The 489315-nt window shown below is 40.6% G+C and overlaps 4 protein-coding genes and 1 long non-coding RNA gene across 11 annotated transcripts; 2 read left to right on the top strand and 3 right to left on the bottom strand.

Moving 5' to 3' along the window:
* Positions 1-43010: 43010 nt before the first annotated feature.
* On the bottom strand, positions 43011-45421 carry GPR6 (G protein-coupled receptor 6). Its single transcript, XM_043890175.1, has 2 exons — positions 45269-45421; positions 43011-44641 (listed from the first exon to the last, which is right to left on the bottom strand). The coding sequence occupies exon 2, from the start codon at positions 44620-44622 to the stop codon at positions 43525-43527; it is 1098 nt and encodes a 365-aa protein (XP_043746110.1). The 5' UTR covers positions 44623-44641; positions 45269-45421; the 3' UTR covers positions 43011-43524.
* Positions 45422-91456: 46035 nt separating this feature from the next.
* Positions 91457-93619, bottom strand: LOC122685406. Its single transcript, XR_006338371.1, has 3 exons — positions 93610-93619; positions 92043-92050; positions 91457-91613 (listed from the first exon to the last, which is right to left on the bottom strand). It is a non-coding gene; the product is annotated as an uncharacterized LOC122685406 (long non-coding RNA).
* Positions 93620-183193: 89574 nt separating this feature from the next.
* On the bottom strand, positions 183194-357816 carry FIG4 (FIG4 phosphoinositide 5-phosphatase). The gene is made up of 23 exons (XM_043890083.1): positions 357532-357816; positions 312417-312515; positions 310671-310794; positions 303836-303992; positions 302094-302144; positions 294609-294757; positions 291248-291376; positions 288724-288824; positions 281132-281294; positions 280608-280705; positions 270645-270778; positions 269255-269371; positions 267218-267263; positions 266080-266228; positions 264910-265076; positions 254278-254416; positions 242706-242764; positions 241299-241446; positions 239753-239836; positions 237580-237775; positions 236480-236562; positions 234324-234410; positions 183194-183554 (listed from the first exon to the last, which is right to left on the bottom strand). The coding sequence occupies exons 1-23, from the start codon at positions 357595-357597 to the stop codon at positions 183377-183379; spliced, it is 2724 nt and encodes a 907-aa protein (XP_043746018.1). The 5' UTR covers positions 357598-357816; the 3' UTR covers positions 183194-183376.
* Positions 357817-358570: 754 nt separating this feature from the next.
* Positions 358571-471220, top strand: AK9 (adenylate kinase 9). Its single transcript, XM_043890150.1, has 38 exons — positions 358571-358648; positions 366104-366231; positions 367530-367593; positions 369149-369201; positions 369297-369393; positions 375418-375530; positions 379165-379353; positions 382469-382597; positions 386889-386967; positions 398911-399005; positions 401496-401635; positions 401716-401896; positions 404480-404621; positions 413184-413332; positions 415819-415975; positions 416911-417025; positions 419605-419681; positions 422019-422174; positions 424916-425005; positions 425463-425663; positions 426014-426135; positions 429547-429759; positions 432883-433143; positions 434773-434897; positions 439122-439341; positions 445266-445331; positions 447575-447781; positions 448113-448331; positions 452316-452529; positions 455619-455820; positions 458922-459068; positions 459175-459395; positions 464906-465102; positions 466197-466366; positions 466788-466886; positions 468719-468821; positions 469953-470067; positions 470517-471220. Exons 2-38 carry the CDS (start codon positions 366115-366117, stop codon positions 470717-470719), a joined length of 5448 nt encoding a protein of 1815 aa, XP_043746085.1. The 5' UTR covers positions 358571-358648; positions 366104-366114; the 3' UTR covers positions 470720-471220.
* Positions 471221-477167: 5947 nt separating this feature from the next.
* ZBTB24 (zinc finger and BTB domain containing 24) lies at positions 477168-487350 on the top strand. 7 transcript variants are annotated; one of them, XM_043890288.1, is made up of 8 exons: positions 477169-477333; positions 477646-477859; positions 477985-478971; positions 481305-481472; positions 481969-482052; positions 482724-482807; positions 483413-483494; positions 484727-487350. In XM_043890288.1, exons 3-8 carry the CDS (start codon positions 478014-478016, stop codon positions 485445-485447), a joined length of 2097 nt encoding a protein of 698 aa, XP_043746223.1. In that variant the 5' UTR covers positions 477169-477333; positions 477646-477859; positions 477985-478013; the 3' UTR covers positions 485448-487350. The 7 variants fall into 7 exon arrangements, 5 of the variants coding, with proteins under 5 accessions (XP_043746226.1, XP_043746223.1, XP_043746222.1 ...); XM_043890287.1 differs by having other exon boundaries at positions 477772-477859; XM_043890290.1 differs by having other exon boundaries at positions 477772-477832.
* Positions 487351-489315: the final 1965 nt, after the last annotated feature.

Consider the following 489315-nt stretch of genomic DNA (forward strand, 5'->3'; position numbering starts at 1 on the left):
AAGACATAGAAGAAAATATTCTCACCAAAATAAGGATTGTCAGCAATAGAAAAAAAGAAAAAACAAACCTATAGCTAACATTATATTAGATGGAGAAAGACTGAGTGCACTTGCCCTAAGATTGAGAAGAAAGTAAGGATATCTACTCCTATCACTTCTATGCAACATTGTACTGATCCTCGCCAGTCTAATAATAATAAGATTAGAAAAGAAATAAAAGACATACATATCAGAAAGGAAAAAATAAAACTATATGTACAGATTACATTATTATCTATGTAAGTAAATCCTAAGAAAACTACAAAAAATCTGTTAGAATTAATAAATGAATTTAGCAAGTTTGTAGGATAAAAGGCCAATCATCAAATTTTTATATCTGATCAATGAATAATTTAGAAACTGATATTTAATAATACTGTTTTTAATGGCATCAAAATTATGAAATATTTAGGAATTTAGCAAAATACGTGGAAGACCTGTACAATGAGAGAAAATTAAAGAGGCCTCATGTGTTTGAGTAAACTCTGGGAGTTGGTAATGGACAGGGAGGCCTGGCGTGCTGCGATTCATGGGGTCACAAAAAGTCGGACACGACTGAGGAACTGAACTGAACTGAGCTGAAGTAAATAGAGATGCATGCCATGCTTACGGTGGAAAGACTAAATGTTATTATCATGTCAGTTCTCCCCAAATTGATCTATAGATTCAAAGCATTTCCAATCAAAATCCCAGAAGGAGTTTTGTAGAAATTGGCAAGTTAATTTTGGAATCTATAGAGAAATGCAAATGACCTAGAATAACAATAATAATTTTGAATTAAAAATTGATTTTGATTAATAAGAATGTATTTGGAGTTCTTTATTTATACTGCATGATTTTATAATTTAATATAAAAGTTTTAATCATGACAGTGAAAATATAGAAAAATTTGTAGTTCTGACAACTAGTGCACCAAGCATTGAGGAGAAAGTCAAATTGTGTGGGCTGAGGCAGAGAAGTCTTCATGGACCAGCAAGGGCAGGGAACTGGAGGATACACACCCTGTATGTACACACCCTGGAGAAGAGTCTTCTCCAGCACCACAGTTCAAAAGCGTCAATTTGGGCTCCCCTGGTGGCTCAGTGGCAAATAATCCACCTGCCAATGCAGGAGACACAGGTTCCATCCCTGGTCCAGAGAGATCCCATGTGCCGCGGAGCAGCTAAGCCCATGTGCCACAACTCCTGAGCCTGTGCTCTAGAGCCCAGGAACCTCAACAACTGAAGCTCATGTGCCCTGGAGCCTGTGCTCCTCAACAGGAATCCCCTGCAGTGAGAAGCCCGCCTACCTAGAGGGTAGCCCCCAATTGCCACAGTTAGAGAAAAGCCCTCACAGCAATGAAGACCCAGCATAGCCAAAAATAAATACATAAAAGTATTTTTTTAAAAAGCATCGATTCTTCAGTGCTCAGCCTTCTTTATGGTCCAACTCTCACATCCCTATGTGACACCTGGGAAAACCATTGCTTTGACTCTATGGACCTTTGTTTGCAAAGTAATGTGTCTGCTTTTTAATACATGTCTAGATTTGTCATAGCTTTTCTTTCAAGGAGCAAGCATCTTTTAATTTCTTGGCTGCAGCCACCATCTGCAATGATTTTGGGAGAACTGATTATACAGTTCCATTCTGAGTCTGACAACCGAAGGACCAGGAGAACTGGTCGTGTAAATTCTAGTCTAAGACTAAAGGCAGGAGAACACTGGTGTCCCAGCTCAAAGATAGTCCAGCAGAGAGAGTGAATTCTCTCTTTACTCAGCTTTTCGTGTCCTATTCAAGCCAATGAATTGAGCAAACACCACCCCCATGAGGGAGGGCAATCTACTTTACTCAGTCTACTGACCCAAATCTAGTCTGAAGAGATCTCTAGTCCAAAGAAAATTAGAGACAGCCAAGGGAACATTTCATGCAAAGATGGGCACAATAAAGGACAGAAACAGTATGGACCTAACAGAAGCAGAAGATATTAAGAAGAGGTGGCAAGAATACACAGAAGAACTATACAAAAAAAGATAATGACCTGGGTGACTGTGACAGTGTGATCACTCACTCAGCCAGATACCCTGTAATGTGCAGTAAAGTTGGCCTTAGGAAGCATCACTACACAGTTAGTGGAGATAATGGAATTCCAGCTGGGTTATTTCAAATCCTAAAAGTTGATGTTGTTAAAGTACTGCACTCAATATGCCAGCAAATTTGGAAAACTCAGCAGTGGCCACAGAACTGGAAAAGGTCAGTTTTCATTCCAATCCCAAAGAAAGGCAATGCCAAAGAATGCTCAAACTACCGCACAGTTGCACTCATCTCACATGCTATCAGGGTCATGCTTAAAATCCTTCAAGCTAAGCTTTAACAGTACATGAACCGAGAACTTCCGGATGTACAAGCTGGATTTAGAAAAGGCAGAGGAACCAGATATCAAATTGCCAACATTCATTGGACCATAGGAAAAGTGAGAGAATTCCAGAAAAACCTCTACCTCCCTTTCATTGACTACACCAAAGCCTTTGACTGTGTGGATCAAAACAAACTGGAAAATTCTTCAAGAGGTGTGAATACCAGACCACCTTACCTGTCTCCTGAGAAACCTGTATGCAGATCAAGAAGCAACAGTTAGACCCGAACATGGAACCACAGACTGGTTCAAAATTGGGAAAGGAGTATGTCAGGGCTATCTGTTGTCACTCTACTTATTTAACTTACATGCAGAGTACACATGCAAAATGCTGGACTAGATGAAGCATGAGCTGGAATCAAGATTGCTGGGAGAAATATCAATAACCTCAGATATGCAGATGACACCATCCTTATGGCAGAAAGCAAAGAGGAACTGAAAAGCCTCTTGATGAAGATGAAAGAGGAGAGTGGAAAAGCTGGCTTAAAACTCAACATTCAAAAAACAAAGATCATGGTATCCAGTCCCATCACATCATGGCAAATAGATGGGGAAACAATGGAAACAATGACAGATTTTATTTTCTTGGGCTCCAAAATCACTGGGGACCGTGACTGCAGCCATGAAATTAAAAGACGTTTGCTCCTTGGAAGAAAGTGAAGTGAAGTTGCTCAGTTGTGTCCAACTCTTTGCTACCCCATGGACTGTAGCCTACCAGGCTCCTCTGTACATGGGATTTTCTAGGCAAGAATACTGGAGTGGGTTGCCATTTCCTTCTCCAGGGGATCTTCCCAACCCAGGGATCAAACCGGGTCTCCCACATTGCAGGTAGATGCTTTGCCGTCAGGCTATGACAAACCTAGACAGTGTACCAGAAAAGAGAGACATTACTTTGCCCACAAAAGTCTGTATAGTCAGAGCCTTGGTTTTTCCAGGATTCATGTATGGATGTGAGAGTTGGACTATTAAGAAGGCTGAACGCTGAAGAATTGATGCTTTCGAACTGTGGTGTTGGAGAAGACTCTTGAGAGTCCCTTGGACAGGAATGAGATGAAACCAGTCAATCCTAGAGGAAATCAACCTTGAGTATTCATTGGAAGGGTTGATGATGAAGTTGAAGCTCCAATACTTCGGCCACTTGATGTGAAGAGTGGACACATTGAAAAAGACCCTGATGCTGGGAAAGATGGAAGGCAGGAGCAGAAGGGGACGACACAGGACAAAATGCTTGGATGGCATCACTGACTCAATGGACATGAGTTTGAGCAAACTCCGGGAGATGGTGAATGATAGGGAAACCAGCTGTGCTGCAGTTCATGGGGTCACAAAGAGTCGGACACAACTGAGCAACTGAACAGCAACTGATTCAAATGCTAATTTCATCCAGAAACACCCTCACAGACACACTCAGAAAAATTTTAACCAGATCTGGGCACCCTGGGGTCATTCTTGCAAAAAATGAACCACCACAGAAGGCCTTGGCTCTACCTTGGAAAATTCTGATTCTGTGGGTCTTGAATGAAACCAAGGAACTATATTTTTTAATAAATTCCCCCAGTGATTCTGAAATGCAGGTGTCTTTAACTTTGGTTCTCAACCAGGATATGTAAGCAATGTGAAAAGTCAGCACTTGGGAAGGGTTCCTGCACAGATAAAAGGATAGTACTCACATCTGGAGGCTAGTGAGCTGGATTAGACTGATCTTTTGTTGGAGAGGAGGAAGGAAGAAATGAGAATTGCTGGAAGAGGGATCAGATGATTTTTAAATTTTTTTGTATTTTATAATGCTTTGACATCTTAGGGCTTTGCTATTCCCAGAAAGTCTGTGCTTTCCAGGGCTAGCTAATTCCTAAAGAGAGTAAACAATTTGCTTGTGAGCATACCTTTCATATGCACACCAACCAATCCAAAGTCCATACCTCCAGTTACCTTCTTCATTAACTCACACCGGAAGCCAATATTCCCTCTACCCTAAGTCACCCGGGGACAGTTAGCAGACAATTAGGGACGAGGCTATATAGCCCAGATTTTTCAAACTAGCCAATCCTAAACTGCTTACCTTGCTTATCCATTCCTTTCTATGAAAACCACAATAAAGTCTTTTGCCTATGTTTTCCCTCACTCCTGCTGCCTCCTGACCAACCCTTGGTGCTTCCCTGTGTGGAAAGCTATACCTCCTGCTTGTAGGGAATTGTGAGGAAAAGCTTCTTCCTTCATAACTGTCATTTCTGTGTCTGTCTGTCTTACCATACCTGTTTGGAATAAATCTTAGGTACATTTTAAAACACTGTGTGTATAGACTAACAGGGAAGAGATCGAGTGTTTCTTTGCTAACACTCTGTTTTTATTTTTGTCTTCACAAGCTTTACGTATGAGAGGGAACCTTACCAACAAAGAAAGCCAGACTAAGGGTGGGCCAAGAGCAGTTATCACTATGGGCCAAGGACGTAAGTGTGGACTTCTACTGGAGCATGCTGCGTGTGTACCCAGTCAGACCTCTTATTATCTTTGTTGATGTTATAATGCGAGTGCTAAATCTGAGAAAGTGTTGGGGGAAGCTGTGCATAATTCTATCAGCAGTTAAGGGGCTTCTGACTCTTCTGAAAGGCAAAAGACAGACTCTTCCTTCACAAGAGCTAAAGACAGCAGGAAGACACACTTTTATTTGATTTTTATTTGAAGCCAATTTTATTAGGTGACTAATTTAGGAGAAATAAAATGTAATCTCAGGCTTTTGTGACAATAAGTACATTAGATTTGCTGCTGCTGCCCCAGAAGTAATCATTTGCCAAAGCCTCAAAGAGGTAGGTTAGGGGCAGTTTGTTCAATGCAGGAAAAAGAAATCTATGCTAGATAGTTCAATGTTAAGATCATTAAGATTTATGAATTTTCCTCTCTCCTTCACTCTCTCTTTCAAATCATTTTGAGCTGATACTGAATGAATGCAGTTAAAAAACTTTTTTTTTATTAGAGTATAGTTGACTTGCAATGTTGTGTTAGTTTCTCCTGTACAGTGTGTGTCCACTCTTACCTATATTCTTTTCCCACATAGGTCATCACAAAGTATTGAGTTCCCTGTGCCATAAAGTAGGTCCTTATTAATCATCTATTTTACGTATAGTGTGTATATAACAATCCCAGTCTCCTAATTTACCCCTCCGCTCTCTTTCCCTTTTGGTAACTATAAGTTTATTTTCTATACCTGTGACTCTATTTCTGTTTTATAAATAAATTAATTTGTACCATTTTTTTAGATTTCACATATAATCAGTATCATGATATTTGTTTTTCTCGTCTGACTTCATTTAGTATTGAATACAATTTTGATCTATGTTTTTGTTTCCATGGTCTAATTATTTTTAATAACTAATTGCATCAGTTCTCTCTAATATGTTTGGCTTGCTCCAATGGAACTTCGCTATTACAAGAAGAAATTTTTCCTTAGAGATAAAAGGCTCTAAAACCCACAGTGCTTGGAAGTGAGTAATGTGTGGATTGGGGATAGTTTGCAGAGTTTAGATGGCAGCTGTAGATGGTGAGCTGAAAGTCATCTTAAGGTTAAAAATGAGTTGTCTTTGTATGAAGTTCTCAAACATATCCAAAGTTTTCACTGCAATTATTCTGTAGAAGTTACCTAATGTGTTTTCCTTTCTCTGCGTCCCCAAGGTATACAGAAAAACATTCTGTAAAATGTTACTCTTTGAGAAGTTTGACCAGTTCTCAATTATTTCCTCTGTAGCTTTGATACAGATTTGAAATTGGTAATTTGTATTTGCCTCTCTCCTTTCTGCTGTGAAATTTCTCAGTATTTGCAATGTCAACTTGAACCGTTTCCAAGTTGTGCTAATTTGATGAGTAATGAGAATAAAATGAGGAATTTTTCAGTTTGAGGATGCCAAGTGAATGCTCTGATTCTCTGCAGAATTTGGTCCTCATAATTCAAACCTTTCCAACCTTTAAGAAGCCCTGCTATAATGTCCCAGGCTTCACAGATGGTGCTAGTGGTAAAGAACCTGCCTGCCAGTGCAGGAGACATAAGAGATGTGAGTTTGATCCCTGGGTTGGGAAGATCTTTGGAGGAGGGTACGGCAGCCCACCCCAGTATTGTTGCCTGGAGAATCCCATGGACCGAGGAAGCTGGCAGGCTGTAGTCCATAGGGTTGCCAAGAGTTGGACGCTCAGTTCAGTTCAGTTCAGTCGCTCAGTTGTGTCTGACTCTGTAACCCCATGAACCGCAGCACGCCAGGCCTCCCTGTCCATTACCAACTCCCAGATTCCACCCAAACTCATGTCCATTGAGTCAGTGATGCTATCCAACCATCTCATCCTCTGTCGTCCCCTTCTCCTCCTGTCCTCAATCTTTCCCAGCATCAGGGTCTTTTCAAATGAGTCAACTCTTTGTACCAGGTGGCCAAAGTATTGGAGTTTCAGCTTCAACATCAGTCCTTTCAATGAACACCCAGGACTGATCTCCTTTAGGATGGACTCTGAGGGAGTCTTCTCCAACACCACAGTTCAAAAGTATCAATTCTTCTGCAGTCAGCTTTCTTTATAGTCCAACTCTCACATCCATATATGACTACTGGAAAAACCATAGCCTTGACTAGAGGGACCCTTGTTGACAAAGTAATGTCTCTGCTTTTAAATATGCAGTCTGGGCTGGTCATAACTTTCCTTCCAAGGGTTAAGCGTCTTTTAATTTCATGGCTGCAATCACCATCTGCAGTGATTTTGGAGCCCAAAAAAATAAAGTCAGCCACTGTTTCCACTGTTTCCCCATCTATTTGCCATGAAGTGATGGGACCGGATGCCATGATCTTAGTTTTCTTGTCCCTGGAGCTGGCTGTGTTTCTCTGATTGTAAACCTCTAGCAAGTAGGAAACTATCTGACCTAGCCTTCCCAAAAGAAGCCCTGAGGGAAGAGGTAGGGCTGGAGTCTTGCCCCAAGAAAGGTTTGACCATTCACCAAGCTCAGAACATCACAGTTTTCTCTGTCCTTAAATCAAGGAAACAATACCAGAAACACCCTTCAGACAGGAAACCAGGAACTCAGTGGGGAGCCTGAGTGGGCTATGGACTCAAAACAGGAAGCTGTCCTTCTTCGCAGTTGGGAGAGGCTATGGACAGGGAGGCCTGGCGTGCTGCGATTCATGGGGTCGCAAAGAGTCGAACACGACTGAGTGACTGAACTGAACTGAACTGAATGAGAAGCAGCCAGATTCAGAGATAGGGTGGTACTACACCTAGGAAGCTGGGCTAGAGGGGAACCCAAGGATCAGACTGTGGGCCTCTGAAGGCTAGAGGAGGTGAGCATGTGTCAGACAAATCCAGCAGAGGTAAGTATGGGATGGGGGAAAAGGTAGGGTCTTGTCACTCTAACTGCATTCTATGGAACACTCATGTCCTGGGAGAGGTAGATATGTCTGCCATGAAAAATAGTTCTTTAATCAAATACATTTGGAGGGAAGTGGGCAAATGAAGTTCAATAGGTTTCTTGATTGCAGAAATTTTCACGGCCTTTAACAAGCTAATGTGCGTGGTAAATGTGCACAGTGTTTCCCAAAGGTACCTTGGTCCTATAACAACTTCTCCCTCTCCTTCCTTCCCTGTCTCTCTCTCAGTAATAAGAGGCTGCGGAGTGCTACAGTTGTGTGATACAATTCCTCCAATAATTAGTTATTAAGTGAAACACTACCTCCTCCATTACTATCAAATAAAAGCATGGACTTTCTGTTCCCTAGGACTAGAACTGTGGGATGTGTGGGGATAGGTGAAGAAGATAAAATAAATTCTCCACGCAGGCCGGTCAGATGGCCCGAGGCTGGGAGCAAGATCTATGAAAGCCAGGCCTGAAACAAGGCTGTGCACACAGACTCAACCAAACACCCCCATCCTGGGTGATGAGCAGAAGTGCCTCATGGCCCAGGCTGATTGTAGACCCTGGAAAGGATTAGGGACCCTTCAGAGAAAGTGTGAAGCAACATTGCTCATCTGTTTTCACGTTGTAGGCTACCACGTCTCTACAGTCTCTTGAGTCAGTTGTATAACCTTTGAGTTACTCTTTTCTAGGAAGGCATGTGGTTCAGGGGAGAGAGATCATTCTGCCTGAGAAATATGGGGGTAGAACCCTGGCACCCCTCCCTTCTATTTCCTCATCTCTTGGAGGGAGGGCCCTCCCCCGTAAGGTTCTTGTGGGGAATAAATCAAGCACACCCATACATGAGTGGACTTCCTAGCGGAAAAGCACTATTTGAGTTTGAGACTGTTCCCAGGAATCATCGCCCTGTGGAAGGTTTGCAGAGGGCAGAGCAAGGTGGAGAGAGGTAAGGTGGGGAGATTTGTTTGCCTGAGACCTCGTCTCACACTTAGAGCAACACTTACAAGAGTGAGTCACTGAAGGGCTGCTGGTGAGTAGGGCTCAGGTGAAGCTCGGAGGATTTCTGTCCTTGGTATGTGTCCCTTGTAGATTTCGCTTCCTGAGACATAGTCCCTGCTGACCCTCCCAACTCAACATCCCAGAGAGGTTATAGGATAAGATTTCCAGGTGCTCAGTGTTAGGGTCACTGCAATAGGGAGTGACTTAGTTAATGGTTCTGTGACTTGAGGGTGTCCCTTTTAAAATAGATTGCTGGGCCCCATCCTCAAATTTCTGATTCAGCAGAAATTTGTATTTCCAAACATTTCCTAGACTTTATTGATTCTGTTGGTTCTGGTCTATGGCTTGAGAACCACTGCCTTGGGCTGACCAGATTGGAGTCTAGGGGGCTCTCACCTGAGAGTTTAAAGATTCAAGCTGTCTGCTGGCCTTGGTGCCCCTCCTGTAGCCCCTTCTCTGGAAGGGGCTCACTAGTGCTAATGAGTCAGTGAGGTCTGGCTGTCCACTGTGCATTATGTGAGGATGGGCAAAGAGCTTGCTTGTTGGGCTACATAACCACCCAGCCCACTAACCCACTCGGATTATGGAGTAGATATAGAACTGCATTGTATATGTTTTCTCAAAGAAGAAAACAGATGCAGGCATTCATTTTCCAATTTGGAACGTTAACTGAGGTCTAACTCAGGGTGCTGCTTTGGGGTCTGTTCAGCTTATGGGGTGCCAGTTCTGTGACCCGAAAATGCCCTTCAACCAGTAGGTGGGCTCATGCGCCACCACGGTGGTTACAGCTGGGTGATTTAGTCACTGCTTGCTAGCCCCCATCCCCAGTCTGTCCTTGGCCCCTCCCCTTGCGTGTTGCCGAGTTACCTACCAGCGTTCACTTTCTCACCCTTCTGTCCTTGCCACTCTGGCCTGACTGCTCCACCTGCCCTGGAGTCACTGATGAGGCACTGTCTGCACTCAGGCATTATTTTCACGTCACTGTCCCTCCAGATGCAGAGTTGACTCCCGGTGTTGACTCTCGTATAACTTTTCCTCACCTTGTTTCTCTCCTTTTCCATTTATTTGGTTTGTGTCAATCCCTTTTTATCCTTTTGATGCCCAAAGGCCTGGAGTTCAGTTTTCCTCCAGATTTTATCTTAAGGGAGTGGTATTAAGCCCTGTGAAACTTGCTTTATATGAAATAATAATTCTTATTCATGTCACTAAGGTGTTTTTGGTCTAACTGCATGATTTTGTTTCCTATAAAAAAATGTAGCAACTTATGAAAATGTATTTTTATTAAACTTTTAAAAGATAATCTTATTGAGATATTATTCACATACCATGCAATCCACCTAATTATAGCATACAATTCAATGATGTTTAGTATATTCACAGATCTGTATGACCATCACCACACTCAACTTTAAAACTTTCATCACCTCAAAAAGAAAACCTTCTAGAGGACTTGCCTGCTGGCCCAGTGGTTAAGAATCTGCCTTCCAATTCAGAGGATGCAGGTTCTATCCCTGGTGGGGGAACTGAGATCCCATGTGCTGTGGGGCACCTAAACCCATGCCCCACAGCTAGAGAAAAGCCCGTGCCTCACAATGAAAGATCCTGCATGCCTCAGCAACTAACAACTGATGCAGCCTTGAATAAGTAAATATTGGAAAAAAGGAAAAAAAAGGGCCGTCTATATCCTTAGTGGGGCTTCCCTTATGGCTCAGATGTTAAAGAATCCACCTGCAATGTGGGAGATGTGGGTTCAATCCCTGGGTTGGGAAGATCCCCTGGAGGAGGGCATGGCAACCCACTCCAATATTTTTGCCTGGAGAATCCCCATGGACAAAGGAGCCTGGCGGGCTACAGTCCATGAGGTTTCAAAGAGTTGGACATGATTGCGCGACTAAGCATAACACACACATACCCTTAGTTATCATCTCATCTCTCCATCTACCCAACTCCCAGTCCTAAACAACCACAAATCTATTTCTCTATAGACTGCCATTCCCTGGGAATGGAATCATGTAATATGTGGTCTTTCATGATGGGCTTTTCTCACTTAGCATAATGTTTTTAAGGTTCATCCATGTTATGACATGAATCAGTACTTCATTCCTTTTATGGCTGAACAATATTTCATCATGTGAACAGACCATATTTTGTTCATTCATCAGCTGATGGGCACTTGGATTGTTTCCACCTATTGGCTATTAAATTTTTTAGACACTTAGGGAGTCTAAGCTGGAACTGAAACGAGTCTTTGAAATTGGGAATCCCAACCCTTTACTTTACAAACAAGATGCCAAAGGCTCTAGGGGTTCCAAGTTCAAACCAGACTTTTGTCCAAGTTCACTCTGTGACTCCCTGGCAGCCCCCCACCCCCCATCTGACTTCCAGGTTGCTGTATATCCTCTTTCTGTGGAAATAAATCTGTTAGAAAAAATGGAAAAATTACTTAGTGTTTCCCAAAACAGTTCTTGGCTTTGCCACAGAGTTTCTGCAGGGAAGGAACAATTAATTAAAGATGAGAAACAAGCTGCTTCCTGACTTTCCTTTTTCTTCTGCCGGCTATGGGAAAACCAGATCAGTGAGCCATGGAAATGACACAGTTCACAACGGGCAGGACAATGACACCCAAGAAAGCAAGACTGGGTTATTCTATACTAATGTGAAATCATACAGTTTAGAATGAAGAGGATGGGGCCCATTCACACAAGTACCCCAAATGATAACTTGAAATAAATCCAAAGGTGCTAGTAGTTATTTTTACATGAGATGAGAGAGTAAAAATAGGATCAGACTATTTAAACCCTGGGGATGTTAAAAAATACATAGGTGGAAATACTGAGGTTGGGTGGGGAATATGCATTTCTCAAACTTCCCAGGCGAGGCTGAGTTTGCCAGTCAGGGGCCACACTTTGAGAACTACTGGTCTGGAGAATTTTCCAGCCCCTGGTTTTCCCTTTGTTGTTCCTGATCTTTCCCCCTTTCTTTCCCAATAACAATATGCTAGGGAAAGCAAAGAACATGCCCTCTTCTTTGAGTTGGCTTTATAAAATTATCCACAAATATTTCCCCCAATTCTTATATTTCAAAAGGGCCGCGTTGCATGCAAAAACAAATCCAAAATTGTTTGTATTATCAAAGTGTTTGTAGCAAAGTCAGCACCGGTGGAACAATGTAGCCTCTACTAAAATTTGCACCTTTGGATATAAAGGTTCTTTGGATAATGCTAGTAAAAAATTAGTAAAATAAAATCCCAGGGCCCGTTGTCTTATAGTTCCTTCTTGTATTTAGTGAGCACCTTCCCTATTCATATGGGTGTCTCCAGAGAGTAGGGGCTGCATAGGCTGACTAATCTCTGCTCTCACTTCTTCTGGCATCTTCCTTTGAACTCAAAAGCAGTGGGAACTGAATGAGGAGTTGGGTGTATGGTTAAGAGGAGTAAGAGAGGGGACTATTTCTTTTTACTTTCCAGTTCACTGGATGTTTCCTTTTCCCAACCTAAAAACTCATTGGGAAAGAATGAGTTTGTAGCCGATACTGAAAGAATTTTTATTTCTCTTAGGACTCAAAACCTTCGCTCTCAGTCATTTGTTTACTCATTCACAGGGGATAGAGAGACAGGGAAACCTGAGAAAAGATTTGTCCCCTTTGGCCTTAGTAATGGGGTGAGGTCACAGCTGAGTTCTCAGTTCAGGATACTCTTGAAGGGCATGCCTGTTTGCTCCCCAGCCTCTGGAGGAGAATACACTGCATCTGACCTTGACCAAAAAAGTAATAGTTTTAAATTATTAAAAAAAAATTTAAAACGTCATGAAAAACTTCTTAAACCTAAACAGGAATGCATTTTGGTCTGAAAAGATGGAAATGTGATGAATTCCCCTCTTCACCCACTGATGCCTTGGAACAGTCCTTAGGTGAGCCTGGGTGGTCACACTGTCTCAAATTTGGGACTTTACTGGGTTCACATTTCTTAAAGGGCCTGTCATGCCTCCTAAGCAGGAAGCATTCACCTCTGAACAGAAGTGAGGGCGGGGGAGGCTTTGTTGGTGATGTAGCTGTCATATCCTATTAGTGCATGGGTGGGTCTCACCGGGTACAGGAGGTATGTCATTTATAGACAGAAATTGCATAATTAGGTTTGATAGAATTTTGACGCTTTCTTGGCAGTGCAATTTGTTCATCAAGTAAAAAGCCTCTGGGAAGTTGGTCACATGGAATTTAGAACTCCTGAGTTCAAGACTTGGTGGAATTGGGAACTCAGGCACTGATTTGATTTAGAGCAATCATAAAGGCTTCCAGAAAGACCCACTTTTGCCTTTGGCTTCTGACCTCATACGCTCAGGTTTCAGTGGGAAAAAGGACATGGAAGAAGCCAGATTTCTTTCCAAAATTGTTTGAGAATGTGGACCATATGCTTTGACTTTAGCTCCTTCCTATTAATATTTTTACTGAAGTAAGGTTGATTTACAATATTGTGTTAGTTTCAAGTGTACGGCACAGCAATTCAGTTATTTATATGTAAATTCATGTATGTATTCTTTTTCAGATCCTTTTCCCTTATAGGTTGTTACAAAATATTGAGTATAGTTCCCTGCACTATACAATAGGTCCATGTTGGTTATCTACTTTATATATAGTTCGCTAATTTTTTTAAAAAAATCATTTTTATTGTGAAGTAAAACTCACATACGGAAAAGTATATCAAGCCCAAATGTATAGCCCAGGTAATGACTGCAAAGTGATGGCAGTGTTTCTACCATTGGTAGAGACTTTTGAGCTTCATCATACAAGCAGACACAAACAACATGCAGTCTTTTTTGTCCAGCTGCTTTCATGAAGCGCTGTGTCTACGAGATTCATCCATGTTGTTGCCTGTTGAAATAATTTTTCATTTTAATTTTTGAAATAGAATTCTATTCTGTGACTAGGCCTCAATTTTTTCCCATTCTACCATTGATAGACTCTATAGTTGTTTCTGCTTTTTGGCTATTAAAAGTAGTGCTGCTGTGGACATTTTTGCATCTGTCTGCATATCTGAAGCATCTGATAGCATTGCAGAGCCTAAGCTCTGCTTCAGAAAATTCCGGTTCTGTGGCAGTGAAAGTGACTGAGGTGTGGAGTAGGCATTGTCCCAACTTTAGTAGATGATGCAAAAATACTTTGTAAAGAAAGTATAACAATCGCTCACCCAGTGAAGTAGCTGTATTCAAGATCTAACATCTTTTCTTACTAGTCAGGTCATTTTAGGATCACCACCACCAGGTGACCACTGATAACATACCTCAGGATGTATGTGAAATCTCTTGCTTAGTGAAAAGACCTAGTTCTGCCTGCTTCTAATTATAGACTTTTAGAAATGTCTCTAGAAGAACTTGTTGGAATGGCTTTGTTACAATAAGCAAGCAGGGGGAAAGGGTAAAATCTGATATTTCACCTAGGATTGAAAATACCTTTCAGTGGTTTTCTAGAATTTGGCCATATGCAAATTTTTATTTTTCTATAGACTGATAAGGAGGAAAAAAGTCCTGTTTTGAATTGCAGCAGACTTAGAGGAGAAAAAACACACATTTCTGGCAACATGTTATTAATGTTGTGACATTATACTTGCCCTTTTTAAACCTTTTTATGTATTTTATCCAAACAAAGAGTTTTGAGATAAGAAAGCAATAGAGCTCTGGGCATACCTGGTTCCTGTGATAGCTGTCACTCATATGGGGAAAAGACCATAGAGGCCTCCATACTCTGTCCTAGCAGATCCAGATGTTGATATTGGCATAGATGAGTTTACACAGCAGTTCTATGCAGAAAGCGAAAACGACTCATTCTGCTCTACACACAGTCTCAACAGTATGCACAGTTCCAACAACTGTATGCCAACATCAAACAAAAAAGCCAACAGCACTTTTGAATTCTCAGGGAAGTTATGCTTTTTTGCCTCTGCATCTTTTCGGATGAGAAAGAGCGAGGATTTGTGCTTTGGCATCCTTGCATGCTACCAGCGATTCCTTAGCAATAGAAGCATTCACCACTTCCACGTGAGCTTTGGGCACGTGACTGTGTATACCCGTCTTCCAGCTGGCATTTTAATTTAAGATTATATGCCAGCCAAGGTGGAAGAAATCCAAAAGGCAGCTTGTGAAGAAGGAGGAGGAGGATTCTTCAAATGGTAGCAACACACCTCTGAAGACTTTGAACAAAGCAGCACATTGACCCTGTAGCCCCCAAGCTGGGTAAGACCATGATGGGATCTTTTCTAGTGCCAGGAAGTTGCTGAATAACCAGGTTGTTAAAAACATCCTAGTGTTTGTAAAAACCACACCACTGTCATGGATAAATTAATTGAGCTTCCATATTCTCAAAAGAGAAAGTTAATAGAGTTTCCTAAAATAGACTGCTGAACTAAAGAACTGCTTTTAAATATTTAGCGAACTCCATTTGAGTTAGAGTACAATCAACTCAACTCTCAATTTGGTTGAGAGTACAGTCAACCAACAGTGTGTATGAACAGCTCTGGAGGTGGGATGGTTCAGTGTTTCAGAGAACAGGCTCTGGAGTCAGATGCCTGGGATAGGGCCCCAGTGTTACCACTTCCTAGCTTGGGTGACTTTGGTAAATCCCTTAACTACTTTTTGCCTCAGTTTCCTAAAATATATCTTCTTTATAGGGGTTGCTGTTATTAAATGGTGAAGCTAGTGCCTAACACATAAGTAGGTGTTCAATAAATGTGAGAGTATTATTAATTTTAAATAATTATTAATACTCTCACATTTATTGAGGGTATGTATATTTTTATTATACATAATATTTATTAATAAAATATTAATGTTTAATGCAAGAGTAAGGATGCTGTAGGCACTAAGGAGGTCATGGTCATGATCCAAGGAATGGCTTTTCAGGGTTACTTATAGCCTGGATCCCTCAGAGTCAAGTTCATGTTGATTACGTAGGAACCAGGTGACCTTGGGCTTTCTGGGTGGCGCTAGAGGTAAAGAACCTGCCTATCAGTGCAGGAGACACAAAAGAAGCAGGTTTGATCCCTGGGTCAGGGAGATCACCTGGAAGAGGGCACAGCAACCCACTCCAGTGTTCTTGCCTGGACAATTCCATGGACATGGGAGCCTGGCATGCTTCAGTCCACAGGGTCACATAGAGTTGGACACGACTAAAGCAACTTACCACAGCACAGGTGACTGTAAATAATGTACTGTTTTCTGGCATCTTATTGAGACACCCCCAAACACCCAGTGACTTCTTGGATGATTACCCCTGGGGCTGTCTGCCAAGGGGCCGTTCTCACAAGTCTAGTGAGACTGTTGGCCTGTCGTCACTCAGAAAAGGGACCCCAACCATCTTCCCTCTGTGCCAGGGGGCTCTCTCTTCCTCCTCTGATCTCTCATCCCTTTAATTTCAGTAATTTCAAATCTCCCTTCTTTCTTTGCTCTGACTTGATAATCATTCATTTCGGTATGTATTGGGCACTAACAATGTTAAAGACAGTGAGAGGTACTGAGGATACTATAGTGGGCTTTGCATTCTTGTGAGGGAGACAAATAAAACCCCAGTTAACAGATAAATAAATAAAATAACAATAAAAGATGGGAGGTGCCATACTATGAAGGAAGCCAGAACGTGATTGAGAGAAATTTAACAGGAGAGCAGAGGTACGTGAAAGTGTTAGTCCTTCAGTCATGTCTGACTCTTTGAGAGCCCGTGGACTGTAGCCTGCCAGGCTCCTCTGTCCATGGAATTCTCCAGGCAAGGATACTGGAATGGGTTGCCATTCCCTTCTCCAGGGGATCTTCCCGACCCAGGGATTGAACATGGGTCTCCTCCACTGCAGGCAGATTCTATACCCTCTGAGCCTCCTTGGTGGGAGGTGTCATACTATGAAGAAAGCCAGAAAAGGATTGAGAGAGATTTAACAGGAGAGCAGAGGAAAGGGAATGCTGATTAAGATGGTCAGGAAAGAGCCTTTCAGAAGAGGTGACAGTGATGGGCTTCTCCAATCAAGAGAGGTGATGTTTTCAGAAAGTGAGTGGGGTTGGGGATGCATTCCAGATGGAGGGGACTCCTGAAGTGGGGACAAGAAAGAGAAAGGAGCCAGTGAGGTGGGGGCAGTATGAGTGTGCAGGGCACTTGTAGCCACAGAAAAGGGATGCATTGTTCTTAGTGTGGTTTGGCTGCCTGACCCTTCTGGCAGGGCATCTGCACTGTTTGTTTTTGTGTATCCCAGACCTCTACTCCCACCCAAAACTGGCCTCATCACCTAGCACAATGCCACGGACTTAGCAGGTGCAATAATACTTGCTGAATGTGATGGTAACTCCTGGTAGTTTGGTTCTGCATTAGTCCAGAAACAAGGAAAATGAGAGCTGGTAGAGCTCCTAGCTGATGATTTATCTTTGCACTTAGTTTTACATTTGGAAATTTCTCTTTCATAACTACATGGCCTTGTCTAATGCAGGAGATAATTTCCTGAGTAAATTTTGTGTAGATTTAAATTCTATTTTACATACAGTAGAGGCACTAGCAGATAGAAAAAATTCAACTTTGGATCGTTTCTATAATTCAGATCTACTATGAAACGTGAATAATGAATTTTCCATCATTCAGATACAAGTTTGCATTCTTGTACATGTCCAATGCATGACCTGGGCCCAAAGTGCTTGGGCTGCCCTCACTGCTCAATTGATTATTAATATCTTTCACCTGAGCACAGCTCTTCTTGACCAAGGATGGGAGGGAGTTACTGCCTTTCATAGCAAAAAGGTAGCAGAGATGAGAATTTTTACTTATCACCATTTAGGGAAAGCACTGGGGATCTACAGACATCGTATTAAATGCATTATATACATTCTTTTTTAAAATTTCTTTATTTTTTAAATTTATCTTGTTTTTTTTCCATTTATTTTTATTAGTCAGAGGCTAATTAGTTTACAGTATAATCCATGGCTGATTCATGTCAATGTATGGCAAAAACCACTACAATATATACATTCTTTATTTCATTTTCTGTTTAACAGATGAAGAAACTGGTGCTCTGGGAAATGAAGCGTTGCTTCATACTTAATATTTTGGCACAAGCATGGACACACAACTCATAGTACACTATAGACTTGGCTGGAATGTTTAAGTAAGTCTATGCTATGAGTTGAGGGAAAATAGAAGGGAAATAAACACAGATAGGAAGATACTATTATTAGTTTTTTAGACTTACAAAATATAGATCACTCATCTTTAGTTCTTAGTCCCCTAACTAAGTGACTTCCACCTAGGAGAACTTTATAAAAAGACAGATTTCCATCCCACCCTTAGAGGTTGGTCTCTAAGACTGGGGTGCAGCCTGCAAATTTGCATATTTAAAAAGCTCTACAAGGAATAAGATATGTGATGTGAAAGAAAAATATTGCCTGCTCTATCAGTAAGCAGTGATGTTAAAGCCATCAAGCCATCATATTACAGCTGCTGGCCCCATCAGTGAGCCCCGAGGGAGCTCAGGATGAAGACAGATGGGCTGCCCACTGCCACGCCCTCATCAGTGCAGCCACCCCCAACTGTGTACCCGGAGGGGATTCAGGATGGAGAAAAGCAGGTGATACTGGCCCCAGATAGCTGAGGTGCATATCACAGGAATGATTTTAGTGAGCCCAGACTTCCAGTTTTCCATACACAGAAAAGTGCTAAGTTCCTTAACTGAGATATCTGGTTTTCTGTAATTAACAGTAATCTTCTAATATTCTTTCTTGGGCTTCCTTGGTGGTTCAGATGGTAAAGTGTCTGCCTGCAATTCGGGAGACCCAGGTTCCCTGGACTGGGAAGATCCCTTGGAGAAAGGAATGCCAACCCACTGCGGTACTCTTGCCTGGAAAATCCCACGAATGGAGAAGCCTGGTAGGCTACAGTCCGTGGGGTCATAAAGAGTCGGACATGGCTGAGTGGCTTCACTTTACTCACTCTGATGTTCTGGATCATCTTTGTTGCAAAAACTCCTATATATCCTGGCTCCAACCCTTGCCTCTTTGGAGCTGTCTCTCAGAGTTATCTGAGATGCTGTGCCCCAGGTTTGAAGTCCTTAGAATATCCACCAAATACAGCATAATTCTCAATGTTTAGGTTGTGCATTTTTCTTTCAGTTGGGAGTAGGCAGGTTTAAGAATAGGAAGTACCTTGCTTGCTGCTTGGTCCCAACCTGCCTCATTAAAGTATATGCAAGTTTTCTCTACAATCCAGACCATTCTCAAAGAACTTTGGACTCCTAGGGCACCTAATTAAACAGAAAAAAGAATTTCTCCTCCCACTGGCATCCTACTTGTTGCTAAGATCAACTTCTTCCTCAAGGAAAATAGCATCCATCTATCAGGCCCTAACCAAATTTAAGTACAACACAATCAAACCAACATTCAAGCAAGAGGCATATGCCAGGGCTTGGAACTAAGCATTGTAGTGTCATCACAGACCAAAGTCTGGAACATCCCAACCTCCTCCCCTTAACCAGAAATTTCCTTCCTGGGCTCCATTCACTAGGAATGCTGCTTTTTTGCTTCTGAGGCTAGCAAACTAGCCGCTGAATTCTGTTACATCATGGTCAGTGATTCGAATAGCTGTTTTCCTTAGATGGGGTTTCCCTGGTGCCTCAGTGGTAAAGAATCTGCCTTCAATGCAGGCGACATGGGTTCAATCCTTGGGTCAGGAGGACCCACACAAATAATTTGGAGAATTATCTCTTGTCTGCATGATTAAACTCACTTTCTAGGCTATTTGGGGGCTTCCCTTGTAGCTCAGCTGGTAAAGAATCTGCCTGTAATGCGAGAGACCTGCATTCGATCCCTGGGCTGGGAAGATCCCATTCCAGTATGCTTGCCTGGAGAATCCCCTAGGACAGAGGAGCCTAGTGGGCTACAGTCCATGGGGTTGCAAAGAGTTGGACACGACTGAGTCCCTAAGCACAGCACAGCACAGGCTATTTTAAATGGCTCTTGAGGGAACTTTGTTTATCAGTGACCACGTTTACTAACTTCTCATTGCTCCCATTGGTTAATCTACTAAATGTTCCTAAGCTTCTGTAATGAGAATTACTCTAGTGATAGGACAAATTGCAAGTCTCAGGAGCACAGTGAGGGTGGGAACCAAGACTTAGGCATCCTTGACTTTTCAACAGTGAGTGCCTAGCACTGATAGCTCTTCGTTAATGTTGGATGAAAAATATAATGAGGTTATAATTCCTCACTCCAGATTAATTTGGTTTGCAGTGACTTCCCATGGTTTCCCTGGTCCCTGAAGCCCTCTGGCTGGAGTTACTGTGCTTGGAGCATGTCCTACCCTGATGTTACCCAGGCAGATCAGGCTCTAAATGCCTGCAGACTGGTCATCCACTTGTAAAAGAATGAAACTAGAACACTTTCTAATACCATACACAAAAATAAACTCAAAATGGATTAAAGATCTAAATGTAAGACCAGAAACTATAAAACTCCTAGAGGAAAACATAGGCACAACACTCTCTGACATAAACCACAGCAGGATCCTCTATGACCCACCTCCCAGAATATTGGAAATAAAAGCAAAAATAAATGGGACCTAATTAAAATTAAAAGCTTTTGCACAACAAAGGAAACTATAAGTAAGGTGAAAAGACAGCCCTCAGATTGGGAGAAAATAATAGCAAATGAAGCAACGGACAAAGAATTAATCTCAAAAATATACAAGCAACTCCTGCAACTCAATTCCAGAAAAATAAATGACCCAGTCAAAAAGTGGGCCAAAGAACTAAACAGACATTTCTCCAAAGAAGACATACAGATGGCTAACAAACACATGAAAAGATGTTCAACATCACTCATTATCAGAGAAATACAAATCAAAACCACAATGAGGTACCATTACACGCCAGTCAGGATGGCTGCCATCCAAAAGTCTACAAGCAATAAATGCTGGAGAGGGTGTGGAGAAAAGGGAACCCTCTTACACTGTTGGTGGGAATGCAAACTAGTACAGCCACTATGGAGAACAGTGTGGAGATTCCTTAAAAAACTGGAAATAGAACTGCCATAAGACCCAGCAATCTCACTCCTGGGCATACACACCGAGGAGACCAGAATTGAAAGAGGAACATGTACCCCAATGTTCATCGCGGCACTGTTTATAATAGCCAGGACATGGAAGCAACCTAGATGCCCACCAGCAGACGAATGAATAAGAAAACTGTGGTACATATACACTATGGAATATTACTCAGCCATTAAAAAGAATACATTTGAATCAGTTCTAATGAGGTGGATGAAACTGGAGCCTACTATACAGAGTGAAGTAAGCCAGAAAGAAAAACACCAATACAGTATACTAATGCATATATATGGAATTTAGAAAGATGGTAATGATAACCCTGTATGCGAGACAGCAAAAGAGACACAGATGTATAGAACAGTCTTTTGGACTCTGTAGGAGAGGGCGAGGGCGGGATGATATGGGAGAATGGCATTGAAACACGTAAATTATCATATGTGAAATGAATCGCCAGTCCAGGTTCGATGTATGAGACAGGGTGCTCAGGGCTGATGCACTGGGATGACCCTGAGGGATGGGATGGGGAGGGAGGTGGGAGAGGGGGTTCAGGATGGGGAACACATGTACACCCGTGGCTGATTCATGTATGGCAAAACCAATACAATATTGTAAATAAATAAAACTGAAAAAATAAATAAATAAATGCCTGCAGACTAACAGAAGAATTTCAGCCAAGTAGGATTCAATTTATGCAGTTATTATAAGAGGGTGTGATAGGGTAATAACCCAGCTTGTAGTGCTCAAACAAAACATTTTTTTCTCCAGCTTTTAAACTTTGGGTGGTCAAAGTCATCTTTGGAGATTTTGCTCCTTTTGCTTTAGCAAGGAAATTGCTTCCTTCTACTTTCTGATTCTGAGGCTTTTATTGATGATGGGTGATGAGATGACCAAGAGAGGGGGTAGACTCACCTGCAGCAGAGAGTGTATATGAACTGGACTTGTATGTGTAAATTTACAAGCTATGGAACCCTGTTTTCATGACTGAAAACAATCTGAGGAGTCCTGAATTGAGAATTTGAAGTGGATGTCACTGAGGAAAAGCAAAATACTTAACAAGACAACTTTTCTGATCTTAACCACATTTCAGTCAAAAGCAAATCTAACATTCTGTGTATAAATAGGACAGTTTCTCATCATGAACTTGAACAAAAGGGTCTCATGACAAGGTGCTTGCCTTTTTTATGCAAATATAAAATAAATATTCATGAAGCTTTATTTTAGGGAAAGAAATTTTAAATGGCAAAACTAATTTAAGTTTTATTTCACATGTGCACAAATATCTTAAATCCTTCTGGGAACAAGGTAGGGGTATAATTATACATTTTTAAATGTGCAGGTGTAGGTGTGCTTGTACATATATGCCCACTTTCAGCAAGAATCAGATATTGAATCACGTTTATTCAGTGAGGGGCCTGAGAACTTGGAAAAATCACAGAATAATTGTTATATGGAAATCTCATAGTATTCAACTATTAATTCCTTGGCCCTACTAATATCTGAGTGACAGGTGGGCTGAGGGATCACCCAGGAGCTCTGGAAAGGGGACCTCAAACTCCCAGCATTCTGAGGACTGACTCACCCTTGCTTGTGTGGTGAGTACAGCGGGTCTGAAGACTCAGTTCTAGACCAAGCTATAGAAAACATCTGTAGATATTTGCAGTGTGGACAGTAAAGATGTTAAAAACGAAACAAGGCTAACTAGCTGCAATTCAGTTTGACTTTTCCTTTCCTGATGCTAACTTAGTAATCAGTTTTGTTTTCTTTCTACTGTGTTTGATATAAAGTTCATCCTTTTTATTATGGAAAATGTCAAACACACCAAAAGTGGACAGAAGAGTATAACAAATCTTTATGTACTCAGCACCCAGCTTCAGCAGCTATCAACTCATGGCACATCTTTTTCATCCATCATAATCCACCTCCGTTCTCAGATTAATTCAAAGCAAATCTCAGATTTATGTAGTAGTATTTAGTCAAAGTTTTTGGTTTTAAAATCAGTATGTCAATAACCAATCATTTAGAAATAAAAAATACTAGCCAGTTATTATCTAGTTATAATCTATTGGACTGACCAAATCCAGTTGCTAGAGAAAACAAGAAATAATTGTTTGACTGAATTTAGTTTCATTTTCCTAAATAGTGTGTGTAGTCAGACACCACCTCTGTTTATAAACTTTTCTGAACATAAAGTCACAAGATGCTAAATAAGCTTTAAATTAGAAAATGTTAAATACTAACCCTAATCTTCCAGATACATCTCCTAGGAGACGTGTTCTACATGTTTTATCTATGTGAGCCACTCTGGGACTTCATTTACCTTATGAGACATTTGCAAACTTCCATGTCTGTAATTTCCATCTTTCATCTGTTGTTTGTGATTTACAGTGTATGAAAATTGTTTTCCCAGTGTTTATAAAATAGACTATAGGAGAAAAATTAGGATAATTGCAAACATTTGTGAAGCTTTTGTTAAGTTTTTCTGGGTGTTGAATATATTAGAGCCTGTTTCTCAATTTAAAATGGTGTTTGATCTTACCAATTTAGCGAAGAAAGGTTTTAAATATAATTTGTCAAAAGTGGTAATTGTGCCTTTTTAAAACACCTTTTTCATTTTACTCAAATAGCTTGAAAACTATTTAATTATTACTGATTTGATTATAATACAATCCACAAGGGAAAAGAAAAAATTTTTTATTAATTTGGACACACTCAGGTGATCAGTCTAAATTTTAAATATGTTTAAAGAAATATAATTTTTAAAACTATTTTTATGTACATAAACCAAAGCTGAGATTGAGATGTTTCCACATTATAAACAGAAGAAAATAAATATTTGAGTAGCTTCTAATTGCATAGAGCATTTCAAAGGACTTTGTATTTTTTGATAAGCAAACTAAATATCTCTGTGTTTAATTTGCTTGGCAAACATTTCTTCGTAGATTAGACAAAGGCAAAATTTTAGTCAATCCAGCTGGGATTCAAAAATTCTAAATGAGTAGAATGCAAATTAATGAAAATTTAATTTACAAAAAAATCATAAATATCTGAATACTAGAAAGTCAGTTAGAGGAGCCAAGTTTGCTTGGCTCGCGGGTCGTTGAGGTTTCATCCCTTCAAGCAAGTTAGAGGGAAGTGGGAAACTTGTCTTAATCATCATGAAACCTGCTAAAAAAATTAACCCATACACTTCCCTGTTTTCTTAAAGAGAATTAATCAAACATCATTTGTCCTTTTCTATGTAATTCAAAGCTAATTTTTTTTTAACTTTTTATTTTATATTGGAGTGTAGCCGATTAACAATGTTGTCATAGTTCAGGTGGAAAACATAGGGACTCAAAGCTAATGTTTTGAATAACAGTTATTTCAGAGTTGTTCAGAGGACTCCTAAGAGCCTGGGGTATTCTTTATCCATTCAAATCAAGTCTCAGAAAGCATCTGCATATGAGTGTGCCTGCTCACTGAGACTCCTTCATACCTCTTCTGCTCCAGGCCCTCACTATTGCTGCAGTCGTGGTATCCACCTGCAGAAAATTATTCCACACCACATGCCCCAACTTCTAACTCAATACTTCTGTCACCGTCTCCTATCTCCTTGGGAAATCAGATGATCACGTTTATTAGAAGGGTATCTAAAGTAAAACACTGTGGCTCTGTGTGAGGGCCTATGGGTTCTCCTGTGAATGGAGTGCAGGATACTAAATGGAAGTCTTTATAATCTCCTGTTTTGGATACTCAGAGGTAGGTCCTAAGGTCCTATGCACTTCCTTGTTCTTAACTGGGTCCCAGAAAGGTATGGGCTGAGGCAGCAATATTCTAAGCTGGAGTGTTTTTTTGTTTTTGTTTTTTTAACTGAAGTATAATTGGTTTACAATGTTGTGTTAATGTCTTCTGCACAGCAAAGTGACTCAATTGTACATATACAGTCTTTTTCATATTCTTTTCCTTTATGGTTTGTCATAGAATATTAATTATAGTTCCTTGTGCTATGCAGTATGACCTTGTTGTTTATCCATCCTATATGTAATAGTTTGCCTCTGCTAAACTCAAATTCCCATTCCATCCCTCTCCTACCCTCAAACCCCCTTGGCAACCACAGTTCTATTCTCTATAACTGTGAGTCTGTTTTTGTTTCATAGATATGTTAATTTGTATCATATTTTAGATTTCACATGAAAGTGATATCATATGATATTTGTCTTTCTCTGATTTATTTCGCTTAGTGTAATAATCTCTAGGTCCATCCATGTTGCTGCAAATGGCATGATTTCATTCTTTTTGATGACCGAGTAATATTCCATCATATATTTATACCACATCTTCTTTGTCTATTCATCTGTTGATGGGCATTTAGGTTGTTCCCATGTCTTGGCTATGAACATAGGAGTGCATTTATCTTTTCAAACTAGAGTTTTCTCTGGATGTATACCCAGGAATGGGATTGCTGGATCATATGGCATCTCTATTTTTAGTTTTTTGAGGGACCTCTGTGCTGTTCTCTTTAGTGGCTACACCAATTTATGTTTCCACCAACAATCTAAGAGGGTTGCCTTTTCTTCACATCCTCTCCAGTATTTGTTGTTAGTACACTTTTTAATGATGGCCAGTCTGACTGTTATGAGGTGGTACCTCACTGTAGTTTTGATTTGCATTTCAGAATAGTATTCTTGTATTTACCACCTTGATGTTCCTCTTTAAACTAACAGAAAGGATGTTGACTAGAATCTTTCATTTATCACACACGTTGGAGAATGTAGTAATGGTAAGAAATTCTGAGTCCTAATCAAGTCAAGAAGATCCAATTTAATAATCACTTTAATTTAGAAACATATATTTTAACACTTAAAAAATTCTTGGCCTTCATAGCTATGAGAGAAATGGTGATTTTATTTAAAATTTTTATCTCTCTCAGAAAAATTAATGAAGCTATTAATAGCTCTTAAATAGCTATTAAAATAGATGAAACTCATTTGAGCACTTTGGGGGGCACGTTATAGTATAACTATCACACATCACAGATATTAAAATTCTTTTATTGACTTAAAAAGTTTGCTGTCTATATTTTCAAAAGTTTTGAGTTGATAGCTGCTAAAGCTGGGTGATGAGTACATAGAGATGTGTTGTATTCTTCTGTCCACTTTTGGTGTGTTTGATATTTTCCATAATAAAAAGGACAAACTTTATATAGAAGACAGTTGAAAGAGAATTTTGGTATAGTGTCATCAGTTAAATAATTCCTTCTCCTTCTCAAACTTGTTTATGTCCTTGTCCCTGGGGCCTATGTTTGTTACCCTGCATGGCAAAAGGGACTTTGCAGATAACGATTAAGTTGAAGATCCTGAGATGGGAAGATGGTTGTGGATTATCTGTGTGGACCCAGCGTAATCCTTCCCAGGGTCCTTCCAAGTGGGAGGCAGAAGGGTCGGAGTCAGATGGAGAGGGTCATGTTGTGAAGGAAGCAGAGGAAAAGGAGGTGATGAGATACAGAGCAGTGAGCCAAGGATGAGGAAATCTTCTAGAAGCTGGACAAAGCAAGAAATGGATTTTCCCCTGGAGCCTCTGGGAGAAAACAGCTCAGTGATTGTGGACTTCTGGGCTCTAGAACTGTTCAGAGAATACATTTATGTTGCTTTAAGCCACTAAGTTTGTGATGATTTGTTATAGCTCCAATAGGAAACAAATACACATAGGAAGTAAACATACTAAGGCCCTCCTGCTTAAAAATAAGCAGATATTAACTGAATGTGCAAATAATGTAATTAGTTCAGATTTTACGTCCTCATTCTGTTTATTCTTAAACATAATGGTAAACATGAGCTTTCTTATCTTTTTCAATTTCCAGATTCTTAATTTAGAATTAACATAACAGAAGGAAACATTCTCCTTAAGCCTTTTGAACCTGCATGGATAAAAGCTGGCCTTGCCCTTCAGCAGGCTCCTAGGTACCGCGACTTCCACTATTTATTGGTATGACTGTATAAAACTCCACCAGCAAGCGTATTTTTGAGTGAGTCATTCCTAGTCCTAAAATGTGTTGCGGGGTGGCTGTTCTTACAGAGAGATGATTGCTGCAGGCCCACGCCATCCCAGCTCTCGCTATGATGATTAAGAGTTGATTAAGAGTTGACCTTGCTGCTGCGTATTAAGAATCCTGGCAGGAAATTGAACTAGAAATTTGGAACAAGAGGCCAAGTGCTACATTTTTAACTTTTGTAAGAAGGTCAAAATACTGTGTTGTCTTTAATAACTAGACAATATAGCCTTCATTTTATGTTTTCTTTACTATAAACCAATTTTTCTATTATTAAATTTATGTGCTTCATCAAAAATAGTTTAAAATGCCGAGAAAATAAAATCAAATATGCCCCTAGCTTGACAGAACCACTCAGCGTTTGGTGTCTTTTTCTTTAGCTGCCTTTGAAAATCTAAAGAGCTTGGTTGCAGTAATGAAAGTGAAAGTGCTAGTTGCTCAGTCATGTCCAACTCTTTGCAGCCTATGGACTGTAGCCCTCTGGGCTCTTCTGTCCAAGGAATTCTCCAGGCAAGAATATTTGAGTGGGTTGCCATTACCTTCTCTAGGGCATCTTCCAGACCTAGGGATAGAACCCAGGTCTCCCGCATTGCAGGCAGGTTCTTTATCGGCGGAGGCACCAGGGAAGCCCTGGTTGCAGTGTGTCTTTATGTAAATACTGTTTAATGGACACCTTGTTTCTGTGAACATCTGCTATTCATAAAGATTACAGTTAAAGAACCTTCAGAAACAGGTGTGTTTCTCAGGCTTCCCAGCTGGCCTCTTGGCTTCCCTTTGCCTCGGGGACTCCAGAATTTCCCCAGGAGTGTGTGATTCAGCCATGCTGTTTGCAGCTGCTTGAGGGCACTCTAGGATGCTGGCAAGGGAGGGGGAAACCTGCTATCCTAGGGCCTTAAACAGTTGGAAATTAACTTGATTAACGTGTCACGGGATCAAAGTGGAAAGGATTTAATGCCCCTTTCGTTTACAAGTTGGAAAGAGTCTCTTTCCCCTTTTTAACTAGTTATTTGATCCACTGAGCCATTACCCTCTGCTGTGATGTGCTGACAGCGTCTAATAACATCACTGTCCCCGCCACCAGGATGGTTTGGAGCCCCATCCGCAGCCCTCCCATTGCCACCAGACATCTCTCCATCATTTAGCTCTCAGCTAATTAAGCCAGTTAACTAGATAATTTTCAAGGCTTCTGGGCCAGTCTCCATAGCAGTGCCCAAGAAAGAAGGTATTTCTAATCATGAAGAGGAAGCAAATGCATTCCTTATCCCTCCTTTAACATGTATGTTTTAAATACCTTTTAAACACAGGGCTTGTCTCAGACCTTGAGATATAGTGGTGACAAGATGGACAGGGTCCCTTGGAGCCAAGAGTCTAGACAGGAGAGGCAATTTAGAGAAATAACTGCCAGAAAGGGTGAAGAATACCAGGGTGGGGGATGCTCAGGGCACTTGGAGAACATCCTATGAGACCTAACCCTGTTTGAAGGGAAGGAATGTGTAAGCTAGGACCTGAGGGTGTTACTCACGAGTTGGGAAGAAGGTGGGGAGGGCAGGGGTTGAAGGGAACAGAACATACAAAGCCTTGGAGATGGATGAGAACAGCATATTCAAGTACTATAAGGCGTTTGGCTTGGCTGAGGAGAGGTCTGAGGGGAAAAGATGCCAGGGATTAGATGATGAAGGTTTTGGCTGGTCATGTGAAGGAGTCTGACTTTAGTGGCAGTGAGGGAGCTACTGAGGGTTTAAGCAGAGGAGCTGACAAGAATAGCTCACTTCTTTATACACCTTCTTCTAATGCCATTGGAACCCTGTGATCAACTTTTAGAACATGAAATTCCACTGGTTTTCAAAGCAATTTTGCCTTAGTCAAAACCAGAAAGCACAGAGCAGCCTCTGGATACAGTGAACCCTGCTCAAGTTATTTAAGCAAGGGATTCCCTGAGGAGTAAACTAGACAAGCTAGTTCTCAGCCAACACAGCATTTCTCTAAGCCCCATCACAGATGGGATCTTGGCTGACCAGCTGCTCAGAACAGAGTGGCAAGGCTAAAAGAGAACTCAGAACTTATCTCAGTCCAAACCCCTCATTTTGTAGATGAACAAGCTGAGACCCAGAGGGGTGAAGGGCTTCATCTGAGGTCTCATGGCCATGCAGAGAAAGATTCAAGGCTGAGGCCTAAGTGTGACTCCAAGAGTGCCAGCCCCTAGTGAATAGAAATTATACCCTCTTGTAGTACAAAGGCCTTCAAAATATATTAGAACTACCATTTGAAGACTTTAGATGGGTCCCCATGTCTAGGGCTTCTGTCCTCTCTTACATCCTTGACACCAAAGATGGCTAGAACGATGATTCTAAAGGATAGGATATAGTTTAAGGTGGGGTTGCTATGTGGCAAGGCCATCTGCAAAGAGGGCTATCTGAAACTCTGGCCCAGCCCAGCCCTGTGTGGAAGTGGGGAGAATGGGTCAGAGTTGTGGGGAGGTGATCAAGTGAAGTCTGGATGAAGATGCAGAGGAGAGATGGCCCATCTCCACTCTTGTTCTAATGACTAGTGTCTAATGTGTCTAGCAGAACTGTTGAAACCCTCTTTGTACTTTTCTATGGCTCTGTTGCCAGCACTTTCCACAATGTGGAGGTGTTGGACCTGAACATTAAACTATGATTAAAATAACCAATAAGAACCTCAAATGAGAAGACTGAAAGAGAGACAATGTGTCTAGATAGGTCCTCAGCAGAGCACAGGATGATGGACACTGACTCGAAAGGTCCATGTTCAAAGACGAAAGTACAAAGTGAGAAGCTGTGGGGAAAGGAGAGGAAAGAAGGAACAAAGAGGAGAGTCTGACAGACATCTTAAGAGCTGACAGACCCAGGAATAACTAACCATGGTGCCTCCATCCTACCCTAAGAACAGAAAGCAGTAACTATGCAGAGCAGAATGGTCCTTAAGCAGGGAGAGAGAGAAAACTAGTTGCTAGAGCATCATAGCTCTCTGGGGGCATTTTGTTGTTCAGTCGCCCAGTCATATCTGCCTCTTTGCGACCCCATAGTCTTCAGCATGCCAGGCCTCCCTGTCCCTCACCATCTCCTGCAGTTTACTCAAGTTCATGTCCATTGCTTCGGTGATGCCATGTTAGTGTGTGGCAAGCAGCCCTCTACACGCCTGAGAGCAGCACCAAATCAAGGCAGATTGCAAGAGATGATATTTGTAATGATGCCATTAGGTTAACGACAGACTAGGCTAGGGTCAGCAAACTTCTGTGAAGTGCCAGATGGTATTTTACACTGTGTGGGCTATACTCTAGCAACTCTTATCTTCGTAGTACAAAAGCAACCACAGACAAGGTATAAATGAATAAGTTGCCTGTGTTCCAAGAAAACTTCATTTACAAAAATTAATGTGTTCTATTTACTAAAGCAAGAAAATAAGCTATATATTTTTCTAGGAGCTATTTGGTTACTAGAAAGGTAGCCTATTTAAGTTAGGTAAAGTCAGTTTTTTTTTTTTTAAAAAGAATTCAGTAGGTCTCTAACCTTGCAGACATCCAAAATGGAGAACAAAATTCAGCCAGGCCAACAAGGACCAGATGCAAGGAGTCAGGAGATAAACTGCTTCTTCTGTTTCTAGTGCAGCTATATGTCAGCTCCAGTCACTGCTTCTCTCTCTCTCTCTCTCTCTCGACTGATGCTCCCTGCTTAGTATCATTGCCAATGTTTTGTTAAATGTGGTTGAAACACAGATGTTCTGACTTTAAACTTTCAGTTCAGGTGTCCACCACCTTCTGAGTGTTTCAGCGTCCCTGTCCCAAGTTTTGGTAGAAAGTATCTAGTTGGCTCAGCATGGTTAATGGTTCCATCCTTGTCTGATTAGCTGTGGCCTGTGGGGACAAGTTCATGTGGTAAAAGTAAGGAGGCCAGAACAGGAAGCAGGCATGTACTTTTAGGGCAGATGGAAGTGGGGTGAGGACACAATGATTATGCATCACTACTGCATCCATTTTGCTTTATGGAAAATTTCAAATGCTCACACTTCTGTGATACTGGGCAATTAATATAGAGATAAAACCGTTATGGAGAACAATAGATACTGCTTAGTCAAATGTAGAAATCCTGGGTCAAGTGCTCTAGTAATTCTACTCCTGAGTTTACATTGTTCAGATAAATTCTCAAACTGGTCAGTAAGGTGTGCCATTCCTGGGAGACTGGAATGTGATGGAAGAGTACTGTGAGATTCAGCAGTGAGTAGCACAATCTGTAGAGTCTCCACAAGGGTAGCTCAAAGGCATGGCACTCAGAGAATAAGGTAAGAAACACAAGGGGCTCTCACACCACACAACACCACTAATGTAAGTTTAAAATACATGTACAGGAAACAGAGAAAGCATACATTCTGCAGGAAAAACTTCCAAACAAAATGATGCTCATTAAACATACATTAGGAACTTCTGACTATGATGGACTAGCTTGTAAGAAACCAATTCTTCCACCAAGAACAACTGCAAATGTTGAATAAAATACATATTTGAATGTGACTTTATTTAGAAAAAGGATCTTTGAAGACATAATTAAGGATTTCAGTAGATGAGATCATCCCAGATTATCTGGGTGAGCCCTAAATCCAACAAAAAAGTCCTTGTAAGAGACAAAAATGGAGAAGACACAGAAGAGAAGAATTCGTACTGATGGAGGTTGAGACTGGAGTTATGCAGCTATGGGCTAAGGAATGCCTGGAGACGCCAGAGCTGCAAGAGTCAAGAAAGGCTTCTCCCCAGAGCCTTCAAAGGGAGTGATCCTGCCGAAACCTTGGTTTCAGACTTTTGGAGTCCAGAGCTGTGAGAAAATAAGTTTCTGTTGTTTTGAAAACCACCCAGTTTGTAGTAGTTTGTTATGGCAACCACAGGACACTAACACAGTACTCTTACCATTTCCCAAACAATGCAAAGACTGTTCATTTTCTCCATCATACAGTGTTTTCCTAATTCATAAATTTCTTCTCATACAATGAAATATTGTGTCTCACATTTTACTTCTACATATATTTCAAGGTCAACAAGACATTGTGGTTATTATTTTGTTGATGTCCGATATTTTCATTTAAAAAAGTACCTGACTTGCTAGATGTAACACGGCATCTTGCTATTTTATTCACATTTCTTGGGTAATATATTTAAACAGTTCACCTTCCTTTTTGAAATGTATTTCATATTTTTGTCGAATTTCCTATTAGCTTTGCTTGATTGTAAAAATTCTTCAAATGTAAGGGAGTAACCCTCCTTTGTTATATATATATATATATTTTTTTCTTTTTAAATAATTTCTCTACTGTGTTCTTTTTCTTTTAGTTTTGTTTGTGGCCAATATGGCACATACTTTTAATTTCTTACGTACCTTTGTGACTTAGTTCATTACTTTCAGTTCAAAAGTTCTCCCTACTCCAGAGATGTCCGAGATGAGTACTCGTATTTTCTTCTAATTTTTTAATAGAATAAAATTTAAAGTTTAACTCACTAATCTATATTAAGCTAAATTGGAGAAGGTAGAAAACGCTTTTGACTCTTTAGGCTAAAACTTCACCTAAAGTCTTTAGTGGGCTTCCCTGATAGCTCAGTTGGTAAAGAATCTGCCTTCAATGCAGGCGACCCTGGTTCGATTCCTGAGTTGGGAAGATCTCCTGGAGAAGGGCTAGGCCATCCACTCCAGTATTCTTGGGCTTCCTTTGTGGCTCAGCTGGTAAAGAATCCACCTGCAATGCAGGAGACCTAGGTTTGATCCCTGGGTTGCGGCATGATTTAGTGGCTGAAGGTGGTATTTCACACATAAACAAAACATAGAACAAATCCTGGACTGAATTATAGGGTCCAGAGAGTTTGGCTCTGGTGTTTACAGCTGACAGCTTGTCTACCAATCCACTGAATGCTTAGCCAAAGATTGTCCTCCACAACAGTGGAGCTGGGAGATGCCCCCAGACTGCTTCCTGGGTGGTATTATCCTGTCTTGTGAGCTCCAGTGAAAAGAAGAAAGGCAGTCCAACTCTGAGCTTTGGGAGAATAAACAGAGTTCAGAGTCAAAACTGCCTTCTTCCTCCACACTGTGGGGCCAGGGTCCTGGAGTGGTGGGACCATTCACTCTGAGACCGGGCTTTGCAATCCAGAAGAGAGAGTGTCAGGCTTTGCAAAGACCTCCACCAGTACCCTCCTTGCCGAAAATCCAGCCTGAATCCCCAATCCTAACCGCACTCAGAGCTCTAGTCTAACTAGAGTTGGCCTGGAGTCCTGGTCCAGCTGCTTCTAGGATGTAAGAAAGGGACATCTCTGAGAACAGAGGGAGGGGCAGAGAGAGGCTGACAGAGTGCTGGACACGTCCCATGACAAGGAAGGAAAACAGGAAACCTGGGTAAATTGAGTTCAGATGTCTTCCCCATTTACAAGCTGTGCAATCTTGGGTTAACGACCCCTTTTCTCTCAGCTGAATCCAAAGACAATATCACTATCTGAAACCTGAAGGACTTGGGCAACATGGTCTCTAAGGTCCCTACCAGGCCTGATTGGCACAGATGCTACAGCTAAAACCCCCAGCAGGCCCAGTTGGCTCCCTTGACAACTGGAGAGGAAGGAAATCAGAGATAGCCACAGGCTCCAGGAGTTAAGTGCAATCTGCAAAGCCCAGGCAGATTAGTTTTCATGTGCACACTGGGTGATATAGAAAGTTCTGTTGGTGTGGTACCAGCCTGTCCAATGACACCTGTCACACACCGATTACATTTCTCAGCAACAAATGATAATGTTATCGGCTGTCTGCTGTTTCAGTAATAAAGTGGATGTGCATTCATAATAGTGGAAATGTAACTTATCAGTAAGTTATGAAACATGACTATATAACTGTCTTTACCTTCTGCTATCATTTTTACAAGCACCTTTGTGTTTTTACAAAACACAAATTGGCAAAACACAAATTAACACACTCCCAGTGCAGGAAAGAATACTGTTTCATGTTTATTTGCTGTGTGCTCCCATTAATAATAATCATGAAAATATCTAGGAGCAATTATTCTTTTAATACAAGGTTCACTGGAATATTACAGTAATACCCCACTACCAGGCACTATAGTCATTCTTGAATTTGGTTTCACTAAGACTTAACCCAGCACACACAGGAAGGCTTCCAGGACATGGCTCTCACTTGCATACTCAAATGGCCATAAACCCTTTTCCCCCAACACAACATGCCCAGACTGATAAGTAACTGTACTCAGAGGATTCTCTTCGTGACTGTTGGTCCTTCTCCCCACTTCCTTCCACTTACATGCATGTATGTATTCAAATGTGTTCAGCCAGTCAATATTCTGAAAACGTTGGCTCCGCTTTACACCTCTGGAGTTGATCCAAACAATGCATTTCTTATAGCTGCATTTCTCTAGAAAATAAGCCAGTTCTGCAGAGCATCCTGGATCACAAACCACTTCTGGGTGTGTAGTATATCTTTCTAGTGAGTGAACCCTGCTAAATTACAGAAAATAGAGACTCCCAAGTACGTGTGTGTGTGTGTGTGCAGTTTGATTTTTTGTTTGGTTTTATGTACAAAAAGTCTTGGTTTCAGGAAAGCAGAGATGATATAACCAGCATCAATGTTGCTTTGTTCAGGTATTCCTAAATATAATAATTCTATTTGAAAATTAAAGATCAATATTTTTTGGCAAATACATAGATTTAAACGTTCATTGGAAAAAAAAAGGGCATAATGCTGATTTGAATTGCTGTTTTGGAGAAAAATCTCAACTATGTATCAAAATGTTATATAAATAACATATGTTGTATTCGAATTACTTTCAAAGCAGTAGCTAAAGATATTGAAATGGCACCTTTTGAGATTTGTAGATTACTGAAAACAGATAACATAGGAAAACTAGGCAACAGCAGGAGACTTGAAAAGCAGAGTGCACTTTAGGATGTACAGTCTGGACCAGGCGAATTCAGTATTCATGAAGTCTGCTTCATCAGCAGTGGTAACAATAGCAGTTAAGGCATATATGGTGCTGCCGCGTGCCAGGTACTACTGAACTTTTTGTATGAACCCATTTAACCCTTACAACAACCCTGAAAGGTAATTACTACTGTGATTCCCCACTGAATAAATGCGAATTTTCCCCAGGTCTGACAGCTAGTTAAAGAGCCAGACAACTGCATCATGGAAAATGCTGTTTTCCTCACTCTGTCTCTCCATCTTCTTTTCTCTCTACCCTTACTTTGCAGGAGCACTGATCCAATTGGTTCATCTGGTTAAGTGGCCAAGTGCAGACTCACTTCTTTCTGGCCGGAGTAGAAGGCACAGTACTGCTCCTTGTCTGGAGGACTGGCCAGTTCCTTCTGGATATCCTCTGAGGCAACCAGATTCAGGCTAATTGGCCACTGGATTGGTCTCCCCACCCCCCAGCCTTTTCTCTCTTTTTCTTGCTGATTCTCTTCTCAGATCTGAAAGTTTCGTGTTGGTTTCGTTTTGTTTTGTAACCAGTAATGACAAGGTCTGAGACCTGGGTTTGTGTATCAAGGGCTTAAATTGGGCAAAGAAATCAAGCTTTGAACTGAGGCAGTTTACACTTGGTTTAAGAGAAAAAGACAATCTGTGCGACCCAGCCCAGTTTGTAAGGATGCTCTGCATTTAGGTTATGTGCCAAAACCACAGCTCAGTCACAGCTAACTTCTTTCATCCATCCTTCTCTTGAACAGCTAATAATTTTGACTGGCTATTGTCCCTCACTATTTCTCTAGGGCTTCCCTGGTGGCTCAAATGGTAAAGAATCTACCTGCAATTCAGGAGACCCGGCTACACAGTAAGTTTGTGGTAGAATTCAGATATTTCTGGATTCTCTGATCACTGTCAATTAGCACTCTGTTCCTTAGTTTTTCCCACAAAAATATCAACAATACAACCAAAACATGAGTTTGGGGTTGTTAGCCTGTTTATGGAGAAGGGTTTGTGCTAAACCTTCACAGTTCTCTGCTCCTGTGTGACCAGGGGCAAAGTCTGACTGAGGTTAGAAAATCAGGCTCCAGTCTGGAACTGCATTTCCTTCATTCTCACTTCGAGTCTTGACTGTTTTACACTATGTTCTACCAAATGATCTCAACAACCCCATAATGTAAAGTTTTATTAAAGGAAAATAAACTTTTGTCTAGTCTTAAAAATTGAAAATTTGGGTCTGAATCTTGTAAATCTCTTCTGTCTGCAACTTGATGTTCAGTTTGGAATGGCGTGGGCAATGTAGTTCCTCTTGAAATCTTGAATTTTTTGAATTCATCCATTTCTGATTTACCTTTCTTTCTGAGTATTCAGCATTATTATCTTTCCCCATGCCCTTATAGTTAGATGGGCTAGATGATTAAGCTATGCACATTGGGCTATGAATGGAAGTGTCATTTATGGGCCAAAGCATTTCATTGCTGGTTTGAGTCCCTCCAGTCCTCTCTTGCTCTGGTGATTATAGAGATGACCTCATTTTGTGGAGACAGAGCCAGAAGATGGATGGCTACTTTGCTGCTTATACAACAGTTGTCTTGGGAAGTTGCCCAGGCAGTGCAGTTAACCTTATGTAAGTGAGAAATCTTTGCTGTGTTTAAGTCACTGTGATTTGGAGGGATTTTGTTACTGGAGCATAACTTATCCTGATTCATGAATCATGCCATGTTGGAACTTTACATTTTATTTTCATATGGTATTATTTTTAATTAGATTCTATTTTACTATGGTTCTTTCTCTGGCACATATTTATTACAGCTTTATTGAGGTATAATTGATGTATGGGGTTGCAAAGAGTCAGACACGACTGGGCGAGTAATTCTGATGTATAATAAAATGTACATATTTAAAGTATACAACTTCATGAGTTTTGACATATGTATATGTCAAACCCATGAAATCATCATCACAATTAAAATAATGAACCTATCTATCATCCCAAATGTTTCCTTGTGCCCCTTTGAGATCTCTGCCTCTCTTGTTTTCCCATCCCTGCTCCCCTAATCCCAACCACTGACCTTCTTTCTGTCAGTATACATTAATAAAAATGGAATCTTACAATATGTGTTCTTTTATTGCCTGGTGTCTTTCACCCAACGTAATTATTTGGTGATTTATCCATGTTGTTGTGCATATTAATGGTTCATTCTTTTTCATTTCTAAGTAGCATTCTATTGTATAAATGTACCACAATTTGTTTATTTTTATTCACTTACCTATAATGGACATTTGAGTTGTTCTCAGTTTTTGGCTATTGCAAGTAAAATTGCTATAAACGTTTATGTGCAAGTCTTTATATAGACTTATGCTTTAATTTCTCTTGGATTAATACTTAGGAGTGGAATGACTAGGTCATATAGGAGGAGTATGTTTACCTTTTTAAGAAACCACCAAACTTTTTCCCAAAGTGATTGTACTATTTTACACTCCCGCCATCAAAACAAGAACATTCCAATGGTTCTGCATCCTTGCAATACTTGATATGCTCTGACCTTTAATTTTGTTTTTTTTTTGTTTTTTTTGTTTTTTTTTTAATTTTTTTTAATTTTTTTATTAGTTGGAGGCTAATTACTTCACAACATTTCAGTGGGTTTTGTCATACATTGATATGAATCAGCCATAGATTTACACTTATTCCCCATCCCGATCCCCCCTCCCACCTCCCTCTTCACCCGACTCCTCCGGGTCCTCCCAGTGCACCAGGCCCAATTTTGATTAAATGATTACACTATTCCAAGTTCACAACTTTGTTCCCAATGCCATCAACTTAGGTTCTTAATACTTCTTGCAGTAGTCTCTTACCTGGCACTCCTCCTTTAGATAAATTGAGGGTGTCAGAGAGGAACTTTGTGAACTTCCTCCCACCATCTATAAACTTAGCTCTATCATTTCCACTCATTCCCACCTTGACTTCTGTCAGAGCAGAGGAGTCATGTCTCCACCTCCTCCTGTCTAAATCCCTCTCTCCCCCTCACACTACATTTTGGACCCCATTCTCCTGTGAAGGCTTCTTCTGGGAGCTTTCTCTCTCTGCTAGCTTCCACCTTTCCAGTTACAGGGTATCAGTCTTATATTCAGTTCTTGCCCATCTTTAAAAAACAAAACAAAGATTATCTTGTGACCTTATCTTCCCTCAAGCTACCACCCTATTTTTCATCTTCGATTTAAAGTTAAATATACTGAAAAAAATTAGAAAATTCCCATTGCCTCCACAACTTACTGCAGTCTAGCTTTTAACCCGCTTTCCATTTAAGTTGCTCTCACTTAGGTCACCAGTGACCACCATGTTCCTAAATCTAGCACATTCCAAACTTTCTCTTACGTGAACTCTGGGCAGTCTTTACATAGCTGATCACTTCCTTTTTCTTTTTTGGTCATGCCCCTCCTCTGGCTTGTGGGATCTTAGTTCCCCAGCCAGGGATTGAACCCCAGGCACTACATAGCGCAAGCACAGAGTCCTAACCTCTGGACTGCCAGGGAGTTCCCAATCATTTCCTTCTTAAAACATTTTTCCTCTTGGTTTTCCCAGGGTATCCCTTCAATTCTCCTACTTAGTCGTCTTTTCTCCTTTGCTTTCCTTCTCTGTACTCCCATATGTTATTGTGTCCAGACTGTAACTTTGGCCTTTTCTCATTCCCTCCCGTGGCTTTATTCTGATGTCTGACTAGCTCAGTTGATAAAGAATCCGCCTGCAATGCAGGAGACCCGATTTGATTCCTGGGTCAGCAAGATCTGCTGAAGAAGGGAATGGCTATCCACTCCAGTATTCTTGGGCTTCCCTGGTGGCTTAGTTGGTAAAGAATCTGCCTGCAATGCAGGAGACCTGGTTTGATCCCTCAGATGGCCCCTGAAGAAGGGAATGGCTACCCACTCCAGTATTCTGGCCTGGAGAAATCCATGGACTGTATAGTCCATGGGGTCGCGAAGAGTCGGACATGACTGAGTGGCTTTCACTTTCATTTTCCTGTGGCTTCACTTACACCTTAAGGTCAATGATTACTGAAATTCTGTTTCTATTCATGCCATTCTTGCTAGCTCCAAAGCCACAGGGCTACCTGCCTCCACTTGGATGTTTCCACAAATCCCAACATTTAATATGTAGAAAACTTGATTCACTACCCTCTTTCTCAAATCTGCCTTTCCTGCTATGTTCCCATCATAGTGTATCCACCCTTTGAGCATCCTTGACTCCAAATTGTTGCTTAATTCCTACAATCACTCACTTAGTCAGAGACACTCTCTTCTTTGAGACCTCTTGGATCCATCCCCTTCTATGTACCTCCTTTGCCTTCTTAGCTGATGTTGACATCACCTCTCACCTGGATTGCTATAACTGGTCTCCAAAATAGTCTCTTGGCCACCAGTCTTTTCCCACCTGCAGTCCATTCCCAACAGTGCTCTTTGTAATCTGGCTCCTGCCTGCCTCTCCAGACTTATCTCCTATTACTTCCTCTCTAGATTCTAGATCTTAAACACTCCAGCTGTGCTGAATGGTCTGCATTGCTCTGAATGGGCCATACTTCTGTGCTTCCTGTTGTCCTCTTGGTCTGGAACATTCCCCTTCAATGTCCTTTGCCTTGAAATGTGCTTTTTGTTCTTCTTGACTCTGCTCAGTATTGCCTTTCTAGTGGATTTCCATAGCATTTCCCTGACCTTCCTATGGGATCCTTACTCTGTACGTATGCCTTTATTATTGCGCTTTTCAGTAGTACTGTTCTCAGAGCTGTGGCTGTTACCTTACACAGCAAAAGAGACTTTGCAGATGTGATTAAATCAAGAATCTTGAGATGGGGAGGTTATTCTGAATTACCTGGGCAAGTCCTAAATACAATCACAAATGTCCTTATAAAAGGGAGGTAAAAGGAGATTTGACTACAAAAGGAGGCAGTGTAACCACTTAAGCAAGATAACACACTGATGGTTTTGAGGATGAAAGAAGGGTCCACAGGCCAAAAAAGCAACTCTAAAAGCTGAAAAAGTTAAGGAAACAGACTCTCCCCCTAGAAGCTCTAAAGAAAGTATAGTCCTACTTAAATCTTGGTTTCAGACCAATGAAATATAGTGCAGACTTCTGGTCTTCATAATTGTAAGAGAATAAATATGTATTGTTTTAAGCTACCAAGGTTGTGGTCATTTGCGACAACATCAATAAGAAACTAATATCTTGGGCCAAGTGAGGCCCAGCCCTGGGCCTCATGCTACAGAGACCTCTGCTCTATGCCCATTCCGGCTGTGGAGGTGAAGAGTCTATGTCCTCACTTCCAGACCAGGCACCATGTACCCCAAGACTCCCAAATTCCTTACTAAAGAAATTCTCCCTCAAGACCTATTTATTGAGCCTAAATGCCTCTTCCCAAAGTTGGTTCTTTTGAGACAGACTGTACTGCCAGAGAACTCATGCTCTGATCTGAAGGATTGTCAGAGGAGCAATTATTTGTGGGGTGAACCACTGTATAGACAATAGACTGAAGGGCACAAGAACTAAAGCTAGGAGACCAAAGAGAATGCTGCCACAGTAATTCAGGTAAGAGATGATGATAGAGATGGTAGAGATGGTGAGAAGTGGCTAGAGTCTAGATATATTTTAAACATAAAGGCAACAGGCATCCATGTTGGATGGGAGGTATGAAAAAAAGGGAAGGGTGTGATTCCAAGGTTTCTGCTCTGAACACCTAGAAGGATGATGTTGTCATTGATTGAGATGGTAAAGAAGGGAGATACAGTGCTTACTGAGGTAAAGATTACTGGCTTTATTTAAATGTATTAAATTTAGATGCCTATTACTTATCAAAGTGGGGAAGGTGTTGGATGTTGGATCTTTCTTTTTTCAAAGACTATATGCTTCCAGTAATTATCTTAGGGTCTTAAAATAGAGGTTATTAATAGATGGGTCAAATGAACATGTGACATTCCTTCATAGAAATGTTTCAAGACATACTCACAGTTTTGTATCCTTATATCATCAGATAGGTGAAGATCCAGGCCATTGACATTACACAGCCTGACAAGCTGTGTAAGCCAGGGATGTTAACAGCCTGGTTGTTTAGTATCTTCTTGTTCTTGGGTCTTTCAAACATTTAGGGCAGGTATTGAATATTGATACCAAGTGGATCGAAGCCAGATCCATGGTCTGTCTTACTATCTTAGTCTTGAACTTTCTTAATCTGCTGATTGCAAAAATTTTTCTCTGAAATTTTAACATGTATAATAATTTGACTTTGTTCCACCTGGAATTATGTTGTTTTCCCTACCACATGTTTGGAAAGTTTACAGCCAGAGCTTTTGTTATTTCAGTCTGCTTGAATGCACCATGGATACTAACAGGGCCTGAGAGAGTGTCTGATGTTGCTGAATAGTCTATAAAGGTTGTTCATTAGAAAATGTTAATTTGATGAATGAGCAATAATGCTGATCTTCTGGATCTCAATTTGTAGACGCTATAAAACAATAAACCTATAAATCTTAGTGTGTTTTGTAGTGTTAAAAAGGTCACAGCTCTGTTGCAAGATATTGGAGACTAGATTGTTCATACATTTTCTCTTGTGCATTCTGTAATCAATACCCACTCCTCCCCTCATTCTCCTGAAGTTTCTCTTGTCAAGTTCACCAATGATAGTCACATTACAAAATCAACAGTCATTGTTTTTAATCCTTATTTTACTTACTCTTTCAGCAGGATTTGACCCAGTTGACTACTCCCTCCTGAAACACCTTTTCTCCTTTATTTTGGATCACTGTGTTCTGCTGGTGTGGTGGTTAATTTTACGTGTCAATTTGATTGGACCACAAGGTGCCCAGACATTTGGTTAAACCTTACTTTGGGTGTGTCTGTGAGGGTGTTTCTGGATAGGATTAACACTTGACTCAGTAGGCTGAGTAAAGCAGATTGCCCTCCTAACTGTAGGGGGGCCTCACTGATTCAACTGAAGACCAGAAACAAACAAAAGAACCAAGTCCTGCTGCCTGATTGGCCTGAGATGGAACGTTGGTCTTTTTCTGCCTTTATGTTTCTAAATGAAACAACAGTTCTTCTTGAGTCTTGAACCTGAGGGCTTTCCTGGCTCTCAGGCCTCTATACTCAGATTGGAACTACACCATCAGCACTCCTGGGTTTCCAGCTTGTTCCTATTGACTGTAGACCTTGAGACTTCTCAGCCTCCATAGTAGCATGAGACAATTCTTTATAATAAATTTCTTCATATGTATTTGTTTATTTGCTTGTAAACTATCTCCCCCACTAGAGGATAATGCTATGAGTAGAGACCTTTTGTCTATTTAGTTTGATTCTGTATTCCCAGCATTGGAACTGTGTCTAGCAGATAGTAGGCATTAAATAAGTATTTGTGAACTATATAAAATTTTTTGTATGTGTATATTTTCCTAAGGCGTAAGGCCAGTGACTACTTGTGCTTGCGTGCATATATCTTCACAGGTGCTCAGAATTTGTCCACATATATTATTTATCCTCACATGACCTGTAGGAAGGGAAGGAGGGAACGATTTAACTATGATTCACACCCATTGCTGGAATGGGGAAGTTTAGCTCTTGAGGTTATTAATTTAATGCCCTGTGCTTTGCAGATAAGAGTGCCTCAAAGTGGGCTGCTGGGCTTACCTTCATTTACCTCATGAACACAGTATATCTTGAGGTCTTGTCTTTGAAGAATTTATTTATTTTATAAGGCTGTGCATTTTGCTACAAGACCTGGCCAGTAACAATATACTCAGTCAATATGAATTTTCAGCATTTAAAATTCTTTCCAGACTGGAAAAAATACACCTAAAATTTGTGGCTTGAGGGTTTACAAGCACACATGTGGTTTGGTTTCAGACATCCTTTGGAGCTTGTCTTCCAAACCCAGTAACCAATTTGCACTGATATACAAATAACCCTTTAGTGGCCTGTGAATGCTATTATGTGAGTATTCCCTTCCTGACTTCCCCAATAATCTGGATTAGGTGTTTCAATGATAATTTATGAGCAAGTGTGTATGATTTTTTACATTAATATTTTCACAGGATGGAGATGATACATAATAAACTTTTAAAGTAAATTCACTAATAATTCATCTCTTAAATAGTAATTCTATCACCAGTCACATGCCAAAATTACATTTTTATAATGTGTTTATTTGTGTACAAAATATGTTGTAATTTACTGATGTATATGCAGCAAAGTATTCTATCACATACAACAAAAATACACTTTTTGCCCCCTTCCCCTGCCCTTGAAAATGGCAACACTGTTTTGGCAGTTCAGCAGCTAAAAATAAAGTGCTATAATTAAGCAGTATTGGAATGTCTTCACTCAACAAATGTGATGTACAATTTGAGTATACAACCACATTTTTGTTAGTTTTTTTTCACAGAACAGGAAATTCCACATCCTGAATACCTCCAGAAGATACAAATATTTGTATATATATGTACACATGTATACACTGTATATGTAAAGTGCCAACAAGCCACTTTGTCTCTGTGAGTTTGCTGTGTTTATGTTTATTCTGGCTTTCCAAAATCAGTCACACTGTTGGGATCTCAGAGTTCATCAGCAGGCACTGAGGAGCTCACCAGAGGCTGGCTTGTTAGGGGTGTGGTGTTGGTTAGAGGGTGGAAGGAGTCATCAGACCTCACTGGGGGACCTGGAGCGGAAGGGCACTTTGGACTGGAAACAGCCACAAAACAGGAGCCACAGGGCGCGTTGGATCTCCTGGTTGCGGAAGGCATAGATGATAGGATTGATCATAGAGTTGTAGGTGGCGGGCAGCAGGGTGGCGTAGGTGTAGACATCTGGGTCCTCGTGGCTACCTACCACGCAGTAGATGGCAAAGGGCAGCCAGCTGGCACCGAAAGTGCCCAGCACCACTGCCAGCGTACCCACACCTTTTCTGGTGGCAGCAAAGTGGGGCGGCGCCAGGCAGTGCTGCTGCAGCGCGATCTGGTGTGCGTGCCGCCAGACCACCTGGCAGATGCGCACGTACAGGTGCAGCATGATGCCGAAGACCGCGAAGAAGGTGGCAGAGAGCAGCGCCACATGGCTGCGCGTCAGCGGGCGCACCACGCTGCAGGCGGCGCGCTCCGCCAGGCAATTCCAGCCAAGCACCGGCAGCAGCCCGAGGCCTAAGGACACCGTCCAGGTGGCAGCAAGAAGGAGGTGCACGCCCAACAGGGTCCGTCGCGAGTAATAGGTGAGTGCGTTATAGAGGGACAGGTAGCGGTCCACCGTGATGGCCAGCAGGCTGCTGACTGAGGCAGCGAACGAGGTCACAAGGAAGCCCACAGTGAGCAGGCTCACGGTCTCTGAGGGCACCACGTATTGGAATACGAAGTGCAGGATGAGACCGCAGCCCGCCAGCAGGTCGGCGGTGGCCAGGCTGCCCACCAGCACGAACATGGGCGTGCGCAGCGCAGGGGTAGACGCGATGAGCGCCACTACCAGGGCATTTTCGCCTGCGATCACCGTCCCAGACACGCAGAGCAGTACGTCCCATGGATTCACTGCGGACAGCAGCAGCCCCGGCGGCCCCGCTGGCAGCTGCGAAGACAACTCCAGCGACGCATTAGCTGCGCCGCCGCTCCCCAGCGCCGCCGCCGCTGCGGCTGCCGGGTGCCCCCATTCACCGGTGTCCCGCGCTCCTGCTGCGGTGGCCGCTGCCGCCGCACCCTCGGCCGCCACTGCCACCACCTGGGAGTCGTTGAGCGAAGAGACGCTCGCGTTCATCGCGGCGGGACGTTACACCCTGCGTGGAGAGGGAGAACAAGTGTCAGGTGTGCGGTTCACTCCGCCAGGGTACTTCCTCGGGCGCTGCTGCCCCTCTCGTACTGCCCATCCCGCCCCAGAGCAGAGCGAGGAAGCAGTGGTTGAGAGCCAAAAATAAATCAACACCTGTTGAGTGAGTGAGTGATCCAGTAAGAGTGAAACGCACAAGGGATGCCGCACTGGTATCTGAGTTTTTGCACAGATAAACACACGAAGGACATGCACTCACATTCACACACATCACGTAAGCGTGCCCGTATTTGCAACTGCATCTTGTGCACCAGACTATTATTGGCGGCCCCGGCGAGTCCTGCCCCAGCTCTGACCCGCTTGATCAGGCGCTCTCCTCAACTAAGCGGCTGGGTCGCTGTCCGCGGTGCTGAAAGAGAAGTTTCCGCTCTCGGGGAGCACAGCGCACCCCGTTGGCCTCAGAGATCCCTAGGAAAGGGGTTTGGGGGGAGAGAAGCTGAAATGTCTTTTTAGGTGGAGAGTGTGGAATCAGCTTGGCTCCATTTCTCCGGGGTGAGAAGGGTTCATCCCCTGGCCATCCTTCACCCCTTCCCCTCTGCACACCCTCAAAGTTCCTTTAGAGAGCCCGGTTGCTCACCTGGGGAGTCAGGGCTTCAGGAAATCGCTGATCATGAGAGCTGCGGTGTGGCGCCAGGCTGCGCTCCCCGCGCGAACCGAGCCGACTCCAGAGGAGGTGGCCGGCCCGGCACGCAGAGGAGTGCCGGGAGCTTGTCGCTGTGCCGGTGCTGCGGAGAGTGAGAGATACAGTCAGTAGAAGAAAAGGCGGCTAAGAGCAGCGCGCCCACTGGAGATTGACAGGCAGGGTGCGGTGACGTCAGGCTCCTGGCTCCAGGGTGCAAGCCAGGCACTCGCTCTCCTTGCCCGCCCATCAGCTACCTCCCTCACCATATACCCTCCCCAAACGATGTTTCAGAGGATTCATAGAAGGAGAGGTCGGAGGGCCGCCGCCAGCTCGGAACCTCCAGGAATAGATGGGAGAAAGAGGCAAAGGAGAAAAGAGTGAAGACTAAGGGAAGGCAAGGAGGGTGAAGAGGGAGGGGAGGGGTGGGGGATGAGCTGCACTGGCCAGGCAGCAAGACCCAGGGTCGGAGGTCACTGAGGGGGCCAGGTTGAAGAAAAAGCCCTGGAGAAGAGGGAGCTTGGTGCAGAGAGGTCCAATCAGAGAGGTGCTATCTTAAAAACAAACAAGCAAAAACTTAGGGGACAGGAATGAACTGGTGTGGAGGGGACAGTGAGGGTTTTTTAAAAGGATGTTTGTGGTACCCTTCTCAGCTGAGTAGAATTAGAGAAGAAAAGCTGAGTTGTGGGGAAGAGAGAAAAGATGGGACATTTAAGGGAAGCAATATCTTTTGAAGGTTACCTGTGCAATCAATTCTTCTCTCTCCCTCCATTTCTTCCTCTCTCTCACTATCTTTCTTGAACTCTGCACAGAGGGTTTCACCATAATCTTCCCAGCCAAATGTTCCCTGATTGCACTAGCTGATAGTGCTCTTGGAACCTGCTCTTTAATTAAAGACCAGGTCTGTGTCTTGTTAGAAAAGAAGAAAACAGCAAAATGTGATTTACTTTCCTGGCAACAGACTTTGCCCTGTTAATTAGTACCCTATAAAACAAATTACAGGATGAAAATAGTGATAACTCAGCTGCACCAGACTTCAGTAGGCAGGAGTTTTATTTTCAACTTGGATAACTCATCCTTTTGGTTTAAAGGTGTTTTGTTTTGTCAGTAAAATACAAGTATTAGACTTCTCCTTCTTTTTCTTTTTTTAATTAGCCAAAATCTCCAATAGCTGTATTTGGGGGGGGGGGGGGGGCTAGAATAGTTGACTCCACCTAAGGCTATGGAATAAATGACTTCTTATTGGCATGATGGCATTATATCAGAGCCACAGACATGATTTTCAGGGGCCATATGCTCTAGGCAAGGTGAAAATAGACATTTGTTGCTGGTGCTTCCTCTACTTTTCCATGTGTAACTTCTTCCCTCTCCTGGATTCACTTTGCCTCAAAAAGAAAAATATATATATTCAAACTTGTCTAAAGGCTGGAGTGGAAGGTAGATTTTTATCCTGGCCTTCTCCATTTAAATATGCCCCCCCCCAAGTCCAGACTCATCTTGCCCTCCTATCTCAGTTCAGCTGTACTTAACTAGAAAAAGAAGGAAAACTATAGGACCATTCAAATCTTTAGCTACAATAGCTAGTGTGGGTCCATAGAATGAATTTACACACAATTTCTCCATTGGGAGAGTTTATAAAATTCTCATGAACTTGCAATTTGGCTAAAGTTCAAAGTGCCATTTTGAGTTTCAGTAGAAGATTATCAAGAATGTTATTTCAGAGCTGTCAAGCAAACTGTCAGACCGCTGTAATCACATGTTAATCGCAAATTTTCCAAACAATCAGATGAAAACCCAAGGGGAGGAGGATCTTTCTTAGTATCTGAATGTGTTACATTTTTATATGTCACAATGCAGCGGAAAGCGTGAGGTTAAGATTAAGCAGAGATCCTCTGCTTCAGACATTTTCAGGCTGTCACCATCACCAAGAATGGATTGGCTTTTCAGTAGTTTCAGGAGGAAGATGATACATGTATATTCACATACACTAATGCTGCTTGTGAGGGTTTGTAGACTGTCTTTCAGTCATGCCAGTCTGTGGTTACCTCTCTCAGATACTAAACTGGGTCCTGACAGCAGACAGGGCATTCTTTCAAGCTCCGCCTTATTTCTCCCATATTCACCTGTCTCCTGGGAGGCAGGAGATGGGAAAGAAAAAAGGTGTGTAGTTCATTGTTTATCGTCAGGAATTAGATGTACTTCACTGCCTACTTTGCCCACAGTTCCCTTCAAGAGCCTGCCCTTCCAATAGTCTCCTAGAATGTTCACCTGTGAACTTTGTGACAATTTCCACTCCTGGCCCAGCCTATGGAAAGAGGTTGATGCCTGACCCAAGGTTAGACCAGATCAGCCATCATTCACTGGACCAGTGACTGGACATCATTCAGGACCATTCCTGAAAGTTTAACTAAGAAACATTGTGAGTCAGTCAGTGTTGGGCTCTGGACCTGAAAGAGCATGATAAGTTAGGGCTGGATCACTCATGTTGAACCTTGTGTGAAGTGAGAATCAGAGGAAGACAGCTGCAATAGAAGAATGAAGCAGATGTATGGAGAGGAAAAGAGATAAGGGAGATCAAATGACTGAGATGTGGAGGGAATGACCTCAGTCCCTGAGGGTCTGGATGCCAGCTCTGGGAGTCTAAATCCCTGGATCCCTTGAAATTGCTGTTTGTAGTCTCTACTACAAACCTTTCAAACCTTGAGGTTCCTTGGGTGGGTTTCTAGTCTGTGAATTGTTGATACTTGACTCAAGCACACAACTAAATGTATTATGCATCCACCAGGTTGTCTGATCCAGGTTATGTTTTGTGGTGTGCAGATTTTGGTTTTCAGCTTATAGGCACAGGTTAAACTCATCATTACCACCCCCGTGACAAACCCAACATATCCTCTGGTGCCTTTGTATTATAGCAGTATCCAAGCATGAACACAAGGAAATTTTCCTTCTCTGAGATTCTGCTCAGGAATTACAGTCTCTCAAGCACAACTCTTTGTCTCCCTTGGCTATTTCTTGCCTGTCTCAGTCTTGACCAGTGGTTCCCAATCCTGGCTGCATGTCCAAATTACCTGGAAAGCTTTTTAAAACTACTGACTCTTGGATCTTTCACCCAGAAATTCATTTGATCTGGAGTGAGAACTTAGGCATCAAATTTCCTGAAGACTCTGATAGGAAACCAGGGTTGAGAACACTCATTTAAGTAATCATACAATCTCCTTGTGAGTTTAGCACGCAGTTTAGATTGGACTTTGGAATAGTTCCAATAAAGGAATTGTAGCAACAACCCAACTTCAAATCATTTGGTGTAATTTCAGATTCAGGACACTAACCAATCCTCAGTAGACCTTTAACTTTCCACACACACAAGAGCCACCTTTACGGCCCAAGACAAAGGCTAACATGTGGTCCCCTTTTGGCCCTGACAAACTCAGTGGCTCCATCAAGGAGCTCTAAATTCTGGTTGCCCCAGAGCCTCTATTTTTCTGTAGCTTTCAGATATTTTTCCTGTTCCTTCTTGTGGGTTCACAGCCACTTCCCAGGTGTGCCTTCTCATGGCCCAGATCTTTGCAAATCAATTATGTTTTAGAAAACCGGAGTTGAAGTCAGCCAAGCTGTCTAGACCTTATAAAACTAGGTTGGAAAGACCCATACCAGCAATTATGGCCTCTCTCTCTGAGCATCTACACAAATACACACACATTCCTTCCCCTTGGCTCTTAGAGACAAAAAATACAGTTTTCTACTGGGAAGTATAAGTCTGTTTGCTGGTATACAGATACATGTGCTGACAGCTCGGGAAGAGAGCAGGTGCTTAGTGAGATATATGAAGCTGTTACTAAGAAAGGTTGTTGCTGAAAGAGGCAAGAATCACAAAGGGCCACTGAATACACTGTTTGGCCTAAACCAGGGTGTTGGGTAGAAATAATCTTTTGGAGACATATGCTGAGGCAAATGAATGATATTTAAAATATCTTCTTTTCTCTGCTTTCACCAGTCCACACGCTTTCCTCTCCCCATAAGGCATTAACGATGGATCATAATGTCCAAGGTACCTACTTTTTCAGCCTGTCCAAACACATCAGAGATGCTCCTGCTTCACGCCAGGTGAGCAGTCTTCACTTCAAAAGGCCATTACCCTGGGATCTCAGCATCACCTGATATTCCCACCAAATTTAGAAAAGGAGCAGACTACATTACTATCATTACCGGTACATATGATGCAGAACATTATGCAAGACAGTTGAAATTTTTTTTTAATTCAGTTGGTGAGAAGCACCTCTGTTTTTTGCATGAGAGAAAATCAGGAAAAATAATAACATTTAAAGACATATGTTTTGGTGGTCCAATGACCAAGACTCCATGCTCCCAATACAGAAACCCCTGGTTGGATCCCTGGTAGGGAAACTAGATCCCATGTGCTGCAACCAAGAGTTCACATGCGCACTGCAAGGAAGATCAAAAGTCCCTCATGCAGCAATTAAGACATGGCACAACCAAATAAATATTTTTTTAAATAAACAAAATGCATGTTTTTGATAATATATATATATATTTTCATATATGATGAAAATAACTATTAAGTTTTGTGGAGATAGGTGTAATCTTGCAACTTAGATTACCTGCTGGATATGAGAATGATAAAGTTGGGTCTATTGGTATATTTGAAAAGTAACAAGGAGACAGTCTTTTTTTTTTTCATTTATTTTTATTAGTTGGAGGCTAATTACTTTACAGTATTGTAGTGGTTTTTGTCATACATTGACATGAATCAGCCATGGATTTACATGTATTCCCCATCCCAATCCCCCCTCCCACCTCCCTCTCTACCCGATCCCTCTGGGTCTTCCCAGTGCGCCAGGCCCGAGCACTTGGGAGACAGTCTTTTAATCTGCTGTGCCCTGCATTTTCAGAGTGCTTTGAAGCTCACACAGCGGATTCAAACTCATTTTCTCATTTTATTCTTTGAAACAATTACATGGAGTTTGGGGTTATTTTCTTTGAAGATTGGACAACTGAAGTTCAGAGAGGTGAAATAAGTTATCCAAGGGCACACAGAACACCAAGTGTTTTGTACACATGACATCAACAACTTCACAGGAAAGCAAACAAACATGGACTCAAGGTGTGCAAAGGTATGTAGACTCCAAAACTCAAAGATACTTTACCTTGGATAGGTGTAGCCAAAATGAGGTAGCTTATAACTTCAAAATTACTATGAACAGCATTTATAGATGCCTTTTTCTGTTTTATAAGCTGCTTTTTAAAATGTATTGTTTAAGAAAACTAAAGGGAATTTTGAAAGAAAAATTTTCACCCATATTCCCATCAGCTAAAAAGGATTGCTTTCTCCACCCCAACAAGATTGTAAATTTCTTGAGGGGATAGACAAGTTCTAATTAATCTTCCCATCAGTATGATCTGTCACAGAGGAAGTGTTCAATACATGCCTCGTGAATGATTATTCCCAAAACTTTTCCACATGCATATATATTTGATGTGGATGCATATTATTTGATGTAGATATATTGCCTAGTATGCATGTACTATATGTACAGTGCACAATTTCAGCCTTTACTTTGTAATAAAGGGTGTGTTGTCAATTTTTCTGTATGTTGTATTATAATTATTTTTCATACTTTTGCCTAGCCATTCATTCATTCAGTATACCCTTATTGAGTACCTATTATTAGCTAAGCATTGTACTAGAAAATCAAGATGCCATAATAGTCTCCTGTTCTCAGGAACAAGTAAATGGATTCTGTGGAAAAAAGCGTGGTACATATTATAAAAAGAAGTGATCACAGGGGTAATGAGGGCACTTGGGAGAAGACTATCAGCCAGCCTAGAGAAATCAGGAAATGCCTCTCAGAGGTGATGATGGAGATGATGCCCAAGCTGAATCTTGAAGGATGACTCACAGACGTGGAAAGTAAGGAAGACATAGAGGTTTTCTAGGCAGAGGGAGCTGCCTGTGCAAAAGCATGAGGTCAGGTGAGGCTGGTGCAGGTCACAGGGACCATGGGCAGTTATTTGTGGCTGGCATGTCAGAAAAAGAGGGCAGGAGCAGAGACACATCAGACAGGTGGGCCAACTCATAAAGGCCTCCTGTATCATGGCACTAGTTGGATTTTGTCCTGAAGGTAATGGGGGGGCCAGTGACTGATTTTCTTAAGCTAGGCGGTTGATATAATCAGATTTGGTCCCTCTTACAACTTATGGAGGCCACACCAACAACTATACAGTGAATGGAGTAAAGAAGAGCAAAAATGGGTTTAGGTGAACCTGTTAAGAATCTATTGTGGCCATCTGTACAGGAGATTATGAAGACTTAACAGTGGGTAGTGATGGTGACGATTGGAGAAGTTGATGAGTCCTTCATATGTTTCATACATTATATTAAAGCATATCTAGCTGCTAAGATTGATAGTTCTACAAATCTTGGAGGCATAAGATACTAGAGGATTGTCCCTCACATAAAACTCAATACAGGTTTTCTGATCAGCAGACAGGCCTTTCACATTTTCAGTCAGAGATCCAGCTCCTTCTGTCTTCGTTCTGCCCTCCTCTAGGACTTCAGAGTTTTTAAGCCTTCACCATTCTGGGGACTGGGAAATGTGCTTGGAGTATTTTGTGGGACATACCCGGAAGTGGGGAGGTAGAGAGACACAGATAAAAGAGAAAAGGTATGAAGGATGACTTCCAGTTTTCAGGTGTTGACAGGATTGGACTAGAGAGGGGCAGAATGGCTAATGTGATTATGGACATATCGAGTTTAGGGCAGACCATCCAGTGCAGGTCCCCAGTATGACATCAAGCAGAGAGATTGTGCTGAAACTTAGCAGAGAGTCTAGATTGGAAAAGCTGATTAAGGTGCCATATACTACTAATAATGAGGCTGTTTATTGACACATCACCAAATGTGTACCATTTGCTAAGGTACCCTATGGAGTGGACCCTATTATTATCCTCATTCTACAGAGTAGAAACAGGATTAAAGAGCAAAATGAGTTTCCCACATGGTTGGAAAGTGAAGGAATCAGAATTTGAATGTCATTTCTCTTGACTCCAGTTGAAGGGAACTAGTAAACCTAAGTGAAGAGAAACAAGGGCGGTCCCTTGAAGAGAGCAGTCTGTACAGTATGCATGGAGGACAGGGTCACCACAAAGAAGTTGAGGTCAGAGAGGCAGGACATGTCATGGAAACCTAGCCTCAGTCAGAGAAAAGAGAGTGGGTATGGAGATCAAAGCGAGAGTGAGTTTCAGAAAGAAAGTCAAATTACACCCAGGGAGGTCAAATGAGGTAAGATCAGGGAAGGAAAATATTACCTGAATTTAGCCAGAAAGTTTTCAGTGACTTCAGTAAAAAGGGCAGGAATAGCAGGCAGCCAGGTGAAGTGAACAGGTTGTAAAGGAGAGGGGGAGAATGGGGAGTGCAGATGTCTCTAAGAAGTTTGGCTGGGAGGGGAGTGGTTGGCTAGTGATGTGAGTTCAAGCTTTTCCTTTAAAAATTAAAGAGATTTGAAGGGAAAAAAGATGGCTGAGAGTCCAAGGTTGATTTCACAGAGAGCTGCTCTTTGAGGGAGTGAGATGGTGGAGAAGACACAGAGAGTCTGAAGACAGTGGAGAGATCAACCTGAGAAAGGGACAGGACAGGAAGGACCAGGAATGCAGGTGGGGCCATACATGTGAATCTTAAGTGGGGAGCCAGGGAATCAACGGATTGCCTTCTAATTCCTTGTGAAATTTGGGGAGGAGGACATCAGCTAATAGTGAGTTGACAAATGGAAGGGATTCTACAGTTATCATTTTGATTGCTGCACAATATTATATACATTGAGGACATTGAACAACATTTAACAGATGAATTCTCCTGTTAAATGACATTCAGACTGTTTATATGTTTGCTACTGTACAAACATATAATGATTACTTTCACACATGATTATTTTTATTCATATGATTATATTGACATGAAAATTGTCAGCCAAAGGGCAGAAGCATTTTCATGGCTCTTGAAATGCACTGCCAAACTGCTTTTCAAAATGACTGTAACAAGGCCAGTAGTGTTTTGTCAGCATACCAATTTCTCTGCAGTTTTTGTAGCACTGGGTTTTATTATTTTAAAATGCTATTTGAACTCAGTGGGCATTTGTGGTACCTCATTAATGACTTAAATTATATTTGATGACCACTAAGGTGATGGGGGCTTCCTTCATAGCTCAGTTGGTAAAGAATCTGCCTGCAATTCAGGAGACCTGCATTCAGTTCCTGGGTTGGGAAGATCCCCTGGAGAAGGAAATGGCAACCCACTCCAGTATTCTTGCCTGGAGAATTCCATGAACAGAGGAGCCTGGCAGGCTACTGTCCATGAGGTCACAAGAGTTGGACATGACTTAGTGACTAAACCACCACCAAGGTGATGGAATTCCAGTTGAGCTATTTCAAATCCTAAAAGATGATGTTGTGAAAGTGCTGCACTCAATATGCCAGCAAATTTGGAAAACTCAGCAGTGAGCACAGGACTAAAAAAGGTCAGTTTTCATTCCAGTCCCAAAGAAAGGCAATGCCAACGAATGCTCAGACTACCACACAATTGTACTCATCTCACACGCTAGCAAAGTAATGCTCAAAATTCTCCAAGCCAGGCTTCAACAGTAAGTGAACCTTGAAATCCCAGTTCAAGGTTCAAGCTGGATTTAGAAAAGGTAGAGGAACCAGTGATCAAATTGCCAATATCCATTGAATCATCAAAAAAGCAAGAGAGTTCCAGAAAAACATCTGCTACTGCTTTATTGACTATGCCAAAGCCTTTGACTGTGTGGATCACAACAAACTGTGGAAAATTCTGAAAGAGATGAGAATCCCAGACCACCTGAGCAATCTGTATGCAGGTCAAGAAGCAACAGTTAGAACTGGACATGAAACAATAGGCTGGTTCCAAATTGGGAAAGGAGTATGTCAAGGCTGTACATTGTCACCCTGCTTATTTAACTTATCTGCAGAGAGCATCATGAGAAACGCTGGGTTAGATGAAGCACAAGCTGGAATCAAGATTGCCAGAAGAAATATCAATAACCTCAGATATGCAGATGACACCACCCTTATGGCAGAAAGCAAAGAAGAACTAAAGAGCCTCTTGATGAAAGTGAAAGAGGAGAGTGAAAAAGTTGACTTAAAGCTCAACATTCAGAAAACTAAGATCATGGCATCCAGTCCCATCACTTAATGGCAAATAGATGGGGAAACAATGGAAACAGTGACAGACTTTATTTTTTTGAGCTCTAAAATCACTGCAGATGGTGACTGCAGCCATGAAATTAACAGATGCTTCTTCGAAGAAAAGTTATGATCGACCTAGATAGCATATTAAAAAGCAGAGACATTACTTTGCCAACAAAGGTCCATCTAGTCAAAGCTACGGCTTTTCCAGTAGTCATGTCTAGATGTGAGAGTTGGACTATAAAGAAAGCTGAGTGCTGAAGAATTGATGCTTTTGAACTGTGGTGTTGGAGAAGACTCTTGAGAGTCCCTTGGACTGCAAGGAGATCCAGTCAGTCCATCCTAAAGGAAATCAGTCCTGAATATTCATTGGAAGGACTGATGCTGAAGCTGAAACTCCAGTACTTTGGCCACCTGATGTGAAGAACTGACTCATTGGAAAAGACCCTAGTGCTGGGAAAGATTGAAGGCAGGAGGAGAAGGAGAAGGGTTAGGATGAGATGGTTGGATGGCATCACCGACTCAATGGACATGAGTTTGAGTAACCTCCAGGAGTTGGTGATGGACAGAGAGGTCTGGCCTGCTGCAATCCATGGAGTTGCAAAGAGTCGGACACGACTGAGCAACAGAACTTAACTGAACTGAAGATTGACCATTTGTCTCTCTCTTTTTTAAACAATCTGTATTTTCTTTTGTTTGACTTATCTATTCTTAACCTCTATCTATTAGGGCTTAATGCTGTTTTTATATAGCTGACAAAGTCTCCTGTAGCTATTAATCATTTGCATATCCAAGTTGAGGGAAATTTTCTCCGTTTTTCCTTTTTAGATTTAGTTTTGATTGTTTAGAGGTATTGCATTTTTATAAAGTTTTTTTTTACAGTAATGTAAACTTTGGCTTGTAGCCTGTGAAAGACACATACATGACTTTGCAGTAGAGTTTTTCTGTCTTTTATTGGGAAAGAGAGATAACAGGGATTTTCTGGGGAGACAGAAGGTTCTGAGAGGGGAATGGGCCCTGAGGCAGGCTACAGTCTCCTCTGAGTGTCAGAAGCCCACCCTCAGGTAAAAGCCTGTATGATTTACTGCAGGAGGGTGTTGGCACATGAGGACAGCAGAGCCTTGGGCAGAGCTGGGAAACCATGGCTCTCAAATTTTGGCACAGATCTCTGCAGGTGTGGTCACAGGTTAGGGCTTCAGCTGCAAGGGAGGCCAGTAGGCTCTGGGCAATGGAATAGTCCAGCCCAGAGAGAGTGATACAGACCAGCCCCAGTAATGACCCAGTTGGAACACAGCCTGCTGCAAACTGTGAGAGAAAAGAAGCCCAAAACAGAGGTGATGGGGAAAGGAACATCACAATCACTTAGACCCTTGCCAGGGGTCAGGCCCATAAACTAGTTTTACCCACGGTGCAACTGTGGGACCATTTTTATTATTCCCATTTAACATACCAGGAAGCAGAGGATCAAAGGGGTTAACTAACATTCACTGTTACCCAGCTTATGAGAGTCCATCTGGTTCTCAAATCTCATGTTCCTAAACAAGGCCTCAGCTCTGAGAATGGGGCCTTAAGTGGCATTGGCATCAGTACAGTGTGTGGCTGGGGAGAAGAAATCAGTCCAGTCGGTGAGCATCTTCTGGAGGATGCAGTCAGTCAAGTGGAGGAGTTTGGTTTTGGTGAAAGAGGAAATGGAGACCCAGAGGAGGATTCTCAGCAGAGAGTTGGTTTAAGCTGATATTTTAGGAAGACAGTAGGGAGTGAAGAGCAGAAGCATGCTGTTTTTCTGTGCCACAGTTGAGGACACCAAGTAAATATAGCATCCTGTTCAATGACAGCAAGTAGGAACTTCTGAGTTGCTGCTAAGTCACCACTCTGGATGCTTATCTGAACTGTAATCCCTTCATCTTTCAAGAAGGATTCTGAAAACGAGGAGAGGTTGCTAGGGGAAATAAAGCTTAAGTATCATAAACAACAGAATCTATAAAATAGTTTTCCCAAATGAGCTCAATTCTCAAGCCAGGAGCAGTTGAGTGTTTGACAGGAGATAAGGAGGAAGCCAGCAGGGATCTGCCTTGCCCCTCTCCCTCAGACTTTCTTCCCAAGTATCACAGAAGTGAGTCCTCTCCAAGAGTCTTCTTCCAACCCGCATTCTCAGGATATCTACAACCCCAGTGTTTCTTCAGCCAGGGACCCAACCCTCTCATGTATTTGTAAACTCTCCTGGCTCTTTACTTGATGTAGATTTATATCCCTACCCTGAACCCCAAATGGAATGAGTCTTCAAGCAAGAATAATTTATTTAAATGACTTACATAATATGCTTATTTTATAAGTGGATTAGATTTTTGTTTTGAGCTTTTAAAAAAATAGATATCTACATTGGGACTTTCCTGGTGGCTCAGTGGTAAAGAATCCACCTGCCAGTGCAGGAGCTGCAGGTTCGATTCCTGGGTTGGGAAGATCCCATGGAGAAGGAAATGGTAACTGACTTCAGTATTTTTGCCTGGGACATCCCATGGACAGAGGAGCCTGGAGGGCTATAGTCCCTAGAATCAGAAAAGAGTGAGATGCACTTAGTGACTAAACAACAACAAAGAAAACTACATATAGCCATAAAAAGACATTCACAACACAAAAACACAAAAAGAGTGTATACAATGTGAACTCAGTTTTATAAAATAAATTATATATATTTACATATACATGGTATGTATCAAAGTGTTAATTAACAGTGATTACCTCAGAATGGAGACTATATTCTTTTTTTGTGTGTGTGTGGCAGAAACCACTATCTTCCAATATCCATTCTTCCTTTATTCTATAGTAATAGAACCTCCAATTTTAGTTGAGCATCTAGAATAAATAGCATGTATTTAGCTACTGTATGAATAGCCACCTAGAATAGATAGCATATTTTTTAAGCCTCCCTTACAGCTAGATGTGGTCATAGTAACTGTTCTGACCAGTGAGATATATTAAGTGGATGTGTTATATATCACCTTCTAGAAGGTGTCCTTGAAAGGAACAGACATGCCTTCTTCTCTTTCCTCCTCCTTGCTGACTGGAATGTGAGCATGATGGCTGGTGCTAGAACAGCCGTCTTGGACTCTGAAGTGGAAGCCATAATGCTGACGATGTTGCAGCAATTAAGAGAAAAGAAACTGGGTCCTTGATGACTGTGGGCCATTGCACCAGACCTGGATACCCTATATCTACCTGAGAATTATTTTTCCTCTTCATCGTATATAATTCACTACTATTTTGAATTTCCTATCACTTGACAGCTGAACCAACTCCTAGATATTTTTGAAAGCTGAGAAATACATCTGGGTATATTGAAAACTCTGGCCCAAAATCTTATACATGGAGTGATTTTCCTAGCTGTGAAATCTTTCACTGAAACCACTTGTCCGAAGTTTCACTCAGATCTACTCTCACACTCCATTCAAACATATTGCATCTTGTCAACACTTAATACTGTGTTTAGTTTTCTTTTTTCTTTTTTTGGTGAAAAGGACACATGGTCTCATCCCTAGTCCATAGACTGTCTTAATTTTAATTCAAAAGTTTTCACAACTCTCCTGAGAATAAGGTATTGATGTAGCTCCATTGCAACAACTTGGGAATATTTGTAGTAGCCTTTTGGGCTTCCCTGTTGGTTCAGTGGTAAAGAATCCCCTGCCAATGCAGGAGACGCAGGAGACACGAGTTTGACCCCCGGGTCACGAAGATCACCTGGAGCGGGAAATGGCAAGCCTCTCCAGTATTCTTGCCTGGAAGATTCCATGGACAGAAGAGCCTGGTGGGCTATAGTACATGGGGTTTCAAAGAGCTGGACACTACTGAGTGACTGAGCATGCATGCATGTAGTAGCCTTTTAGGTTATTAAGAGACCTGTGAATGGAGATAAAACCAAAGTTGAGATGGTTTAGGCAGCCCTTTCCAAGCCCAAGTGAGCGGCTTCTATCAACATATTGAGAGACTGTGGCCTGTGAAGACCAACAGGAAAGCCACAGTGTGTGTGTGTGTTGTCCATGCTTTACATGGGTAAGTGGTGCTCATATGTTGTGTGGTTTTAACATTTGGGTGATACACATGTGTTTGTGAGGTGTTTGTGTGTTCATGTGGTTTTGTGAGCTATGTATTTGCGGAGCCTATGTGTTACATAGGGGTGTGTATTCGTGAGGACATATATTGTGCTTCTGTGCCACATAAGGGTGAGTGTGTGTGTGTGTGTGTGTGTGTGCATGCATGCATGCACATATATCATGTTGACATGTGTTTGCAGTGTCTGGATGTGTGAGCTTGTGCTTGCACACACACATGTGTAGTCCTGTTACATAACAGTGACAGAAGTCATTAGTGGGTCCTAAAGAAGGTTGCAGTTGTTTTAGGAGACATGCCAGAACCAGTCATGTGGAAGAACCTCCACCTCCATCATTCCACCTCCTCATACAGTTCTAGATCCTAGGTGTCCCCATTCATTCCTATTAATAATAGAGTGTTTACATTACATTCGATTACCTAAACTGCAGGCAGGCACCAGCAATTTAATTTTAAGTTGGCTTCGATTCAGCTGCTGCTTTTGCTTTTGCTGCTCGAAATGACTAAAAGCCATTTTAAGTTAATTTTTTCCCAGGCATTTGCTTACACCGCGAAGGGAAAATTATTCTGAAACATAAGGAATACTTAAAATAACAAAATAAAAGGGAGATATCAGATGAAGAAAAACATGTTAACGAAATATAGTGTTGACATTTTAGCTATTCTCATACTCTTGGTGTGAACAATATTCTTCGGCATCTTACTCGTCACTACTGTATCTCCACAAAGATTCCACCATTTCCTGCTCTCTGATTCACTCACTATGATGACTGTCATTCCTGAGCAGGTCTGGATTCACAGGATCCCCCTAAAAGGGGAAAAACCATGCCCGTGGGAATATTTACAGATTACATCTCTATGTACCTAGAGATCTCTGATTCTGTGGGATCATCTGACCTCTTGAAGTTTTTCTCACACAGACCACAAAGATGCCCATGGCCTTGGAGGTTTCTGAGGAGAGGATGCCCAGTCTCTGCATTTCCACGTTGTGCCAGAAAGGGCCAAGTGCCCCCTTGGTGGCACTGTTGAGCACTGTCTGGGAGGGGCACTTGTCACACTTCGATGTGGGGAGGAAATGGGACCCACAGGCAGGCATTGGAGGGTTTCTGGAGCCTGGTGTTCCTCCTGGCTGCTTTTGGCCACATCTGAGAATGTGCCTGGACTGCAAACATGGGATCATTAGCATGTGGCCATTATGCATACAACCCTGTGAGGGATAGACTGTTACCCTTATTTTAAATAGAGGTTGAAATTCCCTTGTCTAAGGTTATTCATGTAGTAAGCTTCCATAATGGGATTTGAATCCAGACAGTCTAGTTTCAGAACGCTGCTCTTAATTCTAGCTCCCTCCTGAACACTTGTATCACGACCCATGCAGAAACCAGGTGGAGATGGAGGCACAGATTGGCCACCTATTCTGAGAGGTTTCGAACCAAGAACTTCCAGATGTCTGAGCTGGGTTTAGAAAAGGAAGAGGAACTAGAAATCAAATTGCCAACATGCGCTGGATTATAGAGAAAGCAAGGGAATTTCAGAAAAACACCTATCTCTGTTTCATTGATTGCGCTAAAGTTTTTGACTATGTGGATCATGATTAACTGTGGAAAGCTGTTAGAGAGATGAGAATACCAGACCACCTGACCTGTCTCCTGAGAAACCTATTTGTGGGTCAAGAGGCAACAGTTAGAACCCTTTATGGAACAACTGATTGGTTCAAAATCGAGAAAGGAGTACGACAGGGCTGTCTGCTGTCACTCTGCTTGTTTAACCCATATGCTGAGCACATCATGAGAATTGCCATCCTGGATGAGTTACAAGCCGGATTCAAGATGGGTGGGAGAAACATCAACAACCTCAGATGTGCAGATGACACCACTCATATGGCAGAAAGTGAAGAGAAACTAAAGAGCCTCTTGATGAGGGTGAAGGATGAGAGTAAAAAAGCTGGCTTAAGACTAAATATTAAAAAAACCAAGATCATGGCATCTGGCCCCATTACTGCATGGCAAATAGGAGGGGAAAAGGTGGAAGTAGTGACAGATTTTCTTTTCTTGGGCTCCAAAATCACCGGGGACAGTAACTGCAGCCATGAAATCAGAAGGTGATTGCTTTGGCAGGAAAGCGATGACTAACCTAGACAAGTGTACTGACAAGCAGAGAGATTGCTCTGCTGACAAAGGTCCGTATAGTCAAAGCTATGGTCTTCCCAGTGGTCATGTATGGTTGTGAGAGCTGGACTGTAAAGAAGGCAGGACGCCACAGAATTGATGCCTTTGAACTGTGGTGCTGGAGAAGACTCCTGAAAGTCCCTTGGACAGCAAGGAGATCAAACCAGTCAATCTTAAGGGAGATGAATATTCACTGGAAGGACTGTTGCTGAAGCTGAAACTCCAGTATTTTGATCATCTGATGAGAAAAGATGACTCATTGGAAAAGTCCCTGATGCCAGGAAAGATCGAGGGCAGAAAGAGAAGAGGATGTCAGAGGATGAGATGGCTGGACTGCATCACTGATGGCAATGAACTTGAACTCGGGCAAACTCTGGGAGATGGTGAGGGACAGGGAGCCCTGGCATGCTGTAGTTCATGGGGTCACAAAGAGTCAGACACAACTGGGTGACTGAACAACGACAAGTGAGAGGTTGAGCTTGTGAGTTGAGCTTGGTCAACAGCCTAGCAGCCTGGTATGATGTTGTTCATTTATTAGGAATAACCTTGTGAAATTAAGAAAACTCTCTTTCTGGAAAGTGTTTAAAATGTTGCCAGGTAGCATAGGGAGAAATGTAGTTCTCTAGAGAGGATTTCTGCCAGCTCTCACAGATAATGAGGGAAATCATCGGGACATCCTTTGGACTCTACTTGCAAAAGAAAACCGGAAACTGAACACTTCTCACCTCCTCTATGGCTCATCCTTGAACACCTCCATTCTATTCTCAACACTGAGGACAGAAAGAAGCTCTTTTAAGGTGAAAGTTTGATTCTGCCCCTCCTCCACTGTGACGATTCTATAATTGCAACTAGGACTCCCACCCTCTGATTTCCCCTTTTCTACTTTTTCCTGCTTTGTATTTCCCCCCCAGTCCTAATCGACTTTCAGCATACTGTATAATTTCATTATTGGGTTGGCCTATAAGTTTGTTTGGGATTTTCCATACGATATTATGAAAAACCCAAACAAACTTTCTTGCTAACCTAGTATTTATTATGTTATTGTTTCTTGTCCCCTCCCACTAGAATGTAAGATCTTTGAGGGCAAGGATCATTGTATTGCTTACTAATGTATTCCAAATGCCTAGACTAGGCTGAAAACAGTGGACCAGGGGACCCTCGATGTTTCTTTTGAAGAAAGGAAGTGCCAACAAACGTGGACATGGGTTATGAGAGATTTATAAATCTAGAATTCAGGGAAGGGCTCTGGGCTGGAGATATACATATGGGACTCACCAGCTTGTAGGTGGTGTCTGAGGCCACAGGTCTAGATGGGGTCACCAGGGCAGCAGGAGGTTATGGACAGAGAACAGAACTGGTACAGGCCTGAGCCATGGGACCTCCTCTGTTAAAAGGCAAAACGATGAGAAAGAAAGAACAAGGGAGGCTGAGAAGAAGGAGCCGGAGAGGTAGAAAGAAAAGTGGGAGAATGTGATGTGCTTGGAGTCAATTGATGGAAATGTTTCAAGGAGGAAATGATCAGCTACATCAAATGGGTTAAGTGAGGCAAGGACTGATTACTAGAGAGAAGAGTTCATTTGAGACGTTGATACCAGTCACTAAGTACTCCTGTTCTTTCTCCAAATTTTCTCTCAAATCAACCCCTGCTGCTCACCCTGTTTCAAGCCACCATCTTCTCTTGCCTTGAAATTGCTGAAGTCCCTTAGCCAGCTCTGCTTCAGCCTAGACTTGCACTTTCCATTACAGTAGCCATTAGTCACATGTAGCTACTGAGCATTTGAAAATGAGGCCAGCATGATTTGAGATGTGCTGTAAGTATGCCCTGAATTTTGAAGACTTTGGGGGGGAAAAAAAAAAAGAATGTAAAAGTATCTCACTAGTAATTCTTTACATTCATTCTTGTCTTGTTGAGATGATAATAATTTGGGATTTTTTTAGTAAAACAAAATGTATTCTTAAGATTATTCCTGGATTTTAAATTTTTTGCATTTTTAAATGTGGCTGCTAGAAAATTTAAAGTTACATCTGTGACTTGCATTTGTGGCTCTTATTATTTCTAATGGATAGTGCTGGACTAAATCATTTTCCACACTGTACCCGTGGTAATCTTTTAAAAGGACAAATGAATCATGTCACTGCCATGCTTCTCCCCTTCAGTAACTTCCCACGGCTTTTAAGATAAAACACCACGTCTTTAACATGTAAAGCTCTGAGAAGGGGTCCTGCTCTGTTGCCCCGTCTCCAGACACTCTCTCTCTTGTCTGGGCTCAGGGCACATTGGCCTTCCTTCCCACCTGGGGTCTGCTCAGATGCAGCTCTCTCTGACTGAAGTCCTCTCTGCACTGCTAACGCATCTCCCTAGACTCAGTTTAAATGTTTCCTCCTCAAGAATCTTTCCCTAGTCCTCAATCTAGGTTAGGTACTCCACTTCTCGTCTCATGCCTCCCTCCGGAGCTTGTCTCATACAGCACCGGTTTAACTTGCCTACCACTATTTGCATAATCAATTTTAATCTTTCTCCACCAGACTGAACATTCATTATTTTGTTTGCACTTAACACAATAAACAAAATTGAGTTCCGATGTTTTACATTATATTGATCCACCTTGAGATTACTTCTGCTCTTTCTTTTTTCTCTCATGAAAAAAACAAAACAAAACAGAACTTTGTTTTAGAGCAGTTTTAGGTTCACAGCAAAATTAAGAGGAAGGTACAGAGATTTCCCATATACCCATTGCCCTTATATGTGGGTAGCCTCCTTCATCATCAGTATCCCCCACCAGGATGGTACACTGTTGTAACTGGTGAGCCTACCTTGACACTCATTATCACCCAATGTCCACAGTTTATATTAGGATTCACTCTCGGTGTTGTACATTCTATGGGTTTAGACAAATGTTTAATGACGTATATCCACAACAGATTTCCTAACCTGGGGATCTGGCAAAGGGACTGAGAACCCCCAGGGAATTTGACTTTGGAGGACAGTGGGATTTGATTACAGAACTTACACAGGACTGGAGATAGAGACTCTTGGGGGGCACAAACAAAACCTTGTACCCACCAGAACCCAGGAGAAAGGAGCAATGACCCCACAAGAGACTGACCCAGACTTGCCTGTGAGTGTCCAGGAGACTCCAGCGGAGGCATGGATCAACAGTGGCCTGCTGCAGGGTCAGGGGCACTGAATATAAGACATTTTGAAGGAGGTCGCCATTATCTTCATTATCCCTACCATAGTTTGGTCTTAGGTCAAAAAACAGGGAGGGAACACAGCCCCACCCGTCAACAGAAAATTGGATTAAAGATTTACTGAGCATGGCCCCACCCATCAGAGCAAGACCCAGTTTCCCCCACAGTCAGTGTCTCCCATCAGGAAGCTTCCATAAGCATCTTATCCTTATCCATCAAAGGGCAGACAGAATGAAAACCACTATCACAGAAAACTAACCAAACTGATCACATGGACCACAGCCTTGTTTAACTCAACACAACTATGAGCCATGCCATGTAGGGCCACCCAAGACAGATGGGTCATGGTGAAGAGTTCTGACAAAATGTGGTCCGCTGGAGAAGGGAATGGCAAACCACTTCAGTATTCTTGCCTTGAGAACCCCATGAACAGTATGAAAAGGCAAAAAGATACGACACTGAAAGATGAACTCCCCAGGTTAGTAGGTACCCAATATGCTACTGGAGAAGAGTGAAGAAATAATTCCAGAAAGAATGAAGAGACAGAGCCAAAGTGAAATCAACACCCAGCTGTGGATGTGACTGGTGGTGGAAGTAAAGTCCGATGCTGTAAAGAACAGTAGTGCATAGGAACCTGGGATGTTAGGTCCATGAATCAAGGTAAATTGGAAGTGGTCAAACAGGAGATGGCAAGAGTGAACATCGACATTTTAGGAGTCAACTAAAATGGACTGGAATGGGTGAATTTAATTCAGATGACCATTATATCTACTATTGTGGGCAAGAATCCCTTAGAAGAAATGGAGTAGCCCTCATAGTCAACAAAAGAGTCTGAAATGCAGTACTTGGGTGCAATCTCAAAAACAGAATGATCTCTGTTCATTTACAAGGCAAATCATTCAACATCACAGTAATCCAAGTCTATGCTCCAACCACTAATGCTGAAGAAGCTGAAGTTGAATGGTTCTATGAAGACCTACAAGACCTTCTAGAACTAACACCAAAAAAAGATGTCCTTTTCATCATAGGGGACTGGAATGCAAAAGTAGGAAGTCAAGAGATACCTGGAGTAACAGGCAAGTTTGACCTTGGAGTACAAAATGAAGCAGGGCAAAGGCTTACTGAGTTTTGCCAAGGGAATGCACTGGTCATAGCAAACACCATCTTCCAACAAAAGAGACGACTCTACACATGGACATCACCATATGGTCAATACAAAAATCAGATTGATTATATTCCTTGTAGCTGAAGAAAGAGAAGCTCTATACAGTCAGCAAAAACAAGAAAACGGGCTGACTGTGGTTCAGATCATGAACTCCTTATTGCAAAGAAAGAAAGGTTAGTCACACAGTCATGTCTGACTCTGTGATTCCATGGACTGCAGCCTGTCCTGCTCCTCTGTCCATGGAGGATGTCCCGCTCCTTTCTGTCCGCTCCAGACAAGAGTACTGTAGTGGGTTGCCATTTCTTTTTTCATGGGATCTTCCCAACCCAGGGATCAAACCCAGGTCTCTGGCATTGTAGGCATATTATTTTACCAGCTGAGGCACAAGGGAAGCATAGACATAATCTTAGGAGTGGGTTCCACTGGGGATCAAAACCAGGACCTTCTGCATGTAAAGCATATATGCTAACCACTACACTATGGAACCATGAGCTATTCAGAGTTAAACTGAAGAAGTAGGGAAAACCACTAGACCATTCAGGTATGACCTAAATCAAATCCCTTATGATTATACAGTGGAAGTGACAAATAGATTCAAGGGATTAGATCTGATAGAGTGCCTGAAGAACTATGGATGGAGATTCGTGACATTGTCCAGGAGGCAATGATCAAGACCATCCCCAAGAAAAAGAAATGCAAAAAGGCAAGATGGTTGTCTGAGGAGGCCTTACAAATACCTGAGAAAATAAGAGAAGCTAAAAGCAAAGGAGAAAAGGAAAGATATACTCTGAATGCAGAGTCCAACGAATAGCAAGGAGAGATAAGAAAGCCTTCCTCAGTGATCAATGCAAATAAATAAAGGAAAACAATAGAATGGGAAAGACTAGAAATCTCTTCAAGAAAATTAGAGATACTAAGGGAACATTTCATGCTAAGATGGGCACAATAAAGGTCAGAAATGGTATGACCTAACAGAAGCAGAAGATACTAAAAACAGGTGGCAAGAATACACAGAAGAACTATACAAAAAAGATCTTCATGACCAAGATAACCACGATGGTATGATCCTTCACCTTTAGAGCCAGACATACTAGAGTGGGAAGTCAAGTAGGCCTTAGGAAGCCTCACTACGAACAAAGCTAGTGGAAGTGTTAGAATTCCAGTTGCACTATTTCAAATTGTAAAAGATGATGCTGTGAAAGTGCTGTACTCAATATGTCAGCAAATTTAGAAAACTCAACAGTGGCACAGGAATGGAAAAGGTCAGTTTTCTTTACAATCCCAAAGAAAGGCTTTGCAACAGAATGTTCAAACTGCCACACAATTGCACTTATCTCACACACTAGCAAAGTGATGCCAGACTGGATGAAGCATGAGCTGGAATCAAGATTGCCAGGAGAAATATCAATAACTTCAGATAGGCGGATGAGACCACCCTTATGACAGAAAGCAAAGAAGAACTAAAGAGCCTCTTGATAAAAGTGAAAGAGGAGAGTGAAAAATTTGGCTTAAGACTCAACATTCAAAAAACTAAGATCATGGCATCCGGTCTCCTCTCTTCATGTCAAATAGATGGGGAAACGATGCAAACAGTGAGACTTTATTTTCTTGGGCTCCAAAATCACTGCAGTTGGTGACTGCAGCCATGAAATTAAAAGATGCTTGCTCCTTGGAAGAAAAACTATGACCAACCTAGACAGCATATTAAAAAGCAGAGACATTACTTTGCCAACAGAAGTCAGTTTAGTCAAAGCTATGGTTTTTCCAGTAGCCATGTGTTGATGTGAGTTGGACTGTAAAGAAAGCTGAACCCCGAAGAATGGATACTTTTGAACTGTGGTGTTGGAGAAGACTCTTGAGAATCCCTGGGACAGCAAGGAGATCAAACCAGTCAATCCTAAACGAAATCAGTCCTGAACATTTATTGGAAGGACTGATGCTGAAGCCAAAAGCCCAGTACTTTGGCCACCTGATGTGAAGAAATGACTCATTGGAAAAGACCCTGATGCTGGGAAAGATCGAAGGCAGGAGGAGAAGGGGATGACAGAGGATGAGATAGTTGGACTGTATCACCAATTTGATGGACATGAGTTTGAGCAAGCTCTGGGAGTTGGTGATGGACAGGGAAGCCTGGCATGCTGCAGTCCATGGGGTCACAAGGAGTCAGACATGATTGAGTGACTGAACTGAACTTATCAACCCTTTTAGTATCATACAGAATAGTCTCAATATCCTAAAAATTCCCTATACTACATTCAGTGACCCCTACCTCTCCCTGGTGGCTCAGAGGTTAAAGTGTCTGCCTGCAATGCGGGAGACCCTGGTTCGATCCCTGGGTTGGGAAGATCCCCTGGAGAAGGAAATGGCAACCCACTCCAGTACTCTTGCCTGGAGAATCCCATGGACAGAGGAGCCTGGTGGGCTATAGTCCACGGGTCGCAAAGAGTCAGATACGACTGAGCAACTTCACTGTCACCTCTCTTTAAACCCCTGGCAACCATTGATTTTATTTTTTTAATTAATAACTTTTCCCACAGTTTTGCCTTTTGCAGAATGCCATATATTCAGAGTCATATAAAATGTAACCTTTTCAGATAGGCTTCTTTCTCTTAACAGTGTACCTTTAAGATCTCTCTGTGTCTTTTTGTAGATTGATAGCTCATTTCTTTTTCAGTTCAGTTCAGTCCAGTCACTCAGTTGTTTCCAACTCTTTGCGACCCCATGGACTGCAACATGCCAGGCCTCCCTGTCCATCTCCAACTCCCAGAGTTTACTCAGACTCATGCCCATTGAGTCGGTGATGCCATCCAGCCATCTCATCCTTTGTTGTCCCCTTGTCCTCTCGCCTTCAATCTTCCCCAGCATCAGGGTCTTTTCAAATGAGTCAGCTCTTAGCATCAGGTGGCCAAAGTATTGAAGTTTCAGCTTCAACATCAGTCCTTCCAATGAACATTCAGGACTGATTTCCTTTTAGGGTGGACTGGTTGGATCTCCTTGCAGTCCAAGGGACTCTCAAGAGTCTTCTCCAACACCACAGTTCAAAAGCATCAATTCTTCAGCACTCAGCTTTCTTTATAGTCCAACTCTCATATCCATACATGACTACTGGAAAAACCACAGCCTTGACTAGACGGACCTTTGTTGGCAAAGTAATGTCTCTGCCTTTTAATATGCTGTCTAGGTTGGTCATAACTTTTCTTCCAAGGAGTAAGCGTCTTTTTATTTCATGGCTGCAGTCACCATCTGCGGTGATTTTGGAGCCCCCCAAAAATAAAGTCTACCACTGTTTCTCCATCTATTTGCCATGAAGTGATGGGACCGGATGCCATGGTCTTAGTTTTCTGAATGTTGAGCTTTAAGCCAACTTTCTCACTCTCTCCTTTTTCACTTTTATCAAGAGGCTCTTTAGTTCTGCCATAAGAGTGGTGTCATCTGCGTATCTGAGGTTATTGATATTTCTCCCAGCAATCTTGATTTCGGCTTGTGCTTCATCCAGCTCAGTGTTTCTCGTGATGTACTCTGCATAAGTTAAATAAGCAGGGTGACAATATACAGCCTTGACGTACTCCTTTTCCTATTTGGAACCAGTCAGTTGTTCCATGTCCAGTTCTAACTATTGCTTCCTGACCTGCATACAGATTTCTCAAGGGGCAGGTCAGGTGGTCTGGTATTCCCATCTCTTTCAAAATTTTTCACAGTTTATTGTGATCTGCATAGTCAAAGGCTTTGGCATAGTCAATAAAGCAGAAATAGATGTTTTTCTGGAACTCTCTTGCTTTTTCGATGATCCAGTGGATGTTGGCAATATGATCTCTGGTTCCTCTGCCTTTTCTAAAACCAGCTAGAATATCTGGAAGTTCACGGTTCATGTAATGTTGAAGCCTGGCTTGGAGAATTTTGAGCATTACTTTGCTCACGTATGAGATGAATGCTATTGTGCAATAGTTTGAGCATTCTTTGGCATTGCCTTTCATAGGGATTGGAATGAAAACTGACCTTTTCCAGTCCTGGGGCCACTGCTGAGTTTTCCAAATTTGCTGACATATTGAGTGCAACACTTTCACAGCATCATCTTTTACAAATTGAAATAGCTCAACTGAAATTCCATCATCGCCACTAGCTTTATTCGTAGTGATGCTTCCTAAGGCCCACTTGACTTCCCGTTCCAGGATATCTGGCTATAGGTGAGTGATCATGCCATCGTGATTATCTGGGTTGTGAAGATCTTTTTTGTACAGTTCTTCTATGTATTCTTGCCACCTCTTATTAATATATTCTGCTTCTGTTAGGTCCATACCATTTCTGTCCTTTATTGAGCCCATCTTTGCATGAAATGTTCCCTTAGCATCTCTAATTTTCTTGACGAGATCTCTAGTCTTTCCCATTCTATTGTTTTCCTCTATTTGTTTGCATTGATCACTGAGGAAGGCTTTCTTATCTCTCCTTGCTATTCTTTGGAACTCATTTCTTTTAGTATTGAGTAGTATTCCATTGTCTAGATGTACCACAGATTATTTGTCCATTCACCTACTGAAGGACAGCTTGGTTGGTTCCAAGTGTTGCCAGTTATGAATAAGTTTCCTACATACAACCGTGTGCATGTTTTCCCACTCTCTTTTCCAGGGAATTTTCCTGACCCAGGAATCAAACCCAGGTTTCTTGCATTGCAGGCAGATTCTTTACCATCTGAGCCACCAGGGACGCCTTTTGGTGTGTACATGAGTTTTCAATTTCTTTGGGTGAATTTTTAAAATATTTTTAAGTTGGAAGACTTGCTTGCTGCATTGTATTGGTTTGGTTTGGAGATTTATTTTTCTTATTCATTTAAAACTAAAGTAATATTTGCACAGACAGAAATGCACATATATTAAGTGATTCATCAACTTTTGACAAATTTGTACATGCACATAATTAACATTCCACTCAAGACGTTAAAGATTTCTGTCACCCCCACAAGTTCCCTTGGGCTCTTTACAGGCAGTCCCTGCCCTCTGACACAACCACTCCCTGATTTCTACTGTCATAGATTAGTGTTACCTCTTCATAATTTTCCTATAAATAGATGCATACAGTAGTCCTTGGTTTATCTGTTTGTTTGTTTTTTCACTTGGTATCATGTTTTTGAGATTCATTCATGTCATAGCTTGAAATCAGTAGCTTGCACCTTTTTACTGCAGAGTAATTGACTGGAAATATTACAACTTATTTATTATTCACCCCTTGTTTGATATTTGGATTATTTCCTGTTTGGGGCAATAATGAATAAAGCTACTATAAATAATCATGTATAAAATTTCACAGACATTGTCATTTTCCTAGTAAATACTTGGTAATGGAATGACTGGATTATATGGTACTTATGTTTGACTTTATAAAAGGCTGTCAAAACAACATATGAAAGCTTCAGTTCTCTGTGTCCTCATCAATGCTTAGCATTTTCAGTCTTATTAATTTTAGTCATCCTGATGAATGTGGGAAATCTGATATCCTAGGATATACCCCCTGATCATGATGTATCTTTTTTATATATAGCTAAATTCTATTTTCTAATATTTTACTGTGTTCATTTTTGCATCTATGTTCGAGAGGATTATTGATTAGTAATTTTCTTACAATATCTTTATTGGATTTTTGTATCAGGATCATGAAGATCTCTTAAAATGAATTGGGAAGTGTTTTCTCTGTATTTTTTGATGGATTTTGTTTGATGCTAGTAATATACATAGAATTTACCAGTTAAACCATCTGGGTGTGGAATTTTCTTAAATGTTTGTAATTGTAAATTCAGTTTCCTTAATTTAGGAGATATTCCATTAAAAAATTATTTTTGCCTGTGTCAGTTTTAGAAAATGTTACACAAGGAATTTATCCATTTAATCTAAACTGTCAAATTTATATAGTGATACAAAATTGTTCATGCGTGTGCTTAATTGCTCAGTCGTGTCTGACTCTTTGTAACCCCATGGACTGTAGCCTACCAGGCTCCTCTTCCATGGGGATTCTCCAGGCAAGAATACTGGAGTGGGTAGGCTATCCCTTCTCCAGGGGATCTTCGCAACTCAGAAATCAAACCGGGGTCTGCTGCGTTGCAGGCTTTACCAGCTTACAGGGAATTCCCCTATTATTCTTTTACAATCTGTAATGTTGTCCCTCTTTTATTTCTGATACTAGTAAATACACCTTGCCCATTATCTTTATCTCTTCCTCATCAGTCTTTGATGTTTTAAATTTTATTTATTTTTGGCTGTGCTGGGTCTTTGCTGATGCGCACAGGCTTTCTGCAGTTGTGGTGGGTGAGCAGGGACTACTCTTTGGTTGTACTATGCGGACTTCTCATTGCAGTGACTTCTCTTGTTGTGGACCACAGGCTCTAGGCATACCAGCTTCAGTAGCTGTGATGCACGGGCTTAGTTGCCCTGTGGCATGTGGGATCTTTCCTGGCCAGGGATCGAACCTGTGTCCCCTACACGGGCTGGCAGATTCTTAACCACTAGACCACTAGGGAAGTCCTCCTCATCCGTCTTCTAGAGGTTTACTAACTTTATTGAACTTGTCAAAGAATGATCTTTTGGCTTTGATGGCTTTTGACTTTTTTTTTTTTTTTTAATCAGTTTTCCGGTTCATTTTTGCTGTTATTCCCACCTTCTATTGTTTCTGGTTTAACTTGCTTTTCCTGAGTTCAAGTGGAAGCTTAGGTTATTTTTAGATTACTTATTTTAAAACTTTCTTCTTTTCTACTGCAAGTATTTAAAGCCATAGATTTCTTTCTAAATTCTGTTTTAATTATATACCACAAATTTTGGCATGTTGTATTTTCATTAAGTTTGAAATATTTTCTAATTTATCTTGTGATTTCTTCTTTAGACTAGAGGAAAGAGGTAAATTATTTAGAAGTATGTTGCTTAATTTTCAAATATTTAGGGAGATTTTCTAGATAACTTATTCTCATTAATTTCCAATTTAATTTTGTTGTGGTTAAAAAAACATAGTCTGTTACTGTTTCATTCCTTTGAAATTTACTGAGACTTATTTCATTATCCAGCAATTGATTTATTTTGTTGAAGATTCCATGTACACTTTAGAGAATGAGCATTCTGCAGTGGTTGATTGTAATGTTTATAAATGTTAATTTTGTCAAGTTGGTTGCTAGTATTATTTAAATATTTTATATTTATACTTTTTTTTTTAGTATAGTTGTCCCACCAATTAGTGAGAGAGGAGTGTTAAAATCTCTAACTGTAATTGTGAATTTGTCTGTTTCTCTCTTCAGTTTTGTCATTTGCTTCATGTATTTCTAAACTCTGTTATTAGGTACACCTCCATTTAGGGTTGTTACATTTCCCTGATGAATTGTCCCTTTGTTCATGTGAAATATTTCTCTTTACCTCTTGTTGCACGCTTACCATGAAATCTATTGTATTATTTTACTAGGGCTGTCATAACAAGGTCCTACAGACGGGGTGGTTTAAACAACAAAAATCTATTTCCTTAAAGTTCTGGAGGTTTGAAGTCCAAGTCAAGGTGTTAGGAGAGTTGGTTCCTTCTGAGGTCTCTCGTCTTGGCTTGCAAATGGCTATTTTCTACCTGTGTCTTCACATGGCCTTCCCTCTGTGTCCTAATCTCTTTTTATGACATCGGTCAGATTGGATTAGACCCATCTTGTCAACTTCATTTAATTTAATTACCTGTTTAAAGACTCTCCAAATGCAGTCATATTCGGAGGTTCTGGGGACTAGGACTTCAGTATAAGAAGAGTTTTTTGGCAGGGAAGGGAGGTGACACAATTCAGCCTATAACATCCACTTGGTTTGATGTTATAGCCACGCCACTTTTTTATGTTTAACTGTTTGCATGGTGTACCTTTTTCCATCCTTTTACTTTCAACCTGAGTCTTTGAATTCAAATGTATCTCTTATGGATAGCATATACTGTATCTTGGTCTTTTATCCATTTCTGACAAGCTTTGACATAACTGGAGTATCTTGTTTTTTAACATTTCTTGTATCTGTTGGTATGATTGTGTCTGAGTCAGTCTTCTTGGTATTAGTTTTCTATTTGTGTTTGTGCCTTTGTCCTTTTCTGCCTTCTTTTGGGTTAGTTGGGTATTTTTACTGTTCTATTTTATTTCTCCTATTGGTGTTTTAGCTATACATTCTTGTTTTCTTAATAGTTGTTTGGTAGTTTTAAATTTGCATCCATAACTTACCGCAGACTACTTAGAATATCATTTCATTTCACTTATAATGTAAGAATTTTACAACAGGATATTTGATTTTTTCCTACTTCTGTCCTTTATGTTGTTGTTATCATATATTTTACTTATATTTTGAACTGTACAAAACATTGTAATTTTTCTTTAAATAGTCATTTGTCTTCTAAAGAAGTTGGGAAAATAAACAGGGTGGTCTTTTACATTTGCCCACATATTTGGCTTTCTAGTAACTATAGATCTGAAATTTTAGCTGATATCATTTTCTTTAAGGCTGAAGAACTTCCTTCAGCATTTCTTTTTTTTTTTAATGTATTTTTAATTGGAGTATAAATGCTTTACAATGTTCTGTTGGTTTCTGGTGTACAAGGTGAATCAGCTATAGTGAAAAGTGAAAGTCACTCTTCTTCAGCCCAACTCTTGAACTGATCAGCCGTAAGTATGCATATAATCTCTCCCTCCGGAGCCTCCCTTCGGCTCCCCTGTCCCACCCCTCCAGTCATCACAGAGCCCCAAGCTGAGCTCCCTGCGCTATGCAGCAGCTTCCCGCTAGTTACCTGTTTTACACGTGGTGGTGTGTATATGTCACTACCACTCTCTCAGTTCACCCCACCCTCTCCTCATCCCCCTGTGTCCACACGTCTGCCCTCTATGTCTGTGCCTCTATTCCTGCCCTGAAAATAAATGTGAACCATCAGTAGCATTTTCCTAGATTTCATATACATGTGTTAACGTATGACATTTGTTCCTGTCTTTTTGACTTACTTTACTCTGTATAGGTTCACCTTCAGCATTTCTTATAGCACAGTTCTGCTGGCACTTAATTCCCTAAGAATGTTTTTCTGAACTTTCTGAGCCTTTATTTCCATTGTCTTTCTGGACTTCATTGTTTCTGATGAGAAGTCAATTAATATTCTTATTATTCCTCTGTATATAATACATCTTTTACTTCTGGCTGCCTTTGGTATTTTGTCTTTATCTTTGGTTTCATTCATTTTATTATGATGTGCTTAAGTGTGTGTGTGAGGAGTTTGGTTTGTTTTATCATAATTAATTAAAATGGGGTTAAAGAATAAAGTAAATCACATTTATAGTGCATCTCCTTTTGACAGATGCCACATCATGTCCTGATATATAAATGATCTTCTTTAGTCCTGTCCTTGCATTATCCACAGCTCCTCTTTGAGGCATTGAGGCTAGAAATTCTGTATTTAACCACAACAGAGTGACTGACAATGGAGTTATCTTCTAGCCATGAACAACAATACAATTGGACAAGAGGAAGAAAGCAACTGATTCCCAGCAGACAGCACAGTGCGTTCTGGAGGGAAGAGAAATACCCAAAGTCAGCTCCATGTCCCCCCCTCTCCCCTTTCCTCTCCTTCCTTTCTGCTTGGGCGCCTTCAGACCTTGGCACAGAGAGGGGCAGGATGAGTGCAAAGCTAGATCGTCTAGGTGGGGGAGGCAGAGCTCAGAGTTCGGGCTGCTGAGTGGGGATAGAATATGGACACAAAGGGAGTCCCCTTGGGCCCTGGCTACCCAGTGCTGGAGGGTATAGGATGAGCTATCACCAGGCCTAGAGAATCTTGTGCTTGGGGGCTAAGGACTGAGTGTGGACACCAAGGCTCACAGTGCTAGGAGACACAGGAGTGTAAGCCCAGTTGGGACAGAGAAAATGTCCTGAGAATGACAAGTATTCAAGTGAGACCTAAGAAAGCTTACACCTTAACAGAAAGTACCATTTTCAGGGGTAAGGACTCTGCCCTAAAGACAAAGTACAAACCTGAAACAGACATGTCCATTCCCCAAACTCAGTTGTTCTCCAAATCTCCTCTTCTTCCTCTTTCTGTGCATCTAATCATACCAATAACAGCCAGAATTTGGGGGGTGGGGGTTACCATGAACTAGGCAGGCTCTTACAAGTGTTTTACTTTTGTTGATTCATTTTTCACCCCAAGAACACTGTGAAGCAAGTAATATTTTCCTCTCCATTTCATAGATGTGGAAACTGAAATACCAAGAGATGAAGCAATTTGCCTGGTGATTTGAAGTTAATAAGGAGCAAAACTGGGTCTTGAACCCAAGCTAGCTTGATACAGGCTGAAAAATCTCTAGTTCACCTTTTCTTCATTTCCTGCCACCACAATCTTAGTCAGACTCTACTCACCTCTTGCTTAGATTTTTATAATGATCTTTGTAGAATTCCCTGCTTCTATGTTTAATCACAGAGAACTTCTAAATTTGCAAAGTTGATCATACAATTTTTTTCTGCTCAGATTCCTTTAATTACATCACCTATAATCAACTATGATCTGCTGTCCACCTGTCTATTTAGAGTTTTTCCCAGCACTTTCTTCCTGCCTCTTTCTTTCTCTCCCTCATTCTTTATTTCCAGCTTTTATGATGTGTAATTGAAAAATAAAACTGTAATATGTTGTAAGTGTATAATGTGATGATTTGATATGGTGCTTTTCAGTCGTTAAGCCATGTCCGACTCTTTGTGACCCCATGGACTGCCACACCTCAGGTGTACTTGTCCTTCACTATCTCCCGGAGTTTGCTCAGATTCACGTCCATTGAGTTGGTGATGCTATCTAACCATCTCACCTTCTGCTGTCCTCTTCTCTTGCCTTCAGTCTTGCCCAGCATCAGGGTCTTTTCCTATGAGTCAGATCTCTGCATCAGGTGGCCAAAGTATTGGAGCTTCAGTTTCAGCATCAGTCCCTCCACGGAATATTTAGGGTTGATTTTTAGGCTTCACTGGTTTGATCGCCTTGCAATTCTTTGGCAGATTTGATATTCATGTACAGTATGAAAGGGCTTCCTTGGTGGTACTAGTGGTAAAGAATCCACTTGCCAGTGCAGGAGACTCAAGAGAAGCAGGTTTGATCTCTGAGTTGGGAAGATCCCCTGTAGGAGGACACAGCAACCCACACCTGTATTCTTGCCTAGAGAATCCCATGAACAGAGGATAAAGTCCATAATGTTGCAAAGAGTTGGACACAACTGAAGCAACTTAACACACACACACACTGTAAAAATATTCTCACAACTGAGTTGATTAGCACACTCATCACCTCACACATATTTACCTCTTCTTAGGGGGAGAGGTGGTAAGAACACTTAAACTCTACTCTCTTACAGAATTTCATTTACAGTTAAATTTCAGTTATTATCAACTCTAGTGACCACATTTTACATTGAATCCTCAGACTTTATTCATCTTATAACTGAATATTTGTATCCTTTCACCAACCTCTCCCTGTTCCTCACCCCAACCCCCGCTCCCCAGCCCCTGGCAACCACTGTTCTACTCTCAGCTTCTATATAAGCATGACGTTTCTCTCCTTCATTCTTTCCCACTTCAGCAAGACACACCTATATGGTTAAAAAATCATGTTATTTCATGCCTCTCACATTGTTCCCTCTGCCTCAAACACTTTCCCTACTCATCAGCCTGGGTGTCTCTCCAGCATGAATCTTTCTTCCACCACAAAGAATGAACATACATCTCCCGCCCCACCCCAGCGCAGAGCGTGGCAAGACTCTCAGTCATGTTTTACTTATTCCCCAGCGCCTGGCACATGATGGGCACCTAGTAGGCACACAGGAAATGCTGTTTAATGTGGTACGTGGCAAACTTCTACACAAGCTGCCCTCAGGTGGACGGGAGTGAAGGTGAAGGGTGTTTTGAGAAACCCAAATAAACCAGGAAAGGAGAGGAGGAAGATGGCAGAAAGTTTGTTTCACTTCACAGCCCTCCATGGCCCTGCTTTATTAGCAGAAGGCCAACAGCCCACTTGGCCAGCATTCTCAAAGGAACTAGAGATTTCTCCGCCTCGTTTTTAAACAAAGCTGAGTTCCAGTTGACGATTTCATTGTTCTTTGCCTGCCTCTTTTGCCTAATTGTTTCTCCTAGGAATTGTCTTTGTCTTGGGAGAAGGTTTTCACAAAATACAACTCATCACAAAGAGCTGTGGACTAGTTCCTGGGGCGAGGGAGGGGGCGCCGTGGCCCTGCATGTGTGGGTGGAGGAGCCTCGGTCCTGGAGCGATTCCTCTTGCCCACGGGGTGCACGTGACTAGGAAGGGAGCTTTGTTAACGGAGGTGTAGCTGAGCCAGCCGACTCTCCTTTCCACTCGATCTTGCCAGAAAATTGTGTCTGTAGAATAACTATTGTTTTTGATCTTTAAAAACAATTTTCATCTTTAAAGAATTTTTACTAAGTCTCTGAGAAAGCGACTGTTTGACCAACATTCAGCTTTGGGGAGATGTGAGTATTTAACTTATATGCAGAGTACATCATGAGAAATGCTGGGCTAGAAGAAACACAAACTGGAATCAAGATTGCCAGGAGAAATACCAATAACCTCAGATATGCAGATGACACCACCCTTATGGCAGAAAGTGAAGAGGCACTAAAGAGCCTCTTGATGAAAGTGAAAGAAGAGAGTGAAAAAGTTGGCTTAAAGCTCAACATTCAGAAAACTAAGATCATGGCATCTGGTCCCATCACTTCATGGGAAGTAGATGAGGAGACAGTGGAAACAGTGTCAGACTTTATTTTTTTGGACTCAAAAATCGCTGCAGATGGTGATTGCAGACATGAAATTAAAAGATGCTTACTCCTTGGAAGGAAAGTTATGACCAACCTAGATAGCATATTAAAAAGCAGAGACATTACTTTGCCAACAAAGGTCCATTTAGTCAGGGCTATGGTTTTTCCACTGGTCATGTATGGATGTGAGAGTTGGACTGTGGAGAAAACTGAGCGCCGAAAAATTGATGCTTTTGAACTGTGATGTTGGAGAAGACTCTTGAGAGTCCCTTGGACTGCAAGGAGATCAACCAGTCCACCCTAAAGGAGATTAGTCCTGGGTGTTCATTGGAAGGACTGACGCTAAAGCTGAAACTCCAATACTTTGGCCACCTCATGCGAAGAGTTGACTCATTGGAAAAGACCCTGATACTGGGAGGGATTGAGGGCAGGAGGAGAAGGGGACAGAGGATGAGATGGCTGGATGGCATCACCGACTCAATGGACATGAGTTTGAGTAAACTCCGGGAGTTGGTGATGGACAGGGAGGCCTGGCGTGCTGCGATTCATGGGGTCGCAAAGAGTCAGACACGACTGAGTGACTGAACTGAACTGAACTGAGGGGTAATCAGCAGACCAACCTTGATGACCGGTGGAGGGGCAGGAGCCCTAGCCAGGACTTGTCCAGACCAATTTCACTAAAGATGTGCTATCCTGGAGTGAACGTTTGTGGACTCAGGGTGCTTTCTGCCGAGGAAAGCCAGTCTGTCATCTGACCCCACTAGTAATCTCTAGGTTCTTCTGACTGCTCTGCAGAGAAGCTCTCTGCCCTCAGCCCAGGTCAGGTACACCACCCATGGCCTTTTGCATCTGTATTTTCCCTCCACAGCACTACCAGTTTGCAAAGTGCGTTTGAAGGCTTCTCTTATTGACTACCTCCTTCACTGACCTTGCACTCCATAAGGAAAGAGTATGTCTGTTTTATCTAGTTTCCAGTCCAGAGGCACATGGCATGTGTTGAATAAATGTTGTTATGCAACCTTGGCAGCTCTTGGGGTTTTACAAAATTCTTTTCTCATGATGCATTATTCCCATTCACTAGTATAACAAGTCAGACCTCACCGGTTGAGACAAAGCGACTTCTGAGCTGCATGTCCAGGAGTGGAGGTAGTTGGCATTGACAGTCACAAGCTCAGTCTAAGCCAGTTTTCCTTCCATATTTGCTGTGGATTGTGCCAGGCATTATGGCAGAATCTTGGTCAAGGCCAAACTGTGTCCCCTTAACATTCATACATTGAAGCTCAAACCCCCAAAGTGACTGTATTTGAGAATAGGGCCCTTACAGAGGTAAAGTTAAATGAGGTCATATGACCTAAATCAAATCAATAGGGTCCTAATCCAATAGGTCTGGAAAGGCCATGTGAGGACAGAGAAAAGGCAGCCATCCTAAAGGCCAGGAGAAAGGCTTTAGGGGAAACCGAACCTGCCAACACCCTGATCTTGAATGTCGGCATCCAGAGCTGTGAGAAAATAAATTTCTGTTTTTTAAGCCACTTAATCTGTGATACTGTTATAGCAGCCCTAGCAAGCCAGTACAGGGCTTTACTATAAAAATAAGTGAATGGTATGGAAATGTAAGGGAGAGAAGCATTGCTTCTATGGTATCTTGGAAGTCTTTGAGAAGGAGGTTATGTTTAATCTGGTCTTGAAGAAATGAAGGAACTTTAGCTGATGACTGTGGAGTGTCTTTGGGTGCTAAGCATGACCAGAGGCTTTACTTGTGTGACCTCCCTTGGGGGTGGGTGACAGCATCCCTGCGAGGTCTCTAATCTCCTCTTTCCAGGAGGAAATTGAAGCTAACTGAAGTTACGTAATTTGTCTAAGGTCAGCAACCCACTCCAGTATTCTTGCCTGGGAAATTCCATGGACAGAGGAGCCTGGAGGACTACAGTCCACGGGGTCACTAGAGTTGGACATGACTTAGTGACAAAACTGCCACCACCACACCATTAATAAGTAGTAGAATCAGAGTTTGACCCCGGAACTAGTTTATACCAAAGCTGCTACTCTTTCTATTACACTAGGCCCAGTGTGTATCAGATAGTAATAATAACACCTACAATAACTATAAGCCTGGCATGCACATACATTATATGCATCATCCAATTTAATCATTTCCCAAAAAATGAGGGAGACACTCTGATTATCTTAATTTTATAAATTACAGGGGAAAAACACAGAAAGGCTTAATAACTCATTCAAAAATCATACAATTAGTAAGGATCTAGGAATTGGACCCAAGCTGTTTAACCATTTCGTTTAATGTTTTCATATGTGTACATGTATGGAGAGTTGGGGGAAGGGAGGAGTGGGGCTGAATGTTGCCAGTTTTGTTGTTTGGGGGCCGAAGGTCTTTTAGGATAAGGATTGATTGGTCAAGTTCTGTATGAGCTGTAGTAATAGTAATAATCAGTAATGTTAAATAGAGCCAAATATTTGCTTTCTCTGGGGAAAGCAAGGACAGTGTGTCTCCCTAAATCACTTCCACTCCCTTGAGCTGGTGCATCATCTCTAGTGGGTCTAGGGTTGAAACATCTGGTCTCAGTTCCTAGAGGTGGGTGCTTTGGTGACTAAGAAACTTTTAGGACACTGCAGATCTCTGGGTGCCCTCAGCCTCACAGCTGTGTTTGCTACCAACTGTGTATCTAATAGTCATCCCTCAGCTTGGGAGTGAGAACCAGGCTGGAAGCCTAGGCTCCTGGGAACCTGAGGTTCAGGGCAAACCAAGCCTCAGTCTTATTCCTGCAGCAGCAGGCAACCTGTGAGGTTAAAGGAGTAGGACAACCACCTTTTGGCCATGGCAACTGGTAAACCTTCAGTGTTCTATCACTGCAGATTAATGGTCAATCTGTATAGGATGGGCAGAACTTTGCTTAGCTCCGTGTGCAGAGTTCCTTCAGAAACAGGCCCAGGGTCTCCCTGGTTTTCTATTTCTGCTCTCCTTACCTCTGCCACACCTATGGGCAGTACCTATAAGAGCCTGGAGCAGTTGCTAAGCAACAAGTCATCTTGACATCCTCCTTGTAGTTTGTAGACTTCTCCTCTTGGATCCCCTGTCTCTGTGTCTGTCTCTCCTGCAGCAGAATTGGCCAGACCTGGACCAGAGACTTGGCAGAACCCCATGCTCCCTCCAAGAAGATCCTCCCTGAGAACCAGTCACTGCCCTTTGGGAGCCTCCACATTCCAGCATGGCTAACGTGTCCACTTTATCACATTAAAATATGTGTATTCCAGTGGCAACTCTTTATGCGAGAGTTTACTAGTTCATCCATGGGTTATCTGGAAGTTTTCCTGTTCTCACTCATGCTGTTATAGTCTGGCCATTTCCAGCCAGGAGTCTGGGTAGAGAAGAGAGATCTACATGCCGCGATTTTGGAGTGGCAGGGACTAGAGCATGCATGACACCTCAAAATACCCCTCTTTGGCTTAAGGATTATTTTGAGCTGAAGGCCATTGGAGAACCACAAACATGGGGAAAGTTCTAAAAACAAAGCCTATTTCTCTTCTTTAAGGGAAATTTTACATTTGTAAATGCAATTTGAGTTCATGAAGGTGTCTCCCTCTCCTGAAGTAGGAAGAGAAGGACATTTAATAACCCATCAATGGATAAGGCAAGGACTAACATCTGCAGAACAAAGCTTTCCAAACAACCCTTGTTTACCTGCTTTTCCTGGTTACCTTTCCAAACCTTATCCCCACTGCCCAGAAGCCCCAAACTTCTTTCTTGGGCTAGCCTCTTCTCCACACTGTTACCCTTTAGGGTGGTATATAAGCCCCTACATTCTAAACTCCTCCCTGATAGCAGCCATTCTGACTGGCCCACAATATTGTGAAGTAATTAGCCTCCAACTAATACAAATAAATAAAAATAAATAAATAAATAAACTCCTCCTTGAGCCACATTTCCCTTTGTGAACTTCCATTATATATACACAATTAAATCTATTTTTTTCTCTTGTTAATTTAAAAAAAAATCTTATGGTCACACGGCATGGCATTCGGGATCTTAGTTCCCAAGCAGGGATTGAACCTGTGCCCCCTGCCTTGGCAACACTGAGTCTTAACCACTGGACCGCCAGGAAAATTTCTTTCTTATTAATCTTCTATCAGTTTGACTCGAGGGTCCCAGACATTGAACCAGGAGGGGTTAGGAAGAATATTCTCCTTCTACTACAAAGCGGTGGTTGAGATACCCAGCTCACTCTGGAGGCTACAGCTGGAATCTTGGGATGTCAGACCAAGTCAGCAAAAGTTGAAAACTCTCACTACATTAAGACTCCCAGATTTCTGCCTATAGGGTTCAATTGACAGAGGGCAGCTAAGAATCTCTTCATGTTTTCCTTCCCAAATTTAGATTATCAGGAGAAAAATGTTGGTAAGAATTATTTACATTGTGACTCATGTGAATTTTGTTTTGAGTTGGGCTTCCCCGGTGGCTCAGCAATGAAGAATCCGCCTACCAGTGCAGGAGCCACAGGAGACCAGGGTTCAATCCCTGGGTCGGGAAGATTCCCTGGAGGAGGGCATGGCAACCCGGTTTAGTATTCTTGCTTGAAGAATCCCATGGACAGAGGAGGCTGGCGGGCTATAGTCCATAGGGTCACAAATAGTCAGACATTACTGAAGTGACTTAGCATGCAGGCATGCACTCATTGGTTATTGATTCTTTCCTTCTTAGGGACATTTACAATTTGTCTTGCTCCACATCCTGACAGCTTGGTTTGGCATTCTGCCTACCAGTGGGCACAGGTTGGTAGGCCTGTGTCTGTAGATGGCAAACTGTTAGGTTGGAGGCCCTGAGTATTTGTAGATGGCTGTACAGAAATGTAGGGTGCACCCACAGTGTGACTGATGTCTTCCTGACAGTTGCCTGTTCCAGAGAGTTCATGTAAATCTTTCTTTTAGTTATCATTGGGAGAGACTCTGGGTCATGTGAGCTATATCTTTTGCACTATCTTTGGGAACACATCTGTGTCCCTGGTTAAGTTATGAAAAGGCTTATTGGTTGTCAGAACTAGAATAGGCATACTTTTGTTTTGTTTTAGAGCCCCAAATTCCTTTTCTTTAGCCTCTTTTCCACCCTCTTTTGCCCTTTGGAGTGGCATATAAACCCCCAAATCCTATCTCTGCACATAATTTTTAAAAACCATTTTCTCTTGTTAGTCTTTTGTCACTTTTAATTTCCAGGGCCCCAGATGGAGAACCCAGGAGGGCAGGAGGGAAAAGTTTTTCCCCTCCCTTACAGGAGGGAATGAGTATACTAAATTTTTTTTCTCAGTTTTGTGGTCAGAGGTGAACAGTTTGCAGAATTACAAAGTGAAATATTAAATAAACCACACTCACTCCACCCCAGTCGTCTTCCTCTTCATGAATAGGAGGCATGTGGCAACTCCATGCAAAGACTACCCAGTGCTGCTTTATTCCTGGTCAGTCTTTATTTAGTGTCCTCCTATCCCCCTGGATTTCACACCTTGCTTTCACAGATCTGGTGGAACTATAAGCAATACAGGATTAAAGAAAATGTCAATTAACTAAGAACATGCTATTCAGCAACCTTTAAAGAAGCCACCTGGAAGATTTCTACCAAAGATCCCAGAACATGTTCACGGGTCTTTTCTGGCTGGATGCCACCCAACACACACCTCACCTCAAAGAGCAACATCCTTGGTGTCCACTGTCCCTCTTCTCTCCCACCCTGCCCATAAGGAAGCTCTCTTCTCCCCAGATTCTTTGCCTCTGTCTAGGGAGTCTGTCCTCCTGAGGAAGGTGTGGCCTTAGGACTGGAGTATCAAGGGGAAGAGAACCAGAGTGTATGGAGGATTACCACCAGGCACTGAACTAGATGCTTTCTTTACTTTTTGTACCAAATCCATTCAATAATCCTGCAGTGTAAATACTGTTTTAGAAATGAGGACTCTAAAATTCAGACAGATTAAGGGATATCTGTTCACTGCCATACAGCTGGTAAAACCCTCAGCTAACTTCCCCTGTACTCCAGTCAGTTTTTCCACTCAGGGTAGAGTCCCCAGAACAACAGGACCTTGCTAATCCTCACAACTATTCATGACAATCTCATGGCTCAAGCATGCAAACCAAAGGAAATGGAGAGTGGCAGCTGGTGTTTCAAGCCCAGGTGCTAACACTTGCCATTAGCTGGCAAACAAAACAGAACTGATCAGAGAGTCCAGAATAACCAGTGTGTTAAGGAAAGCCATCAGGAATGAGCAGCTTTCAAACCTCTTTCATTCCTTGGATGTCCTTGAAAGAGTTTAGAAATACTGCTGTGAAGACCTGGCTGTGTTTTCTGAACGGGCACATCTGGAAGCTAAGTGGAGGTTAAGGTGTGCTTAAGAACATGATCATTTCCTTTTCAAGGAGAGCTGTGGTCTGAAGAAGAAGAACTCACCTGCTGCATTCTGTGATCCAGCAGGAGCAGCAGACTTGAACTGCCATCTGTCCGTTGCTATGGGAACAATTTCCTACACATTTACTGAAACACTCAGGTCTGGGTAAATGCTGCCATTGTCAATGCATGTCCTTCAGCTGTCTCATTTGGGGAAAGAGTGGCGAAGTGGTGGCGTACCAAAGACAGAGCCTGAAGACTTCTTTCACCCCTTGAAAACTAATTGATAGCCCCGTTTTTCTAATCCTAGGGGTCCCTGCAGGTTCTGCCCTGTGGTACATTCAAACTTTCCCCTTGGGCTTGTTTCCTTGGTAAGCACTGGTTGGTGAAGGAGGTACTGCTAGTTCAAGTCAAGGAATGCATACTGGTGACTCTCATCCTGGGAGCCATGGTTCAGTACAAGCACAAAGGAGCTATGGATGAGGAGTGGTGTGTGCCCATACTCATTCACACACCACACACACACACACACAGAGCCCAGTATAATTATTTTGTGCTCTACTATGTTCCCTTCCCAGAGGTCACATCACATTTGGTCAGCAGAAATCCACCAAACATTAGTTCTTAGGAAAAGATTGCCTCTTTCTGCATTGAGACCCAGAGTCTGCACACCATTTTTACTTTGCATTGCTGTGCGGGATATTTACTTTTTCTTTTTGGCTGTGCCACACAGCTTGTGGAATCCTAGTTCCCAGAACTGGGATTGAACCTGGGTCCCCAACAGTGGACATGTGAAGTCCTAACCACTGGATCACCAAGGAATTCCCTGGACATTTGAATTTTAAAAGAACATGAGGACATTTTGCCCAGGGTTGTTTTTCAGTTGCTGAGTTATGTCAGACTATTTGCAACCCCATGGCCTGCGGTACACCAGGCTTCCCTGTGCTTCATCATCTCCTGGAGCTTGCTCAAACTCAGGTCCATTAAGTTGGTGATGCCATCCAACCATCTCATCCTCTATCACTTCCTTCTCCTCCTGCCCTCAATCTTTCCCAGCATCAGGGTCTTTTCCAATGAGTCCGCTCTTTGCATCAGGTGGCCAAAGTATTGGAGCTTCAGCTTCAGCATCAGTCCTTCCAGTGAATATTCAGGACTGATTTCCTTTAGGATGGACTGGTTTGATCTCGTTGCAGTCCAAGGAACTCTCAAGAGTCTTCTCCAACACCACAGTTCGAAAGCATCAATTCTTTCCACTTAGACTTTATGATCCAACTTTCACATCTGTTCTTGACTACTTGAAAAACCATAGCTTTGACTATACAGACCTTTGTCAGCAAAGAGGTGTCTCTGCTTTTTAATATGCTGTCTAGGTTTGTCACAGTTTTTCTTCCAAGGAGCAAGCATCTTTTAATTTCATGGCTGCAGTCACCATCTGCAGTGATTTTACAGCCCAAGAAAATAAAGTCTGTCACTGTTTCCATTGTTTCCCCATCTATTTGCCATGAAGAGATGGAACTGGATGCTGTGACCTTAGATTTTTGAATGTTGAATTTTAAGCCAGCTTTTTCATTCTTCTCTTTCACCTTCATCAAGAGGCCCTTTAGTTCCTCTTCACTTTTGGCCTAATGGGTGGTGTCATCTACAAATCTGAGATTATTAATATTTCTCCCAGCAAGCTTGATTCCAGCTTGAGCTTCATCCAGCTCGACATTTCACAAGATATACTCTGCATATAATTAAATAAGCAGGGTGACAATATACAGCTTTGATGTATCTCTTTCCCAGTTTTGAACCAGTCCATTGTTTCATTTTCATTTCTGTTGCTTCTTTATATATATATATTTCTTTTAATTTATTTTTTAATTGAAGGATAATTGCTTTACAGAATTTTGTTGTTTTCTGTCAAACCCCAGCATGAATCAGCCACAAATGTACATATATCCCCTCCCTTTGGAACCTCTCTCCCACCTCCCACCCCATCCCACCCCTCTAGGCTGATACAGAGCCCATGTTTGAGTTTCCTGAGCCATACAGCAAATTCCCATTGGCTATCTACTTTACATATGGTAATATAAGTTTCCATGTTACTTTTTCCATGCATCTCACTCTCTCCTACCCTCTCCCCATGTCCATAAGTCTATTCTCTGTGTCTGTTTCTCCATTGCTGTCATGTAAATAAATTCTTCAGTAGCATTTTTCTAGATTCCATACATATGCATTAGAATACAATATTTATCTTTCTCTTTCTGACTCACTTCACTCTGTATAATAGGTTCTAGGTTCATCCACCTCATCAGAACTGACTCTAATGCATTCCTTTTATGGCTAAGTAATATTCCATTGTGTATATGTACCACAACTTCCTTATCCATTCATCTGTAGATGGACATCTATGTTGCTTCCATGTTCTAGCTATTGTAAATAGTGCTGCAATTAAAAATGGGATACCTGTGTCTTTTTCAATTTTGGTTTCCACAGCATATATGCCTAGAAGTGGGATTGCTGGATCATTCCTAGTTTTGTAAGGAATCTCCATACCATCTCCCGTAGTGGCTGTATCAGTTTACATTCCCACCAACAGTGCATATGTGTTCCCTTTTCTCCACATCCTCTCCAGCATTTATTACTTGTAGACTTTTTGATCATGGCCATTCTGACCAGTGTGAGGTGATATGGTAGTTTTGATTTGCATTTCTCTAATAATGAGCGATGTGGAGCATCTTTTCATGTGTTTGTTAGCCATCTGTATGTCTTCTTTGGAGAAATGTATGTTTAAGTCTTTTTCCCACTTTTTTTATTGAGTTGTTTTTTTTTTCTGGCATTGAGTTGTATGAGTTGCTTGTATATTTTGGAAATTAATCTGTTGTCAGTTGTTTCATTTGCTATTATTTTCTCCCATTCTGAGGGTTGTCTTTTTACCTTGCTTATAGTTTCCTTTGCTGTGCAAAAACTTTTAAGTTTAATCAGGTCCCACTTGTTTACTTTTGTTTTTATTTCCATTACTCTAGGATGTGGGTCATAGAGGATCTTACTTTGATTTATGTCATCGAGTGTTCTCCCTATGTTTTCCTCTAAGAGTTTTATAGTTTCTGGTCTTACAAGTAAGTGTTTAATCCATTTTGAGTTTATCTTTGTGCATGGTGTTAGGAAGTGTTCTAATTTCATTCTTTTACATGTAGCTGTCCAGTTTTCCTAGCACCATTTATTTAAGAGGCTGTCTTTGCCCCATTGTATATTCTTGCCTCCTTTGTCAAAATTAAGGTACCCATAGGTGCATGGGTTTATTTCTGGGCTTTCTATCTTGTCCCATTGGTCTATATTTCTGTTTTTGTGCTAGTACCATACTGTCTTGATGACTGTAGCTTTGTAGTATAATCTGAAGTCAGGAAGGTTGATTCCTTCAGCTCCGTTCTTCTTTCTCAAGACTGGTTTGGCTATTTGGGGTCTTCTGTGTTTCCATATGAATTGTGAAACCTTTTGTTCTAGTTCTGTGAAAAATGCCATTGGTGGTTTGATAGGGAGCTTACTGAATATGTACATTGCATTTGGTAGTATCGTCTTTTTCACAATATTGATTCTTCCTACCCAAGAACATGGAATATCTCTCCATCTGTTTATGTCATATTTGATTTCTTTCATTAGCATCTTACAATTTTCTATGTACAGTTCTTTTGCCTCCTTAGGTAAGTTTATTCCTAGATATTTAATTCTTTTTGTTGCAATGGTGAGTGGGATTGATTCCTTAATTTCTCTTTCTGATTTTTCATTGTTAGTGTATAGAAATGCAAGTGATTTCTATGTATTGATTTTGTGTCTGGCAACTTTGCTAAATTCACTGATTAGCTCTAGTAATTTTCTGATACTATCTTTAGGATTTTCTATGTACAGTATCATATCATCTGCAAACAGTGAGTGCTTTACTTCTTCTTTTCTGATCTGGATTCCCTTTATCTCTTTTTCTTCTCTGATTGCTGTAGGTAGGACTTCCAGAACTATGCTGAATAATAGTGGTGAAAGTGGACATCCTTTTCTTGTTCCTGACCTTAGGGGGAATGCTTTCAGTTGTTCACCATTGAGAATAATGTTTGCTCTAGGCTTATTGTATATGGCCTTTACTATGTTGAGGTAGTTTCCTTCTATACCCATTTTTTGAAGTGTTTTAATCATAAATGAGTGCTGAATTTTGTCAAAGGCTTTTTCTGCATTTACTGAGATGATCATATGGTTTTTGTCTTTCAATTTGTTAATATGGTGTATCACATTGATTGATTGCATATATATATTCCTTGCATTCCTGGAATAAACCAAACTTGATCATGTTTTGATGTGTTGAATTCTGTTTGCTAAAATTTTGTTGAGGATTTTTGCATCTATGTTCATCATGATATTCGCCTATGGTTTTCTTGTTTTGTGTTGTCTTTGTCTGGTTTTGGTATCAGGGTGATGGTGGCCTCGTGAATGAGTTTGGAAGTGTTCCTTCCTCTGAAATTTTTTGAACTAGTTTTAGGATAGACATTGGCTCTTCTGTAAATGTTTGATAGAATTCTGTGAAGCCATATGGTCCTGGGGTTTTGTTTTTTGGGAGATTTTTGATCACAGCTTCCAATTCAGTGCATTTAATTGGGTTATTCATAATTTCTATTTCTTCCTGGTTCAGTCTTAGAGGATTGAGCTTTTCTAAGAATTTGCTCATTTCTTCCAAGTTATCCATTTTATTGTCATATAGTTGTTCATGATAGTCTCTTATAATCCTTTGTATTTCTGCATTGTCTGTTGTAACCTCTCCTTTTTCATGTCTGATTTTGTTGATTTGATTCTTCTCCCCTTTCTTCTAAAGGCTTGTCAATTTTGTTTATCATCTCAAAGAAACAGCTTTTAGTTTTATTAATCTTTACTATTGTTTCTTTCATTTCTTTTGTATTTATTTCTGCTTGGATCTTTTTGATTTCTTTCCTTCTGCTAATTTTGCAGTGGTTTTTTTTTTTTCTTTTTCCAGTTGTTTTAGATGTAAAATTAGGTTGTCTATTCAATGTTTTTCTTGTTTCTTGAGGTAGGATTGTATTTCTATTAACTTCCCTCTTAGAACTGCTTTTGCAGCATCCCATAGGATTTAAGCTGTTGTGTTTTTGTTGTCATTTTTTTCTAGAAACTTTTTTATTTCCCTTTGATTTCTTTAGTAACCTACTGTTTACTTAGAAATGTGTTGTTTAATCTCCATGTCTTTGTGTCTCTTACAGTTTTTTTCTTGTAATTGACATCTAGTCTAATAGCATTGTGGTCAGAGAAGGTGCTTGATATGATTTCAATTTTCTTAAATTTACTGACGTTTGATTTGTGACCCAAGATGTGGTCTATCCTGGAGAATGTTCCATGTACACTTGAGAAGAAGGTGTATTCTGCGTTTGGATGGAATGTCCTGAAGATATCAATGAGATCCATCTCATCTAATGTATCATTTAAGATTTGTGTTTCCTTATTAATTTTCTGTTTTGATGGTCTGTCCATTGGTGTGAGTGGGGTGCTAAAGTATCCTATTATTGTGTTATTGTCAATTTCTTCTTTATGTCTGTTAGTGTTTTTCTTATGAGGTGAGGTGCTCCTATGTTGAGTGTATAGTTATTTACAAGTGTTATGTCTTCCTCTTGGATTGATCCCTTGATCATTATGTAGTGTCCTTCCTTATCTCTTGTAATCTTCTTTATTTTAAGGTCTATTTTGTCGGATATGAGGACAGCTACTCCAGCTTTATTTTGCTTCCCATTCGCATGGAATATATTTTTCCATCCTCTCACTTTCAGTCAATATGTGTCTTGAGGTCTGAAGTGGGTTTGTTGTAGACAGCATATATATGGGTCTTGCTTTTGTATCCATTCAGGCAGTCTGAGCCTTTTAGTTGGAGCATTTAATCTATTTACATTTAAATTAATTGTTGATATATATGTTTCTATTCCCATTTTCTTAATTGCCTGGGGTTGACTATGTAGATCTTTTCTTCTTTTGTATTTCTTGACTGTATAAGTCCCTTTAACATTTGTTATAAAGCTGGTTTTGTGGTACTAAATTCTCTTAACTTTTGCTTGTCTGAAAAGCTTTTGATTTCTTCATCAATTTTGAATGAGATCCCTGCCTGGTATAGTAATCTTGGTTGTAGATTTTTCCCTTTCAGTACTTTAAATATATCTGCCATTCTTTTCTGGTCTGTGGAGTTTCTGCTGAAAGATCAGCTTTTAAGCATATGGGGTTTCACTTGCATGTTACTTGTTGCTTCTCCCTTGCTGCTTTTAATATTCTTTCTTTGTGTTTAGTCTTTGTTAGTTTGATTAGTATGTGCCTTAGCATGTTTCTCCTTGGGTTTATCCTGTATAGGACTCTTTGTACCTCTTGGAATTGATTGACTATTTCCTTTACCATGGTGGGGAAATTTTCAACTATAATCTCTTCAAAATTTTTCTCACACCCTTTGTTTTTCTCTTCTTCTGGGACCCCTCTAATTCGAATGTTGGTGCATTTGATATGGTCCCAGAGGTCTCTGAGACTGTCCTCAGTTCTTTTCATTCTTTTTACTTTATTCTGCTCTTCAAAAGTTATTTCCACCATTTTATCTTCTAGCTCACTGATTTGTTCTTCTGCTTCAGATATTCTGCTATAGGTTCCTTCTAGAGTATTTTTAATTTCACGAATTGTGTTGTTTGTGTGTGTATGTTTATTCTTTGATTCTTCTAGGCCTTTGTTAATTGATTTTTGCATTTTCTCCACTTTGTTTTCAAGGTTTTTGACCATCTTTACTATCATTATTCTGAATTCTTTTTCAGGTAGTTTGCTTATTTCCTCTCATTTATTTGGACTTCTGTGTTTCTAGTTTGTTCCTTCATTTGTGTAGTACTTCTCTTCCTTTTCATTATTTTTTTAACTTGTTGTGTTTGAGGTCTCCTTTTCCCAGGCTTCATGGTTGAATTCTTTCCTCCTTTTGGTTTCTTCCCTCTTAAGTTTGGTCCAGTGGTTTGTGTAAGCTTCGTATAGGGTGAGATTGTGCTGAGTTTTTGTTTGTTTGTTTTTCCTCTGATGGGCAAGGCTGAGTGAAGTGGTCATCCTGTCTGCTGATGATTGGGTTTGCATTTTTGTTTTGTTTCTTGTTTAGATGAGGTGTCCTGCTCAGGGTGCTACTGGTGGTTGGATGATGCCAGGTCTTATATTCAAGTGGTTTCCTTTGTGTGAGTTCTCACTATTTGATACTTCCTAGGGTCAGTTCTCTGGTAGTCTTAGTTCTTGGAGTCAGTGCTCCCACTCCAAAGGCTCAGGGCTTGATCTCTTCTGAATCTGCCACACACAGGAGCCAGGAAGATAGTCCTAAAAGTCCAAACCCAGCCCTGGTGTTTCTTCAAAACAGCCAATAGTTCATTCTGGTTCCTCTTTCCAAACAGAGGTCTGCACACTCAATGTAGACAGGTCTCTTTCTCAGCTTCCTGAGCTTGGTGATAGCTGAGTCTAGCAGCACTTTCTCAGCTTGAAGAGGCCAGGAGCAGGGTAGCAGGGAGGCAAGAGTCTGTTGCTTCTTGACCTGCATACTGGTTTCCTAGGAGGCAGGTGAGGCGGTCTGGTTTTCCCATCTCTTGAAGAATTTTCCACAGTTTTTTGTGATCCACACATTCAAAGGCTTTAACATAGTCACTGAAGCAGATATTTTTCTGGAATTCCCTTGCTTTCTCTGTGATCCATCAAATGTTGGCAATCTGACCTCTGGTTCTTCTGCCTTTTCTAAACCCAGCTTGTACATCTGGAAATTCTCAGTTCACATACTGTTGAAGCTTAGCTTGAAGGATTTTGAGCATTACCTTGCTAGCATGTAAAATGAGCGCAATTATGTGGTAGTCTGAGCATTCTTTGGCATTGCCCTTCTTTAGGATTGGAATGAAAACTGACATTTTCCAATCCTGTGGCCACTGCTGAGTTGTTCAAATTTGCTGGCATATTGAGTGCAGCACTTTCACAGCATCATCTTTCAGAATTTGAAATAGCATAACTGGAATCCCATCACCTCCACTAGCTTTGTTTTTTTCAAGGTAAAGTTCCCCAAGTAGTGGCAGCGTCAACATACGCTGTAAAGAAGACTGGAGTAAGACTTGAAAGTTTTATCCAGCCACTGATCTAGCTGTGGGACCTTGAGCAAGTCAAATGGCCCACATGGATGATATTTTTCTCATCTGCAATAAAGAGTGATCAAGCCTCCTTCACAGCCAGATTGATACAGTTAAATTAAATTGGTTCATCCACTGAACAATTATCTAGAGCTGGAAATATCTCAAATGCACATGAGACAAAAATCTCTCCTCTCATTTTAAGGTACATACATAGATGAAAAATAATAAATAGGGTGTAACTAGTATGCAGTTGAGCTATTTCAAATCCTAAAAGATGCTGCTGCTAAAGTGCTGCACTCAATATGCCCACAAATTTGGAAAACTCAGCAGTGGCCACAGGACTGGAAAATAGTGGGGAAACAATGGAAACAGTGACAGACTTTATTTTTTGGGCTCCAAAATCACTGCAGATGCTGACTGCAGCCATGAAATTAAAAGACGCTTGCTCCTTGGAAGAAAAGTTATGACCAGCCTAGATAGCATATTAAAAATCAGAGACACTACTTTGCTGACAAAAGTCCATCTAGTCAAAGCTATGGCTTTTCCAGTAGTCATGTATGGATGTGAGAGTTTGACTATAAAGAAAGCTGAGCACCAAGGAATTGATGCTTTTGAACTGTGGTGTTGGAGAAGACTCTTGAGAGTCCCTTGGACTGCATGGAGATCCAGCCAGTCAGTCCTAAAGGAAATCAGTCCTGAACATTCGCTGAAAGTCCAATACTTTGACCAACTGATGTGAAGAACTGACTCACTGGAAAAGACCCTGATGCTGGGAAATATTGAAGGCAGGAGGAGAAGGCACGACAGAGGGTGAGATGGTTGGATGGCATCACCAACTTGATGGACATGAGTTTGAGTGAACTCCAGTAGTTGGTGATGGACAGGGGAGCCTGGCCTGCTGTAGTCCGTGGGGTCACAAAGAGTCAGACACAACTGAGTGACTGAACTGAATTGAACTGAAATAGTACGCAGTTGAATAAACAGGGGAGTGTAGAAGAAGGGACTGGACATTTGCTTTAGACTGGGGGTGGAGGTAGTCAGAGCACATATCTCTGAAGAAGTAATGTTTAAGCTGAGTTCTGAATGACAGGAAGGGACCATCCAAGCAAAGTTGATGGGAAGGTCAATCAGTAGAAGACACATATATTTCAAAGGTCCTTTTACAGTAATGAAGTATTCCAGAAACTATAAAAGGGCATGGCTGGAATGTGGTGAGTAAAGGGAAAGGGGAGTCAGGGGCCAGAGTCCTGCAGCCCTTTGTAAATCCAGGTAATAAATTGAGTTTTTTTTTCTAAAAGAGACAGTAAGCCATAGGAATGTTTTCATGAGAGCGGGGATATCATGGTTTTATTTTTGTTTTAAAAATATTTCTTAAATAAATAAATAATATATTAAAAAAAATATTTCTATGGTCACTCTGAGGAAAGTGAAAAACAAGCAGAAAGAAGAAAACAAGTCAGGAGGCTGTTGCATGAGTCCAGGTAGATGATGATGATGAATTGGTCCAAGGTGATGGGAGAGAGATGGAGAAGAATAGATACTACTCAGTTATGAGTCTTCTTGATGGATTGGATGTGAGGGGGAAAGAAGAATAAAGGTTAGGTCAGATTTTTGGTCAGATTTTCTCTTGAGCAGCTGGTTGAGTGAAATAGGGAAGCCTAGGAAAGGTACAGGTTTGGAGGGATCCATAATTCTTTTCTTTTTTTAAGACATTTTCACTTTGCAATGTCTTTTAAGTATCCAAGGAGAAATGTTAGCCAGGCAGCTGGATATAGGGATCCAAAATTCAGGAGGCATGTAGGAGATGGAGATAGAAATGAGGAATTCACAGCATAGAGGAGTTGTTTAAAGCCATGGAGCTGGATGAGTTACCTAAGAGAGGATACACAGGGACTGAGCCCCAGAGCTCTTCAACATTCAGATGATGGTGAGGAAGAGGATGCAGCAAAAGAGACAGAAGCAGTAGTCACTGGAGTCAGAGAAAAAGCAGAAGTGTGTGCTGTCCCCGAAGGCAAGAAAAGAATGGAGTGTCTGACCAGGAGTGAGTGGTCAGCTGAGAGGCCAAGAGATAAGAAAAGTGACCCTGAACCTGACATTGTGGAAGCAGTCTCATCAAGCAGTTGTCCGGGATGGAAAAGAGCTTTGAAAATCATGAAGTGCTGTCAGTGCTTCTTCAAAGGAAGAGGTACCCAAAGAGAGCTTTCTCAAAATACACATGCCTGGACTCGGCCCCTGATTGATTGAATCCAAACCATCGGGGTGCCTTTAAAACCTCTGAGGCCTCCCTAATAATAGCTTCCATGTAGCCAACTGTATTGTTACTATTACCTCTGTGTCTCCCTCCCAAGTATATTCTGTGTCACTTTTACCCTTTCTACAGATGTCTTGGGGGCATCTCTATGGGAGGACAGTTTACATTCTTATCACTAGTTATACTGGCAATATATAGCAATCATGTTCAGTGACCCTACTGAGATATTTCACATACAAGAATTCTTTGCATTGTCCAAATAACCTTGGAGCTCTGGAATTAATAACTGAAGAATTAATAGTAAATATTGCAGATAGGGGTTTCTAAATTGGTTAATGAAATCTCCCCTCTCAAACATGACTTCAAGTTGGTTTAGATGAGAAAATAATTGGTAATTAAAAACACCGTAACAGTCACTTTCAAGGCATGGCAAACAAGGTATGTTCCAACCCACGGCAGGGAGTCATTGGTGACCGGTGGCAGGAGGCTTGCTCGCCATTCCTATTCTCTTCATCCAGCTCTGTACTTTTGACTTTGTTTTCATTTTCTTCTGTTTTAGGGGCTCTGGATCAATGAGAAGATGTGGAGAGGGTGGAACAGTGAAGGGAATTTAAAAAAAAATCTTTTAAGTGCTTTATTGATTTTAAAAATATGGTTTTGAGAGTAATAATGGTATGACAACTGCTTCTGAAGAGGCTGCTGATCTTCTGAGGAAATGGTTATAAACACATTATTATGTCAATTATCAGACAAATAATCAAATGGCCCTCTTTTCACATTTATACACCTAGACGTGGCTTAGGCAGGCTGTCACGGGAGTCTGCTTTGCTGTGATAGCTTCATTAATAAGCAAGAAGCAGAGGTAAACATTGAGCTAGTTAAATCTACTGTGGATACTCATCTAGAAGGCACAGCTAGCCAGGGAGAAGCACAGATGTCGCACTAACTCACTCTGAGCTTTTAACTATGTGGAATGAGAACAGCAAAATGAGTTTTGATGATAGAGAAGGAAAATGAGAGGGAGAATATCCTAAATGCAGACTATCAGAAAGATAATAATAAGAAGGGAATAGCAATTATTATCATATTTCACCCAGGAACCCTGAATTAGCATGACCTTGCCCATAAACTGAATCTCCAAAGAAAACTGAAATATTAGTTGGAAAATTAGTTTTCAAGGACAGGAAAGAGGAAGCCAGGTGGTTTGAGACTAAGTTTACAGAATGGGGGTTATTGAGGTGTAATCACTTGAGCCCTACTGGAAGTAGAGTCCAGTGGAAGCACCCACCTTAGTGGGAGAAGCCCAGATGCACTTGAAGGAAAAGAGACTTGTTAAGACCTCTTTCCCTCAGAATCCAATGGGTAACTGGTCAATAGGAGTCTCATTGTGCAGAGGTTGACATAATGACTTCCCCAATGGCTTGGCAGGTAAAGAATCCACTTGCAATGCAGGAGACACAGGAGATGTGGATTCAGTCCCTGGGTTGGGAAGATCCCCTGGAGAAGAATGACAGCTCACTCCAGTGTTCTTGCCTGGAAAATCACATGGACAGAGGAGTCTTGTGGGCTACAGTCCATGCAGTCTCAAAGAGTCAGATATGATTGAGTGACTAATAACACTATGGTGATTGTACCCAAGAGGGAAAGGGAAGAAATGCCTTTACTCCCCTGGTGATCTAAGCCACTTTTCACCTTTTCTTCCATTTTCTCTTAGCATTATTCCCCTCTTCTATTGACTTTAGGCTTGGCCTCAAGAATGAGTGGGAAGAACATATTCACAGAAACCGGAAGAATTAACCTAACCTCTTACATGCTCCTAGTAGTGCTTGCTAGGTCCAAGGAGACAACAGGTCCCTTTGACACACAGGTGGGGGGTTTAGAGAAACTGAAAACAGAAGCTCTTACATGGACCACTGTGTCCAACCTCCCTGGATGTGGAAAGTTTAATGGATATGGGGCCCACAAGAAAGACCTGAGCCCTTCTCAGTAAGGACCACATTCACTCACTCATTGTCATTCTGTACACACTCAGTGGGCAAGTGCCATAGTCAGGGTCTGTGTGAAGATCTTGGTGAGCAAGAAGAACAAATCAACAAACCACCTCAACATGCAAAGTCAATAACTTGTCCTAAGAGTGTTACGGCACCGAAGAGGGTGTAAACCATTCATCTTTGGGCCTGAAGACCATCAGGGAAGGCTTCATGGAGGAAACAAATTCTAGGTTCCAAAAACCAAGTAGGAGAGTTTCCCAGGAGATGTGTTGGCAGAGAAAGAAAGGCTAGAAGAAATGAGAAAGGAAGGAGGAGAGAGGCATTCCCGAGAGTGAGAACAGCGTGTGCAGAGGTTCAGAGGCATTGCACGGCAGGGTTTGCTAAGGAGGCCACAGCACATGGTGGACATTACTGCTGTTTAACAGTTTCGGGCTCTCTTTTCTTTCCTGAGCACATGAAAGGTTACACTTCTCACCTCCTTTGTGGGTATGTGGTCCCACAAGGGACTTGGCGTGAATAAGAAGTGCATGTCTGGTCTGTTAAGCCACAGAAACTGGCAGGGATAGACCTTGGGGTGGGGGATTTGAGAGCAGTTTCTTTGTGTGCTAAGAAGTTTGGATACTCTAGTCCATGGGGAAATGTGAAAGGTGCTTGAAAAATGAGAGCAACATGATCACGTTTGAGGGCTGAATGGAAAGAAGAGATAGGAGATAACTGAAGCAACTGAGTAATACCAAAGACTTGAACTAAGGCTATGGAGGTGAGTTGAGAAAAAATTAATATGGTGAAGCTAAGAGGGCTTAGTGACTGCTTAGATGAATGGAGAAAAAGAAAAGGAAGAATGTAGAATGACTTTCTGGTCTTTGGCTTGGGTGGATATGTGACCACTTCATCATTAAACAGAGTTCAGAATGGTGGACAGGTTTGGATGATAGATTATTTATTGTTTTTTTCCCCTATAAATTTCCCAGAAGAGCTTAACTTACCCTCAGTAAAAAGTTACTTAGTTACCTAGTTAGTTACTTCACTTAGTTATACTCAGTAAAAGGTTAAGTCCACAGGTTCAAGCTTCCATGTTCTTCCTCTAAAATGTGTCCCAACCACATCCTGGGTCCAGTACCACAAGCAGAATTATTCCTAGGAATCTTTCATGACATTGATGGAGAAAACTGCCAAGATATCCTTCCAGAATGTTAGGCTGTGAAATCAGGGTCTACTCTGCCTTCACACTGCACACTGTGACGTCTGGTGAAATACTATTTGGAATAGCACGTAGTAATGATCCAAATGCTATTAGAGTCCAAAACCTTGGAAGGCAATGGCTGAGGAGGACAGTGCAAGCAGGGACAAAGGATGATCTCTGGGACTTCAATGAGAAAAATGAGCCCATGGCACAAGCTCTTATCCTGCCCAACACCCTTTCTAGCATCCCCTTCCCCAGAGTGAAAAATACATGAAAATTAGAGGGTACAATGATTACCAGACCCTTGGAGCTTTTCCCCCTCACAGGCTTTGGATCTCAGTACAGGAGTTAAAGGCACAGGTTGACTTCACTACTTACACAATATTTGCAAATGAGTCCATAACCTACCCTTTTCTGAATCTTGTGTTTGTCACCTAGAAAGTGCAAATAATCTGCCTCATAGAATTATTGTTATGAGGATTAAGTAAGATAAGTAGGGTAAGGGGAAGATTCCTACTCCCACCTATAGCTTCATGTATGAAAAAGTGATCTAAAAAATGGAAAATGGGAGCACCTACCTGAGACAGTTTTTAATGATAGAAGATGAACTTGGAAAGCAAATTCAGGAAGGAGCTGGGAGCCATGGAGTTGGACTGTAAGGACTGTATACCTCTAATCTCCTCCCAGCTACAAATCTCTAGTATAAGCTTCATCAGCGTCTGTACCCAGACATACTGATTCAGTTGGGGTTTTCTTTCATTCTTGGTTGCTGTGAATAAGTCCCACCTGTGTGATAGATTTTATGTTGGAACCATGTGTCTACCAGGCCTTTTGTTGTTGCTTAGTTGCTCAGTCCTGTCCAACCATTTGCAAATCCATGGATTGCAGCATGCCAGGCTTCCCTGACCTTCACTATCTCCTGGGGTTAGCTCACACTCATGTATATTGAGTCAGTGATGCCATCCGACCATTTCATCCTCTGCTGCTCCCTTCTCCTTCTGCCCTCAATCTTTCTGAGCACCAGGATCTTTTCCAATGAGTTGACTTTTTGCATCAGGTGGTCAAATGATTGGAGCTTCAGCATCAGTCCTTCCAATGAATATTCAGGGTTGATTTCCTTCAGGATTGACTGGTTTGATCTCCTTGCTGTCCAAGGGATTCTCAAGAGTCTTCTCCAGTACCACATTTTGAAAGCATCAATTCTTTGATGCTCAGCCTTCTTCATGGTCCAACTCTCACACCCATACATGACTACTGGGAAAACCATAGCTTTGACTATACAGACCTTTTTTTGGCAAAGTGACATCTCTGCTTTTGAATACATTATCTAGGTTTGTCATAGCCTTTCTTCCAAGGAGCAAGCATCTTTTAATTTCATAGCAGCAGTCACCATCTGCAGTGATTTCAGAGCCCAAGAAAATAAAGTCTGTCACTGCTTCCATTTTTTCCCCCATCTATTTGCCAGGAATTGATGGGACCAGATTCCATGATCTTAGTTTTTTAAATTTTTTTTTTTTTTTAGTTTTTTAAATGTTTTAAGCCAACCTTTTCACTCTCCTCTTTCACCTTCATAAAGAGACTCTTTTAGTTCCTCTTTGCTTTCTGCCTAATGGGTGGTGTCATCTGCGTATCTGAGGTTATTGATATTCCTCCTGGCAGTCTTGATTCCAGCTTCATCCAGCCTGGTTATTTAGCATGATGTACTCTGCATATAAGTTAAAGAAGCAGGGTGACAACATACAGCCTTGATGTACTCCTTTCCCAGTTTTGAACCAGTCCATTGTTTCATATCTGGTTCTAACCGTTGCTTCTTGACTTGCATACAGGTTTCTCAGGAGGCAGGAAAGGTCTAACATATAGATATTATCTCTAGATACAGATCAAAATCTCGCTGGGTTGGGAAGATACCCTGGAGAAGGAAATGTCACCCCACTCCAGTATTCTTGCCTGGAAAATCCCATGGACAAATGAGCCTGGCAGGCTACAGTCCATGAGGTGACAAAGAATCAGACATGACTTAGTGACTAAAGAACAAGAACAAGCACAACTGTAGATGCATTTGCCCTTTGACCTAGTCACCCCACTTCTAAAATTCTAACTCAAAGATGTTAGAAAAAACTACTAGATGATATGTGCATAAAACTATTCACTTAGCCCAATGTGTAGTAGCCAAGACTGAAAATAAACCAAGTGTCTATGAACAAAGAATTGGTTGAAAATCTGTGGACCACCCTTACAATAGAATACAATACAGCTGTCAAAGAGAATGATAAAGGTCTCCATAAACTGCTACAGAGTAATATCTAGGACATACACAGACACACACACAACTGACCCTTGAACAGCACAGGTTTGAACTTCAAGTGTTTACTTATTTGTGAATTTTTTCCATGATAATACAATAGTAATTCTGTGGTTCATTGAGTTAGAGGATGCATAACCTTGGATAGAGAGGATCCATGGATATGGAGGGCCATCCATAAATTATAGACAGACCAGGCCCAAGGTAGGTACCCCTAATCTCGTGTTTTTCAGGGATCAACTTAATTGTATATGATGATATGTGTGTGTATACACACATATAGGACTTCCAAGGAGGCACTAGTGGTAAAGAACCCACCCACCTGTCAATGCAGGAGACATGCAAGAAACATGGATTCAATCCCTGGGTAGGGAAGATCCCCTGGAGGAGGGCATGGCAACCCACTCCAGTATTCTTGCCTGGAGAATCCCATGGACAGAGGAGCCTGGCGGGCTACAGTATGTAGGGTCACTCAGAGTTGGACACAACTGAAGTGACTGAGCATATGTACATATAATATGTGTCACACATACATACATATATACACAAACACAAGCATTCATTTTAGAGAAAGTTTGAGGAGGAGAGAGAATCAGAGGCAAGGGAGTGGCTTGGGGCCTTGGGGACATTGAGACCTCTCTGAAGGCATCTTGTTTGTGGTTTGATTTTAGAACCAGTAAATGTTGTATATAATTTTTCATTAAATAAAAAGAATCCCCTAAAAATGGACAGAAAGCTGAAAGAAAAAGTATTTGTGTACTGGTGGGTGGCAGAGCCACTTACTGGAGGCTTATTTCAAATGACTTTAAGTCACAGTATCTTCACTACACACCTCTAGTGGGACCTATCACAAGGACCTAAAAGAACCACAAAGATGTCAAGAAACCTGACTCTGCATTCAGTGGTAATATTGATATTATTATTTTCGAAACCAGAAAATAAGATGAAACAAATATGTTTGCTCAAATCTTGTTAGGAAGGAGCCAAGATTTTCCATGTAAAAAGATGAAACATAGACATATAAATGAATGAAATCAGGAAGTTTAAATAAAATCTTGTAATTCTTCAAATTGAAAATATTAGTATTAACTCACAATTTACTCTCCTTTTTTCAAAACTTTGATATTTCCTAGTGACGTCCACTGAAAAGATTTAGAAACAATGGTAACTCAATAACAAATCACTGCTAGTCCTTAGATTGTAGTCTCTAGATTCCATTTCCCGCTAAAAGGAACAAGACCTTCTTGAGCTGGAACATCTTGTCATGCCTGAAAGCAAGGAAGCTGTCAAAGATTACTGTCACATCAAAATGACATGGTAGCTAACCTGAAGGGGCCCCCCACTTACTAAAGATAAAACAGTTTGAACTTCAAGAAAAAAAAAAGACCCACGTTGAACAGATTGAAATACATCCATATGTAAATGTCCCTGGGTTCATAATGATACCCCATACCCCCTATATACACTCCATACCCCCTATATATACTCCATACCCCCAACACGCACTCCATACCCCCTACACACACTCCACACCCCCTACACACACACACCCACCACTGCCACAATAGGGAAACCTCTTGAGTTACTTTGGAAGTTACCTGAACACCGAGTCATCATTCTGAAAATTGATAACGAAAGAAAAGGAATCAAGTAGTTATCCTCGAGCCTCATGGTTTGTACCTCACAGCAACCAAATATTTGCTGTAGGGAAGTTCTTTATGTAAGAAACACAACTAGTAATGCAATAGGAATGATAAAATTGGGATCTCACCAGTGTGAAAATCCTGACAAAATAACAGTTCAAGGTGACAGTCACCAATGGCAGCGGAAGCTGTTAGGTTAAAGGTTGATGGGGAATTCAGTGACCCTGTTGACACCAGCCCAAAGACCAAGGCTAGATGAACCAGGTGTTACGTGCATCCTGATGTGATACAAATGGAAGTAAACAACATCACCTATGAAGTTTTGTCCTCCATCTCCCCCAAAACAAAGAACCTGAATGTAATCAAACTCTAATTCCCAGTTCTCAGGAAATATGGGACAAAAAAGGAACACATTAAATGACACGATGAGTCACTGAATCAGAAACATTAAGTGTGTGAAATTTTACAGGTTAAATCATGTAGTTTAATTCAAAGATAAATTATCCTTTTTTAAAAAGAAGTGAAACAATTGTAGATAAAAAGATTTAAGACATATCAACTTGAAAGCTATACAAGTGTTCATTATAGTACTCTTTCCACTTCTCTGTTCAAATTTTTTTTAGAAATCAAAGGGAGAAAAAGACCTATTAGCCAAATGAGATGTGTGGCTCTTGTTTGGAGACAAATCTGAACAAATCTTAATTTAAAAAGATATATCTGAGACAACCAGGGAAAATGGAACATGCGCTTTATTGTAAATTATTGTTAATTTTGTTGAGTGTGAAAACTGTACTGTGATTATGGTTTTAAAAGTCGTTATTAACATATATAATGTAACAGTAATAAATGAAAACTTACTGATACAGAGCTAAGGCACTAGGGTACAGGAGCAAAAGCATGTTAGGTGTTGTTAGAGCTAGGATTTGGGCTCAAATTCTCGTCTCTCCGCCTTTTAACCAGGAGGACTTACTTGAGTTTCTTGAGTCTCTCTTAACTGTTGTTTTTGTTTAGTCACTGTTTCCACCAAATACCACCTTCCTTGTAGGACTGTAAGAATTAAATGAAATAATGTTCATGATAGTGCCTTACACATAATTAATATTTAACAGCACTTTTTAAAAATGCCGTTATCCCCTACAGATGGATTTGCACATAACCAATGTCAATATCTTTATCTAGTGTCTCATGATAGATTTTCAGGCATTCACTAGAAGCTAATGACTAAGTTACTCCTTACATCACATGATGCCTGTAGTTACTGGTCCTGAAAGTTATACTATAAAGGGGAGAAATCAAGGAGAGATTTGAAGGAATGGGCAGTCCCATACTGGCCATATCAATGAGGTGCTCATAATGCTTGGACAATGCCTGGCTCATAGTAATATAATAAAAGCAACAGTCAGTAATAATAATAATGACCTAGCAGAATACAAGCCAACTTCCAACTTCTTCAAATTCCTCCTTTTTCTGTTTCTCTGAACTCCCTCTCAGGTACTGAGGTGACAATCTATAAATTGATATATTTTTCCTAGGCTTAGAAAAGATGACTCAATCTCTTAATTCACAGATTTTGCTCTTGTCTTGGACTTGAGCCATTTTGAATTTCCATTTTGACTGCATTATCGCTAATGGGTCTTTGGCTCTCATAGTTAACAACTGCCTTGACCATAATGATGAGGGAATCGTGGCCCCATGGGGTCCTCCCCCAGCCTCGTCCTGCTCCTCCAACAGAAGCCTGGTGCTTATTGTAGCTGGTGGTAATCAGGGATAGAGACACTAGTCCTTTGCTAATATCCCTGAGAAATTCTCAGAGAAGAGCCTGGGCTAACTACCACCCTAGGAAGTCTGCCAATTTGTATCCTTTTTGCTAGAGAGGAGATTTCTATGCATTTCAAATTCTTCCCCTGACCATGGAGACAGTCTAAGTCTCCATGTAACATGTACTCAGTGAGTTGCTCTATGGATGTTCACTTTGGGCTTGGAGATGATCCAAACAATGAATGTGGACTTAGAAATGTGACCTGTATAAGAACTTTTGACATTGGTAAAACATCCAAAGAGAGTTTGCAGTGAACCTATGGTCCTGGATCACATCAACCTTGGAGTAAAACATTCCATTGTGTTTATGTCAACCTGAAATTGCAGGAACCTCAGCCCCCTAGAGCTTCCCTGGTGGTTCAGTGGTAAGGAATCTGCCTGCCAATGCAGGAGGGGCAAGACACATGGCTTCGATCCCTGGATTGGGAAAATCCCCTAAAGAAGGAAATGGCAACCCACTCCAGTATTCTTGCCTGGGAAGTCACTTGACCAGAAGAGCCATTGACTGAGCCTGTTACAGTCCATGGGGTCATGAAAGTCGGACACAACTTAGTGACTCAACAACAACAAACAGCTCCCCTAGAGCCCACTGCATTCCTAGGCTACATCCTACTCATTTTCACAGTCCTAGCCCTCCTGGCGGAGTGGTGACCATTCTAGCCTCTTCTCTCTCTGGGTTCTCACCACAGTTCTGCCCTGAGGCCTCTCTTGCTCACTGCGGAGTGGGTGTGGAGATATCACTACAAGGCCTCCTGAAGGCCACTCTCCTGCTTCCCCTGTGCTGTGCTTAGTTGCACTCTTAACCTCAAGGACTGTAGCTCATTAGGATCCTCTGTCCATGGGATTCTCCAGGCAAGAATACCGGAGTGGGTTGCCATGCCCTCCTCCAGGCAATCTTCCCAACCCAGGGATCGAACCCAGATCTCCCACATTGCAGGTGGATTCTTTACCATCTGAGTCACCAGGGAAGCCCAAGAATACTGGAGTGGGTAGCCTATCCCTTCTCCAGGGGAGCTTCCCAACCCAGGAATTGAACCAGGGTCTCCTGTATTGCAGGCAAATTCTTTACCAGCTGAGCTACTGGGGAAGCCTACCTCTGATGCTGGCTGACCCTCTGATATCACTTTGTTTTATTTATTTTTTAAAATATTTATTTTTTTGTTTGGTTGCACTGGGTCTTAGTTGTAGCACATGGGATCTTTGATCTTTGCTGTGGCATGTGGGATCTAGTTCCTTGACCCAGAAAACCTGGGCCCCCTGCGTTGGGAGCATGGAGTCTTAGCCACTGGACCATCAGGGGAGTTGCCTCATTTTGCTTTCAATTAACAAGGATACAGGTCAGGTGAGGGGTTGTGTAGCCAGGTAGTTACTCCTTGGAGGAAAGCTTGTAGGTAAGATGACTGGGTGCTTACCCATCAGCTCAGCAGTAAAGAATCTGCCTGCAATGCAGGAGCCACAGGAGACATGAGTTCAATCCCTGGGTTAGGAAGGTCCCCTGGAGAAGGAAATGGCAACCCACTCCAGTATTCTTGCCTGGAGTATCCCATGGACAGAGGAGCCTAGCAGGCTCAGAGAGTCAGGCACAACTGAAGCGACTTAGCATGCACGCATGCAAGATGACTAGTTGGTGAGGTTCAGAGGCAGCAGGCCACACTGCCAGTGTTGACTGATGAGGCCAGATCAGGGCTTGAGTTTCAGGGAGACAGGTCAATGGGAACTGAAAAAGGACTTTGAAACAGAGTGAGGACTTCTTAGTATGACCCAAACAGCAGCTAGCAATTCTCTACTGAGAGAAGTCTAGCAGAAGCCCTCTGCTTGGGCTAAAGTTACCTGACTTGGGTTTTCTGTCCAGGACCCATTTTCTAGAAATGGACAAATCTCTTACCATGTATCAAGCTGCATTTGTCAGCACCTCACATTACTTCTGTTTCATAGCTGTAGTCACACAAGTGTTGTTCACTCACTTGTGTCCGACTCTTTGCAGCCCCATGGATTGTAGCCGGACAGGCTTCTGTCCATGGAATTCTCTGGGTGAGAATACTGGAGAGGGTGGCCATGTCCTTCTCCAGGGTATCTTCCTGACTAAGGGGTCAAACCGAGGTCTCCCACGTTGCAGGCAGATTCTTCACAACCCAAATGCAAATCCCAGTTCTGCCACTTAACATACATGTCTTTAGACTTGTTATTTAACCTCACTAAGCCTCATTTTCCTCATGTTTGTTTTAGGATATTCCTTTCCTCAAGTGTTTTTTTTTTTTTGAACATTAAACGCTTGTAAAAACGCTTGGTGCAAAACCTGGCACATGGTAAATGTTCAACAAATGTTTTGTATCATCACCACCACCACTATGATCACAAACATCAGCATTTTTATGAGCCCTAGAATTCTGTACAGTTTTGTATCTGACATTAATAAAACCTCACATGACCCCTTCTCTGCATGGATTTACTTATTGTCCAGCAGCCAATGTTAAATATAAAGGTATTCAAATATTTATTCACATTTTCTGAAGATCATTAAAGCCTGTATCCCACCACAGTGCTTTCCAAACCCTGCTTCCTATCCCGCCTTGTTCCCTCACTGCCGCCAGCTTCTCTAGAGCCTCTTCCTAGCAACCAACTCACTGACCCTTTCCCCCATGAGGCCAGTTAGTCTTCCTGTCTCCTTCCCTCCCACCCCTGTCTCTTTCACAGTCTCTGCAGCCTCTCAATACAATGCATTTGAACTCTGTTCTCTCTCATAAGGGATGTAGACAAGAGATGCTTAGCAAGAGAGAATTCTCCTTGGGCAACAGCTTGGGGGATCCCTCAAAGAATAAAAATAGTAAAAATAATGTCACTGGACATGTACATAGTACTTTAACATGTATTATCTCTTTTTTTAATTAATATATATATTTTTAATTGAAATATAGTTGACTTACAATGTTTTAGGTGCACAGCAAGGTAATTCAGTTATACATATACACATATATTATTTTTGGGATTATTTTCCATTATAGGTTATTACAACATATTGACTATAGTTCCCTGTGCTATATAGTAAACCTTTGTTGCTTGTTGCATATCTATTTTTAAAATTACAAATCTAGCATTCTATTCATACTAAGTCAAACAAGTGGAATCAAAATGTCATACATTTTTTAGTTAGGCAAAAGTTCATGTTTTCTAAAATATATATACTATACATACTATTTAAATATATGTATGCAAAAGCTTTTCTACTATGCTTGATAAAGGCTTGAGAAATAACGTAAAAAAGAGATGGAGAAATGAAACTAAATGAAAACATAAATGAAATGGGGGCACTGAATATGAAATAGAAAAAACGAACCATACTAGATAAAAATAAAAGGTCATCATATAGTCCAGCTGTTTTTAAACATGACTGCTCATTAGAAACATATTTGAAACTCTGGAGGGAAAAAAGGCAATACCTGGGCATTTGTATTTTTCAAAAAATTTCAAGATAATTCTGATATGCATCTGGATTTTAAAAAGTGATTACATGTTTTTCTATTAAATTATAGTTTGGATGATATCAGTTCAGTTCAGTCACTCAGTCGTGTCTGACTCTTTGTAACCCCATGGACTGCAGCACACCAGGCTTCCCTGTCCATCAACAACTCCTGGAGTTTACTCAAACTCATATCCATTGAATCAGTGATGCCATCCAACCATCTCATCTTCTGTCTTCCCCTTGTCCTCCTGCCTTCAATCTTGCCCAGCATCAGGGTCTTTTCCAATGAGTCAGTTCTTTCCATCGGGTGACCAAAGTATTGGAGCTTTATCTTCAGCATCAGTCCTTCCAATGAATATTCAGGACTGATTTCCTTTAGGATTGACTGATTTGATCTCCTTGCAATCCAAGGGACTCTCAAGAGTCTTCTCCAATTCCACAGTTCAAAAGCATCAATTCTTCAGCACTCAGCTTTCTTTATAGTCCAACTCTCAGGTCCATACATGACCACTGAAAAGACCATAGCTTTGACTAGACAGACATTTGTTGGCAAAGTAATGTCTCTGCTTTTTAATATGTTGTCTAGGTTGGTCATAGCTTTTCTTCCAAGGAGCAAGCATCTTTTAATTTCAAGGCTGCAGTCACCATCTGCACTGATTTTGGAGCCCCCCCCCAAAATAAAGTCTGTCACTGTTTTTCCTTTGTTTCCCCATCTATTTGCCATGAAGTGATGGGACTGGATGCCATGATCTTAGTTTTCTGAATGTTGAGCTTTAAGCCAACTTTCACTCTCCTCTTTCACTTTCATTAAGAGGCTCTATAGTTCTTCTTCACTTTCTGTCATAAGGGTGGTGTCATCTGCATATCTGAGGTTTTGATATTTCTCCCAGCAATCTTGATTCCAGCTTGTGCTTCATCCAGTCCAGCATTTCTCATGAGGTACTCTGCATATAAGTTAAATAAGCAGGGTGACAATATACAGCCTTGATGTACTCCTTTCCTGATTTGGAACCAGTCTGTTGTTCCACATCCAGTTCTACCTGTTGCTTCTTGACCTGCATATAGATTGTTCAGGAGGCATGTAAGGTGGTCTGATATTCCCATCTCTTTAAGAATTTTCCACAGTTTGTTGTGATCCACACAGTCAAAGGCTTTGACGTAGTCAATAAAACAGAAGTAGATGTTTTTGTTGTGATCCACACAGTCAAAGGCTTTGACGTAGTCAATAAAACAGAAGTAGATGTTTATCTGGAATGCTCTTGCTTTTTGTATGTTCCAGTGGATGTTGGCAATTTGATCTCTGATACCTCTGCCTTTTCTAAATCCAGCTTGAACATCTGGAAGTTCATGGTTCACATGCTGTTAAAGCCTGGCTTGGAGGATTTTGAGCATTACTTTGCTAGCGTGTGAGATGAGTGCAATTGTGTGGTAGATTGAACATTCTTTGGCATTGCCTTTCTTTGTAATTGGAATGAAAACGGACCTTTCCCAGTCCTGCAGCCACTGCTGGGTTTTCCAAATTTGCTGGCATATTGAGTGCAGCACTTTAACAGCATCATCTTTTAGGATTTGAAATAGCTTAACTGGAATTCCACCACCTCCACTAGCTTTGTTCATAGTGATGCTTCCGATTTAGAGCTCTGTTATTTTTCTGTTGACCAATCATGACACAATGATATTAAGTGAGTAATACTTACATAATCACAATAGTAAAAGATGTTTATCAATTTTCACACTCAATTGCCAGACAAAAAATGAATGATAATTACAACTGCAAGCCATTATAGGAACATGATTAACCTAACAATATAAAATAATTACATGCAATTTGGGAGGTCAAGCAGAGTGATGTGGTGGGTGGAAGTGCATCTGTGCATGTATTTTCATCTGCCCAGCCAGTCTATATCTTTCGCTTAGTGCATTCAGTCCATTTACATTTAAGGTAATTATTGATATGTGTGATCCTGTTACCATTTTCTTATTGTTTTGGGGTTTATTTTCTGTAAGTCTTTTCCTTCTCTTGTGTTTCCTGCCTAGAGAAGTTCCTTCAGCATTTGTTGTAAAACTGGCTTTGGTCCGCTGAGTTCTCTCAACTTTTGCTTGTCTGGAAAGCTTTTGATTTCTCCATCAAGTCTGAAGAAAGCTTTGCTTGGTTATAGATTCTTCCCTTTCATCACTTTAAATATGTCATGCCACTCTCTTCTGGCTTGTAGAGTTTCTGTTGAGAAGTCAGCTAATCACTTGATGGGAGTTCCCGTGTATGTTATTTGTCATTTTTCCTTTGTTGCTTTTCATATTTTTATCTCTAACTTTTGCCAGTTAGATTACTGTGTGTCTCGGGGTGTTCCTACTTGGGTTTATCTTGTCTGGGTCTCTCTGTGCTTCCTTACTTGGTTCACTGTTTCCTTTTCCATGTTAGGGAAAAGTCATGTCCGATTTTGCGACCCCATGGACTGTAGCCTGCCAGGCTCATCTGTCTATGGGATTCTCCAGGCAAGAATAGCGGAGTGGGTTGCCATTTCCTTCTCCAGGGCGTCTTCCTTACCCAGGAATTGAACCCAGGTCTCTTGAGTGGCAGGCAGATTCTTTACCAACTGAGCTACAAGGTAAGCCCTCCGTTATAAGGGAAGTTTTCAGCTATTATCTCTTCAAATATTTTCCCAGGTCCTTTCTCTCTCTCTTCTCCTTCTGGGACCCCTATAATGCAAATGTTGGTGTGTTTAATGTTGTCCCAGAGGTCCCATAGGGCAGTCTTCACTTTTTTTTTCTATATTCTGTTCTGTGGCAGTGATTTCCACCATTCTATTCTCCAGGTCATTTATCCATTCTTCTGCCTCAGTTATTCTGCTATTGATTCCTTCTAGTGTATTATTCATTGCTGTTTGTTTTTTTGTTCCTCTAGGTCTTTAGTAAACCTTTCTTGCATCTTCTCCACTGTTTTCCTGAGATTCTGGATCATTTTCACTATCGTAATTTTGGAATTCTTTTTCTAAAAGATTGCCTATCTCTACTTCATTTACTTGTTCTTCTAGGGTGTTTTCTTTTCCCTTCATCTAGGACATAACTTTCTGTTTTTTCATCCTGAATTACTTTCTGTAATGTGGTTTTGGTTCTGGTCACTGTGGGATGATGGTTCTTCTGTCCGCGCTTTGATGGAGGAGGCTAGGAGGTTTGTGTAAGCTTCCTGATGAGAGGGACTGGCTGTACCAGTTTCTAGTTGGGTCTTGCTCTGGCGGGGAGGGCCTTGCTCAGTAAAGATTTAATCCAGTTATCTGGTGATGGGTGGGGTTGTGCTCCCTCCCTGGTAGTTGTTTGGCCTGAGGCAACCCAGCTCTGGGGTCTACAGGCTCTATGGTAGGGTTACTGGTGACCTCCAAGAGGACTTACACCACAGGGGAACTTCCAGGACTGCTGCTGCCAATGCCCCTGTCCCTGTGGTGAGCCCCTGCCAACCCATGCCTCCACAGGAAACCCTTCAACACTAGCACGTAGTTTTGGTTTAGTCTCCTGGACTGGTTCAGCAGTGGGATCACTGCTCCTCTCCTCTGGGTCTTGGTGCATGCAAGATTTTATTTGCGCCCTCCAAGACTGAAGTCTGTTTTCCCCAGACCTGTGGAAGTCCTGTAATCAACCTTCACAACAATGGGAGAACTTCTTTGGTATTATTGTTCTCCAGTTTGTGGGTCACCCACTGGGTCACCCACCCGGTGGGCATGGGATTTGATTTTATCGTGATTGTGCTCTTCCCACCATCTCATTGCAGCTTCTTGTTTGTCTTTGGATGTCGGGTATCGTTTTTTGGTGGATTCCAGCATTCTTCTCTCGATGGTTGTTCAACAACTTGTTGCAATCTCTTTTTGACTTCTAATTTAATTCTGAGTAAATTAGTGATTCTGATTAAAGCAACATTCTCTTTAATGGACAGGTAGAGAAGACAGGAAAAGTCAGAAATACCAACAGGTATTTGGCCCCAGGAATGTATGAGTCTTCCCTGAGGCCATCACTGATCAGTCTAGGGTGGGTATTTGACCCCAGATTTCCACCAAGGGCTTTCAAGGGACCCTTGAACTTAGGACCAAGAGAGATTTTGAAATCTGAAACTGTAGATGGTAAAACTGAGAAACTTTTATTGAAATCATGCTTTTTCATCAGTTTTATTGAAGTTGTATTTGTTTTGCCATGAAGATAAGCTAACACACAGCAAGACAAAGCATGAAGCACAAGAAAGGAAGTAGGCAGAAGTAAGCCAGTGGAAGAGTGCCCCTATCTTCTGGTCCTTCCAATCCATTGAGGGTCCTAAGACCCTCAGTGATGTTCCTGTCCCTTCTTTCCATAATTTCCTCCTGGTATAAACATGTTTGAGCTTTCCTTCTGTCCCTTATAACAGAAAAGTCTTCACCCACACCCCTGGACTGAGTCATAGCCTGAAACACACAGGGGTTGCAGTGGCCAGGCCTCAGCTATAGGCAGGGGATCCGTCAAGCCAAAGTGAAGGATGATAGTGTCGCAAGAGGCAGCAATGAGGCAAGAAAAGGCCTCAAGTTTTCTTGAATGTGATAATGGTGACCAGCAACTTTACCTGTGGAGCTGGAAGAAGGCCAGGTTCATCTGAAGCCTCAGCAGAGGCCAATATTGAGCCGTGCACAGGGCGGGGGCGGGCATGGGAGGTCAGTGAGAACCACAGCGTCCACTCAGAGCGGGGGTGCAGGCTGTTCCCCCTCTACCCCAGCCTCAAACCCTGCTCCAGGCTCCACAAATCCTTGTTCTTCCTGCCTGCCTCTGCTGCAACAACTGGCTCCAGCAAGCATTTCCCCTGCATGGGGTTTTTTCCCCTACCTCCTAGATCAAAACATGACTCCTGCTTTCCTTCTCTGCCCCTCCCAGGCGCTGAGTGGACCCTGGGCATTTTCAAGGGTGTGTCAGGCAGAGAGCCTCTTTTGAGCCCAAGCAGAGTCCCTGCACATGTACAAAGTACGCTTGCCTGTGGCCTCCTGACCTGGCCCTCCCTCAAACTCTGGGAGTCTCCTAAGGGAACCTGCATACCCACTCTTCCAGCCATCATTGTCCTGTTTGAATGTGAGATTTGAGATCTAAGCTAGGAAGCTCAATTTTCAAGTCGCTTCCAAATGTTGCTGTCTTTGGTTCAATCTGGGGCATGTTGTGAGTAATAGTCATTTATTCCTGTAGGTGTTACTATTAATTATAGAGTTTCCGGTATAGGAAAAATGAGTTTGACAATCTGACTGTGTTTAATGATTTAGTTAAGCAGTACCAGCTTGATTCTACAATTGAGGTCACCAATCAGGAGTAATAAAAAGGAATAAGTAATTCTAACCCGGCGTATTTTAGACTGTGTGATTTTGACTTAATCTTTTAGAGAAGTTTTAGGTTCACAGAAAAATTGAGAGGAAAGTACATAGTTCCCATATAACCCACCCGCCATGTTCTACCCCCTACAGTCAATAACCCCCACCAGAGTGGTACGTTGGTTATAACTGATGAACCTGCACTGACATATCCTAATCACCTAAAGTCCACAGATTACATTAGGGTTCACTCTTGGTATTGTGCATTCTGTGAGTTTGGACAAATGTATCATGACACGTATGACCATAATAGTTTCATATAGAACAATCTTGCTGCCCTAAAATTCCCCTGTTCTCCATCTACTTACTCTTTTCTCTTTGAACCCCTGGCAAGCACTGGATTTTCCACAGTCTCCGTAGTTTTGCCTTTTACAGAATGTCATGTATTTGAGATAATACAGAATGTAGTCTTTACAGACTGGCTTCTTTCACCTAGCAATATACGTGTAAGGTTCTTCCATGTCTTTCCATGACTTGACAGCCCAGTTCTCTTTAGTGCTGAATAATATTCTGTTGTCTGAATCTCCCAGTTAATTTATGCATTCACCTGCAGATGGGTATCTTGGTTGATTTCAAGTTTAGGCTGAAATTACGAATAAAGCTGCTATAAACATTCATGTACAGGTTTTTGTGTGGACATGTCTTGAACTCCTTTGGATAAATACCAAGGAGAACGGTTGCTGGATCATATGGTAAGAGTATATTTAGTTCAGTAAGTGTCTAATACACATTTCTGGTTTTATCCTCGGGGTAAAGCTCTAATGTCACTTGGGTGACCCTCATGTTTAATGGTTTAGCAAACTGAGACTCCAAGAGGTGAAGTGACTTCCCCAGATCACCAGATTTGGAACCACAAATCTGTCTGGGAGGAGAACTCCTTCACCACTGCTGAGTCTCAGCCCCGGCAGGCATTGGCCCCTGGCAGTCAGATCTCCCTGCTGGCTCCCTCTCTGATATGCCTCCTGGGCTGTGACTGGCCAGGATGCCCAGAAGGGGATGGTTCAGTGAACCCTGCTTCTCACCTTCGAGTGCTTGTAGCAACTCTTGTCCATTGCTCACTGCTCCCTCCCCAACCCCATACTCCACACTCCTGACTCTTGGGGAACAAGATATGATTTTGTTTCTCAAAGGTTTGGGAAGCTGCCAGCTCCACAAGTGTGGTTTGTCATCGGTTCAGACCCGTTTATCACGTAAATGGTAAAGGCCCTTATCTTGTATCTGAGTCCCTGTAGGCCGCGTCGTTCTGTGGATGCCCAGGGCGTTCTCCTGTGAGAACCTGTGTGATGCCAGGGAAGGAGGCCGAGTAGTAAGAAGATGGTCTGTGGCCATCATGAACACGCTGAATGGCGGTAGGAGGGAAGTTTGGACCTGTTTCGTCCTTGAAGGACAAGCAACCCGCAACAATAGGCAGTCAGTTGCCTTGTGGGTTTCTCTCCTTTTTGAAAAAAAATAAAAAACAAAAAACTTTTGAGCTCTATTTTTCAGCAATTATTTGTTTAAAATCATTTCTTCAGAATTGCCTCTTTGTACTCCCCTAAATGTAGCACGTTGTGTTTCCCGTACTGTGTGTCCTCTTCAGGGGACACAGGGAAGCCATACAAATAAGGACTATGCACATTTTGTTGTTCTCTTCACAGATTATTTCATGCCTGAGAGGACAAATCACTCAGAACCTGGGAATTTTCTATTCGGCAAGATAGATGGGAAATTGCTGGTGGCGTGATTAGGATTGTCTCTTCATAATTATGACTGAGATCAATTTATCCAGCCTGGGTAGCTATAGAAAAATAGGAGGGACAAGCTGCCAAAGGACACAGCCCTTCATTTCTTCTTCACATCTTAATTTCTTATTTCATGCAATAAGGAGGCAGATACAAAAGAAGGCAACAAAGTGGCTTTTAAACATTAGCTAAGCATCAGGTGTACCTGACTCCACAGGGCCAGAAGCTCTGGCACCCTCTCATGCCCTCAGACCTTGCCCTATTCCATTGGGTTCTTCCTGAGCTGTCCTTGGTAATGAAACTGTATATGTTTCATATATAATTAAGCATCAGGATGTTGACCGCTCAGATGAGGGTGGTGAATGTTTTTAATGTTCCCTTTGAGCAACCATTCCAGTGATTCAGAACTCCTAGAAAGCTGATGGGTAAAGCAGAAGGCAAGGACAGGGACAGTGAGTGACCAGCCTTGACAGTGCTCATCTGTCATCATGACAACATCCTGCAGTGTGCAGATGTGGCGCTGTGACTGTGACTCGGGAGCAGTGAGCTCCACGTTTTTGACAACATAGGTTCCTCAGGGCTGGTGACAGATGTGGGACTTCTGTGTGCCTATGCTCAGGGGAGCAGGAATGCTAACAATCAACTCCTTCATCCAGGGATCCAGACATCTGTGGACTCAGGGGGCAAAGAAAGGACTGAGTGAGAGACACTGGGAGAGTGGGTCTGAGAGGGCTTCCTGGTGGACGTGACCTTTCTCTAGGATTTTAGTGCAGAGAGTTGGGACAGAGAAGAGGAGAAGGCGTCTCGGCTTGTGCTCAGGCTGGGCATGCATCCTGGGATGCTCTGTGACGGGAGGAGTTTATGAAGCTCTCTGGGCTGGAAGGAGAGATCCAGGCTGATGATGATCTTGTGGGGAAAGGGTGTCTGGAATGGAGTGAGATGGTGACGAGGGAAAGTGAGAGCACCGCCATTCGTACCAGGTGAGCAAATGTCTCCGTTTCAGGCCTGGGACCTCCACCGCTTGAACATGCTTTGCAGATGGTAAAGTGAAATCAGACTCGTGCTCTTCCCCTTAGCCAAGGCTTCTTCTTCTTCTTTTTTTTTTTTCAGACAGCACAGGGGGATTTTTCTGCCCTTCTTCACTTTCTTTCTCCCACTGACTAAGAAAAATGTGATATATTCAACCGTGGCCAGAAACGGGTCTCTCTGAAGTGAGACTCCTTGCCCTCTGTCTCTAGGAAGTCTTACAATGTTTTTTAAACCTTCAGAAATGTAAGAATGATTCTATAAGAGAGCCTTTCAGGATGCTCATCTTAGTGGATATTTGTTTCAACAAATATTTATACAGACTTATTGCGCACGAGGTGCACTGCTGGGTGCTGGGAATACGGGCACCCAGGGACTGGAGTGGGAATCAGCGTGTGCACATACCTGCAGGTGGACGGGACCACCCACGCTGGAGAGTGTGGACACCAGAGTGTCCTGGACATAGGGGAGCCACTTCGGTGCCTTCTCCTCTCTGGTCCTTCCCTGCTTCTATTAACTGACTCCAGGCTCTCCCTGCAGGAAAGAAAAATCCTCTCGATTCCTCACTCGAGACAGCACTGACTCTTCACCCCTCAGCATCTGAAAAATGGAGATAATAATGCCCATCTCCCAGAGTTGTGAGAGTTGAATAATTGAATACACACAAAGTAGTCAGAACAGTGCCTGGCACCTAAGAAGCACCCAGTAACCACAACTATTGTTATTAATTCAGTCTTAGGAGGGAGTGGGAGGCTAATGCATCTACTCAGACCATGAATCCTGAATCAGAACCTAATCAGTAACGATTGCCATAGAGACAGCACATATTAAAGTCTTTAAAAAGCAGATTATTAAATAGTAATTTTGTTGTAGTTCCTAATTTGGGGAAAGTGTGTATTTTTACAGAAAGATTAGTAGATGTTATGGGCTGGATTGCATACCCCTAAAATTCACATGCTGAAGCCCTAACCCCTATACTTCAGAACCAGGTTTGGAGCGTATTTGGAGACAGGGTCTTTAAAGAAGTAGTTAACATGAGGTCTTTAGGATGTGTCCTAATCCAATATGACTGGCATCTTTAGATGACGAGGAAATTCAGACTCACACATGCACTCACACAGAGGAAAGATCATGTGGGACACAGAGTGAAGACAGTCACCTGCAAGAAAAGGAGAGGTCTCAGGTCTCAGGAAAAACAAACCTGCCTGCATCTTGACCTTGGGCTTCAAGTCTCCAAGACTGAGAAAATAAATGCCTGCAAGAAGATCAAACCAGTCACTCCTAAAGGAAATCAAGCCTGAATACTCATTGGAAGGACTGATGCTGAAGCTGAAGCTTCAATACTTTGACCAACCTGATGCAAAGAGCCGACTCACTGGAAAAGACCCTGATGCTGGAAAAGACTGAGGGCAGGAGGATAAGGGGATGTCAGAGGAGAGGTGGTTGGATGGCATCATCTACTCTATGGACATGAGTTTGACCTAACTCTGGGAGATAATGAAGGACAGGGAAGCTTGGTGTGCTGTCATCCGTGGGGTTGCAAAGAGTTGGACACAACTGAGCGACTGAACAACAATAACAATTTAAGCTCCAGTCTATGGTACTTTGTTATGGCACAATCCTAGCAAACTAAAACAGTGGAGAAAAGTTTGGAAGAATCTGCTGCTAGTGGTTATTCTCAGAGTGGAGGAATTTCAGCAGATTTCAGTTTAATTTATTTTAGAACAACCTTATACTTCTCATACAAGTTTTCACAAAGGATTATAAGACAAAGCAATGCCCTCAAGCTGAATTCCCCTGCATGGTTAGATTTCAAATCCCTCTTTGCTGCTACTGTGTCCCATGACTCTGTGCGGCATGTGTTCTGTGGACCAGTTGCACATTGACCTGCAGCCAGCCTGCCATGGTCTGATGCAAACACTGTCACAGAAATAATAAGGATCCGAATCCATAGGCTTTTACTGGAAATTGAGCAGGATTTCTGAAGATAATCCCTTCAAAAGAAAAGAGGGTCTCTTTTTACTTAATGAATATTTGAGTCTTGGTCACACGTAAAATGTTAACTTTTCTTATGAAAATTATTCAAAGTGCTACCAGAAATCCTCCAGATCCCTGCATAGCCTAGCAACCTGTCCCAAGAGTTGATCAAGCTCCTTTGCCCACACTGATGATGGGTTTTCTATGCCTGGTCCGTGACTGTCACTCCAAATGAAAGAATTTTAGACTCTGAAATCTCTCCACTCTCAAAGCTTCCAGCTGCTTTTGCCTTCTTCTTGCACAAAACAACTCTGGCTCCTAGCTACCTATGGCAACGGGACTTTAGACAAATGACAGGGGGAAGAGAGTGGGCAGCCAGACAGGAGGAGAGGTTTATCCCAGAAGCACAGCCAAAGAGATGAAAACAAGTCTGCGTGGAAGGGAGAAAACAAGAGCGTAGTTCTCATCAAGGGCTGGGCCCCAGTCTGCTGCGTTAACGCCTTCATGAGGCAGCACAGAGAAGGACTGTGCTGGTAACAGATACCCCCCTACCTGCTCATTTGCCCCTTTCTCGAGCTGGCAGCTCTCCCAGCTTGTCAGCAGTAGATGCACAAGGGGAATCTTCCCACCAGAAAGATCTTTCCCAGGGAGCCACCCACAAGGAGGGACCCTCAGTTTCTAGCCAGTAGGGGGCACTGGGAGGGTGTGACCGGCTCTGCTGACCTTGCTAGAATAGGGCCATGATGGGATCAGAGGGGTAACAAGAAAGGCTGTCCCAAGACAAGGCTGAGGCCCTGTGCCCCTCATCCTACTCAGTTCTGGCCCAGGGCCCCACAGGGTGCTGCTCAGGGAGAGTGGGAAGAAGCAACTACTGAGCATTGCCTTGTGTCAGACACCCAGCTGGGAGTTTCCCGCATCGTGTCCTGTGGCCCCTGTGCTGGTGCTACTGTCCTGAACTCACAGCCTGATCTTGTGACTTAGGCTGAGTCCTCAAGCCCTTGCAGCTTCTGTAAAATATGGAAGCTTCATTTTCTTCATCTGTAAAATACAGCTAAGAATGTATGTACCTCATGAGTCTGTCATGAAGATAAATATTCAGTGAATTAGCCATGATTAGAGAGAATAAGGCAGAGTTATACGTACCAATGTGAAAACAGCTCTAAACTATCTTGTTTAAAAACAAGAAAGCGAGGAGGAGACAGCAGCAGAAGACTGGTGTGGTGTGCTGCTTCTTACATGAAACAGAAGGCCATATCTGGTTATGTGTGTGCTTGTGTGGCTGAGGCATAATTGGAGATTTTAACTTGTTTTCTGTACCCGTATATTTTCCTCCTTTGCCGTGGGCTTGCCAGAAGGAAGAGCCAAATTGTACCTGGTGAAGGCTCCCCACCTGGAGACACCTTCAAGGCCCTGGAGCCTGGGGTGGGGTGGGGGAGTGATGACTCTGCCTGTAGCTGGTGGCTCAGTTGGTAAGGAATCTACCTGCAATGCGGAAGACCTGGGTTCGATCCCTGGGTTGGGAAGATCCCCTGGAGGAGCACATGGCAACCCACTCCAGTGTTCTTGCCTGGAGAATCCTCTCGGACAGAGGAGCCTGGCGGGCTACAGTCTATGAGGCCGAGAAGTGTCGGACAAGACTGAGTGACTAAGCACAGCACAGCAAACCCATCAGAACCACTACAGCTATTCCTTAGGCCAGCAGCCTAGGAACAGGACTCCACTGCATCACAGCCAGGTGCTCACCCGTCAGCCCTGACAACTCCTGGCTGGGCCCCACAACTCCTGGCTGGGCCCCTGGACTTGGCTCCATCTCTGACTAATTTAATATATACATGTATCCCTCATGCCCCTGCAGTGTCCCAGCAATCAATCAAGAAAAGTCGGTGGGACCTGAATACCTGGGGAGGGACGCTTGGATGCTCCCTCTTCCAGCTGTGGAAAGACATGAGGACCTCTTACCTGTGCTTCTCTGGAATGGGGCACCAGGAGCTGAGGGGGGGAGAAAACTGATTATTGAAACCCCCACTTCCTAGTCCTCCCCTTTTTGGCCTGCCTCCTGGGCGCCACCCTCCCCTGGCTCTGTTCCTCCTTCATCTCACAGCTGCTACGTCCTAGCAGACGCTGAGGGCCTGACGGTTCTTGGTTTGAATCTCAGCTCCATCACTGTTGTGACCGTGAGCAAGTCATTTAATCTGCTCTCATTAGTTTCCACATACATGAAGTGGTGAGAATTATAATACCCACTTCACAGGGTGGTAGTGAAGATTAAATAAGGTAACATAGGTAAACACACAGCACAGTGGCACGTGCATAGCAAGCTCTTAGTGAACATTAACTAGAATTACTGAGGAGGAATCGTTAAACTAATGGGAATAGTTTAGTTACAAGGGTAATAAAAGATAGTAGACCCCTTATAACATTTGTTCTCTGAAAAGCATGCCGATCATTGTCCATCAGAGACTGGCCAAAATAAGAGCTGAAGTTATTCCCCCATGATACTCCCAACTCTCTGCTACAATGAGAAGGAAGTCAGCCTGGCACAGAGCAAGTATTTAATAGCGTTTTATTGGATAGCATTGGGGCAATATAAAACAAGCAAAATGTCCTCTTAACCCGGAAAACCCCTCTACAAGAGTAGTAGAGACAAAACAAAGAAAACAAAAGTTTTATTGTCGAATAAGCATTACACCAGAATGTGATGCACATCTAAGAGGGTCAGAGTATGTCACCCCAAAACATGTCACTCTGGCATAAGGATTATCTTGAGCCGGAGGCAATTGAGAAAAAGGAGACACAAGAAAAACTGTGCCCTCTCCTTCCTGCTAGGACTCAGCTGGGGCATGTGGGACCTAGTTCCCAGACAGGGCTTGAACCCAAGTCCCCTGCATTGGGCTTCCCATGCAGCACTAGTGAGAAAGAACCTGTGAGCCAGTGCAGGAAATATAGATGTGGGTTCAATCCCTGGGTCGAGAAGATCCCCTAAAGCAGGACAGTCACCCACTCCAGTATTGTTGCCTGGCGAATCCCATGTACAGAGGAGACTGGGGGGCTACGAATGCATGCATGCCCCTGCATTGAGAGCTCAGAGTCTTAGCCACTGGACCACTACAGAAGTCCCTAAACCCAAGCCCTCCTGATGTGTAGATTTATAAATAGAGGGACAGATAGATGAATTGAACCTGGGAGGAAATGAAGAGTTTTTAAAACTGCAAATGAACTAGAAAATTGATGCAGGATGCTGTGGGAAGTCTGCAAGATATTATGCTTGTCCGAAGGGAGATATTGTCTCTAAGTTCAGCAAGGTAATTCCTTCTCCATGCCCTTTTCACTTCAGTGTCTGGGTTCAGTACACATCATCTCAAAAATTCCAACACTGATAACAGTTTTTTATTCATTTCGATGATAAAATTGCAAAATCAAATGATTGCCGATTTTAATTTTTGCTCACAAGTCATGGCTTCAATGATTTGTTTTCTGTGTCTTCCCCAGCCATCCCACTTTTGGAGGAAGAAGCTCGTATGTTTCCCAGCACACAGTCTGTTTCCAGGAGACAAGTGCTGAAATTATACTTTAATGCCCCTTTCCCTTTAACTTCCTTTTGCCATCGTTCAAAACCTTGTCAGAGGACTTTCTGGAGGGAAGAAATACCTTCCCTTTCTTTTTCTCAGAAAGATGGCTCTGCAATTTGGAAATGTTACTTTTAAAACATTTTTTATGATTTAAAAAATTTTTTTTTTCCCAAAGAACGTAAGATTTGCTCAATAGCATTCTGATATTGTGCAGTGTAGGTGGTAAAATTTTAGAATTGTGTCTGATCCTACCGCCAGGCTGGCGTTTCCATGCTCACTTAACCTGATTTACTACGAGAATTTTAGGGATACACACACACAGGTGTGTGTTTATAATACATGTAACACAACCAAAATGCATTTACTAGGGCCCCATGGACATGAAAGGTTGCCATGGACTTGATCCTGAAAATCAGAGTAGTCGTTGTCCTGTCTACTCTCTCAGAGGACAGTCATGCAGAAGACAGGCTGAGAGGGAGACGAGGAAGGGCTAGAGGAAAGGAGAATGAAAAAGTGAGCCACTTTGCCAGAGAAAACACAGCCCAGTCACATGGACATGGCTTTAGAAATCATCACAGGCAGAGTCTATTTATTGAGATGGTAGACTGTTATAGGTAGAATTGTGTCCTCCTACTGAAAAAAACAAAACAAAACACCCTAAACTCCTAATTCCCCAATACCTGTGAATCTGACCTTATTTGAAAATAGGATCTTTGCAGATTTAATCATGTTCCAAGGAGGTCATTAGAATAGACTTTAATCCGATATGACTGCATCCTTATAAGAAGAGGGAAATTGGACCTGAAATTCAGGGAGAACACCATGTGAAGACACAGGGACATACAGACCCAGAGGAAAGACTCCGCATGAAGATGGAGACAGACTGGAGCTCTGCTGCCACAAGCCAAGGAACCTCTGGGACTACCAGAAACTGGAAGAGGAAAGGAAGGATCTGCCCCTGGAGGCTTCAGAGCAAGCATGGTCCTGGCAGCACATTGATTTGGATTTGGATTATAGCAGCCTGAGGAAACTAACACGTGGATCCTGTAGGGTATAAGCAAAAACCAATTTTATTTTCTTTCCTCTATGGCTAGACCATTCATGCCCATCCCTGGATGAACTCTCTAGATCTCAATGCTTTTTCTGGTCATTTTGAGATATGAGTAGTCCAATTCTGTCTAAAATCAAAACTTCAGTCTTCATTCCCAATTGTAGACTTAACTCAAGGTCAGGAACCTGCAGTGGTAAAAGGCAGCATAGCTGGCTTCTTCACTGCTTCCCCACTGATGGGCCACCTCATTTTCTCTTCATTCATTTTATTGCCTCTGGGGTTGAAGTAAGGGGGCAAATAAATTGGGAACAAAAAAGGGCTTTATTTGATGTGTGCACTTATTATTAGATGGTGAACTCTCTAGATATAAGTCAAATGTTCAAAGTCTACAGAGTGCAGATTATAGTAATTCCAAATAATGAATCTACCCTGTAGACCCTTGTAAGGTAGAACCTTCTTGCTTTAGGGTGCCCTACTGTGGAGGATGTTCTCTGAAGATCATTTATATCCTATGTCAGTGATGCACCACCAACCCCTACCAAGTATGGTCACCTCTCCCCTTGCAGGAAGCCACAAAAGACAAAACACTATTCACCTGTCATAGGCAAAGATCTTACATGGGCAGTCCTATAAAGAAGTGTGGTGGTGGTGGTGTAGTCACCAAGTTGTGTTCGACTCTAAAGAAATATATCACTGGCCAAAAAAGAAAATAAAAGAAGCAGCTTCTTTATCCATTCATTTGTTGGTGGGCATTTAAGCTGGTTCCATGTCTTATGTATTGTGAATCGTTCTGCTGTGAACATAGCGGGTGCATGTATCTTTTTGAATTATAGTTTTATCTATATGTATGCCCAGGAGTAAGACTGCTGGATTACATGGCAATATAATTGAAGAACCTTATACTGTTTTCTAAAGTGGCTGCACCAACTTACATTCTTACCAACACTGTAGAAGAGTTCCCTAAGGAAAAGAAATATTTATTTCTTGATTAATTCTAGAAAAAAACTAGTTTTTGGGTGTTTTATAGTTACTAAAAAAACAAAGCAAAAACTATCTGTATGGATCAGTTCTGTTTTTAATGCCCTATTCTAAAACAATCATTTGCCACAGTTGCCAAAAATTCCTCTTTATAAGGAGGCAACATCTAAGTAATTCTGCCAGTTGGCTCATTCAGTTAAAATATCAGTTAAACAAAAAAGAGTCAATGAGTAAAATTTCTAAACATCTCACCAAAGATATACAGATGGTAAATAAGCATATGAAAAGATGCTTACCATCATATGTCATTAGGGAATTGCAAATTAAAATAATCATGAGATATCATTACCCACCTATCAGAATGGCTAAAATACAAAACATTGACAACACCAAATGCTGGCAAAAATGTGGAGCAACAGAACTCTCATTCATTGCTGGTAGAATGCAAAATGGCACAGCCCCTCTGGAAGACAGTTTGGCAGTTTCTTACAAAATTAAACATTCTCTTACCATACAGTCCTGCAATAGAGCTGCAATAGAGCACCTCAGTGTTTACCCAAAAGAGTTAAAGACTATGTCCACACAAAAATCTGCACACAGATGTTTATAGCAGCTCTATTCCTAACTATCAAAATTTGGAAGCAACCAAGATGTCCTTCAGTAGGTAAGTGTATAAACAAACTGATACATTCATGTAATGAAATATTAGTCAAAAATAAAAAGGGATGAGTGATCAGGGCACGAAAAGACCTGGAGGAAAATTAGATGAATGTTGCTAAGTGAAAAATGACTATGCAAAGTCTACAGACTATATGACTGACATTCTTTTTTTTTTATATTTGTTTCATTTTTTTTTTGTTTGTTTGTTTTTCTTTTTTTTTTTTATTATTATTTTTTTTTTCCAGTGGGTTTGTCATACATTGATATGAATCAGCCATGGATTTACATGTATTCCCAATCCCGATCCCCCCTCCCACCTCCCTCTCCACCCGATTCCTCTGGGTCTTCCCAGTGCACCAGGCCGGAGCACTTGTCTCATGCATCCCACCTGGGCTGGTGATCTGTTTCACCATAGATAGTATACATGCTGTTCTTTTGAAATATCCCACCCTCACCTTCTCCCACAGAGTTCAAAAGTCTGTTCTGTATTTCTGTGTCTCTTTTTCTGTTTTGCATATAGGGTTATCGTTATCACCTTTCTAAATTCCATATATATGTGTTAGTATGCTGTAATGTTCTTTATCTTTCTGGCTTACTTCACTCTGTATAATGGGCTCCAGCTTCATCCATCTCATTAGAACTGGTTCAAATGAATTCTTTTTAATGGCTGAGTAATATTCCATGGTGTATATGCACCACAGCTTCCTTATCCATTCATCTGCTGATGGGCATCTAGGTTGCTTCCATGTCCTGGCTATTATAAACAGTGCTGCGATGAACATTTGTTTCATTTTTTACTCATGCTGGGTCTTTGTTGCTGTATGCAGGCTTTCTCTAGTTGCAGAGAGTGGGAGTACTCTCTGGATGCCTTGCACAGGCTTCTCATTGCTTTGGCTTCTCTTGTGGAGCACAGGCTCTAGGGCACTTGGGCTTCAGTAGTTGCTGCATGTGGGCTCAGTAGTTGTGGCTCAAGGGCTTAGTTGGGATCTTCTCAGACCAGAGACTGAAACGGTGTCCACTGACTGCATTGCAAGGTGGATTCTTAACCACTGGACCACCAGGGAAGTTTTCTATGACTGAAAAAGCAGACTATGGAGACAGTGAAAAAAAAAAAAAAAAGATCAACAGTTGCCCAGGGCTGGGCACAGGGGATATTTAAGGCAATGAAACTATTCTGTAAGATATTGTAAGGGTGGATACATGACATCATACATTTGTCAAACCCATAGAATGTGCAATACAAAGAGAATCAATGTGAACTATGGACCTTAATTAGTGTAACAATGCTTGTGCTTAGTTGCTTCAGTCATGTCTGCCTCTTTGGGACCCCATGGACCACAGCCCACCAGGCTTCTCTGTCCACGGGATTCTCCAGGCAAGAATACTGGAGTGGCTTGCCATGCCCTTTCCCAGGGTATCTTTGTGAACCAGGGATTGAACTTGGGTCTCCTGTGTCTCCTGCATTGCAGTCGGGTTTTTTTTTTCTATCACTGAGCCATTTGGGAAACCCCAATATGATGATAAAAATTAATAATATGTAAGTCTGTAACTATAATAAACATAAATACATAATAATAAATAGTGAAGAAGAACTAAAGAGCCTCTTGATGAAAGTGAAAGAGAAGAGAGAAAAAGTTGGCTTAAACTCAGCATTCAGACAACTAAGATCATGGCATCTGGTCCCATAACTTCATGACAAATAGGTGGGGAAACAGTGGAAACAGTGACAGACTTAATTTTTTTGTACTCCAAAATCACTGCAGATGGTGACTGCAGCCATGAAATTAAAAGACACTTGCTGCTTGGAAGAATAGCTATGACCAACCTAGATAGCATATTAAAAAGCAGAGACATTACTTTGCCAACAAAGATCTGTCTAGTCAAAGCTATGGTTTTTCCAGTAGTCATGTACGGACATGAGAGTTGGACTATAAAGTTGAGCGCCAAAGAACTGATGCTTTTGAACTGTGGTGTTGGAGAAGACTCTTGAGGTCCCTTGGACTGCAAGGAGATCCAACCAGTAAATCTTAAAGGAAATCAGTCCTGAATCTTCATTGGAAGGACTGATGCTGAAGCTGAAGCTCCAATACTTCACATGATCTGAAGAGCTGACTCATTAGAAAAGACCCTGATACTGGGAAAGATTGAAGGCAGGAGGAGAAGGGGACGATAGAGAATGAGATGGTTGGATGGCATCACCGACTCGATGGACATGAGTTTGAGTAAGCTCCGGGAGTTGGTGCTGGACAGGGAAGGCTGGTGTGCTACAGTCCATAGGGTCACAAAGAGTCGGACACCACTGAGCGACTGAACTGAACTAAATATATTACAGTGACTCATCAATTGTAACAAATGGGACACGCTGTTAGTAATTTGGGGGAAGCTTTGTGTAGGGAAATGGGGAATGGAAGACTTTGTTTTCTGTTTAATTTTTCTGTAAACCTAAAACTGCTATAAAAGTAGTTTATTAGTTTAAAAAAAAAAAAAATCAAGCCAGCTGTTTCAGTAAGTTGACTCTCAGAAGACAATATCCAGTGTTTTGACATGGTCTTGGAGTAACTGTAATCTGTGGTACGTTACTGTTTTTCTAGGACCTTTGACTAACGTGATTCTGTATTGTTAATTCTGTTGTGAAAATATCCACAAGCTTGCAGTGGTAAACTGGGATGTTTTCAGGACCTGCAACAGTGATGATAAGTGATTTCTCTTTGAATGCTTGGTCCCCAGTGCCAAAAGTCTCAGTACCCCTGTGCCCCCTCCCCAGCATACCACCCCGTACTAACAAAGCCTACTCCTAGTGGTGGAATGGCATTGGTGTCTCTGCCCCCAAAACTTGGCTTCTTTGAGCTTTTTTCCTCTTTTTCCTGTGCAGGAGAAAGAGTATTAGAGTCCTGCTTAGTTCCTATAAAGACAGTCTGCTCCCACCCCCAGAGTGCATTCATGCTGAGCAGAGAGTTGTAATTGTGCATGCCTTGGCACTGGGCAGCCCGGGAGAGTACCCAAACTGAGGGTAAATCAGAGCTCAGAGTGAACTCTAATATTAATGGCTTCACAAGACGCTGTAAGACTGGACCTTGAAGGGTCAGGGAGGGATGTGACAGTACTATCTGTGCAGACACATTGATCCTGGGCTTCCAACCACATACACAGGCCACATCCCACTCATCTGATAAGACTAGGTCAGCCTGCCGGAGGGTCAAAATCCCAGACAGTCCTCACTGTGAGAGCAGATGGCAGAAGACATGTGGCACATCCCTGGAGTTTTCCCCTCAAGTGTACCAAGCCTTTCCCAACGTCTTGTGCTGCTCTACAAAGACTCCCTACCAACCTGGTTTTCCACCTACCCCTCCCACCTTTAGCTGTTCTATAGGTAGAACTGTTGTTTTTATTTCATTTATCTGTCTGTGTTGGTTGCAACACTCAGGATCTCTTATCACATCATGCAGGATCTTTCGTTGCAGAGCACTAACTCTCTAGTTACAGCACTCAGGCTTAGTTGCTCTGCAGCATGTGGGATTTTATTTCCCTGACCAGGAATCAAACCAACATCCCCTGCATTACAAGGTGGATGCTTAACTACTGGACCACAAGTGGAAGTCCCAGTAAACTGTTCTTTAGCTCCTCTGTCTTTTTCTCCCTCATGTAGCTCTTTTTTTTCTTTCTTTTTTTTTTTTTTTACAGTTTTCTAATTTAGAAACAAAAATTATAATTGGGAAGAAGACATTCAAGAAAGTTCACCTTATCTGAGTGAAGCTGACAAGTAAAGCAGAGCTCAAAAGTGGTCTCTTAGCAAGGATGCCTCCCCTCAATGTGAATCAATGGCTTCACATGCATCAGAATCCATACTTGATGCAAAAGACAAAATAGTGCATGATAAAATGCCCTCAAGAAGCTCATAGTCCATGGTAGAGACAGACACTAAAGAGGTGATTAGAATTCCAGCTCCAGTATCTATGCATTAAATCATTCCCATTTGAGGAAATTTAGATTCAGGAAGTAGAGAGGATAGGGCCTGAGGATGAGTGCAGACAAGGGAGATATTGTGAATGGTGAAGCTAAAATGGAGACATTTTTATTGCAACATTGGGAGAGAGAGCAGAGAAACTGGGAGTCTCTCTCAGGAGAGAGAGAAGTGAAGATGTTTACCAGATTGGTGATCAGAAAGGAAATGCATGAAGTTATCATGGACAGAGCAAAGGCTTCAGCCTTCTGCAAGAGTGAGGAAGTTGAGATACTTCTATGTAGTCAAGCTTCCCAGCCCTCCAAGCTATTTTGAATTAATGAGAGCTGGTAGTTAGGAGCCAATTTCAAGATATAAAATCAGAAAGCCTTTGAACATTTGGGTAGCAAAGCAAACACAGAAGAGAATCCTTTTTATTGGGCAAAATATCTATGAGAAAGTAAAATTTTCACTTTTAAGGGTTTCATTGAAACAGCCAAGGAAAAGAGAGCTTAAAGATTTCTCTCTTAAATGAAAAACAATTATTGTATATTAACACATAATGTGAAATCAGGGAAAAAAAATGGCCTATATGATTTTATTTACAAAGTAGAAGTAGAGGCACAGAGGCAGAGAACAAATGTATGGATGCCAAGTAGGAAGGGGTGGTGGTGGAATGAACTGGGAGATTGGGATTGACCTATATACACTATTGATACTAAGTATAAAATAGATAACTAGTGACAGCGTACTGTACAACAGAGGAAACTGTACTCAGTGCTCTGTGGTGACCTAAATGGGAAGGAAGTCCAAAATAAAGGGGATGTATGTGTACATAGAGCTGATTCACTTTGTTGTACAGGAGAAACTGTTGTTTAGTTACTCAGTCATGTCTGACTCTTGGCGACCCCATGGATTGCAGCATGCAAGGCTTCCCTGTCCTTCACTGTCTCCCAGGGCTCCCACGCATCCAACCAATGTTGGTGATGCCATCCAACCATCTCGTCCTCTGTCGACCCCTTCTCCTGCCTTCAATCTTTCCCAGCATCAGGGTCTTTTCTAATGAATTGGCTCTACGCATCAGGTGGCCAAAGGATTGGAGCTTCAGCTTCAGCATCAGTCCTGCCAGTGAATATTCAGGGTTGATTTCCTTTAGGATTGACTGGTTTGATCTGCTTGCTGTCCAAGGGACTCTCCAGAGTTTTCTCCAGCCCCAAGATTTGAAGGCATCGATTCTTTGTTGCTCAGCTTTCTTTATGGCCCAGCTCTCACATCTGTACAGGACTACTGGAAAAACCATAGCTTTGACTAGACAGACCTTTGTTGGCAAGTGACTTTTAATTTCATGGCTGCAGTCACCAACCACAGTGATTTTGGAGCCCCCCAAAATAAACTCTGCCACTCTTTCCACTTTTTCCCCATTTATTTGCCATGAAGTGATGGAACTGGATGCCATGATCTTTGTTTTTTGAATGTTGAGTTTTAAGTCAGCTCTTCCACTCCCCTCTTTCAACTTCATCAAGAGGCTCTTTAGTTCCTCTTCACTTTCTGCATTAGAGTGGTATCATCTGCATATCTGAGGTTGCTGATATTTCTCCCAGCAATCTTGATTCCAGCTTGTGATTCATCCAGCTCAGCATTTCACATGATGTACTCTTCCATATGGGCTTCCCTGGTGGCTCAGCTGGTAAAGAATCTGCCATCATGAGGGAGACCTGGGTTCAATCCCTTAGTTGGGAAGATCTCCTGGAGAAGGGAAAGGCAACCCACTCCAGTATTCTGGCCTGGAGAATCATTCTGCATATAAATTAAATAAGCAGGATGATAATATTGATGTATTCCTTTCCCAATTTGAACCAGTCCGTTTTTTCATGTCCAGTTCTAACTGTTGCTTCTTGCCTCCTGCATACAGATTTCTCAGGAGGCAGGTAAGGTGGTCTGGTATTCCCATCTCTTTAAGAATTTTCCACAGTTTGTTGTGATCCACACAGTCAAAGGTTTTAGCATAGTCAATGAAGTAGAAGTAGATGTTTTTCTGGAATTCTCTTGCTTTTTCTATGATTCAGTGGATGTTTGATCTCTTGTTCCTCTGCCTTTTCTGAATCCAGTTGTTCTTTTGGACATTCTCAGTTAATGTACACTTGAAGCCTGTCTTGAAGGATTTTGAACATCACCTCCTAGCATGTGAAATGAGCACAATTGTACGGTAGTTTGAACATTCTTTGGCATTGCCTTTCTTTGGGATTGAAATGAAAACTTATCTTTTCCAGTCCTGTGGCCATTGCTGAGTTTTCAAAATTTGCTGGCATATTGAGTACAGCACTTTAACAGCATCATCTTTTAGGATTTGAAATAGCTCATTTGGAATTCCATCATCTCCACTAGCTTTGTTTGTAGTAATGCTTCCTAAGGCCCACTTGACTTCACACTCCAAAATGTCTGGTTCTAGGAGAGTGACCACACCATAGTGCTTATCCAGGTCATTAAGACCTTTTTTTAAATAGTTCTTCAGTATATTCTTGCTACCTCTTCTTAATTTTTTCTGCTCTGTTAGGTACTTGCTGTTTCTGTCCTTTATTGTGCCCATCTTTGCATGAAATGTTCCCTTGGTATCTCTCGTTTTCTTAAAGAGATCTCTAATCTTTCCCATTCTATTGTTTTCCTCTATTCCTTTGCCTTGTTCACTAAGAAGGCTTTCTTTTCTCTGCTTGCTAGTTTCTGGAACTCTGCATTCAGTTGGGTATATCTTCCCCTCTCTCCTTTGCCTTTTGCTTCTCTTCTTTCTTTAGCTATTTGTAATATTAACAGGAGAAACTAACACAACTTTGTAAAGCAACCATACTCCAATAAAGTTTTATAAAGATTTTTCTCTTAAATATATATTAATCATAAAATGTATATTACTATTAATGCAGAATGTTATTAGTACTCTGTTTATCTAATATCCCATCTTTATTATTCTGTTTTAGTGAATGTAATAAATAGTGTCAGGGAATCACTTATAACCTCCACTACTCTATCTATATTTTCAAATAAGGTGGTAATTTCCTAGCTCTTGTATTCTTTAGGGGTTGTGGGTTTCTGGCACCTATGTTACAGAGCTGGAGAGAAATTTTGCAGTAGATACTATTGGAGAAGAAAGAAAGGCAAGTCCATGTTGATCTTGAGAAGTCAAGGGTATCTTCACACGAGGTGATTTTTTTAGGCTGGGTTTTGAAGGATGAGATAACATTGCCAGGAGACAAAGAAGCAGACATCATAGCCTTTTTCACATCCTGGTCTTTTTCTTGGTCTCCTCCATAAGACCATTCTGCTCATTTTGGGTTGTGTCTCCCATGTTAGAGAGCTGAGTAGGAGTGTCAGAGAGTAGTAGGATCAATATTAACAAATCACCTGTATCTATATAACCTCATGTGAGCTTCACAAAACCCTGTGCAATAAATGCAAAAAGCTCAATTTGTAAATGAGGAAAGTGACGCCCAAAGAAGCTGAAAAACTTGCCTAAAATCTTGCATATAATAAGGAATGGAGCCAGGGTTTCAACCAGGTCTTTCAGTGCTCAAACCTATATACTTTGAATACTGGTTTACTGTTACCCTACACATGTCAGGAGGAATACACCGTATCAGCATGGATGTGTTCTATTATGGCCAAAAAAACAGCTAGACGACATTTGGAACTATTTTGGAATGGAAAAATCCATTATTTGAAATCTTAAAAAAAAATATTTTGACGTAAAAATGACTCCAATAAATGACGGTAAGCAAGGCAAGTGGGGAGAGAGACAGGGCTAATGCCAGCATTACATATTTAGAATAATGCTAGTTGAACCAACTTTTACAAACACCAAGGAAAAGTAAAGAGAGCATCAGAAATCAATAACACAATTTTAGTGTCAGCTGCATTTAAGTGAGACAGCTCTGACTCATTCAACATGTGATGTCAGGCCAAGCAGGTTACAAGGGGCAAAAATATATTTGGGGGGGAAAGTTGGAAAGGGAATGATAAATTTGAATATACTACCTTGGCAACATCCCTGTGGACGGAGATAAAAGAAATCATGAGACTTTCTTGGAATGCTGAGGAATCCGTATCCTTTCTTAAATCTTCAGAGCAGGACAGAGTAGTACACATTGCTCTGTGTAGAAAGCCAAGGCCACATTTAAATCACTGATGACAAAAAGAAGATGACTTCTAGAAAGCCAGAAAGGGAGAAAGTCCTAGGGACCAAAACAGGAAGTGTTCTTAAAGCCCCAGTACCTTTAATTCCTACAGGGAAGGAGTGATCTACAGCAGCACAGAAGGAATATCTTAAATATCAGGAAGAAGAGGGTCTCTGATGGTTCTTAGTGGTCCAGTCCACAGTTGATAATTTTTCCCTCAGGAAGGATCTTCTGTTATATCAAGTTAATCCCTTGTTATATACAATGGAACCAACTTTTCTCTGCCCTTGGAGTCCCTGATTTTTCTTTTCTCATTCTGTGTCTTCTTGATCTAACATCTGTGGCAGGATCCCTTTGGTATTGCTGTTGGGAGACAGGGTTGACTTTATATCACAAAACTGATGTTGCTGTTCTACTCTGTTGTTGTTGTTCAGTCGCTCAGTAATGTCAGACTCTTGGCATCTCCATGAACTGCAGCACGCCAGGCTTCCCTGTCCTTCACTATCTCCCAGAGCTTGCTCAAACTCATGTCCATTGAGTCAGTGATGCCATCCAACCATCTCATCCCCCGCTGTCCTCTTCTCGTCCTGCCCTCAATCTTTCCCAGCAGCAGAGTCTTTTCCAGTGAGTCAGCTTTTCGCATCAGGTGGCCAAAGGATTGGAGCTTCAGCTTCAGCACCTGTCCTTCCAATGAATATTCAGAGTTGATTTCCTTTAGGATTGACTGGTTTGACCTCCTTGCATTCCAAGGGACTCTCAAGAGTCTTCTCCAGCACCACAGTTCGAAAGCATTAATTCTTCAGTGATCAGTCTTCTTTATGGTCCAACTCTCACATCCATACATGACTACTGAAAAAATCATGGCTTTCACTATATAAACCTTTGTTGGCAAAGTAATGTCTCTGCTTTTTAATACACTGTCTAGGTTTGTCATAGCTATTCTTCCAAGGAGTAAGTGTCTTTTAATTTTGTGGCTACAGCCACTGTCTATATTGATTTTTGAGTCCAAGAAAATGAAATGTGCCACTGTTCCCATCTATTTGCCATGAAGTGATGGGACTGGATACCATGATCTTAGTTTTTTGTTTTTTGTGGGTTTTTTTATTTTTATTTTTTATTTTTTCTCTTTTTTTTTAGTGGTTTTTGTCATACATTGACATGAATCAGCCATGGATTTACATGTATTCCCCATCCCGATCCCCCCTCCCACCTCCCTCTCCACCTGATTCCTCTAGTTGAGTTCTAAGCTAACTTTTTATTCTCTTCTTTCACCTTCATTGCCGGGAGCCGGCACACGAGATCCCACCCATGACAAGGTCATGAGGAGAAGACCTAACAAGCAAGGCAGATCAGGACCTCAGGGATTTCGAAAAGCTGCCCCGGCGCTCACCTTAAAGATTACATCTGTCTTTCTGATGCTTGCTATATTAGACTACTCCCTAATTTCTGTGACACAGGTAGAAAGCCTTTCCCAATCTCTTTCCAAACAGAATCAACTTAGAACTTTAATTAATATGTCCCCTGGCTGGTGGTATCCTATAAGATTATCCAGGATGAAAGGAGTGTTTCAATTTAGACCCCTTTGCTGGCATTCTAGCCTGCTTGGCAAATGTGTACTAATGCACATGACTGCTCACCACACCTTAATCATAAACAGCATAAAGAACCTGATCACATAAAGGCCCTAATAGGCACAGGGCCCTTCGGGAGGTGAGGAAGCCCTATTAGAGAACACAAAAATATTACTCTATAAGTGGTTATAGTTAAAGATTTAGAAAAATAAGAGTTTAGAATTGTTCATTTTAACCAGGAATGCTAAACAGGAGCTGCCTCACCGGAGCTGCAGAGTCTTTGTGTGGTAAACCTTTTAGATAAATTTAACTGATAACTTCTGCAAAAGGACTGACCTTTGTGTTCATTAAAGAATAGATTACGGAAAACAGCTTTGCATTCACCTAGGTCATAAAATGTCAATAGGCCCCATGGCCAGAAGATAATGTACAAGACTCTCACAAAGAAGTATGCAGAAAACACCCTGGTTTCATGAAGGATAAGCTGATGTAATATTAAACTATCTTCCCCTTAAAAATGTACTAACTTAGAATATAAAAGCTACGGTGAAAAATAAAGATTGGCCAGACTCTGCTGCACCCCCTGTCTGGTCTCTCTCTCTCTCTCTCTCTCTCTCTCTCCCTCTTTCTCTTGCCGACACCGTTCATCCTGAGGGTACCCCTGGATCCTGCCGAGGCTGGACCCCGGCACTTCATCAAGAAGTTCTTTAGTTCCTTTTCACTTTCTGCAATTATGTTCTACTCTAGAGGCACAATTTGACCCAAGACTCTCTAGAGCCATGTGACAGAAGGTATAGGTTTTATTGTTTGCATTTGTTGTCATCCTTGAATAAAATGATGCTTTATCTAACAACATTCATGAGTTTCTTCCCTAAGTTGTAAAAATTTCTGTTACAAAGATTACTTTTCTGACTATTATTTCTCCCTGCAGAATTTCATGAAGCTCATATACTAGAAAAGCTTGTTAAGATGGGCTATGAGATTCCAGCAGGCCAGAGAAGATGGGCTCCAAGGCAAAAGATAGGTGCGCATGGTTTGGTTTATAGCTAAATTTATAGCAAATTCTGAAGCTACGTCTTCAGGTACTGGGAGCCCCAGGCAGGGGACACTTAAGAATGGGCACTTTGCTTCCTCAGAGTGAGCCAAGCTTAAGTCGTTGCTGGCTCCCAGTGTGCCTTCCAGCTATAAAGTAGCTGCAAAAGGCCATAGCAACTTAACTACATCAGTAACTGCCGGGGTTATTGAGCCAGTGAACTCAGTGTCCTTGTGATGCCTCCGTGCTGACAGACCAGGCCAACTGGGTCTTCTTACTTTCCTACTTCTAACTTTCCTTACTTCTTACTTTCTTACAGGCCATCTTCTTACTTTTTAAGCCATTCAGGCTTCCTATCTCCAACGCCCTCTTATTAGATAACCAGGGCCTTGGGTGGTCGTGACATAACCAATTTTATTTTGGAATTCATTCTCTCTTATTATCTAGGAAGGGGCAAACCCATCTATATTTGTGGTTCAGGCTCTCAGGAGACTGGGAATGATTCATCTCCACTGTAAAATGAAGAGTTCTGCAGGATATAAAATACTGTTGTTCAACCAGAAAAACCCTAGATTGTTTATTCTCTTTCACTTTATTGAATTTTTTTAATACAAAAGTTACCCATGCTTGTTTTTACAAAGCAGACAGGGAGGAAGCTGCCATTTGACAGCTGGGTCCCCACCTCCACCTGACCCATCATCACCTTGTGGTGAAGTCTGTCCCAGCCTGGAGTGCATCCTTTCATGTCTTTCTCAAAGTGCTCCCACATACACACCAGCACTCAGACATCTGTGCAGCAGTGGACCATCAGTCTACCTCTTCCTGCGGGCATCTCCAAACTTCCCAGTTTGAAATCAGGTTTTTTACATTTCCTTCATCCTATGCATGTCCAGGGTGCTCAGCGTTTCAGTCAGTATCCAATCTGCTGTGGAAATAGGATGAAAAGTGGTAAAGGAGACCCCATCCAGGGATGGGCTCCTGGAGTCAGTGCTCTCTGCTCCCTAAGGGGCCAGTGGCCAAATAAATCATGTTGCTGAGTCCCTGTCTGGTCTGGGCTTGTTGAAGGTGTGAGGGCTGACACAATGAGATAGCTCTGTTGACCCTAGTGCAAAAAGCAGAATCTGGAGACTTCTGAGCCAGCAGGAGAAGCTGGGGAGAGGATGGTTGCTCTCCTTTGGTAGCTGGTTCTGGAATATTCTGCAACAGTGAGTGGATTATTCAGGACTCTTACTTCTCCACCTGAGTCTCCAGCTGAGGCAGTGCCAGGGCTCATTAGCACTTCCACTAGAGGCGAACCCTTGCTGCGAGAGGAGGTGAGAGCAGTCAATTTTGCCACTCATTAGCAACTCTGGACAGATGGGAAGTGGTGGGAAGGTTGAAGCTATTGGCAAAATGAGAGTCTGCTTCTCTGGGGGCACAGTTATCCGTTCTAGTCCTTTTGCCATCAGCTGGTCTCCCAGAGTTGACTGTCCGCTAGTCTCACAGGGCAATGAGCAAAGCAGTCCTTTTTTAAAGTATTAGTTACTTTATATAATAACTCAGTGAGTCACCAATATCTTAATCCTTTAGGTAATAGTGAGACTGCAGGAGGAAAAATATCTCTTGTAAATCAGACATCACAACCATCCTAGTTGTTGTCTTATTGTTCTGGACTAAAGGGCAGATTGTATTCTGAAATAGTTTGTGGTAAAGTATACCTAACATAAAACTTTCCATTTTAACCATTTTCAAGTGTACAATTCTGTGACATTGCATACATTCACAAGGTTCTGCAACCATCACTATCATCCATTACCAGAACTTTTTCATCAATCCAAACTGAAACTCTCAGCCCATTAAACAATAACCTCTTATTCCCCCTCTCCTCAGCCCCTTGATACCACCTGTTCTTTCTGCTCTATGAGTTCATCTCTTCTAGGTACCTTATCTAAGTGGAATCAGAAAATACATGTCCTTCTATGTCTGCCTCATTTAACTTGGCATAGGGTTGTCAACTATCAATGCCACCTTGGGGCAACCAATTCCCTGAATGTAGGGTTCGCAAATAAAATATAGGACACCCAGTCAATTTAAATTTCAGATAGGCAACTAATGCATTTTTAGTATAAGTAAATACAAATTTTTACTATGTTTATACAACATTCTATTAAACATACCTATACTAAGAATCTATTTGCTATTTATCTGAAATAAAAATGTTTCTGGGTATGCTGTATTTTTATCTGCTAATTCTGACAGCCTTGCTTGAATGCAACTGAGGGATACAGGTTGTAAGTGCCAGAGCTCCTCAGAGAAGGGAGAAATCATGCTCAAACTCATGTCCATCAAGTTGGTGATGCCATCCAACCATCTCATCCTCTGTCGTCCCCTTCTCCTCCTTTCCTCAATCTTTCCCAGCATCAGGGTCTTTTCTGATGAGTCAGTTTTTCACATCAGGTGGCCAAAATATTGGAGTTTCAGCTTCAGAATCAGTCCTTCCAATGAATATTCAGGACTGATTTCCTTTAGGATTGACTGGTTTGATCTTGCAGTCCAAGACTAGCGAGTGGGACACTCTCCGTCCCCCTTCTGATGTCTATGTCAGAAGCTTTTGCTGTCCTTTTTCACTGTAATAGAACTTCTGCCACACAAAAACTCTGAGTGATCAAGCCTGGTCCCTGGTCCCGGAGTTAAATCTTCTTTGGAGATCACGAATCTGACACCGCTCACCATAAGCTATCAGGACCAGATGCCATGACCTTTGTTTTTTGAATGTTGAGTTTTAAGCCAGCTTTTTCACTCTCCTCTTTCACCCTCATCAAGAGGCTCTTTAGTTCTTTGTTTTCTGCCTCAAGGGTGGTGTCATCTGCATATATGAGGTTGTTGATATTTCTCCCAGCAATCTTGATTCCAGCTTGTGCCTCTGGCATTACTCAATTCCCATCATTGCTCATCTACCAAACTGATATTTTAAACAAGAATGTATGGTTTATAACTGTATTGCACGTGTGCTTCATTCTCCTGTGCAGAATTCTGGTAGCAAAATATTACTAAGGACTGACATAAAATAACAAAAGATTTGGAAATGGGCAAAAAAGGTCACTGGCTGTCTTTTCAGTGATGTGCTGGGCCCTGTCTAGTGCACTTGTATCTCTCTAATGATCAAGCAATTTCACAACCGCAATAGAAGTAGAAGTTAAAGAAACCTGAGAGTAATGGTTCTTATCCACAGCAGTGCAAATGAATATTGTCCTGTAGGGCTAAGTTGATTCTGCATGTTTGTCTGTGTCTGTGTTCTTCAGATTCACCTTTGAGCCTGTTTTAACATCTTCCTGGTACCCTAGCTAATTAAAATACCTAATGTGTTCATTTCAAATTTGTATGAAAGCGTGATTTCATCTTTTTGGAAGTTATATCTCAGGAAGTTCAACTCGAATTCAGCTAGCAGTTAAACCTCCCAGGCTCCACAGTGAATTCTCCCTTCTCTGAGGAGCTCTGGCACTTACAACCTGTATCCCTCAGTTGCATTCAAGCAAGGCTGTCAGAATTAGCATAAAAATACAGCATACTCAGAAACATTTTTATTTCAGATAAACAGCAAATAGATTCTTAGTATAGGTATGTTTAATAGAATGTTGTATAAACATAGTAAAAATCTGTATTTACTTATACTAAAAATGCATTAGTTGTTTATCTGAAAATAAGATTAACTGGGTGTCCTGTATTTTATTTGTGAACCCTACATTCAGGGAATCGGCTGCCCCAAGGTGACATTGATAATAATTAAAGTGAGAAAAAGCTAACATACATAGGGTACCACATGCACTGCTAAGCATTTTTATCCTCTTAACAACCCTATAAAGTGGGTACCATTATATGTATTTTACAGTAAAGTAACCAGTGTTGATAGAAATTTAGTGATATGCCCAATACATAGTCAATGGTAGGTCTCTGGTTCCAGAGTGTCCCTCTTCACCACCATGTTAAGTGCCTCACTGACCCTCTCTGGAAGTACTTAAGCAGTAGAGGGATGACTGTCCAGCAAGGGGTGATTATCCATCAAGGGGTGACCAGGGACCGACAGAAAAGTTGCCTAAATCCTTCAGTTTAACTATTCTGTCACGTGAAGCCTTGCATTCTGTCTTTTCTTCTGTATATTTTCCTCTTGTCTTTGAGGATCACAACCATATCTTTGACCTCTTGTGTTCATAGAGTACCTCTTAGATATTGTCCAGTATCACTGTTGAATAAAAATACTCTGACTACTAAGGAGAAACAAGAATGTGTATGTGTGTGTGTGTGTGTGTGTGTGTGTGTGTGCAAATATGTGCAAGTACACATGTGTGTGTATTTTGCAAAAAGAAACACAAGAAAAATAAAAACTAGTGAAATTGGTTACTTACAATGAGGGATGGAAAGAAAGGAGCAGAAGAGGTATAGGAGGGAGTAATGATTCTCTGAGTATAGCATTTTACCTAGTTTTCATTTTGAAAGTGTGCTAATGTTTATTTTTAACTAAAACAACAGGGATGGGAGTTGGGGAAAATTGAATTCAAACAGAAACAAATAACTAGGTTTCAAGTGAGTAATGTAATCACACAGAAGAGAAATAAAGAACTAATTCAACTAATTTTTGAAGGCAATATTTTAACTATACATCCTCAGTCTAAAGACAGAGAGATGTACAAACAAATCTCAAGCTCTCAGTATGTATTTTGCTGGTAGAACTAAGGATGTAGCAATTCTGAAATTATTTTGTGTATATTGTAGAACTGAGCAAAAACATAAATATTTTGATTTGGATGAAGGATTCAGTATTATCACTATGTGATACCATATTTTCAGTGAATGTTCAGTGTTTACATTATTTTGATTACAAGACTGTCCTTCACTGCAACTCAAATTGTATAGTAAAATTCAATTTCCTTTCTTGTACAATTTTCTTGTCTTCCCAGTATTAATTATCTTTCTTTTTTAACTTGGTTTTTATATCATTATCACAACTTCTTCAAAAACTCCTCTAAATGCTATTTTCCATATAATTAAATCATTATGTACCTCATTGTTTGTTTCTGCTAGCATTTTTAATGCTGATGAGTTTTATATCATTCTCCCAATTTTCCTTTATTTTTTTTCTCCTTTTGGTCCTCTGCTGCTAGATTTAGTGCTTTATGTACATTATATAGATGAATCTTCTCTGCAGTGTAGTTGTTATCCCCACTTTGTGATGATGAGGAAATGCAGGTTCAGAGAGGTAAGAGATGAGTTTGCTTTTTCAAAAATATTATAGTTAACACACACACACACACACAAAGAACTCTACCCTCTTAACAGTTCTAGTGTACAGGACCAGTACTATTAACCGCATCTACGTTGTACGGCAAATCTACACAACGTTTTCACCTTGAATGACTGAAACACTATGTTCGCTGAAAGCAGCTCCTCTCATTTCCCCCGACCTCCAGTTTCTGGCATCCATCATTCTCCTTTCTGCTTTTATGGAGTATGACTACTTTAAATACCTCTTAAAAAATGGAATCATGCAGTGTTTGTCCTTCTGTGACTGGCTTATTTCAATTAGCGTAATGTCCTTAATTTTCATTTATGTTGTAGCATATGACAGGATTTCCTCCTCTTTTGAGACTGGAAAATAATCCTTTGTATGTAGTTTATGCCACTTTTTATTCATCCATTTATTTGTCTATGGACATTTAGTTTGCTTCTACTGCCTGGCTGTTGTGAATCACATTCCTTTTTAATAGCAAGTTCTTTTTGGCTTAGGGGTGCATTCTCTCCAAGGCTATTAAGATTTTTTATTTTTAGTTTTCCTATCTCTTTCTGTTGAATTTGGTTTTCACTATTTACTTATTTTGAATTCCATTTTTTATGTTAAAAACATTTCTCCAGTGTCTGAATGCACTGGTTTTTTGTTTATTTGTTGTTGGCCACAGGACTGGGGATCTTAGTTCCCCAACCAGGCATTGAACCCGAGTCCTCAGCAGTGAAAGTCCTAACCATTGTACCGCTAGAGAGTTCAATGAGTATGCATGCGTGCTCCATCCTTGCAGTCATGTCCGACTCTTTGTGACCCTTTGGACTGTAGCCCATCAGGTTGCTCCATCCATGGAATTTTCCAGGCAAGAATACTGGAGTGGGTTGCCATGTTCTCCTCTAGGGGATCTTCCTAACCCAGGGATCGAAACTGAGTCTCTTATGTCTCCTGCACTGCAGGCAAATTCTTTACCCACTGAATCCTCTGGGAAGCCCTCTCTGGGTATACTGTTCACTAAACCCTACAAGGTTGATGGAAGCTGTGTGTGTGTATGGGGGGAGGGGCTTGTCCATGTACGTGTAGACTTTAGTGGGGGATCTGTAGGACAGTAACGTGATTCAGGGAGGACTTGGATTTCTTCCTCCCTCCCCCTCCCTCCGTCACCCCAAACGCCATCTGTGCCATCCGCACACCTGGTGCCAGCCTCCTGGAAGTGGGGACAGAGGAAGAGTGTGGGGCGTCCTGCGCTCTGGATGTAGATGTTCGCCGTCAGAACAGCACTTTCCCCCGCTCTCTACTGTGCTGCGGCCTACTCTGTCCTGCTCTCCACCAGTACATCTCCTACCCTCTTGGGTGGAGATGGGTGGCTCTCCTCTTAGCTGCTCCAGTTGGCAAGTGACTTGAGATGTAATTTCTCCTCAAACAGAATTTCAGTCACACCTCTTGTTTTTCACCACCACTGCCTAACACAGAAGGCATGCAGTAATTCTTCATCCGGTTGAAAGAAGCTTAATTTACATAGTTGGTGCTGCCCAAAAAGCTAGGAAATAAATGGCCCCTTAAGGCCTCAGCCACCATCCTCCCATTTTGTGTTAAAGATAATCTTGATGAAAGAAGTTTTTCAAAATTGAAGCAGAAATCGCAAAGTCCTGTTCATATAGTACTTTGTTTACAATACGTACAGTCTTTTCTGACTCAAAGAAGTGCTTGTTTTACTTAGAAGTCATTGCTTTTCAAAGCTTGGCAATTCTCATTAGTTAACAGGTGAGTGACTGTTAATAAGAAACATCTCTTGACTGAACTAAGAAAAGCAATGGAACAAAATGTATAGTGTTGTTTTTTTTTTTTCCCCAGACCTTGCAAACCAAATAGCTCCTGTGCCATACATACTGAAAGAAAATTGACATGGATTATCTAAGATGTATTTTTTCCATGCATACAAATAGAAGTGGGCATGCAGAGGAGAGACCTTTGAGATCCAGAAAAGAGCTGTGCTGAGGAGAGCACTTCCCTCTTACAGAGATGTAATGGCGGCATCGCTTCTCTGCTTCCAGGGAAGACTGTGGAAGCAGCCTGGATGAGTTTCCTACCGCTGCTGTAACAAATTATCACTAACTTGGTACTTTAAAATATCAGGCTTATTTTCTCATAGTTCAGGGGGCCAGAAATCCAAAGCTGAGATGTCAGCAGGGTTGGCTTCTTCTGGAGGTTCTGAAACTCTATTCCCTGCCTCTGTCCTAGCGCTTGGTGATGGCTGACTGTCCTTGGCATTCATTGGCTTATAGATGTATAGTTCCCATTTCTGTCTCCACCCTCACATGGCCATCTTCCCATCATGTATGTCTGTATCTCTAGATCTCCCTCTTATTATAAGGACACCAGTCATTGACTTCATTGTTTAGTAAGTCGTGTCTGACTCTTTTGCAACCCCATGGACTGTAGCCCACCAGGCTCCTCTGTCCATGGGATCTCAGGCAAGCATACTGGAGTGGGTTGCCATTTCCTTCTCCAGGGAATCTTCCCAGACCAGGGATTGAACCCTCATCTCCTGCATTGCAGGCAGATTCTTTACCACTGAGTCACCAGGGAAGCTGCGATGCCAGTATGATTGCATCTTAATTTGATTATATCTTCAAAACCTCTCTTTCCAAATAGAGTTACATTCTGTGGTTCCAGGTTGACATAAATCTTTTGGAGACATTATTCCATTCAGCATAAAGCTTGCAATCTTTGTCTTCCTGCCACCTACTTTTAGTATAGTTTGGGGGACTATGTTTGTAATCAAATACTTTCAGACAATTTATATAGGAAAAGACACAGGAAACTCCTGTGGGGCTCCCACCCGTGGCCTGGGGTTCTTAACCTGGGCTGCACATTGGAATCACTCCAGGTTTTTACTCCTTTTGCCCGATATCTGTTGTTTTTAGAGCATCCCAGGTGTTTCCAATGCGCACCCAGATGCAACCTCTGCTCCAAGCGCTCTTCCTCAAACACTTGTTGATGAGGCTGCCTTATCTGAGCTCCACCATCCTTTGTTGAAGCAGGTCCAGCATGTGTGTGCTTTTGCTGACTGCTGGGAATTTAGTACCAGTGTATGTGGCTTTCATTTCTGCTCCATCATTAGCTTGGAAAGAGAACAGCTTCACTGGTAGTGAAAATTCAACAGTTAATAAGGAAAAAGAACATTTGTGGGGGATGTGAATACGAAGGAAATTAACATTTAATTTTATTTTTCAGAAATAATTTTTTACTTATCAAAATAAGTATTAATAGCATGTCCTGATAGAAATGTAAGAACTCCCAAAAACACAGTGAAGGAAATAACTTACAATTCTGTCCTTCTGGGAAGACAATGATGTTGTAAATGTTCCTCTAATGATTTTTTTCTGTGAATCTATAGATATCAAATATGTATTTTACAAACATGGGATTATGTGGTTTTGGACATTTAAGTTCTTCATTTAGCAAAAGCCATTAAATATATATCAATAAATGCATTCAATAAATATTTCCCATTAAGTAGTCTTCAGATTTCAAATAGTTACTAAGATGATTCTGTGCCCAATCCCCAGTTTCAATGTGTAGATGTAGCGAGGAGTGTGAGTTGCCTGTGGCCAAGTGGGTGCTGTGGAAGGAAGTCAAGCTGTACTGCTTTTCTGGATCCCTGCCCAGGGGATGACCAGCAGCAAGAACCTGGGGCTGGACTTGGAGTGGGGCAAGGTCCAGTGGAAGCACATCTCCATGTGGAGTAACTGTTGAGAGGAGGCAGCCCATAGACTCTTGAAGAACTCACCACATGCTCAACAAGACAGCGAGCATCTGGATGCCCAATACCCAGAGGACAAAGACCACACCAAATACTAAGACTTTTGCTCCTTTTCTCTCTTTTGCACAGCTCGCCACCTGCTGCCCTGGAGCACCTGGAAGCAGCAGAGTGTTGAGAGAGTTAATTTAATTCTTAGGTAGGTTGATAAGAAGTCCAGGGTCCCCAAGGAGGAGAAAGAGGTCTGGGGCTCTCCAGAGGGAGAAAAGGGCAAGCATTTTTTTTTCTACATAGCTTTGTCTTAGTCATAAACTCTGAGTTGTTATGACAACAGCCTTTAATACTAACTTTCTTTAAGCCCAGAGCTAATGATTACATGGATTTCCCTGGTGGATCAGATGGTAAAGCGTCTGTCTACAATGTGGGAGACCCGGGTTCGATCCCTGGGTCGGGAAGATCCCCTGGAGAAGGAAATGGCAGCCCACTCCAGTACTCTTGCCTGGAAAATCCTATGGATGGAGGAGCCTGGTGGGCCCCAGTCCGTGGGGTCGCAAAGAGTCGGACACGACTGAGCGACTCCACCACCAATGATTACACAACAAAAAAACTCATCTTGCTCAAGGATATTTTTTTCCTTAAGCTCTGTGAAAGAAAGTGAAAGTGAAATCGCTCAGTCGTGTCCCTTTGTGACCCCATGGACTGTAGCCTACCAGGTTCCTCCATCCATGGGATATTCCAGGCAAGAATACTGGAGTGGGCTGCCATTTCCTTCTCCAGGAGATCTTCCCAACCCAGGAATTGAAACCTGGGTCTCCTGCATTGTAGGCAGATACTTTACCATCTGAGCCACCAGGGAAGTCAAGCTCTGTACTAATGATTATATAACAACATTGTATCTTGCTCAAGGACATGTTTCTCCTTAACAGGAACCTTCTGACTAATCTTGATTATCTTATGTGGGAGTGGGTCTGGTAAGACCTTTCTGTTGTTAGTTCATCTTGTTAATTTAAGATGTATGTTGTGGGAGTGGGTCTGGTAAAAGTATATAAGGCCTTGATAAGACTATATAAGACTTGATAAGGGGGGCACTCTCCTTCCCCCTTCTGCTGTCTATGTCATAAGCTGTCTGTGTCCCTTTTTATACTTTAATGAAACTCTGCTACACAAAAGCTCTTGAGTGATCAAGCCTGGTCCCTGGTCCCAAAGGTAACTCTTCTTCAGAGATCATGAATCCAACATCGTTCACCGTAAGCTATCAGCGTGAGGGAGGAGGAAGCATGAAAGAGCAGCACAGGCCCTCTCCCCAAGTGGGTCCCCAAGCCTTGGAGGAGAGAGGACATTGAATTAGACAGTCAGTACAGTAGCTTGTTCGTGTGAATCAATAATAGCTTTTAAAATATGCATGGTCCCTGATCCAGCAGATCCCTCTCTAGAAATTTATCTAAGAGAGTAATCAAAGATGTATAGAAAGATTTATGTAGTAAGAGAAATGCCATATATAAAAAAATATTTCACCATATCCTTTAACGTGTTTTTAAAATTTATTTATTTTAATTGGAGGATAATTACAATATTGTGATGGTTTTTGCCATCCATCAGTATGAATCGGCCATAGGTATACATGTGTCACCCCCATCCTGAACACCCCTCCCACGTCCCTCCCCACCCCATCCCTCTAGGTTGCCCCAGAGCACTTGGTTTGGGTGCTCTGCTTGCTTCATGCTGGAACTCACACTGGTTGTCTATTTTACATATGGTAATATATTTGTTTCAATGCTGTTCTCTCAAATCATCCCACTCTCGCCTTCTCCCACAGAGTCCAAAAGTCTGTTCTTTACATCTGTGTCTCCTTTGCTGCCCCGCATTAACATTAGTTTTTACATTAAAAATCATCTGTTTTTTAATAACAGTTAACAGAATTCTGATGGTCTAATTTGTATGTACAGTTGCAATATACCATAGTGCTAATACTAAACAGAGTTGCTCAGAATCAAGAATAAATGTTTTAGAAAGCTGACCGTTAGAGTTAAGGACACCGTGCTCCAGCTGGGTGCTGGGACTCTGAGGGGGAGAAGGTACAGCACCTGGTCTTGAGCAGTTCTGAACCTTGTGGAGAGAAAGGGAATAAAACACATTTCTTCAAGGACTGGGAAATATGCATCCTACTGGGACTCAAAGGAAGAGTGACTAACTGAGCTAGGAAGCAGGTGCTTGTGGAATTGTTTTTCCACTAAAGAAGAAATTACTTACTTGTTAACATTTGCCCTACTGTTCAGAAGAGTGCCATAGGGGTTTTATCATCAGCCTACTGCTCATAAAGTAACTGCTTCTCACATGACTGTAGGAGGACAAGGCATTTGCAAGTCAAGAGTTGGAAAATCTGATTGGAATGAATAGAAACACTTGACAAACAGAAGTGATCTCTCTACACAGCTTCTTCAGAATAGGCAATAAAAATGCAGAAAGGCCCTTGGGCATGTGAAGACAGTTGGGTTGTGTGTTTTGCACATGGAGTACTGTGTATACATTATACTATGGACCTGCACGTAGGAGCGCAAAGGAGGGCCCATACCTCACAGGTCTAACTCTGCAGAAGTCATAAATCAAGCTCATTAACTGCCTTCTCATTTTGACAAATATTCTTCATGATGGCTTGGAAGGACCAACTTCACATTGAGGATCTCAGTGCGGTGTCTGAATGTGGTGGGACAGCAAGGCCTGCGTATGGCACACCCCATCCTGTTGTGCCACCTCTTTCTCCATCTCCACACAAGCGGCACTTCAGCCGGCAGCTACTCTGGGCCACCCACCAGGCCCCTAGGAGACCAGTGCCAGCAAAGCAGACGGCTGCGGGACAATGGCCTGGGGCGGAGGCCCACTCAGGGCCCAGCAGGGGCTCGGGGACTCTGGGGTAGTGTCTGTCTGCTCAGGCTGTGCTAACAGAACACCATGGACTGAATGGCTAGGTCAACAAACATTTATTTCTCATACTTCTGGAGGCTGTGAAGTCCAAGATCCAGGTGCCAGCTGATTCAATGTCTGGTGAGGACCCTCTTCCTGGTTTGCAGAAGGCCACATTCTTGCTGTGTCCTCACACGGTAAAGAGAGTTTTTTCCCTCAAGTCTCTTGTAAGGGCACTAATCCCATCATGAGATCTCTCTCTCTCTCTCTCTCATAACCAGTTAATTAACTCCCAAGGGCTTCACCTCCTAATACTATCACATTGGGGATTAGGGTTTTATCATATCAATTTGGGGGGACACAAATATTCAGTCTATAGCAAGGAGGGTATACTGAGTCCTGAATACCCAGGGCCCGGCCCAGAGCGGGAGGGCCTACGACTGTGAGCAGGTTCCCCGCCCACCCCCCAACCCCTGGGTTCCTGGCCCAGGGGGAGGAGCACAGTGGGACCCGGGCCGGAGCTGGGCCCTCTAAAGCTCAGCACCCAGGATGGGGGAAGGGTGTGGTACCATCTAGCCCACCATGTCTCCAGACACTCACTCACTGATTTAAGAGCAGATCGAGAGACCAGAGATGAAGCTGTTTGACAGAGACATAGAGCAGTTTCTGGGAAAGTCACATTTAAGAATGAGGTCAACTTCTGCTTATTGTACTTAAGTATCCCTTAACACTGCTAATGTTTTAAAACATAACTGGTGTTTTTGTTTTGATTGTTGTTGTTTTTAATCTCACATGGAGACAAGGTTGTTTCCAAAGCAATGGTTTAATTCTAACTTTTTTTTTTAAAGCATCTGGCTGACAGCCTGTTAGTAGCTGTAAAGATCAAACCTTTTTTTTTTCTTTTTTCTTTTTTCCCCACTGAATTTCCTGAGCTCAAACCAGCATCACTCACTGAGTCAGAGACTTTACAGGTTTTTGTTGTTGTTCAGTCGCTCAGTCATGTCTGACTCTTTGTGACCCTGTGAACTGCACCACGCCAGCCTTTTCTGTCCTTCACTATCTCACGGAGTTTGCTTACACTCATGTCCGTTGAGCTGATGATGCCATTCCAGCCATCTCATCCTCTATTGTCTCCTTCTCCTCCTGCCTTCAATCTTTCCCAACATCACGGTCTTTTCGAGTGAGTCAGCTCTTTGCATCAGGTGGCCAAAGGATTGGAGTTTGAGCTTCAGCACCAGTCCTTACAATGAATATTCAGGACTGATTAACTTTAGGATTGACTGGTTTGAACTCCTTACTGTCCAAGGGACTCTCAAGAGTCTTCTCCAGCACAATTCAAAAGCATTAATTCTTCAGTGCTCAGCATTCTTTATGGCCCAACTCTCACATCTGTACACGACTATTGGAAAAACCATTGCTTTGGCTATACGGACCTTTGTTGGCAAAGTTATGTCTCTGCTTTTGAATACACTGTCTAGGTTTGTCATAGCTTTTCTTCCAAGGAGCAAGCGCCTTTTAAATTCATGGCTGCAATCACTGTCCGCAGTTATTTTGGAGCCCAAGAAAATAAAATCTCTCACCGTTTCCATTTTTTCCCCCCATCTATTTGCCATGATGTGATGGGACCAGATGCCATGATCTTAGTTTTTTGAATGTTGAATTTTTTGGGAAAGATTGAGGGCAGGAGGAGAAGGGGACAACAGAGGAGGAGATGGTTGGGTGGCATCACCGACTCAATGGACATGAGTTTGGCTAAACTCTGGGAGTTGGTGATGGACAGGGAGGCCTGGCGTGCTGGAGTCCATGAGGTTGCAAAGAGTCGGACACAACTGAGCTATTGAACTGAACTGAACTGAGTTTTATGCCAGCTTTTTCATTCTCCTCTTTCACCTTCATCAAGAGGCTGTTTGCTTTCTGCCATTAGTGTGGTACCATCTGCATATCTGAGGTTGTTGATATTTCTCCCAGCAATCTTAATTCCAGTTTGTGATTCATCCAACCCAGCATTTTGCATTATGTACTCTGCATATAAGTTAAATATATGGGTGACAATATAGAGCCTTGACATACTCCTTTCCCAATTTAGAACCAGTCTGTTGTTCCATGTCTGGTTCTGTCTCTTGCTTCTTGACCTGCATACAGGTTTCTCAGGAGACATATAGTTTCTAAACTTTACAGATTAGAAAGTCAATTTATCCAAACTTCTGACCTACTCAGAAGTTTTTGAGAAATTTTGATGCTACAGGCAATAAGAAGCATGCCTCATTCAGTCCTGGCTTTACCCTAGCTCCCCAGCTCCCAGCTCAGGCTACCCTGAAGGATCCCCTGGGACACTCAGAAATGCTGGTGCCCAGGCCCAGTTAACAGAGTCCCGGGGCAGAGCCAGGGCCTCAGTATTTATCAGAGCTCCCAGGTGGTTCTCACTCGCCTTTTTCCACTCCCCCCACCCCGCCCCCCAGCTACCAGGGTCATGAGAGCAGATACTCTCTCATTTTGCCAAGGAGGACAGTGGATATCTCACAGGACCAACTCAGAAGCAGAAGCGCCCTGTTAGCAGAGGGGGCAGGGTGCTACCCGCTCTGCTTTCAGCAGGGGGATTTGCATGAACCTGGGATTGTGCAGGCAGGCTGGTGCCAGGGATTCTTCACCAGCTCCTCCTCCTCCCAGCACTGACTGCTCTTGGATAAATAAAATATTATAGAAACAAAAATTCACAAAACTATTCTTAATGGCAGCAAGCAAACTGGTAAACAGGGAGGGGAGGGAGGAAAAACACCTCTGAAGCAAATATAAATCTAGCTCACGTGAAAGAGCACAGCTAAGATCAGTTGCTGAGACAGAAAGGTGTTTTTTTTGTTTGCTTTGTTTTAAGGTTACAGAGATATGCATAAAGCAACAGGACAGAGCAGAAATTCAACTACTTAACTGCAAGCCATTTTTGGAAAAGAAGGTTTTGAAGAGAGTGCTGAAATTGAAGAATAAACTCTAACCCATAAATTAACAGCAAATCCAGCTAATCTCAGAGATTGAAGCTATCTTCTTTGATGAAAACTTTTCCTGAGACTGCAGAGTGAGTTGCTCAATCAGAATCTTCTGGGAAGTAAGATTTTTTTCAGGGGCTGGAAGACCAGCCAGTGAAAACCTGTGGATCAGCCATCAGCCACTGCTCTGTGCCCAACAGTCCACACACAGGCTGAGAACAGGTGAGAGTTCGGGGCCACAGCCCACAGTCACCTGCCTCTCCAACTGCACCTCTAGAACAACCACTGGTCACACACTCATTCACACACGTTCTTTGAAGGCCAATAACATAGCAGATATGGGTTATGTGCTGAGATAGATACAAAGAAATAAAACCAAGTCCCCCTAAAATGAACTTCCTCTGCTGAGCTTATGATTCTTACACCTGTTCCCCACAAGACTGAGGAGTATCAAAGAAAAGGGGGGATTGAAACCATGTGGCCCTTCCAGATACAAAAGCCTTTCCATGTGCCCCACTTCTTGTTTAGGTGACAGTCTTCAGCCTTCTAGGCCTTCCCTGAGTTTCAAAGGGCAGGACCGAATAGTTACTAATTATGGAAGGGAGGGAATGCAAGAACAGAGGAAGAGCAGTCACCAAACAATAGCACAGCTATGGGGCAGGGTCCCGGCTCCCCCTCAAGGAATACATAGAATAATACATCTTTGAGTTCTTCTATAGGAACTAAGACCCCCACCCACGTGAAAGAGAGAACTTCAGGCTGAGCATGAGGACACGGACCCCAGATTGTTTGAAGTCTGATGGCTGATGGTTGAGATCTCTGGAAACTGGTATGTCACCCCCAACCAATCAGAGGGATGTCACAAACCCTGCAGCTCTTCCCCCATCCCACTCTGGCCCCACAGTGACTGGTTCCCATCCTCGGTGCAGCGCTGTTCTCAAAGGTGGAATCAAGTCCTTTTCCTGGAAGAGAAAAAAGTTAGGAAGGGCCTGGATGGGGCACGAAGGTCTTGGGAAGAAGAGATGCCTTCAGTCATTTGGGACTTCACGTTCCTTGTATAGTCAGTTGTGTGTGTGTTTTGCTCTATTCCTGTGCTTTATGTGACAATACAGAAAAAGGTTTTTTATTCACCCTGCTTTTGTGTTACTGGACCAAACTTGGGTCTGCTCTCCCATGTGCAGTAAAGTCATCTACTGACACCAGACTGTGAAGGAAAGCAGGACACCACACAAGGAGTCCAAGACAGCTAGGGTTGAAACGCCTGAATCCCAGATGGATTTCAGCAAAGCATTTTTAAAGGCCAGGTGAGGGAACAGCATCTCAGTGCGTGATCAACTTGTGCACAGTTCTCTGATTGGTTGACGGTAAGAACAGGGCAGGGTCACAGGAGTTAACACCATCCATCCTCAGGCTCCAGTGTGTCTGGGGACTACGTGTTCACGATCCTGTGAACACATAGTCAAGTAGTTAACTTCATCCACTTGGTCAGAGTTTTAGCGTCTGTAAAACAATTCAGAAAATGTGTATCAGATCAGATACTGTTGCCTTTTAGAGAGGAGCTAAAGCAGGGGATATGGGGGAGGGGTCCTGCTTGGTTCCATTTGGACAACTGAAGTCTTCAGACCCAACTTGAATGTTTGGCAGAATTTCCCTGCACACACAGTTCCTGTTCTCACCCAGGAGTGTGCACACTGTCAGGTTCAGAGCTGAAGTGCTCTGGGTGACCATCAGTGGCTCCTGGGAATATCAGCTCCAGGCCATGCTCTTAAAGGCCTGCCCCTCTTGCTTTTCTCTCCCTCTTTTGCCTTTCTCTTCCACCACACCTGCCAGCTCTAATTTTATATATGTATTTCCCACATTTGCCAGCTATAATCTTATACTTCACCCCACCCCCCGCCCTCAACCCAATGCTGGGAGGTCAGAAGCTAGGTCACTCATCTTGGAAATACCTCCCTGAATCTAGAAAATGTGGTGTGCTCTGTGGAGGGGAGCTTCACCCTCAGTAGCCATGTGGACACAGTAACCGTGTGTTAATATCATCTTTCTCCATGTTTGTTGGTTCACACATTGTATTATTCATGAAAAAAAAAATTAAAACTCATCATCTCCCCCAGAATGAGGCTGCAGAATTACAAGAATCAGAGAAAGCAATGACATTTTAACTATAACATTTTTTCCTAAAGGAGTTTTACCTAATTTGATACAGTGCTTTAAAGCAACATTTGAATTTTTTCCCCAAGTGAAGCCAGAGCTGGAAAGTCACTGCATAAGGTTTTGAGCACCCAGGTAGCTGTCTGATGTCAGAATCAATTTTTTGTGTTACCCTCTACTCTGATTGTTTTGCTTTGTTGTCTCTTGTTAATGGTTTGGCCCAAGTAAAATATTTCCCTTGACTTTGTCCCAAACAGAACTAGAGAAGCTCACCATGTTCATTTCAAAATGGACTCACCCACAAGTTCTCTGACCAGAGGCAGCTGCAATATGATATTCAAATGAAAAATTTAGAGAATTGAGCATGAAGATTAGAGGGAAGTAAAGTTTGCCACCTCCAAAATGGCACATAGATTATTTTGATCATGAAAACAATCAGCATTCAAAAGACTTAGAAAGAACCTTTTAACCTTTCTTCTAACTGCTTAAAAAAGTTTAGATAGAGAGCCATTTCTGGAATAGAGCTATTACCAGAGATGTCTGAGAAGAATATGGGCTAGGTGTGGTGGGCGGAATTCTGCAGGTCCCAGAGATCAGGCAGAGATCAGATGGGACCTAGAGATGCAGACAATCTCTAGTCTGTCCAGACTCAAAGGGAGGGGACATAGACCCCACCTGTCTTTGGGAAAACTGTCACAGTCACATCGTAAGGACAGTATGTGGAATGGGGGACATTGCTATGGTGGAACATCTTTGAAAACGATAACCTGCCACAGCTGCTCTCTCCAGGACCCTCCAAAGCCTACACTTGCTTCCCTGTCATTTTTCGTGTGTGTGTGTGTGTGTGTGTGTGTGTGTGTGTGTGTGTGTGTGTGTGTGTGTGTGTGTGTGTGTGTGTGTGTGTGGAGGGGGAGTGAAGCCCACAGTGGGGAGGGGAAGCAAAAGAGAATTTCCGCTTTTTCAAAATCATCAGACATTTTGGCAGTTCCAACAGTCCTCTCCTTTCTCCCCAGTCACTGGCTCAGGGACATGCTGCGAGAAATGCTCCCATCATTTCCTTCGTCATGGCCGTGGTCCCTAAATGGCCTGGCTGTGAGGGAAGAGGAGAGTAAAGAGGAGTGAGCAATCAGGGGAAAAGGTTATTCTCCCACGTGGAACATAATGAGTGTCTCACAGACTTTCTGTGAGAATTAACATGAGAACATATGCAGAGGCCTGTTAATCAAACCCGCACGGCACTTGCCTGCCTCTGCTCTGCAGGGACAGCCCCTAGCCCAGCAGAACCCGCCCTCAGAGTTGCTGTCTGTTGCTGGGCAGGGTTGACTTGAGGAGAGTGAATTAAGATAAACCTGAACTTGATGGTAGGGATACCTAAGTGGTCCTTTAAGAGCATCTGGAGAGGGAAAAGCTATTTCCTCAGGCCCTTTATGGCTCTAAACTGCCTCTCCAGCTCTCCGAGTCCATTCCACTGACCCACTTCCCGGCGCCCCAGAGTCCCTCCAGCAGCTCCTCACCTCAGACTAGACTGTCTGTGTGACCTGAGGGGAAGCCTCCTCTGGGTGCATTTGGCCAGGCTTGGTGCAGAGTGAGCGGTGCTTCTTCAAATTCAGTGTCTGAATATCCCCAAAGAGTGGAATCTTCAAGCAGTCCAGCCTGTGAGGTGACTGTTAAATACCGCCCCGGAGGACCAGAAACATAAGAACCCCTCCGTGGTAAGGAGCGGCCTCCCCGCCTCAGGGCTTCAGCCCTGAAAGTTTTTGTGGATAATTTGTTGCCTGTAGTACCAAAGAATGTTAATATCTCCTCTGCCCTTTCTTCAGAGAGTAGGAGTGAAGTCAAACTCTCACAATGAAAACAATTTTTCAAAAAATATATAGAGAAATCACTTTGTCATTCATGGCAAAAGAGAAAGTTTGATTAAACCCTTTCATGGGTGAGCTTTACCCTCTCAGAGCAAGAGAGTGGCGTGTGATGGGCCTCAGACTAGGTTGTTTGTTGTTACCGAGGCTGGAAGCAGAAAAGGCAGTCCCTTAGCTTCTTTGAGTCTTAGATGATAATGAAGCAATTTTCAGTGTGTGTGTGTGTGTGTGTGTGTGTGTGTGTGTGTGTGATCCCAACAGTCTTTCTAATACCAAAACCTTTGGTGATATATGTAAAGGTGTTGAAAAGATGAGAACAGTGCAAAACTGGTCAATAATCTTTGCAAAACAAACCTTCCCATGACACAGCCCAGTGATTGTCAGATTCCTGTCATTCCTCCACAGCAGCCTAGTGTTTGAGCAGAGCGATTGCTGCCTGAGCTACCTGTCCAGGGGTCTGGGGCCAGCTTCTCCTGCAGCCCATGTGCAGGAGCTCTCCCTTTTGAAGGGACTGGACTGAGCTCCACCTCTCATCTCTTACCTGCAACAGTGGTAACCACTCCACGTTGTCACCCAACCAGCTGAGCCCCATTTCAGTCTGACAGCACAGTCCTGCTGTCTGAACACTTGGGGGTCATTGAATGAGTTAGACACAGTGATTAAAAATCGATAGCACATTGGTGAAGGGACTCCTGCACACCGATGGGGAACCAATGGAGGAGGTGTCCACATGAAGCCTTGTTTTAAATCTTGTCTTTACCTACCAAGCAAAGTCCTGCTGGCCTGGGTGCCCTCCTTTGTGCCCTCCCCAGTGCCCTGTACTTCCAACCTATACCACAGTTACCATTACAGATTCAAGGTGCCCCTGTCTTGCCTGTATTGTTTACAGACTATAAATTCCTTGAGGAAAGAACCTATGTTTTGTTTGCCAGTATATTTTCAGTCTCTAGCAAAGAGCTTAAATGGAGCAGGTGGTCAGGTCTAATCCTATAATGGTCCTGCTTTGCCATATAGCAAGCTACCTTTTCCTTTTTGGCAACTGGCAGACACACTTGGGGAGACCTGGCCCCTAATTCTACACTACACCTAAGTCTCTGTGCTTCTATCCAATCTAGTACATGGCACATGTACCAAAAAAAAAAAAAAATTGTTGAATGAATTAACTGGAGATGTGCTTAAACCAAGGAATAAGTGAATGCATACATTTTAGTTAGGCAGCCACCTTCTCATAGCCTTTGGAGGCCTCAGTTGGAGGAGGGAGGGAGCTTTTAAGACAGGAAGAGCCATATAAAAGGTTGGTGGTTATCTGGTTGGGGATGGCAAGGATCAACAGCCAGAAGTCTTGCACCTCACTTCTAAGGTTGAGGAGTCATTCAAGAGGTCGAGCGTCTCTATCTGGGCTCCTTCCCAGATGGGGGGCTCTCATCAGCCTGGATGTCAGGGCTCCACCTTCTGCAGGGTTCCTTCCTTCCTGTCTTTGTCCTGAAATCCCCACCCCAAGGCTGGGCAGAGTTCCCCTTTCTACGTGGGCCCCAGAGAGCACGGCCTTCTAACCGAAGAAGGAAGGCCTACTGCATGGTCCTCCATAGGAAATGTTTGCCCCACTAGAGGTTTCAATGGACTATTTCTTGACCATATTTCCCTAATAAAGAAACAGCTATCATTATTGGCCCTGGAAGTTCCAATCAGAAAACTTTCTCATGTTGAGGAATGCACACCTGTTTTTTCAAATATGAAGACCCTGTTTAATTTGAAACCAACCTCTGTGCATTATTATATATAAAATAACTGCCTCCTAATCAGGTTTTACTAAAAATCCATAGTGTTGGCATGTAGTAAATGAAATAGTCACAAAACCAGGCAACCTCAGCCTTTGGACAGTGCCAGCCACCATTTCCCTGCTCCTTCTGGTGCAGAGGCTAGCCACAGCCATTCTAGGTCCACATCTCAGCCCACCTCTAGTTCAATCAGGTTCCTGTTGCTAAAGGGGGAGTCAAAAAGATATAACTTTAAAAATGGCCTAAAGATTTTCAGCAATAGGGTTTTCTGGGCACCAGAAGAGCTTACCTCCAACCTTAACAGAATTACTTTATTTATTTATTTTTGGATGCACTGGGTCTTCATTTTATTGCTGAGTGTGGGCTTTCTCTCATTGCGGTGCACAGGCTTCTCACTGCAGTGGCGTCTGTTGTTGCGGAGCCAGGGCTCTAGAGTGCTGGCTCAGGAGTTGTGGTGTACAGGCTGAGTTTCTCCTCGGCATGTGAAATCTGCCTGGGTCAGGGATTGAACCCGTGTTCTCTGCATTGGCAGGTGCATTCTTAACCACTGGACCACCAGAGAAGTCCGACCAAATGACTTTTTAAAAGGAAAATGAGGTTGTCTCTTTGAAGTGTGAAGTGAAGTGTGCCTGGTGTGCATTCCTGCTCCCCTTCTCTGGTCTCTGTGACCCTAGGCTTAGCTTTGCCATTGTCGGCAGCCTGGACTTGCTGGCCTCCTCCAGTTCCTCTGTTACTGGGTTGCCCTGCCCCCACCCCCAAAAGAGAAGCTGTTTTTCTCTTCATATGCACACGCCTCCCCAGGAGTTGGAATCCTTGTTTGCTGAGCTGAGGTTATTCTCATTCCTCTCAGTCACCTCTTCCTAACTTCTCAGCCATGCACGTCTTGGTGGAAAGGGCCCATGGGGCAGACTGCATCCTAGAGACTGGAAAACATCTTACCCTGTCCTATTGACATAACCTTCTGTGTTATACTGTCTCAGTCAGAATGGAGACCAGGTCATTTGTAAGTCATCAGCAACCTAACAGCTGAGTCTAGGTATGTCTGACCAACAACATACCCTGAAATTAGAGTCCGCTGGCACTATATGCGACTGCTCCATGCTGCAACAGAATTATTTCCTTATGGTTTTCTTCCCTGCTCAACCAAACCAAAAGGTCCTGAGGGCAGGGGTGTTAGTAGGTGTTACTCACTGTTGTAAGTCCCTGAAGCCCCACAATCATGGGTATTTGATAAATGGTGCAGAACCTGCCTAGTGGTGACTGGTAGCCATGGAGGTGCACCATTCAGACCTCCCTTCAAGAAAGAGGGTGCCATTCAGTTGTGAGGATTATAGCTGGCAGACACCCTAGTTATATCAGGGTAGCACTGGAGCTGAGATCTTGCTGCTGGTGGATAGCTACCAGCCAATGACAGGGCAAGGTGAGGGTGCTAAGGATAAATCATTTCCACTCAATGAGGCAATGGCATTCTTTTTATGGAGCTCTGCATCAGGTTGGGGTCTTATCAGCATGGCAATATGACGTTCATTGTCCGGTGTTTTCTTTCACAGACTTGTCCTCCAGTAAACCGCTCACATTTCTAACACAGCATCTGCTTCCTAAAGAACTTGAATTGACAGAGTGACCAATCTGTTGCTATAAACCCTGAGAAAATGCACCATTCAGATCTGCTATGTCGGGCATACTTAATTGACACCTCAGCTACTCCGCTCTGGGACCACCACTGCATTTGTCCTATGGCCACATTCCTGCAGGCTGCTCCCAGATGGTACTGAGCAGGGGGAGGGGAAGTTACTTTTGAAGAGTGACTGCCTTAGGACTCCCCAGCAGCCTGGCCAAACCTTCCTCAAACTGTGCAGAGTCTGAGATTCTTCCTACCTGATCCTACTCCCATGTCCCCTTTCCTTCACAGGTGCTGGAGACTTCGCTGGGCTCCTCTCCTTTATCTTTTACCAACGTGTTCCCAATACATCTCTGCTGCTTCCTGGAGAAACTGAACCAACACAAGTGGTATCAGGAACATGGTTGCCAAATTAACAAATTAAAATACAGGCTTTGTTGTTTTCCATCTCTAAGTTGTGTCTGACTCTTTGTGACCCCATGGACTGCAACACACCAGGCTTCCCTGTCCTTCACTATCTCCCAGAGTTTTCTCAAACTCATGTCCATTGAGTCGGTGATGCCATCCAACCATCTTATCCTCTGTTGCCTCCTTCTCCTCCTGCCCTCAATCTTTCCTAGCATCAGGGTCTTTCCCAATGAGTCAGCTCTTCGAATCAGTTTGGCCAAAGTATTGGAGCTTCAGCTTCAGCATCAGTCCTTCCAATGAATATTCAGGGTTGATTTCCTTTAGGATTGACAGATTTGATCTCCTTGCTGTCCAAGGGACTCTCAAAGAGCCTTCTCCAATAACACAATTCTTCAGTGCTCAACCTTCTTTATGGTCCAACTCTCACATCTGTACGTGACTACTGGAAAACCATAGCTTTGACTATACAGACCTTTGTCAGCAAAGAGATGTCTCTGCTTTTTAATATGCTGTCTAGGTTTGTCATAGCTTTTCTTCCAAGCATCTTTTAATTTCATGGCTGCAGTCACCATCTGCCGTGATTTTGGAGCCCCCCAAAATAAAATCTGTCACTGCCTCCACTTTTTCCCCTTCTATTTGCCATGAAGATCAGTAGATGTCATAATCTTAGTTTTTTGAATGTTGAGTTTTAAGTCAGCTTTTTCACTCCTCTTTCATCCTCATCAAGAGGCTGTTTAGTTCCTCTTTGCTTTCTGCCATTAGAGTGGTATCATCTGCATATCTGAGGTTGTTGATTTATCCCAGCAATCTTGATTCCAGCTTGAGTTTCATCCAGCTCGGCATTTCACTTGATGTACTCTGCATACCTAGTCACATTTGAATTTTAGATTCACAATGATTTTTTTTAGCATAAGTATGTCCCAAACATTGCATAGAACCTTACACTGAAAAAAAAAAATCCTCATTGTTAATCTGAATTCAAATTTAACTGGATATTCTGCATTTTATCCAGCAACAGTAGAGGAACAACCTAAGAAAATAGGCATTAAGTTGAATTCATATACCTGATAGGGGGCAAAGAGGACACTGCGCCCCACACTCCTGAGCAGTGCGCAGTCGCTAAAGATGTCATTTGTGGTGACCTGGGAAATGTCCTGGTAGACTCAACTGTCCTTGCAGATGCCACAATAGAGGCATTTGTAAGACATGGATAGAACAGTGTCTTCAAGGACAGAGATGTTAGTTGGTTATTGCTCAGTTGTGTTGATGCTCTGTAGAGGGCCAATGAGAAAATGGAAGACCATGAACAAGCCATTTAAGTCTAAATATGAGCACCAGAAGGCCTCTTGGGAGGAACTAAAAGGAGCCCCTTCTCTTCTGCTGTGGAGAGTGTGCACAGTGGAGCAGCCTGCTGAAGACTGGAGAGTTGAGTTGAGTCACAGAACTCCAGAAATGTCAACATGCTGAGTCAGGGCAGGTTGGTTATGCTAAAGTCATAACCCCAGTTGAGAAAATCTGGACTCTTAACTATGGGCTAGGGATATCTGGATGGATGCCCCTGAAGATATCTGCAGACCGCCTGAATGCACAGAGCTTGCAGAACTTACTCTCCTTGGTAAAAGCTAACACTTCCCCATGCTAGAAGATGCTACAAGAGCCTCTCCTTAACAAGGCAACTAGCAATCCCTCATGGGCTACCCCTAAAGTTTCTGGCCTGCTCACCAGGCTACATACAACAAGCGTTAATCCCAGCATAACCTGGCTGGGGATGTGCTAGGCAGGTAAGGGAGGAAGGACAGTGTACACCAAATGAGCTGTCATAATTAGCGTGTGTGCATGGCTGGAGCCAGGAAAGCACCTAGGATTGGATCCTGATTCCTATATCATCACATCTGCAAAGGCTTTCGCCCCTACCACGTGGCTGGTCAAGAGGCTGGAGTGTAAGACTGGGTAAGCAAGAGTACATTGACTTGGGGACACTTTATTGAGATACAGGATTTAATACCCTGGCAAGAATCCTATACAATGAGACAAAGTTACTCAGGGTGGTTATCAGAAGCTCAGGGAAGAATCAATGATCCGTGTGCTGAGCAAAGTGGAAATACTTGAATTGCCCTGGCAGTTGTTGGAGGAAGTGATAAAGAGGCTGAGGGAAGTGAGAACGCTGGCATGTATTCATTATGTGAGGGCTGAAGACATACCCCTCAGCAAGACTTATCAGGAATGCACGAGTGAAGAGGCACCAGCCACATTCAGAAGTTCCGGGAGGGTCTCTTCTGCTGGCCAGTGCTTAGTGTTCACAGGAGAGGTGGCTACAGAGCTGAGCTTCTTGATAATCACAGGGACAGAGGAGACCCATCCTGCAGAGGTCGGGTCCTGCTAGAGCCAGGAAGCTACTAGTGCCATGCTTGCATGCTAAGTCGCTTCAGTCATGTCTGACTCCGTGTGACCCCATGGACTGTAATCTGCCAGGCTCCTCTGTTCATGGCATTCTGCAGGGAAGAATACTGGAGTGGGTTGCCATTTCCTCCTCCGGAGGATCTTCCTGACCCAGGGATCGGACCCATGTCTCTTGGGACTCCTGTATTGGTAGGTGGATTTTTTTTTACCACTATAAAGCCATCTTGGCTTCCCTGGTAGCTCAGATGGTAAAGAATCTGCCTCCAATGCAGGAGATCCAAGTTTGATCCTGGGTCAGGAAGATCCCCCCGGAGAAGGGAATGGCAACCCACTCCAGTATTCTTGCCTGGAGGAATCCATGGACAGAGGAGCCTGGTGGGCTACAGTCCATGGGGTCACAAAGAGTTGGACACAACTTAGCACACACGCGTATACGTTTTTTCTCTCTTACTAGTGCTGTGCTGTGTTCTGTACCTAATTGCTCAGTCATGTCCGGCTCTTTGTGACCCCATGGACTGTAGCCCACCAGGTTCCTCTGTCCATGAGGATTCTCCAAGCGAGAATACTGGAGTGGGTTGCCACACCTTCCTCCAGAGGATCTTCCCAACCCACGGATAAAACCCAGGTCTCTGGCATTGCAGGTGGATTCTTTACCATCTGAGGCACCAGGGAAGCCCTACTAGTGCTGAAATGAGCACTAAATTGGGACAAGGCCAAGGAACTTGACCCACAAGGTGAAGATGATTTGTAGAGTGTGGTGTTCCTTGGCGGAACATGGGCAACCAACAAGAGTGCTGCTTAACAACCGGAGTGAGAAGGAAGAAGCAGGAGGCTGAGGATACCCTAGGAAAAAGTCACAATCCCTTTGCTCAGTTCCCAAACCTGAGCAATTTTCACATCGAGCACCTACCAGCTGAAGAAAGTGAAAAAGTGAAAGTCACTCAGTCGTGTCCTAGTTTTTGTGACCCCATGGACTATACAGTCCATGGAATTCTCCAGGCCAGAATACTGGAGTGGGTAGCCTTTCCCTTCTCCAGGGGATCTTCCCAACTCAGGGATCAAACTCAGGTCTCGCACATTGCAGGTGGATTATTTACCAGCTGAGCCACAAGGGAAGCCCAAGAATACTGGAGTGGGTAGCCTATCTCTTCTCCAGGAGATCTTCCCAACCCAGGAATCAAACCGGGGTCTCCTGCATTGCAAGTGGATTCTTTACCAGCCGAGCTATGAGGGAAGTCCTACCAGCTGAAGAAGTGCACAGCTATATATCCTGTGGTGATTCCCCATGTCTTTCCCTAAAGTGACCTATGGCCATTTACATCAATGACTAGACACTGGGGAAAGGGAACTACTCAGACATTTCAACAGCTCTTACAGATCCGAGTTGACAGTGATTCCTGGAGATGTTAAGTCTAAAGTTTTCCTGTTGGAATGAAGATTCCCAGAGGTCAGGTAACAAACAGAGAGGGCAAAGCTATGGTGGCAAACTGTGGACCCAGTGGGTCCATGGTGTTTTTCCAGACCCTGAGCATATAGTTGGAACAGGTATACTTGGTAGTTGGAGTAACCTCCACATTAGATTCTTGGGCTGTGAGTTAGAATTCTCAAGAGTGAGGATGGCCAAGTGGAAGCCTCTTCTCAAGGGCCATAATTGCAAAACAAAAAATATCACACCCAGGGCATAAGGTAGAGATTAGTGCCACTGTTAAAAAATAGTTTTGTACAGCCCTGGGTTGCTCCTGGTGCCCTAGAAATGATATCTCCAGGGTAAGTGCAGGCATGGGACATTTCCGCTCACAGCCAGTTCTGACCCAGGTCCAGAGGACCACCGTCATGGTGGCCTCCAACACCCTGCAAGGTGATTTTGTTAAGAACAATAATAAACTCATCCTTGTAAGTATGTCAAACAAGAGCCCTTAGAGCAGGTCATTATTTGAGTTTCCTGAATAGACATTTTTTTTTTAATGCAGAAGACTCTCAGAAGGTTCACAGAGACATTTAATTCTACTATCCCAATGATTTAAATCTTTGTCCCAAAAATTTCATGAGAAAAAGATAAAATAGATTTTTTTTACACAAGCTTAATTGACCTGAAATGATGATTAGAAAGGTCACATACTTCCATTTACTAAATGTTTTCTGTGAACAAGCTGACCTGTGAATTTCTGTCTCCTTAGATAAAGACAAAATTAAATGTTTTATTGAACCGAGTTAAAGATGACTTCATAACCAGGGAAGAGAGTTTCATAAAGGTTTTACCCCACATGATTTGCCAACATGTGGTATCTTCTCTCAGCTTGATTTTTCAGAGGCTTTAGATTTTATTGAGTCAAAACCAGACTTCACAAAATGGTTATCCGTATCTCGGAAAAAAACCAGACCCCTGCAGCTAGTCATCTGGAAGTGGAAAGTTACATTATGATTCTCCACAGTTAAGTGGGGAAAAAAGTATATTAATATAATTTCTAGTCTATATTACCCTGCTAAAAAGCCATCAAAAGTCAATAAAAAGGGATGGAATAGTACTAAAAATAGTTAAGAATTTTTAACGTTATCAATACAATTTTTAGTATGTTACAATCACCAAATCCAAAAAACCTAAGGTTCTGCACTAGCTGATCATTTTGGATGTGATAAACAAAAGCAAATTCTATATTCACATAAGTCTCTTCTCCAAAAAAGCAAGGCATATCGTCTATACTTAGAATACCCCTGGTTGGTAGCAGACAGTCATGAAACAGGTTGAGGTTAAAAGAAGGTACAGTCAGCACTTCTAGGACAACTTTTATTTTGTTATTTATTTAACAAGAGAAAAGGCAGAGTTTTATACATATGGGAGTTCACGAAGAAACATGATCCAAAGTTCCAGTTAGAATCAGAGGGTTACATACCATCTTAATGGGCTTCCAGGTAGGGCTAGTGGTAAAGAACCCACCTGCCAAGGCAGGAGACATAAGAGATGCAGGTTGGATCCCTGGATTGGGAAGATCCCTGCGTAAGGGAATGGCAACCCACTGCAGCATTCTTGCCTGAGAATCCCATGGACAAAAGAGCCTGGCAGGCTATACCCTTAGACAGTTTGTAAAAAGGAATGAGCTTACACTTTTCTAAATGGGCTAAACACTCCTAGGCTAGAGGATGATTCAAGTTACCTGCTGGTTCTGAGCCTCCGCAGTGTCACAATGCAGCCAGACTCACCCTCAAAGCAGTCAGGCAACAGTGGTTATGAAGTCCCAGCTGGGGGGCTCTGGACTTTGAGGTGCAGGTGAGTGCAATATGGCTCTCTCACAGGATGCTGTCTTCTTGGGGGCACAGGTACCTAACACACCCTACAGAACACCATGGTAAGTACTGTAAGAAGCCCAGATGCTGTGAGTGCCCCAAGGAGGGCATGTCCAATCAAAGCACCTCTTTAAGACCCTAGTGGGGCCAAACTGTCCACTACTGACCACCTGAAGCCTATAATCTCTCAGTGCAATAGTCTCAAGATGCAGGGTGAGACTTCCCAGGACCCGTTCGAGGAGTTGGTCAAGTCAAACTCTCTCATCCTGATACTAGGATATAATCTGCCTTTCTCACTGTGTTAACACTGATGCTGATGGTGCAAAGGCAATGGGAATAAAACTGCTAGAGCCTCCACACCAATCCAGGCAGGAGGGCCATCTGTATCTTTGGGATGGTGTGCTTCACCATCGCACGCTCTCAGTAAACAACCAGCTTCACTTGAGTGTCCCCAATAAAGTAGCAAAAATGATTGATTGTAGTAAATCTCCACCCTTGAATACAGTCTTTTGAAGTAGTCCATATGATGATATGGGAAGTATACCTAAAGAACAATGGTTGTCTTGAGGAATATTGCAATTGTTTTGAGTTGTGAGCTGACCTAGCCCCTTTTCATGGAAGACCATTTTTACTTGAAAGGACTGTCAAACAAACTATAATTATGAGGCTTGAATATTTAGCAACTTCTCTCCCCCTCTCCCCATCCCTTCTTTTGAAAATGAATAAAGGGAGCCTGCCTGTTATTACTTAGAAAACTGGCAGTATTTGTTGCCAATGATAACATTTGAGCTTTCAAGCAGAGATTAGAATTTTGGGAAACTTGTATCTACACTACGAGCTTGGCAATTTCCCAGTGCTTAAAAGCTTTTCTAGAGGATTGGTTGGCTGTAAAGGAATATGTCAATATTTGGAAGCTCTGCCTAACTCAGTGAGCCAGTACTTTCCAAATAAGCAATGCACAGTGTTACAAAATCAAGCATGGAAAAAATATCCATCCTAAGTGCAAGACGGACCCATGGATTTTAATGTCACAGACTGAAAACTTCAATCACACAATTTCAGATTCCACAGTGTAACTAATCCTTTAAGACGTGAAAGTGTTAGCCCCTCAATCACATCCCAGCTTGCTGTGACCCCAGAGACTGTAGCCCGCCAGGCTCCTCTGTCCATGGAATTCTCCAGGCAAGAATACTGGAGTGAATAGCCATTCTCTTCTCCAGGGGATCTTTTGGACCCTCAGATCAAAGCTGGGTCTTCTTTTTTTTTTTTTCTTTTTCATTTATTTTTATTAGTTGGAGGCTAATTACTTCACGACATTGCAGTGGGTTTTGTCATACATTGATATGAATCAGCCACAGATTTACACGTATTCCCCATCCCCATCCCCCCTCCCATCTCCCTCTCCACCCGATTCCTCTGGGTCTTCCCAGTGCACCAGGCCCGAGCACTTGTCTCATGCATCCCACTTGGGCTGGTGATCTGTTTCCCTATAGATAATATACATGCTGTTCTCTCGAAACATCCCACCCTCGCCTTCTCCCACAGAGTCCAAAAGTCTGTTCTGTACATCTGTGTCTCTTTTTCTATTTTGCATATAGGGTTATCATTACCATCTTTCTAAATTCCATATATATGTGTTAGTATGCTGTAATGATTTTTATCTTTCTGGCTTACTTCACTCTGTATAATGGGCTCCAGTTTCATCCATCTCATTAGAACTGATTCAAATGAATTCTTTTTAACGGCTGAGTAATATTCCATGGTGTATATGTACCACAGCTTCCTTATCCATTCGTCTGCTGATGGGCATCTAGGTTGCTTCCATGTCCTGGCTATTATAAACAGTGCTGCGATGAATATTGGGGTGCATGTGTCTCTTTCAGATCTGGTTTCCTCAGTGTGTATGCCCAGAAGTGGTATTGCTGAGTCATATGGCAGTTCTATTTCCAGTTTTTTAAGAAATCTCCACACTGTTCTCCATAGTGGCTGTACTAGTTTGCATTCCCACCAACAGTGTAAGAGGGTTCCCTTTTCTCCACACCCTCTCCAGCATTTATTGCTTGTAGACTTTTGGATAGCAGCCATCCTGACTGGCGAGTAATGGTACCTCATTGTGGTTTTGATTTGCATTTCTCTAATAATGAGTGATGTTGAGCATCTTTCCATGTGTTTGTTAGCCATCTGTATGTCTTCTTTGGAGAAATGTCTGTTTAGTTCTTTGGCCCATTTTTTGATTGGGTCATTTATTTTTCTGGAATTGAGCTGCAGGAGTTGCTTGTATATTTTTGAGATTAATCCTTTGTCTGTTTCTTCATTTGCTATTATTTTCTCCCAATCTGAGGGCTGTCTTTATAGTTTCCTTTGTAGTGCAAAAGCTTTTAAGTTTCATTAGGTCCCATTTGTGTATTTTTGCTTTTATTTCCAATATTCTGGGAGGTGGGTCATAGAGGATCCTGCTGTGATTCATGTCGGAGAGTGTTTTGCCTATGTTCTCCTCTAGGAGTTTTATAGTTTCTGGTCTTACATTTAGATCTTTAATCCATTTTGAGTTTATTTTTGTGTATGGTGTTAGAAAGTGTTCTAGTTTCATTCTTTTACAAGTGGTTGACCAGTTTTTCCAGCACCACTTGTTAAAGACGTTGTCTTTTTTTCATTGTGTACCCTTGCCTCCTTTGTCAAAGATAAGGTGTCCATAGGTTCATGGATTTATCTCTGGGCTTTCTATTCTGTTCCATTGATCTATATTTCTGTCTTTGTGCCAGTACCATACTGTCTTGATGACTGTGGCTTTGTAGCATAGTCTGAAGTCAGGCAGGTTGATTCCTCCAGTTCCATTCTTCTTTCTCAGGATTACTTTGGCTATTCGAGGTTTTTTGTATTTCCATACAAATTGTCAAATTATTTGTTCTAGTTCTGTGAAAAATACCGTTGGTAGCTTGATAGGGATTGCATTGAATCTATAGATTGCTTTGGGTAGAATACAAAGCTGGGTCTTCTGCACTGCAGGCAGATTCTTTACCATTTGAGCCAACAGGGAAGCCCAATCCTTTAAGAAAGTATCACTTACTGAGTTTTGGTATAATAAGAAAGAATATCCACAATTATCTAAAAGATGGTTAAAATATCCCTCTTTTATCCAAATTAATATCTGTATGAAGATTGATCTTCATAAGCTTTAGCCAAAACAATTTATCAAAATAGATTGAATTCGGGAGAAAACACGGGAATCCAGCTGTCTTCCATTAAGCCAGATGTTAAAAAGATTCAAAAATGTAACACAACGCCAATCTTCATTAAGTATTTTGTTTGTTCTGGAAAAGTTACTTTTCATAAACAATGCTATTTTTGCTAACATCTGATGGTTTTGTTATTAAGGTTTTTTGTTTTGGAAAAGTTATTTTTTCCATAAAAATACACTGTTTATATTATGAAGATGAGATATTGTTGCTATTTTAATGAATTAATACACATTTAAAAGTTATCACTTTTGATCTCTAAATGCGGTACATACTGATAGACAGCTACTCATGTAAACAAAAGCTCTTGGGGTCTTCAATAATTTTTAAGATTGTGATGGGGTTCTGGCAGCAAAAGTTTGAGAACCACTGCTTGAGTCTATTAGGCCCTTCCCCATCTTGCTGGACCTGTCTTTCCAACTTGATTTCCTGTCTTCTCCCTTCCCATCATCTCCTGTTCCTTCCGCAACTATTCCCATTTCTCACAATGCCTGATTCCCCCTAGGCAGACAGTACCCCTTAGTTCCATGGTTCTTTTGAATGCTGTCTCTGCTACCCTTATGTGTCAAGTTCCTACTCATTCTCTTAAAACCAAGCTCAGGAAAAATGTCCTCATTACCCTAGAAGTTAGTAGTGGGCCCCTTCTCAGGGTCCCTGCGGCTTGACGCAGAGCCATGACCTTGAGAAATCATTTTGTATGAGGTTGTTTACACATCTGTCTTTCCCTTTATGCTTCAGGCTCCTCAGGGCAAGGAAGGCATTCCTCACCCTATACTCATACACTCTAGGAGCTAGCATGGCCCCCAGCACACTGGTGATGCTCACTGAATTCAAGAAAAGGAAGAAAGGAGGGGTGGAATTTAATCTCATTCCCCTGCCCTGACCTAACAACTCTGGGGCAGAAGGAGGGATAGTGGCAGTTGGTATAGGGTGGGGCACCCCTCGGAAGGAGGGACACGCTAGACAAAACATCAGGCACACGCTGACTGCTCTACACAGACACACCTCCTCCCTTCCTCCAGCCACTTCTAGAAACATCTTCTGATATACGCCAGAGATCTCCCACATAAATTTAAGCATGCACTCTCTCCCCTTAGGAAATCACCCAGAGCCCTATCCAGCTACTGTAGCCAGAGGCATGTCACTATGCCATCTCCATCATTCCCTGAATGCAAGATCTCTGGGATGTTCCTGTCTTAGATATTCTGCTTCCCTGGAACCAGACAGTTAATTTTATTATCATCCCAAACACATCTCACAAGGATTGGGGGATACAGAGAAGGGCAAGGGAGATAAGAACACTTGGTTTCATATTACAATTCCCATTTTAAAAGACAAAAATAATCATGTTAGGGGAATGCCAGAATGACTTGCCTTTCTGCAGTTATTTTAAAAATGTAGATTGAGGCATTTCCTTTTTTCTGCAACCAAATCTTGAGGCAACAGTATCTTTGATCCTCTTCCTATCATCCATGCCATGTCTCACTTGCCTTTGACCAGCATCTTGGCTGCTGCCTAGTTTAGCAGCAGCTATTTCCCAGTCCTTTTCTGTCTTTATAAACTAACATTTAGTTTTGTAATTTTCTTTGTGACCCAAGTCTTTGCCAATTACCGAGGATCAATTCAATTGATCCAATTTTATTTATCAATTGGATGGCAATTACATTGGAGTCCATTCAGATGAATATATTGAGGAAATTAACCCAAAAAATATTTTGTGTGTGGGTAGCAAGAGTTAAATGATAGCTTGCTGCTGCTACTGCTGCTGCTAAGTCACTTCAGTCGTGTCCGACTCTGTGCGACCCCATCCCTGGGATTCTCCAGGCAAGAACACTGGAGTGGGTTGCCATTTCCTTCTCCAATGCATAAATGTGAAAAGTGAAAGTGCAGTTGCTCAGTCATGTCTGGCTCTTCGCGACCCCATGGACTGCAGCCTACCAGGCTCCTCCATCCATGGGATTTTCCAGGCAAGAGTACTGGAGTGGGGTGCCATTGCCTTCTCCGAATGATAGCTTACTGTTCTTTATTAGTAAATGGCCCTCCAGCTTCTGGATATGATAAGGAGAATCAAGAGCTGATTGAAGAAAGCTGCTCGTGTGCACATAGAGACCCCGACCTACCTGGAAGCACATGGCCACACGTGCAGCTTCCAAAACAGTCCATCACCTCTTCCAAAGGGAGGGAATTAAGCCTCAATAAGGAAGTAAAACAGATCATTCTTCTTTCAGTGAAGGATTTATTCAGCTATAACAATAATCAGTTAGCTCTATTGTTTGTCAAGCAGGAGAGATTCTGACAAGCCTACTTATCTCAACATAACAAATCAAAAATGCCACGAGGACAAACCAGTGGAAGGAAACGTATCTTTAAACTCATTTTAAAACAGCAAAACGTGATTTGAAGAACAACATGTTTGGAACACGAGGACAGCTTCGCCTTCTCTGTCCACTCTAGAAATTTCATTCTGAGCAGCCAGCCCCAAAGGCACGTGTAAGGACAATTGTGACACATGTTTTTTGAAAGAGAAAACACTCCAACTCGGCATCGGGTAAACTCTAGGAAGGAGAAAACTGAGGTGGGGAAGAAGCCTTTACTGTGAGACATGGTAAGGTACAGAATGATTTTGGACTTCCCTGGTGGCACAGTGAATAGACATCTGTCTGCCAATGCAGGGAACACAGGTTCGATACATGGTCCAGGAAGATTCCACATGATGCAAAGCAACTAAGCCGGTGTACCACAGCTTCTGAGCCTGCACTCTAGAGCCCATGAGCTACAGCTCTTGAAGCCTGAACTCCCTAGAGCCGCACACCCCAACTACCAAGCTGGAGTGCTGCAACTACTGAAGCCCATGTGTCTAGAGCCTGTTCTCTGCCACAAGAGAAGCCATTGCAATGAGAGGCCTGCACAAGGCAATGAAGAGGAGCCCCTCACTCGCTGCAACAACTAGAAAAAGCCCTTGCAAAGCAATGGAGACCCAGTACAACAACAACAAAAGGATGTTTTTCAAACTCTCCACCTGCAGAACTAAAGTTGGCATCTCATTTTCAAGTGGCAATTAATTTATTCACATGTAAGAAAGAACAAAGTCTATTTGAATTCAGAGAGGAGTCACTTTTCTATGGAGAAATGAATTTCATGTAATTTCAATTTGTAGTCACATAATCTAAAGTTAAACTCTTCTGAGGACAGATTCAGTTCAGTTCAGTTCAGTTGCTCAGTCGTGTCCGACTCTTTACAACCCCATGAATCGCAGCATGCCAGGTCTTCCTATCCATCACCAACTCCCAGAGTTTACTCAAACTCATGCCCATCGAGTCGGTGATGCCAACCAGCCATCTCATCTTCTGTCATCCCCTTCTCCTCCTGCCCCCAATCCCTCCCAGCATCAGGGTCTTTTCCAATGAGTCAACTCTTCAAATGAGGTGGCCAAAGTATTGGAGTTTCAGCTTCAGCATCAGTCATTCCAATGAACACCCAGGATTAATCTCCTTTAGGATGGACTGGTTGGATCTCCTTGCAGTCTAAGGGACTCTCAAGAGTCTTCTCCAACACCACAGGACAGATTACAGTCACATAAATTCTGCTTCAGGATGAAAGAAGGATGTTTCATGCCAAGACCATTTATGCCATATGGTAACAGCCTTCCCAACAGCATGGCAGCAGCATGCAGGCTGGAAAGGTCCAACCAAGCCAAAGCATCTCTAGGTTTGACAGAATGAGACATAGTTTCCCCCATTGCCTGTCTAGAGTTATACAAAGTGGCTTTAAGAAATCACTGTTCTGCAGCATCAAAACATGTATATTATCAAGTGTGAAACAGATCGCCAGTCCAGGTTGATGCATGAGACAAGTGCTCGGGGCTGGTGCACTGGGATGACCCAGAGGGATGGGATGGGGAGGGAGGTGGGTAGGGTTCAGGATGGGGGACACATGTAAATCCATGGCTGATTCATGTCAATGTATGGCAAAAAACACCTACAATATTGTAAAGTAATTAGCCTCCAACTAATAAAAATAAATGAAAAAAAGAAAGAAAGAAAGAAAGAAATCACTGTTCTGGGGCTTCCCTAATGGTTCAGTGGTAAAGAATTGGCCTGCCAATGTTGGGAGACATGAGTTCTATTCCTGGTCTGGGAAGATCCCATATGCCATAGGACAACTAAGCCCCTTTACCGCATCTACTGAGCCTGTGCCCTAGAGCCCTGGAGCTGCAGCTACTGAAGCCCGAACACTCTGGAGTCTGTGCTCTGCAACAAGAGAAGCCACAGTGATGAGAAGCCTGTGCACCGCAACTGGAGAGTAGTCTCCACTCACCATGACTAGAGAAAAGTCCAGGCAGCAAGGAAGACCCAGCACAACCAAATAAATTTTTTTAAAAAAAGAAAGCAAGAAAGCACCACCATTACATGCATACCCCTAGTTTAGTTGCTTAGTCGTGCCCGACTCTTTGCGACCCCATGGACTGCAGCATGCCAGACTTCCCTGTCCATCACCAACTCCCGGAGTCTGCTCAAACTCATGTCCATTGAGTCGGTGATGCCATCCAACCATCTCATCCTCTGTCGTCCCCTTCTCCTTCCTTCAAACTTTCCCAGCATCAGGGTCTTTCCCAATGAGTCAGTTCTTCACATCAGGTGGTCAAACTATTGGAGTTTCAGCTTCAGCGTCAGTCTTCCAATGAATATTCAGGATTGATTTCCTTTAGGATGGACTGGTTTGATCTCCTTGCAGTCCAAGGAGACTTTTTTGGGGGAGACCCAACCCTACACATTTTATTCTCACACCACAAAGAGGAAAAATATTCTATTTCTTTTAAAATAAGTTGGTTCCTATACAAATAGCTATTTTTAAATGTACAAGTAAGGTTCAAGCGATAAAATCTAGCTCTGAGTCTGGCGGTCGAGGGAAGAGGAGATGGGGTGTCTTGGTGAAAGTTCCCGGAGTGCCGGTCGGTGGGGGGGCACCAGAGAGGACCCCCCGTGCTGAAAGAGGTGGGGCGGCAGGACCTGCTCCTGGTCTCCGGCTCTAGCCCAGCTCTGGCCAAGTCTGGCGTAGCCGCAGGTGCCCCAAGAGTCTTCTCCAACACCACAGTTCAAAAGCATCAATTCTTCGGCGCTCAGCTTTCTTTATAGTCCTGCTCGCACATCCATACATGACTACTGGAAGAACCATAGCTTTGACTGGACAGACCTATGTTGGCAAAGTAATGTCTCTGCTTTTTAATATGCTGTCTAGGTTGGTCATAGCTTTTCTTCCAAGGAGCAAGCATCTCTTAATTTCATGGCTGCAGTCACCATATGCAATGATTTTGGAGTCCCCAAAAATAAAGTCTGTCACTGTTTCCATTGTTTCCCCAACTATTTGCCCTGAAGTGATGGGACCAGATGCCATGATCTTAGTTTTTTGAATGTTGAGTTTTAAGCCAGCCTTTTCACTCTCCTTTTTCATTTTCGTCAAGAGGCTCTTTAGTTCCTCTTCACTTTCTTCCATAAGGGTGGTGTCGTCTGTGTATCTGAGGTTATTGATATTTCTCCTGGCAATCTTGACTCCAGCTTGTGTTTCATCCAGCCTGGCATTTCACATGATTTACTCTGTGTAGAAGTTAAATAAGCCAGGTGACAATATATAGCCTCGATGTACTCCTTTCCCAATTTGAAACCAGTCCATTGTTCCATGTCCAGTTCTAACTGTTGCTTCTTGAGCTGCATACAGATTTCTCATGAGGCAGATAAGGTGGTCTAGTATTCCCATCCCTTTCAGAATTTTCCACAGTTTGTTGTGATCCATACAGTCAAAGGCTTTGGTGTAATCAATAAAGCATAAGTAGATGTTTTTCTGGAATTCTCTTGCTTTTTCTATGATACAGAGGATGTTGGCAATATGATCTCTGGTTCCTCTGCCTTTTCTAAATCCAGCTGGAACACCTAGAAGTTCACGGTTCACATACTGTTGAAGCCTAGCTTGGAGATTTTTGAGCATTACTGTGCTAGCATGTGAAATAAGTGCAATTGTGCGGTAGTTTGAGCATTCTTTGGCATTGCCCTTCTTTGGAATTGAATGAAAACTGACCTTTTCCAGTCCTGTGGCTACTGCTGAATTTTCTAAATTTGCTGGCATATTGAGTGCAGCATTTTCACAGCATCATCTTTTAGAATTTGAAATAGCTCAACTGGAATTCCATCACCTCTACTAGCTTTGCTAGTCGTGATACTTCCTAAGGCCTACTTGACTTTGCATTCTAGGATGTCTGTCTGTAGGTGAGTGATGACACCATCGTGGTTATCCAGGTCATGAAGATCTTTATTGTATTGTTTTCCTTGTCATCTTAATATCTCCTTAATATCTTCTGCTTCTGTTAAGTCCATACCATTTCGGTCCTTTATTATGCCCATCTTTGCATGAAATGTTCCCTTGGTACACCCTTAGGAGTGTCACAAACAGTGAAAGTGAATGTCGCTGAGTCATGTCAGACTCTTTGTGATGCCATGGACTGTACAGTCCATGGAATTCTTTAGGCCAGAATACTGGAGTGGATAGCCTTTCCCTTCTCCAGGGAATCTTCCCAACCCAGGATTGAACCCAGATCTCTCGCATTGCAGGCGAATTCTTTGCCAGCTGAGCCACAAGGGAAGCCCCTTGTGTAGGAGGGTCACACTGTATATTAATGTGAACATCTCACTTGGCTCTTAGGTGTGATAACAAAATTTTATTTCGTAGAATTTTATCATTACTTGCTGATATTTTAATTTATCATCTACTATGTTTCAAGGTTCATTCAGATTGCTTCTTTTAAAGGATTTAAATATTCAATATCCAGCTGAAGTAGGAAGGCTTCTCCTTTCTCAGTGACTAGGGCATGGTGGGTGGATACGTGGTCCTGGTTTGAGATGATGCTCAGGCACCAAGTTGTTAAGTGCTGGTGATTACACAATATTGATGATCTTTTTAAGATGAAATTTAGTAAATGTTTACTATGTGATAGACCATGCTTTATAGGTATTAGGCTATTTCTTTCAACAACTCCTAGATCAGATGAGAAAATTGAGGCTTAGAGACACTGAGTCATTGTTCAAAGCCCTGTAGCAGCTTGTAAGTGATGGAGGCCACATCTCATGCTTTTAACTTTTAAGCATTAGATATTTCTCCTCTTTGGGTCTGAAAATTGGAGCAACCTCTCTACTTTCTATTGCATGTCAGCTTTTTAGTGCTTTCATGTATACATTCTTTCCATTTATATGCTCCTTGAGGTCATTAACTTCTTTCTAGAGGTTAAATATTGTATTTACTTTGCTATCAATTTATAGGGGCTTCCCTGGTGGCTCAGCAGTAAAGCATCCACAAGCCCATGCAGGAGATGTGGGTTTGATCCCTGGGTGGGGAAGATCCCTGGAGAAGGAAATGGCAACCCACTCCCAATATTCCTTCCTGGGAAGTCCCATGGACAGAGGAGCCTGGGAGCCTGCAGTCCATGGGGTCACAAGAGAGTCAGAGAAAACTTAGTGGCTAATCAACAAAATTAGTTTGTAAGGGCTTCTATGTACAGCTGAAGCTGAAATAATCTGAATTAATGCCAAAGTTAATAGTTCAGATACCATCTTATGTCAAAACCATGTTACCTATGAGGACACAGACAGCTGCCTTAAGGGGAGAACACCATGGTGTTCACAGAGAAGCCCCATCATTGCCACGACCACCACCGCCCACCACTGTTGTATCAACAGCGACTGTCCGTTCACTAAGCATTTATGTGCCAGGAACCACAGCCACCTGTTTTACACACGTTACCTCAAAACTACATTATACTAACAGAGTAGAGTTATTATCCTTACTTTACAGCTAAAAAAAGGTTATGAAAGAAGACTTGGGTTCCAGATCTTCATGAAGCCTCCATTCTTTTCATAAGGAGATGGACCCTGGAGAAGCCATGTTAAAAATAAATTTTAAAAATGAAGATCCATGTTTGGTCTATAACCTGACATCTCCTTGGCAACTTGGGAGTGTTCTTGGATTTAGGGAGACTAGGGTGAGATCTCACACCATAGCAGCTATTGCAATATCTATAGTTATTGCAATATCTACTGCTTGTAGATATCTGACCAGGCCACCCAAGATGGCTGTTCTCTTGCTCTTATGTACATCTCCTGCTTGACCAGCGCCTACTTCACCTACATTCTATTCACATGACTGACCTTCCTACATACTGGGTTGGCCACAAAGTTTGTTCAGATATATCATGGAAAAACCTGAGGAACTTTTTGACCAACCCTAATCTTAACCCTGACCCCGCCTCAGCTGGTGACTGTTCTAATTGAAAAATTAGAACATCTCCACCTGATAGCTTCTCAAAGGGCTGGTGAGGGGCCTGCCCCTCTGTTAGTTTCCTTGGTAACCCATGAGCCCACCTGACATCAATTCCCCCTATAATAGGTAACCTCCTCCCTCCAGCTGAAGGTAAAGTCAGCCGCCATGTCTGCCTTGTCTGCTATCTGCTGCTCACAGTGTCACTTCAGGACCTTGCTTCAGACATGTAAGTTTCCCCATCTGTGAAACCATTGATGTCTCCGTCACTGACTTCAGGCTCTTTCTTCCATCTCAAAGCTGCGGTGTGCCGCCCATGGGACAGAGAAAACTTTTGTGAGCGCTGAGAATGCTGGGAAATAAGGATGGGGAATGGAAAGCTGCGGGGGTGTCCACTAATGTTTGGGGCCTAAAAGTTCCACGGGAACCCTGGAGTGGCCGTCCGCTAGTATGTGGGGCCCTGGTGTGGCTGTCCTTGATGAGTAGGGGTGCCAAGAGAGTACGGAGAGCTCATAGACACCCCTGAGGCTGTCGTGGAGATATTGGCTGCCGTTATGTTACTGAATTAAGTTGTAGGGACCCTGCTCAGGCCCTAACCTGGCCGAGGCTCTCTGCCTTGGCAAGGAGAATTTTTTTTTTTTCTTTCAAGTTTGAGTAGGTGAATAACAAAACTAAAAGTGAGATGGACACAGCATAGGCTTTATTCAGTGGCCAAAGAATAGAGAAGTGGGAGCTAAGTTCACCTGGAGAAAGGGGTTTAATTTTAAAGACTAAAGACAGAGGAGGAGTGAGGTCAATGACGGGGCATGTGTGTGTGATCAGTCGCTAAGTCCTGTCCAACTCTTTTCGACCCCATGGACGGTGGCCCGACCATGTCCTCTGTCCATGGGATTTCCCAGGTAAGAGTACTGGGGTGGGTAGCCATTTCCTTCTCCAGAGGATCTTCCCCATCCAGGGATCAAACCTGCATCTCCTGCTTGGCAGGCAAATTCTTTACTGCTATACCGCCTAGGAAGCCACGTGCCAAGCAGATGGGGAGGCATACACATTAGTCTACCAGGGAAGGGGCAAGGCTTTCTCTGAGGCAGTGGGGTTCCACCCCCTTTTCATCCTATTTTGGTCTTTAATGTCCAATCATGGCCTTTGGTAGATGTGTCATTTAATACATGAATGTAGTAAAATCAAGGTATAATAAGACTTGGAGTCTGTTAGAAGTTAGATTCGTGGCCATGTTGGTCCCAGCTGGTTCTGTCAGGGTTGTTTTTGTTTGTTTGTTTGTTTGTAACTTCCTTATCTCTGGACCCTTTAAGATTTATGTTAACTCCTGCTAAAGGTGGGATGAGTGGTTGGAAGGTTTTGAGCAAAGGCCTGGAGCAGCTCTGACAACAGAGTTTCCCTGTTGCACCTCCTCATTCTTGAGGGTGAAGGTCTGACTTCTGGAGCTGCTCTATGTTGAACATGAGTGTGGTTTTTCCCTGGATAGAGGAGCAGAACTGTTTCCTGACTGGCCTAAAATAAGTCTGATTGTCACCCTGCTGCAGCCCCAGTTGCTGGTGCCCTTGTGTTAGTATGATCTGAAGTCTGATGGCTTCAAGCTATTTGCTAATGAAGTTGACAAGGCTGTTAAAGAGGCAAGGCCCCCAAATAAGCTGGATAATAGCAATTAGTGCGACTAGAAATGAAAGAAGCCAAGTTAAGATGGAGAGGCTCTGTTTGACTGTATTCCAGATGGAGCTTGGATCTGGACCGTGTGTGTCATATCTATGTAACCATTGAGCTTGCTTGTATATCTCATTTATTTGAGTATCACACATGCGCAGTTGCTTTACAACGTCATGTTGGTTTCTGCTGTACACCAAAGTGAATCAGCCACATGGATACACATGTCCTCTTCCTTGGATTTCCTTCCCATTTAGGTCACAAAAGAGCATTGAGTAGAATTCCCTGTGCTATACAGTCAGTTATCATTAGTTATCTACTTTATCCATAGTAGTGTATATAGGCCAATCCCAATCTCTCAACTTATCCCTGCTTCCTTCCTTAGTCTCCATATATTTGTTCTTTACATCTGTGTGTCTATTACTGCTTTGCAAATAAGTTCATCTATGCCATTTTTCTAGATTCCACATATATGCCTTAATATACAATGTATATTTTTCTGATTTATTTTACTCTGTATAACAGTTTCTAGGTCTATCCACATCTCTGCAAATGACATAATTTTGTTCCTTTTGTGACTGAACAATATTCCCATGTTATCCTTTGTAGTTATGTACCACATCTTCTTTTTCCATATTCTGTTGATGGACATTTAGGTTGTTTCTGTGCCCTGGCTATTGTAAACAGTGCTTCAGTGAACATTGGAGTGCATGTATCTTTTTGAATTATGGTTTTCTTTGGGTATATGCTCAGGAGTGGGATTACTGGGTCATGTGGTAATTCTATTTTTAGTTTTCTAAGGAACCTCTATACTCTTTACTGTTTTCCATTGTAACTACACAGTTTACATTTCTCCCAGTAGTGTGCGAGGCTTCCCTTTTCTCCACACCCTCTCCAGCATTTGTTTGTAGAATTTTTGATGATGGCCATCCTGACCAGTGTGAAGTGATACATCATTGTAGTTTTGTTTTAGTAATTTTATTTATTTATTGGTTGTACTGGGCCTTCATTTCTGCTCTCTAGGCTAGGCTAGTGAGGCTATTCTCGGGTCGTGGAGAGTGGGGGCTAGCTTTCATTGCAGTGAGTGGACTTCTCATTGCAGTGGCTTCTCTTGTTGCACAGGCTCTAGGCACACAGGCTGCAGTAGTTGCAGAATGTGGGCTTGCTAATTGCACTGTGCAGCTCTAGGGTGTGCATGCTTCAGTAGTTGCAGCTCACGGGCTCTAGAAATGGGCAGAGAAGTTGTGCATCAGCTTAGTTGCTCCACAGCATCTTCCCCAAACAGGGATTGAACCCCACTCTCCTGCATTGGCTGGTGGATTCTTTATCACTGAGCCATCAGAGAAGCTCCTCACTGTAGTTTTGACTTGCATTTCTCTAATAATTAGCGATACTGAACATCTTTCCATGTGTTTGTTTGCCATCTGTATGTCTTCTTTCGAGAAATTTCTATTTAGGTCTTCTGCCCATCTTTTGATTGGGGTGTTTGGTTTTTTGATACTGTGTTTCCTGAGCTGTTTGTATATTTGGAGATTAATCCCTTGTCAGTTGCTTCATTTGCAAGTAGTTTCTCTCATTCTGAGAGTTGTCTTTCCATCTCATTTATGGTTTCCTTTTGTGCAAAAGCTTGTTTATTTATTTATTTTTATTGCACTGGGTCTTCACTGCTGTGCATGGGGTTTCTCTAGTTATGGTTATGTTGGTTGCTCAGTCATGTCTGACTCTTTGTGACTCCATGGACAGTAGCCCCCCAGGCTCCTCTGTCCACGGAATTTTTCAGGCAAGAATACTGGAGTGGGTTGTCATTCCCTTCTCCAGGGGATCTGCTAACCCGGAGATTGAAATCGGGTCCCCTGCATTGCAGGCGTATTCTTTACTGACTGAGCCACCAAGGAAGCCCAGAAATTCCAATACAAAGAAGTTCTTGGCCCTAAAACAAAAGTTTGACAGATGAATGTACACTTCTACATTATGTTAAAATGAAAGCTCTGTAAGACACCATATTTACATATGTATATATGTATCATTTGAGTCCCACTTAATGGGCTTTTTTACCTGATTGAACAACTGTTCATCTGAACAGTGAGCAGGGTCTACTCTTTGTTGTAGTGCACAGGCTTCTCATTGCCATGGCTTCTCTTGTTGTGGAGTACTGGCTCCAGGGCATGCAAGCTTCAGTAGTTGCAGCACACAAAGCTCAGTAGTTCTGTCACATGGACTTTATTTGCTCTGTAGCGTGTGGAATCTTCCCAGACCAGGGGTTGAATCCATGTCCCCCGCATTGGCAGGCAGATTCTTATCCTCTGTACCACCAAGTACACCTGCTATACAAAAGCTTTTAGGTTTCATTAGGCCCCACTTGTTTATTTTTGTTTTTATTTTCATTACTCTAGGAAGTGGGTCAAAAAAGATCTTTCTATGTCAGAGTGTCCTGCCTACGTTTTCCTCTTAAGAGTTTTATAGTGTCAGGCCTTATATTTAGTTTTTAATCTATTTTGAGTTTATTCTTAGGTATGGTGTTAAGGGGTTTTCTAATTTCTTTAACATGAAGCTGTCTAGTTTTCCCAGCACCATTATTGAAGAGACTGCCTTTTCTCCATTGTATAGTCCTGCCTTCTTTGTCAAAGATTAGGTGACCATAGATGTGTAGGTTTATCTCTTGACTTTCTATCCTGTTCTTCGATCATTCTGTCTTGATTATTGTAGTTTTGTAGTATAGTCTGAGGTCAGGGATATTGATTCCTCCTGCTCCATTTTTCTTTCTCAATCTCAAGATTGTTTTGGCAATTCAGTATTGCTTTGGAAATTCAAGATCTTTTGTGTTTTCATACAAATTGTAAAAATTTTTTCATTCTAATCTGTGAAAAATGCCATTGGTAATTTAATAGGGATTACATTGATTCTGTAGATTGCTTATAGTCATTTTCACAATATTGATTCTTCCTATCCAGGAACATGGAATATCTCTCCATCTGTGTATGTCATCTTTGATTTCTTTCATTAGTGTCTTATAATTTTCAGTGTACAGTTCTTTTGTCTCCTTAGGTAAGTTTATTCCTAGATATTTAATTCTTTTTGTTGCAATGGTGAATGGGATTGATTCCTTAATTTCTATTCCTGATTTTTCATTGTTAGTATATAGAAATACAAGTGATTTCTGTGTATTGATTTTGTATCCTGAAACTTTGCTAAATTCACTGATTAGCTCTAGTAATTTTCTGATAGTATCTTTAGGGTTTCCTATGTACACTGTCATGTCATCTGCAAACAGTCAGAGCTTTACTGCTTCTTTTCCAATCTGTATTCCTTTTATTTGTTTTTCTTCTCTGATTGCTGTAGCTAGGACTTCTAGAACTATGTTGAATAATAGTGGTGAAAGTGGACACCCTTGTCTTGTTCCTGATCTTAGGGGGAATGCTTTCAGTTTTTCACCATTGAGAATAATGTTTGTGGTAGTCTTACCATATATGGCCTTTGCTATGTTGAGGTAGGTTCCTTCTATGCCCATTTTTTAAAGAGTTTTAATCATAAATGAGTGCTGAATTTTGTCAAAGGCTTTTTCTGCATCTACTGAGATGATCATATGGTTTTTATCTTTCAATTTGCTAACATGGTGTATCGCATTGGTTGATTTGCATATTTAAATTAATTTATTTATTTTGATTGGAGGCTAATTACTTTAAAATATTGTAGTGGTTTTTGCCATACATTGACATGAATCAGCCATGGGTGTACATGTATCCCGCATCCTGAAACCCCCTCCTACCTCCCTCCCCATCCCATTCCTCAGGGTCATCCCAGTGCACCGGCCCTGAGCGCCCTGTCTCATGCATCAAACCTGGACTGGTGATCTATTTCATATATGATTTGCATATTTTGAAGAATCCTTGCATTCCTGGAATAAGCTCAGCTTATCATGGTGTACGAGCTTTTTGATGTGTTGCTGAATTCTGTTTGCTAAAATTTTGTTGAGGAGTTTTGCATATATGTTCATCAGTGATATTGGCCTGTAGTTTTCTTTTTTTGTGTTGTCTTTGTCTGGTTTTGGTATCAGGGTGTTGGTGGCCTCGTAGAATGAGTTTGGAAATGTTCCTTCCTCTGTAATTTTTTGAAAGAGCTTTAAAAGGATAGGGCATTAGCTCTTCTCTAAATGTTTGATAGAATTTTCCTGTGAAGTCATCTCGCCCTGGGCTTTTGTTTTAGGGGAGATTTTTGACCACAGCTTCAATTCCAGTGCTTTTAATTGGGTTGATCATAATTTCTATTTCTTCCTGCTTCAGTCTTGGAAGATTGAACTTTTCTAAGAATTTGTCCATTTCTTCCAGGTTATCCATTTTATTGCCATATCATTGTTCTTAATAGTCTCTTGCAATCCTTTTTATTCTGCGTTGTCTGTTGTAACCTCTCCTTTTCCATTTCTAATTTTGTTGATTTGATTCTTCTCTTTTTCTTTTTTTCTGATGAGTCTGACTAAAGGTTTGTCAATTTTGTTTATCTTCTCAAAGAACCAGCTTTTAGTTTTATTAATCTTTACTATTGTTTCTTTCATTTCTTTCTCATTTATTTCTGCTCAGATCATTATGATTTCTTCCCTTATACTAATTTTGGCTTTTTTTTGGTTCTTTTTTTTCCAGTTGTTTTAGGTGTAAAGTTAGGTTGTCTGTTTTTTTTTCATTTATTTTTATTAGTTGGAGGCTAATTACTTTACAGTATTGTACTGGTTTTTGCCATACATTGACATGAATCAGCCATGGATTTACATGTGTTCCCCATCCTGATCCCCCTCCCACCTCCCTCCCCATCCCATCCCTCTAGGTCTTCCCAGTGTACCAGCCCTGAGCACTTGTCTCACACATCCAACCTGGGCTGGCGATCTGCTTCACACTTGATAATATACATGTTTCAATGCTATTCTCTCAGATCATGTTTTTCTTGTTTCTTGAGGTAGGATTGTATTTCTATAAATGACCCTCTTAGAACTGCTTTTGCTGCATCCCATAGACTTTAAGTTGTTGTGTTTTCATTGTCATTTGTTTCTAGAAATATTTGATTTCCCTTTTTATTTCTTCACTAATCTGTTGGTTATTTAGAAACGTGTTGCTTAATCTCCATGTCTTTGTGTTTCTTATAGTTTTTTTTCTTGTAATTGATATCTAGTCTCATAGTGTATGGTTGGAGAAGATGCTTGATACGATTTCAATTTTCTTAAATTTACTGAGGTTTGATATGTGACCCAAGATGTTGTCTATCCTGGAGAATGCTCCATGTGCACTTGAGAAGAAAGTGTATTCTTCTGCATTTGGATGGAATGTCCTCTTGGGTATCAATGAGATCCATCTCATCTAAAGTATCATTAAAACTTGTGCTTCCTTGTTAATTTTCTATTTTGGTGATCTGTCCATTGGTGTGAGTGCAGTGTTAAAGTATCCGACTATTATTGTGTTACTGTCAATGTCTCCTTTTATGTCTGTTAGTGCTTGTCTTATATATTGAGGTGCTACTGTGTTAGGTGCATAGATATTTACAAGTGTTATGTCTTCCTCTTGGATAGATCCCTTGATCATTATGTAGTGTCCTTCCTTATCTCTTGTAGTCTTCTTTATTTTAAGGTCTATTTTGTCTGATATGAGGATTGCTACTCCAGCTTTCTTGTGCTTCCCATTTGCATGGAATATATTTTTCCATTCTCTCACTTTCAGTCTATATGTGTCTTGAGGTCTGAAGTAGGTTTGTTGTAGACAGCATATATATGGGTCTTGTTTTTGTGTCCATTCAGCCAGTCTGTGTCTTTTGGTTGGAGTATTTAGTTCTTTTACATTTAAAGTAATTATTGATATATATGTTCCTATTGCCATTTTCTTAATTGTTTGGGGTTGATTTTGTAGATCTTTTTCTTCTCTTGTATTTCTTGACTATATAAGCCCCTTTAATATTTGTTGTAAAGCTGGTTTTGTGGTACTGAATTCTCTTAACTTTTACTTGTCTGAAAAGCTTTTATTTCTCCATCAATTTTGAATGAGATCCTTGCTGGATACAGTAATCTTGGTTGTAGATTTTTCCCTTTCAATGTAAAAAGCAGAGACATTACTTTGCCAACAAAGGTCTGTCTCGTCAAAGCTATGGTTTTTCTAGCAGTTGTGTGTGGATGTGAGTGTTGGACCATAAGGAAAGCTGAGCACCAAAGAATTGATGCTTTTGAACTGTGGTGTTGGAGAAGACTCTTGAGAGTCCCTTGGACTGCAAGGAGATCCAACCAGTCCATCCTAAAGGAGATCAGTCCTAAATATTCATTGAGAGGACTGATGTTGAAGCTGAAACTCCAATACTTTGAACACCTGATACAAAGAGCTGACTCATTTGAAAAGACTCTGATGTTGGGAAAGATTGAAGGTGGGAGAAGGGGACGACAGAGGATGAGATGGTTGGATGGCATCACCAACTCAATGGACATGAGTCTGAGTAAACTCCGGGAGTTGGTGATGGACAGGGAGGCCTGGTGTACTACAGTCCATGGGGTCGCAAAGAGTCGGACACTGCACTGAACTGATACAGAGAACAAACCATACAAATACTTGGTGTGTCCACCCTGACTGGTCATCAAATATCAAACCATGTAATGCAACTGCTTACCGCAAAAGCTATGCAGAGGAACACAGTTTTAATGTTTTATTTTGATCTAGTTTTATATTTACAGAAGTTCAAAGAACTTGTGTTTTGCTCTTTTCCAGATTTACCAATTATTAATATTTTGCTGCATTTGCTTTATCATGTGTTCTTTTTTCTGAACCACTGGAGAGCACTTTGTTGACATCTTGTCTCTTTATCTAGAAATATTTCAGTGTTTATTCCCTAAGAACAAGTGCTTTCAAAATAAATTTTTATAAATTTTTATCAACACATAATGTTAACATAAAAACCATCAAAATAAATTTTAAGAAGTGCTAACTACAAAGAAAAATACTCTGCCTTCGTTTCACACAGGAGGAAAATCTGGACCTGTTTTGCTTACTGTGATATTCCCAGATCTGCCGAAGGGCCTGGCTTTTTTTTTTTTAAGAGTCATTTATTTATTTTTGGCTGCTTCAGGTCTTCATTACTGGGTGTGGGCTTTCTCTAGTTGCTGTGGTTGTGGGGGAGCTACTCTTCATTGAAGTGTGCAGGCTTCTCATTATGGCAGCGTTCTTGTTGCGGATCACAGGCTCCAGGGTTGGGCTCAGTAGTTGTGGCACATAGGCTTAGTTGCTCTGCCGCATGTGGGATCTTTTGGACCAGGGATCGAATCTGTGTCCCCTGCACTGGCAGGTAGATTCTTCGCCAACTGACCACCAGGGAAGCCCCACAGCAGGTCTTCAATAAATACTGTTAACATCTACATGTGATGTTGTGATACTACAGTAACCACATTTCTAAGCAAAGTATTTCCAAAATAAAGCAAAGACAATGACAGCATAATATTCAGTCATTTCTTTATTATTAATACCAATGATTAGTAATTAACCAGTTATAAAAGAGTAAAAGACTTCCAATGTAAAGGACTGATGGGAAATTACCTTTTTAAGATGAGACAAACAGGTTAGAATGTAAGTAAGTGGGATTTTGGTCCCCCTCTGGGCCACCTGCGGGGACCTGCTCTCTCCTCACAGGTAGCGGTTCCTGATGTATTCTCGATACATGGAGGTGTCTTCTTTCCCCAGGGGCTGCATGATACCTTGACTGGCCTGGATGTGTGCGTGGAAGATCTCTGTAGACTTTCTGTCTACTTTCGGAGGCTGAACCTCATAGATGTTGTCTTGGGAGAAAGCGGAGATGGGTGTTCTATAGAAGAGAAGGGAGGACAGAGAAACATTAAAGAAAATAAAGGACCACAGGGACCTGTGACCTCAAGAGAATTTGAGAGTCACTGACCTTGAAAAAGTGAACTTAGTAACAAGCAGTGGTAGTGACCTCTTGGCTGGCTTCCTCCCCTGCGTGGAGGACAGCACAAACAGTGCCTGCCCAGGGAGCTTTCCCCTGTGTAGGCTGGGTGGGCCCCCCTCCTCTGTTCCTGCAGCCTGGAGCACACCCATGTCTGTGTGCCCATCTGCCTCTCTCCCAGGACTCAACTTTAAGTGGGGGCTGGACAGACATTTTGCTCCCTTTCCCTGTTATCTGGTATGTACCCAGTAGTTTGTTTTTCTTACAGAAGACTTAGGAGGAATCAGTGAAGTATGGGATACTAATGTTTTCTACCTCACACATTGATGGCAGGAGTAAATGAGTTTATATCAGTAAAGTTCTCCCTTAGCCTAGTGCCTGGCACACTATTAGTGCTCAGTAAAAGTAAACTATTGTTAACAATTACCAGTGCATAATTCCTTATCTGCAATTCAGAAATCCTCAGAGCTGTAATAACCAAACATGACTTTGCCAGCAAAACCTGACCCAACTGAAACTCATCTGGCAGTACAACATGCAAGTCATCCCATTTCATGTGAATATTAATGTGTTTAGTTATCATCCTCAGATCATGCAGGGGATATTCTTATAAGGTTGCTAACACCCCCCAAATTCTGAATTCTGAAACACATCTGGCTTTAGGCTTTTTAGATGAAAAGCTGGAAATCTGTAATAGGCAGATTCCTTCCTTTCTGGGATGATTTGAAAAGCACCCAAGAACCTGTCAATTCAAAAGCATCCCTCTATTCCCGCCCCACCTAACCTGCCATAGAGCTTGAAATTTCCATCCACCCTTGGGGAAGGCACTATCTCCAAAAAAGACGTTGTCAAAGTGTAGCTGGGTGCCTGACACATCCTCAGTTCATTGCAGTGTGAACACCTGCTAGTTACTGTATCTTTGGCTGGGGGCAGGCCCTCTAGGAATGAGTCAACCACCAAATTAGGTGAGCTGCAGAGTGAGTGTGCATGGAAGGTCAAGATGAGGCCATGGGTAGGCGAGGATGGTAAGCTAGACTTTGTGAGGGACTGGGGGTACAATGACAACACACTCCACCCCTTAGCCCAGGGCTGGCCCTGCAGGGGGAAGGGATAGTTCTTCACTTCAGAGTACTAAGATAACAGAGAAAACATCTGGAGAATCCTGTCCTGCTCAGCTGGGACCTCAGCCATGCTCATGCACATCTTATCAGGGGAACAGAAAGGCATCCCAGATGCCTGGCTGTTGAGTTGGTGGGACCCTTGGAGCTGGGGCAGGAAGGCGGGATTCCCTGCAGTCAGAAGCAGAAATGAACCTCAAATGCAGCTAGGTCTGTACTTGCAATGTCAGCATTTTGTGGGACACTAGGCAGGTGCAGTGAGTGGCACACAGTCGGAGACAAGAGTTATAGTAAAGCCAAACTTGGGTCTTTCTTACTTAGGGCTTCCCTGGTGGCTCAGATGGTAAAGAGTCTACCTGCAGTGTGGGAGACCCAGGTTCGATACCTAGGTCAAGAATATCTTGGAGAAGGAAATGGCAACCCACTCCAGTATTCTTGCCTGGAAAATCCCATGAACAGAGAAGCCTGGTGAGCTACAGTTCATGGGGTCCCAAAGAGTTGGACATGACTGAGTGATTTTATTCTCTTTCTTACTCTTCTAAAAAAAGTCACGTTATCTCCCTGTACTTTGCCTTTAGAAAACTAACACATCCTGCCATGGCTGGAGACTCTGCTTTAAAAATGACTTTGAAATAAAATATAACTCAAGGCGGAATGTGCTTTCTGGAAGTCAACCTCAACTGTTTGACCTTGGGGGTAACATAGTTAAACTCAAATTTGGTAAATGGTTTATGAAATACTCCCATTTTTCCAAAGCACTATAATAATTTCACATAATCTTAGACTATATCCTTACATAAGAAATAAAAACCAAAGGATATAGCGATTTACTTAAAATTAAAAAAAATTAAAGGCCAAGGTGAAAGAATCTTGAGATGTCTGAATCTCAGTTTGAATGCCAGCTTGGCAGCAGTGCTTTTCTTCAAAATACAAGTTAGTTATTCAAACATCTGTGCTTAACATGAGGAATAATTGGGATGATTAATATGTGAACTCTTCTCAATTTTCCCTCACAAAAACATAGCAACTCCTCAGTCATTTACACAATTCAAAGCAAGATGCTAAAATCTTTTAATAGTTCATAATATTCAAGGTCAAGCCATTTTAACCTGAACCCTTTAAAAGGGGGTTCCACCCTCTTACACTGTTGGTGGGAATACTAACTAGTACAGCCGCTATGGAGAACAGTGTGGAGATTCCTTAAAAAACTGGAAATACAACTGCCATATGACCCAGCAATCCCACTGATGGGCATACACACTGAGGAAACCAGATCTGAAAGAGACACATGCACCCCAATGTTCATCACAGCACTGTTTACAATAGCCAGGACATGGAAGCAACCTAGATGCCCATCAGCAGACGACTGGATAAGGAAGCTGTGGTACATATACACCATGGAATATTACTCAGCCATTAAAAAGAATACATTTGAATCAGTTCTAATGAGACGGATGAAACTGGAGCGCATTATACAGAGTGAAGTAAGCCAGAAAGATAAAGACCAATACAGTATACTAACGCATATATATGGAATTTAGAAAGATGGTAACGATAACCCTATATGCAAAACAGAAAAAGAGACACAGATGTACAGAACAGAATTTTGGACTCTGTGAGAGAAGGCAAGGGTGGGATGTTTTGAGAGAACAGCATCGAAACATGTATATTATCTAGGGTGAAACAGATCACCAGCCCAGGCTGGATGCATGAGACAAGTGCTCGGCCCTGGTGCAGTGGGAAGACCCAGAGGGATCGGGTGGAGAGGGAGGTGGTGGGGGTGGGGATCGGGATGGGGAATACATGTAAATCCATGGCTGATTCATGTCAATGTATGACAAAAACCACTACAATATTGTAACGTAATTAGCCTACAACTAATAAAAATAAATGAAAAAAAAAAAATAAAAGGGGGTTCCATTAGTGGTTTTAGAGATTGCCATCAAAGTGCCAGCCACAGCAACACCTCCTGTACCACACCATCCACACCTGTCTAGCGTCTACACCCTCCATTGTACAGATGAGACACTTGAAGTCAATTTAAAAATGGAACTAATGGCTTCTGTTCTTTGAAGCCAGACCTTTGCCTGGAATCCTGTATACGTTAACCAAGAGCTTTCTGGCAGGCATCACACCAGAGAGGTACCATCTGGGAACTAAACCTTAATGCAAGTGAGAAAGGGAGAATCCAGGTCATTGTTTTGTCCTTCAGAAGCTCAGCCGAGTACCCGGGTGGGCAGGCTGGAGGGAGAGCAGCAGAGCTGGGTCAACCACGAATGGGGCCACAGAACAGCTGCTTCCACCCAGTGCAAGGGTTTATCAGGGGTCCTCACTCTACTCAGTAAACGGTATCACTGCCGTGTGGAATAATGAAAAACGCATTACAAAGACTCGAAATGTGAAATGTCCAACCTCAGCTTTTAATGGTATCAGACTGAGTGGCAGGTGGGTTTAGGGCTCCAGCACTACCTCAGTGTGGTTTCAAAACAATGTAGGGAGTCAGAAAACGCATCAATCAGCCCTTTTGTCTTTTTCATTCAGACAAGATTCAAAGTCTACATTAAACAATGAAACTGTAATGTCAGAATGTTTATTATTGGATTTGGGCCAGAAAGAAGCTTAAGACATACCCAACACTTTTGACATGATCAGAAAGAGGAACAGGAAGAAAGGGATTTACAAAAAACCCTTTGTTTCCTCATTGTACTCGCACATCAAGAAACCTATCCCAATGAGCTCCTCCTGGTCTTAAGGCAGTGGTTCTTCAGGTATGGTCGCCAGACCAGCGGCGTCTGTGTCACCTGGGAATGTGTTAGAAATACAAATTCTCAGGCCCTACTCCAGGCCTACTGAATCAGAAACTCCGGGGATGAGGCCCAGCAAAGGTGTTTAGTGATGGGCTCTCCAGGTGATTTTGCTACTCATTATTTTTTGGGCTCCAAAATCACTGCAGATGGTGATTGCAGCCATGAAATTAAAAGACACTTACTCCTTGGAAGGAAAGTTATGACCAACCTAGATAGCATATTGAAAAGCAGAGACATTACTTTGTCAACAAAGGTCCATCTGGTCAAGGCTATGGTTTTTCCAGTGGTCATGTATGGATGTGAGAGGTGTACCATAAAGAGGGCTGAGTGCAGAAGAATTGATGCTTTTGAACTGTGGTGTTGGAGAAGACTCTTGAGAGTCCCTTGGACTGCAAGGAGATCAAACCAGTCTTTCCTAAGGGAAATCAGTCCTGGGTGTTCATTGGAAGGACTGACATTAAAGCTGAAACTCCAGTGTTTTGGCCACCTAATGCGAAGAGCTGACTCATTTGAAAAGACCCTGATGTTGGGAAAGATTGAAGGCAGGAGGAGAAGGGGACGACAGAGGATGAGATGGTTAGATGGCATTACCGACCCAATGGACATGAGTTTGAGTAAACTCCGGGAGTTGGTGATGGACAGGGAGGCCTGGCGTGGTGTGGTTCATGGGGCCGCAAAGTGTCAGACACTACTGAGCAACTGAACTGTACTCAAAGGTTGAGAATCTTTGGTCTGAGACCAAACTGTAATCTAAAATGCTAAATAAATTCTTATTTGCGGTCAGTCAACAGCACTGAACATTTTAAAGTAGGAATTTCTTCTTAAATGATATCCTACCACCAGCCCTACATTAAGCAGGCATCATTTAACAGTTAACTGTAAAGATATAAGTAGCAATATTCCATTTCTCAATGAGGAGACACTTGATTTCCCTGTTGGCTTATGCAAGGCAAGGAGGAAACATAAAAACATCCAAGACCCTCACAAGGGGGTGCTGGCGGGCACCTTGTCTCTGAGGGCACTGGAAAGGGATGGAGGTAATCCCAATAACACTTCCAACATTATGTGCGTTAGTCTTTTTATTAGGTTAAACGGCCTTTGTTTCTGAGTGAAAAGACCAGTATTTCAACACTAAGTGATGTGGAAATTGTGAGACTATTTTCTTATTCACTCCAGTAGAGAGAGACGGCTTATTATTGTGCTTTTATAGTGGGAAAAAAAGGTTCCACGTTTCTCTCCTGTCCATTAACAGAATTATTGTTTTTGGCTTCTCCTCACAGTCCTCTTCAAATCCTAGCAGTCTTTTTGGAGACGAAATACTATTGCAAATTTGCAGGCTCATTTCTCTTATCTACAAAACCAAGGCCCATTTTCAGGGGGTCTCTGTATCTCCCCTCAAGGAATGCTGCAGTCTTAACTAGTTCATTTATGCACTGCCGAACCCACTCAATGCACCGAAGATTACGACACTTAGCCTTAACTGCTTCACCGTGGTAAAGTACCCACCTGTCAATGCAGGAGACATGGGGGTTGGGTTGGGAAGATCCCCTGGAGTAGGAAATGGCAACACACTCCAGGATTCTTGCCTGGAAAACTCCAAGGACAGAGGAGCCTGGTGGGCTACCGTCTATGGGGTAGTAAAGAGTTGGACACAACTGAGCACACACACGCACACATGAGAAACACTTTAGGCAGAAATTCATTAGACACACTAAGTGTTTTTAAAGAAGATCCTTATTGGTGCCCTTTTTTGCTCTATCTTCTTTCTTTCTAAAATATATTTATTTGGCTGCTCTGGGCCTTAGTCGTGACACACAGGATCTTCAATTTTCATTGTGGCATGTGGGATCTAGTTCCCTGACTAGGGATCGAACATAGGCTCCCTGCATTGGGAGTAGGGAGTCTTAGCCATTGGGCCACCAGGGAAGTCCTTATGCCCTTTCTTAAATACTCTGTTACTTGTTTGCTTATAATGTGACCATGTACTAAAATATCTGTATCTTATACTTGGATGTGTAACTAATGTTTGAGTCCCTTTAAAAGTTCCTATTGATGACTTTTCTAACTTAAACATATTGAGTACCCACCAATACTTTGGCCACCTGATGTAAAGAGCTGACTCATCTGAGAAGACCCTGATGCTGGGAAAGATTGAGGGCAGGAGGAGAAGGGGATGACAGAGGATGAGAGAGTTGAATGGCATCACCGACTCAATGGACGTGGGTTTGCGTGGACTCTGCAGTTGGTGATGGATAGGGAGGCCTGGCCTGCTATGGTTCATGGGGTCGCAGAGTCGGACACGACTGAGCAACTGAACTGAACTGAAGCATTTGTTGATTTGACAAGAAAATATTTAACTGGTCAGATTGAAATGTTTTCTGGATTTAGTAATGTCATGATGATTTGTGGTTGGTCATAGAAGAATTAGACAATACTTGCATAATTTCAATAATCTTATACTTGTGATACTTTTCCAACATGCTGAAATCTTATACTTTTTCTACAATGAGCATTTTGTCACACACCAAATCCATTTGGCTTTTCCAGAAAATTTAGTAATGGTTCTAAGCACATGATATATTTCCCCCCTGTTGCTACCACAAACACCAAGTTTTCCCAAATTGCTGCTTTCACATCACCAAATGGTTCTCTGTTGTTCATGACTGAGTGACAAAATTAAAAGAATATTTCAGTTGAAGAGGCCCTTATGTAAGACCCTGTCCAATGTCCAATAGCCTTACTTGCAGACAATGGCCATTAGGTCATTCATTAGGTCATTCCTCTCATTACTTTCCCGTTATCTACTTTCTGAGAGAAATCAATCATAAGGGCAGGATCAAAGTTAATCAGATGCCTTGGTCTCAGTGGAGCAAAAACCTCAGCAAATGTCTTAAGAGAATAAGAAAGCACGAATCCTTTCTTATTCACCTCTCTCTCTGCCAGCTTTATAATTTTTATTAGGAAATAACATCACTTATCATCCATCTGGCAGAGAGGGGCCTATGGCACACATTGCCTTGCAGTGATTTTCTCTCTTTCAAGCTTTTAATACTGCTCAGAGCCTTTAGCCTTCAGTTTGTGGGTACCATTCTAACATCTTTTTGTGACCATCCATTGCTTCTCTTTAGCCCCCTTATTAGGTTGCTCGATCTTGTATCTTTCCAACTAAGTACTCAAACACTGAAGTCTAGTCATGAATCTATTCTACAAAGATGATACAGTGAGAATGTGTTTGGTTCTTTGAGTTAAAAAAAAAATCAAGATACTGCTGCATGTTACTCCCATTCTGTGTACAAGTATAGACACCTAAGTCCAAAATATAGCTCTCAAACCATGCTTGTCCAATATGGTAGCCATTAGCCACATGTGGCTATTTATATTTAAATTAAATACAACTTAAAATTCCTCAGTAGCAATAACCACATTTCAAGTTCCTTAAAACCACATGCTGCTAGTGGCTACTGCACTGGACAGTAGAGTATAGAACATTTCCCTCATTATAGAAAGTTCAACTGGACTTTTCTAGAAACTCCTGTTATTTTTTTTTCCCTCGTGAATTCTGAGTATCTCTTTCTAAACACATTGCCCTAATGTCTCTGCATAACACTTATCACTATCTGTTCTTTTATTGTTTATATACTTTCAAGAATGTGAATTGTATCTCGTTTACCTCTTTATCCCCAATGCCCAGAAGAGTATCTGGCATATAGTAAACATTCAATAATTATTCCCTGAATGCATGAATGATGTCTGGTTAAGGAAGATGATTTTATCTTGAATTTCTAAATTCAGAGTCTGAATGCAGTGTGATTTGGTTTACTCTGGATGATAGGGAGGTAGGATTCCCCAACAGAAGTCTGGCAAATTGTAAGTTCCTTTCCTCAGATAACCCATAAGGTGGATAGGGGCTTTATGTCCTATCTAGGACACTGTCCACTTCCCTCAGGGGAAGTTGAGGTGCTTTCTAGTGGCACAAAATTATCAATGTTCAAGAAACAAGAGTGAGGAAGGAGGGGTGTGTTCTAATTGCCCATAAATCACCCATTTATGTTACTTATTGCATGCTAAGTCACTTCAGTAGCGTCCGACTCTTTGCAACTCTATGGACTGTAGCCCACCAGGCTCCTCTGTCAGTGGGATTCTCCAGGCAAGAATACTGGAGTGGGTTGCCATGCCATCCTCCATCAGGGATCCCATCAGGGATCGTCTTGAGCCAGGGATTGAACCTGCATCTCTTAAGTCTCCTGCATTGGCAGGCGGATTGTTTACCACTAATGCCACCTGGGACACCCGTAACAATGACTTAGAGAGATTAACAAATTCACTAAATGGGCTGAAATCAAGAGGAGTGCATCAATCTTCAAACCACTTGTAATAAAACAAAAGGCAAAAGATGTCCCTATATCCTTGGGAGGCAGGCTCTGCCTGTGAAATTCACTTGTAAATACCCTGTCAAGCCACGTTCAGCGTTGGAGGTATGGGTAAGCACATTTGCTGCCTTCCCCTCCACAGGCTTCCCTGGTGGCTCAGATGGTAAAGACTCTGCCTGCAATGCAGGAGACCTGGGTTCAATCCCTGGGTTGGGAAGATCCCCTGGCGAAGGGAATGGCTGCCTACTCCAGTATCCTAGCCTGGAGAATTCCATAGACAGAGGAACCTGGCACGTTACAGTCCATGGGGTCACAAAGAGTCGACTGAGCGACTGACCCCAAGGGCATTTTCATGCATCTTTGGGTAGACATACAAGAAATCACAAAGTTAAGGCCACAGGCTTGAGGGGCAAGCAGTTATCTATGCATTAGGACATGAAACCATGTTATTAACTGCTGGTAACATTCTAAACATCATCAAGGTAAAAATTAAAAAGAAATTATTTCTTGACAACATCTCACACACACAAAATGCTATGAACCTAATGCATGACTTCCCCAAAGTCCAATTAAATTTTCAGTCTCATTATGCCATTGAGAGTTGGCATGAACATGATACAGAATAGTGTACAAATCTGGTTCCTTCAAATCCAAACACATTCCAAACCCTTTTAACAGCTGCTATTATAATGGATGACTGGACTGTCCTCCAGCAGGGACACTGGAAGGGATGTTAGAAATTTCACAAGCAGGTTAAAATGCATTAAAGCAAAGATCACAATAATGCCAGTCCCTAAACAACCCACCATTAGAAGAAGCAAGAGGCATGATGAGAAGGAAGTGAAGAATATAATCTGTGATGATGAAACATAAAATGTACAACCTTGCAGACCCAGGGAGCAGGCAGCACTGTCTGTATAAAAGGCCCTTCAAAGGCTCAGCAGTAAGGAATCTCAACTCCTTAGATAGACTAGGTCTTTGTAGATTTTGATAGGAGAGGAGTAGGTGCCATTGGGTATGGAGTGTGAGGACAGCAAAACTACTGTGTCTAACACTTCTCTGCCTTCAATGTGTCAGGGAGGCGTGTCAGTGACAGGCCAGCCAGAAAAGCACTGCAGTCTCACCAAAGTTAGGATTTTATGCCTAAGCCTAAAAGCCACATCAACAAAAGAGAAAAGTTGTTTATAGGTCAAAGTACACAGGGACCTTAATATATCAGAGAAATTCATGCATCTGAATGTCTAAGGCTGCTAAACTCTTTTAAGGTACTGTTGATTTCATCAAATCACTAGGTGAAAAAAAATCATATAGTGTGTACACAGACACATATATGCTATGTATATAGATATATTTGATAAATAATATTTATATGTAACATTTATGCTTATGTATATTAATATATACATATGTTTTCCTTAAACATAATGCTGAGGAAAGGGCTATGTGTGTGTATATATATATTTCAACACTCCCCACTCATACTTCAGATGAGTCCATGGGACCTCATTTTTACAATGGCCATTCCACTGTGCAGACACTGGAACAAAAGTATAGTTGATGAGTATTTAGGGTGCTGTGCTCAGTCACTCCATCATGTCCAGCTCTTTGTGACCCCGGGGACTGTAGCACGCCAGGTTCCTCTGTCCATGGGATTATCCCAGGAACAATACTGGAGTGGGCTGCCATTTCCTCCTCCAGAGGATCTTCCTGCCCCCGGGATCGAACCCACATCTACTGTGGCTCCTGTATTGGCAGGCAGACTCTTTACCACTGCGCCACCTGGGGAGGCCCCTAGATAATGTATAACACTTATTCTTTCTTTGAATTGGAACATCTTGCTTTTAAAATGTGACTTTCTATTTTACACTGCTATACATAAGGGCCTTAGAGGCTGTTACAAGCTTGTGAGAGTGAAGTTTTCGGTTGAAATGCCATTATATCACTGCCACACATGCATGTTAAAAAAAAAAAGAACAAGGTTTATCCAATATTTATCATGAAAAACTGCTGTGCTTTAAATCTATCAATGCTTTTCACCTTTTTATTGTAAATAGGACATACAATAGAAAGCCACACAAAACAAACACATAGAATTATTAGAAGGTAAACATAAGTTGGGTCAAGAAGCAGAAATTTCGGCAGCTGACCCAGAAACCCCTTCCATGTGCTCCATCCTCATCACAACACCCTCTCTCCCCTTATAAGGAGCCATCAACCTGACTTCTACAGTTTTCACTTCTTTGCACTTTAAAAAGATTTTTTTCATTCACATGTGCATGCCTAGACTATAGTTTAATCTTGCACGAGTAGCCTTTTCATCTACAGATTCTCCCACCTTTCTTTTCCTTAACAACTTATCTGTCAAAGAAACCAGGTTGTAGAATTCCTCTCAGTCTGGGTTTCTAGGTTTTACTGATGGCATATTCATGATGCAGTTCGAAAATGTTCCTCTGTTCTTTGTATTTCCTGCATGTCAGCAACTGGACCCAGAGGCCTGGTGAGATTTACAATTGCTATGGTGAACACACCGGAGATAGAGTGCTGTGTCATCAGAAGGGCCGCAGTGTCTAGCTGTTTCTTTATGACTTCCACAATCACTGATGTGCTATGCCTAGATCAACTCATCACACTTAAAAAAAAAAATGTATTTATTTATTTGGCTATGCCCGGTCTTATTTGCAGCATGTGGGATCTAGTTTCCTGACCAAGGATTGAACCCAGGCCCCCTGCACTGGGAGTGTGGAGTGCCAGTGGATCACGAAGGAAGTCATATGCTTGATTCTTTCACTTTATTTGCCCACTTTCCAGATAATGAAATAGTTCCTTATTATCCTTATAAGGTGACCATATTTTTAAAAAACTAATCATAAGCTCATGGATTTAAACATATTTGAGTTCCATTCTATTGCAATTACTATTCTTTTTGAAGTTCAAATGGTCCCATCTTTGTCCAGGGAGCCAGCATCACTAGAGTATCATAGCGCATATCACTAGCCCAGGAAGAGATCAAAATTCAAAATTCGAAGCACAGTTTTCTGTTGAATGCATATCACTTTCACACCGTCGTAAAGTCAAAAAATTAACCATTGTAAGTCGGAGACCATCTGCACTCCATTTTTTTTTTTTCTGACATAAAGCGTTGCATTTTAAAAGCCTGAGAATAATCCAATTTTCTTTCCCTTAAAAGACACTTTGTCTTTTAGATGTCTAAAGGAACTTTTCCCTCTAAAGTCCAGTTAACTTACTGCATGGTACTATTTTGGGTCAGTATTCTCAGGTATTTGTTGTGCTCTTTTAGTGAGTAGTTTTCAACTTCAGGAAAAAAGTTTTTTGCCATTATTGTTGTTAGGATTTTTTTCCGTTCCCTTGCTTTGTTTTTCTTCATCAAGGCTCCTCCTGTCCATGCTAAATCTTCCTTGCCTATTGCCTATATGTGATATTTTCTCTTAAATCTTTTTAGTATCTTTCCTTATTATTTTATTTTTGGCTGTGGCGGGTGTTCGCTGCTGCAGGCTTTTCTCCGGCTGCGGCGAGCGGGGGCTCCTCTCCAGTCTTGGTGCGTGGGCTTCTCATTGCAGTGGTTTCTCTTGATGCACAGCAGGGCCTCAGGGCATGAGGGCGTCAACAGCTGTGGCATGTGGGCTCAGTAGGTGCGGTTCCTGGGCTCTAGGGGACAGGCTCAACAGCTGTGGCACACAGGCCTAGCTGCATGTGGAATCTTCCCAGACCAGGGATTAAACTCGTGTCTCCTGCATTGGTAGGCAGATTCTTAGCCACTGTGCCACCCAGGGAGCTCCTCTCATTTCTTTTTGAATTTTAGAGTTTTATATTTTAAGCTCATTTTGAAACACTATGCTTCAGTGTTTCCTTTTTTAAAATAAAATTTTCTTTTTATTTATTTTTTAACATTGAAAGCATTTTGTATTGGGGTATAGCCAATTAATAATGTTGTGATAGTTTCAGGTGAATAGTGAAGGGACTCAGCCATACATATACATGTATCCATTCTCCCCCAAACCCCCTTCCATCCAGGCTGGTACATAACATTGAGTAGAGTTCCATGTGCTATACACTAGGTCCTTGTTGGTTATCCATTTTAAATATAGCAGTGTGCACATGACCTTTCCAAAGTCCTTAACTATCCCTTCCCCCTGGCATCCATGAGTTCGTTTTCTAAGTCTGTGAGTTTCTTTCTTTTTTCAAAGTAAGTTCATTTGTATCATTTCCTTTTAGATTCCACATATAAGGGTTGTCATATTTCTTCTCCTTGCTCAGTATGACACGCTCTTGATCCGCCCATGTTGCTGCAAATGGCCTTAATTCATTCTTGTTGACGACTGAGTAATATTCCATTGTGTTTTTATATACACAAGCACACACACATACATGACTTCTTTATCCATTTCTCTGTTGATGGACATTTAGGTTGTTCCCATGTCTTGGCCATTGTAAATAGTGCTGCAATGAAAACTGGGGTGTATGTATCTTTTCGGGTCATGTTTTTCTCTAGATATATGCCCAGGAGTGGGACTGCAGGCTCATATGGTAGTTCTATTTTTAGTTTTTTAAGGAACCTCCATACTGTTCTCCATAGTGGCTGTACCAGTTTACATTCCCACCAACAATTATGCTTCAGTTTTTACCTCTTCCATCAAGTTGTCTTTCCAGCATGCTTTCACCAGAGGGATGTTATTCTGCTCCATGTTCTTTCATCTCCCTAATAACTTTTTATGAGCTTGGAAGTTGATACTTTTCTGTTGCTCATTATGCAAAATTAGCTTTTCTGAATAGTTAGAAGGAAGTGCAGTTAAAGAAAATTTCACTAACTTGACGGAACTCCCTCTTTGGTTATCACCGTGAAGTGTTTAAAACCATGGCCTCTTGCTTTCTGATATTCCCTGTTGTCATTTAATCGTTAAGTCATGTGGACTCTGCGACCCCATGAATTGTAGCCCACCAGGCTCCTCTGTCCATGGGATTTCCCAGGCAAGACTACAGGAGTGGGTTGCCATTTTCTGTATCTCTTCCTTTTCCCCACTTTTATCTGGACTTCCTCTTTCCCTCATGTCTCCTGGCACTGTTGTGCTCAATTCTGACTCCACCGGCAGCATTTTCTCTTCAGACGGCGCCCTGGCCTGGAAGAGGACTTTGGTTTTAGGGTTCAGGAGTTCATGTGGCCCAGACTGCCTGAGTTCCTTTCAGAAGCCACCAAGAACCCTGGTATTCATCTGGCACTGAATTGGGTAAAACCCCTCCCAGATGCTACTGTCTTTTTCCCAGAACTGATTAGGCACATCTATCTTTAAAGTCTATTTTTCACCCATCCCCAAAGCTAGTCCCTAAATGGGACATTCTGCTGCCTCATGGTCATACTGTCTTTGCTGCTGAAGTAGGCGTTGCCTTACCCAGGGCTTTTCTCAGAGAATCTATCAGAGACAGCTGAAAACTGCAGGGCCCAGATGTGGCTGCTCTCTTAGCGATGCAGAGACTGGGGGGAAGTGGAGAGAACATGGTAGAGCCTATAACCTTGTGGTTTATCTGCATTTAGCTAATCAAGCATTATTACCTCAGTGGCAGCAGAAAAAAGTACAAGAAGAGATAGGAAAATTTAAAAAAAGAGAGAGAATGTCTATCAGCTTTACTTTTATTGCAGCTAATGCAAGATGGCTAGGATTTGGGTCATGGACTTAACAGAATAAGGGAGCCCTTCCGCTGGCTACCCAAAGACCTCACTCTATCATGCAAGCAGGTGCTTTCACCATTCTTGCCTACTGGAATTTGATGACTGCTAATACAAATGACAATTGTATGTTTCCATTTTCTCCCTTTCTGGAGACCTTCCATTTTCCTTTGCCTCCAGTGTACATTGAGAGCAGACAGGCCATCTTTTAACTTACAGGTCACTAGGTCACAAGCAGCCTTGTCTGGACTTGATAAGGAGAGCTGCACAAAACCCAGATATCCTGGACTTTGAGTGGGATGCAGTGATGAATGGAGGAGGGAGCTGGTTCTACTTATAGCAAGAGGAATGTGTATGGATAATGAGAGGGGCAGACTGTGACAGATAACATAAATTCGATTCCTCAGTATCCATTTGAATTTCCTATCCTACATGCAGAGGTTGAAAAACAAACAAACAAAAAATAACATCTCAGACACCCTTGCAATCAAGGTTCAAAATGTGATTTAGATTCTAATCACCACTTACACTCACAGGAGTCTGATTTGGAATAGAGTCATACGGGAAGAAGCAATATGTAGGGTATTTATTTTGCAGACTGTGGCAAAGGTAACATGCTCTTGAGCTGGCCACCACAGTGGCAGCTTCCTGATTTTAGCTGAAGTGGCTGGTTTGCAGCCAGCAGCCGCTGGGATTCCTTCCTGACCTAGGCAGATGCAGCAGCCACGCTGCGGATTTGCCATGTGGTTTGGGGAATCATTCCTGGCAGCCTGGTCTACAGTCTGTCTCTTTAGCCCTCCAGGGATTCTGAAAGCCACTGAAAATCCTATGAAAATCACTTTTTGTTTAGTCTACCTAGAGTGGATTATGTTTTCTGCTACTAAACTCTGACCCACATAGCCTGCCAATGCACAAAGCAGAGGCAGCTCCAGCTCTCTTGCTTTACCCAGGTGCCTAGGTAACCCCATTTCTGGATGCTTCTAGCAACAAAGGGGATAATTCTTGCAGTCGGGCACGTGTTTTTGCTGCCCTAGGAGACAGGAGGGACAGTCTGCCACAAGCACATACATGAGTGGCGATGGTGGTGCTTTTGATGTCTGGGCCATAGCTGTTGGTATTTTTATTGGTATAGGAGAATGATACTCTTCTACATTCTCTCTGAGAACTGTAAAATTAAAATGTTTGTATTTTTTATTTTTAAATTAATTTCTATTAGAATGCAGTTGCTTTACAACATGGTGTTAGTTTCTACTGCACAGCAAAGTGAGTCAGCTATATGTCTACATCTATCCCCTCTTTTTTTTTTCTTCCATTTAGGGCATCACAGAGCACTGAATAGAGTCCCCTGAGCTATACAGTAGGCTCTCACTAGTTACCTATTTTATAGATAGTATCAGTGGTGTATACATGTCAATCCCAACAGTGTATACCTGTCAATCCCAATCTCCCAATTCATCCCACCCCCACTATGCCCCCTTGGTGTCCATATGTTTGTTCTCTACATCTGTGTCTCTATTTCTGCTTTGCAAATAAGATTGTTTTGTGTTTTTTAAAAGGACTTTTGGCTTTAGACAAACAAAGTAAGATGATTTGGGGGGGTAAAGTGCTTCCAATTCAGGACACAATTTATAAATTGTAGGATTTTCCCCCCATTTTGTAGGATATATTATCTGTCCTAGAATAAAAAGAAATGTTGTTTTTCCTCTGTTTCAGGCGTGTCTATGATTACAGACATGAGGGGCGCACCCAGAGATAGGTGGCTGCACGGTTTTGTAGTCTCTGTAGGTTTTTGTAGACCTGAACATTTTCAGCTGTTGTTTAATGAGAGCACTCTTGGCTTTGAGCCACTGGCAACAGGGACTGGTTACCGTGCAGAGCACTGGGTCTGCTCTGCCAGTAAAGGCTGCACATCAGACCCGTAACAGCTGTCCTCAAAGGGCAAAGAATACAACTGCCCCTCCCAGAGGCATCCTTCCTCCCTGCCTGTAAGCAGGCCCTCGGGGCAACTGGTCATCTATGAGACCCTTCCGGGGTGACCTTTGGGAGCAGTCTGTCCCTTCTGCCCTTAAATTTCCTGGAACAGCAGCAGCCCTGGGCTGTCACTCCTGGAAACGCAGACCAACGGGCTGCAATAATGGCCCTGTGTCTCACCTCCCACATGGAAGTGATGACCTGATTTATATCCTTCATGCCTATTTGAATACTTTCATCTTTTCCTGATGATTTACAGAGTGCTATCACTGAGTCTGCCACATCACACCATTACATCCCCCTGTAAACTGCATCTTTTTTCCTAACACTTTTTATTGTAGAACCTCTTCAGATTTACAGAATTCTGTACAGAGTTCCTACATACCCCACACATACCCCAGTATTCCCTATTAGTGATGTCTTCCATTAGGATGGTATGGGCTGCTGTCCTGGGCTTAGTTGCTCAGTTGTGTCTGACTCTTTGTGACCCCATGGACTGTAGGCCCACCAGGCTCCTCTGTCCATGGGGATTCTCCAGGCAAGAATATTAAGAGTGGGTTGCCACGCCCTCCCCAGGGGATCTTCCTAACCTAGGGATTGAACCCAGGTCTCCTGCATTGTGGGCAGATTCTTTACCCCTCCCCGAGCCACCAGCGAAGCCCAAGAATAATGGAGTGGGTAGCCAATCCCTTCTCCAGGGGATCTTCCCGACCCAGGAATCAACCTGGGGTCTGCTGCATTGCAGGTGGATTCTTTACCAGCTGAACTACCAGGGAAGCCCCTAGGATGGTATATTACTTGCAAATAATGAACTGATGTTGACATTTATTACTACCTAAAATCCACACTTCACTTTAACCCAAAGTCCTTTTTCTGTTTCAAGACTTCATCCAGGATACACTGTATTTAGGTGTCATCTCCCCTTAGGGTCCTCGTGGCAGTGACAATAGACTGTCCTTGTTTCTGATGACCTTGACAATTTTGAACAGCATTTAACCTGCATCTTTTCAGAGTTATCCTTCACTTTAGTAACAATAAGAATCAGAGAAAACTGATTTTTGGAAGGAGTTATCAGTAGGATCAAGAGCCCTCGAACCAAATCCTACCTGTCCTGAGTTTTCAGAAAGCGCATGTGGTTTTATCTCTATCAATGTCCCTCTGTGATGGAGGGCTGGGTGCAGGCCCAGTGGATATTCAGACAGCTGCTGCAGGAGCCGGAAGAGTTGGTGGAGTGAGGGGTTCCACAACCTGGCTGATCATTACAGTCAGTGGAGAGTGTTGTAAAGCACAGATGCCCAGGCCTTAGCCCAGGTGTACTGAATCAGAATCTCCAGCCATAGGGTCTGGAATTCTATATTTTGTATTGCTTAAAAAATAATAATCTTGCAAATTATGTTTTTAATATAGAAAATTATAAAAAACATGGGCCATAATCCTATGAATATACATAGAAGTATAAATGTAGAAAATGTAAAGAGGAACCAAAAGTCTAAAATGAAAAATGAAAGCCTCCCTATAATCTATATAACTTTTTTAAGGACGCTTCAGTTTCTCCCTGTTTTTAGTGCTATCTTTTGTTTGCTTGAGATTTGTATTTCTGCAAGCTTCCAAGGTATTCTGGTCTAACCAGAAATTTGGAACCCACTACAGATGAGATTTCACAATTCACCTGGCCAGGGGTGGGGTGGGGAGAGAATGTTCCTTTCAGTGCTGACATCCATTATAAAATCACAGAGGCCTACGCTTCCCCTTTCCCTCCCTGAACAAGTCAGCCCTAAAGCCATCAGTTGGGGCAGAGCAAGGGGACGCAGCCTGCGATAGCCTGTCAGAGCCCAACTGGATGGCGTCCTACAGAGGACAGATCCCGTATGGGGAGCTCAGGCCTGAGTGCGTGAGGCCGGCATCCGCGGGTAGAGGCAGGCTGAACAGGGACCAGTGGGTGTGAGTATCCGTGTGGAGGGGTGGCCTGGGGCCCAAGAGGATAAAGAAGGCATTCGTGAGGGTGGTGTCTCTGAGAAGGGAGTCAGTGCCTGAACAGACGGCGTCTTTGCCTTCCCTGGTGGCTCAGATGGTAAAGACTCTGCCTGCAATGTGGGAGACCCGGGTTCGATTCCTGGGTTGGGAAGATCCCCTGGAGAAGGAAATGGCAACCCACTCCAGTATTCTTGCCTGGGAAATCCCATGGACAGAGGAGCCTGGCGGTCTACAGTCCATGGGGTCACAAAGAGTCTGACACGACTGAGCGACTAATACTTTGTGGGGGAAGGGGTGGATGCAGTGGTGACGGGAGGCTGGTTATACACGTGGGAATGAATTAAAGAAATATAATAAGGGCAATGGGAACCATGTTTCTTCTCACTGTTGGACAAGGAGGTCACTAATATGCAAAGGGAGAAGGACCGAATAAACCCAGAAAGAAAGTGAACTCCCCATGGACTATATAGTCCATGGAATTCTCTAGGCCAGAATACTGGAGTGGGTAGCCTTTCCCTTCTCCAGGGGATCTTCCCAACCCAGGGACTGAACCCAGGTCTCCCACATTGCAGGCAGATTCTTTACCAGCTGAGTCATAGGGGAAGCCCAATAATACTGGAGTGGGTAGCCTATCCCTTCTCCAGGGTATTTTCCCGACCCAGGAATCGAACCAGGGCCTCCTGCATTGCAGGCAGATTCTTTAACAACTGAGCTATGAAGGAAGCCCCAGAGTACCCTACAATTAAGAGACACCAGTATGAACTTGTGGATTTAAAGACATAAATCTATATTTATATTATACTTACAAATATATTATACTTACATTTATGTTATAGAGTATATAAAATATATGTGGTATATATTTGTAGATACATATGTGTATGTTTGCATGGTTGTATATATTTACATATATGAATATATTTAAATGTATATATGTCCTTTAAGTGGGCTTGGGAGCAATAATATTCCATTGGTAGTAGGTACACCCAGTGCCCACTCCTTGGCTATAATACCGTTATCCACTAAAAAGAACCAGAGGTCCTTGGAGAAATGACTGATTTCAGGGCTGGGGCAGGCAGAGAACATGATGAGTTTAGAACATCTTGTGCCAGAAATCAAAGACATACTTAAAGAATGATGAGGACATGTCCAGAGAACACAGAAGCCAGGCTGAAAGGACTCAGGTGAAATTTGAAACAGTTTGAACATTAAAACAAATAATGACAGTAACACACTATATCCCATCCAATAAGACAGAAATCCAAGACCTCATACTGAGGACAATAAATGAAACTTTGAAGGAATATTTACATCATTTCAAAGCATCTCCCACAAAATATTCATTAATTAAAAGAGAGGGGAAAAAAGAGCAACTTCACAATGGAAAATCCCAGAAGATTCTACTTTAATCAAGGGACTAAAATAAAGATGACTAGCACTGAGAAGCACCCACCATCACTTCTATGATATTCCTGCCTGTATGCATTATGTACCCAGAGCCAACAAACATTTATTTTGTCACAGTTACTGGGGTCAGAAATCTGAGAGTGGCTTCATTGCCATTGGTGACTCTGGTTTTAGGTCTATTATAAGGTAAAAGTCCAGCTGTCAAGTGATAGACATCTTGGGGTTTAACCAGGGCTGAAGAATCCACTTCCATGCTCACTCACATGGCTGGCAGGCCTCAGTTTCTCCTGGCTATTGGCTAGACGCTTCAGTTCCTTGCCATCTGGGCCTACATGTAGGGCTGCTCACATGACGTTTGCTTGCCCCAGAAGAAGTGATCCAAGAAATCACTTCTATAACCTAGCCACTTTGGCTCTATGCTCTTCCTACAAAGACCTACTCTGGTACCATGTGAAAGGAGACTCATGAGGGTTTGAATGATAGGCATGCGTGTACTAGGTTGTTTCAGTCATGTCCAATTTTTAGTGACCCCTCTGTCCATGGGATTCTCCAGGCAAGAATACTGGAGTGGGTTGCCATGCCCTCCTCCAGGGGACCTTCCTGAACCAGGGATCAAACCCGCGTCTCTTATGTCTCCTGCACAGGCAGGCAGGTTTTTTACTGTTAGTGCCACCTGGAAAATCCTTGAATAACAGGAAGTGGGGCCAATTTGAAGGCTGGCTATCAAATTGCCAAAAATAATCATGACAAACTCTCAGATATGGAGCTGTTCTACAAAATCACTGATCTATATTTCTTCAGAGTGTCAAGGTCATAAAAATCAAGGAAGAGACTGGGGAACTGTTCCAGAATGAAGGAGACTAAAGAGACACAACTACCAACTGCAATGTGAAATGCTGGATTAGTTCCCTTTGAGATTAAGGACATTGGAGGACACTAGCAAAAGTTTGCATGGGGTTGAAGGATTAGCTGGCAGCAATGCATTAATGTTAACTTCCTGATTTTACTAGATTGTACTATTATTTTATAGAAGAATGTTATTTATAGAAAACACCCATTCAAACATTAGGGAGAGATAGGAAATCAGGTTTGTAACTTACTCTCAAAAGGTTTGGGGCAGGGAGGGAAGTATTCTTTATCTTTTTACTGCAACTCTGAGATAAGTTTGAGATTGTTTCCAAATTTAAAATGTATATACACTTTTTGCCCTTGGCTCTGAGGAACCTCAGGCAGCCACCCTCATGGGCACATGCCCAGGTGCTGTTCCTGCCCTGGGCTCCCTCCCTCGCCTTTTACGTCTCAGCTGCCAACATCTTGGAAGGCTGAATATTCCCCAGGTACTTCAGTTGTTCCTTATGTGAAGTTCAGAAGCCCCACCCTTATGGTTGCCATCCTATGTGAGTGATGATCCAGTAAAATTTTTGAAGAATGAATCAGGATTTTCATGACTAAGTGTTAGAGAAGACAGCCTTTTCTTCTCAGTTTCTACTTTTTGTGGCCTGAAGTTGAGATCAAACCCTGAGCCTTTGGAGTGAGATCACTGATTCCAAGACCCTAAACTACCAGAGAACTAACTCTAGGGAATAACAAATAGTGAGAACTCACACAAAGGAAACCACTTGAATACAAGACCCAGCAACACCCAACCACCAGCAGCACCCGCTGCAGAATCCTCATCTAAACAAAACATAATACAAACCCAATCATTAGCAGACAGGATTACCACTTCACTCAGCCTTGCCCATCAGAGGAAAAACAAACAAAAAGAAAAACAAGAAAAACTCAACACAAATCTCACCCTATATGAAGCTTACCAAAACCACTGGACTAACCTTAGGAGGGAAGAAACAAAAAGGAAGAATGAATTCAACCTTGATGCCTGGGAAAAGGAGACCTCAAACACAGTAAGTTAAAAAAAAAAATAATAATGAACAGGCAGAGAAATACCACACAAAAGAAGGAACAAACTAGAAACACAGAAGTCCAAATAAATGAAGAGGTAATAGGCAAACTACCTGAAAAAGAATTCAGAATAATGATAGTAAAGATGATCAAAAACCTTGAAAACAGAATGGAGAAAATGTAAGAATCAATTAACAAAGACCTAGAAGAATTAAAGAATAAGCATACACAGACAGACAACACAATTATTGAAATTAAAAATACTCTAGAAGGAATCAATAGCAGAATATCTGAAGCAGAACGAATCAGTGAGTTGGAAGATAAAATGGTGGAAATAACTTCTGAAGAGCAGAATAAAGTAAAAACAATGAAAAGGACTGAGGATAGTCTCAGAGACCTCTGGGACAATATCAAACATACCAACATTCAAATTATAGGGGTCCCAGACGAAGAAGAGAAAAAGAAAGGGTATGAGAAAAATTTTGAAGAGATTATAGTTGAAAATTTCCCCAACATGGAAAAGGAAATAGTCAATCAAGTTCAAGAAGTGCAAAGAGTCCCATACAGGACAAACTCAAGGAGAAACACGCCAACACACATACTAATTAAACTAACAAAAACTAAACACAAAGAAAGAATATTAAAAGCAGTAAGGGAAAAGCAACAAGTAACATACAAGGGAAGCCCCATACATTTAACAGCTGATCTTTCAGCAGAAACCCTGCAGGCCAGAAGGGAATGGCAGGATATATTTAAAGTACTGAAAGGGAAAAATCTACAACCAAGATTACTGTGCCTGGCAAGGATCCCATTCAAAGTTGATGGAGAAATCAAAAGCTTTTCCGACAAGTAAAAGTTAAGAGAATTCAGTACCACAAAACCAGCTTTACAACAAATGTTAAAGGGACTTATATAGTCAAGAAACACAAGAGAAGAAAACAGATCTACAAAAACAACCCCAAGCAATTAAGAAAATGGCAACAGGAACACAGGTATCAACAACTACTTTAAAAGTAAATTAATTAAATGCTCAAACCAAAAGACACAGACTGGCTGAATGGATACAAAAGCAAGACCCATATATATGCTGTCTACAACAAACCCACTTCAGACCTCAAGACACATATAGTCTGAAAGTGATAGGATGGAAAAATATATTCCATGCAAACAGGAAGCAAAAGAAAGCTGGAGTAGCAATCCTCATATCAGACAAAACAGACCTTAAAATAAAGAAGATTACAAGAGATAAGGAAGGACACTACATAATGATCAAGGGATCTATCCAAGAGGAGGACATAACAATTGTAAATATCTATGCACTCAACGTAGGAGCACCTCAACACATAAGAAAAACACTAACAGACATAAAGGAAGAAATTGACAATGACACAATAATAGTAGGATACTTTAACACCCCACTCACACCGATGGACAGATCATCAAAAGAGAAAATTAATAAGGAAACACAAGTCTTAAATGATACATTAGATGAGATGGATCTCATTGATATCTTCAGGACATTACATCCAAATGCAGAAGAAAACACCTTCTCAAGTGCACATGAAACATTCTCCAGAATAGACTACATCTTGAGTCACAAATCAAACCTCAGTAAATTTAAGAAAATTGAAATCATATCAAGCATCTTCTCCGACCACAACGCTATGAGACTAGATACCAATTACAAGGAAAAAACAATGAGAAACACAAACATGTGGATATTAAATAACACGTTTTTAAATAACCAACAGATAACTGAAGAAATGGAAAGGGAAATCAAAAAATTTCTAGAAACAAATGACAATGAAAACACAACTCAAACCCTATGGGATGCAGCAAAAGCACTTCTAAGAGGGAAGTTTATAACAATAAAATCCTACCTCAAGAAACGAAAAAGACATTGAATAGACAACCTAACTTTACACCTAAAAAAACTGGAAAAAGAAGAACAAACCCCCCCTCCCCCAAAATTAGTAGAAGGAAAGAAATCATAAAGATCTTAGCAGAAATAAATGCAAAAGAAATGAAAGAAACAGTAGAAAAGATTAATAAAACTAAAAGCTGGTTCTTTGAGAAGATAAACAAAATTGACAAACCTTTAGCCAGACTCATCAGAAAAAAAGAGAGAAGAATCAAATCAACAAAATTAGAAATGAAAAAGGAGAAGTTACAACAGACAATGCAGAAATACAAAGGATTATAAGAGACTATTATGAACAACTATATGGCAATAAAATGGATAACCTGGAAGAAATGGACAGATTCTTAGAAAAGTTCAATCTTTCAAGACTGAACCAGGAAGAAATAGAAATTATGATCAACCCAATTACAAGCACTGAAATTGAAGCTGTGATAAAAAAAATCTCCCAAAAACCAAAACTCCAGGACCAGATGGCTTCACAGGAGAATTCTATCAAACACTTAGAGAAGAGCTAATGCCTATCCTTCTAAAACTCTTTCAGAAAATGCAGAGGAAGGGACACCTTCAAACTCAATTCTACGAGGCCACCATCACCCTGATACCAAAACCAGACAAAGACAACACACAAAAAAGAAAACTACAGGCCAATATCACTGATGAACATAGATGCAAAAATTCTCAACAAAATTTTAGCAAACAGAATTCAACACATCAAACAGCTTATACGCCATGATCAAGTTGGGTGTTTTCAGGGATGCAAGTATTCTTCAATATACAGAAATCAATCAGTGTGATACACCATATTAACAAATTGGAAGACAAAAACCATATGATCATCTCAATAGATGCAGAAAAAGCCTTTGACAAAATTCAGCACCCATTTATAATTAAAACTTTTCAAAAATGGGCATAGAAGGAACCTACCTCAACATAGTAAGGCCATATATAATAAGCCTACAGCAAACATTATCCTCAATGGTGGATCTGAAAACATTCCCCTTAAGATAAGGAACAAGATGAGGTGTCCACTTTAACCACTGTTATTCAACATAGTTCTAGAAATCCTAGCTGCAGCAATCAGAGTAGACAAACAAAAGAATCTTCTTCAGAAAAGAAGAAGTAAAGCTCTCACTGCAGATGACATGATATTTATTGTACATAGAAAACCCTAAAGATAGTATCAGAAAATTACTAGAGCTAATCAGTGAATTTAGCAAAGTTGCCGTATACAAAGTCAATACACAGAAATCTGCATTTCTATATACTAACAATGAAAAATCAGAAAAAGAAATTAAGGAATCAATCCCATTCACCACTGCAACAAAAAGAATTAAATATCTAGGAATAAACTTACCTAAGGAGAGAAAAAAACTGTACACAGAAAATTTTAAGATACTAATGAAGAAATAAAAGATGACATAAACAGATGGAGAGATATTCCATGTTCCTGGGTAGGAAGAATCAATATTGTGAAAATGACTATATTACCAAACACAATCTACAGATTCAATGTGATTCCTATCAAATTACCAATGACATTTTTCATAGAACTAGAACAAAACTTTCACAGTTCATATGGAAACACAAAAGACCCCAAATAGCCAAAGCAGTCTTGAGAAAGAAGAATGGAGCTGGAGGAATCAACCTTCCTGACTTCAGATTATACTACAAAGCTACAGTCATCAAGACATATGGCACTGGCACAAAAACAGAAATATTGACCAATGGAACAAGATAGAAGCCCAGAAATAAACCCATGCACCTATGGGTACATTATTTTTGACAGAGGAGGCAAGAAAATACAATCGGGCAAAGACAGCCTCTTCATTTATGATGCTGGGACAATCGGACAGCTACATGTAAAAGAATGAAATTAGAACACTTCCTAACACCATACACAAAGATAAACTCAAAATGGATTAAAGACCTAAATTTTTTTTTTTAATTAGTTGGAGGCTAATTACTTCACAACATTTCAGTGGGTTTTGTCATACATTGATATGAATCAGCCATAGAGTTACACGTATTCCCCATCCCGATCCCCCCTCCCACCTCCCTCTCCACCCGATTCCTCTGGGTCTTCCCAGTGCACCAGACCCGAGCACTTGTCTCATGCATCCCACCTGGGCTGGTGATCTGTTTCACCATAGATAGTATACATGCTGTTTAAAGACCTAAATTTAAGACCACAAACTATAAAACTCTTAGAGGAAAACATAGAACACTTGATGACATAAATCAAAGCAAGATCCTCTATGACCCACCTCCTAGAGTAATAGAAATAAAAAGAAAAGTAAACAAGTGGGATCTGATTAAACTTAAAAGCTTTTGCACAGCAAAGGAACTATAAGCAAGGTGAAGATACAACCCTCAGAATGGGAGAAAATAATAGCAAATGAAACAACTGACAAAGGACTAATTTCCAAAATGTATAAGCAGCTCATACAACTCAATATCAGAAAAACAAACAATCCAATAAAAAAGTGGGAAAACAACATAAACAGACATTTCTCCAAAGAAGACATACAGATGGCTAATAAACACATGAAAAGATGCTCAATGTCGCTCATTATGAGAGAAATGCAAGTCAAAACTACAATGAGATATCACCTCACACCAGTCAGAATGGCCAACTCCAAAAAGTCTACAAACAATAAATGCTGGAGAGGGTGTGGAGAAAAGGGAACGCTCCTGCACTGTTGGTGGGGATGTAAATTGATACAGCCACTATGGAAGACGGTATGTTAATTCCTTAAAAAACTAGGAATAAAACCACATGACCCAGTAATCCTACTCCTAAGCATATACCCTGAGGAAACTGAAATTGAAAAAGACACATGTATCCCAATGTTCACCGCAGCACTATTTACAATAGCTAGAACATATAAGTAACCTAGATGTCCATCAACAGATGAATGGATAAGGAGGTTGTGGTATATATACACAATGGAATATTACTCAGTCATAAAAAGGAATGCATTTGAGTCAGTTCTAATGAGGGATGAACCTAGAACCTATTATATAGAGTAAAGTAAGTCGGAAAGAGAAAGATAAATATTGTATTATAACGCATATATACTGAATCTAGAAAAATGGTACTGAAGAATTTATTTGCAGGGCAGCAGTGGAGAAACAGACATAGAGAACAGACTTATGGACATGGGGAGAGGGGAGGAGAGGGTGAGGTGTATGGAGAGAGTAACATGGAATCTTACATTACCATATGTAAAATAGATAGCCAATGGGAATTTGCTGTGTGGCTCAGGAAATTCAAACAGGGATCTGTGTCAACCTAGAGGGGTGGGATGGGGAGGGAGACGGGAGGGAGGTTCAAAGGGGAGGGATATACGTATACCTATGGCTGGTTCATGTTGAGGTTTGACAGAAAACAACAAAATTCTTAAAGCAATTATCCTTCAATTAAAAAATAAAAATTTAAAATATATATAAACTTACAAAGTCCTATGAGAGAAATTGTCTAAGTTAAGGTGGAAAATCCAAATTCTTTTAGGTAGAATTATATTGCCACAGATGTTTCTGTAGGTCAAAATGTATGCATACTGGTAACTTCATATGGTTCAACTTAATATAAGAACATTCCAACAAACTACAAACTAATCAATAACAGTAATGCCATTTTCAACTTCAATAAAAAGGCAAAACAGTTCACAGTCCCCTTTTGAGGATCCTTCTCCTACAGTTAAGTACCAGCATCCCCAGAATCTGCCCCTCTGCTGACCCCCATCTGTCAGCACATAGAGGAGCTGCCGTAGTAGCTCCTATTTTAGAAACGAGGCCTTGACTTCATATCCTCCAAAGGCAGTCCTGCCTCTCAGCACCCCTCCGCAGCATTTTTGAAAGAATGGTTTCTTCTCCGTATGTTCTCTTACTCACTTCCCAATGTTTCCTAAATTCACTGAAGAGGGCTTGCAAAGCTACCACCCATAAACAATTGCTCATCAAGGCCATCAATACCTCCCTGATAATTTTTCCCTATTCAGTAATTTTTCCCTATTCAAGTCTGCTGCCTACTCTTTCCTTTTTGAAATATTTGCTTCCTTTGGCTTCTGTGAGACCACACTTCTCTTGAGTTTCCTCCTATTCCCCTCTTTGCTTACATCCCTGGCCCCTCAATTCACCCTCCAGAAAGCACCTAGAGTCACCTTTTAGATACAGCATCAGAGCATGCCACTCACTGAAAATCCCCAGCCACCCCTACACCCCATGCTTCTCACTGGATAAGTAACAGCTAAGCTCTGGTGAGATCTGGCCCCTATCTATGCCTTGCTCCATCCCAAAGCACAACCCTCTGTGCTTCTCACTTGGCTTCGTTTGCTTATTTTTTTTTATGCAATATTTTTGCTGTATTTTAATCTATATGCTTTTAAAAAACTGAAGTATCATTGGTTTACAATGTTAGTTTTCTGGTGTACAGCAAAGTGATTCAGTTTACACACATACACACACATATTCTTTTTCAGATTCTTTTCCATTATGGTTTATTACAAGACATTGAATATATAGTTTCCTGTGCCATACAGTAGGACCTTATTTACTGTATATATTATAGTTGTTTAGTCGCTAAGTTGTGTCCTACTCTTTTGCGACCCCCATGGACTGTAGCCTGCCAGGTTCCTCCTGCCCATGGTATTTCCCAGGCAAGAATACTGGAGCGGGTTGCCATTTCCTTTTCCAGGAGATCTTCCCTACCCAGGGGTTGAACCCAAGTCTCCTGCATTGGTAGGCAGATTCCTTACCACTGAGCCAGTTGGGAAGCCCTATGTATAATTGTGTGTACCTGTAAATCCCAAACTCCTAATTTATCCCCCCTCCCCACTTTCCCCTGTGCTAACTGTAAGTTTGTTTTCTATATTTCTATTTTGTAAATAATTTCATTTGTATCATTTCTTTAGATTCCACATATAAGTGATCTATGATCTGTCTTTCTCTGACTTATTTAATATGATGATCTCTACGTCTATCCATGTTGCTGCAAATAGCATTATTTAATTCCTTTTTATGTCTGAGTAGCAGCCTCTTGTATATATGCACCATATCTTTATTTATTCATCTGATGATGGACATTTGGCTGCTTCCATGTCTTGGTTACTGTAAATAGTGCTGCAGTGAACACTGGGGTACATGTATCTTTTCAAAGTGTGGTTTTCTCCAGATATATGTCCAGGAGTGGGGTTGCTGGATCATATGGCAACTCTCAGTATTTTTAAAGAACCTCCATACTGGCTGCACCAATTTACATTCCCACCAACAGTACAGGAGGGTTCCCTTTTCTCCACACCCTCTCCAGCATTTATAATTTGAAGACTTTTTGATGATAGCCATTCTCACTGTTGTGAGGTGATACCTCAATGTAGCTTTGATTTGCATGTCTCTAATAATTACTGATGCTGAGTACCTTTCCACGTGCCCATTGGCCATCTGTATGCCAAGCTTGTTCCTGCTCTGGTCTTCACGCATGTTCTCTCTGCTTTGAACACTCTTCCCTAGTCTTCTCAGGACAGATGCCTCCTTTGCATTTAGGACTCAGTTCAAACCTCAATTCCTCAAAGACTCCCTCAAAGCCTAATCTAAAATGACTCTTGACCCTTCTCTGCCCTAACCACTCTCTCCCATCATCCTGGTTTGTATTCCACAAGGCATGTATCCTAATATGAAATTGTTTTGTTTATTAGTTCAGTACTTGTCTGCCTACCCTACAACATTAGTGCCTCAAGAGACCTTATCAGTCTTGTTCTTTACTGTATCTTCAATATCTAGAAGAGTGACATATAAGTGCTCAATAGATCTGGTGAATAAATAAATCATGTACTCTCTAATAACCCCAGCCAGCAGATGTCTGTGATAATAATTACAGAACCCTAGAGATGACCTTACTTCCAAATAGTCTTATCTAAACTCAGATTACATGAAAAAAATTCTCCACTATACTGCTGGTAGAAGGTTATACAGCCTCTATTTGAGGACTTTCAGTGATAGAATTTGTGACTTTTAGTAATGGAATGTTTACATGTCATTGTTGATAGCTCTAATTGCTGGAAAGATTTTCTCTTCAGTGACCCTAAATCTTCCTCCCTATATATTCTACTTATTGATCCCAAAACGACTTGAAAAAGGCCTGCTTCACCTGACAGTAATTCAAATACTTCTTGAGGGAATGATCACATGATTTTAAGCTCTGAGATAAATTCTCCCAGCTATCTCAACACTTCATGTGACATGAAAAATTAACCGGTCCTGCACATGAGAAAAGTCTGCAAATGTTTAGCAGCTTGGTTTAAATAAATAAAGCCTTTCTAAGCATCTTATCTGAAAAATAAAACCTAAGCGTGCCTGTGGGTATTCAGAGAACATGGTCTCATTTCTCATGGCTGTCTTTCTGTTCTCTTAACAGCCTGTTTCTCTGCATCACACTCTTTCTGATACTGAGGGAACTGCAACGATCACAGATAGGCCCGTGAGCATCTTCCCTGAGACAAAGACTTATCTTCTGCAGAAGATACTTGTGAGTATATGTCCTCACTTCTGAATATATTTTGTATTTCAATAAGATGGAAGAGAACTTTCATGATGTAACTGTTCGCCAATGAGCTTTGTGGCAAGTGCTCTTTGCCAAAGGCAGTAAATTTATTCTATGAGTGAAAACAGTTTGGATCTTACACCCCTTGGGGCTATCAGTGTGTGTCATATAGGAGGAAGAACATCTGTTGTGATTAAATGGGCAACATTCTAGTGCATATTTGTATCCTTCCCAGTGACTTCCGCAATAGAGAAGGCACTATATATATTTTAAAAACTTTACTGGAGGGACTACCCTGGTTGTTTATTGGTAAAGAATCCGCCTTCCAATGCAGGGGACATGGGTTCCAGCCCTGGCTGGGGAACTGAGATCCCATATGCTGAGCAGCAACTGAGCCCATGGGCTGCAACTACTGAGCCAGTGCCAAAGTACAGAATCCGTGCACCTCCTGCCTCCCGCGTGAAGCACCCATGAGCCGAAGCTAAGACTTGACACAGCCAAATAAATAGTAAAAATTTTTATTGAAGTATAGTTGATTTACAATGTTGTGTTAGTTTCAGGTGTATAGCAAAATGATTCAGTTATACAAATACATACATTCATTCTTTTACAGATTTTTTTCTTACACAGGTTATCACAGAATATTGGAGGTTCCTTGTGTTCTACATAAGTTCTTGCTGGTTGTCTGTCTTATACATAGTAGTGAGTGTATGTTAATCCCAAGCTCCTGAATTATCCCTCCCCTTTGGTAACGATAAGTTTGGTTTTGATATCTGTTTCCTTGCTGTAAATAAGTTCATTTGCATCTTGTTTTAAAAAGTTAGATTACACATATGAGTGATACCATATATTTGTCTTTCTCTGTCAGACTTACTTCATGTAGCATGACAGTCTCTAGGTTCATCCCTGTTCTGCAAACGGCATTACTTCGTTCTTTTTTATGGCTGAGTATTATTCCATTCCATATATATATATATGTACCACATCTTCTTTATTCCTCTCTCAATGGACTTTTAGTTTGCTTCCATGTCTTGGCTATTGTGAATAGTGCTGCTATGAACACTGAGTGCATGGATCTTTTCAAATCACAGTTTTCTCCAGGTATATGCCCAGGAGTGGACTGCTGGATCACATGGCAGTGCTATTTTTAGTTTTTTAAGGAACCTCCATACTGGTTCTCCATTGTGATTGTACTAATTTACATTCCCACCAACAGTGTAGAAGGGTTCCCTTTTCTCCACACCGTCTCCAACACCTACTGCTTATAGACCTTATGATGATGGCCATTCTGACTGGTGTGAGGTGATACCTCACTGTAGTTTTGATTTGCATTTCTCTGATAATTCGTGATGTTGAACATCTTTTCGTGTGCTTTTTGGACCGCTATATGTCTTCTTAGAACTGTCTATTTAGATCTGCCCATTTTTTGATTGGGTTGGTGGTGGTTGTTTTTGATATAGAGCTGCATGAGCTGATGTATATTTTGGAGAATAATTCCTTGTCAGTTGCTTTGTTTGCAAATATTTTCTCCCATTCTGAGGGCTGTCCTTTTGTTTATGGTTTCCTTTGCTGTAGAGAAGATTTTAAGTTTAATTAGGTCCCACATTTGTTTATTTTTCATTACTCTAGGAAGTGGATCAAAGGAGATATTGCTGTGATTTATGTCAAGGTTTTCAGCTTATGTTTTTCCCTAGGAGATTTATAGTGTCCAACCTTACATCTAAGTCTTTGATCCATTTTGAGTTTTTTTTTTTTTTGTATGGTGTTAGGGAATATTCTAGTTTCATTCTTTTACATGTAGCTCTCCAGTTTTCCCAGAACCACTTATTGAAGAGACTATCTTTCCTCCATTGTATATTCTTGCCTCCTGTGTCACAGATTAATTGGCCAGAGGTGTGTGTAGATTTATTTCAGGCTTTCTATCCTGTTTCATTGATCTATATTTCTGTTTTTGTGCCAGTACCATAACTAGCTTTGTGATGTAGTCTGCAGTCAGGGAGCCTGATTCCTACAGCTCCATTTTTCTTTATCAGGATTGCTTTCAACTATTTGGGGTCTTTTGTGCTTCCATACAAATTTAAAAAACTTTTTGTTCTAGTTCTGTGAAAAAAGCCATTGAGTGAAGGAGTGAGTGAGTGAACAAAGAAACCAATGAATCAGAAGGCGTCAGAACCAGTGCTCTAGTCCAAGCCCTCACGTTACAGAGGGAGCAGGGTCCTGCCAGGGACGGACCCATCCCTCAACAGTGCCAGCTCTGGGACCAGGCCCAGGGCTCCTGATTCTCACGCTCAGCGTTCTCTCCACTGGTTCACACTGCCTGTCTTACTGGGCACCTGTGAACATTTCCAGTTCACTAGGTACAAAAGGATTGTTTTGTTTTCCTTTTTAATAACTAAGTCATTGTGGATAACTTCCTTATATCCATGTCCCCCAACTGGTTATTTTACACCAGTCACAGTAAGCCCATGGACCCTGGCAGTGACAAATTTAGGGACTGGCATGTGACCCAAATCGGGCACTTGAGGCCCGAGAAGTAGTCCACTGGGCAGATTCTGACTTTTGTTCCTGAGGAGGAGTCATAGGGAAAACGTCCCTCTCCTCCCTCATACGCTACTTTGTCTGACTCGTACTTAGACCTGCTGCAGCCATCTTGCTGCCAGTCTGAAGACGGGAGAGCAGAAAAATGGAAAGAATCTGGGTGCTTCTACATCAGCAGCTCTGGAGCCTGCCCCATCTGTAGTCTTTCAGTGAAACAGAAAGATAAATTATCTTATTTAAACCAGTTAAGTTAGATATTCTGTTATTCAGAGCTGAAAGTATCCTAAGAGGTTCAAACAATTTGACAGTTTCCTTTTAAAGGTGTCTATATGCTTCCTTAATTTCTTAAACAATAAAAAACTACAGAAAAATGAATATTTCTTCAAATAGGAATATCATTCAGCTGGCAAGGCTATAATGTAGTGTTGCCTTGGTGCTAATACTGACATAAATTCTATGTCTTTTCAATCTATCTTATACCTTTATATTCTTAAAAACACTATTGAGGACCTCCACTAAGCTTTGATTTATTGGGCTGTATTTATTGATTATTACTGTATGAGAAATTTTAAATTTCTATTATTTCATTTAAAAATAATAAGAAACCTAATAAATACTATTTTCCAAAATAAAACAAAATTTAAAAGGAAGCAGTGCTTTACATGTTAGGAAATCTCTTCAATGTTTGGTATTGTTGTTCAGTCACTCAGTCGTGTCTGACTCTTTGTGACCCCATGGACTGCAACACGCCAGGCTTCCTTGCCCCCCTCACCATTTCCTGGAGCTTGCTAAAACTCACGTCCATTGAGTCAGCGATGCCATCCAACCATCTCATCCTCTGTTGTCCCCTTCTCCTACCTTCAATCTTTCCCAGCATCAGGATCTTTTCTGTTGAGTCAGTTCTTCACATCAGGTGGCCAAAGTATTGGAGCTTCAGCATCAGTCTTCCAATGAATATGCAGGACTGATTTCCTTTAGGATTTACTGGTTTGATCTCCTTGCTGTCCAAGGGACTCTCAAGAGTCTCCTCCAGCACTACAGTTCAAAGGCATCAATTCTTCAGTGCTCAGCCTTTTTTATGGTCCAACTCTCACATCTGTACATGACTACTGGAAAAACCATAGCTTTGACTATACAGACCTTTGTCAGCAAAGAGATGTCTCTGCTTTTTAATATGTTGTCTAGGTTTGTCAATACTTTTCTTCCAAGGAGCAAGCATCTTTTAATTTAATGTTTGGTATAACAAGACTGTTGAATTCTCACATCTGTTTCTAGCTGAATTGGTCTTAATACATTGTTTTGGTTGAAAAGTACATATGAGGAACATCTGAACTCAACGTAATTGAAAAGAAGTGTTTTAACAGTCTTTCCAGATAACTGAGAATATTTTCTTTGATACTACACCAAAACTTGACAAGTTTCTTAAAGGTTAGTCGCAATCTAGGATCTGAAATCCTATCAATGAACTTTTCACATACTTTAATCTTAACACATTATTGATCAGGGGATTTTTGCAGAAACTAATGCCTGTGGCCAATGATTTGTTATGTAAATAATAATGAAACACCTGTGTTTGAGTAAATATCAACTTTTTTTTGCACTTAATGTACTTCTTTAGAGTGTGACAGGCAATATAGCAGGCACGTCTGTGCAGGAGAATAGAACATCTATTACAAATATACTGTGTTTCACTGCACTTTTCCCTGGCAGAACAGACCCTACACTTTCTGGCAGCATTTTGTTCTTTTAGTCCTGTGAGTACTATTTCCTCTAGGATATGTTCATTTATTTCATCTAGGAGTTGACAAGGTAGGTCTTTGTCAGGTGTGTTTTTAGAAACACCACAAGAAGGACCAGGTATGAACCTACAGTCACCAGAATGGTCAGTTACCCATTCTCTAGCTACTGCTAACAAAAACTGTCATTTTATTCTGTGCATTAAGGCTACAGTAAATTTTAAATGCATTGAATAAACCACAATTACTCAAATAGAAACCCACTTTTTTATACCATCTTTGAGTTTTCCAGAGGATATTGTAGTTTGCCAGGTATTGATCGGATCAGTCAACTTCTTTCAAGTATTTATTAAACCCTAATATAATATACAAGTGGGCTTACTTATGTGATGTCCAGTCCTCCTGTCTTCCGTTCTTGTAGATGCTATGGAGGCATCATGAATAGTTGTCACCATGCAGACTAGCCTCTTGTCTTTCCATATAAGAATAATCACTTCTCCCTTCTGTAAAAATGTCATTTCTCTTCCCTGTAGATTTTTAGATTTCTCCTTCAATTGGTTTGTAGAAACATGATTCTCTCTCTTATAGTCCCACAGACTCTGGTTTTAGTTTTTAACAATATTTTAGATGGACACACTGTTGTAATATAATAATTGTCTTGGTAACTATAGTGCCAAGAACCAAGATAAGGTTGTAGGACCAATAATAGTTTCCTACAGTTTCTTTCTTATACCTGTGTGAATCTCAAGGTTGCATATATATCCAGTTTTCACTTTCACTAAACTTCCTGACCAAAATTCCATGTTCTGTAAGTTTTCTGGGATTATAGGTTTTTGATCCTCTCCACTTTATCATTGCCTCATCAAGTGATAGCTCTTGTTTGGGTGTATATATATATATATATATATAGATTGAAATTTTGGTAGAAAATAATCCAAAAGAGGTTTGACTGTTGAAATTCTATCTCCAGGAAGTAGAGTTTCTGAGTTACCATTAAAGTAAAGTAATGTCATTATTTGTTCAAACCTTCTCATCATAAATCTTTCAAAGATCAAATAAGGAATCAGTCGACCAATATTCTTTCCAGGGTGGCTTTATTTGTCCCATCAGAATTATTAATCTAAGAAACTTTTTCATGTCACCATTGGTTATATCAGTCCATTTTAAAGCCTTATACTTTTTATACGGTTTTTCACTCTGTTGGTGATACAAGTTTGTTTGAGAAGCAACCAACTCAAAAAAGTCATTACCAAAAATTAACTCTGGTATTTTACTGACACTTTGTTGGTTATTACATCCAGTAGTTACTTTACACTGACACAGCTGTAAAGTTTTCTAATTTTCATGAAATGTTCTCTTCAATCCACTCTTCTGGGGAACCAAAATAGCATTCTCTATCACTGTGAGTTTCATTTTCACTTTCCATATCAGAATCAATCACTAAGGTTTTTTGTCTTTTTGTTGGTTTAATATTCACACTGTGTATCAGAACTATATTCTGAGGAACTATCATCTTCTAAGACACTAGTATATATGTCGCTTGGACAACCAAAGAAAGTATCTGCATAAAATTCACTGAAAAATTCTTCACTCAAAAATTCACGATGCATCATTTTTGAAAATTTTATGGCTAAAAAACTTGCATTTATAATATGAACAATGTTGGAATAAAAACCTAATGGAGGATATGGGTAAACCTATGGCTGATGCATGTTGATGCCTCATAGAAACCAACACAATACTGTAAAGCAACTATCCTTCAATTAAAAATAAATTTAAAAAACCTAATGGAGCAAAATGTGAACAATGACAATCATAAGCTCTATAATGAACTCTTGATTAATTTTAAGCTTTAAAAACTTTGCGTGGTGATACAGTTAATGTGTCAGTCTCTAAAAATGTATTGATATGCCTCTGATCAGTAACATTTGGGTAACAAAAGATGTATTAATATGTCTCCAGTCAATAATGTGTTAGAATCCATTGGTTCATCTTACCCTTGGAATAAGCTTTCTTATCCATGGATGATATTTTTTTAAAAGCATGCATTGGTCATTTCAATAATACTGACTCACTGAGTTATGAAGATCCTCCAAGTGGTAAGACATTTCATTACACAATATAAAAAAAAAATTCACATTGGCTAAGATCATTACCAATCTCATCTCACCAGAAAAAATTTTTAAGTATTGCTCATGATGGTGGATACAGGTTTTCCAAAATTCTGATTTTGGCTTGAAATATCTAATATTATCACTGGTAACAAGTACTTTCAATTGTTTTTCTTGAAGTGACAGGCTTACTGTATTCATTTTTGAAAACCTAACTGCCAAATACTCAATTCTGAAGACCCACAGTTTGTCTCTCAGTCATTATCTTAATTAGTGTTCCATGAAAAAAGCAATGGGTTCAGCTCTCATATGTGCTTTTCCTTGAGACAATCTCCATATTTTGATACACAACAGAATTCTTTCATGCACATCTCCCATTTTGCCACAAAGCATATTAAAAAGACATGCATTCAAGGGTTGATACTTAAGTAATTCCTTGATGAAGCACTAAAAATTAAGTGGAACTTGCCTACCTGCCTCTCACTCTTACACACACACAGACACAGACAAACACAGACATACACATACCCCTTGACCCTTCCCTCATGGCCCCTCCAATCCTGAAGGCCTGGCTGGGGATAAAAGTACATTCATTTTAGGAGCCAGGCCAGAGAAGGACTTGACTCAGTGGGGGCTGGAGGACTCCCTAGGAGTCTGCAGACCACATTTGAGCCTCACTGCTTTATGCTTTTTATAACTTTCTTTGATTTCGAGGTGCTAGTTGTCCCTATTTGTTACTGTCCATGCTGTGGGAGGCTCCTCCACTTTTAGATGCACCCAATAGGAGCATGGGTTAGAGAAATTCCAGCTGCCTGGCTCAGGATTTCATGTTTTTGGACTTTTGGTTTAAGTCCCTAAGAAGTGAAGTTCGAGTTCCAGATTCATCATTTAAGAATTCTATAACCGAATGAACTGCAGATCCTCTGCAGGCCTTGTTTTCTTAGAAAATCAGAGGACTGAGTCCAGTGATCTCTAAACATCTTCCAGTCCCCAAATGTTATGGTCCTAATATGCTAAACGCATGTGTGCACAGATGGGACATTCTGAGTACACTGTCTTGCACCCTTCCTCACAACTATGACTGTATTTTTGAATCTCTAGAAGTCATTACAGACAGGTTTTGGGAGGAAAGAAGTATGCAAAGAGTTCAGATGACATCAGCTGATTTTCTCATGATGAGACTATTGGGAAATATCCAAGATCCCATCTGTAAAAACAAATTAAATGCTAAAATGAAATAATAAACTAGTAAACAATAAATTCAATTTAACTGTATCATCTACATGATATATAAAACCAGTAACCAGTTTCATTACAGCATGAGAAAATGCAATTAAGGGTTAATACCTACTGAAATGTTCAATGATATGTGTTAAAACCATTCAAACCAAGTAAAAGCAAAATCTTTGGGCAAGTAAGAGTAATAATGAGTAGAAGAGAGTGTAAAGGATGAAGTTATTGGTTTCAGAAGCTTCATATATAATTCTATTTAGAGTTCCCAAAAACATACCTAAAGTTATATTTTTGCTCTTTTTCTATCTACTAAATATTTACTGATTTTTTTGAGATGATCAGAATTTTTTTCCCTAGCTCTGTTCTATTACTGAAAGTACATGTATCTGAACATACTAACTCTATTTAGTCAATTTACTTCCCTATTTTCCAACCACATGATAAAGGAACTACTAATTTAGCTATTCATCTTTTGAAATAAGTCTAAGAGTTTTATATTTAAAGAGGTATAACTTTGATAGAGAATGCTTAAAAAGCACTAATTGACTTTATTCTGACATTAAGTAATGAACTTCTAACACAATTATAAATAGTAAAACAAAATGGTTAAGAAAGTCAAGATAGTCTCAAGGCCTTTTTTTTCTGCATGAGGAACAAGATATATTTTATTCAGATATTTTGGGACTTAATTAGTGTTTTGGTGACATCACACATACAGGATAGAAATTGTGACCCTTTACTAATGGATGTAAACCATCTTATACAGAATGTTTTTGCAAGCAAATGGAAAGTGGGTTTGAGAGGGAAGTTTTTTTTCATTGTAAAAAGTTTCCTTCTTTGCTACTGAGATCAAACTGCCATCATTTTTTTTTTTTAATTTTAAGGTTCTAAGAGTAAGTTAAATATAAAAAAGAAGCAAAACTTTCAGAGTTTCTCATATTTGGAAACAACAGGCAAATGGAAATCAAGAAATCATGATTCAACTCTAGGCATGTCGATCAAGGGATTCTTTAGCTTCAGCAATCTGAACTGAAAATAAAATCACGGATCAAGATGGCAAGGTAGGTTGTCCCTAAAGTCACCCCCCTCACAAGGTAGGTACTTAAACAAGTTACTATTGTGAACATTCCAGAAACCAGGGGGTGAGGTGGGAGCACCCCCTTGGACCCACAGAGACCAAGAAGAAAAGCATTACAAAGGTAAGAAGAATGTCTACACTCCAACTGCATTGCCCATTCTCTGGATAGTTACAGGGCTACATGAGACGGCCCCTGGGCCTATAGCTTTTTGGGGGTGTGGGGGGAGGGGGACAAGAAGGAACCCAAAGTAAAGATCCAGCTCCCTAGCACTGCAGGGTGCTTCCCAGAAGGTCCACTTGGGTCTCCCCTCACAGGGATCACTGGGGAAATCTGTGGGGCTTGACCACGGAGACTCAGATAGACATGGAGAAGGGCAGCCAGGTTTACAGTAACCATCACTCAGATATTGGCAGAACACATTCCTCCTTGCAGCTACAACTGATCAGAGATTGCAGCCAGAGGCTCTTTGCACCTGCATAGCTGTGCTGATAGCCCTGTCTGGCCAGGGAACTTGGTGGGCAGTGGGAAAAAAAAAAAAAGGATGCTAATTTAACATTTCAAAAACCTATGAATGTGTAAATCTCACTGGTAATAATAAACACATGGTCAAAGTCAGATTCTCTTACATTGTATTGGTGGTGCATAATTCGCATGCAACTCTACTTTAAATGTTAAAACGTATTAAAAACAACCATAATTAGAATAATTTGTTATTGGGCACAGTGAGTCCCCTACATACAAACCTTCAAGTTACAAACTTTCAAAGACGTGAATGTGCATGTCCAATCATGTAAGTCAGCTCACGTGTCTGGTGTACACTGTCGTGTGCGTGTACCCTCTACGAGTGGCTGTGATTTTGCCTGTTGTACAGTACCGCACAGAATGCAGCAGTACACTACCTTTACTTCAAGCCCAGGATGTCCAGAAGCAGGTGTAAAAGCAGTGGTGATGTAGCTGATACTACTATACTCTTCAAGGTACTGTATTGTACTGTAAGATTAAAAATGTTTTCTCTTTTATGTATTTGTGTGAAAAGTACTATAAACCTAGTATAGTACAGTACTATATAGCCTACTGTGTTACTTGGATATTCTAGGCTAACTCTGTTGGACTTATGAACAAATTGGACTTATGAATGTGCTCTTGGAATATAACTCATTGGAAGGTAGGGGACTTACTGTATATAATAAAAAGATGTTAAATGGTATCATCCGTAGCCTAAAACACAATGGATGGTGGGGTAGATATAAAAGTATGAAGTTTCTTTATGGTGCTGAAGTTATTATCACCTTAAAATAGAATATTATAAATATATTTTATGTAGTTTCATGGAACCATAGGGGGAAAAAAGTGGTCACAAAAAAGACAGTAAAGGAGTCTGAGTATATTGGTATAAAAAGTCATCAAATCACAGAGGAAGATATCAAGAGAGGAAGCAAGGAACAAAAGATCTACAAAACAGAAAACTATGAACAAAATGGCAATAGTAAGTCTTTGCCTATGAATAATTTCTTTAAATGTAAATGGATTGAATTCTCCAGTCAAAAGATACAGTGAGTGAATATATTAAAGAAGAAGATCCAATGATACACTGCCTGCAAGAAGCTCACTTGAGCTTTAAGGATGCACAAAAGACCCCAAACACCCAAAGCAATCCAGAAAGAAATAAACCATACTAGCATAAAAACTGACACATCAGTTTATTTCTGGGCTCTCAATTCTATTCTATTGGCCTATGCATACATGGTTGAATAATAATTGACTAGGGAGCCAAGAATACTCAATGGAGAAAAAATAATCTCAATAAATAATGCTGGGAAAACTGGATATTCACCTTCAAAAAAAGTGAAAATGGACCCCTTTCTTATGCCTCACACAAAATAAGAACTGGATTAAAGGTTAAATATAGACCTGAAACCATCATTTTCTTAATAAAACACAGAAGATAAGATCCTTGATATTGGTCTTGTCAATGATTTTATGGATAGGACACCAAAAGCACAAGCAACAAAAGCAAAAATAAATGGGGCTAAATCCAACCAAAAAGTTTCTGTAGAGTAAAAAGTGATCACGAAGAGGCAACCTATGGACTGGAAGAAAATATTTGTAAACAGTGTATCTGATAAGGGGTTAAAAGCCAAAATATAGAGGAACTCAAACCACTCAACAGAACAAAAACAAATAAATTAAAATATGGGCAAAGAATGTGAATAGATGTTTTTCCAAAGAAGGCATAAATGGCCAACAGTAATGTGAAAAGGTTCATTGGTGAAATGAAAACCAAAACCATGATGAGCTCACCTCACAGCTATTAGAATAATATCAAAAAGGACAGATGACAAGTGCTGGCAATAACACGGAGAAAAGGGAACACTTGTTCATTATAGTGGGAACATGAACTGGTAGAGTCACTATGGAAAACAATATAAAATAGGTTCCCCTAACAAAAGGAGTACATCAAGGCTGTATATTGTCACCCTGCTTATTTAACTTATATTCAGAGTACCTCATGAGAAACGCTGGGCTGGAAGAGCACAAGCTGGAATCAAGATTGCCGGGAGAAATATCAATAACCTCAGTCAGATATGCAGATGACACCACCCTTATGGCAGAAAGTGAAGAAGAACCAAAGAGCCTCTTAATAAAAGTGAAAGAGGAGAGTGAAAAAGTTGGCTTAAAGCTCAACATTCAGAAAACTAAGATCATGGCATCTGGTCCCATCACTTCATGGCAAATAGATGGGGAAACAATGGAAACAGTGACAGACTTTATTTTTTTGAGCTCTAAAATCACTGCAGATGGTGACTGCAGCCATGAAATTAAAAGATGCTTACTCCTTGGGAGGAAAGTTATGACCAACCTAGATAGCATGTTAAAAAGCAGAGATGTTACTTTGCCAACAAAGGTCCGTCTAGTCAAGGTTATGGTTTTTCCAGTGGTCATGTATGGATGTGAGAGTTGGACTGTGAAGAAAGCTGAGCACCAAAGAATTTATGCTTTTGAGCTGTGGTGTTGGAGAAGACTCTTGAGAGAGTCCCTTGGACTGCAGGGAGATCCAACCAGTCCATCCTGAAGGAGATACGTCCTGGGTGTTCACTGGAAGGGCTGATGCTGAAGCTGAAACTCCAATGCTTTGGCCACCTCATGTGAAGAGGTTGACTCATTTGAAAAGACCCTGATGCCGGGAGGGACTGGGGGCAAGAGGAGAAGGGGATGACAGAGGAGGAGATGGTTGGATCACCGACTGGATGGACATGAGTTTGAGTAAACTCTGGGAGTTGGTGATGGACAGGGAGGCCTGGCGTGCTGCGATTCATGGGGTCGCAAAGGGTCGGACACGACTGAGCGACTGAACTGAACAATTAAAAATAGACTACCATATGATTCAGCAATCAAAATTCTGGCTATTTATCTGAAGAAAACAAAAAACACTAAGTCAAAAAGATACGCTCCCCCCTGTTCATTGTAGCATTAGTTACAGCAGTCAAGATAGGAAAGCAGCCTCAGTGTCCATCAATGCTTGAATGGATAAAGATGTGTTATATATACACACAAAGGAATATTATTTAGCTATATAAAAAAAAGGAAGTTTTGCCTTATGTTAAATGAATGGAACTTGACGGCAATTTGCTAAGTGATGTAAGTCAGACAAATACCATATGATCTCACTAATATGTGGAATCTTAAACACCCCCACCCACCAAAAAACCCCAAACAGATTAGTGGCTGCCAGAGGCAGGGGCTGAGGGATACGGGAAATGGATGAAGGTAGACAAAGGTACAAACTCCTAGTTATAAAATAAATTCTGGAGATGTAGTATACAGCATGGTGATTATAGTTAATAATACTGCTTTGTACATTTGAAAGTTGCTAAGAGTAAATTTTTAAACGTTCTCACCACATATACACACACACACACACATACAACTGTTACTATGTGAAGTGATGGTTGCATTAACTAACCTTATTATGGTAATCATTTTGCAGTATATGCATACATCAAATGATTACATTGTACACCTTTAACTTACACATACTATATGTCAATTCTATCTTAATAAAGCTGAAAAAAATTTAAAAATAAAATCATGATCCTATTTTAGCCTGTCATACTAACATATAAATTAGTAAGAACATCAATGGTTTGTCAATTGAGACAATCATGGCAGAACTGCCAAGAACTCTGTGTTGTTACATCTAAAACTGAAAATATACTATAGTGAATGAAAATTAACAAATATTTATCATTTGTCTTGCCATCTGCTTCAATTTGTTAACCCTGACATTTTTTTCCCATCACACTTAACTATTGCATGACATTCCTTAAAGAAGTTAAACTACTGAATATTACTCATTCATAATTTATTTAATGCTTACTGCGTACCAGGTATTATGCTATGAACTGCAGACACAAGGCAGGTAAGTCTTGACCTCAAGTAACTTAACAGTTTTTTAAAAAATTAATTTCAGATTAAAAATACCACAGTTTTTTTTTTTTTCATTCAAGGACTTTCTGTTCCCATTAAATTGGGAGGGATGACAGAAGGATGGTTATAAAATGAATGGACCTTTAATTTTGAAAACATAATGCAACTGATTTCTATGGTAGTATTTCTTAAATTTCTTCATAAACCATAAGAAAAATAATATTAAAATGCTAAACACAGAAAATTACTGATCCAACATTAAGACTATTGATGCCTATTGGTGGATTCTAAACACAATTAGGACTTAATGGGATTTGTACTTTATTTTTAAAATCATGTGTAAAAGCCCCAAAGGGTTCTGAGTCACACATAGGATGACAGATCTATATTTAAATATAAAATTGAAATGCTTTTTTCTTGTATTGGAACCAAAATTTTATCTTAGCTGGAAAGACTTCTTGCAGAAGCTCAGAGAAGAAAAGGGCAATGAATACATCATACCTGGGCCCACATCGTCATCGTGCAAAAGGAAAGGCTGTTAGGAAGGCACCGTGACATAGCACCAGGCTCAGTAACCACTCCATCTGCCCAAAACCATCCCACTCACCTTCCATCCACAGAATTGATGGTAATTTGGTAAACTAACAAAATAACAAAAGGTTAAACAGTTACAAAATGTGATTCTTTATGCAGAGCTAAGAAAACCAATGAGTAATACTCTTCACAGTGGCCATATCAGATATGCAGATCTGTTCCCTCAGGATTAACCTGCTTGTTCATGTGAAAAAAGTATTTTCAGGGCTAAAAATACATTTAAACCCCTAAATTCTTCATTTCTATCAGTAATTGAAGGATCCCCCTCCCTTTAATAGGACCATGAATCTCCAAAACATTTAAAAAGCACATATAACAATCTATTTAACTTGGACACCATCGAAGAAAGATACAAAATTTAACTTTCTTTTAAAATCAAGAGCAGAAAACCAACCAACCAACCCCACAAAATCATTGAATCTCTGTAAAACCTCTTGCTGTTGTTCAGTTGTGTCGACTCTTTTCAACCCCAAGGGCAGCAGCATGCCAGTCTTCCCTGTCCCTCACCATCCCCCGGAGCTCCAGACAAATCACCTGATCCTATCATTGTCCCAAACATGAATTTGTATTTTCAATTCTGGTGACCAGATCTAGTCAACATAGCTAGAACACTCCTGCCTCTAACACACTCCTCACATCTAATTAGTTACCAATTTGTACCATGTCCTACAGAATCTACCTTTACAAAATAAATCCCTTATTTCAGCAGCCAAAAGCACACTCCGATCACTTAGATGTGCTGTTTATCTCTGGGCCTCCAATCCATTCTCTATGCTATTTCCACAGTACCTTTTATCACTTCCCTGATTAAAACAGGCTTCTAGGACAAGGGTCAGTGTCTCTCACTTAGCATCTCTTTCTGATTGTTCCTGTTGGTCTGTGTCTCTGGCCTCCTCACTGAAGACCCCCTTGCATTACACACTGAATTCTGTACGGGTCTCCAAAAGTGGTGTGTGGTCTTGAACCTTTGCCCTTTCTGCCTTCTTCAACCAGATAACTCCATTTCCCCTTAAAATTTAGCCTGAGGGTGAAGCCTGCCCAGGAATCTGATTTGGATTCTTCTTTGCACTCCCACAGCTTCCTCTTCACACTACCTCCCACCTTCACAGCACCTCCCACCACCTGGAATTTCCTGACACCAGGGAAACCCTCAGAAGCAGAGACACACACACTGTCTCACTCAACTATGTATTAAATGTACATATACCTAACCTGGCAGATAGTGAACAGTCAATAAATACCTGTCCTTTAGTGCCTATAATGCCTTACTTACAAAAGTATGCCTTGGGCTTCCCAGGTGGCACAGTGGTAAAAAATCTGCCTAACAATGCAGGAGATGCAGGTTTGATCCCTGGATCAGGAGGATCCCCTGGAGGAGGAAAAGGCAACTCACTCCAGTATTCTTTCCTGGGAAATTCCATGGATAGAGGAGCCTGGCAGGCTAGAGTCCACGGGGTCGCAGAGAGTCACACACAACAGAGCACACACACAAGTGTATCTTATCTTATAGAATCACTAGCTAGGTTCTTGGAAAAAAAGAAAAATGTATATTGGTGGGGTGGAGACTCAAGTCCTCATGTGAACCTGCAGAATTTCCATAAATGCTATGCTTTGTAGTCACCAAAATAAAATAGTCAATATACTACATTTTTAAAATATCAAAGTTATTTTAGCTACATTAAATTAATTACACAGTTACCTACAATTAAATTTCCATTTATTGTTCCTTATATGCTAGAAACCTTTCAGGATAGCCTTCTCTGAAAGGTTCAAAAAATTCACTCTGTTCCATTAAATTTTCTTGTTTAACATAGTATGCAGGTGCTATAATAGATAATATTCAGAATGCAGGTACTATTATAGATAATATCAAACAAAGAGGCATTCACTTTTCTGTCTTCCCTTTATACATCTAATAGCTTTTCATTTTGACTTTCAGCTGGAGCTTCCTGCTACCTCCTTCCTTTGCATGGTCATCCCAGTGCTCAACTCATTGTAAGTAATGAGAGTGTATTTTCCAAAGCCTGCATTTACTTTACCCACTTTGGATACAACACAGAAAACCTCTTACACCTCTTTCTGATCCCTTTTCTTCCTGACCTCTCTCTTGTCTATTCCAAACAGAAATTATTCACACATTTTCATTCCAACAACAAACATTCATTAAGTGCCTGGATAATGGGAACAGAGTTAAGATTTTTAATTCATTTGGTCTCAGAAAAGGTGCATACATATATACTCAATCTGTGACTGTTATCCACCGTGAGAAATGCATTTTGCAGTGGCAGATTGGTACACAATGCTATATTTATGTATAGAAATAAAATTTCATGAAACAAGACTTAACCCCTGTGCCATGCACTAGAGCCTTCTACTGGACTCAGTTCAGTTTCGATTCTTTTCATTTTGTTGTGTGGAGGCCTACTAAATTAATTTCATGCCCCACTAATGAGTCTAGAATTACAATCTGAATAGCACTATCCTAAAAAACAGGAAAGCAATTTGTGTTTTGGAGAGATTACTGTATTTTAAAAACTTAAACAGAGTTAAAAATACCCTGGAGGAGTTGGAGAGAGGATGGCAAAGGAAAAAAGAGGGAGAAAGAGAGGAAGGTAAAATAAACAGGGGGTTAGGGGGAAGCAGAGAGAGATAATTAGAAAAGTATATATAAGAAAAGCCAGAGAGGGTTAAAGAGAGAAAAATAAAGGCCTGAGTCAAAGAGAAAGAAAGACTTCTATGGAAATTTCTGGGGTGAGAGAAAAGGTCACAACCTAGTTTCCTTGGATTGAGGAATTGTCACCATCATCTCCCTCCTGTGGAGTGAATGAGCTGCTAATCATTGATCACTGCTTCCCAACTGCTCTAATCCTTAAACTTTTAAAGATTGCACCCCTGGGTGTTTGGAAAAGATAACAAGAGTGACCCATTAAATACTTTTTTAGCCTGCAGCGGAGATGAGAGTATTATCTGCTAGGACTAGATGAAATCAACGGTGGGGTGGGAACGCCGGAGTGACATGTATATAGAGACACAACATTGAAAATGACATCATGGAAAGTCAACAAAGTTGAGCTAAGCATGGCCTAGTGTCATGCTCACTTCATGGGTGTGAAAACATGCCCTGACTCTGTGTAAGAGCATCCTCTGATGAGTGAGAGGATCCCCTAGCCGAAGCCGAAACCCAGGGGCATTCCCTCTAAGGTCAGCAAATGCTTATTGTGAGATGTACTTAGCAAATAAACTCAACCTATGGTCCTAATACAGTAAAAAGTTATTTAGCTCATTCTCCATTGGAAGGATCCTAAATTAGACAGTTTTTTTTTTTTTTACCAAACTCTATGTATTATATTTTGAACCATTTCTTAGAGACAAATGTTTATTTAAACAAGTGAGACATATGAAAGGTCGGGCATGTTGAGGCATGCCCCGGAAAAATGCTGCAGGCAAGTTCCGGAGGCTGGCTAAACTTCCAGGGGCCGGCCCCCTGCAGCCTGGTCCAATCGGGTGCCGACATGGAGCCCTTAGATACCAACCGCCGCTGTAGCCCGCGCTTTCTTCCTTATATGGGAAGACCTGGCTTGGACGCCGGGCCCTGACTATAAAACCCCTCCCCACCCCTCATACCTCGCAGACTCCCTTTGTCTCCTCACTCACCCGCCCGCGGGAGTTCTGCCCGAGAGCAACGCTTAATAAAGGCCTTTACCACCGGTGCTTAGAGGCGGCTTTTTCCTCCCGTGGCGTTTTTTCTAACAACATATACCTGGAATAGGTGAGCCGTGGAATAGCAGGCACTAATAATACACATGTTCATGTTCTTCTTAACCTCCACTGATTGGCATATATTGCTTAGTTAAAAAGTGCTGAGAACTGGGAGTGTACGAAGAGGGCAGGGTGGTCCTGCATGAACACATGCCCCACCTGCCCGGGCAGAGCAGGTTCTTCCCTGCAGGCCTGTCTCACTCTGCATCTGGTCACGGGTGCAACTGGAAGCAGGACAGAGAGGAAGAAATGTTACACCCTTGATGTGTTTACTGTTCTCCTCTATTAGAAGGCAGTAGGGAAACAAACAGGAGAGGGCAGAGGGTCTGTGAGCAAGAAGCAGAATAGGGGAACTAACAGGTGATCAAGGATGGATGAGGTGGGCTGAGAGAGATGCTCACGGCACTCCACGCATACTCGGATAGTAATGGGAGGGGGTGAGAGTCAGTACATCTCAACAGACATTTACTGAGCACTCAGTTTAGGTACAGTTCAAGAGGCAGCAGGGGAACTTACAACTTAGGATGGCAATAACCCTAAACAGCGGTAACACTGTTCCCAGGACGTCTTAACCTCCATACCATGTTATAAATCAAGCAAAGTGTGCCTGCCCAGGAAGCAAGTTTACATTTGAGACAACATGCTTGGGATCAGGAAAAGAATAAAGGCATATTCTCTTTAAATATTAAAAAAAAAAAAAAAAAAGTTCAAGCTCAACAGGGCAGAAACACTATGTTTGCATCTGGAGCCACCTATAAACCAGATCATGTCAGAGGATCAAAATAAAGGCTGTTCACACTAATAACCCAGTATTTTTACCACTGTGGTTATAAAAGCAGTTGGTAACACTAGACATTTACAGCTTAGTGATGGACAGCCAGCTCGTCTGGGTTTGAATGTCAGCTGCTGTTCGACCTTGGGCAAGTCATTTAACTTCTCTGTGGGGTTTTCCCACCTGTAAAATGAAGATGATAGTTAAGACCTACTTCCTAGAGTTCTTGTCAGAAGTGAGTTGATACGAGTTAAGGTACTTAGAACAGTGCCCGTCACACACTGCTCGGAAAATGTTGCCTGAGGTCATTTTTCCCTAATCACCACCCACACACTGAGGGAGTGGTATGAGTCAAAGGGAGGGTCACGCTCAAAGAGGACGTAACTGTGAGTGAGTGGGCTGACAGTGCAGACACTGGCCAGTCTGGGGTTTAAGATCCGCTCCTAAGAAACGTCCTGCGAGAGCATGGGTGACCATGTCCAGCTCCTCCATCCAGTTTTCCACACCTCTGCTTCAGGAGCTCCTGGTCCACTGGCTCCTTGCCAGCTGTTCACTGTCAATATATTTTGTATTGGTTGTTACATACCTCATTTAGAAAAGAAGTACTGGTTTGCCTCATAATTTCAAGAAAAACTGATAAGATTATGAATTGTCCAGAGTTCAGTAGACACAAATGTATATAAACTTAAAATAAACTTGCTATATTTTAAAATATACTAGAACCTGAACCATAACAAGATGAGAATTTGGAGCATCTCACATAAATCTAATTTCTCTTGGTTCTGGCACAGCTTAAAAAATCTAAAATTGAATAGCTGACATTTTAAGAACCTAGTTACAGAGTTTCAATTTAAAGCAAGTGCACACGCCGCATGCGTGCGCGCACGCACACACCAAAAAACAACACTCTTGAGCAGTTACCATGACAACATAATACAAAGCCTACCAAGCTCTTTGTTATCCTGCTGAAGATGCTGTGCAAAGACACTCATGTTAGATTCTTTACTAATTAAGTAGAAAAGGTTAAAAAAATTCGAGATCCACGTGGTTTTTTTAATCTGTGCTAACACTCAGAAAGGCAAATACTAAATACTGTAAGAAAAATAATTTAAAAGTAACTTATTAGCAAGACCAGTTACAGATCAAAGTAGACACAATGTTTGATGGAAATGGGAAAATGTTTTTCTTTTATTTTGTATGCTATATTCCTTTCAACTAGACCTAAGAAAGAAAACCTGTTTCTAAGTTAATGAGCTCTTACGTTTTTAAAATGAGAAAAAAAAGAATAGTGACAGAGGAGAGAAAGAAGGGATAAATAGACCTTTTGGAGGCTGTGATAAAATAATCTTGGTTCTCCTTCCCCTTCTCTGATTAGCCATCTCTGTGTCTCTTCTCAGTGTTAAACCCAGATCCCCTTAAGACTCACCTATGGATCTTCTCAGTCTGTTATTTTCTTAAGTGGTGTCACTTTGACCAGTGGCTTCAGTTATCATCAATATGCATTCACAATCCCAGAGCCTCTTTTCTAACTACCTCCTAAACACAGCCACTTTGGTTCCCCCTTGAAAGGCAAATGGGGTTCTCCTATAGTGCTCTTTATCTTGATAAATGGCAGGTCCTAATAGGTATTAAGTACCTATTTGCTAAGTGAATGAATCAATCAACCAATCAATCAAACCTACCGCACAAACCAAAAAACCTAACGACCATCCTTGGTAAGGCCTTTTTTCCATATTCAACTCCTCTCTATCTATTTCACTTCCTAAACATTTCCTAGATTCATCCCATTTCCAAAATTATCCAAGCCACTACTCTCTAAGCCACCAATCTTTGCCTGGATCACTATAGTAGCCTCTTAACAATCAGGAACACACAGATATAGTACAGACAGAAGTGAGGCAATCAGTATCAATGGTTTATTAAGCTAACTGACAAAGTTGGACTAAGAAAAGGGAAGAGAACATTTACTAAATGTCAGCTCTATGCCAGACACTGATCTAGACGCATTACATATTCCACCTCACTTAATCACCACAGTGACCCATTTTCATAAAAGAAACTCAGCTGAGCACACGGCATCAGGGAGCCACTCCCGGTCACAACCTCTGCTTTGTTTGGTCCCAAAAAGCAGAGAACAATGATAAATACAAAGAAGAATGTGATGATGGTGATGATCACAAGTAATGAGATCGCATTCCAGACATGGATCTAAGCACTTTGTATGCATTATCTCATTAAACGTGTCACCACCCTCCCATGAAGCAGGAATTATTATCACATTTGCAGATAAAGAAACTGAGTCACACAGGACTTAAAATTACTTGCTCAAGGTAAAAAAACCCCAAAAGTGGCAGAGTGTTTATTTAATTTACTAAACAGCAAGTTAAAAGAACTGGTGAAGATACAGTGCTAGAAAAGACAAACCACTCCTGCCCTTAGGGGTCTTGTAGTGAACTTGAGGAGCTTGACTCCAGGGTCAGAGCTGTTTTTTTATCCCAGCTGTACCCACTGGAGGGAATCCCCAGCAACTTCAATCCCATTTCTAAAGGATGTATTTCAAGCACAGGTCAGGCTGCCAGCCTCTTCCGCATCCCCATAAATACCCAGTTCTCGAACAGGATACCAGGAGGAGACGCTTTAGTGCTTATACTAATTGGTCACAATATTTCTCTTACAGAGTCTTAAAGGCATGAATACAAAGATTATTTTGACAAGGTTGACCTAGTACTTACAATTTTATAACTCCATCTGGGCACCTGGAACAGAACTGCTGGCTGCTCTTGTCTTGTTTATGTTGACTCTGCCCCAGCTGCACAAATCTACAAATTATAAAATGTAAAATACAAATGTATAAAAAAGTAAGCTAAAGGAACTACCTACCACAAATTCAGTAGATCACACAAACTGTATGGGTGTTCGAATGACAGTAATATACTTCTATCAGAAAAGCACACAAGGGGACCCTATGCAACACAAGACTTGCTTTATAAATGACTGCCTGATGTTAGAGTGGGTTTATGAGAAGTAAAGAAGGAGGAACTGCTTAAAATTTAAGTCATAACCATGGATGTAAAAATGAAAGAAAACGTTTACTTTGCTGATTCTGTTTACTCAAACGTGATATAGAACCTGAGTCGAAATGTTCCTGAAGCCAGGAACATGATCGTAAGCCCTTGTGCATCTGAGGGTGACCGCAGCACGGAGCAGAGGGAAACAGGGGAAGGGGATGGTGCTTGCAGTGAGACAAATGACAAGGAAACGGCAGGATCAGGCTAGAGATCCAGCTCCTGAAGCAAGGATGCTGCTAAGAACCCAGGACAAGGACTTGGTTCCTCAGGACCACAGGAATCCCCATGCATACACCAGCCACTACTAAGGGTACTTTCAACAGAGATAGAGGGGACTGAGGAGACCACCTGCTGAGCATCACTGGCCCACCAGCCCTCCTCAGAGAAGCCTCCAACAGCACTAATCTGGACTTGCAGCTAAGGGCCAAAGCAGGCCCCAGGCCCACTCAGCAAGGTGAGAGGATGCCCACTTAGCAATGGGCCACTGATATTTCTCAAGTACACCCATCTGAGGTGTGGCCTGTACTCCATGCATCCATCTAACTCTCAGGGATGCAGCCTGTAGTTTTTATTAGGTTTTTTCAAGGTCAGGAAAAGTGCTTCAGAAACTACCAATTATTAAATCATTACAGTGCTATGAAAAACTTTTAGCTTAGTCTTGTCCAACTTTCATCTTCAGCAAGTGAACATCATTGACATGTATACTTATGCTCTCTGCAGTAAGTAGAGTCATGTTAGTCACTAACTCCAGATAATTCACTCTTCCAGACCATGTTGCTTACAGAGGTCTACTTCAACTACTATAAACGTTGAGTGACAGAGTGTGACAGCTGTTGTGAATGTACTGTGTGTCCAGGAGTGAGGAGGGTGTGGCTGAGTTCTGAATGACTCAGCTGACTTCCAGCAGGACAGTGATACACAGTCATACCAGTGCTTCTGCAGTTAAGAAATGCTATATATTTCTATATTTTACATATCCTACAGCAGATCTTACTAATTGGAAGTAGAAAAATAATCAGCTCAATGGATTCTGCAAAACAAATACCCTCCTTAAAAAAGACCTGAAGACTAGTACTCATTTATATTACATTTTATTAAGCCAAACTTACATAAGTGGGACCATGTTCATTTGAAATAATTAAGAATTCTTAATACATATATTAATACTAGGTTGAGGGGGTGTTTAAATGGGTGTTTAATCCTGGGGGTGAGGAATTCTTTAGAGAGTCTGATAACTATTAATCTTCTCTGCAAACACACACAGACACATTTTTATGTACGTGATTTTATGGATACCTTTTGGTAGATTTCCACCTTTTAGCTAGATCTTCATAATAAAAGTCTATAACACTCTGAATTGGTCCCTTTACATCACTGCTTCCTTTTTCCTTCTCAGTCACCACTCTCACCAGCACCACATCCTCCCCCTCTGCCCACCCCAAGCTAAATTGAATACAAAGTCCTCAACTGCCAATATCCCAGGTTCATTTTGTAAGAAGGTACTTGATCTTGAGAATTTGTTAATGCAGGAATGCAGAAATGCATTTGAACTTCAGTTTGCAGTTTCTATTTGGGCAGTGAAAATACGTGTTAAGTATCATAAACTTTTATCATTCAGGGGCCCAAGAGTCTCAGGCAGTAAGTAGGCTTTTTAACTCCAGACATAAGTTGTTTCAGAATCTGACCTAAATGCTACTATTCCAAGTGGAATTCACTTCCTTCTGTATGGTTGACTACTTTCAGTTTTTAAAAGTTATATTAGATGTAAGTTATTGTAATATATTTGCATTTGTCCTTAATTTCTCTTGAAAATACCTTACCTTAAATAAATGGAAAGATCTTCTTCTGAGAGGCCATCTGAGAGGTTGATTCCATACACCTCTTTCATGGGCTGGACTACATTCTGAGGTCAAAAAATAAGGGAATCAGGAAGAGTTCTTAGACATCTAGCACATTAATAATTTCCAAAAATGAAGAAAAGGACCCTGTGAATTTTCCCATAAAAACCATCACAGTGTTTCTTCAACGTATTCATTAAATTTCTCAGTTAATGATTTTTTAAAAATTTTATTTCATTTTCACTAAAATAGTTTATTTTATGATAAACTATTTGGTAATTACTAATTGCTTTTGTATAATGCAAGAGTTGGCAAACATTTTCTGTGAAGGGTCAGGCAATAAATACTTTAGGTTCTTTGGGTCACATCATCTCTGCCACAGCTGCATAATTCTGCTGTTACAGGGTGAAAGCAACCATAGATAACATATAAACAAATTGGTATGGCTGTAAATAGGTATGGCTGGTTGTAAATTAAACTTTACTTAGAAAAAATGGCAGCAAGCTGCTTTGGCCAATAGGCTGCACTTTGCCAATGCCCAGAATAACGGATTTAGTTCCCATATCATTACATCTTATTTGCTATGTCTACCTTAAATGACTTCTGGCTCTTTCTAGAAATTCAGTTCCCCTAAAGCTAAATTTGAATTGTTCACTTGCCTTTTGTTTTTCCTCAATATACTGTCAATATAAAATTCAACAGGATGAACTTCCCACTGGGATTAGGCAGAGATTGTGAGGCCCAGAGGCAAACCCTGCATTCCCATAATGTGCTAAGCAAGGGAACAAATGGACCTTGAGTGGATGGGTTGCTCTAAGAGGGACAGGATTCTCTTTAAGAATTTTGAAGTGACAAGAAAGTTACTATTACATGTGGAAGCAAAAACACCAATTTCAGAAACCATTATCAGTAATGTCTTTGCCAAATGTATTTGTCTCTGTAGCACCTCCACCACCGCGCATGAGAACGGTGGAGTGAGGTGATGTGACTCTTCCTGGCTGTCAGCCTTTTAGCTGAAAGCGGGATTCTGGAGCTGGTTGTCCGGAGCCTCACTGGACGTCACCTGCTCCCGGGCCCCTCACCTCTGTCACTTTGGCGCTGTCGCCCGCGTCGGTCATCTTCACTGGCGTGGAGCGCTGGGACACAGAGCCTTCCTCCTCCCGGTCGGTCCCCGAGTCGTCTTCCGAGCTGCTGGACACGGCCTCCTCGCTGGGCGGCGGCGGGGCGCTGGCGGCTGTCTTCCGCTGTAACACAGCTTCTTCTCTGTTGCTCTTATTTCTTTAAAAAGAGGAATGTGGATGTGAAGCATCTGTAAACTGAACCCTCAGTGCTCACCATGTATCACTCTGGCCCAAAGCCCTGGTCCTGGAGAAGAGTTAAGAAAATGACTGTGAGAAGCTAGCGTCTGGATTCAAGTTGTGCTGAACGGAAAAGTTTAATATTTTATCATGTACATGTACTGACCTTCCGTGAATTTAAGCTTTGCTATGAATTCAGAAAATAAGCAAGTATGTGCTTGCAGTGTGCAGAAAAGCCTTTCTACCACTTGGCTACTGTGTCTTCCCCTTTGGTAACTGAAATCAGGATTTTCAAAATTTATAGTACAAGGTTATGTTTGAGATATTAGTGAAATTACCTATAAATTGTAGAAGCATCAAGAGACAGTCAATAGCCAAATCCATGTGTATTTCTGGCCTTTCTATGAATTTTTATCAATCAAAGTGGCAGCTGATTACTTGCACCAAAGTAATGAGCAACTGATGAACATAAACTAAGATTTTAAACTTTTAAAACAACTTAATTAGTACATAACTATGTTTGCTGAAGATATCTTCTAATAATAGGGAGTGGCCAGGGGGGACAGAAAAAAGTACACATTATTTGCTTTTATTTCAGTGCCAAATTTGAGAGTAGTCAGAATACTGTTTTTTTCTTAATTAAAAAAATGTATGGTAATATTTTTGGCTTTTATGAAAAATATTTAATATATTTAATATTCTTACTTGAAAAAATTCTCTGCAAGGGACTTGAAATATAATATTCTACATTTTCTAGAAAAGAAATATGTAATACTATCTAACCATGGGTTAGATATTACAGAAAATAAATTCATTTCTGACTTTATGAAACTGAAAATTAAAGTTGATACATTTCAGCACTATACACTAAAATAAATGGTCATTTATGTATTTGTCCCAGGAACTCTTTAAATTCTAAATGTCTTGAGGATGTTTCTTCTTTTAAATTCCTCATAGCACCTGGTCCAGGACACATATTTAAGCCACATAAGTGGTGTATCTGGGAAACAGTAATATCAGTATATATCTCACTGTATAAATCACACATGTAGTTAGAATCCAATTAAGACCCTGTACACACTCCCAAATACAATTAGGACTCAGAATCCACAGTCTGGCCAGGGCCTAGGAGAATTCTTATCACTGGGATCACTCAGGTCAGCTGCAGTAACAGAGATGCATACACTAGGACACATTTCATTCCAGTCTCAAAGCATAAAGATTTAAACATGGTTTGTGCTCTTCCTCATACTACCGTATACAATAAAATAACAGTCATCCCCCACACAATGTTAATGTAATACACAGAAAATCCATTAAGTCCTCTGTCTGAGCATTTGCTTTAATGTTTTCTCAGGATGCCAGCAAAAATAAACACAACGAATATACATTTTTACCTAAGTCTTTTATGTTGTGGGAAACAGAGGATGCGGAGTTATTAAAGGACATACATAACATCTATTACCTAACTTTATGCCATCTATGAAATTCCTAATTTAAGTAAAATGTACTGTGTTGCTGAAATTCCCATAAATTCTACTTTCGGTGTCAAACATGTTTTAATAATCCCAGTGCAATAAATAAGCTACCTGTATAGATGCAGTGGGCTTCTCAGGTGGTGCTAGTGGTAAAGAACCCACCTGCCAATGCAGGAGACAAAAGAGATGCAGGTTCTATCCCTGGGTCAGAAAGATTCGCTCGAGGAGGAAATGGCAACCCACTCCAGTGTTTGTGCCTGGAGAATCCCATGGATGGAGGAGCCTGGCAGGCTACAGTCCATGGGGTCACAGAGAGTCAGACACTACTGCAGTGACTTAGCACGCCCATAGATGCAGTGTATGTACTATGCTCTAAACTATATGACTTGAAGTTATTAGTTTTGGGTGAAAATTATATTGCAAGTGCTATATTATTTTGATTTGAATCTTTAAAATTTTATTCTACAAGGAAATCTTACCCCAATACTGATTTTCCAGTTTCATCTGGTTTACGTACAGTAAATGGACTTGGATCAATACCAACGGTCTTAGGCATGAAGTCACTGAAGAAAGGGGAAAAAAATTCCATGTGAATCACTGTCCATCCAGATGATATCAGCTTCCCTCTCCATCCACATTCTTATACTATTCCTTCTTAGCCTTCAGAGGTATGTATATTCTAAGTGAAATGCTCAAGGGAGTTTAGGTGATCCGGGCCATAAGACCCCATGAATTAATGTCACTCGGTAACTTCAATGTTAGCAGTCTTCACTGTGAATTTTCTCTGATTAAGAGGCCCAACATTTTGAATTCAAGATTTTGTTTTCTGGAGCAGAGTTGATATCTGAATTACTATTAAGAGGCATCTCTGGTTGTATATCATGATTCATTTTCAAGTAAAATTAAACTCATAAAACTGATGGCAAGATACTAAGCCGCTTGGTTTTATGGACAATGTTTTTATTACACTATACCACCTACGGAGGCAGACACAGTTATCAAAAACACAGTGGAATGAACTGAAGTATCAACATCTGTCTCATTAGTCTGGAGTTAATTCATTATAACACTGGAACACTTTAAATAGAAACTGTTAATTTACCACTTACTGTGATAAGCTGAAGCTACTCCCTCATGATACAGGGGCTACCTTACTATTACTGCTGAAGCCAGACAAAACTCCTTAATAGATGCCAAAGAAGCAATGGTTACATGATTTATGCAGGTAAGACTCATAACTTCTGGCAAGGATACTGCTCCAAGCATGTGACTCAATATTACATTTTTTGAAAGAAAAGAAAGTAATATTGAATCTGACTCAAAATGCCTACTTAACAGTTTGAAAATGTTCCTTTCAAATATAAGTGGTTTAATTTTTCTTTCTTTTTGAACTACTCAGTTGATCCTCATGATTTATGGATGATATATTTGAGAATTTGCTACTCACTAAAATTTATGTATAACCCCAAGGAAAATGACGATAACCTCACAGTTAAAACTGCTGAACTTTAACAAATATAACTGAAAATCAAGCAAGTAAAAATTCCAAACTTTCTGTCTGAAACCAAAGCAAAATGTAGAGTGATTTCTAGGAAACAAACCATGAAATATGTTTCAACATGTACTATATTAAGTTTAGGCACACATATATCACATTTGAAGAAAATGTGAAACACAAAAGGTAAATACAAGAATGCAAACTTTAGTATAAAACATAATGATCAAAAGCTGATTTTCTGAGCCTAATTTTCTTAATCTAGACCCACAATTTTCCTAAAAGGCCCCATTAAAGTCCAAAAGAGACAGAAAAATGACAAATGTTCAAAGGTGACAGACCAGGATGGAGAGCTGTCCAACAATAGAAGGACTGTCTCCTGAGTAATGGGCTCCCAACTGCAGAAGGAATTTCAGAGGTTGGACAACCACCTGTAGCAGGCATGAAGAACAGTAAAGGAAGACATAGCTAAACAAACTAGGAAAACCACAGTTCCCAAGGCTTCCAGTTTCAGAGAATTCACAACATACCGCGCTGAACTCGTCATAGCCAAGCAAAAGGTGTCATCAAAGCTACTCAGTTCGTATGGTCGAAAGAACTCATTGTGGATGTCAATCTCCTCTTCATATTTGTGAAATTTCTTCACTACTAACTTCTTTAAGTTCGCAGCACAGATAACTGAGAGAGATACTGCCTGTTACTCTTAAAAGTCTTCAGATTATATCTCATAAACACTTCTGTAATGTCAACTATGTTCACAGAGAGTACACTGAACAAGGCTCAGACTGTGCCTCTGGCACTTACACGCTTGGAACTGAAACCAGATGTGTGCACAGAATATACATTTGCAAAGCTGAGCAAGACAGTCTCTAAGGAGGCGGAAACCTTTGGGAGCTGGGGTGGGAGTGCGAAATTATTTAAGAAATTGAATCACTCAATTCTTTAAATTCCATTTTTCTCTTCAATAAACACCCTCTGCCTTAGAGATAAACATTGTGCAGCTATTTTATTAAATTTTCCATTATACTTCAAATCCTCTTTATTATGGGCAACATTAGGGTGTTAAATTCCTATCTTTTTTCCCAGAACAACTGAATCTTCCTAGCAGCAGTAATGATTTATGATTTTGCCCAGAATTTCAAGGTTAACAAATGCTTTCTAAAAGCTAATTAATAATTTGTTAAGAACTCATTTGCAATTGTCTTACTTTATGGGCTTCACCATACCATCCAAAAATGGGATGGTCAAACGTGACTAGATGGAATCTTCAACTGGAGTGTTCCAGATTGGCAATAGATCGTCATATCCTTTCACAATTGAGAAAATTGGCTTGTCCATGGTCAGAAGAATCAATAATAGAATCAAAAATAAACTATTTCAAACTGGTCAATTATTTAAACTTGGAAACATTGTTCTAATATGTTAAAATACATTTTAAGGTATTCTTTGAATGTAAAAACTTTCCTGCCTTTCTGACAAATTAATATATAATTTAATCTTCAGTGACTAAAATATAGTTTTATACATACATCTGTACCTTTTTTCATGGCTTAGATATAGGGAGAGTTTTTATTTCTCCTTGTGAATGGGTCCTCACTTCCTCCCTATTCCCCCCAAATATGTACGAATCTATTAAGTACTAATTTTAAATGATGAAATAATATATCCACTAAACATCTGAGTGACATACCTGATAACTGGTAAGACACAATACAAGGTATTGGCCTATTTAGACAAAAGAAGTATAATACAATCTCTACCCTTTAAAAAAAGCTAAGATGTTATAATCCTCCTATCTATTATAACAGCAACATAACACTGAACAGTCATTCATTTCTTTCTAATAAAATGTTATATGAAAAGAATGCTTCAGGATCATTTAAGAATAATTTCTAAATAGACTGGCATACAAACTAAAGGAGAAACAGCGTACCTACCTTCATCATAAGGCAGTGGTAAATGTTTTATTACCTCTGGTGTCCACCAGTAAGTGTAACTATTAAAAAAAAAAAAAGGATTAAAATGGGCCAAATGTAAATGTTGGTTTTCTACAATTCACTAGATAAAATGTGTTATCTAGACAAATGAACTGTGGTGGGGGGTGGTTAGTACTAGGATAACAGGAAAGGCTCCTAAAGTTTTGCTTGAGGCTGAAGTTATGCTTTAGAGCAGTGCTTCTCAAAGGCAGCATACACAGGAATCACTTGAAAATCCTGTTAAAAGGCAGATTCTAATTCAGTAGGTGGGGCCTGAGATTCTGCATTTAAGACAAGCTCCTGGTGATATCAAAGGGGCTGGTCCTCAGACTACTTTTTGAATAGCAAGTCTTTAAAGCATGGAGGGGAAAAAGAAAAAAAAAAAACAAACAAACAGAAAAGGGATAAGTCTGCTGCTTACAAAGAATTCATTCAGTCTTTCACCATTTATTAAGCACTTACTGTGCTTAATACTGTTCTACGCTTTAGAAATGCCATGTTGAAAATAAAGAAAAAGTAGAGCCACAGTATTGTTTCTGTCTTCACCAGCACAAGTTTCATGCTGGAAAGAGAAATACACCAAGATAAGAGGGAATTGTGCACAGCCCAGGAGGTGGAAGGAAACAGCACAGCATCTCTAGTAGGAGCACTCAGGGGTCCTGGTAGAGCTGCGATCAATACTCTTTTTAAAGAGCAGAACTGACACCGGAAATGGGCAAATGTAGTCTTGATGTTCAAAAATGAGAGGGTGAAAGACTCCAAAAACTACACAGCAATGAGTGTGATGTCAATGCAGGCAAGATAACAAATCAAGTATTTACTAGAGATGGGAGTAGCCTAAGAAGATGACCAGTGACTTCTATGAATCCACATCTATTCATAAAAACAAGCCACACCAGGCTATTCTCATTTCCTTTTCTAAAAAAATCAGATTATCAGATCAAAGGAATGAAAAAGACATGGGCTAACTCATTTAAGAGGGTGTTTGTGTGTTAGACAAAGAACTCACCCGCGAGGCAAGCACAGGCATAAATTCTAATGATGGCAGACAGAATTGGCAGAGGAGGAAAGCAGAGAAGGTATCAGCGCATACATAAATACTAAAAAATGGTTACTTAGGAAAAAGAAGAAAACATTATAAAGAACATGTTTTAACTCAGAATGCACCATGTGGAGAAAAAGAATTAAGATGGAATTAAGAGATCAGGCCATAAATTTAAAAAAATACATATTACTAAACTGTATCTCCTTATGCAAAATAAAGCTTAACAATACTTTTCAAAAAAGCTAGAATCATCAAGACAGTATTGTACTGGGGCACAAAAACAGAAATATAAACCAATGGAACAAGATAGAAAGTCCAGAGATAAACCCACACACCTACGGGCACCTTATCTTTGACAACAGAGGCATACAATGGGAAAAAGACAGTCTCTTCAATAAGTGGTGCTAGGAGAACTGGACAGCTATGTTAAAAGAATGAAATTAGAACACTTCATAATACCACACAAAGAAAAACTCAAGATGGATTAAAGACCTAAATGTAAGACCAGAAATTATAAAACCCTTAGAGGAAAACAGGCAGAATACTGTATGACATAAATAATAGCAAGATCCTCTATGACCCACTTCCCAGAGTAATGGAAATAAAAACAAACAGGTGGGACCTAATTAAATTTAAAAGCTTTTGCACAGCAAAGGAAACTATGAACAAGGTGAAAAGTCAACCTTCAGAATGTAAGAAAATAATAGCAACTGAAACAACTGACAATTAATTACCAGAATATACAAACAGCTCATAAAACTCAATACCAGAAAAACATCCCAATCAAAAAGTGGGCAACTATGGAAGATGGTATGGAGATTCCTTAAAAAACTAGGAATAAAACCACCATATGACTCAGCAATCCCACTACCAGGCATATACCTTGAGGAAATCAAAACTGAGAAAGAGACAACACTCCAATGTTCATTGCAGCACATTCACAATAGCTAGAACATGGAAGCAATCTAGACATCCACTGACAGATGAATGGATAAAGGAGCTTTGGTACATATACACAATGGAATATTACTCAGCTATAAAAAGGAATGCATTTGAGTCAGTTCTAATAAGGTGGATGACCCTAGAGTCTGTGATACAGAGTGAAGTAAGTCAGAAAGAGAAAGGTAAATATTGTATACTAATGCATATACATGGAATCTAGAAAGATGGTACTGATGAGTTTATCTGCTGGTCAGCAATGGAGAAACAGACATAGAAAAGGACATGGCATGGAGCGGAGGAAGAAGAGGGTGACATGTATGTTGAGAGTAACATGGAAACTTACATTACCATATGTGAAATAGATAGCCAATGGGAATTTGCTGTATGGCTCAGGAAACTCAAACAGGGGCTCAGTATCAGCCAGAGGGGTGGGATGGGGAGAGAATGGGAGGGAGGTTCAAGAAGAAGGGGACATAGGTATACCTACAGCTGATTCATGTTGATATTTGGCAGAAAACAGAAAAATTCTGTAAGGCAACTATCCTTCAATTAAAAAATAAATATTTTTTTCTTTAAAGTGGGCGAAAGACTTAAACACCTCTCCAAAGAAGATACACAGATGACTAATGTGCTAAGTCACTTCAGTTGTGTCCAACTCTTTGTGACCCTATGGACTGTAGGCTGCCAGGCTCACCTGTCCATGTGATTCTCCAGGCAAGAATACTGGAGTGGGTTGCCATGCCCTTCTCCAGGGACTCTTCCTGACCCGGGGATTGAACCCCTGTCTCTTAGATGACTAATAAACACATGAAAAGATGCTCAACATTGCTCTTTATTAGAAAAATGCAAATCAAACTACAATGAGGTATCACCTCACACCAGTCAGAATGGCCATCATCAAAAATCCACAAACAATAAATACTGGAGAGGTGTGGAGAAAAGGGAACCCTCTTGTACTGTTGGTGGGAATGCAGACTGATACAACCACTATGGAAGACAGTACAGAGATTCCTTTAAAGATGAGAAATAAAACTACTATATGACCCAGCAATCCCACTACTAGGCATATACCCCGAGGAACCCAAAATTGAAAGAGACATATGTACCCCAATGTTCACTGCAGCACTATTTACAATAGCTAAGACATGGAAGCAACCTAGATGTCCATCAACAGATGAATGGCTAAGGAATTTGTGGTACATATATAGTGGAATGTTAGCCATAAAAAGGAATGCATTTCAGTCAGTTCTAATGAAGTGGATGAACCTAGCGTGTATTATACAGAGTGAAGTAAGTTAGAAAAACAAATATTGTATATTAACACCTATGTATGGAATCTAGAAAGATGGTACTGATGAACCTACTTGCAGCGCAGCCATGGAGATGCAGACATAGAAGAAAAGATTTATGGACACGGGCTCTGGGGAGGAAGGAGAGGGTGATATGAATGGAGAGAGTAGCGTGGAAACATATACAACTACCATTTGTAAAACAGACGACCAATGGGAATTTGCTACATGATCCAGGGAACTCAGACCGGGACTCTGTGACAAGCTAGAGGGGTGGGAAGGGGTGGGAAGTTCAAGGGGGGTTCAAGAGGGAGGAAACATATGTATACCTATAGCTGATTCATGTTGATGTATGGCAGAAAACAGCACAATACTGTAAAACAGCTATCCTTCAATTAAAAGTATTTTTTTTTTAAAGTCCAACTCTTCTAAGTGGGTCTCAGAAGGAAAGAAGCCCAAAGAAATACCTGCCCTGGGGAAGCTGGGCTGAGATGGATGGAGGAGGAGAGCATCTGAGAAGACTGAGCCCAGGACCGGGAGGCATCACCTCCCCCACCAGCACATTCACCCAGGGGAAGAGCCCCTGCACCGGGACAGAGATCTGCTTCCGGACCAGGTATCAGAGGACAGGAGATGGCAGGTGGGCGCCACTTCCTCCTCTGCATAAACACCTAGTGAGTTGGCTCCTTTTCTCTGTTTCACTCCCCAGTATTAAGAGTGTTCAATTCCATTGGCTCACATAGAAAGGTCAGGAAGATTTTAAAAGGCTCTTTAACTCCACTAGTAAACTTGGGAGCTCTGTGAAATAACATATATGGATCTGAGCAAAGCAACTGATATATGTGAACAAGACAGAGACGTGTGGGCAGGATGACAGGACAGTCAAGTGTTGACAGCATGGTTAGTTAACAGCTGCTGAAATGATTCCAACCAAAAATCACATAACAGTGTCAAGGTGGAGGGAGTTTTTGGGTGGTATCCCACAGGGCTCTGCTAGCCACCCTATTCTGTTCAAGCACTCACCCTATTTCATCAAGGACTTACATTAGGATCAAGATAGCCAGCTGATTAATTCTGAAGAAGCTACAAAGCTAGAGGAAATAGCTAATAAATAGGATACGTGTTTACGTATTTTTTCTGGAAGCAGACAAAGCATATACAAGCATGACAAGATGGCAGAGATAAGGCACGGCAATAAAAGTTCTAGTGCACAGGAAGCCCAGAGAATTAACATTATGGTAGCACTGCTGGAAACAGTCAATGTAACTTTGTACTTCATGATAAAAAACAGATTACCCAGGATGAAGGGAATGATGGTACCAATGATGGTACCACACTTGGCACAAATTAGACCAAACTCCGACTACTATTGGACCCAGGTTTGAATTCCACAGTTTAAAAAGAGCACTGACATAAACTGGAATATGGAAGAAAGCCTTCTGAATGCTAAACAGACTTAAAATCACAGAATAGGAGAAACAGGTAAGGAAATGGAGCTATTTAACCTGGAGAAGAAGAGGCTTTGAGAATGTGTGAACCTGTCTTCAAATATTTAAAAGACCATCAAGTGAATGAGAAAACTGTGTTCTTAAGGTCTCAGGGGATTAAACTAAGATTAGTAGGTAAAGTTACAGACAAATGGATCTCAGCATGATATGAGAAAGAGTAGTGTAAGCGAACTGTCCAAAAACGACTACCTCCCAACCTGACAGATGCTGGTTGACAAACCAACCGAGCCCCACCCGGGAGGACACAGAGGGAACTCGTACATCAGACAGAAAACAGTGCCAGGAAACCTCCCAACTCTGAGTCAAAGAGATAATTAATGTATAACGCCTAAAAATACCCTGGTGACTTTGTTAACACTGAAAATGGCATCTGAGATGATATATGACATATTAACCTATTTCAGAACAAAGCTTCAATCAGCAGTTTTGAACAGATTCATAAACATGGGATTTTTGAGTCACAAAGTAGTTATCTCGAGAGAACTGGTTTGGATGAATTCCAGGCAAAGCTAGTTTATCCCCCCTTCCTTTATCATTTTATAAAAATACTATTTCAGAATAAATCATTGGTAAACAGTGTAAAATACAGATGGTCACAAAGTTTGGATACACAGACAAATACATAATAAAGTGTTCACTGATAGTATGTTATAAAATAGATCTTAATCATCTGAATAACCATGACGGTATGGTCACTCACCTAGAGCCAGACATCACAGCATGTGAAGTCAAGTGGGCCTTAGGAAGCATTACCATGGACAAAGCTAGTTGAGGTGATGGAATTCCAGCTGAGTTATATCAAATCCTAAAAGATGATGCTGTTGAAGTGCTACACTCAACATACCAGCACATATGGAAAACTAAGCAATGGCCACAGGACTGGAAAAGGTCAGTTTTCATTCTAATTTCAAAGGGCAATGCCAGAGAATCTTCAAATTACTGTATAATTGCACTCACTTCACATGCTAGCAAGGTAATGTTCAAAATCCTTCAAGCTAGGCTTCAATAGTACGTGAACCAAGAACTTCCAGACATACAAGCTGGATTTAGAAAAGGCTGAGGAACCAGAGATCAAATTGCCAACATCTGTGGGATCATAGAAAAACCAAGAGAATTCCAGAAAAACATCTACTTCTGCTTTGACTGTGTGGATCACAACAAACTGTGGAAAATTCTTAAAGAGGCAGGAAAACCAAATCACCTTACCTACCTCCTGGGAAACCTGTGTGCATGTCAAGAAGCAACAGTTAGAACAGGACATGGAACAATGAACTGGTTCAAAATTGGGAAAGGAGTTCATCAAGGCTGTATATTGTCTGCTTATTTAACTTGCTTATTTAACTTTATTGTATACAGAGTACACCATGTGAAATGCTGGACTGGATGAATCACAAGCTGCAATCAAGATCTCTGGGAGAAATATCAACAACCTCAGATATGCAGATGATACCACCCTAATGGCAGGAAGTGAAGAGGAACTAAAGAGCCTCTTGATGAAGGTGAAAGAGGAGAGTGAAAAAGCTAGCTTAAATCTCAACAATCAAAAAACTAAGATCATGGCATCTGGTCCCATCCCATCACTTCATGGCAAATAGATGGGGAAACAGTGGAAATAGTGGCAGAGTTTATTTTCCTGAGCTCCAAAATCACTGTAGACAGTGACTGCAGCTGTGAAATTAAAAGATGCTTGCTCCTTGGAAGAAAGCTATGACAAACCTAGTCAGCATATTAAAAAGCAGAGACATTACTTTGCTGACAAAAGTCTGTATTGTCAAAGCTATGTTTTTCTTTTTTTCTAGTAGTCATGTACAGATGTGAGAACTGGACCATAAAGAAGGCTGAGCACTGAAGAAGTGATGCTTTTGAACTGTGGTGCTGGAGAAGGTTCTTGAGAGTCCCTTGGAAAGCAAAGAGATTAAACCAGCCAATCCTAAAGGCATTAAACCCTGAATATTCATTAGAAGGACTGACGCTGAAGCTCCAACACCTTGGCCACCTGATGCAAAGAGCCGACTCATTGGAAAAGATCCTGATTCTGGGAAAGATTGAGGGCAGGAAGAGAAGGGACGACAGAGGATGAGATGGTTGGATGGCATAACTGACTCAATGGACATGAATATGAGTAAACTCTGGAGACAGTAAAGGGCAGGAAGCCTGGCGTGCTGTAGTCCATGGAATCACAAAGAGCTGCACACGACTTAGTGAATGAACAACAAAAAATAAGTGATAAAATAATATTATCTAAGTTTCTAGACTTAATGGCCATTCTATATTATTTTTAATAAGTATTACAACTAAGGAATGTAGTCATTTTAAAGAACACTAACACACTGATGAAAGAAATCAAAGAGGACACAAGCAGATGGAGAAATATACCTTGTTCATGGATTGGAAGAATCAATATTGTCAAAATGACTATACTACCCAAAGCAATCTATAGATTCAATGTAATCCCTATCAAGCTACCAAAGGTATTTTTCACAGAACTGGAACAAATAATTTCACAATTTGTATGGAAATACAAAAAACCTCGAATAGCCAAAGTAATCTTGAGAAAGAAGAATGGAACTGGAGGAATCAACCTGCCTGACTTCAGACTCTACTACAAAGCCACAGTCATCAAGACAGTATGGTACTGGCACAAAGACAGGAAAATATAGATCAATGGAACAGAATAGAAAGCCCAGAGATAAATCCACAAACCTATGGACACCTTATCTTTGACAAAGGAGGCAAGGATATACAATGGAAAAAAGACAACCTCTTTAACAAGTGGTGCTGGGATAACTGGTCAACCACTTGTAAAAGAATGAAACTAGAACACTTTCTAACACCATACACAAAAATAAACTCAAAATGGATTAAAGATCTAAATGTAAGACCAGAAACTACAAAACTCCTAGAGGAGAACATAGGTAAAACACTCTCTGACATAAATCACAGCAGGATCCTCTATGACCCACCTCCCAGAATATTGGAAATAAAAGCAAAAATAAACAAATGGGACCTAATCAAACTTACAAGCTTTTGCACAACAAAGGAAACTATAAGCAAGGTGAAAAGACAGCCCTCAGATTGGGAGAAAATAATAGCAAACAAAGCAACAGACAAAGGATTAATCTCAAAAATATACAAGCAACTCCTGCAGCTCAATTCCAGAAAAATAAATGACCCAATCAAAAAATGGGCCAAAGAGCTAAACAGACATTTCTCCAAAGAAGACATACAGATGGCTAATAAACACATGAAAAGATGCTCAACATCACTCATTATCAGAGAAATGCAAATCAAAGCCACAATGAGGTACCATTACACACCAGTCAAAATGGCTGCTATCCAAAAGTCTACAAGCAATAAATGCTGGAGAGGGTGTGGAGAAAAGGGAACCCTCTTACACTGTTGGTGGGAATGCAAACTAGTACAGCCGCTATGGAAAACAGTGTGGAGATTCCTTAAAAAACTGGAAATAGAACTGCCATATGACCCAGCAATCCCACTCCTGGGCATACACACTGAGGAAACCAGATCTGAAAGAAACACGTGCACCCCAATGTTCATCACAGCACTGTTTATAATAGCCAGGACATGGAAGCAACCTAGATGCCCATCAGCAGATGAATGGATAAGGAAGCTGTGGTACATATACACCATGGAATATTACTCAGCCATTAAAAAGAATACATTTGAATCAGTTCTAATGAGATGGATGAAACTGGAGCCCATTATACAGAGTGAAGTAAGCCAGAAAGATAAAGACCAATGCAGTATACTAATGCATATATATGGAATTTAGAAAGATGGTAATGATAACCCTATATGCAGGACAGAAAAAGAGACATAGAAATACAGAACAGACTTTTGGACTCTGTGGGAGAAGGCAAGGGTGGGACGTTTCGAGAGAACAGCATCAAAACATGTATATTATCTAGGGTGAAACAGATCACCAGCCCAGGTTGGATGCATGAGACAAGTGCTCGGGCCTGGTGCACTGGGAAGACCCGGAGGGATCAGGTGGAGAGGGAGGTGGGAGGAGGGATCAGGATGGGGAATACGTGTAGATTCATGGCTGATTCATGTCAATGTATGACAGAAACCACTACAATGTTGTAATTAGCCTCCAACTAATAAAAATAAATGGGAAAAAAAAAAGTAAAAACACGAAATAAAAAAAAAAATAAAGAACACTAACAATACTAATATCTGTTGGACTACTATGTGCTAAGGATTTATATGATCTCATCTGATTCCCAGAAAAACCTACAGGTCAGACACTATCACTATCTCTATTTTACTGATGTGGAAACTGAGAATTGAACCGGTTATATGTCTTGCTTCCGGCCACACAGGTACTAACTGCAGGCAGTCCCTCCAGAGCCTGGCTGCTTCCAGACTGTGTGGATCATGCGTCAGACCCAGTAGCAAGTACTTCCCATTCATATTATATTTAATCCTTAAAGTGACCTGTGAGGTGTGTGTAGTCATTTCCTTTCTATAGTTGGGAAAACAAGATTTCCAGAGGTTTAGAAACAGGTCTAAGGTCACACACCTGTAGAAAACCCAACCCAGCTCTACCCTAGTGTCCATGCTCCAGGCTGGGTATTGCCTCTGGCTAATTCTTCTGAGAATCAGCATACGGATTTAACCATCATCAAAATAACTAGTATCGGTGGGTGACTAGAAAGGCCAAAATAAAGTACTGAAATTTATCCTACAGTCTTTATTAGTACAGTTGATAAGCAGTTTCAGTTGTTGATGCCAAAAATCAATTTTTGGAATGTTCACATTCTAGAGAAAAAACAAAACAAGGAGACCAAGTCAACTGTGAGAGCCACAGTACCTACTCTGATAAAAGTTTATTCTCAGTGGGAGGTGTTTAGTTGATTTACTTACTGTACTGTCTAATCAGCTGCATAACCTCAGTCAAGACACATTTTCTCTGCAACTCAGTTTCCTTTTTTTAATTTTAAAACTGGGAATGTAACATCACCTTCATTTTATTCCCACAAATAAGCACCAACACTGCCTGTCTCAGTTATGTAACTCTAGGTTTAACTTATGCCTATAATTTACTAGCAATTTAATTTCAGCAACAGAAAATCGAGTTTTGCTTGTTCCCCAAGTTGTATCTTAATAGCTTCAATACTTTAAGGCAATATAAATTTGCAGAAAATCAACCATATTTACCCATAGTCAATTGCATCAACAAAGCTAAATACAGGTATTTGCACTTATCTCTCATCAAATAAACATAATTAGCTCCAGATTTTTTTGTCAGCAAAAATTCATGGCAATCATTTATTAATATAGTGGAAAAATCAGCACTGCTTCATTTATAGGGAAAGTAAGGTCAAGCATTAAGCTGGTTATTCCAAGAAAATGTACTTAAAGGAAGAAAACTGAGAAACATATAAACTCTGACATTTTCTTAATATTTGAAATATTCCTGAAGTAACAGAGAATTTGGTAACATCTGTAACATTAGCACTTGCTAATTCACGAGTTGTTTGTGGTCTGTCCACACAATTAGCACAGACCAGCAATGAACCCTGTAGTGTTCCCAAGGCACTGTTGCACAAAATGAGGGATAGGTCACATGGATGCTTTGAGAGGAGAGCCTTAGGAGCAGACTTGACATCTCAGGCCTTTGAGCAGAAGGGACCAGGCTCAAGTCTCATATGTGAAAAATGTTGCCCATTATTAGAACATGACTCTTCAATTAACAACTGTAGAGAGTCCTCTCATTAAACCCTTACAATGACTCTGTAATGTGTATCCTGTCATTTACATTGTGCAGGGGAGGGAAATGAGACTTAGCGAGGTTAAATAACTAGCCCAAGGTCACACGGCTGCAGAGACGCCAACTCAAGTCCCCTGACCCTGCAGCCTGTGCTACACAGGGAGTCCTGTCCAATCCTCAGGACACAGTTCATTTATTTGGGGACTACTGCTACCAATTTAACTGTCATCAAAACAGCCCATACAGTGAATGACTCCGGAAAGCCCAGGCTGAGCAACAGGGCTGCTGGGACTGGTACCTGCCACAAGCACCCTGGCTCTAGCTTCTTGTCCTCCCCAGTGTCAGCAAGAGTTCCCTGTGCTTCCTGGAGGAAAGAACACTGGAATTCCAAAGTGAGGCTGCCTAGACACCACACTGAAAAACCAAAGGCGATTCCTTACATGTTAAGAGTTCTTTATCACCCCACATTTGTAGGAAGCACTCAAAAGTTATGTTACTGGTTTGCACCAGTGGAGCTTCAACCTAATGTTCAATGACTTGAACCTCTGAAACTTTGTATCTTATGAAAATACAAACCAACTGCATTTGTTAATGACGATTTCCCAATGTTGAAGCTGAAACGCCAATACTTTGGCCACCTGATGCAAAGAGCTGACTCATTTGAAAAGACCCTGATGCTGGGGAAGATTGAGGGCAGGAGGAAAAGGGGACGATGGAGGAGGAGATGGTTGGATGGCATCACTGACTCAATAGACATGAGTTTGGGTAGGCTCCAGGAGTTGGTGATGGACAGGGAGGCCTGGCGTGCTGCAGCCATGGGGTCGCAAAGAGTTGGACACGACTGAGCGACTGAACTGAACTATAAGGACATCAACAATACTAAATTCCTCCTGGCAAACATGTAGCAAGGCTGACTACTTTAGCCTATATAATCATTTCTCAAAAAGAAAGTTCTCATATTCAAAATAACATCAAAGCTGAGTTTAACATAGTAGACCAGGAAGAAAAATACCTTCTTCTTGTTGGTAAAAGTCTCATGGTATTTTTATGATGCAAATAAAAATCTGTCGGGAGTTCCCAGAGATGAGGTTTCCCTTCAGTAGGATGGAAAACTCCCAGGAAGAGATTAATGGAATCTTGTCTGTCAGCATCTAAAAAGCAAAAATACATAATTCAGGAAATCCATTACTCACATAAGCAACCCAGGGGAATGCTTTCTTAGGAGGATTAAGGGTACATCTGGGATGTCATAGAACACACCTCTGAAAATAATAGCATTTATACTGTGAAAGTCATACACAACATCTAAAAAAAAAAAAAAAAAAAAGTCATACACAACATCTAAAACACCCACTAAGATTTTGAGAATTAAAATCTTATTTCAAAATGTTTCCTTTTTACTCTATACGTCTCATAACATAGAGAATAGTGAACATAAACTGCTTCTTGAATTTTGAGAGACTCTTAAAAAGTCTTTAAGAACTGCCCTAGTTACCTTAGTGATTGTATTTTTAGAATAAAAACATTCTCACCATTTGTTCGTTTACCTGAAACAAAGAACATCTTCACTTTATGGCAAAGACAGAGGAGAAGTCAGACAAATAAAGCAGTCCAATTCTTACCCATATTCTGTTGCACATCCTTGAATAAGTCAGTTTTCAAGTTTCTCCTTTTAATCCATGAAAAGATACTCCATTTCTTTAGGAGAAACAACGTTTACAACATTTTTTTCCCCTACAGCTGTGTTTGATAATGAAGGCAGAGTGTGCACGCAGAAAACAGTGTCACTCTAACCAACCTCTTCAAAATTACCTTTTCAAAACAGACTACAAACTAATAAAACTGACCCCCCCCACACACACACATACACACTCTCTCCTCTTTTTCTCAATTGTATTTTGGTAAAAACGATAAGCACTGAAATGGTCTCATGAGCCATCCTTCCCGTCCTGCACAGCCCCCTCCCAAGCATCCTTCATTCTTTCCATTCTGGTCTCTGAGCCCTTGTATATTCAAGTTAGAGGCAGACATCCACAATATAAATAATAATCTCTTTCTGAAATTGAGCACAGAACCAAAAAGACGACAGAAATGACTGCTTTTGAAACAGGATAACATCATCATAAAATCAATTTTCTTCCAACAGCTATAGTGAACACAGAAAAATCTGAAATTACTGTACTCATTGGGCTATTTGGTCATTTTGGCAGAAGCAATAAATGAAATTTGGTACATTAAACATGGTTTCCAGTTATGTATTTTGACAGGAAGCATTCCATTAAAACAGCGCTCACCTTTTATGCTACAAGTAATATATGAAAGGGATGTGTTTATATGATGAGTCTACTTGGAGCCTTTTTTCCATTTGTTGAGAGAAAACATCAAGTATTAAATGATGCAGGCATTACCACCCCAATTTGCACCCTCTTAACACAATATGAAAGTAAACATTACTGCTTTTATAGTAATTATATTCTTTATGATTCTTGAATAGCCTTAATGGCACTTAATAATTCACACTATGCAGTACCTCAAAATATCTTAATTCTATCTAAAGAAGCTTTCCATTTTTCAGCATGTTTTCAAGGAGTTTCTTTTATCCCTAATTAAGCCTAATAGTAGTTCCTTTAATTTTTGGCAAGTATGATAAAATGTAAGATTGAGAAACCTAACCAAATAACAGATATGCCTTCAAAGGATCATAGTGGAGACTCTTGAATGTACTGCTGTTACATTAACTTACAATGTATCTATGGTATTTACCTCACCTACTAAGCTTAGAATCTAAGGCCAGCCCTAATGAGCCTCAGGATCTTTTCCTGGCTACTTTTGACTGCAGATGAAGTTTTCACCCTCTGGAAGACAGCAGTACTTTGGACCGAGACAAAAGCTTAAAATAGGTAGGTTCTCTGCAGTTGCAGATAACAAGAGGGCAAAATAACTACCTACTTTTATATTCAATTGTGCTTTAAAGGAAAAAGGAATATGCACCTTTCAAACTCCATCCAAATGGTTAATCACTAATGCACTGTATTTCAATAGGTCAGGCTTGAAGATAACAGTTTTTAATTAGCCAAACATTTTTATTTGGAAACTAGAATATTTGTTGACCTAATATTAAATTAAGTCCATGATAAAGTGGCCTCTGAAATCAGTAATGAAATGGGATGCTATTCGATAAACAGTACTATTTAACCAGGGTGAGGAGCATACAGTGAACTTAGACCACTATTTCCTACTGTATGTTGAAATAAATACCAATTAAATGTAAGAAAGACAAAGATCAACACCCTAATAGAAAAACATGCAATTTTTAAAAGAAACAAATAGATGATAAACATTCAAAACCTCAACTTTACTATTATTCAATAAACACTGCAAACTGAAAATAATGCAAACCATTTTCTACTTATTAACCTGGCAAATACTTTCCAAAATGGGCACTCCTATATTCCTCTGAGAGAGAAATGATTGCTACATCCTTTCATTAAGGCTATCGGGGGTGGGTGTGTGTGTGTGTGTGTGTGTGTGTTTAAAGATCCTGAAAATATCTGTGTGTGTGTGTGTGTTTAAAGATCCTGAAAATATCTCTGTGTGTGTGTGTGTGTGTGTTTAAAGATCCTGAAAATATCTGTCTGTGTGTGTGTGTGTGTTTAAAGATCCTGAAAATATCTATACTCTGACCTAATAAATAGGCTTCTGAAATTTTCATAAGATAAAAAACATGCAAAAAAGATGTTTGTTTAAAAGAAACATAAATGCACAATAAAAACAGGTAACCTGACTATGGTGCTTCTAAAGGAGACTGCCGCAAGGCTACCAGAAATTAAGTTGTAAAAGAATATTTACGGTCATAAAGATTACTCACATTATCTAAAAGGGCAAAAGCAGATATACATTACCTGTATAGTAACTAGAAGGATCATGTTCCGCTAAATATGAACAAGTTGCTATCTCCGAAAGGTGAGGATTATATGATTTATTTGTGAGTTATTTTATACTTTTTATAATTAGCATATATTACCTTCATAACTACAAAAAAAAAAAAAAAACCACCATTCATTCATCCAAGAGCCTACTATGTCCCACACTAGGGATATGGTCTATACATAACTGATTATCTGGCTTTCACGGGGCTTACATTCCACAGTGGGAAACAAAAATAATACCCAAGTAAATAAGGTACAGGGTACTTTCAGAGGATGTTAGTTCTATGAAAAAATAAGAGTGACATGAGAGTGATGAGGGACACTTAGGTCGAGTGGTCAGGGAAGCAGGTGGAGGCTGCACAATGTCAGGAGCAGCACGAAGGTGGCGGGGGAGCGGGGGGCTGGAGGGCAGGGGGCAAAGAAAGAGCAGGACTGGGGAGAGCAAGGCAGACCACACACGGCCTCGAAGGCCATGGCAGAGAGTCCGATCTTAAATGCGATGAGAAGCCCTGGAAGGGATTTCAGAGCGGGCAGTGATATGATCTAACTCTCGAAAGGTTCACTGTGGCTGCCGTGAAGAGCAAGAACAGAAGAGGGGAGGCCGAGGGAGGAATCAGGAGCCACGGCAGCTGTTCAGAGCCACCAGCTGTCTGCACCAGCCCGGCCACAGTGAGCAGGAAACACGGGAGGATTTGGGATAGACTCTGGAGGTGGAGCCAACCAGGTTTGCTGAGAGATGAGACTGGGGAAGATAAGGAGAATAAAGAAATTAAGGATGATTCCTAGGATTCTGAACTGAACAATGGGAGCAGAGGGGAAAAAAGAGAAAAAGTAGAGAAACAAGTTTGGGGCAGAGTCAATAGTTCCTGCTGGAAATGATTAGTTTGAGATTCTTCTCAGATATCTGTGGTAGGAAGAAAACTTGGCCTCATGACCTTCCCTCCATAGTTTCTCATGAATATTTCATCTTAGATGGAATATTATGAATATGAAAGGCACAAAATATATTATTATGAATATGAAAGGCAGAAAAGCGCCTTTGTAGATGTAACTGAAATGACTAATCAATGACTTCAAGGTAGGAAAATTAACATGTCTTACCTGGATCGGCCACTGGAATCACAACAATCCTTTTAGGGCAGAAGAGGAAAGCAGACAGATTTGAGGCACAAGGGCTGACGCACCATCGCTCGCTTTGAAGATGGAGTGGACCACAAGTCAAGGAAGGCAAGCAGCCTCTCAAACCCGAGAATGAGCCCCAGCCAGCAGCACATGGGCACAGTAGTCCGAGAACCACCTGGGGTTCTGCCAACAACCTGAATGAGCCCGGAGGCCTCCGGATCAGAGCCCACATTCTGACTTCATTGCTCTCATTTGGACTTCGGCCAGGTGAGAGCCTAAGCAGAGAACACAGCTGGGTAATGCTATTCCCAGACTTCTGAACCACAGACACTGGGACATAATAAACGGGTGTTGTTTTAAGCCACTGAATTTGTGATAATTGGTTACGGCACCTGTAGAAAACTAACACAATATTCAGGAGGAGATGCCTGAAAGGTAGGCATTTAGATAAGTAAGTCTGGAGTTCAGTGGAGGAGTCAGGGAAGAGATATATATTTGAGTGTCAAACACATGGTATTTAAAAGCTGGGTGAGATGCCCGTAAGGTAAAAGTGTAGAAAGAGAAGAGGAGAGTTTAGAAATAGGGCAGGAGAAGTTACCAGCGAGACTGGCAGAGGCAGCACAGAGGTGAGTTTCAAGAAAGAGGGAGTGCTCCACCGTGATACAAACTGCCGAACAGCTGAGCAAGGAGAACACAGGAAAGGAGCCCCTGGTTTGGCAGTGGGACATTGTGGGTGATTGTGACAAGCCCAGGTTTGGGGGCATGACAGGGCAGAGGCTCAGTGAAGCAGGTGGAGAGAACAGGATGTGAGAGAGGGACAGGTGTGCAGATAACTCTTCCAAGAGGTTTTGCTTTAGGAGAGCAGAGCTTTTGTGAGCAGTGGTTGTGGTTAAGAATAGAAGGAAAGGTTAGATGGAAAACATAAGGTGTGCTCTTGAAAATGAGGCAGCAGAGGGGAGAAACTGACCACATACAGCAGTGAGCATATAATGACAGGGGTTCAGTCCCTGGGTCGGGAAGATCCCCTGGAGAAGTAAATGACAACCCACTCCAGTATTCTTGCCTGGGAAATCTCATGGACAGAGGAGCCTGGCGGGCTACAATCCATGGGGTCACAGAGCTGGACATGAATGAGCAACTAAACAACAACAACACCACACACACACATATATATGTATATATACTTGTGTATATATATGTATATACAGCTGGTCTACTATTAACTGTGCAGGTATCTTATCTCTTTTTTCTTAAAATAGGATATCAATTAAATAAGCTTCAGAAAAAAATATTCAGGTTTACCTACACATAAATATAAAAGAAAATTAGAGCTTGACAAGGAATTACAATTATAAACTTCCTCCTAACATCCAAGAGAATGCCTAGGTACTTGTTCTTTTCTTATTGACATCCTACAACTGCTTATGTAGCCAGTTATAAGAGAAACCAAAGGACATTTCCTAGAAAGAAACCCCAGAACATGGTAATAATATGTGAAAACTCAAAACAGTTTTTAAAATGAACCTAAAGGGGAGTCAGTTGGGTTACCCACATAGTATTCATCTGAATATATTCATCGGAATATATATGAATACATGAACCAAGGATAGAATTCTTAACAACCTAATTTCAAGTACCTTCCTGTCTACCTCGGAGACATAACATGGACAGACTGATTCACAAAGTTATCTTGAGTGCTTAAAGAAAATGGTTCTGTTAATATATTACCATTATATAATATCCATTGTAATTTAAAATTAAGTTGTATACCCCAGTGGCACCATGCTTCTCAAAATAAAGAAGTCTGTTTTAGCCATATCATTCATAAAATAATTCCTTTCATAATAGTTCCTCTTTCAGTTGTGCATAATTTCGCGTTACCTTTCCATCGTGTGCACGTTACTTACTTACGACTACCTTCTGTCTTTTAATTGTTCTCCTTTCGTTTTTAATCACACACAGCTACACATTCACTCTCTGTGCTCTAATCTTAGTGAAAAACACACGACTTGGTCCTTAAGTGTCTCCCACACTGGAGGCAGATGCTTTAACCTCTGAGCCACCAGGGAAGCCCTAAGTGTCAATAATAACTCCCAATTCAGGAACAGCCCTGAACAGGAGAGGACAGCAGACTGGATGACCCTTTCCTCAGGACAGTTTTAAACCTTGTTCATGATAACACATACCCAGAGGTATATGTACTTGTTGGCACATGACTTACACAGCTGTTGAAGCTGAACTGTGTTCCCCACAAAACAGATGTTAAAAGTCTTAAGCCCCAGGACCTGTGAATATGACCCTATATGCAAATCAAGTCTTTGCAGATGTAGTCCTGTTAAGATACAGCCACGCTGGAATGGGGCAGGCCCTGCATTCAGTATGACTGGTGTCTTCATAAGAAGAGACACGAGCACCCGGGGAGGAGAACAGCACGAAGACACAACAGGAGAGGAGAACATCATGTGACACCGGAGACAGAAATGAAAGCCCCCCAGTTTTAACTGCCAGCCAAGGATCATCAGCAAACCATCAGAAGATAAGCAGCAAGGAAGGAACCTCCCCCAGAGCCTCCAGAGGGAGCACAGCCCTGCTGACATCTTGATTTCTAACTTAAAGCCTCCAGGGCTGTGAAACAGCACATTTCTGTCATTTTAAGGCACCCAGCTCATACTGCTTTGTTACAGAAGTCCTAGAAAACCAGTACAGTAATGAAGCACAGCCAGTGAGACTGCCTCCAGAGAGACTACCTTAAAACCATTCTAGTTTACAAAAACAAGTGAAACCACATGTTATTTTTAGTGTTTTAGCTATTTATAATAATGATTTGCAATAATGTTGTAGCCACTTGGAATCTATCGATATATATTAATATCATTGGGAACTATAGCAATAAGTGTAATAAAGGATGATGGGAATACTTCAATATTTTTGCTTTAGAAATCTAGAATGTCAACTTACACCACTGACCTGAATTTCTAAATTTGACTTTCCTAACTCTTGATTTTTGTTCAGATTAATATACTTTGATTGTAAAGTTCCTAAATCCAGCTCAAGGAGTCATGCATACAGAGTAATATCCAAACACTCTAAAGGTCTATAGTGGCTTTGTGGTTTATGTTATGCATTGAGCTTACCATCTGCACAATGGCCATAATTCTTAGTGAATTCAAAAGACATGATTTGAGCAGTCTAAGAGCATTACTGATAAGCTACATGTTATTAAGCTGATATACTTAGCCCTGTTGATTTCTGAATTCAGGGAAAAGGGGAAGCTGAGGAGGGCATAGGTAATGAATTAACTCATGTGCCATGAGCAAGGCAGCAGGGACACCATAGTGAACCAGTAGTAAATAAGATGCTCATGAGCTCATGGGTCTCACGGCGGGGGACACAGGGACACACAACACAACTAATAGCACAGTCAAGGATTTAAGTGCAATTGGGCCAAGTGCTGCAAAGGCACAGAATGATACAAGAACAAACCCTGGAGTACCTTCCTTGAGAAAGTGAAAGCAGAGTGAGCTCTGAAAGCCTCAGAAGGCTGTAGTCTTATGTTCCCATGTTCCAAGGGGGTACAGGAGGAACCTCTGGCAGAGGAAGCCTAACCTAGTCAGGAAAGAGTGAGAAGGTCCGTGTGCCTGGAGAGCCGCGGTGGGGGAAGGGGATGGCATGAATGGCAGAATGGCAAGGCAGGCGGGGCCAGACCACACAGGACCTCTAGGTCTGTCCTGCACATCCCCCCATACCCACCAGGCTGCCAACCAGCTTCCGACCCCTCTGCAGCATGGAAACAGGGATGGTCTTACTTGATCTTGACTCCAAAGTGACCCCCATGCTCCCCACTTCCTGCTGTTCATGCTTTCGTGTGATAGATATCCTGGGTTATGTAGTGAATTGTTTCTCTCTAAAAAGATATACTGAAGCCCTAAACCCCAATATCCATTAATGTAATCTTATTTGAAATTAGGGTCTTTTCAGACATAATCAAGTTATGTGTGCTCAGTTGCATTTGATTCTTTGTGACCGCATAGACTGTAGCCCACCAGGCTCCTCTGTCCATGGGATTTTCCAAGCAAAAATACTGGAATGGGTTGCTATTTCCTTCTCCAAAGGATCTTCCTGACCCAGGAATCAAACCAGGTCTCCTGCATTTCCTGCATTGGTAGGCGGATTCTTTACCATTACACCCCCTGGGAAGCCTGAATCAAGTTAAGATAATGCCATACTGAATTAGGGTAGACCCTAATCCAATTAGGGCTTTGCAGGTGGCACTAGTGGTAAAGAACGGGCCTGCCAATGCAGGAGACATAAGAGACACGGATTTGATCCCTGGGTCAAGGATCCCCTGGAGAAGGAGATAGCAACCACCCCAGTATTCTTGCATGGAAAATCCCATGGACAGAGGAGGCTGGCGGGCTACAGCCCATGTCACAAAGGGTCGGACACAACTGAAGTGACTGAGTGTGCATGCGTGCTAATCCAATGTGACTGGTGTTCTTACAGGAAGAGGGAAACTTGACACAGACCTAGACACAGAGGAAGAAGACCGTGTGACAATGGAAGCAAGACAGCTGCAAGCCAAGGAACACCGAGGACTGCTGGCAAAATATCAGAAGCTGGGAAGAAGCATTCTCCTCTGTGGACTTCAGAGTGAACTTGGCTCTGCTGACAACTTGACGCCGACCTTCTACCACTGAACTGTGAGATAAGTTTCTGTTGTTTTACATCACCTAGTTCTTGGTATTCTGTTGCAGCAGCCTTAGGAAACTGTCACAGATTTTGCTTCTGTGTGAGTGGGACCATGATTTGCTTCTGAGCAATGGTATATGGCAAAGTGATGGCATGTCACCCCACAGTTACATTATGTTATATAAGACTGTCTTGCCAGAAGACTCATTCCAGAGACCCTTTCCCATGCCAGTGATGAAGACGCAAGCTGCCATGAGCCCTACAAGGAACAAGTCCACAACGAACTGAATTCCCCCAACAAGCACATGAGCAGGGAAGCAGATCCTCCCCGAATCAGGCCTCCGGAAGAGACCACAATCTGACTGACATCTCCACTACAACTTGGTGAGACCCTCTGCAGAGAACCTGGCTAAACTGTGCCTGGAATTCTGACTCAGAGAAATCATGAGATAATGAATATATGTTGCTTTAAGCTCTCAATTTTTCAGTAATTTGTTAGATAGCACAGAAAACGAATATGCCTGCACAGTAGTATAGCAAACCGCCTTTGCATTCTCTCTGGGCACGGAAAAGGCTGAAGGCTGACTCTTTTGTGGATGTTTTCATGTACTCTCCTGAGGTTTCCAGCACTGGGGACAGCTGCAGTTCCCTTGGTGTGGGCACAGGCATCTTCTCACATCAGGCATTTTCCTGCGACTCCTTCCTTGGGAAGCCGGTGATCAACCACCTCCTGGTTCCCGCTGCTATGGTCCCTCTGGCCAGGACCTAGGCCAGTGCCATGCCAGCACCCTCCCCCACGGGGCCCACCTCTGGCCACCTGGTAGGTCTAATGATCCTTTGGCTTAACCAACTCTAGGAGGGGAGGCCATTCCCAACATGGCAACTCAGCCCATCCCTCTGCTTCAGCTTTGCCACACAGCAGCTCCACCGGGTCCCTCCAACGAAAGAACACTACATTAAGCCTGCCCAGAGTCCAGTTCTCTCCAGGCTGGAGGTTAAGAAGCAGGGGTGGGGGACAGTCACTGCGTAGCGAAAACTCAAAGAATCTCTTTGCCGATCTCTCTTCTCTACACTTTGTAAACGTTTTTATCTTTAATCTAGTTCAAGAGTCCAAGACTCACAAAATCAACCTGAGCTCTTCCTTTAAAAATTCTGTGCACGGGACCTGTCTCACAATCACTTTGGTGGGTGACATCAGAACGGAGGCAGAACAAGTGTCATTTTAACCACCTGTTGCTGTTAGTACTCCCAAGTCATAAAATAAGAAAAGACTAAAATTTAGTGTTAATGTTACTTCCCATTTCTAGCTGACATTTAAAAGAATCAGTGATTTCACATTCTTAGACAAATGTTAAAATGATGAACTCTATTTAAAAATAATTACTCAACACTCTTAAATTGATCTATGTATTACCAGGGCTTCCCGGGTGGCTCAGCTGGTAAAGAATCCGCCTGCAATGGAGGAGGCCTGGGTTCGATCCCTGGGTCAGGAAGATCTCCTGAAGAAGGAAAAAGGCTACCTACTCCAGTATTCTGGCCTAGAGAATTCCATGGGCTGTATAGTCCGTAGGGTTGCAAAGAGTGGGATGCGACAGAGTGACTTTCATTTTCATTATAAGCAGAAACCAGGAATGAGGCAGAAGCCAAGGAATTACAGTACTGTGAAGTATATAAAAGCTCCAGTTATGGGTGGCCCAAGTGCCCTACTTAAAATACAAAGTTTATTCATTCATTTACTGCATATTTACTGAGCGCCTCCTAAGTGACAGATTCTGTTTTATTTAAACTTTTAAAATATTTAACTTTGACATTACCTTTCCAGTTAGCTTTAAAAACAGGGATATGTAAAAGAGAAAAATGTGCATCAGGGTAAGTCTCAGAAATGCATATAACTCCAGGATTACCTGAAAAGGCATTGCTGTAATATCGAGATAGGGTCTGCATGATGTCTTTTGAGTGCTGGGTCCACGGTGCTATCTTTCTGTAGGTTTTTACACGATGAACAAGTTGGGAACCACCATACTGAAGGGACAGCGTATCCCCATGGTCTTCATAGAGTTCCTCAAACAACCTAAGAAGCCCAAGTAAAACACACAAACACTAAAGAATTTCATCCAAAGTATTATACACCTTATTCACTTAGCTACAAACTCAAAACAAGTCTTGTCCTACATGAATTCCTCTGAGCCTTTCTTTTCAAGTAGACTCTTCAACATCTTGAAGATAAATACATATACAAAATGTATTATATTTTATAGTAATAGTCCAATAAGCAACAAAGTCACAGAAAACTCTAAGAAAAAAAAAAGAAGCAGGGGGACCAAAAAGGCATAACCCACCCAAGGCTAGACCAAGGTGGTTCCACTCTCTTAAAAGATTCCTAACTTTCTGCAGCCTGCCAGCTCAATTTACCTCCCATGACAGAATTTCCTGTTCTCTCTGAATTGCCTTTGCAAGAAAGGACAAGCTCTTGTCACATCAAACCATATTCTTTCCTAGAAATACATGTTTGAAACTTATGTTTCTTCAAGTGCCTGTTAAGGTTTTTTAAAGCAGTGATGGCTGAGATCTGGCCATTTGTGAGCTGAGCACTCTTATGGACACAGCCTTGATGACTATCTCAGAGGACTGATAATAGCCATCACTGCCTTTCAAGAAACACTACTTCATGCACTGTCATGGACCCAATGGACAGTGAAATAACAGTGTTTCTTACCGAAGAACCAATCTTTTATCTATCTTACCTGTTTAATTCAAAATATATGAAGACATATTACTTTTTTCCTAACACAGTCTGAGATCTTTTCTTTTTTTAAAGAAACTCACTAGTTTGGATTTATCTAAAGTACACAGTGTTTTTTGATAATTAACATGAATAGGAAAACAAAACCATGGCAACAACACACAGGGCTTTAATAGAAATAGATGTTACCAAATTTAAATAACGTCTTTTAACAACATAATTTTTGAGAAGCCAAAGGGGGAAATAAGTTCATAAAAGTCCTTTATGATTAATCAAGTTTGCTTTCTGTCATTACCAGCATTTGAAAGGCAAAAAAAAAAATAAGGCTTACCTAACTGCATCTGTATCAAATTGTAGATTTGGTTTGTCAATTAAGCCTAAGGAGTACAGTTGATAAGCCAAAGCACATTTCCCCACCATAAACTGTGCTGTGTTGGTGCGATCCAAACAGTCCACACAGTTGGTTCTAAGAACACCAGTCTAAAGAGAAACACCTTAAATGGTCAATCATTATTCAGTCATCAGAACTACTTCCATCCTACTCAAGATTTCTTTAAGAAGACAAGCTGCAAGTAGGGTGTTATTCCTGAACAAATAATGAAGCATTTTTTTCATTATAAAAGGTTATATTAAAAAAAAAAAGGTTATATTTGCTATTTACAATATTGCTCCAATAGCATCATTATACCTTCTAGTCTATATTTGAATTTTTCTATAGTTTAACAAGATAAAACAAATAGCTAACATTTTCCACATGTACCAATTAGTTAAATATGTGCTTTTCCTCCTGGTCTATCTCCTTTACTGTACAAACCAAAATATTTAGTGACTGAGGGGCTGTTTCATTCTTAAAGCATAATTAATATATATAGTGATTATCTGGCTCATTTTCCAAAGTCCTTCTAATTTATTCTTTACACATTTCTGTTTATGTTTCTATTTCCAATAATTTTATATTATGTGGAAAAAATCTATGAAAGTGAAAGTTGCTCAGTTGTGTCTGACTCTTTGTGACCCCATGGACTATAGAGTCCATGGAATTCTCCAGGACAGAATACTGGAGTGGGTAGCCTTTCCCTTCTTCAGGGGATCTTCCCAACCCAGAGATCAAACCCAGGTCTCCAGCATTGCAGGTGGATTCTTTACTAGGCTGAGCCACAAGGGAAGTCCAAGAATACTGGAGTGGGTAGCCTGTCCCTTCTCTAGTGGGTCTTCTCAACTCAGGAATTGAACCCGGGTCTCCTGCACTGCTATCAGGGAAGCCCCCCCAAAAATCTACAGGCTATTACTATTTCAGCCACACATCCTTTTCAAGAGTTAAACACTAGCTGTAAGGCATTAAAACTTGTTCTCAAATGATTAATAATGTTGCATTCAGTAAGAAGTATCTCTCTCCATGGTTGCTTTCAGAAAACATCACACACAGTGAATACAGATTCTGTTCATTATTAACACAATGTCATCTATACCTGCAGGCGACCAGTGGGAATCACGCATCCTCCTAGTTCATTCCACCTGTGTTTAAAAATACATGCTTTAATTTTACAATATTTAATAACATAATCTATATTCATATTTGGTACCAGCTCTTTATTAAGAATCAAAGTAATAGGGCTGAATGCCCCTGAATAATCAGTTGATTCAGTTTACTTTCTCAGTAAGTGAATTTGCAAATAACAGAGATGGAATGCTACCCATGCTCTCCTCAAAGGGAGGCCTGGAAAGGAGCATCTTAACCTGCTTCGGCCCCACACACCCGCATTTTGTCACCCACGTTCATCCAAAATCTCTTACTTTAATTTAAGCTCATTTCCTGTTTGGTCTCTATAGACATGAATAATAATTGCAGATCCACTTTATAATACAATCTACCAGGCCTGCTCCTTCTCCCCTCGACTTTAGGAGGTTCTACTTCCTTCAGCTTTTCTTCGTGGAGCTTTGCTACAGTCCTTTCATTGTTTTTACAAACTTCTTTATTATTTTCCTTTCCACATGTTTTCTCCATGTGCCAATGAAGGCATGAGGAAATATTCTATTATAAGCACTATGTAATGGCATTAATCTTTTAATTATTTAAAAGAAGGTGCAGTGCAGAAAAAGAGTTAACACAGCAGGCCTGACTGCTATCCTCAGAAAGGCCCGCTTACAAGGCTGGCCCTTGGCTGGCGCTGGGAACTTTAATTTCCACTATTCCCAGAACAGATAAGCATGGCTCGTGGTGCCTAAGCTGTCTGTAGAAACAACGTGGTTTGCTGAACAGCCTTTCCTTCTGGGAGCCTGAAATTTTGGTAGCTGCCAGGCAGAGCTGCCTGTGGGACCACTTCTAGTAAAAACCCTGGCACTGAGTCTTTAATCATTTCCCCTGGTTGGCAACACTTCACGTTCGCTGTCACAAGTTGCTGGGGGAATTGAACATACTTTGTGTGACTCCACCAGGAGAGGACTCTGGAAGCGAGTGCCTCATTTCCTCTGGACTTTGTCCCATGTGCTTTCTTCCTTGGCTAATTTTGCTTTGTTTTGCTTGTTCACAATAAAACATAGCCAAGAGGACAACAATACAGTGCGACCCCTGAGTTCTCTTAGGAAATCACAGAGCCCGGGAGGGGTCTTAGGGACCCTGGTCACAGGTGCCCTGCAATTCAAACTATAACAGTAGGATTACTTGCAAAGATGTACACATTAATAATTGGTTAGGTGTTTTTTTTTCCCTTGCTTTTTGCATGTTTTTTCTTTACCATTATAGTTAACTTTGTTAACTGAAAATAAAATGCTGGAAATACATAATATTGGTTCTTTAAAGATAAATTAAGCACAGATGCTTGATCTGAACAAGCTCACAAAGTAGTAATGAAGAAAGATTTGTGAGCAAATAACTATAATACAGTGATAAATTTCATTAAAATGTTAGTATAGACTGGTCTGACTCTTTGGGACCCCATGGACTGTAGCCCACTAGGCTCCTCTGTCCATGGGATTTTCCAGGCAAGAATACTGGAGTGGATTGCCATTTCCTTCTCCAGGGGATCTTCCTGGCCCAGGGATTGAACCCGGGTCTCCTGCAGGCAGATTCTTTACTGTTTCAGCCACCAAGGAAGCCCCAGTGAAGAAAGATCTGTGAGCAAATAACTAATACAGTGACAAATTTCATTAAAATGTTAGTATAAATACTAATCTATAGATGGGTGCATAAGAAAAAAATTTCCTGCTATTTAATACTGAAACACAGAATTCATTACAGAAAGTTTTATTTTACAGAAATACTTTATGTAACATTTATTCTAAGAAGCAAGAGATTCTGTGGCTTCTATCTCAAGGTATGTAGCTGCCAGGAGAATCTCCCACCCTCATGAATGTTCATTCCACAAACACATGGACAGGGTGTCGTCTCCCCAAAGGAATAAAGTCATCTATCTTCCAAGAAGTACAAACTGCTCATGTCTAGAATACTTTTTGTCTATAAGAGCTAACTTCTTGATATCTTTTAGGGTTTAAAACACCATACGTACTTTTCATCTGGCCGCAGAATGCTACAGTAAGAATCGGGGCGGTTTACAAAGAAGCCTGTTTTCTTCACCACGCTTTCTGCAATCACATTCAGGCGATCTAGAACATTACACAGCTTGCTGAGAACAAGGAAGAAGAGTAAGAGAAGTGAGAAGGGCCCGACTCTTAACATGCACCTATGCTTATACCTAAAGCAAAGGCTACAGTAATGATACTTGGGAATGCAATTTTTTAAATCTCTGGTTTGTACTCAATAGGGACATTGTAAGAATTAATTTCTAGAATGCAAGGTGTACTCAATAACTAGCAAGATTTGGCACAAGAAGGGCCTGTCACTCAATAGCAACTATTGGCAAGCCTTAAACTTGGCACATGGCATCTCCCAGCAAGAGCCTTTTCCGAAGCCTTTCACTCCCCAAGAGTGGAGTCAGTGAAGTCAACACGCAGTCATGAAATGTGAAGAGAGCACAATGCTCAGTGGAGCTGTTCGGGAAGAAAACACTGGTAAGTAAATTACTATGAATGGCAACAACCAGTAACCAGGCTTATACTCTGGGAAGTGTGTGTATGTGTGTGTGCACGTGCATGGATCTAACTACATGAAATGATTCAGAGAAAAGTACAATGAGTCAAGTGCAAAACAATACAGTGACATTAAGAAAATGAGAGAGCGAGACCTTGATGTGAACCTAGCGTTTGTATGACGCCCAGCAAGTGAGTCAAAGGACAGTGCAAGGTTAATGAGAGTTCCTTGGAAGAGATGAGTTTTGAATCAGAACTTGACGGTAAGAGAGGTGGGAAAGCACCCTGGGGAGGAGGGAGGAGGAGTGGAAGGAGAGGAAACAATAGGAACAAAGGGTCCAGAACTGGACTTCGGCTGCTACGCTGGAGACAGAACATGACGGTTAGCTTTTCAGAAGCAGAATAGCCCTGGGAATAAAGGAGTTATTACATTCTGGAACCAACCAGATGTTAGGGCTTTCACATTACACCAAGGGGTCTGGATTTACTATAAATGGTGGGAGTTAGTGCTGGCTCACCCATGAGTGAGAACATCTGAAAGTGGCGTCTGAGAAAGGAATTAAACAGGGAGATAGAATGAAATAGAAAAAAAAAAAAAAGGTGAAACTAATGCCTTTGAGGAGAAGCAGCAGAGGAGAGGTGTTCTGAAGTCACTAGATACTTCAAAGAGAATTTGCAAATGGTAAAAATGGTGGGCAAAAAGAGTTTGATCAAGTAATTTAAGCCCTCTAATTATACACCAGCAGTTAAACAGCCCCTCAAGCAGGTTCACAAAGGAAAATAAGAGTAATTTTACAGGGGAGGTTGCTTCCTGCTATTCTACATCACAAGAAGAGGAAAACCTAAGCAGACAGACGAGCATCTGCTCACCTTTTGGTGTACTTCGCCATGTCCCACGGAATATAAATAATCGTGTGCTCGGGAGGCAAAAACTGGTTGAGGTAGGTCACAGCAGCTACAAGCTCTTCGCTCAGAATTCTCTCATGCTTCCTTTTTTCTCGTTCCTTTTCCAAAAATTAAACATCGTCAGTGTTCAAACTGTCTTAAACTGGAGAAACAGACTTTTAACATAACTTTGCCACTAAGGCAAGACAAAAAGATGAAGTGCTAAATATAAAAAAAATGAAACCTACCTTATTAAGGTTAAAATAAATGCAAAGAAATAAATACGCCACTGAATTACGATCAACAGACAACGAGCACTAAAGACTCAAGGAGATCAGATTTCTTGCTCGTAACCTCCTGCAGTCCCAACAAGTCCAGCTCAGCCCACACAGGCCTGTCCTACATCCCCCACACCCCATTGTGGCAAAGGAAAACTCCCCAAAGACCAGAAGAAAGGACCCCCAAGCCCCAGTCAGCTCAGGACCAGACAGAAATCAAGTGGGCTTGGATGAATAATCCCCAAACTGGCAGAGCGGACAGCGTTTTCATAGCCTTTCATATGATTTTAAACTTGACTCTCATAAAATCCCCTGGAGGTAGCCAAGGCAGTCATGTCTTCCCCTTTTACGCTGTGGCTGAATGTACTAAAGCTGAGAGGGGTGGATGGGACTACATCTGAGCAGTCCACCTCCTTGCCTGCCTGCTGTAGCTCCGGAGAGACCACACTGCCTCCCATTCAAGAGGAGCTGGTGTGTTATTACTCAGCTGTGAGCTTGGAGCTCATTCTCTGCCTCCTACCAGCCAGTTGAGACCCTCTCAACTTTTCTGAATTTCCTCATCTATAAAATGGGTAAGAAGAAGAAATACAGATGGCTAACAAACACATGAAAAGATGCTCAACATCACTCATTATCAGAGAAATGCAAATCAAAACCACAACGAGGTACCATTACACGCCAGTCAGGATGGCTGCTATCCAAAAGTCTACAAGCAATAAATGATGGAGAGGGTGTGGAGAAAAGGGAACCCTCTTACACTGTTGGTGGGAATGCAAACTAGTACAGCCACTATGGAGAACAGTGTGGAGATTCCTTAAAAACCTGGAAATAGAACTGCCATATGACCCAGCAATCCCACTCCTGGGCATACACACTGAGGAAACCAGATCTGAAAGAGACACGTGCACCCCAATGTTCATCGCAGCACTGTTTATAATAGCCAGGGCATGGAAGCAACCTAGATGCCCATCAGCAGACCAATGGATAAGAAAGCTATGGTACATATACACCATGGAATATTACTCAGCCATTAAAAAGAATACATTTGAATCAGTTCTAATGAGATGGATGAAACTGGAGCCCATTATACAGAGTGAAGTAAGCCGGAAAGATAAACACCAATACAGTATACTAACGCATATATATGGAATTTAGAAAGATGGTAACAATAACCCTATATGAGAAACAGAAAAAGAGACACAGATGTATAGAACAGAATTTTGGACTCTGTGGGAGAAGGCGAGGGTGGGATGATCTGAGAGAATAGCATTGAAACATATATATTATCTATGGTGAAACAGATCACCAGCCCAGGTTGGATGCATGAGATAAGTGCTCGGGGCTGGTGCCCTGGGAAGACCCAAAGGGAGGGGATGGGGAGGGAGGCGGGAGGGGGGATCAGGATGGGGAACACATGTAAATCCATGGCTGATTCATGTCAATGTATGGCAAAAACCACTACAATACTGTAAAGTAATTAGCCTCCAACTAATAAAAATAAATGAAAAAAATAAAAATTAAAAAAAATAAATAAAACGGGTAACAGTAGCACCTCCCTTAAAGGATTACTGTGAGGTTTAAATGAGATGAAACATCGTAATTTCTTAACAGAGCATCTGATGCATGGTAAATATTAATACAAAACAGACCATTTGTATTATTATTCTGATCAGGACTTTACTCAGAAACAAACATGAAAACAAAAAGTAACTCAGCAATACGGACTATTACTGGCATCAAGATAGGTCTACGCTGTTTTCAACCATGGTGGTTACTTTTCAACTGTCATGAATTTAATTAGATAATCACCAAGGAAACAAAAGAAAACGTATCTATTTTGCACAACTGTATATATCAAATGGAGGAATTAGAGTTAAGACCAGTGATAAATCAGTTTTAGGTGAACAAATATTAGCTTATTTTTACATCTGAGAAAATTAAATTACATACCTGGAATTTTTCTCAAAAGTATTTTAAACCAACTAGAGAAACAAAAAGTTTGTGAATTTCTTATGTCAAATCTGACATTTAAGGAGATGCAGAGGTAAGGTTATTTCATCAACTTTGGATCATCTCTATGCAAAGAGCATGCTTTATGCAGTCTGCCCACAGTGGATTCGTTACTGAATTGTTTAATCAACTATCCTTGGGTCACAGACTCGTTTAACAACCAGATGAAAACTACATATGCAAATGACTTTGTACATCATTTCAAAGGGTTCAGAGATCCTCCCAATAGCCGTCCAAGGCCCCCAGATTAAAGTCCTTTGATGGATAATGACATCAGACCCTTGGTTGGCTTCCTATTGATCCTGAGCAGCAGCACTGAAGGTGTAAGGATTGCTGCAAAATTTTTGTCAAGCAGTGTCTCAAACTTACACACAGGGGGGAAGGAGGTGGGAAGGAGATAGTTCACACACAGGACCAAAGAGAAAAATCAAGAAAGGTGTTCCATTTTAGACACTTCATATGGAGGCAGAACAAAGAATGACTATCCCTTGATCTCTACACACACACACACACACACACACACACACACACACACACACACACACTTTGACTAGTTAACATGGACTTCTTCCAAGTGAACTGAATAAACATCTTCTTCTATCCTATGAATAAAGTAATTGATGACAAAAACAATCAAACATTTTTTCTAGTCTACAAAACAGCAACTTAATCTCCAAAGTATTTTCTCATTATTGTCAGGATTTGTATGACAATGAAATAATAAACAACAATGATTTTAAAATCTATTGACCGGCAATTAAATATTAAGAAGTAAATATTCATTTGAGATATCTGGGCAGGAACACTTTATAATCACATGTATCTGATATTATATTTTGAACCTGCATACTTAATAGAGAAATAGTTTATTTCATACATCATGAATTTCCATTTAACCATAGCTTTTAACTACACTACAAGGACTCTGTAATATATGAAGAAAATTCACTAACTTAGGCTGACATTTATATTCTAGTGATAACTTTTTAATTCAGTGCTTCAGCAATAATTTATTTCTATACAAACAATATCTTATTGCCTATACATTTATTAGAAAATTGTTCATGAAGGTTCTTGTTAGTAGAATTTTGCTTCTTGAATTTTTTTATGTTTCTTATTGCTACTGTGTGATATCAGGCTGAGGTTATGGATCATCCAGCTATTGTGTTATATTATTCTGAATTGACAGCAAGAGAGATGAAATTTCTGAACTGATGTAAACAAAAGTCTAAAAAGTGATGTATTTAATACTTGATTTATTTTACAAAGTCAATCCCTGATTGTCATTATATATATATTGTCATTATATTATATATTATTACATTATTTATATATTATAATTATATTCTAATTAAGTCATTATATATATTATAATATAATATTTAATATATATAATATATTTTATATTAATAATATATAATGACAATCAGGGACTGACTTTGTCAAATAAATCGAGTATTAAATACATCACTTTTTAGACTTTTGTTCACATCAGTTCAGAAATAATAATCAATAATTAATATTAATATAATAAATGTTATGTAATAATAATTATTTATTATTAAATAAATGTGATGTAAACATTACACAAATTTAATTAAATAATAAAACCAAAAAAAATTAAAAAAATAAAACAATGGATAATTATTAATAATTAATAAAATAATAATTATTATATTATATATAATATTACAGGAGTTTTGGGTGTTGGCAGTCATCTAATTGAAGCAGATCAATAATTTCCTAAGCCAAAGAGTGACAAAGGGAGAACTAAAGCTTCCTGCTTGACTGTCCACAGCTCCCCTCCTCATCACGTTCCTCCTCTGACACACACACAGACACACCCCCACACACACACCCCCACAGACACACACACCTCTGAACCCACGCACTCAGTTCTCTGGCCCTCTCCCAGCAACCGGCTCACAGTCTGCAGCCCCAGCCCACGCTCTGCCTCCACTCTGGCCAGGCCATCATTCCCACCCTCACCTCTCCAGCTCAAGCCATTCACCACAGGTAACTCCTCTGCCCTCACCATTTCTTATCCGAACCTCTTTTATTTTCAGACAGCTTGTTTTAAATACCCCTCCTCACAAGAACCCCAGCCCACTGACAGCTCTGCTTTCCCTGCCACCCTCTCCATGATTCGCCCTCCTCCAGCCCAGGTTGCACGGTCCGCTTCAATTAGAAGACTGCCAACACCCAGGACCCCTCTGATCTGCCCTTTATGTCATCCCTGTATGGCAAAACTAAATGAACCCAGTTATCTACTTCCTCTGTGTGTCTGGGCTTCCCTGGTAGCTCAGCTGGTAAAGAATCTGCCTGCAATGCAAGAGACCCCGTTTCGATTCCTGGGTTGGGATGATCCCCTGGAGAAGGGACAGGCTACCCACTCCAGTATCCTTGGGTTTCCCTTGTGGCTCCGCTGGTAGAGAATCCACCTGCAGTGTGGGAGACCTGGGTTCGATCCCTGGATTGGGAAGATCTCCTGGAGAAGGAAACGGCTACCCGCTCCAGTATTCTGGCCTGGAGAATTCCATGCACTGTATAGTCCATGGAGTCACAAAGAGTCGGACACGACTGAGCGACTTTCACTTTCTGTGCTTATACCCATTCACTAGCACTGCCAGGAAAAGTCAGGCAATAGCACGACTTAAAATATCCTGGAATTTGCCACCACCAACCTGGAATTTACCCTTAGCATTGCCTGGAGGTCTCTGGTCAACCCACCCTCCCACATATATGAAGGTTGTGAAACTTCCACTACCCTCAAACTTTCGCTCTGAGCAGGTAACCTTCCCTCTGACCTTAAGGACAAGTTAAAGCCATCAGGAGGGAAAGTAAGTGCATGTGCATGCATATAACACACACACACACACACACACACACACGTACCCTTATGATTCTGTTCTCCTATTAAAATAACTCCTCCCTCCAGGTTTCAGATTTCCTCCTTTCCTCTCAAGTACATTATGCCCCGATCATCCCTTCTCTTTCCTGTATTCTCTCCTCTCCTTAAGGATCTCAAACGGATCCTTCCCAAACACTTTCACACACATCACTATGATCTCTTCAAGAAACAACAACCAGATGAAAACACCAACTCTTCCACATTTCTCACTAGGTGCTTCATTTCTCCAAGAGGATCAAACCAGTCCATCCAAAGGGAAGTCAGTCCTGAATATTTATTGGAAGGACTGATGCTGTGGCTGAAGCTCCAATACTTTGGCCACCTGATGAGGAGAACTGACTCACTGGAAAGGACCCTGATGCTGGGCAAGATTGAAGGCAGGAGAAGGGACGACAGAGGATGAGATGGCTGGATGGCATCACTGACTCGATGGACATGAGTTTGTGTAAGCTCCGGGAGTTGGTGATGGACAGGGAAGCCTGGTGTGTTGCAGTCCACGGGGTCGCAAAGAGTCGGACACGACTGAGCGACTGAACTGAACTGAGCTCAGTCCATCTCACTCAGTACCCCTGGTGTTGGGAGTATCAATGAGCATATTTTCTGTGTTCATCTTACCTGACCCGTCAGCAGCCTTTGCCACTGTCCACTGCTTACCTGCTTCATCACAAAACCTGCTTTCTCTTAGCTGTCATAGCACAGCACTCACCTGGTTTTCCTCCCACTTCTCCATCTGTCCTCTCTCTAACTCCTGTACGGATTCAGCCTGTTCTACCTGGACATGAGGAGCTGGAGGTTCTCAAGTCGAGACCAGAGGCTCTTTGCTCTTCTCTCTTGGTACCCTCGGTTGGGCATCCTCTCCACAGCCATGTCTTCAAATATCGCCAGGACTCAGATGGGCCATAATATCACATCTCAGCCCAGACCTCTCTTCTGAGCTTTCACCTCACATAGCTACCACCTACTTTCCATCTCCTTTGACAGGATTCAACCCATCTCAAACCTCAACACATTCAAACCGCACTGACCACCTTCCCTCACAGACAGTGTTCCCTGGCTCAGTGAATGGCATCGCCACCCATCCACCTGAGTGAGTCAGAAACCGCGGGATCAAGTCTCACCCCTGCCTCTCCCTCCTCTCAGACCCAGCTCATCACTGAGTCCACTGCCTGCGTCTACCCCTCTCCACCTCTACCATACCACCCTAGCTGAGGCCAGTTACCCTTTGCTGGATAATTATAACAGCCCTATGTGGTCTTCCAACATCGATTTTAGGCTGTACCAGTCTATTCCTTCTCTACCTTGAGATCAGGATAATCTTCTCAAAACAGAAATCTGATCACCATCTTCTCAACTCTACAAAACCTTCAATGGTTTTGGAAAGTCAAGATAAGACCTGACTCATTAACACACCCTACAAGGCTCTACAAGTCTGGCAAAACTACCTCTTCAGCCTCTTCTCACAACAGGCTCTCCTGCCCGATTCTCTGAGACCCAGTCAGAGAGGCTTTTCTTCCTCAAACGCACCTTATGCCCTCCCATCCCAGGGCCTTTGTACCTGCTGCTCTCTTTCCTCTTGGCCCTGTAAAGGCCTCTTCATTCAGAGGCGTTGCACTGACTCATCACTTCTTCAGGGAAGACTTCTTTCCCGCTATAAGCTCTCACAGCATCGTAACCCTGTCTTGGTATCCCTGCATCACTTTACCATCTCCTGTTAGACTGTGAGCCCAGAGAGGCAGGCACTGTTTTTATGATTGCCTTGGCACAAGGGAAACCTTCAAAACTGTTAAAAGGAGCCTTAAATAGACATAGGATTCCTTGGTTTCTAATTAAATTGGATTATGCTTATTATAATTAATGATCTTGGTTATCCAGGTCATACAGTCAGCAAAAACAAGACTGGGAGCTGACTGGGACTCAGATCATGAGCTCCTTATTGCAAAATTCAGACTTGAAGAAAGTGGGGAAAACCACTAGGCCATTCAAGTATGACCTAAGTCAAATCACTTACAGTAGAAGTGACAAATAGATTCAAGGGATTAGATCTGATAGAGTACCTAAAGAACTATGGACAGAACTATGGACATAACATTGTATAGGAGGTGGTGACCAAAACCATCACCAAGAAAAAGAAATGCAAAAAGGCAAAATGGCTGCTGAGGAGGCCTTACAAAGAGCTGAGAAAAGAAGAGAAGCGAAAGGTAAAGGAGAAAAAGAAATATCTATCTGAATGCAGAGTTCCAAAGAATAGCAAGGAGAGATAAGAAAGTCTTCTTAAGTGAACAATGCAAATAAAAGAAAACAACAGAATAGGAAAGACCAGATATCTCTTCAAGAAAATTAGAGATACCAAGGGAACATTTTATGCCAAGATGGGCACAATAAAGGACAGAAACTATGAATAAAATAGAAGCAGAAGATATTAAGAAGAGATGACAAAAATACACAGAAGAGCTGTACAAAAAAATTCTTAATAACCCAGAAAACCATGATGGTGTGATCACTCACCTAGAGCCAGACATCCCAGAGTGCAAAGTCAAGCAGGCCTTAGGAAGCAATACTATGAACAAAGCTAGTGGAGGTGATGGAATTCCAGGTGAGTTTTTTCAAATCCTAAAAGATGATGCTGTTAAAGTGCTGCACTCAATACGCCAACAAATTTGGAAAATCTAGCAGTGGCCACAGGACTGGAAAAGGTCAGTTTTCATTCCAAACCCAAAGAAGAAAAATGCCAAAGAATGTTCAAACCACCGCACAATTGTACTCATTTCACATGTTAGTAAGGTAATGCTCAAAATCCTTCAAACTGGGTTTCAACAGTATGAGAACCTAGGCCTTTCAAATGTACAAGCTGGATTTAGAAAAGGCACAGGAACCAGAGATTAAATTGCCAACATCTGCTGGATCACAGGAAAAATAAGGGAATTCCAGAAAAATATCTACTGCTTTACTGACTATGCCAAAGTCTTTGACTGTGTGGGTCACAACAAACTGTGGAAAATATTAAAGAGATGGGAATACCAGACCACCCTGCCTGCCTCCTAAGAAACCTGTATGTAGGTCAAGAAGCATCAGTTAGAACCAATTTCAAACTAGGAAAGGAGTATGTCAAGGCTGTATATTGTCATCCTGCTTATTTAATTTCTATGCAAAATACATCATGTGAAATGCCAGGCTGAATGAAGCTCAAGCTGTAATCAAGATGATCAGAAGAAATAGCAACAACCTCAGATATGCAGAAGCCACCACCCTAATGGCAGATCATGAAGAAGAACTAAAGAGCCTCTTGATGAAGGTGAAAGACGAGAGTGAAAAAGCTGACTTAAAACTCAACAGTCTAAACACTAAGATCATGGCATCTGGTCCCATTACTTCTTGGCAAATAAATGGGGAAAAAATGGAAACAGTGACAGACTTAATCTTTTGGGGCTCCAAAATCACTGCAGACAGTGACAGTAGCCATAAAATTAAAAGACGCTTGCTCCTTGGAAGAAAAGCTCTGACAAACCTAGAGAGTTTATTAAAAAGCAGAGACATCACTTTGCTGACAAAGGTCTGTATACTCAAAGCTATGGTTTTTCCAGTAATCATGTATAATAGATGTGAGAATTGGACCATCAAGAAGGCTAGGCACTGAAAAGTTGATGCTTTTGAACTGTGGTGTTGAAGAAGACTCTTGAGAGTCCCTAGGACAGCAAGGAGATCAAACCAGTCAATCCTAAAGGAAATCAGTCCTGAATATTCATTGGAAGGACTGAAGCTGAAGCTCCAATACTTTGGCCACCTGATACGAAGATCTGACTTTTGGACAAGACCCTGACACTGGGAAAGACTGAAGAAAGAGAAGGGGGTGACAGAGGATAGATGATTGGATGGTATCACTGACTCAATGGACCTGAGTTTGAGCAAACTCTGGGAGATGGTGAAAGATTGGGAAGCCTGGTGTGCTGTAGTCCATGGGGTCGCAAAGAGTCAGACATGACCAAGTGACCGAACAACAACAACAAATACTTATAACCAACTTCTCAGAATAATCTCAGATACTAGGTGTTGGCCAACTGCCATAGTCATAATATAGCAAAACACTTGCTTTTCATACCCAGGGTTTTCCTAGCCACAGAATGAGATTCCTCCACTTCATTTGGTTGCAATAGACACAGATATAATTTCCTACCTGGTCTCCCACCCTCCACGCCAGGCTTTTGACCTGGCTGCCTACTCATATACACAAGACACGCTGACCAGACAGTGTACTCTGACATGGAAGCACAGAATTACGAGACCAGGTCACCACTCTGTCCACCAGATTCCTGAGCCACAACTGCACCCCAATTTCTGAATCTAGTCCTTAGATCCTATTACCACATATTATCTTGCCCAGCAGATCTTCTGGATTGTCAAGGGAAGTTACTCTATCAAGGCTAGCCTGTGGGTGTTTGATCTCCATGCTTCCTTCTTCCCAGATGTCCTGGAAACTGAGGCAGAATTTCACCCATACCTAGTTCACCCCAGGAAATTAGAAGACAGACATGCTCATTTCTCTATTTCCTAGGAAACCCACCACAGAGTCTCTGAGTTACCCAGGGAAAAGGCCACACAGACTCTGAGGCCAAAGGACAGAGGTTCAGACACGGTGAGTCGTCACAGAACGATCAACCCACAACCCTCTCCTCCTTTAAAGCAGGCTAGTTAAGCCCCTTCATGTTATCTAGGGTGATCAAATTTCATAACCAAACAGAGAGCATGTCATACCTTCACTAAATTCAAGACGATGATGGGCGAGCCAAACCTCTGAAGCATCTGGTCAAAGTGAAGGGCAGCCACGTGGGCAAACGGATCTGCCTGATCCACTGGGAGGAAAAAACAAATAAGTACCAGAATGAAAATTATGCAGCAAGAATAAAAGCAGCACAGGGTCTTGTTTCCCTTTATAATGTTTATAGAAATGTAACTCAATTGATCTTCTGGTAGTTTCATGTCTCAAATTCCTCTTAAGCATATCATTCTTCATATATTCATTGAATTCGAATGATGCTTACATTTCTGAATATAATTAATTATATTTACATATTTTTAAATATAAATAATTTTCTAGTGGCCAAAATTAAAAATAAATGTATATGAAGTTGTTGCATAAAAATATCAGTAGTCTTGATTCTAAATTATCTACTTTTCAGTACTAAAACTCCATGCTTTTATGAAATTTCTGTTGGCAGTAGAAATTTACTCTAATGTGAGTAAAGGAGAGTTACTATTGAAAAGACTATTCCACTCACATGTAATAGGTGGCTTAGGCATCATAGTTGAAATGTCCTGCGACCAGTATAAGGGAACTGATCCTCTAACTTGTACGTAAGAAGAATAACTTCCTGCAGTAAAAGACATGACAGAAGCATCGCAGAGTATTTGTTCAGTTTCCACTTCATTTGCAACATCACCCTGGAAAGAAAGGTGCATTCACAGATGTTTTATATTCTCAGAATTTTTTAATGGAAAAAATGTCAAGTACAGAATGAAAATATAATTCCTATTCTTAGAATATTTTAAAAGAGGTAAGTGCTGATCAATATTTGATGCACACATTAAAAAAGGAAAATCATTAAGATGCAATAAAGGAAGGCAATTAAAAATAGCATAGAATAGACAAGGGAAAAATCAAATTAAATAGCTAATAATACAGGTAATAGAGTGCACAGAAGGCGAGAAAGGAAAACAATTACAAGATATTACAGGAGATTAGTAAGACCAGTGAAATATAAAAATTCAATTCTGAAGACCAAGGAGGAATGAAAGGACAAAAATTAAGATTCAAATAAAATGCCTGATGGACAGAAGAAAAAAAAACTTGACAGCTTTACTTATAAAGTATATGAGGCTATAACAAAGAATAATTTTAGAGGCATTAACAACGTGCCTGTTTAATTACCCTCGATATATCCAAAACTACATAACAGAGCTGCAAAACTCTGTTCTTCTCCAGTTGCTCAGTCGTGTCCGACTCTGTGACCCCAAGGACTGCAGCTTGCCAGGCTTCTCTGTCCATCACCAGCTCCTGGAGCTTGCACAAACTCATGTCCATTGAGTTGGTGATGTCATCCAACCATCTCATCCTCTGTCGTCCCCTTCTTCTCCTGCCTTCAATCTTTCCCAGCATCAGGGTCTTTTCCAACGAGTCACTTCTTCGCATCAGGTGGCCAGACTACTAGAGTTTCAGCTTCAGCATCAGTCTTCCAATGAATATGCAGGACTGATTTCCTTTGGGATTGACTGGTTTGATCTCCTTGCAGTCCAGGGGACTCTCAAAGGTCTTCTCCAACACCACAGTTCAAAAGCATCAATTCTTCGGCACTCAGCTTTCTTTATAGTCCAACTACCACATCCGTGATAGAAGGAAATGGAGAAGGAAATGGCAACCCACTCCAGTATTCTTGACTGGAAAATCCCATGGACTGAGGATCCTGGTAGGCTACAGTCCATGGGGTCGCAAAGAGTCAGACACAACTGAGTAACTTCACTTCACCACATCCATACATGACTATAGGAAAAACCATGGCTTTGACTATACAGACTTTTTTTTGGCAAAATAACGTCTCTGCTTTTTAGCACGCTATCTAGCTTTGTCATAGCTTTTCTTCCAAGGAGCAAGCATCTCTTAATTTCACGGCTGCAGTCACCATATGAAATGATTTTGGAACCCAAGAAAATAAAGTTTATCACTGTTTCCATTGTTTCCCCATTTATTTGCCATGAAGTGATGGGACCAGATGCCATGATCTTAGTGTTTTGACTGTTGAGTTTCAAGCCAACTTTTTCACTCTCCTCTTTCACTTTCATCAAGCGGTTCTTTAATTCCTCTTTGCTTTCTGCCATGGGGGTGGTGTCATCTGCATATCTGTGGTTATTGACATTTCTCCCACAATCTTGATTTCAGCTTGTGCTTCATCCAGCCTGGCATTTTGCATGATGTACTCTGCATATAAGTTAAATAAGCAGGGTGACAATATACAGCTTTGATGTACTCCTTTCCCAGTTTGGAACCAGTCCGTTGTTCCACATCCAGTTCTAACTGTTGCTTCTTGACCTGAATACAGGTTTTGTAGGAGACAGGTAAAGAGGTCTGGTATTCCCATCTCTTTAACAATTTTCCACAGTTTGTTGTGATTCACACAGTCAAAGGCTTTAGCATAGTCAATGGAGCCAAAGTATATGTTTTCCTGGAATTCTCTTGCTTTTTCTATGATCCAAAGGATGTTGGCAATTTGATCTCCGGTTTCACTGCATTTTCTAAATCCAGTTTGAACATGTGGAAGTTCTTAGTTCATGTACTGTTGAAGCTTTGCTTGGAGCATTTTGAGCATTACTTTGCCAGCATGTGAAATAAGTGCAATTGTACGGCAGTTTGAATGTTCTCTGGCACTGAGATGAAAACTGATCTTTTTTCAGTCCTAGGGCCACCGCTGAGTTTTCCTAATTTGCTGGCATATTGAGTGCAGCACTTTAACAGCATCATCTTTTAGGATTTGACCTCAGGGACCTCTGGGACAATGTGAAACGCCCCAACATTCGAATCATAGGAGTTCCAGAAGAAGAAGACAAAAAGAAAGGCCATGAGAAAATACTCGAGGAGATAATAGCTGAAAACTTCCCTAAAATGGGGAAGGAAATAGCCACCCAAATCCAAGAAACCCAGAGAGTCCCAAACAGGATAAACCCAAGGCGAAACACCCCAAGACACATATTAATCAAATTAACAAAGATCAAGCACAAAGAACAAATATTAAAAGCAACAAGGGAGAAACAACAAATAACACACAAAGGGATCCCCATAAGGATAACAGCTGATCTATCAATAGAAACCCTCCAGGCCAGAAGGGAATGGCAGGACGTACTGAAAGTAATGAAAGAGAATAACCTACAACCTAGATTACTGTATCCAGCAAGGATCTCATTCAGATATGAAGGAGAATTCAAAAGCTTTACAGATAAGCAAAAGCTGAGAGAATTCAGCACCACCAAACCAGCTCTTCAACAAATGCTAAAGGATCTTCTCTAGACAGGAAATGCAGAAAGGTTGTATAAACGTGAACCCAAAACAACAAAGTAAATGGCAACGGGACCACACCTATCAATAATTACCCTAAATGTAAATGGGTTGAATGCCCCAACCAAAAGACAAAGATTGGCTGAATGGATACAAAAACAAGACCCCTATATATGCTGTCTACAAGAGACCCACCTCAAAGCAAGAGACACATACAGACTAAAAGTGAAGGGCTGGAAAAAAATATTTCATGCAAACGGAGACCAAAAGAAAGCAGGAGTCGCAATACTCATATCAGATAAAATAGACTTTCAAATAAAGGATGTGAAAAGAGACAAAGAAGGACACTATATAATGATCAAAGGATCAATCCAAGAAGAAGATATAACAATTATAAATATACATGCACCTAACATAGGAGCACTGCAATATGTACGGCAACACTAACGAGTATGAAAGAGGAAATTAATAGTAACACAATAATAGTGGGAGACTTTAATACCCCACTCACAACTATGGATAGATCAACTAAACAGAAAATTAACAAGGAAACACAAACCTTAAATGACACAATGGACCAGCTAGACCTAATTGATATCTATAGGACATTTCACCCCAAAACAATCAACTTCACCTTTTTCTCAAGTGCACACGGAACCTTCTCCAGAATAGATCACATCCTGGGCCATAAATCTGGTCTTGGAAAATTCAAAAAAATTGAAATCATTCCAGTCATCTTTTCTGACCACAGTGCAGTAAGATTAGATCTCAATTACAGGAAAAAAATTGTTAAAAATTCAAACACCTGGAGGCTAAATAACACGCTTCTGAATAACCAACAAATCATAGAAGAAATCAAAAAAGAAATCAAAATATGTATAGAAATGAATGAAAATGAAAACACAACAACCCAAAACCTATGGGACACTGTAAAAGCAGTGCTAAGGGGAAGGTTCATAGCATTACAGGCTTACATCAAGAAACAAGAAAAAAACCAACTAAATAACCTAACTCTACACCTAAAGCAACTAGAGAAGGAAGAAATGAAGAACCCCAGGGTTAGCAGAAGGAAAGAAATCTTAAAAATCAGGGCAGAAATAAATGCAAAAGAAACTAAAGAGACCATAGCAAAAATCAACAAAGCTAAAAGCTGGTTTTTTGAAAAAATAAACAAAATTGACAAACCATTAGCAAGACTCATTAAGAAACAAAGAGAGAAGAATCAAATTAACAAAATTAGAAATGAAAATGGAGAGATCACAACAGACAACACTGAAATACAAAGGATCATCAGAGACTACTACCAGCAGCTCTATGCCAATAAAATGGACAACTTGGATGAAATGGACAAATTCTTAGAAAAGTATAACTTTCCAAAACTGAACCAGGAAGACATAGAAGATCTTAACAGACCCATCACAAGCAAGGAAATCGAAACTATAATCAAAAATCTTCCAGCAAACAAAAGCCCAGGACCAGATGGCTTCACAGCTGAATTCTACCAAAAATTTAGAGAAGAGCTAACACCTATCTTACTCAAACTCTTCCAGAAAATTGCAGATGAAGGTAAGCTTCCAAACTCATTCTATGAGGCCACCATCACCCTAATTCCAAAACCAGACAAAGATGCCACAAAAAAAGAAAACTACAGGCCAATATCACTGATGAACATAGATGCAAAAATCCTTAACAAAATTCTAGCAAACAGAATCCAACAACATATTAAAAAAATCATACACCATGACCAACTGGGCTTTATCCCAGGAATGCAAGGATTCTTTAATATCCGCAAATCAATCAATGTAATACACCACATTAACAAATTGAAAGATAAAAACCATATGATTATCTCAATAGATCCAGAGAAAGCCTTTGACAAAATTCAACACTCATTTATGATTAAAACTCTCCAGAAAGCAGAAATAGAAGGAACATACCTCAACATAATAAAAGCTATATATGACAAACCCACAGCAAGCATCACCCTCAATGGTGAAAAATTGAAGGCATTTCCCCTGAAATCAGGAACAAGACAAGGGTGCCCACTCTCACCACTACTGTTCAACATAGTGTTGGAAGTTTTGGCCACAGCAATCAGAGCAGAAAAAGAAGTAAAAGGAATCCAGATAGGAAAAGAAGAAGTGAAACTCTCACTGTTTGCAGATGACATGATCCTCTACATAGAAAACCCTAAAGACTCTACCAGAAAATTACTAGAACTAATCAATGAATCTAGTAAAGTTGCAGGATATAAAATTAACACACAGAAATCCCTTGCATTCCTATATACTAACAATGAAAAAACAGAAAGAGAAATTAAAGAAACAATACCATTCACCATTGCAACAAAAAGAATAAAATATTTAGGAGTATATCTACCTAAAGAAACAAAAGACCTATACATAGAAAACTATAAAACACTGATGAAAGAAATCAAAGAGGACACAAACAGATGGAGAAACATACCATGTTCATGGATTGGAAGAATCAATATTGTCAAAATGGCTATTCTACCTAAAGCAATCTATAGATTCAATGCAATCCCTATCAAGCTACCAACGGTATTTTTCACAGAACTAGACCAAAGAATTTCACAATTTGTATGGAAATACAAAAAACCTCGAATAGCCAAAGTAATCCTGAGAAAGAAGAATGGAACTGGAGGAATCAACCTGCCTGACTTCAGACTCTACTACAAAGCCACAGTCATCAAGACAGTATGGTACTGGCACAAAGACAGGAAAATATAGATCAATGGAACAGAATAGAAAGCCCAGAGATAAATCCACGGACCTATGGACACCTTATCTTTGACAAAGGAGGCAAGGATATACAATGGAAAAAAGACAACCTCTTTAACAAGTGGTGCTGGGATAACTGGTCAACCACTTGTAAAAGAATGAAACTAGAACACTTTCTAACACCATACACAAAAATAAACTCAAAATGGATTAAAGATCTAAATGTAAGACCAGAAACTATAAAACTCCTAGAGGAGAACATAGGCAAAACACTCTCTGACATAAATCACAGCAAGATCCTCTATGACCCACCTCCCAGAATATTGGAAATAAAAGCAAAACTAAACAAATGGGACCTAATGAAACTTAAAAGCTTTTGCACTACAAAGGAAACTATAAGTAAGGTGAAAAGACAGCCCTCAGAATGGGAGAAAATAATAGCAAATGAAGAAACAGACAAAGGATTAATCTCAAAAATATACAAGCAACTCCTGAAGCTCAATTCCAGAAAAATAAATGACCCAATCAAAAAATGGGCCAAAGAACTAAACAGACATTTCTCCAAAGAAGACATACAGATGGCTAACAAACACATGAAAAGATGCTCAACATCACTCATTATTAGAGAAATGCAAATCAAAACCACAACGAGGTACCATTACACGCCAGTCAGGATGGCTGCTATCCAAAAGTCTACAAGCAATAAATGCTGGAGAGGGTGTGGAGAAAAGGGAACCCTCTTACACTGTTGGTGGGAATGCAAACTAGTACAGCCGCTATGGAAAACAGTGTGGAGATTTCTTAAAAAACTGGAAATAGAACTGCCATATGACCCAGCAATCCCACTTCTGGGCATACACACTGAGGAAACCAGATCTGAAAGAGACACGTGCACCCCAATGTTCATCGCAGCACTGTTTATAATAGCCAGGACATGGAAGCAACCTAGATGCCCATCAGCAGATGAATGGATAAGGAAGCTGTGGTACATATACACCATGGAATATTACTCAGCCGTTAAAAAGAATTCATTTGAGTCAGTCCTAATGAGATGGATGAAACTGGAGCCCCTTATACAGAGTGAAGTAAGCCAGAAAGATAAAGAACATTACAGCATACTAACACATATATATGGAATTTAGAAAGATGGTAACGATAACCCTATATGCAAAACGGAAAAAGAGACACAGAAATACAGAACAGACTTTTGAACTCTGTGGGAGAATGTGAGGGTGGGATATTTCAAAAGAACAGCATGTATACTATTTATGGTGAAACAGATCACCAGCCCAGGTGGGATGCATGAGACAAGTGCTTGGGCCTGGTGCACTGGGAAGACCCAGAGCAATCAGGTGGAGAGGGAGGTGGGAGGGGGGATTGGGATGGGGAATACGTGTAAATCTATGGCTGATTCATTTCAATGTATGACAAAAAAATAAATAAATAAAAATTAAAAAAAAAAAAAAAAGAACGAATGTTGCTATATTAAGGCAGGTTCAAAACCCAATGTCTTGCTCAGTCTATCTACTCGATCACACATTTGTGTAAGGCTCCAGTTGTCTGTTGCAGAAAGAGACGAAACACTCAAAGCAGGCTACATGACCAAAGGCAGAACAGATGAATATATATATTTTTTTCCTAGGGATGAGCAGAGTCTGTCTTGAGCCAAACTAAAGCAGAGGGAAGTGGGTAAAGGGTTTCCAGGCCTTGTTCTACTCAGTTTTCTCATCAAGGATGCTTTTCCAAAGAGCGCTCCCTTCCATTTATTCTTTGGGTGGAGGTGCTTTGCTATTTTAGTCTCTCCACTAAATATGTACCGCATTTTAAAATCTATTACAGAAATGGCTCATCCTCCAAAACATTAGACATTTCATAACTCCCTAAGGCATTGCATAACGCTAAGATAACTGACTTTTCAGAACATCTGTACATTAGTCATATTCCTCACAAGTTTCAGAGACTCTAGAGAATTCATTATTCTCTTGATAATGTCCCAAACTAAGAAATTCCACGTTCTAAAATTCCACTTTGCTTTATCTGTCACCCGAGCTGAAATAAAAATTTAAATTGCCAGCAGCAATCTTACCTCACAGTTTGCACCTCTTTTGAGAAAACGGGTCCCAGCGAACTTACTGGATCTTCTAGCTATTAAAGTGACATACACAGGTCGTCCATAGATCAACAGCTCTTAGAAATCTAGTTAAAGTTGTTTAGCATTCATGACTGTCACACCCAACCAAGAGAATCATTCTACCTTAAATGTATTTTGTCTAGTAGGTTAAAGAACACCAAAAAGCTCCACCCAAGAAATGGAACAGCACTGGGTCTAACTGCTCTTTCAAAGTATGCAGGTATTAAGGCAAAACTGAACCTCACTAAAGAGTGGTTTCCATGAATTTCAGAGGAAATGGTAACCAGATGTAGGGTTATTGGTCAAGGGAAGACCTGTGGTCCCTCCTTGCAGCCAAGTGAGAATGTAAAAGGTACAACTAATCCTTCTTTGTCTTCAGAGGCCATACACCTATCAAACTGAGCACCTCTCCTTTAATAGGGTGTTTAAATTATGAAGCAATAGCTAATTCGGAGGGAATGGAGTTAGTGTAATACAGTGAGAGTACCTAAATTTGTCACCTAACTGCAAAACTGAACACTGGGAACTGTTTAACCAAAATAAAGTTTATTAATATTGTCACCTTAGTTAACTTTCTGAGCCTCAATTTCATCTTCTGTAAAATGGTGTAAGTGCAAAAAAAAAAAAAATAAAAGTAACCAATTTTATTAGGTGGTTGGGAAGACTGGGTTAGGTAATGTGTGCCTGGCTTGTAGCAAATGTTCAATCAATAGCAATGAGTGTTATCATCATATAGATTCCAGAATTCATTAAATGCTTGTTAACTGGGAGACTGGATTCATCATTTCAACTAATGAGCTTTAAAATTATAATCTATGGTGCTATTTACTACGTTAAAGAAACAACCATTTATTGTACTTAATACGTGCCAGGACCTGAGTTAGCTCTTGAGAAATAAAAGACAGTTTAGAATTCCTTTTTAGAAACTGCCCTTAGAAACTGTAGCACCTTCTGTTTAGAGAGTCCTTGCTGGTAGAAAGCATGTGTTTTTTCCAGGTTGATTCTACTTTTGGAAAAATATATAGTAATTTGGGGCCAAATCTCATTATTAGTGAATGATCAAGCAGATAATACCACTCACTGGCTGAAAATGAGCATAAGGTAACGAGCTATTTCACATGTAACACATAAATCTCACCATCTTCATTCCAAAAGTCCTCTGCATCTTCACCTAGCCTCTCCTCACCCTCACGTGCCACAAAGGAGGCAAAACAGGTCCTCTCCAAGGCCAACCTCTCCAACTCTACCCTTTGACTCTATGACTTCACTCCTGTCAATGTTCTGGTGCAAGAAAGCACATTATTGGTTAATCACATTCACCCACTCAGTGGTCTCAAAACAACCACTCCTTTAAAGTGTTCACTCTAGGTTTTTAACAAACCTAAGACACAAGGAAGAATGTCAACCAGAAAGCATGCTAGGTGTACAAATGTTCTTCAGGATCTCTAAAAGGGGCAGGAAAAAACTTAACACCACTTCTAAAAAGTAGACATTGTCTTCTTAAGGCTCATAAGAACACATTCAATATAGCTAGAAATCAAATAAAATGACAAAAGATATTTATAAGATTGATTTACCAGCTTAACACCAAGCTCAATCTATGTCTATTATGACTCTTCCCAATCCAGATCTTCATTACGTTATGCCTGAACCACTGCAATCTTGTCCTAATGCATGTCCCTTGGTCTAGGGTAGATCAGATGGTAAAGAATCTACCAGCAATGCAGGAGACCCAGGTTTGTTCCCTGGGTTGGGAAGACACCCTGCAGGAGGAAATGGCAATCCACTCCAGTCTTGCCAGGAGAATTCCATGGACAGAGGAGCCTGGAGGGCTACAGTCCACAGGGTCACAAATAGTGGGACATAATGGAGTGACCAACACACTTTGAAAATGGTTACCCACCCAAGCTTCCTAAGTACTAATTTGTATGTTACCCTCTTGAAAAAAACTTTCAAAAATTCTAGCACCAAACCCAAAGTCCTTCATCCGACCACCAGAGTAATCTGGTGATTGGCAGTCTGACTCCCCGCTAACCTATCTCCTCCCACTCCACTGCACCTCCCAGGCATTTTATACACAAACCACAAGTACACTCCCATGAACTTTCTCATCTCTACACTCATGATGCTTTCCCAACCCACAGTCTCACTGCCGAGGCCTGCTTCTTGATCAAGTCAAGCCAAGTTCAACTCTTCCTATGAGCCTGGCCCCATCCTCCCCTCCTGTTAGCAATTCTGCTCCTGCTCTTAGGTAAGAATGACACTACATACAGCACTTTCTGTGCACAGAGCATTTTCTTCCTTGTTATTTACCTGTCTGCATTCCTCATTGTATTTCAACCACAAAGAATGCATAATTGTAATCTATCTGCTGGATGCACACATAATTGTAATTATCTTATAATTAACATATAGCTTTCTACAAATTGGTATAGCATAAATTTAATAATATGTATCTTAATGTTTTAAAAAAGGATACTTGACTGCCCACAGAATCCATGAATAATGTATAGCAGCCAGTCACGATGGACAGTATTTTTAATTATATCTAGAAGTTCGCCGTTCCACACATACTTCATGTAAGGCTCACTAGAGATCCCAAATACACCTGAAAAAATAAGAGTTGGTATCAGGAAAATAAGGAAATTGGTTGACATTCAATTCATTTTTAAGCTCTTAAACTTTTTTTTTTTTTAATTTCAAAATGTCTGATAAATATCACTGCTGTTTTCAGTGGATAGAACTCATCTCATTGCCCAGAACACTGTGCTGATTCTGTACAAAGTTAAAGAAAAAACACATTTTCTGATCCATGAGAGTTTTTAACCTAGAGAAAGGCAGATAACTGGGAAATTAAGGACACACGTACAAATACATGAATACGGCTGACAGACAGCAGGAGCGGTAACTAGGAGCATGGCTCTGGTGTGACAGTGCCTGGGTCCACATCTGAGCTCTGCCTCACCAGCAGGGTGACAGGTGTGACCAAGAGGGCCACTTACTCTCAGTGCCCCGTTTGCCCACTTGGGCCCCTTTCATGGGACTGTTGTAAAGGCAAGTTGATAATGCACATGAAACACTCAGAACAAGTCTCGTGTCTTACTCATAATTCCGTAAGTGGTAGTTGTTATTATATCAAGCTTTTTTGATGTGACAAATTAATTTCATCAAGCATCATTTCAGGATATCCAAATAAATTTACTAAATATCAATGTTTTACAAAATATAAAGTACAAAATAAGAAATAAGTATAAAATAATGGCTTAAAAGATTGTAACAGTTCTGCTTAGAGATAATCAATACTATTTTTCTTCTCAAAACATGTATGTTAAGAGTGTTTATATATACTATGACAAATACCCTTTGGTTTTACTTATGAAAAGTAAGCCTTCTCTGCCCCTTCAATGACATTACATTGAGCATGAATAATGGATAGGAGTCCTGTCTTTGTCATTTACCAGCTCTGTGACCTTTGGCAAGTTACATAACATCTCACAACCTCAATTTTCTAAACTGTAAAATGATGATACCACTCACCTCAGAGATATAATTCAGATTTTAAAAAAATATATGCAAAGTGACTAACATGCTGCCTGACACATTAGAGACTTTTTAAAAAATGTATTATTTTCCTTTTCTACCTACCCAGACAACTTTTGCCTTCGCTTTCTCTTTCCTATCAGTTTCCTCCTGTATAGCAGGAGGATAATGCGTCCCTTTCCCACAGAAAAAATATCTATGTTCTAATCACCAGAACCCATGAGTAAGTTATATCACGGCAAGGAGAAATTAAAGTTGCAGATGGAATTAAGGTTGCTAATCAGAAATTAAAGCTGCAGATGGAATTAAGGTTGCTAATTAAGATGGGTGGACTATTCTGAATTGTTCAAGTGGGCCCACTCTAATCACATGGGCATTCTGAGCGAAAGAGGGAAACCGAAGTGAATGTGTCAGAGTGATGTCATGTGGGCAATCCTCAGCCAGCCATTGCTGGCTTTGAAGATGGAAAGGGTAAAGAAATGGCTTTTTCCTTAGGGTCTCAAGAAAGAAACGCAGCCTTACCAACACTCTAACTTTAGTCCACCAAGATCTCTTTTGGACTTTTGACTTCTGTAAGATAATAAATGTGTATAGTTTTAAGTCACTGAGTTTGTGGAAATTTCTTATGGCAGTCATAAAAATCTTATACACAGTTTATTCCCATCTATCAAGTAGAACTGTTCGACCAATAGTAAAAAGTTAGGTAGCTTTTGGAGTCTTAATTTGGATCTCAGTACAGATATTCACATTCAAATGGGAGGTTACACACAGTGCAAATTTACTAATGCTTTTAGCTTTTCTATTACTAAGCACAATATTTAGAAGAAATGATGTGACAAATATTCAGGTGCATGTTATCTTACCCCCCACCTGCCTCAAGTGGCACAGATTATAATTCAGATGTACAATTCAGATGAACCACAGCAAATTTCTGTGATCTAGATGTTCTGGGGTAGGGAGGGTGCACAGGGTTTTGCTTTAGCTCAAGTGATAGTCAATCTAATAAATGAACAAGAGTAAAGGCAATTAACAGAGATGGCATTCAGTTGAAGTAAGTCTCAAGTCTTCTTAGAGTGGACCAGAGCTTCTGGCAAAAGGCTAACAGAGCACAGCCTCTTCCTGAGTGTCCTGCAAGGACAAACCTTTTGGAACTTACCTTCGACCTCTGCACCCACATCTTCATCACTGTCACAGAAGTGGCACTGAGGAAGGGACCCTAAGACACTACAGACTTTTTGTTTCCACAGTAAGGCCAATTCAGCTGAACTGTCTTAACTTTACATTTGAAGCAATTCCTTCACAACAGTCACTCTGGCAGTGTCTCTGGCCTTAGAGTGCTAGACCAATCCCTAAATCTAGGGATAAAGATATCCATTCTGCTGTGTGGCTGGTTAGTCCCAGATCCCCAGGGTCACCCTAGACTAGTCACACACAGGTCCTGCAGTAACCCCACAACAGTCCTGACAGAAGCAGGGTGTGAGAGGGACAGGTGGGTCAAGCTGAGACCAATCAAAGTCAGAACAGCCTCTGACCTCCTGCAAAGGTTCCTCTGGACACTGGCCTTGTGATCTTAACCTCTAGGTCTTGGCCTCCTACTTAGCCTTGATTTATTTGAAAGCAGCATTATACCTACTGAGCAGTTTTTTATGAGGATTAGAGATATGATACATAAATGTCTAGGCTGCAACAGGCAACCCAGGGTAACTTTTTTCTACAATTCAACTCACACACAATTGGTCTCTATGAAGAAAAATAGGTGGTGGTGTGTATTATTCAATATTTAAAAAGAAAATTCTCCAGCCAAAGGCTAGAGCTGAATGTATTCCATAAAAGGTGCATGAAATTTTGCTAGAAAACATCAGCATACAATTTTCTGGCTTGCCCACAAATGAAATCAATTTGGTGATATATGATCTCTGGACTTGCCTCATAGCTCAGGCAGTAAACAATCTGTCTGCAATGCAGGAGACCCAGGTTCAATTCCTGGGTCGGGAAGAGCCCCTGGAGAAGGAAATGACAAGCCACTCAGGTATTCTTGCCTGGAGAATCCCATGGACAGAGGAGCCTGGCAGGCTACAAGTCCACGGGGTCGCAAGAGTCAGGCACTACTTAGCGACTAAACTACCACCATGATCTCTATAAAAATGAATTTGTTAAGTTCATATATCTGAAGCAACTTCATGAAAGAACAAAGAGCAAATAGGAGAGGAGAAATATGAAGGAAATGTGAGTAAATTTAATGAGATGCTGTTTCATAGATGTCACATTAACATATATTGGATGTGCTGAAAACCACCTACCATTTCCACCCTGTGTAATCAAGCCTTCATCTTCAAAGATGTCGAAACTCTCCTGGCGAGTCTGTGTGGTTTCTGACTTTAACATCTCCAGGGGCATTCGCAAGACTGTGAGATTATATTGAAGTGAGTGGGACAAATCATAGCTGTAACTGAGAAGAGAAAGCTTAATAAGAATTAGAAAAGCAAAACATATTTCATAATCTTGGCTCCCAGAAGGAATTAAAACCTACGAACTGAATTAGTTAGCACCTAATTATGAACTAAATTAGTTAGCACCAACAACGGAGGCAATGTTGTTCAAATAAGCACCTTAAACATAGTAAATCATGAATATAATTGGAAATTTAAAAATCATTACATGACTTAGGCATTTGCATAACTAGAAATGCACAATAAAATGTTAGTAACCTACATTCATTGATTTGCATATGCACTTTGTGCTTCACAATGAAATTAATCTAACTTCATAGTCTTGTATAACAAAGTCACATTTTATATGTATCTGAATGGACTATTAAAAATGCTATAATATCCACTCTAATAGTATTATACAAGGTCTGTACTCTAGTTTGCCTATGAATGAAAATAATTATATTAATTACTAATGGTGGCACCATAACTTATTTAGTAATAAAATAAGAATAAGCAAATAACACAAACCACTAGAGTGAAACATGTTTGAGAAGCATGTCATTAAAAAAAGTATAACAGTCTGTGCAAATAAAATTTGCACAAAATCAACAACTTTTATAAGTATCTTAAGCTATATATTTTTAGCAAAGAATTTCAGACAGTATCTAGAATTTCTTAAATTATACAAATTTGAAAGTATTATACTATAGTCATACTTTAAAATGGTTACAACTTCAGAGATTCTCACACATTATTATTTCTTCTTTATTAATATAATTTGAAGTTGATTTTTATTTAATCTGTTAAATTTAAATGTACCACATTTGCTTGATAGAGCCATTAATTTTATTAGCATCTGGTCTCAGAGAGATAAAAACTGTATTAAGAAGTTGGTTTCTCAATCCCATATACAAGAGCATAAAAAAATCTTAGGAATAAATTTAACCAAAGAGGTAAAAGATCTGTATACTGAAAATTATAAGATATGAATGAAATAAACAAATAAGACACAAATAAATGGAAAGATATCCAGTGTTCACGGAGTGAGTGAGAGTCACTCAGTCGTGTCCAACTCTTTGTGACCCCATGGACTATATAGTCCATGGAATTCTCCAGGCCAGAATACTAGAGTGGGTAGCCTTTCCCTTCTCCAGGGGATCTTCCCAACCCAGGGATCGAACCGAGGTCTCCGGCATTGTAGACAGATTATTTACTAGCTGAGCCACAAGAGAAACCCAGTGTTCATGAAACAGAAGAATTAATACTGTGTAAATAACCATGACACGATCCTCTACATAGAAAACCCTAAAGACTCTACCAGAAAATTACTAGAACTAATCAATGAATCTAGTAAAGTTGCAGGATATAAAATTAACACACAGAGAAATCCCTTGCAATCCTATACACTAACAATGAGAAAACACAGAAATTAAGGAAATAATACCATTCACCATTGCAACAAAAAGAATACTTAGAAGTATATCTACCCAAAGAAACAAAAGACCTATACATAGAAAACTATAAAACACTGATGAAAGAAATCAAAGAAGACACAAACAGATGGAGAAATATACCGTGTTCATGGATTGCAAGAATCAATATTGTGAAAATGACTATACCACCCAAAGCAATCTATAGATTCAATGCAATCCCTATCAAGCTACCAACAGTATTCTTCACAGAACTAGAACAAATAATCTCACAATGTGTATGGAAATACAAAAAACCTCGAATAGCCAAAGCAATCTTGAGAAAGAATGGAACTGGAGGAATCAACCTGCCTGACTTCAGACTCTACTACAAAGCCACAGTCATCAAGACAGTATGGTACTGGCACAAAGACAGGAAAATATAGATCAATGGAACAGAATAGAAAGCCCAGAGATAAATCCACGTACCGATGGACACCTTATCTTCAACAAAGGAGGCAAGAATATACTATGGAAAAAAGACAACCTCTTTAACAAGTGGTGCTGGGAAAACTGGTCAACCACTTGTAAAAGAATGAAACTAGAACACTTTCTAACACCATACACAAAAATAAACTCAAAATGGATTAAAGATCTAAATGTAAGACCAGAAACTATAAAACTCCTAGAGGAGAACATAGGCAAAACACTCTCCGACATAAATCACAGCAAGATCCTCTATGACCCACCTCCCAGAATATTGGAAATAAAAGCAAAAATAAACAAATGGGACCTAATTAAACTTACAAGCTTTTGCACAACAAAGGAAATTATAAGCAAGGTGAAAAGACAGCCCTCAGAATGGGAAAAAATAATAGCAAACAAAGCAACAGACGAAGGATTAATCTCAAAAATATACAAGCAACTCCTGCAGCTCAAGTCCAGAAAAATAAATGACCCAATCAAAAAATGGGCCAAAGAACTAAACAGACATTTCTCCAAAGAAGACATACAGATGGCTAACAAACACATGAAAAGATGCTCAACATCACTCATTATCAGAGAAATGCAAATCAAAACCACAACGAGGTACCATTACACGCCAGTCAGGATGGCTGCTATCCAAAAGTCTACAAGCAATACATGCTGGAGAGGGTGTGGAGAAAAGGGAACCCTCTTACACTGTTGGTGGGAATGCAAACTAGTACAGCCACTATGGAGAACAGTGTGGAGATTCCTTAAAAACCTGGAAATAGAACTGCCATATCACCCAGCAATCCCACTCCTGGGCATAAACACCAAGGAAACCACAACTGAAAGAGACACGTGTACCCCAATGTTCATCGCAGCACTGTTTATAATAGCCAGGACATGGAAGCAACCTAGATGCCCATCAGCAGACAAATGGATAAGGAAGCTGTGGTACATATACACAATGGAATATTACTCAGCCATTAAAAAGAATTCATTTGAATCAGTTCTAATGAGATGGATGAAACTGGAGCCCATCATACAGAGTGAAGTAAGCCAGAAAGATAAACACCAATACAGTATACTAACGCATATATATGGAATTTAGAAAGATGGTAATGATAACCCTATATGCAAGACAGAGAGACACAGATGTATAGAACAGAATTTTGGACTCTATGGGAGAAGGCGAGGGTGGGATGATCTGAGAGAATAGCATTGAAACATATATATTATCAAGTGTGAAACAGATCACCAGTCCAGGTTGGATGCATGAGACAAGTGCTCAGGGCTGGTGCACTGGGATGACCCAGAGGGATGGGATGGGGAAAGAGGTGGGAGGAGGGGTTCAGGATGGGGAACACATGTAAATCCATGGTTGACTCATGTCAACGTATGGCAAAAACCACTACAATATTGTAAAGCAATTAGCCTCCAACTAATAAAAATAAGTGAAAAAAAAAATACTGTGTAAGTAACCATAGTACCCAAAGCCACCTACAGATTCAATACAATCTGTATCAAAATTCCAATTACATTCTCCACAGGAATAGAAAAAACAATTCTAAAATTTGTATGGAACCACAGAAGACTCCTAATAGTCAAAGCAATCTTAAGAAAGCAGAACAAAGCTGGAGGCGTCAAACTTCCTGATTTCAAACTTCATTGCAAAGTTACAGCATCAAAACAGCATGTTACCCAGATAAAAAAGACACCCAGACCAATGGAACAGAACTGAGAGCCCTGAAATAAAGCCACTCAGATACAGTCAACTAATATTTGACCAGGGAGCCAAAAAGACAAATGGAGGAAGGATGGGCTTCCCCCTGGTGGCTCAGACAGTAAAGACTCTACCTGCAATACAATGCAGGAGACCCAGGTTTGATCCCTGGGTCAGAAAGATCCCCTGGAGAAGGGAATGGCCACCTGTTCCAGTATTCTTGCCTGGAGAATTCCATGAACAGTGTAGCCTGGCAGGCTACAGTCCACGGGGTCTCAAAAAGTTGGACACTACTGAGCGACTGACAACCATTTTTCCAAAAGACAAATGGAGAAAGGATAGTCTCTTCAATAAATGTGTTAGGAAAACTGGACAACCACCTGCAGAAGAATGAACCTGGACCCCAGTCTTACACCACTCACAAAAATTCACTCAAAATGGATTAAAGACTTAAATGTAAGACCTGAAACTATAAACTAATAAAACACAGGGAAAATCTCCTTAACACTGGTCTTCACAAATACTATTTTTGGACATGACACCAAAAGTGCAAGCAACAAAAGCAAAAACAAACAAATGAAACATCAAAATAAAAAGCTTTGCACAGAAAAAGAGTGAGTGAGCAAAATAAAAAGGCAACTTTTTGAATGGGAGAAGATACTTGCAAACCATCTGTTAATGGGTTGACAGCCAAAATACATAAAGAACTCATACAACTCAACGACAAACAATCCAATTTTAAAATGGGCAGACGACTTGAATAGACATTTCCCCAAAGAAGACATACAAATGGCCAATAAATGCATGAAAAGATGCTCACCATCACATTGGGAAATGCAAATCAAGACAACAATGAGATACCATTCATACCTATTAGAATGGCTATTATTAAAACAAGAAACAGCAGGGTTGGCAAGGATGTAGAGCAAAGAGAACTCTTTGCACTGCTGGTGGGAACATAAATTGGCCATTATGGAAAATAAAAGAGCAGTTCCTAAAAAATTAAAAACAGAACTACCATTTGATCCAGAAATCCCATTTCTGGTTATATATCCAAAAGAAAAAAGATCACCATCTCAAAGAGCTATCTGCACCCCCATGCTCACAGCAGAATTAATCAAAATACCCAGATGTGGCAACAGCCACAAATGAACAGATTAATAAATCAGCAAAGGAACCGATAAATAAAATGTAGGGTATATAAAAAAAATGGTACTTGCCAGTGGCTGTGGGAAATGGAGAACTATAGGTCAAAGAGTACAAACTCTTAGAAGATAAATAAGATCTGGTTATCTAAGGTACAGCATGGTAACTGTAATTAACAATACTGAATTATATGCCTGAAATGTGTTAAGGGAGTAAATCACGTGTTATCAGTACATACACACAAAATCACAACTATGTCATGGGATGAAGGTGTTAACTACCACTGTGGTAATCATTCTGCAATACATCCATGTATCTAATCATCACCTTGTACAACTTAAACTTACAGATGTCAGTAATATCTCAATAAAGCTGGGGGCGGGGTGAGAAACTGGGCTTTTATTTTTAACAGTCAACTTTTCCTATTTAAAACAACTGATTTATCCTAGCTGAATCTTAAGAATGTAATACAACCTTTTTTAAAGTCTTTAACCTCACATTCTTTACTTATGGAATAAGTTGATAAGAACTCAGTATGAGAATGCAGATGAACTTGAGAAACATGAAGGAGAAATCACTTCTAACAGTCAGCTCCACTGAGCTTCAGTAATACCTCAGACAGACTATAAACAATTAAGCAATAATGGTTGAAAAGCAAATGATGGAGGCAAATATAATGGAAATATACTTTCTATAAACATTCGTGGAAGTGAAAATTATTTCTTTAGAAGCCCTTCACTATACTATTGCTAAAGTAATTAACTTTCTTCAGTTTCACATCAATGAAGACATACTCCACTCTACATAGTAGACATGTTTTTCTTTCATAAATAAATAAATGGTTAACTATATTAACAGTTTAAATATAAATTTAAAATAATGCAAAGCACCCTAACAGTACATAATGCCAACAGCTACAACACTCTGGGTCCTCTGCTTAGTCCTATGACTCAAGTTCATTGATATATGGTATTTTGTGTTCTACATTTTACTTTGGGCATTGTAAGGGACAGAATTTTCCATGCAGCACAAGAACTTGCTATCTACCTGGCCTACATATTGGTCGCTTCAGTGATGGTATAACACTCTCTCAGGATGCTCTGCTATAATTTACTTGCTTATTTTTCAATTCACCATATTTGGGTTGTCCCTGCATTGGTTGGTTTGCTTGTTTGGGCCATGATAGAGAAGCTATCTGTAAAGCTAGTGCCTTTACAAACAGGGACTAATATTTTCCCTCCTGATTTATTTTCTTCAGATATATTTTCATACATACTTGATGCTACATCCCTCTCCAGGAAAATTATTAATTTACAATGCCAACAACAATATGTTGGTACTGCAACAGTTCTCCCTATTTTGAGTTTATTTTTACCTAATTTTTACTAGACTGTTAACTGAAAACTGTAAAACGGTTACAACTCTGTATACAAACTTTTAAAAAATTTATTTATTTTAATCGGAGGATAATTACTTTACAATATGGCGATGGTTCTTGCCATACATCAACATGAATCAACCACAGGTATACATGTGTCCCCCCCAACCCTGAATCCCCCTCCCACCTCCCTGTATATAGACAATGCAGATTCAATATTTGTAATTCAAAATTATGAAATAAGCCATTACAGTGTATTGAGTAGAGATCCCTGCGCTATACAGTGAGGCTGATTAGTTGTCTATTTTACATATAATAGTGTCTGCACGTCCATTCCAATCTCCCAATTTATGACTCTCCTGACTTAACCTTAGCGACATAAGTTTGTTTTCTGTATCTGTGACCAATTCTCTGTAATGGCCTATATGGGAAAAGAATCTTAAAAAAAACTGGAGTAGATACATGTGTCCCCTCCCCCCATAGAGCTGACTCACGCCGCCTTACAGCAGAAATTAACACGACACTGTAGATCAACTATACTCCAATAAAAACTTTAAAAAATGTGCAGAAATGGACATGATTTGCAATATGTGTTTTGTTAGTGTTTTGTAGTTTGGCCCTTAATTAATTCAACAACTGTGTGTTTATGTGTTAATCTCTAGATTTAGTATCCTGTGACATTTTCTATTTGGTGTGCTAGATGAAAATGTATATTTGAGAACTGGCAATAATTATTTTTAATAGAGTGCTTCTTGCCAGTCCTACAGGAGTAATTTAATTTCTTCAATCTTTAATTTGCTCTTCTGTAAAAAATAAAAGATCAGTGTATAATTTTAAATTATTATTGCCACTCTCATTTGAATAAAGGATGCAGGAATTTTAAAATTTCCTGTTTCAGAGATGATGATAATATTGAAAACTTCAGAAGTAAATATCTTCAAACTCAAAAAAAATTACAAAATAAAAGTATTTCTTTAAAATCATAATGAAAAGATGATTTTTCATAGTAAGAATAATTACCATTTAATTTATCCATTCAAAATTTCAAAAACTAGATTTTTAAGAGGAGGAATACTTGTATTTATATTATTTCAGATGAAAAGATTTGGCTATTTTTTAAAAAAAGAATAATCAAAGTACTACCGTGTCCTCTGATTCTGTTTTTACCCTGTAGGAAATAATATAAACATTTAAGAGACTGACGGGAGCAAAACTAAGCTCAAACTTACCTAAAGTAAAAATTGCTGGATAGGTCCACATTTTGGAATATTCGTAGATACCTTAAAAAAAAATGATTACTATAGTTAACAATATGATGACTACACTTACCGCTGCTATGATATATATGAAAGCTAAGAGAATAGATCCTGAAAGTTCTCATCACAGGAAAAAAAATGTTCTTCTTTTTATTGTGTCTTTATGAGATGATGGATGCTAACTACACCTATTATGGTTATCATTTCACAATATACATAAGTCAAATCATTATGCTGAACACCTTAAACGTACACAGTGGTATATGTCAATTTTATCTCAATAAAACTGGGAAAAAATGACAGTAAACTACATAAGATATAATTTTTTTCAGTTAGTATAAGACAAAATTCAACTTTATCTGGTAAACTCTACTTAACTCGTCTGAAACAAAATTGTTTTTTTACCCCACTTCCAAACATCAAAGATAGTGTCACAAAGTTCCAGAAAACCACTATCTAAGAAGGTTTTTTTTTTTTTTTTTAAGAAGGTTTTAAGCAAGAAAACCACATCACCTTTAAATTCTGGTTCATGTTCTAGAACAACACTATAAAGGTACAAAGTGTAATTTTAATTACACTAAGCTGCTATCTTCCCTAAAAACTCATAAACATGCCTAACTTTGTTCCATTTTGAGTCTTTATAACATCAAACCAATTCTAGCATTTTCTCTATCAATTTATTATTTATTAACAGTCTTTCTCCATATGCCCAAGGTTCCAATAATTTCCCCAAAAAACGTTTTGAAGTTTTCAAACACATAGAAAAATTGGGGGGGGGGGGGGGGGGGAAATAGTATAATGAATAGCAGTATGTCCTTCACCTGAATTCACTGTTAAATATTTCTCCTTATACATATATACATTCTCTCTCTTTAAATACACAAGTACATTTTATTTTTCTAAACCATTTACAGTAAGCAGCAAACATGATGACAGTCCTAAATATTACGTATCTTAATATTATGTATCTATTGTGAACAAGGACAATATCCTAAATAACCAGAATGTCACTAATACACTCAAAATTTAACACTGACCCCTTACCCCCTAGCATATAGTTCACATAAAACCATTCCGGTAAAGTCCTTTACAACTCTGTGCCTGTGTGTGTATACACATTGCGTACATATTTTAATACAGGATCCAACAGATTCAAGTGCTGCACTTTGTCATGTTTATTCTAAAATCTCACTCTCTGGCTGTTCGTGTATTTCACGACACTGACATTCCTGAAGGGTCCGGGCCAGTTGTCTTACACAAAGTCCCACACATGGATCTGTCTGATTATTTTACTCATGCTTAGATCCAATTTAAATAGTTTTAGTAAGAAAACTACACAGGCTATTGGTGTCCTTCCCACGGCTTCATATTAAGAGGCAAATAATGTCAGTTTTGTCTCATTATTGGTGATGCCAAGTTTGATCATTTGGTTAAATATGTTTGTCATTTTTTTCTCTTTGTTAATAATAAAAATATTCACGAGGTATTCATGAAGTACAGTATGTCAACAATAACCTCTCACCTAATAGTTTTAGCAGCCATTATTGATTCTTGCCCAAATCAATTATCATAATGCAGGATCTTCAATAGCGCTTGAACAAAAGCTGTAGCATTCTGAGCCAGTATTTACATTTTAACATTTATAATCTATTGACTATGTTTTGCTTTTCAATTGGTCTACAGACACAAAAACAGCAGTTACCACCAGTACATACCTAGTTTCATCAGGATGACTAATCCGTACAGAATCATTGGGTATATAGATCATATTTGTATCTTCAATCTTATATATTGCATGACCTCCAATATCTGCCATCTTCCTCCTTTTGGTTATTAACACAATATAATAGCCTTCTAAAAACCTGACAAAACCTACACAACAACAACAACAAAAAAGAAAGATAAATACATCTCCTAAACTTAGTAATGCTTTCAGATACATATTTAAAAGGCAAAAAGACTTTGACTTATTTCCTGCTTTATTATTTCTCTGATATATAGCCATACAAATTTTCAGCTGGTTTAGAGTTATTCTCTAGAAATGTTTATCTCACTTAAAAATACTACTGTGAACAATTTGATTATAGGAAGACAGTATGTGTTAAGATTCAGTAACACTAAATTCCCAACTACACACTAGTTACCATACAGTCTTGGTTAAAAATGTTCTGGCTCCCAGAACTTTTGCTTTGGGAGTTAAAACTAATTCTCTTGGTGGTTGGGGGAAGGGAGAGGGGCACACGTCTGAACCAGCTATGTGAGGAGCTCAGCAGACTCTCTCCCCAGTGACTGGTGAAAATTATAAAACCAAAACACTGACAGTTTCTGGAAATTCTCCTAATGCCATACAGCAAATGGAGAAACATTTATTCAAAAAAATCTACTAGATCTTGGAAAGACCAGCCAGTCTGTGGCATCCGAACCATAGCTTGCTTCCCTCCTACACCCTTCTCCCAATTCAGTGTGATGAGTGTCTACTCCCAGCAGGTGTCCCCAAAAAGACAGCACCCCCTCTTCCCTCCCCAGCTCTCAGTCTAGGGCCCCGGTTTCTGCTCAGGAGGTACAGGCCACCAGCGTTTCTCATCCCCTCAGCTCTGTGCTGCAAATTCTTTATTCCAGGCAAGCACATCTGAAACTTTCTTCTACCCGTTTCCTACTCACAGAGCGAGGCTCTACCCCAGCACAGACACTGGATCCCAGCACCCCAGCTCACTCACTGTGGGAGTCAGGTACGGTCACACACAGCTGACTTCCTACCAGAAACAATGGAGGCCAGAAGGCTGTGGGATAACTTTTTCAAAGCACTGAAAGAAAAGCTCAACCAAGGATCTTCCATATACAGCCTAACGTTTTTTCAAAACTAACTTTCTTGTGTGCACATGTGGGCGTCCCGCTTGCACTTGCCCTCTTTCTCTCTCTCCAAGTGTTGCACTCTATAAAGTCTGAGCTAGGATCTTGGGGCTATAAATTTTTGCTCTAGAATTGGCAAATACCCATAGTCTGTGCCGTGTTATTCTTAGTTGAGATTAGCAATTGAACGTACTAATGTAAATGAGCCAAAATATTTAAGATAAAGATACCATAAGGATTTTGATGAACCACATTACTGCTATTAAAACAATGAAAAAATACTTACATTCTGGACAGCCACAAAGCACATTTTTAAAAAATGTTCATCTGTGCTCCTCCCCACTAGAGGGAAATGGCAACCCACTCCCCAGTATATGGAAAATTCCATGGACATAGGAGCCTGGTGGGCTACAGTCCATTGGGTCACAAAGAGTCAGACGTGACTGAGTGATGCATCTGGGCTACTTCCACTTGGAGACTAGCCCAAAATTCCCTGACTAAAGCTAAAGGACATAAAATAAGAAAAAAAGCTTAATGTCAATCTCATTAAAAGCAAGTTAGGAAGCAGTTATCCTTTAAGAAGGCCAAAACCTACAAAAGCAAGGGTCTTGGAAGCAGCATAAACACCCAAAATGGGAATCTAATTGAGTTTAAGTAATAAATATTTCCAAGACAAATCAGTTTTCCTTTTGTTCTTGTTATGTAGTTTTTATATAAGGAAAAAACCTCTTTGTAATAATTTCCCCCAACCTGCATTCCAACTGAATTTTATGTTCTCAGTTCTAGACTATTTCATCCTACATATCCCTTTATATTTTTAATAAAGCAAATATACTGTATAAAAGAACACTCTCTACCAGCATAAGTGCTTTTTGCATATTATGAGATTATTTTCTTTTTACTACCAATTGGAAATGTCACTCGTTTTTTTAAGAGGTTCCCATCAAATACAGCCGACAGTTAAAAGGCTTCAGTCTGGCACAGACCTCTGTCAAAAGTCAGCCTCATCATCATTTTAACACAAGAAAGACCAGGACAAGTTTTTTCATCTTCATTCTGTGCACTTCTGATCCCAGACCAACTTCCCCAAGTCCTTCCCAGGAGCCTAGACGACAGTCACCATGCAAAAGTGACTTCTTTTTCTCCAAGCAGAGAAGGCTGTGTCGTTTGTGACGGACCCCAAGCAAAGTCAATTAACAGGGACAGTGAGAGGATGGGGTGGTGTGGAGTTCCGGTGGCTGGAGAGCATCCCACAAGCTCACCAACACGGAAGAGGCAGCATCCTGCTGGGTCACCCTGTCAGCTGGTCACTATCTTCGGAGCCTCTCTGCACGCTGACAGAGAGGTATTAAAAACCACAAGGGGCCAAAGTGACACCCTAACACCAAGCCTGTCATCCCCTCACGAGCTGAGGCCCACATGCCATTGCTGTTTCCCCTTTCTCTTGGATCTGCAATCTGTCTAAGGGTGCTGCTTTAAAGAACAACCAAGTCCATCCTTTAGTCTACTATGAAGACACTTACTCTACCACTCCCCTTCAACCTACTAGCAGCTTACAAGAGTGTCCTCTCACTGGGGACACAGGCAGAAGAAGGACATGTATCAAAAGGAGCTGGCTGGTCAGAGCACCGAGAGTAGTGAGGACTACAGGCCTCCACCCAAATGTCCCAGGACCACGTTAAAACCTGGGTGAGAGTGACTGACACTTCTCACTGTCACACAGTCTTGTAACCACTGCTGAGATCAACATAATATTTCCATCACCCCAAAAACATCCCCTCAGGCCCCTTTGGTGTCCAGCCACTCTTCCCACCCCCAGCACCTGGCAACCACTGATGGATTTTCTGACCCTGCAGATTTGCCTTCTGTAGAATGTCACAGAAATAGGCAGGAGCATAAAAACAACAACAACAAAATGGGTGAGCGAGGCTCATGACCTATCTGGTGGTCTCCCAAACCTCCTGGCTGTCAAACCACAGTGGAACAAATCATAAATGGGCACCACAGCTACAGCACAGGCTCAATCCATGTCCAGGGACCAGAGATGGTCCGTGAGCTTTCAGTACCAGTCCGTGAAGAGAAACGCAAACAAGCTGAAAGGAAGGGTTTAGGAACATCAGAGTTCGTGATCAACGAACCTGCCTTGAACAGACAAGACTCGTTTGGATATTATGAACTTATGTGATGAGTCACATGTGGTCCAAGCTGATGACAAGTTATGCCCAGTAGGCTCTTGTGTTGGTCTTGACACATTTCTGGAAAAAAGACTGGTCCTTTACTATAGACGGTTGACAAGCATAGCTCTAGATTCTTATAGATTGTGAATTAAATTAACCATGGTAACCGTTCAAAACAGTTCAGCAAAATTACTATTCAGAAATTGGGCATGCTGAAAAAATTGAGAGAAAATACTTCAGCCGCAGAAGACAACCATTCAAGTCCTTTCACACATGTATTATTCTGACAATCAGACTATATATTTTTCCAAGGTAAGTATGTTGTGTTTTGCTATTTCAGTTGCCCTTATTTTGTGTTTTGCTATTTCAGTAGCCCTCATCTGTCTAGCCAATACTAGACAAACCATAGCCTTTTATTAAGAGTCCTTATTTACTCTTCAAAGATTCTAAGCATGGTTGAATTAGAATAAATAAAGTGCATTTCCACGAAAGTAATAAATGCTTACTTAGTACATTACTGTGTCACTTTACTGGCAAGTCAGCCTTATAGTGACTTCACCATCCAAGGAGAGTCTCAAAGGGGCCTCAAATTGTGACAGAAATGTACCACAATATCTAAGAATGCCACCTGAGAGAAACATGGCGATACCTTCAGTCCTCATCCAAAGTTTATTAATAGCTGTGTATAAAATGAGCATTTATTCGTCTATAAACTTGGTTATCTGTGGATTAAAATTAAGCTACGGTTTTACAAGCTTAGTTATCAATAGATTTAAAATGAGGCAAGGAATATTGCTAAAAGCAAATATGCCCAGAACAATGAAGAATGATGAAAGTACCATTAAAGTGCATGCATGCTAAGTCACTGCAGTCGTGTCCAACTCTTTGCAACCCATGGGCTGCAGCCCATTAAGCTCCTCTGTACATGGGATTCTCCGGCACAAATACTGGAGTGGGTTGCCAAGCCCTCCTCCAGGGGATCTTCCTGACCCAGCGATCGAACCCGCGTCTCTTACGTCCCCTACATTGGCAGGCGGGTTCTTTACCACTAGTGCCACCTGCGAAGCCCAGGACAGCATCTAGAGGCTACTTAATGTAAAAAGCAAACTGCCCAATACAATTCCAAAACACCCAAGGGCAGCTATTTTAAAATACAGTTCAATGGGCTTCCAAGGTGGCACTAGTGGTAAAGAACCCGCCTGCCAATGCAGGAGATGTAAGAGATGCGGCTTCCATCCCTGGGTGAGGAAGATCCCCTGTAGGAGGGCATGGCAACCCACTCCAGTATTCTTGCCTGGAGAATCCCATGGACAGAGGAGCCTGACAGGCTACAGCACACAGGGTCACAAAGAGTCAGACACAACTGACGTAACTTAGCACACACACCCACAACTGATCTTCAACTCATTATACTTAATTGCCAAGGAAGGTTCAAGTTTGAATATTTAACTCTGGCTAATTAGGCATTCAATATTACATATACCATAGGAAATTTACATTTTGAAAATTTACATTTTTCAAAAGTTTTAATAAAGTATTTAGCATTTAAATACTACAAATAAAATACAGCATTTAAGGAAATGAGTTTAACCTATTAAGTATCTAATTAAGCCTAATGTATTTAAGAGAGTTTTTTTATTTCTAGATTTTTTTCTTTAAGAGTTAAGTAACAAAGTGGAATTTAACATATATGGAATATATGGAATTGAAACACATGAACTCACTTGACATACACTAACATGCACATGTTATCCATTAAACGTTATCCATTAAACACTTATCCATTAAACATGAAACCTCAAGGGATTTGTCAAGACTAAGCAGAAGGTACGCAGAAGGCGCCAGTCCTATGCAGAAGAAGCTAATCATACTGACCACTCTCAACCTTCCCTGGCAGTCGCCTTAGACACAAAATGGACCTAAAGGGATTCCACATGAAGGGCTATGAGAGCACATCAAGAAAAACAAACTTCAAACACAGCAGAATACGCATAATCAAAGTCTCAACAAGTACACATTCACCAAATAGAAAGTGCTAATCAGAAAAATGAACATACGAATATGAAACTATATAGCACAGGTCAGTCGTATTAATTTTGTTAACATCTACAGACACCACTCAGTAAATATTATAGACAGTTCAGCAGGTTTAAGAAGCAGAAAGATAATTTTGTGTTGGGGGGTAAAAAAAAAAAGACTTGAAATATGGCCATGCCAACAGGGAAGCTGAGACACAACTGCCCTCTGCCTGGCTTCCAAGGCCCTAGAGATCTGGCCTCACCAACTGCTTGCCAGCATTCCAGGACCTGTGGGCATCTTCATACCGGTGCTTCTGTCGTCACACCTCCTGAAGCTCTCTCCTCCCTTCCCCACATCCATCCAAAGCTTGCTTCTCCTCCAGGGTCCAGCCTGAGTCTTATCTTCTCCAGGAAATCTTTCCTGGCCACTCCAGGTCCAAGCAGTCTACCTCTTATGTAATCTCCAGCATTTACTACTGACTACACAACTGGGATCCAAATTCCAGTCCTGGAGTTGTTTCCTGGGCACTGGGTTTTGTCCTCCCACCCCACCCCTGTCCAATCCAATCATCCTAAGACTCCCCGGGACAAATCCAGGAGCAAAGATAGGTTTTCTGACCCACTGTCACAAGGGACAACGCACCAGAAGAACTGCGGGGCATCTCCCAAACGCCCCACAAGCTGGACTCCTTTAAAGGCCAAGGCCACCTTATGCTTGTTCATGAATAAGTAAAGGCGTTATTATAGGATTGGGGAAAGAGATTAGGTAAAATTTAAATGAAGAGGCTCAAACCAGAGCAAGACTGAATGTAAAGAAATAAACATCAGGTCTCGACTGTGAAGGGACTCGGGGTCTCATTTCCTTGAAAGCAATAAAGTGAACAGAGCCGCAGTCGGCCGCGTCCAGAAAGCCCTTATCTGAGGCTCCGCGCGAGCCTCGTCAACCGAGGCTGCCTCTCTGCGTCAAAATGACTTAGATCATCCAGGCGACAGGGGCATGTTTTCTCTCACTGACACGACTTTAAAGAGCAAAGTTTCCGACTGTCTGTGATTTTAGAGAACAAAGTTTCTCAGAGTAAGAAAGCAGTTGTCACTCAGAGAAGGGGCTCAGGACACTTCCCACTGCAGCGTGTCCTTGAGAGAAACTCCTCTAATTTAAAAGCTGGTTTTACCTGTACCTGTTTTTCCAGCTGATGTTTACAACTCCAAGCCAATTTCCACTTTTTCATTTCTTGCCAAGCCAGACTCCTTAGAGGTCCAAACCATCGCTACATTTGTTCATATCCTACACGAAACTGGCCACAGTCCTGAGTGTATGGCAGATATTATATAAAGGCTGTTTGATACCTGGTTGATAGATGATGCAGTTTTAAATAACCAAAGTCACAGAAGGTGGGTCACATTTACAAACCTATATAAATAGGAGCCTTGAAAACCATCTTCAAGTAGTCTATATAGAAAAAAAAAAAAAAAAAGAGGTTGAAAGAGGGAGGCATCGTTCTTACCTACAACACCAAAAGCTGAAACAGCTCGAAATAACCCAGAGGAGCCTTTCTGTCCCATCTTTGTCCTGTTTCCTAGGTCCAAGCGCCCAAGAAGTTCTCGCACTTCTTGTTGAGTATATACATGCTAGAAATAAGCAAATTAATCTGTAAGGTTGAGTTTGATTTTTAGATTCATTATTTATTTACCTCTGAAAATTAAGTTTTCTACAGCTTTACATCATTAGCTATTTCACAGAGAAGTATATAAAAGTGCAAGACTAAGCTACAATTCTAAAAAGCCGACAAATTTTTTAACATTAGCAGTTAATTAAGGGTGGTTACTGGATCACATGTTGCTGTACTTAAAAGGTATACCAAAATCTTATCTTCTGGATCAGAGATTCAGAGGAATGAGGAATCCACAGACAAGTTTCAAGAAATCTATAAACTCCTTAAAATTGCATGCAAAGTTTTGGTTAAACGTGCATACATGTATTTTTATGAGAAGGCCCATAGCTTTTCTTAGATTCTCAAAGAGATTCCCAATCAACCACTCCTATCCCCAAGTTAACCCACGTATCATTCAGTTCAGTTCAGTCGTGTCCGACTCTTTGCGACCCCATGAATCGCAGCATGCCAGGCCTCCCTGTCCATCACCAACTCCCGGAGTTTACTCAAACTCATGTCCATCGAGTCGGTGATGCCATCCAGTCATCTCATCCTCTGTCATCCCCTTCTTTTCCTGCCCCCAATGCCTCCCAGCATCAGGGTCTTTTCCAATGAGTCAACTCTTCGCATGAGGTGGCCAAAGTACTAGAGTTTCAGCTTCAGCGTCAGTCCTTCCAATGAACACCCAGGACTGATCTCCTTTAGGATGGACTGGTTCTATCTCCTTGCAGTCCAAGGGACTCTAAAGAGTCAAGTATCATTACATTGTATTAATAAATACTGCCAGATGGTATGTGTGTGGGCGAAGGAGGACCATGATACCCAAAAGTATGGGAAGTCACAAAACACAATATATCCAAAATTATTATAACATAGAAATTAGTTTTCCAAAGAGCTTAGTGAAAATGAGTTCCAAACTACAGCTATTGATACCTTTGAAAAACCTTTGAAAATCCACACGGATTCAGAAATATTCAGACAGGAACTTCAACACAAAGTGTTAGTTAGCTGCCCTCACCTGAGAGTTAAAATTAACTGTTCAATTCCACCTTATTATATTTCTCTTTTGACTAAAAGCCTCATATTTTTGTGCCACCTGAATTAAGTCCCAACTCTGAATAATATGACATGTGGATAAGAATAGCTTAACATTTCTCTAGCAAGTCATCAGAAGTGACCCTACCAATCACTTTTAGCAGTATAATAAAAAGTGCAATAGAGAAGTCCTTATTGACTTCAAGGAGCTTCATATTAAAGAAGAAGAATAAATAATCTCTTTGGTGGATGCAATATTGAGAGTTATATCAGATCCTTAAAAGGGCAACCCTTTAAGAAAATATATTCATTATCTTATCCAAAGAGTTTGCTTCGTAAAAAGTCAAAACGAAGGACAAAGTGTAATTCTGGCAAACTTTCTGACTTCAGTAATTTTAGAAACCAGATTAGAAATTAAAAATTCTAGCCAGCCATGAAAAACTGTCATTTCTAGATGTATGATAAAAAAAAGTATACATCGCTAGAAGCTGTAAGGATATTTCATATCCATTAAATAAGAAGTACAAAGGTTTCTGTCTGTATTCAGGTTGTCAAGATACTTACCCTGTCATCAATGATAACCAAATCTTTTGGTTCTGTTCTGTCAATTTTCAAAACACGGTATTTTGTTTCTGCATGATTGCTCCCAACTAGGAAGTATCTCTATAAAGAAAAAGAAATGTCATTAGTTTTTTTAAGACAGCTTGCCTTATACACATTTTATAATAACTTTGTTTTTTTATCATTAAATACATTAATTAAGTCAGGTTACTTTTAAAAAGAAATATTTCTGTTAAGTACTACTGGCAGATTAAAGAAAGGCTGATTCTAAAAGGTCAACTTTAAAATTGAAATATTCATCGTGGTGACATGATTAGCAGTCTGATATTTAAAATGTACCCAGTAACCAGGTCAGATGAATTTAATTATATTACACAGAGATTAACCTAACTGGGAACTGATGTTTAAACTTTGCCAGGAAACAGAGGCTCTGGTAAGAATTAGAAAGCTAAACACATAATTAGGAATGCTTAGACAATTATAGCTATTAAAATATTGATATTTTATCAAATAAACCTTTATACATTTTCTGTAGAAGACTAAAAATGACTTTAATATAGCAACTGTAAAAATCAACCGCAAAGTCCCAATAAAAAATTAAAATGAATGTACTTTCCGAAATGGCTTTTTATAGATAAGCTACAGGAAATAATTAATATTCTTTCTTTTCCGAAACACTTCCTTGGAGCATTGTACCTGAACACATTAGTCTTCTTAAATGAATACTGAGAATAAAATGAATAATAAAAATACAGAAAAACAATCATCCTACACTGAAAGAAAATGCTTTTCAGAAAACCTAAACCAGATGAATAATTTTCAAACTGTGTTTAAGAAAATATGTAAAACTCCATTAGGAAAAATATATTTAAAATATTTTGCTTCAAAAAAGTCCTTTAAAGTGACTCTTTTTCAACACTGCAAAAATTAAGAACACATTGCCACCATCAATTGGCATCCAACCATCTCATCAGTCACATAAGACACAGACAGACAAAGCAATTAAATAACAAATAAGATTCTTTAGATTAATGGCCAAACTGAAGTATAGGTACTGAGAGCAGGAAAGATTAATGTGAGCTACTAAAGGTGCAGAAAACCTCAGAGGACTTAGGACTTAAAGTGAGCCTTAAAGGTTGGAGAAGATTTTTTAAGGTAAGATTTTATAATAGAAGATAGGTATAACAGAAGATACATATGTGCTCAGTCGTGTCTGACTCTTTGTGACTCCATGGACCCACCAGGCTCCTCTGTCCACGGGGATTCTCCAGGCAAGAACACTGGAGTGGGCTGGCATTTCCTACTCCAGGGAATCTTCTCGAACCAGGGATGGAACTTGCATCTCTTGTGTCTCCTACACTGGCCAGTGGACTCTTTACCACTGCGTCACCTGGGAAGCCCCATAACAAGATGAGAACTTGGTTACATCGTTTTAATACTAAAGCTGTAAAAATGGATGAGCTTTTAAAGTAAGTATATATCTGTTTACAAAGGTATGATCTAGACTTTCAGATTATAAAGAACAAAACTGTATGTTAAAAGATGATAGGTTAGGGACTTCCCTGGCTAGCCAGTGGTTAAGACTCTGTGATTCCACCGCAAGGGGCATAGATTCGATTCCTGGTCAGGGAACTAAGATCCTGCATGCCACAAAGAGCAGCCAAAATAAAAAAATAAATAAAATTATGTTCATTAAAAAAAAAAAAAGATGATGGGTTAGCCCATGCTTAAGGGGAAAACTAACCAAAATACTGAATCCCTTGTGTTCTAGGGAGAAATACAGTCTAGATGAAAGTAATCAGCTATCATGAGGAAGAAACTGAGCAATTAAAATAAATTAGTAAACTAAAACAAGACATCCAGTGATCAGGATGCACTGGAGGAGCAGCTGGAACGGCAGAGACCCGGCGAGAGGGAGGAAGTCCAAGTTCTCAGGCTGGCCTCAGTGAGTCCCTCCCCGAGACCCTACCCACCACTGAGAGGAAAGTGGGGTCACCAGCCTAATAAACTCAACCACAGAAGGATGGCCTATAAACTGCACGTTTGCTAGCAGGAAAGGAAACCACCTTCTTGATCACTTGAGGAAAAACAGGTTCCCAGGAAAAGAAACAGTGAGTGCAAAGACTAGAACAGCGAAGAAGCTCGCCGAGTCTGTTAGAGGAAGAAGATTAACGGAGACAATGCTTATAAAAACACCTAACACAGTGAAGTGTCCAACACACAGAAAAGGCACTCCATGAGGGTTACTTTTCTTTGCTTTACTTTTTAAGATATTAGCAAGTCTATGTCATTGTATTTGAGAAAAAGACTCCAAAAAAGAGGAAAAAAGAGGTAGCCCAGAGGGAAAAAAAAGCATGCATGGGACCAGAATGGAACCAGAGTGGGAAAAATACACAAGTCTATTAGTAATCAGTCTCTGTCCTCAGAGAGAAGAGCATGCAATGTAACAGCCACGAACAGCGCGCTATAACAGAGGTCTGAACTGGACAATGACGACACACAAAGGGCACTTCGCTCACTTGCAGAGGGACAGAGCAAGCTATCCAGACAGGCTGGTGTTGTCCCGCTGCTATTGGACCTTGGAGGATCTCTAAACAGGACTCCATGTACTAAGCCAAGATAGAGGAAGCAACATTCCCTGCCCCCCACTCCTGCCCCTACCAGAGCACTTTTTTGCTCAGAGAGCTTCCTTCTGAGCGCCCTGCTAAATTTGTTTGGGGCTACTCTATCCCGTTCACCTATCATAAGCAGCTCTGGAGTCTGACTCCTGTGGTTTTTAATTCTAGTCCAGTAGTGCAATCTGGTTCTGCAGGCATTGAGTACATGTTAAATGGAAGAACACTCACTCACCACAGGCTAACCATTTAATCTGCTGGGTAACTTTCTACAACATTCACACTAAGCCATCTTTCTTGGTAAACTGCACAGAAAGACAGTCCTAAGTCAACCACGTCATGGGATTCTCTGGGCAAGCATACTGGAGTGGGTTACCATTCCCTTCTCCAGGGGATCTTCCCAACTCAAGAATGGAACCTGCGACTCTTGTATTGCAAGTGGATTCTTTACCGTCTGAGCTATATATAACTGAATCACTCAGTAAAGAGCCACATCACAGCTTTAAGAGATGTAAAACCGCTGAGTGAAATTCCTAGAATTTCAACAGATCCTAGGAAATCTAAAGATGAACTGCGGTAGGACCATGACTTGGCAGTTTGTAATAAAAAGACTGAATTCCTGGGGTGGGAGTAGACAAATGCACTCTTGGCCTTTTGGAGCGCACACAGGAGAGCGGGTCTCCACCCCTCTTATCCAGACCCTTGCGTGAAGTCTTTACTCCAGGAAGCGGCGGAGCCGAGGCAAAAATCCACAGAACTCAGAAGCAGGTCGGAGTGGGAAGAAAGAAACGGGAAGCAGTATAACTATCCACATTCTCTATTAAAGTGGTCCAAGAATCCTGAAAACGTTTTGTGCAGATAAGAGTGACCTCTTGTGGAATCAGTGATGTGGGGAGAAACCCACGGCGCTCAGCAGGGAACAGAATGACGCTCCTGCACTGCCCCCTGGTGGGCGAGTCGCAGGCTTTCAGGCCAAATTTTTAAGAGGTAACTTTTCCAGAAAGGCCTTAATTCTACTTGGTTTGATTAACTATACACAGACACACACACACATACACATATATTTATCCTTAGGCTTTATTATATTTAACATCATGCTTCAAAATTAATTTCAGCATTTTGGGGCTTAAAAATAGCCCTGAAATATCTTTTCCTTAAATTCTTCTCCACTGTTTTTTTCTTTTTTATTTCGAAAATTTTTCAAACCTACAGTAAAATAGAACGGTAAAACGAAAACCCACATTCCACTCAGCTAGATTCACGCATGGTTAACTTCGTGTTACATTTTTTTCTCCCTTCTTCCTTCTAGAGAGCTTTTTTTTTTTCTTTTGAACCATGTGAAAAACAAGTTGCAGGTATCATAACACATCATCCCAAAAGCCCTCAACTTGTATTTTCTAAATACAAGGACATCCTCCCACATAATCATAGCAGCCATTGATACAACATTACCTATAATCCATCAAGTTTCCCCAAATGTCCCAATAGTATCCTTTATGTGCTAAGTCCATTCAGTTGTGTCCGACGCTTTGCGACCCCCTGGATTGTAGCCCACCAGGCTCCTCTGTCCATGGGATTCTCCAGGCAAGAATACTGGAGTGGGTTGCCATGCTCTCCTCTGGGGGATCGTCCCGACCCAGGGATGGAACCTGCATCTCTTAAGTCTCCTGCATTGGCAGGTGGGATCTTTAAGACTAGCGCCACCTGAGAAGCCCAGTATCCTTTCTAGCTGGCTTTAAATAAAAAAACAAACATGGAATCCAATCAAGCATTCTGTATAGCACTTGTTACCAGGTCTTTTATAAAATATCTTTTAATCTAGAACAGTCACCCTGCCTTTACTTTCAAAGACTGTCTTTCAGAACATGTTAAGAGAGTCCACAATTTAACAATTTTCCTGGCTTCCTATGGACATCACTCATCTGCCCATGTACCAGTGAATGCCTCCTGTGTGCCAGGCACTGGACTAGATACCTAAGGGCAAGGATACACTGAAGCTGTATTTTAGGCACATGCCTTGCTAGTGGATTAGATTGGGGGGAAAAGGAGTAATCAATCTGATTACTTTTGCTTGATGAGCAACTAGCTAGATGGAGGTTCCATGGAGGGTTGACTAGAGAAGGAGCAGGTTTGAGGGGAAAACCAAGATTTCTGTTCACACCATTCCCAAGGGGATGAAGTGGGAAGTAGAGCCTGGAGCCCACAGGAGAGATCTCAGAGGGCACCATCAGCACATCGGCGGTATGTAAAGTGAAGTCAGGGGACTGGACTAGCCAACCAGGGACAGCAAAGACACGAAGCCCCCTTCTTTCCCGCAAAAAAAAAAAAAAAAAATCACCGAGCCTGAGGCACTCCAAATAAAAGGATTTAGAGGCTGAATACAGAGAAGGAACCTGCTGGAAAGACTTAGAGGAAGGACCAGTGATGGAAAACACCAGGACAGCGGGAGTCATTACAGCAAGGGGAGGAATGATCTGGAAGAGAGGGCAGTGGTCACTGCCAGTCAAATGCTGCGGACAGGGCCCACACAGTGGGGGTCTGAGGACAAGAGCTTGTGAGTGGTCTTTCTGGGGGCAAGGGGCTGTCTCCACGATGGAGGGGGGGCGCAAAAATCCACAGCAGAGCTGGGTGATGGGCAAATGGGTAGCCTTCCAGGCAAAGAGAGAGGAGTGGAGGGCTCGGCTCACCCCTCCAAACACCTCACTAAAATCACAGTAAAGTTTTTTATGGTCGTTTTCTTAGGAGCCTCAAGGGCAAGAGAAAGAGAGAAGCAGACTGCAGGGGGGAAAAAAATCATTTGAAACTGAAAAGTATACCCAAGGAAGAAAGCAGTAGCAAGTCAAGAAGCAATCCAATTTGCACCATAGAACCCCCAAAGGCAGGGAAATTTGTTGCAGCTCTTATCTCTGGAGGGAGAAGTGTAAAACTTCAGAAAACTGAAGATTAAAAAGGAGCTAGCACAAGCTTCTAAGGAGGAAAAAAAGGCTTCAAGCTAAAGATCAAGAATAGCACAACACTAGAAATTCTCGACAGCAAAACTGAAGGTGGAAGACAGGGACATAATGCCTTCAAATTTTTAAGGGAAAATTAATTTCAATCTTTAACTCCACATTAGGCCTATCAATCAAACCTGAGGGCCTAATAAGGGCCTTTTCAGATATTGTTGTTGCTGTCTAGTCACTAAGTTGTGTCTGACTCTGCGACCCCATGGACTGTAGCATGCCAGGCTCCTCTGTCCACCACTACCTCCTGGAGTTTGCTCAAATTCATGTCCATTGAGTTGGTGATGCTATCTAACCGTCTCATCCTCTGCCTCTCTCTCCTTTTGCCTTCAGTCTTTCCCAGCAGTCTTTTCCCAGTCTTTTCCAATGAGTCGGCTCATCGCATCAGGTGGCCAAAGTACTGAAGTTTGAGCTTCAGCATCAGTCCTTCTAAGGAATATTCAGGTTTCCTTTTTGGATTGATTTCCTTTTGGGTTGATTAGACTGATCTCCTTGCAATCCAAGGGACTCTCAAGAGTCTTCTCTAGCACAATTCGAAAGCCTCAATTCTTCAGTGCTCATTTTTTTTTTTTTATGGTCCAACTCTCACATCCTTACATGACTACTGCAAAAACCATAGCTTTGACTGCACATACCTTTATCAGCAAAGTGATATCTCTGCTTTTCAATACACTGAGTTTGTCATTGCTTTCCTTCCAAGGAGCAAGCATCTTTTGTTTTCATGGCTGCAGTCATCATCAGCAGTGATTTTGGAGCCCACGAAAATAAAATCCATCACTGCTTCCACTTTTTCCCTTTCTATTTGCCATCAAGTGATGGGACTGGATGCCATATTCTTAGTTGTTTAAATGTTGGGTTTCAAGCCAGTTTTTTCTCTCTCCTCTTTCATCTTCATCTAAAGGTTCTTTAGCTCCTCTTCAATTTCTGTGATTAGAGTGGTATTATCTGCATATCTGAGGTTGTTGTGTCAATCTTGATTCCAGCTTGTGATTCATCCACCCCAGCATTTTACATGATGTACCCTGAATACAGGGTGACAATATATATAGCCTTGTCATACTCTTTTCCCTATTTTGAGCCAGTCAGTATGTCCGGTTCTAACTGCTGCTTCTTGACCTGCATACAGATTTATCAGGAAGCAGGTAAGGTGGTCTGGTTTTCCCATCTCTAAAAATTTTCCTCAGCTTGTTGCAGTCCACACAGTCAAAGGCTTTACTATAGCCAATGAAGCAGAAGTAGATGTTTTTCAGGAATTCTCTTGCTTTCTCCATGATCCAACAAATGATGGCAATTTGATCTCTGGTTCCTCTGCCTCTCTGGAACCCAGCTTGTAAATCTGTTTTCCATTCATGTATTGCTGAAACTGAGCTTGAAGGAGTCTGAGCATAACCTTACTAGTACGTGAAATGAGCACAACTATGCAGTAATTTGAACATTCTTTGGCATTGCCCGTTCTTGGGATTAGAATGAAAACTGACCTTTTTCAGTCCTGTGGCCACTGCTGAGTTTTCCAAATTTGCAAGTTTTCAAATATGAATAGCTCAGCTGGAATTCCACCACCCCCACTAGGTTTTTTCACAGTAATGCTTCCTGAGGCCCACCTGACATCCTACTCCACGGTGTCCAGCCCTAGGTGAGTGACCACACCATCATAGTTATCCAGGTCATTAACACCTTTTTCTGTGTGTGCAGTTCTTCTGCGTATTCTTGCCACCTCTTTTTAATCTCTTCTGCTTCTGTTAGGTCCTTACTGTTCCATGCATCTATGGATTCAAAAAGATTCCTGCTGAGGAACCCTTCCTCATGAAGCAATTGAAGGAGCTGCTCCACCAAAATGAGGGCATAACTCAAGAGAGAAAAAAGCAATCCAGGATCTGGGAAAGTAAGGAAATCATCACAGGAGACGTGATGGGATGGTGGTTAAGGGAGATCCCAGGATGGCGGCTGAGCAGGAGGCCGTGGGAGCAACCAGTCCAGATCGGAGCCACTGCTTCAGAAGATGAAGCCAGGAAGAATACCTACTGTGTGAATGTGCTGAGAGGGGACTTACATATGTGGAAAGTTGGGCTGAAACCATTATAAATTAGGAATAACTGGGTTTTAGGAAGAAGGAAAGGTCATCTCGGGTACCTGCAGTCTGAAGTTCAAATGGTGAAGGTGGACAGGAGGTAAACAAAATGCCCAAAAGCAACCAAGAGAAAAAGCGAGCAGTAACTGGAGTGTTCGGGACTTTCCTAATCGGGCACACGTCAGCTGGACTGCCTGAAACGCAGGCTCACACGTGGATGAAAGGAATCGGCTCTGCTGGGGACCATCTGTGTGTGTCAGTAGATTCGCTGAGGGGCAGAGGGTTGGCAAGAACCGGTGTAGAGAATCAGGACACCAAAAGAAGCTGCCTTAAGATGCCCATTAAGACAGAAGATGCTCTGAGATGACTTTTCCAAGTTAAGTATCAAGAAAAACCTTAAAATCTCACGATGCAGCTTTAACAGTGGTGACTTGGTTTAAAGATGAACGTGTTTCTAAAATATATACATGAACTCCACATAAAATACAGAAGGTAATCCACTTAACAGGAAATGCAGTTATCTACTAACATTACCATCTTCTTTGATAATGACAGGCTAATTAATCACTCAGTTTTCAGCTGAGGGAAGAAAATCAGCTTTCTTGAAAGAGGAGACATTTTAGGTTGTCCTGACAGCTGCGATTAATGTTAAACTGCACTTGAACTTTCAGAATAAAAGGTATTATTTTTAAAGATCATCACAAAGTCACTTCTCATAATCTTTAACAGTCTTGCAGGCCTGCCACCTCGCTGATCCCAGCAATCCTACCACCAGTAACACAGCCCAGGAGGAGAAAGGAGATTCTGACAGTCAGAGGGATGTTGCCAAGTTCATTCTTCATGGCTCAGGGCTTTGCTGATGGGGAAGCATTAAATCCCCTCTGGAAACAAGTGGAAACTTTGTCACCTCCAACCACACGTTCTAAATCGGCCATCATCACCACGATTCTCTTTCCAACTTTACATCAACTGGTTCCCAGTTCCAGTCCCTTTGGGACCCCCATCCTGTGATGTCCTCTCCTGTCCTCTAATTTCCAAATCAAAGCTAATTAAATGAGCTGCATTCCTCACAAAGTGGTTCATACATATTAATTATATTTCACATGATGGGATGGAAAGAAGGGAAAAGTTACCTTAATCCTTTTAGAACAAGGCAGGACTTGAAATAAACACAAACATGCATACATATACAATAATAATTTTGAGCTAGCAAGAGTAAAAATTATCTTAACAACCATATACCCACAAAACACATATGCAGAGACAAAAGCCTACCACAGTTCTGTTCAACTATCAGTTTTAAAGTTAACCACTATAATGTTCCTTCCTTTGTTATAAAATGGTCACTTACTGCAATGGTAAGACCCCCAAGGGTATTATGCACAAAGCAAGGACCAGACACTGGAAATCACCTAAGGTAAGCTAGTTTCTTCCCGGAAAGTAACAGGTTGGTAAGTCTCCAAGGGGAAACTCCTAGTTACACTGGGGTATATGAGCATCAGGGTGAGATATAGCCCAAATTCATCTGTAGGTCTGGGTCACAATGAGCTAAAGGAAAAATGAAGGTGCTTAGTGACGAAAAGAACAGGTGAGATTCTGGAGGGAGTAGAACCAGGCCTAAAGCATGTCAATCTATCAACCTATCTCCCTTGCTACCCAAACAGTCCTCAAAATCCATCATTATACACAAGTAACAACACCAACATAAACATAACCCCAGGAACAATTCTACCCAGCTACCATTCTAAACAAAGGCTCAGGACAGGGCCCTATCTTGCCCAGTGTGTCTCTTCAATTAAAGCGTCTCCTAATGCCTTCCTCACCAAAGAATACACTGCCACCACCCAAAACAACAACTCCCATTACATTCAGACACTTGCAAACAATAGCTTTGGTCAATCATTGCATCGATGCATATCTAACAAATGAAAACTAAAAATCTATTTTCATATTACTGCTCTACAATGGACCCAGCTATAATCATACTGAGGGAAGTAAGTCGGGAAAAAGACAGACACCACAGGACGTCACGTATCATTGGACAACTGAGAATGGATACCCATGAAGCAACAAACAAAACAGAAAGAAACTCAAAAAGTTAGAAAACAAAATTGCGGTTACCAGAAGGGATAGATGGGGGAAGGGATCAATTAGCAAGGGGCGGGGGGCTAACTAATCCACTATAATACATACAAAATAGGTCATCAAAAAGGAGCTGCTATAGCTAGAGAGCAAGGGAGGTCTACACAACACTCTAATAACCTACACGAGAAAGAACCTGAAGACGAATGGATATATGTGGAACTGGAAAAGATTCCCTACATCTACAAAAAAAATTACATTTTAAAACTTAATTAAAATATAAAAATAAAATTAACTTAAAAAAAGACAAATAATGAGACACAAGCTTCTGGGTGACTGTGCTGGCATACTCCACACTCATTTACAACCCAGGAACACCACGTCCGCTAAGGCTCTGATCTCTGTAGTAACTGGAAATGAAGTCCTGCTGCCTTATGGCCATCTCCCAAAGCAGCAATGTAAATCCATGGCTGATTCATGTCATTGTATGACAAAAACCACTACAACATTGTAAAGGAATTAGCCTCCAACTAATAAAAATAAAGGGGGAAAAAAAAAAAAACAATGCTTACAGTCACACAATATTCACAAGGATTGCAGGGCTTAAAGGACATCTGCAGTCACTAAATGTCCTAAGAAGGTAATAAAAAAAAAAAAAATCAACATATGGCCCACTTTCAAGGAGCCAATATCAACAAGTAGATTTTATTACAACCATTAAAGCAAAAAAGAACCCATGTGATGATGCACAAAATGCCCAAATCACGCGGTATACAAATCAAAACTACCAGGACTCCACTCACCCCAGTCTGACAGCCATCATCGGTGAGTTGTCAAAGAAGACTTGGTGGAGATGGCCTGGAGAAAAAGACAGCCTCCTGTGGGGCTGGTGGGATGGAACTGGTAACAGTCTCTACACAGAAGTGTGCAGGGTCTGGAAATGAAAAGGAGAGCTACCTATGACCCTGCATCAAACGCCTAAGAGAGTATCAGGGGAAAACCAAAATTCAAAAAGAAACAAGCTCTAAAGCTGCTGAGGGGCACAGTTACAATAGCGAAAACCTGGCAACAAAACAAAGTGTCCATCAGAATGAGTTCAGGTATGACAAAACCCACTGAAATGTTGTGAAGTAATTAGCCTCCAACTAATAAAAAATAAAAATAAAAAATAAAAAAAAATAAAAAAAAGAATGAGTTCACAAAGAGGAACTGCTACGTGTCCACCATGGAACACATCTCAGCCATGCAATGGAAGGAAATAACACCAATGGCAGCAACCTACATGGAACTAGTTCTAAGCAAGATGAAAGAGGTAACTCAGAACAGATATCATACGATATCACTTATGTGAAACTGTTAGTTGCTTAGTTGTGTCCAATTCTTTGCAGCCCAGGCAAGAACACTGGAGTGAGTAGCCATTCCCTTCTCCAGAGGGTCTTCCCGAGCCAGGAATTGAACCCACTTTATAGGTAGAATATAAAAATTAATATCAAGAAACCAGCTGACTCAAAAGTAACAGACTCACAAGACTAGAAAATAAAATTACATCTAACAAAGGGGAAAGATGCAGGAAAGAGACAAATTAGAAGGCTGAGATTAACAAACAAATTATTACTTATGAATACATAATCAATAAGGAAAAAGGTATATGACAGGAGCTCTACTAGACTTTGTGGAATAACAGCTATGGGAAAATAATGAGGCTCTCTCTCTATATGTATATGTGTAAATGTAAAAGTTCTGTACACACACAACACATTTATCATTTTATGTTGCTGTGACTCCAAGCAAAATGACACATTACCAAGAAGTGATGAGACCTAAGACCTAAGCACTGGGGTGTTGCATCTGGCACATTACAGGCTAATTTATACCCCACATCACAACTTCCACTGAAGCTCTGTTTGCAGAGGGAGCCGAGCTGGGCTGTGCAGAAATGCTGCCGCCTTGTGGCCATTTTCTGCAACAGCAACTTAAAAGAAATGCAACAAGGCAAAATGGTTGTTTGAGGAGGCCTTATAAATACCTGAAAAAAAAGAGAAGCAAAAGGGAAAGGAGAAAAGGAAAGATATACTCATCTGAATGCAGAGTTCCAAAGAATAGAAAGATCCAATAAGAAAGCCTTCTTAACAATGCAAAGAAATAGCAGAAAACAATAGAATGGGGAAAACTACAGAGATCTCTTCAAGAAAATTTAAGATATCAAGGGAACATTTCATGCAAAGATAAGCACAATAAAGAAATATTATGGACCTAACAGAAGCAATAGATACTAAGAAGAGGTGGCAGGAATACACAGAAGAACTGTCTAAAAAAAGGCCTTCATGACTCGGATAACCACAATGCTGTGATCGGTCACCTAGGGCCAGACATTCTGGAGCATGAAGTCGATTGTCCCTAGGAATCATACTACAAACAAATAGTGGAGGTGATGGAATTCCAGCTGAGCTATTTCAAAACCTAAAAGATGATGCTGTTAAAGTGCTGTGCTCAATATGCAAGCAAATTTGGGAAACTCAGCAGTGGTCACAGGACTGGAAATGTTCAGGTTTCATTCCAATCCCAAAGAAAGGGAAAGCCAAAGAATGTTCACACTACCACACAACTGCACTCATTTCACACGATAGCAAGGTAATACTCAAAATCCTTCCATCCATAATTCAACAATACGTGAACCAAAAACTTCCAGATGTACAAGCTGGATTTAGAAAAGGCAGAGGAACAGAGATCAAATTGCCAACATCTCTTAGATCACAGAAAAAAGCAAGGGATTCCAGAAAAACATCTACTTCTGCTTCACTGACTATGCTAAAACCTTTGACTGTGTGGATCACAACAAACTGTGGAAATTTCTTAAAGAGATGGGAATGCCAGACCACGTTACCTAACTCCTAAGAAACCTGTATGCAGGTCAAGAAGCAAGAGTTAGAACGGGAAATGGAACAACGGACTAGTTTCAAATTGAGAAAGGAGTACGTCAAGGCTGTCTACTGTCACCCTGCTTATTGAACTTCTATGCAGAGTACATCATGTGAAATGCCAGGCTGGATAAAGCACAAGCTGAAATCAAGATTGTCGGGAAAAATATCAACAACCTCAGATATGCAGAATACACCACCCTTATGGCAGAAAGTGAAGAAGAACTAAAGAGCCTCTTGATGAAGGTGAAAGAGGAGAGTTTTTCCACTGGCTTAAAACTCAACATTCAAAGAACTAAGATTATGGCATCTGGTCCCATCACTTCATGGCAAGTAGATGGGGCAAAATGGAAACAGTGACAGACTTTATTTTCTTAGGCTCCAAAAATCACTGTAGATGATGACCTGCCATGAAATTTAAAAATTCCTGCTCTTCGGAAGAATGACTACAATAAACCTAGACAGCATATCAAAAAGCAGAGATGTCACTTTGCCGACAAAGGTTCATACAGTCAAAGCTATGGATTTTTTTAATCCAGTTGTCATGTACAGATGTAGATGTGAGAGTTGGACTATAAATAAGGCTGAGCACCAAAGAATTGACGCTTTCCAACTCTGGTGCTGGAGAAGACTCTTGAGAGTCTTTTGGAAAGCAAGGAGATCAAGTCAGTCAATTCTAAAGGAAATCAACCCTGAATAAATCATTGGAAGGACTGAACCTGAAGCTCAGGTTATATATGGTCACCTGATGTAAAGAGCCAACTCATTGAAGGTTATATATGGTTATACTGAAGGTTATATATGGTCACCTGATATAAAGAGCCAACTCATTGAAGAAGACTGTGATGCTGGGAAAGATTGACAGCAGGAGGAAAAGGGGACAACAGAGGATGAGATGGGTTAAATGGCATTATCAACTCAAGGGACACGAGTCTGACAAAATTCCAGGTGACAGTGAAGGACAGGAAGCCTAATGTGCTCAATCCCTGGGTGCAAAGAGTCAGACATGATTGAGCAACTCAGTTCAGTTCAGTTCAGTCCCTCAGTCATGTCTGACACTTTGCAACCCGATGGACTGCAGCACGCCAGGCTTCCCTGTCCATCACCAACTCCCGGAGCTTACTCAAACTCCTGTCCATCGAGTTGGTGATGCCATCCAGCCATCTCATCCTTGGCCATCTCCTTCTCCTCCCACCTTCAATCTTTCCCAGCATCAGGGTTTTTTCAATGAGTCAGTTCTTTGCATCAGGTGGCCAAAGTATTGGAATTTCAGCTTCAGCATCAATCCTTCCAAGGAATATTCTGGACTGATTTCCTTTAGGATGTACTGGTTTGATCTCCTTGCAGTCCAAGGGACTCTCAAGAGTCTTCTCCAACACCACAGTTCAAAAGCATCAATTCTTCAGCGCTTAGCTTTCTTTATAGCCCAACTCTCACATCCATACATGACTACTAGAAAAACCATAGCTTTGACTAGATGGACTTTTGTTGGCAAAGTAATGTCTCTGCTTTTTAATATGCTGTCTAGGTTGGTCATAGCTTTTCTTCCAAGGAGCAAGCGTCTTTTAATTTCAAGGCTGCCGTCACCATCTGCAGTGATTTTGGAGCCCCCAAAAATAAACTCTGTCACTGTTTCCATTGTTTCCCCACCTATTTGCCATGAAGTGATGGGACAAGATGCCATGATCTTAGTTTTCTGAATGTTGAGCTTTAAGCCAACTTTTTCACTCTCCTCTTTCACTTTCATCAAGAGGCTCTTTAGTTCCTCTTTGCTTTCTGCCATAAGGGTGGTGTCATCTGCATATCTGAGGTTATTAATATTTCTCCCAGCAATCTTGATTCCAGCTTGTGCTTCATCCAGCCTGGCATTTCTCATGATGTACTCTGCATATAAGTTAAATAAGCAGGGTGACAATATATCTCCTTGATGTACTCCTTTCCCGATTTGGAACCAGTCTGTTGTTCCATGTCCAGTTCTAATGTTGCTTCTTGACCTGCATTAAGATTTCTCAGGAGGCAGGTCAGGTGGCCTGGTATTCCCATCTCTTCAAGAACTTTCCACAGTTTGTTCTGATCCACACAGTCAAAGGCTTTGGTGTAGGCAATAAAGCAGAAGTAGATGTTTTTCTGGAACTCTCCTGCTTTTTTGATGATCCAACGGATGTTGGCAAATTGATTTCTGGTTTCTTTGCCTTTTAAAACTTGTGGTTAAGGGGACTAATATTCACAAGGAGAGTTTGGCTGTAAGATACCTATTGTAAAAATTTGCTGCAAGTAAGTTTTCTTAAAAAAGAAAAAACTTTACAAAGGGCAGAATTTCATCAAAACAATAGCAAAAGGTAAATACTACTCATTATTTTCTTTAAAAAAGAACATGAACTAATGCAGACAATCACAAACTATGAGAGACATGCAAATCAAGATTATAATGAGGGACAACCTCACAGCATTCAGAATAGCCAGCATCAAAATGTCTATAAACAAAAAATACTAGGGTGAAGGTGGAGCAAAGGGGACCTTCTTACATTGCCAGTGGTATACAAACTGTCAAAGCCAAAATAGACCATAGAACGAAACTGTTTTTCAATGGGAAAAACAGAGTTGCCATACACATTTCAGCAGTCCTATTCCTAAGAGGACCAGCAAAGATAATCACAAGTTAAAAGAAACTTGCACCCAACTTTGTACTACAGCACCACTACCAAAAGCCAGGATCCAGAAGTAGGCAAAATGTCCAAAAACAGATGAACACACAAATAAGCAGTGGACTGTGTCCACAATGGCATAATACTTAGCTATGAAAAAGAAAGAGACAATTCTAACTGCAATAATGTACATGGACCTTGTTGTAATCACACCGAGTGAAGTAGGTCAGGGGAAAAAAAAAAGAAAAATACCATTATTGCTGGAATCATAAAATTGACGCCCATAAACCAAGTGAACAAAGAGAAAAGACTCACAAAATTAGAAAAGAAATTTAGGGTTATCTAAAAAGGGGGAAATGGGGAAAGGTAACAATTAGGGGGTTGATATTAGCAAATCCACAATAATGCATATAAAACAGGTGATCAACAAGGACCCATTGCAGAGCAAGGGAGGTCTCCACAACACTCTGTAACACCCTGTGTACAAAAACAACACGTGATGAACAGACACATGTAGAACTGGCAACAATTCTCTATACTGTATTAAACACAGCATTTTAAAATAATTTATTCCATCAAAAAATAAAAACTAAATTAAAAAAATAAATAAATAAATGGGACACAAGCTTATGGGTGTTGTGCTGGCACACTGCACAAAAATTGACAACCCAGGACACCACTTCCGTTAAGACTCTGCTTTCTGCAGTAACTTCCAGTTGGCATGTGGAAACACTGCCACCATGCAGCTATTTTCTGAAACAGCGACTTTAAAACCAATGCTTCTGGGCACACACTATTCACAAGGGCTGCCAGGCTATGACATCTGCTATCACTAAATGGCCTGAAGAAGGTAATCAAAACAAATTCAACACATGGCCCACTTTCAAGGAGCCAGTTTCAACAAGTCACTTTTATTACCACCGTTAAAAAAAAAAGAGAGAGCACATGAAATTGTGCACAAAAATGACTAGTTCTTAGAGACATGCAAAGCAAAACTACAACCGAGGGGTCACCTCACGGAAGTCTGAATGGCCATCATCAAGGAGTCCTCAAAGAACCCACAGTGGAGAGGGCCTGGAGAAAATGACACCCTCCTAGGGTGCAGGGCTGAAATTGGTAACAGCACCTACACAGAACAGTACACAGCTGTCTTTCCAAAAAAAACTAAAGCTACCAATGATCCAGTATTCCCTGGCTTAAGAGAATAACCCCAAAGAACCAGAATTTGAAAAGCAACATGCACGGAAGCTTCAGTGGGGCACCGGTACAACAGCAAAGATCTGGAAACAAAGTGTCCATCAAGGAGAAATGCATAAAGAGGAACCGCTACATGTCCACCATAGAACATCAGAATGAAACAATACCAAAGGCAGCAACCTCCATGGACCTACTAATGCCTCTAACCATGAGAAAGGGAACTCAGCATCAAAAGACACACATCAGATGATAAGACCTACAGGTGGAATCTAAAAATTAATACCAAGAAACCGACTGACCAGACAGACTCACAGGAGTCGATAATAAAATTATTGTTAGCAAATAGGAAAGATGCAGGGGAGGGATAAATAAGGAAGTAGAGATTAACAAATAGAAAAAATTTCATATGAGATATATAATTAACAAGGACATAGTATACCAAAAGAGGCTACTCAACATTTCACAATAAGCTCTATGAGGAAATAATTTGAAGATCAATACATATATGTATATGTGGAAGTGTAAAAGATTGTGTACACAAACAACACGTAGAACACTGTATATATCAGTGCTACTCCAAGCAAAACTATACATTAAACTGACCAAAAAAAAAAAACAAACAAACAAGTGAAAAGACACAAGCTTCGGGGTGTTGCTTCTGGCACATTCCACTCTAATGTAAAACCCCAAACCAGGACTGCCCCAGGCTATTTGCCAGAGTAAGCAGAGCCGGGCTGCGAGGAAGTGCTGCCACCTCGTGTCTGCTTTCTGCAACAGCAACTTGAAAACTACGGCTTCCGGGACTTGCATTCACCAGGAAAGGCTGGGCTATAAAGATACTTCTCCTGAAAAATTTCCAGAGGTAAGTGTTCCAAAAGAAATCTTAAAAAAAAATAGGCTAGAGTTTCATCAAGAAATAAGGAAAGGCAGATACTACTGACACTATTTTTTTTTAAAGCACACGAAGTGATGCACAAAATCACTAATTATTAGAGACATGCAAACCAAGATTCCAAAGCAGGATCACCTTTCAGCAGTCAGAACCGCCATTATCAAAATGTCTACAAACAATAAATGCTAGAGTGGGGGTGGAGAAAAGGGGACCATTTTATATGCCAGTGGTTTAAATGGTAACAGCCACAGACAACAGTATAAAATTGTCCTTAAAAGGTAAAAACCATATATTTCAGAAGTCACACTCCTGAGAGCATATTCAAAGGCCACCAGGATTCTAAAAGAATCTTGCACCCAAAGTGCACCTTAGCACCATTTTCAATAGACAAGCTTTGGGAAACAATCAACATATCCAAGGATAGATGAGTGCATATAGAAGTGGCACATGCCCAAAGTGGCATATTCATCAGTGATGAAAAAATGAGAAAATGCCAACTGCAGCCACATACACGGACCTAGACATAGAAAAAGACCAATTATACTTATCAGTGGAAGCTGAAAATTGATGGAAAAGCCCATGAACCAACTGACAAAGGAGAAACAGACTCACAAAATTCGAAAACCAAATTAGGATTACCAAAAGGGGAAGGTGGGGGTAGGGATCAGTTAAGAGCTTGTGTAACATTCCACAATAATATGTATAAAATAGGCAATTAATAGGGACCTACAGTGGAGCAAGGGAGATAACAACACTCTGAGATAACCTATACGAGAAAAGCGGCCAAAGGGAACAGATATATATAGAAGTGAAAAAGATTCTCTACACACACAAAAGCAAAACATTTTTTAAACAACTCACTAAATTAAAAACTAAATTAATAAAAACAAAAGGTAATGAGACACAAGCCTATGGGCATTTGTCCTGGCACATGCCACACTTATTTACCACTCAGGAACACCACTTTCACTAAGGCTCTGCTTTCTGTAGTAAACAGAGTTGGGCATGAAGAAATCTTGCTCCCTTGTGGCCATTTTCCAAAACAGCAACTTTAAAACCAATTTTTGCAGGCATGCATGCTGCATACTAAGTTGATTAGGTCGTGTCCAACTCTGTGACTCTACGCATCAGAGCCTACCTGGCTCCTCTGTCCATGGGGCTCTCCAGGCAAGAATACTGCAGTGGCTTGCCATGCCCTCCTCCAGAGGATCTTCCCAAACCAGGGGTCAAACACATGTCTCTTACGTCTCCTACACTGACGGGGGGGTTCTTTATCACTAGCACCACCAGGGAAGCCAAACCCAATGCTTAGATGCTGGCGATACTCACAAGGAGAGCAGAGCTATAAATGACATCTGCTGTCACTAAATGTCCTGAAGACATAATCGAAAAATTCAACACATGGCCCACTTTCAAGGAGCCAATTTCAACAAGTCAATTTATTACCACTTAAAAAAAAAAAAGTCACATGAAATGGTGCACAAACTCGCAGGTTCTTAGAGACATGCCAATCAAAACTACAAAGAGGGCTCACCTCGCCCCAGTCTGAATGGCCATCATCAATGAGTCTTCAAAGAATACATGATAGAGAGGCCCTGAAGAAAAGGAAAGCCTCCAAAGGAGCCCATGGGATGAAACTGTTAACAACCCCTACACAGATCAGTATGCGGGTGCCTGAAAGGGAAACTAAGCTCCCTATGAACCAGCAGTCAATGCCTAAGAGAATATCCGAGCAAAACCAGAATTCAAAAAGAAACATGCACCCAAATCTGCAGTGGACCACCAGTTACAACAGCTAAGATCTGGAAACAAAGTGTCGGTCCAGATGAATGCATAAAGAGGAACTGCTACATGTCCACCAGGAACGTGACTCAGTCATGAAACAGAATGAAATAATAACCACGGCAGCAACCCACTTGGACCCAGTTCTAACCACGCTAAGAAGGGCAACTAAGAAGAAAAAGACAGATAGCACTTATTGGTATAGTCTAAAAATTAATACCAAGAAACCAATGCACCAAAGAGAAACAGACTCATAAAACTACACAATAATATTATCATTATACAAGGTGAAAGACACAGGGAAGGGATAAATAAGGAAGTTGGGATTAACAAATGGAAACAATTTTAATAAAATACATAATTAACAAGGACACAGGTATACCAAGGGAGGTCTACTCAACATTCTGAAATAACCTCTATGAGAAAAAAATTTGCAGATCAATATATATCTATATGTGCAAATGTAAAAGATTGTGTACACATATGACGTATACAACACCATATATCAGTGTTACTCCAGGCAAAACTAAACATCAAACTGACAAAAAAAAAAAAGAAGTAACGAGACCCAAGCTTTTGGGGTGTTGCTTCCGGTACACTGCAGTCTAATGCACAATCCCAGCCAGGGCTTCCACTGAGGCTGTTTGCAGAGTAAGCAGTATTGGCATCGAAGAAATGCTGGCACCTTGTGGCCCCTTTCTGCAACAGCAACTTGAAAACTGTCCTTAAAGGGACTTAACAGTCACAAGGAGGATCAGGCTATATCTGTCCTCAAAAATTTTGCAGGAGTAACTATTAGAAAAGAAATCTTCAGAAAGACAGTTTCATCAATATATATGAAGTGGTAGACACAACTCACAATATTTGAGGGGAAAAAAATGAACATGAAATGATGCACATAATCATGAATTATTAGAGACATGCAAATAAAGATTACATGAGGGAGCACCTCACAGCACTCAGAATGACCATCATCAAAATCCCTACAAACTAAAGGTCACAGTGGGGTCAGTGAAAAGGGGACCCTCTTGAATTGCCTACGGTTTGCAAATGGTAAGAGCCACAACAGAGCACAGTAAGAAACTGTCTTTCAAAGTTAAAAAGCGAGCTCCCACACATTACAGCTGCCCCTCTAGGAGGAGCAGATTTGAACGTCACTAGAATCCTAAAAGAATCTTGCACCCAAATCTGCACTACAGCACCACTTCCAGTAGCCAAGATCTGGAAGCAACCAAGATGTCCAAACTGATTGAATGCAGAAAGAAAAAGGCGTACATGTCCACAATGGCGTACTGCTCAGTCATGAAACAATGACACAATGCCAAATGCAGTAACACATAAGGATTTCTTGTAATTATACTGAATGAAGTCAGTAGGGGAAAAAAAAAAAAGACAACGCTTATTGGTGGAAGCTTAAATCATGCCCATAAACCAACTGAAAAAAGAGAAACAGACTCACAAAATTAGAAAAAAAGTTAGGGTTACAGAAGGGAAAGGTATCAATTAGAAGGTTTGGATTAACAAATCCACAATAATACAGATAAAATAGGTAATTAACAAGGACCTGCTGTAGAGAAAATGGGGCCTGTACGCTGTGATGTCACTGTGATGACCTTTATGAGAAAAGAAACCAAAGATGAAGATATATATAGAACTGAAAAAGATTCTCCACACTAACAGAAAATGGAAGATTTTACAATAACTTTTTACATTAAAAAATTAATAAAAAATTGCACTTTCCACAATAATGTACAACTCAGAACACCATTTCCACTATGGCTTGCTTTCTGAGGTAAGGCAAAGAAATAGAGGAAAACAACAGAATGGAAAAGACTAGAGATCTCTTTAAGAAAATCAGAGATACCAAGGGACATTTTATGCAAAAATGGGCACAATAAAGGACAGAAACGGTATGGACCCAACAGAAGCAGAAGATAGTAAGAATAGGGGGCAAGAACACACCGAAGAACTATACAAAAAAGATCTTAATGACCCAGATAACCATGATGATGCGATCACTCACCTAGAGCTAGATATCCTAAAATGCAAGGTCAAGTGGGCCTTAGGAAGCATCACTACAAAAAGCTAGTGAAAGTGACGGAATTTCAGCTGAGCTATTTCAAACCCTAAAAGATGATGTGTTGCACTCAATATGTCAGGAAATTTGGAAAACTCAGCAGTGGCCATAGGACTGGAAAAGGTCAGTTTTCATCCCAATCCCAAAGAAAGGCAATTCCAAAGAATGTTCAAACTACTGCACAATTGCACACATCTCACACACCAGCAAAGTAATGCTCAAAATTCTCCAAGCCAGGCTTCAACAGTATGTGAATCGTGAACTTCCAGATGCTCAAGCTGGATTTAGAAAAGGCACAGGAACCAGAGATCAAACTGCCAACATCTGTTGGATCACTGAAAAAGCAAGAGAGTTACAGAAAAATATCTACTTCTGCTTCATTGACTATGCTAAAACCTTTGACTGTGAGGATCACAACAAACTGTGGAAAATTCTTCAAGAGATGGAAATATCAGCCCCCCTTACCTGCCTCCTAAGAAACCTGCACGCAGGTCAAGAAGCAACAGAACTGGACATGGAACAATAGACTGGTTCCAACGTGGGAAAGGAGTACATCAAGGCTGTATAGTATCACCCTGCTTATTTGACTTACATGCAGAGTACATCATGCAAAATGCTGGGCTGGATGAAGCACAAACTGGAATCAAGATTGCTGGGAGAAATATCAATAACCTCAGATACACAGGTGACACCAGCCTTATGGCAGAAAGCAAAGCGGAACTAAAGAACCTCTTGATGAAGGTGAAAGAGTAGAGTGAAAAAGCTGGCTTAAAACTCAACATTCAAAAAACTAAAAAGATCATGGTATCCGGTCCCATCACTTCATGGCAAATAGACGGGGAAACAATGGAAACAGTAACAGACTTTATTTTCTTGAGCTACAAAAATCACTGTGGACGGTGACTGCCGCCATGAAATTAAACAATGCTTGCTCCTTGGAAGAAATGCTATCACAAACTTTGACAGAGTGTTAAAAAGCAGAGACAGCACTCTACCAACAAAGCTGCATATAGGCAAAGCTATAGTTTTTCCAGTAGTCATGTATGGATGTGAGAGTTGGACCATAAAGAAAGCTGAGCGCTGAAGAATTGATGCTTTTGAACTGTGGTGCTATAGAGGCTCTTGGAGTCCCTTGGACAGCAAGGAGATCAAACCAGTCAATCCTAAAGGGAATCAACCCTGAATATTCATGCTGAACCTGAAATTTCACTACTCTGGCCACGTGATATAAAGAGCTGACTCACTAGAAGCGTCCCTGATGCTAGGAAAGACTGAGGGTAGGAGGAGAAGGGGGCAAAAGAGGATGAGATGGTTGGATGGCATCACCGACTTGATGGACATGAGTTTGAGCAAACTCTGGGAAATAGTGAAGGACAGGGAAGCCTGGGGTGCTGCCGTCCATGGGGTCACAAGGAGCTGCACACAACTTAGCAGAATTTACAAGGACAGTAGAGCTATAAATAATACCTGCTGTCACTAAATATCCTGAAGAAGGTGATCAAAACAAAAATTCAACATGTCCCACTTTCAAGGAGCCAATTTCAACAAGTCAATTTTATTACCAATCTTAAAAAAAAAAAAAGAAGAAAGCACTCATGAAATGGGTGAACAAAATCACCAGTTGAAAGAGACACGCAAATCAAAACTGCAACAAGGGCATATCTCGCCACAGTGTGAATGAGCATCATCAGTGAGTCTTCAAACAACACATGGTGGAGGGCCTGGAGAAAAGGAAAGAAAGCCCCAAGGTGCTGGCGGGATGAAACTGCAAACAGCCCCTAAACAGAGCCGTATGCAGGTGCCCGAAAGGAAAACTAAGCTCCCTATGAACCAGCAGTCAATGCCTAAGAGAATATCCAGGCAAAATCAGAATTCAAAAAGAGATATGTACCCAAATATGCAGTGCACTACCAGTTACAACAGCTAAGATCTGGAAACAAACTGTCCGTCCACATGAATGCATAAAGTGGAACGGCGACATGTCCAGCCGGAACATGATTCAGTCATGACACAGAATGAAATAATACCAACTAGAGCAACCCACATGGACCTAGTTCTAACCACCTAGAGGGTCAGCAGCTAAGAAGAGAAAGACTGATAGCATTACAGGTGGAACCTAAAAATTAATACCAAGAAACCAACAGACCAAAGAGAAGCAGATTCACAAGGCTAGAAAATAAAATTATCGTTGTAACAGGGGAAAGACTTGGGGAAGGGATAAACAAGAAAGTTGGGATTAACAAATAGAAACAATTTCATATAAAACACATAACCAACAAGGACGTACAAATAACAAGGGAGGCATAACCGGCATTCTGTTATAACCTCTATGAGAAAATAATTTGAAAATCAATAGATATATGTATATTTGCAAACGTAACAGACTGTGTACACGTACTTGCCTGGAGAATCCCCATGGACAGAGAAGCCTCGTGGGCTGCAGTCTGTGGGGCTGCAAAGAATTGGACACGACGGAGCAACTAACCCCAGCACAGCACAACATATACAACGGTGTATATCGTGTTTCTGCGAGCAAAACTATAAATTAAACTGACAAAAAAAAAAAAAGAAGTGACAAGACACAAGCTTTGGGTTTTCAGTTTAATTTCCAACCCCAAACCAGGGCGTCCGCAGAGGCGCTGGTTGCCAGAGTACCTTGCATCAGTACTGGGGAAATGCTGCCGCCTCGTGGACGTTTCCAGCAACAGCAACGTTGAAACAAGGAGAAGGGAAGGGCTAACCACTCCAGTGTTTCTGGAGAATTCCATGGATAGAGGAGCCTGGCAGGCCCCAGTCTATGAGTCAGAAAGAGTCGAACAGGGCTTAGCAACTCACACACACACACGCAGGAAACTGGGCTTCGCCGGTGGCTCAGATGGTAAAGACTTGGCCTGCAGGGCGGGACATCCTGTTTCCACACTTGGGTCAGGAAGATCCCCTGGAGAAGGGAATGGCTACCCACGCTAATATTCTTGCCGGAAGAATTCCATCATCAGAGGAGTCTGGCGGGCTACAGTACACGGGGTCTCACAGGATGCAACGCAACTAAGAGACTCACACTTTCACTTTAAGAGCACTAACACATTCACAAGGATGGCTGGGCTGTAAGATGCCAGTCCTCAGGAACTGTCCAGGGTAAGTATTCTAAAAATAATTTTTCTTTTTCTTTTTTTTTTATACAAAGGGCTGAATTTCATCAAGAAAATATCAAGAGGTATATACCTCTCGCATTACTTTTTTAAAAAAGCATATGAAATGATGCACAAAATCACAAATTATTAGAGATGTGGAAATCAAAATTACAACAAGGGATCACTTTGCAGGAGTCAAAATGGCCTTCATCAAAAGGTCCACACACAATAAAAGCTGGAATGGGGGTGGAGAAAGGAGACCTTCTCAGATGCCCGCGGTATACAAACGGCTACAGCCATAGAAGAGAACAATAGGGAACCGTCTTTAAAAGGTTCAACAGAGCTACCAGTCCCATCCTAACAGGATATTCAAAGACAACCAGAATTTTTAAAGAAACTGGTACCCAAATGTGCACTACAGCTGCACTTACAACAGCCAAGAGCTAGAAGGAAATAAAATGGCCAAGGCCAGTTGAATGCTAAAGAAGTGGTATATGTCCACGATGGCACATTACTCAGTAATGAAAAAGAATGAGACAATACCAGCTTGTAGGCACCAATACACCTGGGCCTGGTTGTAATCATACTGTGTGATGACAGTCAAAAAGGAAAAAAAAGACAAATGTCACTTATCTGTGGAATCTGAAAACTGATGCCCATGAACCAACTGAAAAAGAGAAACAGATTCACAAAATTTGAAAACAAAATCATTGTTCCCAAAAGGGAAACGTGGGGGGACAAATTAGCAGGTGGGATTAACAAATCCACAACAATGGATAGTAACCAGGTAGTAACCAGGACCTGTTGAAGAGGGAGGGAGGCATACACAAGATTCTGTAGTAACCCATATTAAAAAGAAAAAACCTGAGGATAAATAGATACATATAATACTGAAAAATATTCTCAACACATCCAAAAAAAACAATACATTTTAAAACAACTTTCTATATTAGAAAATAAAAATTAGATTAGTAAAATTAACACACTAAGTCATGAGACACAAGCTTAGGGGTGTCTGTGCTGGCAACTTCCGCACTAATTTACAGGCGAGGAACACCACTTCCATCAAGGCTCTGCTTTCTGTAGTAACTAGAGCTAAGCATGAAGAAATCCTGCCGCCTTGGTGGCCGTTTTCCAAAATAGCAATTTCATAACTCAATGCTTACGGACATGCAATATTCACAAGGACTGTAGGGCTGTAAAAGATACCTTCTGTCAATAGATGTTCTGAAGTAGGCAATCCAAAAAAAAAAAAAAATCAACACCTCAACACATCAACGTTGACTTTCAAGGAGCCAATTACAACAAGAAGTCCATTTTATTATCATTGTTTAGGGGAAAAAAGAGCACATAAAATGGTGCACAAACTCACCAGTTCTTAGAGACATGCAAACTCAAAACTACAACGAGAGCTCACATCACCAAAGTCTGAATGGCCATCATCAATAAGTCTTCAAAGAATCCATGGTGGAGAGGATCTGAAAAGGAAACCCTCCCTAATGTGCAGGTGGGATGAAATGGGTGCACTCTCTTTAGAGAACAGTGTGCAAGTACCTTTAAAGGAAAACTAAAGCTACCTATGATCCACAGTCCCATGCCTGTGAGAATACCCCAGGAGAACCAGAATCCAAAAAGATGCCTCCAAAGCTGCACTTCAGCACCATTACAAAAGCAAAGACCTGGAAGCCAACGAAGTTTCCATCGAGAGATGAATGCATTAAAGAGGAAGCAGTACATGCCCACAATGGAATGAGACTCAGCCATGAAACAGAAGGAAATAATACCAACTGCGGGAACCCACAGGGACCTAGTTCTATGCATACTGAGAGACGTTACTCAGGAAAAAAGACAGATATCATATGATATCACTTATAAAAATTAATACTGAGAACCCAACTGACCAAAGACTCCCAACAGTCGAAAATAAAATTATCATTAATCAAGGGGAAAGATGTGGGGAAGGGATAAAAAAGGCAACTGGGAATAACAATAGAAACTACTACCTGTGAAACACATAATCAACAAGAACTTAAAAATACCAGGGAAAGTCTACGCAACACTCTGTAAGAATCTCTATGAGAGAATAGTTGGAAGCTCAATAGATATATGTATATGTGCAAATGTAAGAGATTCTGTACACATATAACACATAGAACACCATAAATCACTGTAAATCAAAGCAAAACTATACAGCAAACTAAAAAACAAAAAAGTAGTGACGAGACCCCAGCTTTGAGGTACTGTTTCCGGCACATTCCAATTCAGTATACCACCCTAAACCACGGCTTCCACTGAGGCTCTCTTTGCAAGAGGATGCACAGTTGGTCTTCAAAGAAATGCCCCACCTTGTGGCCGTTTTTCCACAACTTGAAAACTGTTGCTTAGGGGACAAATATTCAAAAGGATGGCTGGGCTGCCAGATATCTGTCCTCAAAAAATTTTCAGGAGGTAAGTATTCTAAAATAAATCTTTACCAAGGGCAGAATGTCATCAAGACAATATGAACAGGTAACTACTACTGACATTAGTTTTTAAAAGCACATGATATGATGCACAAAATCACCAATTACTGGGGACATGCAAATCAAGATTACAATGAGGAATCACCTCCAGGTGGTCAGAGTGGCCATCAACAAGCTATTTTACAAACGATCACTGCTAGTGTTGGTGGAGAAAAGGGGACCCTCTTATGTTGCTAGTGGCATGTAAATGGTAACAGCCAAAAACAGGACGATGAAACTAAATGTGGAGCTACCGTGTATTTCACCAGTCCCGGTCCTAAGAAGGTGTTTGAAGACAACCGAACTCTGGCAATGTGCACTCCAGTGTCACAGCAAATAGCCAAGACCTGGAACAACTAAATATCCAGAGACAGGTAACTGAATAAAGAAGTGCTAGGACAGGTCCACAGTGGCATGTATCTCATCAAGAAAAAAATGACACGACCAACTGCAGCAAAATACATGGAGCTTGTTGTAATCATACTGAGCGACATCAACTGGGAAAAAGAAAGACAAATGTCACTTCTCGGTGGAATCTGAAAATTCATGCCCATAAACCAACCGACAATAGAACAAAATGAGAGTTACCAGAGGAAAAGGCGGGGGAAGGCGCCAATTAGCAGGTTGGGATTAGCAAATCCACAATGATACATATAAAATAGAATAAAATAATACATAAAATACTGCATATAAAATAAAAAATCCAAAAATACCTGCTGGAGGGCAAGAGAGGTCTATTCTACACTCTGTAATAATCTAAATGAAAAAATAACGCAAAGATGAATAGGTAACACATAGAGCTGAAAAGGATTCTCTACACCTACCAAAAACACTTTTTGAAACAATTCACTAAATTAAAAAATTAATTTAAAAAAACAACAAGTATTGAGACACAATTTATGGGGATTTCTGCTGGCACACTCCACACTAATTTACATCCAAGAACACCACTTTCACCAGGCTGGGCTCTCTGTTGTAACTAGAGTTGGGCATGAAGAAATCATGCCTTCTTGTGTGCATTTCCCCAGAGGGCAACTTTAAAAATCCATGCTTCTATGGGCATACAATATTCACAAGGACTGCAAGGCTGTAAAGTGACACCCGCTGTCACTAAATGTCCTGAAGAAGGTAATCAAAGAAGAAAACTCAATACACGGCCCACTTTAAAGGAGCCAATTTCAACAAGCCAATTTTATTATCCCCGTTTAAATAAAAAAAGAGCACATGAAATGGTGCACAAATTTGCCAGTTTTCAAGAATCATGCAAATCCAAACTGCAGTGAGGGCTCAACTCATTCCAATCTGAACGGGCATCATCAATAAGTCTTCAAAGAATACTGGTGGAGAGGGCCTTGGACAAAAGCAGAGCCTAGAAGGTGACGATGAGATGAAACTGGTAAAAGCCTTGACACAGAACAGTATGCAGGTGCCTTTAAAGCAAAACATGAGAAACCTATGATCCAGAAGTCCCACGCCTAAGGGAATATCCAAAGAAGATTCGAGACAGGAACGTGCATCCTGAGCTGCACTGCATCACCAGTTACAACAGCAAAGGCCTGGAGGCAAACAAAGCGTCCACTGAGAATGAATGCACAGAGACAGTTGTACAGGTCCTCCATGGTATATGACTCACCCATTAAACACAGTGAAAAAACAATTACAGCAACCTACATGGAGTTAGTTCTAACCACACTCAGATGGGTAATTAAAAAAAAAAGCCACATTACATGTTATCAGTTATAGGTGAATTTGAAAGGTAACCAAGGAAACAACTGACCAAAGAGAAACAGTCACAAAATAGAAAATAAAATTACCATTAAGAAAGGGGGAAGATAAAAAAAAAAAAAAAAAAGAAAGGGGGAAGATGTGGGCAAGGGGTGAATTAGGAAGCTGTAGGAACAAATAGAAATCATTACATATTAAAAACATAAGGAAGTTTGGATTAACAAATAGAAACTATTGCATATAAAATATATAATCAACAAGGACCTAGGTGTACCAAGGGAGGTCAACTCAACATTCTGTAATAACCTCTATGGAAAATAATTTGACGATCAATAGGTATAAGCATATGGATAAATATAAAATTTTCTGCACACATCCGACATTGTGCATCATTGTTATGCCCCCAAAAACATAAACATTGAATTAAAAGAATAAGTCACAAGACACAGGTTTTGGGGTGCTGCTCCTGGCACACTTCATTTTATTTTCCAACTTCAAACCACCACGTCCGCGGAGGCTCTGGTTGCCAAGTACACAAAGTGGGCTCGGGAAAATGCTGCCGCCGTGTGGTCATATCCTGCAACAGCAACTTGAAAAATTTTAAACGTAAGAGAAGGCAATGGCTATACACACCAGTATTCTTCCCTGGAGAATTTCAGGCACAGAGGAGCCTGGCGGGCTACAGTCCATGTGTTGCAAAGAGCCGGACACGACAGCAACTAACACATACACACAGGACGCTGGGCTTCCTCGGTGGCTCAAATGGTCAGGAATCTGTCTGCAGTGTGGCAGACTCGGGCTCCACACCTGGATCAGGAAGATCCCACGGAGAAGGGAATGGCTACCCACTACAGTATTCTTGCCTGGAGAATTCCATGGACAGGGGAGCCTGGCGGGCCACAGTCCACGGGATGGTAAGGAGTCAGACAGAACTGAGCAGCTAACACCTTCACTTTAGGTGGAGAAAAGAGGACACTCTCAAATGCCTGTGATATATAAACTTAACAGACACAGATGTAACAACAGGGAACTGACTTTAAAAGGTAAAAACAGAGCTACCATCGACTTCGGAGTCCAATCCTAATAGGAGATTTGAAAACAACCAGATTTTGAAACATGCACCCAGACGTGCACTTACAATAGTCACCTGCTTGGAGCAACTAAAACGTCCAAGGACAGAAGAATGCTAAAGAAGAAGGGGGACATGTCCATGATGGCATACTAATCAGTCATGAAAAAGAATGAGGATGAACAGATACATGATGTGTATGGCTGAGTCCCTTCGATATACACCTGAAACTGTCACAAATTGTTAATCGGCTATACCCCAATACAAAATGATTTTGGGGTTAAAAATATAAATTAAAATGTTAATAAAATAAAAAATAAAATTAGATGCTCAGTTTGAATGCTTAAAAAAAGATAAAGAATGAGACAGTGTCTACTATAGCAACATACATGGACTTAAGTGTAATCATACTGAGTGATGTCAGTCAAAACAACAACTATCACTTATCTGTGGAATCTGAAAATTGATGCCCATGAACCACCTGACGATAGAAAAACAGATGCACAAAACTAAAAACAAAATCAGTCACCAGAAGGGAAATGTGAGAGGAGGAATTAGCAGGTGGGATTAACCAATCCACAGTAATGCATATAAAGTAGGTAGTCAACAAGGGCCTGCTGCTAAGCAAGGGAGGTCTACACAACATTCAGTAGGAACCTATATGAAAAAAGAAACCAAACATATATATATATATAAAACAGAAAAACATTCTCTACACTTACAACCAACTCAACATTTTAAAACAACTTTCTCCTTTAAAAAGTAAAAATTAAACTAATAAAAAAACAGTAATTAATGAGACATGAGCTTAGGGGTGTTTGTGCTGGCACGTTCCACACTAATTTACACCCCAGGAACACCACTACCACTAAAGCTCAGCTTTCTATAGTAACTAGACTTGGCCAAAGAATTGATGCTTTTAAACTGTGGTGTTGGAGAAGACTCTTGAGAGTCCCTTGGACAGCAAGGAGATCAAACAGTCAATCCTAAATGAAATCAGTCCTGAATATTCATTGAAAGAACTGATGCTGAAGCTCAAATACTTTGGCAACCTGATGCAAAGAACTGACTCTGGAAAAGACCCTAATGCTGGGAAAGACTGAAGGCAGGAAGAGAAGGGGATGAGAGGATGAGATAGTTGGATGGCATCACCGACTCTATGGACATGAGTTTGAGCAAGCTCTGGGAGTTGGCGATGGACAGGGAAGCCTGGCATGCTGCAGTCCATGGGGTCGCAAAGAGTCCAACACGACTGAGCAAATGAACTGAATTGAACTGAAGAGTTGGGCATGAAGAAATCCTGCCGCCTTGTGGCCGTTTTCCAAAACAACAACTTCAAAATCAATAACCTATATAGAAAAGGCAGAGGAGCCAGAGATCAAATTGCCAACATCCGCTGGATCATCGGAAAAGCAAGAGAGTTCCAGAAGAACATCTATTTCTGCTTTGTTGACTATGCCAAAGCCTTTGACTGTGTGGATCACAATAAACTGTGGAAAATTCTGAAAGAGATGGGAATACCAGACCACCTGACCTGTCTCTTGCGAAACCTGTATGCAGGTCAGGAAGCAACAGTTAGAACTGGACATGGACCAACAGACTGGTTCCAAATAGGAAAAGGAGTACATCAAGGCTGTATATTGTCATCCTGCTTATTTAACTTATATGCAGAGTACATCATGAGAAATGCTTGGCTGGAAGAAGCACAAGCTGGAATCAAGATTGCCGGGAGAAATATCAATAACCTCAGATATGCAGATGACACCACCCTTATGGCAGAAAGTGAAGAGGAACTGAAAAGTCTATTGATGAAAGTGAAGGAGAGTGAAAAAGTTGGCTTAAAGCTCAACATTCAGAAAACTAAGATCATGGCATCTGGTCCCATCACTTCATGGAAAATAGCTGGGGAAACAGTGGAAACAGTGTCAGACTTTATTTTTCTGGGCTCCAAAATCACTGCAGATGGTGATTGCAGCCATGAAATTAAAAGATCCTTACTCCTTGGAAGGAAAGTTATGACCAACCTAGACAATGTATTAAAAAGCAGAGACATTACTTTGCCAACAAAGGTCCATCTAGTCAAGGCTATGGTTTTTCCAGTGGTCATGTATGGATTTGAGAGTTGGACTGTGAAGAAAGCTGAGCACCGAAGAATTGATGCTTTTGAACTGTGGTGTTGGAGAAGACTCTTGAGAGTCCCTTGGACTGCAAGGAGATCCAACCAGTCCATCCTAAAGGAGATCAGTCCAGGGTGTTCATTGGAAGGACTGATGCTGAAGCTGAAACTCCAGTACTTTGGCCACCTCATGCAAAGAGTTGACTCATTGGAAAAGACCCTGATGCTGGGACGGATTGGGGGCAGGAGGAGAAGGGGACAACAGAGGATGAGATGGGTGGATGGCATCACCGACTCGATGGACATAGGTTTGGGTAAACTCTGGGAGCTGGTGATGGACAGGGAGGCCTGGTGTGCTGTGATTCATGGGGTCGCAAAGAGTCAGACACAACTGAGCAACTGAACTGAACTGAACTGATGGGCATGCAATATTCACCAAGACTACAGGGCTGTAAATGATACCTTCTACTAAATGTCCTGAAATAGGTAATCAAAAAAATTTTCTTAACTCCTGGTCGACTGTCAAGGAACCAACTTCAGTAATTTATTTCCACTGATAAGAAATAGAAAAGAACACATGAAATGGTGCACAAATTCACCAGTTCTTAGAGACGTGCAAATCACAACTACAACAAGGGCTCACAACACCAAAGTCTGAATGGCCATCATCAATAAGTCTTCAAAGAATCCATGGTGGAGAGGACTTGGAAAAAAGGAAAGCCTCCTAAGGTGCAGGTGAGATGAAATGGGTGCACTCTCTTTAGAGAACAGTATGCAGGTGCCTTTAAAGGAAAACTAGAGCTACCTATGATCCAGCAGTCCCATGCCTACAAGAATATCCAGGGAAAAACAGAGAATTCAAAGAGAAACACGCCTCCAACCCTGCACTTCAGTACTAGTTACGAGAGCAAAGACCTGGAAGCCAATAGAGTTTCCATCAAGACATGAATGCATTAAAGAGGAAGCAGTACATGTCCACAATGGAATGAGACTCAGTCATGAAACAGAAGGAAATAATACCAAACAAGCAACCCACATGGACCTAGTTCTAAGCATACAGAGATGTGTTACTCAGAAAAAAAATGGACAGATATTGCCAAGAAACCAACTGACTAAAGACAGACAGACTCAAAACAGTCAAAAATAAAATTATCAATAATCAAGGGGAAGGATAAGGGATAAATGAGGAAATTGGGATTAACAATGGAAACTATTGCATACAAAATACATAATCAACAAGGACTTAAGTATACCAAGAGAAGTCTAATAAAGATTTTGTAATAATCTCTATAAGAATTTGAAGATCAATAAGGAAATGGCAACTCAATCCAGTGTTCTTGCCTGGAGAATCCCAGGGACAGAGGAGCCTGGTGGGCTGCCGTCTTTGGGGTCGCACAGAGTCGGACACAACTGAAGCGACTTTGCAGCAGCAGCAGGGCTTCCCTGGTGGCTCAGCTGGTAAAGAATCCGCCTGCAGTGCAAGAGACCTGGATTCGATCCCTGGGTTGGGAAGATCCCCTGGAGAAGCGCAAGGCTGCCCACTCCAGTACTCTGGTATGGAGAATTCCATAGACTGTACAGTCCATGGGGTTGCAAAGAGTCGGACACAACTGAGCGACTTTCACTTTCAGACATATGCATATGTAAAAGATTCTGTACACATACAACACATAGAACACTGTAAATCACTGTTCATTAAAGCAGAATTATACAAACTAACAAAAAAAAAAAAATCTTGGGTGATGACACCCAAGATTTGGGGTGTTGCTTCTGGCACAGTCCAGTTCAATGTGCAACCCCAAAACACAACTTTCACTGAACCTTTGTGTGCAAGAGTAGGCAGAGCTGGCTTCAAAGACATGCTGCTTTCCTGCGCTGTTTTCCACAAACACAACTTGAAAACTGTTGCTTAGGGGACTTACTATTCAAAAGGGCAGCTGGGCTACAAGATACCTGTCCTCAAAAGTTTTCAGTGAGTCAGTATTCTAAAAGAAATCTTTACAAAGGGCAGAGTGTCATCAAGACAATATGAAAAGGCAGAGACTACTGACACTATTTTGTAAAAAAAAAAAAAAAAAAAAGAAAGAAAGAAAAATACGCACATGAAATGATGCACAAAATCACCAGTTATTGCAGACATGCAAATCAAGATCATAATGAGGGATCACCTCCAGGTAGTAAGAATGACCACCATCAAAATGTCTACAAACAATACATGCTAGACTGGGGGTGGAGAAGGGGAACCTCCTTATGTTGCCAGTGGTATGTAAATGGTAACAGTCACTATACAGAAGATGAAACTGTAAAAGCAGAGCTACCATGTATTTCAGCAGTCCCACGGCTAACAGGACAGTCAAAGACAACCAGAATTCTTAAAAGAATCTTGCAACCACAACTGAACTATAGCATCATGGCAAATAGCCAAGACCTGGAAGCAACTAAAATGCCCAAAGACAGATGAATGCATAAAGAAGTGGTTCATCTCCACAATGGCATATCATGCAGTCCAGAAGAAAGTGAGACAAAGCCAACTACAGCAAAATATATGGAGCTCGTTGTAATTACACTGAATGACACTGATCCGAAAGAGAGACAAATATCATTCTGCAGTAGAGTCTGAAAATTCATGCCCATAAACTGACTGAAAAAAGAGAACAGGTTCACAAAGTTAGAAAACAAAATCAGAGCTACCAGACGGAATGGTGGGTGAAGGTGTCGATTAGGAGGTTGGGATTAACAAATCCACAATACTATATATAAAATAGGTAATCAACAAGGACCTACTGCTGAGCAAGGGAGGGCAACACCACACTCTGTAATAACCTATAGGAGACAAGAACTCAAAGATGAGAAGATACATATAAAACTGAAAAGAATTCTCTACACCTACCAAAAAAAAAACACTTTACAAAACAATTTACTAAATTACAAACTAAAAATTAAATATATTAAAAAAAAACAAATATTGAGACACAAACTTCTGGTTGTTTCTGCTGGCACTTTCCCTACAAATTAACACCCAGGAAGACCACTTCCTCTAGGTTCTGCTTTATCTAAATACTAGAGTTGGGCATGAGGAAATCCTGCTTCCTTGAGGCCATTTTCCCAAACAGCAAATTTCATTCAATGCTATGGGCACACAACATTCATAAGGATTGCACAGCTGTAAAAAAATGACACATGCTGTCACTAAACGTCCTAAAGAAGGTAATCGGAAAAAAAAAAAAAAATCCAATACATGGCCCACTTTCAAGGAGCCAATTTTACAAGACAATTTCATCAGCAATGTTAAAAAAAAAAAAAAAGCATATGAAATGATACACAAAATTACCAGTGCTTAGAGCTATGCAAATCTAATCTACAACAAGGGCTAATCTCACGAAGTCTAAATGGCCATCATCAATAAATATTTGAAGAATGCTGGTGGAAAGGGCCTGGAGAAAAGCACAGCCTCCTAAGGTAATGGCGAGATCAAAGTGGTGAGAACAGTCATGCAGGCGCCTTTCAAGGAGAATAAGAGCAACCCTCAACCCAGCAGTCCCATGCCTAAGGGAATATCTGGAGAAAACCAGAACTTGAGAAAGGAACAGGCATCCAAAGCTGCACTGCATCACCAGCTACAGCAGCAAAGTCGTGGAGGCAAACAAAGTGTCCATCGAGAATGAACGCACCAGGAGACAGCCCTACGAGTCCACAATGATACATGAGTCACCCATTTAACAGGATTGAAAAAAAAAACAAAAAACCAGCCGCAGCATCCTACAAGGGTACAGTTCTAACCAGACTCAGGGAGGTAACTAAAAAAAAAAGAAAAATACATATCACATGTCTCTTACACGTGGAATCTAAAATATAACCAAGAAAACAACTGACCAAGAGAAACAGTTACCAAGTAGAAAACAAAATTATCACTAAGAACAGAGAACAATGTGGGGAAGGAGTAAACTACGAAGTTAGAGAAACACATAGAAATCATTGTATACAAAATACATGAGGAAGTTTGTGTTAACATACAGAAACTATTACATTTAAAATATGTAATCGAAGGACTTCCCTGGTGGCTCAGATGATAAAATATGTAATCAACCTGGTATACGAAGGGAGGTCAACTCAACATTCTGTAATAACCTCTATGGAAAATAATTTGAAGATATATATATATATATATATATATATATATATATATGTAAATATAAAAGTTTCTGTACACATCCTACATTATACAACATTGTTACACACCAAAACACTAAACTTTGAATTTTTTAGAAAAGATGCGACAAGACACAAGTTTTGGGGTGTTGCTTTTGGTATATATCAGTCTAATTTCCAACCCCAAACCAAGATGTCTACTGAGGCGCTGGTTGCCAGAGGACAGAGTTGGGCTCGGGGAAATGCTGCCACCTGTGGACATCGCCCACAACACCAACTACAACCTGTTATGGAGAAGGGAACGGCCACCCACTCCCATATTCTTGCCTGGGGACTTGCATGCACAGAGGAGGGGAAGAAATCCAGTCCATGGGTCACAAAGAGTCAGATACATCTGAGCAACTAACACACACCACAGGAAATTGGGTCTCCCTGGTGACTGAGACAGTAAAGAATCTGCCTGAAATGCAGGAGGCCTGGGTTCCACACCTGGGTCAAGGTAGATCCCCTGGAGAAGGAAATGGCTACCCACTCCAACATTCCTGCCTGGAGAATTCCATGCGCAGAGGAGCCTTGTGGGCTACATTCCACGGCGTGACCAAGAGTCAGACACAACTGAGCAACTAACACGTTCACCTTAAGGGACCAACATTCCCAACGATGGCTGGGCTGTAAGGTATCAGTCCTCAAAAACCCTCCTAGGTAAGTATTCTAAAAAATTTTCCTTACAAAGGGCTGAATTTCATCAAGGCAATATCAAGAGGTAGAAACTACTCACACTATTTTTTTTAAAAAAGCACATGAAATGATGCAGAAGTCACAAATTATTAGAGACATGGAAATAAAAATTACAATAAGGCATCACATTGCAGTGTCAAAATGGCCATCATCAAAATGTCCACAAATGATAAATGCAAGACAGCGGGTGAAGAAAAGGGCCTGTGGTATATAAACTTAACAGGCACCAGAGATAACAATAGGGAACTGTCTTTAAAAAGTAAAAACAGAGCTACCATCGATTTCACAGTCCCATCCTAACAGCACATTTGAAAACAACCAGACTTCTATAAGAAACATGCCCCCAAACGTGCACTGCAGCAGCACTTGCAATCACCACCAGCTGGAAGCAACTAAAATGTCCAAGGAGAGATGAATGCTAAAGAAGAAGGGGTATGTGTCCATGATGGCATAATATTCAGTTATGGAAAATAATACGTATGGCTGAGATCCTTCACTGTACATCTGAAACTGTCACAAACTGTTAATCATTTATATCCCAATATAAAATGTTTTGAGGGTTAGAAAACTAAATAAGTCTTATTTAAATAAAGAAAATAAAAATAAAATTAGATGTTCTGTTCAAATGTTAAAAAAAAAAAGAGAGAGAATGAGAATGAGACAATGTCTACTGCAGCAACAGACGTGACCCAGGTCTAATATACTAAGTGATATCAGCGATGTCATCAACAAGGTCCTACTATAGAGCAAGGGAGGCCTACGCTACACTCTGTAATAACCCATACGAGAGAAGAAGCCACAGAGGAATAGATACACATACAGCTGGAAAAGATTCTCTACACAAGTAAAAACATTTTTTTAAAATAATAAATTTTAAAACTAAATAAAAAAACAAATATTGAGACACAGCTTATGAGTGTTTGTGCTAGTACACTCCACATGAATTCACACCCAAGAACACCAATCCCGATAGTCTCTGCTTTCAATTAGAGTTGGGCATAAAGAAATCCTGCCTCCTTGTGGGCTTTTTCCCAAACAGCAACTTTAAAATCAATGCTCATGGGCACACAACATTCACAGGACTGCAAGGCTGCAAATGACACATACTGTCACTAAATGTCCTGAAGAAGGTAATCAAAAAAATTCAACACACAGCCCACTTTCAAGGAGCCAATTTCAACAAGTCAATTTTATTAACACTTCAAAAAAAAAAATTTTTAATTTGCCAGTTTTTAGGGCCATGCAAATCTGTACTACGATGAGGGCTCACTTCATCCCAATCTGAATGGCCATCATCAATAAGTCTTCAAAGAATACTGCTGGAGAGGGCCTGGAAAAAAGCAGAGCCTATAAGGTGATAGCGAGGTGACACCGGTAAATCTCCTGACACAGAACAGTACGCAGGTGCCTTTAAAGGAAAACAAGAGCAACCTATGATCCAGCAGTCCCACGCCAAGGGAATATCTGGAAAAAAACAGAATCACAAAAGGAACATGTATCCAAAGCTGCACTGCATCACCAGTTACAGCAGCAAAGACCTGCAGGTAAAGTGTCCATCGAGAGTGAAAGCACGAACAGTGGTCCAGGTCCACAATGGTACATGACTCACCCATTAAACAATGAAAAAATGCCAATTACAGCAACCTGCATGTTGAAACTCCAATAATTTGGCCACCTGACGTGAAGAACTGACTCAACGGAAAAGACCCTGATGCTGGGAAAGATTGAGGGCAGGAGAAGGGGACGACAGAGGATGAGATGGTTGGATGGCATCACCAACTCGATGGACGTGAGTTTGAGCAAGCTCCGGGAGCTGGTGATGGACAAGGAAGCCTGACGTGCTTCAGTCCACGGGGTCTCAAAGAGTCGGACACGACTGAGTGACTGAACTGAACTGAACAGAGAAGTATTTCTAACCATACTCAGTCAACTCAAAAAAAAAAAAAGACACATCACATGATATCACTCAAAGGTGGATTCTGAAAATTAACCAAGAAAAACAACTGACCAAAGAGAAACAGTCACAAAATAAAATCATCATGAAGAAAGTGGAAACATATGGGGAAGGGGTAAACTAGGATGTTGATTTAACAAATAGAAACCATTACATGTAAAATACATAAGGATGTTTAGATTAACAAATAAAAATTATTACATATAAAATATATAATCAACAAGGACCTAGGTATATCAAGGGAGATCAACCCAGCATTCTGTGATAACCTCTATGGAAAATAATTTGAAGATCAACAGACATATGTGTGTGTGTAAATGTAACAGTTTTGTACACATCCAGCCTTGCACATCACTGTGACACCCAATAAAACCTAAACACTGAATTAAAAAAGAAAGAAGTGACAAGACACAACTTTTGGGGTGTTGTTGCTGGCACATTTCGGTCTAACTGCCAATCCCAAATCATGATGTCCACTGAGGCTCTGTTTGCCGGAGAACTGAGGCGGGGGTTGGAAAATGCTGCCCCCTGGTGGCTATACTCCGCAACAGCAACTTGAAAATTGTTAAGGAGAAGGGAATGGTTACAGAATCCAGTGTTTTGACCTGGAGAATTCCATGGACAGGGAAGCCTGGCAGGTTTGAGTCAATGGGTCACAAAGAGTCGGACACAACTGAGCAACTAAGACACACAGGAAACTGGGTTTCCCTGGTGTCTCAAACTGTAAAGGAATGGGGCTGCAAAGCGGGAAAGCCGGTTTCCATACCTGGGTCAGGAAGATCCCATGGAGAAGGGGAAGTGCTACACACTCTAACAGCCTGGAGAATTCCATGGACAGAGGAGCCTGGAGGGCTACAGTCCATGGGATTACAAAGATCGAACACAACTAAGTGACTAACACTTTCACTTTACGAGGACTAACATTCACAAGGATGACTGGACTTAAGATACAAGTCCTCAAAAATTGTCTAGGGTAAGTATTCTAAAAAAAAAATCTTTTTTTTTTACAAAGGGCTATATTTCATAAGACAATATCACAAGGTAGATACTACTCACATGATTTTTTTAAAAAGCACATGAAATGATGCACAAAGTCACAAATTATTAGAGACAGGGAAATTAAAACTACAATGAGGAATCACTTTGCAGCAGTCAAAACTGCCGTCATCAAAATGTCCACAAACAATAAATGCTAGAGTGGGGGTGAAGAAAATGCCAGTGGCATATAAATGGTAACAGCCACAAGACGGAACAATAGGGAACTGTCTTTAAAAGGTTGATACATGGCAAAAACCATCACAGTATTGTAAAGTAATTATCCTCCCATTACAATAAACTAATTTTTTTTAAAGGTGAAAACAGAGCTGCCATAGATCTGAGAGCCCAATCCTAACAGGATATTCAAACAGAACCAGAATTCTAAAAGAAACTGGCACCCAGATCTGCATTACAGCAGCACTTACAATAGCCAAAATAATAGTTACTAATAATAACTAAATTAATTTAATAAACAGTAAGTAACGAGACACAAGATTAGGGGTGTTTGTGCTGGCACGTTCCACACTAATTTACACCGAGAAACACCATGGCCTCTATGGCTCTGCTTTCTGTGGTAATTAGTTGGGCATGAAGAAATCCTGCCGCACTGTGGCTCTTTTCCAAGATAGCAAGTTTAAAATCAATGCTTATGGGCATGCAATAGTCACAAGAATTGCAGAGTTGCAAATGATAACCTTCTGTCAATAAATGTCCCGAAGTAGGTAATCCAAAAAAATTCAACACCTGGTTGACTTTCAGGGAGCTAACTACAAGTCAATTTTATTATCACCATTTAGTTAAAGAAAAGAACACATGAAATGGCGCACAAATTCACCTCTTCTTAGAGACACGCAAATCAGAACTACCATGAGAGCTGACAATGCCAAAGCCTGAATGGCCATCATCAATAAGTCTTTAAAGAATCCATAGGGGAGAGGGCCTGGAGAAAAGGAAAACCTCCTAAGATGCAAGTGGGATGAAACTGGGTGCACTCCCTTCAGAGAACAGTATGCAGGTGCTTTTTAAGGGAAACTGGAGCTACCTATAAGATCCACAGTCCCATGCCTATGAGAAAGTCCAGGGAAAAACAGAATTCAAAAAGGAACATGCATCCAAAGCTGTACTGCATCACCAGTTACAAGGCCAAAGACCTGGAAGCCAGCAAAGTTTCCAGAAAGAGATGAATGAGTTAAGAAGTGGTACATGTCCACAATGAAATGAGACTCAGCCATGAAACAGAAGGAAACAATACCAATTGCAGGAACCCACATGGACCTAGTTCTAAGCATACTGAGAGATGTTACTCAGAAAAAACAAATATCATGTATCACTTAAAGGTAAAATGTAAAAATTAATACCAATTAACTAACTGACCAAAGACAGACTCACAACGCTCAAAAATAAAATTATCATTACACAACAGGAAAGATGTTGGGAAGGAATAAATGAGGAAATTGGGATTAACGAATAAAAACTATTAAATACACAATCAACAAGGACTTGAGTATACCAAGAGAAGTCTACTCAACATTCTGTAACAGTCTCTATGAGAGAAGAATTTGAAGATCAAGCAATATATGTATATGTGCAAATGTAAAAGATTCTATACACACAGAACACCGTACATCACTGTTACTCAAAGAAAAACTATACATCAAACTAGAAAAAAAAGGAAACAAGATCCAAGCTTTGGGGTGTTGCTTCTGGCACAATCCAGTCCAAGATAGAACCCTAAACCACGACTTCCACTGAGGCTCTGTTTGCTAAAGGAGGCGGAGTTGGGCTTCGAAGAAATGCTGCCGCCTTGTGGCCGTTTGACGCAAAAACAACTTGAAAACTGTTGCTTAGGGGACAATATTCAAAAAGGACGACTGGGCTGCAAGATGCCTGTCCTCAAAATTTTCAGTAAGTATTCTAAAAGAAATCTTTACGAAGGGCAAAGTGTCACCAAGACAATATGAAAAGGCAAGTACTACTGACACTAATTTTTTAAAAATCACATGAAATGATATACAAAGTCACAAATTATTAGAGACATGCAAATCAAAATTACAATGAGGGATCATCTTCTGGTGTTCAGAATGGCCATCATCAAAATGTCTACAAACAATAAACGCTAGAGTAGGGGTGGAGAAAAGGGGATCCTCTTACATTGCTAAGTAAGTAAGTAAGTGTTAGTCACTCAGTTGTGCCTGATGACCCTATGGACTGTAGCCTGCCAGGCTACTCTGTCCATGGGATTCTTCAGGAGTATGTGAATGATAATGGTACAATACAGAACTATGAAACTGTAAAAACAGAGCTACCATATATTTCATCAGTCCCACTCCTAACAGGATATTCATAGACAACCAGAATTCTTAAAACAAACAAACAAAAAAAAAACTTGCACCCAAATGTACCCTACAGTACTACTTCCAATAGCCAAGACCTTGAAGCAAGAGAAATGTCCAAGGACAGATGAATATATTAAGAAAGAGTGGTACATGTCCACAATGGCATATTACTCAGTCGTGAAAAAGAAAGAATGAGCCAATTCCTATCAAAGCAACATTCATGAAAGTAGTTGTCATCATAACGAGTGATGTAAGTCAGAAAAAAAAAGACAAATATCACATATTGGTGGAATCTGAACATTGACTCCCATGAACCAACTGACAAAAGAGAAACAGAGTCTCCAAATTAGAATACAAAATTATGGTCACCAGAAGGGAAAAGTGAGGGAAAGTATCAATTGGGAGGTTGGGATTAACAAATCCACAATAATACATATAAAACAGGTAATCAACAAGGACCCATTGTATAGCAAGGGAGTTCTACTCAACACCCTGTTGCAACCTATATGAGTGAAGAATCTATATGTTGAACTGAAAAAGATTCTGTACACCTATAATAAACACAACATATTAAATCAACTTCATTGCAATAAAACATAAAAATTAAAGTGAACTTTAAAAAAGTAGAAGTGAGATCCACTGTACCTGAGTGTGATAAGAAAAACACTATTTTGAGTTGTTCCTACGCATTTTTCAGTATTCTTCCCTGCTCATACCAACAGTGTGGACATTTAGACAAACAAGTGAGCTGAGGAGTCCTACCATAAATTCCTGGTTTGCTTTTCCCAGAGCACCTTTTAAAATAGCCACTTAGAGGTAAGCCCTCAATAAGTTAGTGACCTCCACTCCAACCACCTTAAACATACTAGTGTGTCTGCTACCCTGCTTCCTATCTCCTGTCTGCATGTGACCTGAGATGGAGGACAGCCCTTCCCCTGGTTCATACTGCTTCCCTGGCCTACACCTCTCACACGTGTCAGTAATAGACAACAGTCTAGATGTGGTAACATTCTAAGTCAATATTGTTAAAGGATAAACAAAGCTGTGGAATAAATATACAATGGATGAGTACTCAATAAGAAGAAACTAACTACTAATACAACATAGACGAACATCAAAGACATGATGCCAAGCAAAAGACACTAGACTCAAGAGAGTATGTACTGTACAATTCTATTCATATAAAATCCTTTAACGGGCATATCCAATCTAACACTTAAAAAACAGAATATTAATTGCCAGGAAGGGAAAGGGGCAGGTGACTGGATATGGACACAAGAGAATTTTCTGTGACAACACAGGGGTGTGGTTATACATGTATGCTTCTGTCCAAATTCTATAGCTTAGATTTGCGCATTCAATTTATGTAAATTTTAGAGAAAAAGAACCATATAAAATAATATGTGGTGGGTGGGAAGTGGAACAAGTTACAGGTAATAGAGGATGACAGAATGTTGGTAATTTTGGAACTGGATGATGGCTAGATGGGAGTTTATTATTCTGTCTACTTTGTATTTTCTTGAAATTTCCATAATAAAGTTGAAAACAAAAAACCAAAGACATTATCCACAAGCCCTACGTTTATCTGATTCATCTGAAATATAATTACTCCAATTGCTGTAAAAATTTCTAGTCATTTACTCTCAATTTATATATGCAATTTGCTGCCATCCAGTTACACACTATCTACGCCTGGCACGAGTTACCAGCCCACACAGTTCAATGTCCTAACCTCTCTTTGCCTCATTTTTTCCTTCACCAAATAATAATAGTAATAGCAACAATATTTGCATCAGAAGTTTTATGAGGATTAAATAATGAACTATGTAGAGTGTTTTGACCAATGCCTGGACTATATAACTCTTTCAAGAGTATTAGCTATTATTCTCATTAATACAACCTACCACCATTTTAAAAAATTTCTTGGATCTATTTAGTTGCCAGTAACTAAATGGCAGCTTAAGGAATGCAGAGTTTCCGCTCCTCAGAATGGGAGCCACTGAAGTTTCTGAGCAGAAAAGCCCTATAATATGAATTTTGCTTTAGAAACAACATTCACATATCAGCCAGTTCTCAGGCATGCTCGGTTTAATGGGCTGAAATTGATGTGTTTTAAACATGGTATGTATGTTTCTAACTAGGGACATTGATCAGCATTGGTACAGAAAGCAGAAGCTTTTGTTTCAAAATGATACTTCTCTATGGCTCTCCTCAGGGGACAACTGAGGGTATCTGCATACACAGTACATTAGGTGAGTTCATCTTCTGGGCTGGATCTAATCAGAAGAAGCTGTCAGCAAAATTAACTAAGGGTCAACATTGTTTCTACATTAATGATGACCTCAGGCAGACAAGCTATTACGACCCTATTACAACCAAGAAAGTGTTAGGATAAGTACCTTCTGATACTCTCCTAATAGAGACAGCCTACGTTCGACTGATGTTGCCTAAATTTTAGAGAACTAGTAACCTAAAAAAGTCTGCTTATTCTACGAGTAACTATTTTCATGGCGATTTGACGAAATAAAATAAAATGTGTTGGAAAAGTCAAGGGAAAAGCAAAACAACGTTACCCAAACAAATCGACTGTCTTTAAAGAAAATACATTTTTCCTTCTTTTCAAATCAAGAGAAATACGTCAGCAAGTACAGCGCACGTAATTAACATCAATCTCAGCAATGCTATGCCATGATCAAAAATACACTCCAGACCGCGACCTGTGCTGCAACCAGTAACTGCAGAACTCTTAAGCCTTTCTCCAAGTTGAAAAGAATTCAGTAACTCGTATAAAGCTCCATTAACAGTTTCTGAGATACCACAAACACCTGTTGCCCGTGTGCTCCGACCGTGGCTTTTTAAGTGGAAATGTTCGCATGCAGAAGCAGCAGTGCCCCGGGTGCGATTACAAGGCGAAGACCGCCCCCAGCCCCAGCCCCAGCCCCAGCCCCAGCCCCGGACACAGTCCCCTCTGCGGGGATGAGGGAACTGAGAAAATGGGGGACAAGGGGGGAGAATGCGGTCTCTGCCCCACACCTGCTCGGCCGCCATCCTCCCGCCGGCGCCCCACGGCGCGGGGTACTCACAGCTCTAGTCTCGTACAGGACCAGCTTCTGAACCGAGCTGATGATGGGGGCAGCAGCCGCGGGCATGGCTCGAGCTAATATGGGGGCCCCCACAGCAGGGCACCAGGCCGCGGCCCAAACTGCGGCAGCCTCTGGGCTGCCCCTGAACGATTCGAAGAGGAGACGTTTTAGAAGTTGGACGCCAGGTTCAGCCCGGAGAAGCACTACCTGGACGCTAAATTTATGAGGGATTAGCTAACACGGTTCAGGTGTTTCCGGATCCCTACGCCCCACCTCCAGGCAAGCCCCGCCCCAGACGCGCGGGGGCGAGGCTGGAGGATTTACCAAGGAGAGGCGGGCTAGCTTTCCCGAACCTGCGTGCTGCCGGGGGAGGAAGCAAAGAGCGCCATATTTGATGCTGGCAGGAGGAAACGTGGGCGGGGGAGAGCGTTGCCGGTTTAGTTGAATTTCTCGCTTCTGTGGTCCTTCTCTTTGAAAAAGTGGATAATTTGGGACTGGATTGCTTCTTTTGAAGCGGTTCTCCGAGTTGCCAACAGATTCATTCCCAAGTTGGTCTGTTTTCCCTGCCTACTTCCACTTCACTGAGTGTTTTTCCCTCCCATCTCTTTGTCTTTTATTTTTTTAGGAGACTCAACAGAATTCATACTATCCAGAGGGTGTGTGGTTCAGATAATTTAAGCACCCAAAGTTGGTTTCCAACTTTGCCACATATTTGTTTGTGCATAAGTTTAACCATTCCTAAATTCTAAAAGTGAATTAATTGCGGAGTGTGACGTAGTGCGATGTAGCAATGGCTTTGGAGTTCTGCGTTAAAATAAGATTTCTTTCTTTTGATGTATGTGGACATAGACAATGCATGTACCCTCCTTGATCATCACCTTCCATATTTGTGAAAAGGAATGAATACAAAATTGGGTACAAAAGTGAATATTTAATAAAAAGAGAAAATAAGTCAGTAAATCATAGACCCCCATCCATAGGTCCCGCCCCGCCCCCCCGCCCCCAAGAGGCTTTGCGCTCTTCTCGGCCTTGGGTTCCCTCGGCAACCGCTCAACAGACAGTCCGGGGAGGCGGCTGCGGCCAACCGGTGGGGTCTGCCGGGGTCTGCTGAGGCCAGGTAAGTAAGGGTCGGAATTCACCTTTCAGATGTATGTTGGTATCGCATGAATGGAATCCCACCTCCTGCAGGGGCGCCAAACCAGTGCCTTCTCTTGCAAAACTAAACTTTGGGATCTCCATAAATCCCGCTTTTTAAACCCACTTCCCTTTTCAGGGGATAATGTCTTCATTCCGCAAATATTTATTGAGCACCTACTGTGAGGTGTTAGATGTACTGGAATGGCAGCTAACCTAGCCTGGGTAGAAGTGCTAGGTTTCCCAGGAGATGGGCTCCCTGTTAATCGCAGAACTCACTGCTAGAGGATTTTCCAACTGCTAAATGTGTTCCCTTCAGTTGCTCAGTCGTGTCCGACTCTTTGCATCCCCATGGACTGCAGCACGCCAGACTTCCCTGTCCATCACCAACTCCCAGAGCTTGCTCAAACTCATGTCCATCGAGTCGGTGATGCCATCCAACCACCTCGTCCTCCCTCATCCCCTTCTCCTGCCTTCAATCTTTCCCAGCATCAGGGTCTTTTCCAATGAGTCAGTTCTTTGCATCAGGTGGGCAAAGTATTGGAGCTTCCATTTCAGTATCAGTCCTTCCAATGAATATTCAGGACTGATTTCCATTAGGATTGACAGGTATGATCTCCTTGCAGTCCAAGAAACTCAACAGTCTTCTCCAACCACCACAGTTCAAAAGCATCAATTCTTCAGCGCTCAGCTTTCTTTATCGTCCAACTTTCACATCTATACACGACTACTGGAAAAATCCCTGTCTAGCTCTAATTAGACAGACCTTTGTTGGCAAAGTAATGTCTCTGCTTTTAATATGCTGTCTAAGTTTATAATAGCTCTTCTTCCAAGGAGCAAGTGTCTTTTAATTTCATGACTGCAGTCACCATCCACAGTGATTTTGGAGCCCAAAAAATAAAGTCTGTCACTGTTTCCATTGTTTCCCCATCTATTTGCCATGAAGTGATGGGACCAGATGCCATGTTCTTAATTTTCTGAATGTAATTTGGATCTTCTTGCAGTCCAAGGGTCTTCTCCAACACCACAGTTCAAAAGCATCAATTCTTCTGCGCTCAGCTTTCTTCACCATCCAACTCTCACATCCATATATTACTACTGGAAATGGTCCAATATTATGTCATGATCTGTCTGGTTTTTGCAGAAACTCAAGACTACAGAATTAAACAGGACTGTGCATCTTTTAAGGGCTTCTCTGGAGGCTCAGTGGTAAAGAATTCGCTTGCCAATGCAGGAGACACAACTTCGATCCCTGGCTTGGGAAGGTCCCCTGAAGAAGGAAATGGCAACCCGCTCCAGTATTCTTGCCTGGGAAATCCCATGAACAGGGGAACCTGGAGGGCTACAGTCCATGGGGTCACAAAAGAGTCAGACACAACTAAGCGACTACAACAACATGCTGCTGCTGCTGCTAAGTCACTTCAGTCATATCCGAGACTTCATGACCCCATGGACTACAGCCTACCAGGCTCCTCTGTCCATGGGGTTTTCCAGGCAAGAGTACTGGAGTGGGTTGCCATTGCCTTCTCCAATACAACAACATGATGCATCTTTTAAACAGTTTGGAGGTAGCACTCTTCCATTTCATTCAGAATGATTTACTATTGTTTATCTTGGCCAGAAGCTAAGGAGTGGGTATGCAGTTTCAGGAGTTTCCACTTGCCCTTTTCTACACAGTGGCCCTTACTCTACAGTTAGGGAACCCCAGGGAAGGTTTTACCAGCTGCAGTCCCTGTTATGCACTCAAGAACCATGAAAATAACCACTGAGTGATCCTGCGAACACTTTGGATGCACTGTAAGATAGATTTGAGCCAAGGCCCCATTTATCACTGGTTCTCCATTTGCCCTCATTCTCACAGGAGGCTATGATGGCATTTTGGATCTGTTGGTGTTGACGTCAGCTCAGACCCTGTGTTCTATAGCTTGTGAAAGAGGAGAATATTCCTATATCCAGAGTGTCTGTTTCTCTGGTTAATGGTTGTAGGTTCTCTTAGAGAAAGGCTGGGGAATACCTATCATCAGTACTTGTTATAGAGTTTGTAGGCTCCATCCTCAAGGGTTCCTTGCCTTCCCTTTGGTAAATTGGCTCTGGAATCATGAACAAGGAATCATGATTTCCACCTGGGCTACTGACATCAGCCTTTGGTTCATTTGCCTTGTGTCATTTTAGAAATGTAAGGTAATCAACATTTTCATTGACTGTGTATCTGTCTTACCCCTAGAAAGTCCATGTTTATCAACACTGCCACAGATCTCTGAGAGTCCTGTTTGTTCCCACTTTGGGCTTGCTGCCAGTATAGTAATTATACCTACTTTGTTTCTGACAGTCAATTGCTACCACCTGGCCTCTGCTCTTCCAGACCCTGTCAGCCCCTTTGACACATGAGAAACCAGTATCATAGCAGCCTCTCCCTTACCTTAAATCCTGGCCCCCCAAAAGGACAGCCACCTCTGAGCTTCTTAATGATCACAGTGTCCCCTTACCAGCTCATTCTTTAATGTCATAATGAGAAGAGTATACTCTGGCCATCCCAAAGAGTAGAGTTGGCTCATGGTTCTCTGGCCTAACATAAAAAATCTATTTAACATGTCACTTCCGTGAGTATTTAACACCTTTCTCTATGCCCTGCTAAGGCAGTCTGGCATTTTCACCTTGTTCACTATAGTCTATTGGTTTTCTCCAAGCATCAAGTCACCTTACCAGCAGTGAAAATTAGGACTTGCTCTGGGTGTCCTAGCTAGGATGTTAAACTATGAGTAGTGTGAGAGAGCCCACGTATCAATCAGCTCCTATCCAGTCTGCATTCCCCCCACCTGACACCCTCAAGATCTTTCCCAGGCATTTTCTCCTGGTTCCTGTTGGTACATCACAGTCAGGCCCTGGAGCTCTTTAGTTGCATAACTTTCTTTCTGTCTAGCACCTCCAGTTGGGCTGGGCTGACACTTAACCCCAGCTACTGCTCTAGAAGTTATGAGAGAAAATAAAGGTAGACCTTGTAAAGGTCAAGCATTGTTTTCTGAGGCATCTGCCTCAAGTGAGACAAGGAGAAGCCGCTCTTTTCCGGATATGCGAAAACTACTTCTGTTAAGGCAGAGTGTTTGGGGTTCAAGATGCAAGGTACTTAGGCATCCATCCAGATATCTCCATCCCAGGCTTTAGGGCCTTGACTTTACTGTATATTATGGAGACTCCCTAATAAATGCATGATCTCTTGAAAAAGTTTAGATGCATTTCCCCCTCTACAACTACATTTTATACTAATTTTCATGGTATTATTTTTTCTAATCTTGAAATTTCAGGCCTTTAGTTCATGAAGTTTTCATCTCAATTTTTAAAATATACTAGTAATATTTCTTACTACATCTTGTTTCATATTGTCATCTTAAAATAATATTGGTATTTTAAGCCTATTTGAATATTCTTAACTTCCACAGAAAGTGTAACCATATCACATTTACCTGGAAGTATATAGTCCCCTCTGGCTTCCAGTGGCTCAATGGTAAAGAATTTACCTGCAGTGCAGGAGATATGGGTTCAATCCCTGGGTTGGGAAGATCCCCTGGAGAGGGAAATGACAACCCACTCCAGTGTTCTTGACTGGATAATTCCATGGACAGAGGAACCTGGCGGGCTACAGTCCATGGGGTCACAAAGAGTCAAACACAACTGAAGTGAATGGAGCGCGCGCGCACACACACACACACACACACACACACACACACATATTCCCCTCTAATCCATTTTTCATGGTTCCATGAGCAATTCCCCAGGCCACTAGGACAAAGTTTTGGTCCATCTTTCATGGAAAGTCTGCTTATTAAAATATTTTCATAAGGTTTTATAACTTTTCCATAAAGGGCTTGAATATCTTTCATTCTGTTTAATCCTAATTATTAGTTTATGTTTTTGCTGCTAAGTCATATTTATCTTTGGTTACATTTTCTAGCTATTTTTGATTTATAGAAATACAACTGAATTTCGTATAATGATTTTGAATTCAGCAAACTGAACTATCTTATTAATTCTTAAAATTTATCTGTGGTATATTTGAGTTTTCTATGTAAACAATCATATCATCTGGAAATAATTATAGCTTTGTTTTAAAAAAGAATATTTTAAATATTTAATCATTAGATATAATGGTTGTCTTTTTGTCTTATACTTTACCAATAAAAGAACTTCTATTCTTAGTTGGTAAGAGGTTTATCTTTTAGCGATCATTAAAGGGTGCTGAATTATTTCATACTTCTATTAAAGTGAAAGCAAAGTCGCTTAGTCGTGTCCGACTCTTTGCGACCCCATGGACTGTAGCCTATGAGGTTCTTCCATCCATGGAATTTTCCAGGCAAGAGTACTGGAGTGGGTTGCCATTTCCTTCTCCAGGGGATCTTCCCAACCCAGAGGTTGAACCTCCAGCATTGCAAGCAGGCGATTTTACCGTCTGAGCTACCAGGGAAGCTCTACTTCTACTAAGATGATCATATAGTTTTTCTCCTTAAATTTGTTTTAATATGAAAATTAATTTTCCCACATTAAACTGTCCTTGAATCCCTGGGGAAATGCAACTTAGTGTAATGATCTTATGTTCTTCATATATTGCTAAATTCAACTTGTTAACTACTTTGATTAGGATTTTTAAGAATCTTGTTCATGAATGAAATTGGCAATAATTTTGCTTTTTTGCACTATTCTCTGGTTTAGGTATGGAGGTTAGATGAGACTCATAAACTGATGTAAGAAGTCTCCACTTTATCATTTTTCTGAAAGACTGTCTATATAATTTTAAGACTTGGAGCATTTTAATAAAACCATCTGGTTTCCTTGTGAGAAGACTTATAGTTACTGATTCTGTTTCTTTAATGGTTATAGAACCACTCAAAGTTTTTCTCTTTTCTTTAAGAAGCTGATTTTTCTAGTAATTTGTCAGTTTTGCCTAAGTTTTCAAATTTATTTGTGATAACTTTATGAAAGCATCTTATCTATCTGCAGCATTATTTTCTCTGTTTTGCTTCCTTCTATGTCCAATCTTGTTCGATCGACAATAAATCAATAAGCATTACGGAAGACTTAACCAATGAAATTCACAAACTTGATGTCAACATTTAAAGAATACTACATCAAACAAATATAAATTGTTTCTTCTTCTCAAAGATTTAGGGAATTTTTTTTTGAAAATTATCAGGTGCTATACTCAGCAGTGGCCACAGGACTGGAAATGGTCAGTTTTCATTCCAATCCCTAAGAAAGGCAATCCCAAAGAATGCTCAAACTACCGCACAATTGCACTCATCTCACACGGTAGTAAAGTAATACTCAAAATTCGCCAAGCCAGGCTTCAGCAATCCGTGAACCGAGAACTTCCAGATGTTCAAGCTGGTTTTAGAAAAGGCAGAGGAACCAGAGATCAAATTGCCAATATCCGCTGGGTCATCAAAAAAGCAAGAGAGTTCCAGAAAAACATCTATTTCTGCTTTATTGACTATGCCAAAGCCTTCGACTGTGTGGATCTCAATAAACTGTGGAAAATTCTGAAAGAGATGGGAATACCAGACCACCTGACCTGCCTCTTGAGAAACCTGTATGCAGGTCAGGAAGCAACAGTTAGAACTGAACATGGAACAACAGACTGGTTCCAAATAGGAAAAGGAGTACATCAAGGCTGTATACTGTCACCCTGCTTATTAACTTATATGCAAATTACATCATGAGAAACGCTGGGCTGGAAGAAGCACAAGCTGGAATCAAGATTTCTGGGAGAAATATCAATAACCTCAGATATGCAAATGGCACCACCCTTATGGCAGAGAGTGAAGAGGAACTGAAAAGCCTCTTGATGAAAGTGAAAGAGGAGAGTGAAAAAGTTGGCTTAAAGCTCAACATTCAGAAAACTAGGATCATGGCATCTGGTCCCATCACCTCATGGGAAATAGGTGGGGAGACAGTAGAAACAGTGTCAGACTTTATTTTTCTGGGCTCCAAAATCACTGCAGATGGTGACTGCAGCCATGAAATTAAAAGACGCTTACTCCTTGGAAGGAAAGTTATGACCAACCTGGATAGCATATTAAAAAGCAGAGACATTACTTTGCCAACAAAGGTCTGTCTGGTCAAGGCTATGGTTTTTCCACTCATGTATGGATGTGAGAGTTGGACTGTGAAGAAAGCTGAACACCGAAAAATTGATGCTTTTGAAATGTGGTGTTGGAGAAGACTCTTGAGAGTCCCTTGGACTGCAAGGAGATCCATACCAGTCCATCCTAAAGGAGATCAGTCCTGGGTGTTCATTGGAAGGACTGATGCTGAAGCTGAAACTCCAATACTTTGGCCACCTCATGAGAAGAGTTGACTCATTGGAAAAGACCCTGATGCTGGGAGGGATTGGGGGTGGGAGGAGAAGGGGACAACAGAGGATGAGATGGCTGGATGGCATCACCGACTCGATGGGCATGAGTTTGAATAAACTCTGGGAGTTGGTGATGGACAGGGAGGCCTGGCGTGCTGTGATTCATGGGGTCGCAAAGAGTCGGACATGACTGAGCGACTGAACTGAACTGAACTGAACTGAGGCCATAAGACAAGACTCGACAAATTTCAAAGAATTATTATAACATGGAGAACATTCTCTGACTGTAATGAAAGAAAGAAAAAACAGAAACAGGAAAATCTTAGTTTTGAGATGTGAGAAAACACACCTCTAAAAAACTAATGTCTAATATTGTCTGTGCTTTCTATCTTCTGTTCTTGATCAACCTTGATAGAGTTTTCTATTTGTAAATCTTTTCAAAATACCACTATTTAGCTTTGTTGACCTTCTTTGTATAATGTTTATTTTCTAATTTATTAATTTAAATTTTTTTTCTATTTTTCCTATTTTTCTTTTTCTAACTTCTTAAATTGAAAGCTTGTTTATCTTGTTATATATTAGTTTCATTGTTTTTCAGTTCTACGTATTTTCTCATTTCCATTAGGATTTCTTTTAGAGCCACTAGTAGGCTCTATACATACCCATAGACAAATTTTATGTGTGTATACATATAGCATTTAATTTTATTTTTTTAAGTGTCTGCTATTGAGCTTTTTTCAGGTGATTGTGTGTACACTAATTTGACCTTTAATAGAATACACACATCAAAACATACATGTGTATATGTACATGTGTGTATTTTTTCCTTAATTTAGTCTTTCAAAGAGACTTTATTTTAGCTGTCTCTTATGTAGCATATATTGGCTTTTGCTTTCTGTCTCAAACTATGAACTAAGTATTGTTTTAATAAATCAGTTAACTTATTTGCCATTACTGGCAAAACCCATCTCTCAGTGGAGTGGAATGGCTTCTGAGCTTAGTAAATTCACAGAATATTCTAGTTCTCCCCAACCTGCCTGCCTATTTCTCCTAAATTAGACACTTTAACAATATTACTCTTTCTTACTATAGTGTTTTGTATTATGACTTCTCAAGAGAAGACAGAAAAGCATCCTTTTGTGGACATATTTAATGAAGATGAAGCTGACATAAACTTTATGTTGTCTAAACCTGTTTGCTTTGTTGTATTTGGGAAGCCAGTAAGTTATCTCTTCTAACTTATTATTTAATATAATTTAAAATTTTTAAAGTCATAATCTAATATTACCATATAAGAATGAAAACTACATAATGTGCTAATTTTTTGAGTGTTTTTTAGACTTCCATTGTATGACTTGAACTCTGAAATAGTATTGGTTGTAAATTATAACTTTCTCTCCTCTTGTGCACTATTACTGAAAAGGAACCTAGGTTGTATTTATCTTTGCTTTTATATTATGAAAAAATTAACTCATCAAAGCACTGCTCCATGACAATTATTAGTAGTATGTGATCCAAAGTTATTTCACACTCAATTTTCACATAAAACTTCTGTGAAATTTGTTGTGAGGCTCTCTGGATATGTGAAGGCAGGACACTAAAGAGACAAACGGAAGATTCTCCCATCCCTGTCTAAAGCTCCTGAGAGGGAATGTGCTTCATCTTCCCTTACAGTCTGTTTTTGGACCTATGTATCAGTTTTCCACAAAACAGGAAGAAACCAAGAATGGCTGTTGTAAGATAGCTTTCCTTCCTAGGCAGTTCTAGTAAGGACCTCTAGATGAGAACTGTTTTCAGCCACTGAGCTAGTTGGTAGCTACCATTAAAGGGCCTGAGGTGGTTAATATAAAAGCCTCTCTGGAATAGCAGAATCTTAGGACTGAACCCAATTCTTGACTTGCTTTTCTACAGACCCTGGGACAGAGTCAAGAAATGTTTCCAATAACTTTTATTATGTTTCTAAAAACATAATGGAATTTTAAAAGTCAACAGTGGAAGCAATCAGATATAAACGTTACTTCATTAAAGTGAGCTTTTATCTTTAAACTATGATACTTTTCAAAGATATCTATTACGAAGCAAGTTTTTGCTCTTGAAAGTTACTCTATGGAAGTCTTTACATTTAGTCATTCACAATCATAAACTTTAGGAAGGAAATAAAATGATGAATCTCAATATTATCACAATGATTTGTATTCAGAATTATAAAATTTAACAATTGAAGAGTGCAATAGCTAGAATACCATTACAGTACACCTTCCTGGTTTCAGGACTATTTTCTTAATTAAAACAAAAACTTAAATCACTTCACAAAATGTGACAAGTGGGACAGTGAACACAGAAAAATGAAGCTATAAATATTTCATACCTAGGGTCTATTCTTTACTTATTGTATGGAAAAAATTTTACTTGAAAATATTTATGTAATTGTAGTACCTATTAATATAATCTTTAAAAATTGTGTTTTGTTGGCAAATAGCTATTCTCTTAGGTTTTACATAATGTCTTTCTTTTTAAGGGGGTTGGGAAGACAACATTAGCCCAACAGATAACACAGGCATGGAAATGTATTCGTGTAGAAGGTAAATCTTACCTTTCCCCCCAATATTTTATTATGAAAACTTTCAAATATGCATTAAAATGTAAAGCATTATACAATGAACACCCATACGCCCATCTACTTACTATCTAGAGTCTATGATTATTTGCTGTATTTGCTTTATCAGACGTCACTACCAACCCCATTTAATATTATCTTTAAAATAGCTTCAAACATGTTTTGCCCTTCTGTTAGTCTTAATTTTGGTCATAGAATTCAAGATGTTTATGAAACATCTTTGACTTCATTCTACTGCCTCCAGTTCTCTAATTGCATAATTTAGAACGAATGGGGTTACGTGTGTTGTGGGTATCTCCCTATGAAAGATGAGAAGAGAGGGAACTCTCACAGCTTCTCATGGGAAGATTTCCCAGGACTAAATTATCTTCAATGATTAATTTTATTTTTTGTCATTTTTAATTCATTTTTCATTCTTTGCAATATATAAGACAGGGATTTGTATCTTTGTACATACATATTCTTTTAATAAATAAAACCATTTATGCCTTAAAAGAAAAATAAGCAAAAGAATGAATCTATAATTCATAAAAGTAGAAATAAAAATGGACAAATATACGAGAAAGAGTTTAACTTTGTTATTATTCAAAGAAATGCTAATGTAAATAATCTGTTCCATATTTGCTGAATAGATTGGCAGTGAATCTTTACAGTTTCTACTATCATTGTTGGCAAGAATGTTATCAAATGAGCATTTCACATGCTGTTAATGCAATGATGATCTGGTACAACTTGGAGGGAGAACAATTTGTTAACACATAACACAAACACACACAAAACTTTTAAAATGTCCCCTTTTTCGTTATCAAAATAAAATCCACTTGTAGGAAATCTTAAAAAGCACCAAACTTATCATAGATTAACAGCAGATAGGGACATCATAGGTTCCTGGGTCCTCCCCTAGGTTATGCCCCTGTCATTTCTGTCCTAGAATATCTTTCATCATGGGATTAAATATCTCCTCTTAAAAAGGAACCAAGTTATTAGAATTTTACCCTCAGGACCCCTTTTTCCTAGATTAATTTCAGAGTTTTATCTATTTTTAACATTTCTTAATATATAATTAATTTCCTTTTATACAATCAGTGTGCAAAATTAGTGGGCTGTAGATATAACTATGCATGGTTATAAAAGTATCTGGACTAGTAATGTTAATACTAGTGTATACTTTGTATAATTCTTTCTAATTTCCAAATCACTGTCATATACAACCTCATTTCATCAGTATTCCCTGGTACACTACACAGAGCACAAGCATGCAAGATGCAAAGGTGTTTGGGAAGTTAGCTTCCCCAGGATCTTTTAGCTGGGTGAATGTTAGAGAGAAGTTGTTTATGGAATACATTCTGCTACCTTGTACTTTAGATAGGCTTAAATGATATCATGAGTGTAAATGTGCTTTGTAAACTCTAAAGTGACACAAATATCAATCTGTGTTACTAGTTAAAAACATACAAATATGTTTCTTACTTGAAAATTCTCAGAACAATTTGTGCTAATATTCTGAATTCATATTTTAGCTTTACCAATTTTGGAAGAACAGATTGCCAGTGACACTGTAACAGGAGCTATGGTAAATCTAAGTTTCAAAACTGTTACGATTTCTTTAAAAGCTGTGTATCGCATGTACATTATACTGTCATATGCAATATCTATGCTTGTTCTTAGTTGCAGTCACTGCTGATCAGTGGCCAAAGCATTCCAGATGAACTTGTCACAAAGTTAATGCTGGAGAAGCTCAACTCCTCAGAAGTCTCTCACTTTGGTATGTTTCTTTTTATACATCAGTGGCTCTCAGAGCAACCTTAAGACTCATGGTTTATCTGAGGCACAAATAATTCCCGGAGTTGCACCTTTTATTTTTACCCCTGGCGCAGGAATCCCGGAGTCTGAATTCAATTGAGTGACTCTGATAGTTTTATTTGCTTGTTTACTTGTTTTTGTTCTTCAGAATCTACATTTGCTTTCAAAATTTAAGTTTATGTGATTCAACCTTCTTTTAGCAACGTGTTACCCAGCAAAAGCATCAATAATCTGCTGTGGTCCTTCATGCAGCTCTGACAGCCTCTGCTAACTGCTTTCCTATTTGCCCTGAGTTTTATTATTAAGTCCTGTCAATGGTTAGGTTTCTCTGCATTGATCCACACTCATAAGACAGGAATGGGAACTAGAATGACACCAACTTATCCTCTGGCTCCAGATACTTGCAGGCTTCAGCCTCTATCCAGTCTACCCTCTGGCTCTGGACCCGAGAAATCTCTCTGCGCTCAAACAGATGCTGAACTGGGACTTTGGACCTAATTTCCCAAGACAGACTACTTAAGTTCAGGATGATTAAAAGGAAAAGGACAAATTCTATGGCATTTGCCAAAGAAGGAAGAAGAGTAAAGATATGTTTGGGAGAAAATCATCCACCTGAAAGAGATTTACTGAATGAGAGAAAAAAATACAGAGATCTGCTTTACAGTCTCAGTACATTAAGAGAGGGCGCTGTGACTATTAAGAATACAGGGGCACAAATAAAGTGCAGTACAATGAAAATCAATAGTGGAAATAGCAACAGCAGACTTCTCACTGAAGACTATATATATGTGTGTGTGTATACATGTATAGTTAGTTGCAGTTGATGCTGATCAGTGGCCAAAGATGTAAATTGTATATATACATATATATATACATATATATACATATATACAAAGATGTATATATATATAAAATCTATATCTATATGTAGAAAGATCTATATATACAGAATGAACTATTTAATACATAAATATATTAATATATCCACATATCATCTCTTTTATTTCATATAAATACACTTTATCCATCCATTTAACTATCTGCTACTGCTACTGCTAAGTCACTTCAGTCATGTCTGACTCTGTGCGACCCCATCCCTGGGATTCTCCAGGCAAGAACACTGGAGTGGGTTGCCATTTCCTTCTCCAATGCATAAAAGTGAAAAGTGAAAGTGAAGTTGCGCAGTCATGTCTGACTCTTCGCGACCCCATGGACTGCAGCCTACCAGGCTCCTCCATCCATGGGATTTTCCAGGCAAAAGTACTGGAGTGGGGTGCCATTGCCTTCTCCTATTTAACTATCTAGTGATCAGTAATAAAGAGAATGTGTTTAGTCGCTCAGTCGTGTCTGACTGTTTGTGACTCCGTGGACTGTAGCCCACCAGGCTTCTCTGTCCGTGGGGGTTCTCCAGGCAAGAATACTGTAGTGGGTTGACATTCCCTCCTCCAACAAAGAGAATGAACTTAGGAAAAGCACTCAGAATGAGGAAAGTAAAATGAATAAAAAGGTAAAAAAAAGACAATCACAGAATTCCAGTTTAGGTCATTAAATTACCTCAAAAAGTATAATGATTGAAACTGAAGAATATATATAAAGGTATATAGGTAAATATCTTTTTGTTTATTCTTTACTTCACCTTACCTCTTACGAAAATTTAGGGTGACTTACTCGGTCACAAAAAGATGGCATATATTGTTAAGTACTGGCAAAAAGAGAAAGAAAAAAAAGAAATATTAGAAAAATAAATCTACTCAGCTTGCCATTCGCAATGTTCATAAACTTTTTAACTTATTATGGAAAATGTCAAATGAAAGTAGAGAGACTGGTATAAAACCCCCCATGTGTCTCTCACCCAGCTTCAACAATGACAACCCTTGTCCCGTCTTATTTATTCACACTTCTGACTATACCCCTCCCCCAACCAACTTTACTTTGAAGCTAATCCATATCTGTAAATATTTTAGTTTGTATCTCAAAAAGATAAAGATTCCTTTAAAACTTATCATATTACCATTATCATACCTAAAAGTTAATAATAATTCATCTACTTACCCGTCTGTGGTCAAATTTCACCCAGTACCTCATATTTTTTTTTTTCTAGTTGGCTTTAATTTGCTTGTTTGTTTGTTTGTTTGAAGCAGGATCCAGCCAACCAGGTTTCACATATTGCTATTGCTTCGTGTGTCACAGTTTCCTTTTATCTATAAATTGCCTGTACCTCTGTCTAGCATCTTGTGTTTTTTATGCTGAAGAAACTGGTTATTTGTCTTTGAGTTTCCTAAGCTTCTGAATTTTGCCAGTTACACCCCCTGGTATCATTCAATGTATGCCTCTTTCCCCTAGACTTCTGGGACCCTGGTACTGGTCCTGGGAGCTGGCAGAGGAAAAGTCAGTCGTTTAATAATTCTTGAGCCTGAGGGCCACACTGTCAGCATGCAAGTGCATGGCCTCAGTCTAGGCATGCCCAACTGGGCTCATTTAGGGCTACAGTGAAGGCAGGATGTCAAGTTCCTTCTACCCAGCCTCCCTTCACCCATCCTACAGCAGCCCCAGAGAAATTTCTTTGGAACCTAGCACTTTGCTAAACAAAGTTTGAAACTCTCTGCTAAGCAAGGATTCTTTTTGATGTTTGGTCTTATCCAGCAGCCTGGTGGATGGTAGAAGTGATATTGAAAGTGAAGGGCTTTCAAAATAGAGATATTAACTTGGGTCAGGGGCTGGGTGAGGCTGGGTGATTGATGATTCCAAAATCCCTAAAGATGGATATGTGCTGCCAGGAACCCTGCACAGTAAAATATTGCCAGATCCAATCAAATATTTTTCTGTACCAGAGACCTTTTATACCTGGAGCTTCTATCACTATTTAAAAAAACTTAACATTACCTGTAGTTATAAACCATTTATTCACAGCCTGTCATGCTGTGTTGGCCTTGAGCCAAAATCAGATGCCATGAGCTGTATCCTCACACGACAGAAAAAGGAAGAGTCAATTCCTGGGTACCCTAAGAAGCCCCTCTCTGCTTTCTCTTTCTATATTCCAGAAAAAATCATTTTCCTAAGTGACTGATGGGCAGCCCTGGTCTGGGCAGCCCCTGCCCCGGTGTGTCATATTGTAGATGGTACTGTAAGTCATTGGTCACCAGTGTGTCCGTTCATGTCAGGCTGGCATGAGGCGAGGTAACTATCAGGCCTGGCTAGACGCTAAGCCACCTGATGTCCATGGATCTCTCAACACTTCAGTCTAAGAGCAGTGGCATGCCATCTTCGGTTTTGTGGGAATACCTTCTTCCCACTGTGCCAGAAAGTGGTGGCAAAGTGATTCTACAGGCTGGTTGGCTTCCCCTGGGCAGTGGTGTGAACAGTCTGAGTTGTTCCTTGGTGGGAGTGATGCAGGCTGGGCATTAGCCGGCCTAGTGCCTATCTTGCCTATGATGGTATATGCAGAGCTTCCCAGCAAGGAGGGGGTGGGGTCGACCATTCTTCCATCTTCAGCACGGGATACAAAGGCTTAATAATGGGTGTCAAGGAAAGGTGGGATGGGATGGTGGAATCCTCACCTATGCTTCCATCTTTACAACACATCTCTGGGATTAGAGAGGTTAACAGTGGGCTCAGTCGCTCTAAGAAGTATCCCCTTGAGATCTTCCCAGAATTGGATCTAGAGAACTAAGTTATTCCTCTAAATCTTCAATGGTGAGACAAGCAACATAACTATCTCTGCCACAATTCTTCCATAAATATATTTCTGGGGTCTGGATATGATGATACCGGCCACCTCTCAATGGGTAAAGCCCCCAAATCCATTGCTCAGAACACTGAGGCAGAACACTAAGAGCCAGACCCCATGGAAACAACCTGCTATTTCTGCTGGTCCCACCTTCCTGCTGGTTCCACCAGGAAAGAGACCAAGTAGGAAGTTCATTTGAATATACATGTATATGCAAGGTTTGGCATGCCTGCAGACAGTCACGCTTGGAATGCCTGAGAAGCTCTCTGAGCAGTGGCATTGGTTGTGGTAGCGGGCAGGGTGCTAGAGAGCCCTGCAAGCAGAGTGCCAAGCATCTTTCTGTCGTCCACTGCAGATACACAGTGGTTAGCAGTGCTGAGCAGAGGGGATGGGAGGGAGGTCTTGTGTAATCCCTTGTTGCTTAGAGTTGGGGTGGGGGGGTGATGATCTCTGGGGACTGACTGGTCTCTGGATTTATCTGATCAGGATGGGTCAGCTGGGCCATGGTTGAATTCAGTCCAGGGCTAAGTCAGGCAGTCACCTTCACCATGGCACCCAGCATTGCAGGGTGTCAGTCCAAGGGGTTAATGCCAGCCTTCATGTCCCAGAGGAGGCACTGGTCAGTCTTGACAACCTCACTCCACTAACTTTTTATAAAATGTGTGCCAAAAATCAAAGCTTAATAACCATAATTCGTCAGTTCCTCCAAGGAAAAAATATTCTCTAAAACAGTAGAAAAACTTGTCGAAGGCCTTTAATTTCCAGTGACAGAGTCAAGACTTTATTCTGTTCTATTGAGAGAAAGGTTTCTCTGCTGTATGGATCAGGAAACTCAAACAGGGGCTCTGTATCAACTTAGAGGAGGGGATGGGGCGGGAGATGGGAGGGAGTATATGTATACCTATGGGTGATTCATACTGAGGTTTGACAGAAACAACAAAATTCTGTAAAGCAATTATCCTTCAATTAAAAAATAAATAATTTTAAAACAGAGAAAGGTTTCTCAAACAAGAGAGTGACATATTAAATAAATATATTAAGGAAACTAATATGATAATGGTATCAAGGGTGAATTTCAATGAGCAGATATAGGTTTTGGCATAGGGACGCAAGCCAATAAGCATACTAAGCCAAAATCATATTAATAATGTTGTTTCTTTTTTTTTTTTTTTAATTAGTTGGAGGCTAATTACTTCACAACATTTCAGTGGATTTTGTCATACATTGATATGAATCAGCCATAGATTTACACATATTCCCCATCCCGATCCCCCCTCCCACCTCCCTCTCCACCTGATTCCTCTGGGTCTTCCCAGTGCACCAGGCCGGAGCACTTGTCTCATGCATCCCACCTGGGCTGGTGATCTGTTTCACCATAAATAGTATACATGCTGTTCTTTGGAAATATCCCATCCTCACATTCTCCCACAGAGTTCAAAAGTCTGTTTTGTATTTCTGTGTCTCTTTTTCTGCTTTGCATATAGGGTTATCGTTACCATCTTTCTAAATTCCATATATATGTGTTAGTATGCTGTAATGTTCTTTATCTTTCTGGCTTACTTCACTCTGTATAAGGGGCTCCAGTTTCATCCATCTCATTAGGACTGGTTCAAATGAATTCTTTTTAACGGCTGAGTAATATTCCATGGTGTATATGTACCACAGCTTCCTTATCCATTCATCTGCTGATGGGCATCTAGGTTGCTTCCATGTCCTGGCTATTATAAACAGTGCTGCGATGAACATTGGGGTGCATGTGTCTCTTTCAGATCTGGTTTCCTGTTGTTTCTTAAACTGTATGAGGGTTACATGGATTTTTTTAAATTCTCTGTAACTTACATAAACACTGTATATGTATATTCTATTATGAAATATTAATTCAAGAAAGAAAAATAATATACCATGCAACCCCTACAATTTACCTGTACCACTCACCGTATGAGTTTTCCTAAGATGAGTTAAAGAATTAATGGCATGGCATTTCCTTCTCTAGGCACTTCTTGTGCCTAAAATAAATTGATTTGGAATTTTTAAAGATGTCTCCTTTAGCCCAATAGTTTTATTGCCAGAGAAACATTATTCAGTTATAGTTCATGTGGCAATAACCTTAACTATAAATTTTAAATGTCAACAGATATTTTAAGATCAGCATTAGTATTCATCAATAAAGAAATGATGTTTTTATAAAGTAATAATAAATCCACTCTCTCAGATATTGATAATATTATAAAACTTTTAAAATTATATTTCACTCTACAGGCTATATTATCACTGAAATACCATCACTTTCACAGGATGCCATGACTACTCTGCAGCAAATAGAATTAATTAGAAATTTAAAATTGAAACCTGACATTATAATCAATATTAAGGTAAGAATATGTCTTTATAGTATAGCGTATATAAACATTCTTTTTGATAGTAGTTAAATTCAAGGAATGTTATTAATCTTTTAAGGAGCTAAGAAAAAATAACTTATGCTTCAATTTTAGGGACTGAATTGTATTTTCTCATACCTCCGTTCTTTTGCTCCTGTAGCTCTGTCCACAGGAAATACCTTCTTGTCCTTTCACCAGGCTTAATCATAGTCATTCTTTGAAAGTCAATTCAGGCATCATCTCTACAGAACGTTCCCTGATGAACACGCCCTCCACATTAACACAAACGTTAACTGACTCTCATTCCTACGCTCTCTTCTCTCTCTCCTTATATCCCACCCTTTACTCACCACAGAAAAGTTAAATATTGTCTGACAACCGCTCACGTTGCTCTTTTCTATCATATTATTAATACCACATTATATTATAATTGTCCATTTTCTTCTAGACGCATGCCTTGCTTGGAAGCAGGAACTATGTCTTACTCCTGTAAACATCAACTAGTACAATAAATGGTACCTAATAACTCTGCCAGTTAAATAAAATGAAAGGATGAAAAAATGATTCAGATGTATGAATGTTAATAATATTGCTAGGTTGGTCCCAGTTCTTTCCTTTACCAACTGTAGAACTTGGTGAATCACATTTAGGAGCCTCAATGTCCTCTTCACAAAGATGATACAAAGATAGCTGCCTCATAGGGTTATGGTAAGAATGCGGTGAGGTGAGGATCACTAGTTTATAAAATGAATGACAACTATTTATAATAATACCCTGCCTGGTCCCCCAACTCAGAATAAATAAACCAGATGGTTCTCAGCTCAGGTGCGGGGACTCAGTGGTGTGTTTGGGCCAGCTGTGAGAGACAGGTGGCGTCCAGTGCTGGGTGTGGTGTCTTCTGCAGCCCCAGCCACAGATCATGGCCAGGAGCCAATCAATACCCCTTCGTGACTTTCAGAATGTCACCCATGTGTATAATGGAGAGAAGAAAAATAATCTCAAAGATTTAACTGAAACCAAATATAAAGTCTAGGCCATGGAAAATAGAGAGTGTATAGGAAAGTAAGACTTAGTGTAATAAGAACACACAGATATGCAGGCATTAAGGCCCCAAATGCTCACTAAATTTGGGTCATGAATTTGGTTCTAAGTTTGACAAGCCAAAGTAGAAGGGGAAATGTGACCAGTTATATAAAATTCACATTGTCCTTGAACACATGAGGAATTCCTCAGGAAAAACTAAATGAGAGATATATCTTAACATGGTTTCAATATAAGCATTGTACTGTGTGTAGAGAATGAAGCCCTTAACCCCACTGATATATTATAAGTGTGACGGTAGGTGTCCATGGCAGTTTCTATAGGTAGCCGGAGTGTAATCAGAGGACCTTGTGTGAAACAGAACTTCAGTATAGCACACACTTCTCCGAAGGTCTGACTTTATTTGGGAATGGAGTCTGGGATTTTTAGACCAGAAGTTCTAAGCCTGGGGTCCAAGAACACTTAAGCACCCATGAACCATCTGAAATTATATGCAAATTTTATGTGTATGGGCATTTTCCTGAAGCAAAAGCTTCTGGCGTTCATCATATTCTAAAGAGGTCTGTACTTAAAAAAAGAGAAAAAGCATTAAAGGCCAGTGATCCACTACAGCAATGGTCCTCAGGGTTTGTTCCTAGAGCCAACTGCATTAGCAGCACTCAAGAAGCTTGTCAGAAATGCAGATTCTCGGGGAGCAACCCAGAACTACAGAAACTGTGGGGGGTGGCATCCAGCTGTCTGTGTTGAAAAAGCTCTCTAGGTGACACTGATGCTGCTGAAGTTTGAGGGCTGCTCTGAGGCACAGCCTCACCCTAAGATTGATAAATCTCTTCCTTTATGTGAAAAGGTCCATCTAGTCAAAGCTATGGTTTTCTAGTAGTCATGTATGGATGTGAGAGTTGGACTATAACGAAAACTGAGCACCGAAGAATTGATGCTTTTGAACTGTGGTGTTGGAGAAGACTCTTGAGAGTCCCTTGGACTGCAAGGAGATCAACCCAGTCCATCCTAAAGGAAATCAGTCCTGAATATTCATTGGAAGGACTGATGCTGAGGTTGAAACCCCAATACTTTGGCCACCTGATGCGAATAACTAACTCATTGGAAAAGACCCTGATGTTGGGAAAGATTGAAGGCAGGAAGAGAAGGGGAAGACAGAGGATGAGTTGGTTGGATGGCATCACTGACTTGATGGACATGAGTGTGAGCAAGTTCTGGGAGTTGGTGAAGGACAGGGAAGCCTGGCGTGCTGCAGTCCGTGGGGTTGCAGAGTCAGACATGACTGAGCAACGGAACTGAACTGATAACGTGAAAACAGGAGACAGCTAAAGGCAATAGTCTTTGCCAAGGACCCAAAATGTGGGTATTCTAGGTTGCTGAATGAGGGCAAATATGCATATGTTTTTTTAAATTACCAGTATGGGTTGAAATCTTTTTTGTGTGTGAAAAATTAGAAAGCCTAAATAAAAGTCTTGCATCAATAAATTCCCATCCCATATAGAAGTAATCTGAGGAAATCAGAATATTAGCATGAAAAGTTCTAAAGTTTCTTGCCCTCTTTCTTTCTCAAATGTGTGGTGCATAAACTGTTGGCATCAGAATCACTGAAGATGTTTGTTAAAATGTGTTAGCCTCACTCCAGACTTAATAAATCACAAGCAGAAAACTTTATTTATAGTCCTCTATATAGAGTTACACTCTGATGTTTTAAAACCACTACTAGAGAATGTCATCCGGAGGTTTTTATCCTGAAAAATATTCAGAGCAGGCTTCACAGCCCCAAACCTTAGTTTATCATTAATAATGTGTTACAGAGCGTGGGCTATGGAGCAGAAGGCCTGGTCTCAGGTTGCAGTTTCCCCTCATGACACTGTGACCTGATGCTGCCAGAGCAGTCCTTCTCTGATCTGAAAATTTGAATCCTAATATTGTATTACTTCTCTGACAGGGTTAGTTTAAGAACCAAGTGAAATATTATTCACATGGAAGCACTTGAAATGAGAAAATCACTCATAGACTTTGGTTTTGGCCTTTTTTACTATCCAGATTCAGTTTTCTCATTTGCAGATGGTAAGGTTAGACTAAACCAGGTGACCTTTCAGATCCCATTCACTGATGCTATTTTATGAAATACTTCATCCGTAGAGCTGTATCTCATAGTAAATACTATAAACACATGATCTATTTTTTTGTTGGAATAATGTGGCCATCCCACCATTTTCATCCATTCTCAGCCTTTTCAAACTAATCTGACAAAATCCTCCTGTGTACCTCTGCTAACTAAACAGATTTTCTATGCTACTTCTCTAGCTCTTTCTACTGTTATTCTAACTCTTTTTTTATTCTACAGCTTCTGAAACTTTGTCATATGTATTACTTTTGGGTAAAGAAACGTGTTGCCATAACATAAAAGTTGTATCTTGTGCCTCTCTTGGCATGTGATGAAATCTGATTCAAAATACCATTTATGGTACTGCATTTGCTCGGGGTTTTGAGGGATTTGGGGGTTTATATATTGCATAATATATGAACAGAAAGTAAAGGTATACTCAAAATGTTTTGAGTAATGGTTAATGTTGTTCCTTAGTGCCCTGACTATGATTTATGCCAAAGAATTTCGGGGCAAAGGCAGCACAGTAGTACAGGATACATATACACAAGAGATCAGTGGGATCCTGAAGTCATTGAGAATCGTAGGAAAAAGAAGAAAGAAGCCCAAAAGGAAGGAAAAGGAGAAGAGGAGGGGGAAGAGGAAGAAGAGCAAGAAGAAGAAGAGGTAATATCTGTGTACAAGATACTATACTTCTAAAATTTGCTATAGGGACTTCCCTGGTGGTCCAGTGGTTAAGACTCTGCACTCCCAATGCAGGGGGAGCTGGGTTCAATTCCTGATCTGGGAACTAGATCCCACATGCCACAGTTAAGACCTGGCGCAGCCAAATAAATTAAAATTTTAAAAAAGATAAATAAAAAACACCTTGCCTGCTATATCGGTTTCATTTTTAAAAAATTGCTATAATTCAATGACAAAATATGAATATTCTATACAGAAAATTATATTTTCCTTAAGGTTTGATTCAGTTAGAGGAAACAGCAAAAATACTTCATGTTTTCAAGAACTGTTAGATCATAATATAGAGGTCATCAAGTTTAAGGTCATCCTTCTTGTCAGTATGGAAGTCCCTCCATATTCCTGACAGCTAATCTGCTTCATTTCATAGCAACAGAGAGTTACTGGTCACCTGACAAGTGTCAAGCACTATGCAAGCTAGTGTGAAGAGTCAGAGCAACAGAAAACATATGTAATTTGAGGAAGAAGGTAGCCCAGGTAGAATCCAATACATGAACTTAACATAACCCCGATTCCAAACTCTGGCAAGGAGAGCACATGAAAAGAAATCTATATCCCAATTCCACATATAATAACAATCCTAAAGTCAATACTAGTAAGAATAATGCAACAGGACCTCAAAAGAATCTTATACCAGACTTAATGAGGAAAATTTGATACTAAGTGTCAGGAAGATCCACTGGAGAAGGGATAGGCTACCCACACCAGTATTCTTGGGCATCTCTTCTGTTCAACTGATAAAGAATCCACTTGCAATGCGGGAGACCTGGGTTCAATCCCTGGGTTGGGAAGATTTCCCTGGAGAAGTGAAAGGCTACCCACTCCAGTATTCTGGCCTGGAGAATTCCATGGACTGTATAGTCATGGGGTCGCAAAGAGTCTGACACAACTGAGTGACTTTCACTCACTCACTCAAGAAGTTTGTTAATAGGTAATGGGCTGCATTTAGTCAACGGGGGTGAGTGAGACAGGTCATAGCTTGCCAGTCCTTGCTCTATTGAAATATACCTGTGATTTCTATTATAGATTTACTTATTTATAATGTTTAATAATTTAAAATAGTTTCTATAACTTATAAATTATCTTGAATAAATACTATTTCTATTAGGGCCTAGACTCAGTTAAGTCTGATGTTAATGTAGAGAAGGATACATTGCAAATCATTTGTCTAGTAGAAAAGATAAACCCCAAAGGCAACAGTTTTATTGCCCTGAAGGATGTTATTGCCCTGAAGGATGTTATTGCCCTGAAGGATGTTAAGGATATTAATATCAAACTTTGCACTCTGATTTCAGTAATTATATATACTTCAGTGTTGTCACCCTGCTGTTTCCCTCACTAATGGGTTAAATGAATTTTTGGCATTTGTTCTTTCATTTAAGAACAGATCTTAAAAGTTCTCATCACAAGAAAAAAACTGTTACTATGTATGATGATGGGTTTCCCTGGTGGCTCAGACAGAAAAGAATCGGCCTGTAATGTGGAAGACCTGGGTTCGATTCCTGGGTTGGGAAGATCCCCTGGAGAAGGAAATGGCAACCCACCCCAGGATTCTTGCCTAGAATCCCATGGGCAGAGGACTCTGGGAGGCTACAGTCCATAGGGTTGCAAAGAGTCAGACACAACTGAAGCGACTTAGCATGTACGCATGTATGTATGATGATGGATGTTAATTAGACTTATTATGATCATTTCACAATAAGTACAAATACAATTGATCCTTGAACATCTCCAGAGTTGGGGCACTGAACCTTTGTGCAGTTGAAAATCCAAGTTAACTTTACAATCAGCCTTCTATCCAGGGTTCTGCATCCTACCAACAACAGATCATGTAGCACTATGTATTTACTATTGAAAAATATCCTATCAGTGGACCCACACAGTTCAGACTCACAGTGCCCAAAGATCAATTGTATTGAATCATTCTATTGTACACCTGAAACTAATGTAATGTTATATGTCAATTATATCTCAGTTTTAAAAACCTATTAATGTAAGAATGCCCATTTAAAAATATAAAATAATTTCCCCTGTGCAAATAAGGCATTAGATAAATAACCAGCAACTATTCTAGGTAAATATTCCAAGAAAACCTCATAGCAAATAGGAATAAAAGTGTGTCATTTTAACATGAATAAAGCATACCATCATAATTGGTATAATAAATATGTGCGTGCATGCCAAGTCGCTTCAGTCATGTCCGACTCTTTGCAACCCTATGGACTGTAGCCTACCAGGCTCCTCTGTCCATGGGATTCTCCAGGAAAGAATACTAGAGTGGATTGCCATTTCCTCCTCCAGGGGTTCTTCCTAACCCAGGGATTGAACCTGCATCTCAGTCTCCTGCATTGGCAAGTGGGTTCTTTACCACTAGCACCACCTGGGAAGCCCAAATATGATGATAATAATGGGGTAATAAATATGATACAAGTGTCATTTTTTTCTGTGAACCCTTTCATAACCACCTTCCCCCATCACTCTTCATCCCTTCTCCCCTGCCATTATCTTTCTTCTTAGCTCTTACCACCACAGCCTAACCTGTGATGTATTTATTTGTCTACTTGTTTATGCTCTGTCTTCCTCAACTGGGATGTGTGCTGTCTAAGCCCCAAGCCCTTAGTTTTGCTCTCTGTCATATTTCAAGCTCCTAGAACAGTGCTGGCATGGGGTAGTCCCTTAAGCTTTACTATTAATAAATGAATGAATCAATGAATGAATGAGCTACAAGCTCAGGTACTTAGAGAAAATCCAGCTTCTTTATTTTGTCTCTAAAAATCTGATGTTATTTCCATACTCTTCCCTACTCACTGGGGGGCAAAAGAAATGAGTAAGTATCCAAGTCAATTTAAAACTTTATTCCATCTGATAAAAGACCTTCAGGGTGTTCAATCTCTCTAAAATAAAAATCCTATTTCCAATCTCCCCTTTACCCTGCTTCTTACCCCAAAATGGCATGCAGGTGTAGGGAGAGAGGGATATGACTTGCAAATGAAGTAATCATTAATATAAAGATATTCAACATAACTTCTTTTCCATTTAGGCATTTATCGCTGAAATGCAGATAGTGGCTGAAGTTCTTCAACACCTCGTTCAGAGACCTGAGGATTATTTGGAAAATATCGAATACATTGTTAACCTTTATAAGGAAATAATTCTTCATCCTTTAGAAGTAAGAAAAAGATATATTGCTGAAAAAGGAATGTTGATATTTGTGTTTTGCATGCATGTATGCTAAGTTGCTTTGGTTTATGTCCAACTCTTTGTGACCCTATGGACTGTAGTCCACCAGGCTCCTCTGTCCATGGGATTCTCCAGGCAAGAGTAGTGGAATGGGTTGCCATTTCCTCCTCCAGGGGATCTTCTCAACCTAAGGATCAAACCTGCGTCTCCTGCATTGCAGGCAGATTCTTTACTGCTCAGCTGCCAGTGAAGCCCTATTTGTGTTTTATCCCTGGTTAAATAGCTTTCACATTTCTTCACCTTGTGTATTATCTGCTTCATTCTCCTCCTCTTGAGCTGGGTGAAATGCTATCAGAATAAGATTGCATTCCAAAGGCTGTTTCACAGAGCACCATTATTTTACTCTTACAAAGCAACAGTGCTGCTGAAAAGTGATAAATGAATTGCATTTTTCAAAAGTCATTAGGGGAATTTATTTATGGTTGGGGATTGGAAAGTCCATATTAAGACATTGTTTTGTGAAAGCATTTTGAATCCAAAATGTATGGGTTTATAAAAACAAATGTACACTTAAGGTGCATCTTTTATTCTGATAGGAACTGTTAATTTAATTACAATCTAAAGAAAGCCATCCAAGACTGGTTTCTCTGTGTATCCTATTCAAAGTTGGTTATTTGTAAATATGATAAGGCTATTATATATTGTAATAGGAAAGTTATAATTAAAAGAATTAGCATTTTAAAAGGATTATTACTGAAATTATGATTATTGAAAAGCATATTTTTATGGTTAAAAATCCAGGGCAGACTCTGCCCAATTTCTACTGGAGATTTATTCAACAAACATTTATTATATGGTATTTGGCCAGATACCATGCTAAGCAACAGAATTACAAAGGCAAATGAAAAACAGTCCTCAAATTGCCTCTTTCGATCTGATGGAGAAATTAAAAGAATTTGTTTCATGATGTTTTATAATGTTTATATATTTTTAGAGACAAGTGAATAATTTTCATTTTCATTGTCCACCCCTTCAGTGAGATCCAAATTGTTTTATTTTTTAAATTTATTTATAGTATTGTGTTAGTTTCAGGTAGGCAGCACAGTGATTCAGTATTTTTGTTTTCTTATGTATGACTTTGATTCCTCCCTTCTTCCTCTTCTATCCCGGGCCTCTAAACATAGCTTCTTAATTGTAATTTACATGTCTATCTATAACATTCTTTCTCCTTCAACAAAAATATTCTACATATTCCTTAAGTGGCTGGCATTGGGTATGAATAAAGCATAACTGAAATCAGATTCAGAAGGTTATAGAATTATATTCATGGGCAGGGAGTTGGGAGTAGGAAGCAGAGGTGGTCTCTTCAAGGATAGGGACTTCCAGCATCATCAAAGTCCAGTGCAGTGCCCAAAGTCTGGCAAGTGGTAAATGCTTGACAGATGTTCAGTTGAACAAATAATGAGATCACAAAGGAAAAAGAACAGCTTCCATTTCATTGCATGTAAATTTCTGGACATAATTTTAAAAATCTTTACTCAAAAAGAAAAATATCCACATCAACTGTGATAAAATATTTAAAGCTTTAATATGTTGAAAGTTCATAGACTCACAGACATAAAGAACAGACATGGTTGACAAGAGGACAGTGGGTAAAGGAGGGATGGATTGGAAGTTTGGGGTTAGCAGATGCAAATTAGTATTAATATATATAGAATGGATAAATAACAAGGTCCTAATATATAGCACAGGGAACTATATTCAATATCCTATGATAAACCACAATGGAAAAGAATTAATACATATACATATATAACAATCATTTTGCTATACAGCAGAAATTAACATAACATTGTAAATCAACTATTCTTCGATTTTTAAAAATGTAAGAAAAAATATCATAGATACGATTTTTCTAAAACCTGTAAGGTCTTACCCTCCAGATGGTAAATGGGTAACAAATATGAGCAGACAATTCACAAAAATTAATGACAAAAGAGTAACAAGTCTATAGAAAAATATTCAGCTTTACTGATAATAATTAAATGCGAAAGAAATATTTCCTCAATTAAATTTTAAAAGGTGGACAAGGAAAAAGAATCCCTAATTCTAGCAAGTACGTATGGTAAAGCAAACACTCCCATACCCTGCTGAAAGGAATTAATTAGTATGGTGGTTTTTAGATAGCTTGCCTGAGTAAAGCACAGAAGTGGAACATTTCTATGCCCTGCAGCAAAGCATAGATAAGAACTGACTGCTCAGATAAAAATTTCTAGGCCAAGAACCTAGACTTCAGGTCTAGTGATGCTTGCTGAACAGTGTATAGCTTGCCTTGTATGGTAATTCCAGGGTGCTCATATGTGTGGCGGGAGTCGGGAAGAGCCTTGAAAGGCAGGAGCCTACAGTTCTAGTCTCCTCTGATCTGGCTGAGATGTGGATTCACTTGGGAGGCCAAGACCACCAAAATTCAGTGTTCCTCTAAAAGACATGAGGAAAGTAAGGAGGAGCAAAGTAACTGCATCAATGTCTGGTTTCTGTCCTGCTTCAGGAGTAATCCAAGGCCAAGTCTTCATTCTTGCCTGTCTTCAAATCCCAGCTTGACCTGGTGTTTGTGTCTTTAGCCTTAAGAGTCTTCATACCTTTAGACTTAGTACACTAACTTCATTCTTAAGAAGCTAGCTTAGGACTTCCCTGGTGGTCTAGTGGTTAAGACTTTGAGATTCCACTGCAAAGGTTGTGGGTTTGATCCCTGGTCAGGGTACTAAGATACCACATACTGTGTGGTACAGCAAAAAAAAAATTTTTTTAATTTAAGGTAAAAAGGCTATTAAATAAATAGAATCTAGTTTAAGGAAAGTATCTGAAATGCAGAAAAGCATAATGTACATCCTTGTTTAGAACATCGTAATTTATGGTTAGATTCTTGGATTCTACTAGAAGAATTGATGCTTTGAACTGTGGTGTTGGAGAAGACTCTTGAGAGTCCCTTGGACCGCAAGGAGATCAAACCAGTCCATTCTAAAAGAAATCAGTCCTGAATATGCATTGGAAGGACTGATGCTGAAGTTGAAACTCCAGTACTTTGGCCACAGTATACTTTGGTCAGATGTGAATTGACTCATTTGAAAAAACCCTGATGCTGGGAAAGATTGAAGGCAGGAGGAGAAGGGGATGACAGAAGATGAGATGTTTGGATGGCATCACTGACTCAGTGGAAATGAGTTTGAGTAAACTCCGGGAGTTGGTGATGGATAGGGAGGCCTGGCGTGCTGCAATCTGTAGGGTTGCAAAGAGTCAGACATGACTGAGTGACTGAACTGAATTTATGGTTAAACGATGCAGGCATAATGGTCCTTCTGTCTAAAAGTAGAGAAACACTTAGAACCTAACCTTGCACTGTATTATGAAACACAAAATGTACTGGACATTTAAGTAGGTGATTTTGTTCAAACTATGGCAACAGAAAAATATTCACTAATGAGGACTTTATCAAAGAGAGGGGCTAGAGTTTTATGGAGGCAAGTAAATAAGGGTCTTATGGAAACCATGAAAAAAGATGGAGATGGATCTTATCTGAGTCTTTGAGGAAGGGTAGAGGTGGATCTTATCTCTCCACCATCCCTACTTTCTGGGAATGGAAGAAAATTTATAAGAATATTAATCCAACCTTGAGATACAGAAAAATCTAATTTAAAGAAGAAAGGAAATTCAGAAACAATGATAACAGATCTCATCGTAAATATATTTTATAATACAAAAGATACCATAAACAAAGTCAAATTCTAAATCATAGCCAGGTAAAACATTTGCAAACCATATGGCAGATAAAGGTTAAAGACTTTCCATGAATGTTAAGGAAAAGAAAGGTCTAACAAAATGCACAGAGGTTATGGTTCAGTGGTTTACAGAGATGGATTTCTAGATATTGAACATCACCCACAGCCAGGGGAATAAAAAGTGAAACAAACCAAGCCCATTCTTTACCTAGCAGTTTGGCAGAAAATATTCTATGAAAATATGCAGAGAGATGGATGCCCCCAAACATTTCTTTTGGGAAAGACTGGCTTCACTGTAGAGAAAAACAGAAGAAACAGAAAGAGCAGAATTCATGGTACGACTAGTTTAGGCTTTTGTAAAAGTTCTCCTGAGCACTGAAAATAACATCTAGTATGTCATGTATAAAGCAAATAATTTAGCATTAAAGATTTCTTCATGGTATATGAAGACTGAACTTTTGCCAGTGATCCTGAATGATAAGGCTTCTTTTTGATTATCTGCAGGAAGTAATGGCTGAACATGATTCCCAGTATCTCATTGAGCTAGATGGAAATAAGCCCCCAGAGGAGCTGTTCATGGTAAGTGCATTGCTCAGTAAGAATGTGTCACAGTTTGGAAAATAAAAAATGTATTGACTGAATGATACTTATTTTCATATCAGAAACAGATTTATTTTGAATACCATTTTTTTTGGAAAAATTCATTTTGACACTTAAAATTTGATATGACATTTATTCATCTGTCCATATTTAAATCAAAGCTACATTTGAGTTTAAAACCTCTGTGTGGTGAAAAGTATCTTGAAAAAAAGTAAAAGCAGATAAGAGCCATAAACACATGATACAATGTTTAACATGAGTAATAGGGAAGTGCAAACCAGAGCTATAAGGAGATATCACTTCAAATCCACTAAGCTGACTAAAATTAAAAAGAAAAGCAAAAAAACCCCAGATAATGAATAACAAATGTTGGTGAGGATGTAGAAAAATCAGAACGTTCATACACTGTTGTGGTAGTGCCATTAAATCGTGTCCAACCCTTACAACTCCATGGACTGTAGCCTGCCAGTCTCCTCTTCCTGGACAAGAATACTGGAGTGGGTTGCCATTTCCTTCTCCAGGGGATCTTCCTAACCTTGGGATCAAACTGGAGTCTCTTGCATTAGAGTCTCCTGCACTGCTGAGCCACCAGCAAAGCCCAATATACATTGTTGGTAGGACTGCAAATGGTGTGGCCACTTTGGAAAACAGTTTGGCAGTTCCTCAAAAGGTTAAATATGGAGTTACCATACGAGTCAGCAATTTAACTCCTAGGTATATGCCCCAAATAATTGAATACAGGTGTTTAAATGAAAATTTGTATGTGAATATTCATAGCAGCACTATTCACAATAGCCAGAAGGTAGAAACAACCTTTGTGTCTAACAATTAATGAACGGATAAATAAAATGTATATTCATACAATGGATGTATTAGTCACTCAGTTGTGTCGGGATGGGAATGGGCAAATTTAATTCAGAAGACCATTAGATCTACTGCTGTGGGCAAGAATCCCTTAGAAGAAATGGAGCAGCCCTCATAGTCAACAAAAGAGTCTGAAATGCAGTACTTGGACGCAGTCTCAAAAATGACAGAATGATCTCAGTTTGTTTCCAAGGCTAATCATTCAAGTATCACAGTAATCCAAATCTGTGCTCCACCCACTGATGCTGAAGAAGCTGAAGTTGAAGAGTTCTATGAAGGCATTTAGGATCTTCTAGGACTAACACCAAAAAAAGATGTCCTTTTCATCACTGGGGACTGGAATGCAAAAGTAGGAAGTCAAGAGATACCTGGAGTAGCAGCTAAGTTTGGCACTGGAGTACAAAATGAAGCAGGACAAAAGTTAACAGTTTTGCCAAGAGAATGCACTGGTCATAGCAAACACCTTCTCCCAACAACACAAGAGACGACTCTACACATGGACATCACCAGATGGTCAATACCGAAATCAGATTGACTATATTCTTTGCAGCTGAAAATGGAGACGTTCTATACAGTCAGCAAAAATAAGACCAGGAGCTGACTGTGGCTCAGATCATGACCTCCATATTGCAAAATTCAGACTTACACTGAAGACAGTAGGGAAAAATACTAGGCCATTCAGGTATGATTTAAATCAAATCCCTTATGATTATATAGTGGAAGTGGCAAATAGATTCAAGGGATTAGATCTAATTGAGTGCCTGAAAAACTATGGATGGAGGGTCATAACATTGTACAGGAGGCAGTGATCCAAAACTTCCCAAGAAAAAGAAATTCAAAAAGACAAAATGGTTGTCTGAGGAGGCCTTACAAATATCTAAGAAGAGAAGTGAAAGGCAAAGGAGAAAAGGAGAGATACACCCATCTGAATGCAGAATTCCAAAGAATAGCAAAGAGATAGAGCCTTCCTAACTGAACAATGCAAAGAAAGAGAGGAAAACAATAGGATGGGAAAGACTAGATATTTTTTCAAGAAAATTGAAATTTACCAAGGGAATATTTTATGCAAAGATGTGTACATAAAGGGCAGAAAAGGTATGGACTTAACAGAAGCAGAAGATATTAAGAAGCAGTGGCAAGAATACACAGAAGAACTGTACAAGAAAGATCTTAGTGACCTGGATAACCACAATGGTGTGATCACAACTGTGAGCTAATACCTAGAGCCAGACATCCTGGAGTGCAAAGTCAAGTGGACCTTAGGGGAAGCATCACTACAAACAAACCTAATAGAGGTGATGGAATAGTTCCAGTTGAACTATTTCAAGTCCCAAAAGATAATGCTGTTAAAGTGCTTCACTCAATATGCCAGCAAATTTGGAAAACTCAGCAGTGGCCACAGGACTGGAAAAGGTCAGTTTTCATTCCAATCGCAAAGAAGGACAATGCCAAAGAATGTTCAAACTACCACACTGTTGCACTCATTTCACATGCTAAAAATGTCATGCTCAAAATCCTCCAAGCTAGACTTCAACAGTATGTGAACTGAGAACTTCCATATATATAAGCTGGATTTAGAAAAGGCAGAGGAACCAAAGATCAAATTGCAAACATCCACTGGATCATAGAAAAAGCAAGAGAATTCCAGAAGAACATGTAATTCTGATTCATTGACTATGCTAAAGCCTTTGACTGTGTAGATCACAACAAACTGTGGAAAATTCTAAAGATGGGAATACCGGACCACTTGACCTGCCTCCTGAGAAATCTGTGTGCGGGTCAAGAAGCAACAGTTAGAACCGGCCATGAAATTACGGACTGTTTCCAAATTGGCAAAAGAGTACGTCAAGGCTGAAGATTGTCACCCTGCTTATTGACTTAAATGCAGAGTTCAGTTCAGTTCAGTTCAGTTACTCAGTCATGTCTGACTCTTAAAATACCGGGCTGGATGTAGCACAAGCTGGAATCAAGATTGCCGGGGGAAATATCAATAACCTCAGATGCATATGACACCATCCTTATGGCAGAAAGCAAAAAGGAACTAAAGAGCCTCTTGATGAAGGTGAAAGAGGAGAGTGAAAAAGCTGACTTAAAACTCAGCATTCTCGGGGTTTCGTACGTAGCAGAGCAGCTCCCTCGCTGCGATCTATTGAAAGTCAGCCCTGGACACAAGGGTTTGTCGCTCCGGCCGCCCGCTGGCAGGCCGGGGCGTTGTGGTGGTCCGTGCCACCCTCGCTCTTTTCCCTCCGCGGGCTCTGCCACTCCCCGGGGCGGTCGAGGGGCCGCCGTCCTCCACGGAGCCGGGGTGGGGGGTGGGAGCGGGTCGAGGAGAGGGAGGAGAAGAGGGGGGCGCCCCTGACGGCGCCTCCCGGCCTCGGGGTGCTGCGCCCTCCTCCGCTTCCCCGCCGCGGGCCCTCGCCCCGCGGGCTGGGACGGGGGACGGGGGGAGAGGCGTGGCGCGGACGAGAGTCCGGGGGCGCCGCAGGGCGGCCCCGCTCGTCCCCTTTCCCGGGGGGGGGGGGGGGCTAGCGGGGCCGGGGGGCTGGTGGCGCGCGCCTGTCGCGGCTGTCACCTCCGTGCGCGCACGTGTCCCTTCCCTCTGGTCCTGGCGGCAGGGAGAGGGAAGATGACGGCACGTGGGTGCTCGCGGGGCCCTTGCGCTCTTTCCTTCCCACTAAAAAAAAAAAAAAGGAAAAAAAAAAAAACACCAAAAACTCAGCATTCAAAAAATGAAGATCATGGCATCCAGTCCCATCACTTCATGGCAAACAGATGGGAAAACAGTGGAAACAGTAACAGACTATTTTCTTGGGTTCCAAAATCACTGTAGATGGTAACTGCAGCCATGAAATGAAAAGATCCTTGCTCCTTGGGAGAAAAGCTATGACCAACCTAGACAGCATATTAAAAAGCAGAGACATTACTTTACCGACAAAGGTCCATATAATCAAAGCTATGGTTTTTCCAGTAGTCATGTATAGATGTGAGAGTTGGACCATAAAGAAAGCTGAGTGCCAAAGAATTGATGCTTTCAAACTGTTGTGTTGGGAAATACTCTTGGGAGAGTCTCTTGGACTGCAAGGAGAACAAACCAGTCAATCCTAAAGGAAATCAACCCTGGATATTCATTGGAAGGACTGATGTTGAAGCTAAAGCTCCAATACGTTGACCACCTGATATGAAGAGCTGACTCATTGAAAAAGACCCTGATGCTGGGAAAGATTGAAGGCAGGAGGAGAAGGGGACAACAGAGGACGAGATGGTTGGATGGCATCATCAACTCAATGGACATGAGTTTGAGCCTGCTCTGGGAGATGGTGAAGGACAGGGAAGCCTGGGATGCTGCAGTCCATGGGGTTGCAAAGAGTTGGACACGACTGAGTGATGAACAACAACACTTGTGTCCAATTCATTGCCACCCCGTGGACTGCAACCCTCCAGGCTCCACTATCCATGGGATTTCCTGGATACTGGAATACTGGAGTGGGTGCCATTTCCTTCTCCAGGGAATCTTCCCAACCCAGGGACCAAACCTGAGTCTCCCACATTGTGGACAGATTCTTTACCATCTAAGCCACCAGGGAAGCCCCACAATGGATATTATTTAACAATTTAATAGAATGAATTATTGGCACATGCTTCAACATGGATGAATCTTAAACACGGGCTAAGTAAAAGTTATCAGAGATCATACTTCATATGATTCCACTTATTGAAATGCCAAAAATAGTCAAATCTGTGTAAAGACAAAAAATGGATTAGTGGGAGGGCGTCATGGCGGTGGGGTACGACTATGGGAGCTCCCAGGATAAATGTGGAGTGACTACTAATGGGTAAAGGGTATCTTTTGGAGGTGACAAAAATGTTCCAGGATTAACTGTAGTGATGGTTGCACTGATTTTACTAAAAACCATTTACTTATACACTTTAAGTGGCTTATGAATTACAATCCATATTATTTTCAGTATTAAAAAAGCCAAATGACAATAAGGGGAAATAGTTCCCATACTTATAAACAAATGTTGAATATCTTTTATTATTTAAATATTTAAATAATTCTGATATTTCAATAGGAAAAAAACAAATACAATACAGGAAATAGGCAAAGGGCATGAGCAGGTAATTTAGAAAGAAATGTTTAATAATTATTTTTTAAACTACTGTAATCCAGTTGTGGGACTTCCCAGGTTACACTAGTGGTAAAGAACCCTCCTGCCAATGGAGGAGACATAAGAGGTGTGGGTTCAATCCCAGGGTTGGGAAGATCCCCTGGAGAGGGCATGGCAACCCACTCCAGGCAGTATTCTTGCCTGGAGAATCCCATGGACAGAGGAGCCTGGTGGGCTACAGTCCATTGGTTGGCAAAGAGTCAGATATGACTGAAGCAATTTAGCGATCAAATTATTATTCAAAGAAATGCAATCTGCATAAAAAATAAAGCAGCATTTTCTTGGCAGTTTTAACAAATTTATCCAATATCTAGGATTGTGGGGAGCATTTGCAACATGCTTTCATGCCCTTTCAGTAGAAGTATGTAGGGTACAATTTTCCTGGAAAATTATAGGGCACATATATATCCAAAAGATTTTTTAAAATGTCTATTGTCTGTCCAAAGACCCCCAACTTCTAGTAATTTATTCTAAGGAGAGATACGGAGAAATTTTTCTGTTCAAGATGTTTATAATCAGAAAAAAGCAAAAAAAACAAAAAGTTCAGGGAAGAGGTTTTTTAAATATGTGAATTTGAAAAATTAATGCATGATTTTTGGCTAAAATATAGTAATTCTTCTGTTTATGGTAGCAATACTATATGCATCATTTAATACCAAATGCATCTTTTAAATACATTTCATGTGATAACTTCCCACTTGGAGGTAAGGAAGAGAAGATGTTTTCCCCGCAAATGAAAATATCTTCATTCTTTTTTTAAATTGAGGTATGCTGTGCTGTGCTTAGTCACTCAGTCATGTCTGACTCTGTGATCCCATGGACTGTAGCCCGCCAGGCTCCTCTGTCCATGGGGATTCCCTAGGCAAGAATACTGGAGTGGGCTGCCATGCCCTGCTCCAGGTGATCTTCCCAACCCAGGGATCGAACCCAGGTCTCCCGAATTGCAGGCAGATTCTTTACCATCTGAGCCACCAGGGAAGCCCAAATTGAGATATAACTGACATATAACATTATCTTAGTTTCAGATATACAACATAAAACTAAAATCAAGAAACAATGAGGGGACAATACTACAGATAGTACAGAAATATAAAGGCCTATAAGGGAATTCTATGAATAATTATAGGCCAGTTATGGTAGGCAGAATAATGGTTCCTTTCTCCCCAAATAAGTCTTTGGGCTTCCCCTGTGGCTCAGCTGGTAAAGAATCCGCTTGCAATGCGGGAAACCTGGGTTTGATCCCTGAGCTGGGAAGATCCCTTGGAGAAGGGAAAGGCTACGCACTCCAGTATTCTGGCCTGGAGAATTCCATGGACTGTATAGTCCACGGGGTCCAAAGATTCAGACATGACTAAGCGACTTTCACTATCACTATCTCTATACAGCATAATGATTTGATATTTGTTGAAATGATCAGCACAATAAGTCTAGTTAACATTTGTCACCATACAGAAAGTGTTACAGAATTTTTTCTCTTATAATGAAAAATTTTAAGATGTGTTCTCTTAGCAACTTTCAAATAGGTAATATAGTACTATCAACTATAACCACCATGCTGTACACTATATCTCCATGACCTATTTATTTTATAATTGAAAGTGTATACTTTTTGATGTCCTTCAACCATTTTGCTCACCTCCCATCCTCCACCCCCCACCTCTGGCAGCCACCAATCTTCAATGTGTATCTATAAATTTGTGTTTTTTTAAAAAAAAATCTTCATTCTGATTCTTAAAGTCATACGCACTCATTGTTTTAAAATAACCAGAAAGTACAAAATACAAAAATAATACAAAATAATTTGCATTATAAAAATTATAAAATGCAAAAATGTACAGTACAATACAAAATAATACAAAAGTCATAATGTATTTCTTAGATGGGTAGCATTATGATAAACTCTAAGGATACACATGGAAAGGGGTCAGATGAATCCCTTTCCTCATGCTATATCTAATATATTGGGGGGAAATAAGTATTTAAAGGACAGTCTGTGTTTTGATCTGGGAGGTACAAAGTATTGAGTTGGCCAAAAATTTCATTTGTTCATATTTTTTCTGTAAGATATTATGGAATACCTGAATGAACTTTTTGACAAAATCCCAATACTGTAAGAAGAACTCATGGCAGAAGGGCAGGACCTAACCTAGTGAGGAAGGCCATGTGTCTGTAATTATTTCTAAACTGAAACTATAATGTTGAGTAAGAATCAGACCCTCAGGTCTGGGAGAGAGAAGGGCGCTGGGACAGTGTTCTAGGATGAGGAAAGAGTCTGTGTTAAGCTCCAGAGGACAGAAAGAGCATAGTGAGTTCTAGGTACTGAATGCAGGATTAGAAGATGGAGGAGTTTTTAGGGAGCTGGAGTAGGAAGGGTGGAATAGTGCCAGAACTTTAGGAATAAGCAGGGGTTGAATCAAGAAAGATCTTATAAGCCTCACTAAAGAGCTTACACCACATCATGAGGGAGCGGGCAGCCAGTGAAAGGTTTTAAGCCTAAGAGTGAAAATGGTACTACTTCCCTTTAAGAAAGATCACTTAGGCTGCAGGGCACAGGAAAAAATGAGAAGCAGATTGTAGTAGATCAGGTGGTGGCCTGACCCAGGGTAGTGACTGTGGGAATGGACAGAAGTGAGTGAATTAATCTAGGAGGACAGGGAGAGAGAAAAGTCAAAAGCAATACCCAGATTTTTAGTTTGATGTGATTGGTGGCCACATAAATAATAAGGCGGGTGGTGTAATCAGATTAGGGAGAAGCTCCTCACTTAAAATATACTGCTGCCAAGATCATCTGTGATCTCCTGACCTAAGCCAGTGGTGACTAATACATCTTCATCAAATTCACCTAGAAGCAACATTTCTCATCATTTCTTTCTTCTTGCTCCTTTCTTCCTTTGTCTTCTGGGCCCTCACACTATTATAGCTCATTCTGCTTCTACACTCCACAGCTCTAACCACTAGAGTTAGAGGATCCCAGAGCTCACTCCTTGAGGACTCTTCTCTATCTGCCCTCATTTCTTGAGAGACTTCTCCAACCCAATAGCTCTAAATGCTTTCTAAATGCTGGCAATTCTTAAATTCATATTACTATTCCAGACCTTTCCCTGAATTTCACACTTGTATAATCAACTGCTAATCAACTGCTACTAAATATATCCAATTGGATGTCTGATAGTCAGTTCAGATTTAAAACTTCTGACCTAGGACCTCCCTGGTGGCTGACTCCACACTTCCAATGTAGGGGGCCCGAGTTTGATCCCTGGTCAGGGAACTGGAGTTTTGCCAAGAGAACGCACTGGTCATAGCAAACACCCTCCTCCAACAACACAAGACTCTACACATGGACATCACCAGATGGCCAACACCGAAATCAGGTTGATTATATTCTTTGCAGCTGAAGATGGAGAAGCTCTATTTAGTCAGCAAAAACAAGACCGGGAGCAGACTGTGGCTCAGATCATGAACTACTTATTGCCAAATTCAGACTTAAATTGAAGAAAGTGGGGAAAACCACTAAACCATTTGACCTAAATCAAATCCCTTATGACTATACAGTGAAAGTGAGAAATAGATTTAAGGGACTAGATCTGATAGAGTGCCTGATGAACTATGGACGGAGGTTCATGACATTGTACAGGAGACAGGGAGCAAGACCATCCCCAAGAAAAAGAAATGCAAAAAAGCAAAATGGCTGTCTGAGGAGGCCTTACAAATAGCTGTGAAAAGGAGAAAAGTGAAAAGCAAAGGAGAAAAGGAAAGATATACCCATTTGAATGCGGAGTTCCAAAGAAAAGCAAGGAGAGATAAGAAAGTCTTCTTCAATGAGAATTAGAAAGAGAAAGACTAGAGATATCTTCAAGAAAATTAGAGATACCAAAGGAACATTTCATTCAAAGATGGGTTCAATAAAGGACAGAAATGGTATGGACCTGTCAGAAGCAGAAGATATTAAGAAGAGGTGGCAAGAACACAGAAGAACCATTCAAAAAAGATCTTCACGACCCAGATAATCACGATGGTGTGATCACTCACCTAGAGCCAGACATCCTGGAATGTGAAGTCATGTGGGCCTGAGGAAGCATCACTACAGCATCACTAGTGGAGGTGATGGAATTCCAGTTGAGCTATTTCAAATCCTAAAAGATGATGCTGTGAAACTGCTGTAGTCAATATGTCAGCAAATTTGGAAAACTCAACAGTGGCCACAGGACTGGAAATGGTCAGTTTTCATTCCAATCCCAAAGAAAGGAAATACCAAAGAGTGCTCAAACTACCGCACAATTGCACTCAGCTCACACACTAGTAAAGTAATGCTCAAAATTCTCCAAACCAGGCTTCAGCAATACATGACTCGTGAACTACCAGATGTTCAAACTGGTTTTAGAAAAGGCAGAGGAACCAGAGATCAAATTGCCAATATCCTCTGGATCATCGAAAAAGCAAGAGAGTTCCAGAAAAACATCTATTTCTGCTTTACTGACTATGCCAAAGCCTTTGACTGTGTGGATCACAATAAACTGTGGAAAATTCTGAAAGAGATGGGCATACCAGACCACCTGACCTGCCTCTTGAGAAACCTGTGTGCAGGTCAGGAAGCAACAGTTAGAACTGAACATGGAACAACAGACTGCTTCCAAATAGGAAAAGGAGTATGTCAAGGCTGTATATTGTCACCCTGCTTATTTAACTTATATGCAGAGTACATCATGAGAAACACTGGTCTGGATGAAGCACAAGCTAGAATCAAGATGCCGGGAGAAATATCAATAACCTCAGATATGCAGATGACACCACCCTTATGGCAGAAAGTGAAGATGAACTAAAGAGCCTCTTGATGAAAGTGAAAGAGGAGAGTGAAAAAGTTGGCTTAAAGCTCAACATTCAGAAAACTAAGATTATGGCATCTGGTCCCATCACTTCATGGCAAATAGATGGGGAAACAGTGGAAACAGTGGCTGACTTTATTTTGGGGGGTTCCAAAATCACTGCAGATGGTGATTGCAGCCATGAAATTAAAAGATGCTTACTCCTTGGAAGGAAAATTGTGACCAACCTAGAAAGCATATTAAAAAGCAGACACATTACTTTGTCAACAAAGGTCCATCTAGTCAAGGCTATGGTTTTTCCAGTGGTCATGTATGGATGTGAGAGTTGGACTATAAAGAAAGCTGAGCACTGAAAAATTGATGCTTTTGAACTGTGGTGTTGGAGAAGACTCTTGAGAGTCCCTTGGACTGCAAGGAGATCCAACCAGTCCATCCTAAAGGAGATCAGTCCTGGGTGTTCATTGGAAGGACTGATGCTGAAGCTGAAACTCCAATACTTTGGCCACCTGATTTGAAGAGCTGACTCATTTGAAAAGACCCTGATGCTGGGAAAGATTGAGGGCAGAAGGAGAAGGAGGTGACAGAGGATGAGATGGTTGGATGGCATCACCTACTCAATGGACATGAGTTTGGGTAGGCTCCAGGAGTTGGTGATGGACAGGGAGGGCTGGTGTGCTGAAGTTCATGGGGTCACAAAGAGTTGGACACGACTGGGTGACTGAACTGAACTGACCAGGGAACTAGATCCTACATGCCACAACTAAGAGTAGAATGCAAGAACTAAAGATCCTACATGCTGCAAGGAAGACTGAAGATCCCACGTGCCACAACTAAGACCCAGCACAGTCAAATAAATAAATAAAAGTATTTTCAAAAATTTCTGGTCCACCATCACCACCACCTTGCCCCAAATACACTCCTCCCACAGATTTCCCCTCTCAGTAAATGCCACATCCGTCCTTCCAGCTGCCCTTTTTCTCACATCGCACAACCAATCAGCATACACAGCAGGCTTTTTCTTCTTCAAAATACATTCAGAATTTACTACTTTTTACAACCTGGGAGATACTTTCCTCAAGAGAAAGGGCAGAAGTTCCAACAGGCCTGGTTGAAACTCACCAAGATTGTTAAGCTGGCATTGACACCCTGGTACTTCTGCCTACAGTTCATTGGCCAGAACAAGTTACATGGAGAAGCTCAATACCAATGAACTGAGTATTCTCACATAAACTAGGGCATTAACAAGGGAAAGGAGGAAAGGATGAATTGTGAACAAATAATACAATCTACCATAGATTACAATACACCATCAAGACCTTGTCTATCTTACCATCTCTTGTCTCAGACTCTGTTTCATAGTCTTCTACATAGTATGTTAGTCTCTTAGTGCTTCCATAACAAAGTACTGCAAACTAGGTATTTCACAATGACAGATATTTATTACAGTTCTAGAGGCTAGAAATCTAATATCAAGGTGTTGGCAGAGCTTCACTCCATTCAAAGCCTCTAAGTGTGGATCCATCCTTGCCTCTTCCAGCTTTTGGTAACACCAGGCATCACTTGGCTTGTAGCTAATGCTAACATCTGCTTCCATCTTTACATGGCTGCCTTCTTCCCTCTGCCTGAAGACATCATGCAGTGTTAGACCTCAAAGGGCATGACCATTTGAGGACCAAAGGGCAGATTCTAGTGGGTTGAATTGTTTCCCCAAAAAATAGAATATTGAGGAGCTAAACTTCAATACCTATAAGTGTGACCTTATTTGGAAATAGGATCTTTTCAGAAGTAATTAAGTTAAGATGAGGCCACAGTGAATTAGAATGGGCCCTAATCCAATATAGCTAGCATCCTTTTAAGAGATTTATGAATGCAGGGAGAAAATGGCTCACAACAGAGGCAGAGATTGTAGTGATGCAACTACAAGCCAAGGAACACTAAAAATTGCCAGCAATTTACCAGAAGCTAGGAAGAACAAAGAAATATTCTGCTCATGAGCACATGACTTTTTCAAAATATTTGAAATATTCAAATGCCAATGCATTAAAAGACTTATTTTTTAAATTTAGACAGTTGTGGATCGACTTAAATATCTGAACCTAAAAAGAGCAGCTGTTATAACCAAACTTCAGAGTACAGAGGAAGATATTAATGACACAATGGAAAATGTAAGTTATTTTTAACTGTTTGAAAGTCTACCCTTTCCCTCTATGTTGTGCCCTTAATTTGTATCCTTTCAAGCTTTCAAAGGGTCTCAGAATACCTTTTATAAAAATAGATTTGATTTTTCAGAAGCTATAATATTGGCACAATATCCTTGTAAACACTAAACAAAAGTTTTGAAACAAAGAAAGACAATAAATCAGAACAATTTAATAAGTATAATAAGAAATAAAGAAACCCAAGTTTAGTTTTAAAAAATTGCAACACCAAAGACATACAGCCCTCAATTCTTTATTCATTCATTCCCTCCATCATTCAACCAGTTTTTAAAACAACTACTAATAAGTGACGTATTGTGGATGTAACGGTCATCAATTATAATTGCCAGGTGCTAAAAGGGCCACCAGGACTTTTTAGCTTGAGGATTTAATCTATTCTGGGAAGTTTAGATTCACCTTTTTAAAAAAATAGGAACTAAACAACTAATGCCAGAATCGTAAGTGGATATTATAATTCAAATAAAATGATCTTTAAGGATAGAGGTTATTTTGTTTTCCTGTACTGTGTAATCCCTAGATTTTAATGAGTGAACATAGCTGGGAATAGGTAACACGAATTGATACTGAAGAGGAGGAAAGGTGGGCCTGATGCACACAGAGACCCTGTACTGAGCCTCTTCTTCTAGGTCATCATTGAAGGAAATTTTTAAAGTATTCAGAAAACCTGGAGGTTTTTCCAGCCTGCAGTCCCCGGGGTCTCGGCATTAGGGAAAGGACGATGGCATCGAGGAGGGTCCAAGCCAGGATAGGGCAGCTCTGGGCACCGCTGCAGCTGCGAGCATGGTGGGCGGCGGGCCTCTGTGGCTGGTTCTCAAGTTCTCGCGGGAAAAGAATGAGAATGAGCCTGAGAGGCCCTGGGAGAGGGAACCCCACGAGAGGAGGGCGCTAGCGAGGGAGAGGGCTAGTGGAGGGTAGCTTCACAAGGAGAAGCCAAATGGGCTTCATCTTTCTCCTGTTTTGGTTCAGCCTCTCCCAAAGGTAAGCATCCAGTCTCTTGGCCGAGGTCTTCTGAAGAGGCAGTGGCTGAGTAAGGGAAGTGGGGTGCAGCCCTGCCCACTAGAACCTCCTCTTAAAGACTCTCAGCCAACCCTGTCTTCTGCTGTCCATTCCTCCCCTTCAGAGGTGCCTGCTGGCAGGTCCTGAGCCTTTCTGGAACTGTGCAGTGACTTGACTTGCTTCTTCTTGTCCTCAACCCATCCTCCATCACCCTCCCTGCCACCACTGAGCTTTCACTTTCCTCTGACCTCCGTTACCACTAGTCCATCTGCTTTTTAGCTTACAGAAGTATGTAGCTGCAACTGCCCAGCTGTCAGTCAGCGCTTCTGGTCTCTCCCCTGTTTCTCTGTCCATTTCTTATGAAATGAACTCTGCTGTGATTTTCGCAAGGTTTTAGGAAATCAGCAAACCCAAATGCGTGTGTTCAGTCTGCCTTGTTTATCCAGAGGCAGTCCTGATCGTTTTTAAGGTGTGATATCAAATTCATTTGAAAGCTCATCTTCTCATTGCCCCAATAGATATGTGGCCCAGAGACTTGAGAGGGGAGCGTGGTCGGCTATCCAAACAGTTTCCCCAAGTTTGGACAGGAGATAGGGATGGTGAGGAAAAAGCAGCTGCTTCCTGACTGAACTGTGTACCAAGGAAAAGGCTACCCACTCCAGTATTCTGGTCTGGAGAATTCCAAGGACTGTATAATCCATGGGGTCGCAAAGAGTCAGACACAACAGAGCGGCTTTCACTTTCACTTTCCATCCCTAGCTCATTGTCCGTTGATTCATGGAGAAGGGTGGTAGCCCAGTGTACCCCACGGACAAGGTTCTCAGTCTCCTGCAGCTCGCCTAAGCATTGACAGTTTTCTTCAGGTTTAGCTTCTTGCAGCCTACAACTGGGGACATCCATGCAGGATCCCCACAACCGGGGGGATCCCCTCGGATCTTTGCTCTCTGCTCTCTTTGCCTCTTTGCTCTCTGATGCTGCCACAGTAGTACTTAACTTCTTTGGAGGTGATGAATGGAAGATTACTGAGGGAGATTTTATATTTAAGAAAAATGAAAGAGCTAAGTCAGTACAAATCTGCCTATGGCATCTTACTCTTTTAAAACTTAGGTAAATTAACTAAAGTAACTATTTTCAAACCTTTTCAATAAGAATTTTTCAGACTTTCCTGAAATAGATAATAGAAAACCCTTTCTCCTTTATGCTCATTCTACCCTACAAGAGAAAATACTTGGTAAAATTTAAACAAGGTATTAAAACAGAAATGAAAACTATTTGTCTAAGTAAATGTTGGACAAGTGCAAATGGCTGCAATTAAGAAAAAAAAAAATTTCCTGTCTTAATTATTTCTTAAATAGTAGAGCATGGTCAAATAACAAATGAAATAATAATGTGAATTTCAGCAAAACTTATGCCCACATGTTTAACGTTTGTTACTAACAGGATGAGCTGTTCCGTACTCTCGCATCTTGTAAACTTATTGCACCAAGATATAGATGGCAGAGAAGCAGATGGGGACGTACATGTCCTGTGACTTTAAAAGAAGGTAACATTTTTCAAGGATTGCCAGATTTTTCTGTGAGGTAGGTAAGATTTTCAGAATTTAATTTTAAAATTTGCCCATACTTCTTTTCAGTTGTTTATGATAATGACATATTTTTAGTTTTCTAGGTAAAATGTACTGTCTTTCATCAGAAGAAGCATTAAAAACATTTCTATTGAACCCACGTCCCTATCTTCTTCCACCTATGCCAGCACCACCATTTAAAGTATTCATATTTGGACCTCAGTCTTCAGGGAAAACAACACTTAGCAATCTGCTTGCAAAATATTTCAAAGGAAAGGTAACTACTTAGTTGATTTAATTTGCATTTCCCTTATGACTAATGAGGTTCAACATTTTTTATATGTTATTCATGTATTCTCTATTAGAAGTGTTGGTTCAAGCTTCTTGCTCATTCTTAACTTTTTTGCATCATTATTGGCAGAAGTTCCTTATGTTGTATACATACAAATTTTTTGTTATAGACATTATGAATATTTTCTACTATTCTGATTTGCCTTTTCACTTTGTAAATGAAAAATGTACCATAATCTATTCATTTAAAGTAAGTCATTAAGTCCTGCCTAACTAAAGAAAATGGGAATTAGCCTTCACCTTCTGAAGAAAAGAGTATTAAAGGATTTGTGGATATGTTTTAAAACCATCACAGTATGTGTCAGGCAAAGGAATTATAATTTAAAAATGTAAAGCATTTTTACAAATCAATATTTAAAAGCCCCAGTGGAAAAATACAGCAAACAGGCAATTCATGGAATAATTGATTCAAATAGCCGTTACACATGAGAAAAGGATTATCACCTTAATAATCAGTGAGAGGCCAAAAAACCCAGAGATACATTATGTCAACCTCACTGTTGAAAAATCACCCAATACTGATGTGTGGCTAGGATTAGGAAAGTACATTCTCATACATTGCTGGTTAGAGTTTAACCATTCTGGATAGCTATTCGACATATCTATAAAAGTCTAAAATCTATGCATATCCTTTGAACTATAGATTTTTCTTGAAGAAACTATCAAAGATATATACATAGCCATAGCCTAGTTTATAATAGCAAAATCATGTATATCTGAATATGTATTATTGGTACTTTAAATAAGTTGTAATATTTTTATCTAATATAATACTTACATCCATTAAAAATGATAGGGCATATATTCATGCATATTTAATGAATCTAGAAGAATGGTACTGATGAACCTATTTGCAGAGCAGGAATAGAGATGCAGACATAAAGACAAGACTGGACAAGGCAGGGACAGAGGGTGGGGCAAATTGAGAGAGTAGCAGTGAAACATATACATTACCATATATAAACTAGATAGCTAATGGGAAGTTCTGTATAACACAGGGAGCTCAATGTGGTTCTCTGTGACAATCTAGAGGGGCAGGATGGGGTTGGGGGTGGTAGGGAGTTTCAAGAGGGAGGGGACATATGTATACTTAATGGCTGATTCACATAGTTGTGTGGCAAAAGTCAATACAATATTGTATTAATAAAGTAATTATTCCCCAATTAAAAATAAAAATTTTTTAAACTAATGGATTAATTTAGCTGTGTGAATTGGATGGTATATCTCAATAAAGCCATATTTTTAAGTTAAAAAAACAGTGGTGTGAAAAAAAAGATGGTGTGGATGTATTTTTACTGGCATAAAATAAAATAATACAAGCATATTGAAGGAAAAGAAAAATGGAATCTAGAAGTATGAAAATATTATTTAAACTTAAAGGGCATGTATAGAAATCTAACATCCCAATATTCAGTATTAAGTATATTACCTACCAAAAGACTTATATTCAAAATATATGTAGAATTCTAACCTAGTTTTTTAAAAGTTGAACATATGCTTAAAAACATATGGGTAAATGAACTACCAATACACTCATTAAATTGTTAGTGATTAGGGATAGTTAAATTTACAATACAATGAGATTTCTCACCAACTAGGGTGGCTAAAATGTAAAAGATTCACAAAATCAAGTCCTAATGATGAGGTGGAATAACTGCAATTTTAATACTTTGCTGCTAGGAATATAAACTAGTTTCAACCACTCTGGAAACAGTTCAGTGGTTTAGTATAAAGTCAAACAAACATATGACCTAGTAATTCTACTCCTCGCTGTTTATCCAACAGAAATGAAAACATAGGTCCACCAATAGACTTTCTCACAAGTGTTCATTGCTTCTTTATTTATAATAGCCCAAACTAGAAACAACCCAAACGTCCATGATGAATGAATTAAAAAACAACATATTCATACAATTATACTGCTCAAAAATACAAAGGAATAGATTACTGAGACATATAGTTATATTGTTGAATCTCAAAAACATTATGCTAAGGGAGAAAAGCTTGGGGAAGATTATATACTGTTTGGTTCCATTTATATGAAATTCTAGAAAAGGCAAAACTTACCTGTATTTGATGGAAAACAAAGGGGTTACTAAGGGCCAGGCACTGACTATAAAGGATGATGAGGAGACTTTAGGGGGTGATAAAAATGTTCTATGTTTTTATTGTAGTGGTTTTTATGTATATATTTGTAAAAACTCATCAAACTCTGTACTTATAATGGGAGCTTTTTATTGTATGTAGACTATAAATAAAATGTTGATGTTTAAAATATATATGTAATTTGAATACATATTACATGATCATACATATATAAATATATATACTAGCTTTCTTTGAAAGCTAGCACTTAAAGATCAGTGAATTCTGAAAATAACATACTTCAAGCAGCATTAAGATTTTTGAGATACATAGGTATAGCTGTAGAAATAGATGTTGATGAACAATGTGCTTAGTTTTCAGAGTAACTTGTGCTTATATTGATTTTCTCAAATATTCTCTGCAGGTAATTGACTATGATAAAGTAATTCAACCACGTTTTGATAAAGCCCTTGAAATGTTAACCAGAAACACTATAGCTGAGGCCACTGAAGCAGCCATTAAAGTTGTCAAAGAACGGCTTCTCTTAGAACTACAAGCTAAAAAAGGTGAACTATTTTTTAAATGTGTGTTTTAACAGTAGTTAAGCCTGGCTACCTGCAGGCAAGGTCTTGGTTTGTTTGTCTTGATATCCCTGGCATCTTGCACACTGCAGCCTCAGAATAAGTGGTTGAAGAAATGAGTATACATAAACCCGAACATACACTGAGAAAAAGATTCCAACTCTGGACTTCTAAGGAAAGGAATCATAAAGAGCTTTCAAATTTCTATTTCTTTTCTTTTATGGATCTGCTTCCTGGGCAGAATTTACACCTTCGTTTACACCAGTGGCGATGACAACAACAATTTGTCTGACTCATGGAGTTTGTGGTGTTGCTGCTGCTGCTGTGGTTCTAGGCCTCTGTGTCAGCCTTGACTGTAATTCAGTGTTTTTATTTGGGGAATATTATTTTCAGATACAAAATGTTATAAATGGAAAAGTCCTCGATGAGGAGACAGAAGCACAAGAGGTTAACTGGCTTCCTGAAATTCATCCAGATGGTGGCATAGCTAAGACATGAACATCCTCTATTTGTCAGAATCTGCTATCAGGATTTCACTAACTTTTTACATACACTGGAAAGCTTCCCATCATTTCCTATGCTTAAAACTATTTAAAGATAAAGGAAATTACTTCTTCTTGCATGGCAATATTGAGCTTTTGCTAGGAAAGAACACAGGTTTTGCCTAATAAATCTGCCTCTCTTCTTTCTCATTAACCTATATTTAAGTAAGAAAGTCCAACCTGATGCCTGGGAGATTACAAAAAACAACCACAAAAAGACCAGCACTGAAATAACATGCCATCCAAATGATCATGGATCAGTGGTAAAGAATCCGCCAGGAATGCAGGAAACACAGCAGACAAAGGTTCAGTCCCTGCGTTTGGAAGATCCCCTGGGATAGGAAATGGCAACAAACTCCAGTATTCTTGTCTGAGTAATCCCATGGACAGAGGAAACTGGTGGGCTACAGTCCATAGGGTCACAAAGAGTCAGAAACAACTGAGCGATTGAGCACAGATAATAAAGAATGAATTTATCTGTTTATCGTATTATCTTCAGAATTAAGACCAAAATTAAAAAATACTCTTGGACAACCTGGAAATATTGACCCAAACTTCTAAGATGGCTTGTCATTCAATTTTGAATAATAAAAACCAATAATTGATTCAAAAATGAATTTTTGAATTCAAAATTGAATATTTTGAAATGAATTCAAAATTCATTAAAAATGAATAATTTTTAAATTAAAAATGAATTCATTCAAAAATGAATGATTCTTTCAACAAACACTTGAGCACCTTCTTGTGTTAGGTATTATTCTAAACATTGAGCTACAGAGGTGAACAAGACACTTGAAGCTCCTGTCCTTGAGGTAGTTACATGTTAATAGAGGGTGTGTATGCCCAGTCCTGTCTGACTCTTTGCAACCCCATGGATTGTAGCCTGACAGGCTCCCCTGTCCATGGAATTTTCCAGGCAAGAATACTGGAGTGGATTGCCATTTCTTCCTCCAGGGGATCTTCCCGACACAGGAATTGAATCCACATGTCCTGCATTGGCAGGTGGATTCTTAAACATTGAGGCACCTGAGAAGCCCTTAACCAGTACAGGGTAAAAATAAACCAAAACATATGTAACACAGTAATGGGGCAGGTGGTAATTGGGTTATGGACACTGGGGTGTCAGGATGATCAGGAAAGACCTCTCTGAAGAGGGAAGAACATTTAATTGAAACCTGGATGGAGAGAGGAAGTCAAGGCTCCTTAAAGATGAACAGTGATCTATAATGTTTTTCAGAGTCTATCGTGATTCCTTTCACATCAAATTGTGGCATGATATCACAGATTTTACAGCTTTCCACAAATTGTCTTTTCTCACCAGAATATAGAAATAGATGATATCTCTTATATGCTGCAAACCAAAATCTCTTTTCTTTTTCAAATTCAGTAATTATTCCAAATCTGACAATAAGGTTAGTGTTAGTCACTTAGTCGCGTCTGACTCTTTGTGACCCCATGCACTGTAGACCACCGAACTCCTCTGTCCGTGGGAGTCTCCAGGCAAGAATACTGGAGTGGGTTGCCATTCCCTTCTCCAGGAGACCTTCCCAACCCAGGTCTCCTGCATTGCAGGCAGATTTTTTACCATCTGAGTCACCAGGAAAGCCCCCAGACAATAAGGTTAACCCTTCTTAAAATTTAAAAAATTGGACTTTTTTTTTGCCAGGGATTTTACTCCAACATATTTTTTTAAGAAATTTTGTCAGTGGAGAATATTGAGGCTTTTTAACATAGAAAGTTATATAATATAATAATACAAAAGATGGCAGCTAACTTGGAGCAGCCTTCCAGCGTGCCAAGCCTTTTCTATGTTCCTTGTTGACACCCATCATCTCATTTGATGTTGCAACTGTGTTTTTAGTTGAATGATCCTCTTTTTGCCCAGTAAAAATTGAGACAGGAAGATCAAATGATTCAAACTGAGACAGGGAAAGCAAATGATTCGCAAAAGTCGCATTGACTCAGTTAGAACTCACATGCTCAAGGTTGTCTACCTGCCCCCCCAGCTACCCTTTGCTAACACAGTCAATTACTATCTTACAGCTCAGTCAATTTCAAAAGACCTTCAAGAAGAATCTGAAAGGAGGGAAAGGGAAATCCCAACGGATGGATATAGAAGTGCAGAAGAATTGCAGTTGTCACTTGAAGATGGTAAAGAAAATGTTGCTAATGTTACTAGCCAGATCTTTCCTAGTATAAACAAGATTAGCTGACAGAGTGTATTATTCTTTCACTGCAGTGTTCGCTTTTGAATCCCAAAGAGAAAGCTCTGTAGAAGACAGTGGAGAAGCCAAAATGAAGTCAGATGATAAAGATGGTAACAAAATGAGCTGCTAATGCCATGCTTGTGGATTTTATTTCCATTTATTTCATATGTTATCATGTTTATATTGAAGCTTAAACGTATTCTCCCCTCATCCTCAAATTGGAAACTTTAGGAGTAAAAGAGTTAAGTTTTCCTCTTACAGATTTAAACTGACCAACTGTAGAACAGAAATAAATCTACTAGAATGAAGAAGAAAACAGAACACAAGTCTAATACTGTTGGAATGCTCTCTAAAATTTTTTGTATCTTTCCAAACATGATACAATCATTATTGTACAATAATAAATTCTTTCTTAAAAGCTCTCTGCTTCCTTTAACGGATTGGAATCAGAGCATCATAAATCCAGAGTTGTAGCTGTGAAATGTTTATCATTTAGTGTTATTTACCACTCCAGTATTCTTGACTAGAGAATTTCATGGACAGAGGAGCCTAACAGGCTAATTGTCCATGGGGTCACAAAGAGTCAGACATGACTTCCTAACACTTTCACTTTACACTCTTCTAAGACTTTTCAATTTATATTTTACCATAATCAAGAGCATACAAAGTAAACTACTTTTATTTTTTATTTGTGTTACATTTAATTGTATAATTTCATTAGAAAATAATTTAACCATCATTTAAAATTATTGCATATATTGCTTCTTGGCCTTTTGGCTAAGATCAAGTGTAAAATTATTGCATCATTTCTTTACTTAGAGGTATTAGTTTTAACTAGTTCATTACATTTGAAAACTTATATTTTTGCTACTACAAAAAATTCAATGAATTTTTTTCCATTGAATTTTTTACATAAAGTTTTGCCTGAATGTTGACACAAATGGAGTTACTAGTTTAATGAGTAAGAAGAAATAGAGAGTCAAATTGCTTTGCATAAAGTTTCAATTTATGTTCCCATCAGGAATATGCAAACTACATGTCCTAGTTTCCTCAATATTTTCTCTTCTTAAATATTATTTTAATTTTTATTTGATTATTTCTGAAGTTTAGTGTTGTAATACTGTGTTAGCTATTTATATTTCTTCTTTTCTGAGGTGACCATTTTTGTCTTTTGCCCATTTTTCTAAATTGTTGTATCAATTATATGGTTTTAGTATAAATGTTCTGTATCAGTCACTTATTTTTCATATTTTTTTCCAAATTGAGTGGTTTGTCTTTTAAGTCGCCTTGCTGACTTTAAGGTAGCAGAGTTTTTCACATTTTCATAGTCAAATAATTACTTTCATTTGTTAATTTCTTCCATTTACTTTCCGGCTTAAAAGTCTTCCTCTCAACCAGAGATTTCATGTATACTTTTTTTAAAGTTGGCGCTGCCTTTTTGTATTTAGCTTTCAATTCCATCTACAGTTTATTGTGTTATATAATGTAGGGCTGATCTTTTTTATTTGGTTCCTCCTCCTGATTCAGACAGATGTGTCTTTGCCTTGTGTTTATTTCAAGCTGAGTAAGAATTGAACTGGGCACTGGCAGAAGCATATATGGCATCCTCATTTCCCAGCCTGCATATGCTCACACACACCCACACCCACACACTTCACAGAAGGACCTGGACATTAAAATTTTTGCCAAGTGGCATCTGGGAACCCCATCTCTGCTCCTGGAAAGTTCCCAGCATCGATACGTACACAGAGAAGCCCCCCCCCCCCATACTATCTGTTCCCTCTTTAGGGGAAGCCGTCCAATGTAGAAACATCATCAGTACCTCTACTCACTGCCAGAGGATTGCCAGCACTGCCGGTGTGCCATGGTAAAAGACAACCTCTCTCCCCCATGTGTCTGAGATAAGCACAGCTTTTACCTTTTGGAGCCAGGGAGTCTGTTAGTGACATCAGGAAGGGAAAATTTTATTTTTTTTTCCAATTTACAGCCACTGGCATCGTATGAAACTGAAATTACTCCTGGTTTTGTTATCTGATTTTCTACTGCTGATAAATAGGTCTACCTATTTGATTATTATGGTTGTTGTTTTAATTTTTTAAGAAATTAGGAGCATTGAGTCCTGGGTCCTTGGGCCCATACCACAATCTTCCTTAGGAATCACCTACAGTTTAAGTACTGTTCTTTATGTGTTTAATAGAGTTTTATTTTCAGGTGAAAAAGAAATAAATGAAATGTTTACACTTCAAAGAAGTCAGCAAGACTCTAGTCGAGATCGAAAGAAGGATTCCAAAAAAGGTAAATTATTACTAGGGTGATTTGGTTTTCTTAGACTGTGGTAAAAATCACAAATAGTTCCTTCAGAATTTTGAAGGATAACCATGTACTTTTTTATTTAAAAATCTTATTAATATTCACTTACTCTATCTTAAGTGAAAGTCACTCAGTCATGTCCAACTCTTTCCCCACCCCTGCCCCATGGACTGACTATACAGTCCATGGAATTCTCTAGGCCAGGATACTGGAGTGGGTAGCCCTTCCCTTCTCCAGGGGATCTTCCCAACCCAGGGGTCAAACCCAGGTCTCCCGCATTGCAGGCAGATTCTTTACCAGCTGAGCCACAAGGGAAGCCCAAGAATACTGGAGTGGGTAGCCTATCCTTTCTCCAGGGGATCTTCCCAACCCAGGAATAAAACTGGGGTCTTCTGCTTGCGGGTGGATTCTTTACCAACTGAGCTATCAGAGAAACCTTTACTCTGTCTTAAAGACTACTATAATATGAACAGTTGGACATGCAGGAACACAGATAGAAGAATATGTGATATACTGTTTTCATGAACAAGAATATTGGAAAGATAGGATATCTGTCTTTCTGTTCTGTCATTCCTGGCAAGTGGCTGCCATTATAATTCACAAGATGGCTGCTAGTATGCCAGTTATTACATCAGTGGGCAAGAAGAGGGAAAAGGCAAGAGACAAAAAAATAGCACTCCATCCAGCTGAGTTCAGTCAGTTCAGTTCAGTTCAGTCGCTTGGTCATGTCCGACTCTTTGTGATCCCATGAACTGCAGCACGCCAGGCCTCCTTGTCTATCACCAACTCCCGGAGTCCACCCAAACCCATGTCCATTGAGTCAGTGATGCCATCCAACCGTCTCATCCTCTGTCGTCCCCATCTCTTCCTGCCCCCAATCCCTCCCAGCATCAGGGTCTTTTCAAATGAGTCAGCTCTTCGTATCAGGTGGCCAGAATATTGGAGTTTGAGCTTCAACATCCATCCTTCCAATGAACACCCAAGACTAATCTCCTTTAGGATTGACTGGTTGGATCTCATTGCAGTCCAAGGGACTCTCAAGAGTCTTCGCCAACACCACAGTTCAAAAGCATCAATTCTTCGGCGCTCAGCTTTCTTTATAGTCCAACTCTCACATCCATACATGACCACTGGAAAAACCATAGCCTTGACTAGTTGGACCTTTGTTGACAAAGTAATGTCTCTGCTTTTAATATGCTGTCTAGGTTGGTCACAACTTTCCTTCCAAGGAGTAAGTGTCTTTTAATTTCATGGCTGCAGTCATCATCTGCAGTGATTTTGGAGCCCCGAAAAATAAAGTCAGCCACTGTTTCCACTGTTTCCCCATCTATTTCCCATGAAGTGATGGGATCAGATGCCATGATCCTAGTTTTCTGAATGTTGAGCTTTAAGCCAACTTTTTCACTCTCCTCTTTCACTTTCATCAAGAGGCTCTTTAGTTCTTCTTCACTTTCTGCCATAAGGGTGGTGTCATCTGCATATCTGAGGTTATTGATATTTCTCCTGGCAATCTTGATTCCAGCTTGTGCTTCTTTCAGCCCAGCGTTTCTCATGATGTACTCTGCATATGCATATAAGTTAAATAAGCAGGGTGACAGTATATAGCCTTGGCGGACTCCTTTTCCTATTTGGAACCAGTCTGTTGTTCCATGTCCAGTTCTAACTGTTGCTTCCTGACCTGCATACAGGTTTCTCAAGAGGCAGGTCAGGTGGTCTGGTATTCCCATCTCTTTCAGAATTTTCCACAGTTTATTGTGATCCACACAGTCAAAGGCTTTTGCATAGTCAGTAAAGCAGAAATAGATGTTTTTCTGGAATTCTCTTGCTTTTTCGATGATCCAGCGGATGTTGGCAATTTGATCCCTTGTTCCACTGCCTTTTCTAAAAGCAACTTGAACATCTGGAAGTTCATGGTTCACGTGTTGCTGAAGCCTGGTTTGGAGAATTTTGAGCATTACTTTACTAGCGTGTGAGATGAGTGCAATTGTGCGGTAGTTTGAGTATTCTTTGGCATTGCCTTTCTTTGGGACTGGAATGAAAACTGACCTTTTCCAGTCCTGTGGCCACTGCTGAGTTATTTCTCTTTAAAGAGAAAACAACAAGACTCACCCCCCCCCCCCCCCAAATTCTTCTTGCACTTTATCTACCTGTGAAACTATCAATATAAGGGAAGTTAGGAGATAAAATGTTTTTAAATAGCTAGGCACATTCTGACCCTAACAAAATCAACATTCTATTACTAAGGGAAAGGAGAACTGCATATTGTGTAGGCAAGTAGTATCTTCTGGCACATTTAGTATTTTTGCCTGGCTATTTCTGCTTCCTCATGTCCCCTTTCCCAGGCTACGGGAAGATCTTGGGTTCTTACCTCTGACTATCCAGGAATTGCTGGTTTTCTGTATCTCTGAGAACAGACTTCTCACTTCGTGACAGGGAGGGCAGCAGGCAGCTACTCCTCAAAAGTCCTTCTGGATTTTTTCTGGGAGAGGATCAATTAGGCTCTGGCAGGAGACCCTGGTGGATGGAGCTCAGAAAGCACTACTGAAAGGCCGAGGTAGAAGAGTCTGGTGGAGCTGCCAACCTCATGTCCTGTTAGACACCTGGATAAATGTTTGTATTTCGGTGCAGCCTATAAGCCAGCTCAGCTGTGTAAGAAAGCATTCAGCACACAGTGAGGCAGGAATCAAGGCTAACACCTGAAACACCAGCCTATGCCACGTATGCCTCCCATCCTCTTGCCCACCTCCTGCCCTTTTATTGTCCCATGTAGTCTCATGCATATAATTTAGGGCTTCCCTGGTGGCTCAGTGGTAAAAAACCAGTCTGCAAGTGCAGGAGACATGGGTTCAATCTCTGGTCTGGGAAGATCCCACATGCCACAGAGCTCCTAAGCCTGTGCACCGCAACTATTGAACCTATGCTCTAAAGCCCGGGAGCTGCAATTAATGAGCTCACGTGCTGCAACTACTGAAGCCCACATGCCCTAGAACCCATGCTCCACAACAAGAGAAGTCTTCAAAACTAGAGAAAAGTCCCCACTAGAACTCTTCCCCAACTAAAGAAAAGCCCACACAACAACAAAGATCCAGCACAGCCAAAAATAAATAATAAATGCAATTATTAATTGAAAGTATTTATTTTGTTTTCTGACTCATTCTTTAGTTGGCTGTCTTTTAACTTGACTCCTGGAAGCCTTTTGTTCCTACCTCTTCTCCCTGGTTTTCTAAGTTTTTACTCCTGCCTGACATGAGTTTTTTTCTTGCCTCATATGCTTTCATTCTGATGCACTGGCTTTAAGCCACTGTTTTACTATTTTGTGATTCCAGATTTATTTCCTCCCTAGTCTATTTCTCCCTTTTTCTGGCATGTTCAGCAGTAACACCAAGAGTGCTTCCTTGGGTTAGGTATTTACGATCATGTTCTATTGCAAATAACATTGTCTACTAAAATTATTAACGGCATTAATTTGTTGATTTATTTTACTTTAGATGTGACAGACTATGAGATAGAAGAAGTAACTGCTGATCATCCAGAAGTTCTTTCCATAATAAATGAGACAGTAAAAATGGCAAAGGATATGAACTTTGAACAGCCACATGAAAAAATTGCTGAAATCTTAGATGAAGTTCTCCAAGAGGTAAGAAATCCAGAATCTTTATTTTTATCTCTGATTTAACAGTATCTGAGAAAATGTTAACCTGGTATATGTACAATTATTTTTGAATCCCATATGACAGTGTTGAAATCTATAGCCTTCTAATTCATGTGCATTTTACAGTAACACTGTATGTAATGTACCCTAGTTGCTTATAAATTTTTCATCAATGCATCTGCATGCTTAGTCGTGTCTGACTCTTTTCGACCCTTTGAACTATAGCCCACCAGGCTCCTCTGTCTATGGGGTTTTCCATGCAAGAATACTGGAGTGGGTTGCCATTTCCTTCTCCAGGGGATCTTCCTGACCCAGGGATTGAACCCACGTCTCTTGTGTCTCCTGCATTACAGGTGGATTCTTTACCCACTGAGCCATCAGGGAAACCCTTATCAACAGTTTTACAATATAATTTCATAGCTGTAATGTTTATTCTTCATTAACTTTTATTATCTTTAATTCAGCTTAGTTGGTTAAAAGATAATGCATATTAAGCAAGTATCGAAGGTAGACTTTTCATCTATGAGCTAATTATATGTAAACCAACACAAATTTTGTTCTATAGCGAACTAATTTCATCCAACCATATTGAACATGTGTTCATGGAAGAGATAGATGGACACACCATTGATTTTCCAATCTAAGGGGAAAATAAAGCTTCAGGTCCTATGTCCTACCCATAGTAAATCAGAATACTTATGAAGACTATGGATCCGTTTTGTACAGAGACCTTGTGTAAGCATTCAGAGCAAAAGTCAAAGAGAACAAATCACTTTGGGTCTTTCAGTAAACTTCTTCTGTATGTCTCTGTAATTTGAAAATGATATAATTTGAAATTATGACACAGTGGGTAAAACCCTCGAGCCCCAGGCTATATCCAAGGCAAGTTGTTATTCCCCTCTGAGCTTCCCAGAGATATCTTTCAACCTCTGTATTTCTTTCAGTTGTTCTGTCATCAATTTATTCCTTTAGAAACATTCTGAACACCTGCTGTGCTAGAGCCAGGGGATATGAAGATGAATTAAACAAAACTCTTCCTGTTAAGGAGCTGTAAGTCAGGTAGGGGAGGTGACATAGAACCCCATAATTAACTACCATGTGCTCAGTGGTAACTAGATATGTGTGTACGTGTGGTGAGAACTTTCAAGATCTACTCTCTTAGCAACTTTCAAATATACAATACAGTAATGTTAACTGTTGTACACTATACCCTCAGTACTTATTTATCTTGTAACTGGAAGTTTGTACCTTTTGACCATGCATGTGTGCGTGCTAAGTTGCTTCAGTAGTGTCCAACTCTGTGATCCTGTGGACTGTAGCCCGCCAGGCTCCTCTGTCCATGGGATTCTCTAGGCAAGAATACTGGAGTGGGTTGCCATGCCCTCCTCCAGGGGATCTTCCTGACCCAGGGATCAAACCCCCCATCTCTTATGGCTCCTGCTTTGCCAGTGAATTCTTTACTGCTGAGCCACCAGGGAAGCCCTACCTTTTGACCGTTTCATCCATTTTCCCCCACCTCTTCCTCTGTCTCTGTCAGCCACCAATCTCTTCTCTGATTCTATGAATTTGGTTTTTCTAGATTCCACAATAAGTGAGGTCATATAGTATTTGTCTTTCTTTAACTTATTTCACTTATACTACTTCATTATAGCTTTTCCCTCCTAATTCTCTTATGTGAAACTTTTCAAAGTGTTTAAAATTCTTTTTTTTTTTTTCCCAAAATGCTCTTCATCCACATGGAAATTTCAAAAAGCAGGTAAATCTGCATAAGCCAAAGGGCTACACTGGTCCTCTCAAGATTTCTTTCCCTTGACTTCTAATATTCTATGACTTCCTGATTTCATACAGATTTGTTTAAAACCTTCAGAATTGGTGTATTCATAGATCCACATCACTAATCTCCACATTTGTATTGAAGTTGTTATAATTGGGTGGCAGGTGGGGGATAGTTTAGCAGAACTCACAAAGCACCTGCAAGATTTGTTTTGAACCAGTTTCTTTCTACAGCTGTTAGTAATCATCTCAGGACCTCTCAGCTCTCACATTAAAGGCTAAAAATCTAAAGGGAAGTAAAGAGCATTGTCACTTAAAAAGTCAGGCTGAGCACGGACCTGGTGACTCAAAGAGTGGACCAGGAACCATTGTCACCGAGACCATGTTAGAAATACAGACTCATGGGCCCTGCCCTTGACCTTCTGAATCAGGACCTAGATTCTGTAATACTGAATAAGATATAGCAAGCATGTTTTGTTATATTTATTTAGCAGAGGCTTTTGCTTCTTGTTCTTAATGTACAGCTTTAGTGCTTTTGAATTGTTTCTCTTTTAAAATTAAGTGGCTCTTTTTTTTTTCTTCTGAAAGTCAGAAGAACTCAAAAGATATTTGGTTAACATCCAGGAAGGTGATGTATCAGGGTAACGTCCTTGACTTGGGTACCTATGATGGTAATTTCAGAGTGTCATTTTTCACAGGTAGTTGAAGAAAACAAGAACAGGTTTTATGGTGCCCCCAAATATGGAGGATGGATACTGGACAACTTCCCTCTTATGAAAGACCTCTGGATGGCCTTAGTCGACAAAGGAGTTTTACCCGATTTAGTCATCTGTTTATCAGACATAGAAAACAATGGTTGGTAAATACTTATCATGTCAATTCAGAGTGAAATTTTTACTGCGGATAATATTTTTAGTTTATATTTTTATGACATATAAAATGGAACACTCTCCACCTTCCCTGGGTACAACAAATACCACCCCAGCAGTCCCTTCATGACCTAGAGGTACACAAAAGGAAACATCCAACCACTGAGTAGGTGGCCACGGATGGTATGCTAGGTCACTGGTTGCTCCAGCAGGCTCTTGTCATTATTCCTTGGGGCTGAGGATTTAACAACCCTCTTCCCAGTCAGCATTATAACTTCTGAGTAAAAAATATATAAGGCTGAGGGCAAAACTATCTGTTAATCCTTTTTCCCCTCAAATGGGAAATACTAAGTACATAAAGATAGCAGAACTAAATTTTAATTATTCTGTCACTGTGTGTAAAGCTATAATAATAAAAAATTACGGCATTACCAGAAAAAAATGACATAGACCAGTCAAACTGAATAAAGAGCCCAGAGATAAACTCACACATATATAGTCAACTAATCTTTGACAAGGGAGCCAAAAATATTGTTATTTTGCATCTTAAGGAAATATATTTGAAAAGAGAATTTCCAGAGGGGAGGCTATATTATACTATTTTATATGTTTTAGTTACTTATAGTACCTCTATAAGTACTAAAAGTACTTATAGTTACTATAGTTAAAAGTACAGTTAAAGTAACTATAAGTAACTAAAAGTACTATAAGTGTACTATAGTAACTTATAGTTACTTATATATACCTTTTTAAAAGGATTTAAGATGATCTCAAAAAATCTGGGCTCTATTTAGATAAATACTTAAAGGAAAATATATTTGGATATAGACAGAAATAATTTTTCATTTCTAATTTCCAAAATATATCTCAGTATATTTGGTAGAGCTTCAAAATTAATACTACTCTTTATCTCTATTTCAGGAAAATATTTATATAATAGACTGTATTTAAAGAATAAACAAGAAATTGACTCTAAGATTTTAGAAAGATTATTAGATGAACTACTAAAGGAAAGAAAAGAGGAAGAAGCAGCAAGGTAATCTGCCTGGGACAATAAATGAGATTAATTAACCTCTTACAACTGTTAAAAATATACTTATAATTTATATTTATAAAATGTCTTTAACATCAAAACAGGCCTACTAACAAGATCCAATTCTAATTCTAAGAAAAATAGTAATTTCACAAATATTGCCAGAATCTCTAAAGTATATAGCTGTGGATGTTTTTACAGTCCCAAATCAGACATTCTAAAGCAAATGTTTACTTTCAAAAGACTTTGTGAAAAAAATGTCCTGGTAGTCCAGAGGCTAAAACTTTGAGCTCCCAGTGTAGGGGGCCTGGGTTTGATCCTTGGTCAGGGAACTAGATCCCATATGCCTCAACTAAGAGTTTGAATGTTGCAACTAAGACCCAGTGCAGTCAAATAAATAAATATATTTTTAAAAATGAACATAGAGAAAGTATATTTTTTCTACTGTATTTATCTGTGACTTAATTTTACTAACTAGAATCCACAAGTCAAAGAAATAATATAAAAAAGTGAAAATACACTTGTGTCATATAACTAAAATTCAAAGCTTGACTAAGTTCTACATAAGGTAAAGAACAAGACTAGTTATTTATAACTGATAGGTTCAACGTCAAATGCTTAATTCTTTGGACTTCCTGATGGTTCAGTGGCTAAGACTCTGAGCTCCCAATATGGAGGATGTCAACTCAATCCCTGGTGGAGTAACTAGATCCCACATGCCACATTAAGACTTGGTGCAGCCAAATAAATAAATTAATTAATTAAATACTTAAAAAAAATTGGTCAGAGATGCAATGCAACTTGGTTGGAAAAGAGATAAAATTCATAGGATTTAGAATTACATTTTTGGCCAAATATCTACAGACATGCTGATTCTACATGTTTTCCAGCATCAGTTTCCAAATGTGCTGGTCAAATGCAAGATAATTTCTTTTATCACCATTTGTCTTTGATCTACCCAAGTAGTATATGGAAGTAGCTAGAAACTGGCAGCAAAATTCTTCCTCCTCCTTGTCAGATCTTAGATTATTAGCAGCAGTAACATATAGTATCCAGGTTTTGAATGAGGAAAGCATCACAAAAGAGCCCTACCTAACTAGGATAAGTAGAAGAATTGCCAATTCAACACTACCAAGTAGGGAAGGCGTGCAGAAATAATGCTCAGTAGTCTCAAAGGTCTGGGTCATGAACAAGAGAACTAAAATTACACTAAGACTTCAGTCTGGATCACAGGGTCACAGGGTTTAGAATATAGTGAGACAATACTTCCTATTAACAAGAAACAGGATTTGTGGTCCAGTGGTTACGAATCTGCCTGCCAGTTCAGGGGACACCGGTTCAATCCCTGGTCTGGGAAGATTCCACATGTCTCAGGGCAACCAAGTCCATGTACCACAACTATAGAACCCACAGTCTAGAGTCTGTGAGCTGCAACTACTGAAGCCCACACACCCTAAAGCCCATGCTCTGCAACAAGAGAAGCCACCTCAATGTGAAGCTCAAACACCACAACTAGAGAGTAGCCCCCTGCTTGCTGCAACTAGAAAAGAGCCCAGGTGCAGCAACAAAGACCCAGTACAGCCAAAAATAAATAAAAACAAGATACACATTGTTGGGAAGAGAGGTGTAGTAATATATCTGAAGAGAATATGTATAAAGATTTTCAAAGGAAGGGGAAAAGGACACCAAAAGAACACGGAGTATGAGAGAATGACCCACCTACAGAACAGTCTGAAGAAGACTGTCCAGAGTGGCCTACTCATGAATGGGCTCTACTCCACTTAACTGGTCCCCTGTTGGTGACTGCTTGATACAGTTTTTCGATACTGTTTTTAAAGATGCAGTCAACATTCTTATACATGTTTCTTTGTGTAATAGTATGCCAATACCTGAGGGCTAAATTCCCAGTTCTTCAACCCTAATGAAAAACAGATTCCTTATCCCAAACCTCTTTAAATTTCATCATTACTTTGTTGGAAAGAAACTAAATTAATTTTCTGAATACAAAGAAAATTTGCAAATTTTCAACTTATTCATACAGAAAAAAATTTAAAGTGCAAAAAATGTGAAGTAAAATTTAAAAACTATCAGAATGCCACCATCCATAGATAATTGCTATTAACAGTTTGATTCATTTTATTCTAGTCTTTTAATCTTTATTTATATACATTTTAAAGAAAAAATTTGTATTATACATAGTTTTATATTATACCTTTTTTCACTTAACTCTATGTTGTGAACATTTCTCATTTAATCAGAGAGAAAATGATACAAATTCTCCCAGCTTAGAGTTAGACAATCCTTTATTACTTTTTCCAGGTTTCCTAATTAATAGCCAGAGTTTTTTAAAATACATTTTAATTTTTCTTACCAAAAAAAAATCCCCAAAACACACAAAAAATTCTGAAAATTAACTAACCTCAATATGAGTAAATTAAATGTTTATGTGGTAAAGTAAAAAGTATAGTGAATATTATAAATGATTTATTCTTTATTTTTACCATTATAAGCCTTAAAATCTATGATATTGTAAGCTATTTGAATTTCCAAAGGTAACTGCATTTTGGACCTTTTCATTTCAGAAAAGTCAAGGAAGAGGCATTGAGAATAGAAGAAGAAAATCGAAAGCTATTGGAAGCTCTGGCTGCAAAAGCAAAAGGCAAACAAAAGATTATATGATTAATAATGTGTCATTTGATTTTGTATTGTGACTGCAAAGTTGCAGTATTTACAGAGAATTATAAACAGAGTGACCATGTTTCCCAGTTTGCCCAGTAGAGTCCAGGTTTATGCCCAGGTTCCTGAAATATTTGTTTGACTTCCTCTCCGTCTCATTGTGTTCCAATTTGGATAATACATTGTATGGTCACAGCAGTAATGAATTCATAGAAAATGGATTCCTGACACAGACACCTACTCATCCACCTTGTAAGATGGATACACAGCAGGACCAGCATGTGCAACATGTCTTTAAATTTTCTAGTAGGCACATAAAAAATAAAAAGAAACAAATGAAATTAATTACAGTCATCCCTCAATATACATCAGGAATTGGTCCCAGGACTCCTGCAGATACCAAAAATTCGTGATTTCTTAAGTCCCTTATCTAAAATGGCATAGTATGTGTGTATAACCTAAACACATCAGCATATACTTTAAATCATCTCTAGATAACTTATAATGTCTAATAAAGTGTAAATGCTATGTAAATAGTTGCCAGCATGCAGCAAATTCAAATTTTGCTTTTTGGAACTATCTGAAATTTTTTTAAAAAATATTTTCAATATGTGGTTGGTTGAATCCATGGATACAGAACCTGAAGCTTCAGAAAACCAGCTGTATATTTTATTTAATATGGATTGGGATGGGGAACACATGTAAATCCATGGCTGATTCATGTCAATGTATGGCAAAAACCACTACAATATTGTAAAGTAATTAGCCTCCAACTAATAAAAATAAATGAAAAAATATATATATATACTACATCCAAATTATTATTTTAACATAATGCAAATTATGTTAAATTTAATTAACATTGATTAATGCATGTAATCAATGCAAAAACTATTGATATATTTTTATATTCAGTTTTTCACACAAAGTCTCTGAAGTCCATTGTGTATTTTACACTCACCGCACATCTCTGTTTGGACTAGCCACATTTCAAGTGCTCAGTAGCTACATGTGGCTTGTGGCTATGTAACGGAGAGTGTAGGAATAGCCATTCCCTATTAAATGGACTGTGGAAAATTCTGAAAGAGATGGGAATACCAGACCACCTGACCTGCCTCTTGAGAAACCTGTGTGCAGGTCAGGAAGCAACAGTTAGAACTGGACATGGAACAACAGACTGGTTCCAAATAGGAAAAGGAGTACATCAAGGCTGTATATTGTCACCCTGCTTATTTAACTTATATGCAGAGTACATCATGAGAAACGCTGGCATGGAAGAAGCACAAGCTGGAATCAAGATTGCCAGGAGAAATATCAATAACCTCAGATATGCAGATGACACCACCCTTATGGCAGAAAGTGAAGAGGAGCTAAAGAGCCTCTTGATGAAAGTGAAAGAGGAGAGTGAAAAAGTTGGCTTAAAGCTCAACATTCAGAAAACTAAGATCATGGCATCTGGTCCCATCACTTCATGGGAAATAGATGGGGAAACAGTGGAAATAGTGTCAGACTTTATTTCTGGGGCTCCAAAATCACTGCGGATTGTGATTGCAGCCATGAAATTAAAAGACACTTACTCCTTGGAAGGAAAGTTATGACCAACCTATACAGCATATTAAAAAGCAGAGACATTACTTTGTCAACAAAGGTCCATCTAGTCAAGGCTGTGGTTTTTCCAGTGGTCATGTATGGATTTGAGAGTTGGACTGTGAAGAAAGCTGAGCGCCGAAGAATTGATGGCTTTGAACTGTGGTGTTGGAGAAGACTATTGAGAGTCCCTTGGACTGCAAGGAGATCCAAGCAGTCCATCCTAAAGGAGATCAGTCCTGGGTGTTCAGTGGAAGGACTGATGCTGAAGCTGAAACGCCAATACTTTGGCCACCTGATTTGAAGAGTTGACTCATTGGAAAAGATCCTGATGCTGGGAGGGATTGGGGGCAGGAGGAGAAGCGGACAACAGAGGATGAGATGGCTGGATGGACATGTGTTTGAATAAACTCCGGGAGTTGGTGATAGACAGGGAGGCCTGGTGTGCTGCGATTCACGGGGTCGCAAAGAGACATGACTGAGCGACTGAACTGAACTGACTGATTAAATGTATATTTGGGCTGTTTCCTGTCTTTTGCTTTTATAATATTTGTGACTGCTGTATGCTATGGCATATATTTGGGAATATATTTTATATTCCATTTTAATAGATCTAACATATAGAGACTGTATCTATCTTTTTCATTAAGCATCATGCTCCAGGGGTTGTTCCCAATTAAATATCTGCTGAATGAAACTAAATAATTTATTTCTTCTCATTTTTTTCTAACAGCAGAAGAAGATGAAGCCGAGGCTTTTGAGGATATTGAAGGTGAGGAGTCTGAACTTCACGAAGGGTCTGAGGCCCCTGAGGTTGCTGAGGAGACCAGGGGGGTCTTACACGAGGAGTCTGACATTTTTGAAGTCCCAGAAACAGAACACGAATCAGGTTAGACTTTTATTAAAGAGTGTGTCCTTAATTCCACTGCTGCCTATTGACATGTTTGTGTGCATGTGTGTGTGTATGTGTGTTGATGTGGTATAAAGTGGAAGCAGGCTGAGATTGCAGAGATGTGCCCCCAGAGAGCAGCAGGTGGCTAAAAGTATGGTAGGAAAGCTGAGTGCTCTGCCCTGGTGGTGGCACTCTTGTCAGGGTCTGCTATATAATTTGGGGGGCACAATGTTCAAAAATCAGGAAAAAAGACTCATTAAAAATACAAGAATATAAAGCTCTTTCTTTCCTTCCTTGGTCTCTCTTAACTTGTCATAGTACTTTATGTTTGCTGTTTAAAGTCATTCTAAGTAAAGAAAAATTAAAATTTTAAGTTCTTAAGCATGAATTTTACCATTCATCTTTATGTTGCCCCAATGCCACTTTTAAATGCAAACCTAAGAAAGGATGTGATGAGGTTCCGTGGTCACTCATGCCTCTTTAAATGCCATTACCTTCATTCTGCATCTGGAGCAAGTTCTAATTTGAAGGGGAACCATGGTCAGGCCTGTCAGCATCTTCCCATCCCCAAATCACTAAGTCACACTTATTCCCACACATTGTGGGTCCTCTTAGAATTCTGTGCTCATGATGGGGTATCAGGAACGCTCATGGGAATGAGATGGCAAAGAATGGCAGACAGATCGCATATATCTCTGCTCACAGGCATGCCCTATTGTCCCTCGGGAGTCCCTTTGGATTTTGCTTACAAAACTCGACTCAAAGATCAAAATGACAACCAAAGTGCTTTAAAGTATGGGGCCATTCTGAGCAAGAGTTACAGGACACCCGCACCACTTATATACCCATGAAGCCAGCCCTCCTCAAATGTCCAGTCTGGTGGGTTGGGACAGGGCAAGAAGGAGTCAATAAGGCAACAAAAGTCACTCTCAGGACTGGACAGTGGACTTAAGCAGCAAGATTGGGCACTTCACTGTGGTGGAAGCGAGGCTCATAAATACCTTGAAACACAATTAGTATTGAATTACTCCCTCTTCTCTTGAGTATTAAACGTTATAGATTTTATAGAAAGAGGACTCAACTATTATTTTAGCTAACTTGCAGGACAGTTTTCACAGTTTTACGGAATGGCTATATATAGATTTTTCAAATATATATGTGTGTGTGTGTGAGACACACAAAACTTGTGTCTCAGAACTAGGAAAGACTACGGGGAGAGAAGAAAGATAATTAGTCCTTCCTTCCCTGAAACTATCTACACTAGATCTGTACGTGAATCATGTCTTTTATTATCCAGAAAAGCAGTTGTTGATCTGTATCTTCAACAGTGCTGTTAGTTGAGATTCTCCTCAGTTTCACCACACCTACACCCACAACTGAGACTTTGGCCACTTTATGGTCCTTCGGAATATCTTTACGGGTATCTCAAGAAATTAAAAGAATGCTCAGGCATTTTTGATGCCATGAACAGAAGTTTGAATGATATTTAACAACAGTTATCAGAACTGTATGTATCAATTATTATTCTGGTCAATGTCCTTTCGTGTATTTAAGAATATTCTTCATTTTCTGCCTTATTTTACTGTGTATTTTTATGCCTCCCTGGAACCGAGAAGTGGGTTCGTGTGTTTGCAGTGTAGAAAACTAAACTCTGACTGCAGATGTCTGCAGCAAAGTAAGGGCTTAGCATTAGGATGCCAAGCAAGGGAGTGGGAGACAAGCCTGAGATCCACTCCAATTTGGTCTTTGAGTTGGGGGGACTTAAGGAGGAGAGGGCTTCCCAGGTGGCACTGGTAGTAAAAAACTCACCTGCCAATGCAGAGGATGTAAGAGACATGGGTTCGATCCCTGGGTCAGGAAGATCTCCTGGAGGAGGGCGTGGCAACCCACTCCAGTATTCTTGCCTGGAGAATCCCACGGACAGAGGAGCCTGGTGGGCTGCAGTCCATAGGGCTGCAAAGAGTCGGACATGAATGAAGCAACTTAGCTCATGCACAAAGGGGAAGAACAAAGAATCTGCAGTTAATCATCATCCTGTGACATTTCTTTATCATTGTTTTGGGAGTCAGGATGCCTACAGTTTATGAATCTTTTTATGAGTATCTGGTGATTCATGATCCAGGGATCTCTTAGCTCATCTTGCCCTGGAGAAACAACCTGAGTATGTACATTAATGGTGTTATCTGATTCTGGTTGATTAGTGTTCACCTAGCACAGAAATGAGGTCAGAGGGGACAAGAAAGGGAATAATGTTTTGAATAAAGAGATTAATCAAAAACTCAGCAGGGGAACTCGGTTTTAGGGGAAATCAGTACTTTACCTGATTGGAAAAGGCACCAGAGACCCACTCCAGTACCCTTGCCTGGACAATCCCATGGACGGAGAAGCCTGGTAGGCTTCGGTCCATGGGGTCGCTAAGAGTTGGACATGACTGATCGACTTCACTTTCACTTTTCACTTTCATGCACTGGGGAAGGAAATGGCAGCCCACTCCAGTGTTCTTGCCTGGAGAATCCCAGGGACGGAGGAGCCTAGTGGGCTGCTGTCTATGGGGTCGCACAGAGTCAGATACGACTGACGCGACTTAGCAGCAGCGGTACTCTACCTAATGAGAACTGTATTATCAATTTGACATAGTATATACAATTTAAACTTTCAAAATTTTCTTTGTGCCAAAATTTTCATAAAGGAATAATGTTTTTAAAACTCGAACACTAACTATTAGATATTTTTTTAAGTATCTGAGCCTCCTGAGGATGCTACAGTTGGAGCAGAATTTCCAAAAGGATCCAGAGAGGGCCTGGAAACTAAAGAATTACCTGAAACAGGTTAGATTATAAAACAAAAGTAGTGCATAGAAGTGCTTTTCATATTCTCTTACAATTTTAGGCATAAAACCAATTTCCTACTTATTTCTTTCTATGCCAGTTGTATGCGGGTTGATGTGTGTTATATTTATCTAACTTATGTTAAAAGTGTATCTAGCCAACTTATAACAGTTTTTCAACAAATTTTATGTTCTACTTTTATTAACAAAGTTGCCATATGAAATTCATGTTATTTATCTAAATAATTTGGATTTTATTTATAAGTAACAATTCATCTACAGCCAAAACAATGAACAAAGCATAGTTGAAATATGAATTCATAAATGCATATTATTGCTTAGAACTCTAAGTTTATTTCTTTCAAATGTTTAAAAAGTATTATAAATTATTTTGGCAATACAGCTAAAGATATATGCTTCAAGGCTCTTTTTTCTTTCTTTTAACCTTTACTCCAAAGTTCTACTACCTGCATTTCCAGAAGATGGTTATCCTGATGTTCCTGAAATGGATTCAATTAAAGAGAATGTCAGCTCTTTCTACGCTGCCTGGAAACAGGTGGAAACAGCTATCAGTGACTCTTTTACTCAAATTTTAAACCTGGAGATTGCTGGCAAAACTCCAGAGGAACTACTTCAAAAAGTCGTTGAAATTATGGAAAGTAAGGGCTGCAGTAATCATAACACTTATTGTCATGAGCAAGCCATATTATGAAAAGTACTGTGAAAGTTTAAAGCCTATGGTTTATGAAGTAAAACATTCAGGATACCCAGGGATGATATTTAAAATATTTAACAACTGTCCTAGAACACCCATCAGGTTAGCCATGAGACACACAGCACTGGCCAAACTGGCCACTCGTCACGTAAAGAATTTGTAAAGGCCTGTTTGCCTACACATGTAAGCTAAGAGACCAGCCCTATAGTTAATTTTCTTAATCTTGCTACCGTAATATGTTCATATGCTTTTATCCTAAAAATGTCTTCCCAACTGTTTGTTTGTTTTTGAAAGAACCCTTTCACCATGCTGGTTGGGAGTTAACCATGGAAGATTATGATGAAGAAACAGAAGACTATCAGGCTGAAGCTGATGTCGATGAGGAGCTAGAAGAGGAAGAAGAGGAAGAGGAAGAGGTGGGAGGCTTTTCTCCTGCTCACTGCCCGTGGTCACATCACTGAAAGTGCACATATCCAGAGTGGTAACTGGCACTTCTAGACTTCAAGAAAACAAGCAGGGATCTTCAAATTTGTAAACATTTTCAGCACATTTTGCCTCCACTCAGCTTCATTTGACCTCTGAAATGCCAGAGCTACTTAGACAGTATGTTACACCCATGAAAAATGGAAAGAGAATGGAAAAAATCTATACGTATTAGAGATAGAAATATTTTATACATTTAACAGAAGTGGGTGTTTATGTAAAATACAACAGTGGCATCTTTAAAGGGCTGCTGGCATGAAAACGAGTGGTTTTCTCAAAGAGGAACAACTCATTTTAGGCACCGATCTACTCCCTTGGCACAATTCTGATAACTATTTTCAAGTGATAGCCTCCTAGTTAAGGCATCTGTCAATAATAAAATAGGGAGTGATTCTTTTAATTCTGGTCTTTATCAATAAAGCAAAATAATAGGTTAGATAAACACTCATTTGTAATTAACTTGTTGCTTGACTTAAATCCAAATATGTGTGTGTCAAACAAAAAATGTTATGCAGTGTGGTTCTGCTAATAGCTTTTGATACATTATCCTAAGAAAATGCTGAGACTCTCAGGGTGGTTAAAGGGTGTGGGTTTTGTCCCAATAACGTTCAGACTCTCTTTTTTCAGTCAACCTTCTGCTGCCATTCTTCCGTGACCTGCTGTGGTCTGCAAGAGCATGGTGTCTTTCCTGTACCTGCAGACAGTTGTCGAGCTGTCTGTAATGTTCAAAACTTAAATTTTTAAGTATGGTCTTATTGATAATATAGATAATTTTCTATATATATTATCTATAGATAATATAATAATTGTCCTCACTTTTACTCTTCCTAATTTACCATCCCTTCTTCCAGTGTGTTGTTAGGCTTCCTGAGAGGGGTGGTTGTCTTCTTTCTTTCTTTTATTTTCTTTTTTTGGCTCGGTGGAGTTCAGAACTCTTGCTGGAGTGCTTTAGGTGACAACATTCTCAAAATTTATGAAGGGCAAACTGATTTTTCTCCTCAGCATTCAGGAGTATAGTGCCAAATAGGCCACCTGTTCGTTGCTGAGGCCTGAGACAAGCCCAGTTACCTGAATTCCTCATACTTGCGCAGATGCAGGGTCAGGGAAGACTCCTCCCACCCATGTACCTCCTTCTTGGTCTCTTGCAGGCCCCAGAGACCACAAAGGGTGGTAGTTGCTGATGCTAACACTCCCCAGGAAATCCACAGATTTCTACACGAAAAATTCCTCCTAAGACTTGCCATCTCAATGCTCTGGTCCCTCTGATGCTTGTCTCCAGATACTCATCCAGTCCATAGTGGTAAAGAGTGTTGTATGGTTGTCTGCCCTCAGACGTCTACAGAGGCCAACCACCGCCTGCTCTAGCAGTTAACACAGAGGAGGTGGTAGAGAAAGGAGGAGAGTCTTTAGAGCACCATTTTCCCAGAATCCCTTGCTCCAAGACCCCCCGCCCCCAACCCTTACCACTATTACACACATACCTCACATTTTTTTAACTGAAATTCAAATGTAACTGGTGAGCCTTCACTTTTTATTTTCTAAAAGTCTGGCAGCCTTACTTTAAGTGCATTTATTGAAAAACAAGAAAGACTAGAGAAATTAATTAGGCATTCAAGTCAAGAACCTAGAGAAAAAGAGCATAGCACAATAGACCAAATAAAGTAAAAAGAAGGAAATTAAAGGCAAAAATTAATGAAATAGGGAAAAAAGACCAAATAAAAGCAGTAGGCCTACCTTCAAAAAAAAATGAAAAATTGGTTTACTGACAAGAGCAATAAAATAAACCTCTGGCAAGTAAAATGAGGTAAAAAGAAGGAGGAGTAAATAACATTTGAAACAGAAATCAGATTTTGAAAGAGGTTCATTTTAAATTACAAGTTTATACTAACAAATTTTAAAGTCAAAATGAAAAGAAGTTTCAAAATACAAATTACTAAAGTATGCTTAAGATGAAAGATAAAAGCTGGACAAACAAAAATAACTGTAGGGAGTTATAGAGCTTTTCTTGTTGGTTAGATAAGTCTTATGTTATAAATCTTCCATAGCATAGAAAAATTTCAATACTTTCCAGCTCATTTTGAAGCTTGCATAACCCTGACACAAAAATTGAATGAGTGACACAAGAAAAGTAGAGATTAGTTTTACACATTTACAGAAAGTTGTCTTTTACATCTTGTTTGGGGGGAGAAAAAGTGTGTTGTACAATAGTCATGCAAAGTATTATTTCATTGTTATCTTAAAAAATAATGCATTTGTGCCTAAATTTGTGTCTTTGTATGTACATGTGTAAGCTATACTGAGAAAAATGAGTCTGAAAAGATACACATAAAATGATTAAGTGTTAAGACAGTACTGGAAGGGAAAGGTGAGAGGAAATGGTCACTCTTCATGCATTGTGGTTACGTTTTTAATATTTTTACAGCAAGCATGCATTGTACAACACAGAAAATTATTTTTAAAATATACTTTACTTTAAATATAGGGCTTCCCTCATAGCTCAGTTGGTAAAGAATGTGCCTGCAATGCAGGAGACCCCAGTTCGATTCCTGGGTTGGGAAGATCCCCTGGAGAAGGGATAGGCTACCCACTCCAGTATTCCTGGGCTTCTCTTATGGCTTAGCTGGTAAAGAATCTGCCTGCAATACAGGAGACCTGGGTTTGATCCCTGGGTTGGTAAGATCCCCTGGAGAAGGGAAAGGCCACCCACTCCAGTATTCTGGCCTGGAAAATTCCATGGACCATCCATGGGGTTGCAAAGAGTCAGACACAACTGGACATCTTTCACTTTCACTTACTTTAAATACATTGCAAGAGTCCCTAAGGGACTTTACACATGGTTTCTTCATCTACTGCATTTCCAATGGAACAAAACAAATTTTCTCCAAATTATTTGATTACATATCCACTAAGTAGGAAACAAAGCAAATCCTGAGACATCTCCCATTTTTATTTTCAATGAATAAGAAGTTGTGACCCTGACTCAGCTTTTACTTCTTGGAAATAATTTTATTTTAGAAACTGACTTCACAGTGACCCTGCATCCACACATTATGGGGGTTTTTATTACACACTTGTCTATAGAGGGCTCGGGACACCGTCATTCTCAGTGCTGCTTCATTTTCTTTATAAAATAAAGACACTTGGGATTTGAACTCAGAGGAATATGAGAAACCGATTTTTTTTATGAATTCAAATAGTACAAGAACTGGTCTCTTGTGGATTGTTTTAAAGGGATATTGTTATGGATTAAATACTATTCAAAGATGCATTTTTATAATTCCCTCTTTAGTATTATGAGAACAGTGCATTAGTAGTGTTCTTCAAACTCTGAATGATATTTCTAGAATGAAGATATAATTAAGGAGAAGAGAAGGCATTTGGGAGATACAAAGCACTTCTGTCCAGTGGCTCTCAAAGAAAACTTCGTCCTACAACCAGGCACCCCAGAAGAAGCAGCTAAATATCGAGAAAAGATCTATTACTTTTCAAGTCCTGAGGCTAAAGAAAAGTTTTTGGAGCAACCTGAGGAGTATGTGGCTCATGATGAACCATTAAAGGTGAAAACAATATTCCTATCCTGACAACTGGTCCTGCATCCTTGTTTAGAGACTTGTTACCAGTCTCCACCATTTTACTCAATGGTGAAGTCACCAATATAATAAAACAGTATGGTGGCAATATCTAGGTTTTAAGAACAACTTTTTGTAATATAACATAATCTAATTATCTATTTGATATCTTCAGTAATGCCTTACATCAAACCAACACATATTTTTTTAGCTGAAGTATTTAATGGGAAGTCACAGTTGAATTTATTGCTTGTAATTTTATTGGATTTATTTTATTGCCTAATCATTTTTTGATGTACCATTTTAACATCTAATTTCTTGTTAGACTTTCTCCCCACAATATTGTGATTTTGCCATTGTGGATATGAAATAGTACTTAGGAAATCTTTGGGCATATCATCCTTTCTTTCTCTTAATTATTTTATTAGTATAATTCCCTTGGGATTACAAAATCAAAATTATAAATCATAGTATATTGTCGTGGGGCTTCCCTGGTGTCTCAGCAGTAAAGAATCTGCCTGCCAGTACAGGAGAGGTGGGTTCGATCCCTTTGTAAGGTTATAGTGTATTGAAAATGAAAATTAAGGAGTAGTAGAGGAGTACTAGAGGACTTTAAAAGAAATAAGAGAAAAAGAAAAATAGAAAATAGAAGAGAAAAAGGAAAGAAAAAAAAGAAGAAAAAAGAAAAAAAAAGAAAAAAAAAAAGAAAAAAAAATTTTTTTTTCCCCCTAATTAAAAAATCGTAAAAGTCTATGGAAATGAAAGTTAAGGAGTAATGGGGGAGTAATAGGGGATTTTAAAGGAAAATAAAAGAGAAAAAATAAAAAAGAAAAAAAAAAGAGAAAAAAGTAAAATTATATCTAGGAGTTTCTCTGGAGCTGTTGCGGTCAGTGTGGGTTCGGCTCAGTTTCAGATAGCTCCTCGTTCCAGCTTACGCTTCTCGATATCTACAGGCCCCTTCCGGTGTAGTCAATGTTTCCTAGAGGGATTTTAATCTGTTGCACCAGTCCCTTCTGAAGCGGTTCCCTTTGTTTATTTGGCTTCTGTTTGCCGGTCTCTTCAGAGCCTCATTTCCGCCCTGACACAGGCGGGCGGAGGTGGACTCTTATTCAGGTAGCTAGTTCCGTCGCTCTGAGGGGAGGGGCTTGCGCTGCAGGGAGAGGCTGGCGCTGTGGGGACAGGCTTGCGCCGCGGGGATGGGCTGGGGCTGCCGGGAGGGGCTGAGGCTGCTTTCTCCGTCTGCGCTGCTCAGGCTCCCGGCTGTTCTATATGCGGCGCGCCCCGCGCTGCGCGAGGTTCCGGCCCTCGGGTGTTCCACAAAAGCGCGGAACGAAAAGCTGCGCCCGCTCTCAGTGCCTTCCCCGTCAGAGCGGTCCAGGCAGCCAGGGGCTTGGTGGGCGCTCTCTCCCCAGGTGTGGCGCGCCCACTCCCTTCCGCGGACCCAGTCTCAGTTTCCGCTGGCGCCAGTCGGGTGCGTGCGCCTTCCGCCCTCCGCGTCCCCAGCCCCAGTCCCCACCCGCGCCGGTCGGGTGCCTGCGCCCTGTGTCTCGCTGCGACCTTCCCCTCCCCCCTGCCTCCTGCCTCCGGCGGGGCGGGGCTGGGCCGGTCCGCAGCCTGCGAGCTCTTCTCTGGATTTTCTCGGTCTCTTTGTTCTGCGAACAGCCGGCAGTGTGTTCGGGCCGGTTAATTTACTCTCTCTCTTTTGGTCTCCCACAGTTCAAGTTGGCAACTCACAGAAGCTCCCTCCGATTGTCCTCAGGGCACTCAGGCCCGGACCCTACCCCAAGCAATGCCGCCTAAGACTTCCCGGGACGGATCTCCGTCCTTAGCTCTTTTGTCTCACTTTTTATCTTTTATATTTTGTCCTACCTCCTTTTGAAGACAATGGGCTGCTTTACTGGGCGCCTGATGACCTCAGCTAGCGATCAGAAGTTGTTTTGCGAAGTTTGCTCTGCTTTCAGTTATTCTTTTGATGAATTTGTAGGAGAGAAAGTGGTCTCCCCGTCCTACTCCTCCGCCATCTTGGCTCCTCCCGGTTCGATCCCTTTGTATGGAAGATGCCCTGGAGAATGAAATGACAACCCACTCCAGTATTCTTGAAAATTCCATGGACAGAGGAGCCTAACAGGCTACAGACCATGGGGTTGCAAAGAGGTGGGCATGACTCAGCCACTAAACAACATATTGTCAGGACTTTCAATAATACTGATGCCTTGCTAAACAGAACATGTAAAACACAATTTAAACTCTTCCAGATAATTTGGACCATTTTCATGGCTATTGCATGCACCTTTAAACTCTTCTCTGAACATTTCCTTCACAAGGACAAAAGGTGATGAGGCTGTTCTTGCTTCCCTCTGCTGCTCAAAATCCATTACTGCCAGCCCCTTTGAGGCTCATTCCATCCAAATATATCACCATCTCCCACTCCTGCTGTCACCTATAAATATCAGAGTCATTGCCCCACATTTACGAAAGATTTATCTGCTCCTTCATCCCAAACATCATTGTTCTTGACCAGCTTGAGCATCAGTGGACAGTCCATACACTTGGATCTCTGTGGATTCTCTGGTTTGGGGGCTTCCCTATCTCCCATGGACAAAGGAGCCTGGTGGACTACAGTCCACACAGGTCACAAAGAGTCAGACTTGACTGAGTGACTAACACTTTTACTACTTTCACTTTATCTCCAATACAGAGATTACAGATTTAATGAAGGCACCTCTAACATTCCTGTATCAGTGGGCTTTTTGTTTGGTAGAGAGGTTTTGGTGGTGGTGGTGGTATTTTTATCGTACTAAGAAAATGTCTTTGCATTCTTCCATAATTAAAACTTTTTAAAAGAAACAAAATTAATTTTATTTTATTAAATGCCTTTTGGCACTGGATCTCAAGATGCTCTGTATTTGTTGATGCTCCCTAGGATCATGGTTGATGCCATGAATCATGTTAATTGGTATCCTAATGTCAAAACATCCTTGAGTTTGTGAAGTAATAATTCAGTCTTAGGGAGAGCAGTTAATAAGCCTTAGGTTTTCTAAATTCTTAAAGCTGCTTCCTCTTCACTGTCCCTCTCCTCTACTCCCATCCTTGATTTATCCCCTATTTCAGGCTCCACCATTAAGAGTATGCCTTCTCGGCCCCCATGGCTCTGGCAAAACTGTCTGTGGAAGACAGCTGGCAGAAAAATTGGGCATTTTTCATATTCAGTTTGAAGAATTTCTTCAAGAAAAACTAATGCTCAAAACTGAAAAGAAAGTTGGACCTGAATTTGAGGACGATTCTGAGGATGAACAACTTGTAAAACAAGAACTTGAAGAGCTTGCAATTAAGGCCAATGTTACAATTGAGGAAGAAAATACAAAGAAGCTGGTAGGAATATTAATACTTTCTTTGCAGATAATTGTGCTTACTGGTGTTACTTTGAGAGAGTAGAATATAAGTAGTATAAAACTCCATATATAAAATTTCAAAGAAGTAAAATAAAAAATAGCCCATAAAAGTAATTTAAGAGTCATCTTCTCAATATGTTAAATACAGATCTTGATACTCATCTAGAATATAGAGTACTGAGTTTTACATGACTCCAGTGAAAAACAGAAAAGCTTTCCCTGACAAGAGTGTTGTATAGCATTTATTTGGGGCTGTTATTTGATGGACTACCCAGATGGTTCAGTGATAAAGAATCTGCCAATGCATGAGATGCAGGTTCAATCCCTGCATCAGGAAGATTTTCCTGGAGAAGAAAATGATAACCAGCCCCAGTATTCTTGCCTAAGAAATCCCATGGACAGAGGAGCCTGGTGGACTAAAGTCCATGGAGTCGCAGAGTCCAACACGACTTAGTGACTAAACAACAATATTATTTGAGATGTCTGCTCTAGATGATAAGATTTCTGTTATTGTGTTCTGTTTTCTATTTACTAATAATACTATAAAAAAATCTGCCCCCACACCAGTAGAGATCTCAAAATATTAATTTCTAATAATCCCTCATAAGAAAGTTTGTATGTATCTTTTTGTTGTTCTTCAGCACTCAGTCATGTCTGACTCTTTGCAGCCTCATGGACTGCAGCATACCAGGCTTCCCTGTCCTTCACCATCTCTCGGAGTTTGCTCAAACTCATGTCCATTGAGTCGATGATGCCATCCAACTATTTCATCATCTGTCACCCCTTCTCCTCCTGACCTCAATGTATCTCTTAGGTGGTTTCTATCTGGGCGTATAGAGAAAGTTCATTATTTTAACTTGCCTTTTAACCATTTCTGATATATCTGAACCCTTTTTTTCCAAATGATCTTCTATAAATGGACACAGGTACAGACTATATTAGATGACTGCCTGCCTGGTCCATTCTCTAATCAAGATGTAGAATGAGTAGTTATAAGATAGGTGACAAAAATCAGTTAAGCTTTATAGGTGTGTGATATAGACTGATCTTGGTTTTAGTAAAAATGATGAGACAATAAAAATTAGTCATGCTACTTACTAGTAGCTCCTCTTAGCAATAATAAATATAATTTCATATCCATCCTAAAGGAAATCAGTCCTGAATATTCATTAAAGGACTGATGCTGAAGCTGAAACTCGAATACTTTGGCCACTTGATCCAAAGAACCAACTCATTGGAAAAGACTCAGATGATGGGAAAGATTGAAGGCAGAAGGAGAAGGGGACGACAAAGGATGAGATGGTTGGATGACATCACCGGCTCAATAGACATGAGTTTAAGTAAACTCTAGGAGTTGGTGATGGACAAGGAGGCCTGACATGCTGCAGTCCATGGAGTCGCAAAGAGTAGGACATGACTGAGCGAATGAATTGAACTGAACTGATATTAAATATTAGTTTAAAGAAAAGAACTCAGATTTTTAAATGATTACAAACAACAGTATAAATAATGACCTGAGAAAAACAGGTCTTATATTAACTATGTAACATATTACTATTTATTAATATAGAATTTTAAGTTTTGTTTGTTTTATAATTTTTGTTTGTAGCCTCAGGAAGTGCAACTTACAGACGAAGAAGAAGCAATCAGATTAAACCTAACAGAAAATGAGCCATTGCCTCCTGAAATCCTTGAAGCAATTCTTTCTGAGTGGTGGTTTAAGGAACCGATATGGTATCTTTATTTATATAGACTTTTATACACTTATTGACTCTCATTTGCTTTATTCTTAAAAGTTAAAAATGTAATCCAACATAAGTTAAGAATTTTCTCCTTTACTCCAATGTAAACTAGTGATTCCACCCATTAAAAATATCTAGGAGGTTATTTTTAAAATACTGATGCCAGAGACTCCAAACAATTGAATTAAAATTTGAGGTGCAAGGTTGGGACCTAGGCATTGGAGCCTCCCAGGGGATTCTAATGTGTAGTCGTGACTGTGTGTGTGTGTGCTTAGTCACTTGGTCATGTCTGACTCTTTGCAACCCGATGGACTGTAGCCCATCAGGCTTCTCTGTCCATGGGATTCTCCAGGCAAGAATACTGGAGTGGGTAGTCATTTCCTTCTTTAGGGGATCTTCCCAAGACCCCTGACCAGGGATCAATCCCAAGACCGGGGATTGAATCCAGGTCTCCTGCATTGCAGGTAGATTCTTTGCCATCTGAGCCACCAGGGAAGCTCAGCCATGATTAGGAAATACTTGCTTAATACATGTATTAAGCATACATCTTGATAAAAAGATTACTGCTAATCACGAAGAACAAATATCCCAAGTTAATGATTTTAGTGCTTTTCTACGTATGGGAAAATGCAAGAATCTGGGGTCATTGAAATCCTTCCTGAGATATGCAGTCTACTATCTAGGGGCCCATTTATCCAGTAGACAGAATGCCTCACCCTATTTTTTTCATTCTGAATTCTTCTCAGGGTGCATTGTCAGTAGGTGACTGCAGTGGGTTGTGATTTAACCCCCATATTACTGGTTGGCGAGCAACACTCTTTTTTTATGCTGTGTTTATTGTTCACATCACTTAATAACTGTCCATAATCTTACACCTTTACCAAAAGCCAGGAACAACTTGACCCCAGACAGAACAAATTTAAGAGTTACAGGTCACCAGAATGTAAAACTTTGCCTCAATTTCCTAAACACAATCTCTTACCTTGATATCCACCAGAAGAAAGTGAAATGATATTTACAGTACTGCTAATAGCAAACACATATATGGAACTTACTGTGTGTAAGATACTGTTCTTCTATTTTGTATTCATATTAATTTCCTTGATCCTTATAACTACCCTATGGGTCAGGAACTTTTGTTTTCTCATTTTGGAGATAAGGAAACTATATCAATGAGAATTAAAAAAACCTAGCAGGTCCCAGTGCTCCTCTTGTCATTCTTTTACTTAGTTCCTGACATAACTGAGTAAGTTAGATTATTAGTCACTTTAATTTTAATTTCTTATTACCTAAATTAGATCAATAGTTGAGGTAAACTTAGGCATGTTGCTTGCAACAACATAATCATGGGATGTTCTTCATTAACTTAGCTCTTAATCTCACATCAAACACACACACACACAAAAACAACATATGGATTGAAGGAAAGTAAAAAGTGAAATTCTAAAAGCCTAAATAAAATAGGTGAACATTAGCACTACATTCAAAACTTATTATAATGAAAAGTTTGTAATAGCATGAGAAATTTTAGTATATAATGTTAAACTAAAAAAAGATGATGCACAGTTGTTTACGATAGAAAGTTCAACAAATGAAGAACAAACTAGAAAGGAACAAAACAAAATGTCGATAACCTCTTGGATATGAGATTATAGATAATTTTGTCCTTTCTTTGTGCTTTTCTTCATTTCTTATTTTCTATCATGAAATACAGTGCTTTTATAATTAGGAAAAAATCAGCACATTTTAAAAAGGCCTCAATCCTAGAGAGAGCTTATTAGTTACTGAGGTATAGCTAATTGCATTACATTACTGAGGTATAATGGTAGAAATGAAAATGTTGATTCAGAAAAGGGTTTGCCGAGACTTAGCTACTGTATGTGAGAAGCAGGAGGGAGTTGAAGGGTCTCTGAAGTTTGGCCCTGGACACTAGTGAGTCAGAGGAAGAGCCATGTAGAAGGGTAACAGTGAGCGTGATTTTTGATAGTATGATGCATATATAACTCCTGAAGGGCACTCAGATAGAGAACCTAGGCAGTTTGTTGAAAATTCTAAATAAAAATTCAAAAAAGAGCTTGGATGTAGAGGTAAAGATTTAGATGTCATTGACAAAGAAGTGACAACTCGAACAGAAAAGATTTTGCTGAAGGCATCTCTGAAGAAAAGGAAACATATCTTAATGCAATATATATAAATTTTCCCATTTAATTAGAAAGGATACAACATTTCTAAATGCCAGTTAAGAGTTAACACTATCAAATGTTCTTGAAAATGCTATTCATATGAAGAAGAAAATGTATATTTAAATATAAATAGTTAAACCAAATTTTAGAGAAACAGAACAAGTTCATTCAAAAAGGGACCAAACTAAACCAAGCCAAGTTCTCCAAGCCTGTGTATGTGTTCAGTCACTGATTTGTGCCCAACTCTTTGTGACCCCGTGGACTGTAGCCCACCAAGCTCCTCTGTCTGTGGGATTATCCAGGCAAGAATACTGAAGTGGATTGCTATTGCCTCCCCTAGGAGATATCCCTGACCCAAGGATTGAACCCATGTTTCCTGCATCTCTGGCATTAGCAAGCAGATTCTTTTTTTTTTGGTGGGATTACAAGTGACACTGTTTATTTGTGCTTTTTGTATTTAAAGATTTATATAAAAACATGCACTGCTGTGTCATTTAAATGTTATTTTAAAAGCATTCCATGGAATAAATTAGCATATAAACATACAATGTAGTGCAGGTTATTGATTTAGAAGTGAAAAATCAGAAACCATAGAAGAATGAACAAATTATTAATATATTTTTACATGATAGATTCACTCAGCAAGCAGATTCTTTCCCACTGCACTACCTGGGAAGCCCTCTCCAAGCCTGACTGTATTATAAATATTCCCTAATGAAAATGTGTTAACATTCCAAGTTATTTTCATGATTCTTAAAGTTTTATCATACTTGGGCAAGTTTGATGATCCTATTTGAATATAATCACCCTACACATATGAGCCAAGAAAACATTAATAGTTGTCACTGGTTACAAAAAGAGCGAGGGGAGAGGGCATGAATTGTCTCATGGAAAGGAACATCATTAGGAGAAAAATGACTAAAAGGATTCTCAATAAAGAAGGGTTGGGGTAGGGAGGCAGCCCAACAAACTCTTTATATAAAGGGTGACGCCTTCATTAGGCTGGGCATTCATCCCAAGCAGAGAACTTACTTTCTCCTTCCCTGTGATCTTCTCACAACTTTTAGTAAGCTGGTATTTAACAATAATTGTTTATAAACTGATTGACTGCAATGTTATACTATAAATATCAAATATTATAACTTTAATGTAATTTGATACATTTGGGAGAAGCAGCAGCATGTTTATACAAGTAGAAATATTAAAAGAAATAAAAGATGCTACAGTAAACTATTTAAACTTTTTAAAAGTTTCATTGGACATCTAATATAAAGTTGAGATTTAGCAGTACTTTTTTTTCATTTTTAAATCAATATTTATAATAGAACAGTTTATTTTTTTTATTTTTTTTTTAATTTTTTTATTAGTTGGAGGCTAATTACTTCACAACATTTCAGTGGGTTTTGTCATACATTGATATGAATCAGCCATAGATTTACACTTATTCCCCATCCCGATCCCCCCTCCCACCTCCCTCTTCACCCGACTCCTCTGGGTCTTCCCAGTGCACCAGGCCCGAGCACTTGTCTCATGCATCCCACCTGGGCTGGTGATCTGTTTCACCATAGATAGTATACATGCTGTTCTTTTGAAACATCCCACCCTCACATTCTCCCACAGAGTTCAAAAGTCTGTTCTGTATTTCTGTGTCTCTTTTTCTGTTTTGCATATAGGGTTATCATTACCATCTTTCTAAATTCCATATATATGTGTTAGTATGCTGTAATGTTCTTTATCTTTCTGGCTTACTTCACTCTGTATAATGGGCTCCAGTTTCATCCATCTCATTAGGACTGATTCAAATGAATTCTTTTTGACAGCTGAGTAATATTCCATGGTGTATATGTACCACAGCTTCCTTATCCATTCATCTGCTGATGGGCATCTAGGTTGCTTCCATGTCCTGGCTATTATAAACAGTGCTGCAATGAACATATTATAACATATTATAAACATATATATGCAATGAACATATTATAAATTATAATAGAACAGTTTAAAAAAATAAAGTAAATTATGAAATTTCCACATAGTTCCACAGGTTTTGTATTAGATGGTTTCCCGCGGTATCCCGATGAGGTCCAGTTCCTGGGGGAACATGGGCTTTTCCCAGATGCTGCTGTGTTTATACAAGTTGATGATCAAGATATTTCTGATCGCCTCCTTCCTGTCCAAATTGGAAAGTGGAAAGTGAAACAAAACAAGAAATTGGAAAGGAAAAAACTCATCAAAGAAATGAAGGCAAAAATCAAGGTATGTATCCTTTTGAAAAAGCATGAGGGTAAATGTGTTCAGCAACTATCCAGTTTCTAAAGTGACCTTTACAAAAATGTAGTTTTCTGATTTTAATACCACATTCAGTATGCAAACTATTTTTATCAAATTTTGACAATTTATCATGAAAGAGTTAAGCATTACTTGAGGCCTTTGTGATTATCTACATGTTAATGCTTCTCTCTTCAAGGCAAATAAAATTAAAGATAGTGGCTGCACCAAAGTATCCTTGTACTAGACATGGGAGCACAGTGAACAAGGCAGCAAGTAGAGCAAACCTTAAAACACAGAGACAAAATTTTCATTGACTTTCACTAGCTCCTGGAATGTTGATACCAACCATCAAGGTCATTTTAGTCCATAGTGAAATAAATCCAGGTATTAGCCTAGAATATCTTTTCTTAAACTGTATTCTGAGAAGTTTCCATAAAATGTTCAGAAGTGTCATAGGGAACCTATGCGATTGCACTCCTAGGACTCTATCTAATAAAAATGAAAACAGTCCATGTAAAAATGTGTTTGTGAAAATTTACACAGCATTGTTCATGATAGCCAATAAGTGGAAACAACTCAATGTCCATCAACTGATGAATGGATAAACAAAATGTGACAAATATCCAGATAAGTTCCCTTGGGTTACAACTCCAGGTGGCAACATAGGAGTCTTCTGAACTCAGTCTACTCTGAAAGAAACCCAGAAACTAGTTGGAGAAACCAGTCTAGGAGAAGCTAGATTCCTGCAGATTGGGTAAATGAGAAAATACCCACATCACCTATTAATACATCAAAACAGCTACTACCTGAAGATCTTGGCTTCCTATCAGTTTATACGGACTGTGATCCTCCTGTTTGGGACACTGATAGGTCATGGCACACTGTTAACTTTGGGAGCCGCTGAAAACCAAGAAGATGGCTTACACAAGCACAAAGGCTTGAGAGATGGCCAGGACCTCAGGCCAACCTGAGCTGTATTCATCTGCTACACAAGACCACCTGTCAAGACTGGGAGAGGTGGCTGCTTTATCTAATGTGCAGAAACCAACACATAGAGTCAAAGAAAATGAAGAAACAGAGGAATATATTCTGAACAGAGGAAGAAGATAAAACTCCAGAAACAAACCTTACTAAAACAAAGATAAGTGATTTATCTGATAAATAGTTAGAAATAATGGTCATAAGGATGCTCACCAATGTCAGAAGAACAATGCATAAACAAAGTAAAAAACTTCAACAAACAGAAAATAAAAGTACCAAACAGAAGTCATAGAGCTGAAGAATATAGTAACCAAACTAAAAAATTCAGCAGAGGGATTCAATAGCAGACTCTAGACACATAAATCAGCGAAACAGAGTAGAAAGCACAGAAATAATCCCACGCATATATTGTCAGTTAATTCATGACAAACTAGCCAAGAATGTACAATGGAGAACAGATGTTCTCTTCAATAAATGGCATTGGGAAAACTGTACAGCCACATGTATAAGAATAAGACTTGACACCTATCTTATACCGTACACAAAAATCTACTCAAAGTAGATCAAAGACTTGAAACACAAGCCCTGAAACCCTAAAACTCCTATAACAAAAAGGGGTAAGTTCCTTCACATCAATCTTGGCAATAACTTCTTTTATTTGACACCAAAAGCAAAAATAAATAAGTGGGACTACCTCAAACTAAAAAAATCTTCTTCCAAGCAAAAGAAACCATTAACAAAATAAAAGACAGTCTAGGAAATAGGAGAAAGTATTTGCAAATCATATACCTGATAACGGGTTAAAGTCCAAATTACATAAAGAACTCACACCACTCAGTATCAAAAAACCAAACAATTACATGGAACTCTGCTCAGTGTTATGCGGAAGCCTGGATAGGAGGGGAGTTTGGGGGAGGATGGGTATTGTACAGCTCCGTCCCTCTGCTGAAACATTGTTAATGTTAATTGTTAATGTTAACAGCATTGTTAATCGGCTATACACTAGTACAAAATAAAAAGTTTAAACAGAAAAAAACTATGTGAAGGACTTATATAATATTTAATGCATAGTAAGTACTCAATATATGTTCATTCATCCTTTCATTCATTGAACACATGCTGTGGAACACTTATGTGTCAGGCTGGAGATAAATAACAATAGACAAAGCAGACAAAAATTCTGTGTTTGTGGCAATACCATTTCAATGAGAGACAAATAAGTAATAAATAAAGTATTATATTCAATTATAATAAGGGAAATAGAGAACAGTAAATTGTGGGAGGGGAATAGGGAAGAGGGAGTTGAGAGAGAAAAAAAAACCAAGCAATCTAATTTTTTAAGTGGGCAGATGAACTGAATAAATATTTTTCCAAAGAAGGCATGACCAACAGATACATGAAAAGGTGCTCAACATCAGTAATCATAAGATAAATGCAGATCAAAATCACAATGAGATATCACCTCTCACACCTGTTAGAGTGTCTAAATAAAAAAAGAGAACAGAGATAAATGCTGATGAGGATGTTGAGAAAAGGAACCCTTGTACACTGTTGATAAGAATGTCACTGTGGAAATCAGTATGGAGGTTCCTCAAGTAATTAAAAAATAGAATTACCATATGATCCAGGAATCCCACTTCTGGGTATATGTGTCCAAAGGAAACAAAGTCACTATCTCAAAGAGATATATCTTCTCCCATGTTCATAGCAGCATTATTCACAATAGTCAAGGTATAGAAACAACCTTTGTCTGTCAACAGATGAATGGACAGAGAAGATGTGGTATATGTATATATACAATGGGATATTGTTCAGCCATGGGAAGGAAGGAAATCCTGCCATTTGCAACAACACAGATGAAGCTTGAGGGCATTATACCAAGTTAAACAAGCCAGACAGAGAAAGACAAATACTGCAAGGTATCACTTGTATGTGGAATCTGAAAAAAAACTCAAACTCATAGAAACAGAAAGCATAAAAGTGGTTGCCATGGGCTGGGGGGTGTGGGAAATGGGGAGAGGTTGGTAAGATGATATAAAAAAGTTCAGTTATAATATGAAAAAGGCCTAAGGATCTAATGTATAACATGATGACTATAGTTGATAATATTGTACTGTGTAATTGAAATTTGGCAAGAGAGTAGAACTTAAATGTTGTCATACACACACGATAAGTATGTGAGGTGATGGATGTGTTACTTAACCAAATGGGAGAAGAGTCCTTTCACAATGTATACGTACCTCAAATCTTTATGACACACACATTAAATAGCTCCCATTTTTACAAAGCTGGAAAAATAATAAATATAGTATATTCATATAATGGAGTAGTACTCAGTATTTGAAAGGAATGAATTATTGATACTCCCTACAAAAGATCACTGTGCTAAGTGAAAGAAACCAGGCAAAGAAAATAGTATTATATGTACTCTATGATCCATTCCATTTATATGACATGTCTTGAAAGGACTCGTTTACAGATCTGGATTGAGTAGAATGAATGGAACTTTCAAATCTGGAACTGAGAAGACCAAGATGAGACATGAGCGCAGTGGTAAATTATGTGATAGTCTTCTATGCTGAAGAGAAATTGTTGTGTTCCATGTGGCCATAGGCAAAAGAAACACCATTGGTAGGAGACAGGTACAGGAAGATGTATTTCTTTACTAGTAAGACTTTCCAAAAAGAACAAAGACCGAAGGCAGTTGAGCTACTTATCGAAGGCAGATAAGCATAGACTAAGTAGACATTTGGTAGGGAGAATATGGAAGAAAGCTCTCTAGTGTCAGAGAGCTAATCAGTTAATTACAATTCTGAGATACAATGAGTTAAATTATTGGATACATTATCACAACCCAATACTCATTAATGCATTACATGTTAAAACCGTGAAGATCCTCTTTCACTGCTCAGACACAGTTGTCAAATTCTTTACATCCTGGACTTAGTTGGAGGAAATCCCTCTAAAGGCATTTCCATCCATCCATTTGCACCACCACACTAAGACTGCATGTCCTAGAACTAAGATTGCATGCCCTGGAACATGGACCTGGTGATCCAGTAGCTAAGACTCCACGTTCCCAATGCAGGGGCCCAGGTTGGATCTCTGGGAACTGGAACCCACATGCTACAACTAAGAGTTCACGTGTCACAACAAAGATGGAAGATCCTGTGTATAGCAACTAAGATCCTGTGAAGCACCCCCCCCCAAAAAAAAGGATTGCCTGTCCTAGGCATCCGTGGCCAGCACAAAATCAAGGCAAGCCCAGCTCTCAGTCTTCCAAGAACTATGAAAGTAAGGAGGGAGATGTGGAGAGACCCCAAGCTTCACACTCTGCTGTGTGACATCCTTCGCTTTTCTGCTGCTGATCTCTGAAGAAAATGGGCCCAACTGTCTGCTAGGCAAGAGGCTCTGTAAGCTTGAGAATGGAAAAGAGAGCAGAGGGCATACCAAAGCACAGGTGCTTGTTACTTCCCTGTGGCACCCGGCACCTCTAGACCGGTGTTATCTTAGAACTCTCTGTGCTGAAGGAAATGTTCTGTCTCTTCACTGTCCGGTACAACAGCCACTAGCTTTGCTGCTATTAAGCACTTAAAATGTATTTAGTCAGTGAGGCTGAAAAAATCAAATGTTTAATTTTGTTTAAATAGAAAAGAGCTGCAGGTGGCTTTGTTGTTGTTCAGTCATTAAGTCATGTCTGACTCTTTGTGACCACATGGACTGTGTGTAGCACACCAGGCTCCTCTGTCCTGCGCTATTTCCCAGAGTTTGCTCAAATTCATGTGCATTGAGTTAATGATGCTGTCTAACCATCTCATCCTCTGCCACCCCCTTGTCGTTTTGCCTTAAATCCTTTCGCAGATGGCTAGTAGCTGCCATATTGGACAGAGCAGCTCTAAAGCAATCAAGCCCCATCCTAGCCATCACATGCCCTAAAATTTGTAGAGCATGTAGAACAGGAAAGAGCAGATTTCTGGAGCTAGTTCATAACCTTATGCATTTGCTCCTTCTTTTCACACCCACAACTCAGGCAAAAGAGATTGTATTTTTATAGCTTTACAGTTAAAGTACCTATGGTAAAACTTTGGTTTAAAAAAGGGACATAAGAGTTTTTATAATCCTCACCTTCTGAAAAGCTACAGAATCTCTCTGGGATTCATGCATGAAATTAATTTGATTTCATTTGATTTTACAATTCTTTCTTGAATGTCAAGCAAACATACATTATCTGGGATGTATACTCAGTAACTGCCAGATTAAAGGAGGAGGGTGCTACTGGTCTAGACCAGAGCCCCCAGGTCATGTCTTTAAGGCACCTCTCTGATCTCTGAGTATTTAAAGGGACTGTAATTTCAAGACTCATGAACCAATGAGCCCCAAAACCCAAGGGTAGCTGACTAGCTTTCATGCAAACCTTAAGGTCACATCAGAGGACCCATTCATTGCATTAGATTTAGAGGCCCCCAAAAAACTAGAGGACTACCCATATACCATATGTGTGAAAGTATCCAAAGTACAAATGCTTTCCTCATGAGCATATGTGGTTTTAGGGTTCTTTAGACAATTACATCTTAATAATATGATGAAAAATTATCAGACATTTTCAACAAATAGCCTCCCTATTTCTCCATGTGCAAAAGCCACCTCTCCACCAAAGCAAACAAATAAGTAATACATTTTGAAAAGGGATTCTAAAGTTTGAAGAAAAACTGACTGATCCCAAGTGCCACTTATACCTCTGGAGGGAAACAGCTGATCAAGAGGGCCAGAGGTCCAAAGATACACGTGAGGTAATTATCACCATCACAATCTTTTCTGGAAAGTATCCTTCTAACCAAATGTAATTCCCATTTGGGAAAAAATATTAATACATAGAATGTAATTTTATTATTATCTGTTGACATTTTTAATGCTTCTTTCTTTAACAGGATGATATGATTGCTAAGAGAAGGGCTGAACTTATAACTGAGAGAGAAAAAAGAAGGAAAGCAGGGGTGGTAAGTAAATAAAATGGCTTTTTTCAAAAAATAAAATGGACACATACACAAACACCCACACATATATAAAATATGTATTTTACATATATATTTATATAAAATCTCAACCATATAAAATGAAAAGATGCATAGTAGTCTTTTTAAATTTTTATTTTATATTGGAGTGTAGTTGATTTACAGTGTTATGTTAGCATCAGTATGCAGCAAAGTGATTCAGATATACATATACATATACCTATTCCTTTTCGGATTCTTTTCCCATATAGTTTATTACAGAGTATTGAGTAGAGTTTCCTGTGCTATATAGTAGGCCCTTGTTGATTATCTATCCTTCATATAATAGTATGTATCTGTTAATCCCAACCTCCTAATTTATCCCTCCCCCGAACCTTTCTCCTTTGCTCACCATAAGTTTGTTTTCTAAATCTGCGAGTCTTTTTCTGTTTTGTAAAGAACTTCGTGTCACTTTTTAGATTCCGCATATAAATGATATGATATTTATCTTGCTCTGATTTACTTCACTTAGTGTGATAGTCTCTAGGTCCATCTCAGTTCAGTTCAGTTCAGTCGCTCAGTCGTGTCTGACTCTTTGAGACCCCATGAATTGCAGCACGCCAGGCCTCCCTGTCCATCACCAACTCCCGGAGTTTACTCAAACTCGTGTCCATCGAGTTGGTGATGCCATCCAACCATCTCATCCTCTGTCATCCCCTTTTCCTCCTGCCCCCAATCCCTCCCAGCATCAGGGTCTTTTCCAATGAGTCAGCTCTTCCCATCAGGTGGCCAAAGTATTGGAGTTTCAGCTTTAGCATCAGTCCTTCCAATGGACACCCAGGACTGATCTCCTTCAGGATGGTCTGGTTAGATCTCCTTGCAGTCCAAGGGACTCTCAAGAGTCTTCTTCAACACCACAGTTCAAAAGCATCAATTCTTCAGTGCTCAGCTTTCTTTATGGTCCAACTCTCATATCCATACACGACTACTAGAAAAACCATAGCTTTGACTAGACGGACTGTTTTTGGCAAAGTAATGTCTCTGCTTTTAATATGCTGTCTAGGTTGGTCATAGCTTTTCTTCCAAGGAGCAGGTGTCTTTTAATTTCATTTCTGCAGTCACCATCTGCAGTGATTTTGGAGCCCAAGAATATAAAGTGTCACACTGTTTCCATTGTTTCCCCATCTATTTGCATGAAGTGATGGGACCAGAAGCCATGATCTTAGTTTTCTGAATGTTGAGCTTTAAGCCAACTTTTTCATTCTCCTCTTTCACTTTCATGAAGAGTCTCTTTAGTTAGAAAGATTAGGAAACATCAAATTAATCAGAAGATTGCAGGCAAGAGATAATGAGAGGGCAAACAGTAGAGCAGGACTAGAAAGGAGGAGAGAGTCTTAAGTACTCTGTCCTTGGAAATGAGATGTACAATAATGGGGAGTGAGGAGTTAAGGTAACTCCCAGGTTTCTGACTGGAAGGCAGTTTTCCAATTGGGTGGGACAAGGACTACTTCAGGGCAACATGCCAGGAGACAGTGCAGGAGAATCAATAGGATAGGATTCAGTTTTATGCAAATTGAACCACAGCACTTAAAGCCTATACAACACCACTTAGTATCAATAACCTGTCACAGTCTTTAATAATCATTTATCTGTTATTCTTGTGTCCTCAGATAAACTGCAGCCTCCTCAGGGGCATGTACTATTCTATTAGAACAGTGCTTTATACAAAATGACAATAATATAATAGCTATAATAACTTAATAATAGGAATAATAGCTATCATTTGCGTGCTTACCAGACAGTTTTCTAAGGGCTTTGCATGTATGAACCTATTTAACTCTGCCAACAATCATGTGAGGGAGGTCCTTTCGTTATTCCTGTTTTATAGATGAGGAAACTGATCTTGTCCATGCTAACATAGCTTGGAGTGTTTTATACTCTTTGAGTTGCATGAAACTTTGTTGCTGAAGACCATGAAAAGCATGTAATGTTCTGATGACCATAGCATTAAGTGTTAGAAGCTAATATCTTGTCTATGTATTTATCTAGGGATCACTGTAGTGTTAGTCTTGAAGGCATTACATTTCTGGGTACCAGATGTTTGAAATTTTACTCTATCAGTTGATGAATGTTACATACCACACTAACCAATATCCACTTATTCCAGAATATCCAGATGAGTAGTTATCCGTGACATTTGTTCCATATTTCAGCTTTATAGCAAAGGGGAATATTTTCTTCCTTAGACTGTTAGAGAAGATGAAGACATGAGTGAGGAAGAACCTGATAACGATGAAGATGATATTGATAACATTCTCGAAGATGAATTTCCAAAAGATGAGGAAGTGATGAGTGAGGAAGAGGAAGAGCAGGAAACTGATGCTCTCGAACGCCTGAGGGGTGAACTCGGAGAAAAATTTGAAGCGGATATGAGTAATTTACAAATAATACAGGTTATTACGTTTTCATAATTCAAAAATTAACATGTGAGAAGGAAACAAAAGCAATTTGGCTTATTCCTTAGTTTCTTTTCAACATTTCAAAAGATATGTATATTTTTAGGGGTTAAGTCCCTCAGTACCACTTACAATTATAAAAACTAGTTAATAAATCAAGGGCAACACGGAAACCATAGAGGGTCAAAAGTTGTTAGCTACCACCACAGAGTCACCTGGAAGTTTAAAAGTATTTGTTTTCTAGACTGAAGTAGTCTATGCACTGTGACTGAATACCACCAGCCTCCTTCCCACTAAAAATATTTGGTTTTATGATTTTTCTGATCAGGAAGAATTTGAGAAGTTTTTGATACCAGTAATTCTCATTAATGGATCTCGAAAAATCCACATTGTCCAATACACATTGAATACAAAACTGAAACCACTGGTAGAGAATCGTGCAAGCATTTTTGAGAAATGTTATCCGATATCATCACGCCTTGCCCAGAAAATGCTCAGCTTTACCTACAAGTATATAAGCTCATTCGGCTACTGGGACCCTGTAAAGGTAATGCATCTGAAAGTCACGTTTCTTCTTTTATTTCTTTTTGAAGTATGTCTGAGAAGACAGTGAATAATTTTAAAAAACTGTAAACATTATACAGTATTCTTAAATACCTATAAAAATATGTGTTGTTGTTTTGCCTTTCTGAACTAGGAGAAGTACTTGAAGGATTTAAATTTCTTTCATCTATTTCTGTAGAGATAATTCAGTTCCAACTTGGTTCTAACTCTGCAGCAGAAGTTCGTATTAAAAATATTTTCAAACAAGACATCCAGTGAGCTGAGCTCCAGCACTAATTTGCTATTTAATTTTAGGCAAGCCATTTAAATGCTTTGATTCTGTTTCCTGACCTTTAAAGTGGGAAAATGCCATCAAGCCAGTGTGATCAAATGCACGAATATGAAGTCCTCTGGAAAGTGTGCGATACCAAACAAAATGTGCCTTTAATGTTCATCACAAACTTACTGCCAAGTAGGATATTTTTATGTAGTGTGGACAAACAGATTTGATGTAATTGGAATTCAGTGACTTCAAATGTGGGATGATTTTCAACAACTTTTAAATAAGAACCTTGTAGCTGCTGTTCCAGTCCCTGGGAACAGAGCAGTGAACAAAACAAGCAAGGTTCCTTTTGTCATGGGCTTTATATGATAGCTGGATTGGAGAGGATGAACAGGCAATAAATAAGTAAACAAATAGGTTCTAGTCAGGTTGTATTAAGTGCTATAAAGACAGTAAAGAAATGCCTTGTAAAGGTACACTGGCCCTCTCGACAAGCATGCCTTCATATTTCCATCAGTTAAGTAGCACAGTAGTACAGTGGAGAAGACATGGCTTCTGGAGTCAGACTGCCTGAGTTTAAAACCACTGCTTCCTAGCTGAGTGACCTTGGACAAATTACTGAACCTCTCTGAGCCATTCCCATTTGCACAATGGAAATAAGAATAGTTCCTACCTCACAATATTATTACAATTATTAAATCAGTTAATTATTGGAAAGTGCTCGCAACCGTGCATGGTTTATTGTGAGTGCTCAATTAATATAAGCTGTTATTATTATTAATGGGCTTCCCTTGTGGTTCAGCTGGTAAAGAATCCGCCTGCAATGCTGTTATTAATATATGTTCATTACATATTGGTGGTTGATTTGCTAAGTTGTGTCTGACTCTTGGGAACCGGTGGGCTATAGCCTGCTAGGTTTCTTTGTCCATGGGATTCTCCAGGCAAGAATACTGGAGTGGATTGCCATTTCCTTCTTCAAGGGATTTTTCTGACCCAAGAATCGAACCCAGGTCTCCTGTATTGCAGGAGATATGTATATAATATGTATATAAAATTATATAATATACATATTTATGTGTATAAATAATATGTATATAAAATACGTAAAAGTAGCTCAGTTGGTAAAGAACCCACATGCAATGCAGGAGGCCCCAGTTCTATTCCTGAGTTGGGAAGATCCCCTGGAGAAGGGATAGGCTATCCACTCCAGTATTCTCGGGCTTCCCTTGTGACTCAGCTGGTAAAGAATCTGCCTGCAATGCAGGAGACCTAGGTTTGATCCATGGGTTGGAAAGATCCCCTGGAGAAAGGAAAGGTTAACCACTCTAGTATTCTGGCCTAGAGAATAGTCCATGAGGTTGCAAAGAGTTGGACACGACTGAGTGACTTTCACTTTCACTTCATAATATGTATGTAAAATATGTATATAAAATTACATATTATAATGTATAAATACATACAACATTATAATAGTATAAATACATTATAACAGTATAAATACAACATTGTAATAACAATATATATAATATATGTGTAATATAAATATATATTATATATGTTTTATATATATAACATATATAATAACAAAATATACAACAGTAGTATGAATTATAACATTATAACAGTATACATACAACATTATAATAACAATGTTGTTATTAATATGTATTACTCTTATTGGTCACTGATAAAAAACATTTTGGAGGAAGGGATCCAAAATAGAGCCATATGCATATTACTTGAAACCTTCTTGGTTGATACTGATACAGTCATTTTCAGTTCTACTTAATTGTGATATTAATATCTTCTTTACTTAACCATAAGAGTGTCAAGAGAAATCCTTTTAAATATCATGCTAAAATATAGAAACACTATGACAAGTCCCTCCATAAATAATCAGATAATGTTAAGCATGTATTAGGATCACTTAGAAAGCTTTTAAAAAATAGTCACATGCTAACCATCTCTTTGAGATGGGCAAGAGAGGGGAAGAAGCAGGCAAAGTCCAAACCCTATTCAAGGGTCCATGTCCGAACATAATTAGGACTTCACAAAAATGCCTTGTGAGTAAATGAGTGCATGGTCATAGGAAGGCTTTAAGCATATAAATAATCATTTTTTAGGGCTGTTGGGAATCTTTCCAGGTGCCCGACAATTTGATGTTTCAGATTTGATGATACCTTGGGTATTCTGACCTATAGAGGAGAAAGATACATGGTAGATATTTTGGGAAATAGCAGAAACCATTGCAAGAATTCATAGTTAATTTGGGAATTTGAAATGGAATCATTAAACTTTCAGCTTTTCTTTTACTACCAAATATAAGAAATAGAGCAGACATTCCCACCCTATCCCTAAGCTTCTTCTTATCCCTAGCATTTACACTCAGCTGTGAACATCACTCCAGCCCAAAAATGATGATGCTGATAACTCCATTTACCTGTGACAACTGACCTGGTGTAACTCTCGGTGTGTGTGTTAGTCACTCAGTCATGTCTGACTCTTTGCAACCCCATGAACTGTAGCCCACCAGGCTCCTCTATCCATGGAATTCTCTAATTCCTCTGTCCATGGAACACTCTAACTCTAGGGGAGAAGCAATATTACCATACCATTGCCCACCTGCTCTGTCAAGTCCAAGGATGACTGATGCTGGGCCATCTGATGATGTAAAAAAAGATATCCATTAATTACCCATTTATCATCATTACCAGTGCAAAGATGTGGGACCAGTCTTTCCTCTCCATTCCATACCAACACGTTAGGCTGCTGTTTTGGTGAATTTTTCCCTTTTGTGGCTGCTATTCATATTTATGTGAGTGGGATTTTGTCTGTATAAAAATGTAAAAGAGAAGTCAGTGAGATTCATCTGACCAGTATACTCCCAAAGATATCCCAGGACTCCACCTGCCATATTGGAATACCGCATACTTTAGCCTATCCATGCTGTCTTACTGGAATGACATATTTGGACAGTATATTGGAATGCTGTGTTAGTCTGCATTTGCTACCATGTTGGAATACCACAGACTTTGTGACTTAAATGACAGAAATGTATTTTCTTACTGTTCTGGAGGCTGGAGTCCAAGATCATGGTGCCAGCAGGGATGGTTTTTCTGTTGAGGCCTCACTTCCTGGTTTGTAGATGGCCATTTCTCACTGTGTCCTCAATGCTTTTCCTTTGTGCTCAGGCACTCCTGGTGTCTCTCTTCTAAGGACACCAGTTCTCTTAGATTACAGCCCCATTCTTATAACCTCATTTAACCTTTGTCATCTCCTTCAAGGTCCTGTCTCCAAATATAGTCACTTTGAGGGTTAGGGCTCCAAACCATGATTTTAGGAGGGTACATTTCCATACATTACACCACCTTAGGAATGGACCTGTTTATGAAGATAAATTGGCCCGTGAATATATCCGAACACCTTTATACTCCTTGGCAGAAACATTCAGTATACACTAAACACATTAAAAAGGAAATAGAACTATAATTGTCAGAAACTGAAACCCATTAAAGAAAAACATTTATTGTATGTGAGTATAAAATCACTTGCTCTTTTTACTGTTTTTTAATATCAATATTCAGTTATAATTAGTTTTCTTGTTCTATAAGAAAGATTTTACAAATTTGTTTTTAGAAATATATTTTGGGGAAATGCTGTTTAAAATAAGGCTAATTTGTCAATTCAATTGTGTATATATTGCAGCTAAATGAAGGCGAGACCATCAAACCAGTTGAAAATTCAGAGAATCCACTTCATCCTGTAATCCATCGTCAGTATATTTATTTTTTATCTAGTAAGGAAACTAAGGAAAAATTTATGAAGAACCCAATCAAATATATCTGCCAACCCAAACCTAAGCCTACTATCCCCATTAGGATTGCAATTCTGGGGCCTCCAAAATCTGGAAAAACTACAGGTAAGAGTGTGTCTGCCTTTGCTATCCTTAAGCATACAAGAATCTCCTGAAAACGAGGACTACTTTTTTTAGGAAACTATCAAAACTGACTCAGTAAGAGGCAGAACAACTAAACAGACCAATAACCACTGAAGAGAAGGCATTCAAAAATATAGCCCTACTCCAAAACAGGCCAGGATCAAATGGTTTTGGAGGGAAATTATGTCAACCTTTCAAAAATTAAATATTCAAGAGATACTTCGTGTGATTTTATAAGTTTTTCCAGAGCAAGGGAAAAGAAAGTAAGCTGTCCAATTTATTTTCAGTTTTTTAAAATTAATAATTAAAAAGGTATAAATACAAATTCATTTTTAATTCAGCATGTCCCTGATATAAAAACTAAACAAAGATAATATAAGAAAAGAAATTACAAGCTAATATTATGTATAAATATAGTCAAATAACAATATATTAAGATTTTATTTGCATAAAATTATATTTAAAATTTCTAAATATAATCTACTGTATTAATAATTTAAAGGGTGAAAATTCATTATCTTAATCATTGTTGATAAAGGCATTTAGTAAACTATAATGTTTGAATTTTCTATATATCTTTTAAAGCAAGTAGTCCAACAATAGGTGAGTGTGGTATTTCAAAATGACATGATAATCACATGAATAGTGGTTGGTCACAATGAGAATAAAATGGGAAAGGATAGATACCAGAAATATTCAAAAAGAAAACAACAGGATTAATGACTGATGGCATAGAAAATGAAAGGGAGGGATGAGGTCAAATATTGATTTGTCACCAGAAATAACGAAAGAGAGTTTCGTGTTTTAGCTCTTCAGATGAAAAGTGTATTTTAATGTACATTGACATTCAAAATAAGATCCTCCAACACAGCAAAAAGTAACATGTATACAGTATAATCAGATTTCTTGGTCTTTGTCAAAATAGAGGCTAATTTTTTAACAGAATCCCAAATTGTAAAAGTTTGTTTTTATAGCTGAAATATAATGGGTCTGACCCTAGCGTTTGTGGCAAAGTTGAGATGAGGGCTTCTGTAGCCTTCACAGGGGCATCCCTCCCAGTGGCCCTAACTGTGGCCAGTTAACCTGTATTCCCATGGGACCAGGTGAGTCTCAATGTCCTCTATACACCCTGTCTCCAGACCATGATGAGGCAGAGTTTGTAGACTGCATCAGAGCACATCTGCATTTAATAGCAACTGAAAACCACTGGGCTTCCCAGGCGGTGCTAGTAGTAAAGAATCTGCCTGCCAATGCAGGAAACATAAGAGACGGGTTCCATCTCGGGGTTGGGAAGATCCCCTGGAGGAGGGCATGGCAACCCACTCCAGTAATCTTGCCTGGAGAATCCCCACGGACAGAGGAGCCTGGAGGGCTACAGTCCATAGGATTGCAAAGAGTTAGACACGACTGAAGCAGCTGAGCGTCCCCACACACAGAAGCCGAATCTATGGCCTCATGTAGCAGAAGCAGAGGCTGTGGCCGAGTCCCCTTTCAGCCCGTGGCAACATCTGTGTGCCCTTGGACAAACCATTCCATGTCAATGGGCTGTAGTTCTTTCACCTGTAAAACTGGAATTTCAATACCCGCTCTCCACACTTGATGGAATAGTTGAAAATATCAAATAAAGTCACAGAAGAAATACTGCCTTATCAACTGTAAATTATTAATGAAGTGTCAGATACACTACTATAATCTTTAGAAAATAAATTTTAAAAATTATGTCTTAGAGGCTTAAGTGCACTTAATTGTATAGGGTAAGTTATCCTGATTGCAGCCTGAAGTCATAAATGTATAGATAGGAAAATGGGTTAACCCAATGACACAAGAACATTGAATTGTTATTTTGGACAGAAAACGACCAAATATTAATAGTACACATAGGATGCCTTATGAAGCTCTCAAAATTTTTGCTACCTTCTACATCACTTCATGGGAAATAGATGGGGAAACAGTGAAAACAGTGTCAGACTTTTTGGGGGGCTCCAAAATCACTGCAGATGGTGACTGCAGCCATGAAATTAAAAAACGCTTACTCCTTGGAAGGAATGTTATGACCAACCTGGATAGCATATTTAAAAGCAGAGATGTTACTTTGCCAACAAAGGTCCATCTAGTCAAGACTATGGTTTTTCCAGTAGTCATGTATGGATGTGAGAGTTGGACGGTGAAGAAAACTGAGCACTGAAGAATTGATGCTTTTGAACTGTGGTGCTGGAAAAGACTCTTGAGAGTCCCTTGGACTGCAAGAAGATCCAACCAGTCCATCCTGAAGGAGATCAGTCCTGGGTGTTCATTGGAAGGACTGATGCTGAAGCTGAAACTCCAGTACTTTGGCCACCTCATGCAAAGAGTTGACTCATTGGAAAAGACCCTAATGCTGGGAAGGATTAGGGGCAGGAGGAGAAGGGGACAACAGAGGATGAGATGGCTGGATGGCATCACTGACTTGATGGACACGGGTTTGGGTAGACTCTGGGAGCTGGTGATGGACAGGGAGGCCTGGCGTGCTGCGATTCATGGGGTCGCAAAGAGTTGGACACGACTGAGTGACTGAACTGAACTAAACAGAAGGAAAAAACACTTAAATGGTTTGGTTATGGAAAAACCTAACATAGTTGGCTCATTAACCAGATCTGTCAGCCACATGCCTGAAGTGCTAATAATGACTGACCTTTGAATAGTATTAATTCAATGAAGTGAAGTGAAAGTGTTAGTTGCTCAGCCATGTCTGACTCTTTGCAACTCCATGGACTGTAGCCCACCAGGCTCCTCTGTTCATGGAATTCTCTAGTCAAGAATACTGGAGTGGGTAGCCATTCCCTTCTCCAGGGGATCTTCACGACCCAGGGATTGAACTCAGGTCTCCAACATTGCAGGCAGATTCTTTACCATCTGAGCCACCACCAGAGAAGCCCATTAATTCAATAAAATGTAGCTATTTTAATTTTTGAAATTTCTTTGAAGAATGTGAAGATTAACTTGCTGTTTTTGTCAATTAACTAGAATCTGAAACTAAGGTTAACAGATGGGTTTGTGAAACAGAATAAGTTTAAAATTTTAATGTTTTTCAGTTGCCAAAAGTATTTCAAGTGAATATGGCTTAAAGCGTTTGTCGATAGGAGATGCTTTGCGTTATGTATTAAACAACCAACCAGACACAGAGCTGGCACTTATGCTAAATTGGCATCTTCATAAAGGAATGACAGCACCTGATGAACTGGCTATTCAGGCCTTAGAATTATCTCTGATGGGAAGTGTATGTAACACCGCAGGGTAAGTGGGGGCCATAGGGGTGGGGAGAGAGCGGGAGGGAGTTAAATCTTTAAGAAATTACTCATTGGAATTAATTAAAATACCTTAAATAGAGTTTAAAGCTGTTGTAAAGGCTGTGTGATCTGCTTCTCAAAGTCTGTGCACTGATATGGTTGCATGTTAATAATTTAATTTTCGGTCAGGCTATAATTTGGCTTAAACACTCACAGGCCAACTTCACTCCCTGCAGCAACCCCTGAGTTGTCCCAGTCTCTAGGTTTACACAGTCTATAAGAGACCCATGTGACTTCTACAGCCCAGTAGAACTTCTCACTGCCCGATGGAGTGATGAAGATGTGGCCTTCCCCTGCCCCCAGATGGTACTGGTCCAATGGAGACAGTCTTTCACCAGTCCAGTCTCTGCACAGGTAGCAGCGTCCCTCCCTTAATGCTGCGTTTGGACAGGAGAGCTGTGTGCTTGGACTGGTCTTCAGTTTACACTCCTCCACTCAACCATGACTGCCCCAGCATAGCCACTGGTCACATCCAGTAGAAAGTAAGTGTGTTAGTCTCTCAGTCGTGTCTGACTTTTTGTGACCCCATGGGCTGTAACCCGCCAGGCTCCTCTGTCCATGGGATTTCCCAGGCAAGAATACTAGAGTAGGTTGCCATTCCCTTCTCCAGGGAATCTTCCAGACCCAGGGATTTAACCCGGGTCTCCTGCATTGCAGGCAGATCCTGAACCACCAGGGAAGCCCTCAGGGAAACCACAAAAGCCCATAAAACCTAAGGCCCTGCTCTTGAACCCAGGTCATTGACTTTAAAATCTTGCTGAGTCACGCAAAGTTGTTTTATGTCAGGAACCTCCTTGCCTTTCCCTACCACTGGTCCTTAATCAAGTCCGTAACAGTTCTCCTAATTCCTGTTATGGTGGGGAGCAGATTCTGGAGTGTCAAGTATCCACCCCCACCCACACTGCCATCCCACCAAAGCCCCCCATCCCCCCTGCAGAGAAAGTCCTGGGACTTTCTAACAAATTGAGTTACCTCCTTCCTGACATTCAACTTTGCATACAAGAGATCTTACTGAGGGCTACTGTGGACTCACAAAAGTTTTATTTCACTTTAATACCAGGACAGTGACTGCCCAGTCACCCTGAAGTCCCCTAATCCCGAGGGCCTCCCAAGTGATCCTTCACAGGACAAAGAAGTTGAGCCATTAAAAAACCAACAATGGCAGCTGCATACATTCTCTAGTTGGCTTTGGGGCTATGTTAATTTATAGTCCTCTCTGCCATGGAATGTAGAACTAGTTAGAGCCTAAGTCTGGAGAACACCAAGGTAAAATAAACCAGCCCTTCCTGGTGACCGGCAGCCAGCATGCCCAACTGGGCCACCTCAGAGTCGGTTTCCTGACTTAGAAATTTGCAGATAGCCTTTATTCATCCTGTCAGTTTGCTGATGACACTCATTACCTTAGACTGTTGGACTAACAAATTCTCTATCATTTCTGCCTAGAGGCCTGCCGGGTCTAGATGAAATGGTTCTCTCCAGAGACCACAAGGCTCTCTCACCAGCTCCTCATCTCCCCTTCCACACCCAGCCTCCTTATAGAATTTTACTACAAAAGCAAGTTTAGAACACAATGTTTCCCATACTTTCTTAAACTCTTGCTAAAATACTATTAATTATGCAGGGCTTTTTTTATTTTAAAACATGTTAATGTACTCAAAATCTTGATTTACAAGACATCTTATCTTACACTGACCTTTCTATACAAAAAAATTTTACACAATTTGCTATAAAACTACAATATTAAGATAAGAGTTGGGTAATTCTTCCCATGCCAGGCATTCTATTATAAGGAATGTGAATTAGTCTGCTAATTGCTTTACACACTTGATCTACAATCTTTAAGGTAAATCTAAGGGTTAAATAGGGCTTCCCTATTGGCTTAACTGGTAAAGAATTTGCCTGTCAATGCAGGAGACACAAGAGACATAGGTTCAGTCTTGATCCTGGGGTCGAGACGATCCCCTGGAGAAATAAATGGGAACTCGCTCCTGTATTCTTGCCTGGAAAATCCCACGGACAGTGTAACCTGGCGGGCTACAGTCAATGGGGCCGCAAAGAGTTGGACATGACCAAGCACATGCATACACACACAAAGGTTAGATATCATTATTTTACTATTATGTTTAGTATTTCCTACTTTACTGAAAACTGAGGCTCAGAGAGGTCAGACCCAGTTTAAGTCTGTGTGCCTCTGAAGCCTATGCTCTTTCCACTGTCTCATGCGAAGACTAATGTGCGCTGTGCTGTGCTTAGTCACTCAGTCCTGTCTGACTCTTTGCGACCCCATGGACTGTAGCCTACCAGGCTCCACTGTCCATGGGGATTCTCCAGGCAAGAATACTGGAGTGGGTTGCCATGCCCTCCTTCAGGGGATCTTCCCAACTCTGGGATCGAACCCAGGTCTCCTGCATTGCAGACGGATTCTTTACCAGCTGAGCCACCAGGGAAGCCCAAGAATACTGGAGTGGGTAGCCTATCCCTTCTCCAGGGGATCTTCCCAACCCAGGAATCAAACCGGGGCCTCTTGCATTGCAGGTGCATTCTTTACCAGCTGAGCTACCAGCGAAGCCCCTCTTCCCATTGTTTCATGCTTAGAATAATAGCACCAATTAAATAACACAAGGTTCAAGATATTATGTGTAATATCTCTCAAAGTCCATCAAAATCTAGCCCTATGATGCTAAGTATATGAGTCAGAGTTGTGTCTGTATGTATGCAGCCCTCTTCTGGCTCTTGGGCTGACTGGGGTTAAAAATACAGAGATAAAGGGAGTTCTCTGGTGACCTAGTGGTTAGGATTCCAAGCTTTCACTGCCAGGACCCAGGTTCAGTCCCTGGCTGGGGAACTGAGATCCTGCAAGCTGCAAGGTACAGCCCCCTAAAAATATATATGTGTATATATAAAAGAGGGCAAGGTGACAAGGTAAATCAAGTTATGTAAGGAACGGTATGGGGCTAATCCTAAAGACAGACTTTTTCTGGAAGACAGAAAGGAAGGTCTGAGAGTAAAGAAATCTGGAATTTTTATTTTCATGTTTCTCCTGACTAGTGTTGTCATTGATGGATACCCTGTAACTAAGCATCAAGTGAGTCTCTTAGAAGCTAGGTCCATCATCCCCATGATTATCTTTGAGTTGGATGTGCCTTCCAAAGAGATTTTCAGAAGATTGCTCCTGGAGAAAAAAACAGAGTCAAGGTAATGTATGTGATGAAAACAGTGATAAAAGAGTGAACATTAATCATCCAGAAGAAGAAACAGGTTTTTAACAGCTTTTTCCATTCCTTCTCTGTTCCTCTCTTAGTTTGCCTTATCCATTGCACAACAGCTCACAGATTATAGCTGTCAAGAACTCAAGGTACCACAAAAATATTGGTGAGATTAGGCAATACTATGAAGTACAACATCAGAACTGGTATGTGATTGATGGCTTTCACAGCAAATGGTGGATATGGAATGAAGTCATTAAGAAGGTTAAAATGGTGAATAAATACATGCAGATATATATGGAGAGAATAAAAGCAGGTAAGAAGACCTATAACTCTGAAAACAAAAAAATGTGAATTTGAAGTCTACGCATGCCTGACTCATGTTGCCATAATTCATTCAATTTGAACATTTGTTCCCTTAATCAGTATTTAATGAGCCTTAACCAGTATTTTAAATATGTATTATTTCCAAGTTATTGTGGGCATATACATTTGTTCTAATAAATGACTACCTCTACTCAAGCTGTCATATACTGAATGTCCATGTGAACCTATTACATAAAATAATACATGGTCTCTCACTAGAAGAGTTTATAGTGTTTGGAATGCCACATAAGAAACTAGTTTCAAGAATGGTAGTTATATGAGGGGAGGGGTCTTGGTGTTACACTTGGCAAAGTTTTGTTTAGGAATCTAGAATTAGTTACTTTGAGCTATTTACATAATAAAATTGTATTATTATATAAATGTTGATTCTCTTAAAAAATTTTACTTGAACATAGAATTTTTTAAAATCTATATTTGGAATCCATGAAAGAAAATGATTGTATACTCCTAGAAGTTTCTTGATTTTTCTCCAAAAATACACAAAACAGAAGGAAAGTTATCAAAAAAAAAAAAGGAAAGTTATCTACAACTCATGTCTCTAAAAAGAATGATGACGCCAAAGACTTTGTCTGGAGGGCTTTCACAGACATCTGATGACTTTGAGTTTGGAAAATAGGGCGAACGTATACGGAGGTATGAGGGATCAACATAACAAAGAGAATATTGTACAAGGAAAAACGCAGTGAGAATTCTGATAATAATGGCAGCGTTGAATCTTGATTTGCTTCATTATTTGGGCATCCCCAGTATCTCTGGTTCCTGTTTGCCTGCAGGTTATAAGGCATGAAGATAAGAGTGCAAGTGAAAAGAGAAATGAGTTTAGAAACCCATTCCCAATAAGTTCTGGATAGCATCACACTAGTAAAACATTCCACAGCTGACTTGGAAAGAAAAACTTGTGTCTCATTCATCTTGCTGTTACCCTGCTTCACCCTTCTTGCCTCAGACTTGGTTGCCTGAGAAGAGACTGAGGTTGAAAAGTTGTGTGCAGAATCTTTATCAGGAAGTACTCTCAGAAGTGGGCTTCCCAGCTGGCGCAGTGGTAAAGAATCTGCCTTCCAGTGCAAGAGTCACAGGAGACGCGGGTTCAATCCCTGGGCTAGGACAATGCCCTGGAGGAGGAAATGGTGACCCACTCCAGTATTCTTGTCTAAATAATGCTCATGGGCAGAGGAGCCTGCTGGACTACAGTCCATAGGCTCGTAAAGAGTCAGATATGACTGAGCATGCATGCACACTCAGGAGTGGAGTTGGCAGATTAAGCAAATAAAAATATAGGATACCCAGTTAAATGTAAACTTCTGATAAACAATTTTTTAGTCCAAGTATATCCCAAATGTGGTATGAGACACTTTTATACTAGAAACTGTTCATTGTTTATCAGAAATTCAAACTCAATGAGGCATCCTGTGCTTTATCTGTCAGCTCTAATTAGGAGATACACCAAGGCTAGTAGACCTGGCAGAGCGAGGCACTAGCCTGCAGTATGGTGGAAACAGAGGCCTTGGTAGGCCCTACAGGGAAGCACTGGAGCTAGGATGGACCTTGAGAATTTCCCAAACTGAGGGGAGAGGCCAGGCTTTTATCCTCCCATTGACTTGTCTAAATGTCACTCTGGGAGGGAGTATATACTGTAACAGGGGCAATTCCCAGTGCAGCTACAAGCCATCAACACAGATATTTCCAGCAGCTGGGGGATGGATGCATCAGCCCTGACGAGGGATCTGGATGGGGCACCACGGTATCCACCATGTTATTCCAGATACACGTGCCTCTGCCTGGAAGAGTTTGATTAAAACCGCCCTCTTACTTTTCTGCCTCACCATCTACCTGGTAAACTGTATCTGACTTTTTGAATTTAGTGTTGATTTAGTGACTAATTTATTCTCACTAATGAGATAGAGTGAGGTCAGGGCCAGAAAACCAAAGAGATTCCTCCTCATTCTGTCCCTTTCCAGAAAAGGGATAGACATTGTCAGATGTCATCAAGAATACCCCAAGAATCAGAAAAAGATATTTGAGTGTCTTTTAAGACTTGAAATGATTTGATTCTAAATGACCTTGTCACAAAACCTATGAGATGGGGTCAGCACATCTGAGCTAAAGAGCAACACACAATTGTAAAACTGTAGTGTGATATAGTATGATATTATAACACTATACAATAGTGTATACTTTACCAACACTATTATTATACCATAATACTGTGCATTATAGTACTTTCAGTCCAGTTCAGTTCAGTTGCTCAGTCATGTCTGACTCTTTGCGACCCCATGAACCGCAGCACGCCAGGCCTCCCTGTCCGTCACCATCTCCCGGAGTCCACCCAAACCCATGTCCATCGAGTTGGTGTTGCCATCCAACCATCTCATCCTCCGTTGTCCCCTTCTCCTCCTGCCCTCAATCTTTCCTAGCATCAGGGTCTTTTCCAATGAGTCAGCTCTTCACATCAGGTGGCCAAAGTATTGGAGCTTCAGGTTCAGCATCGGTCCTTCCAATGAACACTCAGGACTGATCTCCTTTAGGATTGACTGGCTGGATCTCCTTGCAGTCCAAGGGACTCTCAAGAGTCTTCTCCAACACTACAGTTCAAAAGCATCAATTCTTCGGCGCTCAGCTTTCTTTATAGTCCAACTCTCACATCTATACATGACCACTGGAAAAACCATAGCCTTGACTAGACAGACCTTTGTTGGCAAAGTAATGTCTCTGCTTTTTAATATGCTATCCAGGTTGGTCATAACTTTCCTTCCAAGGAGTAAGCGTCTTTAAATTTCATGGCTGCAATCACCATCTGCAGTGATTTTGGAGCCCAGAAAAATAAAGTCAGCCACTCTTTCCTTATCTATTTGCCATGAAGTGATGGGACCAGATGCCATGATCTTAGTTTTCTGAATGTTGAGCTCTAAGCCAACTTTTTCACTCTCCTCTTTCACTTTCATCAAGAGGCTCTTTAGTTCATCTTCACTTTCTGCCATACGGGTGGTGTCATCTGCATATCTGAGGTTATTGATATTTCTCCTGGCAATCTTGATTCCAGCTTGTGCTTCCTCCAGTTTCTCGTGATGTACTCTGCATGTAAGTTAAATAAGCAGGGTGACAATATACAGCCCTGACGTACTCCTTTTCCTATTTGGAACCAGTCTGTTGTTCCATGTCCAGTTCTAACTGTTGCTTCCTGACCTGCATACAGGTTTCTCAAGAGGCAGGTCAGGTGGTCTGGTATTCCCATCTCTTTCAGAATTTTCCACAGTTTATTGTGATCTACACAGTCAAAGGCTTTCGCATAGTCAATAAAGCAGAAATAGATGTTTTCCTGGAACTCTCTTGCTTTTTTGATGATCCAGCGGATGTTGGCAATTTGATCTCTGATTCCTCTGCCTTTTCTAATTCCAGCTTGAACATCTGGAAGTTCACGGTTCACATTACTGCTGAAGCCTGGCTTGGAGAATTTTGAGCGTTACTTTACTAGCGTGTGAGATGAGTGCAATTGTGCGGTAGTTTGAGCATTCTTTGGCATTGCCTTTCTTTGGGATTGGAATGAAAACTGACCTTTTCCAGTCCTGTGGCCACTGCTGAGTTTTTCAAATTTGCTGGCATATTGAGTGCAGCAGTCTTACAGTGTCATCTTTCAGGATTTGAAATAGTACTTTAGAATAACAATATCACACCATTGTAGCATTATAGTAGTATGACATTCTTTGTAGGAAAGAACCATCTTAGCCTTTTCATCTGTATCATATACAATGGATGGAATCGTGGATTCTTTTGTTTATTGCTTCATAACAAATTATTCCAAAATTTAACAGTTTAAAACAACACCTACACACTTCCCTCACAATTTCTGTGGGTCAAGAGTCCAGGCACAGTTTAACTGAGTCTTCTGCTTCAGTGTCTCTCACAAGGCTACAATCAAGATGTTGGCCAGGATTAAGGTCTCATCTGAGGGCCCTACTGGGGAAGAATATGCTGTCATACTCATTCGTGTGCTGCTGACAAGATTTTGTTCCTTGAGGGCTGTTAGACTGAGGGCCTCAGTTTCTCGCTAGCTGTTGGCCAGGGGCCACCTTCAGTTCCTTGCCATATGGAGCTTTCCAACATGGCCGCTGGCTTTGCCACGTGAACAAGACAAGGCCAGAAAGAAAGCCAGAAGAACAGAAATCATAGTCTGTTGTAACTGTTCTAGTTACCCAAGGCTGCCATGGCAAATGACCGCACACCGGATAACTTAGACAACAGAAATGTATTCTCTCACAGTTCTGAAGGCTAGAGGCCCAAAATCAAGGCATTGGCAGGGCTGTACTCACTCTGAAGGTTCTAGGAGAGACCCTCTTCCATGCCTTTCTCTTCATGTCCAGCATTGCCACCAGGCCTCTGCATTCTTTGGATATAGACACATCACTGCAATCGTAAGGATCAATTTTATGCTTACACTGTCACATAATCAAACTAAACTATGATTTATGCTTCATAATTTGAGTTAGTGTTAGACGTTCCTTGGCATAATTTTTTTAAAAAAGAAAATTTTCACTGGTGAAAAGAACCATTAAGAAAATATATCAGGATCAAAATTTACTCATTATAACTAAGATGTATAAAGAAGTAATTTTATTTTCTGTAAAATCTAATATTGCTTTGGAGTCTCCATTCTAATGGAGTCCTGGTAAGACAACTCAAACATCCATTGAATGAACTTAGGCCTTTTTTTTTTAATAGACTCTTTAGGGTAAACCTAGTCACTTTTAGATTAAATGTTTCTTTCTCTTTCTTGGATGCCATCAGGGAACAGGGAGAGGTTTATGTCAGTAACATTATGTCAACAAACTATATGTACTTCCTGAAATCTATCCCACAGAAAAATTTTAAATATGTAGCAAATTCATGTGTATGTGTGTAAGTGGACATGTATATATATGTGTGTGTATGTGTATATAGTATATAACATAAATAGTTTATAATAGCTAAGAATTAAAAACAAGCAAAACATTTATCAACAGATAATTGATTGAATAATCTATATGTACATTTATACAATGGAATACTATGCATAAACTAAAAGGAATTAGGTAAAAATCATATAAGCTGAAATGAAAAGATGTCAAAGGCTATAACTAACTGATAAAAGCAAGTTGCAGAATAATATTTACAGTGTAGTGGCATAAGCATCCTATCTGCAAAAAATATATACATGTGTGTATGCAAATGTATAAAAAAATCTGGAAAAGATACAGACTCAACAGTGATTACCTCTCAGGAGGGATGTTGCATTGAGAGGATGGAGGTGTGAAAAGAAACTTTTACTTTTTACTCTGTTTGGAATTTTACAACGTGTACTCATTGGTATAGTGCTAGCATAATTGAATTTATTTTCATTTTGAAAATGATTGTGTTTTCTGTGAAAATATGTATTTATAACAACAGTTAATTTGTTAATAATAGGAAAAGCTGCCTGCATTGACAAGTTATGTATCTCACCCGAAGAACTGATTTCTCGCCTGGGCGAATTTGGACAGTTCTGCCCCGTCAGCCTGGCAGAATCATATGAATTAGTTGATTGTTCTTTAAATGATTCCTTGGAATTTGCAGCAGAGTTCAGAGGGCACTATTATAAAATGAGTTCTCTAGAGAAACTGAATGTAAGTTTGTTCTTAACTCCAAATATTTACCAGGGAAAGAAAATACCTGTCTTAGAATTCATCAGACAGGAAGGGGTGGGCACAGCTGGGAACACCAGAAGCTGGGGACCAGGGACCCTATTTTTGGAAACTGTGATCCTTGGGTTCAGTAAGACAACTCAGAGGCCAGTCCTAAAACTGCATCCCAAGACTTCTGCTTCTGGCACTGACCCTGCGTCAGGGTCAGTGATGGCCCCTCCACCTGGGTCAGCGTAAGAGGTAGGGAGACCCAAGGGCGGGCCCAACCATGGAGGGGATGCTGAGCATCTGAGCTCAGCCTCCGAGTGGGCATCCAGGACATTCCATTCAAAGGGTGCGGAAGGGAAGTCAGAGTCAGTAGAAACGACTACCCTGTGCTTTAAACTTTCTTCTATCACTTTAATCTCCTGGGCACCTTATATTTCTATTTAATGGAACAGAATACAGATTTGTTGCAGTATTCTACTGACCACAATATGGTGACATAAAAAGATTGTATTTGAAAACCAATCAGTTGTCTCTGAACATTTTATTTTCCTCTGAAGAATCTGAATTTTTTTATCAGTTTATAAAGAAGACATTACTTTCTTTCTGCTTATTTAAGTGATAATCACAGACTTTTAAAACTGGAAATGACATTAGAGACCATGTACCTGGTCTGCCCCCTCCATTTGACAGTGTGATAACTGAAGCTGGAGAAGCTAACTCACCTGCCAAAGTGCATCCCCTAGTTAGTTACACTGCAGGACAGGTAGACAGCAGGGCAGGTAACTGTGCATTCCAGTGTCTGGCACGCAGTAAGAGCTCAACAAATGTTTTTCAGTATAGGTAGATGAGTGAGTGAGTGAAAGTATTAAAAGCAGAGAGACTGTAAGTGACATCACTTGCAGATATTCCTGTAAGGAACTTCCAGTCAGGGAAAGAGTTACTGTAGTGCAAAAAGCTTCTCTCAGATGGTTTGCGGGACTGAACATTGCTGCCGAAAATGGGAAGAGCAGCAGGAGAGCCTCGGTAGGTTTTTGTTGGCAAAGTGTTCCTGTTTCAAACGGTCATGTTGCTGTCATCTTTTTTTATAGAAATTTTTAGACAATCCAGAATTGTACGTACCTCCATTAGCACCTCATCCACTCCCACCTACCGACATGATCCCCAAGAGGCTGACACTGTCAGAGCTGAAGAGCCGGTTCCCTAGGTGTGCTGAGCTCCAGGGTTATTGTCCAGTGACTTATCAGGATGGCAGACAAAGGCAAGTCCTCATCTTCGTGCCAAGTACAGGCTGATAGCTCTACTTGGAATAAGTGGTCTTTATGACATTCGTAGCATTTTGATCAAAAGGTCACTATTGTTTAACTGGAAAGTATTGTTTTTCTTCCTTGAGTTGCGATGATAGAAAAATAAAATATTTATGACATTTATTTACCTAGTTGTCATTGCTGTTGTTCACTTGCTAGGTCATGTCTGATTCTTTGTGACCCGTGGACTGCAGCACACCAGGCTTCCCTGTCCTTCACCATCTCCTGGAATTTGCTCAAACTCATGTCCACTGAGCCAATCATACCATCTAACCATCTTATCCTCTGTCACCCCCTTCTCCTTTTGCCCTCAGTCTTTCCCAGCTGCATATTATACAATACATAGTTGTTTTTGTTTGTTCCTTTGTCTTTCAGATACGAAGCCCTAGTACCTGGTAACATTCACTATGCTTTAGAATATCGTGATCGTATATATATCTGTGAGAGCAAAGAAAAACTTCAGAAATTTTTGAGGTGAGACCATCCACTAAGTCACAAATATTCATTGAATATGTTAAATGCACTATCCTGGGACAGAAAGATATGTGAGTTTACACACACTCATAAACACATACATAGATGTACACATATACATACACATAGTTGAAAGGGGCAGCATTTACCTACTGCCACACATTTCTGTTTTTCACAAGAAGTTGGAAACCAAATTTCTTCTTATGTTTATCTGATTTTTAAACTTTTGTGACTGATTCAGTTTTTTTTTTTTTTTTAGGGGCTTCCCCGTGGCTCAGATGGTAAAGCATCTGCCTGCAATGTGGGAGACCCGGGTTCGATCCCTGGGTCGGGAAGATCCCCTGGAAAAGGAAATGACAACCCACTCCAGTATTCTTGCCTGGAAAATTCCATGGATGGAGGAGCCTGGTAGGTTACAGTTCATGCGGTTGCAAAGAGTCGGACATGACTGAGCAACTTCACTTGCACTTGCCATGGGGTTGCAAAGAGTCGGACATGACTGAGCAACTTCACTTGCACTTCAGTTTTTTTTTAAAAATGACAATGTGGATCAAATCATAAAGGAAAGGAGGAAAGTGTCCAACTCAGTTGTGTCTAACTTTTTGCAACCCCGTGGACTGTAGCCCTACCAGGCTCCTCCATCCATGGGATTTTCCAGGCAAGAATACTGGAGTAGGTTGTATTTCCTTCTCCAGGAGATCTTCCCAACCCAGGGATTGTACCTGGGTCTCCTGCATTGTAGGCAGACGCTTTACTGTCTGAGCCACAGGGAAGTCCATCAAATCATACATGCAGCTAGAATTTGTACAGTGGCTTGTGACCTCTCATGAAACTGTTTGAGGAAATTTAATAGTAAAAAGAGAGGAGACATTAGTTGCTGAAAAGAATATAGGATTGAAGGAATGGGGTGGTTTTTCTTTTTTATCTTCTCTTTTCCAGTGTGAAAGGTATGAACATATTTAAATGCAGGTACATGGGTGGGATCTAATAAAGGAAATGCCACGAAGGCAGAGGAGAGTTATCTTATATTGCTATTTAAGATTTCTGGAGACAGGGTGGAGTAGGCATGCAAAGAATGTGTGGAGGTTGATCTTAGGTGGGAGGTAAGCTCTGCCATGGAGAAAGCAACCTGTGTTTGGTTCTGCTTGTGGTAAGCAGCCCAGGAGACTTCTGAAGTCTATTCTATTCTGAAGACTTATCTTTATATAGCCTGGCACCTTGTGTTGGGGGCAGGCGGGGGAGTCCCTGAGAGGGTTACTAGTGTGAGGAGAATTGTAGTACAAGATAAAAACAAGGCCAGCATAAGAGTTGCTTCCCTTGTGGCTCAGCTGGTAAAGAATCTGCCTGCAATGCGTGAGACCTGGGTTCGATCCCTGAGTTGGGAAGATCCCCTGGAGAAGGGAAAGGTTACCCACTCCAGTATTCTGGCCTGGAGAATTCCATGGACTGTATAGTCCATGGGGTGGCAAAGAGTCAGACATGACTGAGCGACTTTCACTTTCACTTTTCACGCAGGAGTTAATGTGTGGAATTAAAGTATCTTGTCAGTTCAAAATAAAAGTGTGAGGATAAAAGTATATTAAGAAAGTTACATATAGGTGCTGTGAAAAGCAAGGACATTGAGAAGCGGTGAGCAGGGCTAGGGCCCCAGGTGAAATTGGTGGTCATGAATTTCTAAGAGCCTCAGTCTTCCTGCTTCTGTATCATTTTCTCCACTCAAGAAAAATGAGTAACGCACATTATCTTTTAGTTGCCTCTTGCATATCTATCTTCCTGTGTAAACACAATGAATACATTTGTGATCATCCATTTAACGGATTTGGTATTCGTAGGTCGCCACACAAATACTGGAATCAGAAGCTTCCTTACAAACTTCCCCCGTTGAAGGAACCAATGTATCTCACCAGTCTGCCTTTGCCTGGATATCTGGAACAGGTTCGCTCACATGGTTATCTCTGTTTAGATATTAGAAGACTACAGCTATCTCTTCTTCAAAAATCATTTTTATTTTGGTAACAATGAAACTCAAGGCAGAGTGTCCTGATTTTAAGCTGCAAATCCACTTTAACCTATTTTGGTTTTTAGTAGTTGTGAAAATAATATGTAAGGAAAGCCCCCATTTCTATAGCTAATTCCCAAATAACTGCACTAAAGTGAAGAAAGAGTAGGATGTTAGAAAATTATTTTCATTTGACATGTAGTTTGTTTCTTATTTTGAAATTTCAGTGTCTGTAGAGCTTTTCCGTAATGTGAAATATGCAAATTCAGTCTCTGAGGGGTTTCCCCACCCCCGCTTGAAAGAGTTAAGATGTCACCACAACTGAACCACCAAACACATATTTTGCCCAAAGTCTGGATGAAGCTATCTACTCAAGTCACTCTTATTTCCCTAACTATAACACTTTCTAAATATAGTCAGGTGTATCAGTCACCAACCACTATTTAAAAGGCCTTTTTAAAAAAATTCTATAAAACAGATACCCAGGGCACAATTTCATATGTTTCTTACAAATTCTTAACCAGTTTTTTTTTTTCATCTCCCCTAGATGGTTAGCCTTTGATCAAGTTTAATATCGAAAGACAAGAGGACACTCACCTAGAGAAGAGTGTCCTCCTCTTTGCCTGCTCGGGGCCCCAGAATCTTGACGGCAGTGGAAACTGTGGTCTCTGGAGTTCCCGGGTAATGTGGCCCAGGGTCCTGAGAGTAGGAAACAATTTGGCCAGTTCTGAGCAATGGAAGCAGATAAGGGCCAAGACAACCCCATGTCTCCTTCTTTCAACTTTTTTTAAACAGAAAATGTCAAGCATATAAAAACAGAATTGCATGATGAAACTGATGTATCCAGCACCTAGCTGGCACTAAGCCAATCTGTAGTTTTAAATTTTTCCTAATCAAATGTATTCTGTGTTTCTTTTCTGTAGGCTAAGTGCTCATTTAACTATCTTTTTAAGCTCCATCCTCAATCCCGAGGAGGCTATTTGAAGCAAAGAATAGCCTCCTTATCTATTTGCCACAAGAAAAGAAAACAGACTCAAATATACACATAATCTGTTCCCTACCTGCAGGGTATTGCAACTGCTCTAATTAAAGCCATGAATGCAGCAGGATGCTTAAAGCCCAAATTCCCCTTCTTAAGTGTACAGAGATCTGCACTACTTTATATAGCACTTCATCTGAAAGGTATGACTTTTTTTTGCTAGAAATGATATGCTACTCAGAACCAATTTAGCACTAATTATGATAAATAGGATTGTCAAACTGGGTTGGTCACTAGCATGCTGTGTGTGTGTGTGTGTGTGTGTGTGTGTGTGTGTGTGTGTGTGTGTGTGTGTGTGTGTGTGTGTGTGTGTGTGTGTGTGTGCTGTTTGCAAATATTTTAGCAAAACTGAGTTTCTAGTTTTTAAAGCAGGTACCACGAGTAACATAACCAGCTCTCAATAATCCACACCGTACAAGAAGGTGAATAGTGACAATTATGATCTAAAATAGAATAATCCCCAAATCTTATTTGGGATTTAGATATCTTCTCGGTCAAACTGTGCAGCTCAATCACACACATAGTTCTCCTTCTCTTTAATGATGCATTAACCTAACAGAAAACATTCACAGTCCTGTAAAATTTTCTACAGCCTTTAATCCCAATAGTTCTGAATATACAAGAAAAAAATACAAGAAGAAGATGGAGCAGTTTGTGGAGAGATGTGAACTCATTACATACCTGGGTGCCAAGATGACCAAGAAATACAAGGAACCTCAGTTTAGAGCCATTGACTTTGATCATAAATTGCAGACCTTTCTCTCTCTTAGAAATATAGACCCAGTCAATGGTTAGAATGTTTGCATAACTGCACCCAGAATCCTAAGAGTTACCTGAAAGGGATAAAAGGAAATAGATGGAAAATCTGGGCCTCCCTGATGCACTTTTCCCTCCTGAGTGATACGCCTTGGCTTCCAGACTTCCAATGAATTCAGAGCTCTGCCAGCCAGGAGGGAGCCTATAAGCCTAAGTTCTCATATACTTGTAAAGTTTATTGCTCTTTGCCTGAACTTTGATGCTTCAACAAAAGTTATTCCATTTAGAATATTTAGGTAATGTATTTGACTTAATGAATCCTTTGTTCATTTTCCTTTTTAATATTTTTATTAGAGAAGTCCATCTCTGTTAAAGAAACTTAGGCAGTAAATGTTAGAGAGCTTCAAGAAAAGAATTAACATTGCTATAAATAAAATAGAAATATTGGTTACACTTTTAACTTAAAGAGTTGTTTGTAAACTTTGTGAACCTAAAGATACTTTATCACTTTCCCAACAAAATAAATGGATTTAGAGACAACTAAATGGCTTCTGCTTTTCTTTTTCTCAAGTGTTCAAGGAAACACATTTTATACATTATTTTGTAGTTAGAAATCACCGGATACTTGAGGATGAATGTTAGAGTCTTTTTATATGACATTATCAAGACATATATGCTAGAGGAAAATTACTATATTGAATTTGGATGAGATTTTAAAAATAAATTATCAATTTTTTGGCAGGCGTATAACAAATCTGGAATGTGAAATAGCAAGATTGGCTCTTTTAAAAAATAAAAAATACAACCATTATCTTATTTAACCTTAGGTAAATCTCAGTTTCTATGAGTTTTTGTTTCTTAATCTCTAAAATGAATGATTTAGCTTTTTTTAAAATCACCTTTCCTAAGGTGAATTGAAAAAATTCTATATGTTTAAATTGTACCACATGATTTTGATATAGGTATACATTGTGAAATATTTACCACAATCAAGTTAATTATTAATAACACGTCCATCACCTCACATCATTATTTCAGTGTGTTCCTGTGATTGTTTATGTATATGTAAGTGTGTGTAATAAGAATACTTAAGAATCACTCTCTTAGGGAATTTCAAGTATTATTATTACAGTATTATTAATTATATTTACCACATTGAACATTAGATTCTAAGAATTTATTCATCTTATAACTAAAAGTTTGTACCCTTTGATCAATATCTCCCTATGTGTCCCTTCCCTAGATTCCTAGAAACCACCATTCTACTCTCTGCTTCTATGAGTCTTTTTTTTTTTAGATTCCACATATAAGTAATACCATACAGTATTTGTCTTTCTCTGTCTGGCTTTTTCATTTAGCATAATAGCCTTCAGATTCACTCATCTTGTCTTTGATATCTATAATTTCAACATTAATTAAAAACTAGAATCCTGTTTTAGATTTATTTTATATGATATATTTCATAATAAAACAATTTTTAAACAAAAGCTAAATGCCTATTGTCAAAGTTAGGATAAACCCCAAAAGCCTTTGAACAGTTACTGATACATACCCATAGACGGACTGCAAGTAAATCAAACCAGTCAATCCTAAAGGAAATCAGTCCTGAATATTCATTGGAAGGATTGATGCTGAAGCTCCAATACTTTGGTCTCCTGATGCGAAGAACTGACTCACTGGAAAAGACCCTGATGCTGGGAAAGATTGAGGGCAGGAGGAGAAGGTGACGACAGAGGATGAGATGGTTGGATGGCATCACCGACTCGATGGACATGGGTTTGGGTGGACTCCAGGAGTTGATGATGGACAGGGAAGCCTGGCATGCCGCAGTCCATGGGGTCCCAAAGAGTTGGACACGACTGAGCAACTGAACTGACCTAAAGATGAACAGCTTTTCAGGAGACTGGGAGGTATGAGTAGCTACCAAGTTTAACCAGCCACTCACTCTTCTCTTCCTAGTTCGTAATACTTCTAATTAACCATCTTCCCATAGTGTTCTTACCATGTCCACAGGCCTCCTCAGGCTATAAGAAGTTTCTTTTAGCAATTAAATCCAAACTTTATTGCTTCAACTCTCTCACCTTTATAAAAAGCAGTAGTCATGCAAAGTACCCCCTGGGTATCTCAAGAGACAGAAAGTATGCCATAAGTTCCATAGCAAGTCCACACCCACTGGACATCTGCTATCTTCTGGGGATCTTGTTCTCTAACATGTCTTCACTCTGAGAACTGTACCAACCCCTCACAGCTCATCCATCATTGTTCTGGAGCTGCTGATTTCTGCACAGAAGTGGGGTAAATGCTCCCTCTCTCCTGATGAGGGAGACGCTTAATCCCTGAGCTGAGCAAGGGACCAAATACCATGTGATTCTCCCCCTCCTCCCTCTCTGCACAGAGTCTCTTCTTCTGAGTAAATCTATTTAATAAAGTGCATCAGATAGCAGCATTGGGTAGGGAATGGGGAATCAAATTTCCAGAGTAGCTTATAGCTCCGGACATTCTGGGTCCCTAATGCTCGAATGCAAATTACAGTTCATGATGTGTAGGACCCTATTTAGAATAACCACAAACAGGGCTACCATTCCAGGCTGTTGTCTGCTACTGGCTTTACATATATTATCTCATTAAATTCTTACACATGAGAAGAGTTTCTTACCCAAGATCACTTAAGTAATAGAATCCAGCTTCAGACCCTGATCAGACTAACTCCAGAGCCTTGTTCCTCCTTTACCACCTCCTCCACTAAGTCCATCTTGGAAACCATGATAATGGTGTCAGTATTCCTAGGGCATTTCATTGGTCAGAATCTTTTGGGCACTCCCACATGCACATGCATGTGTGTATGTGTGTGTGTATATATACTTTAGAATATAAAAATATTATAGAAGACTCAGGAAAAAATTTTCCTTTGCGCCTGAGACTCCCTAGCCCTAACCCCTGCATGCACTCACACCCTCCCTGTAATGGTTGCAAGTTGTGTTTTCTTTAGCAAGTTAGGTCAAGAGGTCCGTGTGCCAAGGAAGGGAGAATGCCATTTCTGCAATGAGAAAGGAGAACATGCATCATTTTAACCTGTTATGAATCTTCTTTTTGTTTAGAAATTATGCTTGCATATTATTATAAATGATCCATCAACTGATGTCTCAAATATGATGAAAGAATATTCTGACTGGGTGTCCAGGGACTCTGAATTTTTTTCCCAAAGTGAAGCAGTAAGAGAGTGAGCAGCCCCTGGTGCTCACTGGGACTCATTACCCCAATCCTCAAGTCTGCCACCTGACCACATCAGGAAGAGGCTGAGGCAACGCCCATCCAAGGGACCGGGAGACTGCTCAACCAGTCTGCGCCCCTACATGGCTTGTCTGGGTATCATTTTCTTTCTTTATTTTTGGTTTGTGCCGGGTCTTTTGTTTCTGTATGTGGGCTTTCTCTAGTTGCTGCAAGCTGGGGCTACTCTTCATTGCTATGCACAGGCTTCTCCTTGTGATGACTTCTCTTGTTGCAGAGCGCGGGCTCTAAGCACATGGGCTTCAGTAATTGTGGCTCGTGGGCTCTAGAGCGGTGGCTCAGCAGTTGTGGCACACAGGCTTTGCTCCGGCATATGGAATCTTCCCTGACCAGGGACTGAACCCATGTCCTCTGCATTGGCAGGTGGTTTCTTATCCCCTGGACCTCCAGGGAAGTCTCCAGATGCCATTTTCACTATGATGAGAAGAATGCATAATTTCACCCAGGGAGAAGAGGTAGTGCCCATTTAACAGACCCTAAGACAAAAAGTAATACAATTAGAGTCAATTAAATATGGAAAAGTAGGCAAAGGATTTTTGTACCTTTTCTCCATTTAACACTCAGAGACATCAAGTGAATATACTATATTTGACCACTCCTATTGCTGGACCATGTACGGTTTTACTGTATTTTTAAAAGCTGTGATGAACTTTTTTCCACCATATTTGGGATTATTAGCTTAAAAAAGTTTCTAAGAAACAAAAGTACAGGGTGAAAGGGAATGAATTTAAAAAACTAAAAATATAATACTAAATGACAGTAAAGAAGTAATAAAAGTGGGAGGGGGCATTGGGATGGGGAATACATGTAAATCCATGGCTGATTCATGTCAGTGTATGACAAAAACCACTACAATATTGTAAAGTAATTAGCCTCCTACTAATAAAAATAAATGGAAAAAAAAAGAATTAATAAAAGTGATGCTCTTGGAAACACTTCTGGAAACATTGTGAATTGTCATTTGGAAGGCAGCTTAGTATAGAAATTGTGACCCGTAATAATAAATGGGCAGAAAGCAGAACCTTGTTACTTTAACTTGAATTAACAGTGATATTGAACATTATTATATATGTTGGTCACCAGTTGCACTTTATTTTTTTATGCCTTTTGCACTTTAACTCATTGGTTGCTTTTCAATTCTTTTGTAAGAATTCTTGATGTAAAATACACACCAATCCTTGTATCTGCAGTAAATAAGTCTGATTTTTAAGGTATGAAAGTAAGTGCTGTTCATCTATATCTTATGATATTGAATCCTTTTCTAAGCTCTGGAAGTTATTCCATCTTCAGAGATTAAATAAATATTCTATTATGTTTTCTTCTACTGTTGGTGTATGTGTTTATATTTAATTCTCTAAGCTGCCTAGAATTCATTTCTGGATATGTTATGAGCTGTTGTTTTAAATTCTTCAAAACTCATAGTAGTAAATACTATGTTTTTAAAAAATATTTTAAGTTTTATATATTTCATTTTTTTTATATATTTCATTTTATTCTCAGTGCAGTTATTAAAAGTTTTCATAAATTCATTGGTAAAGGAGAAGTTCAAGAACAGGGAAAGAATGAGATATATTTTATATATGTATGCCTCAGTCTCATTGTGGGTGATTTTTTGTTTTATCTTTTTGGTTTGTTTTGCTTTTACAAATGAAAGTCTGAGTAGAGGTTTATCTACAAAGACTGAGGGCTCTTAACTATGAATGGTTCTGGAATAATTCTTAGAAGGGTAACATCTGAATTAAATAGACCTTTCAAAATTGATATTAAAAAAAAAATTGAGATTCTAACCAAGAGTCAGGGACTTCTCTCTGTGGTTCAGTGGCTAAGAATCTGCCTGCCAATGCAGGGGACACAGGTTCAATCCCTGGTGTGGGAAGATTCTGGAGCAAAGTGCTGGAGCAAAGCCTGTGTGTCACAACTACTGAGTCTGTGCTCTAGAGCCCATGGTCTGCAACAAGATAAGCCACCAGAACAGAAAGAAGAGTTTGCAACTGCAAACTCTCTGCAACTAGAGAAAGCCTGAGTACAGCAATGAAGACCCAGCACAGCCAAATAAATAAATAAAATTTAAAAAGAAGCTAATCTGAAAAGGCTACATACCATGTGATTCCAGCTATATATTCTGAAAAAGGCAAAACTCTGGAGATAGTAAAAAGATTACTAGTTGGACTTCACAAACCCTGGGGTTTACAGGCAATTCAGGACAAAGAGGGAAACTTCAAAGAAGGAGCTAATTTTAATAAAAACTAGTAAAAAAAAAAAAATGTTTAAAGAGCCGGGAGGTAGTTATACCTGCTTTCTCAAAATCTCAGAGACTAGAGATGGCATGCTGGGATCTGGGAGGGTGTGTTCGGTGTCCTAAATTAAAAACAGTTAGGTGTTAATGAAGCATAAATTGAGAGAAAATGCTGAAATAGTTGAGTAGGAGGGGACTGAATTTGAGTGGTGCTTGTAGACCATATCCAGAAGCCGTGCCTTTCTCCTAAGGGTACATGGGAGCCACAGTAGATTCTATGCAAGGGAGTGACTCCAGTCTCTGGATGTGATTTGCATTTGGGAAGATCTCCTGTATTCCTGTGTATTGGCAGGAATAACACTGTAACTAAGGCTAGTTAGAAACCTTTAATAGTCTACTGAAAAAAGATGTTGAAAGTCTGAATAATAACAATCATTTAAATGATAGCAGACATGAATTAAACCAATAGGCCCGTTACATATTTAATCTTGTTTACCCCACAGCCACCCAGTGTTGGCGCTGGTGTCAGCGAGAGGATAAGTACAAATAACTTGATCAAGATCACGCAGCACCCAGATCTGTTTGACTGCAGCGTTCTCTTCATTCCCTTGGACTAAGGTATTGGATGCTGAGGCTGATGATCACGGTGATGACGGTGAATGTCTCATACATTCGAGACCTGAAAGCCAGCTTCAGCATTCAGGAAGCGGAAAAGACAAAACTGATGAAGGTGTCAGTGAGCAGCTAACAGGATATAAAACTTCCCTAACTGCAGAGTGACGACACCATTACCGCCCGCTGATCCCCACTCACACCAGACATACGCCCTGCCGGGGCTGTCCCGGCAGCGCCTCCAGGGTTCGCAGGCCCAGCCACGCCCCGCCACGCCCCGCCACGCCGCGCCACGCCCCGCCACGCCACGCCCCCTGGCACCTCCTTGTACCACGTGGTCCGGCGTGCGCGCAGCAGGATCCCGCGCTTCCGGGTTGGCTGCGACTACGGCGGCGGCGTAGGGACGCCAGCTGCTGGCCGGGCGGAGCTGGGAGCCTGGGCGGGCCCGGCGCTAGTGCGCCCGCCAGGCAGCCAGGGGGGCCGGCGGCGATCCGGACCCTGACGGGCGCCCAGAGAGGTAGGTCGGCCACCAACCCTCTGTCGGTGGGCGCTGCACCCATGCGCGCATCGACTTCTCTCCAGCCGGCGGCTCCCCGGTCGGTCCCCAGGGGTCCAGGCTTGGAGGTGGGGGGCCTCCCTCGCGGCCCGCTCCCCGCTGGGTGGGCTCCGGGGAATCGCCAGCCCGGCGCCTCGCGCCGCGCGCGGTCGGGCGATCTGTGCCGCCTTTCCAAAGCGAGGGCCAATGCGCCTTACGTTATTGTCCATTGCAGCCACCTCCAGATTTACATCGTACCTGTACGTTTTCTTCTTTTCCATTTTTGCTTCACAGACAAAATGGCTCCTAATATGTGAAATCGAGACCCCGTAGTTTTCATTCTCGTGTTTGTGCAACTGTGGAAAGTTAGCGCAGTGAAGGACTTTAGAGATAGTTGATCCCAATTCCTTCATTTTACAGAGCAGAAAACAGACCCCGAGAGGTCACGTGGACGTCGGAAGTTCACCCCAGCTGGATAATGGTACAATAGGAATAAGAACCCCAAACTATAAGTTTTTACATAATCTTTTAAAAGTGGTAAAAGATTAGCTAACAAAAGTGAATAGTTCCTTTGGGCTGGGATTAATCTTGCTAGAGAATGTCTCCCTTTTAAACATTACTTTGTTATTTCAGGCTTAATCCTTCTTGAGCTTCTAAAGAAAATGGCAGAAACATCATCAGAGCCTCCTGGGCAGCTGGTTGTACACTCAGACACACACAGTGACACTGTCCTGGCCAGTTTTGAGGATCAGAGGAAGAAAGGCTTTCTCTGTGACATTACTTTAATCGTGGAGAATGTGCATTTCCGGGCCCACAAAGCCTTGCTTGCTGCCAGTAGTGAATACTTCTCAATGATGTTTGCTGAAGAGGGGGAGATTGGCCAGTCCATTTATATGCTAGAAGGCATGGTTGCGGACACATTTGGTATCCTGCTAGAATTTATCTACACTGGTTGTCTCCAGGCTAGTGAGAAAAGTACAGAACAGATCCTGGCTACTGCCCAGTTCTTAAAAGTCTATGACCTGGTAAAGGCTTACACGGACTTTCAAAGTAATCATAGCTCCCCAAAGCCACCGGCTTTGAACACAGCTGGTGCTCCGGTGGTTGTTATTTCTAATAAGAAAAGTGAGCATCCAAAGCGAAAACGGGGAAGACCAAGGAAAGTCAACAGTTTGCAGGAAGGGAAGTCAGAACTGGCTGCAGAGGAAGAAATACAGCTGAGAGTGAACAATTCTGTTCAGAACAGACAAAACTTTGTGGTTAAAGAGGGAGACAGTGATGTACTGAATGAACAGATCCCAGCAAAAGAACTGGAAGAATCTGAGCCAACTTGTGAGCCAGCTAGAGGGGAGGAGATGCCAGCTGAGAAAGATGAGAACTGTGATCCCAAGACCCAGGACTCTGGGCAGGACAGCCAGAGTCGGTGCAGCAAGCGGAGGATTCGGAGGTCTGTCAAACTGAAAGATTACAAACTTGTAGGGGATGAAGATGACCAGGGTTCAGCCAAGAGGGTCTGTGGACGGAGAAAGCGCCCTGGTGGGCCTGAGGCCCGTTGTAAAGACTGCGGCAAAGTATTTAAGTACAATCACTTTTTAGCAATCCACCAGAGAAGCCACACAGGTAATTATGCTTTTGCAGTTTATTGGAGAAGTAACAATAATAACAGCTTACATTTATTGTGCAACATCTATATGATGGGCATTGTAACAAAGTATATGTTACTGCATTGAATTCTCCAAACTGTCTGGTGAGATATCCCATGTTATCCCAATTGTACAGTTGAAGAGACTAGGTTGTAGAAAGCTAAAAGTACTTGCCAGGACATCCATATAGTGACAGAGGTGGGATGTGAACACAAGGAACCTGATACCAGAACCTCTCTTCTTACTTGAAGTTGTTGCTTCAAGGCTTGAATGTTCAGGAATCGAGCTCTAGCCAAAATTAATCTGCTTTATGATTCTTGAAGCTTCCTCATCTTGACCATAGTTGTGTTTTTGCTTGGATATGTCTAGACAGTTCTCTCACTCAGCCATCTGTCTGTAAGTGTTGTTTTCTTTTTGATCCCTCTAGCCCAAGGCTGGCCAATAGACCCTTTTTGAGGATGGAAATGTTCTGTATCTGTGCTGTTCTTTTTGGTGGCCTCTAGCCACCTAGTGGCTAGCCACCTGTAGCCACAGGTGTATTTTGAGTGCTTGACATGTGGGGAGTGTGACTAAGGATCTGAATATTTTAATTAAATAGCCACCATGTTGGACAGTGCAGTCCTAGCGTGAAATCCCTTCCTCCTTTGAGCTGTCTCTTATGTACCTACCTCAGTCTGCTTTGGATCAGGCAGTAGTTATATACCCTTCAGCCTAGTTGTAAGCATTGAGTATAGAGTCTGGTACTTAAGACTTCTTGTCATCAAGCAACCTGTTGCCTTAAGAGCCAGCAGCATCCAGCACTGTGGTTCTCAACCTGGCTACATGTTACAATCTCCCAGGGAGCTTGGCCCAGCCCCAGAGCTCCTGGTTTTATTGAGCGGTGGTGTTTTTAAAAGCTCCCTGGAGATTTTAAGCACAGAGAGCCTGAGAACCCTGAAGTTGGTTCTTTGAACAAAATACACACTTAAGAAATATTTGCTTGTCTGTGACAGAAGCTAAAGAGTTAAATAGTTCTATATGATTTTAAGGAAAACAAAGTGTAGGCTCTTCCCTTTCCCTCAAGGTGTGCTGCAGTTATACATTGAATCACTTTAGTGTGGGTCTCTTCTTCCATTTGAGTGGATACTAGTAGTTCCATACAGTATGGAAACTCATCTTTTAGTTCCAGAAAAATTTCCTGAATGATTTCATAGTAATCCCTGCTCTCTCTTTCTGGAACTCCTCCTATTTGGATGTTGAATCTCCTGGACTCATTCTCTAACTTTATCTTTTCTCTATTTTCCATCACTTTTTGCTCTACTTTCTGGGAGATTTCTACCTTATCTTTCAACTTTTATTTTTCTCTTTCTACTCCTTTTTTTTTAAACTTCTGGGAGCTCTTTACAAAATTCTTTTTTTTTGTTTGTTTTTAAGTAGAATCCTCTTTTTGTTTCACAGTATAACGTCTTGCCTCTATGAGCCTCTTAATAACTTTTACTTATTTGTTATTTTTTAATGTTTTTTTCACTCTGGAAAGTCTCTGTTTTCTGCAGGTTGCTTTTTCTCTTCTCTGTTTTGTTATCTATTTCTACTGTGTCTGGTGATTTTTTTGTTTTTTTTTAACTCATATTTAATTATATGCAAGAATGGTTTGCTCATAGCTCCTTGCAACTCTGCAGGTGTGGAGAGGGCCTGTAGACATCCTGGCTGATACCTGGCATCACGTCCTCAGTTCTTTTACTGCGGGCCCTTTGTATTCGGGAAAAGATGCTCCAGCTCCCACCTGGAGCCGTAGACCTGGCTGCCAGTGTCCAGTGCAGGAGGAGGCAGAAGTTTTGGGGGTGGTCTCATCATCCCAGATGTAAACTTTGACTTGCTGTCCCCATGGTAGCCTTATTCCACTGCGCTGGGTGACCTCTGACCCAGAGACCCCTAGTCTGGAGATCCTTAGTCTGATTTACCCTCTTTAAGAACAGTCTCCATCTTCCACTGGGGAGAAGGCCAATCTCCTGGTTGCATGGAGACTGGATCTTTGGGTGGGAGTGGGGGTTGGGGGGACTAACTCCCTTCGAAACAGACTATCATTTATTTCTTCCTCACCCCCATTTTCAGAGATAACAGATGCTCCCAGTCCCTGACCTCGTGAAGGCTCTGTCTTCAGTTAGGTTGTGTATCCGTGCTCCTCACCGCTGGCGTCACACTTGTCTGCTCCCACTTGCAAAATGTTTTTGCTGATGTTGTCGCTCCTGCTCGTTGTGATTTTCGTTTGGGAGGGAACAAAAAGATGTGCAGATTCTTGCCCACACCATGTTTCTGGGGCTCTTCTTCCAGGGGAGCGACCTTTCAAATGTAATGAGTGCGGAAAAGGCTTCGCCCAGAAGCACTCCCTGCAGGTCCACACCCGGATGCACACAGGCGAGCGGCCGTACACCTGCACGGTGTGCAGCAAGGCTCTCACCACCAAGCACTCGCTGCTGGAGCACATGAGCCTGCACTCAGGTACGGGCCCGCGCTCGGGAGCCTGCCGCCGCCAGGGGCTCGTTCCCGGGCTGGGCACTACCTTGCTGTCAATGGTCTTTTCTCAGTCTCAGATCATTCCCCACGTGGTTTCATTTTAAGGCAGAGTTGTGTATCTCTCAGAGCCTAGTTTAGAGTTCTGCCCAGCCTTGAGCCTTAAACTAGCATTTATAAACTGGCCGTTGAAAGTTCAGTGTATAATCAGGATGTATTTAAGCACCAGTCTTCAGAATTATTTTAGTTTGGACGATGTTGGAGGGAACTTGAATTCTCTAGCGCTGCCCCAGTCTCCACCACTCCCTGTTGCCTTATGTGCCTTTGCACATTGATGACTCTGAAGACGTTTGGGTTTGTAGACGAGTCACTTGTGTTATTTGTAGAAAATGGGGACCTGGGCCCACTGTGATACTTAATTACTTTATTAGTGAGCATTCTAGTTCTTTATAGTTTTTTGTGTGTTTCGTTTTTTATTTGGCAGGACAGAAGTCTTTTACCTGTGATCAGTGTGGAAAATACTTCAGCCAGAAAAGACAACTAAAGAGCCATTACCGAGTTCATACAGGTACAATAAAGTGAGATAAAATTTGGATTGGTGGGGGAGAAATGCAAATACAAATTGTTTCTGAAACAGTAGGTTCATGTTGTAAAAGATAAGTGAGTTTTTAGGGAAGCAATCTAAATTAGGTGTCCTTGGGTTACTCTTACCACCTTGCAATTTATATTGAATTTTTATATTACAGTTTCTGTGCCACACACAGAAACCCTACAGAATTGGTACCATTCAGGGCGCCACTTGGCTAAGAGGGCGCCAGTTGATTGGTTGTTAGTTGTGTCTAGACAGAGGTGTCACCAGCCCGGAGCTGTCAGTCCCCGGCTTTCTCCAGCCTGGCCCCACCCATTGTCCTTTTTTTTCTTTCCTGCCAACTGCTTAAAGATGAAGAGGGGTTGGGAGCATCATTTGAGATCAGTTGGCCACAGTCGCACCAGTACTTTGAGGGAAAAAGGAGATTTACACTTAGGGAGATGGGAAGGGTCCCACCTTTGTTTGGGAAGCAGTGAGTTGAGATGCTTAGGAAAATATTAACTGTTACCAAAATGAATTTAAAAATTGTTGTTGTATTAAAGTACCATATTTAAAGTGATTATTTTTCAGGGAAGTGCTTTAACACAAATCACTGAAGAAATGCAGGGACAGCATATATGCACTGACACTTTTTTTATTGTTGCGACAAGGCCACTCATTACCGGAATGCAACGACTGCCACCGCAAATTCATGGATGTGTCTCAGCTAAAGAAACATCTGCGAACACACACGGGTAAAAGTCCATCTCACGCTTTCTTTCTAGTCTGTTTCGTGTTTTCAGGAGAGCAAGAAATGAAATACTCAGAATCCCTTCCTCAGGCTGTGCTTATTGTGAATTGTGTGGGAATTTTATAAGTAGACTACTTTAAAAGCCCAGGCAGAATGCTGTTGCACCATCCTGTGAAATCACATCCGTGTAGGTTAGCAAGATGAAATATACTTACTGAGCACTATTCATAATGAAACCTCACTTCATACCACAGAAAATTGGGTTGGCCAAAAAAGTTCAGTTGGGTTTTTCCCTAAGTTATCCAGGGGTGGACTATACAGGAGCAAATGTTGTTTCCGTCACAGAATTGCTTATGTCCTTGCTTCCGTGTTTACATGTTTGAGGGAAAGAACCACACCTTACTTTCTCTGTATCCTCCTGACACTTAGGACACGGTGCTTAGGTACACAGTAGGTGCTTGCTAAGTGCTGCATTTAGTCACTCACGCTTGTTGAGGGTTCAAGTGGTATTGCCTTTGTTCTTTTTCATATTGTGAAACGGGGGGGGGGGGGGAGGCGGGGAGGTGGTTTTCACTGTTTGTTTTATCTTGGTTTTCCCGTTTTTTTAAGGTGAGAAGCCATTTACGTGTGAAATCTGTGGCAAATCTTTCACAGCAAAGAGTTCTCTTCAGACCCACATCAGGATCCATCGGTAAAGTTTCCTTCATACTTTTCTCCCATGGAGTTCTCATCCAGCCCTGGCATTCAGCAGGGTGACATCCATTACCTAGATAGTGTGTATGTTAGTCACTCAGTCATGTCTGACTCTCTGTGACCCCCCCATGGACTATAGCCCACCAGGCTCCTCTGTCCATGGGATTCTCCAGGCAAGGATACTGGAGTGGCTTGCCATTTCCTTCTCCAGGGGATCTTCCTGACCCAAGGATCAAACCTGGGTCTCCTGCATTGCAGGCCGGTCTTTACCATCTGAGCTATAGGGAAGTCCCAACCTGTATAGTGCTTTCCCCAAAATTATTACTCTACGAGAAATTCCTGGGCAGCTTATTATTTTGCTTTAAGAAATTCCTCATGCAGGCAAACTTAGAAAAACTGATTCTGACCAGCGAAAGTTTGAGTTATTGATATCATTTGTTGAATTTTGATTTTGGCCTTGGGGGATGATCCAAAACTTAAATCTTCTATCAAAACTAAATTAAAATATATTTATTTATTTATTTTTGGCTGTGTTGGATCTTTGTTGCTGTGTGAGGGCTTTTCTCTAGTTTTGGTGAGCAGGAGCTACTCTCTAGCAGCAGAGGTTTGGTTGCTCTGAGGCTTGCAGGATCTTCATGGACCAGGGATCAAACCCATGTCCCCTGCATTGCAAGACAGATTGATAACCACTGGACCGCCAAGGAAGCCCCTAAAACTAAATTAAACTTAATATTTTCTGAATAAATTTTTTGTTCATGCAACTTGTTTCCAGAATTGATTTAGTAGTTCCTCTAACACAAATATATAGGGGCTACTCATATTTTTAATATTGAAATCAATCATATATATACTTGTTTGGCATCTAGAATCTAAAAATTGGCTGTGAAAACTAAAAACAAAAAAAAGAAAATTTGTGACATGTATTAATATTTACCTTCTTATCTGAAGTACACACTGTGACCATAAAATTTTATCACTTATGACTCAGCCCCACAGCCCCATCCTTAGACATCCTTCCCCTCCCCCCCCCCCCCTTCTTTTTTTAAGATTAGAAGCTGAAGCCCTTGGCAGATGTGATACTTGCTCTAAGTACTTAAGTTAGTAAGAGAACCCATGACTTAAGCCTCCAAGTCAGGTTAATTTTCCTCTCCTCTGGACTGCTTCTCCCTAAATAGTCAGGAAGTAGTGAAACCTTTCTGTTTTAAAAATAAAATGTATATTTTCTCCTAGAGGAGAAAAGCCCTATTCCTGTGCTGTGTGTGGCAAATCCTTCTCTGACTCAAGTGCCAAGAGGAGACACTGTATTCTGCACACAGGCAAAAAGCCCTTCACCTGCCCTGAGTGTAACTTGCAGTTTGCTCGCTTAGACAACTTGAAGGCTCACTTGAAAATCCACAGCAAAGAGAAACACCCGTCCGATGCCAGCAGTATTTCTGGCAATAATAATGCCGAAGAGGTCAGGAATATTCTTCAGCTACAGCCCTATCAACTCTCTACCTCCGGAGAGCAGGAAATTCAGCTTCTCGTAACGGATTCCGTACATAACATCAATTTCATGCCAGGTCCGAGCCAAGGAATCAGCATCGTCACCGCAGAGAGTCCCCAGAACATGGGTGCAGACCAGACCGCGAACCTCACCCTGCTCACGCAGCCTCCAGAGCAACTGCAGAACTTAATTCTTTCAGCTCAACAGGAGCAAACAGAGCACATCCAGAGCCTCAATATGATTGAAAGCCAGATGGCGCCCTCACAGACCGAGCCAGTGCACGTCATCACACTCTCCAAGGAGACTTTGGAACATCTGCACGCCCATCAGGAGCAGACAGGGGAGCTCCATTTAGCGAGCGCTTCAGATGCGGCCCCGCACCTGCAGCTGACGCAGGAGCCGGCTCCGCCGCCAGCCGCCCACCACGTGCCCCAGCCCACGTCGCTGAGCCAGGAGCAGAGCTGACCTGTCCACAGGCTTGGCTGCTCTGTCGGTCTCTTCTCCGTCAGCCCGCTGTGACCGGACTGTGTGCTTGAAGTTAAGCTTTCTGCAACGCTCACTTATGGATTCTTACAGAGAAGCAGTAGCTCGCTAAGCTAGCTGATAGCTTACTGCTTTCCATCCGAGGAGCAGGATATGTTTATCATGTCTTATATCTAATGTTGATTTGGACTTAGCATTTCGATATTGATGAGTAGTTTTCATTTACTACTTCTCTTAGACTTTGGGTAACTTTTCTTTGAGGGCATTGCGTTAGACATTTTCTGAGTATTAAATATTCACAGCCATAGATACAGTCTTGCTGATCTTTCTAGTTATATTTTTGATTTTTTAGAACAAATGAAGTCATATGTTGAATTGGGTAAAATGGTTGGTTCCCCTTCCTTATTTCTCTTAGGCAACACAATTGCTACTACAAGTTGGGGCTGAATGTAACAGATTATGACTTCGGGGGACCCTGTCCTTTTAATAACTTCCAATCCCCTAAGACAAAGTAACTTCTAAAATTTAATCTTTCTGTGTACAGTGGGCTCATCATATCATGTTTAAGATAGATTCAAAGACATAGAAACTAAATGTCTATTTTAACTTGAAATTTACAAAAGAGGAAAGCCAAAAGGATACGATCATTTTTTAAATTCTAAATTCAACTTTTCTGAAAAACATAGATTGACATGGTTTTTAAAAGCAGGTTGTTGAAAATTTTAAAGTGTAATTAAGGTATGAAATTGGACAAGATGTTCACCCCAAATTCTGAACTTTTTGTCAGCATTGATGTTAATCTCCATGATGAAGGTAAATTCTTTCTTAATTATCCTGGAGCATAAAATTCAGTGTAATTTGTGTTAAATATACTGGATTCTAATTGATCTCTAAAAATGTTGATCTGTGTATTGTGTCTGGTAAATTTTTCGATAGGAACTTATAACCTATTTTTATCACAAAGTAAGTTAAACCTCACAAAACAGACACATAATTTTTAAAAGTAAATTCTCCTAATTTTAAAAATACTTTTGAGCCTCAGCATCTTAGTGAGCCAGCATTGTCTACAATAGTGTGATTTCAAATAATCATCAGAAGGTTAAATTATGTTTTTGTTAAGTTTTCCAGCCCAGCCTATTTTATTGAATACTTTGACCACTTTCTCTCAGGTAAACTGGTAGAGGATTATTGAGAAAAGAAGGTGGGCACTAGTGTATGTAAATTAACAATGCTGATGGAGAGTAGCAGTAATCGCCACTAAAATTAACAGGATCTTCACATCAGTCACTTCTTTGTTTTAGAGATTTTTGATTTCTACCAGAGTCAAATAAGTTTTTGGAGAAAATTTAGAATTGTTCAGGTTGAGAGAAGATGAAAGTCTTTTTCTAACATATCTACCAAACTATAGTTGTTTTATTATATATAATTCAAAAATTATTAAATGATTTATATGTATCAGCCAAAGTATGTTAAATCAGGCCTGACTAGAGACAATTTTTATAAATACAGTTATGTCCTAAATATCATTTCAGATCTTGACTTAGTAATTTAAACTATTTATCTTAACCTTATTGTTAAAATGCGTTGTTTTTACCAGCTTCTCAAAGCCTACTGGCCCACATCTTTTTCTCCCGGAGATATGTAATATTAAAGCAGATAAATGCTTAACTACTCATTTTGGGTAGCTGGATAATTAGTAATTAATTAACCAGGAAGTATGATCATGATCATATGACTATTTCCAAGTGAAGTTTAACTAGCTTAATGTCAGTCTGCCTCTAAGAGAAATGTGGTGTGAGCCATATGTATAATTTAAAATTTTCTAGTAGCCACATTAAAAACATAAAAAGATGAGATTAATTTTAATAAAATAGCTTACTTAATCTAACATGTGCCAACTATTGCAGTATGTAAATATGCAATATTAAAATATAATCATACTTGACAAATTCTTTTTTTCATACTGTGTCTTCAAAATCTGGTGTGTATTTTACATTTACTGCACACTCAGTGTGGATGCTAACGTTCATGACAAACTTGATCTGTTTTTAGGGTTGCTACAGTTTACAGTTGAAAACCTAGGTTCACATATCTAGGTTACAGACACAGTTTTTTCCCCAGCAACTGAAACAAGTATGTTTAAAAATTTGTATTAGAATTAGTTAAAAATAAAACATAGTTCCTCAGTCACACTAGCTGCATTGTGAGCGCTTGGGAGCCACATGTTAGCTAGTGGCTCCTGTAGCACATGTTACCTGTCTCTAGCATGAGAACCAGGCTCAGCAATAAAAATCTCTTCTGGAAGATTCTGGGTTATTTGACCAGCTGTCAAAGGGAAGTGAGAAAAGGAAAGCTTTATAAATCAAGTCTCTCTTCTGTGTCCCAAATACACATTCTGTCCCTTTGAATGAAATCCTTAATTTTAAGATTTCACTGGTTTTTGTTGGTTTTTTTTTTTTTGGCCAGCCCAGCCCAGGTGTGGGCACACAGGATCTTAGTTCCCCAATCAGGGATTGAACTCTTCCCCCCTTGAAATTCTCATCCCTTGCAGTGGGAATATGGAGTCTAAGCCACTGGACCCCCAGGAAAGTCCCTGAAATCCTAATTTTAAAGTTCAGTGACTGCAACCAAAGGAAATGACATGTACGGAAAAATGTTTCTATTGTCTTTGAGAAGTTGTTGGCTCATTGTTTCACAACTTATTTTGTATTAAGCTTGTGCAATTGAAATAATTTTTTTAACAACTACAGAAATACAAATTGCAGTTCTTCCGGACTAGTAGAGAAGTAGTTCTAGGAGAAGCCTAGTAAGTCTTCCTGGTGGCTCAGACAGTTAAGAATCTTCCTGCAATACAGAAGACCCGGGTTTGATTCCTGGGTTGGGAAGATCCCCTGGAGGAGGGCATGGCAGGTCCACTCCAGTATTCTTGCCTAGAGAATTCCATGGACAGAGGAGCCTGGTGGGCTAGTCAGTGGGGTTGCAAAGAGTTGGACATGACTGAGCAGCTAACACTATAGAACTATAGCAGAAAAAAAAAAAAAAAGAACTATAGCAGAGTATTGTGCTTCCAGACTGCTGAAACGACTTTATCACTTTTGAAGGTGAATCTTTGGTTTTCTCTCAGTAGAAGGCTAGCCTTGGGAAGACTTGAGCTCTTGCCATCAAAATGAGCTGTCTTTGAGCTTGCCCTGTGTGTTTCGTGAAACTCCTCTTTGTCTCTCATCGGTGTATTTTTCTGCATCTGGTTCTTGTGCTGTGAATGTGAGCAACTGGTCCACATGATGCTGAGAGATATGAGAGTCTCATTATAGATGCTTACACTTAGGTTTTCATAAACTGGAGTAATAACAATAGCCGCCATGTTGAATCTTTACTGTAGGCCTTGAGAAAAGCCAGGTGTTTCAAGTCTGTATTTTAGGGCCTCTGAAACCTTTTCTATATCAGAAGGTCTTATATGGTGCCCTTCAGTTATAGGACTCCAGGCATCTCTGGCCATGATTGGCATATTAGTTTGCTAGGCAGGGCTGCTATAACAAATACCACAAACTGAGTGGCCTAAATGATAAATTTATTTTTTCACAGTTCTGGAGGCTGAAAGTCTAGTATGAAGTTGTTGGTAGGACTGGTGTCTTCTGAGGCCTCCTTGCCATCTTCTCCTTGTGTCTTCACATGCTCTTCCTCTCTGTGTTTTTATCCTAATCTTGTAAGGACCCTAATATTGGATTAGGGCTTACCCTGGTGACCACATTTTACCCTGGTTACATCATTAAAGGCAGTATCTCCAAATAGTCACATTTTGATGTATGGGGTGTTAGTAACACCTGGCATCTGGAGTGAGAAGGGAAGTAGT

This window comes from Cervus elaphus, chromosome 28, assembly GCF_910594005.1.
Source record: "Cervus elaphus chromosome 28, mCerEla1.1, whole genome shotgun sequence".
Lineage (NCBI taxonomy): Eukaryota > Metazoa > Chordata > Mammalia > Artiodactyla > Cervidae > Cervus > Cervus elaphus.

Bases quoted from the DNA above. Each gene is read 5' to 3' on its own strand.
- FIG4 (XM_043890083.1), bottom strand. From the start codon at position 357,597: ATGCCCGCGGCTGCTGCCCCCATCATCAGCTCGGTTCAGAAGCTGGTC. The intron at 242,765-254,277 runs GTATTTTTCTTC...TTTTTTTAATAG, and splicing joins CTTTTACCAACAAGAAGAAG to TTACACTTACTGGTGGACAC. The intron at 237,776-239,752 runs GTAAGATTTCCT...CTCTTTTTAAAG, and splicing joins ACTGGAAAATCAGTATTGGG to AAATAAGAGCAACAGAGAAG.
- GPR6 (XM_043890175.1), bottom strand. From the start codon at position 44,622: ATGAACGCGAGCGTCTCTTCGCTCAACGACTCCCAGGTGGTGGCAGTG.
- ZBTB24 (XM_043890288.1), top strand. From the start codon at position 478,014: ATGGCAGAAACATCATCAGAGCCTCCTGGGCAGCTGGTTGTACACTCA. The intron at 478,972-481,304 runs GTAATTATGCTT...CTCTTCTTCCAG, and splicing joins CCACCAGAGAAGCCACACAG to GGGAGCGACCTTTCAAATGT. The intron at 482,053-482,723 runs GTACAATAAAGT...TGTTGCGACAAG, and splicing joins CCATTACCGAGTTCATACAG to GCCACTCATTACCGGAATGC.
- AK9 (XM_043890150.1), top strand. From the start codon at position 366,115: ATGACTTCTCAAGAGAAGACAGAAAAGCATCCTTTTGTGGACATATTT. The intron at 413,333-415,818 runs GTAAGAAATCCA...CATTTTTCACAG, and splicing joins TAGATGAAGTTCTCCAAGAG to GTAGTTGAAGAAAACAAGAA. The intron at 429,760-432,882 runs GTGAAAACAATA...CCCCTATTTCAG, and splicing joins CTCATGATGAACCATTAAAG to GCTCCACCATTAAGAGTATG.